We start from the raw sequence: 576716 nt of genomic DNA, 5'->3' as shown, positions 1-576716 counted from the left end.
AAATGAACAGTAAACATTATACTCGCAGAAGTTCCAAAATAATAAAAACATTTCAAATGTCATATTATGTCTATATACAGTTTTGTAACAGTGTGCAAATAGTGTTGTAACGATGTGAAAATGGTTAAAGTACAAAGGGGAAAATAAGTAAACATAAATATGGGTTGTATTTACAATGGTGTTTGTTCTTCACTGGTTGCCCTTTTCTTGTGGCAACAGGTCACAAATCTTGCTGCTGTGATTGCACACTGTGGTATTTCACCCAATAGATATGGGAGTTTATCAAAATCGAGTTTGTTTTCAAATTCTTTGTGGATCTGTGTTATCTGAGGGAAATATGTGACTCTAATATGGTTATACATTTGGCAGGAGGTTAGGAAGTGTAACTCAGTTTCCACCTCATTTTGTGGGCAGTGTGCACATAGCTTATCTTCTCTTGAGAGCCAGGTCTGCCTATGGCAGGTCAATACCAAGGCTATGCTCACTGAGTCTGTACATGGTCAAAGTTTTCCTTAAGTTTGGGTCAGTCACAGTGGTCAGGTATTCTGCCACTGTGCACTCTCTGTTTATCTCTCTTTCTAATGTGCTGTATGGTGCAGCCACAATTTTGGCCATAATAAGCTTCAAGCTCTTAGTGGGAACCACAGCCTGACTACTAGAAGGCTCAAATTGATCATTTGGCTACAATGAGAGCTCTATATGTACTGTCAGACCCTCAAATTGTCTCCCCGGCTAAATAGAGTAGGTTGCTCCACCATGACAGGACAGGAATGCAGTTAGAGTCTATGTATTTGCTGCTATTGAGATGACACGTGTCAAATAGTTATTCACATCTAATAACCCAACAGTACTTCCTGTTTTGGAGATACTTCCTGTGTTGGAGATACTGCCTGTGTTGGAGATACTTCCTGTGTTGGAGATACTTCCTGTGTTGGAGATTCTTCCTGTGTTGGAGATACTGCCTGTGTTGGAGATACTGCCTGTGTTGGAGATACTGCCTGTGTTGGAGATACTCCCTGTGTTGGAGATACTGCCTGTGTTGGAGATACTGCCTGTGTTGGAGATACTTCCTGTGTTGGAGATACTGCCTGTGTTGGAGATACTGCCTGTGTTGAAGATACTTCCTGTGTTGGAGATACTTCCTGTGTTGGAGATACTGCCTGTGTTGAAGATACTGCCTGTGTTGGAGATACTGCCTGTGTTGGAGATACTGCCTGTCTTGGAGATCTTGAACAAGAGCAGGTATGAATGAGATAACCCAAACAAGAATGTTATTATTGTCACACGGGTGAGACTGAGATTTAGGTTGAGGTGAACTAGGTTGTCAGCATTTCTGTATATGAAGGTAAAAAGTGTAGTATTTGAGGTCAGACTTTGTTTGTCAGATTTTCAATGAGGTTGAAAAGCAAGTAGAAGAGCAATGTGTCTGTGTTGTTAGCTCCATTGAGTTCTATAGAGGGTCAAAGGGGAGGCCAGAGGCCTCACCCAGGACCTTCCAGAGTCCTGAGCCTAGCTCCAGGACCGCTCCCGCATTCCTGCTCCATGGACTCCACTGTTAGGAGAGTCTCTCCCCTCTCTCTATATCTCTCCCCTCTGTCTACCTTATCTCCCTCTCTATCCCTCATCCCCCTATCTCTTCCTCTCTTGCTGAGAAGAACCTCCATTGTTCCGCCTTTCTGGAACCTTCCCCACCCATCACACTCTGCTGATTTCTGAACTCTCGTCAGCGCCGTCCTCTGCGGTGCGGTGAGCCGGGAGATTTACGGGCGTGGCCTGTACTGTTAGAGCACAGCTCCCATCCTGACCGAGCCCTTGCCTCCTCTCCACCTACTCGCCCTGCATTGAACTGTAACTGGCTCCAGAGGAATTTGTGTTATCTTTGAATTCACGTCTCTCTTTCTTCCAGTCTCTGTCTCTTTCTGTCTATCTCTCTGTCTATCTTCTCTCTGAGACTGTGATCTATAAATACATTGAGAGTAAATCTGAGAGAGAGAGAGAGAGAGAGAGAGAGAGAGAGAGAGAGAGAGAGAGAGAGAGAGAGAGAGAGAGAGAGAGAGAGAGAGAGAGAGAGAGAGAGAGAGAGAGAGAGAGAGAGAGAGAGAGAGAGAGAGAGCGCAAAGGAAATCAGGGGATGATAAAGGAATGGAGAGAGGAGACAGATCCACACATAGCTGGCATGCCTCACTATAGTAGCCCTTCATTACTGATATCCTATTGACCTTTCTCATAACTCGATTCAATTCAAAGGGCTTTATTGGAATGGGAAACATATGTTAACATTGCCAAAGCAAGTGAAGTAGATAATATACAAAAGTGAAATAAACAATATAAATGAACAGTTAACATTACACTAACAGAAGTTCCAAAAGAATAAAGGCATTTCAAATGTCATATTATGTCTATATACAGTGTTGTAACGATGTGGAAATGGTTAAAGTACAAAAGGGAAAATTAATAAATATAAATATGGGTTGTATTTACAATGGTGTTTGTTCTTCACTGGTTGCCCTTTTCTTGTGACAACAGGTCACAAATCTTGCTGCTGTGATTGCACACTGTGGAATTTCACCCAGTAGATATGGGAGTTTATCAAAATCGGGTTTGTTTTCAAAATCTTTGTGGATCTGTGTAATCTGAGGGAAATATGTGTCTCTAATATGGTCATACATTTAGCAGGAGGTTAGGAAGTGCACCTCAGTTTCCACCTCATTTTGTGGGCAGGGTGCACATAGCCTGTCTTCTCTTGAGAGACAGATCTACCTACGGCGGACTTTCTCAATAGCAAGGCTATGCTCATGAGTCTGTACGCAGACAAAGCTTTCCTTAAGTTTGGGTCAGTCACAGTGGTCAGGTATTCTGCCACTGTGTACTCTCTGTTTAGGGCCAAATAGCATTCTAGTTTTCTCTGTAACTCACTCACCCTTCGTATTTCTGTCTCCATCATGGCTTTCTCCCAGATAAAGCACCACAGAATAAGTAGAGAGAGAGAGAGAGAGTGAGAGAGCTGTATGCTGGTCATCCCTTCTCTGACACCACTGGGACTCACCCAGGCTGCCTCCCTAATGGTCCTGGTCAAATAAAGGAAATAGGGGGCCATTTGGGACACATGCAGTCCCACACTGGCCCTTTTAATTAATAGGTATTGACTTGTATTTATCCCACAAAGCCACTATTGAGAAGGCGGTCGGAATGTTGGCTTGAAGCTGATACAGCCATGGGTGTCCCTCCTTAGCAGAATAATCAATTATCACTAACTCATACATACAGTCATACTTACTGCCATGTTAGACGAGGATACAGCAAGGCAGCCATATGAACTCACTCCACCCTCTCCCATCTATCTCTCTCTCTTTCCTCCCTCTCTCCTCCCTCTGCCCCTCTTGACTCTCTATACCTCTCTGTCTTTAACCCTCTCACTCCTCTCTGTCTTTAACCCTCTCACTCCTCTCTGCCTTTAACCCTCTCACTCCTCTCTGTCTTTAACCCTCTCACTCCTCTCTGTCTTTAACCCTCTCACTCCTCTCTGTCTTTAACCCTCTCACTCCTCTCTGTCTTTAACCCTCTCACTCCTCTCTGTCTTTAACCCTCTCACTCCTCTCTGTCTTTAACCCTCTCACTCCTCTCTGTCTTTAACCCTCTCACTCCTCTCTGTCTTTAACCCTCTCACTCCTCTCTGTCTTTAACCCTCTCACTCCTCTCTGTCTTTAACCCTCTCACTCCTCTCTGTCTTTAACCCTCTCACTCCTCTCTATATTTTGACTGTTTCCCCTGACTCTTCTTATCTCCTCTCTTTCTATAATTCTTTTTTTCTCCCTCTCTTTTCCACATCCCTCTCTCCCTCTCCTCCCTATTTCTCCCCCTGCCATACCCTTGGTGTGGGAGGGTTTCTCTGCTACAATAACAGTAAGTGCTGTGGAGGCGGGGAGGGCAGAGAAGAGCAGAGCGGAGCTCACAGAGCCAGAGCTGTTGCCGGCTGCTCTGTGGCCAGCGGTTCACCCTCTTCTGGGCGGATCGTTGTTCTTGGCCCAGGCCTTCCCAGCCTCTCAGAGCGCCATGGGTGTGGAGGAAGACGCTCAGATTCCAGGCCTGTTGGCCCATCGACGAACGGACACCACCCCACACCCTCTGTTCCATACGCCGCTCCGCTCTTCTCTGCTCCCCACAAGCAACAACCCCAGCTGGGCCCCGTCTGTTCGATCACATGACCTGCACAATAACTAACGGAATGTGGCCACCGCTTTTACACAACAAGGCAATAAACATACACGTACAGAGCCTTCAGAAACTATTCACACCCTTTTACTTTTTCCACATTTTGTTGTGTTACAGCCTGAATTTAAAATGGATTAAATTGAGATTTTGTGTCACTGGCCTACACAAAATACCCCATTATGTCAAAGCAGAGTTATGATTTTAGAAATCTTTTCAAATTAATTAAAAGTGAAAAGCTGAAATGTCTTGAGTCAATAAGTATTCAACCCCTTTGTTATGGCAAGCCTAAACAAGTTCAGGAGTTAACATGTGCTGAACAAGTCACATAATATGTTGCATGGACTCACTCTGTGTACAGTAAGAGTGTTTTACATGATTTTTGAATGAGTAGCTCATCTCTGTACCCCACACATACAATTATCTGTAAGGTCCCTCAGTCGAACAGTGAATTTCAAACACAGATTCAACCACAAAGACCAGGGAGGTTTTCCAATGCCTCACAAAGAAGGGCACCAGACATTGAATATCCCTTTGAGCATGGTGAAGTTATTAATTAGATTTTGGATGGTGTATCAATACACCAAGTCACAACAACGATACAGGTGTCCTACCTAACTCAGTTGCCAGAGAGGAAGGAAACCACTCAGGGATTTCACCATGAGGCCAATGGTGACTTTAAAACAGTTACGGAGTTTAATGGCTGTGATAGTGTCACGTTCTGACCTTAGTTCCTTTTTTATGTCTTTATTTTAGTTGGTCAGGGCGTGAGTTGGGGTGGGCATTCTATGTTGTTTTTCTATGTTTTGTTCTGTTGTTATATTTCTATGTGTTTTGCCTAGTATGGTTCTCAATCAGAGGCAGGTGTCAGTCGTTGTCTCTGATTGGGAGCCATATTTAGGTAGCCTGTTTTCTATTGTGCTTTGTGGGCGATTGTTTCCTGTTTCAGTGTTTCCACCATATGGGACTGTTTCGGTTGTTTGTTCGTGGTTTGTTATTTTTGTTCTGTGTTCATTTTGATTTATTAAAAATCTATTATGGACACTTACCACACTGCACATTGGTCCGATCCTTGCTACTCCTCTTCAGACGAAAAGGAAATCCGTTACAGATAGAAGAAAATTGAGGTGTGCAAAGCTCTTAGAGACTTACCCAGAACGACTCACAGTTGTAATTATTGCCAAAGGTGCTTCTAACAGGTATTGACGCATGGGTGTGAATACTTACGTAAATTAGATACACTATAAATACAAAAGAATGTGGACACCCCTTCAAATTAGTGGATTCGTCTATTTCAGCCACACCCGTTGCTGACAGGTGTATAAAATCGAGCACGTAGCCATGCTATCTCTATAGACAAACATTGACAGAAGAATGGCGTTACTAAAGAGCCCAGTGACTTTCAAGGTGGCACCACCATAGGATGCCAACTTTCCAATAAGTCAGTTCGTCAAATTTCTTCCCTGCTAGATCTGCCCCGGTCAACTGTAAGTGCTGTTATTGTGAAGTGGAAACGTTTATGAGCAACAACGGCTAAGCCGCGAAGTGGTAGGCCACAAAAGCTCACAGAATGGGACCGCCGAGTGTGTCTGTCTTCGGTTGCAATATTCACTACCGAGTTCCAAACTGTACGTCGGGAGCTTCATGAAATGGGTTTCCATGGCCGAGCAGCCGCACGCACACAAGCCTATGATCACCATGCGCAATGCCAAGTGTTGGCTGGAGTGGTGTAAAGCTCGCCGCCATTGGACTCTGGAGCAGTGGAAACACGTTCTCTGGAGTGATGAATCACGCTTCACCATCTGGCAGTCAGACGGACAAATCTGGGTTTGCCAGGAGAACACTACCTGCCCGAATGCATATTACTAAATGGTTTGATGGAGGAGGAATATGATTCAGGCTATTACTATTAGTTCTAGTGAAGGGAAATCTTAACGATACAGAATACAATGACATTCTAGACGATACTGTGCTTCCAACTTTGTGGCAAAAGTTTGGGGAAGGCCCTTTCCTGTTTCAGCATGACAATGCCCCCATGCACAAAGCGAGGTCCATACAGAAATGGTTTGTCGAAATCTGTGTGGAAGAACATGATTTGCCTGCACAAAGCCCTGACCTCAACCCCATCGAACACCTTTGGGATGAATTGGAACGCTGACTGCAAGCCAGGCCTAATCACCCAACATCAGTGCTCAATCTCACTAATGCTCTTGTGGCTGAATGGAAGCAAGTCCCCGCAGCAATGTTCCAACATCTAGTGGACTCTCTTCCCATAAGAGTGGGGGTTGTTATAGCAGCAAAGGGGGGACCAACTCCATATTAATGCCCATGATTTTTGAATGAGATGTTTGACGAGTACTTTTGGTCACATACTTTTGGTCATGTAATGTCATTCTGTATTTCATTTTCTATCAATTTGAATACATTTCTAAACATGTTTTTAACCAAAAAATCTTTATACAGTACCAGTCAAAAGATTGGACACACCTACTAATTCCAGGGTTTTTCTTTATTTTTATATTCAAAGCTGTCATCAAATCAAAGGGTGGGTACTTTGAAGAATCTCAAATATATTAATTATGTGTTATTTCATAGTTTTGATGTCTTCACTATTATTCTAGAAAATAGTAAAAAATAAAGACATACTCTTAACTCTTGAATGAGTAGGTGTGTCCAAACTTTTGACTGGTACTGTATATTTAATCTATTTGCAATTCAGGCATAAGTCAAGGGATATGAATACTTCCTGAATGCACTGCACACACATATCACCCTCCACCCCATGGCTAACTTCAAGATAAGACCTAATGCCTAATGTCATCAATTAATTGTGTATTTGTTCTGTGCTTTTTAGTCTCATTGTTACAGTATTTCCAGAGTATTACCAAACTGCTTCAAGCCAAGGATACCCCCACAAACATGTCTATGACAACAGAGGTTATATATAAGTCATAGATTTTTACCAGGTCGCTGTGTGGAATATTGAAATGAACTAATCATTCCACGGTACGACAAAGGATAAAATATTAGCGTTACTAATGACCCTGAGATTCTCATCAGATCCTCATCACATCTTATGACCTTGAGATCCTCATCAGATTTTATGACCCTGAGATCCTCATCAGATTCTCATCAGCTCCTCATCAGATCGTATGACCCTGAGATCCTCATCAGATCCTCATCAAATGCTCATTAGATCCTCATCAGATTCTCATTAGATCCTCATCAGATGCTCATTAAATCCTCTTCAGATCCTCATCAGATCTTATGCCCCTGAGATTCTCATCAGATTCTCATCAGATCCTCATCAGATTCTCATCAGATCCTCATCAGATCTTATGACCCTGAGATCCTCATCAGATCTTATGACCCTGAGATCCTCATCAGATCCTCATCAGATTCTCATCAGATCCTCATCAGATCTTATGACCCTGAGACCCTCATGCGATTCTCATCCGATCCTCATCAGATCTTATTACCCTGAGATCCTCATCAGATCCTCATCCGATCCTCATTAGATCCTCATGCAATTCTCATCCGATCCTCATCAGATCTTATGACCAAGAGATACTCATCAGCTCCTCATCAGATCGTATGACCCTGAGGTTCTCATCAGATCTTATGACCCTGAGATCCTCATCAGATCGTATGACCCTGAGATCCTCATCAGCTCCTCATCAGTGAAGTGACAGTGAAGAGGTTGTAGTATGGCTAACCAACTCTATGACAGAGAAGAGGTTGTAGTATGGCTAACTAACTGCATGACAGAGAAGAGGTTGTAGTATGGCTAACTAACTCTATGACAGTGAAGAGGTTGTAGTATGGCTAACTAACTATATGACAGAGAAGAGGCTGTAGTATGGCTAGCTAACTGTTTGACAGTGAAGAGGTTGTAGTATGGCTAACTAACTGTATGACAGAGAAGAGGTTGTAGTATGGCTAACTAACTGTATGACAGAGAAGAGGTTGTAGTATGGCTAACTAACTGCATGACAGAGAAGAGGTTGTAGTATGGCTAACTAACTGTATGACAGAGAAGAGGTTGTAGTATAGCTAACTAACTGTGTGGCAGTGAAGAGGCTGCAGTATGGCTAACTAACTGCATCAAAGAGAAGAGGTTGTAGTATGGCTAACTAACTGTATGACAGAGAGGAGGTTGTACTATGGCTAACTAACTGCATGACAGAGAAGAGGTCGTAGTATGGCTAACTAACTGCATCAAAGAGAAGAGGTTGTAGTATGGCTAACTAACTGTATGACAGAGAAGAGGCTGTAGTACGGCGAACTAACTGTATGACAGAGAAGAGGTTGTAGTATGGCTAACTAACTGTATGACAGAGAAGAGGTTGTAGTATGGCGAACTAACTATATGACAGAGAAGAGGTTGTAGTATGGCTAACTAACTGTATGACAGAGAAGAGGTTGTTGTATGGCTAACTAACTGTATGACAGAGAAGAGGTTGTAGTATGGCTAACTAACTGTATGACAGAGAAGAGGTTGTAGTATGGCTAACTAACTGTATGACAGAGAAGAGGTTGTAGTATGGCTAACTAACTGTATGACAGAGAAGAGGTTGTAGTATGGCTAACTAACTGTATGACAGAGAAGAGGTTGTAGTATGGCTAACTAACTGCATGACAGTGAAGAGGCTGTAGTATGGCTAGCTAACTATATGACAGAGAAGAAGTTGTAGTATGGCTAACTAACTGTATGACAGAGAAGAGGTTGTAGTATGGCTAACTAACTGTATGACAGTGAAGAGGTTGTAGTATGGCTAACTAACTGTATGACAGAGAAGAGGTTGTAGTATGGCTAACTAACTGTATGACAGTGAAGAGGTTGTAGTATGGCTAACTAACTGTATGACAGAGAAGAGGTTGTAGTATGGCTAACTAACTGTATGACAGAGAATAGGTTGTAGTATGGCTAACTAACTGTATGACAGTGAAGAGGTTGTAGTATGGCTAACTAACTGTATGACAGAGAAGAGGTTGTAGTATGGCTAACTAACTGCATCAAAGAGAAGAGGTTGTAGTATTGAGAACTAACTGTATGACAGAGAAGAGGTTGTAGTTTGGCTAACTAACTGTATGACAGAGAAGAGGTTGTGGTATGGCTAACTAACTGTATGACAGAGAAGAGGCTGTAGTATGGCAAACTAACTGTATGACAGAGAAGAGGTTGTAGTATGGCTAACTAACTGTATGACAGAGAAGAGGTTGTAGTATGGCTAACTAACTGTATGACAGAGAAGAGGTTGTTGTATGGCTAACTAACTGTATGACAGAGAAGAGGTTGTTGTATGGCTAACTAACTGTATGACAGAGAATAGTTTGAGGTATGGCTAACTAACTGTTTGACAGAGAAGAGGTTGTAGTATGGCGAACTAACTGTATGACAGAGAAGAGGTTGTAGTATGGCTAACTAACTGTATGACAGAGAAGAGGTTGTTGTATGGCTAACTAACTGTATGACAGAGAAGAGGTTGTTGTATGGCTAACTAACTGTATGACAGAGAAGAGGTTGTTGTATGGCTAACTAACTGTATGACAGAGAAGAGTTTGAGGTATGGCTAACTAACTGTATGACAGAGAAGAGGTTATTGTATGGCTAACTAACTGTATGACAGAGAATAGGTTGTTGTATGGCTAACTAACTGCATCAAAGAGAAGAAGTTGTAGTATGGCTAACTAACTGTATGACAGAGAAGAGGTTGTAGTATGGCTAACTAACTGTATGACAGAGAAGAAGTTGTAGTATGGCTAACTAACTGTATGACAGAGAATAGGTTGTTGTATGGCTAACTAACTGCATCAAAGAGAAGAAGTTGTAGTATGGCTAACTAACTGTATGACAGAGAAGAGGTTGTAGTATGGCTAACTAACTGTATGACAGAGAATAGGTTGTTGTATGGCTAACTAACTGCATCAAAGAGAATAGGTTGTAGTATGGCTAACTAACTGTATGACAGAGAAGAAGTTGTAGTATGGCTAACTAACTGTATGACAGAGAAGAGGTTGTAGTATGGCTAACTAACTGTATGACAGAGAATAGGTTGTTGTATGGCTAACTAACTGCATCAAAGAGAATAGGTTGTAGTATGGCTAACTAACTGTATGACAGAGAATAGGTTGTTGTATGGCTAACTAACTGTATGACAGAGAAGAGGTTGTAGTATGGCTAACTAACTGTATGACAGAGAAGAGGTTGTTGTATGGCTAACTAACTGTATGACAGAGAAGAGGTTGTAGTATGGCTAACTAACTGTATGGCAGAGAAGAGGTTGTTGTATGGCTAACTAACTGTATGACAGAGAAGAAGTTGTAGTATGGCTAACTAACTGTATGACAGAGAAGAGGTTGTAGTATGGCTAACTAACTGTATGACAGAGAAGAGGTTGTAGTATGGCTAACTAACTGTATGACAGAGAAGAGGTTGTAGTATGGCTAACTAACTGTATGACAGAGAAGAGTTTGTAGTATGGCTAACTAACTGTATGACAGAGAAGAGGTTGTAGTATGGCTAACTAACTGTATGACAGAGAAGAGGTTGTAGTATGGCTAACTAACTGTATGACAGAGAAGAGGTTGTAGTATGGCTAACTAACTGCATGACAGTGAAGAGTCGGTAGTATGGCTAGCTAACTATATGACAGAGAAGAAGTTGTAGTATGGCTAACTAACTGTATGACAGAGAAGAGGTTGTAGTATGGCTAACTAACTGTATGAGAGTGAAGAGGTTGTAGTATGGCTAACTAACTGTATGACAGAGAAGAGGTTGTAGTATGGCTAACTAACTGTATGACAGTGAAGAGGTTGTAGTATGGCTAACTAACTGTATGACAGAGAAGAGGTTGTAGTATGGCTAACTAACTGTATGACAGAGAATAGGTTGTAGTATGGCTAACTAACTGTATGACAGAGAAGAGGTTGTAGTATGGCTAACTAACTGTATGACAGAGAAGAGGTTGTAGTATGGCTAACTAACTGCATCAAAGAGAAGAGGTTGTAGTATTGAGAACTAACTGTATGACAGAGAAGAGGTTGTTGTATGGCTAACTAACTGTATGACAGAGAAGAGGTTGCAGTATGGCTAACTAACTGTATGACAGAGAATAGGTTGTAGTATGGCTAACTAACTGTATGACAGAGAAGAGGTTGTAGTATGGCTAACTAACTGTATGACAGAGAAGAGGTTGTAGTATGGCTAACTAACTGCATCAAAGAGAAGAGGTTGTAGTATTGAGAACTAACTGTATGACAGAGAAGAGGTTGTAGTATGGCTAACTAACTGTATGACAGAGAAGAGGTTGTAGTATGGCTAACTAACTGTATGACAGAGAAGAGGTTGTAGTATGGCTAACTAACTGTATGACAGAGAAGAGGTTGTAGTATGGCTAACTAACTGTATGACAGAGAAGAGGTTGTAGTATGGCTAACTAACTGTATGACAGAGAATAGGTTGTTGTATGGCTAACTAACTGCATCAAAGAGAATAGGTTGTAGTATGGCTAACTAACTGTATGACAGAGAAGAAGTTGTAGTATGGCTAACTAACTGCATGAGAGAGAAGAGGTTGTAGTATGGCTAACTAACTGTATGACAGAGAAGAGGTTGTAGTATGGCTAACTAACTGTATGACAGAGAATATGTTGTTGTATGGCTAACTAACTGCATCAAAGAGAATAGGTTGTAGTATGGCTAACTAACTGTATGACAGAGAATAGGTTGTTGTATGGCTAACTAACTGTATGACAGAGAAGAGGTTGTAGTATGGCTAACTAACTGTATGACAGAGAAGAGGTTGTTGTATGGCTAACTAACTGTATGACAGAGAAGAGGTTGTAGTATGGCTAACTAACTGTATGACAGAGAAGAGGTTGTTGTATGGCTAACTAACTGTATGACAGAGAAGAAGTTGTAGTATGGCTAACTAACTGTATGACAGAGAAGAGGTTGTAGTATGGCTAACTAACTGTATGACAGAGAAGAGGTTGTAGTATGGCTAACTAACTGTATGACAGAGAAGAGGTTGTAGTATGGCTAACTAACTGTATGACAGAGAAGAGTTTGTAGTATGGCTAACTAACTGTATGACAGAGAAGAGGTTGTAGTATGGCTAACTAACTGTATGACAGAGAAGAGGTTGTAGTATGGCTAACTAACTGCATGACAGTGAAGAGTCGGTAGTATGGCTAGCTAACTATATGACAGAGAAGAAGTTGTAGTATGGCTAACTAACTGTATGACAGAGAAGAGGTTGTAGTATGGCTAACTAACTGTATGACAGTGAAGAGGTTGTAGTATGGCTAACTAACTGTATGACAGAGAAGAGGTTGTAGTATGGCTAACTAACTGTATGACAGTGAAGAGGTTGTAGTATGGCTAACTAACTGTATGACAGAGAAGAGGTTGTAGTATGGCTAACTAACTGTATGACAGAGAATAGGTTGTAGTATGGCTAACTAACTGTATGACAGAGAAGAGGTTGTAGTATGGCTAACTAACTGTATGACAGAGAAGAGGTTGTAGTATGGCTAACTAACTGCATCAAAGAGAAGAGGTTGTAGTATTGAGAACTAACTGTATGACAGAGAAGAGGTTGTTGTATGGCTAACTAACTGTATGACAGAGAAGAGGTTGTTGTATGGCTAACTAACTGTATGACAGAGAAGAGTTTGAGGTATGGCTAACTAACTGTATGACAGAGAAGAGGTTGTAGTATTGCTAACTAACTGTATGACAGAGAAGAGGTTGTAGTATGGCTAACTAACTGTATGACAGAGAAGAGGTTGTAGTATGGCTAACTAACTGTATGACAGAGAAGAGGTTGTAGTATGGCTAACTAACTGTATGACAGAGAAGAGGTTGTAGTATGGCTAACTAACTGTATGACAGAGAAGAGGTTGTAGTATGGCTAACTAACTGCATCAAAGAGAATAGGTTGTAGTATGGCTAACTAACTGTATGACAGAGAAGAAGTTGTAGTATGGCTAACTAACTGCATGACAGAGAAGAGGTTGTAGTATGGCTAACTAACTGTATGACAGAGAAGAGGTTGTAGTATGGCTAACTAACTGTATGACAGAGAATAGGTTGTTGTATGGCTAACTAACTGCATCAAAGAGAATAGGTTGTAGTATGGCTAACTAACTGTATGACAGAGAATAGGTTGTTGTATGGCTAACTAACTGTATGACAGAGAAGAGGTTGTAGTATGGCTAACTAACTGTATGACAGAGAAGAGGTTGTAGTATGGCTAACTAACTGTATGACAGAGAAGAGTTTGTAGTATGGCTAACTAACTGTATGACAGAGAAGAGGTTGTAGTATGGCTAACTGACTGTATGACAGAGAAGAGGTTGTAGTATGGCTAACTAACTGTATGACAGAGAAGAGGTTGTAGTATGGCTAACTAACTGCATGACAGTGAAGAGTCGGTAGTATGGCTAGCTAACTGTATGACAGAGAAGAAGTTGTAGTATGGCTAACTAACTGTATGACAGAGAAGAGGTTGTAGTATGGCTAACTAACTGTATGACAGTGAAGAGGTTGTAGTATGGCTAACTAACTGTATGACAGAGAAGAGGTTGTAGTATGGCTAACTAACTGTATGACAGTGAAGAGGTTGTAGTATGGCTAACTAACTGTATGACAGAGAAGTTGTTATAGTATGGCTAACTAACTGTATGACAGAGAATAGGTTGTAGTATGGCTAACTAACTGTATGACAGAGAAGAGGTTGTAGTATGGCTAACTAACTGTATGACAGAGAAGAGGTTGTAGTATGGCTAACTAACTGCATCAAAGAGAAGAGGTTGTAGTATTGAGAACTAACTGTATGACAGAGAAGAGGTTGTTGTATGGCTAACTAACTGTATGACAGAGAAGAGGTTGTTGTATGGCTAACTAACTGTATGACAGAGAAGAGTTTGAGGTATGGCTAACTAACTGTATGACAGAGAAGAGGTTGTAGTATTGCTAACTAACTGTATGACAGAGAAGAGGTTGTAGTATGGCTAACTAACTGTATGACAGAGAAGAGGTTGTAGTATGGCTAACTAACTGTATGACAGAGAAGAGGTTGTAGTATGGCTAACTAACTGTATGACAGAGAAGAGGTTGTAGTATGGCTAACTAACTGTATGACAGAGAAGAGGTTGTAGTATGGCTAACTAACTGTATGACAGAGAAGAGGTTGTAGTATGGCTAACTAACTGTATGACAGAGAAGAGGTTGTAGTATGGCTAACTAACTGCATGACAGTGAAGAGGCTGTAGTATGGCTAGCTAACTATATGACAGAGAAGAAGTTGTAGTATGGCTAACTAACTGTATGACAGAGAAGAGGTTGTAGTATGGCTAACTAACTGTATGACAGTGAAGAGGTTGTAGTATGGCTAACTAACTGTATGACAGAGAAGAGGTTGTAGTATGGCTAACTAACTGTATGACAGAGAATAGGTTGTAGTATGGCTAACTAACTGTATGACAGAGAAGAGGTTGTAGTATGGCTAACTAACTGTATGACAGAGAAGAGGTTGTAGTATGGCTAACTAACTGCATCAAAGAGAAGAGGTTGTAGTATTGAGAACTAACTGTATGACAGAGAAGAGGTTGTTGTATGGCTAACTAACTGTATGACAGAGAAGAGGTTGTTGTATGGCTAACTAACTGTATGACAGAGAAGAGTTTGAGGTATGGCTAACTAACTGTATGACAGAGAAGAGGTTGTAGTATTGCTAACTAACTGTATGACAGAGAAGAGGTTGTAGTATGGCTAACTAACTGTATGACAGAGAAGAGGTTGTAGTATGGCTAACTAACTGTATGACAGAGAAGAGGTTGTAGTATGGCTAACTAACTGTATGACAGAGAAGAGGTTGTAGTATGGCTAACTAACTGTATGACAGAGAAGAGGTTGTAGTATGGCTAACTAACTGTATGACAGAGAAGAGGTTGTAGTATGGCTAACTAACTGTATGACAGAGAAGAGGTTGTAGTATGGCTAACTAACTGCATGACAGTGAAGAGGCTGTAGTATGGCTAGCTAACTATATGACAGAGAAGAAGTTGTAGTATGGCTAACTAACTGTATGACAGAGAAGAGGTTGTAGTATGGCTAACTAACTGTATGACAGAGAAGAGGTTGTTGTATGGCTAACTAACTGTATGACAGAGAATAGGTTGGTGTATGGCTAACTAACTGCATCAAAGAGAAGAAGTTGTAGTATGGCTAACTAACTGTATGACAGAGAAGAGGTTGTAGTATGGCTAACTAACTGTATGACAGAGAAGAAGTTGTAGTATGGCTAACTAACTGTATGACAGAGAATAGGTTGTTGTATGGCTAACTAACTGCATCAAAGAGAATAAGTTGTAGTATGGCTAACTAACTGTATGACAGAGAAGAGGTTGTAGTATGGCTAACTAACTGTATGACAGAGAATAGGTTGTTGTATGGCTAACTAACTGCATCAAAGAGAATAGGTTGTAGTATGGCTAACTAACTGTATGACAGAGAAGAAGTTGTAGTATGGCTAACTAACTGCATGACAGAGAAGAGGTTGTAGTATGGCTAACTAACTGTATGACAGAGAATAGGTTGTTGTATGGCTAACTAACTGCATCAAAGAGAATAGGTTGTAGTATGGCTAACTAACTGTATGACAGAGAAGAAGTTGTAGTATGGCTAACTAACTGCATGACAGAGAAGAGGTTGTAGTATGGCTAACTAACTGTATGACAGAGAATAGGTTGTTGTATGGCTAACTAACTGCATCAAAGAGAATAAGTTGTAGTATGGCTAACTAACTGTATGACAGAGAAGAAGTTGTAGTATGGCTAACTAACTGCATGACAGAGAAGAGGTTGTAGTATGGCTAACTAACTGTATGACAGAGAATAGGTTGTTGTATGGCTAACTAACTGCATCAAAGAGAATAGGTTGTAGTATGGCTAACTAACTGTATGACAGAGAATAGGTTGTAGTATGGCTAACTAACTGTATGACAGAGAAGAGGTTGTAGTATGGCTAACTAACTGTATGACAGAGAAGAGTTTGTAGTATGGCTAACTAACTGTATGACAGAGAAGAGGTTGTAGTATGGCTAACTAACTGTATGACAGAGAAGAGGTTGTAGTATGGCTAACTAACTGTATGACAGAGAAGAGGTTGTAGTATGGCTAACTAACTGTATGACAGAGAAGAGGTTGTAGTATGGCTAACTAACTGCATGACAGTGAAGAGGCTGTAGTATGGCTAGCTAACTATATGACAGAGAAGAAGTTGTAGTATGGCTAACTAACAGTATGACAGAGAAGAGGTTGTAGTATGGCTAACTAACTGTATGACAGTGAAGAGGTTGTAGTATGGCTAACTAACTGTATGACAGAGAAGAGGTTGTAGTATGGCTAACTAACTGTATGACAGTGACGAGGTTGTAGTATGGCTAACTAACTGTATGACAGAGAAGAGGTTGTAGTATGGCTAACTAACTGTATGACAGAGAATAGGTTGTAGTATGGCTAACTAACTGTATGACAGAGAAGAGGTTGTAGTATGGCTAACTAACTGTATGACAGAGAATAGGTTGTAGTATGGCTAACTAACTGCATCAAAGAGAAGAGGTTGTAGTATTGAGAACTACCTGTATGACAGAGAAGAGGTTGTTGTATGGCTAACTAACTGTATGACAGAGAAGAGGTTGTTGTATGGCTAACTAACTGTATGACAGAGAAGAGTTTGAGGTATGGCTAACTAACTGTATGACAGAGAAGAGGTTGTAGTATTGCTAACTAACTGTATGACAGAGAAGAGGTTGTAGTATGGCTAACTAACTGTATGACAGAGAAGAGGTTGTAGTATGGCTAACTAACTGTATGACAGAGAAGAGGTTGTAGTATGGCTAACTAACTGTATGACAGAGAAGAGGTTGTAGTATGGCTAACTAACTGTATGACAGAGAAGAGGTTGTAGTATGGCTAACTAACTGTATGACAGAGAAGAGGTTGTAGTATGGCTAACTAACTGTATGACAGAGAAGAGGTTGTAGTATGGCTAACTAACTGCATGACAGTGAAGAGGCTGTAGTATGGCTAGCTAACTATATGACAGAGAAGAAGTTGTAGTATGGCTAACTAACTGTATGACAGAGAAGAGGTTGTAGTATGGCTAACTAACTGTATGACAGTGAAGAGGTTGTAGTATGGCTAACTAACTGTATGACAGAGAAGAGGTTGTAGTATGGCTAACTAACTGTATGACAGAGAATAGGTTGTAGTATGGCTAACTAACTGCATCAAAGAGAAGAGGTTGTAGTATTGAGAACTACCTGTATGACAGAGAAGAGGTTGTTGTATGGCTAACTAACTGTATGACAGAGAAGAGGTTGTTGTATGGCTAACTAACTGTATGACAGAGAAGAGTTTGAGGTATGGCTAACTAACTGTATGACAGAGAAGAGGTTGTTGTATTGCTAACTAACTGTATGACAGAGAAGAGGTTGTAGTATGGCTAACTAACTGTATGACAGAGAAGAGGTTGTAGTATGGCTAACTAACTGTATGACAGAGAAGAGGTTGTAGTATGGCTAACTAACTATATGACAGAGAAGAGTTCGTAGTATGGCTAACTAACTATAAGACAGAGAAGAGGCTGTAGTTTGGCTAACTAACTGTATGACAGAGAAGAGGTTGTAGTATGGCTAACTAATTGCATGACAGTGAAGAGGCTGTAGTATGGCTAGCTAACTATATGACAGAGAAGAAGTTGTAGTATGGCTAACTAACTGTATGACAGAGAAGAGGTTGTAGTATGGCTAACTAACTGTATGACAGAGAAGAGGTTGTAGTATGGCTAACTAACTGTATGACAGAGAATAGGTTGTTGTATGGCTAACAAACTGCATCAAAGAGAATAGGTTGTAGTATGGCTAACTAACTGTATGACAGAGAAGAAGTTGTAGTATGGCTAACTAACTGCATGACAGAGAAGAGGTTGTAGTATGGCTAACTAACTGTATGACAGAGAAGAGGTTGTAGTATGGCTAACTAACTGTATGACAGAGAATAGGTTGTTGTATGGCTAACTAACTGCATCAAAGAGAATAGGTTGTAGTATGGCTAACTAACTGTATGACAGAGAATAGGTTGTTGTATGGCTAACTAACTGTATGACAGAGAAGAGGTTGTAGTATGGCTAACTAACTGTATGACAGAGAAGAGGTTGTTGTATGGCTAACTAACTGTATGACAGAGAAGAGGTTGTTGTATGGCTAACTAACTGTATGACAGAGAAGAGTTTGAGGTATGGCTAACTAACTGTATGACAGAGAAGAGGTTGTTGTATTGCTAACTAACTGTATGACAGAGAAGAGGTTGTAGTATGGCTAACTAACTGTATGACAGAGAAGAGGTTGTAGTATGGCTAACTAACTGTATGACAGAGAAGAGGTTGTAGTATGGCTAACTAACTATATGACAGAGAAGAGTTCGTAGTATGGCTAACTAACTATAAGACAGAGAAGAGGCTGTAGTATGGCTAACTAACTGTATGACAGAGAAGAGGTTGTAGTATGGCTAACTAACTGCATGACAGTGAAGAGGCTGTAGTATGGCTAGCTAACTATATGACAGAGAAGAAGTTGTAGTATGGCTAACTAACTGTATGACAGAGAAGAGGTTGTAGTATGGCTAACTAACTGTATGACAGAGAAGAGGTTGTAGTATGGCTAACTAACTGTATGACAGAGAATAGGTTGTTGTATGGCTAACAAACTGCATCAAAGAGAATAGGTTGTAGTATGGCTAACTAACTGTATGACAGAGAAGAAGTTGTAGTATGGCTAACTAACTGCATGACAGAGAAGAGGTTGTAGTATGGCTAACTAACTGTATGACAGAGAAGAGGTTGTAGTATGGCTAACTAACTGTATGACAGAGAATAGGTTGTTGTATGGCTAACTAACTGCATCAAAGAGAATAGGTTGTAGTATGGCTAACTAACTGTATGACAGAGAATAGGTTGTTGTATTGCTAACTAACTGTATGACAGAGAAGAGGTTGTAGTATGGCTAACTAACTGTATGACAGAGAAGAAGTTGTAGTATGGCTAACTAACTGTATGACAGAGAAGAGGTTGTAGTATGGCTAACTAACTATATGACAGAGAAGAGTTCGTAGTATGGCTAACTAACTATAAGACAGAGAAGAGGCTGTAGTATGGCTAACTAACTGTATGACAGAGAAGAGGTTGTAGTATGGCTAACTAACTGCATGACAGTGAAGAGGCTGTAGTATGGCTAGCTAACTATATGACAGAGAAGAAGTTGTAGTATGGCTAACTAACTGTATGACAGAGAAGAGGTTGTAGTATGGCTAACTAACTGTATGACAGAGAAGAGGTTGTAGTATGGCTAACTAACTGTATGACAGAGAATAGGTTGTTGTATGGCTAACAAACTGCATCAAAGAGAATAGGTTGTAGTATGGCTAACTAACTGTATGACAGAGAAGAAGTTGTAGTATGGCTAACTAACTGCATGACAGAGAAGAGGTTGTAGTATGGCTAACTAACTGTATGACAGAGAATAGGTTGTTGTATGGCTAACTAACTGCATCAAAGAGAATAGGTTGTAGTATGGCTAACTAACTGTATGACAGAGAATAGGTTGTTGTATGGCTAACTAACTGTATGACAGAGAAGAGGTTGTAGTATGGCTAACTAACTGTATGACAGAGAAGAGGTTGTTGTATGGCTAACTAACTGTATGACAGAGAAGAGGTTGTAGTATGGCTAACTAACTGTATGACAGAGAAGAGGTTGTTGTATGGCTAACTAACTGTATGACAGAGAAGAAGTTGTAGTATGGCTAACTAACTGTATGACAGAGAAGAGGTTGTAGTATGGCTAACTAACTGTATGACAGAGAAGAGGTTGTAGTATGGCTAACTAACTGTATGACAGAGAAGAGGTTGTAGTATGGCTAACTAACTGTATTACAGAGAAGAGGTTGTAGTATGGCTAACTAACTGTATGACAGAGAAGAGGTTGTAGTATGGCTAACTAACTGTATGACAGAGAAGAGGTTGTAGTATGGCTAACTAACTGCATGACAGTGAAGAGGCTGTAGTATGGCTAGCTAACTATATGACAGAGAAGAAGTTGTAGTATGGCTAACTAACTGTACGACAGAGAAGAGGTTGTAGTATGGCTAACTAACTGTATGACAGAGAAGAGGTTGTAGTATGGCTAACTAACTGTATGACAGAGAAGAGGTTGTAGTATGGCTAACTAACTGTATGACAGTGAAGAGGTTGTAGTATGGCTAACTAACTGTATGACAGAGAATTGGTTGTAGTATGGCTAACTAACTGTATGACAGAGAATAGGTTGTAGTATGGCTAACTAACTGTATGACAGAGAAGAGGTTGTAGTATGGCTAACTAACTGTATGACAGAGAAGAGGTTGTAGTATGGCTAACTAACTGCATCAAAGAGAAGAGGTTGTAGTATTGAGAACTAACTGTATGACAGAGAAGAGGTTGTAGTTTGGCTAACTAACTGTATGCCAGAGAAGAGGTTGTAGTATGGCTAACTAACTGCATCAAAGAGAAGAGGTTGTAGTATGGCTAACTAACTATATGACAGAGAAGAGGTTGTTGTATGGCTAACTAACTGTATGACAGAGAAGAGTTTGAGGTATGGCTAACTAACTGTATGACAGAGAAGAGGTTGTTGTATTGCTAACTAACTGTATGACAGAGAAGAGGTTGTAGTATGGCTAACTAACTGTATGACAGAGAAGAGGTTGTAGTATGGCTAACTAACTGTATGACAGAGAAGAGGTTGTAGTATGGCTAACTAACTGTATGACAGAGAAGAGGTTGTAGTATGGCTAACTAACTGTATGACAGAGAATAGGTTGTTGTATGGCTAACAAACTGCATCAAAGAGAAGAGGTTGTAGTATGGCTAACTAACTGTATGACAGAGAAGAAGTTGTAGTATGGCTAACTAACTGCATGACAGAGAAGAGGTTGTAGTATGGCTAACTAACTGTATGACAGAGAAGAGGTTGTAGTATGGCTAACTAACTGTATGACAGAGAATAGGTTGTTGTATGGCTAACTAACTGCATCAAAGAGAATAGGTTGTAGTATGGCTAACTAACTGTATGACAGAGAATAGGTTGTTGTATGGCTAACTAACTGTATGACAGAGAAGAGGTTGTAGTATGGCTAACTAACTGTATGACAGAGAAGAGGTTGTTGTATGGCTAACTAACTGTATGACAGAGAAGAAGTTGTAGTATGGCTAACTAACTGTATGACAGAGAATAGGTTGTTGTATGGCTAACTAACTGTATGACAGAGAAGAGGTTGTAGTATGGCTAACTAACTGTATGACAGAGAAGAGGTTGTTGTATGGCTAACTAACTGTATGACAGAGAAGAAGTTGTAGTATGGCTAACTAACTGTATGACAGAGAAGAGGTTGTAGTATGGCTAACTAACTGTATGACAGAGAAGAGGTTGTAGTATGGCTAACTAACTGTATGACAGAGAAGAGGTTGTAGTATGGCTAACTAACTGTATGACAGAGAAGAGGTTGTAGTATGGCTAACTAACTGTATGACAGAGAAGAGGTTGTAGTATGGCTAACTAACTGTATGACAGAGAAGAGGTTGTAGTATGGCTAACTAACTGTATGACAGAGAAGAGGTTGTAGTATGGCTAACTAACTGCATGACAGTGAACAGGCTGTAGTATGGCTAGCTAACTATATGACAGAGAAGAAGTTGTAGTATGGCTAACTAACTGTACGACAGAGAAGAGGTTGTAGTATGGCTAACTAACTGTATGACAGAGAAGAGGTTGTAGTATGGCTAACTAACTGTATGACAGAGAAGAGGTTGTAGTATGGCTAACTAACTGTATGACAGTGAAGAGGTTGTAGTATGGCTAACTAACTGTATGACAGAGAAGAGGTTGTAGTATGGCTAACTAACTGCATCAAAGAGAAGAGGTTGTAGTATTGAGAACTAACTGTATGACAGAGAAGAGGTTGTAGTATGGCTAACTAACTGTATGACAGAGAAGAGGTTGTAGTATGGCTAACTAACTATATGACAGAGAAGAGTTCGTAGTATGGCTAACTAACTATAAGACAGAGAAGAGGCTGTAGTTTGGCTAACTAACTGTATGACAGAGAAGAGGTTGTAGTATGGCTAACTAACTGCATGACAGTGAAGAGGCTGTAGTATGGCTAGCTAACAATATGACAGAGAAGAAGTTGTAGTATGGCTAACTAACTGTATGACAGAGAAGAGGTTGTTGTATGGCTAACTAACTGTATGACAGAGAAGAGGTTGTTGTATGGCTAACTAACTGTATGACAGAGAAGAGTTTGAGGTATGGCTAACTAACTGTATGACAGAGAAGAGGTTGTTGTATTGCTAACTAACTGTATGACAGAGAAGAGGTTGTAGTATGGCTAACTAACTGTATGACAGAGAAGAGGTTGTAGTATGGCTAACTAACTGTATGACAGAGAAGAGGTTGTAGTATGGCTAACTAACTATATGACAGAGAAGAGTTCGTAGTATGGCTAACTAACTATAAGACAGAGAAGAGGCTGTAGTATGGCTAACTAACTGTATGACAGAGAAGAGGTTGTAGTATGGCTAACTAACTGCATGACAGTGAAGAGGCTGTAGTATGGCTAGCTAACTATATGACAGAGAAGAAGTTGTAGTATGGCTAACTAACTGTATGACAGAGAAGAGGTTGTAGTATGGCTAACTAACTGTATGACAGAGAAGAGGTTGTAGTATGGCTAACTAACTGTATGACAGAGAATAGGTTGTTGTATGGCTAACAAACTGCATCAAAGAGAATAGGTTGTAGTATGGCTAACTAACTGTATGACAGAGAAGAAGTTGTAGTATGGCTAACTAACTGCATGACAGAGAAGAGGTTGTAGTATGGCTAACTAACTGTATGACAGAGAATAGGTTGTTGTATGGCTAACTAACTGCATCAAAGAGAATAGGTTGTAGTATGGCTAACTAACTGTATGACAGAGAATAGGTTGTTGTATGGCTAACTAACTGTATGACAGAGAAGAGGTTGTAGTATGGCTAACTAACTGTATGACAGAGAAGAGGTTGTTGTATGGCTAACTAACTGTATGACAGAGAAGAGGTTGTAGTATGGCTAACTAACTGTATGACAGAGAAGAGGTTGTTGTATGGCTAACTAACTGTATGACAGAGAAGAAGTTGTAGTATGGCTAACTAACTGTATGACAGAGAAGAGGTTGTAGTATGGCTAACTAACTGTATGACAGAGAAGAGGTTGTAGTATGGCTAACTAACTGTATGACAGAGAAGAGGTTGTAGTATGGCTAACTAACTGTATTACAGAGAAGAGGTTGTAGTATGGCTAACTAACTGTATGACAGAGAAGAGGTTGTAGTATGGCTAACTAACTGTATGACAGAGAAGAGGTTGTAGTATGGCTAACTAACTGCATGACAGTGAAGAGGCTGTAGTATGGCTAGCTAACTATATGACAGAGAAGAAGTTGTAGTATGGCTAACTAACTGTACGACAGAGAAGAGGTTGTAGTATGGCTAACTAACTGTATGACAGAGAAGAGGTTGTAGTATGGCTAACTAACTGTATGACAGAGAAGAGGTTGTAGTATGGCTAACTAACTGTATGACAGTGAAGAGGTTGTAGTATGGCTAACTAACTGTATGACAGAGAATTGGTTGTAGTATGGCTAACTAACTGTATGACAGAGAATAGGTTGTAGTATGGCTAACTAACTGTATGACAGAGAAGAGGTTGTAGTATGGCTAACTAACTGTATGACAGAGAAGAGGTTGTAGTATGGCTAACTAACTGCATCAAAGAGAAGAGGTTGTAGTATTGAGAACTAACTGTATGACAGAGAAGAGGTTGTAGTTTGGCTAACTAACTGTATGCCAGAGAAGAGGTTGTAGTATGGCTAACTAACTGCATCAAAGAGAAGAGGTTGTAGTATGGCTAACTAACTATATGACAGAGAAGAGGTTGTTGTATGGCTAACTAACTGTATGACAGAGAAGAGTTTGAGGTATGGCTAACTAACTGTATGACAGAGAAGAGGTTGTTGTATTGCTAACTAACTGTATGACAGAGAAGAGGTTGTAGTATGGCTAACTAACTGTATGACAGAGAAGAGGTTGTAGTATGGCTAACTAACTGTATGACAGAGAAGAGGTTGTAGTATGGCTAACTAACTGTATGACAGAGAAGAGGTTGTAGTATGGCTAACTAACTGTATGACAGAGAATAGGTTGTTGTATGGCTAACAAACTGCATCAAAGAGAAGAGGTTGTAGTATGGCTAACTAACTGTATGACAGAGAAGAAGTTGTAGTATGGCTAACTAACTGCATGACAGAGAAGAGGTTGTAGTATGGCTAACTAACTGTATGACAGAGAAGAGGTTGTAGTATGGCTAACTAACTGTATGACAGAGAATAGGTTGTTGTATGGCTAACTAACTGCATCAAAGAGAATAGGTTGTAGTATGGCTAACTAACTGTATGACAGAGAATAGGTTGTTGTATGGCTAACTAACTGTATGACAGAGAAGAGGTTGTAGTTTGGCTAACTAACTGTATGACAGAGAAGAGGTTGTTGTATGGCTAACTAACTGTATGACAGAGAAGAGGTTGTAGTATGGCTAACTAACTGTATGACAGAGAAGAGGTTGTTGTATGGCTAACTAACTGTATGACAGAGAAGAAGTTGTAGTATGGCTAACTAACTGTATGACAGAGAAGAGGTTGTAGTATGGCTAACTAACTGTATGACAGAGAAGAGGTTGTAGTATGGCTAACTAACTGTATGACAGAGAAGAGGTTGTAGTATGGCTAACTAACTGTATGACAGAGAAGAGGTTGTAGTATGGCTAACTAACTGTATGACAGAGAAGAGGTTGTAGTATGGCTAACTAACTGTATGACAGAGAAGAGGTTGTAGTATGGCTAACTAACTGTATGACAGAGAAGAGGTTGTAGTATGGCTAACTAACTGCATGACAGTGAACAGGCTGTAGTATGGCTAGCTAACTATATGACAGAGAAGAAGTTGTAGTATGGCTAACTAACTGTACGACAGAGAAGAGGTTGTAGTATGGCTAACTAACTGTATGACAGAGAAGAGGTTGTAGTATGGCTAACTAACTGTATGACAGAGAAGAGGTTGTAGTATGGCTAACTAACTGTATGACAGTGAAGAGGTTGTAGTATGGCTAACTAACTGTATGACAGAGAAGAGGTTGTAGTATGGCTAACTAACTGTATGACAGAGAATAGGTTGTAGTATGGCTAACTAACTGTATGACAGAGAAGAGGTTGTAGTATGGCTAACTAACTGTATGACAGAGAAGAGGTTGTAGTATGGCTAACTAACTATAAGACAGAGAAGAGGCTGTAGTTTGGCTAACTAACTGTATGACAGAGAAGAGGTTGTAGTATGGCTAACTAACTGCATGACAGTGAAGAGGCTGTAGTATGGCTAGCTAACTATATGACAGAGAAGAAGTTGTAGTATGGCTAACTAACTGTATGACAGAGAATAGGTTGTAGTATGGCTAACTAACTGTATGACAGAGAAGAAGTTGTAGTATGGCTAACTAACTGCATGACAGAGAAGAGGTTGTAGTATGGCTAACTAACTGTATGACAGAGAAGAGGTTGTAGTATGGCTAACTAACTGTATGACAGAGAATAGGTTGTTGTATGGCTAACTAACTGTATGACAGAGAATAGGTTGTAGTATGGCTAACTAACTGTATGACAGAGAATAGGTTGTTGTATGGCTAACTAACTGTATGACAGAGAAGAAGTTGTAGTATGGCTAACTAACTGCATGACAGAGAAGAGGTTGTAGTATGGCTAACTAACTGTATGACAGAGAAGAGGTTGTAGTATGGCTAACTAACTGTATGACAGAGAAGAGGTTGTTGTATGGCTAACTAACTGTATGACAGAGAAGAGGTTGTAGTATGGCTAACTAACTGTATGACAGAGAAGAGGTTGTTGTATGGCTAACTACCTGTATGACAGAGAAGAAGTTGTAGTATGGCTAACTAACTGTATGACAGAGAAGAGGTTGTAGTATGGCTAACTAACTGTATGACAGAGAAGAGGTTGTAGTATGGCTAACTAACTGTATGACAGAGAAGAGGTTGTAGTATGGCTAACTAACTGTATGACAGAGAAGAGGTTGTAGTATGGCTAACTAACTGTATGACAGAGAAGAGGTTGTAGTATGGCTAACTAACTGTATGACAGAGAAGAGGTTGTAGTATGGCTAACTAACTGTATGACAGAGAAGAGTTTGTAGTATGGCTAACTAACTGCATGACAGTGAAGAGGATGTAGTATGGCTAGCTAACTATATGACAGAGAAGAAGTTGTAGTATGGCTAACTAACTGTATGACAGAGAAGAGGTTGTAGTATGGCTAACTAACTGTATGACAGTGAAGAGGTTGTAGTATGGCTAACTAACTGTATGACAGAGAAGAGGTTGTAGTATGGCTAACTAACTGTATGACAGTGAAGAGGTTGTAGTATGGCTAACTAACTGTATGACAGAGAAGAGGTTGTAGTATGGCTAACTAACTGTATGACAGACAATAGGTTGTAGTATGGCTAACTAACTGTATGACAGAGAAGAGGTTGTAGTATGGCTAACTAACTGCATCAAAGAGAAGAGGTTGTAGTATTGAGAACTAACTGTATGACAGAGAAGAGGTTGTAGTTTGGCTAACTAACTGTATGACAGAGAAGAGGTTGTAGTATGGCTAACTAACTGCATCAAAGAGAAGAGGTTGTAGTATGGCTAACTAACTGTATGACAGAGAAGAGGTTGTAGTATGGCTAACTAACTGTATGACAGAGAAGAGGTTGTAGTATGGCTAACTAACTATATGACAGAGAAGAGGCTGTAGTATGGCTAACTAACTGTATGACAGAGAAGAGGTTGTAGTATGACTAACTAACTGTATGACAGAGAAGAGGTTGTTGTATGGCTAACTAACTGTATGACAGAGAAGAGGTTGTTGTATGGCTAACTAACTGTATGACAGAGAAGAGGTTGTAGTATGGCTAACTAACTATAAGACAGAGAAGAGGTTGTAGTATGGCTAACTAACTGTATGACAGAGAAGAGGTTGTAGTATGGCTGACTAACTATATGACAGAGAAGAGGTTGTAGTATGGCTAACTAACTGTATGACAGAGAAGAGTTTGAGGTATGGCTAACTAACTGTTTGACAGAGAAGAGGTTGTAGTATGGCTAACTAACTATATGACAGTGAAGAGGTTGCAGTATGGCTAACTAACTGTATGACAGAGAAGAGGTTGCAGTATGGCTAACTAACTGTATGACAGAGAAGAGGTTGTAGTATGGCTAACTAACTGTTTGACAGAGAAGAGGTTGTAGTATGGCTAACTAACTGTATGACAGAGAAGAGGTTGTAGTATGGCTAACTAACTGTATGACAGAGAAGAGGTTGTTGTATGGCTAACTAACTGTATGACAGAGAAGAGGTTGTTGTATGGCTAACTAACTGTATGACAGAGAAGAGGTTGCAGTATGGCTAACTAACTGTATGACAGAGAAGAGGTTGCAGTATGGCTAACTAACTGTATGACAGAGAAGAGGTTGTAGTATGGCTAACTAACTGTATGACAGAGAAGAGGTTGTTGTTTGGCTAACTAACTGTATAACAGAGAAGAGGTTGTAGTATGGCTAACTAACTGTATGACAGAGAAGAAGTTGTTGTTTGGCTAACTAACTGTATGACAGAGAAGAGGTTGTTGAATGGCTAACTAACTGTATGACAGAGAAGAGTTTGAGGTATGGCTAACTAACTGTTTGACAGAGGAGAGGTTGTAGTATGGCTAACTAACTGTTTGACAGAGAAGAGGTTGTTGTATGGCTAACTAACTGTATGACAGAGAAGAGGTTGTTGTATGGCTAACTAACTGTATGACAGAGAAGAGTTTGAGGTATGGCTAACTAACTGTATGACAGAGAAGAGGTTGTAGTATGGCTAACTAACTGTATGACAGAGAAGAGGTTGTTGTATGGCTAACTAACTGTATGACAGAGAAGAGGTTGTTGTATGGCTAACTAACTGTATGACAGAGAAGAGTTTGAGGTATGGCTAACTAACTGTATGACAGAGAAGAGGTTGTAGTATTGCTAACTAACTGTATGACAGAGAAGAGGTTGTAGTATGGCTAACTAACTGTATGACAGAGAAGAGGTTGTAGTATGGCTAACTAACTGTATGACAGAGAATAGGTTGTAGTATGGCTAACTAACTATATGACAGAGAAGAGGTCGTAGTATGGCTAACTAACTATAAGACAGAGAAGAGGCTGTAGTATGGCTAACTAACTGTATGACAGAGAAGAGGTTGTAGTATGGCTAACTAACTGTATGACAGAGAAGAGGTTGTAGTATGGCGAACTAACTGTATGACAGAGAAGAGGTTGTAGTATGGCGAACTAACTGTTTGACAGAGAAGAGGTTGTAGTTTGGCTAACTAACTGTATGACAGAGAAGAGGTTGTAGTATGGCTAACTAACTGTATGACAGAGAATAGGTTGTAGTATGGCTAACTAACTGTATGACAGAGAAGAGGTTGTAGTATGGCTAACTAACTGTATGACAGAGAATAGGTTGTAGTATGGCTAACTAACTGCATCAAAGAGAAGAGGTTGTAGTATTGAGAACTAACTGTATGACAGAGAAGAGGTTGTTGTATGGCTAACTAACTGTATGACAGAGAAGAGGTTGTTGTATGGCTAACTAACTGTATGACAGAGAAGAGTTTGAGGTATGGCTAACTAACTGTATGACAGAGAAGAGGTTGTAGTATTGCTAACTAACTGTATGACAGAGAAGAGGTTGTAGTATGGCTAACTAACTGTATGACAGAGAAGAGGTTGTAGTATGGCTAACTAACTGTATGACAGAGAAGAGGTTGTAGTATGGCTAACTAACTATATGACAGAGAAGAGGTCGTAGTATGGCTAACTAACTATAAGACAGAGAAGAGGCTGTAGTATGGCTAACTAACTGTATGACAGAGAAGAGGTTGTAGTATGGCTAACTAACTGCATGACAGTGAAGAGGCTGTAGTATGGCTAGCTAACTATATGACAGAGAAGAAGTTGTAGTATGGCTAACTAACTGTATGACAGAGAATAGGTTGTAGTATGGCTAACTAACTGTATGACAGAGAAGAAGTTGTAGTATGGCTAACTAACTGCATGACAGAGAAGAGGTTGTAGTATGGCTAACTAACTGTATGACAGAGAAGAGGTTGTAGTATGGCTAACTAACTGTATGACAGAGAATAGGTTGTTGTATTGCTAACTAACTGCATCAAAGAGAATAGGTTGTAGTATGGCTAACTAACTGTATGACAGAGAATAGGTTGTTGTATGGCTAACTAACTGTATGACAGAGAAGAAGTTGTAGTATGGCTAACTAACTGCATGACAGAGAAGAGGTTGTAGTATGGCTAACTAACTGTATGACAGAGAAGAGGTTGTAGTATGGCTAACTAACTGTATGACAGAGAAGAGGTTGTTGTATGGCTAACTAACTGTATGACAGAGAAGAGGTTGTAGTATGGCTAACTAACTGTATGACAGAGAAGAGGTTGTTGTATGGCTAACTAACTGTATGACAGAGAAGAAGTTGTAGTATGGCTAACTAACTGTATGACAGAGAAGAGGTTGTAGTATGGCTAACTAACTGTATGACAGAGAAGAGGTTGTAGTATGGCTAACTAACTGTATGACAGAGAAGAGGTTGTAGTATGGCTAACTAACTGTATGACAGAGAAGAGGTTGTAGTATGGCTAACTAACTGTATGACAGAGAAGAGGTTGTAGTATGGCTAACTAACTGTATGACAGAGAAGAGGTTGTAGTATGGCTAACTAACTGCATGACAGTGAAGAGGCTGTAGTATGGCTAGCTAACTATATGACAGAGAAGAAGTTGTAGTATGGCTAACTAACTGTATGACAGAGAAGAGGTTGTAGTATGGCTAACTAACTGTATGACAGTGAAGAGGTTGTAGTATGGCTAACTAACTGTATGACAGAGAAGAGGTTGTAGTATGGCTAACTAACTGTATGACAGTGAAGAGGTTGTAGTATGGCTAACTAACTGTATGACAGAGAAGAGGTTGTAGTATGGCTAACTAACTGTATGACAGAGAATAGGTTGTAGTATGGCTAACTAACTGTATGACAGAGAAGAGGTTGTAGTATGGCTAACTAACTGCATCAAAGAGAAGAGGTTGTAGTATTGAGAACTAACTGTATGACAGAGAAGAGGTTGTAGTTTGGCTAACTAACTGTATGACAGAGAAGAGGTTGTAGTATGGCTAACTAACTGCATCAAAGAGAAGAGGTTGTAGTATGGCTAACTAACTGTATGACAGAGAAGAGGTTGTAGTATGGCTAACTAACTGTATGACAGAGAAGAGGTTGTAGTATGGCTAACTAACTATATGACAGAGAAGAGGCTGTAGTATGGCTAACTAACTGTATGACAGAGAAGAGGTTGTAGTATGACTAACTAACTGTATGACAGAGAAGAGGTTGTTGTATGGCTAACTAACTGTATGACAGAGAAGAGGTTGTTGTATGGCTAACTAACTGTATGACAGAGAAGAGGTTGTAGTATGGCTAACTAACTATATGACAGAGAAGAGGTTGTAGTATGGCTAACTAACTATATGACAGAGAAGAGGTTGTAGTATGGCTAACTAACTGTATGACAGAGAAGAGGTTGTAGTATGGCTAACTAACTGTATGACAGAGAAGAGGTTGTAGTATGGCTAACTAACTATATGACAGAGAAGATGCTGTAGTATGGCTAACTAACTATATGACAGAGAAGAGGTTGTAGTATGGCTAACTAACTATAAGACAGAGAAGAGGTTGTAGTATGGCTAACTAACTGTATGACAGAGAAGAGGTTGTAGTATGGCTGACTAACTATATGACAGAGAAGAGGTTGTAGTATGGCTAACTAACTGTATGACAGAGAAGAGTTTGAGGTATGGCTAACTAACTGTTTGACAGAGAAGAGGTTGTAGTATGGCTAACTAACTATATGACAGTGAAGAGGTTGCAGTATGGCTAACTAACTGTATGACAGAGAAGAGGTTGCAGTATGGCTAACTAACTGTATGACAGAGAAGAGGTTGTAGTATGGCTAACTAACTGTTTGACAGAGAAGAGGTTGTAGTATGGCTAACTAACTGTATGACAGAGAAGAGGTTGTAGTATGGCTAACTAACTGTATGACAGAGAAGAGGTTGTTGTATGGCTAACTAACTGTATGACAGAGAAGAGGTTGTTGTATGGCTAACTAACTGTATGACAGAGAAGAGGTTGCAGTGTGGCTAACTAACTGTATGACAGAGAAGAGGTTGCAGTATGGCTAACTAACTGTATGACAGAGAAGAGGTTGTAGTATGGCTAACTAACTGTATGACAGAGAAGAGGTTGTTGTTTGGCTAACTAACTGTATAACAGAGAAGAGGTTGTAGTATGGCTAACTAACTGTATGACAGAGAAGAAGTTGTTGTTTGGCTAACTAACTGTATGACAGAGAAGAGGTTGTTGAATGGCTAACTAACTGTATGACAGAGAAGAGTTTGAGGTATGGCTAACTAACTGTTTGACAGAGGAGAGGTTGTAGTATGGCTAACTAACTGTTTGACAGAGAAGAGGTTGTTGTATGGCTAACTAACTGTATGACAGAGAAGAGGTTGTTGTATGGCTAACTAACTGTATGACAGAGAAGAGTTTGAGGTATGGCTAATTAACTGTATGACAGAGAAGAGGTTGTAGTATGGCTAACTAACTGTATGACAGAGAAGAGGTTGTTGTATGGCTAACTAACTGTATGACAGAGAAGAGGTTGTTGTATGGCTAACTAACTGTATGACAGAGAAGAGTTTGAGGTATGGCTAACTAACTGTATGACAGAGAAGAGGTTGTAGTATTGCTAACTAACTGTATGACAGAGAAGAGGTTGTAGTATGGCTAACTAACTGTATGACAGAGAAGAGGTTGTAGTATGGCTAACTAACTGTATGACAGAGAAGAGTTTGTAGTATGGCTAACTAACTGTATGACAGAGAAGAGGTTGTAGTATGGCTAACTAACTGTATGACAGAGAAGAGGTTGTAGTATGGCTAACTAACTGTATGACAGAGAAGAGGTTGTAGTATGGCTAACTAACTGTATGACAGAGAAGAGGTTGTAGTATGGCTAACTAACTGTATGACAGAGAAGAGGTTGTAGTATGGCTAACTAACTGCATGACAGTGAAGAGGCTGTAGTATGGCTAGCTAACTATATGACAGAGAAGAAGTTGTAGTATGGCTAACTAACTGTATGACAGAGAAGAGGTTGTAGTATGGCTAACTAACTGTATGACAGTGAAGAGGTTGTAGTATGGCTAACTAACTGTATGACAGAGAAGAGGTTGTAGTATGGCTAACTAACTGTATGACAGTGAAGAGGTTGTAGTATGGCTAACTAACTGTATGACAGAGAAGAGGTTGTAGTATGGCTAACTAACTGTATGACAGAGAATAGGTTGTAGTATGGCTAACTAACTGTATGACAGAGAAGAGGTTGTAGTATGGCTAACTAACTGCATCAAAGAGAAGAGGTTGTAGTATTGAGAACTAACTGTATGACAGAGAAGAGGTTGTAGTTTGGCTAACTAACTGTATGACAGAGAAGAGGTTGTAGTATGGCTAACTAACTGCATCAAAGAGAAGAGGTTGTAGTATGGCTAACTAACTGTATGACAGAGAAGAGGTTGTAGTATGGCTAACTAACTGTATGACAGAGAAGAGGTTGTAGTATGGCTAACTAACTATATGACAGAGAAGAGTCTGTAGTATGGCTAACTAACTGTATGACAGAGAAGAGGTTGTAGTATGACTAACTAACTGTATGACAGAGAAGAGGTTGTTGTATGGCTAACTAACTGTATGACAGAGAAGAGGTTGTTGTATGGCTAACTAACTGTATGACAGAGAAGAGGTTGTAGTATGGCTAACTAACTATATGACAGAGAAGAGGTTGTAGTATGGCTAACTAACTATATGACAGAGAAGAGGTTGTAGTATGGCTAACTAACTGTATGACAGAGAAGAGGTTGTAGTATGGCTAACTAACTGTATGACAGAGAAGAGGTTGTAGTATGGCTAACTAACTATATGACAGAGAAGATGCTGTAGTATGGCTAACTAACTATATGACAGAGAAGAGGTTGTAGTATGGCTAACTAACTATAAGACAGAGAAGAGGTTGTAGTATGGCTAACTAACTGTATGACAGAGAAGAGGTTGTAGTATGGCTGACTAACTATATGACAGAGAAGAGGTTGTAGTATGGCTAACTAACTGTATGACAGAGAAGAGTTTGAGGTATGGCTAACTAACTGTTTGACAGAGAAGAGGTTGTAGTATGGCTAACTAACTATATGACAGTGAAGAGGTTGCAGTATGGCTAACTAACTGTATGACAGAGAAGAGGTTGCAGTATGGCTAACTAACTGTATGACAGAGAAGAGGTTGTAGTATGGCTAACTAACTGTTTGACAGAGAAGAGGTTGTAGTATGGCTAACTAACTGTATGACAGAGAAGAGGTTGTAGTATGGCTAACTAACTGTATGACAGAGAAGAGGTTGTTGTATGGCTAACTAACTGTATGACAGAGAAGAGGTTGTTGTATGGCTAACTAACTGTATGACAGAGAAGAGGTTGCAGTGTGGCTAACTAACTGTATGACAGAGAAGAGGTTGCAGTATGGCTAACTAACTGTATGACAGAGAAGAGGTTGTAGTATGGCTAACTAACTGTATGACAGAGAAGAGGTTGTTGTTTGGCTAACTAACTGTATAACAGAGAAGAGGTTGTAGTATGGCTAACTAACTGTATGACAGAGAAGAAGTTGTTGTTTGGCTAACTAACTGTATGACAGAGAAGAGGTTGTTGAATGGCTAACTAACTGTATGACAGAGAAGAGTTTGAGGTATGGCTAACTAACTGTTTGACAGAGGAGAGGTTGTAGTATGGCTAACTAACTGTTTGACAGAGAAGAGGTTGTTGTATGGCTAACTAACTGTATGACAGAGAAGAGGTTGTTGTATGGCTAACTAACTGTATGACAGAGAAGAGTTTGAGGTATGGCTAACTAACTGTATGACAGAGAAGAGGTTGTAGTATGGCTAACTAACTGTATGACAGAGAAGAGGTTGTTGTATGGCTAACTAACTGTATGACAGAGAATAGGTTGTTGTATGGCTAACTAACTGTATGACAGAGAAGAGTTTGAGGTATGGCTAACTAACTGTATGACAGAGAAGAGGTTGTAGTATTGCTAACTAACTGTATGACAGAGAAGAGGTTGTAGTATGGCTAACTAACTGTATGACAGAGAAGAGGTTGTAGTATGGCTAACTAACTGTATGACAGAGAAGAGGTTGTAGTATGGCTAACTAACTATATGACAGAGAAGAGGTCGTAGTATGGCTAACTAACTATAAGACAGAGAAGAGGCTGTAGTATGGCTAACTAACTGTATGACAGAGAAGAGGTTGTAGTATGGCTAACTAACTGTATGACAGAGAAGAGGTTGTAGTATGGCGAACTAACTGTATGACAGAGAAGAGGTTGTAGTTTGGCTAACTAACTGTATGACAGAGAAGAGGTTGTAGTAAGGCTAAATAACTGTATGACAGAGAAGAGGTTGTTGTATGGCTAACTAACTGTATGACAGAGAAGAGGTTGTAGCATGGCTAACTAACTGTATGACAGAGAAGAGGTTGTTGTATGGCTAACTAACTGTATGACAGAGAAGAGGTTGTAGTATGGCTAACTAACTGTATGACAGAGAAGAGGTTGTTGAATGGCTAACTAACTGTATGACAGAGAAGAGTTTGAGGTATGGCTAACTAACTGTTTGACAGAGAAGAGGTTGTAGTATGGCTAACTAACTGTTTGACAGAGAAGAGGTTGTTGTATGGCTAACTAACTGTATGACAGAGAAGAGGTTGTTGTATGGCTAACTAACTGTATGACAGAGAAGAGTTTGAGGTATGGCTAACTAACTGTATGACAGAGAAGAGGTTGAAGTATGGCTAACTAACTGTATGACAGAGAAGAGGTTGTTGTATGGCTAACTAACTGTATGACAGAGAAGAGGTTGTTGTATGGCTAACTAACTGTATGACAGAGAAGAGTTTGAGGTATGGCTAACTAACTGTATGACAGAGAAGAGGTTGTAGTATTGCTAACTAACTGTATGACAGAGAAGAGGTTGTAGTATGGCTAACTAACTGTATGACAGAGAAGAGGTTGTAGTATGGCTAACTAACTGTATGACAGAGAAGAGGTTGTAGTATGGCTAACTAACTGCATCAAAGAGAAGAGGTTGTAGTATTGAGAACTAACTGTATGACAGAGAAGAGGTTGTTGTATGGCTAACTAACTGTATGACAGAGAAGAGGTTGTTGTATGGCTAACTAACTGTATGACAGAGAAGAGTTTGACGTATGGCTAACTAACTGTATGACAGAGAAGAGGTTGTAGTATTGCTAACTAACTGTATGACAGAGAAGAGGTTGTAGTATGGCTAACTAACTGTATGACAGAGAAGAGGTTGTAGTATGGCTAACTAACTGTATGACAGAGAAGAGGTTGTAGTATGGCTAACTAACTATATGACAGAGAAGAGGCTGTAGTATGGCTAACTAACTGTATGACAGAGAAGAGGTTGTTGTATGGCTAACTAACTGTATGACAGAGAAGAGTTTGAGGTATGGCTAACTAACTGTATGACAGAGAAGAGGTTGTAGTATTGCTAACTAACTGTATGACAGAGACGAGGTTGTAGTATGGCTAACTAACTGTATGACAGAGAAGAGGTTGTAGTATGGCTAACTAACTGTATGACAGAGAAGAGTTTGTAGTATGGCTAACTAACTGTATGACAGAGAAGAGGTTGTAGTATGGCTAACTAACTGTATGACAGAGAAGAGGTTGTAGTATGGCTAACTAACTGTATGACAGAGAAGAGGTTGTAGTATGGCTAACTAACTGTATGACAGAGAAGAGGTTGTAGTATGGCTAACTAACTGTATGACAGAGAAGAGGTTGTAGTATGGCTAACTAACTGCATGACAGTGAAGAGGCTGTAGTATGGCTAGCTAACTATATGACAGAGAAGAAGTTGTAGTATGGCTAACTAACTGTATGACAGAGAAGAGGTTGTAGTATGGCTAACTAACTGTATGACAGTGAAGAGGTTGTAGTATGGCTAACTAACTGTATGACAGAGAAGAGGTTGTAGTATGGCTAACTAACTGTATGACAGTGAAGAGGTTGTAGTATGGCTAACTAACTGTATGACAGAGAAGAGGTTGTAGTATGGCTAACTAACTGTATGACAGAGAATAGGTTGTAGTATGGCTAACTAACTGTATGACAGAGAAGAGGTTGTAGTATGGCTAACTAACTGCATCAAAGAGAAGAGGTTGTAGTATTGAGAACTAACTGTATGACAGAGAAGAGGTTGTAGTTTGGCTAACTAACTGTATGACAGAGAAGAGGTTGTAGTATGGCTAACTAACTGCATCAAAGAGAAGAGGTTGTAGTATGGCTAACTAACTGTATGACAGAGAAGAGGTTGTAGTATGGCTAACTAACTGTATGACAGAGAAGAGGTTGTAGTATGGCTAACTAACTATATGACAGAGAAGAGTCTGTAGTATGGCTAACTAACTGTATGACAGAGAAGAGGTTGTAGTATGACTAACTAACTGTATGACAGAGAAGAGGTTGTTGTATGGCTAACTAACTGTATGACAGAGAAGAGGTTGTTGTATGGCTAACTAACTGTATGACAGAGAAGAGGTTGTAGTATGGCTAACTAACTATATGACAGAGAAGAGGTTGTAGTATGGCTAACTAACTATATGACAGAGAAGAGGTTGTAGTATGGCTAACTAACTGTATGACAGAGAAGAGGTTGTAGTATGGCTAACTAACTGTATGACAGAGAAGAGGTTGTCGTATGGCTAACTAACTATATGACAGAGAAGATGCTGTAGTATGGCTAACTAACTATATGACAGAGAAGAGGTTGTAGTATGGCTAACTAACTATAAGACAGAGAAGAGGTTGTAGTATGGCTAACTAACTGTATGACAGAGAAGAGGTTGTAGTATGGCTGACTAACTATATGACAGAGAAGAGGTTGTAGTATGGCTAACTAACTGTATGACAGAGAAGAGTTTGAGGTATGGCTAACTAACTGTTTGACAGAGAAGAGGTTGTAGTATGGCTAACTAACTATATGACAGTGAAGAGGTTGCAGTATGGCTAACTAACTGTATGACAGAGAAGAGGTTGCAGTATGGCTAACTAACTGTATGACAGAGAAGAGGTTGTAGTATGGCTAACTAACTGTTTGACAGAGAAGAGGTTGTAGTATGGCTAACTAACTGTATGACAGAGAAGAGGTTGTAGTATGGCTAACTAACTGTATGACAGAGAAGAGGTTGTTGTATGGCTAACTAACTGTATGACAGAGAAGAGGTTGTTGTATGGCTAACTAACTGTATGACAGAGAAGAGGTTGCAGTGTGGCTAACTAACTGTATGACAGAGAAGAGGTTGCAGTATGGCTAACTAACTGTATGACAGAGAAGAGGTTGTAGTATGGCTAACTAACTGTATGACAGAGAAGAGGTTGTTGTTTGGCTAACTAACTGTATAACAGAGAAGAGGTTGTAGTATGGCTAACTAACTGTATGACAGAGAAGAAGTTGTTGTTTGGCTAACTAACTGTATGACAGAGAAGAGGTTGTTGAATGGCTAACTAACTGTATGACAGAGAAGAGTTTGAGGTATGGCTAACTAACTGTTTGACAGAGGAGAGGTTGTAGTATGGCTAACTAACTGTTTGACAGAGAAGAGGTTGTTGTATGGCTAACTAACTGTATGACAGAGAAGAGGTTGTTGTATGGCTAACTAACTGTATGACAGAGAAGAGTTTGAGGTATGGCTAACTAACTGTATGACAGAGAAGAGGTTGTAGTATGGCTAACTAACTGTATGACAGAGAAGAGGTTGTTGTATGGCTAACTAACTGTATGACAGAGAATAGGTTGTTGTATGGCTAACTAACTGTATGACAGAGAAGAGTTTGAGGTATGGCTAACTAACTGTATGACAGAGAAGAGGTTGTAGTATTGCTAACTAACTGTATGACAGAGAAGAGGTTGTAGTATGGCTAACTAACTGTATGACAGAGAAGAGGTTGTAGTATGGCTAACTAACTGTATGACAGAGAAGAGGTTGTAGTATGGCTAACTAACTATATGACAGAGAAGAGGTCGTAGTATGGCTAACTAACTATAAGACAGAGAAGAGGCTGTAGTATGGCTAACTAACTGTATGACAGAGAAGAGGTTGTAGTATGGCTAACTAACTGTATGACAGAGAAGAGGTTGTAGTATGGCGAACTAACTGTATGACAGAGAAGAGGTTGTAGTTTGGCTAACTAACTGTATGACAGAGAAGAGGTTGTAGTAAGGCTAAATAACTGTATGACAGAGAAGAGGTTGTTGTATGGCTAACTAACTGTATGACAGAGAAGAGGTTGTAGCATGGCTAACTAACTGTATGACAGAGAAGAGGTTGTTGTATGGCTAACTAACTGTATGACAGAGAAGAGGTTGTAGTATGGCTAACTAACTGTATGACAGAGAAGAGGTTGTTGAATGGCTAACTAACTGTATGACAGAGAAGAGTTTGAGGTATGGCTAACTAACTGTTTGACAGAGAAGAGGTTGTAGTATGGCTAACTAACTGTTTGACAGAGAAGAGGTTGTTGTATGGCTAACTAACTGTATGACAGAGAAGAGGTTGTTGTATGGCTAACTAACTGTATGACAGAGAAGAGTTTGAGGTATGGCTAACTAACTGTATGACAGAGAAGAGGTTGAAGTATGGCTAACTAACTGTATGACAGAGAAGAGGTTGTTGTATGGCTAACTAACTGTATGACAGAGAAGAGGTTGTTGTATGGCTAACTAACTGTATGACAGAGAAGAGTTTGAGGTATGGCTAACTAACTGTATGACAGAGAAGAGGTTGTAGTATTGCTAACTAACTGTATGACAGAGAAGAGGTTGTAGTATGGCTAACTAACTGTATGACAGAGAAGAGGTTGTAGTATGGCTAACTAACTGTATGACAGAGAAGAGGTTGTAGTATGGCTAACTAACTGCATCAAAGAGAAGAGGTTGTAGTATTGAGAACTAACTGTATGACAGAGAAGAGGTTGTTGTATGGCTAACTAACTGTATGACAGAGAAGAGGTTGTTGTATGGCTAACTAACTGTATGACAGAGAAGAGTTTGAGGTATGGCTAACTAACTGTATGACAGAGAAGAGGTTGTAGTATTGCTAACTAACTGTATGACAGAGAAGAGGTTGTAGTATGGCTAACTAACTGTATGACAGAGAAGAGGTTGTAGTATGGCTAACTAACTGTATGACAGAGAAGAGGTTGTAGTATGGCTAACTAACTATATGACAGAGAAGAGGTCGTAGTATGGCTAACTAACTGTATGACAGAGAAGAAGTTGTTGTTTGGCTAACTAACTGTATGACAGAGAAGAGGTTGTTGAATGGCTAACTAACTGTATGACAGAGAAGAGTTTGAGGTATGGCTAACTAACTGTTTGACAGAGGAGAGGTTGTAGTATGGCTAACTAACTGTTTGACAGAGAAGAGGTTGTTGTATGGCTAACTAACTGTATGACAGAGAAGAGGTTGTTGTATGGCTAACTAACTGTATGACAGAGAAGAGTTTGAGGTATGGCTAACTAACTGTATGACAGAGAAGAGGTTGTAGTATGGCTAACTAACTGTATGACAGAGAAGAGGTTGTTGTATGGCTAACTAACTGTATGACAGAGAAGAGGTTGTTGTATGGCTAACTAACTGTATGACAGAGAAGAGTTTGAGGTATGGCTAACTAACTGTATGACAGAGAAGAGGTTGTAGTATTGCTAACTAACTGTATGACAGAGAAGAGGTTGTAGTATGGCTAACTAACTGTATGACAGAGAAGAGGTTGTAGTATGGCTAACTAACTGTATGACAGAGAATAGGTTGTAGTATGGCTAACTAACTATATGACAGAGAAGAGGTTGTAGTATGGCTAACTAACTATAAGACAGAGAAGAGGCTGTAGTATGGCTAACTAACTGTATGACAGAGAAGAGGTTGTAGTATGGCTAACTAACTGTATGACAGAGAAGAGGTTGTAGTATGGCTAACTAACTGTATGACAGAGAAGAGGTTGTAGCATGGCTAACTAACTGTATGACAGAGAAGAGGTTGTTGTATGGCTAACTAACTGTATGACAGAGAAGAGGTTGTTGAATGGCTAACTAACTGTATGACAGAGAAGAGGTTGTAGTATGGCTAACTAACTGTATGACAGAGAAGAGGTTGTTGTATGGCTAACTAACTGTATGACAGAGAAGAGGTTGTTGTATGGCTAACTAACTGTATGACAGAGAAGAGGTTGTTGTATGGCTAACTAACTGAATGACAGAGAAGAGTTTGAGGTATGGCTAACTAACTGTATGACAGAGAAGAGGTTGTAGTATTGCTAACTAACTGTATGACAGAGAAGAGGTTGTAGTATGGCTAACTAACTGTATGACAGAGAAGAGGTTGTAGTATGGCTAACTAACTGTATGACAGAGAAGAGGTTGTAGTATGGCTAACTAACTATATGACAGAGAAGAGGTCGTAGTATGGCTAACTAACTGTATGACAGAGAAGAGGTTGTTGTATGGCTAACTAACTGTATGACAGAGAAGTGTTTGAGGTATGGCTAACTAACTGTATGACAGAGAAGAGGTTGTAGTATGGCTAACTAACTGTATGACAGAGAAGAGGTTGTAGTATGGCTAACTAACTGTATGACAGAGAAGAGGTTGTAGTATGGCTAACTAACTGCATGACAGTGAAGAGGCTGTAGTATGGCTAGCTAACTATATGACAGAGAAGAAGTTGTAGTATGGCTAACTAACTGTATGACAGAGAAGAGGTTGTAGTATGGCTAACTAACTGTATGACAGAGAAGAGGTTGTTGTATGGCTAACTAACTGTATGACAGAGAATAGGTTGTTGTATGGCTAACTAACTGCATCAAAGAGAAGAAGTTGTAGTATGGCTAACTAACTGTATGACAGAGAAGAGGTTGTAGTATGGCTAACTAACTGTATGACAGAGAATAGGTTGTTGTATGGCTAACTAACTGCATCAAAGTGAATAAGTTGTAGTATGGCTAACTAACTGTATGACAAAGAAGAGGTTGTAGTATGGCTAACTAACTGTATGACAGAGAATAGGTTGTTGTATGGCTAACTAACTGCATCAAAGAGAATAGGTTGTAGTATGGCTAACTAACTGTATGACAGAGAAGAAGTTGTAGTATGGCTAACTAACTGCATGACAGAGAAGAGGTTGTAGTATGGCTAACTAACTGTATGACAGAGAAGAGGTTGTAGTATGGCTAACTAACTGTATGACAGAGAATAGGTTGTTGTATGGCTAACTAACTGCATCAAAGAGAATAGGTTGTAGTATGGCTAACTAACTGTATGACAGAGAATAGGTTGTTGTATGGCTAACTAACTGTATGACAGAGAAGAGGTTGTAGTATGGCTAACTAACTGTATGACAGAGAAGAGGTTGTAGTATGGCTAACTAACTGTATGACAGAGAAGAGGTTGTAGTATGGCTAACTAACTGTATGACAGAGAAGAGGTTGTAGTATGGCTAACTAACTGTATGACAGAGAAGAGGTTGTAGTATGGCTAACTAACTGTATGACAGAGAAGAGGTTGTAGTATGGCTAACTAACTGCATGACAGTGAAGAGGCTGTAGTATGGCTAGCTAACTATATGACAGAGAAGAAGTTGTAGTATGGCTAACTAACAGTATGACAGAGAAGAGGTTGTAGTATGGCTAACTAACTGTATGACAGTGACGAGGTTGTAGTATGGCTAACTAACTGTATGACAGAGAAGAGGTTGTAGTATGGCTAACTAACTGTATGACAGAGAATAGGTTGTAGTATGGCTAACTAACTGTATGACAGAGAAGAGGTTGTAGTATGGCTAACTAACTGTATGACAGAGAATAGGTTGTAGTATGGCTAACTAACTGCATCAAAGAGAAGAGGTTGTAGTATTGAGAACTACCTGTATGACAGAGAAGAGGTTGTTGTATGGCTAACTAACTGTATGACAGAGAAGAGGTTGTTGTATGGCTAACTAACTGTATGACAGAGAAGAGTTTGAGGTATGGCTAACTAACTGTATGACAGAGAAGAGGTTGTAGTATTGCTAACTAACTGTATGACAGAGAAGAGGTTGTAGTATGGCTAACTAACTGTATGACAGAGAAGAGGTTGTAGTATGGCTAACTAACTGTATGACAGAGAAGAGGTTGTAGTATGGCTAACTAACTGTATGACAGAGAAGAGGTTGTAGTATGGCTAACTAACTGTATGACAGAGAAGAGGTTGTAGTATGGCTAACTAACTGTATGACAGAGAAGAGGTTGTAGTATGGCTAACTAACTGTATGACAGAGAAGAGGTTGTAGTATGGCTAACTAACTGCATGACAGTGAAGAGGCTGTAGTATGGCTAGCTAACTATATGACAGAGAAGAAGTTGTAGTATGGCTAAATAACTGTATGACAGAGAAGAGGTTGTAGTATGGCTAACTAACTGTATGACAGTGAAGAGGTTGTAGTATGGCTAACTAACTGTATGACAGTGACGAGGTTGTAGTATGGCTAACTAACTGTATGACAGAGAAGAGGTTGTAGTATGGCTAACTAACTGTATGACAGAGAATAGGTTGTAGTATGGCTAACTAACTGTATGACAGAGAAGAGGTTGTAGTATGGCTAACTAACTGTATGACAGTGACGAGGTTGTAGTATGGCTAACTAACTGTATGACAGAGAAGAGGTTGTAGTATGGCTAACTAACTGTATGACAGAGAATAGGTTGTAGTATGGCTAACTAACTGCATCAAAGAGAAGAGGTTGTAGTATTGAGAACTACCTGTATGACAGAGAAGAGGTTGTAGTATGGCTAACTAACTGTATGACAGAGAAGAGGTTGTTGTATGGCTAACTAACTGTATGACAGAGAAGAGGTTGTTGTATGGCTAACTAACTGTATGACAGAGAAGAGGTTGTAGTATGGCTAACTAACTATATGACAGAGAAGAGGTTGTAGTATGGCTAACTAACTATATGACAGAGAAGAGGTTGTAGTATGGCTAACTAACTGTATGACAGAGAAGAGGTTGTAGTATGGCTAACTAACTGTATGACAGAGAAGAGGTTGTAGTATGGCTAACTAACTATATGACAGAGAAGAGGCTGTAGTATGGCTAACTAACTATATGACAGAGAAGAGGTTGTAGTATGGCTAACTAACTATAAGACAGAGAAGAGGTTGTAGTATGGCTAACTAACTGTATGACAGAGAAGAGGTTGTAGTATGGCTGACTAACTATATGACAGAGAAGAGGTTGTAGTATGGCTAACTAACTGTATGACAGAGAAGAGTTTGAGGTATGGCTAACTAACTGTTTGACAGAGAAGAGGTTGTAGTATGGCTAACTAACTATATGACAGTGAAGAGGTTGCAGTATGGCTAACTAACTGTATGACAGAGAAGAGGTTGCAGTATGGCTAACTAACTGTATGACAGAGAAGAGGTTGTAGTATGGCTAACTAACTGTTTAACAGAGAAGAGGTTGTAGTATGGCTAACTAACTGTATGACAGAGAAGAGGTTGTAGTATGGCTAACTAACTGTATGACAGAGAAGAGGTTGTTGTATGGCTAACTAACTGTATGACAGAGAAGAGGTTGCAGTATGGCTAACTAACTGTATGACAGAGAAGAGGTTGCAGTATGGCTAACTAACTGTATGACAGAGAAGAGGTTGTAGTATGGCTAACTAACTGTATGACAGAGAAGAGGTTGTTGTTTGGCTAACTAACTGTATAACAGAGAAGAGGTTGTAGTATGGCTAACTAACTGTATGACAGAGAAGAAGTTGTTGTTTGGCTAACTAACTGTATGACAGAGAAGAGGTTGTTGAATGGCTAACTAACTGTATGACAGAGAAGAGTTTGAGGTATGGCTAACTAACTGTTTGACAGAGGAGAGGTTGTAGTATGGCTAACTAACTGTTTGACAGAGAAGAGGTTGTTGTATGGCTAACTAACTGTATGACAGAGAAGAGGTTGTTGTATGGCTAACTAACTGTATGACAGAGAAGAGTTTGAGGTATGGCTAACTAACTGTATGACAGAGAAGAGGTTGTAGTATGGCTAACTAACTGTATGACAGAGAAGAGGTTGTTGTATGGCTAACTAACTGTATGACAGAGAAGAGGTTGTTGTATGGCTAACTAACTGTATGACAGAGAAGAGTTTGAGGTATGGCTAACTAACTGTATGACAGAGAAGAGGTTGTAGTATTGCTAACTAACTGTATGACAGAGAAGAGGTTGTAGTATGGCTAACTAACTGTATGACAGAGAAGAGGTTGTAGTATGGCTAACTAACTGTATGACAGAGAAGAGGTTGTAGTATGGCTAACTAACTATATGACAGAGAAGAGGTCGTAGTATGGCTAACTAACTATAAGACAGAGAAGAGGCTGTAGTATGGCTAACTAACTGTATGACAGAGAAGAGGTTGTAGTATGGCTAACTAACTGTATGACAGAGAAGAGGTTGTAGTATGGCGAACTAACTGTATGACAGAGAAGAGGTTGTAGTATGGCGAACTAACTGTTTGACAGAGAAGAGGTTGTAGTTTGGCTAACTAACTGTATGACAGAGAAGAGGTTGTAGCATGGCTAACTAACTGTATGACAGAGAAGAGGTTGTTGTATGGCTAACTAACTGTATGACAGAGAAGAGGTTGTAGTATGGCTAACTAACTGTATGACAGAGAAGAGGTTGTTGAATGGCTAACTAACTGTATGACAGAGAAGAGTTTGAGGTATGGCTAACTAACTGTTTGACAGAGAGGAGGTTGTAGTATGGCTAACTAACAGGTTTGACAGAGAAGAGGTTGTTGTATGGCTAACTAACTGTATGACAGAGAAGAGGTTGTTGTATGGCTAACTAACTGTATGACAGAGAAGAGTTTGAGGTATGGCTAACTAACTGTATGACAGAGAAGAGGTTGAAGTATGGCTAACTAACTGTATGACAGAGAAGAGGTTGTTGTATGGCTAACTAACTGTATGACAGAGAAGAGGTTGTTGTATGGCTAACTAACTGTATGACAGAGAAGAGTTTGAGGTATGGCTAACTAACTGTTTGACAGAGGAGAGGTTGTAGTATGGCTAACTAACTGTTTGACAGAGAAGAGGTTGTTGTATGGCTAACTAACTGTATGACAGAGAAGAGGTTGTAGTATGGCTAACTAACTGTATGACAGAGAAGAGTTTGAGGTATGGCTAACTAACTGTATGACAGAGAAGAGGTTGTAGTATGGCTAACTAACTGTATGACAGAGAAGAGGTTGTTGTATGGCTAACTAACTGTATGACAGAGAAGAGGTTGTTGTATGGCTAACTAACTGTATGACAGAGAAGAGTTTGAGGTATGGCTAACTAACTGTATGACAGAGAAGAGGTTGTAGTATTGCTAACTAACTGTATGACAGAGAAGAGGTTGTAGTATGGCTAACTAACTGTATGACAGAGAAGAGGTTGTAGTATGGCTAACTAACTGTATGACAGAGAAGAGGTTGTAGTATGGCTAACTAACTATATGACAGAGAAGAGGTCGTAGTATGGCTAGCTAACTATAAGACAGAGAAGAGGCTGTAGTATGGCTAACTAACTGTATGACAGAGAAGAGGTTGTAGTATGGCTAACTAACTGTATGACAGAGAAGAGGTTGTAGTATGGCGAACTAACTGTATGACAGAGAAGAGGTTGTAGTATGGCGAACTAACTGTTTGACAGAGAAGAGGTTGTAGTTTGGCTAACTAACTGTATGACAGAGAAGAGGTTGTAGTAAGGCTAAATAACTGTATGACAGAGAAGAGGTTGTTGTATGGCTATCTAACTGTATGACAGAGAAGAGGTTGTTGTATGGCTATCTAACTGTATGACAGAGAAGAGGTTGTAGCATGGCTAACTAACTGTATGACAGAGAAGAGGTTGTTGTATGGCTAACTAACTGTATGACAGAGAAGAGGTTGTTGAATGGCTAACTAACTGTATGACAGAGAAGAGGTTGTAGTATGGCTAACTAACTGCATCAAAGAGAAGAGGTTGTAGTATTGAGAACTAACTGTATGACAGAGAAGAGGTTGTTGTATGGCTAACTAACTGTATGACAGAGAAGAGGTTGTTGTATGGCTAACTAACTGTATGACAGAGAAGAGTTTGAGGTATGGCTAACTAACTGTATGACAGAGAAGAGGTTGTAGTATTGCTAACTAACTGTATGACAGAGAAGAGGTTGTAGTATGGCTAACTAACTGTATGACAGAGAAGAGGTTGTAGTATGGCTAACTAACTGTATGACAGAGAAGAGGTTGTAGTATGGCTAACTAACTATATGACAGAGAAGAGGTCGTAGTATGGCTAACTAACTGTATGACAGAGAAGAGGTTGTTGTATGGCTAACTAACTGTATGACAGAGAAGAGTTTGAGGTATGGCTAACTAACTGTATGACAGAGAAGAGGTTGTAGTATGGCTAACTAACTGTATGACAGAGAAGAGGTTGTAGTATGGCTAACTAACTGTATGACAGAGAAGAGGTTGTAGTATGGCTAACTAACTGCATGACAGTGAAGAGGCTGTAGTATGGCTAGCTAACTATATGACAGAGAAGAAGTTGTAGTATGGCTAACTAACTGTATGACAGAGAAGAGGTTGTAGTATGGCTAACTAACTGTATTACAGAGAAGAGGTTGTTGTATGGCTAACTAACTGTATGACAGAGAATAGGTTGTTGTATGGCTAACTAACTGCATCAAAGAGAAGAAGTTGTAGTATGGCTAACTAACTGTATGACAGAGAAGAGGTTGTAGTATGGCTAACTAACTGTATGACAGAGAAGAAGTTGTAGTATGGCTAACTAACTGTATGACAGAGAATAGGTTGTTGTATGGCTAACTAACTGCATCAAAGTGAATAAGTTGTAGTATGGCTAACTAACTGTATGACAGAGAAGAGGTTGTAGTATGGCTAACTAACTGTATGACAGAGAATAGGTTGTTGTATGGCTAACTAACTGCATCAAAGAGAATAGGTTGTAGTATGGCTAACTAACTGTATGACAGAGAAGAAGTTGTAGTATGGCTAACTAACTGCATGACAGAGAAGAGGTTGTAGTATGGCTAACTAACTGTATGACAGAGAAGAGGTTGTAGTATGGCTAACTAACTGTATGACAGAGAATAGGTTGTTGTATGGCTAACTAACTGCATCAAAGAGAATAGGTTGTAGTATGGCTAACTAACTGTATGACAGAGAATAGGTTGTTGTATGGCTAACTAACTGTATGACAGAGAAGAGGTTGTAGTATGGCTAACTAACTGTATGACAGAGAAGAGGTTGTAGTATGGCTAACTAACTGTATGACAGAGAAGAGGTTGTAGTATGGCTAACTAACTGTATGACAGAGAAGAGGTTGTAGTATGGCTAACTAACTGTATGACAGAGAAGAGGTTGTAGTATGGCTAACTAACTGTATGACAGAGAAGAGGTTGTAGTATGGCTAACTAACTGCATGACAGTGAAGAGGCTGTAGTATGGCTAGCTAACTATATGACAGAGAAGAAGTTGTAGTATGGCTAACTAACAGTATGACAGAGAAGAGGTTGTAGTATGGCTAACTAACTGTATGACAGTGAAGAGGTTGTAGTATGGCTAACTAACTGTATGACAGAGAAGAGGTTGTAGTATGGCTAACTAACTGTATGACAGTGACGAGGTTGTAGTATGGCTAACTAACTGTATGACAGAGAAGAGGTTGTAGTATGGCTAACTAACTGTATGACAGAGAATAGGTTGTAGTATGGCTAACTAACTGTATGACAGAGAAGAGGTTGTAGTATGGCTAACTAACTGTATGACAGAGAATAGGTTGTAGTATGGCTAACTAACTGCATCAAAGAGAAGAGGTTGTAGTATTGAGAACTACCTGTATGACAGAGAAGAGGTTGTTGTATGGCTAACTAACTGTATGACAGAGAAGAGGTTGTTGTATGGCTAACTAACTGTATGACAGAGAAGAGTTTGAGGTATGGCTAACTAACTGTATGACAGAGAAGAGGTTGTAGTATTGCTAACTAACTGTATGACAGAGAAGAGGTTGTAGTATGGCTAACTAACTGTATGACAGAGAAGAGGTTGTAGTATGGCTAACTAACTGTATGACAGAGAAGAGGTTGTAGTATGGCTAACTAACTGTATGACAGAGAAGAGGTTGTAGTATGGCTAACTAACTGTATGACAGAGAAGAGGTTGTAGTATGGCTAACTAACTGTATGACAGAGAAGAGGTTGTAGTATGGCTAACTAACTGTATGACAGAGAAGAGGTTGTAGTATGGCTAACTAACTGCATGACAGTGAAGAGGCTGTAGTATGGCTAGCTAACTATATGACAGAGAAGAAGTTGTAGTATGGCTAACTAACTGTATGACAGAGAAGAGGTTGTAGTATGGCTAACTAACTGTATGACAGTGAAGAGGTTGTAGTATGGCTAACTAACTGTATGACAGTGACGAGGTTGTAGTATGGCTAACTAACTGTATGACAGAGAAGAGGTTGTAGTATGGCTAACTAACTGTATGACAGAGAATAGGTTGTAGTATGGCTAACTAACTGTATGACAGAGAAGAGGTTGTAGTATGGCTAACTAACTGTATGACAGAGAATAGGTTGTAGTATGGCTAACTAACTGCATCAAAGAGAAGAGGTTGTAGTATTGAGAACTACCTGTATGACAGAGAAGAGGTTGTTGTATGGCTAACTAACTGTATGACAGAGAAGAGGTTGTTGTATGGCTAACTAACTGTATGACAGAGAAGAGTTTGAGGTATGGCTAACTAACTGTATGACAGAGAAGAGGTTGTTGTATTGCTAACTAACTGTATGACAGAGAAGAGGTTGTAGTATGGCTAACTAACTGTATGACAGAGAAGAGGTTGTAGTATGGCTAACTAACTGTATGACAGAGAAGAGGTTGTAGTATGGCTAACTAACTATATGACAGAGAAGAGTTCGTAGTATGGCTAACTAACTATAAGACAGAGAAGAGGCTGTAGTTTGGCTAACTAACTGTATGACAGAGAAGAGGTTGTAGTATGGCTAACTAACTGCATGACAGTGAAGAGGCTGTAGTATGGCTAGCTAACTATATGACAGAGAAGAAGTTGTAGTATGGCTAACTAACTGTAGGACAGAGAAGAGGTTGTAGTATGGCTAACTAACAGTATGACAGAGAAGAGGTTGTAGTATGGCTAACTAACTGCATGACAGAGAATAGGTTGTAGTATGGCTAACTAACTGTATGACAGAGAAGAGGTTGTAGTATGGCTAACTAACTGTATGACAGAGAAGAAGTTGTAGTATGGCTAACTAACTGCATGACAGAGAAGAGGTTGTAGTATGGCTAACTAACTGTATGACAGAGAAGAGGTTGTAGTATGGCTAACTAACTGTATGACAGAGAATAGGTTGTTGTATGGCTAACTAACTGCATCAAAGAGAATAGGTTGTAGTATGGCTAACTAACTGTATGACAGAGAAGAGGTTGTAGTATGGCTAACTAACTGTATGACAGAGAAGAGGTTGTTGTATGGCTAACTAACTGTATGACAGAGAAGAGGTTGTTGTATGGCTAACTAACTGTATGACAGAGAAGAGTTTGAGGTATGGCTAACTAACTGTATGACAGAGAAGAGGTTGTTGTATGGCTAACTAACTGTATGACAGAGAATAGGTTGTTGTATGGCTAACTAACTGTATGACAGAGAAGAGGTTGTAGTATGGCTAACTAACTGTATGACAGAGAAGAGGTTGTTGTATGGCTAACTAACTGTATGACAGAGAAGAGGTTGTAGTATGGCTAACTAACTGTATGACAGAGAAGAGGTTGTTGTATGGCTAACTAACTGTATGACAGAGAAGAGGTTGTAGTATGGCTAACTAACTGTATGACAGAGAAGAGGTTGTAGTATGGCTAACTAACTGTATGACAGAGAAGAGGTTGTAGTATGGCTAACTAACTGCATCAAAGAGAATAGGTTGTAGTATGGCTAACTAACTGTATGACAGAGAAGAGGTTGTAGTATGGCTAACTAACTGTATGACAGAGAAGAGGTTGTTGTATGGCTAACTAACTGTATGACAGAGAATAGGTTGTTGTATGGCTAACTAACTGTATGACAGAGAAGAGTTTGAGGTATGGCTAACTAACTGTATGACAGAGAAGAGGTTGTTGTATGGCTAACTAACTGTATGACAGAGAATAGGTTGTTGTATGGCTAACTAACTGTATGACAGAGAAGAGGTTGTAGTATGGCTAACTAACTGTATGACAGAGAAGAGGTTGTTGTATGGCTAACTAACTGTATGACAGAGAAGAGGTTGTAGTATGGCTAACTAACTGTATGACAGAGAAGAGGTTGTTGTATGGCTAACTAACTGTATGACAGAGAAGAGGTTGTAGTATGGCTAACTAACTGTATGACAGAGAAGAGGTTGTAGTATGGCTAACTAACTGCATGACAGAGAAGAGGTTGTAGTATGGCTAACTAACTGCATCAAAGAGAATAGGTTGTAGTATGGCTAACTAACTGTATGACAGAGAATAGGTTGTTGTATGGCTAACTAACTGTATGACAGAGAAGAGGTTGTAGTATGGCTAACTAACTGTATGACAGAGAAGAGGTTGTTGTATGGCTAACTAACTGTATGACAGAGAAGAGGTTGTAGTATGGCTAACTAACTGTATGACAGAGAAGAGGTTGTTGTATGGCTAACTAACTGTATGACAGAGAAGAGGTTGTAGTATGGCTAACTAACTGTATGACAGAGAATAGGTTGTAGTATGGCTAACTAACTGTATGACAGAGAAGAAGTTGTAGTATGGCTAACTAACTGCATGACAGAGAAGAGGTTGTAGTATGGCTAACTAACTGTATGACAGAGAAGAGGTTGTTGTATGGCTAACTAACTGTATGACAGAGAAGAGGTTGTTGTATGGCTAACTAACTGTATGACAGAGAAGAGTTTGAGGTATGGCTAACTAACTGTATGACAGAGAATAGGTTGTTGTATGGCTAACTAACTGTATGACAGAGAATAGGTTGTTGTATGGCTAACTAACTGTATGACAGAGAAGAGGTTGTAGTATGGCTAACTAACTGTATGACAGAGAAGAGGTTGTAGTATGGCTAACTAACTGTATGACAGAGAAGAGGTTGTTGTATGGCTAACTAACTGTATGACAGAGAAGAGGTTGTAGTATGGCTAACTAACTGTATGACAGAGAAGAGGTTGTAGTATGGCTAACTAACTGTATGACAGAGAAGAGGTTGTAGTATGGCTAACTAACTGCATCAAAGAGAATAGGTTGTAGTATGGCTAACTAACTGTATGACAGAGAATAGGTTGTTGTATGGCTAACTAACTGTATGACAGAGAAGAGGTTGTGGTATGGCTAACTAACTGTATGACAGAGAAGAGGTTGTTGTATGGCTAACTAACTGTATGACAGAGAAGAGGTTGTAGTATGGCTAACTAACTGCATCAAAGAGAAGAGGTTGTAGTATTGAGAACTAACTGTATGACAGAGAAGAGGTTGTAGTTTGGCTAACTAACTGTATGCCAGAGAAGAGGTTGTAGTATGGCTAACTAACTGCATCAAAGAGAAGAGGTTGTAGTATGGCTAACTAACTGTATGACAGAGAAGAGGTTGTAGTATGGCTAACTAACTATATGACAGAGAAGAGGCTGTAGTATGGCTAACTAACTATATGACAGAGAAGAGGTTGTAGTATGGCTAACTAACTGTATGACAGAGAAGAGGTTGTTGTATGGCTAACTAACTGTATGACAGAGAAGAGGTTGTTGTATGGCTAACTAACTGTATGACAGAGAAGAGTTTGAGGTATGGCTAACTAACTGTTTGACAGAGAAGAGTTTGTTGTATGGCTAACTAACTGTATGACAGAGAAGAGGTTGTTGTATGGCTAACTAACTGTATGACAGAGAAGAGTTTGAGGTATGGCTAACTAACTGTATGACAGAGAAGAGGTTGTAGTATGGCTAACTAACTGTATGACAGAGAAGAGGTTGTTGTATGGCTAACTAACTGTATGACAGAGAATAGGTTGTTGTATGGCTAACTAACTGCATCAAAGAGAAGAAGTTGTAGTATGGCTAACTAACTGTATGACAGAGAAGAGGTTGTAGTATGGCTAACTAACTGTATGACAGAGAATAGGTTGTTGTATGGCTAACTAACTGCATCAAAGAGAATAGGTTGTAGTATGGCTAACTAACTGTATGACAGAGAATAGGTTGTTGTATGGCTAACTAACTGTATGACAGAGAAGAGGTTGTAGTATGGCTAACTAACTGTATGACAGAGAAGAGTTTGTAGTATGGCTAACTAACTGTATGACAGAGAAGAGGTTGTAGTATGGCTAACTAACTGTATGACAGAGAAGAGGTTGTAGTATGGCTAACTAACTGTATGACAGAGAAGAGGTTGTAGTATGGCTAACTAACTGCATGACAGTGAAGAGTCTGTAGTATGGCTAGCTAACTATATGACAGAGAAGAAGTTGTAGTATGGCTAACTAACTGTATGACAGAGAAGAGGTTGTAGTATGGCTAACTAACTGTATGACAGTGAAGAGGTTGTAGTATGGCTAACTAACTGTATGACAGAGAAGAGGTTGTAGTATGGCTAACTAACTGTATGACAGTGAAGAGGTTGTAGTATGGCTAACTAACTGTATGACAGAGAAGAGGTTGTAGTATGGCTAACTAACTGTATGACAGAGAATAGGTTGTAGTATGGCTAACTAACTGTATGACAGAGAAGAGGTTGTAGTATGGCTAACTAACTGTATGACAGAGAAGAGGTTGTAGTATGGCTAACTAACTGCATCAAAGAGAAGAGGTTGTAGTATTGAGAACTAACTGTATGACAGAGAAGAGGTTGTAGTATGGCTAACTAACTGTATGACAGAGAAGAGGTTGTAGTATGGCTAACTAACTGCATCAAAGAGAAGAGGTTGTAGTATTGCTAACTAACTGTATGACAGAGAAGAGGTTGTAGTATGGCTAACTAACTGTATGACAGAGAAGAGGTTGTAGTATGGCTAACTAACTGTATGACAGAGAAGAGGTTGTAGTATGGCTAACTAACTGTATGACAGAGAATAGGTTGTTGTATGGCTAACTAACTGCATCAAAGAGAACAGGTTGTAGTATGGCTAACTAACTGTATGACAGAGAAGAAGTTGTAGTATGGCTAACTAACTGCATGACAGAGAAGAGGTTGTAGTATGGCTAACTAACTGTATGACAGAGAAGAGGTTGTAGTATGGCTAACTAACTGTATGACAGGGAATAGGTTGTTGTATGGCTAACTAACTGCATCAAAGAGAATAGGTTGTAGTATGGCTAACTAACTGTATGACAGAGAATAGGTTGTTGTATGGCTAACTAACTGTATGACAGAGAAGAGGTTGTAGCATGGCTAACTAACTGTATGACAGAGAAGAGGTTGTTGTATGGCTAACTAACTGTATGACAGAGAAGAGGTTGTAGTATGGCTAACTAACTGTATGACAGAGAAGAGGTTGTTGTATGGCTAACTAACTGTATGACAGAGAAGAAGTTGTAGTATGGCTAACTAACTGTATGACAGTGAAGAGGTTGTAGTATGGCTAACTAACTGTATGACAGAGAAGAGGTTGTAGTATGGCTAACTAACTGTATGACAGAGAAGAGGTTGTAGTATGGCTAACTAACTGTATGACAGTGAAGAGGTTGTAGTATGGCTAACTAACTGTATGACAGAGAAGAGGTTGTAGTATGGCTAACTAACTGTATGACAGTGAAGAGGTTGTAGTATGGCTAACTAGCTGTATGACAGAGAAGAGGTTGTAGTATGGCTAACTAACTGTATGACAGAGAATAGGTTGTAGTATGGCTAACTAACTGTATGACAGAGAAGAGGTTGTAGTATGGCTAACTAACTGTATGACAGAGAAGAGGTTGTAGTATGGCTAACTAACTGCATCAAAGAGAAGAGGTTGTAGTATTGAGAACTAACTGTATGACAGAGAAGAGGTTGTAGTATGGCTAACTAACTGTATGACAGAGAAGAGGTTGTAGTATGGCTAACTAACTGCATCAAAGAGAAGAGGTTGTAGTATTGCTAACTAACTGTATGACAGAGAAGAGGTTGTAGTATGGCTAACTAACTGTATGACAGAGAAGAGGTTGTAGTATGGCTAACTAACTGTATGACAGAGAAGAGGTTGTAGTATGGCTAACTAACTGTATGACAGAGAATAGGTTGTTGTATGGCTAACTAACTGCATCAAAGAGAACAGGTTGTAGTATGGCTAACTAACTGTATGACAGAGAAGAAGTTGTAGTATGGCTAACTAACTGCATGACAGAGAAGAGGTTGTAGTATGGCTAACTAACTGTATGACAGAGAAGAGGTTGTAGTATGGCTAACTAACTGTATGACAGGGAATAGGTTGTTGTATGGCTAACTAACTGCATCAAAGAGAATAGGTTGTAGTATGGCTAACTAACTGTATGACAGAGAATAGGTTGTTGTATGGCTAACTAACTGTATGACAGAGAAGAGGTTGTAGCATGGCTAACTAACTGTATGACAGAGAAGAGGTTGTTGTATGGCTAACTAACTGTATGACAGAGAAGAGGTTGTAGTATGGCTAACTAACTGTATGACAGAGAAGAGGTTGTTGTATGGCTAACTAACTGTATGACAGAGAAGAAGTTGTAGTATGGCTAACTAACTGTATGACAGTGAAGAGGTTGTAGTATGGCTAACTAACTGTATGACAGAGAAGAGGTTGTAGTATGGCTAACTAACTGTATGACAGTGAAGAGGTTGTAGTATGGCTAACTAACTGTATGACAGAGAAGAGGTTGTAGTATGGCTAACTAACTGTATGACAGAGAATAGGTTGTAGTATGGCTAACTAACTGTATGACAGAGAAGAGGTTGTTGTATGGCTAACTAACTGTATGACAGAGAAGAAGTTGTAGTATAGCTAACTAACTGTATGACAGAGAAGAGGTTGTAGTATGGCTAACTAACTGTATGACAGAGAATAGGTTGTAGTATGGCTAACTAACTGTATGACAGAGAAGAGGTTGTAGTATGGCTAACTAACTGTATGACAGAGAAGAGGTTGTAGTATGGCTAACTAACTGTATGACAGAGAAGAGGTTGTAGTATGGCTAACTAACTGTATGACAGAGAAGAGGTTGTAGTATGGCTAACTAACTGTATGACAGAGAAGAGGTTGTAGTATGGCTAACTAACTGCATGACAGTGAAGAGGCTGTAGTATGGCTAGCTAACTATATGACAGAGAAGAAGTTGTAGTATGGCGAACTAACTGTATGACAGAGAAGAGGTTGTAGTATGGCTAACTAACTGTATGACAGTGAAGAGGTTGTAGTATGGCTAACTAACTGTATGACAGAGAAGAGGTTGTAGTATGGCTAACTAACTGTATGACAGTGAAGAGGTTGTAGTATGGCTAACTAACTGTATGACAGAGAAGAGGTTGTAGTATGGCTAACTAACTGTATGACAGAGAATAGGTTGTAGTATGGCTAACTAACTGTATGACAGAGAAGAGGTTGTAGTATGGCTAACTAACTGTATGACAGAGAATAGGTTGTAGTATGGCTAACTAACTGCATCAAAGAGAAGAGGTTGTAGTATTGAGAACTAACTGTATGACAGAGAAGAGGTTGTTGTATGGCTAACTAACTGTATGACAGAGAAGAGGTTGTTGTATGGCTAACTAACTGTATGACAGAGAAGAGTTTGAGGTATGGCTAACTAACTGTATGACAGAGAATAGGTTGTTGTATGGCTAACTAACTGCATCAAAGAGAATAGGTTGTAGTATGGCTAACTAACTGTATGACAGAGAAGAAGTTGTAGTATGGCTAACTAACTGCATGACAGAGAAGAGGTTGTAGTATGGCTAACTAACTGTATGACAGAGAAGAGGTTGTAGTATGGCTAACTAACTGTATGACAGAGAATAGGTTGTTGTATGGCTAACTAACTGCATCAAAGAGAATAGGTTGTAGTATGGCTAACTAACTGTATGACAGAGAATAGGTTGTTGTATGGCTAACTAACTGCATCAAAGAGAATAGGTTGTAGTATGGCTAACTAACTGTATGACAGAGAATAGGTTGTTGTATGGCTAACTAACTGTATGACAGAGAAGAGGTTGTAGTATGGCTAACTAACTGTATGACAGTGAAGAGGTTGTAGTATGGCTAACTAACTGTATGACAGAGAAGAGGTTGTTGTATGGCTAACTAACTGTATGACAGAGAAGAGTTTGAGGTATGGCTAACTAACTGTATGACAGAGAAGAGGTTGTAGTATGGCTAACTAACTGTATGACAGTGAAGAGGTTGTAGTATGGCTAACTAACTGTATGACAGAGAAGAGGTTGTAGTATGGCTAACTAACTGTATGACAGTGAAGAGGTTGTAGTATGGCTAACTAACTGTATGACAGAGAAGAGGTTGTAGTATGGCTAACTAACTGTATGACAGAGAAGAGGTTGTAGTTTGGCTAACTAACTGTATGACAGAGAAGAGGTTGTAGTATTGAGAACTAACTGTATGACAGAGAAGAGGTTGTAGTTTGGCTAACTAACTGTATGACAGAGAAGAGGTTGTAGTATGGCTAACTAACTGCATCAAAGAGAAGAGGTTGTAGTATGGCTAACTAACTGTATGACAGAGAAGAGGTTGTAGTATGGCTAACTAACTGTATGACAGAGAAGAGGTTGTAGTATGGCTAACTAACTGTATGACAGAGAAGAGGTTGTTGTATGGCTAACTAACTGTATGACAGAGAAGAGGTTGTTGTATGGCTAACTAACTGTATGACAGTGAAGAGTTTGAGGTATGGCTAACTAACTGTTTGACAGAGAAGAGGCTGTAGTATGGCTAACTAACTGTATGACAGAGAAGAGGTTGTTGTATGGCTAACTAACTGTATGACAGAGAAGAGTTTGAGGTATGGCTAACCAACTGTTTGACAGAGAAGAGTTTGTTGTATGGCTAACTAACTGTATGACAGAGAAGAGGTTGTTGTATGGCTAACTAACTGTATGACAGAGAAGAGTTTGAGGTATGGCTAACTAACTGTATGACAGAGAAGAGGTTGTAGTATGGCTAACTAACTGTATGACAGAGAAGAGGTTGTTGTATGGCTAACTAACTGTATGACAGAGAATAGGTTGTTGTATGGCTAACTAACTGCATCAAAGAGAAGAAGTTGTAGTATGGCTAACTAACTGTATGACAGAGAAGAGGTTGTAGTATGGCTAACTAACTGTATGACAGAGAATAGGTTGTTGTATGGCTAACTAACTGCATCAAAGAGAATAGGTTGTAGTATGGCTAACTAACTGTATGACAGAGAAGAAGTTGTAGTATGGCTAACTAACTGCATGACAGAGAAGAGGTTGTAGTATGGCTAACTAACTGTATGACAGAGAAGAGGTTGTAGTATGGCTAACTAACTGTATGACAGAGAAGAGGTTGTTGTATGGCTAACTAACTGTATGACAGAGAAGAGTTTGAGGTATGGCTAACTAACTGTATGACAGAGAAGAGGTTGTAGTATGGCTAACTAACTGTATGACAGAGAAGAGGTTGTTGTATGGCTAACTAACTGTATGACAGAGAATAGGTTGTTGTATGGCTAACTAACTGCATCAAAGAGAAGAAATGTAGTATGGCTAACTAACTGTATGACAGAGAATAGGTTGTTGTATGGCTAACTAACAGCATCAAAGAGAATAGGTTGTAGTATGGCTAACTAACTGTATGACAGAGAAGAAGTTGTAGTATGGCTAACTAACTGCATGACAGAGAAGAGGTTGTAGTATGGCTAACTAACTGTATGACAGAGAAGAGGTTGTAGTATGGCTAACTAACTGTATGACAGAGAATAGGTTGTTGTATGGCTAACTAACTGCATCAAAGAGAATAGGTTGTAGTATGGCTAACTAACTGTATGACAGAGAATAGGTTGTTGTATGGCTAACTAACTGTATGACAGAGAAGAGGTTGTAGTATGGCTAACTAACTGTATGACAGAGAAGAGGTTGTTGTATGGCTAACTAACTGTATGACAGAGAAGAGGTTGTAGTATGGCTAACTAACTGTATGACAGAGAAGAGGTTGTTGTATGGCTAACTAACTGTATGACAGAGAAGAGGTTGTAGTATGGCTAACTAACTGTATGACAGAGAAGAGGTTGTAGTATGGCTAACTAACTGTATGACAGAGAAGAGGTTGTAGTATGGCTAACTAACTGTATGACAGAGAAGAGGTTGTAGTATGGCTAACTAACTGCATGACAGTGAAGAGGCTGTTGTATGCCTAGCTAACTATATGACAGAGAAGAAGTTGTAGTAACTGTATGACAGAGAATAGGTAGTTGTATGGCTAACTAACTGCATCAAAGAGAATAGGTTGTAGTATGGCTAACTAACTGTATGACAGAGAAGAGGTTGTAGTATGGCTAACTAACTGTATGACAGAGAAGAGGTTGTAGTATGGCTAACTAACTGTATGACAGAGAAGAGGTTGTAGTATGGCTAACTAACTGTATGACAGAGAATAGGTAGTTGTATGGCTAACTAACTGCATCAAAGAGAATAGGTTGTAGTATGGCTAACTAACTGTATGACAGTGAAGAGGCTGTAGTATGGCTAGCTAACTATATGACAGAGAAGAAGTTGTAGTATGGCTAACTAACTGTATGACAGTGAAGAGGCTGTAGTATGGCTAGCTAACTATATGACAGAGAAGAGGCTGTAGTATGGCTAACTAACTGTATGACAGAGAAGAGGTTGTAGTATGGCTAACTAACTGTATGACAGAGAATAGGTAGTTGTATGGCTAACTAACTGCATCAAAGAGAATAGGTTGTAGTATGGCTAACTAACTGTATGACAGAGAAGAGGTTGTAGTATGGCTAACTAACTGTATGACAGAGAAGAGGTTGTAGTATGGCTAACTAACTGCATGACAGTGAAGAGGCTGTAGTATGGCTAGCTAACTATATGACAGAGAAGAAGTTGTAGTATGGCTAACTAACTGTATGACAGAGAAGAGGTTGTAGTATGGCTAACTAACTGTATGACAGTGAAGAGGTTGTAGTATGGCTAACTAACTGTATGACAGAGAAGAGGTTGTAGTATGGCTAACTAACTGTATGACAGAGAAGAGGTTGTTGTATGGCTAACTAACTGTATGACAGAGAAGAGGTTGTAGTATGGCTAACTAACTGTATGACAGAGAAGAGTTTGTTGTATGGCTAACTAACTGTATGACAGAGAAGAAGTTGTAGTATGGCTAACTAACTGTATGACAGAGAAGAGGTTGTAGTATGGCTAACTAACTGTATGACAGAGAAGAGGTTGTAGTATGGCTAACTAACTGTATGACAGAGAAGAGGTTGTAGTATGGCTAACTAACTGTATGACAGAGAAGAGGTTGTAGTATGGCTAACTAACTGTATGACAGAGAAGAGGTTGTAGTATGGCTAACTAACTGTATGACAGAGAAGAGGTTGTAGTATGGCTAACTAACTGTATGACAGAGAAGAGGTTGTAGTATGGCTAACTAACTGTATGACAGAGAAGAGGTTGTAGTATGGCTAACTAACTGTATGACAGTGAAGAGGTTGTAGTATGGCTAACTAACTGTATGACAGAGAAGAGGTTGTAGTATGGCTAACTAACTGTATGACAGTGAAGAGGTTGTAGTATGGCTAACTAACTGTATGACAGAGAAGAGGTTGTAGTATGGCTAACTAACTGTATGACAGAGAATAGGTTGTAGTATGGCTAACTATCTGTATGACAGAGAAGAGGTTGTAGTATGGCTAACTAACTGTATGACAGAGAAGAGGTTGTAGTATGGCTAACTAACTGCATCAAAGAGAAGAGGTTGTAGTATTGAGAACTAACTGTATGACAGAGAAGAGGTTGTAGTTTGGCTAACTAACTGTATGACAGAGAAGAGGTTGTAGTATGGCTAACTAACTGCATCAAAGAGAAGAGGTTGTAGTATGGCTAACTAACTGTATGACAGAGAAGAGGTTGTAGTATGGCTAACTAACTGTATGACAGAGAAGAGGTTGTAGTATGGCTAACTAACTATATGACAGAGAAGAGGCTGTAGTATGGCTAACTAACTATATGACAGAGAAGAGGTTGTAGTATGGCTAACTAACTGTATGACAGAGAAGAGGTTGTTGTATGGCTAACTAACTGTATGACAGAGAAGAGGTTGTTGTATGGCTAACTAACTGTATGACAGAGAAGAGTTTGAGGTATGGCTAACTAACTGTTTGACAGAGAAGAGGTTGTAGTATGGCTAACTAACTGTATGACAGAGAAGAGGTTGTTGTATGGCTAACTAACTGTATGACAGAGAAGAGTTTGAGGTATGGCTAACCAACTGTTTGACAGAGAAGAGTTTGTTGTATGGCTAACTAACTGTATGACAGAGAAGAGGTTGTTGTATGGCTAACTAACTGTATGACAGAGAAGAGTTTGAGGTATGGCTAACTAACTGTATGACAGAGAAGAGGTTGTAGTATGGCTAACTAACTGTATGACAGAGAAGAGGTTGTTGTATGGCTAACTAACTGTATGACAGAGAATAGGTTGTTGTATGGCTAACTAACTGCATCAAAGAGAAGAAGTTGTAGTATGGCTAACTAACTGTATGACAGAGAAGAGGTTGTAGTATGGCTAACTAACTGTATGACAGAGAATAGGTTGTTGTATGGCTAACTAACTGCATCAAAGAGAATAGGTTGTTGTATGGCTAACTAACTGTATGACAGAGAAGAGGTTGTAGTATGGCTAACTAACTGTATGACAGAGAAGAGGTTGTAGTACGGCTAACTAACTGCATGACAGTGAAGAGTCTGTAGTATGGCTAGCTAACTATATGACAGAGAAGAAGTTGTAGTATGGCTAACTAACTGTATGACAGAGAAGAGGTTGTAGTATGGCTAACTAACTGTATGACAGTGAAGAGGTTGTAGTATGGCTAACTAACTGTATGACAGAGAAGAGGTTGTAGTATGGCTAACTAACTGTATGACAGAGAATAGGTTGTAGTATGGCTAACTAACTGTATGACAGAGAAGAGGTTGTAGTATGGCTAACTAACTGTATGACAGAGAAGAGGTTGTAGTATGGCTAACTAACTGCATCAAAGAGAAGAGGTTGTAGTATTGAGAACTAACTGTATGACAGAGAAGAGGTTGTAGTATGGCTAACTAACTGTATGACAGAGAAGAGGTTGTTGTATGGCTAACTAACTGCATCAAAGAGAACAGGTTGTAGTATGGCTAACTAACTGTATGACAGAGAAGAAGTTGTAGTATGGCTAACTAACTGCATGACAGAGAAGAGGTTGTAGTATGGCTAACTAACTGTATGACAGAGAAGAGGTTGTAGTATGGCTAACTAACTGTATGACAGAGAAGAGGTTGTAGTATGGCTAACTAACTGTATGACAGAGAAGAGGTTGTAGTATGGCTAACTAACTGTATGACAGAGAAGAGGTTGTAGTATGGCTAACTAACTGTATGACAGAGAAGAGGTTGTAGTATGGCTAACTAACTGTATGACAGAGAAGAGGTTGTTGTATGGCTAACTAACTGCATCAAAGAGAACAGGTTGTAGTATGGCTAACTAACTGTATGACAGAGAAGAAGTTGTAGTATGGCTAACTAACTGCATGACAGAGAAGAGGTTGTAGTATGGCTAACTAACTATATGACAGAGAAGAGGTTGTAGTATGGCTAACTAACTGTATGACAGTGAAGAGGTTGTAGTATGGCTAACTAACTGTATGACAGAGAAGAGGTTGCAGTATGGCTAACTAACTGTATGACAGAGAAGAGGTTGTAGTATGGCTAACTAACTGTATGACAGAGAAGAGGTTGTAGTACGGTTAACTAACTGCATGACAGTGAAGAGTCTGTAGTATGGCTAGCTAACTATATGACAGAGAAGAAGTTGTAGTATGGCTAACTAACTGTATGACAGAGAAGAGGTTGTAGTATGGCTAACTAACTGTATGACAGTGAAGAGGTTGTAGTATGGCTAACTAACTGTATGACAGAGAAGAGGTTGTAGTATGGCTAACTAACTGTATGACAGTGAAGAGGTTGTAGTATGGCTAACTAACTGTATGACAGAGAAGAGGTTGTAGTATGGCTAACTAACTGTATGACAGAGAAGAGGTTGTAGTATGGCTAACTAACTGTATGACAGAGAAGAGGTTGTAGTATGGCTAACTAACTGTATGACAGAGAAGAGGTTGTAGTATGGCTAACTAACTGTATGACAGAGAAGAGGTTGTAGTATGGCTAACTAACTGTATGACAGAGAAGAGGTTGTAGTATGGCTAACTAACTGTATGACAGAGAAGAGGTTGTAGTATGGCTAACTAACTGTATGACAGAGAAGAGGTTGTAGTATGGCTAACTAACTGTATGACAGAGAAGAGGTTGTAGTATGGCTAACTAACTGCATGACAGTGAAGAGGCTGTAGTATGGCTAGCTAACTATATGACAGAGAAGAAGTTGTAGTATGGCTAACTATCTGTATGACAGAGAAGAGGTTGTAGTATGGCTAACTAACTGTATGACAGTGAAGAGGTTGTAGTATGGCTAACTAACTGTATGACAGAGAAGAGGTTGTAGTATGGCTAACTAACTGTATGACAGAGAAGAGGTTGTTGTATGGCTAACTAACTGTATGACAGAGAAGAGTTTGAGGTATGGCTAACTAACTGTATGACAGAGAAGAGGTTGTAGTATGGCTAACTAACTGTATGACAGAGAATAGGTTGTAGTATGGCTAACTAACTGTATGACAGAGAAGAGGTTGTAGTATGGCTAACTAACTGTATGACAGAGAAGAGGTTGTAGTATGGCTAACTAACTGTATGACAGAGAAGAATTTGTAGTATGGCTAACTAACTGCATCAAAGAGAAGAGGTTGTCGTATTGAGAACTAACTGTATGACAGAGAAGAGGTTGTAGTTTGGCTAACTAACTGTATGACAGAGAAGAGGTTGTAGTATGGCTAACTAACTGCATCAAAGAGAAGAGGTTGTAGTATGGCTAACTAACTGTATGACAGAGAAGAGGTTGTAGTATGGCTAACTAACTGTATGACAGAGAAGAGGTTGTAGTATGGCTAACTAACTATATGACAGAGAAGAGGCTGTAGTATGGCTAACTAACTATATGACAGAGAAGAGGTTGTAGTATGGCTAACTAACTGTATGACAGAGAAGAGGTTGTTGTATGGCTAACTAACTGTATGACAGAGAAGAGGTTGTTGTATGGTTAACTAACTGTATGACAGAGAAGAGTTTGAGGTATGGCTAACTAACTGTTTGACAGAGAAGAGGTTGTAGTATGGCTAACTAACTGTATGACAGAGAAGAGGTTGTTGTATGGCTAACTAACTGTATGACAGAGAAGAGTTTGAGGTATGGCTAACCAACTGTTTGACAGAGAAGAGTTTGTTGTATGGCTAACTAACTGTATGACAGAGAAGAGGTTGTTGTATGGCTAACTAACTGTATGACAGAGAAGAGTTTGAGGTATGGCTAACTAACTGTATGACAGAGAAGAGGTTGTAGTATGGCTAACTAACTGTATGACAGAGAAGAGGTTGTAGTATGGCTAACTAACTGCATGACAGAGAAGAGGTTGTAGTATGGCTAACTAACTGTATGACAGAGAAGAGGTCGTAGTATGGCTAACTAACTATAAGACAGAGAAGAGGCTGTAGTATGGCTAACTAACTGTATGACAGAGAAGAGGTTGTAGTATGGCTAACTAACTGCATGACAGTGAAGAGGCTGTAGTATGGCTAGCTAACTATATGACAGAGAAGAAGTTGTAGTATGGCTAACTAACTGTATGACAGAGAAGAGGTTGTAGTATGGCTAACTAACTGTATGACAGAGAAGAGGTTGTAGTATGGCTAACTAACTGTATGACAGAGAATAGGTTGTTGTATGGCTAACTAACTGCATCAAAGAGAATAGGTTGTAGTATGGCTAACTAACTGTATGACAGAGAAGAAGTTGTAGTATGGCTAACTAACTGCATGACAGAGAAGAGATTGTAGTATGGCTAACTAACTGTATGACAGAGAAGAGGTTGTAGTATGGCTAACTAACTGTATGACAGAGAAGAGGTTGTTGTATGGCTAACTAACTGTATGACAGAGAAGAGGTTGTAGTATGGCTAACTAACTGTATGACAGAGAAGAGGTTGTTGTATGGCTAACTAACTGTATGACAGAGAAGAAGTTGTAGTATGGCTAACTAACTGTATGACAGAGAAGAGGTTGTAGTATGGCTAACTAACTGTATGACAGAGAAGAGGTTGTAGTATGGCTAACTAACTGTATGACAGAGAAGAGGTTGTAGTATGGCTAACTAACTGTATGACAGAGAAGAGGTTGTAGTATGGCTAACTAACTGTATGACAGAGAAGAGATTGTAGTATGGCTAACTAACTGTATGACAGAGAAGAGGTTGTAGTATGGCTAACTAACTGCATGACAGTGAAGAGGCTGTAGTATGGCTAGCTAACTATATGACAGAGAAGAAGTTGTAGTATGGCTAACTAACTGTATGACAGAGAAGAGGTTGTAGTATGGCTAACTAACTGTATGACAGTGAAAAGGTTGTAGTATGGCTAACTAACTGTATGACAGAGAAGAGGTTGTAGTATGGCTAACTAACTGTATGACAGTGAAGAGGTTGTAGTATGGCTAACTAACTGTATGACAGAGAAGAGGTTGTAGTATGGCTAACTAACTGTATGACAGAGAATAGGTTGTAGTATGGCTAACTATCTGTATGACAGAGAAGAGGTTGTAGTATGGCTAACTAACTGTATGACAGAGAAGAGGTTGTAGTATGGCTAACTAACTGTATGACAGTGAAGAGGTTGTAGTATGGCTAACTAACTGTATGACAGAGAAGAGGTTGTAGTATGGCTAACTATCTGTATGACAGAGAAGAGGTTGTAGTATGGCTAACTAACTGTATGACAGAGAAGAGGTTGTAGTATGGCTAACTAACTGCATCAAAGAGAAGAGGTTGTAGTATTGAGAACTAACTGTATGACAGAGAAGAGGTTGTAGTTTGGCTAACTAACTGTATGACAGGGAAGAGGTTGTAGTATGGCTAACTAACTGCATCAAAGAGAAGAGGTTGTAGTATGGCTAACTAACTGTATGACAGAGAAGAGGTTGTAGTATGGCTAACTAACTGTATGACAGAGAAGAGGTTGTAGTATGGCTAACTAACTATATGACAGAGAAGAGGCTGTAGTATGGCTAACTAACTATATGACAGAGAAGAGGTTGTAGTATGGCTAACTAACTGTATGACAGAGAAGAGGTTGTTGTATGGCTAACTAACTGTATGACAGAGAAGAGGTTGTTGTATGGCTAACTAACTGTATGACAGAGAAGAGTTTGAGGTATGGCTAACTAACTGTTTGACAGAGAAGAGGTTGTAGTATGGCTAACTAACTGTATGACAGAGAAGAGGTTGTTGTATGGCTAACTAACTGTATGACAGAGAAGAGTTTGAGGTATGGCTAACCAACTGTTTGACAGAGAAGAGTTTGTTGTATGGCTAACTAACTGTATGACAGAGAAGAGGTTGTTGTATGGCTAACTAACTGTATGACAGAGAAGAGGTTGTAGTATGGCTAACTAACTGTATGACAGTGAAGAGGTTGTAGTATGGCTAACTAACTGTATGACAGAGAAGAGGTTGTAGTATGGCTAACTAACTGTATGACAGTGAAGAGGTTGTAGTATGGCTAACTAACTGTATGACAGAGAAGAGGTTGTAGTATGGCTAACTAACTGTATGACAGAGAATAGGTTGTAGTATGGCTAACTATCTGTATGACAGAGAAGAGGTTGTAGTATGGCTAACTAACTGTATGACAGAGAAGAGGTTGTAGTATGGCTAACTAACTGTATGACAGTGAAGAGGTTGTAGTATGGCTAACTAACTGTATGACAGAGAAGAGGTTGTAGTATGGCTAACTATCTGTATGACAGAGAAGAGGTTGTAGTATGGCTAACTAACTGTATGACAGAGAAGAGGTTGTAGTATGGCTAACTAACTGCATCAAAGAGAAGAGGTTGTAGTATTGAGAACTAACTGTATGACAGAGAAGAGGTTGTAGTTTGGCTAACTAACTGTATGACAGGGAAGAGGTTGTAGTATGGCTAACTAACTGCATCAAAGAGAAGAGGTTGTAGTATGGCTAACTAACTGTATGACAGAGAAGAGGTTGTAGTATGGCTAACTAACTGTATGACAGAGAAGAGGTTGTAGTATGGCTAACTAACTATATGACAGAGAAGAGGCTGTAGTATGGCTAACTAACTATATGACAGAGAAGAGGTTGTAGTATGGCTAACTAACTGTATGACAGAGAAGAGGTTGTTGTATGGCTAACTAACTGTATGACAGAGAAGAGGTTGTTGTATGGCTAACTAACTGTATGACAGAGAAGAGTTTGAGGTATGGCTAACTAACTGTTTGACAGAGAAGAGGTTGTAGTAGGGCTAACTAACTGTATGACAGAGAAGAGGTTGTTGTATGGCTAACTAACTGTATGACAGAGAAGAGTTTGAGGTATGGCTAACCAACTGTTTGACAGAGAAGAGTTTGTTGTATGGCTAACTAACTGTATGACAGAGAAGAGGTTGTTGTATGGCTAACTAACTGTATGACAGAGAAGAGTTTGAGGTATGGCTAACTAACTGTATGACAGAGAAGAGGTTGTAGTATGGCTAACTAACTGTATGACAGAGAAGAGGTTGTTGTATGGCTAACTAACTGTATGACAGAGAATAGGTTGTTGTATGGCTAACTAACTGCATCAAAGAGAAGAAGTTGTAGTATGGCTAACTAACTGTATGACAGAGAAGAGGTTGTAGTATGGCTAACTAACTGTATGACAGAGAATAGGTTGTTGTATGGCTAACTAACTGTATGACAGAGAAGAGGTTGTAGTATGGCTAACTAACTGTATGACAGAGAAGAGTTTGTAGTATGGCTAACTAACTGTATGACAGAGAAGAGGTTGTAGCATGGCTAACTAACTGTATGACAGAGAAGAGGTTGTAGTATGGCTAACTAACTGTATGACAGAGAAGAGGTTGTAGTACGGCTAACTAACTGTATGACAGAGAATAGGTTGTAGTATGGCTAACTAACTGTATGACAGAGAAGAGGTTGTAGTATGGCTAACTAACTGTATGACAGAGAAGAGGTTGTAGTATGGCTAACTAACTGCATCAAAGAGAAGAGGTTGTAGTATTGAGAACTAACTGTATGACAGAGAAGAGGTTGTAGTATGGCTAACTAACTGTATGACAGAGAATAGGTTGTTGTATGGCTAACTAACTGTATCAAAGAGAATAGGTTGTAGTATGGCTAACTAACTGTATGACAGAGAAGAGGTTGTAGTATGGCTAACTAACTGTATGACAGGGAAGAGGTTGTAGTATGGCTAACTAACTGTTTGACAGAGAAGAGGTTGTAGTATGGCGAACTAACTGTATGACAGAGAAGAGGTTGTTGTATGGCTAACTAACTGTATGACAGAGAATAGGTTGTTGTATGGCTAACTAACTGTATGACAGAGAAGAGGTTGTAGTATGGCTAACTAACTGTATGACAGAGAAGAGGTTGTAGTATGGCTAACTAACTGTATGACAGAGAAGAGGTTGTAGTATGGCTAACTAACTGTATGACAGAGAAGAGGTTGTAGTATGGCTAACTAACTGCATGACAGTGAAGAGGCTGTAGTATGGCTAGCTAACTATATGACAGAGAAGAAGTTGTAGTATGGCTAACTAACTGTATGACAGAGAAGAGGTTGTTGTATGGCTAACTAACTGTATGACAGAGAAGAGGTTGTAGTATGGCTAACTAACTGTATGACAGAGAAGAGGTTGTTGTATGGCTAACTAACTGTATGACAGAGAAGAGGTTGTAGTATGGCTAACTAACTGTATGACAGAGAATAGGTTGTTGTATGGCTAACTAACTGTATGACAGAGAAGAAGTTGTAGTATGGCTAACTAACTGTATGACAGAGAAGAGGTTGTAGTATGGCTAACTAACTGTATGACAGAGAAGAGGTTGTAGTATGGCTAACTAACTGTATGACAGAGAAGAGGTTGTAGTATGGCTAACTAACTGTATGACAGAGAAGAGGTTGTAGTATGGCTAACTAACTGTATGACAGAGAAGAGGTTGTAGTATGGCTAACTAACTGTATGACAGAGAAGAGGTTGTAGTATGGCTAACTAACTGCATGACAGTGAAGAGGCTGTAGTATGGCTAGCTAACTATATGACAGAGAAGAAGTTGTAGTATGGCTAACTAACTGTATGACAGAGAAGAGGTTGTAGTATGGCTAACTAACTGTATGACAGTGAAGAGGTTGTAGTATGGCTAACTAACTGTATGACAGAGAAGAGGTTGTAGTATGGCTAACTAACTGTATGACAGTGAAGAGGTTGTAGTATTGCTAACTAACTGTATGACAGAGAAGAGGTTGTTGTATGGCTAACTAACTGTATGACAGAGAAGAGGTTGTAGTATGGCTAACTAACTGTATGACAGAGAAGAGGTTGTAGTATGGCTAACTAACTATATGACAGAGAAGAGGTCGTAGTATGGCTAACTAACTATAAGACAGAGAAGAGGCTGTAGTATGGCTAACTAACTGTATGACAGAGAAGAGGTTGTAGTATGGCTAACTAACTGCATGACAGTGAAGAGGCTGTAGTATGGCTAGCTAACTATATGACAGAGAAGAAGTTGTAGTATGGCTAACTAACTGTATGACAGAGAAGAGGTTGTAGTATGGCTAACTAACTGTATGACAGAGAAGAGGTTGTAGTATGGCTAACTAACTATATGACAGAGAAGAGGTTGTTGTATGGCTAACTAACTGTATGACAGAGAAGAGGTTGTAGTATGGCTAACTAACTGTATGACAGAGAATAGGTTGTTGTATGGCTAACTAACTGCATCAAAGAGAATAGGTTGTAGTATGGCTAACTAACTGTATGACAGAGAATAGGTTGTTGTATGGCTAACTAACTATATGACAGAGAAGAGGTTGTTGTATGGCTAACTAACTGTATGACAGAGAAGAGGTTGTAGTATGGCTAACTAACTGTATGACAGAGAATAGGTTGTTGTATGGCTAACTAACTGTATGACAGAGAATAGGTTGTTGTATGGCTAACTAACTGCATCAAAGAGAATAGGTTGTAGTATGGCTAACTAACTATATGACAGAGAAGAGGCTGTAGTATGGCTAACTAACTATATGACAGAGAAGAGGTTGTTGTATGGCTAACTAACTGTATGACAGAGAAGAGGTTGTAGTATGGCTAACTAACTGTATGACAGAGAAGAGGTTGTAGTATGGCTAACTAACTGTATGACAGAGAAGAGGTTGTAGTATGGCTAACTAACTGTATGACAGAGAAGAGGTTGTAGTATGGCTAACTAACTATATGACAGAGAAGAGGCTGTAGTATGGCTAACTAACTATATGACAGAGAAGAGGTTGTAGTATGGCTAACTAACTGTATGACAGAGAAGAGGTTGTTGTATGGCTAACTAACTGTATGACAGAGAAGAGGTTGTTGTATGGCTAACTAACTGTATGACAGAGAAGAGTTTGAGGTATGGCTAACTAACTGTTTGACAGAGAAGAGGTTGTAGTATGGCTAACTAACTGTATGACAGAGAAGAGGTTGTTGTATGGCTAACTAACTATATGACAGAGAAGAGTTTGAGGTATGGCTAACCAACTGTTTGACAGAGAAGAGTTTGTTGTATGGCTAACTAACTGTATGACAGAGAAGAGGTTGTTGTATGGCTAACTAACTGTATGACAGAGAAGAGTTTGAGGTATGGCTAACTAACTGTATGACAGAGAAGAGGTTGTAGTATGGCTAACTAACTGTATGACAGAGAAGAGGTTGTTGTATGGCTAACTAACTGTATGACAGAGAATAGGTTGTTGTATGGCTAACTAACTGCATCAAAGAGAAGAAGTTGTAGTATGGCTAACTAACTGTATGACAGAGAAGAGGTTGTAGTATGGCTAACTAACTGTATGACAGAGAATAGGTTGTTGTATGGCTAACTAACTGCATCAAAGAGAATAGGTTGTAGTATGGCTAACTAACTGTATGACAGAGAATAGGTTGTTGTATGGCTAACTAACTGTATGACAGAGAAGAGGTTGTAGTATGGCTAACTAACTGTATGACAGAGAAGAGGTTGTTGTATGGCTAACTAACTAAATGACAGAGAAGAGGTTGTAGTATGGCTAACTAACTGTATGACAGAGAAGAGGTTGTTGTATGGCTAACTAACTGTATGACAGAAAAGAAGTTGTAGTATGGCTAACTAACTGTATGACAGAGAAGAGGTTGTAGTATGGCTAACTAACTGTATGACAGAGAAGAGGTTGTAGTATGGCTAACTAACTATATGACAGAGAAGAGGTTGTAGTATGGCTAACTAACTGTATGACAGAGAAGAGGTTGTAGTATGGCTAACTAACTGTATGACAGAGAAGAGGTTGTAGTATGGCTAACTAACTATATGACAGAGAAGAGGCTGTAGTATGGCTAACTAACTATATGACAGAGAAGAGGTTGTAGTATGGCTAACTAACTATAAGACAGAGAAGAGGTTGTAGTATGGCTAACTAACTGTATGACAGAGAAGTGGTTGTAGTATGGCTGACTAACTATATGACAGAGAAGAAGTTGTAGTATGGCTAACTAACTGTATGACAGAGAAGAGTTTGAGGTATGGCTAACTAACTGTTTGACAGAGAAGAGGTTGTAGTATGGCTAACTAACTATATGACAGTGAAGAGGTTGCAGTATGGCTAACTAACTGTATGACAGAGAAGAGGTTGCAGTATGGCTAACTATCTGTATGACAGAGAAGAGGTTGTAGTATGGCTAACTAACTGTTTGACAGAGAAGAGGTTGTAGTATGGCTAACTAACTGTATGACAGAGAAGAGGTTGTTGTATGGCTAACTAACTGTATGACAGAGAAGAGGTTGTTGTATGGCTAACTACCTGTATGACAGAGAAGAGGTTGTTGTATGGCTAACTAACTGTATGACAGAGAAGAGGTTGCAGTATGGCTAACTAACTGTATGACAGAGAAGAGGTTGCAGTATGGCTAACTAACTGTATGACAGAGAAGAGGTTGTAGTATGGCTAACTAACTGTATGACAGAGAAGAGGTTGTTGTTTGGCTAACTAACTGTATGACAGAGAAGAGGTTGTAGTATGGCTAACTAACTGTATGACAGAGAAGAAGTTGTTGTTTGGCTAACTAACTGTATGACAGAGAAGAGGTTGTTGTATGGCTAACTAACTGTATGACAGAGAAGAGTTTGAGGTATGGCTAACTAACTGTATGACAGAGAAGAGGTTGTAGTATGGCTAACTAACTGTATGACAGAGAAGAGGTTGTTGTATGGCTAACTAACTGTATGACAGAGAAGAGGTTGTTGTATGGCTAACTAACTGTATGACATCGAAGAGTTTGAGGTATGGCTAACTAACTGTATGACAGAGAAGAGGTTGTAGTATTGCTAACTAACTGTATGACAGAGAAGAGTTTGTAGTATGGCTAACTAACTGTATGACAGAGAAGAGGTTGTAGTATGGCTAACTAACTGTATGACAGAGAAGAGGTTGTAGTATGGCTAACTAACTGTATGACAGAGAAGAGGTCGTAGTATGGCTAACTAACTATAAGACAGAGAAGAGGCTGTAGTATGGCTAACTAACTGTATGACAGAGAAGAGGTTGTAGTATGGCTAACTAACTGTATGACAGAGAAGAGGTTGTAGTATGGCGAACTAACTGTATGACAGAGAAGAGGTTGTAGTATGGCGAACTAACTGTTTGACAGAGAAGAGGTTGTAGTTTGGCTAACTAACTGTATGACAGAGAAGAGGTTGTAGTAAGGCTAAATAACTGTATGACAGAGAAGAGGTTGTAGTATGGCTAACTAACTGTATGACAGAGAAGAGGTTGTAGTATGGCTAACTAACTGTATGACAGAGAAGAGGTTGTAGTATGACTAACTAACTGTATGACAGAGAATAGGTTGTAGTATGGCTAACTAACTGTATGACAGAGAATAGGCTGTAGTATGGTTAACTAACTGTATGACAGAGAAGAGGTTGTTGTATGGCTAACTAACTGTATGACAGAGAAGAGGTTGTTGTATGGCTAACTAACTGTATGACAGAGAAGAGGTTGTAGTATGGCTAACTAACTATATGACAGAGAAGAGGTTGTAGTATGGCTAACTAACTGTTTGACAGAGAAGAGGTTGTAGTATGGCTAACTAACTGTATGACAGAGAATAGGCTGTAGTATGGCTAACTAACTGTATGACAGAGAAGAGGTTGTTGTTTGGCTAACTAACTGTATGACAGAGAAGAGGTTGTTGTATGGCTAACTAACTGTATGACAGAGAAGAGGTTGCAGTATGGCTAACTAACTGTATGACAGAGAAGAGGTTGCAGTATGGCTAACTAACTGTATGACAGAGAAGAGGTTGTAGTATGGCTAACTAACTGTATGACAGAGAAGAGGTTGTAGTTTGGCTAACTAACTATATGACAGAGAAGAGGTTGTTGTATGGCTAACTAACTGTATGACAGAGAAGAGTTTGAGGTATGGCTAACTAACTGTTTGACAGAGAAGAGGTTGTAGTATGGCTAACTAACTGTTTGACAGAGAAGAGGTTCTTGTATGGCTAACTAACTGTATGTCAGAGAAGAGGTTGTTGTATGGCTAACTAACTGTATGACAGAGAAGAGTTTGAGGTATGGCTAACTAACTGTATGACAGAGAAGAGGCTGTAGTATGGCGAACTAACTGTATGACAGAGAAGAGGTTGTTCTATGGCTAACTAACTGTATGACAGAGAAGAGGTTGTTGTATGGCTAACTAACTGCATCAAAGAGAATAGGTTGTAGTATGGCTAACTAACTATATGACAGAGAAGAGGCTGTAGTATGGCTAACTAACTATATGACAGAGAAGAGGTTGTTGTATGGCTAACTAACTGTATGACAGAGAAGAGGTTGTAGTATGGCTAACTAACTGTATGACAGAGAAGAGGTTGTAGTATGGCTAACTAACTATATGACAGAGAAGAGGCTGTAGTATGGCTAACTAACTATATGACAGAGAAGAGGTTGTAGTATGGCTAACTAACTGTATGACAGAGAAGAGGTTGTTGTATGGCTAACTAACTGTATGACAGAGAAGAGGTTGTTGTATGGCTAACTAACTGTATGACAGAGAAGAGTTTGAGGTATGGCTAACTAACTGTTTGACAGAGAAGAGGTTGTAGTATGGCTAACTAACTGTATGACAGAGAAGAGGTTGTTGTATGGCTAACTAACTATATGACAGAGAAGAGTTTGAGGTATGGCTAACCAACTGTTTGACAGAGAAGAGGTTGTATGGCTAACTAACTGTATGACAGAGAAGAGGTTGTTGTATGGCTAACTAACTGTATGACAGAGAAGAGTTTGAGGTATGGCTAACTAACTGTATGACAGAGAAGAGGTTGTAGTATGGCTAACTAACTGTATGACAGAGAAGAGGTTGTTGTATGGCTAACTAACTGTATGACAGAGAATAGGTTGTTGTATGGCTAACTAACTGCATCAAAGAGAAGAAGTTGTAGTATGGCTAACTAACTGTATGACAGAGAAGAGGTTGTAGTATGGCTAACTAACTGTATGACAGAGAATAGGTTGTTGTATGGCTAACTAACTGCATCAAAGAGAATAGGTTGTAGTATGGCTAACTAACTGTATGACAGAGAATAGGTTGTTGTATGGCTAACTAACTGTATGACAGAGAAGAGGTTGTAGTATGGCTAACTAACTGTATGACAGAGAAGAGGTTGTTGTATGGCTAACTAACTATATGACAGAGAAGAGGTTGTAGTATGGCTAACTAACTGTATGACAGAGAAGAGGTTGTTGTATGGCTAACTAACTGTATGACAGAAAAGAAGTTGTAGTATGGCTAACTAACTGTATGACAGAGAAGAGGTTGTAGTATGGCTAACTAACTGTATGACAGAGAAGAGGTTGTAGTATGGCTAACTAACTATATGACAGAGAAGAGGTTGTAGTATGGCTAACTAACTGTATGACAGAGAAGAGGTTGTAGTATGGCTAACTAACTGTATGACAGAGAAGAGGTTGTAGTATGGCTAACTAACTATATGACAGAGAAGAGGCTGTAGTATGGCTAACTAACTATATGACAGAGAAGAGGTTGTAGTATGGCTAACTAACTGTATGACAGAGAAGAGGTTGTAGTATGGCTAACTAACTGTATGACAGAGAAGAAGTTGTTGTTTGGCTAACTAACTGTATGACAGAGAAGAGGTTGTTGTATGGCTAACTAACTGTATGACAGAGAAGAGTTTGAGGTATGGCTAACTAACTGTATGACAGAGAAGAGGTTGTAGTATGGCTAACTAACTGTATGACAGAGAAGAGGTTGTTGTATGGCTAACTAACTGTATGACAGAGAAGAGGTTGTTGTATGGCTAACTAACTGTATGACATCGAAGAGTTTGAGGTATGGCTAACTAACTGTATGACAGAGAAGAGGTTGTAGTATTGCTAACTAACTGTATGACAGAGAAGAGTTTGTAGTATGGCTAACTAACTGTATGACAGAGAAGAGGTTGTAGTATGGCGAACTAACTGTTTGACAGAGAAGAGGTTGTAGTTTGGCTAACTAACTGTATGACAGAGAAGAGGTTGTAGTAAGGCTAAATAACTGAATGACAGAGAAGAGGTTGTAGTATGGCTAACTAACTGTATGACAGAGAAGAGGTTGTAGTATGGCTAACTAACTGTATGACAGAGAAGAGGTTGTAGTATGACTAACTAACTGTATGACAGAGAATAGGTTGTAGTATGGCTAACTAACTGTATGACAGAGAATAGGCTGTAGTATGGTTAACTAACTGTATGACAGAGAAGAGGTTGTTGTATGGCTAACTAACTGTATGACAGAGAAGAGGTTGTTGTATGGCTAACTAACTGTATGACAGAGAAGAGGTTGTAGTATGGCTAACTAACTATATGACAGAGAAGAGGTTGTAGTATGGCTAACTAACTGTTTGACAGAGAAGAGGTTGTAGTATGGCTAACTAACTGTATGACAGAGAAGAGTTTGAGGTATGGCTAACTAACTGTTTGACAGAGAATAGGTTGTAGTATGGCTAACTAACTGTATGACAGAGAATAGGCTGTAGTATGGCTAACTAACTGTATGACAGAGAAGAGGTTGTTGTTTGGCTAACTAACTGTATGACAGAGAAGAGGTTGTTGTATGGCTAACTAACTGTATGACAGAGAAGAGGTTGCAGTATGGCTAACTAACTGTATGACAGAGAAGAGGTTGCAGTATGGCTAACTAACTGTATGACAGAGAAGAGGTTGTAGTATGGCTAACTAACTGTATGACAGAGAAGAGGTTGTAGTTTGGCTAACTAACTATATGACAGAGAAGAGGTTGTTGTATGGCTAACTAACTGTATGACAGAGAAGAGTTTGAGGTATGGCTAACTAACTGTATGACAGAGAAGAGGCTGTAGTATGGCGAACTAACTGTATGACAGAGAAGAGGTTGTTCTATGGCTAACTAACTGTATGACAGAGAAGAGGTTGTTGTATGGCTAACTAACTGCATCAAAGAGAATAGGTTGTAGTATGGCTAACTAACTATATGACAGAGAAGAGGCTGTAGTATGGCTAACTAACTATATGACAGAGAAGAGGTTGTTGTATGGCTAACTAACTGTATGACAGAGAAGAGGTTGTAGTATGGCTAACTAACTGTATGACAGAGAAGAGGTTGTAGTATGGCTAACTAACTATATGACAGAGAAGAGGCTGTAGTATGGCTAACTAACTATATGACAGAGAAGAGGTTGTAGTATGGCTAACTAACTGTATGACAGAGAAGAGGTTGTTGTATGGCTAACTAACTGTATGACAGAGAAGAGGTTGTTGTATGGCTAACTAACTGTATGACAGAGAAGAGTTTGAGGTATGGCTAACTAACTGTTTGACAGAGAAGAGGTTGTAGTATGGCTAACTAACTGTATGACAGAGAAGAGGTTGTTGTATGGCTAACTAACTATATGACAGAGAAGAGTTTGAGGTATGGCTAACCAACTGTTTGACAGAGAAGAGGTTGTATGGCTAACTAACTGTATGACAGAGAAGAGGTTGTTGTATGGCTAACTAACTGTATGACAGAGAAGAGTTTGAGGTATGGCTAACTAACTGTATGACAGAGAAGAGGTTGTAGTATGGCTAACTAACTGTATGACAGAGAAGAGGTTGTTGTATGGCTAACTAACTGTATGACAGAGAATAGGTTGTTGTATGGCTAACTAACTGCATCAAAGAGAAGAAGTTGTAGTATGGCTAACTAACTGTATGACAGAGAAGAGGTTGTAGTATGGCTAACTAACTGTATGACAGAGAATAGGTTGTTGTATGGCTAACTAACTGCATCAAAGAGAATAGGTTGTAGTATGGCTAACTAACTGTATGACAGAGAATAGGTTGTTGTATGGCTAACTAACTGTATGACAGAGAAGAGGTTGTAGTATGGCTAACTAACTGTATGACAGAGAAGAGGTTGTTGTATGGCTAACTAACTATATGACAGAGAAGAGGTTGTAGTATGGCTAACTAACTGTATGACAGAGAAGAGGTTGTTGTATGGCTAACTAACTGTATGACAGAAAATAAGTTGTAGTATGGCTAACTAACTGTATGACAGAGAAGAGGTTGTAGTATGGCTAACTAACTGTATGACAGAGAAGAGGTTGTAGTATGGCTAACTAACTATATGACAGAGAAGAGGTTGTAGTATGGCTAACTAACTGTATGACAGAGAAGAGTTTGACGTATGGCTAACTAACTGTTTGACAGAGAAGAGGTTGTAGTATGGCTAACTAACTATATGACAGTGAAGAGGTTGCAGTATGGCTAACTAACTGTATGACAGAGAAGAGGTTGCAGTATGGCTAACTATCTGTATGACAGAGAAGAGGTTGTAGTATGGCTAACTAACTGTTTGACAGAGAAGAGGTTGTAGTATGGCTAACTAACTGTATGACAGAGAAGAGGTTGTTGTATGGCTAACTAACTGTATGACAGAGAAGAGGTTGTTGTATGGCTAACTACCTGTATGACAGAGAAGAGGTTGTTGTATGGCTAACTAACTGTATGACAGAGAAGAGGTTGCAGTATGGCTAACTAACTGTATGACAGAGAAGAGGTTGCAGTATGGCTAACTAACTGTATGACAGAGAAGAGGTTGTAGTATGGCTAACTAACTGTATGACAGAGAAGAGGTTGTTGTTTGGCTAACTAACTGTATGACAGAGAAGAGGTTGTAGTATGGCTAACTAACTGTATGACAGAGAAGAAGTTGTTGTTTGGCTAACTAACTGTATGACAGAGAAGAGGTTGTTGTATGGCTAACTAACTGTATGACAGAGAAGAGTTTGAGGTATGGCTAACTAACTGTATGACAGAGAAGAGGTTGTAGTATGGCTAACTAACTGTATGACAGAGAAGAGGTTGTTGTATGGCTAACTAACTGTATGACAGAGAAGAGGTTGTTGTATGGCTAACTAACTGTATGACATCGAAGAGTTTGAGGTATGGCTAACTAACTGTATGACAGAGAAGAGGTTGTAGTATTGCTAACTAACTGTATGACAGAGAAGAGTTTGTAGTATGGCTAACTAACTGTATGACAGAGAAGAGGTTGTAGTATGGCTAACTAACTGTATGACAGAGAAGAGGTTGTAGTATGGCTAACTAACTGTATGACAGAGAAGAGGTCGTAGTATGGCTAACTAACTATAAGACAGAGAAGAGGCTGTAGTATGGCTAACTAACTGTATGACAGAGAAGAGGTTGTAGTATGGCTAACTAACTGTATGACAGAGAAGAGGTTGTAGTATGGCGAACTAACTGTATGACAGAGAAGAGGTTGTAGTATGGCGAACTAACTGTTTGACAGAGAAGAGGTTGTAGTTTGGCTAACTAACTGTATGACAGAGAAGAGGTTGTAGTAAGGCTAAATAACTGTATGACAGAGAAGAGGTTGTAGTATGGCTAACTAACTGTATGACAGAGAAGAGGTTGTAGTATGGCTAACTAACTGTATGACAGAGAAGAGGTTGTAGTATGACTAACTAACTGTATGACAGAGAATAGGTTGTAGTATGGCTAACTAACTGTATGACAGAGAATAGGCTGTAGTATGGTTAACTAACTGTATGACAGAGAAGAGGTTGTTGTATGGCTAACTAACTGTATGACAGAGAAGAGGTTGTTGTATGGCTAACTAACTGTATGACAGTGAAGAGGTTGTAGTATGGCTAACTAACTATATGACAGAGAAGAGGTTGTAGTATGGCTAACTAACTGTTTGACAGAGAAGAGGTTGTAGTATGGCTAACTAACTGTATGACAGAGAAGAGTTTGAGGTATGGCTAACTAACTGTTTGACAGAGAATAGGTTGTAGTATGGCTAACTAACTGTATGACAGAGAATAGGCTGTAGTATGGCTAACTAACTGTATGACAGAGAAGAGGTTGTTGTTTGGCTAACTAACTGTATGACAGAGAAGAGGTTGTTGTATGGCTAACTAACTGTATGACAGAGAAGAGGTTGCAGTATGGCTAACTAACTGTATGACAGAGAAGAGGTTGCAGTATGGCTAACTAACTGTATGACAGAGAAGAGGTTGTAGTATGGCTAACTAACGGTATGACAGAGAAGAGGTTGTAGTATGGCTAACTAACTGTATGACAGAGAAGAGGTTGTAGTATGGCTAACTAACTGTATGACAGAGAAGAGGTTGTTGTTTGGCTAACTAACTATATGACAGAGAAGAGGTTGTTGTATGGCTAACTAACTGTATGACAGAGAAGAGTTTGAGGTATGGCTAACTAACTGTTTGACAGAGAAGAGGTTGTAGTATGGCTAACTAACTGTTTGACAGAGAAGAGGTTGTTGTATGGCTAACTAACTGTATGTCAGAGAAGAGGTTGTTGTATGGCTAACTAACTGTATGACAGAGAAGAGTTTGAGGTATGGCTAACTAACTGTATGACAGAGAAGAGGCTGTAGTATGGCGAACTAACTGTATGACAGAGAAGAGGTTGTTCTATGGCTAACTAACTGTATGACAGAGAAGAGGTTGTTGTATGGCTAACTAACTGTATGACAGAGAAGAGTTTGAGGTATGGCTAACTAACTGTATGACAGAGAAGAGGTTGTAGTATTGCTAACTAACTGTATGACAGAGAAGAGGTTGTAGTATGGCTAACTAACTGTATGACAGAGAAGAGGTTGTAGTATGGCTAACTAACTGTATGACAGAGAAGAGGTTGTAGTATGGCTAACTAACTGTATGACAGAGAAGAGGTCGTAGTATGGCTAACTAACTATAAGACAGAGAAGAGGCTGTAGTTTGGCTACCTAACTGTATGACAGAGAAGAGGTTGTAGTATGGCTAACTAACTGTATGACAGAGAAGAGGTTGTAGTATGGCGAACTAACTGTATGACAGAGAAGAGGTTGTAGTATGGCGAACTAACTGTTTGACAGAGAAGAGGTTGTAGTTTGGCTAACTAACTGTATGACAGAGAAGAGGTTGTAGTAAGGCTAAATAACTGTATGACAGAGAAGTGGTTGTAGTATGGCTAACTAACTGTATGACAGAGAAGAGGTTTTAGTATGGCTAACTAACTGTATGACAGAGAAGAGGTTGTAGTATGACTAACTAACTGTATGACAAAGAAGAGGTTGTAGTATGGCTGACTAACTGTATGACAGAGAATAGGCTGTAGTATGGTTAACTAACTGTATGACAGAGAAGAGGTTGTAGTATGGCGAACTAACTGTATGACAGAGAAGAGGTTGTAGTATGGCGAACTAACTGTTTGACAGAGAAGAGGTTGTAGTTTGGCTAACTAACTGCATGACAGAGAAGAGGTTGTTGTATGGCTAACTAACTGTATGACAGAGAATAGGTTGTTGAATGGCTAACTAACTGTATGACAGAGAAGAGGTTGTTGTATGGCTAACTAACTGTATGACAGAGAAGAGGTTGTAGTATGGCGAACTAACTGTTTGACAGAGAAGAGGTTGTAGTATGGCTAACTAACTGTATGACAGAGAAGAGGTTGTTGTATGGCTAACTAACTGTATGACAGAGAAGAGGTTGTAGTAAGGCTAAATAACTGTATGACAGAGAAGACGTTGTAGTATGGCTAACTAACTGTATGACAGAGAAGAGGTTGTAGTATGACTAACTAACTGTATGACAGAGAAGAGGTTGTAGTATGGCTAACTAACTGTATGACAGAGAATAGGCTGTAGTATGGTTAACTAACTGTATGACAGAGAAGAGGTTGTTGTATGGCTAACTAACTGTATGACAGAGAAGAGGTTGTTGTATGGCTAACTAACTGTATGACAGAGAAGAGGTTGTAGTATGGCTAACTAACTATATGACAGAGAAGAGGTTGTAGTATGGCTAACTAACTGTTTGACAGAGAAGAGGTTGTAGTATGGCTAACTAACTGTATGACAGAGAAGAGTTTGAGGTATGGCTAACTAACTGTTTGACAGAGAATAGGTTGTAGTATGGCTAACTAACTGTATGACAGAGAATAGGCTGTAGTATGGCTAACTAACTGTATGACAGAGAAGAGGTTGTTGTTTGGCTAACTAACTGTATGACAGAGAAGAGGTTGTTGTATGGCTAACTAACTGTATGACAGAGAAGAGGTTGCAGTATGGCTAACTAACTGTATGACAGAGAAGAGGTTGCAGTATGGCTAACTAACTGTATGACAGAGAAGAGGTTGTAGTATGGCTAACTAACTGTATGACAAAGAAGAGTTTGAGGTATGGCTAACTAACTGTATGACAGAGAAGAGGCTGTAGTATGGCTAACTAACTGTATGACAGAGAAGAGTTTGAGGTATGGCTAACTAACTGTATGACAGAGAAGAGGTTGTAGTATTGCTAACTAACTGTATGACAGAGAAGAGGTTGTAGTATGGCTAACTAACTGTATGACAGAGAAGAGGTTGTAGTATGGCTAACTAACTGTATGACAGAGAAGAGGTCGTAGTATGGCTAACTAACTATAAGACAGAGAAGAGGCTGTAGTTTGGCTAACTAACTGTATGACAGAGAAGAGGTTGTAGTATGGCTAACTAACTGTATGACAGAGAAGAGGTTGTAGTATGGCTAACTAACTGTATGACAGAGAAGAGGTTGTAGTATGGCGAACTAACTGTATGACAGAGAAGAGGTTGTAGTATGGCGAACTAACTGTTTGACAGAGAAGAGGTTGTAGTTTGGCTAACTAACTGTATGACAGAGAAGAGGTTGTAGTAAGGCTAAATAACTGTATGACAGAGAAGAGGTTGTAGTATGGCTAACTAACTGTATGACAGAGAAGAGGTTGTAGTAAGGCTAAATAACTGTATGACAGAGAAGAGGTTGTAGTTTGGCTAACTAACTGTATGACAGAGAAGAGGTTGCAGTATGGCTAACTAACTGTATGACAGAGAAGAGGTTGTAGTATGGCTAACTAACTGTATGACAGAGAAGAGGTTGTAGTATGGCGAACTAACTGTATGACAGAGAAGAGGTTGTAGTATGGCGAACTAACTGTTTGACAGAGAAGAGGTTGTAGTTTGGCTAACTAACTGTATGACAGAGAAGAGGTTGTAGTAAGGCTAAATAACTGTATGACAGAGAAGTGGTTGTAGTATGGCTAACTAACTGTATGACAGAGAAGAGGTTTTATTATGGCTAACTAACTGTATGACAGAGAAGAGGTTGTAGTATGACTAACTAACTGTATGACAAAGAAGAGGTTGTAGTATGGCTGACTAACTGTATGACAGAGAATAGGCTGTAGTATGGTTAACTAACTGTATGACAGAGAAGAGGTTGTAGTATGGCGAACTAACTGTATGACAGAGAAGAGGTTGTAGTATGGCGAACTAACTGTTTGACAGAGAAGAGGTTGTAGTTTGGCTAACTAACTGCATGACAGAGAAGAGGTTGTTGTATGGCTAACTAACTGTATGACAGAGAATAGGTTGTTGAATGGCTAACTAACTGTATGACAGAGAAGAGGTTGTTGTATGGCTAACTAACTGTATGACAGAGAAGAGGTTGTAGTATGGCGAACTAACTGTTTGACAGAGAAGAGGTTGTAGTATGGCTAACTAACTGTATGACAGAGAAGAGGTTGTTGTATGGCTAACTAACTGTATGACAGAGAAGAGGTTGTAGTAAGGCTAAATAACTGTATGACAGAGAAGACGTTGTAGTATGGCTAACTAACTGTATGACAGAGAAGAGGTTGTAGTATGACTAACTAACTGTATGACAGAGAAGAGGTTGTAGTATGGCTAACTAACTGTATGACAGAGAATAGGCTGTAGTATGGTTAACTAACTGTATGACAGAGAAGAGGTTGTTGTATGGCTAACTAACTGTATGACAGAGAAGAGGTTGTTGTATGGCTAACTAACTGTATGACAGAGAAGAGGTTGTAGTATGGCTAACTAACTATATGACAGAGAAGAGGTTGTAGTATGGCTAACTAACTGTTTGACAGAGAAGAGGTTGTAGTATGGCTAACTAACTGTATGACAGAGAAGAGTTTGAGGTATGGCTAACTAACTGTTTGACAGAGAATAGGTTGTAGTATGGCTAACTAACTGTATGACAGAGAATAGGCTGTAGTATGGCTAACTAACTGTATGACAGAGAAGAGGTTGTTGTTTGGCTAACTAACTGTATGACAGAGAAGAGGTTGTTGTATGGCTAACTAACTGTATGACAGAGAAGAGGTTGCAGTATGGCTAACTAACTGTATGACAGAGAAGAGGTTGCAGTATGGCTAACTAACTGTATGACAGAGAAGAGGTTGTAGTATGGCTAACTAACTGTATGACAAAGAAGAGTTTGAGGTATGGCTAACTAACTGTATGACAGAGAAGAGGCTGTAGTATGGCTAACTAACTGTATGACAGAGAAGAGTTTGAGGTATGGCTAACTAACTGTATGACAGAGAAGAGGTTGTAGTATTGCTAACTAACTGTATGACAGAGAAGAGGTTGTAGTATGGCTAACTAACTGTATGACAGAGAAGAGGTTGTAGTATGGCTAACTAACTGTATGACAGAGAAGAGGTCGTAGTATGGCTAACTAACTATAAGACAGAGAAGAGGCTGTAGTTTGGCTAACTAACTGTATGACAGAGAAGAGGTTGTAGTATGGCTAACTAACTGTATGACAGAGAAGAGGTTGTAGTATGGCTAACTAACTGTATGACAGAGAAGAGGTTGTAGTATGGCGAACTAACTGTATGACAGAGAAGAGGTTGTAGTATGGCGAACTAACTGTTTGACAGAGAAGAGGTTGTAGTTTGGCTAACTAACTGTATGACAGAGAAGAGGTTGTAGTAAGGCTAAATAACTGTATGACAGAGAAGAGGTTGTAGTATGGCTAACTAACTGTATGACAGAGAAGAGGTTGTAGTAAGGCTAAATAACTGTATGACAGAGAAGAGGTTGTAGTTTGGCTAACTAACTGTATGACAGAGAAGAGGTTGCAGTATGGCTAACTAACTGTATGACAGAGAAGAGGTTGTAGTATGGCTAACTAACTGTATGACAGAGAAGAGGTTGTTGTTTGGCTAACTAACTATATGACAGAGAAGAGGTTGTTGTATGGCTAACTAACTGTATGACAGAGAAGAGTTTGAGGTATGGCTAACTAACTGTTTGACAGAGAAGAGGTTGTAGTATGGCTAACTAACTGTTTGACAGAGAAGAGGTTGTTGTATGGCTAACTAACTGTATGTCAGAGAAGAGGTTGTTGTTTGGCTAACTAACTATATGACAGAGAAGAGGTTGTTGTATGGCTAACTAACTGTATGACAGAGAAGAGTTTGAGGTATGGCTAACTAACTGTTTGACAGAGAAGAGGTTGTAGTATGGCTAACTAACTGTTTGACAGAGAAGAGGTTGTTGTATGGCTAACTAACTGTATGTCAGAGAAGAGGTTGTTGTATGGCTAACTAACTGTATGACAGAGAAGAGTTTGAGGTATGGCTAACTAACTGTATGACAGAGAAGAGGCTGTAGTATGGCGAACTAACTGTATGACAGAGAAGAGGTTGTTCTATGGCTAACTAACTGTATGACAGAGAAGAGGTTGTTGTATGGCTAACTAACTGTATGACAGAGAAGAGTTTGAGGTATGGCTAACTAACTGTATGACAGAGAAGAGGTTGTAGTATTGCTAACTAACTGTATGACAGAGAAGAGGTTGTAGTATGGCTAACTAACTGTATGACAGAGAAGAGGTTGTAGTATGGCTAACTAACTGTATGACAGAGAAGAGGTTGTAGTATGGCTAACTAACTGTATGACAGAGAAGAGGTCGTAGTATGGCTAACTAACTATAAGACAGAGAAGAGGCTGTAGTTTGGCTAACTAACTGTATGACAGAGAAGAGGTTGTAGTATGGCTAACTAACTGTATGACAGAGAAGAGGTTGTAGTATGGCGAACTAACTGTATGACAGAGAAGAGGTTGTAGTATGGCGAACTAACTGTTTGACAGAGAAGAGGTTGTAGTTTGGCTAACTAACTGTATGACAGAGAAGAGGTTGTAGTAAGGCTAAATAACTGTATGACAGAGAAGAGGTTGTAGTATGGCTAACTAACTGTATGACAGAGAAGAGGTTTTAGTATGGCTAACTAACTGTATGACAGAGAAGAGGTTGTAGTATGACTAACTAACTGTATGACAAAGAAGAGGTTGTAGTATGGCTGACTAACTGTATGACAGAGAATAGGCTGTAGTATGGTTAACTAACTGTATGACAGAGAAGAGGTTGTAGTATGGCGAACTAACTGTATGACAGAGAAGAGGTTGTAGTATGGCGAACTAACTGTTTGACAGAGAAGAGGTTGTAGTTTGGCTAACTAACTGCATGACAGAGAAGAGGTTGTTGTATGGCTAACTAACTGTTTGACAGAGAAGAGGTTGTAGTATGGCTAACTAACTGTATGACAGAGAAGAGGTTGTTGTATGGCTAACTAACTGTATGACAGAGAAGAGGTTGTAGTAAGGCTAAATAACTGTATGACAGAGAAGAGGTTGTAGTATGGCTAACTAACTGTATGACAGAGAAGAGGTTGTAGTATGGCTAACTAACTGTATGACAGAGAAGAGGTTGTAGTATGACTAACTAACTGTATGACAGAGAAGAGGTTGTAGTATGGCTAACTAACTGTATGACAGAGAATAGGCTGTAGTATGGTTAACTAACTGTATGACAGAGAAGAGGTTGTTGTATGGCTAACTAACTGTATGACAGAGAAGAGGTTGTTGTATGGCTAACTAACTGTATGACAGAGAAGAGGTTGTAGTATGGCTAACTAACTATATGACAGAGAAGAGGTTGTAGTATGGCTAACTAACTGTTTGACAGAGAAGAGGTTGTAGTATGGCTATCTAACTGTATGACAGAGAAGAGTTTGAGGTATGGCTAACTAACTGTTTGACAGAGAATAGGTTGTAGTATGGCTAACTAACTGTATGACAGAGAATAGGCTGTAGTATGGCTAACTAACTGTATGACAGAGAAGAGGTTGTTGTTTGGCTAACTAACTGTATGACAGAGAAGAGGTTGTTGTATGGCTAACTAACTGTATGACAGAGAAGAGGTTGCAGTATGGCTAACTAACTGTATGACAGAGAAGAGGTTGCAGTATGGCTAACTAACTGTATGACAGAGAAGAGGTTGTAGTATGGCTAACTAACTGTATGACAGAGAAGAGGTTGTTGTTTGGCTAACTAACTGTATGACAGAGAAGAGGTTGTAGTATGGCTAACTAACTGTATGACAGAGAAGAGGTTGTTGTTTGGCTAACTAACTATATGACAGAGAAGAGGTTGTTGTATGGCTAACTAACTGTATGACAGAGAAGAGTTTGAGGTATGGCTAACTAACTGTTTGACAGAGAAGAGGTTGTAGTATGGCTAACTAACTGTTTGACAGAGAAGAGGTTGTTGTATGGCTAACTAACTGTATGTCAGAGAAGAGGTTGTTGTTTGGCTAACTAACTATATGACAGAGAAGAGGTTGTTGTATGGCTAACTAACTGTATGACAGAGAAGAGTTTGAGGTATGGCTAACTAACTGTTTGACAGAGAAGAGGTTGTAGTATGGCTAACTAACTGTTTGACAGAGAAGAGGTTGTTGTATGGCTAACTAACTGTATGTCAGAGAAGGTTGTTGTATGGCTAACTAACTGTATGACAGAGAAGAGTTTGAGGTATGGCTAACTAACTGTATGACAGAGAAGAGGCTGTAGTATGGCGAACTAACTGTATGACAGAGAAGAGGTTGTTCTATGGCTAACTAACTGTATGACAGAGAAGAGGTTGTTGTATGGCTAACTAACTGTATGACAGAGAAGAGTTTGAGGTATGGCTAACTAACTGTATGACAGAGAAGAGGTTGTAGTATTGCTAACTAACTGTATGACAGAGAAGAGGTTGTAGTATGGCTAACTAACTGTATGACAGAGAAGAGGTTGTAGTATGGCTAACTAACTGTATGACAGAGAAGAGGTTGTAGTATGGCTAACTAACTGTATGACAGAGAAGAGGTCGTAGTATGGCTAACTAACTATAAGACAGAGAAGAGGCTGTAGTTTGGCTAACTAACTGTATGACAGAGAAGAGGTTGTAGTATGGCTAACTAACTGTATGACAGAGAAGAGGTTGTAGTATGGCGAACTAACTGTATGACAGAGAAGAGGTTGTAGTATGGCGAACTAACTGTTTGACAGAGAAGAGGTTGTAGTTTGGCTAACTAACTGTATGACAGAGAAGAGGTTGTAGTAAGGCTAAATAACTGTATGACAGAGAAGAGGTTGTAGTATGGCTAACTAACTGTATGACAGAGAAGAGGTTTTAGTATGGCTAACTAACTGTATGACAGAGAAGAGGTTGTAGTATGACTAACTAACTGTATGACAAAGAAGAGGTTGTAGTATGGCTGACTAACTGTATGACAGAGAATAGGCTGTAATATGGTTAACTAACTGTATGACAGAGAAGAGGTTGTAGTATGGCGAACTAACTGTATGACAGAGAAGAGGTTGTAGTATGGCGAACTAACTGTTTGACAGAGAAGAGGTTGTAGTTTGGCTAACTAACTGCATGACAGAGAAGAGGTTGTTGTATGGCTAACTAACTGTTTGACAGAGAAGAGGTTGTAGTATGGCTAACTAACTGTATGACAGAGAAGAGGTTGTTGTATGGCTAACTAACTGTATGACAGAGAAGAGGTTGTAGTAAGGCTAAATAACTGTATGACAGAGAAGAGGTTGTAGTATGGCTAACTAACTGTATGACAGAGAAGAGGTTGTAGTAAGGCTAAATAACTGTATGACAGAGAAGAGGTTGTAGTTTGGCTAACTAACTGTATGACAGAGAAAAGGTTGTAGTATGGCTAACTAACTGTATGACAGAGAAGAGGTTGTAGTATGACTAACTAACTGTATGACAGAGAAGAGGTTGTAGTATGGCTAACTAACTGTATGACAGAGAATAGGCTGTAGTATGGTTAACTAACTGTATGACAGAGAAGAGGTTGTTGTATGGCTAACTAACTGTATGACAGAGAAGAGGTTGTTGTATGGCTAACTAACTGTATGACAGAGAAGAGGTTGTAGTATGGCTAACTAACTATATGACAGAGAAGAGGTTGTAGTATGGCTAACTAACTGTTTGACAGAGAAGAGGTTGTAGTATGGCTAACTAACTGTATGACAGAGAAGAGTTTGAGGTATGGCTAACTAACTGTTTGACAGAGAATAGGTTGTAGTATGGCTAACTAACTGTATGACAGAGAATAGGCTGTAGTATGGCTAACTAACTGTATGACAGAGAAGAGGTTGTTGTTTGGCTAACTAACTGTATGACAGAGAAGAGGTTGTTGTATGGCTAACTAACTGTATGACAGAGAAGAGGTTGCAGTATGGCTAACTAACTGTATGACAGAGAAGAGGTTGCAGTATGGCTAACTAACTGTATGACAGAGAAGAGGTTGTAGTATGGCTAACTAACTGTATGACAGAGAAGAGGTTGTTGTTTGGCTAACTAACTATATGACAGAGAAGAGGTTGTTGTATGGCTAACTAACTGTATGACAGAGAAGAGTTTGAGGTATGGCTAACTAACTGTTTGACAGAGGAGAGGTTGTAGTATGGCTAACTAACTGTTTGACAGAGAAGAGGTTGTTGTATGGCTAACTAACTGTATGTCAGAGAAGAGGTTGTTGTATGGCTAACTAACTGTATGACAGAGAAGAGTTTGAGGTATGGCTAACTAACTGTATGACAGAGAAGAGGCTGTAGTATGGCTAACTAACTGTATGACAGAGAAGAGTTTGAGGTATGGCTAACTAACTGTATGACAGAGAAGAGGTTGTAGTATTGCTAACTAACTGTATGACAGAGAAGAGGTTGTAGTATGGCTAACTAACTGTATGACAGAGAAGAGGTTGTAGTATGGCTAACTAACTGTATGACAGAGAAGAGGTCGTAGTATGGCTAACTAACTATAAGACAGAGAAGAGGCTGTAGTTTGGCTAACTAACTGTATGACAGAGAAGAGGTTGTAGTAAGGCTAAATAACTGTATGACAGAGAAGAGGTTGTAGTATGGCTAACTAACTGTATGACAGAGAAGAGGTTGTAGTAAGGCTAAATAACTGTATGACAGAGAAGAGGTTGTAGTTTGGCTAACTAACTGTATGACAGAGAAGAGGTTGCAGTATGGCTAACTAACTGTATGACAGAGAAGAGGTTGTAGTATGGCTAACTAACTGTATGACAGAGAAGAGGTTGTTGTTTGGCTAACTAACTATATGACAGAGAAGAGGTTGTTGTATGGCTAACTAACTGTATGACAGAGAAGAGTTTGAGGTATGGCTAACTAACTGTTTGACAGAGAAGAGGTTGTAGTAGGGCTAACTAACTGTTTGACAGAGAAGAGGTTGTTGTATGGCTAACTAACTGTATGTCAGAGAAGAGGTTGTTGTATGGCTAACTAACTGTATGACAGAGAAGAGTTTGAGGTATGGCTAACTAACTGTATGACAGAGAAGAGGCTGTAGTATGGCGAACTAACTGTATGACAGAGAAGAGGTTGTTCTATGGCTAACTAACTGTATGACAGAGAAGAGGTTGTTGTATGGCTAACTAACTGTATGACAGAGAAGAGTTTGAGGTATGGCTAACTAACTGTATGACAGAGAAGAGGTTGTAGTATTGCTAACTAACTGTATGACAGAGAAGAGGTTGTAGTATGGCTAACTAACTGTATGACAGAGAAGAGGTTGTAGTATGGCTAACTAACTGTATGACAGAGAAGAGGTTGTAGTATGGCTAACTAACTGTATGACAGAGAAGAGGTCGTAGTATGGCTAACTAACTATAAGACAGAGAAGAGGCTGTAGTTTGGCTAACTAACTGTATGACAGAGAAGAGGTTGTAGTATGGCTAACTAACTGTATGACAGAGAAGAGGTTGTAGTATGGCGAACTAACTGTATGACAGAGAAGAGGTTGTAGTATGGCGAACTAACTGTTTGACAGAGAAGAGGTTGTAGTTTGGCTAACTAACTGTATGACAGAGAAGAGGTTGTAGTAAGGCTAAATAACTGTATGACAGAGAAGAGGTTGTAGTATGGCTAACTAACTGTATGACAGAGAAGAGGTTTTAGTATGGCTAACTAACTGTATGACAGAGAAGAGGTTGTAGTATGACTAACTAACTGTATGACAAAGAAGAGGTTGTAGTATGGCTGACTAACTGTATGACAGAGAATAGGCTGTAGTATGGTTAACTAACTGTACGACAGAGAAGAGGTTGTTGTATGGCTAACTAACTGTATGACAGAGAAGAGGTTGTTGTATGGCTAACTAACTGTATGACAGAGAAGAGGTTGTAGTATGGCGAACTAACTGTTTGACAGAGAAGAGGTTGTAGTTTGGCTAACTAACTGCATGACAGAGAAGAGGTTGTTGTATGGCTAACTAACTGTATGACAGAGAATAGGTTGTTGTATGGCTAACTAACTGTATGACAGAGAAGAGGTTGTTGTATGGCTAACTAACTGTATGACAGAGAAGAGGTTGTAGTATGGCGAACTAACTGTTTGACAGAGAAGAGGTTGTAGTATGGCTAACTAACTGTATGACAGAGAAGAGGTTGTTGTATGGCTAACTAACTGTATGACAGAGAAGAGGTTGTAGTAAGGCTAAATAACTGTATGACAGAGAAGAGGTTGTAGTATGGCTAACTAACTGTATGACAGAGAAGAGGTTGTAGTAAGGCTAAATAACTGTATGACAGAGAAGAGGTTGTAGTATGGCTAACTAACTGTATGACAGAGAAGAGGTTGTAGTATGGCTAACTAACTGTATGACAGAGAAGAGGTTGTAGTATGGCTAACTAACTGTATGACAGAGAATAGGCTGTAGTATGGTTAACTAACTGTATGACAGAGAAGAGGTTGTTGTATGGCTAACTAACTGTATGACAGAGAAGAGGTTGTTGTATGGCTAACTAACTGTATGACAGAGAAGAGGTTGTAGTATGGCTAACTAACTATATGACAGAGAAGAGGTTGTAGTATGGCTAACTAACTGTTTGACAGAGAAGAGGTTGTAGTATGGCTAACTAACTGTATGACAGAGAAGAGTTTGAGGTATGGCTAACTAACTGTTTGACAGAGAATAGGTTGTAGTATGGCTAACTAACTGTATGACAGAGAATAGGCTGTAGTATGGCTAACTAACTGTATGACAGAGAAGAGGTTGTTGTTTGGCTAACTAACTGTATGACAGAGAAGAGGTTGTTGTATGGCTAACTAACTGTATGACAGAGAAGAGGTTGTAGTATGGCTAATTAACTGTATGACAGAGAAGAGGTTGTTGTATGGCTAACTAACTGTATGACAGAGAAGAGGTTGTAGTATGGCTAACTAACTGTATGACAGAGAAGAGGTTGTTGTATGGCTAACTAACTGTATGACAGAGAAGAGGTTGTTGTATGGCTAACTAACTGTATGACAGAGAAGAGGTTGCAGTATGGCTAACTAACTGTATGACAGAGAAGAGGTTGTAGTATGGCTAACTAACTGTATGACAGAGAAGAGGTTGTTGTTTGGCTAACTAACTATATGACAGAGAAGAGTTTGTTGTATGGCTAACTAACTGTATGACAGAGAAGAGTTTGAGGTATGGCTAACTAACTGTTTGACAGAGAAGAGGTTGTAGTATGGCTAACTAACTGTTTGACAGAGAAGAGGTTGTTGTATGGCTAACTAACTGTATGTCAGAGAAGAGGTTGTTGTATGGCTAACTAACTGTATGACAGAGAAGAGTTTGAGGTATGGCTAACTAACTGTATGACAGAGAAGAGGCTGTAGTATGGCTAACTAACTGTATGACAGAGAAGAGTTTGAGGTATGGCTAACTAACTGTATGACAGAGAAAAGGTTGTAGTATTGCTAACTAACTGTATGACAGAGAAGAGGTTGTAGTATGGCTAACTAACTGTATGACAGAGAAGAGGTTGTAGTATGGCTAACTAACTGTATGACAGAGAAGAGGTCGTAGTATGGCTAACTAACTATAAGACAGAGAAGAGGCTGTAGTATGGCTAACTAACTGTTTGACAGAGAAGAGGTTGTAGTATGGCTAACTAACTGTATGACAGAGAAGAGGTTGTAGTATGGCTAACTAACTGTATGACAGAGAAGAGGTCGTAGTATGGCTAACTAACTGTATGACAGAGAAGAGGTTGTAGTATGGCTAACTAACTGTATGACAGAGAAGAGGTTGTAGTATGGCTAACTAACTGTATGACAGAGAAGAGGTTGTAGTATGGCGAACTAACTGTATGACAGAGAAGAGGTTGTAGTATGGCGAACTAACTGTTTGACAGAGAAGAGGTTGTAGTTTGGCTAACTAACTGTATGACAGAGAAGAGGTTGTAGTAAGGCTAAATAACTGTATGACAGAGAAGAGGTTGTAGTATGGCTAACTAACTGTATGACAAAGAAGAGGTTGTAGTTTGGCTAACTAACTGTATGACAGAGAAGAGGTTGTAGTAAGGCTAAATAACTGTATGACAGAGAAGAGGTTGTAGTATGGCTAACTAACTGTATGACAGAGAAGAGGTTTTAGTATGGCTAACTAACTGTATGACAGAGAAGAGGTTGTAGTATGACTAACTAACTGTATGACAAAGAAGAGGTTGTAGTATGGCTGACTAACTGTATGACAGAGAATAGGCTGTAGTATGGTTAACTAACTGTATGACAGAGAAGAGGTTGTAGTATGGCTAACTAACTGTATGACAGAGAAGAGGTTGTAGTATGGCTAACTAACTGTATGACAGAGAAGAGTTTGAGGTATGGCTAACTAACTGTTTGACAGAGAATAGGTTGTAGTATGGCTAACTAACTGTATGACAGAGAATAGGCTGTAGTATGGCTAACTAACTGTATGACAGAGAAGAGGTTGTTGTTTGGCTAACTAACTGTATGACAGAGAAGAGGTTGTTGTATGGCTAACTAACTGTATGACAGAGAAGAGGTTGTAGTATGGCTAATTAACTGTATGACAGAGAAGAGGTTGTTGTATGGCTAACTAACTGTATGACAGAGAAGAGGTTGTAGTATGGCTAACTAACTGTATGACAGAGAAGAGGTTGTTGTATGGCTAACTAACTGTATGACAGAGAAGAGGTTGTTGTATGGCTAACTAACTGTATGACAGAGAAGAGGTTGCAGTATGGCTAACTAACTGTATGACAGAGAAGAGGTTGTAGTATGGCTAACTAACTGTATGACAGAGAAGAGGTTGTTGTTTGGCTAACTAACTATATGACAGAGAAGAGTTTGTTGTATGGCTAACTAACTGTATGACAGAGAAGAGTTTGAGGTATGGCTAACTAACTGTTTGACAGAGAAGAGGTTGTAGTATGGCTAACTAACTGTTTGACAGAGAAGAGGTTGTTGTATGGCTAACTAACTGTATGTCAGAGAAGAGGTTGTTGTATGGCTAACTAACTGTATGACAGAGAAGAGTTTGAGGTATGGCTAACTAACTGTATGACAGAGAAGAGGCTGTAGTATGGCTAACTAACTGTATGACAGAGAAGAGTTTGAGGTATGGCTAACTAACTGTATGACAGAGAAGAGGTTGTAGTATTGCTAACTAACTGTATGACAGAGAAGAGGTTGTAGTATGGCTAACTAACTGTATGACAGAGAAGAGGTTGTAGTATGGCTAACTAACTGTATGACAGAGAAGAGGTCGTAGTATGGCTAACTAACTATAAGACAGAGAAGAGGCTGTAGTATGGCTAACTAACTGTTTGACAGAGAAGAGGTTGTAGTATGGCTAACTAACTGTATGACAGAGAAGAGGTTGTAGTATTGCTAACTAACTGTATGACAGAGAAGAGGTTGTAGTATGGCTAACTAACTATAAGACAGAGAAGAGGCTGTAGTTTGGCTAACTAACTGTATGACAGAGAAGAGGTTGTAGTTTGGCTAACTAACTGTATGACAGAGAAGAGGTTGTAGTAAGGCTAAATAACTGTATGACAGAGAAGAGGTTGTAGTATGGCTAACTAACTGTATGACAGAGAAGAGGTTTTAGTATGGCTAACTAACTGTATGACAGAGAAGAGGTTGTAGTATGACTAACTAACTGTATGACAAAGAAGAGGTTGTAGTATGGCTGACTAACTGTATGACAGAGAATAGGCTGTAGTATGGTTAACTAACTGTATGACAGAGAAGAGGTTGTAGTATGGCTAACTAACTGTATGACAGAGAAGAGGTTGTAGTATGGCTAACTAACTGTATGACAGAGAAGAGGTTGTAGTATGGCTAACTAACTGTATGACAGAGAAGAGGTCGTAGTATGGCTAACTAACTGTATGACAGAGAAGAGGTTGTAGTATGGCTAACTAACTATATGACAGAGAAGAGGTTGTAGTATGGCTAACTAACTGTATGACAGAGAAGAGGTTGTAGTATGGCTAACTAACTGTATGACAGAGAAGAGGCTGTAGTATGGCTAACTAACTGTATGACAGAGAAGAGGTTGTAGTTTGGCTAACTAACTGTATGACAGAGAAGAGGTTGTAGTTTGGCTCTGTTGAATGCCACACATACCACAGAGACACACTCTTTTGCGTACACACACGCACACACGCACGCACCCACTCTCGCACGCACGCACGCACACACACACGCACACACACACGCACACACACACACACACACACAGTCACACTCACACACACACACGCACACACACACGCACACACACACGCACACACACACGCACACACACACACACACACACACACACACACACAGTCACACGCACACACACACGCACACACACACGCACACACACACGCACACACACACACACACACACACACACACACAGTCACACGCACACACACACGCACACACACACGCACACACACACGCACACACACACACACACACACACACAAGCACACATACGCTGAAACCACTGCTTGATTTTTCAGGCATACAAGCAGGCTCCCTCAAACCACAATTTCTAGATGTGATCTTTCCATCCAATAAACGTTGATTTGATTTGTCTTTTCTCCCTCTAATGGCCAGCTATAAAGGGGGGCTTAAAATAAGAATAATTAGAAAGGCTTTGTGTTTCTCTGGGTTAACTTATGTGAGTGAGATATAGTGCATTTTCATTGAGCCCCATCCTGGGCCTGCCATAACCAATCAATGGGTGGACTGTTGACCTTCCGTCTGAGTTGTAACTGGAGCTTGTAGGGCTGCGATAAAGCTACCAGGCTAGGTAGGCATGGTGGCGTCCCTCTGGGAGTGATACTCCTAAAAGGGATCTGTCTGTGTGGGTCGAATGGGAAACAGGAGGCTGCCTCTTCTCTACTGTGAGGCAAAAAGGTCCACATTGGTCACATTAATCACCACAGGGGTTATTGCTCTATTTATAGCCAGGCCTATCTATCTATATGCCTAATAATGTCTCTCTCTGCTTGTCAGTCCCCATCCCCTCCCTCACTCCCCCTCCCTCCCTCTTTCTTTCTCTCTCTCTCTCTCTCTCTCTCTCTCTCTCTCTCTCTCTCTCTCTCTCTCTCTCTCTCTCTCTCGCTCTCCATCTCCATTTCCCTCCCCCTCCCTCTCTCCCTCAAAGTTTCTGGAGAGAGTAAAAGACCCAGGTCTATCTCCTCTGTCTCTTGTTGCCTTTTGTGTGTGTGTGAGAGAGAGTGAGAAACACACAAACACACACACACACACACACACACACACACACACACACACACACACACACACACACACACACACACACACACACACACACACACACACACACACACACACACACACACACACACACACAGGTGTTCATCACTAATTATAACAGGATATTATTAGTCCCGGCTAGTCTCTGTAAAATAAGTGCAGGGGATCTGCAGTGTCCAGAGCCAGTTGGGTTTTTCAGAGCCTGCCGAACAAGGCCTGCCTGTGGTGCCGTTCATGTACAAGTGTTTAAACTATCGAGAGAGACTGTTTTTTTAATGGATTTGTCCCTTGTGTATTTCAGGGCTTTTTTTTCACTGTCTGAGATTTTTTTACTCAAGCCAGCCTTGTACAGCCAATGTTCTTACTAGTTACTACACGTGTGCGTGCACACACACACACACACACACACACACACACACACACACACACACACACACACACACACACACACACATACACACACACATACACACTCCTCACTAACTCATCCATTCACACATAGCTACACACCCCTCCCCTCATCCAGAGTGTATATAAAAGCTGTATTGAATTGCACCTTGGCCAGCAATGACTAATCGTCCTTTTGGAGCCTAGAAGAATGTCTACTGCCTATGTCAGAGGATAGAGGAGAACGAAGTGAATTGTCCTCTGGCCTCCATTCAACTGCTGTCGTAATTGCAAAGAAATTCAGAGGAGGTTTTCAGCAGCAGCAGCGTTGGAGATTTATTTATTTACCTCCCTCTTCCTCTGGTTGAGATGGTGCCTGGCCTGGCTGGGCTGGCTGCGCTGGCTACTGGTTGAGATGGTGCCTGGCCTGGCTGGCCTGGCTGCGCTGGCTGCTGGTTGAGATGGTGCCTGGCTGGGCTGGCTGCGCTGGCTGCTGGTTGAGATGGTGCATGGCCTGGCTGGCCTGGCTGCGCTGGCTGCTGGTTGAGATGGTGCCTGGGCTGGCTGCTGGTTGAGATGGTGCCTGCGCTGGCTGCTGGTTGAGATGGTGCCTGGCCTGGCTGGGCTGGCTGCGCTGGCTGCTGGTTGAGATGGTGCCTGGGCTGGCTGGGCTGGCTTCTGGTTGAGATGGTGCTTGGCTGGGCTGGCTGCTGGTTGAGATGGTGCCTGGCCTGGCTGGCCTGGCTGCGCTGGCTGCTGGTTGAGATGTGCCTGTCCTGGCTGCGCTGGCTGCTGGTTGAGATGTGCCTGTCCTGGCTGCGCTGGCTGCTGGTTGAGATGGTGCCTGGCCTGGCTGGGCTGGCTGCTGGTTGAGATGTGCCTGTCCTGGCTGCGCTGGCTGCTGGTTGAGATGGTGCCTGGCCTGGCTGCGCTGGCTGCTGGTTGAGATGTGCCTGTCCTGGCTGCGCTGGCTGCTGGTTGAGATGGTGCCTGGCCTGGCTGCGCTGGCTGCTGGTTGAGATGGTGCCTGGCCTGACTGGGCTGGCTGGGCTGGCTGCGTTGGGCTTATGGGCATCACGGACCCCTGAGACAGTTGGAGCCTCTCTCTCTCTTCCTGAGAGGATCCCAGCTCTCACTCACTCCAGCCAAGTATTAATAAAAGCCCTGCCTGCTGCTCTGATCACAGCCACTTCCTCCCTGTGGATCAGCTACAGGAACCGTCTCTCTGACCTGGGGGCAAAATGAACCACAGATCATATGTGTCAACTAATTCAATTTGTTGCTATCAGTTATTTTAGGTGCTCGGATCGGCAGCATGTGTGCATGTGTGTTATGTGTACTGTATGTATGTGTGATTGTGTGTACTGTATGTATGTGTGTTATGTGTACTGTATGTATGTGTGATATTGTGTACTGTATGTATGTGTGATTGTGTGTACTGTATGTATGTGTTATTGTGTGTACTGTATGTATGTGTGATTGTGTGTACTGTATGTATGTCTGATTGTGTGTACTGTATGTATGTGTGATTGTGTGTACTGTATGTATGTGTTATTGTGTGTACTGTATGTATGTGTGTTATGTGTACTGTATGTATGTGTGATTGTGTGTACTGTATGTATGTGTGTTATGTGTACTGTATGTATGTGTGATTGTGTGTACTGTATGTATGTGTGATTGTGTGTACTGTATGTATGTGTGATTGTGTGTACTGTATGTATGTGTGATTGTGTGTACTGTATGTATGTGTTATTGTGTGTACTGTATGTATGTGTGATTGTGTGTACTGTATGTATGTGTGATTGTGTGTACTGTATGTATGTGTGATTGTGTGTACTGTATGTATGTGTTATTGTGTGTACTGTATGTATGTGTGATTGTGTGTACTGTATGTATGTGTGATTGTGTGTACTGTATGTATGTGTGATTGTGTGTACTGTATGTATGTGTGATTGTGTGTACTGTATGTATGTGTGATTGTGTGTACTGTATGTATGTGTTATTGTGTGTACTGTATGTATGTGTGATTGTGTGTACTGTATGTATGTGTGATTGTGTGTACTGTATGTATGTGTGATTGTGTGTACTGTATTTATGTGTGATTGTGTGTACTGTATGTATGTGTGATATTGTGTACCTGTATGTATGTGTGATTGTGTGTACTGTATGTATGTGTGATTGTGTGTACTGTATGTATGTGTGATTGTGTGTACTGTATGTATGTGTGATTGTGTGTACTGTATGTATGTGTAATTGTGTGTACTGTATGTATGTGTGATATTGTGTACTGTATGTATGTGTGATATTGTGTACTGTATGTATGTGTGATTGTGTGTACTGTATGTATGTGTGATTGTGTGTACTGTATGTATGTGTTATTGTGTGTACTGTATGTATGTGTGATTGTGTGTACTGTATGTATGTGTGATTGTGTGTAAGTGTTATGTATGTGTGATTGTGTGTACTGTATGTATGTGTGATTGTGTGTACTGTCTGTATGTGTGATTGTGTGTACTGTATGTATGTGTGATTGTGTGTGAGTGTATGCTCATGTGTGTTGCTCTGGGTCTATGACAATGAGAGGGAACTATGTGAGAAATTCGCTGCTGCTCGGGGGGTATTGTGTGTGTGGTTGTCTGTGTGTCTGGGAGCAGGAAAGGTGCTTCACAGCTGGCTTGACAGGACACAGATCCACACATAGCTGGCGTGACAGGAGACAGATCCACACATAGCTGGCGTGACAGGAGACAGATCCACACATAGCTGGCGTGTCTCACTATAGTAGCCCTTCATTACTGATATCCTATTGACCTTTTTCATAACTCACTCACCTTTCGTATTTCTGTCTCCATCATGGCTTTCTCCCAGACAAAGCACCACGGAATGAGTGTGGGAAGAGAGGGACAGGAAAGAGAGAGAGACAGGGTGAGAGAGAGAGGGGATGAGAGAGAGGGGGGGGGGGGAGAGAGAGAGAGAAGAGTGTTCTGCATCAGTAACTGCTGCTGAGGCTAAAGAACATTGTGTAAGAGATAGCAGCAGCGGGTGAGAATCTAGTCATTAAAGAACATTGTGTAAGAGATAGCAGCAGCGGGTGAGAATCTAGTCATTAAAGAACATTGTGTAAGAGATAGCAGCAGCGGGTGAGAATCTAGTCATTAAAGAACATTGTGTAAGAGATAGCAGCAGCGGGTGAGAATCTAGTCATTAAAGAACATTGTGTAAGAGATAGCAGCAGCGGGTGAGAATCTAGTCATTAAAGAACATTGTGTAAGAGATAGCAGCAGCGGGTGAGAATCTAGTCATTAAAGAACATTTTGCCACATTGCCTGTAGAAAGGTCAAGTTCATTGATGGCTACAGAAGCATTTGTCAGTGGTTAAGTCTGTACAACCAAGTCCTAACTCTGTGGTCCCAATAATTTTAGTGATGGCATTTGTTTGAACTGTAATCTTCAGAAAATGTAGCTCTGCAATATTGAAAATCCAATAACAAGGTGTGGAAACCAAAATCTGCGTATTTGAAAAGAAATACGCAATTATAGAATAAAAGTGTAAGGGTGCCAACATACACTATTTGGTCGCAACTGTATAATGATGGGTAGCATAGTAACCTGTTATAATAACCTGTTATAATAAGCTGTTATAACAACCTGTTATAATAACCTGTTTTAATAAACTGCTATAATAACCTGTTATAACAACCTGTTATAATAATCTGTTATAATAAGCTGTTATAATAAGCTGTTATAACAACATGTTATAATTTTTTATTTTTTATTTTATTTATTTTTTTACCGTTATTTTACCAGGTAAGTTGACTGAGAACACGTTCTCATTTGCAGCAACGACCTGGGGAATAGTTACAGGGGAGAGGAGGGGGATGAATGAGCCAATTGTAAACTGGGGATTATTAGGTGACCATGATGGTTTGAGGGCCAGATTGGGAATTTAGCCAGGACACCGGGGTTAACACCCCTACTCTTACGATAAGTGCCATGGGATCTTTAATGACCTCAGAGAGTCAGGACACCCGTTTAACGTCCCATCCGAAAGACGGCACCCTACACAGGGCAGTGTCCCCAATCACTGCCCTGGGGCATTGGGATATTTTTTAGACCAGAGGAAAGAGTGCCTCCTACTGGCCCTCCAACACCACTTCCAGCAGCATCTGGTCTCCCATCCAGGGCCTGACCAGGACCAACCCTGCTTAGCTTCAGAAGCAAGCCAGTAGTGGTATGCAGGGTGGTATGCTGCTGGCGTAATAACCTGTTTTAATAAACTGCTATAATAACCTGTTATAATAACATGTTATAATAAACTGTTATAATAAGATAGTATAATAATCTGTTGAAATAAGATGGTATAATAAGCTGTTATAATAAGATGTTATCATATCCTGTTATAATAGGCAGTTATAATAGCATGTTATAATAACCTGTTATAATAAGCAGCTATAATAAGCTGCTATAGTAACCTGTTATATTAAGCTGTTATAATAAGCTGTTATAATAACCTGTTATAACACGCTGTTGTAATAAGCTGGTATAATAACCTGTTATCATAACCTGTTATAACCTGTCAACTGTTATAACAGGTTATCATAACAGGTTATTATAGCAGCTTATTATAACAGCTTATTATACCAGCTTATTATAAAGGTTTATTATTACAGATTATAATAATCTGCTATAATAAACTGGTATTATAACAGGTTATTATAACAGATTATTATAACAGGTTATTATAACAGGATATTATAACAGGTTACTATTTATTAATTAACCTGTTATAATAAGCTGTTATAAAACCAGGTGTAATAACCTGTTATAATAAGAAGTTATAGTAACCTGTTATATTAAGCTGTTATAATAAGCTGTTATAATATCCTGTTATAATAAACTGTTATAATAAGCTGGTATAATAACCTGTTATCATAAGCTGTTATAATAAGATGTTATAGTAACATGTTATAATATCATGTTATAATAAGCTGTTATAATAACTTGTTATAATAAGCTTTTATAATAACCTGGTATTATATAATTGTATTCTAACATATTATTATAAACTGTTATATTAACCTGTTATAATAAACTGTTATGATAAACTGGTATAGTCCATCCTCCCTGAAATGTGAACAAACGGAAACATATGGATTGTGGATGGTGATGTTTGCATTGGTATGGAATGAGAGGATTTTAATATACAGCTTTTAGCCTACCATGTATTTGACATGAGTTTGTTATGAATAATTTAAGATCTTAATGGAAAATCCTTCTCATTCCCATAGGTTTAAGTTTGAACTTTAAAGCTAATATCCAGTGAAAAGGAGCTATTATTTTGACCTATTACAAATGTCGATCTAATATACTGTCCACACCAGTATATGGCCTATGTGTGCAGGGCAAGTTGTGTTTTCTGTTCATCCAATGTAATGTTGTTTTTACAGCTGCATAAGGCATCACGTGAAGGATGGACATACCACATGGGTTATTAAACATCATACCACATGGGTTATTGAACATCATACCACATGGGTTATTGAACATCATACCACATTGGTTATTGAACATCATACCACATGGGTTATTGAACATCATACCACATGGGTTATTGAACATCATACCACATGGGTTATTGAACATCATACCACATGGGTTATTGAACATCATACCACATGGGTTATTGAACATCATACCACATGGGTTATTGAACATCATACCACATGGGTTATTGAACATCATACCACATGGGTTATTGAACATCATACCACATGGTTTATTAAACATCATACTACATGGGTTATTCAACATCATGGGTTAGTCAACGTCATACAACATGGGTTATTCAACATCATGGGTTAGTCACTGTCATACAACATGGGTTATTCAACATCATGGGTTAGTCACTGTCATACATCATGGGTTATTCAACAACATGGGTTAGTCAATGTCATACATCATGGGTTATTCAACATCATGGGTTAGTCACTGTCATACATCATGGGTTATTCAACATCATGGGTTAGTCAACATCATACCAAATGGGTTATTCAACAACATGGGTTATTCAACATCATGGGTTAGTCAACGTCATGGGTTAGTCAACATCATAGGTTAGTCAACGTCATACAACATGGGTTATTCAACATCATGGGTTAGTCACTGTCATACATCATGGGTTATTCAACAACATGGGTTATTCAACATCATGGGTTAGTCAACGTCATGGGTAGTCAACATCATAGGTTAGTCAACGTCATACAACATGGGTTATTCAACATCATGGGTTAGTCACTGTCATACATCATGGGTTATTCAACATCATGGGTTAGTCACTGTCATACAACATGGGTTATTCAACAACATGGGTTAGTCAACATCATACCAAATGGGTTATTAAACATCATGGGTTATTCAACATCATAGGTTAGTCAACGTCATACAACATGGGTTATTCAACATCATGGGTTATTCAACATCATGGGTTAGTCAACAACATGGGTTAGTCAACATCATATAACATGGGTTATTAAACATCATGGGTTATTCAACATCATGGGTTAGTCAACGTCATACATCATGGGTTATTCAACATCATGGGTTATTAAACATCATGGGTTATTCAACATCATGGGTTAGTCAACGTCATACATCATGGGTTATTCAACATCATGGGTTAGTCAACGTCATACATCATGGGTTATTCAACATCATGGGTTATTCAACATCATACAACATGGGTTATTCAACATCATGGGTTATTCAACATCATGGGTTAGTCAACGTAATGGGTTAGTCAATGTCATACAACATGGGTTATTCAACATCATGGGTTATTCAACATCATGGGTTAGTCAACGTCATACATCATGGGTTATTCAACATCATGGGTTATTCAACATCATGGGTTAGTCAACATCATATAACATGGGTTATTCAACATCATGGGTTATTCAACATCATGGGTTAGTCAACATCATATAACATGGGTTATTCAACATCATGGGTTATTCAACATCATGGGTAAGTCAACGTCATACATCATGGGTTATTCAACAACATGGGTTAGGCAATGTCATACAACATGGGTTATTCAACATCATGGGTTATTCAACATCATGGGTTAGTCAATGTCATACATCATGGGTTATTCAACATCATGGGTTAGTCAACGTCATACATCATGGGTTATTCAACATCATGGGTTATTCAACATCATGGGTTAGTCAATGTCATACAACATGGGTTATTCAACATCATGGGTTATTCAACATCATGGGTTAGTCAATGTCATACAACATGGGTTATTCAACATCATGGGTTAGTCAACGTCATACATCATGGGTTATTCAACATCATGGGTTATTCAACATCATGGGTTAGTCAATGTCATACAACATGGGTTATTCAACATCATGGGTTATTCAACATCATGGGTTAGTCAATGTCATACAACATGGGTTATTCAACATCATGGGTTATTCAACATCATGGGTTATTCAACATCATACAACATGGGTTATTCAACATCATGGGTTATTCAACATCATGGATTATTCAAGATTATACCACATAGGTTATTCAACATCATACAACATGGGTTATTCAACATGACTGACAATGTTTGTTCTAATCATTTCTGTACACTTTTTCCTATGTCTCTAATAATTCTCGTTCTTCTCCCACCCCTCTCTGGTCTCCTGGCTTGTCTGTCTGTCTCCTGGTCTGTCTGTCTGTCTGTCTGTCTGTCTGTCTGTCTGTCTGTCTGTCTCCTGGTCTGTCTGTCTGTCTGTCTCCTGGTCTGTCTGTCTGTCTACTGATCTGTCTGTTTGTCTCCTGGTCTGTCTGTCTGTCTGTCTACTGATCTGTCTGTTTGTCTCCTTGTCTGTCTGTCTCCTGATGTGTCTGTTTGTCTCCTTGTCTGTCTCCTGGTCTGTCTGTTTGTCTCCTTGTCTGTCTGTCTGTCTCCTGGTCTATCTCTGTCTTAGATCTGGCAGATAACCTGGCTATGGATGACTTCACGTTCCATGACCATTTGCTGACCCCTCAGCTCACTTCCGACAGGGCGGGAGGGCCGTCTTCGTCTGCTGCTGTCCTGGTTCTGAGTCACCTGGATGGGGCTCTCCCTCTGACCCTCTTCCTTCTCCTCCTGCTGCTGCTTGGACACCAGTGACCAGTAATCAGTGATCCATCCCTGCTTCTCACCCACAGCTTTCAGAAGAAGAAGAATTTATTACTCTATAAGAGACAGATATGTGTCTTCTGCTGTAACCAACCCCTCTAAAATATATATATATATATATATATATATATATATATATATATATATATATATATTATATATATAAGCCCTGGGGCTTACAGCAGACTGATTCTGAGATTTCACAAACATAGTCAGACATTGTTTTGACACTATTAAGATGGCATTACTACTGAGGCCTCCCATGCCTCCCACCTATCTCTCCTCTCTTTCCTCTCTCCCCTCTCTTCACCCCTCTATCCTCTCTCTCCACCCCTCTATCTATCTCCTCTCTCTCCTCTCTCCTCTCTCCTCGCTCTCTCTCTCCTCTCTCTTCTCTCTCTCTCTCCTCACTCTTCTCTCTCTCCTCTCGCTCCTCTCTCTCCTCTCGCTTCTCTCTCTTCTCTCCTCTGTCTCCTCTCTCTCTCCTCTCGCTCCTCTCTCTCCTCTCTCCTCTCTCTCCTCTCTCCTCGCTCCTCTCTCTCCTCGCTCTCCTCTCTCCTCTCTCTTCTCTCCTCTCTCTTCTCTCTCCTCTTTCTCTTCTCTCTTCTCTCTCTTCCCTCTCTTCTCTCTTCTCTCACTCTCTTCTCTCACTCTCTTCTCTCTCCTCGCTCTTCTCTCTCCTCGCCCTTCTCTCTCCTCGCTCTCCTCTCTCCTCGCTCTCATCTCTCTTCTCTCTTCTCTCTTCTCTCTCCTCTCTTCTCTCTCTGTCTCCTCTCTTTTCTCTCTCCTCGCTCCTCTCTCCTCGCTCTCCTCTCTCTTCTCTCTCCTCTCTTCTCTCTCTCTCCTCTCTCCTCTCTCTCCTCTCTCTTCTCTCTCCTCTCTCTTCTCTCTCCTCTATCTTCTCTCTCCTCTTTCCTCTCACCTCTTTCTTCACCCCTCTCTCCCCACCCCTCTATCTCTCTCTCCTCTCTCCTCTATCTCTCTCCTCTCTCTCATCTCTCCTCTCTCTATTCTCTCCTCTCTCCTCTCTCTCCTCTCTCTCCACAGCAGACTGATTCTGAGATTCCACAAATATAGCCAGACATTGTTTTGACAGTATTAAGATGGCATTACTACTGAGGCCTCCTGTGTACAGAACAGTTCAATGACTCGTCCAAAGCTGACATGGGACTTTATGTGTCAGCTCTTTGTGAATGAACTGTCCTCTCAATCTGTTTAAAACTCTGCTTGCTGAATAGAGACTCATGGATGTCCTTTGTCTTCGACTGCCAGGCCATCCAACTGTTCTAGATAAACCCAATGCACCATGTAAATAAGTGACTATGGCCTTTCCCTTCCCTCCCCTCTGGCCTCCTCTCATTCTGGTTAAGTGCTCCCATTACTCTTTCCTCATAGGGAATCCCCCCCCCAGTACAGCTAACCCATCTAGACTAAACCTGGTGTTGTGACAAAGTAACTGTCTGAGTCTCTGAGGCCCTTAGAGCTGAGACTCTCATCCCTAGAGGAGCTACAGGTGTTCTGTTCTTTCGGGTGAAGAGGACTCAGAACTCACAGAGTGGACAGACTCTCTCTGTCTCCACCCTTCTATCTCTCTCCTCTCTCCTCTCTCCTCTCTCCTCTCTCTCTCTCCTCTATCTCCACCACTTTCTCACTCTCTCCTCTCTCCGATCTCCTCTAACTCTCTCCTCTCTCTCTCCTCTGTCTCCACCACTCTCTCTCTGATCTCCTCTCTCCTATCTCCTCTCTCTCTCCTCTGTCTCAACCACTCTCTCTCTCTCCTCTAACTCCCTCCACTCTCTCCACCCCTGTATTTTTCTGTCCTCTCTCCTCTCTCTTCATCCATCTCTCATTTTACCTCTAACTCTCTTTCCTTTATCTGTCTCTCCTCTCTCTTCCCTCCTCTATCTCTCTCTCTGTCCTCTTTCTCTCACTCTCACTACATTGTGTCGCCCTGCAGGGAGAAGGCATTGAAAGCAGTTAGTTAGCTCTGACGCCCACTTCCTCCGTGGGCAGTAAAAGTATCCCTGGGATGTGTTGCGATTAGAGGACATTAAGGGGTTAAGGGGTTGTTGTGAACTCACAGGTCCCACAGGCCAAGTTGACACCCAACTGGGATGAATTTCAAAATGTGCTTTAAACATGCTGTTTGTCAGAGCAGGCGGTGTATTTACTTTGTCTGTCTGTCTGTCTGTCTGTCTGTCTGTCTCTCTCTTCCTGTCTGTCTGTCTCTCTCTTCCTGTCTCTCCCTCATTCTGTCTGTCTCCCCCTCTCCCTCTCTTCTTGATTGTGACCTGATGAAGACAAAATTATGCCTGGTAGATTTAAGGTTAGCTCCGAGAGTCAACCCCTCCAAGTCACTTGTCCCACTCTTGTCTCGGCTGATGCGCCACCATGGCAACTGTTTCCAGGAAGCATTGTATTGGATCAGATTGATTCGCCTGACTCAAGTGTTTGTCTCCTTTCAACCATTAGTGTTCGCTTCTATTACTGTTTGGAAACACCTTGTAGTGCTTTTTCAGTAGTAACCTTTCCCAAAAATTAAAAGGATAGTTCACCCCACAAGAGGTTAATTGTGGTCTTAGCTGTTGAAGAAAAATAACAAGTGTTTTCTGTCTGCTTGGTTAGCTGATCAGTAAAGCTAGTAACTCATAGGAGTATATACAGATGTAGGATCATCATTTGATCACTCTTTTGTTGCTGAGAATTTTCCTGCACGGCAGGAAATGAAAACTTGTAGTGTATTGAAGGTTTAAAAAGGCTTCTAACTGGCTCAAATTAAGATTCTACATCTGTATTCTCCTATCCTTGCCTGAAAACTGTACATAATGTTGTTTTTGTTGTCTGTATTTTTGATGCCATGATCAAGAATTATGTTTAATTGCAATGTTGATAGTTTTGAATGAAGATGAATGAACAACCCTGCCATCAACTGGTCAAGAATACCTCCTGATAGGAGGAGCCATCTCTTTTCTCTTCTGATTTGTGTCCCAAATGGCACCCTATTCCCTATATACAGATGTAGGATCTTATTTATTTGATCACTCTATTATTTGATCACTCTATTGTTGCTGAAAATGCAAACCTGTAGTGTATGAGTTTTTAAAAGGCTTCTAAAGTTTGTAATTTCCACTTTAAAAGGTCAGACTTGATTTGCCCTAACAAAACATATATCAACCCTTACAAAAAACATCCATTAATTATAATTCATGTACTAATTAACATTTCCTGTTGCTGCAGGATTATTTTCCTGCTGTATAAAACTGGCTCAAATTAAGATCGTACATCTATCTGTATTATCCTATCCTTGCCTGAAAACTGTACAGAATGTTGTTTTTTGTCTGTATTTTTGATGCCATCTTCAAGAAATATATTTAATTGCAATGTTGATAGTTTTGAATGAAGATGAATGAACAACCCTGCCATCAACTGGTCAATAATACGTCCTGATAGGAAGAGCATTCTCTTTTCTCTTCTGATCTGTGTCCCAAATGGCACCATATTCCCTATATACAGGTGTAGGATCTTAATTTTACTTAATTTCACTATTGTTGCTGAGAATTTTCCTGCACAGACGGAAATGCAAACTTGTAGTTTATTTGAGTTTTAAGCAGGCTTCTAAAGTGTGTAATTTCCACTTTGAAATTTCAGTCTTGATTTGCCCTAATGAACAATATATCAACCCCACAAAAATGTAAATTAATTCACATTTCCTGTTGCAAACTGACTTAAATTAAGATCCTACATCTGTAGTGCACTGCTTTTGACCAGAGCCCTATTGGCTTGGTCAAAAGTAGTGCACTACATAGGGAATAGGGTGCCATTTGGGATGCAAGCAAGCTGTACATTCCCAGCAGTATTTAGCATGGGGAAAGAGCAAGGAGGAATATGTGTAGAGACAATGTACAGTTTTGTTTTATCTTTAATTACATTCGAGTTCTCCACAACTTTTCGGAAGTTTGCTATTTTCAAACCTTCCCGATGCTTGGAAGGTATATATTAATTGTATGTACAATAATACAAGGCTGGTTCAAAACCAGGACTTACAAATATTTGTGTCTGCATTATTATTTAAAAACAAAATGGCTATTTTGTAACGCTCGTCGTTGGAATGAGGTGAGGACCAAAGCGCAGCGTGGTAAGTGTTCATCATTATATTTATTAAACATAGAACACTAAACAAAATAACAAAGGAGAACGAAACGCAACAGTTCTGTAAGGTGACATCCACTACAGAAAATAATCACCCACCAAACACAATGAAAAACAGGCTACCTAAATATGGCTCCCAATCAGAGACAACGACTGTTACCTCCCTCTGATTGAGAACCATACTAGGCCAAACACATATAAATAGAAGAATAGAACAAAACATAGAAAAAACAACATAGAATGACCACCCCAACTCACGCCCTGACCAAACTAAAATAAAGACATAACAAAGGAACATAAGGTCAGAACGTGACATATTTGAGGCAAAGTAATAAAAATAAAGTACTAAAAATGACCAGCTACACTAAGTAGCTACAATAAGACTGAGTTAATGTGTATTGTGTTTTTTATTGATACACAACATGACCAGAATGATCTGGACACCTAAACTATATGCTATAGTTTACCCTACTCTAGAGTCCAATGGCAGCGAGCTTTACACCACTCCAGCTGACGCGTGGCATTGCACATGGTGATCTTAGGCTTGTGTGCAGCTGCTCGGCCATGGAAACCCCTTTCATGAAGCTCCCGACGAACAGTTCACTCACTACTGAGTTCCAAACTCCCCCTCGCAGTCCCGCTCTGTAAGCTTGTGTGGCCTACCACTTCGCGGCTGAGCCGTTGTTGCTCCTAGACATTTCTACTTCACAATAATAGCACTTACAGTTGACCGGGCGGCTCTAGCAAGGCAGAAATTTGACGAACTAACTTGTTGGAAAGGTGGCCCCCTACTCCATGTTGAAAGTCACTGTCTATGGAGATTGCATGGCTGTGTGCTCGATTTTATATACCTGTCAAAAACGGGTGTGGCTGAAATTGCCGAATCCACTAATTTGAAGGGGTGTCCACAGACTTGTGTATATATAGTGTTACTATGGTACACTCTTAGAAAAAAAGGTACTATATAGAACCTAAAAGGGTTCTTCAGCTGTCCCCATAGGAGAACCCTTTGAAGAACCCTTTCTGGTTCCAGGTAGAACCCTTTTGGTTCAAGGAGGGTTTTTCATGGAACCCAAAAGTGTTCTACCTGGAACAGAAAGGGTTCTACTTTTAACCGAAAAGGGTTCTACCTGGAACCAAAAAGGGTTCTCCTATGGGGACCCCCGAAAAACCCCTTTGGAACCTTTTTTTCTAAGAGTGTAAGATAATGGGTTTGTCTCAAATGGCACCATATTCCTTATATAGTGCACTACTTTTGACCTAAGCAATATGAGCCCTGATCAAAAGTAGTACACTGTTTGGGGAATAGGCTGCCACTTGGAACGCACACAACATGTTTAGACAGAGTCTAATTAAGAACTGAATGTCCAATTAGTGACCAAATCATCTCAGCTGATTGCAGAGCAGTGAGGATCAAGTGACTGGTGGCACACTTTTTCTCCATCCCTAGCAAACACAGCTGATGAATCAAATTGCATTCTAAACTGAAGATCATGATTAGGTGATTATTGGAGTCAGGTGTGTTAGATGGGGTTGGGGCAAAACTGTGACACCAATCAGGCCCTCGAGGACTGGAATTGCCCACCGCTGTTAAAGACTCTGGCAAGTTATTCTGGATAGATAGGCAGGGGGTGGTAAAGGGGTGGTTCTTTAGCACATATCAATCAATGGATGCGTTACACACTACAGATGACTTTGAAGGCAGGTCAAGACTGACTGATATAGGAAAAACAGATTCCACAGCACCTCTTCAGATGATGAGGTCTATGTGCCAAATGGCACCCTATTCTGTATATAGTGCACTATGGGCTCTAGTCAAAGGTGCACTGTGCAGGGAATGGGGTTCCATTTAGGATGTCCTCCAGCGATATTTGTGTTAGTCTGATTGGGATTAGTGATGTCATCGGTCTCCCGCCTTGCTTGAGGAACAATAGCTGGGCAATAGAGAACAAAAGAGGAATCCCCCCCCACACTTGTGCCATGTCATGAGGATACCTGGACCACCTGTTGAGATGTGCCTTTTGTTAAGTAAATCAGCTGATAAATGAGCTGAAAAGCAGACTGGAGCAGGACTTTAAGCCTGAGCCCCCCTATCAATTCAATTTACATTTAAGGGACTTTATTGGCATGGCAAACATATTTGTTACATTGCCAAAGTAAGTGAAATAGATAATAAACAAAAGTGAAATAAACAATAAAACATTTACAGTAAACATTACAAACACAAAAGTTACAATAATAAAAATCAAAGGGCATTAACCTCCCAGAACAAATGATCCCTTATACCTGACCAGGTGACAAACACTCACTCTGCCATGACTCACACATCCAATTAGTCAATGAGATTTACTAAGATTGTGTTTGTATTTAGTCTCCATGTGAACAAGTATAAATGCTATTGTCTCTTCTTCCGCCTTTGTTAACAGGGCCATCACCAAAGCAGCACACATGCGAAACACCCGCAGCTCACCCTGGGAGGGAGAGGGAGAGCAGCCAGGCAGCTGACCCTGGGAGGGAGAGGGAGAGCAGCCAGGCATCTGACCCTGGGAGGGAGGGGGAGAGCAGCCAGGCAACTGACCCTGGGAGGGAGAGGGAGAGCAGCCAGGCAGCTGACCCTGGGAGGGAGAGGGAGAGCAGCCTGGCAACTGACCCTGGGAGGGAGAGGGAGAGCAGCCAGGCATCTGACCCTGGGAGGGAGAGCGAGAGCAGCCAGGCAGCTGACCCTGGGAGGGAGAGGGAGAGCAGCCAGGCATCTGACCCTGGGAGGGAGAGGGAGAGCAGCCAGGCATCTGACCCTGGGAGGGAGAGGGAGAGCAGCCAGGCATCTGACCCTGGGAGGGAGGGGGAGAGCAGCCAGGCAACTGACCCTGGGAGGGAGAGGGAGAGCAGCCAGGCAGCTGACCCTGGGAGGGAGAGGGAGAGCAGCCTGGCAACTGACCCTGGGAGGGAGAGGGAGAGCAGCCAGGCATCTGACCCTGGGAGGGAGAGCGAGAGCAGCCAGGCAGCTGACCCTGGGAGGGAGAGGGAGAGCAGCCAGGCATCTGACCCTGGGAGGGAGAGGGAGAGCAGCCAGGCATCTGACCCTGGAAGGGAGAGGGAGAGCAGCCAGGCATCTGACCCAGCCTGCTGGTCTATACTCCTAATGCTAATGTGAGGCAAACAGCCCCATTGAATTGCAGAGCCTGGATGTTTTCATAAGGTAATATTGGGGCAACGTAGAAACGGCCCACATTGTCCGAGTGAAAGGTCAATTTGATGTTAGTCAGCGGGAACAGTGGGAGTAGCTGCCTACAATCAAGAACAGTTAGATTTTCTACTTTAGTGACTGACTCCATCTTCATGTATGAATGTGCTCATTATTATTTATGCACACAAACGCATGGCCAGAATGTTTTCCATCAAGCAGTGGATTATAAAAATTGTAATAACGTACTTCAATTAATGCTTTCACATTTATATTGTTCACCTGAAATATACTGTACACACAGACAGTCTTCTCCTCTCCTCTCCAATTCAATCGGTCAGCAAGATGTTGAAATTCATAAGATAAAGAGAAGCTGGAAACCTCTCAATGCTTCTTCACATTTAATCACCATGGCACTGGACCATTTTCTTACTTTTTCTTATCCCATTGAGAAGGGCAAACGCCCCCTGATCTCCCATGCACTCGGCCCAGCATCCTCCTATCCCAAATGGCACCCTAGTCCCTATAAAGTGCATTACTTTTGACCATAGCCCCCAGGCACTATATACGGGATAGGGCGTCATTTGGGACGCACACCTGCTCTTCGTCAACCCATGGCTTCCCCAGCAGCCGCAGTCACGCCTGCTCTTCATCAACCCCTGACTTCCCCAGCAGCCGCAGTCACGCCTGCTCTTCGTCAACCCCTGGCTTCCCCAGCAGCCGCAGTCACGCCTGCTCTTCGTCAACCTCTGGCTTCCCCAGCAGCCGCAGTCACGCCTGCTCTTCGTCAACCTCTGGCTTCCCCAGCAGCCGCAGTCATGCCTGCTCTTCGCCAACCCCTGGCTTCCCCAGCAGCCGCAGTCACGCCTGCTCTTCGTCAACCACTGGCTTCCCCAGCAGCCGCAGTCACGCCTGCTCTTGGTCAACCCCTGGCTTCCCCAGCAGCCGCAGTCACGCCTGCTCTTCGTCAACCACTGGCTTCCCCAGCAGCCGCAGTCACGCCTGCTCTTCGTCAACCCCTGGCTTCCCCAGCAGCCGCAGTCACGCCTGCTCTTCGTCAACCCCTGGTTTCCCCAGCAGCCGCAGTCACGCCTGCTCTTCGTCAACCACTGGCTTCCCCAGCAGCCGCAGTCACGCCTGCTCTTCGTCAACCACTGGCTTCCCCAGCAGCCGCAGTTACGCCTGCTCTTCGTCAACCATTGGCTTCCCCAGTAGCCGCAGTCACACCTGCTCTTTATCAACCCCTGGCTTCCCCAGTAGCCGCAGTCACACCTGCTCTTCGTCAACCCCTGGCTTCCCCAGTAGCCGCAGTCACACCTGCCCTTCGTCAACCCCTGGCTTCCCCAGCAGCCGCAGTCACGCCTGCTCTTCGTCAACCCCTGGCTTCCCCAGCAGCGGCAGTCACGCCTGCTCTTCGTCAACCACTGGCTTCCCCAGCAGCCGCAGTTACGCCTGCTCTTCGTCAACCATTGGCTTCCCCAGTAGCCGCAGTCACACCTGCTCTTCGTCAACCTCTGGCCTCCCCAACAGCCGCAGTCACGCCTGCTCTTCATCAACCCCTGACTTCCCCAGCAGCCGCAGTTACGCCTGCTCTTCGTCAACCTCTGGCATCCCCAGCAGCCGCATTCACGTCTGCTCTTCGTCAACCCCTGGGTTCCCCAGCAGCCGCAGTCACGTCTGCTCTTCGTCAACCCCTGGGTTCCCCAGCAGCCGCAGTTACACGGCATGAATGGAGAAGACTGGAATGTGGACATACAAAAGCAGGAATGTCATTTTGCTGAGTGCTACCCTCCAAACCCAATGACACCTATATTGTTAGGGAACAGGGGTATATTGTTAGGGAACAGGGGTATATTGTTGGAAACAGAGGTATATTGTTGGGGAACATGGGTATATTGTTGGGAAACTGGGATATATTGTTGGGGAACAGGGGTATATTGTTGGGAAACGGGTGTATTGTTGGGGAACATGGATATATTGTTGGGGAACAGGGTTATATTGTTGGGGAACAGGGTTATATTGTTGGGAACAGGGTTATATTGTTGGGAACAGGTGTATATTGTTGGGGAACAGGAATATATTGTTGGGGAACAGGGTTATTGTAAGGGAGCAGGGGTATATTGTTGGGGAACAGGGGTATATTGTTGGGGAACAGGGGTATTGTTGGGGAACAGGGGTATATTGTTAGGGAACATGGATATATTGTTGGGGAACAGGGATATATTGTTGGGGTACAGTGATTTTTGTTGGGGAGCGGGGGTATATTGTTGGGGATCATATTGTTGGGGAACAGGGGTATATTGTTGGGGATCATGGATATATTGTTGGGGAACAGGGATATATTGCTGGGGAACAGGGATATATTGTTGGGGAACGGGGGTATATTGTTGGGGAACATATTGTTAGGGAACAGGGGTATATTGTTGGGAAACATGGATATATTGTTGGGGAACAGGTGTATATTGTTGGGGAACATATTATTGGTGAACAGGGATATATTGTTGGGAAACATATTGTTTGGGAACAGGGGTATATTGTTGCGAAACAGGGGGATATTTTTAGGGATCCGGGATATATTGTTGGGGAACAGGGGTATATTGTTGGGGACCGGGTATGTTTTTGGGAAACAGGGGTATATTGTTGGGGAATATGAGTATATTGTTAAGGAACAGGGCTATGTTGTTGGGAAACAGGGGTTTATTGTTAGAGAACAGGGTTGAATTGCTGGGGAATAGGGATATATTGTTGGGAAACAGGGATATATTGTTGGGGAACGGGGGTATATATTTGGGGAACATATTGTTTTGGAACAGGAGTATATTGTTTGTGAACAGGGTTATATTGTTGCGAAACAGAGGTATATTGTTAGGGATCCAGGGGTATATTGTTAGGGAACCGGGATATATTGTTGGGGAACAGGGGTATATTGTTGGCGAACAGGAATATATTGTTGGGGAACAGGGGTATATTGTTGGGGAACAGGAATATATTGTTGGGGAACAGGGTTATTGTAAGGGAGCAGGGGTATATTGTCATTTGGCAGGGGTATGTTGTCATATTGTCATGTATATTGTTGGGGGACAGGGGTAGTGTTGGGGAACAGGGGTATATTGTTGGGGAACATGGATATATTGTTGGGGAACAGGGATATATTGTTGGGGAACAGGGATATATTGTTGGGGAACAGGGGTATATTGTTCGGGAACATGGATATATTGTTAGGGAACATGGATATATTGTATATTGTTGGGGAACAGGGATATATTGTTGGGGAACAGTGATTTTTGTTGGGGAGCGGGGGTATATTGTTGGGGATCATGGATATATTGTTGGGGAACAGGGATATATTGTTGGGGAACAGGGATATATTGTAGGGGAACGGGGGTATATCGTTGGGGAACATATTGTTGGGGAACAGGGATATATTGTTGGGGAACGGGGGTATATTGTTGGGGAACATATTGTTAGGGAACAGGGGTATAGTGTTGGGGAACAGGGGTGTCACGATCGTCTTCTTGATAAACAGTGGACCAAGGCGCAGCGTGTGGAAAATACATCTTCTTTTATTGAGAAGAGAGAGAAAACACAAAACGAACACTATACACAAACTAACAAAACAACAACCGACCGTGAAGCTAAATAACGTAAGTGCACAGACAAGCAACAAATGTTCAACATAGACAATTACCCACAAACAGCTAAAGCCTATGGCTGCCTTAAATATGGCTCCCAATCAGAGACAACAATAACCAGCTGTCTCTGATTGAGAAACAATTCAGGCAACCATAGACTTTCCTAGACACCTACACTGAACACTAACCCATCTACTCTACTTAACCCCCTAAACCATACAACCACCCAAGACAATACAAAAAACACATACCTTCCCCATGTCACACCCTGACCTAACTAAAATAATAAATGAAACAAAGAATACTAAGGCCAGGGATTGACAAGGGGAATATTGTTGGGGAACAGGGGTATTGTTAGGGAACCAGGGGTATATTATTGGGGGACAGGGGTATATTGTTGGGGAACGGGTATGTTGTTGGGAAACAGGGGTATCTTGTTGGGGAATATGGGTATATTGTTAAGGAACAGGGCTATATTGTTGGGGAACATGGATATATTGTTGGGGAACAGCGGTATACTGTTGGGGAACATGGATTTATTGTTGGGGAACAGGAGTATATTGTTGGGGAACAGGAGTATATTGTTGGGGAACAGGAGTATATTGTTTGCAAACAGGGGTATATTGTTGGGGAACAGGGGTATATTGTTGGGAAACAAGGGTATATTGCTGGGGAACAGGGATACATTGTTGGGGAACAGGGATACATTGTTGGGGAACATGGATATATTGTTGGGGAAAAGCGGTATACTGTTGGGGAACATGGATTTATTGTTGGGGAACAGAGGTATATTGTTGGGGAACAGGGGTATATTATTGGGGAACAGAGGTATATTGTTGGGGAACAGGAGTATATTGTTAGGGAACAGGGGTATATTGTTGGGGAACAGTGTTATATTGTTGGGGAAAAGGGGTATATTGTTGGGGGACAGGGGTAATGTTAGGAAACGGGGGTATATTGTTTCGGAACAGGGATACTTTGTTGGTGAACATGGATATATTGTTGGGGAATGGGGATATATTGTTAGGGAAAAGTTGTGTATTGTTTGGGAACAGGGGTATATTGTTAGGAAACCGGGATATTTTGTTGGGGAACAGGGGTATATTGTTGGGGACAGGGGTATGTTGTTGGGGAACAGGGGTATATTGTTGGGGAATATGGGTATATTGTTAAGGAACAGGGCTATATTGTTGGGAACAGGGGTTTATTGTTAGCGAACAGGGTTGAATTGCTGGGGAATAGGGATATATTGTTGGGAAACAGGAATATATTGCTGTGGAACAGTGGTATATTTTTGGGGAACAGGGGTATATTTTTGGGGAACAGGGATATATTGTTGGGGAACAGGAGTATATTGTTGGGGAACAGGAGTATATTGTTTGGAAACAGAGGTATATTGTTAGAGATACGGGATATATTGTTGGGGAACAGGGTTATTTTGTTGGGGAACAGGGGTATATTGCTGGGGAACAGGGGTATATTGTTGGGGAACAGGGATACATTGTTGGGGAACATGGATATATTGTTGGGGAACAGCGGTATATTGTTTGGGAACAGGGGTATTATTAGGAAACAGGGGTATATTGCTGGGGAACAGGGGTATATTGTTGGGGAACAGGGATACATTGTTGGAGAACAGGGGTATACTGTTGTGGAACAGGGGTATATCGTTGGGCAACAGGGGTATATTGTTGGGCAACAGGGGTATATTGTTGTGGAACAGGTGTATGCTGTTGGGGAAGAGGGGTATATTGTTAGCGAACAAGGGTATATTGTTGGGGAACAGGGATATATTGTTGGGGTGTATTGTTGGGGTACAGGGATATTTTATTAGGGAACAGGTGTATATTGTTGGGAAACTGGGGTATATTGTTTGGAAACTGGGGTATATTGTTAGGGATCGGGATAAATTGTTGGGGAACAGGGGTATATTGTTGGGGAACAGGGGTCGATTGGTGGGGAATGTAATGGTTTTCTTCCTGGGATGAAGGAGAGGACCAAAACGCAACGCGGCTAGTGTTCAACATAATTTAATAAAGAATATGTGAACACTACAAACAAAAAAACAATAAATGTGAAAACCGAAAACAGTCCTATCTGGTGCAAAACACAAAGACAGAAGACTACCACCCACAATCCCCAACACAAAACAAGCCACCTATATATGATTCTCAATCAGGGACAACGATTGACAGCTGCCTCTGATTGAGAACCATATTAGGCTGAACACAGAAACAGACAAACTAGACACACAACACATAATTCCCACCCAGCTCACGTCCTGACCAACACTAAACAAGCAAAACACATAAGAACTATGGTCAGGACGTGACAGTACCCCCCCCCTGAGGTGCGGACTCTGAACGCACCCCTAAACGCACCCCTAACTCAAGGGGAGGGTCTGGGTGGGCATCTGTCCGCGGTGGCGGCTCCGGCGCAGGACGAGGACACCACTCCACCACTGTCTTTGTCCCCCTCCTTAGCGTCCTTTGAGTGGCGACCCTCGCCCCCGACTTTGGCCTAGGAATCCTCCCCAAGGCCCCCACATGATTTAGGAGACAGCTCAGGACAGAGAGGTATCTCAGGACAGAGAGGTATCTCAGGACAGAGAGGTAGCTCAGGACAGAGAGGTAGCTCAGGACAGAGAGGTAGCTCTGGACAGAGGGGCAGCTCAGGACAGATGGGGCAGCTCCGGACTGAAGGGCAGCTCCGGACTAATGGCAGCTCCGGACTGAGGGGCAGCTCCGGGCTGAGGGGCAGCTCCGGGCTGAGGGGCAGCTCCGGGCTGAGGGGCAGCTCCGGGCTGGAGGGCAGCTCATGACTGGAGGGCAGCTCATGACTGGAGGGCAGCTCATGACTGGAGGGCAGCTCATGACTGGCGGGCAGCTCATGACTGGCGGGCAGCTCATGACTGGCGGGCAGCTCATGACTGGAGGGCAGCTCATGACTGGAAGGCAGCTCATGACTGGAGGGCAGCTCATGACTGGCGAGCAGCTCATGACTGGAAGGCAGCTCATGACTGGAGGGCAGCTCATGACTGGAGGGCAGCTCATGACTGGAGGGCAGCTCATGACTGGCAGGCAGCTCCTGACTGGCTGGCGGCTCTGGCAGCTCCTGACTGGCTGGCGGCTCTGGCAGCTCCTGACTGACGGGCGGCTCTAATGGCTCTGGACAGACGGGCGGCTCTGAAGGCTCGGGACAGACGGGCGGCTCTGAAGGCTCGGGACAGAAGGATGGCTCAGATGGCGCTGGGCAGACGGATGGCTCAGATGGCGCTGGGCAGACGGATGGCTCAGATGACGCTGGGCAGACGGATGGCTCAGACGGCGCTGGGCAGGCAGGAAGCTCAGACGGCGCTGGGCAGACGAGCAGTGCAGGCGGCGTTGGGCAGACGGCCGACTCTGACCTGCTGAGGCGCACAGTAGGCCTGGTGTGTGGTACCGGAACTGGTGGTACCGGACTGGAGACACGCACCTCAGGGCGAGTGCGGGGAGCAGGAACAGGGCACACTGGACTCTCGATGCGCACTATAGACCTGGTGCGTGGTATAGGCACTGGTGGTACTGGGCTGGAGACACGCACTACAGGGAGAGTGCATGGAGGAGGAACAGGGCTCTGGAGACGCACTGGAAGCCTGGTATATTGTTGGGAAACAGAGGTATATTGTTGGGAAACAGGGGTTTATTGCTGGGGAACATGGGTTTATTGCTGCGGAACATGGGTTTATTGCTGAGTAACAGGGGTATATTGTTGGGGAACAGGGGTATATTTTTGGGAAACTGGGGTATATTGTTGGGGAACAGGGGTGTATTGTTGGGGAACAGGGGTATATTGTTGGGGAACATGGGTAAATTGTTAAGGAACAGGGGTATATTGTTGGGAACAAGGGTTTATGTTAGCGAACAGGGATATATTGTTGGGGAACAGGGGTATATTGTTGGGAAACAGGGGTATATTGTTAGGAAACCAGGATATATTGTTAGGGAACTGGGGTATATTGTTGGGGAACAGGGGTATATTGTTGGGAAACAGGGGTATATTGTTAGGAAACCAGGATATATTGTTAGGGAACTGGGGTATATTGTTGGGGAACAGGGAAACATAGTTGGGGAACAGGGATATATTTTTACAGAACAGGGGTGTACTGTTGTGGAACAGGGGTATGGTGTTGGGGAACATGGGTATATTGTTAAGGAACAGGGGTATACTGTTGGGAACAAGGGTTTATTGTTCGCGAACAGGGACATATTGTTGGGGAACAGGGGTATATTGTTGGGAAACAGGGGTATATTGTTAGGGAACTGGGGTATATTGTTGGGGAACAGGGATATATAGTTAGGTAACAGGGGTGTATTGTTGGGGAACATGGGTATATTGTTGGGAACAAGGGTTTATTGTTAGCGAACAGGGACATATTGTTGGGGAACAGGGGTATATTGTTGGGGAATAGGAATATATTGCTGGGGATCAGAGGTATATTATTGCGAAATAGGGATATATTGTTGGGGAACAGGGATATATTGTTAGGGGACAGGGGTATATTGTTTGGGAACAGGAATATATTGCTCGGGAACAGGGGTATATTGTTGGGAAACAGGGGTATATTGTTTGGGAACAGGGGTATTGTTAGGGAACAGGGGTATATTATTGGGGAACAGGGGTATATTGTTGGGGAACAAGGGTAATTTGCTGGGGAACAGGGGTATATTGTTGGGAACAGGGATATATTGTTGGGAAACTGGGGTATATTGTTTGGGAACAGGGGTATTGTTAGGGGACAGGGGTATATTATTGGGGAACAGGGGTATATTGTTGGGGAACAAGGGTAATTTGCTGGGGAACAGGGGTATATTGTTGGGAACAGGGATATATTGTTGGGGAACAGGGATATATTGTTGTGGAACAGGGGTATATTGTTAGGGAACAGGGGTATTGTTAGGGAACAGGGGTATATTATTGGGGAACAGAGATTTATTGTTGGGGAACAGGGATATACTGTTACTGTTATTAATGTGACTATATATAATAACAGAGAGTAGCAGCACCGTAGACACGCGAGGGGGGGATGCACATAGTCTGGGTAGCTATTTGATTAGCTGTTCAGGAGTCTTCTGCCTTGGGGGTAGAAGCTGTTTAGAAGCCTTTTGGACCTAGACTTGGCGCTCCGGTACCGCTTGCCGTGTGGTAGAACAGTCAATGACTAGGGTGGCTGGAATCTTTGACAATTTTTAGGGCCTTTCTCTGAACCCGCCTGCTATAGAGGTCCTGGATGGCAGGAAGCTTGGCCCCGGTGATGTACTGGGCCGTACGCACTACCCTCTGTAGTGCAATGCGGTCGGAGTCCGAGCAGTTGCCATACCAGGCAGTGATGCAACCCGTCCGGATGCTCTCGATGGTGCAGCTGTAAAACCTTTTAAGGATCTGATGACCCATGCCAAATCTTTTCAGTCTCCTGAGGGGGAATAGGTTTTGTTGTGCCCTCACGACTGTCTTGATGTGCATGGACCATGTTAGTTTGTTGGTGATGTGGATTCCAAGGAACTTGAAGCTCTCAACCTGCTCCACTTTTCTGCTTAACTAATAGATATCTGTTAGGGATTCTGGTTAACTATTAAATATCTGTTTGGTATTTTGCTTGAGTTAGAGCAGTGGCAGATGCACATGATAATGAATAAAGAGAGGGAAGAACTTTTTTAAACAACTGCTTTTTCTTTGAACCAAGCCCCTCAATAGGCTCCTCAACCATCGGCAGAGGGGTGACGCACACGTGCACATACACACACACACCTTCATCTGGCATGATCTAAGCATGCTGGCTAATATCTCCTTTAATTATGAAGCGTCTGACAGACACTGCTGTGGCTGTGATTGAACCTCAGGCCTGGAGAGGAGAGTGGTGGTGGTCTGTCATCCTGTTAATAAGATGTCCCTGCTTGCCCATGCATTTCCTCCACCTGCCACAGCCCCAGTACGCCACACTACACACCGATGGTTCCCAAATGGCACCCTATTCCTTTTGTAAAGTAGTACACTGAATAGGGAAGAGAGTGCCATATGGGACGCAGCCCTAGTACTCCACTACACACCCATTTTTTTTTTTTTTTTTTTAATTTATCCCCTTTTCACCCCAATTTTCGTGGTATCCAATCGCTAGTAATTATTATCTTGTCTCATCGCTACAACTCCCGTACGGGCTCGGGAGAGACGAAGGTCGAAAGCCATGCGTCCTCCGAGGCACAACCCAACCAAGCCGCACTGCTTCTTTAACACAGCGCGCCTCCAACCCGGAAGCCAGCCGCACCAATGTGTCGGAGGAAACACAGTGCACCTGGCCCCCTTGGTTAGCACCGCACTGCGCCCAGCCCGCCACAGGAGTCGCTGGAGCGCGATGAGACAAGGAAATCCCTACCGGCCAAACCCTCCCTAACCCGGACGACGCTAGCCCAATTGTGCGTCGCCCCACGGACCTCCCGGTCGCGGCCGGCTGCGACAGAGCCTGGGGGCGAACCCAGAGACTCTGGTGGCGCAGTTAGCACTGCGATGCAGTGCCCTAGACCACTGGGCCACCCGGGAGGCCCCACTACACACCCATTTCAAGACATGCAGACATACTTAGAAAGCAACCTGCTTTCTCCCCGGCAGTGTAGCTTTGTGTGTCCTGTGTCTGGTGCTGTCTGAGGCCTTTCGAGAACGGGATTTGAGGACAGGGGATCTGAGGACAGGGGATTTGTCATTTGTTTGAATGTCACACACATGGCACCGTATGTATCTGCCATTCTACACTTCTGGGAAGTAATGATGCAGTCAGTGTGTTTACGGTGTAGAAGTGGTCCACGGTGGAATTCAGAGGGTAATTGGGTTAGATTATAGGTGGTCAAGGTTTGGTGGAAAGAAAAGTGCAGGTAAGAAAATATTTTGTTTTATTTTGTGCATGTGTGAGTTAAGTTTTGTTTTGTCCTCTAAATTGACCATCCCATTCAACAGTACAATGAATGTCATTGTTTGTATTGCTGTCTTTTTTATTTTATTTTTATTGGAAAATAATAAACATATTATAAAAAATAGGAAAAAGTAGGAAAAGTGTAGGTTTTGCAGAGGCCAACACTTCTTGTTACTAATGCACAATAACGTTGGACATTCAAGTAGTTCTATATGCCTGCGTTTACACAGGCAGACCAAGTCTGATATTTTCCAATTAAATGGTGTTTTGACCAATCAAAACAGATATTTTGCCAATAACTCCTGGTTTTCTAAACGCAGATCAATGTGCGTTTTGGCTGCTGGAGATCGCAGTGGCAAGGGCTTACTTAACGTCCGGTCCATGCTCCACCCCGGGCGTTTTGTGTTCCCAAGTCTTTGTCCGGAACTCAGTTTGTCTACTTCTCGCGTCCTCTATCCGCCCTATTCGCCTCCTTCTCAAAAAGCATTGGAGGAGAAGGTCAGAGGGGCGGGACCTCTGGCTTTCTTCTCCAATGGGGCGAGGAGAGAGGACGCGAGGAGTGTGCAATTGAGATTTTCCCTGGGACTTTGCTAGGCGTCTAACATCTGAGCTGTAGCACGCACATAATACAGTCTAGTGTCCTGTCTGAAAAGCAACTGCAGCGTGCTGAAGACTGCAAAACTTTTGGGTATCTCTACTTTCCATCGTCATTGGCCTTTGTCGGAACTGAAGTCGAGGTGGATGCAACTTTAAACACGAACATTATAAAAATAAGTTTGGCTGCTTATTTAGAAAAGTTTGAAACCAATGTTTTGTTTTGAGTTTCTATCGGAGAGTCTGGAACTCGAAATACATGCTGAAGACAGAAACTCATACTCTTTTTCGCTTAAAAAACAACTTTCCCTTAATTATTTATTTAGTATTAATTGTTTAAGGTGGCCAAATCACGGCTGTGAATGAAGAATCCAGTTAGTCAACCAACTTGCTAACTTTTAGAACTTTCGTTGCCAGCGAAGTTGAAATAAATCAGGGTCTTCATGAGGAAATTCAACGTGCTAGTTGAAACTCTGTCCTAGTAATAGCCTACAGCTGAGCGCCTTTCCCGTGTTTTTGCGTTACGGTTATATTTTAAACTTTTTTTTAACCGACTCAATGAAGACGATGTTAGTGTTCTCTACGGTTTACACATTTGCCCTGCTGTTTGTTTCGACGAAGGCTGAGCCCAAGTCGACAAGCTGCAATGAAGTTAGGGCTGCGTACAGTTCCAAAGGCTTCAACTCCAATGATGTTCCCAACAAAGGAATACAAGGTAAATGTGCCTTTAGATCTTGTTAATTTGTTATTTCAACGTTTTTTTGTTTAATTTTGGCCAGAACCATATGTTTTCTAAATTTGTTCGTTTGTCATTTAGATTAGATGTGTAGCCTACTGTCTGTTATGTCTTTATATGAATATCATTGTCACATTTAAAACTACAACGTTACAGTCAAGTAAACTTGTAACATTATCATGTAACAATATAACGTTTGTAACACGCATTTGAAAATAATTTGATAGTCAAAGCCTATCTTTCTTTGATCTTCTATCAAAGTTGAATGATTCACTTCATCAATAAGTGATCCTAGTATTCATGACAGATTTTATGACCTGATTTTAAAATAATTCAACTCACAATCACCCTATAGGCTAAACTTCCATAGCTGTTGCCTTATTTACGCTTTTACTAGGCCTTTATTCTACAGCAAATATAAAACAGCAAATATATAACAGCAAATACTTGCCTCGTACATTTAGGAAACACTTTTTGCTGATTTACAACAACAGGAACTAAAACAATACACAAACTCTGCAATCCGGTACAAACAACAGACCTATCTATGGGTTATTCCCTGGCTTCCGAAGTGTCTTTGTGGCCCTTATTAGCCAACCTGCCGTGATTTGGAGGAAAACGGGGTCATGTATTTGACATTAGAAGTAAATTTAGAGCATGCCATAGGCAATCTATCGGTGTAATAATATATTTGATGTTTTTTATTTGTTTGTAAGATAGACATATAAGTTAAAACTAGACGTGTGAGAAGGGGGAGACAAAAACAATAGCCTAAATATTTTTACATCGTCTAAAGTCGTCTTTATGCTATTGAACCATCAATAGGCTACACTTTCAGTTAATAATCAGTATAGTTTCACTTCCTGTTGTAAGTCATGTACATTTTCGGGGAGACTCCAAATGGCCGTACAGGGGAACAGGGGGGGGGGGGGGGGGGGGGGGACTACGATGTTCCTCCCTGTGCCCCGCATACTTTAAATACCACCCTCCTCTCGTCCTTCCCCGTTTTAGTTTTTGGTCAATTTCATGTTTTGCCACTGTTGGAACTTTAAGTACATATTAGATCAATCTAAAATGTTGAATGTAGTTTTGGTCTCTTCTCCTTTTCTATAGAAGTAGCTAATGGATGTCACAGTATCTAGATCTTAACTTTTAATAGACATGGTCATTAGCATAGAATTAGGAATTAGACAGGATCTCTCTCTATGGTCATCAGCATGTTGGTTCTTTGCATCACCTAATAATAGGATTCCCTCTTCATGTACCTTATAGAAATACCTGTTTTGTAACTGGAACTAGCCAGCCTATAACCTATTTGTACTATGTCTGCCTTTTTCTTTCACCCCAGGCCTTAGATTAACTGAAGAGTTGTCCTGTTAGCACCTTGATTTGTTAAAGCTGCAATATGTTACTTAACCAAATTCACATAGAAATGTGAGTTATAGATATGTCATTCTGATTGAAAGCAGGTCTAAGAAGCAGTAGATCTATTCTGTGTACTATTTCTATGCTTTCTATGCATATCTTTTGTTTTTGCATCTTTTACTTTGTTTGTACACCAACTGAACTTTTTTGTTGCTTATAGTAAATAATTCACATTGGTTTAGATGGTGGAATGATTCTCTACAGTATACTTGCTTTTTTGTCTCACAAACATAAATTAGGCTAACTATTAGAATATTAGCTACCTGCATAATGCATGTTTAAGATGTCTGGTCAAAAACAGATCAGGTGACATGTTTAGAGAAAGTTGGTGTGACTGACATATCCCCTTTATACTGTTATATTCATAGTGTTGACATCCGTGCTACTACACTGAACACAAATATAAACTCAACATGTAAAATGTTGGTTTCATGAGCTGAAATAAAAGATCCCAGAAATATGCACAAAAATATCTACTCACAGTTTTTAATTTCTGTTAGTGAGCCTTTCTCCTTTGCCAAAATAATCCATCCGCCTGACAGATGTGGCATATCAAGAAGCTGATTGAACAGCATGATCATTACACAAGTGCACCTTGTGCTGGGGACAATAAAGGGCCACTCTAAAATGTGCAGTTTTGTCACACAATGCCACAGATGTCTCAAGTTTTGAGGAATAATGCAATTGGCATGTAGGAATGTCCACCAGCGCTGTTGTCAGAGAATTGCATTTTATCGATGGAAATTTGAATGCACAGGGATAAGAGACGAGATCCTGAGGCCTATTGTCGTGCCATTCATCCGCCCCATCACCTCATGTTTCAGCATGATAATGCACGGCCCCATGTGGCAAGGATCTCTACACAAATCCTAGAAGGTGAAAATGTAAATTTCTTCCATGGCCTGCATACACCGGACATGTCACCCATTGAGCATGTTTGGGATGCTCTGGATCGACGTGTATGACACAGTGTGTTCCAGTTCCTGCCAATATCCAGCAACTAGACATACATTTTACAGTTGAGTCATTTAGCAGACACTCTTTATACAGAGCGACTTACAGTAGTGGGTGCATACATTTTAATACTTTTTTTGCGGACACTGAAGAGGAGTGGGACAACATTCCACAGGCCACAATCAACAGCGTGATCAACTCTATGCGAAGGAGATGTGTCATGCTGCATGAGGCAAATGGGACCGGTTTCAGGAAACTAGGCGTATGTTGTGAGTCACTACTTCACAGGAGAGCCATTTGAACGTAAACTTTTTATCAATGTGTTTTTTTTGACAGAAATGCCTTGTGTAACGTGAACTTTCATGTGCCTTAATAACCAACTTGTATGCTATCTGTATATACAAATACATTTGTTAAATCACGAGCCCAGTTGGTTTAGCCACAGAAAAAGTTCCACAACCTTTCCACTAGCCATGATTGGCTGAGATGAGTGGGCTGTATATGCCGAGAGATGAGTTCGGATTAGCCTACCATGTAGCCAGCTTCTGTCTATAACATGAGCTGGTCAGTATGTGTAGGTAATCCTTTCTAGCGTGGCTTTTTTGAAAGATCACGTAGTAGAACTGCATTAAGTGTTGCTCTGCACTTTCTGGAGGACAGAGTTTTGAAATCAGTGGAATTAGTGTGATTGGAGAGAATTCTGACGTTTTGATTGCAAATATGCAGACGGTGTCAAAGAGAACACACAGAAGTCTGTTTATAGAAAAACACCTGTCTCCGGATTTAACCTCTTATGGCTGAGATCGGCTAAGATGCCGTTAACGGGATCGATATGACAACAGCCAGTGAAAGTGCAGGGCGCCAAATTCAAAACAACAGAAACTTCATAATTAAAATTCCTGAAACATAGAAGTATTTTACACCATTTTAAAGATAAACTTGTTAATCCCACCACAGTGTCCGATTTCAAAAAGGCTTTACGACGAACGCACACCAAATGATTATGTTTGGTCTGCACCTACTCAAAGAAAAACACAGCCATTTTTTCAGCCAAAGAGAGGAGTCACAAAAAGCAGAAATAGAGAAAATTAATCACACACCTTTGATGATCTTCATCAGATGACAGTCATAGGACTTCATGTTACACAATACATGTATGTTTTGTTCGGTAAAGTTCATATTTATATCCAAAAATCTCAGTTTACATTGGCGTGTTATGTTCAGTAGTTCCAAAACATCCGGTTATTTTGCATTATAAAAACATCCAGAAATAGCATTATAAATATTCACTTACCTTTGGTCTTCATCAGAATGCACTCCCAGGAATCCCAGTTCCACTATAAATGTTTTATTTGTTCGATAAAGTCCATTATGTCCAAATACCTCCTTTTTGTTTGCGCGTTTAGCCCAGTATTCAAAATTCATGAGGCGCGATCACTAGGTGCAGACAATGTCAAAAAGTTCCGTTACAGTCCATAGAAACATGTCAAACGATGTATAGAATCAATCTTTAGGATGTTTTTAACATTAATGTTCCAAACCGAGAATTCCTTTGTCTACAGAAATGCAATGGAACTCAAGCTAACTCTCAAGTGAATGCGCATGGTCAGCTCATGGCACTCTGCCAGACCCCTGTCTCAAAGAGCCCTCATTCCCCCCTCCTTCACAGTAGAAGCATCAAACAAGGTTCTAAAGACTGTTGACATCTAGTGGAAGCCTTAGGAAGTGCAATATGACCAATTTCCCACTGTATATTCGACTGGCGATGAGTTGAAAAACGACAAACCTCAGATTTCCCACTTCCTGGTTGGATTTTTTTCTCAGATTTTTGCCTGCCATATGAGTTCTGTTATACTCAGACATCATTCAAACTGTTTTATAAACTTGAGTGTTTTCTATCCAGATATACTAATAATATGCATATCTTAGCTTCTGGGATTGAGTAGCAGGCAGTTTACTCTGGGCACCTTATTCATCCAAGCTACTCAATACTGCCCCCCTGTCCCAAAGAAGTTAAACTGTTAACAATTCCTGACATTTAATCCTAGTAAAAATCCCTGTCTTAGGTCAGTTAGGATCAACACTATATTTTAAAAATGTGAAATGTCAGAATATTAGTAGAGAATGATTTATTTTAGCTTTTATTTCTTTCATCACATTCCCAGTGGGTCAGAAGTTTACATACACTGTTAGTATTTGGTAGCATTGCCTTTAAATTGTGTAACTTGGGTCAAATGTTTCAGGTAGCCTTCCACAAGCTTCCCACAATAAGTTGGGTGAATTTTGGCCCATTCCTCCTGACAGAGCTTGTGTAACTGAGTCAGGTTTGTAGGCCTCCTTGCTCGTACACGCTTTTTCAGTTCTGCCGACAAATGTTCTATAGGATTGAGGTCAGGGCTTTGATGGCCACTCCAATACCTTGACTTTGTTGTCCGTAAGCCATTTTGCCACAACATTGGAAGTATGCTTGGGGTCATTGTCCATTTGGAAGACCCATTTATGACCAAGCTTTAACTTCCTGACTGATGTCTGGAGATGTTGCTTCAATATATCCACATAATTTTCCTTGCTCATGATGCCATCTATTTTGTGAAGCGCACCATTCCCCTCTGCAGCAAACCACCCCCACATGATGCTGCCGTGCCTCACGTTTGGGATGGTGTTTTTCGGCTTGCAAGCCTCCCCCTTTCTCCCCCAAACATAACAATGGTCATTATGGCCAAACAGTTATATTTTTGTTTAATCAAACCAGAGGACATTTCTCAAAGTACTATCTTTGTCCCCATGTGCAGTTACAAACTGTAGTCTGGCTTTTTTATGGCGGTTTTGCAGCATTGGCTTTTTCCTTTCTGAGTGGTGTTACGCCCGCCTCTGTGAAGAGGGAACGCAACACCCTGCTACAACTCAACTCTCCGTGAAGTGAAAGAGGTATGAACTGTAGGTGCGAGTAAGGATGACAAAAAGGCAGAATGTGGTATCGTTTACAAGGACTTTATTCCTTTACATGGTAATATGGGGAAAAGGGGCTGGACGGAACCAAAGCAAAGAAAGTAAATGTCAAAGCCTCCCCCTCTCCTATCTAACCTGCCTACCCACTACTTACCACCGCCTGGTGCGCTAACCAAAATACAGGGGGTGGTCCGCCCAGGTCTTACCTAGTGTGCCTAGACAGTGAATATACTACGGGTGTATGTATGCCCACGGGCCTCTTGCCTAAGCACTCCCTAGGTGCCTTCCCATTCCCCCCTGGGAACAAAATGAAACAGAATAACAAACAATACTCAAACAAACTAAGAAACCAGAAACCAAGGACATCAAATAAGCTCTATCTGATAATAGCCAGCAGCATACCACCCTGCATACCACTACTGGCTTGCTTCTGAAGCTAAGCAGGGTTGGTCCTGGTCAGTCCTTGGATGGGAGACCAGATGCTGCTGGAAGTGGTGTTGGAGGGCCAGTAGGAGGCACTCTTTCCTCTGGTCTAAAAAATACCCCAATGCCCCAGGGCAGTGATTGGGGACACTGCTTCTACACCTGCATTCTAGCTGTTTGGGGTTTTAGGCTGGGTTTCTGTACAGCACTTCGAGATATTATCTGATGTACGAAGGGCTATATAAAATAAAATTGATTGATTGATTGATTGATTGACTGCCCTGTGTAGGGTGCCGTCTTTCGGATGGGACGTTAAACGGGTGTCCTGACTCTCTGAGGTCATTAAAGATCCCATGGCACTTATCGTAAGAGTAGGGGTGTTAACCCCGGTGTCCTGGCTAAATTCCCAATCTGGCCCTCAAACCATCATGGTCACCTAATAATCCCCAGTTTACAATTGGCTCTTTCATCCCCCTCCTCTCCCCTGTAACTATTCCCCAGGTCGTTGCTGCAAATGAGAACGTGTTCTCAGTCAACTTACCTGGTAAAATAACGGTAAATAAAAATAATGCAACAAACTAACACAGTACATACCAAATCGCTTTCTGAGAAACAACCAACACTATATAACCCTCTGCTCCCTGAAAAACAACCCACACAGCTCTCGGTAATTGAATTCCCTATATCCCAATCAAATTCTCTCTGCATTCTCCTCAGCCTGCAATGATCTCTCTTCTGAACAACAGAATGCTGGCTTTTATATAACTTCAGAAGGAATGGGTAATTGAAGACAGCTGCATCCTGACGAGGGGGCGGGGTCAGCTCCAATTAGCCATGGAGTCGACCAATCAGCTGCTTGGGGAGAATTCAGGAAGCCATCTCCTGAAACACACGAACTACAACACAGAAACTGGGGAACGTAACAAGCGGCCTTTCAGGTTATGTCAATATAGGACTCGTTTTACTGTGGCTATAGATACTTTTGTACCTGTTTCATCCAGCATCTTCACAAGGTCCTTTGCTGTTGTTCTGGGATTGATTTGCACTTTCGCACCAAAGTACGTTCATCTCTAGGAGACAGAACTCGTCTCCTTCCTGAGCGGTATGACGGCTGCGTGGTCCCATGGTGTTTATACTTGCGTACTATTGTTTGTACAGATGAACGTGTACCTTCAGGCGTTTGGAAATTGCTCCCATGGATGAACCAGACTTGTGGAGGTCTACAATTTATTTTGTCTGAGGTCTTGGCTGATTTCTTTTGATTTTCCCATGATGTCAAGCAAAGAGGCATTGAGTTTGAATGCAGGCCTTGAAATACATCCACAGGTACACCTCCAATTGACTCAAATTATGTCAATAAGCCTATCAGAAGCTTCTAAAGCCATGACATCTTTTTCTGGAATTTTCCAAGCTGTTTAAAGGCACAGTCAACTTAGTGTATGTCAACTTCTGACTCACTGGAATTGTGATAGATTATTTCACTTATAATTCACTATCTGTAAACAATTGTTGGAAACTTACTTGTCATGCACAAAGTAGATGTCCTAACCGACTTGCCAAAACTCTAGTTTGTTAACAAGAAATTTTTGGAGTGGTTGAAAATGTAGTTTTAATGACTCCAACCTAAGTATGTAAACTTATGACTTCAACTCTATATGGGTAAGATAGTCTAGCTAACTACATTTTCAGATATGACATGTTTATACTTTTGTCAGTCATTTTCAGTTCAAGTTAGTGTACTGTTAGCTATCTAATGTTAGCTGTCTGGCTCGCTAGCTAACCTTGTGTGTGATCTGTGTAGTTAGTTATATTATTAGTATCTCAGAACCATTTGCATTGCAAGTTATAGCCTATCGTTAGCTAGCTAACATTGGACCTGGTTGGTTAGCTACCTGCAGATTCATGCAGGGTAATAACTTTGGGATTATGGTTAATTGTTTAGCTAGCTAGCTACATGTCTTAAGACTCCAAATATGCAAGTAACCATTTCAATAGAATGTTCATGATGTAACTGCAACAACTGTCGATAGCCAGAGCAAATTTACCAGCTACGTCTATCTACTCAGATTTCTGAGGACTCTCGTCTGTGTGCCAGAGCACAGAATAACTGATGAATTTCCCAATGCTCATTGACTATGCCTGTGTCAGTAAACATTGGCAAAAAAGCTTAATTAAATTGTTGCCAGTAGCTCAGTTGCATTCAATGCTCTGGATAACATTAAAAACAGCCTAACCAGCTCTTCTAGGGTGAGTAAAATGGTCAGTGAGCTGTTCTCTCGTTTGTGTCTGAAAGTAGCTAGCAAGCTAACCAACCTCAGTCAGTTAGCTTGACTGCTGTTATGTCAATGCTCAGATCAACCCTACTCCTCGACCAGATCATCCAGTGAAACATTCTGAATTTACGAACGGATAATCTTACAACGCTCTGAGTTTACGAATGCCCGGAGCACACTCTGCCACTCAAAATTATATTTACTAACACGCCCGTAGTATAAACCAGCCTTTAGCATTGACATCTTTTGGTTGTTTAGTACATAACCTCACATGTGAATCCTTAAAGAGATGGGTGTGGCTAAGGCTTTAGAGGGTGTGAACAATGCTGAATGGGTGTAGACAAAGAGCTCTCCGGTGGTTGTACCAAAACATTCAAGGGCCGTTTTCTCAAACGTGATGTTACAGGTTTGTCAACTTTCGTAGCATAATTACTTTCCCATTGTTTCCCAACTGTATGCCATACCATTTTCTAGCCCTGATTCTCCACTTTTATCGAATGTTTAAAAACACCATTTCATAAGATCGAGCTGGTCGGTCACAAATGGTGTTCACACCAGATACTGAATGTTTTTTCTCATCCATGCCCCTACTTAAAAAAAAAAAAGAAGTTCTGTGACCAACAGATGCATATCTGTATTCCCAGTCATGTGAAATCCATAGATTAGGGCCTAATTAAATCATTTCAACTGACTGATTTCCTTATGAACTGTAACTCAGTAAAATTGTTGCACATTGTGTTTATTTTTGTTCTGTATAGTTTATTTGACCACTGCTAATACATCTGTACACAGAGGATGACCGAGAAGGTTCAGAGTCCCTTGGCTGAGGTCTAGATTGTAATGAGCCAATATAAGCAGTATGCCTCTATTAGGGTGTACCATAGACTGCTTTCCAGGTTCTTTATCTTTGGTTATGTCATTGAGGGTACCCCGACACACCTGCATTCATTGTGATGGATCTCTGATTTGTTGTGAAGTTTAAAATTAGGGAGATTATAAAAGGCAGGTTTGTGTGTTGTGCACGTGTCTCGCTTGTGCGCGCGCACACACCCAATATAGAAGCCTGGGCCAACTTCAATGAGCAACTCTTTATCATCGATAGACTGAGAATTGATCCAGGGAGAGTGACAAGGTCTACTGTTGCCAAATAGGGTTGGGGTTCTCAAAAATCAGAGGGGCAACACAAATTCCCCTGCCTGGATTCAGTGTTTTGTGTTGCTAGGGGGAAGTGAAATCTAATTGAGCTCCCCTCCATTGTGGGCTCTGAGTTCTGCCCCACTTCATCTGGCAGTGAGTCAAAACATCTATTGTCTTTAACCCACATTTAAAACTGTCTTTCTGAATTGGTCCAGGCATCACATTGGACATGACACACACAGCTATGTGTTACTATACTTGAGGACTTCTTGGGGAGCAACAATTGATTCCCATTAAAAAACAATTTTCCCTTACCCACTAAACCCTAATTCTAAACCTAACTCCTAAGCCTAAAATAGCCTTTATACAATTGAGGACCAACCACAATTAATTTGAGTTGGTTTACTATTCTTGTGAGGACTTCTGGTATTACAGTAAAACTTGTACACAACAGACAATATAGTGCATTTGGGAAGTATTCAGACCCCTTGACTTTCTCCATATGTTGTTACATTACAGCCTTATTCTAAAATGGATTGAATTGTCCCCCCCCCCCCATCAATCTACACACACTACCCATAATGACAAAGCAAAAACAGGTTTGTAGAATTTTTTGGAAACAAACAAAAACATATCACATTTACGTAAGTATTCAGACCCTTTACTCAGGACTTTGAAGCACCGTTGGCAGCGATTACAGCCTCTGTGTCATGGGTATGACGCTACAAGCTTGGCACACCTGTATTTGGGGGGTTTCTCCCATTCTACTCTGCAGATCATTTCAAGCTCTGTCTGGACGGGGAGCGTCGCTGTACAGCTATTTTCAGGTCTCTCCAGAGAAGTTCAATCGGGGTCAAGTCTGGGCCCTGGCTGAGCCATTCAAGGACATTCAGAGACTTGTCCCGAAGCCACTTATGCGTTGACTTGGCTGCGTGCTTAGGGTTGTTGTCCTGTTGGAAGGTGAACCTTCGCCACAGTCTGATAACCTGCTCCAGAGCACTCTGGACTTCATCAAGGATCTATCTGTGCTTTGCTCCGTTCAGCTTTGCCTTGATCCTGACGCGTCTCCCAGTCCCTGCCACTGAAAAACATTTACATTTACATTTTAGTCATTTAGCAGACGCTCTTATCCAGAGCGACTTACAGTAGAGTGCATACATTTTCTTACATTTTTACATACTGAGACAAGGATATCCCTACCGGCCAAACCCTCCCTAACCCGGACGACGCTATGCCAATTGTGCGTCGCCCCACGGACCTCCCGGTTGCGGCCGGCTGCGACAGAGCATGGGCGCGAACCCAGCCCAGCCTGGGCGCAAACCCAGAGACTCTGGTGGTGCAGCTATCACTGCGATGCAGTGCCCTAGACCACTGCGCCACCCGGGAACATCCCTGCAGCATGATGCTGGCACCGCCATGTTTCACCTTAGGGATAATGCCAGGTTTCCTCCAGATGTGACGCTTGGCATTCAGGCCTGATTGGTGGTGTGCTGCAGAGATGGTTGTCCTTCTGGAAGGTTCTCCCATCTCCACAGAGGAACTCTAAAGCTCTGACAGCGCCAATCGGGTTCTTGGTCACCACCCTGACCAAGGCCCTTATCCCCCAATTGCTGGTTCCAAACTTCTTCCATTTAAGAATGATGGAAGCCACCATGTTCTTGGTAACGTTCAGTGCTGCAGAAAGGTTTTGGTACCCTTCCACATATGTGCCTCTACACGATCCTGTCTCTGAGTTCTACGGAGAATTCCTTTGACATCATGACTTCTGCTCTGACTTGCACTGTCAACTGTGGGACCATGTCCGTAGGTAATGGGTCTGAATACTTTACGAATGCACTGTATGCATGACATTGTCTCATTGTCACCAGTTCCACTCTCCCTTCCCTCCCAGCGATTAATCAGCAAGGGTATTATTTAAGTACACTCCAATTCCAAGGGTATTATTATTTAAGTATACTCCATCCTCCTACGCTACATTCCAGGCAATTTGAGAAGTCCCTGGAAGGCTCTGCCTCACTGAAATAGCAGTGTTTATTTAGCTGTTGTCTCTAAATGGCCATAAATCAGTGATTGGTGGAATACACTGTTTATTGTATATGTAGCCCTTGACACAAACTGTTTAACCATGCAAAATTAAATCCATGAGCTTAGTTGGAATCCTGACTAATATTTGAGGTTTTAATGTAAAAAAAATAAAAAATAAATAATAGAAAACCCATCGATGCTCAAGCATTGACAGATGGGGAGTAACAGCAGAGTCCATTGTTAAATAGTTTCTTTATACCATGGTCTGTCTTTTCCAACCTTCATGGTAACTGGGACCTATTGGCACATTTTGAAGTTTGTGTTTGTGGTATCTGTTATTATAAAGTAGAACGTACGTTATGAGCACATGACTTTCTATTCTACCAAGAAATGCATGAACCTTACTGAGGGTAAACATCTACTCTAGACAATCAGGGACACCTCATATGGCTGAATTCACAGAACTTTGCCAAGGTTACAAGCTGTCACCACGTTCAGGCCCTAGTACTTCTATAGGGAGTAGCCTGCCTGTCTGCTACAGAGGGATGAGGTGTGGGGTGATAAAATCGCTGCCATTGGCGCTCGATCACTGGCATAGATGTTGGGGGGATAATGTGTCAAGTGCTTTGCTGCACGGTGGCAGGGGGGACAAGCTCTTCAAGAGGCAAAAAACAGAGCGGTTAACACCGACCAGATGGGTATCTACCATGTCAACAGCTCTTCATTCCATCCAGGGCCAGGCACCACACTGCACTTCTCTCTTTCTCCTCAAGCTAAAAATCTGTTTCAGTTTACACTGGCAATGATGTCATGCCTCAGGTACGGGATAATGGCAAGGATCAAAGTCCAAGAGGAAAAGGTTTGGGTCGTTTTCTTTCCCTACTTTCTGCTGAAGTAACATCCCGCTCATAATCAGTCCGGAGAATTGACTGAAACTCAATGCCGCTATGACCTCAGCACATTGGCCTGTGAGTGAGCTGAAGACGCTTAGCAGTGGAGGAGTGTGAGGTCTACTTCCCCTGCTGAATATCTTTGCTGGCTGGGTTTGTGCTCTGCGTCTTTATGGTTTCGTAATTAGCAGCTTTTGTTATTGCCATAACATTCAGCAGATAAGAGCAGTCTAGGGGAACTGGGACATTAGTCTGGGCAGCTTGTATATATGTGCTCTTCTGCTCCCTGACTGTGTTAACATCTTCAATAATTAACTAATAAACAAACCAACTATTGTCATGTTCCCAACTCAAGGCCAGGGATTTCTGTGAAACCTTGAGACTTACCGAACCCCAGTATTAAGCTAAACAGAAACACAAAAAGAAGAACTGCTTCATTGTTGTGGACACATTTTTAGCAGGCTCCATGGTGCACTCTGAAGGAAATGGTGTTACATTTGGAATTCAGCCATGGGCTGTCTTAGCATTTCACCTGACAGACCTGAACCAAAAAAAGCATAGTACCTGTAGGTAGGTTTACCGGTCTTGTCCGGTAGCTAAACGATTTTAGGTCTGACCTGTTTGGCCACGTTGGCTGGTGTTCAACTTATGCTCTTTTTTCAACATGTTGATCCTTTAATGTAACATGTTGGGATTAATGGGAATACACATGCCATTCAAGTTGGCAGCATTTGTTGTGCTAAATCAGTAGCAGCAGTGGAATGGCACTGTGTTCTAAGGATGTAGTGGTCACGCAGCCATCTCTCAACCTCCCTCACGCCGGACGGCCGGCCCTTCACCCTCCCGCTGCCCCCTCACCCTCCCCGCTGCCCCAGTGAGCGACAGATCAGAACAGTGGGGGTTGGATGCAGTGTGTCGGAACAATGGGGCACCCCTTTTTAGGCCAGTCTGCCTCCCTCCCTGCAACATTCCACCCAGGACCACCAAGACCCTCACCCAGGACCACCAAGACCCTCACCCAGGGTCCCTGGAGCTGGGAACCACCACAACAGAGGGGCCCAGAGTGACTTACTGAGGCACACAGACCATGACCTTAATCGAAGGCTCATGTGTCTCTACCAGTTTGGCTTGTTGCGCTGTAGTTTGTTCTCTAGTGCTACTGAGAGAGTTTGTATACGGCCATATAATCAGAATTTTATTTCTATGGTTATGGGCCCACGCCTCCTCCTGAGAAGAGCTGTGAGAAATCTGGATTTGTGGCTTTCCACACTTTGGCTTGACGTGGAGCGCCCCCTCAAACTCCTTGTTAACATGTCCTGTTTGCATGCTGTGAAGTCGGCAGTCTCTTTCCCCCTTCGCTCCGGCTGACATATCACTTCATGTTTCCCTGACTCTTTCCCCTCCCACTCAGCTCATAGGAGCTGCTCTAACAAATCCAGAGAGGTTTTGTTTCTTTCTCCGTCCTGCTGCCTTAGTGATTCTCCCTCAGTCTTTTCCTTGTCCCCATAATGGTTTATTAGTGTTTTCCTGCTCCTCTACTTTCCTCTTCTCCATACCCTGCTGTACTTGTTCTCTCTCTCCTTCTCTCTCTCCCTCTGTACCCTCCTTCCTCCCCTCTCTCCACTATCTACTCCTCAGGGGTTCTTTGTGTGGAAGGCTTCCAGATGATTTTCATGCCAAAACAGACCGCTGCTGTCGTTTTCACACACTTCTCCCCCAGGCTTTGCTGTCATGCCTCAATATGAGTTGTCATTTGGTATTGTCACAGTCAGATCTTCTGCTGCTCCTCTGCCAATGCTTTTTACAGCCGTTGTTATATTAGCCTTTTTCCATTGTGCCTCTTCTTTCACTGCTGAAATTCCTTTTGTATTGTATTTTGTTGTTCCCTTGATATCTGAGCCGTGGTGTCTTTTGTGTTGAGATCACTCAGTGGTGGTGTCACTCAGCCAGCTGTGAGGAGTGGGGAAGGACTTTAGGCGCTGATCCCAAACTCTGAGGATGGGGACTGACCTGGCCCACTTGTTTTGGGGGGGGGGATGATATTTGTGCGTCTAACTTAATTCATCATTATTCACGAGTCATTCAGGATTATCCGTAATCATGTGGATGCGTTTATAAACATTTTATTCGTATTCACAATAAAAGTGAATCCAAAATGACACCTTTATCATTCATTTCTATTTGGCGAAAAATCTGAAACCTAATTAAAGTAAGCAAAAAAATGCATTCAGCAAGTTGGAAGTCACTAGCTTGATGTAGTCCTTGCGTGCAATGAATATGGGACCAAATACCTTTTACTACTTTAATACACAGTGATTTTGTCTCAATACTTTTGGTGTCCTAAAATGTGGGGACTATGTACAAAAAGTGGTGTAATTCCTAAACGGTTCACTCGATTTGGATGACGATACCGCCAAATTATGCTGGCAGTCTGCACTTAAGCCTCATAGTCCATAGTATCATTTCATATCCAAAGTGCTGGAGTACAGAGCCAAAACAACAAAATGTCACTGTACTTTTTGGAGCTCAGTATGGGTTGGGTGGTGTACAGGGGGATTGATTCCAATGAAATGTTCTACAAATAGCTACCTGACAGTTAAGTAACCTATCATTGGGTTGAAGTTTGGTTGGTCAGTAGAAACAATTAAAATGGAAAAAGCCAAATTAAACACTACCCATAAATCAAATGTAGAAAGAAAACTCAGGCAGTGATATTATATTTTGGCCATATTGCCCAACCCTAATGTGAGCGCCAGCGAGAGACCAAGACATGAAGCTCTAATGAAGTAGCATTCAGGAACTATCAGTCAAGATTTCTGGATTGTTATGAAGATCATGAGGACAATAACAACATGGTTTTGTATTTGCCAGAGGCCTGTGTGGTTGGGGAGCAGCATGCGTGAAAGCCTGAAGCTAGGGAATCGCCTGCGTGTTTGGGCTTGAACCCCAGTGCTGGGTCCAGGCCAGATGAGCTCTAATCCCTGCTAATTACTCCCAAGGCCTGCATCAAGACTCCCACCAATGAGGCTCCCGCTAACACTTAGCTCAGTTTTCCAAAGTATAGTTAGCCTAATAAGTCACCTAATGACCCAATCCCTTACTCCGAGCCATGCTTTTGAACATATAATAAACAAATGATCTGAGATCTGGCAAAAAAAAGAAAAAAAACACGGGCCTCTGCTTTAAATATGTTTTCTCATTTCCAGCCAAGCTGTAGGAGGGCCTCGGTCTTAGCTTTTTCACATAGCTCTGTAAATTTGACTGACGAGGTCATCAAAACCTCGTCAAAAAACATGAACAAAAACATGAACAAACCATCGGCAGAAATCCTGCTGGCCGAGGCGCTTCAATTAGAACCGAAGGCTCTTCAAAGGCTCCATTGCTTTTTAAATAAAGGCTTGAAAAGCTACAAATCATTCGGTCGGTAAGTTTTGAGGGTGGCAGTTTTCCCTGAAAGAAAAACGAGGCTTTGTGAGGAAACTGGAGACTTCCATTTGGGACAGAAATCATGTTACATTGTTGGAAAGGCTAGACCTATCTCATAGTCGCGGTGATTTATTGACACATCCACTCCATATCTTTTGGAATGGGACAGAATTGGTTGGTCATGACTTAAGCTTTGGGTTTATTACTTATTCCCCTCTCTTTGACAGTTGGCTATGACTGGTTTCCATCCCACCACCCTGTCTGGTGTCAGTTTCCCCAAAGCCCAACAGGTATATCAGAACCATTGTTGCCCTTTTGTGGCTTTTGAGGGCCCAGAAACCTGATCTTGCACCTGACCTCATTCAGCCTGGAGTGCTTTGCAGGGCGGCCGCAGCAGGCTGTCCTGTTCCTGTCTCAACATCTGCTGGATCTCAGTTCAGCTGCTTTTGGACGTCTGTTATAAACATTGAGGCGCTGTTTATCCCTGGGACCGTTTCATCCTTTACTGACAAGACTGAAATGTTTGTGTTCACATTTTTAAACCTTTCAAATGCTTCTTCACCTGATGGACAGCGACGTTTGTGGGGGGTTGAAAATGACTTTCCATGTACCCTCCGTGTTGACTTGAGAGGTATCCAGATTGTCATACCTTCATACCGACCTCTAGTATTACTGACACTGAACACAAGGGGCGCTATTTTCAACCCCTACTGCGCCTCTGTAATTCGAAGGCTATCAATGCGAACAAGTGCATGTAAAACCCCATGGTGAATGTTAACTAAATGCTAACGAGCGCATTTCAATACAGTCTCTGACAAACTATTTGCAGGACAGACATCCCAGCAAAATGCTACTCAGTTTGCTGCACAGGAAAACCAATATTAGTTTTGACAGTATTGATAAACCAACCTGTGACTATTTCCAAATACCACGGCATACCGCACAACCCTAACTCATTGGCCAGTTTATTAGGTACACCACCTTGTTCACGAGAATGGTTTGCTCCTACAGACGTGGCCGTGACTTGCTATATAAAACAGGTAGACAGGCATTCAGTTACTGTTAGATTGAACGTTAGAATGGTTAAAACGAGTTACCTAAGCGACTGAGTATGGTATGATCGTCGGTGCCAGGCGCTTGTTCGTGTCCCAAACGGCCAACCTCCTGGGCTTTTCACTCAAGACAGTGTCTAGGGATTACCTATAATGGTGTGACAAACAACCATCCAGTCAGCGGCAGTCCTGTGGGCAAAAGCAGCTCGTTGATGAGAGAGGTTGAAGGAGAATGGCAAGTATTGTGCAAGCTAACAGGTGGACCACAGACAGACGAATAACGGCGCAGTACAACAGTGTGCAGAACGGCATCTCGGAGCACAACTCGTCGGTCCTTGTCACACATTGGCTATTGGCAATTGAGTAGTGGGATAACAATGTCTGGTCCAACCTATCCCATTTCCTGTTGCGTCATGCTGATGGCAGGCAGGATTTGGCATAAGCAGCATGACTCCATGGCCCCATCCTCCCTGGTGTCAACAGTACAGGCTGATGGTGTAATGGTGTGGGGAATGTTTTCCCGGCGTACATCAGGTCCCTTCATTCCCCGACGAATTCGGGCGATTCTGGAGGCAAAAAGGGGTCCGTCCCGGTACTACATGGGTGCGTCTAATGAACTGGCCACTGTCTTTGTGTACTATAGACACAGTTAAGTATAATATGGCCTATAAAGTTCCTATTTCTCTGGTTTTCTGAGTGAACTTTTAAAATGTGTAATCTCATGGACAGTAGTCTGTGTGTTTCTGACAGCAGTACAACATGGTGTTTGTGCAAGGCTCCCATGGTAAAGCACTTGGCTTTATGTAAAGAGGGTTTTCTTCTTTTAAAGTCTGAGTCAGTGGAAAGAGGGAGGGACTAGTCGGGAAGGTATTTTGTTCCCTGTTTTTCCTCCTGCTCCCTTGGGATCAAGCTGTGCTGTAACTTGCCCTCTGCATGTCTGCGAATGTGGGGAGATAACGTGTACACACACAAACACACTCTTTAGCGCAAGTCCAGGCTGTAAATGTGGAATCCCCGGTAGAGCGGCACTAGATCAGAGAGAACTCAACAGATATCTGGAAGAAAGACTGACGGGACTGACTTGAATTAACTCTTAGTTTAGCATGACGTGTGTGTCCTCCCACCCTCCCAAGGATACAAGATGTTTGTTGCTTTAATAGGTGCTGGGGGTTCTGACCCTTCAGTTTAAACTGATTGCTTTGCTCACCCTTTATTGAGGTCAGTGTCTTTGGCTCTCTTGCTAGTGGTAGGGCTGGGTGATATATTGAATAATTCAAATGTCTGTTTTTACGCAATATGCCTGTATCGCAGGAATCAAAGTTTTATTTTTCATTTGAATTATGTCCGCTTGTTCTCATGTCTTTTTGGTCTCGTCTATTTCGCGCCTACTGTGCTGTCTTCACCTTCCCATTTACACCAGAGATCTGTATATAATGGCGAGATGCTCATGTCTCCACCCTAACAATGGGAGACGTTGTCCCAAAGGCTGGTAGGCAGGTGACAAGCTTAGGTCCAAAATAAGGCCACAGAAACGCAGTGGGCTTATTTTTGACAGATTTTGGGGAGAATCAAACCTTTCACTGCGCCTCTTCCTCTGTGGTTTACACACACACCAAGCCCCTCCTCCTGCCTCTCACGCCAACAAAGATGGGAGATCACTTCTTCGTCTGAGACAAGCAGTTTCAACTCGCTATTTGCGTTTGAGGTTTGGTCCAACAGACTGGGACATATGGACACTGAAACACATGGAGACATTATTTTACTGTAATAGAGAGTTAACCTTCCTATTAATGCCCTTTTTATGTCTCAGCTCCTCAGATTGTGCATGGCGCAGACACTACTAAAACGGGAATATAAATGAACATTGATTATGGAAAATGAATCCTCTGTCACACTAGCAGCATTATAGCCCGGCTGTTATACTAGCTGTCTAGTCTGTGTTTTTATAAATGTGCAATAAGCATAAAACACAATTATATATGTAATTGGCAACTCATTCTCATTTTGAGAAATACGGGAAGCCACTTGATTTCAACATTATAACAAAGTGGACAGGCCAGCATGCTGTTCAAACAGTTGGAGAGCGAAGGGTGTTCATAACAATTCAACTGTTTTGACTTGTTAGCGAACAAATAGATCCAAGTTGGCTAAACTTGACATATAAAGATGAGCTTGCTTCTTACTAGCGTTTGAGACTTGTGTTAATGTTCTATAATGCCTGCTTCAACAAGTCATTATTAGTGAATGTGAATTATGGATGGTTCTGGTTAAAGTTGTAACAAATAGGGGCATTTTCATAGACTTGAAAGCCAGATCAGTGATTATTGCAAAAAAGCAGGTTAAACTATTTTGATAAAATTATTGAAGATGCACTATGTAGAAATCACTCTGCCATTTCCTTGTTGCTAAAATGTTAATAGTTCACCTAATTTCAGTTTCACTTAACAAGGTAGTATAGTGTAGAGTCATTAGTAATATATTCTCAGCTGTTTGAAGCTGGTGTAAAACACACAATCCAATCTTAACATGAAGCAAAGAAATAGTGCACATAGAACAGATCTACCGCTTCTTAGATTTGTTTTTATTGAGAATCATATCTATAACACACATTTCTATGTGAATTTGGTCGGGTCGCCCCAGAAAGTGACACTTTTATTTATATATATATATATGTGGGTCTTATGTAGGTCTTATGGTTGTGGACGGCCTATATTTAGTCTAGGTATAATTTCACATGCCCTGAATTCATTCGATTATTGTCGACTGTTTGAAATGCATTGTGTAATTATAATAAAAATTATAATCGAGAGGTATATCAATCGCACTCACTCCACATGCACATTTCGCCCATGAGGTTGAAAATTGAGATGATATTTAGGCCATATCATCCAGCCCTAGCTAGTAACACTACTACTGACTACTATAACTACTATCATTTCATACTATTGTTAACATTGGCCAATATCTAATTGTCTAAGTAAGTTTAATGTCCATTATGAATCCTGCCATTCGGCTCCTGCTGAATATAATTTTGTCTGATTAAAACACGATTCAGTTCTCCTTACACTCGTTCCCTCCATTCTTTTTAAAAATTTATGTTTATTTCCATCCATGTAATGGCACACTCCTAAACATCTCTCCTTAACTCCCTGCTAATACCTCATTTTGGTTAGTCCGCTCCCTTTTTTTCTCTTTCCATCGCTCTCTCCCTTCTCACTCCTTTGGCCTCTCACCATTTTGTACATAGAGGCTGTAGTGAGGGTTAGTATTTGGGGAAGTTTAATTGCTACCACCTCAACCTTGCTCTGCTCAGTTGAACCAACACCATCCAGTCAGTCCAGGGTTGTTTTCCAAATGGCACCCTTTCCCCTATATAGTGCACTACTTTTGACCAGTGCCCACAGTAATGTACTATGTAGGGGATAGGGTGCCATTTAGGAGTTAGTCCAGCTCTCCTGATGTTCTGCTCTGCTGGCTCTAAACTAACCACTCAGTCTTGAGGTAAATGTGTTTCATAGTAATGCACTGTTTTGGAGCTATGATTCCTCAATGCTGCTTTACAGGTCACCGATACAAAGATGGTCCCTATATACTAGTTACCCATTACTAGATATTGATACAATTATAAACATGGGACAAAGACTCAAGTCTTTATTTTCCCACTAGTTAGTTATAATAGTTTAATGTGACTGCGTGTAGTCCCTGTGGTAAGTGTTGGTATCTAGTCGACTTTCGTATCTGTATTAACGTATCTGTGAGGAAATGCCGGAGCTAGCTAAATCATTGACAAAGAGCTGACCTGGGATGCAGTATAGACAGGGAGCAGACCTGGGAAGAAGTGGCCGGCAGGGAGCAGACCTGGGAAGAAGTGGCCGGCAGGGAGCAGACCTGGGAAGAAGTGGCCTGCAGGGAGCTTTTGTGTTGGGAGACTAAGGTGGAGCTGGGGAGGGCTGAGCTGAAGGGGAGAGGGAAACGGACACAGAGAGGGAGGCCAGGGCCATGTTGTGGAATCTCCCCAGGGCCTTCTGAGTAAATGTTCATGGATGATAGCATTTTGGAATGTTCACAAATGGAGAGGCCTCGACTGGTTTAGCAATCAGAGATGGACTCTCCGGTGGCAGGGGGTTAGGATTTATGGGTCTCCGTGTGTGTACTTGTTTGGGTGTGTGTGTTTGTTAGATTGGATTATTTTATGTTTGGCGGTTGTTTTTCTTGAACTCGGGCAGTACTTCAACAATGTAATATATTAGCCTGCTGATAGTCTTTTCCATAGCCTTAGGATATGCCATGGCTGTCTGCAGTCCGGTTTTTAACCTGTTACAAGCCGTTGCTGTGTCAGTGCCATGTTGTGATGCTGTTAAACAGAAAATATACTAGGCATGTTTGTAATGAGATTCCACTCTGGCCTTTGTACATGCGTCTCTCTCTTATCAATGTAATGCCATCCGAAAAGAAAATCTTACGTATTTTGACAGCTGTGTTTTAGAAGAGATTTTAATCCCTGATTTATTTAAGGAAACATAATTTTGCACCGGCGCTTTCCAAGGTCTTGTGGCTGGCTGCTTAACTGTAAAATATCTCCCTCTCCAAATTCAATTCTCCTTAACCAAAACTCCCGATCCCCTAAGGGAATGTTGTGCATTCTTCTAAATGGATTTAAGCGCATGTTACAGGCAAGGTAGCTGAGGAACGCTCAACTCTGTTCTCTTATTATCAAGGAGGAGTTGCCTTTTGATAACTGGTTGCGTGTTTACTAGCAACATTGAGTCACCATCAGTCAATACTTGTAAAAATGTACAGTCTGAAAATGCTTACCTGTACCGTTTGTCCTGTACAACCGCGGTCCTTCCGCCGCGTGCTGAAATTCATACTTTAATAAAAATGTTTATAGACTACAACCACAGACTTTTCCCTCATTTGTGTTGCTCAACTTCAGCGCAAATGCTCTTGTGCCAATTGAATCTCGGCTTACTTAGTATGTCAAGGCCACTACATTTCCCGTTGATCAACACAAATTAGGAAAAAGTTGGTTGTATTCGAAGTTTTTACTAAACGTATGAATTCCAGCACCCCGTGGAAGGGCCACAAGCATCGGCTGATGGTGACTCAATGTTGTTGCTAGCAAATTACGTGACCTGTTATCAGTACTCAACCTTGATATAAGAGAACCAAGTTGAGCGTTCCTCAGCTACAAGCAAAGCTAACATTTCTGACTTTACCACTCTACTCCCACCAGTGTTGACAAGTTGGTTTGTTTGAGCCACACGTCTCGTTTGTCATGGTTGTTGGACACAGATATCCTATTAAATGAGTTAAGTTAATGTAATTCTGTGGTGTTGGAGCTGAGCTGTTTTTCCTGTCACTTTTAGCACAAAGGCAGGCAGCCATTACTGTACGGTGATGCATACTAGGCCCCGTGAGTAGCTGTGACCGATGTCTGGTCGGAGATGACCCATCGCAGTTAATCATTACTATTGGATGAGTTAGTTTGTAGCGACATGTCTTGAAAGGTTGTTTTAATTAGAGCAACAAGTTTAAAAAATTTTTTAGGAGCACTGCTGAAACGTGACTCAAATAAATGTCACCATGAAAGATTGAATTCAATCAATGAAACTGCCTCTGGAACCCACATGAATCAGTATAGTATGTGTATATTTTTATAGCCCTCTACCAAGACATACAACCCGTTTCACCATCAATGTATATTTAGATACCAACGTAGGATGCTAATTTGAAATTATTAGTCTCTGACTTGGATCATGATGACTGGCCACAGCAGAGGGACATGTTCCTATCAGGGATGACCAGAGCTGGCCTGCATCCAAAATGGCACCTTATTCCCTTTATAGTGTGTCTAGCTATCTCTACGGTCCCTGGTCATAAGTTGTGCTCTATAAAGGGAACAGGATACCATTTAAAATGTAGCCTCCAGCGGAAGAGCCGAGTTCTGAGTTGGCTGTGGTGTCTGCGTGCTGAAAGTGTCTTCCCGCCGGCCGGCCGCCTGTGAGGGTCAGCATGTCTGTGCGCCGTGGGATATCCTGCTCGTTAGATCACCTCCTTCTGGTGAGAGGGGGGGTTTCTGTCCGGCCAATCATTGCTTGCTGACGCCAGCTGCATGTTGGGCATTAATACTGCCAGGGTTACACAGGAGAGGGCAATAGTGAATGGTCACCCCCCTCAGATAACCATTGAACAATGATCTGAAATGTCTGCCTCTTATCATTAGGTGTCTGAGACAATTGTAGTCTATTTGAAACACAGTTGAAATAGATTAGTGATTCTCTATTTAGACTGACTGTTGCCTTAACTCACAAAGAGAAATGGAGAAGGTGAAAACTGCATAGTAATGATGTGCTGCCCACCATTTTGTTAAGAAACTCCTGGCTAAAGCCGGGCTCCCCGAAGCTGTTCTTTTGAAAATTAGACCTGAAAAGCATTATTGGGTTGGCAAAATTGCTGTAAACCTGTCATTCCAGTATTTAGGAAAGCACTAAGTGGAGGAGAAGCTAATACCCTGGCTTGATTATCTCCATATGGGAAGTTGAAGCTCTAATGGTTTCAGCTTACAGAGAAACCTTGTTGAACATATTACAGTGATGACCTCGTGTGTGTGTGTGCTCTCTTACCCTCTCATGAAAATGGGTGTATTAATGCTTGTCCAGCTGTGTCCGTATGAGTGGAACATTGGTTCAGGTTCCTGATCCTAGAAACCTGACTGGCCCTGTCCACTGTAGTTCAAGCCTGATCTACTGCAGCAATAGGGCAGTTATTGGCTCCTGTTCATACATTGGCTTCACATGTATCTCATAAAGAAAAGGGTCGTTGAAAATCCCCAAAAGTAAATTTGAAGAATCCATAGGTGGTGAATCCATCAAAGGTGTTTTCCAGCGGAAGGCGGTGTGGTCAAACCGTGTTTTCCAGCGGAAGGCGGTGTGGTCAAACCGTGTTTTCCAGCGGAAGGCGGTGTGGTCAAACCGTGTTTTCCAGCGGAAGGCGGTGTGGTCAAACCGTGTTTTCCAGCGGAAGGCGGTGTGGTCAAACCGTGTTTTCCAGCGGAAGGCGGTGTGGTCAAACCGTGTTTTCCAGCGGAAGGCGGTGTGGTCAAACCGTGTTTTCCAGCGGAAGGCGGTGTGGTCAAACCGTGTGTTCTTTGTAGTTATGGATTAGAGGTTAACACTATGTCCAGTCTGACAGAGGGAAGACCAGTCAGAGACATACAGACGGGGAGAGAGAAGATGGCAGGTGCTAGAATGATGGATGAGATGGGGGCGAGGGAAGAGTACCTGACAACATGACAGGAACTATATAAAAGGACGACTCTTAAAATAACCTAATTGCTGTATAATTTGCTACCTGGTTTTCTCCCTCAACTGGTATTCGTTTTTCATGCCCTTCTGTTTCTCCCCACAAAATATCACACATTTTCTTTTGGTAAAAGTTGGGACCTGGGAAAAAATTATTTGACAAATTTTGTTTTCATTTTAGTTGACGAATTTTGTCCAATCATAACCATGCTTGGCTTTGCATAGTGCACTCCTCTCATTGGCACAATTAACATTTTTCAGTTGATTGCCCAGATGTCCCTCCCACACAGCTCCCGGGCGTGAGTCAACTAAAACTATATCTAAAATAGCTGCTAAAATGAACACTGCAGTCTTTCTCTGTGGTCACTGGAGTTCCGCAGGGTGCGGATGGAAATAATCCTCTGGGGAATTTGACTTCTGACTCAGTGTGACATATGTGGTTTAATGTTTGTATGTGGATGGGTAGTGTGTATGGCATGTGCTATGTGGATCTATGGTTGTTGGTGTGTTTCGGTTGTTAATTTGTATGTGGATCTATGGTTGTTGGTGTGTATCGGTTGTTTATGTGAATCTATGGTTGTTGATGTGCGTGTGTGTCTTAAGGCGATTTGTGTGTGTTAGTTGTGGATGTGCTGGCTGGCGGACAGAGGGGTCAGAGGACAGGACCTCTCTCTCAGGAGTGGCTGTTAACCTTTGACCCCTCTGGTTAAGCCTGCAGGGTGGTGGTAGAGCTGGAGGGGTGGAGGTTTCTCTGCTCTGAAGTCTGTCTGGTCCTGGGCCACATGATGCAGGCCAGGCAGAGGAGAGGGGGTGATGTGGTGTCTAATCTGGGTTTTGTCCACAAGGCATTTTCACCTCCCCCCACACCACCACCACCACCTCCTCACCAGAGAAGCCAGTGTTCTGGGGGGCAGGCAGGGGAACGTCCTCCTCCTCCTCCAGTGTAAAGGGGCAGACAGGAGAACGTCAAAGGGAAGGGACTTATTTTATGAGCCGTTTTAAAGAGGTTGGTGGTGGAAACCACAAAGGAGAAGCAGAAAGCAGTGGACTGCTGATGAATGCCATGACACAGTATCATGTTGTTTATTAACGGCTCCCATGTTTTGACTGCCGTAAATAACCCTCCTTTTTCCTTCTGATTGACAACCTGAACAATGTACCCGCTCGCTGTTTGTTGGGATTCCCAGTTAATTGGGAGTTATTGTATGTCGCCAAGCAGACTCAACCCTCCATCTAAAGCTTGTCCTTGAAGTTGAGCTGACGGTCCACAGACAATATAGGAAACCAACCTTTAATTGGCCGTTTTTACTTTCTTCATTCTCCATTTGGAAGACAACAGTGTCTTCTAATCGCCTCATTCCAGTTGCAGGTGAAATTCCAAAAACCAGAGAATATTCAGAAAAATATGAAATCCACTTTTCTTTGCAACGAGTGAGTTCACTTGCCAGATAACACAAAGATCTACTCAAACAAAGATCTACACAAATGCCAGGCATTTCTCACTCGTTACAAAACCTCTATTCAATATAATTTTGAATATTTCCATGTTATCGGAGTACCACCTGAAACTAGAAACAGGAGATTTTATTGCACCAGTTCCTTCCGAAATTGAGAATTGATTAATTAATCTCCAAGTAAAGGAAGGTTGAGCATTCTAGTTTATTTAGTTAACCATTGCCTCTGACCCCTGACACAACTGTTTTGGAAGACTTTTGCAAACTATTGACTACTGCCTGCTGGTGAGAAATACATTTTATTTTTTATATTGTATACATATACTTGTGGTGAATAAAATGTTTCATGCAAGATCATACCTTTTAGAAACTTTAAACTTTGGGTAGTCCAGTCAAGGATTTCCTATAAAATGGCTCCCTATAGTGCACTACTTGTGACCAGGACTCATAGGGCTCTGCTCAAAAGAAGTGCACTTTAAGGGAACATAAAGCCATTTGCTATGCGGGCAAGCGTTTACTTTATTTGAACCGTCTACTCTTGTCCCAATTTTACAACCTGTTTCTGTGCGGGGGTTGGAGAAATTGGCCGCCCTAATGTTTTCCCAAAGTATGCATTAACTAATACGAGAACATTTTCAGAGACTTTAGCCCGTGAGCTAACAATGTGACATTTGTACAGACATTCCTGTGAAAGATTGGCCATCTCAGTTTTATTTGTGTTCTTTGGTTACAGACATTTTCCACACGGATAAAGGCCTTTAGATTGTGGTCCTGTACTGCAGGGAGGGAGGGAGGCCTTGGTGGAATACAGGCAGAATCTCTGTTTCACTTAGAGGAGGTGTGTACGTGTGTGCATGCTTTGTGTGTCTGTGTGCATGCACTCACTGCTTACTTTGCTCTCTCCAATCATCTGGTACAAAGAGCTATGTGTTGACCTGTGATGTGTGAATGTGTTTAGTTAGTGCTTGTCAACTCTCTCTTCCTCTCTTGCTGTATGTGGGGGGGTCAAGTTGAGTCTGATTTGGGCTTGATCCCAAATTAGGGTTGAAAGGTGGTGATGCTTCTCTGTTTCTCTGGATGTGTTTTAGCTAGCAAGGTAGAGGCCTTCGTATAGAAGTTATATACTTCAACCAACCAAAGGGTTGTGACAACATTCTCTTCACCTTCTGAATCATAAGATGTTGTGGGGAAATTGTTGGTGTTTGTGGGAGCCTTACACAGTGTGCACTATGCATGAGCGGTGTGTGTGTGTGTGTGTACTCCTTCACGTCAGTAGTACTCGAAGTCCACACTAGTCTCTTGGCATACGCAATTCTGACGTCTAGCCGCTGCTTAGACACACTGCTCTAGTGGTGGTACACAGGTAGTTTAGTCCTCATATGCATCACACCAACACACACTGAACATCCACAACGTCATGGTCAGGGAGTGGCTAGATTTGCAACTCTCTTGTTTTATATACTAGGCCTGATTACACAGTTTACATTTTGTTGCTTTTTTAATTGTCAGTTACTGTTAGAATCTAGTGACCTGTTAATTTCCACTCGCATTACTGTTAGAATCTAGTGACCTGTTGATTTCCACACTCATTACTGTTAGAATCTAGTGACCTGTTGATTTCCACGCTCATTACTGTTAGAATCTAGTGACCTGTTGATTTCCACGCTCATTACTGTTAGAATCTAGTGACCTGTTGATTTCCACGCTCATTACTGTTAGAATCTAGTGACCGGTTGATTTCCACGCTCATTACTGTTAGAATCTAGTGACCTGTTGATTTCCACGCTCATTACTGTTAGAATCTAGTGACCTGTTGATTTCATGTCTGTCCTAAATGGCAAGGCACACTTGTCCTTAGGCATAATGCACTTTAGACCACAGGCCCTGGTTAAAGTACTGCACTATGTAGGGATTAGGGTGCCATTGGAGCCGGTGTATGTAATGGTGCTAGTAACTCTGTTTGGCACTCGTAACTCTTTGTTTGGTAGTGTGTGTGTGTTGGTGCTAGTAACACACTGTTTGGTGTAGTGTGTTTAGTGGTGCTAGTAGCGCCAGCAGAGTGGCCTGTTTTGCAGACGACCAGGGCCAGAGTTGTTGAGCAAGCGGATGGCTGGTGGGGAAAACCAAACAGGCCGTTGGGAGCCTGGGCGGAGTGAAAGGACCACTGTGTTCTTCCCAAATTCCAACAACCACCTTTTTAAAAAGAAAGAAAAACATAACATTATTGCAGCTGCAACTTTGCATTCAGCCTCTACGCCTCTCCGACCCTCTGCTGCTGCACTGCTCTGACCCCTGCCATGAATCGCTGTTGAGGCCACTTTGACCACTCTTTGCCAAACTTGTCAGGTCTGTACAGCAGAGGGTGTGGGTTAGAAGAGAGACTGACCGGATGGGGTGTCAACACTTAGAGATGTCAGGTTGTTAAGCTTGTTTAACGTCCGCGCTCGAACTTCCCTCCCGGACCAAGCCTGTCAGTGTGCACGCTGGTGTGCACGCTGGTGTGTATTGTTCCCACATGAGAAACAGCTGCAGAAGCTTGCGGTGTAATGTCTCGACTGACGGGTGCTGTGAGAGGTCACTTTGAGGAGCATAAACCTTTTCTTTCTCTTGGGTAGGTGGTTCTCCAGAGGCTGCTTCTGTACCTGCTGCATGAAGCAGAGAGGCCTGGGATACCGCATGTTCAATGATATTATTGGACTGCCCAATTAAGGGCAAGTAGACAATGGTGTGGCGCAACCATCACAATGTATTTCATTTCAATTTGATGTTTTATTTTCTTCTTTAACATGGTTTATTTTCTTCTTTAACATGGTTTATTTTCTTCTTTAACATGGTTTATTTTCTTCTTTAACATGGTTTATTTTCTTCTTTAACATGGTTTATTTTCTTCTGCGAGAACATGGCACCTGATTCACATAACGAACAGGAAACAAAAGCAGTTTTTCACGGTGTGTAACTGTGCTGTGTGAACTGTCATTATGATGGTTGGTCTTGGTTTGTGTATATCAGTGTTTTCTCTCGCCCTGCCTCTCTGTAGGAGCCCATCTGAAGGTGTGTCCCCAGGAATACTCATGCTGTACGCTGGAGATGGAGGAGAAGCTGAGTCAGCAGAGCCACTCGGACCTGAAGGCCCCCGTCTCCCAGCTCAGCACCAACCTACAGAGCACCTTCAAACAGAGGCACAGCCACTTTGACCGTAAGATTGAAACGCACGTATACACACTCACACAAAATCTTGCACGCGCACACACACCCCTACTGTCCTTTCCCAGTCCCCAGGGCGGCACGGCGTCCTTTCCCCGTCCCCAGGGCGGCACGGCGTCCTTTCCCCGTCCCCAGGGCGGCACGGCGTCCTTTCCCCGTCCCCAGGGCGGCACGGCGTCCTTTCCCCGTCCCCAGGGCGGCACGGCGTCCTTTCCCCGTCCCCAGGGCGGCACGGCGTCCTTTCCCCGTCCCCAGGGCGGCACGGCGTCCTTTCCCCGTCCCCAGGGCGGCACGGCGTCCTTTCCCCGTCCCCAGGGCGGCACGGCGTCCTTTCCCCGTCCCCAGGGCGGCACGGCGTCCTTTCCCCGTCCCCAGGGCGGCACGGCGTCCTTTCCCCGTCCCCAGGGCGGCACGGCGTCCTTTCCCCGTCCCCAGGGCGGCACGGCGTCCTTTCCCCGTCCCCAGGGCGGCACGGCGTCCTTTCCCCGTCCCCAGGGCGGCACGGCGTCCTTTCCCCGTCCCCAGGGCGGCACGGCGTCCTTTCCCCGTCCCCAGGGCGGCACGGCGTCCTTTCCCCGTCCCCAGGGCGGCACGGCGTCCTTTCCCCGTCCCCAGGGCGGCACGGCGTCCTTTCCCCGTCCCCAGGGCGGCACGGCGTCCTTTCCCCGTCCCCAGGGCGGCACGGCGTCCTTTCCCCGTCCCCAGGGCGGCACGGCGTCCTTTCCCCGTCCCCAGGGCGGCACGGCGTCCTTTCCCCGTCCCCAGGGCGGCACGGCGTCCTTTCCCCGTCCCCAGGGCGGCACGGCGTCCTTTCCCCGTCCCCAGGGCGGCACGGCGTCCTTTCCCCGTCCCCAGGGCGGCACGGCGTCCTTTCCCCGTCCCCAGGGCGGCACGGCGTCCTTTCCCCGTCCCCAGGGCGGCACGGCGTCCTTTCCCCGTCCCCAGGGCGGCACGGCGTCCTTTCCCCGTCCCCAGGGCGGCACGGCGTCCTTTCCCCGTCCCCAGGGCGGCACGGCGTCCTTTCCCCGTCCCCAGGGCGGCACGGCGTCCTTTCCCCGTCCCCAGGGCGGCACGGCGTCCTTTCCCCGTCCCCAGGGCGGCACGGCGTCCTTTCCCCGTCCCCAGGGCGGCACGGCGTCCTTTCCCCGTCCCCAGGGCGGCACGGCGTCCTTTCCCCGTCCCCAGGGCGGCACGGCGTCCTTTCCCCGTCCCCAGGGCGGCACGGCGTCCTTTCCCCGTCCCCAGGGCGGCACGGCGTCCTTTCCCCGTCCCCAGGGCGGCACGGCGTCCTTTCCCCGTCCCCAGGGCGGCACGGCGTCCTTTCCCCGTCCCCAGGGCGGCACGGCGTCCTTTCCCCGTCCCCAGGGCGGCACGGCGTCCTTTCCCCGTCCCCAGGGCGGCACGGCGTCCTTTCCCCGTCCCCAGGGCGGCACGGCGTCCTTTCCCCGTCCCCAGGGCGGCACGGCGTCCTTTCCCCGTCCCCAGGGCGGCACGGCGTCCTTTCCCCGTCCCCAGGGCGGCACGGCGTCCTTTCCCCGTCCCCAGGGCGGCACGGCGTCCTTTCCCCGTCCCCAGGGCGGCACGGCGTCCTTTCCCCGTCCCCAGGGCGGCACGGCGTCCTGTCCCCGTCCCCAGGGCGGCACGGCGTGTGCAGTGTTGGCTTTGACCGACACTCCCACCTGCCTGTGCATTGGCAGCTTGCAGCAATGACACCCCGTCTGTTGGCTGGTCCACCTGTCTCTCAAAGTATCAGATATTGCCCCCTCTGGCCAATCCCCTCTCGCCCTACTGTCTGGGGGGAGAGAGAGGCATGCATGCTCTGACGGACCACACACCCAGAGCCAGCCTTCTTTCCCTTGACACACTTTCCTGTTCTCTCTGTGGTGTGTGTGTGAAAATATCTGGATCATGTTGACTGTGATTGCCATACTGTGAGGTGAGGCAGTGCATGGGAACATGTGACAATGCTGTGTCACTGATAGAGGGAAGCGGGAAAGTTTGGCCCCTGAGACCTCCTGTCCTCCATCGAACCCCATCACCACTCTGGCTATTGCCTCTGCTGGTTGAGGAGGGTCTGTAGATGCAGGCTGGAGGATGCCTGGTTGGATATTCTCCAGACACACACTTTCATGCACCCACAGTACCCAACCCTCAAATTAATTAGTTATGCTGCACAGCTGGAAAGAGAGGGAGAGGTCCATTTTGGCAGCATTCTGAAAAGGATAGAATTTACCAGATTTATTTTAGGCTCCAGAGTGAGATGGAGTGTTGGGATATTAATTAATTATTAATCTTTCAAGTGTATATATTGTACATAAAAGCCAGCAGCATACCACCCTGCATACTACTGCTGGCTTGCCTCTGAAGCTATGTAGGGTTGGTCCCTGGATGGGAGACCAGATGCTGCTCTAAGTGGTGTTGGAGGTCCAGTAGGGGGCACTCTGCCCTCTGGTCTAAGTAGATCCCAGGGCAGTGAATGGGACATTGCCCTGCGCAGGATGCTGTCTTTCAGATTGGATGTTAAAACGGGTGTCCTGACTCTCTGGTCACTAAAGATTCCAATGCACTTATCGTAAGGTAGCTAGAGGTCAACCGATTAATCGGAATGGCCGATAACTTGAAATTGGCCTCAATTCTTCATACTTTCATACATAACAATCGGTAATTAGCATTTTTGGATGCCGATTATGGCTGACTATTGCAATCCACGAGGAGACTGCGTGACAGGCTGACCACCTGTTATGTGATTGCAGGCAGCAAGGAGTCATGGTAAGTTGCTAGGTAGTATTAAACTTACCTTATAAAAAAAAAAAAAAATCTTAACATAATCACTAGTTAACTACACATTGTTGATGATATTACTAGTTTAAGTAGCTTGTCCTGCGTTGCATATAATCAATGCGGTCCCTGAAACTATCACTTCTCTTGCGTTCAGTGTAAGCAGAGTCGGGGTATATGCAGCAGTTTGGGCTGCCTGGAACATTACGAACTGTGTGAAGACCATTTCTTCCTAACAAAGACCGTAATTAATTTGCCAGAATTTTACATAATTATGACATAACATTGAAGGTTGTTCAATGTAACAGCAATATTTAGACTTAGGGTTGCCGCCCATTTGATAAAATATGTAACGGTTCTCTATTTCATTGAAAGAATAAATGTTTTGTTTTCGAAATGATAGTTTCCGGATTTGACCATTTAATGACCCAAGGCTCGTATTTCTGTGTGTTTATTATAATTAAGTCTATGATTTGATAGAGCAGTCTGAGCGGTGGTAGGCAGCAGCAGGCTCATAAGCATTCATTCAAACAGCACTTTCCTCCGTTTGCCAGCAGCTTTTCGCAGCGCTGTTTAGGACTTCAAACCTATCAACTCCCGAGATTAGGCTGGCAATACTATAGTGCCTATAAGAACATCCAATAGTCAAAGGTCTATGAAATACAAATGGTATAGAGAGAAATAGTCCTATAATAACTACAACCTAAAACTTAACTGGGAATATTGAAGACTCATGTTAGAAGGAGCCACCAGCTTTCAAATGTTCTGAGCAAGGAACTTAAAAGTTAGCTTTTTTACATGGCACATATTGCACTTTTACTTTCCTCTCCAACAGTGCTTTTGCATTATTTAAACCAAATTGAACATGTTTCATTATTTATTTGAGACTAAATTGATTTTTTGAATATATTATATTAAGTTCAAGTAAGTGTTCATTGTTCATTCAGTATTGTTGTAATTGTCATTATTACAAATATATATAAACAAAAACCGTCAGATTAATCGGTATCGGCTTTGTTTGGTCCTCCAATAATCGGTGTTGGTGTTGAAAAATCATAATCGGTCAACCTCTAGTGTTAACCCCGGTGTTCTGGCTAAATTCCCAATCTGGCCCTCATACCATCATGGCCACCTAATCATCCCCAGCTTCCAATTGACTCCTTCCCCAGGTTGGTGCTGTAAATGAGTGTGTGCAGGATAGTCTAACAGGGAAGGGAGTATGTGTATTGCAGCCAGATGTGAACAAGAATGTGACATGTCGGAATGTGGTGGCTGCTTTAGCCCGTCCTCTCTCTCGGTCTCACGCGTATGTTCTGTGTCAGGGTGGCCTGTCTCTCAGAGCTGTTAGATGTGGGATACCTTTACAAAGCCCTGCTGTGCTCTTCTCCGTCTGAACCATTAGTCCAGGGTGTCCAGCTCAGGCGGCTCTCTCTCCCTGGGTGAGGTGTCCAGCTCAGGCGGCTCTCTCTCCCTGGGTGAGGTGTCCAGTGCAGGTGGCTCTCTCTCCCTGGGTAGAGTGTTCAGCGCAGGTGGCTCTCTCTCCCTGGGTGAGGTGTCCAGTGCAGGTGGCTCTCTCTCCCTGTGTGGGGTGTCCAGTGCAGGTGGCTCTCTCTCCCTGGGTAGAGTGTTCAGCGCAGGTGGCTCTCTCTCCCTGGGTGGGGTGTCCAGTGCAGGTGGCTCTCTCTCCCTGGGTAGAGTGTTCAGCGCAGGTGGCTCTCTCTCCCTGGGTGGGGTGTTCAGCGCAGGCGGCTCTCTCTCCCTGGGTGAGGTGTCCAGCTTTAATGCACACAGCTTTTGCTCATTTGCATGGTTAGTTGTTTACTTCCAGCATTTTAATTAATTTATTTCCTTCACTAATGTTATCATTTACACACCGTCACATTTCTTTTGTCTTAGTATGACTTCCAAATATAATAAAAAAAAAAAAATACTTTTACTTGACACAAGAATTCTTTGACTGTACTTTTCCGGCATTTCTTACTTTCACCACTAGAGGGTGACTAGACGATTTATGGGGTTTGTACTCCTGAAGTTGTTGACTGTTTTTTTGCTTGCCAATGGCTAACAGTTTTTTTACTGGTGATTAAAATGGGAGATAGCAATTTAAGTCATTCTCAATTATTAAATGTAATCAAACATTCATGGTAATTCAAGTCACGTGACTTGGAATGGAGCACTACTCGATTTAGAGACTTGACTTGGCCAATAGAAAAACACTTGCCACTTGATTTTGACTTGATCATCTATGACTCGTGACTTAACTTGGACTTGAGTTGTATGACTGGAGAGACTTGATTTGTCATCTCGCACACTATGTAAGCCCATCTGTCCTTTATTTCAGAGTGCTGCAGGTTCTAGTCTGTGTCTTGTTCAATTAGATTCATGGAAATCACAGGTTGCGCAGGCCAGGCACAAAGCACGTAATCTAGCAAAGCGTGCGCCAATCCACTATCTTCTGATATTTATTTAGTAAACATAACACATCACTCCCAACAGATGCAAGCAAGAACTCTTCGCAGAAATGTTGCAGCAGCCTACACCTAAACGGTATGGGAAGAAAACGAGACAATTTCTCAGTGTGATCAACTAGGCTACTGATAACAACCACAGCCTGCAGCTGCATAGGCTACAGCCAATGCCCTGTCCCCTCTTGCACTCTGTGTAGGGTAAACAAAGTGGTAACATTATGTAGAATATTTATAGCCCATTTATTTGCGTTAGAATTAAAATAAGAATTTTAATCAAATTTGGTTTAGGCTATATTTGAACTTGTACTGGATAGGCTACCTTGACCTTTACATTCAAATGATTAACTGAAATTAAACGTTGTTTTTTTTACTATTTATTTATAGGGGACAATGAACATTAATCAATATTACAATAATGCAACATCCATGTAAATGTGCCGAGGTTAGCCAAAAGATAATTTGCACCAGTAGTCCCTGGGCAGGTAAGGGCCTTTACACAGCTACTATAAAAATACTCACTCAAATAATACAAATCCATTACATTCAATAATATATCATTCTAACACTATCATCAACTGTCTTACATATGAGCAACCACAGATAACTTGTGTATAGGTTTGAGCCGTGTTGTCAATTTAAAATGACAATAATCGGTGCAGCTTCTCAAGTCCATGGGCAATGCATTCCAATATATTGTAGCTCGAACAGAGAAGGCCGGGTGACCGATTTTTACTGTGTTGGAAAGAGACAACGCAATCCCATCTAGTTACTGCCCTTGTTATCTTGGAGGTGATTTCCTTGAGCATGATATGCCTGCATAGGGGGGGAGGGGCAAGACCATGCAGGATCTTAAAGACCAGGCTTGCATCTACATACTGATTTAAGCTATCCAGACTAAGTAAATTATGTTTGTAAATGATATGACAATGGTGGTAACTGTTTGGTTTGTTATCAAAAATCGTAAGTTTGTAGAGCGATTCAATTAGTTTCAGATTAGTAGCTCCAGCTTGTGACCAGCATGTGGGGCAATATCGCAAATGTGAGATCATAGCATGCATATATACACTGCTCAAAAAAATAAAGGGAACACTTAAACAACGCAATGTAACTCCAAGTCAATCACACTTCTGTGAAATCAAACTGTCCACTTAGGAAGCAACACTGATTGACAATACATTTCACATGCTGTTGTGCAAATGGAATAGACAAAAGGTGGAAATTTTAGGCAATTAGCAAGACACCCCCAATAAAGGAATGGTTCTGCAGGTGGTGACCACAGACCACTTCTCAGTTCCTATGCTTCCTGGCTGATGTTTTGGTCACTTTTGAATGCTGGCGGTGCTTTCACTCTAGTGGTAGCATGAGACGGTGTCTACAACCCACACAAGTGGCTCAGGTAGTGCAGCTCATCCAGGATGGCACATCAATGCGAGCTGTGGCAAAAAAGTTTGCTGTGTCTGTCAGCGTAGTGTCCAGAGCATGGAGGCGCTACCAGGAGACAGGCCAGTACATCAGGAGACGTGGAGGAGGCCGTAGGAGGGCAACAACCCAGCAGCAGGACCGCTACCTCCGCCTTTGTGCAAGGAGGTGCACTGCCAGAGCCCTGCAAAATGACCTCCAGCAGGCCACAAATGTGCATGTGTCTGCTCAAACGGTCAGAAACAGACTCCATGAGGGTGGTATGAGGGCCCGACGTCCACAGGTGGGGGTTGTGCTTACAGCCCAACACCGCGCAGGACGTTTGGCATTTGCCAGAGAACACCAATATTGGCAAATTCGCCACTGGCGCCCTGTGCTCTTCACAGATGAAAGCAGGTTCACACTGAGCACATGAGCACATGTGACAGACGTGACAGAGTCTGGAGACGCCGTGGAGAACGTTCTGCTCCCTGCAACATCCTCCAGCATGACCGGTTTGGCGGTGGGTCAGTCATGGTGTGGGGTGGCATTTCTTTGTTGGGCCGCACAGCCCTCCATGTGCTCGCCAGAGGTAGCCTGACTGCCATTAGGTACCGAGATGAGATCCTCAGACCCCTTGTGAGACCATATGCTGACACATGCACATTTGTGGCCTGCTGGAGGTCATTTTGCAGGGCTCTGGCAGTGCACCTCCTTGCACAAAGGCGGAGGTAGCGGTCCTGCTGCTGGGTTGTTGCCCTCCTACGGCCTCCTCCACGTCTCCTGATGTACTGGCCTGTTTCCTGGTAGCGCCTCCATGCTCTGGACACTACGCTGACAGACACAGCAAACCTTTTTGCCACAGCTCGCATTGATGTGCCATCCTGGATGAACTGCACTACCTGAGCCACTTGTGTGGGTTGTAGACTCTGTCTCATGCTACCACTAGAGTGAAAGTACCGCCAGCATTCAAAAGTGACCAAAACATCAGCCAGGAAGCATAGGTACTGAGAAGTGGTCTGTGGTCACCACCTGCAGAACCATTCCTTTATTGGGGGTGTCTTGCTAATTGCCTATAATTTCCACCTTTTGTCTATTCCATTTGTACAACAGCATGTGAAATTTATTGTCAATTAGTGTTGCTTCCTAAGTGGACAGTTTGATTTCACAGAAGTGTGATTGACTTGGAGTTACATTGTGTTGTTTAAGTGTTCCCTTTATTTTTTTGAGCAGTGTAGTTTGGTGGCCTCCAGAGGAAGGAAAGGTCTTTATTAACCTAAAGTTGGATAATCCAAACTTGACCGTGTTAACCACCACCTTAACATGTTTCTTAAATGTCAAGTTGGAGTCCGAAATGACGCTGCGATATCTGAAGCTAGACACTTTCAGATTCTCCATATTAACAAGAACAGCTCGTTGAGAAGGATCAATGGATTTATTAGAGAACTATGTAGTCTTGTCGATTTTATTTAAATGCAGGCAAGAATTAGTCGTCCATTTTAGAAACATGTACCATAGCTTCAGTTAACTTAACAACTAGTTGTCTATTTTTTGTTGTTGTGTACATACAGAACTGTATTGTCTGCATGCTAACTTGTGGGCAAGCAAGTGGGAGATCATTTTGTATACAGTTGAAGACGGAAGTTTACATACACTTAGGTTGGAGTCATTAACTCATTTTTGATCCACTCCATAAATTTCTTGTTAACAAACTATAGTTTTGGCAAGTCGGTTAGGATATCTAATTTGTGCTTGACACAAGTCATTTTCCCAACAATTGTTTACAGACAGAATATTTCACTTAAAATTCACTATCACAATTCCAGTGGGTCAGAAGTTTACATACATACACTAAGTTGATTGTGCCTTTAAACAGCTTGGAATATTCCAGAAAATGATGACATGTCTTTAGAAGCTTCTGATAGGCTAATTGACATAATTTGAGGCAATTGGAGGTGTACCTGTGGATGTATTTCAAGGCATACCTTCAAACTCAGTGCCTCTTTGCTTGACATCATGGGAAAATCCAAAGAAATCATCTTAGACCTCAGAAAAAAATTGTAGACCTCCACAAGTCTGGTTCATCCTTGGGAGCAATTTCCAAACGCCTGAAGGTACCACATTGATCTGTACAAACAATAGTACGCAAGTATAAACACCATGGGACCACGCAGCTGTCATACCGCTCAGGAAGGAGACGCGTTCTGTCTCCTAGCGATGAACGTACTTTGGTGCGAAAAGTGCAAATCAATCCCAGAACAACAGCAAAGGACCTTGTGAAGATGCTGGAAGAAACAAGTACAAAGTATCTATATCCACAGTAAAATGAGTCCTATATCGACATAACCTGAAAGGCTGCTCAGCAAGGAAGAAGCCACTGGTCATAAACCGCCATAAAAAGGCAAGACTACGGTTTGCAACTGCACATGGGGACAAAGATCGTACTTTTTGTAGAAATGTCCTCTGGTCTGATGAAACAAAAATAAAACTGTTTGGCCATAATGACCATTTATGTTTGGAGGAGAAAGGGGGAGGCTTGCAAGCCGAAGAACACCATCCCAAACGTGAAGCACGGTGGTGGCAGCATCATGTTGTCGGTGTGCTTTGCTGCAGGAGGGACTGGTGCACTTCACAAAATAGATAATATCATGAGGAGGAAAATTGTGCATATATTGAAGCAACATCTCAAGACATCAGTCAGGAAGTTAAAGCTTGGTCGTAAATGGGTCTTCCAAATAGACAATGACCCCAAGCATACTTCCAATGTTGTGGCAAAATGGCTTAAGGACAACAAAGTCAAGGTATTGGAGTGGCCATCACAAAGCCCTGACCTCAATCCAATAGAGCATTTGTCTGTAGAACTGAAAAGGCGTGTGCGAGCAAGGAGGCCTACAAACCTGACTCAGTTACACCAGCTCTGTCAGGAGGAATGGGCCAAAATTCACCCAACTTATTGTGGGAAGCTTGTGGAAGGCTACCTGAAACATTTGACCCAGGTTAATCAATGTGAAAGCAATGCTACCAAATACTAATTGAGTGTATGTAAACTTCTGACCCACTGGGAATGTCATGAAAGAAATAAAAGCTGAAATAAATCATTCTCTCTACTATTATTCTGACATTTCACATTCTTAAAATAAAGTGGTGATCCTAACTAACCTAAGACAGGGAATTTGTACTCGTATTAAATGTCAGGAATTGTGAAAAACAGTACACATGTATATGGCTAAGGTGTACGTAAACTTCCGACTTCAACTGTAGATGTTAAGCAGTAGGGTGTGTAATATTGACCCTTGTGGGACGCCAATGTTATAGTAAAGAGTCCTACTGAGTGTCCCCCAAACTAACCATTTTGCTTCTGTTTGTCAGATAGAAATGCATCCAACTAATGACTTCAGTGGACACATTAAGGGAGGATAGTTTGACACTGAATCATGAAGTTCTCCTATCCAAAGGTCTTTTTAAGATCCAAAAAGACTGCACCGACTTCACCAATATGTCCAGTTTAGATGTAATGCATTCCAGAAAATAGCAATTGGCTGTTTTGGTAGAATGGTTAGTTCTGAATCCTTATTGCATTTGCTGTATTGAGTTGCCCTGAATGAGGTGATCAGTCAGATGAACAGTCACCCATCTTTCACCTACATAATACTGATTACATAAATATACAATTATTTTTAATTGCAGTTGCATTGGCCTTTGCTTTATGCAGGTTTGCATTGTAATCTCAGCCCTGTGAGTTCTATTGTCCAGTTGCAGTGGTTGTCTGTGTAAAGTCTAGTTTTAAATGAATTCCTATTATAAAGTACAAGGTTGCTGCAGTTTGACAGGGTTGTCATCCTCCCTTGGGCCAGTAGTTTTTCCAGAATTTCTTTACAACCATATGACCAGTTTAGAAAATATCTGTGTACCTAGCCGGCAGGTAGCCTAGTGGTTAAGAGTGTTGGGCCAGTAACCGAAAGGGCAATGGTTTGAATCCCCGAGTCGCCTAGGTGAACAATCTATTGGTGTTCCCTTGAGCAATGCACTTAATCCTAATTGCTCCTGCAAGTAGCTCTGGAGAAGAGCATCTGCTAAATGACTCAAATGTAAATCTGGTCCTTTGCTAATATACATACATTTTTTACAACTACTAATGAATCACTGTCAGATCCTATAGGGTCCTGATTTATACCTGGGTAGGTTACCAGATTAGTAAATGCTCCGGGCCCCAGGGAAAACAATTTGCCCCACCACTCTGGGACCTGTGGGGCCACCTCTGCATCAGGGCATCATCGGTCCCAAAAATCATAGCATTCGGTTTCAAAGACTGGTAGTGGGGGAAAGGTATGCCATTTGTAAAACATGTGGGTCCAAAATCACTGATGCATTTCAATTGCAATAAAATTGGCATTAGACACTTAACTGACATGAGGACTCGAAAACCTAAACAAGGGACTTGTGGCTTGATTCACCCTGAGCTGCGGAACTTGGGACTTTACTTGACACTTGCCCATTATTACTTGGGACTTGACTCGAAGATTAAGACTTGCTTAGGACTTGCAAAATTGTGACTTGGTTACGTCTCTGGTAATTCATTTTAACCTCGTAAACAATTCATTTCGACCCATTGTTTATTTGAAACAGATGTTTATTTTCTGAATTGTGTGCAGTTGCCCGGCTATTATAAGGGACAGGCGCCTTTTTGAGACTCAGCGGTTTAATTGAAGTTTTACAGTACCTGAATTTAGTTCTTCCATTTTGCAAGTGTTTGGATTAGTGATTACACCCCAATTCTCACATTGAGACGTCCAGAAGCAGCCATTTCCTACAGACGTGTCTGCCACGGTGCATAGTGTCTGCCACGGGAAACGTGCCTGCGGCTCGTTGTATTTAGTGGCTGGAGATGTTAATGATGATGGTGGCTAATGGTTCATCTGGAGCTGGAGACAAACACAGACACACAGGAAGTGGTAGAGCAGAGTCCTCATCATGTGCCTGGAGTTAGGAGTCATGGCCAATTAAGTGCGGGCCAGAAATAGTTCCCGCTCTCTTTTATCTCCCTCTGACCTGTGGTTTGTGTTTGTCCCTGTCTGTCTGTCTGGGGGAGCTAACTATGTCTGGGATTAAGCCCTTCTGCCCCAGGACACACACGCATCAAGACCCATACATCTCCAGCACTGCGGTCGTAACAGCAGGAGGGGTGGAACCCCACAAGAAAAGGGAGCAATTACTGTGAAGATAGAGGGAGGAGGAGGGAAGTCCAATTCTCCTTATGGGAGGAAAGGGGAGGGAGGAGTGCTAGGGAGGTTGGTCAGCTCCTCTCTTGGGGTGATGGATTGGGCCCAACATCAGTGCTTCATACTTCGGGGGCGGGGGAAGAGATTCTTCCAGGCTCTCTCTCTCTCTCTCTTTCTCTAACAAGATTCTTGCTGTCAGGATCTACATTCAGACTCTCACACGAACACACAGGTTAAGCGGCTATACTGCCTCATATGTCTTTAGTGTTTCCCTACACACCATGATCCTTTTCCTCTAACCTTTCACCTACATTTTCCTTAACCAATGGTTGAGCAGTAAGCACGTTTTTCTCCAGGAAAACCCTTAAGGGAGTGTGTGCTGCTCCACGGCGTAGCTGTTGGCCGACGGCTGTATGTCATAAACCGTTTTAATGATGAATCAAGATGCCAGTGTAATGCTGCTTTCACACTAGAGGCCATAGCTTCAGCCAGAGAAATCCGCTCAACTTTAAACAATCTTTAAAAACAACCAGAAGTTACAACTAGAAGTGTTTTGTGCTACCTACCCCCTGTACATCTTTGCCAGCACAGATCTTTTGGGTGGGAAGTGGTGGTTCATTAGTATGTCTGCATAGGCAGGATGATGGGGCCTGTCCTCCCTCCTCCCCTCCCTCATGTCTCCTTTCACTGACTTTAAACTTGTGGCAACTGACATTCCGGAGTGGGGGGTGGTGGGGGGGTAGAAGGACCTTTTGTTTTAATCTCTGTCAATGGAGCGTGGAGTTTGGTGCCCTCTCCCCTGTCTTTGTGTGTGGGGACGTGAATGGAAGTACTGCAGTGTTTCCGGTATCCTTGGTGACACAGTGGGGATTTGGAGTTAAAAAAGCCCTCAACTTAACCCTCCGCAAGCCGCCCCCACCCCTCCCCCACTTCGTTTTTCTTTTTGGATTGTCAGTCTGAAGTGGAAGTGACAGCGCCGCACTTGCAGTGTGTGTGTGTGTGTGTGTGTGTGTGTCCTGGTGACCGAATTCAGGAGCGTTTGGTGACTCCCTCGGAGAGAGCATGGGAACTTTACATTTCAAAGCCGGGCAGAGGGCACACAGAAACTACAGCGGAACCGAAGCTGTGTGTACAAGGAGAAAGAGATGAGACAGAGAGGTGAAGGGGGGGTGTATGGTGCCGCGCATGAGAGAGGGGTGAAGGGGGGGTGTATGGTGCCGCGCATGAGAGAGGGGGGTGTATGGTGCTGCGCATGAGAGAGGGGTGAAGGGGGGTGTATGGTGCTGCACGAGAGAGGGGTGAAGGGGGGTGTATGGTGCTGCGCATGAGAGGGGGGTGTATGGTGCTGCGCATGAGAGAGGGGTGAAGGGGGGTGTATGGTGCTGCACGAGAGAGGGGTGAAGGGGGGTGTATGGTGCTGCACGAGAGAGGGGTGAAGGGGGGTGTATGGTGCTGCGCATGAGAGGGGGGGGTGTATTGTGCTGCGCATGAGAGAGGGGGGTGTATGGTGCTGCGCATGAGAGAGGGGGGTGTATGGTGCTGCGCATGAGAGAGGGGGGTGTATGGTGCTGCGCATGAGAGAGGGGGGTGTATGGTGCTGCGCATGAGAGAGGGGGGTGTATGGTGCTGCGCATGAGAGAGGGGGGTGTATGGTGCTGCGCATGAGAGAGGGGGGTGTATGGTGCTGCGCATGAGAGAGGGGGGGTGTATGGTGCTGCGCATGAGAGAGGGGGGGTGTATGGTGCTGCGCATGAGAGAGGGGGGTGTATGGTGCTGCGCATGAGAGAGGGGGGTGTATGGTGCTGCGCATGAGAGAGGGGGGTGTATGGTGCTGCGCATGAGAGAGGGGGGTGTATGGTGCTGCGCATGAGAGAGGGGGGTGTATGGTGCTGCGCATGAGAGAGGGGGGTGTATGGTGCCGCGCATGAGAGAGGGGGGTGTATGGTGCCGCGCATGAGAGAGGGGGGTGTATGGTGCCGCGCATGAGAGAGGGGGGTGTATGGTGCCGCGCATGAGAGAGGGGGGTGTATGGTGCCGCGCATGAGAGAGGGGTGAAGGGGGGTGTATGGTGCCGCGCATGAGAGAGAGAGGTGAAGCATTTTGCAGTGAGTCTGGAATTCTCATTTTGTTCAGATTAAGGAGGTGGCGGTAGCAGGGGGGGTTCGTGGGAGAGGGGTGTTGGATTATTTTGGGGGTGGGGGGGTGATGGACATTCCTTAGGATGAAGTAGGTCATTGTTCCCCGTCTCTACTGAAGAGAGCCTTCTGAAGGAACTGACCAACTGAAAGCATTGGAGGGAGAGAGCGAGAGAGGGGGGACAGGTCCCTATATGGAAAGGGAGGAAGGGGGAGCAGTAATCCTATTGAAAATGCCTCTGAAGGACAGACCAAGAGGAGCAGGGAGAAAGGAAAACGAATGGAATGTGACAACAGAAAAATGCCATTGGTGGTCAGTCTGAAGCAGCTTGATGTGGAGAGACGTTTCTGTTGAATGGCAGTGGATTTACAGGAACCAGGCAACCACCTCTCCCATATTCAGCCTCTCTCTCTCTCTCCCGCTAACAAACTTTAACTCCACCTTTCATCCCCCCTCACTCTTTTCTTTCTCTTCCTCCCTTTCCAACCGTTTCTCTTCCCATACAACCATTCCCATAGTGTTTTTTTTTTTTTCTGCTGAGGGATTTTATGTGCTATTCCTGCTGTTGGGACACTGCTATTCCTGCTGTTGGGACACTGCTATTCCTGCTGTTGGGACACTGTGCTATTCCTGCTGTTGGGACACTGCTGTGAAGGGAAACCAGTACATACAGGACAATGTCAAATGAAATAAACATCCATCTGTTTTGAGCATAACCCCTCTGATTTTCAACCCTATTGGCAGCTACAGGAGGACTGGTCCCAAATGGAACCCTATTCCCTATATAGTGCACTATGGGCCTTGGTCAAAAGCGTACTATATAGCCTTTCGTGAACTAGCACTTGACCTTTTCCCCTTTCTACCTCTGACGTTGCTGATAGTACGCACATTTCTTCCTCAATTAAGTAGCTATGACTTGAGATGTGGTGGTTCCACCCTGCTGCCTTATGATAAATTCTCAAACTAAGTTGATCTGGATAAGAGCGTCTGATAGATAACAATGTATAGGGAATAGGGTGCAATTTTGGATGCAAGTCAGGTTTTCTATAGCCTGGAGCTGTGCATTCTGGGAGTGCTGTGCAGACCTAAATCTGTTTCTCTGGAGTACCGTTCTAATGACAGTCACAGACACACTGCCAAAAACATTATGGAGGAGACGTTCAATCTGGTTGTGGAAATGTACAATAGGACAGGGGTTTTCAAACTGGGGTTAGCGGCCATTCAAGGCAAATGCCCGTTTGATTTTGTTAAAATGTTTGAGCAGAGGAACACAGCATTAGCCATGGTAAAATGCATAGAATTGTAGGAAATTAACATTCTTTATTTTGATCTAGCGCTAACATTTTCAGTCTATTTACATTTGTTGTTTAGCAGACACTCTTATACAGAGGGACTTAGCTGTCTTAAGATGAATGCAGAAACTAAGTGCGACAACCACATCTGTCATAGCATATTTTTCCTCAAACTCAGTGGCTCTTTGCTTGACATTATGGGAAAATCAAAAGAAATCAGCCAAGACCTCTGAAAAAAAAATTGTAGACCTCCACAAGTCTGGTTCATCCTTGGGAGCAATTTCCAAATGCGTGAAGGTACCACATTGATCTGTACCAACAATAGTACGCAAGTATAAACACCATGGGACCACGCAGTCGTCATACCGCTCAGGAAGGAGACTCGTTCTGTCTCCTAGAGATGAATGTACTTTGGTGCGAAAAGTGCAAATCAATCCCAGAACAACAGCAAAGGACCTTGTGCAGATGCTGGAGGAAACGGGTACAAAAGTATCTATAGCCACAGTAAAATGAGTCCTATATCGACATAACCTGAAAGGCCACTCAGCAAGGAAGAAGCCACTGCTCAAAAAACGCTATAATAAAGCAAGACTACGGTTTGCAACTGCACATGGGGATAAAGATTGTACTTTTTGTAGAAATGTCCTCTGGTCTGATGAAACAAAAATAGAACTGTTTGGCCATAATGACCATCGTTATGTTGGAGGAAAAAGGGGGGCGCTTGCAAGCCGAAGAACACCATCCCAACCGTGAAGCACGGGGGTTGCAGCATCATGTTGTCGGTTTGCTTTGCTGCAGGAGGGACTGGTGCACTTGACAAAATAGATGGCATCATGAGGAGGAAAATGATTGGATATATTGAAGCAACATCTCAAGACATCAGTCAGGAAGTTAAAGCTTGGTCGTAAATGGGTCTTCCAAATGGACAATGACCCCAATCATACTTCCAATGTTGTAGCAAAATGGCTTAAGGACAACAAAGTCAAGGTATTGGAGTGGCCATCAAAGCCCTGACCTCAATCCTATAGAACATTTGTCGGCAGAACTGAAAAAGCATGTGCGAGCAAGGAGGCCTACAAACCTGACTCAGTTACACCAGCTCTGTCAGGAGGAATGGGACAAAATTCACCCAACTTATTGTGGGAAGCTTGTGGAAACATTTGACCCAGGTTAATCAATGTGAAAGCAATGCTACCAAATACTAATTGAGTGTATGTAAACTTCTGACCCACTGGGAATGTGATGAAAAAAATAAAAGCTGAAATAAATAATTCTCTACTATTATTCTGACATTTCACATTCTTAAAATAAAGTGTTGATACTAACTGACCTAAAACAGGGATTTTACTGGGATTAAATGTCAGGAATTGTGAGAAACTGAGTTTAAATGTATTTGGCTAAGGTGTATGTAAACTTCCGACTTCAACTGTATGTTTTTTTTTTTGATGCACAGATATAAATAGAATACATAGTTTCAATCTCTGGCAGAGTAAATATGGTATTAAGATGAGGGTTGATTAAAATCTGCTCCCCCTTCCATCCACATGTTCTGGAAGATTTACAAAGCCATTATCTATCACGCTGAGAATGCCAAAAATGACATTTCCTCAATATCATATCACCTCATAATAACCTCTGTTAATATTCTATTGGGTTCACAAATATAGCCTATCATTACAAAACTGTGATGTTGATATTCAAAGTCTTAGCTATGCGCTATTGTCATACTTACACCCTCTCTTTCCTATCTGCAGAGTTCTTCCGCGAGTTACTGGACAACGCGGAGCGCTCGCTCAACGACATGTTCGTGCGCACATACGGCAAGATGTATGTGCAGAACGCCGAGCTATTCAAGCACTTCTTCCAGGAGCTGAAGCGCTACTACGTGTCAGGCAGCGGCGTGGTCAACCTGGACTCCATGCTGTCTGACTTCTGGGAAGACCTCCTGGAGAGGATGTTCCGATTGGTCAACGTCCAGTACGAGTTCAGCGACGCCTACATGGAGTGCGTCAGCCGCCACACCGAGCAGCTAAAACCGTTTGGCGACGTGCCACGCAAGCTCCGCCTCCAGCTGACACGGGCCTTCGTAGCGGCGCGCACCTTTACCCGCGGCCTGGCGCTCATGCCCGAGGTGGTCAACAAGGTCTCCACGGTAAGAGGGATGTTAGTGCGTAGTATTACATATACAGTGCTTTCAAAAAGTATTCACACCCCTTGACTTTTTCAACATTTTGTGGTTACAGACGGAATTTAAAATGCATTGCATTGAGATTTTGTATCACTGATCTACACACAATACCCCATAATCCTGTTTACAATAAGGCACTAAAGTAAAACTGCAAAAAATGTGGCAAAGAAAGGAACTTTCCGTCTTTAATACAAAGCGTTATGTTTGAGGCAAATCCAACACATCACTCAGTACCATACTTCATATTTTCAAGCATAGTGGTGGCTACATCATGTTATGGATATGCTTGTCATCGGCAAGGACTAGGGAGTTTTTTTTTAGGATAAAAATAAACCGAATGGCGCTAAGCACAGGAAAAATCCTATAGGGAAACTTGGTTGTCTGCTTTCCAACAGACACTGGAGATGAATTCACCTTTCAGCAGGACAATAACCTAAAATACAAGGCCATATATACACAGGAGTTGCTTACCAAGATGACATGGAATGTTCCTGAGTGGCTAGTTACAGTTTTGACATATTGGCTTCAAAATCTATGGCAAGACTTGAAAAGGGTTGTCTAGCAATGATCAACGACCAACTTGACAGAGCTTGAAGAATGTTTGAAATGGTAATGTACAAATGTTGTACAAATATTGTACAATCCATGTGTGCAAAGCTCTTAGTCTTACCTAGAAAGACTCACAGGTGTAATCACTGCCAAATGTGCTTCTACAAAGTATTGAATTGGGTGTGATACTTAGATTTCTGAATTTCATTTTCAATAAATTGGCTAAATTGTCTAAACATTTTTTCACTTTGTCATTATGGTGTGTAGATGGGTGAGAGGAAAAAAATCTGTTATCCATTTTGAATTTAGGCTGTAAATCAACAAAATGTGGAATACGTATGAAGACTCTCTGAAGGCCCTGTGTATTAGTTGCATTATAGCATCTCTGTGATGGGAGATGTTGGTTCAGTGTCACGTAGGAACCAGGGAGGATGTTGAGAAGTAGCATGAAGTGCCCTTAAAGCCTCCTGTGTAGAGAGATTTGGTCTGGCTGTGGTTATCTGTAGCCTTGGTCAGTGTTCTCATGCACTGAACAGCTGGTTTAAACCCCTAAATAGACAAACGTTCCCAGAATAACAACCTGTAATGTTTGACCAGGTGTGGGGAGTTCAGGTGAACATTTCTTCCTCACACTCCTGTGTTTTCTAGCCTCTGTGGAAAGCAGGTGGCATTTGGGACACTGTCTGAATGGGAGTTCAAGATTCCATAATGGTACTGTTTTGTTGTTAGGTGTGTGAAGAGAGGACATGATAGGTGTATAGCAGTTTTGGAAGTGACTCATTAATGATAAGATACTGCACATTGGACTTTCACTATAAATCACATTGTGGGATTTGAGTAATAATTTGATATGTTGTGTATATAGGTTTAGTGTCCTGCCTGTTGGTTTAAGAAAAGGATCAGTTCATTCACCTCATTGAAACTTAGTGACCAATACATAGGAGTATAAACTCCTTACTCCCTCCTCTTTCCCCCTCAGGTCAATGCGTCCCCTAGCTGTGTGCGGGCAGCCATGAAGATGATGTACTGTCCCTACTGTTCTGGCCAGATTGCCCTCAAGCCGTGTCAGAACTACTGCTTCAATGTGATGCGTGGCTGTCTGGCCAACCAGGCCGATCTCGACACCGAGTGGAACAACTTCCTGGGTAAGGGCTTCCATATCCAACAAGGAAAAGCTCACTATGCTGTGTGTTAGTCTTCTGCCACGCTGTCCCTCACTGGGGTGCCTCTGGTGCCTGCTACCCCCTCTCTGTGTGGCAGCTTTACTGGGCCTTATTTTGGGCGCCTTGTTAAATCCTCTTAGGATCAAAACACTGACACTGCTGTGTGCTTCCCCCTGCTGGTAGAAACAAGCCAAATCGCCCCATAGTGAAAATGGCCGAAAGAATCTAGGCCCCAAAAAGATTATAGTGCTTCTTTAATTCCCAGAAGTATTTACTTAGGGTGTCGTTGTTTTCATTGTGACTGAGTTGTCTGATTCTCAGATGCAATGTTGAGTCTGGCTGAGAGGTTGGAGGGGCCCTTCAACTTCGAGTCTGTCATGGATCCCATTGACGTCAAGATCTCTGAGGCCATCATGAACATGCAGGAGAACAGCATGCAGGTGTCACAGAAGGTGAGTCACTTCCTGTCTGTGACTGTTTTCTGCATTCCCCTGTCTCTTTGTCTGGTAGCCCTCCCGTCTCTGTCTGGTTGCCCTCCCGTCTCTGTCTGGTAGTCCCGCCCGTCTGTCTCTGTACATGCCGCTCACTCTACTCTCCACCTCTTCAGGTGTTTCAGGGGTGTGGTCAGCCTCAGCCAGGTAAAGGCTTCCGGTCCCGTCGCTCAGTCAAGGAGACAGGATTCACCGGTCGCTTCCGTCCCTACAGCCCCGATGCACGTCCCACCACAGCTGCTGGCACCAGCCTGGACAGACTGGTAAGTCTTCGTCAGACATCGGGCCCAACCAGCAGCCTCAACACAAGCTTTTACGTGAGAAGCAAAAGTCCAAAGTCTTTCAAATGGACATAGTATAAATGTGTGATCCATCTCTGTTTGCCTGCCTCCTTCTACCCAGACGACGGATGTGAAGAAGAAGCTGAAGCATGCTAAGAAGTTCTGGTCCACGCTGCCAGAGACCGTGTGTGTTGGAGAGAGGATCACGTCTGGGGATGACTGTTGGAATGGAACAGCAAAGAGCAGGTTAGTTTGGCAGGTTGTTTTCTCAGGTCACTCCCTTGACACAGACACCAATCAACATTTTTTTGCGTACCAAATGGGACCCTATTCCCTATTTAGTGCACTACTTTTGACTAGGGCCCGTAGGGATGGAGTCACTCACTCTAAAGGCATAAAGTAAGGTTGCTGCAGAACGAATTAGTGTGTCCTGTAGGATCTCCCCATTCACGCACACCCTTCTTCCCTAGGTACGAGTCTGTTGTTATGGGCAACGGATTGGCCAATCAGGTGTCCAACCCAGATGTGGAAGTGGACATCACAAAGCCAGACCTGGTGATTCGCAGTCAGATCGCAGTGTTAAAGGAAATGACTAGCTGGCTGAAGGCCGCCCACAGCGGCAACGACATCTCCAGCGACCAAGGTGAGGATGGTAAACCCTAACAGATTAACTGACTGAGGCCTATTAACCACACCTCTCCAGAGGACTTGACCACGTCACCACAATAATGCATGCACTACTGAGGTAAAAGGCTGTGTGTTGTCTTCTGAACGGTCAGATAGCTAGCAAGAAGCTGTGTTGACGTGTTTTGACTCTTGTCACGTCTATGCTAATTTGGAAAAAATTAGCAAGCTAGCTAACCAACAACTGTAACAATGTACAGGTAAATGATCAAATAAAGGAAACGCATGAGTAAATGAGGGATACAAATTATATTGAAAGCAGGTGCTTCCACACAGGTGTGGAGTAACATCCCACTTAGGTTCATGTATAAAAATGTTGTGCAAGCCCAATTGCCCATTAATTTTAGCTACCATGTCTGGATGGAGAGATCTGTGACTTTGAAAGAGGGGTGATTTGTTGGGGAACGTTTAGCAGGAGCTTCAGTGACGAAGACTGATCAACACTGATGTAAACCATATGCCGTGGCTGTCTATCACCAGATATCAACCCTATGGGAGATTCTGGAGCGGTGCCTGAGAGAGTGTTTTCCACCACCATCAACAAAACACCAAATGATGGAATTTCTTGTGGAAGAATGGTGTCGCATTCCTCCAATAGAGTTCCAGACACTTGTAGAATCTATGACAAGGTGCATTGAAGCTGTTCTGGCCCGTGGTGGCCCAACGCCATATTAAGACACTATGTTGGTGCTTACTGGGCAAATGTATTTATTTGTTCAATAAACATTTGCAGACTAAGCTTACACAAATTGGCAATAATCATTTGATTGTAAGCCCACCAGTCTGTTTTTACCTCCTAGTTGCGTAGTGCACACCCAGTGGTTTTGTTGGTAAACACCCCACCTGTCTATAGATGAGAAGAATATCTAGGCCAGATAATGTATTCAGTTTGCCTACGAATGCCTCACTGTGAGAGAAGGTACCTTGGATGACTAATGCCTCACTGTGAAAAGGTACCTTGGATGACTAATGCCTCACTGTGAGAAGGTACCTTGGATGACTAATGCCTCACTGTGTGAGAAGGTACCTTGGATGAGTGATGCCTCACTGTGAGAAGGTACCTTGGATGAGTAATGCCTCACTGTGAGAAGGTACCTTGGATGAGTGATGCCTCACTGTGAGAAGGTACCTTGGATGAGTAATGCCTCACTGTGAGAAGGTACCTTGGATGACTAATGCCTTCATGTGAGAGAAGGTACCTTGGATGAGTAATGCCTCACTGTGAGAAGGTACCTTGGATGACTAATGCCTTCATGTGAGAGAAGGTACCTTGGATGAGTAATGCCTCACTGTGAGAGAAGGAACCTTGGATGAGTAATGCCTCACTGTGAGAGAAGGAACCTTGGATGACTAATGCCTCACTGTGAGAGAAGGAACCTTGGATGACTAATGCCTCCCTGTGAGAGAAGGAACCTTAGATGACTAATGACTCCCTGTGAGAGAAGGAACCTTAGATGACATTTAGATACTTTTTTTATCCAAAGGGACTTAGTCATGTGTGCGTAAAGCTTTTACGTCTGGGTCGTCCCGGAAATCAAACACTATCTTGGCGTTGCAAGCACCATACTCTACCAACTCAGCTACCGTTCAAAATGTTACAACAGACTTGATCAAGCGCCATACTCTACCAACTCAGCTACCGTTCAAAATGTTACAACAGACTTGATCAAGCGCCATACTCTACTAACTCAGCTACCGTTCAAAATGTTACAACAGACTTGATCAAGCGCCATACTCTACCAACTCAGCTACCGTTCAAAATGTTACAACAGACTTGATCACTTCGCTTTTCATCCCCGAATGCTGTTTCTAGTCCTGAGTTCATGGCCTCCATCAACCTGCTCTCTCTCTCGCTCTCTCTCGCTCTTTCTCGCTCTTTCTCGCTCTTTCTCGCTCTTTCTCGCTCTTTCTCGCTCTTTCTCGCTCTTTCTCGCTCTTTCTCGCTCTCTCTCGCTCTCTGTTCCAGATGAGGACGGTAGCGGAGGAGAGGAGAGTGGCAGCGGCTGTGACTCTCCGTCCTGTGAGGTGGACCGGGACATCTACTTCTCCACCACAGCCACCCCCATCAACCCCCGCGTAGTCAAGGTGGTGCACCAGGACACGAGTGGCGTAGTCCGTGTGGCACACAGGAGCATGGCACTGGCACTCAGTGCGCTTGTCCTGGCCCTGCTCGCCCCCCACTGGAGATAAAACTGCCGAGGGAAGGAAAGGGAGAGAGCGCCAGAGAGAAGAGGGGAAAAACTGTCAGAGATACTTTATAAAAGACTGCCTTCAGGACCTCGGTCTGCCCGCCATCTTTGGGGGGGGCGGGGGCTCTGGAGTTATTAATATTATAATAACTTCACTTTTAATTTTGTTTTTATAAAAATGGACATCAAGTGTACAGCGATACGATTTTCTTCCAAAATTTTCACTTTTTTTTATTTTTTATTAGCATTTTGTCCCGATTAACTGATTGGCCCCTTGAAGCTAGGATCTCCACCGCCACATCACCGACAGTGTTTTCAGTTCTACCATTATTCACATTTGAGTTGTTGTCCAAGTGAGTGTTAGTGTCTTACAGATATCTCAATTGGAACCCAGGATTGTGTGTGTGTGCGCACGTTTTATAGTGTGCCTGTGTGTCTGAGTGCTTTTCATTATAACAATATGCTCTCTATTCACAAATGCATTTCCCTTATCAAGAGAGCAACTAAGGAACAATGTTTCTGGTTTGTGTGAGTGTGTTTGCTTTTCTTTTTAAAGATATGGTGGCCGTATGGTCAGGGATGAATGTGTATGAAAACATTGAAATTGAAATCTTGGTCACATGTTGAAGCTTCAAACTGGCTCACACAGCTGAAAGTACAAGAGACTGGTAGCTCTGTGGGAAAACACTGAGAGAAGTTACAGGGCTGATGGTTTGGTAGGAGGTGGAACTAGCTGGTGAGGGGTTCTCTGGGTTTCTGTGTGCCCAGGTGTGTATCCATCACATCCTAAACTACACTCTAAACCAGTCCACTGAGATCATACCACATGTGTTCTCTGAATCATCATCATTATAAACTATCTGTGTTGGATGTATGGGGGAAGTCTTGATATAGGTTACAAGGGAATGCTGGAGACTTGACAGGAGGGGCTCCCTCTCCCTGGCATTCCCCCTATAGAAGGCAGAGCTGACGGGTGTCCTGGGGCAGTAACTCTGCACAGTCAGTCTGACATGAAAAAATGTGATCTTGGCAGGGAGTGGCTTGTATGTTCAACATCTTTTAGATATAGCAGAAAAGAGAAACTAAGACACAATTGAGTGACTTTGTGAATTGGAGATGAGGGAAACGTGGAGACTGAGTATGATAAAATTGGAACACAGGGTTTTACGTGGAGGTAGTGTTCACATTTTTTGTAATAAAGATGTGTATTAGGTACTACAATGAATTGTACTGTTAGTTGTAGGAGCTGGTGGTCTGTGTGCACAGATTGTTTTGGGGTGCTTGTTTGCACCCCATACAGACATTTACCTCTACTTTCATTAGATCTGTCTGACGCATCCCCCCTTGCATCCAATAATTTCAACTGTTTGCAACTAAAGTTGATACATTCTGTCTTGCATGGAAAATGAAACCTTGGTACGTTAGTAACTACTTAATGATCATGAAAAACTGTTGTTTTCTGGGAATTCTCAAATCAATCAATTGTATCCGTTGTCAGCAGAAGTACTTTTCTGTCTCTCCAGACAGAACGGTGTACCTGAGTTTGTGTTGAATTGGATAACTGACAAGCACAATATGTTTGAATTCACATCACCTAAAAGTTTCACCTCACATTATCCACTGGTTGCTTTTGTACAGTAAATTATTTAATTGCATGTTTATTTTAAAGCATTTACAAACATGCATTCAAAAAATACAGTATTCAGAATGTATTGATATATTGTGTAGATGAAAAGATATTCATAATTTTACAAATTAACTGAAGGTATTGGTTTCAGATTTCCTATTTTACATTTGAATTCTGTTAAGAAAAAAACAGACTTGCATATTGCAGTCTGTCAAGTCTTCTAAGGTGATTGGCTGATGTATGGTGGTGATGCCTGGACACGGCTGTTCGCTCAAGACCTTTTGTGCCTCTTGTGCCCCCATGGTGCTGGACACATTTCTGCACTAAACCCCTAATGCCCCCAAGGATTACGCCTGGCCCGCCGCCAGAACTTGGAAGGAATCCCTGAGGACATTTGGGGCTTGAGGACAGGAAATTGTGATGACATGCAGCAAAAACATCTATGCGGCCTTTGCAGAGGAAATATCTATACAGCCCTTCCCCACTCAACTTGCAGTCTTTTAATAATGTTTCTGTCATCAAATTATTTTTTTCAATCTCAAATGGTGAATGTGGGGCAGTAATGGCAAATGTCTGCTTGAGGGCCATGGCCGCAGATCTTCCTGTAGGCACGGCAGCAGGTGTGTTGGTCTAGCTTATAGTACCATAGGGGTTCTCCTTTTTTATGATCCATGGAACAACCTCAGGTGTGTCTGAAATGGCACCCTATACTTAACACAGTGCACTGTGGGCCCTGGTCAAAAGAAGTGCATTATGTAGGGAATGGGGTGTCATTTCAGACGCAGCCTGATAGTTGAGGAGATTGATACAGTGCCTTGCAAAACTATTCATCCCCCTTGGCGTTAATCCTATTTTGTTGCATTACAACCTGTAATTTAAGTGTTTTTTTTATTTAGATTTCATGTAATGGACATACACAAAATAATCCAAATTGGTGAAGTGAAATGATATCTTGTTTAAAAAAATTATATAAAATAAAAAATGGTAAAGTAGTGCTTATGTATTCACCCCCTTTGCTACAAAGCCTCGAAATAAGCTCTGGTGCAACCAATTACCTTCAGAAGTCACAATTAGTTAGATTGCACACAGGTGGACTTTATTTAAGTGTCACATGATCTCAGTAGATATACACTTGTTCCGAAATGTCACAGAGTCTGCAACACCACCTGTGCAAGCGGCACCATGAAGACCAAGGAGCTCGCCAAACAGGTCAGGGACAAAGTTGTGAAGTACAGATCAGGGTTGGGTTATAAAAAATTATAGTAAACTTTGAACATCCCACAGCGCACCATTAAATCCATTATTAAAAATGTAAAGAATATGGCACCATAACAAACCTGCCAAGAGAGGGCCACCCACCAAAACTCATGGACTCAGTTTTGTTTTTTTGTCATTTTTTTTTTTAAACTCTCAATAAAACATATTTTGCATCTTCAAATTGGTAAGCATGTTGTGTAAATCAAATGATACAAACCCCCCAAAAAGTTATTTTAATTCTAGGTTGTAAGGCAACAAAATAGGAAAAATGCAAAGGGGGGTGAATACTTTCGCAAGCCACTCTATATGACGGCACACCCCATCGGTCTTCGGCCCACCAGAACAGCATGGAGTCATCTTTGAGGACTGAGGAGTATGTGTGTCCCAATTGACACACTTGTTCCCTATGGCCCCTGGTCAAAAGTAGTGCACTACATAGGGAATAGGGTGTCATTTTGGATTCATATGAGTGACAAAGTAATATGTAAATGAGCAGCCATTTTAGATGTCTCTGAAAGAGGCCATAACAATCCATGTTTTTACTTCTGAGTATCTCCTAAATGTTATGAGAAAAACAAGATGAGATGGATGCTAAATTGTAAAAGAAAAGGTGTCTTACACATTTCCTAGTCTTGTTGAAATAAAGACTGCAGATATTTAAATGGTCTTGAATGGTTTATATTCTGAATTACTGACATTTACATGATGGTCCTCAATTTATATTCTGAATTACTGACATTTACATGATGGTCTTCTAAATACTAGGTAGGTTTACCCTAAAGATGAAACATTACCTTTTAAAAATATGCATTTCAACAAATGAACCTTTGCAACGAAGAAGCATATGCTCTCTGAAAAATGCAGATATTGTGTCTCCCCCCCATGTTGACTCCAACGCTTCCCACAGTTGTATCAAGTTGGCTGGATGTCCTTTGGGTGGTGGACCATTCTTCATACACATGGGAAACTGTTAAGCCTGAAAAACCCAGCAGTGTTACAGTTCTTGACAGAAACTGGTGTGGCTGGCACCTACTACCATACCCTTTTTCAAAGGCACTTAAATATTTTATCTTTCCCATTCACCCTCTGACTGGCACACATTACACAATCTATGTCTCAAGGCTTAATCCTTTAACCTGAACAAGTGACATCAATGGGATCATAGCTTTCACCTGGTCAGTCCATATCATGGAAATGTTCTTAATTGTTTTGTACACAGTGTGTGGTTCTTTGTCTGTAGGATTCAGATTAAACCCATTAGACTTTTTATGAGTATTCAATAATGCACATGCCTTTCTGTATTTAGAGACTACAGGTATTGTCTCTACTCCTTCACAAAGAGAGTAGATAATTCCTCTGGAAATTTCTGAAAAGCTGTGGTGCCTACCATAACCTTCCAACATCAGTATCAGTATACATTGTATAGAAAAGGGAAACACGTTGACTATAAAATATTTTATTTTAGTATTTGGTTCTCAACCCGTGGCACATAGAATATCCCAATGTAATGCGAGCACTGGAGCCTTCAAATTCATTCAAAATGTAAAGACCTGCCGAAACCCGGGATCGAACCAGGGACCTTTAGATCTTCAGTCTAACGCTCTCCCAACTGAGCTATTTCGGCGGTATATAGAAGGTGACGGGAAAGCTTTATGTGCCTAGGAGTCAAGATAACGTCTCTATAGTTCTGGATACTTTGACTTGCGGATGTTGTATGCATCTACAAAGTCATGAAATCACAATATCAAATCTGGCCAGCATGGTACAGATACATCTTTATGGATTGGCCAATATATACAGTCATTGATTGGCTCACATCAGAGAACCTCCGCCCATGTATGTAAGTGCGGTCATTTCACGAGCCTCAGCCAACGCAGGGGATTCTGGGAAGAACGTTTAGGGATCGGGAACATGATGATGGAAGGGGACTCTAAGCACCTAATTGTTGGTGGGAAACACAAAATCCGTAATGCTTTCGTGACATATAAGCAGGCTTCTGTGAGAGGTACATGTTTTCACGTCTGTAACATAATTATTTCGTGAAACATCAAAAGCCCTCTCTGTTTGTATGCGAATGTTGTGTGGCTAGCTTAGCCTGGTTACTTGTTCCGCTAGCTTGTCATTGTTTTTGTTAACGAAGTGAAAGCAATAAAGCTAGAAAGCCGTGTTTGCCCCCAACCAAGGCAGGCCCAGTGGGTCAGACTGCTTGAGTAATGCGGTTTAGTTTCTCTCGGGAAGATGGATGAAAGGTTCACCAACCATCACCGGCTCTTGATTGCCCTGGTGATAAGCTTGCTCTTTGGCGTGATTGTGCTTCAGTACCTTTGTCCTCGCTCCGATTGCCAACTGTTGCACCTAGGATCATTGGCCTCCAACTCGGTCAGCATTGCACAGGGAAACCACATTGGCCTCAGTGGACAGGACACATACGTCGCTGAGGACTGTGCCCTAGCCCGTTTTATTCCCCGCTTCAATTTCACTTCTGCAGACCTCAGTCGACTCGTAGACTTCAATATCCAGGGAGATGATGTTATTGTTTTTCTACACATCCAGAAGACAGGGGGTACAACATTTGGTCGACATTTAGTGCGTAATATTCAACTCGAGAGGCCTTGTGAGTGTCATGTTGGCCAAAAGAAATGCACCTGTTACCGGCCAGGTAAAAGGGAAACGTGGCTTTTCTCCCGGTTCTCCACTGGCTGGAGCTGTGGTCTTCACGCGGACTGGACCGAGCTGACCAACTGCGTGCCGTCTCTCATGAACACGCGCGAGCCCCCCAAGAAGCCTACAGTTCCCAGGTAAGAGTGTCACTCAGAGAACTGGATTTGAAATTACTTGTGGACAACAATTTCAGTTTGTTCAGTATCTTGTTCCTAAATTGAATTCACATCTAATATTTTATTATGTATGATTAATCAGAGACAAATGCATCCATGCTTCTCTAGGGTTGAAAGGGGATTCTGGTCTGGTTAAGCTGGGTCAATAGCTGTTCATCTTGAGCTGCTGAGAGTCCCAAATCACCCCCTATTCCCATTTATAGTGCACTGGTTTTGATCAGAGGCCCTGTTCAAAAGTAGGTCACTTTATAGGAAATAGGGTGCCATTTGACTTAGACTCATTGAGACCATTGCGTTGGTTATTATTACAGTTATATTACAGAGGTGCTGAATTCAAAACAAGTCTAAAGACAAATTAACTGACCTAGGTATCTTTCTCTCTGTTCTGTCTGTCTCTCTGTATTGTTCTGTCTCTCTGTTCATTCTGTTCTGTCTGTCTCTCTGTTCTGTCTCTATATTCTATTTGTCTGCTGTTCCTCAGCCGGAAATACTACTACATCACCATCCTGCGTGACCCGGTGTGGCGCTACCTGAGCGAGTGGCGGCACGTGCAGCGCGGTGCCACCTGGAAGGCCTCCCTGCACGTGTGTGACGGGCGCGCCCCCACGCTGGCTGAGCTGCCCAGCTGCTACCCCGGGGATGACTGGTCCGGCTGCTCCCTGCAGGAGTTCATGGACTGCCCCTACAACCTGGCCAACAACCGGCAGGTCCGCATGCTGGCAGACCTCAGCCTGGTGGGCTGCTACAATGTCTCGGCCATGAGCGAGGACGAGCGCTGGGCTGTGTTATTAGAGAGTGCCAAGCGGAACCTGCGGGGCATGGCCTTCTTCGGCCTGACTGAGTACCAGAGGAAAACCCAGTACCTGTTTGAGAGGACCTTCCACCTGGCGTTCATCGCCCCCTTCACCCAGCTCAACGGCACGCGGGCGGCCAGCGTAGGGGTTGTGCCTGAGACGCAGCTCCGGATCCGCCAGCTGAACCAATGGGATGAGGAGCTGTACGAGTATGCCCGCGACCTGTTACTCCAGCGGTTCCGGGTGGCCCGGCAGCAGGAGAGGAAACAGGCCAGGGAGAGGAGGCAGCAGAAGAGGAGAAGGCTCAGAGGGAAGCTGGGGTCAACAAGGCTGGGGATGGGGAGGCCGGTGGCCGAGTGGCCCAGCGATAAGCCCCAGTGGACAGAGACTCAGGCTGGGGAGGCGATCACCACCCACCTACGACCACCCTCCCCAGAAAGGAAGCATCAGAAGAGGGGAGGTGGAGAGCCTTTGGAGGCTGAGGTGCAGCTGCCAGACTGGTGGGGTCTGGAGGAGAACAGCACCATTGAGGACTACATGGATAATGTGGAACAGTGGCGGTAGTAGTGAGAGGACCAAGTTGGAGAAAGAGGGAATGGTTGAGCCTTGTCTATACAGACATTATGGGCGCTTCCTGCAAATGTGCACTTCTTCACGTCCCTTTATGGATTTGAAATTAAATGACTGGTATTAGAAAAAGGTGTTTTTAACCATGCCTACACCAATCCAATGCTATATGAGGGTAGTAGTGAACAAATGCACACTTCAGGAACAAGGAGATATGGGATATACACATTCTCAAAACTCTCCACTAACAGCGTACAGCTCCCTTTAGCCTGCATCCCAACCTTTAGTCCATGGACACTTCTCCATTTAGCAAAACGTGCTTATTTCCCTTAAATGTCATTTGTTTTTGTGTACTACACTAACCCACATTGTGGTCATGACATTTCATAGAGAAAATCCAGGGCTCGTCCCAATTGGCACCCTATTCCCTAATATAGTGCACTTCTTTTGACTAGAACCCCGGTCAAAAGCTGTGCATTACATAGAGAATAGAGTACCAATTGGGACAGGGTGACCACCAATACCATGCACCTCTCAATTGCCCAAGCCTTCTGATGAAACCTTGCGGTTCTCGTGCAGGAATGTTGGTTATATACCAGGGAGGGGAAATATTTTCCCTGATAGTCATTTTGATATTGATTTTATAAGCACATTTTTGTTACGGGTTTTGTTTCAAAGAGAATAAGCTATGTTTTTTTCCCCTTGATGTTTTTGTATTCATATTATGCCACTATTTTTATGTAGGTAAAGCTGTTGAATGATTTGTCTGATGACATGCAGCTCACAAATGACTGAGAAAGACTTGAAGTGACCGAAGAAGAAAAAAAATTCTCACTAAATGAGATTTTAATAATTACCTCAATCAGTAGCACAGTATACTCACTTATTTTTGTGCTGTCCTTGTCTCCTCTTTTGTATATAAAAGAAAAAATATTGACTGGTGTCATGTCTTGTAACTGATACACCAGGTAGAGTGTGTTGGTATGTCCACATCCTTACTACACATGTAGCCCACACACCTGTCTCTGGTGGGTACAAATGTGTAGTTGCCAGCCAGGTCACGATTGGACCGTCATTATAATCCAGTGCTGTCCCTTCCCCTCTCTTTGTTGCTCCAGCAGGTGGTGCCAAATCTGTGTCACCACAACTGTCGCCACTGAAAATGTAATCTCTAGGTTTCTGGTGAATCTGGTCTAGTCTAAATGATAATCCCTTTCTGTGTGAATTATACTTTGGGTGTATTACTTTATAATTGTGCATAGGAGTGATTGGATAGAAATCTGAATGTTGCACATGCTACAATAACAGCACACCAATGATCCATAGTGCTCCTCTACCTGCAGCATACATAGGTACTAGATTTACAGGTAGGTTTATCCCTAGTTTTGTCTGGTACATTTTTACAGGTGAGTCATTATCATAAATGAAAGATTATTGTGATCTATATTAGAGGCTGTTATGACGGTGGCTACCCTGTAATACCATTTAGGACATGAAGCAGTATACCTGAGATTGTGGACCATGACATTCGGTAAAGTAGGTTTACCAAAATGTAAAGGGTAGAGACAAAAGGACAGTACCTGAAGTGACCCATCCAGTTACCGCCCTCTTACCGCGGATAACACAGTCTAATGGGATTCCCCTAAAATGGAGGCAATGCATGGCTCTTCGGCAATGCGTAATACCAAACAACACTTTTCTCCTGAACTCCTCCCTTCTGCTTTTGCCCTCCCTCGATTTTTACCTCGCCCTCCTCTGGTCTAGCTTGTCTCTCTGCTTTTTATTTAGCCAGCTACCAAGTTGCGACATTTCACTTCACGCCGCTTCATCGTTTTGTTTCCCCGCATAATATTTTGGGATAAATGCACGACGTATCGTTTTTTAAACTGTTATCATATATGTAAGTGATTCGATTTTTCCAGCACTATTAACATTCGCTCTAAGTATGGCGTATTCAGAATTGGTAAAATAATTATCTTATCGTGACATGAACATTTATTTAGCATGCTGTAATAAGTAAGAAGACAACGTGTTGAAGACAGGATTAGGCTATTTATCAGACCTACCGAGCGTGCACAGGTAAGAACACTAATGCATGACTGCTGTCGCAGTTGACTTTCACCTGGCGTCTTGCCTTACTAATTGCGCATGTTGGTGCGTGTAAATAAGCTTGTAACAACACATCTATTGGAAGTTAGTAAATATGTATCACATGGATAGCCAACATTTGAATAAACTGTCTCTTTGCCTGTTGTTGGGTAGTTTACAATAGCAATAGTAGGCGAGGTTACGCATAGAATACAGAGTGATGATGTCATAACATTTCACGTCTGACAATTTTTAGGCCTAGTCCATATGGTGATGCATTTAGGCTACCAACATAATCATTTTCAGGGCTGTCGCGCTTCAAGACACTCACAGTATGCCACAGTTATCGATTATGTTGCGTCGGTAATACAGGAAGCAAATCTCACAACCGTTTCTCATGCGGAAATGTTGAAGAGCTCGCCAGTTTAACTGTAACATCTGGTTTGTTCAGGTCGTTCAGCCATTCCTATGGGGGAAATTAATGGAGAAAGAATGGGGTTTTGGGATAAACGCCGAAATAAGGTTTGAGGTTAACAGAAGTTTAGGAGATCTTAAAGTTTTTTTTCTGTATAAACTGCTAATCCTGTGTTTACCACAGACCTCATTTTCGGTGTTTATCCCCAAAAAATATTCATAGGCTTAGGCCAACAAGCCATGTGGAGTTAGCCTCCATTAGGATAAGGGTGCAACTGCAGCCTGTAATTTGGGGCGTTCCAGCATCTGCAGGAACCCCTCTTTATATGTCTATTGGTCAATTTTTAAGCTACATGACTCCAGTACATAGGCAGGGGCACTTTAGTACAGTAGATGGCGGTAATGCACCATAACGTTGGATGCCAACTGCCAATAAATCCCACAGTAGAAGAAGAGGCTGGGGCGAAAATGGTAGCTAGCTATAGCTAGTGTCTTTTGCCCCTCCTGTCGGACACTGTTATCCCACCGTTCTGTTAACGACGGTGAGGGCAGGTGATCGGCAGGCAAGAGCGAAGAAGACTGTGCTAACTTAGCCAACTAGTCTTAAGGAGGTGCGACACCATGTGCTAGCTAACTAACTAGCAAGCTAGCAAGCACACGGTGTCACTCCCACCTGCTGTGTACCGGAGTAGCTAGACACCGATAGGCAGTGTACTTCGACCCCACTTGTTAGGCACTGTTTTATTCGGAACAGAGTGTAACCGATGTGAAATGGCTAGCTAGTTAGCGGTGGTGCGCGCTAAAAGCGTTTTAATCAATGACGTCACTCGCTTTGAGACCTTGGAAGTAGTGGTTCCCCTTGCTCTGCAAGGGCCGCGGCTTTTGTGGAGTGATGGGTAACGATGCTTCGTGGGTGACTGTTGTTGATGTGTGCAGAGGGTCCCTGGTTCGCGCCCGGGGCGAGGGGACGAACTAAAGTTAAACTGTTACATTGATGCTGTTGACCCGGATCACTGGTTGCTGCGGAAAAGGAGGAGGTCGAAAGGGGGGTGAGTGTAACCGATGTGAAATGGCTAGCTAGTTAGCGGTGGTGCGCGCTAATAGCGTTTCAATCGGTGACGTCACTCGCTTTGAGACCTTGACGTAGTGGTTCCCCTTGCTCTGCAAGGGCCGCGGCTTTTGTGGAGCGATGGGTAACGATGCTTCGTAGGTGACTGTTGTTGATGTGTGCAGAGGGTCCCTGGTTCGGGTCGGGGCGAGGGGCGGACTAAAGTTAAACTGTTACAAGAGCAGGCGGGAGGTGGGGGTGACGCCGTGTGCTAGCTAACTAGCAAGCTATCACACAGTGTTGCTAACTAGCAAGCTAGCACCCGGTGTCCCTTCCGCCTGCTGTACTAGCGGGAGGCAGGAGCGACTGGTAGACAGTGTCCTTTACCCTCGCCTATCGGGCATTGTTTTCCCGCAGTTCTGTTAACGACGGTGAGGGCAGGTGTTCGGCAGGCGGGAGTGAAGTACACTGCAGTTGCACACTATTTGTCCGTTAGTGCCAACAACAAGACGCCACGTCTTCTTGGCCTGTAATTTCACTCCATCCAAGTGCATGTCACTCTTTTGAAGAACTGCATAATTTATATGTCAATCGAATTGCAAATCACTATGCCTATTTGAACACTTTTTGGAATGATAATGTGGCCTGGGGGACTAGATGCTTCTGGCCTGGGGGACTAGATGGTTCTGGCCTAGGGGACTAGATGGTTCCGGCCTGGGGGACTAGATGGTTCCTGCCTGGGGTCTAGATGGTTCCAGCCTGGGGGACTAGAAGGTTCCTGGCCTGGGAGACTAGAGACTAGATGGTCCCGGCCTGGGGGGCTAGATGTTCCTGGCCTGGGGGACTAGATGTTCTTGGCCTGGGAGACTAGATAGTTCTGGCCTGGGGGACTAGATAGTTCTGGCCTGGGGGACTAGATGGTCCTGGCCTGGGAGACTAGATGGTGCTGGCCTGGGGGACTAGTAGGATAAGTTGTTCTTTATAGTGCTGGCCTTGGAGCTTTTCTTATTCCAATCATAACCTGTTATCAGACCTCATCCAATACACTATGCCTACTACATCCCAAATGACACCCTATTTCCTATGTAGTGCACTACTTGGGCCATGTCAAAGGTAACTCTACGTAGGGAACATGGTGCCATTTGGTTTGAATGCGATAAACAGAACATTACATTAATATACTGGCTGTCTCAGGTCACCACAGTAGTTCTGTCGGTTAAACCAGGTGACTAAACCAGTTTCCTTTTATCTTTGCCAAGTGGCATTCCACCCAGTGGAGTGAAGTTCCCCCCTTATTTTCTGAAATAGGAACGGGGGGGTTGGTCTGCAGATAAGGGGTCACATCAAAGTCAATAGGGCTATAACACACCATAACCCCACACTTAAATATGCTGTTTTCACTCACTCAACATCAGTGCATATGCTTTTGCGAATCGATGCCATTGCCTTGCCTCATTTAACAGCATGGCGAGTCTAGACTGGTTTATGTGCTCTCTCTCTCTCCGCAGTGGACTCTGCACCCATCTAGCTCTTTTTATTTTTGACTCCATATTAACACAGGTAACCGCTGCACCACACACACAGTGAGGTTACTGTATTCTAACTGCCCTCCTACACAACCTGTCCTCATTTCCCCTCTACACAACCAACCAGGTCCCTGCTCAGCTGCCCCAGACTCTGCCCAGTACCTAGTATTTTCATGGTGCAAATTAAACATTATACTGATAAAGCAACCGCATAAAAAAATCACCAAATGTTATGCAGGCTATATGAAATGGATTAATCCATAATATCTGATAATGCTCAGCCAGCTCACAGGTAGTAAATATCCATTATCTGACTGTGAGGGTTTGGATAAAGGTATAGGTTAATAACATAAAAACCCCTGTAAAAAGACAGACTTTTGTAGGCATGCAAATCAAATCAGTAATTCTTCCATGCAAACCTGTTTCCTTGTTAACTCCATTACATGTCATGCTTTACATTTCAGTATGTGGTACATTATGTTATTCCTTGAGTCCACTAATATGTCATTTATGAGTGTAGCCTATGCGTCTGTGTACATGCCAGTTACATGTGTGTGTCCTGTATAGTGTATGTTTTTGTGTAAGTGTCCATATACAGTGCCTTCAGAAAGTGTTCATACCTCTTGAATTATTCCACATTTTGTTGTGTTACAGCCTGAATTCAAAATTGATGAAATATTTTTTCCCCTCACCCATCTACAAGCAATACCCCATAATGACAAAGTGAAAACATGTTTTTAGAAAATTTTGCAAATTTATTGAAAATGTAACATACATATCTCGCTTACATAAGTATTCACACCCCTGAGTCAATACATGTTAGAATCACCCAGCGATTACAGCTTTGAGTCTTTCCGGGGGTCTGTAGTGATGCCTCTAGCACTGAGATGCAGTGCCTTAGATTGCTGCGCCATTCGGAGTGTTGCCAAAATGGTGAAGTATCCGGCGCATGCGTCTGCATGTTGTTTTTGTCCATCCACACCAGATGTGATCAGGACACGCAGGTTCAAATATCAAAACTAACTCTCAATCAATTATATTAATTTGGGGACAGGTCGAAACACAAGAAACATTAATGGACATTTAGCTAGCTATCTTGCTGTTGCTAGCTAATTTGTCCTGGGATATAAACATTGGGTTATTATTTTACCTAAAATGAACAAGGTCCCTTTTTTCTGGATCTTTGTAGAATTTTTACCCATTTTGTGTCACACAAAATTGTGTGTTCTCTACTCAAACAATTAATCCACAGATAAAGGGGGAAACCTTAGTTTCTAGTAATCTCTCCTCCAGTCTTCTTCTTCTGTGGACTTTATCTGGCGGTTGGCAACCAGCTTTGACTGGAGTGTGGACCTCAGTTCATCATTCAGTCACCCACGTGGGTATATGCTAAAAACCAATGAGGAGATGGGACTTGCAGCGTGTCACGCATCAAAAATGGAACCAAGTTCTATTTTAGAGCCTGGCTACGCAGACGCTTGTTGACGCGTGCAAGCAATTTGGATGAAATGATTGAATAACATGTATGTGTATATTTATTTTGCAACGCTCGCGCATGCAACGGGGGCGGTGTGGTCAGCATGTTAGGCTTGCCATAACAAAGGGGTGGAACACTTGTTGACTCAAGACATTTCAGCTTTTCAATTTTAATTCATTTGTAAAAATTTCTTTAAACATAATTCCACTTTGACATTATGAGGTATTGTGTGTAGGCCAATGACACAAAATCCGTCTTAAATTCAGGCTGTAACACAACAAAATGTGGAAAAAGTCAAGGGGTGTGAATACTTTCTGAAGGCACTGTTTGTGAGGGGTATATCTATAGCTGGATGTATGTTTTTGTGAATGGATACTGTGGTGCTTTAACAAGCTGAGGGGATTATAGATACTTAACTTAATTACTTTGCTCTATCCCTGTTGCTTGACCTTTCCCTCTCATTGTGACCCGGAGCTCCTCCTCTTGTCTTGTTATTCTCCTCCTCCTCCTCCAGCGCTATCTTTAATCAATCACCTAATCACTCTACCCACACCACTCTGTCTCTTTCTCTCTCGCAATTCAATTTCAATTTTAGGGGGCTTTTTTGACATGGGAAACATATGTTTACATTGCCAAAGCAAGTGAAATAGATAATTAACAAAAGTGAAACAAACAATAAAAATTAACAGTAAACATTAAACTCACAAAAGTTCCAAGGGAATAGAGACATTTCAAATATCCTTTTATGACTATATACAGTGTTGTAACGATGTGCAAATAGTTAAAGTACGGAAGAGAAAATAAATAAACATAAATATGGGTTGTATTTACAATAGTGTTTGTTCTTCACTGGTTGCCCTTTTCTTGTGACAACAGGTCACAAATCTTGCTGCTCTCCCTACTCTCTCTCTACTCTCTCTGTGGTATTTCACCCAATAGAAATGGGAGTTTATCTAAATTTGATTTGTTTTCAAATTCTTTGTAGGTCTGTAATCTGAGGGAAATATGTATCTAATATGGTCATACATTTGGCAGGAGGTTAGGAAGTGCAGCTCAGTTTCCACCTCATTTTGTGCCTTTCTCAATAGCAAGGTTGTACATAGTCAAAGATTTCCTCAGTTTTGGGTCAGTCACAGTGGTCAGGTATTCTGCCAATGTGTACTCTCTGTTTAGGGCCAAATAGCATTCTAGTTTGCTCTGTTGTTTTGTAAATTCTTTCCAATGTGTCAAATAATTATATTTTAGTTTTCTTATGATTTGTTTGGGTCTAATTGTGTTGCTGTTCTGGGGCTGTGTGGGGTCTGTAAACAGACCCCCAGGACCAGCTTGCTTAGGGGGCTCTTCTCCAGGTTCATTTCTCTGCAGGTGATGGCTTTGTTATGGAAGGTTTCTCTCTCTCTGTTTCACTCCCGGAAGTGGCGCAGCGGTCTAGTGCACCGCATCTCAGTGCTAGAGGCGTCACTACAGACCCTGGTGCAATTCCAGGCTGTATCACAACCGGCCGTGATTGGAAGTCCCTTAGGGCGGTGCACAATTGGCCCAGCGTCGTTAGGGTTTGGCAGGGGTAGGCCGTCATTGTAAATAAGAATTTGTTCTTAACTGATTTGCCTAGTTAAATAAAGGATAAATACAAATAATTATATTAGAATGTTCCAGGTGACTCTGGTCTGAGTAAGACTCTAATGTTTATTGGTTGGTTCTAGGCTATGTTTTTTTAAAAGCTTGAAATGTTGCTGGTATGACCAAGGCCTAAAAGAGTGATTTGTTAGATTTTATCAGCCAGACAGTTGTTTAAGGGCTCTGGCTGCACATTTTCTAAATATATTGCATGTCTTAAAGATTCCTGAGTTCCAAGTGTCTACTCTGGTGTTCTGGCCTTGTGGTTTCGCACAGTTATTTGTTTTATCCGTCTGTGCCTGGTGCTCCGACAGAGGGGCTGACTGGGCTTTTGGACGTGTGCAGCATGGGGGAGGGACCGTGGGGAAACTAATAATAATTTATTACATTTGTAAAACGCTTTTCATTATACAAGAATAATCACAAGGTGCATAAAATAAAATAGAAAATAGAGACATAGTCAACAAAAAATTAAACAAATGTATGTAACCATAACATGAGGAAGGCTAGGCCGATAGAGGTGTCTTAAGGCCTGCTTTTAAAGCTCCAACAGTCTGAACAGCCCTGAGATTATCTGGAAGGGAGTTCCATAGGCATGGTGCATGGGAGGACAAGGCACGGTCTAGGGATTTGCAGACGAGGAGGATGATTTTAAAGTCAATTCTTTGAAGAACAGGTAGCCGATGGGGGTGATGTGGGCAGACAGTTTTGTTTGTGTCAGAAGAATCCTTGCAGCACTGTTCAAATTCAATCAAATACCTTGAAATCATTGCTTCCGAGCCCCTCCCAACGATGCAGATTTGAAAAAAAATTAAAATAATAATAAATAAAAAAATATTGTTACACAAGGAATAAAATACACAATAATGGAGCTATATATAGGGAGCACCAGTACCAGATCAATGTGCAGCTATATACATGGAGTACCAGTACCAGATCAATGTGGAGCTATATACATGGAGTACCAGTACCAGATCAATGTGGATCTATATACAGGGAGTACCAGTACCAGATCAATGTGGAGCTATATACAGGGAGTACCAGTACCAGATCAATGTGGAGCTATATACAGGGAGTACCAGTACCAGATCAATGTGGAGCTATATACAGGGAGTACCAGTACCAGATCAATGTGGAGCTATATACAGGGAGTACCAGTACCAGATCAATGTGGAGCTATATACATGGAGTACCAGTACCAGATCAATGTGCAGCTATATACAGGGAGTACCAGTACCAGATCAATGTGGAGCTATATACAGGGAGTACCAGTACCAGATCAATGTGGAGCTATATACAGGGAGTACCAGTACCAGATCAATGTGGAGCTATATACAGGGAGTACCAGTACCAGATCAATGTGCAGCTATATACAGGGAGTACCAGTACCAGATCAATGTGGAGCTATATACAGGGAGTATCAGTACCAGATCAATGTGGAGCTGTATACAGGGAGTACCAGTACCAGATCAATGTGGAGCTATATACAGGGAGTACCAGTACCAGATCAATGTGGAGCTATATACATGGAGTACCAGTACCAGATCAATGTGCAGCTATATACATGGAGTACCAGTACCAGATCAATGTGGAGCTATATACAGGGAGTACCAGTACCAGATCAATGTGCAGCTATATACATGGAGTACCAGTACCAGATCAATGTGGAGCTATATACAGGGAGTACCAGTACCAGATCAATGTGGAGCTGTATACAGGGAGTACCAGTACCAGATCAATGTGGAGCTATATACAGGGAGTACCAGATCAATGTGGAGCTATATGCATGGAGTACCAGTGCCAGATCAATGTGGCGCTATATACAGGGAGTACCAGTACCAGATCAATGTGGAGCTATATACATGGAGTACCAGTACCAGATCAATGTGGAGCTATATACATGGAGTACCAGTACCAGATCAATGTGGAGCTATATACATGGAGTACCAGTACCAGATCAATGTGGAGCTATATACAGGGAGTACCAGTACCAGATCAATGTGGAGCTATATACAGGGAGTACCAGTACCAGATCAATGTGGATCTATATACAGGGAGTACCAGTACCAGATCAATGTGGAGCTATATACAGGGAGTACCAGTACCAGATCAATGTGGAGCTATATACAGGGAGTACCAGTACCAGATCAATGTGGAGCTATATACAGGGAGTACCAGTACCAGATCAATGTGGATCTATATACAGGGAGTACCAGTACCAGATCAATGTGGAGCTATATACAGGGAGTACCAGTACCAGATCAATGTGGAGCTATATACAGGGAGTACCAGTACCAGATCAATGTGCAGCTATATACAGGGAGTACCAGTACCAGATCAATGTGGAGCTATATACAGGGAGTACCAGTACCAGATCACTGTGCAGCTATATACAGGGAGTACCAGTACCAGATCAATGTGGAGCTATATACAGGGAGTACCAGTACCAGATCAATGTGGAGCTATATACAGGGAGTACCAGTACCAGATCAATGTGGATCTATATACAGGGAGTACCAGTACCAGATCAATGTGGATCTATATACAGGGAGTACCAGTACCAGATCAATGTGGAGCTATATACAGGGAGTACCAGTACCAGATCAATGTGGAGCTATATACAGGGAGTACCAGTACCAGATCAATGTGCAGCTATATACAGGGAGTACCAGTACCAGATCAATGTGGAGCTATATACAAAGAGTACCAGTACCAGATCAATGTGCAGGGGGACGAGGTATTTGAGGTACATGAAGGCAGGGTCAAGTGACTTGGCATCAGGATAGATAATAATAAGGTATGTGAGGTAGATATGTACATGAAGGGAGGGTAAAGTGACTTGGCATCAGGATAGATAATAATAAGGTATTTGAGGTAGATATGTACATGAAGGCAGGGTAAAGTGACTAGGCATCAGGATAGATAATAATAAGGTATTTGAGGTAGATATGTACATGAAGGCAGGGTAAAGTGACTTGGCATCAGGATAGATAATAATAAGGTATTTGAGGTAGATATGTACATGAAGGCAGGGTAAAGTGACTTGGCATCAGGATAGATAATAATAAGAGTAAAATAAAGAACAGAGTAGCTGCAGCATATGATGAGTGTAAAAGTGTAGTGTGTGTATATAGTGTGCATAGAGTCAGTGCAAGATAGTCCAGGGTAACCATTTAATTAACTATCTAGCGGTCTTATGGCTATTTAACAGTATTATGGCTTGGGGTAGTGGCTGTCTCGGGGGCTGTTGGTCCGAGAGCCGATGCTTCGGTACTGTTTGCCGGACGGTTGGAGAATGAACAGTCTGTGGCTAGGGTGGCTGGAGTCTTTGGCAATTTTTCGATCCTTCCTCTGACACCGCCTGATATAAAGGTCCCGGATGGCAGGGAGCTCGGCCCCAGTAATGTACTGAGCTGTCCGCACCACCCCCCCGAAGCACTTTGTGGTCGAGAGAAGTGCGTTTGTCATACCAAGTGGTGATGCAGCCAGTCAAGATGCTCTCGATGGTGCTGCTGTAGAACATTTTGGGATCCAAGGGCCCATGCCAAATCTTTTCAGCCTTGTGGGGGAAGAGGCGCTGTCGTACCCGCTTCACGACTGTGTTGGTGTGTGTGGCCCATGTTGAGTCCTTAGTGATGTAGACAGCAAGGAACTTGAAGCTCTCGAACCCGCTCCACATCAGCCGATGTCACAAAGTGCTGTACAGAATCCCAGCCTAAAACCCCAAACAGCAAGCAATGCAGATGTAGAAGCACGGTGGCTAGGAAAAACTCCCTAGAAAGGCCGGAACCTAGGAAGAAACCGAGAGAGGAACCATGCTTAAATGACCCTTGCCTAACGATTGAGTCTGAAGCTGGGCTTGCAGCACGGCTATCCTCGCCGTAAGGCGATCGCTCTCCTGTATATTATGAGTTCAGCGACTGCAATTTGAAGGCATCATGTTAATGTGTTAATGTTACTATTTAGCTTCAGCTGGTGGAGGTCGTGTAGAACCATGTCCAGATAAAGCGTCCGGGGTTCTAAAGTTTAATGAAAAAAGTTGAGCGAGGTGAAAAATAAAAATATAAAACGGTAATTAATAAGTAAAAAATGTAAAGTTGGCAGGTAGCAAAGAAACGTTAGCAACAAACTGCACAGCAGCATGTAAACAAGTCTACAAGTTGTGACCGGAAATGACGGTGTGATGGTCAAAGCATTTCATAATGACAGATTCAAGTGCTAAAGGGCAATAGACATTTAGGTAGGTTACCTTGGAGTTCTTGGGAACAGGAACAATGGTGGTCAGTTTGAAACATATTGGGATTACAGACGGGGACAAGGAGAGATTGAAAATGTAATTGAAGACACTTTTCAGATGGTCTGCGCATGCTTTGAGAACACACCCTGGTATTTTAAATGGCGGTCTTGTGAGTGCTAACCTGTTTGAAAGTTTTACACACATCAACCACGGAGAGTGAGATCACACAGTCATCCGGAACAACAGGGGCTTTCACGCATTACTCAGTGTTGTATTCCTCGAAGCGACCATAAAAGACATTTAGCTCGTTTGGGAGTTCTGCATCACTGGACATCTCACGGCTGGGTTTCCCTTTGTAATCCGTTATCGTCTGCAAGCCCTGCCACATACGACTAGCGTTGGAGTATTGAACGTGTCACTGTACTTTCTGTTTGAGTTTTAGTTCGTAAACAGGAAGCAGGAGAATAGAGTCATGGTCAAATTTGCAGAAGAGAGGACGAGGGAGAACCTTGTATGCGTTTCTGTGGGTAGAATAAAAGAGGTCTACAGTTTTAGCGCAGGAGACATGTTGATTAAAGTGAGAGAACAGTTTTAATTCTCCCTGTGTTAAAGTCTCTGCCCACCAGAAACACTGGCTCTGGGTGAGTGGTTTCTTCTTTGTTTATGGCCCCATATAGTTCGTTGAGTGCCAAAGTGGTGTTGGCTTGTGGAGGGATGTAGACAGTTGTGATCATTACTCTCTTGGTAGATAAGTGTCTGCAGCTTACCATGAGGTGTTCTATATCAGGTAGATTAAAGGTTCTGCAGTTTACCATGAGGTGTTCTATATCAGGTAGATTAAAGGTTCTGCAGTTTACCATGAGGTGTTCTATATCAGGTAGATTAAAGGTTTTGCAGTTTATCATGAGGTGTTCTATATCAGGTAGATTAAAGGTTCTGCAGTTTACCATGAGGTGTTCTATATCAGGTAGATTAAAGGTTCTGCAGTTTACCATGAGGTGTTCTATATCAGGTAGATTAAAGGTTCTGCAGTTTACCATGAGGTGTTCTATATCAGGTAGATTAAAGGTTCTGCAGTTTACCATGAGGTGTTCTATATCAGGTAGATTAAAGGTTCTGCAGTTTACCATGAGGTGTTCTATATCAGGTAGATTAAAGGTTCTGCAGTTTACCATGAGGTGTTCTATATCAGGTAGATTAAAGGTTCTGCAGTTTACCATGAGGTGTTCTATATCAGGTAGATTAAAGGTTCTGCAGTTTACCATGAGGTGTTCTATATCAGGTAGATTAAAGGTTCTGCAGTTTACCATGAGGTGTTCTATATCAGGTAGATTAAAGGTTTTGCAGTTTACCATGAGGTGTTCTATATCAGGTAGATTAAAGGTTCTGCAGTTTACCATGAGGTGTTCTATATCAGGTAGATTAAAGGTTCTGCAGTTTACCATGAGGTGTTCTATATCAGGTAGATTAAAGGTTCTGCAGTTTACCATGAGGTGTTCTATATCAGGTAGATTAAAGGTTCTGCAGTTTACCATAAAGTGTTCTATATCAGGTAGATTAAATGTTCTGCAGTTTACCATGATGTGTTCTATATCAGGGAATCAAAAGCTAGAGATTTCCTTCACACTGAACGCAGCACACCAGTTGTTGTTTATGAAGAGGCACACCCCTCCCCCCCTTGGACTTGCTCGAGGCCGCCTTCGTCCGATCGTGCTGCTGCATGGAGAAACCACTGAGTTCACTGAGTCATCCAGCCACATCTCTGCAAGGCATATCATTTTGCAGCTTTTCAACTCTCTCTGATAGGAGACTCTTGAACGAATCCCAACCATCTTATTCTCGAGTGACTGGACATTTGCCAATAGGACGGAGGGGATATTCTCTTCGTCTCAGTGACACAAGGAGGCCGGCTCGTCTGCAGCATTGATGCCCACAGCGTTTTGGTGAAGTGGAACAAATTAATGGTGTAATTAATGAATTAATGTATGAACAAGGGAACAGTTTAGTCTAAGTCGGATTTGAAGTCGAAATCGAGGTTAGTAACTGTCTTGGCCGTCAAGTATTTATAGGGCTAGGCGTCCCGCTAGCGGGACAACTTCCGGTGAAACTGGAGGGCACGCAATTCAAATAAATAATCATTAAAATTATGTATATTAAACATTTAGGTACATACAAGTGTCTTATATCGGTTGAAAGCTTAAATTATTGTTAATCTAACTGCATTGTCCGATTTACAGTAGCCATTATAGCGAAAGCATGCCATGCGATTGTTTGAGGACGGCGCCCCACATCAAAATATTTTTCCACTGGCACAGGTTTCATAAACTCACAAATAGCAATTAAATTTTCACTTACTTTAAAAAAATATTCCTCTGATTTGTCATCCAAAGGGTCCCATCTATAACATGTAGTGTCATTTTGTTATATAAAATCCTTCTTTATATCCCAAAAGGTCTGTTTAGTTGGCGCCATCGATTTGAGTAATCCACTCGTTCAACTTGCAGAGAAAGAAAAATCTACCACTAAACTTTGTTAAAACGAGTCAAAATACATTTCAATTGACTCCTCAATATAATCCTAAAATATAATCAAACTATAATATTTCTTACGGAAAGAAGTATGTTCAATAGGAAACTGATATTAGCAGGTGCGTCTTGTCTTCATCGCACGCCCAAACAAGGAATTTCCAAGACTGTGTCCTTGTACTAAAACTCATATTTCTTATTCGTTTTGGAAGTTACAAGCCTGAAACCTTGAACATAAACTGCTGACACCCAGTGGAAGCCATAGGAATTGCATCCTGGGAGCTAGAATTCATTATGCCCGTATACTTTCCATTGTAAGAGCATGGGCTCTACCATATCTATTGTGTTATAGTCTCCTACATTATTTTAACATTTCTACAAACTTCAAAGTGTTTTCCTTCCAATGGTACCAATGATATGCATATCTTGGCTTCAGGGCCTGAGCAACAGGCAGTTTACTTTGGGCACATCAGTCAGGTGGAAATTGAGAAAAAAGAACCCTAGCCCTAAGAAGTTTTAACTTTCTGTACAAAAAAGTAAGGATAAACATGGGAAAAGTCACTAAATAGCAAAGTCGGATTGAAACTCGTAAGATGTCGCCCTTCTCCGTCGGCGCCATCTAGTTTATGAATTGAATTTACAGGCAGGCCCCCAAGTACTGCGTTCCCATAATCAATTCTGGAGACATCAGCTTCCTGCTATGAAGGTTACCTTGTTACGTAGTGTAGTGGTACTCCATCTTTGAGGATGGACATGACGCAGTGCGCTGGAGTCAACAACAGCCAGCCTTACCCCTCTCTTGCTGTGTCCCATAGGCTACATTGACACAGGCAGCCAAATTCTGATGTTTTGCCCAATTATTGGCAAAAGAGCTGATCTGATTGGTCAAAAGACCAATTAATGAAAAAAATATCAGAATTGGGCTGCCTGTGTAAATGGCACCTTATTCCCTATATAGTGCGCTACTTTTGACCAGAGTCCTACACAGTATGTATGCCACACAAGAAAAAGGGTGCCATTTGGGACACAGCCTCTGTCCCACCTACCCTGACCTCTACCTGGTGACTCCTGGACTCCCTCCCTCCCCCCCTCTCTCTGCAGGTGTGGAGAGGCAGCCTGCCCTCTCCCTCTCTCTCTCTCAATTAATTTTCAATTTAAGGGTTTTATTGGCATGGTAAACAATGTTAACATTGCAAAAGCAAGTGAAGTCGATGATAAACAAAAGTGAAATAAATAATAAAAATTAACAGTAAACATTACACTCACAGAAGTTCTCTCTCTTTCTCTCTCTGCAGGTGTGGGGAGGGAATGCAGTAGCAGCCTGCCCTCTCTCTCTCTCTCTGCAGGTGTGGGGAGGGAATGCAGTAGCAGCCTGCCCTCTCTCTCTCTCTGCAGGTGTGGGGAGGGAATGCAGTAGCAGCCTGCCCTCTCTCTCTCTCTGCAGGTGTGGGGAGGGAATGCAGTAGCAGCCTGCCCTCTCTCTCTCTCTCTGCAGGTGTGGGGAGGGAATGCAGTAGCAGCCTGCCCTCTCTCTCTCTCTCTGCAGGTGTGGGGAGGGAATGCAGTAGCAGCCTGCCCTCTCTCTCTCTCTCTGCAGGTGTGGGGAGGGAATGCAGTAGCAGCCTGCCCTCTCTCTCTCTCTCTGCAGGTGTGGGGAGGGAATGCAGTAGCAGCCTGCCCTCTCTCTCTCTCTCTGCAGGTGTGGGGAGGGAATGCAGTAGCAGCCTGCCCTCTCTCTCTCTCTCTGCAGGTGTGGGGAGGGAATGCAGTAGCAGCCTGCCCTCTCTCTCTCTCTCTGCAGGTGTGGGGAGGGAATGCAGTAGCAGCCTGCCCTCTCTCTCTCTCTCAGCAGGTGTGGGGAGGGAATGCAGTAGCAGCCTGCCCTCTCTCTCTCTCTCAGCAGGTGTGGGGAGGGAATGCAGTAGCAGCCTGCCCTCTCTCTCTCTCTCAGCAGGTGTGGGGAGGGAATGCAGTAGCAGCCTGCCCTCTCTCTCTCTCTCTGCAGGTGTGGGGAGGGAATGCAGTAGCAGCCTGCCCTCTCTCTCTCTCTCTGCAGGTGTGGGGAGGGAATGCAGTAGCAGCCTGCCCTCTCTCTCTCTCTCTGCAGGTGTGGGGAGGGAATGCAGTAGCAGCCTGCCCTCTCTCTCTCTCTGCAGGCGTGGGGAGGGAATGCAGTAGCAGCCTGCCCTCTCTCTCTCTCTCTGCAGGTGTGGGGAGGGAATGCAGTAGCAGCCTGCCCTCTCTCTCTCTCTCTGCAGGTGTGGGGAGGGAATGCAGTAGCAGCCTGCCCTCTCTCTCTCTCTCTGCAGGTGTGGGGAGGGAATGCAGTAGCAGCCTGCCCTCTCTCTCTCTCTGCAGGCGTGGGGAGGGAATGCAGTAGCAGCCTGCCCTCTCTCTCTCTCTCTGCAGGTGTGGGGAGGGAATGCAGTAGCAGCCTGCCCTCTCTCTCTCTCTCTGCAGGTGTGGGGAGGGAATGCAGTAGCACCCTGCCCTCTCTCTCTCTCTGCAGGCGTGGGGAGGGAATGCAGTAGCAGCCTGCCCTCTCTCTCTCTCTGCAGGCGTGGGGAGGGAATGCAGTAGCAGTCAGTCTAGCCCCATTCAATAGTCTCTTTTGAGTGGAGTTTTATTTCAGTATACATGGCAGCAGCTAAAAGCTATATTGTGTACATATTACAAATGGAAATAAAACGTTAAAAACATAACGAATATAGCAGGCTAATGAAGGATGTAAAGAAGTCTTTATGAAGGGATCTTGGACCAGGGAGAGTGTCCATACCAGTATCACCTTGAGTCTGCATGATCACTAGCCTAAACAATAATGACATTTCATCAAACTCAATATTAACCTTTTGATTCCTCCCCGTTGCCAAATATGTATATTTTTAAATGTTGACCTATTGACTGGCCAAGCTGCAAATCATGTGGCAATCTCAGGTTCAGAGGTCACCTATCCGCTGATCCAGTGTGTTGTTGTGTTATTTAATGTAGTGTGTTATATTTGTATTGTTGTTTAACGTATTTAGGGTTGCAAAAGGTCGGAAACTTTCCAGGAAATTTCCAGAATTTCCCCGGAAATTTTCCATGGGAATTTAAGTTTGGGAATTTTGGTAAATTTGTTTAAATTCATCAAAAATGTTAGCTGATAACAGAGAACCTTTTGTGGGATACACATAAGGCAATTCTAGGTCTTGTGGCATATTTTGGTTTAACTATCCCCAATTCAATGGAATTGCAACCCTCTGCATGCACAGAGCATTCTTCCATCACATGTACAGCTGATTCTCAAGATCTTGCACACTAATGAGATGTTATTGAGCCCACACTACTACATTGTCTGAGCCAAGGACTACTTGCTTTCTGGTAAGTTTTGATTACAATACTGGGTGGGGTGAAGATATTTTATATGACATAATTTTTTGTTAACTAGTAAATAGTAGCCTACAGCAAAGTGTGTTTAAATCATTTCTAACTGTTAACAATTTCTGCTAGTTAGTTTTTGCTACCATGTGGGTTTTAGTTTGCTTGAGCCTGCTAACTGAGGAGTGTTAATTCACCCTGTTTCCATACATGTTTAATTTTAAAACACTTATCCTAGAAAGGAGTTGTTTAATCTAACTGCTTAACTATTTATCTGTACATGGAAATGTATTTGCGTTTTTTTTTTTACAATTTTTTTTTCTAATCTTTACAGGAAAATGCCACGGCACTATCTGATGTGTAAAGACATTTCACTGCAGCTAATGTAGAAGGAAAAGCGGTGTACATTTGCAAATAATGTGCCAAATCATATGTGAAGAATGCAACAAAGAGACAGAATCATCTGGCCAAGTGCATAAAGTTCCCTCAGCGCTCACAACAAGCAACCTCTGACAAAAGTCCCTATATTTCTTTTTGAGGTGAAAATGATGAATCAGACACCTTATCGATAGCAACAGCTCATGGTCCTCCTGGAATCAGAATTTTATTTGACTCAGTCAAGGAACGTAGTCAGAGAAATGCTGTTGAATGTCTTGCTCGAGCTGTGAATGCAACTGGTTCATCTCGGATGCTCACAGGCAATGTGTATCGGAAGAGATTTCGGAATGTTCGCCCAGCATACACCGCTGCAACCAGACATGCTTTATCTACTCATTTTCTGGATGCAGAGTTCAACAGAGTTCAAGTGAAGGTCAAGCAAATCATAGAGAAAGCAGACTGTATTGCAATCATCTCTGATGGGTGGTCGAATGTTCGTGGGCAAGGAATAATTAACTACATAATCTCCACCCCTCAACCAGTATTCTACAAGAGCACAGACACAAGCGACAACAGACACACCGGTCTCTACATTGCAGATGAGCTGAAGGCAGTCATCAATGACCTTGGACCACAGAAGTTATTTGCACTGGTGACAGACAATGTTGTGAAAATGAAGGCTGCTTGGTCTAAAGTGGAGGAGTTCTACCCTCACATCACACCCATTGGCTGTGCTGCTTATGCATTGAATCTGCTCCTCAATGACATCATGGCACTGAAAACAATGGATATACTCTACAAAAGTGCCAAGGAAATGGTTAGGTATGTGAAGAGTCGTCAAGTTATAGCATCAATCTACTTCACCAAGCAAAGTGAGATGAATAAGAGCACCACATTGAAGCTGCACAGCAACACCCATCGGGATGGTGTTGTCATCATGTTTGACAGTCTCCTGGAGGGGAAGGAGTCTCTCTAAGAAATGGCCATATCACAGTCTGCCGATATGGACAGCCCCATCAAGAGGATCCTCCTGGATGATGTATTTTGGGAGAGCGTGGTAAGCAGTCTGAAACTCCTCAAACCTATAGCAGTAGCCATTGCGCAGATTGAGGGAGACAATGCCATCCTGTCTGATGTTCAGACTCTGCTTGAAGATGTAAGAGAATAAATATGTACTGCCCTGCCCACTTCACTGTTGCTCCAAGCAGAGGAAACTGCAGTTCTGAAATTCATCAAAAAGCGTGAAAACTTCTGCCTGGACCCCATACACGCCGCAGCGTACATGTTGGACTCCAAGTATGCTGGCAAGAGCATCCTGTCTGGTGCAGAGATCAACAAGGCCTATGGTGTCATCACTACCGTGTCTCGCCACCTTGGCCTGGATGAGGGCAAGGTTCTCGGTAGTCTGGTGAAGTACACTTCCAAGCAAGGGCTTTGGGATGGAGATGCAATATGGCAGTCATGCCAACATATCTCATCAGCCACCTGGTGGAAGGGACTTTATGGATCTGAGGCTCTTTCCCCTGTTGCCGTCATCATCCTCCAAATCCCACCAATATCAGCCGCCTCAGAGTGCAACTGGTCCTTGTTTGGACATACACAAAAGCACGCAACAGGCTGAGCAATACAAGGGTTGAAAAATTGGTGGCCATCCGGGCAAATTTGAGGCTTTTTGAGCCTGACAACGAGCCATCCTCAACAAGGTTGGAAAGTGACTGTGAAGATGAGGCCTCAGAGTCTGATGTTCAAGAGGTGGACATTGAGGAGATCCAGGGAGAAGACATGGAAGCCTGAGAGGAAGACAACCAAAGCTTTAGTTTCTAGACTATCATTTTACAGATGTCTGTTTAAAAGGTTTTTGGGAGATGCGATGAATCATTGAGGATCATTCAATATTCCCTTTATTTTGTTGTTCTGTGAAATCATTCCATGTGAAGAGTCAACTCATTTAATTAAAGTTCAATTCGTAACTAAATTGGTTTTTTTATTTCTATTGGAAGGATTTAATCATTTGCAGTTATGTGTACTTAAGATAAGGTAAAAGGTTTATGTTTCTGTCGCCATATGATATGGTAAATATATCCAATGCAAAAAACATCGACATTTAATGGTATTAATATTAATTTGCATATATTCCCGTTAATTCCCATATATTCCCGTTAATTCCCACAGAAAGTTTCCACCTTTTGAATATTCCCCATAATGTGCAACCCTAAATGTATTGTGTTATGTTTGTTCCTGTAGCCTTCAGACTCAAATGTAGGTGATGTTAGATCAGGTCAGGGTTAATGTTTACACAGGAACTAATGCCTCAGCCAAAATGTTATGAGATACCAGGAAGTGGCTTTTTATAGTCGTCTATCTAGACTACATGGTTTTATGTTTGCACACACAGACAGAGCCTTGCCACTGACCAGGTTTTGCCTGATGCATTTAGACCCTATTAATTTCTTCTTACATGATGAATATTAACCCATCACTCAACCTCAACTCTCCTGAAATAGAATTATAACATTATTTTGAACAATGCATGCATACATAAACTCAGCAAAAAAAGAAACGTCCCTTTTTCAGGACCCTGTCTTTCAAAGATAATTCGTAAAAATCCAAATAACTTCACAGATCTTCATTGTAAAGGGTTTAAACACTGTTTCCCAAGCTATTTCAATGAACCATAAACAATTAATGAACATACACCTGTCGAACGGTCGTTAAGACACTAACAGCTTACAGATGGTAGGGAATTAAGGTCACAGTTATGAAAACTTAGGACGCTAAAGAGGCCTTTCTACTGACTCTGAAAAACACCAAAAGAAAGATGCCCAGGGTCCCTGCTCATCTGCTTGAATGAGGAATGAGGACTGCAGATGTGGCCAGGGCAATAAATTGTAATGTCCATACTGTGAGACGCCTAAGACAGAGCTACAGGGAGACAGGATCGTCCTCGCAGTGATCGTCCTCGCAGTGGCAGACCACATATAACTACACCTGCACAGGATCCGTACATCCGAACATCACACCTGGGGGACAGGTACAGGATGGCAACAACAACTGCCCAAGTTACACCAGGAACGCACAATCCCTCCATCGGTGCTCAGACTGATCGCAATAGGCTGAGAGAGGCTGGACTGAGGGCTTGTAGGCCTGTAAGGCAGGTCCTCACCAGACGTCACCGGCAACAAAGTCGCCTATGGGCTCAAACTTACCGTCGCTGGACCAGACAGGACTGGCAAAAAGTGCTCTTCACTGACGAGCCGCGGTTTTGTCTCAACAGGGGTGATGGTCGGATTTGCATTTATCGTCAAAGGAATGAGCATTACGCCTGTACTCTGGAGTGGGATTGATTTGGAGGTGGACAGTCTGTCATGGTCTGGGGCGGTTTGTCACAGCATCATCGGACTGAGCTTGTTGTCATTGCAGGCAATCTCAACGCTGTGCGTTACAGGGAAGATATCCTCCTCATGTGGTACCCTTCCTGCAGGCACATGCTGACATGACCCTCCAGCATGACAATGCCACCAGCCATACTGCTCGTTCTGTGCGTGATTTCCTGCAAGGCAGGAATGTCAGTGTTCTGCCATGGCCAGCGAAGAGCCCGGATCTCAATCCCATTGAGCACATCTGGGACCTGTTGGATCGAAGGGTGAGGGCTAGGGCCATTACCCCCAGAAATGTCCAGGAACTTGCAGGTGCCTTGGTGGAAGAGTGGGGTAACATCTCACAGCAATAACTGGCAAATCTGGTACAGTCCATGAGGAGGAGATGCACTGCAGTACTTAATGCAGCTGGTGGCCACTCCAGATACTGACTTGCTTTTGATTTTGACCCCCCCCCCCCCTTTCTTCAGGGACACATTATTAAATTTCTGTTAGTTACATGTCTGTGGAGCTTGTTAACTTTATGTCTCAGTTGTTGAATCTTGTTATGTTCATACAAATATTTACACATGTTAAGTTTGCTGAAAATAAACACAGTTGACAGTGGGAGGACATTTATTTTTTTGCTTTTTTTGCTTACATCCTCAATCTTACATTATCTGGCTCACGGTCACACAAACACACATGCGCGTGCACACGCACACACACACACACACACACACACACACATACAGTCAACTCCATATTTCCTTATTCACCTTCTCAAATCCACTCTTCAGTATTCTTGAAGGACACAGCGACAGTAGGTGTGTGTGGAACAGGCTGGCTGACCTTTTAGAGTCAATATGCCTTCTCTTCTCCCTCTTTGTCTCAGTCCGCCTCTCATTTCCAGCCACTCCTGCAACGTTTCTCCCTCTGTCTCAGTCCGCCTCTCATTTACAGCCACTCCTGCAACGTTTCTCCCTCTGTCTCAGTCCACCTCTCATTTACAGCCACTCCTGCAACGTTTCTCCCTCTGTCTCAGTCCACCTCTCATTTACAGCCACTCCTGCAACGTTTCTCCCTCTGTCTCAGTCCGCCTCTCATTTACAGCCACTCCTGCAACGTTTCTCCCTCTGTCTCAGTCCACCTCTCATTTACAGCCACTCCTGCAACGTTTCTCCCTCTGTCTCAGTCCACCTCTCATTTACAGCCACTCCTGCAACGTTTCTCCCTCTGTCTCAGTCCACCTCTCATTTACAGCCACTCCTGCAACGTTTCTCCCTCTGTCTCAGTCCGCCTCTCATTTACAGCCACTCCTGCAACGTTTCTCCCTCTGTCTCAGTCCACCTCTCATTTACAGCCACTCCTGCAACGTTTCTCCCTCTGTCTCAGTCCACCTCTCATTTACAGCCACTCCTGCAACGTTTCTCCCTCTGTCTCAGTCCACCTCTCATTTACAGCCACTCCTGCAACGTTTCTCCCTCTGTCTCAGTCCGCCTCTCATTTACAGCCATTCCTGCAATGTTTCTCCCTCCCTCCTATTTCCTATCTCATCTCCTCTCATCTTCCACCCATCTTCCTCTCCTCTTTACTCCTCTCCTCCCCTCTTTACTCCTCTCCTCTTTACTCCTCTCCTCTTTACTCCTCTCCTCCTCTCTTTACTCCTCTCCTCCCCTCTTTACTCCTCCCCTCTTTACTCCTCTCCTCTTTACTCCTCTCCTCCCCTCTTTACGCCTCTCCTCCCCTCTTTACTCCTCACCTCTTTACTCCTCTCCTCTTTACTCCTCTCTTTACCCCTCTCCTCTCCTCCCCTCTTTACTCCCCTCCTCTTTACTCCTCTCCTCCCCTCTTTACTCCTCTCCTCCCCTCTTTACTCCTCTCTTTACCCCTCTCCTCTCCTCCCCTCTTTACTCCCCTCCTCTTTACTCCTCTCCTTCCCTCTTTACTCCTCTCCTCCCTGCTTTACTCCTCTCCTCTTTACTCCTCTCCTCCCCTCTTTACTCCTCTCCTCCCCTCTTTACTCCTCTCCTCTTTACTCCTCTCCTCTTTACTCCTCTCATCTTTACTCCTCTCCTCTTTACTCCTCTCCCCCCTCTTTACTCCTCTCCTCCCCTCTTTACTCCTCTCCTCTTTACTCCTCTCCTCTTTACTCCTCCCCTCTTTACTCCTCTCCTCCCCTCTTTACTCCTCTCCTCCCCTCTTTACTCCTCTCTTTACCCCTCTCCTCTCCTCCCCTCTTTACTCCTTTACTCCCCTCCTCTTTACTCCTCTCCTCCCCTCTTTACTCCTCTCCTCCCCTCTTTACTCCTCCCCTCTTTACTCCTCTCCTCCCCTCTTTACTCCTCACCTCTTTACTCCTCTCCTCTCTTCTTTACTCCTCTATTTACCCCTCTCCTCTCCTCCCCTCTTTACTCCTCTCCTCCCCTCTTTACTCCTCTCCTCCCCTCTTTACTCCTCTCCTCTTTACCCCTCTCCTCTTTACTCCTCTCCTCCCTCTTTACTCCTCTCCTCTTTACTCCTCTCCTCTTTACTCCTCTCCTCTTTACTCCTCCCCTCTTTACTCCTCTCCTCCCCTCTTTACTCCTCTCCTCCCCTCTTTACTCCTCCCCTCTTTACTCCTCCCCTCTTTACTCCTCCCCTCCCCCCTTCACTCCTCTCCTCTTTACTGCTTTTCGCCCTTTCTTCTCTCTCCATTTCTTCTCTCCTGTTTTCTCCTGCTCTGCAGCGCCTCACTCCTCACAGTCACTCAGCCGCTGAAGCAATTAGACCTCAATTCAAATTCAGACTTGTAGTAATGCTATCTGCATTTATACAGCATGCTGCTGGAAAGGGCTTGGATATGTGGCTTATGTACTTATGTTCAATTATTCAACACTGTTGTCCTGATTAGTCCCCTGGTGTGCTGGCTGGGTGAACTAAGGGAATCATGAGCCCAGTCAGTGGCTGCTATTTTAGATGTGTCACCAACTCCAGACTTGTCTGGTACTGAAGGTATAGTTCGTTCTCTGCTTTACTGTACTCCGTTGCTTATGGATTAATAATATCCATCACAGAGTCACAGAGTACCTTCTGTTCCCGCTTTAAGAAGGTTGGCTGCAGTATGGATCCTGAATGAAGGCCGTTGTGAGTCTGGGCCAGAGCCAGTGTCCACTCTGTAACTGCCTATCAACTGCTCAGGTGAAAACTGTGCAGCCGCTGTGTCTACTGCGGAAAGCCAGCCAGCGAGCAGTCAAGAGTCAGCTCGTGTTCCCTTTCTGTTGTGGGTTTTGATGATGTTGGTTGCAGCGTTGCTGAGCAAGGATGCATGCACCCTGAGGGAGGTAGGTGTGGAAACACTGCGTAAGCAGGGGCTCCTGACTGTGGCTGACCTGGGCCTGAATGCAGGATAGGCAGGGCTGAGTGCCCCACTGAGTAATCTCTCTCCATCGATCAGTAGCTAGAATGATAGGAAGAGGAGGAGGGAAAGATGAAGCGACAGACCAGCAGGATGAGAGGTGGAGTAGGAGAGAGAGACAGACCAGCAGGATGAGAGGTGGAGTAGGAGAGAGAGACAGACCAGCAGGATGAGAGGTGGAGTAGGAGAGACAGACCAGCAGGATGAGAGGTGGAGTAGGAGAGACAGACCAGCAGGATGAGAGGTGGAGTAGGAGAGAGAGACAGACCAGCAGGATGAGAGGTGGAGTAGGAGAGACAGACCAGCAGGATGAGAGGTGGAGTAGGAGAGACAGACCAGCAGGATGAGAGGTGGAGTAGGAGGGAGAGACAGACCAGCAGGATGAGAGGTGGAGTAGGAGAGACAGACCAGCAGGATGAGAGGTGGAGTAGGAGAGACAGACTAGCAGGATGAGAGGAGGAGGGAGAGACAGACCAGCAGGATGAGAGGTGGAGTAGGAGAGACAGACTAGCAGGATGAGAGGTGGAGGAGGAGGGAGAGACAGACCAGCAGGATGAGAGGAGGAGGGAGAGACAGACCAGCAGGATGAGAGGTGGATGAGGAGGGAGAGACAGACCAGCAGGATGAGAGGTGGAGGAGGAGGGAGAGACAGTCCAGCAGGATGAGAGGTGGAGGAGGAGGGAGAGACAGACCAGCAGGATGAGAGGTGGAGGAGGAGGGAGAGACAGACCAGCAGGATGAGAGGTGGAGGAGGAGGGAGAGACAGACCAGCAGGATGAGAGGTGGAGGAGGGAGAAGGAGAGACAGACCAGCAGGATGAGAGGTGGAGTAGGAGAGACAGACTAGCAGGATGAGAGGTGGAGGAGGAGGGAAAGATGAAGCGACAGACCAGCAGGATGAGAGGTGGAGTAGGAGAGACAGACTAGCAGGATGAGAGGTGGAGGAGGAGGGAGAGACAGACCAGCAGGATGAGAGGAGGAGGGAGAGACAGACCAGCAGGATGAGAGGTGGATGAGGAGGGAGAGACAGACCAGCAGGATGAGAGGTGGAGGAGGAGGGAGAGACAGTCCAGCAGGATGAGAGGTGGAGGAGGAGGGAGAGACAGACCAGCAGGATGAGAGGTGGAGGAGGAGGGAGAGACAGACCAGCAGGATGAGAGGTGGAGGAGGAGGGAGAGACAGACCAGCAGGATGAGTGGTGGAGGAGGGAGAAGGAGAGACAGACCAGCAGGATGAGAGGTGGAGGAGGAGGGAGAGACAGACCAGCAGGATGAGAGGTGGAGGAGGAGGGAGAGACAGTCCAGCAGGATGAGAGGTGGAGTAGGAGAGAGAGACAGACCAGCAGGATGAGAGGTGGAGTAGGAGAGAGAGACAGACCAGCAGGATGAGAGGTGGAGTAGGAGAGACAGACCAGCAGGATGAGAGGTGGAGTAGGAGAGACAGACCAGCAGGATGAGAGGTGGAGTAGGAGGGAGAGACAGACCAGCAGGATGAGAGGTGGAGTAGGAGAGACAGACCAGCAGGATGAGAGGTGGAGTAGGAGAGACAGACTAGCAGGATGAGAGGAGGGAGAGACAGACCAGCAGGATGAGAGGTGGAGTAGGAGAGACAGACTAGCAGGATGAGAGGTGGAGGAGGAGGGAGAGACAGACCAGCAGGATGAGAGGAGGAGGGAGAGACAGACCAGCAGGATGAGAGGTGGATGAGGAGGGAGAGACAGACCAGCAGGATGAGAGGTGGAGGAGGAGGGAGAGACAGTCCAGCAGGATGAGAGGTGGAGGAGGAGGGAGAGACAGACCAGCAGGATGAGAGGTGGAGGAGGAGGGAGAGACAGACCAGCAGGATGAGAGGTGGAGGAGGAGGGAGAGACAGACCAGCAGGATGAGAGGTGGAGGAGGGAGAAGGAGAGACAGACCAGCAGGATGAGAGGTGGAGTAGGAGAGACAGACTAGCAGGATGAGAGGTGGAGGAGGAGGGAAAGATGAAGCGACAGACCAGCAGGATGAGAGGTGGAGTAGGAGAGACAGACTAGCAGGATGAGAGGTGGAGGAGGAGGGAGAGACAGACCAGCAGGATGAGAGGAGGAGGGAGAGACAGACCAGCAGGATGAGAGGTGGATGAGGAGGGAGAGACAGACCAGCAGGATGAGAGGTGGAGGAGGAGGGAGAGACAGTCCAGCAGGATGAGAGGTGGAGGAGGAGGGAGAGACAGACCAGCAGGATGAGAGGTGGAGGAGGAGGGAGAGACAGACCAGCAGGATGAGAGGTGGAGGAGGAGGGAGAGACAGACCAGCAGGATGAGAGGTGGAGGAGGGAGAAGGAGAGACAGACCAGCAGGATGAGAGGTGGAGGAGGAGGGAGAGACAGACCAGCAGGATGAGAGGTGGAGGAGGAGGGAGAGACAGTCCAGCAGGATGAGAGGTGGAGGAGGAGGGAGAGACAGACCAGCAGGATGAGAGGTGGAGGAGGAGGGAGAGACAGACCAGCAGGATGAGAGGTGGAGGAGGAGGGAGAGGCCGTCCAGCAGGATGAGAGGTGGAGGAGGAGGGAGAGACAGTCCAGCAGGATGAGAGGTGGAGGAGGAGGGAGAGACAGACCAGCAGGATGAGAGGTGGAGGAGGAGGGAGAGACAGACCAGCAGGATGAGAGGTGGAGGAGGAGGGAGAGACAGACCAGCAGGATGAGAGGTGGAGGAGGAGGGAGAGACAGTCCAGCAGGATGAGAGGTGGAGGAGGAGGGAGAGACAGACCAGCAGGATGAGAGGTGAAGGAGGAGGGAGAGACAGACCAGCAGGATGAGAGGTGGAGGAGGGAGAGGGAGAGACAGACCAGCAGGATGAGAGGTGAAGGAGGAGGGAGAGACAGACCAGCAGGATGAGAGGTGGAGGAGGAGGGAGAGACAGACCAGCAGGATGAGAGGTGGAGGAGGAGGGAGAGACAGACCAGCAGGATGAGAGGTGGAGGAGGGAGAGGGAGAGGGGGAGAGACAACCAAGCATGCCTAAGCAATCAATCTTACCCTCATCTCTCAAACCTTTTTTTGCGAGTGTGTGCCTTTGTTCTTGTGTCTGAAGGGGTTTTAATACTGCAGTGGGCTAAATCAGAGTCACACCAAGTGTTTCTCTGTAGCAGTGGTGGAAAAGGTACGCAGTTATCATACTTGAATAAAAGTAAAGATACTTTAATAGAAAATGACTGAAGTAAAAGTGAAAGTCACTCAGTAAAATGCTACTTGACTAAAAGTCTAAAAGTATTTGGTTTTAAATATACTTAAGTATCAAAAGTAAATCTAATTGCTGAAATATACATAAGTATCAAAAGTAAAAGTATAAATCATTTAAAAATCCTTATATTAAGCAAACTAGACAGACCCATTTTCTTGTTTTTGTAATTTACGGATAGCCAGGGGCACACTCCAACACTCAGACATAATTTACAAACAAAGCATGTGTGTTTAATGAGTCCGCCAGATCAGAGGCAGTAGGGATGAACATGGATGTTCTCTTGATAAGTGTGTGAATGGACCATTTTCCTGTCCTGCTAAGCGTTCAAAATGTAACGAGTACTTTTGGCTGTCACTTTACACCACTGCTCTGTAGTATTAAACAAATCTACTTTCAAACAAAAGTATGCATCTCATCAACATGGTCATGTGTGTAAAAAAAAGAAGACTCTTTTACCATGTCAGATATAGAGTTGACAATTATTCAATTTTAAGTTTGCAGCCCAATTTTTTAACATATAAACTCAAGATTTTTGGCTGGTCTTTAAAAATAATGTTGATTAATTATGAAATTGTGAAAAAATATAAATAACATTCCACCCATGAGGCCACTAGAGGGTGATTTGGTCATTTGTCTGCAGGAAAGTACTGAAATTGGAGAGCTTGGGACTATAAGACATAGCCGTGTTCTATTCAATGTTCTTTACCTATACAGCACTCTATGTGCCTCGATTCATATTGATAAGTTCAAAAGAATACAAGATAAAAACACCATTCAAACCAATGAGGGTTCTGAACTTTAAAGCCAATTATCTCAGAATCATCGTTTTGCAGATAGAAGCTTGTATTCCCAAGCTCTCGAATGCCCATCTCTCCCCATTCTCTCTCTCCTCTCCATCTCTCTTTCTTTCTCCCCCTCCCTCCACCACAGTACTCTCCTAATGGGCTTTCTGTCTGCGCACTCTCTCACACACAGAGACACTCTCATACACACAGAGACACTCTCATACACACAGACACCCTCCCACTGCTCCTTCCATCTGTGTCTGTCGCTAAGTGACATGGGACCGACAGTATCTGCCCCAATCCCTTCTCCTTTTCACCTCTCTTTTATTTCCTGCCTCCTTCATGTTATCTATTCACCTCTCTCTCTTATTCCTGCCTGCTTCATGTTATGTATTCACCTCTCTCTCTTATTCCTGCCTCCTTCATGTTATGTATTCACCTCTCTCTCTTATTCCTGCCTGCTTCATGTTATGTATTCACCTCTCTCTCTTATTCCTGCCTCCTTCATGTTATGTATTCACCTCTCTCTTGTTCTTGCCTCCTTCATGTTATGTATTCACCTCTCTCTCTTATTCCTGCCTCCTTCATGTTATGTATTCACCTCTCTCTCTTATTCTTGCCTCCTTCATGTTATGTATTCACCTCTCTCATGTCTACAGTCAACCATGGTAATAGTTCCCAGTGTTTGCACAGTATCGCTCATTGACTTATACCAGGTGGTGTGGGTTACTGTGGGGTTTCTATGTGGGTTTATTAGGATGTACCCCTTATTTATCAAGTCATTCACTATTATTAGTCATTCACTATTATTATGACTATATACACTGAGCGTACAAAACATTAAGCTTCCTAATACACCCCCCCCCCCCCTTTTGCCCTCAAAATAGCCTCAATTCATTGGGGGCATGGACTCTACAAGGTGTCGAAAGACAATCACTTTCACCAGATATTGTCTTTGTTATATTAAGCCCCCCATCCCTTGCTCACACTTAACCCTACTTTACCACACCTCACTGGGAGAAATACAGTAAGAACCTCTCCTCTCATCCTCTCACATCCCTCTCTTTCTCCCTCTCCCTCTCTGGAAGTGAGACACTGCAGTGATGCCCTCAGTTTGAGCAGGACACAGGTGCACACACACTTCAGAGTGAGAGAAAGAGAGGACTTTAGAGTCAGACATTCTTCATTCTCCTCTTTAAATCCTGGCATGGGGTGGCAGGTAGCATAATGGTTAGAGCGTTGGGCCAGTAACTGAAAGGTTTCTAGATCAAATCCCCGAGCCGACAAGGGAAAAATCTGTCGTTCTGCCCCTGAACAAGGCAGTTAACCCACTGTTCCTAGGCCATCATTGTTCTTAACTGACTTGCCTAGTTAAATAAAGGTTAAATAAAAAATAAACGAGGCTCAGACATGACAGGCTGTGCCAGAGGAAAGAGGCAGGGAGGAATTGAGAGAGGAACAAGGATGGGTGGGGGGTATCGATATGCAACCTCTATCCTCATTGGCAAGGCACTTTCTTTGCCTGCCTGCAAGGCTCAAGCTGATTGGCTGTGGCCTCACTCTGCACAGCAGCTACAGTCGGGGAGAAATGCTCTTTCTCTATTTTCCTCGTCACTCCCTTCCTCTCTATATATTCATAACTGTCTGCGACAGCAGCGGCCAGCCTGTGGCGGTTCAAGGATACTCATTTTCAGCACATCGCAGCATGATTCATGTCAAGTTGGTCAATTACTTTCAGCTCTGCAAAGCTTTCTCTTCGTTCCTTCCCTCTTTCTCCCTCTATCCCTCCCTCTCTCTATCGCTCCCTTCCTCTATCCCTCCCTCTCCCTCTATCCCTCCCTCTACCTCCTTGTATCTCTTAATTAAGACATTGCTTGCCCTTTCCTGTGCATTGCAGCCTCCCTACTAGCCTCCCTCTCCACCTGCTCTATTTGTGTGTCTCTCTTTCACCTCATGACCTCATCACCCAGTTAGACTCCATAGGGTTCTGTTGTAAGTTGACAGTGTAGGTTGGATACTAATGCAGTTATATTCTACATTCAGGATGCCTGCTTTTCCTGGAACCCTTTTCTGCAATAGATTTTTTACTTTATTTAATTTTATTATTTTAAACCGACTGCTGACTAATTTTGATCATCTGTCTCTTCTTGCAACCTAAAGACAGGTTTTTACGGAAAGGGCAGCCACATGAAGAGGTCAATGAAGAGGATGACGAAGACGGAAGGATAAACGACAAGAGACAGCCAGGGAAGGAAGAAACGTGGAGAAGGAGGGATGAGAAAGAGACTAAAATAAGAGGAGGAAGTGGAACTCCAAAGTGCCTAAGAAGACTGTGAGTGGGTGCCTGACGTTCTGGTTCGGTCCAGTTTGGTTCGGTCCAGTTTGGCTGGCTGGTGGCCTACTGCTGCTGTCTGCATAGGACAGGCTCCTGGCCCTGCTACGTGAGAGTAGAGCAAAGCACAGCACTGTGTGTGTGTTTATTTGTGTGTGTTTGGCCTTGAATGAGGCTATATGTGACCCTGACAGCCAGAGTCATCCGTCCTGCTGCTGATCTGCAATCTGCCCACCTCCCCCCAGCGCCACCTCCCCTCAGCCTCCACCTCATCATCAATACAAGGACACTGGTCGATAAGCTTCTGCTTTTTTATCTTTCCCTTTTTCTAAACAGCCTGACCAGCCATACTAAACGCGACAGAAGCCGTGTCACAGTTCTGGATATTTGGGGTTTCTGTCTGAAGAATGGAGTGACCAGCGCGAGCAAGACAGAGACAGACAGACTGACGGACATAAGAAGAGGAAGCTGTCATTGGAAGGCCTCTCTCTAGGACAATGCCTGTCTGAACTACATATCTCAGCATGACAGAGTGAGGTGCCCCAATTTCCTATTTTTTCGATGACACAGAGCTGGCCTCTGCTCACCTCTATCTCTGAGAACTCATCCCATCGTCAGTGGATCAGGGATCTGCACCTTACCCAAGAAAACCCACTACTCCAGCCTCCATACCCAGAAACTCAAAGTAATTTCAAAGGACCAGCTTATTCATTGTATCCAGTATAACTAAGTATTTTTTTTAAATTTCACACACTTATCTCCTCTTGTCTTGTCAAGGAGTTTCCAATTTATTTTCGTCTGCATCAGTGCTTTTTGTTTCTTTTCTTTTTTTTTTCTTTTTTTTTCCCCGATTGTGTCCAACCCTAGACCCTACTCCCTTATCCACTTGCCCCCTCCTGTCCTGAGGGGCTGTAATGGCAGTCAACATGGGAAGTATGGCCATGGGCCGGGACACTAAGTGGTTGACCCTAGAGGTGTGTCGAGAGTTTCAGAGGGGTACCTGCTCTCGCTCGGACGCTGAGTGTAAGTTCGCCCACCCAGCCAGGAGCTGCCACGTGGACAATGGCCGAGTCATCGCCTGCTTCGACTCACTCAAGGTAACAGTCAGCATCACAAACAACACACACACACACACAGCAGGCACTGTCTGACAATGAGGTAAGGGAAAACACTCTCTCATAACTCTCTCTCAGACACACACCACACAACCAACCTGTAAATCATTTTTGAAATTCATCAACTAGGCCTGCTGAGGGATTAGTAATAGACAATAGTTTTTACGTTTTGTGAATGGGTGTACAAAACACGAAGAACACCTGTTCTTTCCATGAAGTAGACTGACAAGGTGAATCCGGGTGAAAGCTATGATCCCTTATTGATGTCCCTTGTTAAATCCACTTCAATCATTGTAGATGAAGGGGAGGAGACAGGTTGAAGAAGGATTTTTAAGCCTTGAGACAATTGAGACGTGGATTGTGTATGTGTGCCATTCAGAGGGGGAATGGACAAGACAAAAGATTGAAGTGCCTTTGAATGGGGTATGGTAGTAGGTGCCAGGCGCACCGGTTTGAGTGTGTCAAGAACTGCAACGTTGCTGGGGTTTTAACGCTCAACAGTTTCCTGTGTGTATTAAGAAATGTCCACCACCCAAAGGACATCCAGCCAACTTGACAACTGTGGGAAACGTTGGAGTCAACATGGGCCAGCATCCCTGTGGAACTCTTTTAAGTCCTTGTAGAGTTCATGCTCCAATGAATTGAGGCTGTTCTGAGGGCAAAAGGGGTTGCAACTCAATATTAGGAAAGTGTTCTAATGTTTTGTACACTTTGTATATTATATTGGACCTGTGAAGGGGAAGTTGACTTGTAAGCTGTTTTAAAAGATTTGTCAAGAGCAGGAACTCTTCAGCCACACCCACCCTCTGTACCTTTCTCCTTGCTATCTATGAATCAGTTCTGAAGTAGAGCTGGGACAATAAACCAAACATTATCGACAACGATCATACTGATCACTTATCGCAGGCATTTTCCTGATATCGTTCATTACAATAAGTAGCCTATACTAGAGAAATGTGAAGTTCGAAGTGAAATGAGTTTGCTAATATGGGTGATTGTTAATAGGACAATTGATGGGTAGTAGTAGTTTAAAATATAATTATAAAAGTCCATAATAAATAAATAAAATAATAATAATAATAAAATAAATATAAAAGTCCACATTAATGTTAGAAACATATCTTTATTTTTATCGTTATCGCATCAATTCAGGTAATTTATCCCTTTACTCTGTACTGCTGACTAGCTGTCCCTTTACTCTGTACTGCTGACTAGCTGTCCCTCTACTCTGTACTGCTGACTAGCTGTCCCTCTACTCTGTACTGCTGACTAGCTGTCCCTTTACTCTCTACTGCTGACTAACTGTCCCTTTACTCTGTACTGCTGACTAGCTGTCCCTCTACTCTCTACTGCTGACTAGCTGTCCCTCTACTCTCTACTGCTGACAAGCTGTCCCTTTACTCTCTACTGCTGACTAGCTGTCCCTTTACTCTGTACTGCTGACTAGCTGTCCCTCTACTCTCTACTGCTGACTAACTGTCCCTCTACTCTCTACTGCTGACTAGCTGTCCCTTTACTCTCTACTGCTGACTAGCTGTCCCTTTACTCTGTACTGCTGACTAGCTGTCCCTTTACTCTGTACTGCTGACTAGCTGTCCCTTTACTCTGTACTGCTGACTAGCTGTCCCTTTACTCTGTACTGCTGACTAGCTGTCCCTTTACTCTGTACTGCTGACTAGCTGTCCCTTTACTCTCTACTGCTGACTAGCTGTCCCTTTACTCTGTACTGCTGACTAGCTGTCCCTTTACTCTGTACTGCTGACTAGCTGTCCCTTTACTCTGTACTGCTGACTAGCTGTCCCTTTACTCTGTACTGCTGACTAGCTGTCCCTTTACTCTCTACTGCTGACTAGCTGTCCCTTTACTCTGTACTGCTGACTAGCTGTCCCTTTACTCTGTACTGCTGACTAGCTGTCCCTCTACTCTGCACTGCTGACTAGCTGTCCCTTTACTCTGTACTGCTGACTAGCTGTCCCTGTACTCTGTACTGCTGACTAGCTGTCCCTCTACTCTGTACTGCTGGCTAGCTGTCCCTTTACTCTGTACTGCTGACTAGCTGTCCCTCTACTCTGTACTGCTGACTAGCTGTCCCTCTACTCTCTACTGCTGACTAGCTGTCCCTCTACTCTCTACTGCTGACAAGCTGTCCCTCTACTCTCTACTGCTGACTAGCTGTCCCTTTACTCTCTACTGCTGACTAGCTGTCCCTCTACTCTCTACTGCTGACTAGCTGTCCCTTTACTCTCTACTGCTGACTAGCTGTCCCTCTACTCTGTACTGCTGACTAGCTGTCCCTTTACTCTCTACTGCTGACTAGCTGTCCCTCTACTCTCTACTGCTGACAAGCTGTCCCCCTACTCTCTACTGCTGACTAGCTGTCCCTCTACTCTCTACTGCTGACAAGCTGTCCCTCTACTCTCTACTGCTGACTAGCTGTCCCTTTACGCTCTACTGCTGACTAGCTGTCCCTCTACTCTCTACTGCTGACTAGCTGTCCCTTTACTCTGTACTGCTGACTAGCTGTCCCTCTACTCTGTACTGCTGACTAGCTGTCCCTTTACTCTCTACTGCTGACTAACTGTCCCTTTACTCTGTACTGCTGACTAGCTGTCCCTCTACTCTCTACTGCTGACTAGCTGTCCCTCTACTCTCTACTGCTGACTAGCTGTCCCTTTACTCTCTACTGCTGACTAGCTGTCCCTTTACTCTGTACTGCTGACTAGCTGTCCCTCTACTCTCTACTGCTGACTAACTGTCCCTCTACTCTCTACTGCTGACTAGCTGTCCCTTTACTCTCTACTGCTGACTAGCTGTCCCTTTACTCTGTACTGCTGACTAGCTGTCCCTTTACTCTGTACTGCTGACTAGCTGTCCCTTTACTCTGTACTGCTGACTAGCTGTCCCTTTACTCTGTACTGCTGACTAGCTGTCCCTTTACTCTGTACTGCTGACTAGCTGTCCCTTTACTCTGTACTGCTGACTAGCTGTCCCTTTACTCTCTACTGCTGACTAGCTGTCCCTTTACTCTGTACTGCTGACTAGCTGTCCCTTTACTCTGTACTGCTGACTAGCTGTCCCTTTACTCTGTACTGCTGACTAGCTGTCCCTTTACTCTGTACTGCTGACTAGCTGTCCCTTTACTCTCTACTGCTGACTAGCTGTCCCTTTACTCTGTACTGCTGACTAGCTGTCCCTTTACTCTGTACTGCTGACTAGCTGTCCCTCTACTCTGCACTGCTGACTAGCTGTCCCTTTACTCTGTACTGCTGACTAGCTGTCCCTGTACTCTGTACTGCTGACTAGCTGTCCCTCTACTCTGTACTGCTGACTAGCTGTCCCTTTACTCTGTACTGCTGACTAGCTGTCCCTCTACTCTGTACTGCTGGCTAGCTGTCCCTTTACTCTGTACTGCTGACTAGCTGTCCCTCTACTCTGTACTGCTGACTAGCTGTCCCTTTACTCTGTACTGCTGACTAGCTGTCCCTCTACTCTCTACTGCTGACTAGCTGTCCCTCTACTCTCTACTGCTGACTAGCTGTCCCTCTACTCTCTACTGCTGACTAGCTGTCCCTTTACTCTCTACTGCTGACTAGCTGTCCCTTTACTCTCTACTGCTGACTAGCTGTCCCTTTACTCTCTACTGCTGACTAGCTGTCCCTTTACTCTGTACTGCTGACTAGCTGTCCCTTTACTCTCTACTGCTGACTAGCTGTCCCTTTACTCTGTACTGCTGACTAGCTGTCCCTTTACTCTGTACTGCTGACTAGCTGTCCCTTTACTCTGTACTGCTGACTAGCTGTCCCTTTACTCTGTACTGCTGACTAGCTGTCCCTTTACTCTCTACTGCTGACTAGCTGTCCCTTTACTCTCTACTGCTGACTAGCTGTCCCTTTACTCTGTACTGCTGACTAGCTGTCCCTTTACTCTGTACTGCTGACTAGCTGTCCCTTTACTCTGTACTGCTGACTAGCTGTCCCTTTACTCTGTACTGCTGACTAGCTGTCCCTTTACTCTGTACTGCTGACTAGCTGTCCCTTTACTCTCTACTGCTGACTAGCTGTCCCTTTACTCTGTACTGCTGACTAGCTGTCCCTTTACTCTGTACTGCTGACTAGCTGTCCCTCTACTCTGCACTGCTGACTAGCTGTCCCTTTACTCTGTACTGCTGACTAGCTGTCCCTGTACTCTGTACTGCTGACTAGCTGTCCCTCTACTCTGTACTGCTGACTAGCTGTCCCTTTACTCTGTACTGCTGACTAGCTGTCCCTCTACTCTGTACTGCTGGCTAGCTGTCCCTTTACTCTGTACTGCTGACTAGCTGTCCCTCTACTCTGTACTGCTGACTAGCTGTCCCTTTACTCTGTACTGCTGACTAGCTGTCCCTCTACTCTCTACTGCTGACTAGCTGTCCCTTTACTCTCTACTGCTGACTAGCTGTCCCTTTACTCTGTACTGCTGACTAGCTGTCCCTTTACTCTGTACTGCTGACTAGCTGTCCCTCTACTCTCTACTGCTGACAAGCTGTCCCTCTACTCTCTACTGCTGACTAGCTGTCCCTCTACTCTCTACTGCTGACAAGCTGTCCCTCTACTCTCTACTGCTGACTAGCTGTCCCTTTACTCTCTACTGCTGACTAGCTGTCCCTCTACTCTCTACTGCTGACTAGCTGTCCCTCTACTCTCTACTGCTGACTAGCTGTCCCTTTACTCTCTACTGCTGACTAGCTGTCCCTCTACTCTGTACTGCTGACTAGCTGTCCCTTTACTCTCTACTGCTGACTAGCTGTCCCTCTACTCTCTACTGCTGACAAGCTGTCCCCCTACTCTCTACTGCTGACTAGCTGTCCCTCTACTCTCTACTGCTGACAAGCTGTCCCTCTACTCTCTACTGCTGACTAGCTGTCCCTTTACGCTCTACTGCTGACTAGCTGTCCCTCTACTCTCTACTGCTGACTAGCTGTCCCTTTACTCTGTACTGCTGACTAGCTGTCCCTCTACTCTGTACTGCTGACTAGCTGTCCCTTTACTCTGTACTGCTGACTAGCTGTCCCTCTACTCTGTACTGCTGACTAGCTGTCCCTTTACTCTCTACTGCTGACTAGCTGTCCCTTTACTCTCTACTGCTGACTAGCTGTCCCTTTACTCTCTACTGCTGACTAGCTGTCCCTTTACTCTCTACTGCTGACTAGCTGTCCCTCTACTCTGTACTGCTGACTAGCTGTCCCTTTACTCTCTACTGCTGACTAGCTGTCCCTTTACTCTGTACTGCTGACTAGCTGTCCCTCTACTCTGTACTGCTGACTAGCTGTCCCTTTACTCTCTACTGCTGACTAGCTGTCCCTTTACTCTCTACTGCTGACTAGCTGTCCCTCTACTCTGTACTGCTGACTAGCTGTCCCTTTACTCTCTACTGCTGACTAGCTGTCCCTTTACTCTGTACTGCTGACTAGCTGTCCCTTTACTCTGTACTGCTGACTAGCTGTCCCTCTACTCTCTACTGCTGACTAGCTGTCCCTCTACTCTGTACTGCTGACTAGCTGTCCCTTTACTCTCTACTGCTGACTAGCTGTCCCTCTACTCTCTACTGCTGACAAGCTGTCCCTTTACTCTGTACTGCTGACTAGCTGTCCCTTTACTCTGTACTGCTGACTAGCTGTCCCTTTACTCTGTACTGCTGACTAGCTGTCCCTTTACTCTCTACTGCTGACTAGCTGTCCCTTTACTCTGTACCGCTGACTAGCTGTCCCTTTACTCTGTACCGCTGACTAGCTGTCCCTTTTCTCTGTACTGCTGACTAGCTGTCCCTCTACCCTCTACTGCTGACTAGCTGTCCCTTTACTCTCTACTGCTGACTAGCTGTCCCTTTACTCTCTACTGCTGACTAGCTGTCCCTTTACTCTCTACTGCTGACTAGCTGTCCCTCTACTCTGTACTGCTGACAAGCTGTCCCTTTACTCTGTACTGCTGACTAGCTGTCCCTCTACCCTCTACTGCTGACTAGCTGTCCCTTTACTCTCTACTTCTGACTAGCTGTCCCTTTACTCTGTACTGCTGACTAGCTGTCCCTTTACTCTGTACTACTGACTAGCTGTCCCTCTAGTCTGTACTGCTGACTAGCTGTCCCTCTACTCTGTACTGCTGACTAGCTGTCCCTTTACTCTCTACTGCTGACTAGCTGTCCCTTTACTCTGTGCTGCTGACTAACTGTCCCTCTACTCTGTACTGCTGACTAACTGTGCCTCTACTCTCTACTGCTGACTAGCTGTCCCTCTACTCTGTACTGCTGACTAGCTGTCCCTTTACTCTCTACTGCTGACTAGCTGTCCCTCTACTCTCTACTGCTGACTAGCTGTCCCTTTACTCTCTACTGCTGACTAGCTGTCCCTTTACTCTGTACTGCTGACTAACTGTCCCTCTACTCTGTACTGCTGACTAACTGTGCCTCTACTCTCTACTGCTGACAAGCTGTCCCTCTACTCTGTACTGCTGACTAACTGTCCCTCTACTCTCTACTGCTGACAAGCTGTCCCTCTACTCTCTACTGCTGACAAGCTGTCCCTCTACTCTCTACCGATGACTAGCTGTCCCTCTACTCTCTACTGCTGACTAACTGTCCCTCTACTCTCTACTGCTGACTAGCTGTCCCTTTACTCTCTACTGCTGACTAACTGTCCCTCTACTCTGTACAGCTGACTAGCTGTCCCTTTACTCTGTACTGCTGACTAGCTGTCCCTGTACTCTGTACTGCTGACTAGCTGTCCCTTTACTCTGTACTGCTGACTAACTGTCCCTCTACTCTCTACTGATGACTAGCTGTCCCTCTACTCTCTACTGCTGACTAGCTGTCCCTTTACTCTGTACTGCTGACTAGCTGTCCCTCTACTCTGTACTGCTGACTAGCTGTCCCTGTACTGCTGACTAGCTGTCGCTTTACTCTGTACTGCTGACTAGCTGTCCCTTTACTCTGTACTGCTGACAAGCTGTCCCTCTACTCTCTACTGCTGACTAGCTGTCCCTTTACTCTGTACTGCTGACTAACTGTCCCTCTACTCTGTACTGCTGACTAACTGTCCCTCTACTCTCTACTGCTGACAAGCTGTCCCTCTACCCTCTACTGCTGACTAGCTGTCCCTCTACTCTCTACTGCTGACTAGCTGTCCCTTTACTCTCTACTGCTGACTAGCTGTCCCTTTACTCTGTACTGCTGACTAGCTGTCCCTTTACTCTCTACTGCTGACTGGCTGTCCCTTTACTCTCTACTGCTGACTAGCTGTCCCTTTACTCTCTACTGCTGACTAGCTGTCCCTTTACTCTGTACTGCTGACTAGCTGTCCCTTTACTCTGTACTCTGTACTGCTGACTAGCTGTCCCTTTACTCTGTACTGCTGACTAGCTGTCCCTTTACTCTGTACTGCTGACTAGCTGTCCTTTTACTCTGTACTGCTGACTAGCTGTCCCTCTACTCTGTACTGCTGACTAGCTGTCCCTTTACTCTGTACTGCTGACTAGCTGTCCCTTTACTCTGTACTGCTGACTAGCTGTCCCTTTACTCTATACTGCTGACTAGCTGTCCCTCTACTCTGTACCAGTGACTAGCTGTCTCTCTGCTAATGTGGCCCTGCCCCTCTACACAGAACCACTGCAGCTGCTCCCTGTCTGTGGCCCTCTCACCTCTGACCAGAGACAGCAGTACTACCACAGACAGACACACACCATTAACCACACAGTTGTGATGCAGCTATTTCGGGTGGATAGCCTTAGCACTGTGGCTAGGCTTTGTAAATATTGTTTGTGTGCGTGCATGTGTGTGTGTCTGTGTGTTGTGTGTCTACTTGTTTGTGTGTGTGTGTCTTACCAGCATCCCCTGCAGAAAGAGAGAGACCCAGACAAGGGGTTCTCTGTCTGAGTGCAGCTGCTGTCTCCCCGTTTATTGAGTTAGAATGTATTATTCAGCCATTTTTCTGTGTTATGTCTTCCAGAGCGGGAGAGGGAGGGTGGGAGAGAAAGAGAGAGAGAGAGATGGAGGGAGGGAGAGCAGCCTAGCAACAGCGCAGGAGTGCCTATCCATTGGACAGTTCAGTTTGATCTCTGTGAGTGAGTGGCATGGCTGTTTTTAGCACAAAGCAACAGCCTGCTTTCTGTATCGGTTGTATTGAGGGTTAAGAGAAGCAAGATGTTTTTTTAGTGTCAGAGGAGATAAAGTGGTGTGTGAAAGGCAGTGAGTTGTCTGTCTGAGGTTGTAGGGTCACTGACTGCAGTGTTGCTTAAAGAAAGTGTTTATGTGAGAGACAACGGACGATGGCTCTCTCTTTATCAAGAGTCACACACACACCCAGACACACACACCTCCGTCCTGTTTAAATGTTTCTCTCCAGTCCTCACTAAGGACATATTGATTGTACAACAGTGTAGCTCCACAGACTTCGGTTTTCTCACTTTTACTTATTCACTTGAACTTCTCTGGGATATGTGGGACGGTAGCGTCCCACTTGGCCAAAAGCCAGAAAAAATTCAAATATATTACAAAAAAATCTAGCTTTCATGAAATCACACATGAAAGACACCAAATTAAAGCTACACATATTGTGAATCCAGCCAACATGTCTGATTTCAAAAATAATTTACGGCGAAAGCACACCAAACGATTATGTTAGCTCAGTACATAGACACAGAAAAACACAGCCATTTACCCAGCCAAATATAGTAGTCACAAAAAGCAGAAATAGAGATAAAATTAATCACTAACCTTTGATGATATTCATCAGATGACTCTCATAGGACATCATGTTACACAATACATTTATGTTTTGTTCAATAATGTGCATATTTATATCCACAAATCTCGGTTTACATGTTCAGAAATGTTCAGAAATGCCTCCAAAATATCCGGAGAAATTGCAGAGAGCCACGTCAAATAACAGAAATACTCATCATAAACTTTGATGAAAGATACATGTTTTACATAGAATTAAAGATACACTTATTCTTAATGCAACCGCTGTGTCAGATTTTTTTTAAACTTTACGAAAAAAGCACAGCATGCAATAGTCTGAGACAGCGCTCAGATAAAACAGAAATACGAAATTACATCATAAATATTCCCTTACCTTTGATGATCTTCATCAGAATGCACTCACAGGAATCCTAGTTCCACAATAAATCATTGTTTTGTTCGATAATGTCCATTACTTATGTATAAGTAGCTACTTTTGCTAGCATGTTTTGTGCACATGTCCAAACGCTCGCGCAGATGCAGGCAAACTCGGACGAAAACTTTAAAAAGTTATATAACAGGTCGAATAAACTGGTCAAAATAAGTAGAGAATCAATCTTCGGGATGTTGTTATCATAACTATCCAATAATGTTCCAACCGGAGAATTCATTTTGTGTCTCTAGAAGTTATGGAAAGCAAGACGATATCGTTTGGAACGCGCGTGACCAGGAACTGGCATTCTGCCAGACCAATGACTGAAACACCTCCCATCCGGCTCAACATCACAGTAGAGGCTTCATTCCACGTTCTACAGACTGTTGACATCTAGTGGAAGGCGTAGGAAGTGCAAACAGATCCATATCTTACAGGGAATTGAATAGGCGATGAGTTGAACATTGACCAGTCTCAGAATTCTCACTCTGTTTGGATTTTTTCTCAGGTTTTTGCCTGCCATATGAGTTATGTTATACTCACAAACATCATTCAAACAGTTTTAGAAACTTCAGAGTGTTTTATATCCAATAGTAATAATAATATGCATATATTCGCATCTGGGACAGAGTAGGAGGCAGTTCACTATGGGCATGCAATTCATCCAAAAGTGAAAATGCTGCCAACTATCACAAAGAAGTTAAAGAACAAGGAAACAAGTTACGTTCCCACTCGTGCTATCCCTCTATTCCATCCTTCCCTCCTCTCTCCTTCCCTCCTCTCTACTCTACTTAGCCCTGTCTGTCTGGCCAGGCTGACTGTCAACCTGTTGGGGGAAGGGAGGCAGGAAACCTTGTAACAATGTCAACCCATTTTGAAATGATGATCATAGTGACTACCACATCTACTTGCTGGTTTAGACTCAGTTACACTGGAGACTAAATGCATTCAGGAGTCAGAGCTTGTTTGGATGACGTAATTGTCTAGCATGCGGATAAGCATGAGCAGCAGGGCAGGATGGCTGAGAGATTTCACAATTTTTCCCCCTCTGTAGCCCAGATCAAGTTGTTAGTCAGAGAAGTCTAGTCTTTGCTGTAAATGCTTTTTTAGCATGTTTTGTTTAATGTAGATACTACATATTGTCATCCTTGTATAGGATGAATGCCTATCTCTCCCTTTCTCCCTCCCCCTCTCTCTCCCTTTCTCCCTCCCCCTATCTCTCTCTCCCTTTATTCCTCCCCCTCTATCTCTCTCCCTTTATTCCTCCCCCTCTATCTCTCGCCCTTCCTTCCTCCCTCCCTTCCCCCTCTATCCCCTCTCTCTCCCTTCCTCCCTCCCCCCTCTCTCTCTCCCTTCCTCCCCTCTCTCCCTCCCTTCCCCCCCTCTCTCTCCCTTCCCCCCTCTATCTCTCGCCCTTCCTTCCTCCCTCCCTTCCCCCTCTATCCCCCTCTCTCTCCCTTCCTCCCTCCCCCTCTCTCCCTCCCTTCCCCCCCTCTCTCTCCCTTCCTCTCTCTCTCTCCCTCCCCCCCTCTCTCTCTCTCCCTCCCTCCCTTCCTCCCCCCTATCTCTCCCTCCCTTCCTCCCCTCCCCCTCTCTATCTCTCCCTTCCTCCCTCCCCTCTTTCTCTCTCTTTCCCTTCCTCCCTCCCCCTCTCTGTCTCTCCTGTGCAGCACAGATGGTACTGTACAAGGAGGGACTTCCTCCCTGTTTCTTAGTGTGTTGCCATGGCTACCTTAGAGGAGGATTTTCCTGACCCAATATATTTTACTTGACATTACTTTTCATTTCTTTCTCCTCATGTTTCCCCCTCTCCTCCTGTCTTTCTGTTCCCCCTCTCCTTCTGTCTTTCTGTTTCCCACCTCTCCTTCTGTCTTTCTGTTTCTACTCTCCTCCTGTCTTTCTGATCCCCCTCTCCTCATGTATTTCTGTTTTCCCTCTCCTCTTGTCTTTCTGTTTCTCCTCTCCTCCTGTCTTTCTGTTTCTCCTCTCCTCATGTCTTTCTGTTTCTCCTCTCCTCTTGTCTTTCTGTTTCCCCCTCTCCTCATGTCTTTCTGTTTTTCCTCTCCTCTTGTCTTTCTGTTTCTCCTCTCCTCCTGTCTTTCTGTTTCTCCTCTCCTCATGTCTTTCTGTTTCTCCTCTCCTCCTGTCTTTCTGTTTCCCCCTCTCCTCATGCCTTTCTGTTTCCCCTCTACCCCTGTCTTTTTGTTCCCCCTCTCCTTCTGTCTTTCTGTTTCCACTCTCCTCCTGTCTTTCTGTTCCCCCCCTCCTTCTGTCTTTCTGTTCCCCCTCTCCTTCTGTCTTTCTGTTTCCCTTCTCCTCCTGTTTTTCTGTTTCTCCTCTCTTCCTGTCTTTCTGTTTCCCTCTCCTCCTGTCTTTCTGTTTCTCCTCTCTTCCTGTCTTTCTGTTTCCCTTCTCCTCCTGTCTTTCTGTTTCTCATCTCTTCCTGTCTTTCTGTTTCCCCTCCTCATGTCTTTCTGTTTCCCCTTTCTTCCTGTCTTTCTGTTTCCCCTCCTCCTGTCTTTCTGTTTCCCCTCTTCTCCTGTCTTTCTGTTACCCCTCTCCTTCTGTCTTTCTGTTTCTCCTCTCTTTCTGTCTTTCTGTTTCTCCTCTCCTTCTGTCTTTCTGTTTCTCCTCTCTTCCTGTCTTTCTGTTCCCCCTCTCCTCCTGTCTTTCTGTTTCCCCTCTCCTCCTGTCTTTCTGTTTCCCCTCTCTTCCTGTCTTTCTGTTTCCCCTCCTCCTGTATTTCTGTTTCCCCCTCTCTTCCTGTCTTTCTGTTTCCCCTCCTCATGTCTTTCTGTTTCCCCTCCTCCTGTCTTTCTGTTTCCCCCTCTCTTCCTGTCTTTCTGTTTCCCCTCATGTCTTTCTGTTTCTCCTCTCTTCCTGTCTTTCTGTTCCCCCTCTCCTCCTGTCCTTCTGTTTCCCCTCTCCTCCTGTCTTTCTGTTTCCCCCTCTCCTCCTGTCTCTCTGTTTCCCCCTCTCCTCCTGTCTTTCTGTTTCCCCTCTCCTCCTGTCTTTCTGTTTCCCCTCTCTTCCTGTCTTTCTGTTTCCCCTCCTCCTGTCTTTCTGTTTCCCCGTCTCTTCCTGCCTTTCTGTTTCCCCCTCTCCTCCTGTCTTTCTGTTTCCCCTCCTCCTGTCTTTCTGTTTCCCCTCCTCATGTCTTTCTGTTTCCCCCTCTCTTCATGTCTTTGCGTTTCCCCTCCTCCTCTCTTTCTGTTTCCCCTCCTCATGTCATTCTGTTTCCCCTCTCTTCCTGTCTTTCTGTTTCCCCTCCTCCTGTCTTTCTGTTTCCCCCTCTCTTCCTGTCTTTCTGTTTCCCCCCTCTCCTCATGTCTTTCTGTTTCCCCTCCTCCTCTCTTTCTGTTTCCCCTCCTCATGTCTTTCTGTTTCCCCTCTCTTCCTGTCGTTCTGTTTCCCCTCCTCCTGTCTTTCTGTTTCCCCTCTCCTTCTGTCTTTCTGTTTCTCCTCTCCTCTTGCATTTCTGTTTCCCCCTCTCCTCCGGTCTTTCTGTTTCCCCCTCTCCTCCTGTCTTTCTGTTTCCCCTCCTCCTCTCTTTCTGTTACCCCTCCTCCTCTCTTTCTGTTTCCCCTCTCTTCCTGTCTTTCTGTTTCCCCTCCTCCTCTCTTTCTGTTACCCCTCCTCCTCTCTTTCTGTTTCCCCTCTCCTCCTGTCTTTCTGTTTCCCCTCCTCTTGTCTCTCTGTTTCCCCTCTCTTCCTGTCTTTCTGTTTCCCCTCTCTACCTGTATTTCTGTTTCCCCTCTTCCTGTCTTTCTGTTTCCCCCCTCTCTTCCTGTCTTTCTGTTTCCCCCTGCCTTTCTGTTTCCCCCTCTCCTCCTGTCTTTCTGTTTCCCCCTCTCTTCCTGTCTTTCTGTTTGCCCCTCTCTTCCTGTCTTTCTGTTTCCCCCCTCTCCTCCCGTCTTTCTGTTTCCCCCTGCCTTTCTGTTTCCCCCTCTCCTCCTGTCTTTCTGTTTCCCCCTCTCTTCCTGTCTTTCTGTTTCCCCCTCTCTTCCTGTCTTTCTGTTTCCCCCTCTCTTCCTGTCTATCTGTTTCCCCCTCTCCTTCTGTCTTTCTGTTTCCCCCTCTCCTCTTGCATTTCTGTTTCCCCCTCTCTTCCTGTCTTTCTGTTTCCCCCTCTCCTTCTGTCTTTCTGTTTCTCCTCTCCTCTTGCATTTCTGTTTCCCCCTCTCTTCCTGTCTTTCTGTTTCCCCCTCTCCTCCTGTCTTTCTGTTTCCCCCTCTCCTCCTGTCTTTCTGTTTCCCCCTCTCCTCCTGTCTTTCTGTTTCCCCCTCTCCTCCTGTCTTTCTGTTTCCCCCTCTCCTCCTGTCTTTCTGTTTCCCCCTCTCCTCCTGTCTTTCTGTTTGCCTCTCTCTTCCTGTCTTTCTGTTTCCCCCTCTCCTCCTGTCTTTCTGTTTCCCCCTCTCCTCCTGTCTTTCTGTTTCCCCCTCTCTTCCTGTCTTTCTGTTTCCCCCTCTCCTCCTGTCTTTCTGTTTCCCCCTCTCCTCCTGTCTTTCTGTTTCCCCCTCTCCTCCTGTCTTTCTGTTTGCCTCTCTCTTCCTGTCTTTCTGTTTCCCCCTCTCCTCCTGTCTTTCTGTTTCCCCCTCTCCTCCTGTCTTTCTGTTTCCCCCTCTCCTCCTGTCTTTCTGTTTCCCTCTCTCTTCCTGTCTTTCTGTTTGCCCCTCTCTTCCTGTCTTTCTGTTTCCCCTCTCCTCCTGTCTTTCTGTTTCCCCCTCTCTTCCTGTCTTTCTGTTTCCCCCTCTCCTCCTGTCTTTCTGTTTCCCCCTCTCTTCCTGTCTTTCTGTTTCCCCCTCTCCTCCTGTCTTTCTGTTTCCCCCTGCCTTTCTGTTTCCCCCTCTCCTCCTGTCTTTCTGTTTCCCCCTGCCTTTCTGTTTCCCCCTCTCCTCCTGTCTTTCTGTTCCCCCCTGCCTTTCTGTTTTCCCCTCTCCTCCTGCCTTTCTGTTTCCCCCTGTCTATCTGTTTCCCCCTCTCCTCCTGTCTTTCTGTTTCCCCCTGCCTTTCTGTTTCCCCCTCTCCTCCTGTCTTTCTGTTTCCTCCTGTCTTTCTGTTTCCCGCTCTCCTCCTGTCTTTCTGTTTCCCCCTGCCTTTCTGTTTCCCCCTCTCCTCCTGTCTTTCTGTTCCCCCCTGCCTTTCTGTTTCCCCCTCTCCTCCTGCCTTTCTGTTTCCCCCTGTCTATCTGTTTCCCCCTCTCCTCCTGTCTTTCTGTTTCCCCCTGCCTTTCTGTTTCCCCCTCTCCTCCTGTCTTTCTGTTTCCTCCTGTCTTTCTGTTTCCCGCTCTCCTCCTGTCTTTCTGTTTCCCCCTGCCTTTCTGTTTCCCCCTCTCCTCCTGTCTTTCTGTTCCCCCCTGCCTTTCTGTTTCCCCCTCTCCTCCTGCCTTTCTGTTTCCCCCTGCCTTTCTGTTTCCCCCCCTCCTCCTGTCTTTCTGTTTCCCCCTCTCCTCCTGTCTTTCTGTTTCCCCCTCTCCTCCTGTCTTTCTGTTTCCCCCTCTCCTCCTGTCTTTCTGTTTCCCCCTCTCCTCCTGTCTTTCTGTTTCCCCCTCTCCTCCTGTCTTTCTGTTTCCCCGTCTCCTCCTGTCTTTCTGTTTTCCCCTCTCTTCCTGTCTTTCTGTTTTCCCCTCTCTTCCTGCCTTTCTGTTTCCCCCTCTCCTCCTGTCTTTCTGTTTGCCCCTCTCTTCCTGTCTTTCCGTTTCCCCCTCTCCTCCTGTCTTTCTGTTTCCCCCTCTCTTCCTGTCTTTCTGTTTTCCCCTCTCCTCCTGTCTTTCTGTTTTCCCCTCTCTTCCTGCCTTTCTGTTTCCCCCTCTCCTCCTGTCTTTCTGTTTGCCCCTCTCTTCCTGTCTTTCCGTTTCCCCCTCTCTTCCTGTCTTTCCGTTTCCCCCTCTCCTCCTGTCTTTCTGTTTTCCCCTCTCCTCCTGTCTTTCTGTTTCCCCCTCTCTTCCTGCCTTTCTGTTTCCCCCTCTCCTCCTGTCTTTCTGTTTTCCCCTCTCCTCCTGTCTTTCTGTTTCCCCCTCTCTTCCTGCCTTTCTGTTTCCCCCTCTCCTCCTGTCTTTCTAGTTCCCCCTCTCTCTCTTTTTTTACTTATTCCGCAAGATCAGAAATGTAAGTAGCTCAGATCTGCACTGTGTGTTGTACTGTACAGTAGGTAGAGCTGGGATCATTAGAGAGATGAGAGGATCCTTTAATAGGTCAGATAGTGGTGGGCTGTCTTCTATCACCTCATAGTTTAGGTTAGTTAGTTTACCAACCTGATACTGTTATGATAATAAAAAAATTATTTAACCTTTATTTAACCAGGTAAGACCCATTGAGGCAAAAAAAAAAAAAAAGATAATAAAAAATTACTAAATACACACAAAAGACAAAGTGTCACAAGTTACAGATACAATTGAAGATTAGAAACAACTGCAGCTATCACAAAGTGTTGTCGATCAGAGTCTTAAAAACAGGCAAGGACACTAACTCCCTTAACATTGATATAATTTGAAGCATATTCCGGGATGAAGGGGCATTATGGGAAAAATATTGTTTCTCCATCTCAGTTCTAGCCTTAGGATCAGACAAGGACAACAGCGACTGTGAATGAAGACTATATTGAGTGACTGATCTGGTCAGTAAGGAACAGAGATACACAGGGAGTTGTCCATCAATGTGTTGTACACAAAAGTGTAGCAGTGCTTAAGCCCCCCGTTGGAGGGAGAGGTCCATTGCATCACAGCATACAGATCACAGTGATGGGTGAGTGATCTAGCATTGGTAATAGATCTTAAAGCACCATGATACACTGTGTCCAGAGTTTAAGGTACTTGCTGAGGCCTGCATATAGACAATATCACCATTATCCAGCACTGATATAAAAAAAAGTGCTTTGAACAAGATATTTTCTGACTAACATTGAAAAGCAAGATTTGTGCCTGAAATAGAAACCCAATTTCAACTTCAGTTTCTTGTTCAAGTTTATTTTATTTTTTATTTATTTAACACATCGTGGTAGCAACACAACATAACAACAACATGGTAGCGACACAAAATGGTAGCAGCACAAAACATGGTACATACATTATTGGGCACAGACAACAGCACAAAGGGCAAGAAGTTAGAGAAAACAATACATCAGGCAAAGCAGTCACAACTGTCAGTAAGAGTGTCCATGATTGAGTCTTTGAATGAAGAGATAAAACTGTCCAGTTTGAGTGTTTGTTGCAGCTCGTTCCAGTCGCTAGCTGCAGCGAACTGAAAAGAGGAGCGACCCAGGGATGTGTGCGCTTTGGGGACCTTTAACAGAATGTGACTGGCAGAACGGGTGTTGTATGTGGAGGATGAGGGCTGCAGTAGATATCTCCAGATAGGGTGGAGTGAGGCCTAAGAGGGTTTTTATAAATAAGCATCAGCATAAATAAGCATCATCAACCAGTGGGTCTTGCGATGGGTATACAGAGATGACCAGTTTACAGAGGAGTATAGAGTGCAGTGATGTGTCCTGTAAGGAGCATTGGTGGCAAATCTGATGAACGAATGCTAAAGAACATCTAGCCGCTCGAGAGCACCCTCACCTGCTGATCTATAAATGATGTCTCTGTAATCTCTGTAATGGTCATCTGAATCAGGGTTAGTTTGGCAGCTGGGGTGATTTAACTTTAGCCTGCAGCTTTGATATGTGCTGAGAGGACAGTCTACCGTCTAGCCGTACTCCCAAGTACTTGTATGAGGTGACTACCTCAAGCTCTAAACCTTAGTAATCACACCTGTGGGGAGAGGGGCATTCTTTTTATCAAACCACATGACCTTTGTTTTAGAGTTGTTCAGAACAAGGTTAAAGACAGAGAAAGCTTGTTGGACACTAAGAAAGATTTGATGTAGAGCTTTTTTTTCTTCTTTTTATTTTTAATTTATTTTACCCCCTTTTCTCCCCAATTTTCATAGTATCCAATCGCTAGTAATTACTATCTTGTCTCATCGCTACAACTCCCGTACGGGCTCGGGAGAGACGAAGGTCGAAGCCATGCGTCCTCCGAAGCACAACCCAACCAAGCCGCACTGCTTCTTAACACAGCGCGCCTCCAACCCGGAAGCCAGCCGCACCAATGTGTCGGAGGAAGCACCGTGCACCTGGCCCCCTTGGTTAGCGTGCACTGCGCCCGGCCCGCCACAGGAGTCGCTGGAGCGCGATGAGACAAGGATATCCCTACCGGCCAAACCCTCCCTAACCCGGACGACGCTAGGCCAATTGTGCGTCGCCCCACGGACCTCTCGGTCGCGGCCGGCTGCGACAGAGCCTGGGCGCGAACCCAGAGACTCTGGTGGCGCAGCTAGCGCTGCAATGCAGTGCCCTAGACCTCTGCGCCACCCGGGAGGCCCTTGATGTAGAGCTTTTAACACAAAATCCGGGGAGGGGCCAGCTGAGTATAAGACTGTATCATCTGCATATAAATGGATCAGAGAGCTTCCTACTGCTTGAGCTATGTTGTTGATGTAAATTGAGAAGAGCGTGGGGCCTAGGATTGAGCCTTGGTGTACTCCCTTGGTGGCAGGCAGTGGCTGAGACAGCAGATGTTCTGACTTTATACTCTGCACTTTTTGAGAGAGGTAGTTAGCAAACCAGGCCAAAGACCCCTCAGAGACACCAATACTCCTTAGCCGGCCTACAAGAATGGAATGGTCTACCGTATTAAAAGATTTGGCCAAGTCAATAAAAATAGCAGCACAACATTTCTTAGAGTCAAGGGCAATGGTGACATCATTGAGGACCTTAAGGTTGTAGTGACACATCCATAACCTGAGCGGAAACCCGATTGCAAACCCAAGAGAATACAATAGATATCAAGAAAGCCAGTGAGTTGATTATTGACAAGTTTTTCCAACACTTTTGATAAACAGGGAAACAGAAATATGCCTATAACAGTTAGGATCAGCTTGATCTCCCCCTTTAAATAAAGGACGAACCGTGGCTGCCTTCTAAGCAATGGGAACCTCCCCAGAAAGGAGAGACAGTTTCAAAAGGTCAGTGATAGGCTTAGCGATGATAGGGGCAGCACCCTTAAAGAAGAAAGGATCTAAGCCATCTGACCCAAATGTTTTTTTGGGGTCAAGTTTAAGGAGCTCCTCTAGCACCTCGGACTCAGTGACCGCCTGCAGGGAGAAACTTTGTAGCGAGGCAGGGGAAAAAGAGGGAGAAGCATCGTGGATAGTCGATAAGATAAGGAAATGTTGGACGGGCAAGGAGGCATGGCTGAGTCAAATAGGAATCCTGACTTAATGAAGTGGTGATTAAAGAGCTCAGCCATGTGCTTATTGTCAGTAACAACCACATATTAAACATTAAGGGACATGGGAAGCTGTGAGGAGGAGGGTTTATTCTCCAGAACTGTTTAAAACTGCTGTTTAAAACCATATTCCAGAACTTCTTGGGGTTAGACCCACAGAGAGAGAACTGCTCCTTAAAGGAACTAACTTTGGCCTTCTGGATAGCCTGAATGAGAGCCAGTCAGACTGAGTATCAATGTGCTGTTTAAAATTGAACTTTTCATCTAACCAAATCCCAAGATACTTATAGGAGTTGACCCTATCAGTTTGCTGGCCTTTTATTGTTAAAATCTGCAAGTGACTCCATCTTTAGATGCGCTAGAATAAATAATTGTGTCATCAGCATACAGATGGAGATTTGCAGAGTCAGAGGTCTTCCCTATATCATGTATGTACAGTGTAAAAAGGATCAGACCCCTGGGGAACTCCTTTTGTAAGCCTTCGAAACTCAGATATCATACCCTCCTGTGCTACACACTGTTCTGTCAGAAAGGTAGTTCTGGAACCAATCCAATGCATCAACACTTAAACCAACCTTTTTTCATCTATGCAACAGCAGGGCATAGTCAACAGTTTCCAAGGCCTTCGATAAGTCCATAATGAGCTTTCATTACTGACATCCCTGAAAAAGCTTGCACTCCCTGGTGTGTGTGTGTGTGTGTGTGTGTGTGTGTGTGTGTGTGTGTGTGTGTGTGTGTGTGTGTGTGTGTGTGTGTGTGTGTGTATTACTATGGTTGTCTACATACAGTATGCCTTTACTGTATGTTTTTCAGTTATATATAATGTTCTGTGAACAACCTCCTGGGTGGTGATATATATAATGTTCTGTGAACAACCTCCTGGGTGGTGATATATATAATGTTCTGTGAACAACCTCCTGGGTGGTGATATATATAATGTTCTGTGAACAACCCCCTGGGTGGTGATATATATAATGTTCTGTGAACAACCTCCTGGGTGGTGATATATATGTAATGTTCTGTGAACAACCCCCTGGGTGGTTATATATATATAATGTTCTGTGAACAACCCCCTGGGTGGTGATATATATAATGTTCTGTGAACAACCTCCTGGGTGGTGATATATATAATGTTCTGTGAACAACCCCCTGGGTGGTGATATATATAATGTTCTGTGAATAACCTCCTGGGTGGTGATATATATATATATATAATGTTCTGTGAACAACCCCCTGGGTGGTGATATATATAATGTTCTGTGAACAACCCCCTGGGTGGTGATATATATATATATAATGTTCGGTGAACAACCTCCTCGGTGGTGATATATATACATAATGTTCTGTGAACAACCCCCTGGGTGGTGATATATATAATGTTCTGTGAACAACCTCCTGGGTGGTGATATATATAATGTTCTGTGAACAACCCCCTGGGTGGTTATATATATAATGTTCTGTGAACAACCCCCTGGGTGGTGATATATATATATATAATGTTCTGTGAACAACCTCCTGGGTGGTGATATATATATATAATGTTCTGCGAACAACCCCCTGGGTGGTGATATATATAATGTTCTGTGAACAACCCCCTGGGTGGTTATATATATATAATGTTCTGTGAACAACCCCCTGGGTGGTGATATATATAATGTTCTGTGAACAACCTCCTGGGTGGTTATATATATATATATATATATATATAATGTTCTGTGAACAACCCCCTGGGTGGTGATATATATAATGTTCTGTGAACAACCCCCTGGGTGGTGATATATATATATAATGTTCTGTGAACAACCCCCTGGGTGGTGATATATATATAATGTTCTGTGAACAACCTCCTGGGTGGTGATATATATATATAATGTTCTGTGAACAACCCCCTGGGTGGTGATATATATATAATGTTCTGTGAACAACCCCCTGGGTGGTGATATATAATGTTCTGTGAACAACCCCCTGGGTGGTGATATATATAATGTTCTGTGAACAACCCCCTGGGTGGTGATATATATAATGTTCTGTGAACAACCCCCTGGGTGGTGATATATATATATATATATATATAATGTTCTGTGAACAACCTCCTGGTGGTGATATATATATAATGTTCTGTGAACAACCCCCTGGGTGGTGATATATATAATGTTCTGTGAACAACCCCCTGGGTGGTTATATATATATATATATATATATATATATAATGTTCTGTGAACAACCTCCTGGTGGTGATATATATATAATGTTCTGTGAACAACCCCCTGGGTGGTGATATATATAATGTTCTGTGAACAACCCCCTGGGTGGTGATATATATAATGTTCTGTGAACAACCCCCTGGGTGGTGATATATATAATGTTCTGTGAACAACCCCCTGGGTGGTGATATATATATAATGTTCTGTGAACAACCCCCTGGGTGGTTATATATATATAATGTTCTGTGAACAACCCCCTGGGTGGTGATATATATATATAATGTTCTGTGAACAACCTCCTGGGTGGTGATATATATAATGTTCTGTGAACAACCCCCTGGGTGGTGATATATATAATGTTCTGTGAACAACCCCCTGGGTGGTGATATATAAATATATATATATATAATGTTCTGTGAACAACCTCCTGGTGGTGATATATATATAATGTTCTGTGAACAACCCCCTGGGTGGTGATATATATAATGTTCTGTGAACAACCCCCTGGGTGGTGATATATTATGTTCTGTGAACAACCCCCTGGGTGGTGATATATATAATGTTCTGTGAACAACCCCCTGGGTGGTGATATATATATAATGTTCTGTGAACAACCCCCTGGGTGGTTATATATATATATATATATAATGTTCTGTGAACAACCCCCTGGGTGGTGATATATATAATGTTCTGTGAACAACCTCCTGGGTGGTGATATATATAATGTTCTGTGAACAACCCCCTGGGTGGTGATATATATAATGTTCTGTGAACAACCCCCTGGGTGGTTATATATATAATGTTCTGTGAACAACCCCCTGGGTGGTTATATATATAATGTTCTGTGAACAACCCCCTGGGTGGTGATATATATATAATGTTCTGTGAACAACCCCCTGGGTGGTTATATATATAATGTTCTGTGAACAACCCCCTGGGTGGTGATATATATAATGGTCTGTGAACAACCCCCTGGGTGGTGATATATATAATGTTCTGTGAACAACCCCCTGGGTGGTTATATACAGTGCATTCAGAAAGTATTCAGACCCCTTGACTTTTTCAACATTTTGTTACATTACAGCCTTATCCAAGAATTGATTTACTAAAACAAATACCTCATCAATCTACACACAAAACCCCATAATGAAAAACCAAAAGCAGGTTAAAATAAAATAAAGAAATACATAATTTACTTAAGTATTCAGACCCTTTGCTATGAGACTCGAAATTAAGCTCCGGTGCATCCTGTTTCCATTTATCATCCTTGAGATGTTTAACCAACCTGATTGGAGTCCACCTGTGGTAAATTCAATTGTTTGGACATGATTTGGAAAGTCACACACCTGTCTATATAAGGTCCCACATTTGACAGTGCATGTTAGAGCAAAAACTAAACCGAAGCAATTGTCCGTAGAGCTCCGAGACAGGATTGTGTCGAGGCACAGATCTGGGGAAGGATACCAAAACATTTATGTAGCATTGAAGGCCCCCAAGAACACAGTGGTCTCCATCATTCTTAAATAGAAGAAGTTTGGAACCACCACGACTCTTCCTGGAGCTGACCACCCGGCCAAACTGAGTAATCAGGGGAGAAGGGCCTTGGTCTGGGAGGTGACCAAGAACCCAATAGTCACTCTGACAGAGCTCTAGAGTTCCTCTGTGGAGATGGGAGAAACTTCCAGAAGGACAAACATCTCTGTAGCACTCCACCAATCAGGCCTTTATGGTAGAGTGGCATGACAGCCAAAAGACACCTAAAGACTCTCAGACCATGAGAAACAAGATTCTCTGGTCTGATGAAACCAAGATTGAACTCTTTGGCCTGAATGTAACGTCTGGAGGAAACCTGGCACCATCCCTACTGTGAAGCATGGTGGTGGCAGTATCATGCTGTGGGCATGTTTTTCAGTGGCAGGGACTGGGAGACTAGTCAAGATTGAGGGAAAGATGAACGGAGCAAAGTACAGAGAGATCCTTGATTAAAAACTGCTCCGATCGAACATCACTGGAGAGACGTAAAAAAAGCTGTGAAGAAGAATGGTAGAAACTCCCCAAATACAGGTGTGCCAAGCTTGTAGGGTCATACCAAGAAGACTAGAGGCTGTAATCGCTGCCAAATGAGCTTCAACAAAGTACTGAGTAAAGGGTCTGATACTTTGGTGTATTGTGTGTATATTGATGAGGGGGAAAAAACGATTTAATACATTTTAGATTAAGGCTGTAACTTAATAAAATGTGGAAAAAGTCAAGGGGTCTGAATACTTTCCCAATGCGCTGTATATAATGCTCTGTGAACAACCCCCTGGGTGGTGATATAGGAGACAGTGTGACTCTCCTCTTCCTACCCTTCAGGCTGCGTCCTACAAGTCCAGTGCTCACACACACACAGACACACACACACACACCTGCACTTCCCGTTCAGACGTCCTCTCAGTGTCCTCATCACAGCGCGACTCCATCCATCACCATTACTGTCTCCCCTCTGTGACATCACTACCTCGCTAGTCCCAATCACTGCTGGCTGCCTCCCTACTGGCCTCCTGACAGAGAGGGCACGAGGCGGAGGAGGGCACGAGGCGGAGGAGGGCTGGTGGCAGGCAGGGGTGGGGGGTGGGGTGGGGGGGTTGGTGGCAGGGAGGCCACGAGGCAAAGGGGGGTTGGTGGGGGGGGGATTATGACTGGAGCCTGTTTAGGGGGTAAACAGCTCATCTGCAAGGAGGGGGGGAGCGAGGGAGGGAGGGAGGGACAGCTGCTGCCAGCCCAGGAGTTTAATGGGGACTGCAGTTTCCTTCCTTCCTCTTGAGTCTCTGCTTTCACCTGCAGTGTTCCTGCACCAACCACCCTCCTCCTCGTCCCATCCTCCCCTCCAACTCCCCTCCTCCCATCCTCTACTCCTCCCCCCTCCTCCTCCCCTCCTTCTTCCATCCTCCCCTCCTCCACCAACACGCCATGAAGTGTTATTAGATGGGAGGGAGAGGGCACAGCAGAGGACATTTACAATACATTGAATTACATTTTACAACAAGATAAATGGATAATGTTATATATAGGCTTGTTGTAAAGAGGCCAGAAATTATAGTTTAAGTATTTTAAAGGGGCAATCTGCAGTTCCCTTTATCCTTTTGGACAGCTGAATTAATGAAATGTACACATTGATTCTTGAAGATTTATAACTTAGAAATGCCTCATGATCTTAGTTCAACACACAAGCTTGGCCCAGCATCGTCCTGGTTTGGCTGGGGTAGGCCGTCATTGTAAATAAGAATTTATTCTTAACTGACTTGCCTAATAAAATAAATAAGCAGTGTAGTGGAACCTACATTTGGAATGTTGAGCCAGCATCTGGGTGGCAGGTAGTCTATCAGTTAGAGTGTTGAGCCACTAACCCAAAGGTTGCTGGTTTGAATACCTGAGCCGACAAGGTGACAAATCGGTTGATGTGCCCTTGAGAAAGGCACTTAAGCCTAATTTGCTCCAGGGGCGCTGTACTACTATGGCTGACCCTGTAAAACAACACATTTCACTGCATCTCTCCAAGTCTAATGAGGTCACATAGTGGCTTTGCTGGTCTCTGCTCTCCTTCTCTACTACACAACATGGTGTGGGTGTCTCCCTCCCTCAATTAGTCACATGGTTTGAGATGTTTGTCCTTTGAAAAGCTGCTTACTTGGTAGACTGAAAACATACCAGATGTTGGATCTTAATTTGACCTCTTTTTGTCGCAGGAGGAAAATAATCCTGCAGCAGGAGGATTTTAATAGCTGAAGAAATATTTAAAATCGCAGCTGGAAGCAGTGTTTGTATGCAATGCAGTACCATACCTACATTGTAACTCATGTAGGTTATGTGCAGGCTACAGCACGTCTCGTGTTAATTTGTATGTAGATTATAATAAATTGACATATTTGTAAGGGGTACAGTACCAGTCAAGTTTGGACACACCTACTCATTCCAGGGTTTTTCTTCATTTTTCTATTTTCTTTATTGTAGAATAATAGTGAAGACATCAAAACTATGTAATAACATTTATGGACTCATGTAGTAACCAAAATAGTGTTAAACAAATCAAAATGTATTTTAGATTTTACATTCTTCAAAGTAGCTCCCCTTTGCATTGATGACAGCTTTGCTCACTCTTGGCATGTTTTTCCAGACTGAAAATGTTTTATTGCTTCACAAAGTTCCTCTTCTGTAAATTGGCCTTCACACTGTTCTTTCTGTAAATTTGTTAATTTTACATTATTATTATTATTAGGAAATCAATCCTTACATGTAACATCATTCAGTAGAAATAGAGGAGACTGAAAAGAAAACATGTGCTTAAAATATTTAGCTTCCTCTTTCAAAATAATATTTGGTGAATCATGGATAACTCCATAATTTTTGACGAGTTTCTGTAAATTATTTTTGGTAGAATTTCTGTGTTGAAGATTCAAGAAAATGTTTCATTTTTCCCCATTTTCCATCCAATTCGCTGTATTTTTGTAATACATTACACTTGATCATTCTTGAATAAGTACCTCCATTTCTTTTTGTTTTCCTCTAACCTTTTTTGTGCCTCTATAGTACAGTTTCCATTACCATCTACCTGCTCTGTTACTTCCTCTATTTCCTTTATTAGTCAAATCCCTTTTGACCTAAACTGCTTTTGTTTTAATGATGAGTGTTGTATTGAATGGCCCCTAAAAGTACATTTGAAAGTGTCCATACAACAAGGGGATCTGCTGTACCTATGTTGTACAAAAAAAAGTAAATTCTGAATTATTTTGTCTTAGTTAAGAAAACATCATCCAATAGGCTTTCCCCGTCCACGTGGAAATCTGTAAGAGTTATATGGAGGCCAATTAGATGGTGGTCCGATCACATTCAGTCTCCTATTAATGCTTTTTAAAACTTTTGATGCAGGAATGAGACTAGGAGGTAATCAAGACGGCTAGCTTGATAAAGCCTCCTCCATGTATATCTCACTAGGTCAGGGTTTTTTAACCTCCATATATCCACTAGTTCTAATGTATCCATGATCTTTGTAATCTCCTTAAGTGCTTGAGTGTGATAGTTTGTAGAATGATTTCCTTTACGATCCACTGAGGTACTTAAAACCGTATTATAATCTCCCACTGTTATAATAGATTATTTTGTTGCTTGTGAGCTCAATAGATTATTATATTTTTGAAAAAGTGTGGATCATCATTATTTGGCCCATATAGATGAATTAGCCAGATGTGTTTTTGGTTCAATAGAACATTTAAAAGGATCCATCTTCCTTGCAGACCTGTTTGCACAGTTTGCACAATCACCCCTTTTGAGTTTCTTTGCCCATGACAAAAATATATTTCTCCCTCCCAGTCCTTTTTCCACCCAACCTCATCTAGATTTGTAGAATGAGTTTCCTGTAAACAATAGATATTATATTCTTTCTTTTTTAGCCATGTAAAAATATATATTCTTTTTTTATAATCTGCTAAACCATTGCAATTATAACTTGCTATACTTATTTCCCCACTTACCATAATGATACCCATGTTTCAATTATACTTACTACAACCAATGTTTGTAAACTTACCATTAAAAAGCACCATGATGATTAAGTGTCCGTATAGCTGTTACATAATATTTGCACTGTTTAGCATACTGTAGCTGCAACTTTGTAAACCTTCAATTGTCCTAATATTCCACCCCCAAATAACAAAATAACATGGAAAAAAGTCTGAAAAAAATAGTAACAATAATAGATAATATAAATAATAACAGCACAATCTAATACATGCCTGCTCATATTTGAAAGTCCTAGCAAGGCTATAAGCATGTTTGCCCAGCCTGCTCACTTCATTGGATTCAATTGTTCGTATTTTTTTTTTAATAATAATAATTTAAAAAGAGAAAACGACCTAAATATATCAGAAGACCAGTCCCTTTTTTATGTCCATTACACGCAAGACATACAGTGGGGCAAAAAAGTATTTAGTCAGCCACCAATTGTACAAGTTCTCCCACTTAAAAAGATGAGAGAGGCCTGTAATTTTCATCATAGGTACACTTCAACTATGACAGACAAAATGAGAAAAAAAAATCCAGAAAAGCACATTGTAGCATTTTTAATGAATTTATTTGCAAATTATGGTGGAAAATAAGTATTTGGTCACCTACAAACAAGCAAGATTTCTGGCTCTCACAGACCTGTAACTTCTTCTTTAACCTCTACCGAGCACCTACCCCGGGTCCGGGAGCACCCCCCACCCCCCCCACACTGATTAGCATCGCTAGCATAGCGTCACACTTAAATAGTAGCATCTAAATATCATTAAATCACAAGTCCAAGACACCTAATGAAAGATACAGATCCTGTGAATAAAGCCACAATTTCAGATTTTTATAATGTTTTACAGGGAAGACACAATATGTAAATCTATTAGCTAAACACGTTAGCAAAAGACACAATTTTTTTACTCCAACAGTTTTTTCCTGCGTCAGTAGCTATCACTAATTCGACTAAATAAAAATATATATAGCCACTAACCAAGAAACAACTTCATAAGATGACAGTCTGATAACATATTTATGGTATAGCATAGTTTTTTTTTGAAAAATGTGCATTTTTCAGGTATAAATCACAGTTCTACATTGCAGCTGCAATCTGAAATAGTGCCGACGCAGCCAGAACAATTACAGAGACCAACGTCATATAACTAATTACTTGTCTTAAAACATTTCAGAAAAAATACACAGCGTACAGATATTGAAAGCCCAACATCTGGTGAATCCAAACAATATTTCAGATTTATTACATGTTTTATAGCGAAAACAAAATGTAGCGCTAAATTAGCATAGCCACGCCAGCCAGAACCAGCTGGTCGCCCCCGACCAGTTCACATGCACGACAGATATATGAAATAACATCGTAAATTGGGTCTTACTATTGCTGATCTTTCATCAGAATGTTGATCAAGGTGTCCTTAGTCCTGATGAGTCGTTCAATCCATTCATAATGGCAACTTTCCCTCTTCATTTAGCATAGGTACTGGTCGACTGGCACGGTTCTGTCCAAAGTAAAAAAACTCACAGAACGGAACACGGCAAAACTCCCGAAAAAATTCAAATAATCTGATTAAACTATATTGAAAAAACATACATTAAGATGATATGGTCACACGTATCAAACAAACTTCGAGACGGAGATAGTTTTCATCCGTAACGGCAGCAAAACAAAAGACAATCGCACCTCCAAAACGCGCGATTCAGAGAACCGGAAGTTGTCGGTCACGCCAAAGAAATAGGTCTTATTTCACGTCAGTACAAGATAAACAAAAAATTTCTCCTCTGACGTCCTCTTGACACCCAGAGGAAGACGAATGAAGTGTGTTTCGGGTCATAGGTGGCGTGAACATATATAGGCAGAGCGTTAAAGCGAGCATACACATCTTGCATTCTTCTTCTTGGTCAGGGAAAGTGCTGTCAAATGACTTCTGTTTCACTCAGAGACAAAATTGAAACGGTTTTAGAAACTATAGATTGTTTTCTATCCACTGGTATTAATTATATGCATATAGTAAGAGCAATAATTGAATAAGAGGCAGTTTAATCTGTAGAGGAAATTATGCTAATGCGAAAACAGCACCCCCTGTATTCTCAAGAAGTTAAGAAGCTCCTCTGTCCTCCACTCGTTACCTATATTAATTGCACCTGTTTGAACTTGTTATCAGTATAAAAGACACCTGTCCACAACCTCAAACAGTCATACTCCAAACTCCACTATGGCCAAGACCAAAGAGCTGTCAAAGGACACCAGAAACAAAATTGTAGACCTGCACCAGGCCGGGAAGACTGAATCTGCAATAGGTAAGCAGCTTGGTTTGAATAAATCAACTGTGGGAGCAATTATTAGGAAATGGAAGACATACAAGACCACTGATAATCTCCCTTGATCTGGGGCTCCACGCAGGATCTCACCCCGTGGGGTCAAAATGATCACAAGAACGGTGAGCAAAAATCCCAGAACCACACGGGGGGACCTAGTGAATGACCTGCAGAGAGCTGGGACCAAAGTAACAAAGCCTACCATCAGTAACACACTACGCCGCCAGGGACTCAAATTCTGCAGTGACCCCCTGCTTAAGCCAGTACATGTCCAGGCACGTCTGAAGTTTGCTAGAGAGCATTTGAATGATCCAGAAGAAGATTGGGAGAATGTCATATGATCAGATGAAACCAAAATAGAACTTTTTGGTAAAAACTCAACTCGTCGTGTTTGGAGGACAAAGAATGCTGAGTTGCATCCAAAGAACACCATACCTAATGTGAAGCATGGGGGTGGAAACATCATGCTTTGGGGCTGTTTTTCTGCAAAGGGACCAGGACGACTGATCCGTGTAAAGGAAAGAATGAATGGGGCCATGTATCGTGAGATTTTGAGTGAAAACCTCCTTCCATCAGCAAGGGCATTGCAGATGAAACGTGGCTGGGTCTTTCAGCATGACAATGATCCCAAACACACCACCCGGGCAACGAAGGAGTGGCTTCGTAAGAAGCATTTCAAGGTCCTGGAGTGGCCTAGCCAGTCTCCAGATCTCAACCCCATAGAAAATCTTTGGAGGGAGTTGAAAGTCTGTGTTGCCCAGCAACAGCCCCAAAACATCACTTCTCTAGAGGAGATGTGCATGGAGGAATGGGCCAAAATACCAGCAACAGTGTGTGAAAACCTTGTGAAGACTTACAGAAAACGTTTGACCTCTGTCATTGCCAACAAAGGGTATATAACAAAGTATTGAGATAAACTTTTGTTATTGACCAAATGCTTATTTTCCACCATAATTTGCAAATAAATTCATAAAAAATCGTACAATGTGATTTTCTGGATTTTTTTCTTCTCATTTTGTCTGTCATAGTTAAAGTGTACCTATGATGAAAATTACAGGCCTCTCTCATCTTTTTAAGTGGGAGAACTTGTACAATTGGTGGCTGACCAAATACTTTTTTGCCCCACTGTATTTCATATAGTCCTCATAATATCCTGTTGTATTCTGACAAAAAAGGAAGAAGGAAAGAGGAACATAGATTCTAATGACTGGAAGTAAAAATGTGTCTTGGGCATCACATTATATCCTGTTGTATCGTGCCATAGCTGTGCCAGAGCCGACCGCAAGCCAAACCTGGGCACTACCTTATGGGAAGGCATACTCAAGTTCAACTGACAATCGTTTCCGACACAGCCACGGCACGACAGCCAAGAACACATTCAGTACTGACAATCCAGAGCGAGTATACCCACCCTCTCTCCACCCTTATTCCAGGGTTGTTGCTCTATCACCTTGGCTGGTTTACACCTAGGCCTATATCATTAGGATCAAGAATATAAAAGGCAGCATAAATAGCTTATATAGAAATATATAATATACTTTTCTCTCTTAGAGAAGTTCTTCCATAAGCCAATTATTGTATTAGTTCTACCGTTAACTTGAATCACTTTATCCCAGTGTTAACCAGCCCACACACTAGAGACAACAACCCATTTGCCAGTGTGTATCGGAAGAATAATCAGAATTTAAATTTTTTATATTGAGATTTATTTTTTAAATGTAAAAGGTTAATGCCAATTATTTTAGGATTGTATAGGCCTATTCCAATATAAAACTTGGGCAGGTTTATAACTATATAATCCTTTATCCTAGCCCTATAATACATCTATTCATATTTATTAAGTTTATCTTAAAAGCTAATCATTCCGATTCACATCAGCGAACAAGGGCCACACTTATATAACAGCTTTTAAGTCATAATATATCCAACTTATACAATTAGTACATATCATATTAAACAAACAAAAAAATACCTTGGTATTTCTAATGTACAGTATTCAAATTAAATACATAAAAAAAATCATTTTAAAAAAACAGGTCAGCGTTACCCATTCTTGCCTTCCCCTAAATCAAAACCTCATTATACCCATTCTGCATTACCATAAATCCAACCTTATTTTAAGTCCACATAGTCCACGGTTCCATAATGCATGAATAAAAACAAAAATAAAGTTGTTCATGCAAAAAAAAGGTTTGAATCTATGAATCCATATTTGTACTGTATTGTACAGTGCATATATGTACCAGGGACCACTTCAACAGGAGGTAGCTACACTCACAGCCACGTTGTAATCTTCCAGTCCTTGAACATTTGATTATTTACATATCATGTATCGACCACTAGACGAACATTCTGCTTCTCTGCTCGGAGCCTTTTGAAAGTGGGGTACAGGGCACGTCGTCTCTCCACTCTCTCCACTACGTCTCTCCACTGTTCTTCAATTCCCTACCCTGTTGTAACAAGGCAGTCTTAATTTTGTAGTGGGTTACCATAGCTACGATCGGACGGGGCCTTCCCTCTGCTCTGCCACCAAAACGGTGAGCTCTTTGAAAATCAATTGTTTCCACCTGTTCGTCCGTCATTTTGAGATTATGTTTCATGTAATTTTGAGATTACGTTTCATGTAACACCTTGACTTTTTCCTCCGTTGATTGATCGTTTTCGTTTTCATCCTCCTTCCCATTATAACAATATTATTTCTCATACTTCTGCACTTTAGATCAAGTAATTTGGTTTTCAATATCATACCGTAGCCTCTCTTTTAGGGAGTCCAGGGTAGTTTTCATTATCATACTGTAGCCTCTCTTTTAGGGAGTCCAGGGTAGTTTTCAATATCATACCGTAGCCTCTCTTTTAGGGAGTCCAGGGTAGTTTTCATTATCATACCGTAGCCTCTCTTTTAGGGAGTCCAGGGTAGTTTTCAATATCATACCGTAGCCTCTCTTTTAGGGAGTCCAGGGTAGTTTTCATGATCTTATTTTCCGCTCGTTTTTCTTCCATCATATTACTACAGTAATCCATTCCTGTTTTGAAGGCCTCAACCTCCCCCAGTAGGCCAGGCAATAGATCCAGTTTTTTCAACTGCTCATTCATGCTTGTAAGCCATGCTCTATCTTCTGGAGACAGAGTTATAAAAACCTCCCCCTCCAATGTTAAGTTTGGAATTTTAGACGCCGACTTTCCTCCCGTTTCGCTCGCAGAACTCGATGAAAGGTATTTTCTTGTTCGCTTCGATGTATCCGTTTCTTTTTCAAGCATATCAATAAATAGTTCCAGATTCTCTATATTATCCAGAATGTTTGTTTCGTAGTTATCATCTCATCCTCAATTTTTGTGATTAAGTCATGGGACAAGCTGTGCCTACGACATCATCAATCAATTCATAGTTTTCTTAGTGCTTGCTAGAGCAATGTGAATAAAAAAATAAATAAAAATGGTTTTGTCGTGCCTTCTTCACGACTGTCTTGGTGTGCTTGGACCATGTTAGTTTGTTGGTGATGTGGACGCCAAGGCTCTCAACCTGCTCCACTACAGCCCTGTCGATGAGAATGGGGGCGTGCTCGGTCCTCCTTTTCCTGTAGTCCACAATCATCTCCTTTGTCTTGATCACGTTGAGGGAGAGGTTGTTGTCCTTGCACCACATGGTCAGGTCTCAGCCTATAGAGAGGAGGTCAGTCTCATCTTTGTCGGGATCATGTTGAGGGAGAGGTTGTTGTCCTTGCACCACATGGTCAGGTCTCAGCCTATAGGGAGGAGGTCAGTCTCATCTTTGTCGGTGATCAGGCCGACCACTGATGTGTCGTCAGCAAACTTAATGATGGTGTTGGAGTTGTGCCTGGCCGTGCAGTCATGAGTGAACAGGGAGTACAGGAGGAGGCTGAGCACGCACCCCTCAGGGGTCACCGTGTTGAGGATCAGCGTGGCGGATGTGTTGTTACCTACCCTTACCACCTGGGGCCGCCCGTCAGGAAGTCCAGGATCCAGTTGCAGAGGGAGGTGTTTAGTCCAAGGGTCCTTAGCTTAGTGATGAGCTTTGAGGGCACTATGGTGTTGTACGCTGAGCTGTAGTCAATGAATAGCATTCTCACATAGGTGTTCCTTTTGTCCAGGTGTGAAAGGGCAGTGTGGAGTGCAATAGAGATTGCATCATCTGTGGATCTGTTGGTGCGGTACGCAAATTTAGTGGGTCAAGGGTTTCTGGGATAATGTTGTTGATGTGAGCCATGACCAGCCTTTCAAAGCACTTCATGGCTACAGACGTGTGTGCTACGGGTCGGTAGTCATTTAGTCAGGTTACCTTAGTGTTCTTGGGCACAGGGACTATGGTGGTCTGCTTGAAACATGTTGGTATTACAGACTCGGTCATAGACAGGTTGAAAATGTCAGTGAAGACACATGCAGTTGGTCAGCACATGCTCAGAGTACACATCCTGTTAATCCGTCTGGCCTTGCGGCCTTGTGAATGTTGACCTGTTTGAAGGTCTTAACTCACATCGGCTGTGGAGAGCGTGATCACACAGTCGTCCGGAATCAGCTGATGCTCTCATGCATGTTTCAGTGTTATTTGCCTCAAAGCGAACACAGAAGTTATTTAGCCTGTCTGGTAGGCTCGTGTCACTGGGCAGCTCTCGGCTGTGCTTCCTTTTGTAGTCTGTAATAGTCTGCAAGCCCTGCCACATCCGACAAGCTTCGGAGCCGGTGTAGTATGATTCGATCTTAATCCTGTATTGACGCTTTGCCTGTTTGATAGTTCGTCGGAGGGCATAGCAGGATTTCTTATAAGCTTAAGGGTTAGAGTCCATCTATTTGAAAGCGGCAGCTCTACCCTTTAGCTCAGTGCGAATGTTGCCTGTAATCCATGGCTTCTGGTTAGGGTATGTACGTACAGTCACTGTAGGGACGGCGTCCTCAATGCACTTATTGATAAATCCAGTGACTGATGTGGTGTACTCCTCAATGCCATTGGAAGAATCCCAGAACATATTCCAGTCTGTGCTACCAAGGCAGTCCAGTAATTTATTGACCGAGTCACTGGTGCTTCCTGCTTCAAATTTTGCTTGTAAGCCGGAACCAGGAGGATAGAATTATGGTCAAACTTGCCAAATGGAGGGCGAGGGAGAGCTTTGTACGCATCTCTGTATGTGGAGTAAAGGTGGTCTAGATTTTTTCCCCCCTCTGGTTGCACATTTAACATGCTGGTAAAAATTAGGTAAAACTGATTTAAGTTTCCCTGCATTAAAGTCCCCGGCCACTAGGAGCGCCACCTCTGGATGAGCGTTTTCCTGTTTGCTTATGGCAGTATACAGCTCATTGAGCGTGGTTTTAGTGCCAGCATCAGTCTGTGGTGGTATGTAGACAATTACAAAAAATACAGTTGAAAACTCTCTAGGTAGATAGTGTGGTCTACAGCTTATCATGAGATACTCTACCTCAGGCGAGAAAAACCTTGACACTTCCTTAGATATTTTGCCCCAGCTGTTCACATATATGCATAGGCCCCCGCCCCGTGTCTTACCAGAGGCTGCTGTTCTGTCCTGCCGATGGAGTGTATAACCCGCAAGCTGTATGTTCTTAATGTTGTCGTTCGGCCACGATGACATTAAGCCCTGATCCCAATGACTTGACTGCCTCTGCATGGAGAGAAAGAGAACTGCTGATTTTCAGGGAATCACGAAATTTCCTGACTCAGCAGGAAAATTCTCTGCGACAAAAGAGTGATCAAGTTAAGATCCGACATCTGCACTGGGTATATGGCTATAAGGTCTGGCCTGATTTAGGACCAGGGTGAGATTGTAGCATGTGTTTTCTGTACCCTGGATCTGTTCCAAATTGTATGCATAGAGCTCTGGTCAAAGTAGTGCGCTACTTAGGGAATAGGGTGTCAATTAGGACACCCTATTCCCCTGAGTTTACCCTTTGTCAGCGTGGTACCACGAACATAACTGTGCAAAGGTGAAAATAGTGAATCCTGGCAGACACACAACAGGCGCTATTTCAATAACACTTAATTTGTCAATTTAAAAAATGTTTTCCTTGAATACCAGGGTACATAGTGTAATTGTTACTAACATTTTAATTTGGTTCAGAGATAGTACTATGTCAATTAAGAACTAGAATTAAACAGTAATTTCATTCCCTGCACTTTTTCTCTCAATGTCCTTGATACTCCCAGTTTGGCATATATTACAAAATAAAACACTCCAAATTAAGTTCTATGTTGGTGTTAATTACCCTGCATGTACTGTCTCTTATGACTTACTATCACTGCCTATATCACTATCTACTGTGTGATATTCAGTGTGGGATTTTCTAACTCAAAATAGGCTTTACTGAATTTCTACTTTATCCCATTTTTGAGCATTTACACCTCAAGTGATGCACTTCACTTCAAGGGTGTAAGAGCTGTCGCTTTCCTCATCCTCAGATGAGGTGAGGAGAGAAGGATCTTCGGACCAAAATGCGGAGTCAGGGAAATATGCCATCTTTATTTTATAACGAAAACCGATGACACGAAAACAAACACTTTCAAAACTTACAAAATAACAAAAACGACGTAGAACGGAACCTGAACATAAACTCACATAACAAACGTAAACTCACGGACAGGAAACGTACATCGAAACACACGAACAGCCAAACAGTCCCGTAAGTGAAACACATCGACAACGACGAAGACATCACAGGAGACAATCACCCACAAACAAACAGTGAGAATGCCCTACCTAAATATGACTCTTAATTAGAGGCAAACGCAAACCACCTGCCTCTAATCAAGAGCCATACCAGGCAAACCAAAACCAACATAGAAACAGATAACATAGAATGCCCACCCAACCTCACGTCCTGACCAACTAACACACAAAAACTAACATAAATAGGTCAGGAACGTGACAAAGGGTATTATCCCAAATGGCACCCTATTACTTATACTGTATAGTGCAAGCCCTATGTGCCCTGGTCAGAAGTAGTGCACTATATAGAGAATAGGGTGCCATTTGGGACGTGCCCCAAGTGATAGAGCTTGAACAGCTTTTCCTCCTAAATGACATGGAGGTCTCCATCTTGTTGTCTTTATGGCTGTCCTGTCAGGGGAACCCCAGAGTGATTGATCCCCCAATCACATTACTCTCATATTCCTGTCACTCCGGTTCATCTTTCCTAAATCTAAATAGCTAAGAGATGCCGCAATTCATCAGCTACGATGCACCACAACTCAGCTGCTCTCTCTTCTCTCCCCCTCCCCAGGGACGCTGCACGCGTGACAATTGTAAGTACCTGCACCCCCCTCCCCACCTTAAGACCCAGCTGGAGATCAACGGGAGAAACAACCTGATCCAGCAGAAGACAGCAGCGGCCATGTTGGCCCAACAGATGCAGTTCATGCTGCCAGGAGCCCAGTTGCAGCCCATAGTGAATAGCCCACACTACACAGTGAGTACTTCATGTATAGTCCATAGTATGTAGCCCACACTACACAGTGAGTACTTCATGTATAGTCCATAGTATGTAGCCCACACTACAAAGTAAGTACTTTATGTATAGTCCATAGTATGTAGCCCACACTACACAGTGAGTGCTTCATGTATAGTCCATAGTATGTAGCCCACATTACACAGTGAGTACTTCATGTATAGTCCATAGTATGTAGCCCACACTACAAAGTGAGTACTTTATGTATAGTCCATAGTATGTAGCCCACACTACACAGTGAGTACTTCATGTATAGCCCATAGTATGTAGCCCACACTACAAAGTGAGTACTTCATGTATAGTCCATAGTATGTAGCCCACACTACACAGTGAGTACTTCATGTATAGTCCATAGTATGTAGCCCACAATGCAAAGTGAGTACTTCATGTATGGTCCATAGTATGTAGCCCACACTACACAGTATTTCATGTATAGTCCATAGTATGTAGCCTACACCAAACCATCCTCATTATTTAGTCAACACATTCGATTTACACAGTTATATTTCTCCATTTATCTACAGTTTGAACCATGGCTGTTCACAGGCTGTTTCTCTCTCTGATCTCCCCTCATTTCCTCCCTCTCTCCATCTCTCCTTCTCTCTCAGACTACGTTCCCTATGACTCCCAGTATGTCGTCCCTGGCCACCAGTCCCAGTATGGCGTTCAGCCCGTATCTAAGCCACATGGGTCCAGGGATGGGCCTGATGCCTGAGCTGCTACACCAGGCCCCCCTGCTGGTCCCAGGGAGCCCCACCGGCCTCCAGGTCATGGGCAACAGCAGCTCCCAGCAGAAGCACATGCGGACAGACAAGCTGGAGGTATGTGTTGTTTGTGTCTTTGCCGTAGCCCAGTCTGTAGCAGAGAAATAGAATCATTCTTGTTCTGTGGTCCGAACTCCTTCTCTGACGGTGCCAACCCCCCAACCCTAACACCACCCAGGTATGTCGTGAGTTCCAGAGGGGTAACTGCACGCGGGGCGAGGGCGACTGCCGCTACGCCCACCCTATGGAGGCAGCCATGGTGGACGGCAGTGAAAACTCAGTCATCGTCTGTATGGACTACATCAAGGGCCGCTGCTCCAGGGACAAGTGCAAGTACTTCCACCCCCCTGCCCACCTGCAGGCAAGGATTAAGGCCGCCCAGCACCAGGCCAGCCAAACCGCCAACGCCATGGTGAGTCATGGTAAACACTAGTGATGGGATAAATATTCATACAATTGCATATCGCAATATTATTTTGGTCAATATTATATCAATACTTTGAATTTACGTGTTTTTTGTGGGAGGTTTTGTATGTGGCGTTAGCTACTGCTAGTCGGCTGTACCTGAGCCAAAACTCTGGTATTTTTTGTCCTATATCTTGTTCTCCATCTTATTTTTAAATAGGCAGCGCTAGCTTAAGGCTAGAGCTGCCGCTTTCAAGGGGCGGGACACTAATCCGGACGCTTATAAAAAATCCTGCTATGCCCTCAGACAATCCATCAAACAGGCAAAGCGTCAGTACAGGATTAAGATTGATTCCTACGACACCGGCTCTGATGTGGCAGGGCTTGAAACTATTACGGACTATAAAGGGAAACCCAGCCGAAAGCTGCCCAGTGACGTGAGCCTACCAGACGAGCGAAATGCCTTATACGTTCGCTTCGAGGCAAGAGACACTGAAGCATGCATGAGAGAACCAGTTGTTCCCTTAGGACTATGTGATAACGCTCTTGGTAGCCGATGTGAGGAAGACCTTCAAACAGGTCAACATTCACAAGGCCGCGGGGCCAGAAGAATTACCAGGGCGTGTACTCAAAACATGCGCGCACCAACTGGCAAGTGTCTTCACTGACATTTTCAATCTCTCCCTGACCGAGTCTGTAATACTTACATGTTTCAAGCAGACCAAAATAGTCCCTGTGCCCAAGGAAGCTAAGGTAACCTGCCAAAATGATTACCTCCATGTAGCAATCACGTCGGTAGCCATGAAGTGTTTGGAGTGGAGCGGGTCAAGAGTTTCAAGTTCCTTGGTGTCCACCTCACCAACGAACTATCATGGTCCAAACACAACAAGACAGTCGTGAAGAGGGCATGACAACACCCCCCATCACTGCGGCCAAGCTTCCTGCCATCCAGGACCTGTATACTAGGCAGTGTCAGAGGAAAGCCACAAAAATGGTCAAAACTCCAGTCACCCCAGTCATAGACTGTTCTCTCTGCTACCGCACAGCAAGCGATACCGGAGCGCCAAGTCTAGGACCAAAAGGCTCCTTAATAACAGCTTCTACCCCCAAGCCATAAGACTGCTGAACAATTAATCAAATGGCTGTTAACTCGAAATGACACAACGACAAAGTTCCAGTTTAACAAAGTTTACTATACTATATGAACACACTACAAGTAGCCATCACACTCGAGGCTAGGTCCAACAACGACCAAGACCTCCTGCGCATGCGCACTCTTGACTGAGTGATAGCCCCGTAATAACAGAAATATAGGGATACTTAAAACATGAACTTAACAATCTCCCCCTTTTCTTTAAAGACAAATAAAACATCAACAACATAATTCAATGTCCAAGTATTATTCAAGATCCCCCATTACAAATGGGTTGTGTGACAGTTTTTATTTGTATTACTCAAGCTGCCACTTTCCATTACTGAGAGCCTGTAGGAGCGAGAGCCTGTAGGAGCACAAGACCGGATGCTCCTTTTTTAGTCAGACAGTCAGCAAGCTTTTTCTTTGTGGTCGACCACAGAATCCTCTGGATTCTCTGTGCTTGAATAAGTTCCTTGATGCTGCTAATCTCAAAGTCTTTTCTCTGACAGATTTGGTTGACTTCACAGCATCAACTAATGAGTAGTTGACAGTGACACAAACTACAGGTAGAAAGTGCCGTTTTGTCCCACCAGTGTTAACCTAGCGAAGCATCACTGAAGACAACTAGTTTCAGAGTCATCTTTTCCAACATGCTGAAACTTTAAAGTCACTTTTTGTGATTTCAGTTTGCGAACAACTTTGTTTGCCTCATGAATGGTTTGTACAGTGCCGTGTTTTGTGTTAGATGCCAAGTTGCAACCATCAAACCAGGTCTACTCGGTCTCGCAGCCCATAAAATTTGTCCTATCTTTGACCTCAATTGACCAGCTTCAATTCCACAGTGGGGAATTCCTTTGTACGGCTCTTGAAGAATCCATGTGGATAGGTTGAAGATTCTTGATATAGCTCTCCTGTTGCATCAGTATTTTTCCATCAACTGTAATAAACTCTATGCCAACATAACAAAAATGATCATGCTCCTCACGGCCAACTTAGAAAACAGCTTTGAGGTGTGGAATCACAGTTGAAGCAAAGGTCTGTGAGCCACCCCAGATAAAGTCATCAACATGACAGGCAAGTACTCCAGTCACATTGCAGTCTTGATCAAGCCAATAGAAGACTGCAGGATCCACTTGTGACATTTTTCCACCTGTATTCAGCATTGTTGCCTTGACTTTGTTGTACCAGTAGAGTGATCCATCTGCCAGTCCATACACACACTTCTTTAGTTTCCACAGTGTTCCTTCGCTTTTAGCTTCAGGCGGAGGTCGGATGTGAATGTCCCTTGACAGCTCTGTTCCCTGCAAAAATCCAGATTTGATGTCTATGGAATTAAGTTTCCATTTTTTCTGGCAGATCACTGACATCAGCAATCTGAGTGACTCTGAGGTGCATGTCGGTGAGTCTTTTGGGAGTTCTTTAGCAGCCAGCTCCTCAAAACCTCTAGCCACTAGACGTGCTTTGGGCACTATTCCAGTTAAGGATTCTTTAAGGGTACACACCCACCTTGTTGAGACGCACTTTTGGCCAATGTCTTTGACTTCCTCAAACACTCCATTTTTCCTCCAATTACTGAGCTCATCTAGCTTAGCTGAGTCAAATGACACGTCCTTTGTTTCAAGTACATCATCATTTTGAATGTCATGCTGTTCTTCTCGATTTCCCATTGGTTCAATTCTGATATTATCTACAAGTGGCAGGTCAGCTGACCCTGTTGTACCAGAAAGTGTAGCTGGTTCAGAGTACTGCAAGTTGTACCAGCTCTTGTGTTTTGCTTTTCCTGCTCGTCCAATGACGGTTGCTGTATGTGGAATACCACTTTCTCTGTCCATGTATTTAACAGTTTGTCCAGTTTTCAGATTGGAACAACCATGTTCTCTTAACACATGTGGCTGTTGTTGAATGTTTTCCTCATTTGAACGCTCAACAGTATTACCTGTGGCATTGTTGAAGGTCTCTGCTCCATTTCCTGTGTCAGTTTCAGTGTCCATATCATTGGATGCGACATCTGGTAGGTTTGTGTCTGTTACTGTGTCCTTTTTGTCATTTTCATTAGGAGACTGATTCTCAGCAACAGCCCCTCTGTCTTGTTGATCATTTACTTTCCGCAATCTTGAGTGATGCACCCTGACAATCATGCCTTCGTGCCTCACAAATATCACCACACCATCTTGACCAATGACTACTCCCGGTCCTTTCCACTCTTGACAGTCAACTCGTTTGTAGTACACTTTGTTTCCAGTTTCGTACTTCTCATCATCATTATTCCCTGAACTGCTGAGTAACTTCTGAAGTCTGTTAACTGTATCATGTCCAAACTGTTTGTGAAGCTTTAACAATACTTTGTGTTTTTCTTTAGTGCTCATGTTCTCTGTGACTGTCAGAATCTCCATGTGCTCTGTGTCAGTCAGAATCTCATTTTTGCATGGACTATGTGTGATGTCTTTGTCTAAAATGTTTACACAATAGTGGCCTGAGGTAGTAAGTTCAAGAGTCACTGGTTGTTTAAACATCACTGCCTTGTCATTTTTTATGTCTAGTACAGCCTCTGCCTTCTTGAGGGAAGCTTTGCTTAATAGTAAGGGGATATCTGTAGGGACCACCTCTGTTTCAATGTGACACTTAGTCTGACCAATTTTTGCTGTTATCTTAACTCTCTTGGTAGAATGGACAATTCTCCCATCTCCAAATTTGAAAGCTCTGTTGCTTGGTGTGTCAATCATATTTTGTACTTCTTTCATATTTAGTTCACTGACATAGCTATCAAGCCATTTTGCACCACACACTGTCTGTGTACATGCAGTATCAATCACAGCAGATCTTAAGGATTCAACTATAAAAATCTCAGTATCAGAAGCAGATTTATTTGAAAACAGTGTAATGTTACACTGCTCTATCTCTGTGTTTCCATTTTCCTCTGTTAGTTTAACTTGTTCATTTTTATGAGGACAGTCTTTAACCCAATGGTAAGAGCTTTGACAAATAGCCCTCTTCTGGTTGTCTTGAGAACGTGACTTGTAGGCGCCTTTTCTCTGCTGCTCGGTGTAATATGCTGCGTCACTCACATGCATTCCATCTGTTATTGGCGCGACAGACGTCTTTTCACCAAATATTCTTTTTAGTGCCGACTTCATAGATGCAAAAGTCAGCACAGTACAAGCAGTCAAAGCCTACTGTTTCTCCCTACCATCTAGACAAGCAGTATCTAGTAACTTGAACGCTAACACTGCATCTGGGAGAACCATGTCGTACTTGCGCATTCTATTGTACCTCTGTTCGAAATCAATGATGTAGTCCGTCATTGCAACCGAAATATCTCTCGTAACACTGTCAAAGTTTGAATATGCCTCGTAGGCACGGTCTTTCTCTTCTTTAAGAAATACAGAATCCAGTGCTGTGATCAAAGTTCCCATACCGTCATCCTTGTTCAAATCCTCAACGGATATTTCCAGTGCTGTATCTCTCGCTCTTCCCTCCAGCGATAATACCACCGCAAGTGCTTGCTTTTTCACGTCCAGATTAGTAACGCGTGTCCAGATTCCCAGTTCATTTTCCCAACTTTCGTACGACCTCTTCTCGTCGAAGCGAGGTGGCACATTGTAGTTATTAGCCATCCTCTGCTACCAATGTTAACTCGAAATGAAAAACATGAACTTAACAAAGTGCACCAGTCCCTCCTGCAGCAAAGCACCCCCACAACATGATGCTGCCACCCCCGTGCTTCACGGTTGGGATGGTGTTCTTCGACTTGCAAGTCTCCCCCTTTTTCCTCCAAACATAACGATGGTCATTATGGCCAAACAGTTCTATTTTTGTTTCATCAGACCAGAGGACATTTCTCCAAAAAGTACAATCTTTATCCCCATGTGCAGTTGCAAACCGTAGTCTGGCTTTTTTATGGCGGTTTTGGAGCAGTGGCTTCTTCCTTGCTGAGTGGCCTTTCAGGTTATGTCGATATAGGACTCGTTTTACTGTGGATATAGATACTTTTGTACCTCTGTCCTCCAGCATCTTCACAAGGCCCTTTGCTGTTGTTCTGTGATTTGATTTGCACTTTTCGCACCAAAGTACGTTCATCTCTTGGAGACAGAACACGTCTCCTTCCTGAGCGGTATGACGGCTGTGTGGTCCCATGGTGTTTATACTTGCGTACTATTGTTTGTACAGATGAACGTGGTGCCTTCAGGCATTTGGAAATTGCTCCCAAGGATGAACCAGACTTGTGGAGGTCTACAATTTTTTTTTCAGAGGTCTTGGCTGATTTCCTTAGATTTTCCCATGATGTCAAGCAAAGAGGCAATGAGTTTGAAGGTAGGCCTTGTAATACATCCACAGGTACACCTCCAATTGACTCAAATGATGTCAATTAGCCTATCAGAAGCTTCCGGGAGAACCATGTCCATGACATCAGTTTCTGGAATTTTCCAAGCTGTTTAAAGGCACAGTCAACTTAGTGTATGTAAACTTCTGACCCACCGGATTTGTGGTACAGTGAATTATAAGTGAAATAATCTGTCTGTAAACAATTGTTGGGAAAATTACTTGTGTCATGCACAAAGTAGATGTCCTAACAGACTTGCCAAAACTATAGTTTGTTAACAAGAAATTTGTGGAGTGGTTGAAAAACTAGTTTTAATGACTCCAACATAAGTGTTTGTAAACTGCCGACTTCAACTGTAGATGCATTGTACTTGCACCATTTCTGAGCCCAAATGCTGACTCTCTCTCTCGTTCTCTCTCTCTCTCGTTCTCTCTCTCTCTCGTTCTCTCTCTCTCTCGTTCTCTCTATCTCTCTCATTCTCTCTCTTTCTCCCTCTCCCTCTCTCCCCCCTTTTTCTACTTCCCCAGGCCCTGCCCCATGGGGCAATGCAACAGCTACCAAAGAGGCCCACCTTAGAGAAGAGTAACGGGGGTGGTGCTGTGTTCAACCCCAGCATGTTCCACTATCAGCAGGCCCTGGCTAACATGCAGCTGCAGCAGCCAGCCTTTATCCACCCTGGTGAGTCTAGTCTACTCTGTCAAATAGAATCATTTGGCTTTACTTTTAAAAAGTAAGTACACTGAATTATTCATTCAATTAAGTTGGGTAAACTGATCTATCCTGAGTCTGATTTAGATAGGTGAACTAAGTGTACTGGGGAGGGCTAGCTAGGCCAGACAGACTGACATGGCAGCTTCACACCGTACTGTCATCTGGGGGTCAAGTTAACTGCCAACGGTCTAAATAAGGACTGCACATGGAAACAGCCAGAAGAAATGACACAGCAGAATGTCAAACAAACATAATGTCAAACATTAGTACTACAACATATTACTATGAACATATTGTTATGTCAAACATTAGTACTACGACATATTACTATGAACATATTGTTATGTCAAACATTAGTACTACGACATATTACTATGAACATATTGTTATGTCAAACATTAGTACTACGACATATTACTATGAACATATTGTTATGTCAAACATTAGTACTACGACATATTACTATGAACATATTGTTATGTCAAACATTAGTACTACGACATATTACTATGAACATATTGTTATGTCAAACATTAGTACTACGACATATTACTATGAACATATTAATCAGGATTACTGATACACATACCAGTGGATGTCTTTTTGATAGAGGGGATGTGTTGTGGTATAGAATATATTGTAGGGACATGAGAGAAGAAAGCCGGTTCCTTGTGAGTATTGAGGAACTCTCTCTCTGTGCTGAGTGTATACAATGTGCTGTCTGGGATAGGGCTTATTGGGTGTGCTCTGTCCTTCTGTCTGGGATAGGGCTTATTGGGTGTGCTCTGTCCTTCTGTCTGGGATAGGGCTTATTGGGTGTACTCTGTCCTTCTGTCTGGGATAGGGCTTATTGGGTGTGCTCTGTCCTTCTGTCTGGGATAGGGCTTATTGGGTGTACTCTGTCCTTCTGTCTGGGATAGGGCTTATTGGGTGTACTCTGTCCTTCTGTCTGGGATAGGGCTTATTGGGTGTACTCTGTCCTTCTGTCTGGGATAGGGCTTATTGGGTGTACTCTGTCCTTCTGTCTGGGATAAGGCTTATTGGGTGTGCTCTGTCCTTCTGTCTGGGATAGGGCTTATTGGGTGTGCTCTGTCCTTCTGTCTGGGATAGGGCTTATTGGGTGTACTCTGTCCTTCTGTCTGGGATAGGGCTTATTGGGTGTACTCTGTCCTTCTGTCTGGGATAGGGCTTATTGGGTGTACTCTGTTCTTCTGTCTGGGATAGGGCTTATTGGGTGTACTCTGTCCTTCCCTCCTACTCTCACTCTATTTTTCTCTCCTTCTTTCTCCCTCTCTGTCCCCTGCACTCTGTGTCTTTGTCCCATGCTTAACTGGTCCCCTGCTATCACGCACAAATACTGGCACAATCTGCTCTAGGTGGCCTAAAGTATGCAGCAACAGCACCCAGCACACTCTGGGAGAGAATGTATATATCTCTGACTGATCCACTCCTCCACTTTCCTCAGCTGTTCCATCATCAGGTCTATATTGCTATTAAAGTAGCACAATAACAATTGATATGCCGTATCCATCCAAACTTAACAGCAATGAGCAATTGAACACTATTAATGCTCTCTGCATCCTATGCCCTCCACTGCTCTGTCCCGTGTTCTGTGTTCTGTCTGTCTGCCTTTAAGCCTCCATGTTGTCTCTGCTGTGTTCTAGTTGACTGTGACAGGATATATTAGCCATTATTTACACGCTGTTCTTGTGGCTTGCACTAACCTGAATGTTGTTTTTGTCTTGTCCTGTTGTCTGTCATCACTCTCTCTGTGTCAATCACTCCTCCCCCTTTGCTCCCCTCCTCCATCCTCTCATCACCTCCTTCTGTTGTCCCCATCTTCCTTCCCCTCATCCCCCTCTCTGCATGCTGTGGCAGGCTCAGTCCTGTGCATGGCGCCATCAGGAGGCATGGGTAGGTCGGCTCAGTCACTCACTGCTGCTGGGGGCTTGGAAGAGACTGTGGTTGGCCAGATAGCTAGGAGAGAGGAGGGGTTGGTAGTAGATGGGCTCTGTGGTTGGCCAGATAGCTAGGAGAGGGGGGGGGGGGGGGGGGGGTAGTAGATGGACTCTGTGGTTGGCCAGATAGCTAGGAGAGAGGGGGGGTTGGTAGTAGATGGACTCTGTGGTTGGCCAGATAGCTAGGAGAGTGGGGGGGGGCGGTTGGTAGTAGATGGACTCTGTGGTTGGCCAGATAGCTAGGAGAGAGGGGGGGGAATGATCAGCAACACGTCCTCTGAAGATAGTGGATGTAGTTCTCAGATTGTAGTAAAGTAGTTCTAGTTGTAGTAGATTCTAGAATCATAGTTCAGTTCCAGACCCCAACACCAAGAACCTAGGAGGATATGACAGGAGATATTAGTCATTTTGGAGCCTTCACGTTGTCCCACTGGTGTCTGCCTGTCCTCTGTCTGCCTGTCTGCCGGTCTGTCTGTCTATCTGCCACTGTGCTTGCACATGCCATCCCACTTTCATTTCTGACACACAAAAAAACAAATTATTTCAACATTTTATTTGTGTATTATTAGAGTTTGCTAGAGTGTGTGTGTGTCTCTATGTCAGCTCAGATATCTCAGTCCCAGCCTAGTCAGTATGAGGTTAATGGTCTCCCAGGTTATGTCCAAAATAGCACACTATTATATATACATATATAGTGCACTACTTTTGACCTCTGGGCTCTGGTCAAAAGTAGTGCAGTATGTAGGAAATAGGGTGCCATTTAGGATTCAGTTTAAGCCTGCTGCCCCGTCTCTTGTAGGGCTTATGAAAGGGCCGGCCCCGCTGGCAGTGGATGGCCGTTGGGAGAGGCGGGACTGGAGCAGCTGCAGGCACCCCCACAGCCGCCTCTTGTCAGCGCCTGGATTCACTGGTGAGGGGAATCCACAGCTGGTCTCCCCCTCTACCTGACCCTCTACATCCCCCTCTACCTAGCCTTCTACCTCCCCCTCTACCTAGCCTTCTACCTCCCCCTCTGCCTCCCTCTCTACCTGACCCTCTACATCCCCCTCTACCTAGCCTTCTACCTCCCCCTCTACCTAGCCTACTACCTCCCCCTCTACCGCCCTCTCTACCTGACCCTCTACCTCCCCTCTACCTAGCCTTTTACCCCCCCCTCTACCTCCCCCTCTACCTAGCCTTCTACCTCCCCCTCTACCGCCCTCTCTACCTGACCCTCTATCTCCCCCTCTACCTAGCCTACTACCTCCCCCTCTACCTAGCCTACTACCTCCCCCTCTACCGCCCTCTCTACCTGACCCTCTATCTCCCCCTCTACCTAGCCTACTACCTCCCCCTCTACCTCCCCCTCTACCTAGCCTTCAACCTCCGCTCTACCAACCTCTCTACCTAGCCTTCTACCTCCCCCTCTACCTCCCCCTCCACCTAGCCTTCTATCTCACCCTCTGCCTCCCTCTCTACCTGACCCTCTACCTCCCCCTCTACATATCCCTCTACCTTCCCTCTACTACCCCCTTCCTCTACCTCCCTCTCTACCTAGCCTTCTACCCCCCCTCTACCTGACCCTCTACTTCCCCCTCTACCTCCCCCTCCACCCCCCCCCCTCTACCTGACTCTCTACTTCCCCCTCTACCTAGCCTTCTACCTCCCCCTCTACCTTCCCCTCTACCTGACTCTCTACTTCCCCCTCTACCTAGCTTTCTACCTCCGCTCTACCGCCCTCTCTACCTAGCCTTCTACCTCCCTCTCTACCTGACCCTCTACCTCCCCCTCTACCTAGCCTTTTACCCCCCTCTACCTCCCTCTCTACCTGACCCTCTACTTCCCCCTCTACCTAGCCTTCTACCTCCCCCTCTACCTTCCCCTCTACCTAGCCTTCTACCTCCCCCTCTACCTCCCCCTCTACATAGCCTTCTACCCCCCCTCTACCTGACCCTCTACTTCCCCCTCTACCTAGCCTTCTACCTCCCCCTCTACCTCCCCCTCTACCTAGCCTTCTACCTCCCTCTCTACCTGACCCTCTACTTCCCCCTCTACCTAGCCTTCTACCCCCCCTCTACCTCCCCCTCTACCTAGCCTTCTACCTCCCTCTCTACCTAGCCTACTACCTCCCCCTCTACCTGACCTTCTACCTCCCCCTCTACCTCCCTCTCTACCTGACCCTCTACTTCCCCCTCTACCTAGCCTTCTACCCCCCTCTACCTTCCCCTCTACCTGACCCTCTACTTCCCCCTCTACCTAGCCTTCTACCTCCCCCTCTACCTCCCTCTCTACCTGGCCCTCTACCTCCCCCTCTACCTAGCCTTCTACCTCCCTCTCTACCTGACCCTCTACCTCCCCCTCTACCTAGCCTTCTACCTCCCCCTCTACCTAGCCTTCTACCTCCCCCTCTACCTCCCTCTCTACCTGACCCTCTACTTCCCCCTCTACCTAGCCTTCTACCTCCCCCTCTGCCTCCCTCTCTACCTGACCCTCTACCTCCCCCTCTACCTAGCATACTACCTCCCCCTCCACCTAGCCTTCTACCTCCCCCTCTGCCTCCCTCTCTACCTGACCCTCTACCTCTGTCTCTACCTCACCCTCCACCTAGCCTTCTACCTCCCCCGCTGCCTCCCTCTCTACCTGACCCTCTACCTCCCCCTATCTAGCCCTCTACCTCTCCTGTACCTCCCCCTCTACCTAGCCTACTACCTCCCCCTCTACCGCCCTCTCTACCTGACCCTCTACCTCCCTCTCTACCTGACCCTCTACCTCCCCCTCTGCCTCCCTCTCTGCCTGACCCTCTACCTCCCCCTATCTAGCACTCTACCTCGCCTCTACCCCCCTCTACCTTCCCCTCTACCTGACCCTCTACTTCCCCCTCTACCTAGCCTTCTACCTCCCCCTCTACCTCCCTCTATACCTGACCCTCTACTTCCCCCTCTACCTAGCCTTCTACCTCCCCCTCTACCTCCCTCTCTACCTGGCCCTCTACCTCCCCCTCTACCTAGCTTTCTACCTCCCTCTCTACCTGACCCTCTACCTCCCCCTCTACCTAGCATACTACCTCCCCCTCCACCTAGCCTTCTACCTCCCCCTCTGCCTCCCTCTCTACCTGACCCTCTACCTCCCCCTCCACCTAGCCTTCTACCTACCCCTCTGCCTCCCTCTCTACCTGACCCTCTACCTCCCCCTATCTAGCCCTCTGCCTCCCTCTCTACCTGACCCTCTACCTCTGTCTCTACCTCACCCTCCACCTAGCCTTCTACCTCCCCCGCTGCCTCCCTCTCTACCTGACCCTCTACCTCCCCCTATCTAGCCCTCTACCTCTCCTGTACCTCCCCCTCTACCTAGCCTACTACCTCCCCCTCTACCGCCCTCTCTACCTGACCCTCTACCTCCCTCTCTACCTGACCCTCTACCTCCCCCTCTGCCTCCCTCTCTACCTGACCCTCTACCTCCCCCTATCTAGCCCTCTACCTCGCCTCTACCTCCCCCTCTACCTGACCCTTTACTTTCCACTCTACCTCCCCTTTACCTCCCCTCTACCTACTATAGCTGTATTTGACCAACTCTACCCTCTCTAACTCTGAGTGCATCGCAATAATATTTCCTTCTCCTGAAGTGCACACTGGTTCACCTGACATAGGAAGGTCTAGTTGACAGACCCTGAGTCTCTCCGTACAGTAAGACTTAGGCTATGTCCGAATTATCTCTCCTTCCTCCAAAAGTGTGGACTTGTTCACTTCCTTTCACTGATTTGAAAGGAAATGACTGGTGTAAGAAATATGGTGTAAATTTCCACTAGCCAATGCCTCCACCAATCCAATTATTTTATATTTATGGAAGTAGTGAACCAGTGCACAGGGCAGGCTCAGCAGCCTTGAAACGAATACTCTTACTGTATCTAGGGGAAAGTAGCTCCTCTCACTGTATCTAGGAGAAGGTAGCTCCTCTCACTGTATCTAGGGGAAGGTAGCTCCTCTTAATGTATCTAGGTGAAGGTAGCTCCTCTCACTGTATCTAGGAGAAGGTAGCTCCTCTCACTGTATCTAGGGGAAGGTAGCTCCTCTTAATGTATCTAGGGGAAGGTAGCTCCTCTCACTGTATCTAGAGGAAGATAGCTCCTCTTAATGTATCTAGAGGAAGGTAGCTCCTCTCACTGTATCTAGAGGAAGGTAGCTCCTCTTAATGTATCTAGAGGAAGGTAGCTCCTCTCACTGTATCTAGAGGAAGATAGCTCCTCTTAATGTATCTAGGGGAAGGTAGCTCCTCTCACTGTATCTAGGGGAAGGTAGCTCCTCTTACTGTATCTAGGGGAAGGTAGCTTCTCTCACTGTATCTAGGGGAAGGTAGCTCCTCTCACTGTATCTAGGGGAAGGTAGCTCCTCTTACTGTATCTAGGGGAAGGTAGCTCCTCTCACTGTATCTAGGGGAAGGTAGCTCCTCTCACTGTATCTAGGGGAAGGTAGCTCCTCTTACTGTATCTAGGGGAAGGTAGCTCCTCTCACTGTATCTAGGGGAAGGTAGCTCCTCTTACTGTATCTAGGGGAAGGTAGCTCCTCTCACTGTATCTAGGGGAAGGTAGCTCCTCTCACTGTATCTAGGTGAAGGTAGCTCCTCTCACTGTATCTAGGGGAAGGTAGCTCCTCTCACTGTATCTAGGGGAAGGTAGCTCCGCTCACTGTATCTAGGGGGTGGTAGCTCCTCTTACTGTATCTAAGGGAATGTAGCTCCTCTCACTGTATCTAGGGGAAGGTAGCTTCTCTTACTGTATGTAGGGGGAGGTAGCTCTCACTGTAAAATCAGAAAGTGTGTGTGTGTGTGTGCACGTGTCAGTGTTTGTGTTTGTGCTTTTCTATAAGCTGTGTTTCTGTTTTTTATGCATGTCCTACCCGGTATTCGTTTTTTCATCCATACCCTTCTGCATTTAACATGATGATGCTGATTTCTACACAAACGGCCTGTATACCTGTCTGTTGCATTTGTTTGTTTCTGATGTATTCATTCCCTTTTTGAAACGGCACGTGATGCATCACACTCCCACAGAATTGTTGGAAAGTAGTGCACCCAAAGGGAATAGGGTGCCATTTGGGACGCAGACTATCTGACCTTTCACTTTAATGAAATCATCCCATAATGTGAGTCAGGAGGGAGATAGTGACTTTGTCCCAAACAGCACCCTGTTCTCTTTATGGAACACTACTTTTGACCACGACCCTTACACACTGCTATCTCCTTCCCATCTCAAGACTAATGTATTTGATTATTTTTAGAATATTTCCTCAACATATTAATGTGATTCAGTTATGTGATAAGATGACAAATGATAAGGATGACAAATGTCATATTATATTAGCTAATGCCTTTACGTTTTTGTGTGAGTCTGTGGTTCACAGAAATAGTATTTTGCTTCTTTTTTCTGTTATTCATTTGCTCCCTCCCTACACATGTACTCCCTCCATCTGAATACAATTATCAGATGCCTTAGTCTGATTCGATTGTATGAAATAGGATTTCTGACATATTTTGTTAACGACTATTAGATTTGAGACAATATTGAATATTGTTCCTCAGTTTTAACATAGTTGGTTCTCCTTTAATTGGAATAAGTCATGTCATTTAATTTTTCTCTTATTTCATTTGCATGTCTCGGTTCTTGTTGAAACCCCTCACCCCCTGGCAATGTCGTCACATGACTTCTTGCCATGACTTTTACTCCTCTTCCACATTTCGCCATGGTAACCATAACATCCCCCCCTCCCCCCACCCATCCTCCCTGTCTCTTGTCCAACTCGCCTGAATAAAAGTACCCATGATGCACGGTGCCACCACCTCCACTGTTTCGTCGGCCTCGACCCCAGTCACCAATGTTCCTTTCGCAGAATCAGCCGCCTCCAATCAGGTTTGTCCCTTCATTTTGGGTTCTCTCTTTGGTTTCTATCTGTATGGTGTCAGGTCTTTGGCCATTAAGACTCCCATTTTTTATAATTTAATATACATACATACTGTATGTGTTTCACATTTCACTTTTTTCAGTCACTGTTTAATGTGACAAACTGAAAATAGATTTTTGGGGTGGATTCTGTTGCATTAGGGTCTAGTGTTAAGCCATCTGTGTCACTCTGTCTGTCTCTGTCTGTCAAATAAAATAAAATTTTATTCGTCACATGCTTCAGAAACAGCAGGTGTAGACAAACAGTTAAATGCTTACTTACAGGCCCTTCCCAAAAATACAGAGATCATTTTTTGTTACTGAAATAATAGAAAAGTAAAACACGTAATAATAGAATGAATAATAAATATACAATGAGTAACAATAACTTGGCTATATACACGGGGTACGAGGACCAAGTCAATGTGCAGGGGTATGAGGTAATTGAGGGAGATACAGTATATACATATAGGTAGGGTTAAAGTGACAGATAATAAATAGTAGCAGCAGCGTATGTGAAAAAAGTTAGTGCAAAAAGGGTCAATGCAGATAGTTAAATAGTTAACCAAATAGCTACCTGGACTAATTATTTAGCAGTCTTATGGCTTCGGTGTAAAAGCTGTTTAATGTCCTGTTGGTTCCAGACTTGGTGCATTAGTACCTCTTGTCATGCAGTAGCAGAGTGAACAGTCTATGACTTGGGTGGCTGGAGTCTTTGACCATTTTTAAGGCCTTCCTCTGACACTGCTTGGTATAGACGACCTGGATTTCCTGTTGATGTGAGCCATGACCAGCCTTTCAAAGCCCCATAGCACTCAGATGTGAGTGCTATGGGGCGATAGTCATTTAGACAGGTTATCTTGGCATTCTTGATCATAGGGAATATGATGGTCTGCTTGAAACATGTAGGTATTATAGACTGGGTCAGGGAGAGGTTGAAAATGTCAGTGAAGACACTTGCCAGCTAGTCAGCGCATGCTCGGAGTACGCATCCTGGTAATCAGTCTGGCCCTGTGGCCTTGTGAATGTTAACCTGTTTAAAGGTCTTACTCACAGCGGCTACAGAGAGCGTGATCACACAATCGTCCGGAACAGCTGGTGAGCTCATGCATGGTTCAGTGTGGCTTTCCTCGAAGCGAGCATAGAAGGCATTTAGCTCTTCTGGTAGGCTCATGCCACTGGGCAGCTCGCGTCTGTGTTTCCCTTTGTAATCTGGGATAGTTTGCAAGCCCTGCCAAATCCGACAAGCGTCGGAGCTGGTGTCGTAGGATTCGATCTTAGTCCTATATTGACGCTTTGCCTATTCGATAGTTCATCAGATAGAGTAAAGCGGTTTCTTATAAGCGTCCAGATTATTGTCCCGCTCCTTGAAAATGGCAGCTCTAGCCTTTACCATGGCTTCTGGTTGGGACATGTACGTATGGTCACTGTGGGGACGACGTCGTCCATGGACTTATTAACGAAGCCGGTGGTTGATGTGGTAGTCTCCTCAATGCCATTAGATGAATCCTGGAACATATTCCAACCTGTGCTAGCAAAACAGTCCTGTAGCTTAGCATCCGCTGCATCGGACCACTTCCGTATTAAGCGAGTCACTGTTTGAGGTTTTGCTTGTAAGCAGGAATCAGAAGGATAGAGTTATGGTCAGATTTCCCAAATGGAGGGCGCGAGGAAGAGCTTTGTATGCATTTATATGTGTGGAGTAAAGGTGATCTAAAGTTTTTTTCACGTGTAGTTGCACAGGTGACATGCTGGTAGAAATTAGGTAAAACGATTTAAGTTATTCCTGCATTAAAATCCCTGCTACTAGGAGCGTCGCTTCTGGATGAGCATTTTCTTGTGTGCTTATGGCCCTAAACCCGCCACTTGAATACGTTCTTAGTGCCAGCATCGGTTTGTGGTGGTAAATAGACAGCTACGAAAAATATAGATGAAAACTCTCTTGGTGAATAGTATGGTCTACAGCTTATCATGAGGTATTCTAACTCAAGCAAGCAGAACCTCAAGACTTCCTAATATTAGAGCTTGCGCACCAACTGTTGTTAACAAAGAGACGCATACCTCTCCCCTTGAGCTTACCCAACTGCCGTTCTGTCCTGACGATGCATAGAAAAAACAATTAGATGTACCGTGTATTCGTAAAGTATTCAGACCCCGTGACATTTTCCAAACTTTGTTATGTTACAGCCTTATTCTAAAATCTATTAAACTGTTTTTTTCCCTCATCAATCTACACACAATACCCCATAATGACAAAGCAAAAACAGGTTTATATATATATATAAAAAAAAACTGAAATATCACATTTACATAAGGACCTTTGGCAGCGACTATAGGCACACCTGTATTTGGGGAGTTTCTCCCATTCTTCTCTGCAGATCCTCTCAAGCTCTGTCAGGTTGGTTGGGGAGCGTCGCTGCACAGCTACTTTCAGGTCTCTCCAGAGATCTTCGATCTGGTTCAAGTCCGGGCTCTGGCTGGGCCACTCAAGGAAATTCAGAAACTTGTCCCGAAGCCACTCCTGCGTTGTCTTGGCTGAGTGCTTAGGGTCATTGTCCCATTGGAAGGTAAACCTTCGCCCCAGTCTAAGGTACTGAGCGCTCTGGGGCAGGTTTTCATGCTGCCACCACCATGCTTCACCGTAGGGATGGTGCCAGGTTTTCTCCAGACGTGACGCTTGGCATTTAGGCCAAAGAGTTCCAGCTTGGTTTCATCAGACCAGAGAATCTTGTTTCTCATGGTTTGAGAGTCATTTAGGTGCATTTTGGCAAACTCCAAGCAGGCTGTCATGTGCCTTTTACTGATGAGGGGCTTCCGTCTAGCCACTCTACCATAAAGGCTTGATTGGTGGAGTGCTGCAAAGATGTGTGTCCTTCTGGAAGGTTCTCCCATCTCTACAGAGGAACTCTTGAGCTCTGTCAGAGACCATCAGATTCTTGGTCACCCTTCTTGGTCACCCAAGGCCCTTCTCCCCCGATTGTTCTAGGAATATTTTTGGTTACAAACTTCTTCCATTTAAGTGTCAAATGTCAAAAAAAACTGTTTTCGCTTTTTCATTATGGGGTATTGTGTGGAGATTGATGAGTAAAATATTGTATTTAATCAATTTTAGAATAAGGCTGTAACTTAACAAAATATGGAAAAGTCAAGGGGTCTGAATACGTTCCGAATGCACTGTCTGTCAATCTGAAGTGTATGCAAATAGATTATACAAGTGGTTAGGCATTTTCAACACACAAATGCTTCTCAAAAAGACTAAAAGAGAAGTAGTCAATTTATCCTCAACCAGGAAATACTATCATGCATGTTATTGATGTTAGAGCTGTGTATGCAGTTAAGGACACGGTGTGCTGCTCTGTTTTGAGCCAGCAGCAGCTTTCTTTTCATACCAGACATACTGTACCTCTCCCCATCTTCACAACAACTTTGTCAAAATGACTTGCCCATGATGACTGACCATCCATGTTACTCCTAGGAGTTCAGCTTCTTCTACTCAATGGTCACACGCTTTATGCACAACTCCAGATGAGGTTTAGGTCTTAGAGAATGTTTTGAACCAAATACAACGCTTTTGGTTTCAGACAAGTTTATTGTTAATCACCCATTCTGACACTAACTGTCACTCCTTGTTAATAGTCTCAATGAGCTCACTGCCTTTGGGTGCTGACATGTAGAGTGAGGAATCATCAGCTTACATAGTCATTTTAGCTTCTTGTAAGACAAGTGGCAAATCATTTGTAAAAATAGAGAAGAGTAACGGCCCAAGGCAACTGCCCTGAGGAACACTGCACTGTACATATCTGATGTTAGAGAAGCTTCCATTGAAGAACATTCTCTGGGTTCTATTGGATAAGTAACTTTCCAACCATGTGATAGCAGGTGATGTAAAGCCATTTTTTATAATAACAAATTATGATCAATAACATCCAAGGCTGCACTGAAATCCAACAGTACAGCTCCAACTATCATCTTATTATCAATTTATTTTAGCCAATCATCATTCATCTGAGTCAGTGCAGAGCAAGTCGATGCATTACAATACTGTACTACTATTGGTGAAATGACATTATCCATCTCTCCAGTTGTTTTCTAGGTTTCATTTCTCCTCTTCCCCTCTCCCTTTCTCTCTCTCCTCTCTCCTCTTTTCTCTCTGTCTCTCTCATCTACTCCAGTAGACCCTTCAGAGGTTCTGAGTGCCGACCCAGTGGACCTTCAGTGCGTCCCCATGGAAGCCCACTTCTGCCCTCTCCCCAAACTCCTGATGGCTGCTCCGGTGGCGCTGAACCCAGTAACCCTCCCGTGAAACCCCAGTTAAAGCACCCGACAACACCATCAAACCCTTAGTCATCCCCAACCAACCAACCCTGCCCCAAAAATACCACAGTCAACTATTTGAATGCAACAAACATGTGCCTAACCTACAGTGCACCCCAAGTGAGAGGTAGTGTTATCCTCATTTAGGAGGTATTCACATAATAAAAAAGTTGACAAGGTTTTATTGACATTTATCACAGGCAATACTAAAGCATGGACCCATTACTGTTGATGTAAAGCCAGCCCAGACTGATGCACATTGACTTGAAGGAGCTGACTGAAGGAGAGGCTCCCCAGTTCTTACAGCCATACACACCCACACCTTTAACACACAAACACACATACACACTAAAAACAGCAAATCCTCTTGGAGACTAAGCTGAGGATATGAGGCGTAAGGTCGTATAATCTTACACAGCTGACTGTTCCCCCAAAGTCAGACAGTCTGGAAAGAAAATGAGTGAAAAGTCAGACAAGAAGAAAGAAGTAGTCTGCAGAGGTTGGATCATTTTAGAAGTAGTCTGCAGAGGTTGGATCATTTTAGAAGTAGTCTGCAGAGGTTGGATCATTTTAGAAGTAGTCTGCAGAGGTTGGATCATTTTAGAAGTAGTCTGCAGATGTTGGATCCTGTAGATCATTCTAGAATGCAATGTCGGTTTTTTCATCTTTTCTTTTTCACTTCAAAGAAATGTGTTGCGGCTCATTTAATGTTTACAGTACGTTTCAAGATGGCTGAAGCTTAAAAGCAGTGTGTTATTATGAGAGCCATTCCCTCAGTTCAGAGAGGCTAAGCTCCTATGGTCCAATTCAAAAATCTCACCCAAGGTCTCATATCTGATGTTTCTCCATGTTCATTTGTCTGTGCCTTTTGAGTTCCCAGCTATGTAGGAGATTTGATGTCTTATCCCAAAACAACTGAAGTCAATGACTTAAAACCCAAATAGCCTTGATCTCAGACAAAGTATAGAGAAGTGTTTCTATTGACACACAAGTCTATAGCTCCTCCTGTGTATATATTGCCCGTCGAAAGGTCTCTGTTCAGGAGGACTAGGTCCTGTGACAAGCTCTCTTCATGAAATGATTTTTGGGTCGTTACACGAATAGAGTGCCTTTCAATTGAACTGTTAGATCACGTACATCGATGCTCTAACTAGTCTCGTTAATCCCAGACCTAGGGCAACAGCACTGGGAATCATGAAAAAGGAAATTGTCCTCTTCAGACAGACCAATCACAAGTTTGGGTAGGCGGGGCTTAGAATGCAGGCAGGAATTGTGAAAAACTCTTTCCATGGCCTGTACAGCCAGACATGCCAGAACTTCGCAATTTGAAACCAAAGTTTGCAGGCAAAACCTTTGCAGTGGTTTTAGTGAAGGTAGTTGATGCAAACTAAACACTTGTGAAATACACTCATTAAAATAACCTCTGTGAGCTCCAACTTGTTAGCTACTATTTTGGGCAACAAGCGAATAAGGCAGTGACGTAAGAAAGAAGGATATCCCAACTCCACCTTTTACTCTATGTCAAATTGACGTTGTCTTAGTACAGACATGTATGCTGGAACATTAGTGCGTTGTGGGAGGCGACCCATCTGTCTAGAGAGACTATGCTCTAACTTAACAAAATAATTTTCATCCAAATAAGTTATTTGTTTTCTCTGAAAATCCACATTTTGCCATGTCCCATGTCTTGTTTGTCCAACTTCTAGGAAGATTTTAACTCACTTAACCCCACGTTTTTCAGGTGTTTTCATTGTCATTTCTGAAGATGTTTTACTTATTTAATGTGATTCCCCCTCTGACATTATTGAACGTCATCACACGCATGATAGAACAGCAATGTACTGCTATTCTTTTAACCACGGTGCTGGATGTTACTCTCCTCCGTTTAATCAACAAAACAAAAACAATATCACCTTTGCTCGGGCCGAAGAATGGCGCTGTTATTCCATTATGCGGATTTCAACTTTAAACCTCTCGAGATGGGAAAACATGTTTGTTATGAATTTTAACATGTGCGCCTCATGACAGAATGTTACAATTAAGTGAAATCGTTATTTTTGACAAAATTACACTACCCAAAGGTAATCTATTCGTGGAAGGACACATTATTGAAACCAAAAATGAAATTCAATGGCGAAATCTGAAATAATACATTATTTCTTGAACTTTCTGCAACCACTGCAGAGGCTGCATATGGGGAGTTGCTTTGCTTGTCTGAAAGGTCTAGCATGCTTACCTGTGTGCCAATGATTCTATAATGGATGTTTGTCTGTGCCAATCATTGGTGTATACTGTATCCTGAATAGAATTCCCTTACTGTTGTCAGATTGATATCTGAGTGGATGTTTCCCCTTCAATGAGCCGTCCCTTTCTCTGTCAGACGTCAACTGATATTTGCAGATAATTTTTTGAGTCAATCTCCTGCATTCATAGTAGTATGTTTGAGTAAGTGGTATACATTTTTCTATATGTTGTGTTAAGAATATTTTAATGGAATGGATTTGACAAAAAAATGTGGTTCTGCAGGGAGTATATTGAGTAAGCTTGAAATTGTTCCGTCTGTAAAACATGTATTTGATCATAGTCACTGTGTCCTTACTTTCAATCATCAGCAGACTTTAAATGCTACAAATATAGTGACCTGGTGGGACAGTACCGACCTAAGTAGAGGAAATAGAAGGAGATAGTGAGAGACTGCAAGAGAAACAGATCAGTTCTGGAGTCAAGTATTTGGTCTTAAAATGGTATCCAGAATTATTACAAAATGGAGCAGAATTGCTATGAAAATGGAGAGACAATACATTAGCTGATATGTTTAGGTGAGTTTTAATGTGCCTCTCTCACTCGTTTTCAAGTCTTCTGAAACCAACCACTGTCCATACACTGTAATAACTGACTTTTCGGTCTTTTCAAAACAGATGACACGTTGACTAGCACTGCCTGTCTGGCGCCATTGATCTGTCGTGTCTCTGTAGTTTCTTCTTTGAAACAGTTGTGCTGTCTCATCTTTTGATGAGATAAAAAAAGTAATCAGCCTGAGTGGGTGGCGTGTTTAAATGTTTTAATTAATGACTAGACACTGAATCACTGAGTTGGACATGTGGAAATGTTGAGACGTTTTCCACATCTTGGGGGAAATGGATATTGACAGGAAGCTATTCATGTTTAAGTCATGTCATTTACGTGGTGAATGTATCTAATAGTGCAAAAAGTCGAGCGGCATGTTGAAATGTAATGATTCACTATATAGGCTATTTCTATAGAGGTCAAATGCAAACCACGTTAAGACAACATACTGTGTTAAGAAATGTTTTAAGTATGTGTGTGTATTGTTATATAGGTTTATGTTTAAATGTTTGTGAGTGTGATGAGTACTTTCAGAAATATCTTTGGACAAGTGTGGTCCCTGCATTTTCCCCCTTTCTTTGAAGCATTCAGATGCATATTAGAAATGGTCCTCTCTTAATCAATGAAATTGATATTAGAATGTCTAGACATATTAATTTTGTCTAAATTGTATAGCTTTGAAGGACTTGCGTTGCCCAGCCAAGATGAAAATCTATCTTCTCTCTCTCCCCCCCTCTCTATGTCACATCATTATGCCTTCTCCAACTGCTATCCAGCTGGAAATAACAAAATACTTGATTTAAGAAAAAGAAAATGTGCCTCGTGGGGGGGGCGTTAGCATTTTAAGTAAACTTACATGTTTAAGAGGTGTGTTTTCCTTGTACAAGAACATAGTTAGCTAGAGTAATTGTAGTGTTGTTAGTACAAATATATTATTCTTTATTTCTTCATTCTTTACCATTATGTTCCAAAGTTTCTCCCTCTCTTAATGGTACTTGATCGAATTTCCGTCACATTTTTTGTCTTAATTCCTAAATCACAATATCAAAGATGTGACTATTTATGGACAGAACTGTTAGTGGTATTTTCACCCATTTAGATTTGTTTTTATTGTTTATTCGACAAAAAAAGTCATAGCATGAAAATAAGATAATCTTCATTGATACTTAATTAATAGTTTGTGTAGTTTCCATTTAAGAAAAACTAAAAATAGAAATTATATAAAAAAATATATACATTTGTATCTATACAATGATAGATTCATTGTTACTTATTAATAGTACGTTGTTGTTGTTGCTGTGGCAACAGAACGACAACATGGCTACCTTTGTCAATCTTAATTGTGAATTTTTTCACATGAATTTAAATAATGTACAACATTAACTTATTCAGAAAGGGAATGTCTAGTTAAATTGTCTTGGATTGCAAGATGATTGAATATTTTGTAAGAAAAAGTCAAGTTAAATCCTTCATGTCCAAAGGTCCTCTGGGGAGATCAGGTGTTTTGTTTGTTTATCTTTTGGGTTTGATTCGTTTTTATTTCTGTATTTTGTTTTTTTGGAGAGTAAGAACGCATCTCAGCTTTTAAAGTGATCACCTTAAATACCAGGAGGGTAAAGAGACTTTGGGACTGGATACAAGATTTAAATAATTCTGCTAAATTGAGTCATTATCGACTTATGACCTGATTTGATTTTCTGTTTTTGATCACCACATTACATTGGAGTTGAACTGGCCCATACATGCTGTACAGGATTTGCTATGCGTCGTCTCTATGCATTGTATTGCCAACAATTTTCACCTAGGCTCATAGGCTTATACTATAGGCCTTCTGTCCACCTGGACAGGGAGTGCTGATGTCACCGAGCTCTTTGATTGGTCCTCAGTATGAAGTCTCTTTCCCCCTGTGGCCTGCCCAGCTGTGCTGGGAGATATTGATGCTCGCTGGAGCTTTAGGGGATTCAACCGGTGTACGAATGTGTGATATTCACCTCGTTTGCACTTATGTACATAAGTAAGTCAAAATATTCTGAATTTATTTTGAATAAATATAGAGAAAAGAACTGATAAAAAAATCTAATTTACTGTATTGTTAAGAAATACAGATAAACAATTATCATTTTAATGCATTGTAACAAAAGAGAGTTGTTTTTGAGGGATGTGTCTTTGGTTTTGTTTTATATGTGCCCTGCTCCTATCAAAACATGATGGTGCCTCTGTTAAGAGAAAAGAGAATGTGTCAAAAAGAAGCTTTGTAGTTTGCCATATTTTATAGAAGCACATTTAGAAGTCCAGCTATGTCTGATCCTGAACCAGTTTAGTTATATATATATATTTAGTTAGTTAGAACTATATACATATAGTTAGAACTTATAGAACTATATGCATATAGTTAGAACTAATAGAACTATATGCATATAGTTGGAACTAATAGAACTATATGCATATAGTTAGAACTAATAGAACTATATGCATATTCCCTTTAGTAAACAAATGAATGATATTTACATTTCCATCAGGTGTTCTCCTGTTTGATGACACAGTGACACAGTAAATCAGAATTGTAACTTACATAAAACTAGGGTTGCAAAGCTACTGGTAATTTAACGAAGTTACTGGAATCTTCTGTATTTTTTTGGTAATTAACAGGTAATATATGGCAATCTATGATAACTTTGGTCATTTATACTTGAATAACTTTTTGAAAACGTATTCATATATAGTATTCATATTGTCCATTAGTTTCTAGCAGATATGATTCAAGAGAACATTTATTAAATTAGAATGTAATCAACAATGGCATTATTTTCAATTAACTCTGCAATGCTTCTAACTATTGACTAAACTGACACCAGTTTAGCTCCAAAACATTTACAACAAAGACATATTGACATAGTCTTGTAAAATAATTAAGTGTGTAAAAAATATAGAAAGGATATTTCATGCTTAAACCCTCATATTAAACACCAGTGGTATTCACTAAGTTGATGGTTTATATTTAGAATAATGTTTTACAGCTTTGCCATTTGTATTTTTAAAAATATAAAAATCATCTTATTTGATTGTTATATATTTGACATGTGATAAGGCCACACAGAGGGACAGAGATCATAACAGACACCTGTGGTCATCTGAAGTACCCAGAAGGGCCACTGGATGTTTTGTGATAATTTACATTAAATCCTTGAAATTTACCAAATTTCAGGTAGTTTACTGGTAAACTTTGAAATTGTAATGTAATATACCCTTCCTTTGCAACCCTATATAAAACTAGATTGGTTTCAAGATCAAACTGTGTTTGATGTTCTACCTATCAGTCCCATCGTTCTGCATGCAAGTCGTTGTGCAGAAGAACCTGTGAATTTGGTGGTCCACCTGCTGTCTGTCTAGGGAATGACATCCGGATCAGCTGACAGTCGGAAAATAATGGATGTCAGTAGTGCGCAAAAACAGGAAATAATTAGCTATTCATGTGTGTTTGGTTTGTGAGAAGGGATTTTTCTTTACTCATTGTCATTATCCAAAAAACAATAAATCTGAATTCTCCACAGGATTTTAGTCAGATCTGGATTTTAAAAACTGGTTTTACTACAATCACACACACTTGTGAAACAAACATCCCTGACGAAAACTTCTGTTCATGCGAACTTGTACATTTAATGCTCTTCAATTGCTTTGGAAGCCAATCATTTTGTTGCCATGGCACTTGTCCTAGAGGTGGTGGAGGGACTGGGTCTCAGTGGATTGGTCCAAGGCCTTTCCACTGTAAACAGAGGAGAGGACAACCTTCCTGTAGACTGGGGGTCAAGGCTCCCAAACTTTTAACAACTGATTCAAAGATCAGTCTCATAATGTACATCTGTGCGTGTTGATGTGAAAGCAAAAACATACATCATTCATGGCAAGTGACCACAGAAGTTGTCCCTTTAATTTAAATAACTATTAGTTGCTTTGGCTGCTTTCTTGGATATTAGTTGCCTGTTTGTGCTTGCTTGGCAAGGCAAAGCCAAGGAGTGAACAAACTTGCACCCAGGTAAAATATTGGGTTTGTTTAAAAGCATTTCCGTTGGAGAGAAGGCTGTCCATTATGCTCCTTTCTCCCCCACTCTAGGACAAAAGTGAAATTGACTGCTTTGATTCCTGGTATGAAAATGCTTCTCTTTCACTTTCTATTTAGCTTGTTGTGCTTGTACGTGCTAGAGAACTGTGCTACATGCCAATTATTTTTGCTATGTATAAATATATAGATATACATACACGTATGACTTCTGTTATTTTTGTTTTACCTTTTAATAAAGCACTTAAATGGTGATCTGTCTGTGTGTGTCTTTTTTCTTCTTCATTCAGTTACATCTAGACATACTAAAATGGTAGGAACTAAAAGAAAACACTTTGGATATTATGAGGAAATGATCAGAACGAAGTTGAGGACCCAACAGTTCATCTGACACAAGACCCAATTCAAACACTTGATTTTTATGTGCATTTCACTTATTTTTTATTTAACCTTTATTTTAGCAGGGAGTCAGTCCCATGAGAGATGGCAGGGTGAGCGAGCAAGAGAGAGAAGGGGTAAGGAAGCGAAAGGTCACAGAGAAATTAGAGAGAAGAAAGAAAGAGAGGTGTATGGAATAAGGATAAACAGGCTGGAGTTGTAAATAATGAAAATGCTTAAAACTTGTATCAAGGGGGCTGTGTGCCTTACGGTTGTTTAGGGTGCCAATACACCAGCAAAGATACAGCATGAATTAGCTTTAGTGGGTGGAGGAGAGTTGAGACAGGTTAGCTGATGTTTTGCCGATGTCAGAGGTATAGCAGCCTTCAACACTGTGAACCATCAGATCCTCCTCTCCACCCTCTCAGGGCTGGGTGTCTCAGGCTCTGCACACTCTTGGATTGCATCCTACCTGGCAGGTCGCTCGTATCAGGTGACATGGAGAGGATCTGTGTCTGCAACACATGCTCACACCACTGGTGTCATCCAGGGCTCGTTTCTAGGCCCTCTTCTCTCTATGCACCAAGTCACTCGGCTCCGTCATGTCCTCACATGGTCTCTCCTAATATTGCTATGCGGATGACACTCAACTAGTTTTCTCCTTCCGCCCTTCTGACACTCAGGTGCCTGGCAGACCTCTCAGCTTGGATGTCGGCCCACCACCTCAAGCTCAACCTCAACAAGCTCTTCCTCCCGGGAAAGGCCTGCCCCCTCCAAGATCCTTCCATCACGGTTTGACAACTCCTCTGTGTCCCCCTGCCAGATTGCAAATAACCTTGGCGGAACCCTTGACAACACCCTGTTGTTCTCTGCAAACAACAAAGCAGTGACTTGCTACTGCAGGTTCATGCTCTACAACATCTGTAGAGTACGACCTTTCCTCACACAGAAAGCTGCGCAGGTCCTAATCCAGGTGCTTGAAATCTCCCGTCTGGACTACTGCAACTCGCTGTTTGCTAGGGTCCCCACTTGTGCCATCAAACGCCTGCAATTTATTCAGAACTCCACAGCTGCCTGGTGTTCCACCTTCCCTAGTTCTCCCGCTCCTCTGCACACTCCACTGGCTTCTAGTCGCTCACATCCATTTTACCTCCATCTTGCCTACGGAGCAGCAAGGGGTTCAGCTCCCGCTCAGCCCAGTCAAAGCTCTTCTCTGTCCTGGCACCCCAATGGTGGATCGAGCTACCCCCAAACTTTAGGCTTGTGGATTGATTACCTGACCATCTTCGAAAACGTCTGAAACCCTACATCTTCATAGAGTATCTTAAAAAACTCACCGTGCCCCCCAAATGATGGTGTTTTTGTTCCATAAACCTCAGAGCAACTGTTCACTAATACTTTATCTGGTTCTTATGACACAATGCAGAAACTACAAAGGAAGTAGTAAGGGTAATTTTCCTGAAGAAAACATGTATGCTTTCTTCAGCTGTCCTTAAAGAGAAATGTTTCTTCAGCTGTCCTATCTGGTGTAATTCTCCTGGCCTATCTGGTGTAATTCTCCTGTCCTATCTGGTGTAATTCTCCTGTCTTATCTAGTGTCCTGTGTGATCTTAAGTATGCTCCCATCTCTCCCTGTCTTTCTCTCTCCTCTCCCAGAGGACCTGAGCTCTAGGACCATACCTCAGGACTACCTGGCCTGATGTCTCCTGGCTCTCCCCATCCCCAGTCCACCTGGTCATGCTGCTGATCCGGTTACTTCTTTTTTGTTGCCTGTGGCTATGGAACCTTGACCTTTTACCAGATGTGCTATCTTGCCCTGGACCTGCTGTTTATGCCCCTCTCTCAACCTCTCCTGCTCCCTCTCTCTCCCTACCACACCTGTCTCTACTTCTGAATGCTCGGCTATGAAAAGCCAACTGACATTTACTCCTGAGGTGCTAACCTTTTGCACCATCTACAACCACTTTGATTATTATTTGACCCTGCTGGTCATCTATGAACGTTTGAACATAATGAAGAACAATTTGGCCTTAATGGTCATGTACTCTGTGGTACCTGAGCGACAAGTCTAGGTCCAAGAGGCGTCTAAACAGCTTCTACCCCCAAGCCATAAGACTCCTGAACAGCTAATCAAATGGCTACTCCCCCCCCACACACCTATTCTACGCTGCTGCCACGTTCGTCGTAAGGATCAGACCAAGGCGCAGCGTGCGTAGAGTTCCACATATTTTAATGAATAGAAACTCACCAAACAAAACAATAACGCACAAGCACAAAGCTACTGGTGTGCACACAGGCAACTATCTGTAGACAAGATCCCACGAAACACAAAGGGGAAATGGCTGCCTAAATATGATCCCCAATCAGAGACGATAAACAGCTGCCTCTGATTGGGAACCATAACAGGCCAACATAAATCATTAATCACCTAGATGACCCAGCCTAGTCACTATCACGCCCCAACCAACATAGAGAATAAACAGCTCTCTATGGTCAGGGCGTGACACTCTTATTATCTATGCATAGTCACTTTAAAAACTCTGGTACTCCCTGTATATAGCTCCGCTGTTGTTATTTACTGCTGCTCTTTAATTATTTTTATTATTTGTGAGTTTTTTTCTCTCTGTATTTTCTTAAAACTGCATTGTTGGTTAAGGGCTTGTAAGTAAGCACACCTGTTGTATTCAGCGCATGTGACAAATAAAATTTGATTTGATACTCTTATAATCTTGATACTCTTATAACCCTTGATATTCTTATAACCCAGCACAGCCAGAAGAGGACTGGCCACCACTCAGAGCCTGGTTCCGCTCTAGGTTTCTTCCTAGGTTCCTGCCTTTCTAGGGAGTTTTTCCTAGCCTCGACACTTCTACATCTGCATTGCTTGCTGTCTAGGGTTTTAGGCTAGGTTTCTGTATAAGCATTTTGTGACATCTGCTGATGTAAAAAGGGCTTAATAAATAACTTTGATTGATTGATTGGTTCCCACTTGTCAACTTCTCCAGTACCACCCTAACATCAACATGTGAAAACGGCAGGTTTCTGTTTCTGATGTCATAGGAAACACTTATTACATCATCTGATGTGTAGCATGTGATTTAGTAACCTTTGACAGCTCATAGTTGGTTAAAATCACATGTCAAATTTCTCCGCTGACATCATCCATAAACACTTTTGACATCATCTGGTGTGCATGTTTTTGACTACAAATCATAGAAACCTGTCGTTTTCACATACGGTGGGGTCCGGAATTATTGGATCCGTTGATAAAGAAGAGCAAAAAATACTAAAATAAATAAAGATTTGGAGGAAGCAGGCACCACATGCTAAGCGAGCGCTCGACCATTTGAGCTAATCCCCCTGTTTTTATTACAGCAATTATAAAACAGATTCCATATCACTGGCACTGCCTAGTCATAGATGGAAAGTAAAGATTTAAAGGAAGCAGGCATTGACCCACTACTGCTCATGGTAAGCAAGCGTCTTACAATTTGAACTAATCCTCCATTTATGTACAGAGATGATGACTAATGGAACTTTCAGTGTAAATTATATATAGAGCTATGTTGATAATAATAATATTATCAACATATTGATATTAATAATACAGTGTATCTGAGAATACAGCTGCAGCAACATCCGTTTCTAAAAGTATAACACCGAAGGAAATGGAATTGATCAAACTACTTCAGAAGCTAATTATATCACATTCAATAAAAAATAAGGAAACAATGGAGGACGCAGGCATTGATCCCCCTACTTCTCGCTTGCTAAGCGAGCGCGCTACCATTTGAGCTAATCCCCCTACACGCGTTACGTGAGTTATTGTGATGTCATTCTCCACGTCTGTGCTACATTGAAATGATTCCGGCGGAAGTTTAGTGGCGAGGCCCTGTCCACAAAGAAATGGCGAGTGGAGTCGGGAGTGAGTATTATTTGTTAGCTTGCAAGTGTAGCTACAACGTATACATACATTTCAAATGTAATGTACAATCTTTTCGTAACTAGTTTTGTACATTATTTTCGTCTAGTTAGCCCTGCATGGGTTTTGTTAGTTTGCCAGGCGCGCGCCACTAACTAACGTTAGCTAGCTTGATAACAATGGGTGTTCCTAGCTACAGAGCACGCACCTTACTAGCCGAATATGATAAACAACCAAAGCAATTATTGTGTTAAATTACATAACTAGCTAAGTGGTGACGCTATGCTTTTCTAGATAGCTCAAACCCTTATTTGCATTAACAACAATATTGTTGCTTGCTGGCTGTGTAGCCGGTGTTTAGCTAGTTAATTATCTAGCCTATATTTGAGCTCTGACCTAGTTTTGGTTCCCCCTGCGCCGTGAGCTGTGACATCTCTCTTTCTTTCTATTGCTAGCCTACCTATTCCAAGCGTCATAATTGTCTTATCTGTTTTTATGTAGAACACAAGAGGCTGTCCGTTGGCCCGACGGAGCCGTGGTCATTGAGGGAGAAACTATGCCTAGCCTCCTCTGTTATGAGGAGCGGAGACCAAAACTGGTAAACAAACACACGAATTGTTTCAGTCTGTCGCTGACTGCATCTACATGTTGTTCTTCTACATGGTAATTTGTGTGCTTGATTGTCCTCCTGCCACTTTGTCTGCTTTTCAGGGTGTCAGTCAGCAGAGCCATCAAGCCTTTCTCAGAGCCCGGCCGCCCTCCAGACTGGTTCTCCCAGAAGGTATGAGACCGACGACAAGCTTGTCCCCATTTCATAGTCAGACTCACTGTGACACAAAACAATTAATCTCTGTCATGGTGAACAAGGTTGAAAGGTCAGCTACTATATATCTAACCTGCTTTCTGTGATTCTGACCCCCACAGCACTGTGCCTCTCAGTATTCTGAGCTGCTGGAGACCACAGAGGCTCCAAAGTTAGTACACAAACACACATTTTTCTGCTTTATTGGAGTATTCTGTTGCGGAGGCAGCACTTCAGCTGTCGTCAGAGCTGTGCATGTGTCTGATGTACGGCGCTGTTTCAGGCGTAAGCGTGGAGAGAAGGGTGAGGTGGTGGAGACCATTGAGGATGTGATCGTACGGAGACTCACCGCCGAGAGGATAGAGGAGCTGAAAAAACTACTGAGAGACACACAGGACAAATACAGGTCAATACACACAGGCACTCCCGCTCTCACACACATACAAATGTAGTCTCACACACACATACACAGTGGAACCTTCACTATCAATACATAGTCAATATTTATCCCTGTTCAAAGCCATTATAGATGACAGACATGCTCCATACACACTATTTACCATGCTTGACCTTTGGCCCTGTACTTCCTGTTTTGACAGAAAGCTGAAGAAGGAGGTGGATCTGATCCAGACAGGACATCTGGATTCACGGCTAGAGGAGCTGTGGACAGACATAACACAGTAAGAAACTGGTCTGTCTGTCTCTTGGTTTGTGTCTGCATGCCTGTCTGTCCAACAATATGCCTTTCTTTTTATTTGTTGTAAACACTACGTTGTAATTCATAGTGTACTTTCTGTACCGGATTTAGCAGTGAAGATTGTGTTTCATGGTTAAAATGGTTTGTCTTTGGTTTGGCAGGAAAAATAAGCAGGATGAGGACGAGGCAGATCTTAAGAGAAAGGCCACAGAGACATCATATCAGGGTAAGCTTTGGACTAATAATAATAAACATTTTGGACACCACTGATTTGAACAATGATTAGGCTCAAGAACTACCGGTAATAATAACCCTTCTACTCTTCGGTCCCAGCTCGCCAAGCGGTTAAGAACACGCCCAAGCGGGTGTCCAGTGTCACTATACGCTCCCCTCTGGGTGCCAGTCCCACAAGCATGGAGGGCGCACAGACAGACACCCCCACACCCCCAATAGATACAGCCATGCCCCAGGCAGAGGAGACCCTTGGTGCCAATTTGGTAAGGGAAGGGTCTTAGTCCTGGTCAGCATAACACTGTGTGCATAAAACACTTGGTATAAACTTTAGAGAATTTTTTTGTACTGTTTTGAGTGTCTCTTCTAGCTGGTTGTCTCTTGTTGTCATTGAGGAATGGTCAATTAATGTCCCCCCCCCCCCCCCTCTCTCTGTCCACATAGTCCCAGGGGGGAGCCGTGTTCCTACCGTCATCGGATGCTCCAATAGCGGGGCCTAAGGAGGGAAGCCTGGGGTCTCTGGTAGACGACTCCCCACAGAAGAGGCTCCTCAGTCAGAAGTCCACGCCGCCTCCCTCCCCTCTCCTTTCAGAGCTACTGAAGAAAGGAAGCCTGATCTCTGCTAGCCCCAGACTGGTGAGAAATACACTACAAAAGGAAGTTGAAACGGGATGATTTGCGGTAATAAGGGATGAAAGTATTTGGATTATATTGGGTTATATTGGATTCTATTGGGTGGATCTGTTGAAGGGAGAGGGTTAAGGTTATGTTTGACTTCACAAGCTACTGGTTTTGGGGAAATTCCTGTCTATTTTAGGGAGTAATATGCTGTTGTACATCCTACCAAGCTGCTCAGTAAAAACAGGTGATGTAGCTGTTTTTAGAGAACAGGGAATTATGGATATTGTGTGTTGATGACGTGATGCTGTCAGGTAGTGGAGGGGGATGCTGCTGCTGCAGGACTGGCTAACGGAGGAGTTCCTACTACAACCCCCACTATCACAGCAGACTTTGAGGTTGCCAGCGCAGGTAACTATGGCAACAGTGAAATAACCGCTCTCGCTGGCATGCTGGTTGTTATGTGTTTGGCTTGATGTGTGTTAGGATGCTAAGTATTAGTGCTGTATGTGCTTCTGTGCTTTAAATGTGTTAGATGCAAAGTGTCTGTCCTTTATTAGATGTACTTTGGTGTGTCCAATGGAAACACTGCCCCCCACATCCCCACTGCCCAGCACTGCCCCACCCAACACAGGTTAATACTGTCCCTCGTCTGTCAGTGTGTTTCTCTAAACTCACCTGTCTCTATCTTCCCTCTAGAAAAGGGAAGGAATATCTAGTATATAAAGAGGAACCCTCATCTGATTTCTAATCAGTGAGACCAGTGTACCATTGGTGGTGACACGTGTGTTTCTCTTTGTCTCTGTCTGTCTGTGTGTTCAGTCAAAGAGGCAGGCTCAGAGATGGTGGAGGAGGACCATGTACCTGGTTCCTACATGGGGGATGAGCTGGACCTGGAGACAGTGGGAGATATCATCTCCATCATAGAGGAGAAGGTACATGGTGTGTGTGTGGGGGGCGGGGACTTTGAGAGGGTGGGATACAGCTTTTGACCTAGATATCTCTGTAGTAAGCAGACTTTTTTTGTGCACACTCATCACAGTCCTCTCTGTGTCTCTGTCTTTCTGTGTCTGTCTGTATTTCTCAGGTGGATGACTCTGTGGAGGCTCTAGATGCTGCAGCAGTGGAGGCTGCTCTCTCTCTCTGTGAGGAAGCTGTTTCTGCTGGCAACTCCCTCTCAGGCCCATGGGAGGCCCAGGACTTAAAGGCCTCCGAGCCTGGTCCTATGGTTCAGTCTTACCCCACACATGGGCTTCAGGCTGCGGCTGGAGCTAACCCTGGGAGCCTGGAGCCACAGACAGAGAGTGGAAGGGGGGAAGCCGAAGAGGGGAACGGGAAGGACTGTGAGAGACAAGAAACAGTGCAGACAAATGTGGCCCCTTTTGTCGCTGATGATGGCCTGGCAGGAAGTGAGGTCACAGAGGAGGGAGTTCTGGGGGAGGAAGGAGCCCTGAGCACAGCTGTGAAGACTGAAAATGAGGAGTGGACCCAGCCAGAACTAAACACACCCTGCCTAGACTCAGAAGACAGCTCTGGATCAGGGAAAGAGTCCAAGGTAATTGTCCTCTTTTCAGTAACACAGCACACACCTCTACCAAGTGCAGTTGAATTATCATCTCTTCTTGTGTATCTTTTTGTAGGAAGTGAAGGATGAGGATGGAGGGAGCGACGGAGATCCTGATGAAGGAATGGAGATGAAGGAATGTGAAGAGGGGGAGGGGCCCTACCTATCAGAAGTAGAACCGGCAGCCAGTGAGAGCGAGGACGGCTATGGCCCCTCCTCCCAACGCTACACCACAGCTGATTCGCTAGCCAGCAGCCCCGCCTCTTCCCAGTTGTAAGTGTCCAAACCTGGTCCTTGTATCCATGGCAACTCTTAACCTGATCATTCCATCACAAGCCTGAATAAAGCAATGAATGACCCTAAAGAATGCTTTATGACCTCTCTCCCCCTCTATCACTCACTCACTAACCCTTCACCCTCCTCTGTCTCTCCCTCCGTCTCTCTCAGTTCAATATGTGGGGAGGATCAGGAGGCCGTTCAGGCTCAGAAGATCTGGAAGAAAGCCATTATGCTGGTGTGGAGAGCAGCAGCCAATCACAGGTCAGCTCTTAGCCATTTCCCCAATAACAGCCAATCACTTAACATGTCTGAGCTACTGTAGAATTTGACAGATCAGTTGTTGTTACCTGTGTCAGGTACGCCAGTGTGTTCCTTCAGTCTGTGTCTGAAGACATTGCTCCTGGTTACCACAGCATTGTACACAGGTGAGAGTTCTATAGCGGCAAATGGTTTGTTTGCTATGTTTTGTGCATGTGAAATAAAATCTATTTATTAAACAATGTAAGTACATGCTCGGCTTATCCCCTAAAACACACACACATTCATACACACACACCCTTCCCCTCCAGACCCATGGATCTGTCAGCCATCAAGAAGAGTATCGAGGCGGGTCAGATCCGTACGACAGCAGAGTTCCAGCGTGACATCATGCTGATGTTCCAGAACGCGGTGATGTACAACAGCTCTGACCACGACGTGTTCCACATGGCCCTGGAGATGCAGAGAGATGTTCTAGAACATGTGCAGCAGTTCCTGGCCACTCAGCTCATCATGCAGACCTCAGAGTCCTCCATCTCCACCAAGAGCCTCAGAGGCCGCGAGGGGGGCCGCAAGCCAGGGGAGTCTGTGGAGAAGGTAAGACTAGATACACACATACAGGTAACTGCCATGATTATAGAAACACTTGAGTGAATAAGGGATGCAAAGTATATTAAAAGCAGGTGCTTCCACACAGGTGTTGTTCCTGAGTTAATTAAGCAATTCATATCCCGTCATGCTTAGGGTCATGTATAAAAATGTTGGGCAGGCCATTATTTTGGCTACCATGGCTATGGCCCCATAGGATGACAATGCCCCCATCCACAGGGCACGAGTGGTCACTGAATGGTTTGATGAGATGTAAACCAGATATCAAACCAACTGAACACGTATGGGAGATTCTGGAGTGTCGCCTGAGAGCGTTTTCCACCACCATCAGCAAAACACCAAATTATTGAATTTCTGGTGGAAGAATGGTGTCTCATCCATCCAATAGAGTTAGACACTTCAATGTGTTTCCTTTATTTTGGCAGTTACCTGTACACAAACACGCACACATACCTCCGAGTCCAACAACGACACCGGACAGACTGTACCCATCTCATGCCCCAATAATCGTATCTTGCCTCTCGCCTAACCTCCCTGCCATTACACTTCATCTGTAGACAGGCTCCCGTCTCCCCTCTCCATTACTGCTGTCTGTCTCCCCTCTCCATTACTGCCGTCTGTCTCCCCCTCTCCATTGCGGCTGTCTGTCTCCCCCTCTCCATTGCGGCTGTCTGTCTCCCCTCTCCATTATGGCCGTCTGTCTCCCCTCTCCATTATGGCCGTCTGTCTCCCCTCTCCATTATGGCCGTCTGTCTCCCCTCTCCATTACGGCCGTCTTTCTCCCCTCTCCATTACTGCCGTCTGTCTCCCCCTCTCCATTGCGGCTGTCTGTCTCCCCCTCTCCATTGCGGCTGTCTGTCTCCCCTCTCCATTATGGCCGTCTGTCTCCCCTCTCCATTACGGCTGTCTGTCTCCCCTCTCCATTATGGCCGTCTGTCTCCCCTCTCCATTACGGCCGTCTGTCTCCCCTCTCCATTACTGCTGTCTGTCTCCCCCTCTCCATTATGGCCGTCTTTCTCCCCTCTCCATTATGGCCGTCTTTCTCCCCTCTCCATTACTGCCGTCTGTCTCCCCCTCTCCATTGCGGCTGTCTGTCTCCCCCTCTCCATTGCGGCCGTCTGTCTCCCCTCTCCATTATGGCCGTCTGTCTCCCCTCTCCATTACGGCCGTCTGTCTCCCCTCTCCATTACTGCTGTCTGTCTCCCCTCTCCATTACTGCCGTCTGTCTCCCCCTCTCCATTGCGGCTGTCTTTCTCCCCTCTCCATTATGGCCGTCTGTCTCCCCTCTCCATTATGGCCGTCTGTCTCCCCTCTCCATTATGGCCGTCTGTCTCCCCTCTCCATTACGGCCGTCTGTCTCCCCTCTCCGTTACGGCCGTCTTTCTCCCCTCTCCGTTGCGGCCGTCTGTCTCCCCTCTCCATTACGGCCGTCTGTCTCCCCTCTCCGTTGCGGCCGTCTTTCTCGCCTCTCCGTTGCGGCCGTCTGTCTCCCCTTTTCGTTGCGGCCGTCTGTCTCCCCTCTCCGTTGCGGCCGTCTGTCTCCCCTCTCCGTTGCGGCCGTCTGTCTCCCCTCTCCGTTGCGGCCGTCTGTCTCCCCTCTCCGTTGCGGCCGTCTGTCTCCCCTCTCCGTTGCGGCCGTCTGTCTCCCCTCTCCGTTGCGGCCGTCTGTCTCCCCTCTCCGTTGCGGCCGTCTGTCTCCCCTCTCCGTTGCGGCCGTCTGTCTCCCCTCTCCGTTGCGGCCGTCTGTCTCCCCTCTCCGTTGCGGCCGTCTGTCTCCCCTCTCCGTTGCGGCCGTCTGTCTCCCCTCTCCGTTGCGGCCGTCTCTGTGTACTGTGTTTATCACTTGGCTGTCTGAACGTGTGTCTCTTACTGTCTGTTCTTCTGTTTGTACAAGGTTGTCTTGTTGGTTGTTTACGCTGCGTGTGTTTGGAGAGGTGTGTGTATATGAGGGGTATGCGTGTGTGTGTTCTGTCTTTTCTCACTAACTGTTTGTCCTCCTACAGGACAGTGTCCCAATGGCCTCTCCCGCTTTCCTTCTCTCTCTCTTTGTAAGTATTCAGGTCAAAGGTCAGAACTCACCAGGTCAAGTCAAGCGCACGCTCTGTTTCTCCGTCTGTCACACACACCCAAAACACTAATCTGATATTCAGAAGCGCATAAAACGGTTCTACTCACACCAACTACCCCTGTAGTCAAACACTCAAAAAGCATACACTCACCTCTTATATTAACACACACATCCGTCACCGTCACTACATTTTTTACCTTCGGTATTTGGTTCTTAAGTGGACCCATCCTGGTTGTGTGTTATGTATCCAGTGGTTTTGTATTTGAATGTCTTTTCATGTATCCAGTGGTTTTGTCTTCAACGTCTGTGATCGTCTCGTCTGCTCCATCGCTTTTCTTTCTTTTCGTTTTTTCCATCCTTTCATCTTTCTTTTCTTCATTTCCTCTGGTCAGAGATCGTCTTAGTGTTTTTTTTACAGGCCAACCACGAGCCATCACTGGGTTTTCAACCTGGTGTCAAACTGACCTTCACCTTTTAACCTCTCTTCCCTGCAGGACGGGGGCACCAGAGGGCGCCGCTGTGCTATTGAAGCAGACATGAAGATGAAGAAATAACCAGAGTCAAAAGGCAGTAGGACAATAGATTGCGAACAGGCCATAGGGCTGGAGGTTTAAAGAGAGACTTGATGCAGGGCTGCAGTCCTCTGACATTCTCCTCTCCAGGCCATTTCTGATTGATCATTGTGTACCATAGTTGTGTACAGTTTAATTAACTAACTTAAGTCTATGATTGTATTTAAAGCCAGTACACTAGATATCCAGACATCATATGATTCTCATTGATATTTGCCACTGGTAATCAGCAGACACTGCAGCCCTGGAGGACTGAATCTGTTTTACAATTGCAGTAGTACTAGTGACTGACTTGGGGCCCTGTTGTTTTGTGTATAGGATGTAGCCAACTGCAAAATATCCTTCAAGGAATCATGATCCCACTGTCCACGAACTGGTTGGTTGAATCAACATTGTTTCAATATAATTTGTCAATGTATTGTAACGTGGAATCTATACTGAACAAAAATATAAACGCGACATGCAACAATTCCCACACCACACGATCCCGCAGGACTGGTGAAGAAGCTGTATGTGGAGGTCCTGTGCTGACGTGGTTATACATGATCTGTGTAACCACGGTTGTACTGACATTCTCTAAAACGATGTTGGAGGCGGCTTATGGTAGAGACATTCGGCTCTGGTGGACATTCCTGCAGTCAGCATGCCGATTGCGCGCTCGCTCGCTCAGCACTTGAGACATATATGTGGCATTGTGTTGTGATAAAACAGCACATTTTATAGTGGACTTGTATTACCCCCAGCACAAGGTGCACCTGTGTATTGATTGTGCTGTTTAATCAGCTTCTTGATATGCCACCACCTGTCAGGTGGATGGAACATCTTGGAAAATTTGAAATAATCACTAACAGGGATGTAAACAAATTTGTGCACAATATTTGAGAGAAAGAAGCTTTTTGTGGGTATGGAACATTTCTGGTATCTTTTATTTCAGTTCATGAAACATGTGACCAACACTTTACATGTTGCGTTTATATTTTTGTTCAGTATATTTGGAAAATACCATAGAAATAAGAGTGAGGAGAACAGGCTTGGAACCTCTAACCCTGGCCATTAATTAACTGGTTAACTCATGTGTACACTCGCAATGGCTGCCTGGTTATGTGATGCAATAATTGCCATGGTATTTTGGAATGTTCTATCAACTGATGCTGGATTTCCATGATGATGTAGAATGTTCTATCAACTGATGCTGGATTGCCATGAATGTTCATTCAAATGATGCTAACTAATGTGGCTCATGGAATGTATTTTTTGTAATATCAATTGAGTTGACTTAACAAATCACAGCACAGATTGAAAGGTACACTTCCTGTTTTTACTTCCTGGCATGGGTACACTCAATGGCTGCCAGTCCACCCATTATGCCATCATTGACTTGAATGGAGACGCCCTTTCTATTCATTCTAATTTCTATGGAAAATACAGTGGATTTGAAAAAAGTAATCAACTTGTTTTGAGGGTGAATTTTCAACCACAGAATTATGTAATCATGTTAACCAATTTTGCACATAGATAAACTGTGTATAAATTCTGTTTCATTTGTACCTTTGAAACAATGTCTGATCTTCAACGTTATGTCCACTATCCGTTAAAAAAACAATAGACTGGGCAGCAGCACCTATTGCAGAGTTGGTCTACACAGCTATCAATTTGGTCTCCCATCCAGTTTTAACCAAGCCCAGCTTTGATATTTGTCACTGACTAACAATGTGCTATCATGAGAAATGTATTATTGAGAGATCTCTTAATAACTACATAAATGACTGTTCCTATCGAAGTCATTCCAAAGGATAGGTTTAACAGAGCAAATGAAGTATAACCATACTCCTATAAGTAATATCAATAATAATGTTTAGTCTTTGCAAAGTCATCAACAGCTATTGTTTCAATTCAACCCAGGGTTCAACTCAAAATAAACCATACACATAGGTCTAGGGTTTCAAGCTTTGGTTGATTTCAAATGTCATCTTCAAGTTAGTAATGAATATGTTGGATTCATGTCTCTATTTCAACCAAAAAGTTAATAGGACTAAATTAAATCAAACTTTAATTGCATTTTAAATAGTTTAATTTGATTTAGTCCTATTCTTTAATGTTTTAGTTGAGTTGGAGATGTGAATCCAACATATCAATTATTAATTGGTAGACAAGTCAGTGGCACAAAATATACATCTTCAAATGTTTATTTGGTTGCGTTGACAACCAAACCTAATTCAATATCACTTTTGCAATACAGTAAAAAGCCTATTAACAAATCATGCTGGATTTTCCAAATTAACCAAAAAACTCAAGTTAAATAATAGGATTAAACCAGTGACAGATTAAACTATCCAAGCAGTAAATCCATCTCTTTTAAATGTTGATATTTGGTTGAGTTGTCAAACGAACACAATGCGATATGACTTTTGTAATACTGTAAATAGCCTAAAGCTAAGGCTCTTACAAACTAATGTAAAAAAAAATATTCAACCTTAAAATGAGTAGCACATCCATGGCCACACTGAGGTTACTATAACTATCAACGTCTTACGTAATCACAGAGAGCCTTAATGTTCCAGATGGCATGCGAAGGTCGCAGGTCTGTAGAGATCTTCATAATATTAAACATCTGTGCAGAATCTCAACCAGCATTGATCACTTGCACTATTAATGTAATCTCAACCAACCGTTATCCAGGTCATTTGGTTATTTAAATAAACATCTGACATTGTATTCCCATTTGAACGTTGTGCTTTTAAATCCTTGAAGTGCAGTGATAATATATTTAGATGAGAACTAAATCAGACAGTTTTTCCATTGTGATTTGGTTGTGATTTTAGATGGTTGAAAGCAGTGATAACCCATTGGGAATTCAACAAACTTCTGGCTGTCTGGAGTGGGTTAATAAAAGGTTGAAGTCTCCTTGATCTCAACCAAAAATGACCCCCATTTCCACGTTGACATGACATGGTGTGCCCAGTGGGATGTCTACTGAATGTTAGTGGGAGTACAATAGAGTAGTAACTGAGTGTTGAACTTTATGTACAGCTGTTTAGTTTCTCATTTCATTGTGTTTTGCTCAACTGTTTATTAGAGATTAGGAGAATTGAAAACAATGGTAATGTCAGTCTATTTTGACAGACCCAAGTTGAGCCCTTCAGGTCTTGGGTATAAAGTGTAGACATTGATGTTTGACAGCTCTAATGATTAAAAGAGTATGGCAACACTGAAAAGGATACTGTGCAAAAAAAAATGATTTCACTTTAACAATACTGCAAGACAAACATTTGCACACAGGGTTAGGGGCAATACCAGCTTGCCTTCCCTCTGCTTTCACATCCAACATGAGTTTTCCATGGTTAAACAAAATATGTGCAAAAAAACAAACTATGGCTGTTCTTGTACAGATGTAGGATCTTAATTTGAGAACCATGCAATGCAGAAAATGTTTTACTTGTATTTGAGGTTCAAAATGGCTTCTGAAGTTTAATTCCCACTTTGAAATTTTAGATATGATTTCCTCTTACGAAAAATATATCATGCCTTACAAAACTGTCCATTAATTATAATTGACATAATTCACATTTCCTGTTGCAGCAAACTGGCTCAAATGAAGATCCTACATTTGTACAGAACTTTAACACATTTTACCCCCTGCTAGAACCAGCAAGGAAACATGCATTCTGTGCTTTTTTTCTAACTAGGTCAACTCAAATTCCAGCCATACAAAACTTTTAGGGTAACCATTCCCTAATTTTTACCTACACATAATATATTTCGTTTCACAATTGAGCTGACTGTTCCAGTCATTTTCCAGTGCATATATAGTGCTAAACTTTCATTCGAATTTTAAAACTCTAATACAGATGTATATTGACATACATTTAGTACACAAAAAAACATCAAAGTGGTGCAGAGCTTTTTTTCCTAAAAGGAATGTAGAAACATGCCACATGTTGCTCCCTGATCAGAAATGATCTCTCAGCAAAACTCGTGTATGACAGGGCTCGCGGAGGAATACAATTTCTTCTTGACCAGCCGGTATTGGGGTCGTAGTTTCAACAACTTGTCGGTAACGAATATGTGCTTGAGAGGAGGCCAACCGTCTTTGTCCAGCTTGAACACTACGGACAGCTCGAAGGTAGGAGTGACGGTCGGGTCGGGCGATATAGTACCCAGCGTCTGCAGCTGGAGGCCCTGTTTTGTCTCCAAATAGACCTGTATGAAGGCCCCGCGGAGCCCACACGGTTCTCCAACTGAGGAACGCACCACGTCCCGGGCAACCTTTGCGGTCAGCGGGCGGGGAAGCAGCAGCACTCGGCAGCGCAGATTCGATTCCTTCGCTTCAGAGAGACAACTCTCGATCTGCCTGATCATGTCCTGCTGGAGTATTCTCTCCTCACAGTCAAGAGTCATTTCAGAGTCCAGACCTGAAAAAGAGTCTGTTAATATCAATATATTGCTGATGAACCATGAGTTGAAGTTGTACCGCCTATATACTTTTGTATTACAGACATTTGATAAGACCTATACTATTCCACTTAGGCCTACTATTCAAAAAGCGTTGCAATAATACATTTCAAACCATCTTAAATTGTCTTATTTTGATGATTAGTCTTATGATACTACACTCAGTAACATGTCCCGTGTGGCGCAGTTGGTAAAACATAGCGCTTGCAACGCCAGAGTGTGTTCGATTTCAACAGGGGACAAGTACGAAAAATGTATGCACTCACTAGGCTACTGTAAATCGCTCGGGATTAGAGCGTCTGCTAAATTACTAAAATGTAGCATTGTAACAGACTATTCTTATCTATTGTGCAACATTTCTTTTACATTGATCGTCAAAATAAAGCAATGTATTAGCAACTTTAAACAAGACAGAGCTCTGTTTAATTCATGAACTTTCAAGAACAGACCATCAACTGACAGTCATGAGCAGTCGGCTACACAGTAGACTATATGGCTGCATCAGCTACATTAATATCTACCACCCGCTTGAAATGGTCAAAACCTGAGTCCTAGGCTAAAGTTGACAAAAGGCCTATAAAGTCACCAGAATTAACTGACAGTTATAATAAGCCATTACTTATAACAGTACATATATCCGATTAAATACAAACTTAGATTTTAGAACAGAGCCTTACTTGAGGAGTTCCTTTCCTTGATGAATTCGCAACTTTCAAGGCTGCCCCGACGCGTATCTTTTTTGTCGCTCGATGTGATTTGATAGAGAAACTTTCGCTCGACTACGCTATCCTCTTCAGACATAATGAGCATTCCGTGTCCGAGAACCAAAGCCGGGGTATAGACCATTGTGATTTTTTCTCTATCTCCAGTACTCCACTTAGTGATACAGGTTTTCGGTCTATTCCCTCCATGTAGAAGTCAGTTGATTCAAGTCGCTGGAGCGCTCACGGTGTTTAAATAGTAATCCTTGGTTGCTTCAGCTGCTCACGTGTGGGACTGCCTCCTTGGTTACCATAGCAGCGCGACGGTGAGCAACTGCTGAAAGGGGTTGAATCAGCCTCACGCCACATGCCTAGACATTGCACTGACTGGCCGCTCAGTACTGACAACATCACCCGTTTTATCCAGTATTCTGTGCCATTTATGTTATTAGAAAGGTTTATTGTTAGGTTATCAATAAAATAAAAGTATCCAACGCTCATACACTAAACGACCAAAAGTATGTGGACACCTGCTCATCGAACATCTCATTCTAAAATCATTGCCATTAATATGGAATTGGTCCCCCCTTTGCTGCTATAACAACCCCCACTCTTCTGGGAAGGCAGTCCACTAGATTTTGGAACATTGCTGCAGGGACTTGCTTCCATTCAGCCACAAGAGCATTAGTGAGGTCAGGCACTGATGTTGGGCGATTAGGCCTGGCTCGCAGTTGGCGTTCCAATCCATCCCAAAGGTGTCCGATGGGGTTGAGGTCAGGGCTCTTTGCAGGTCAGTCAAGTTCTTCCACATCGATCTCGACAAACCATTTCTGTATGGACCTCGCTTTGTGCACAGGGGCATTGTCATGCTGAAACAGGAAAGGGCCTTTCCCAAACTGTTGCCACAAATATATATATATATATATTTTTTTTTAATTATGATAATTTTTTCCCTATTGTATTATTGACTGTATGCTTTGTTTATTCCATGTGTTGTTTGTGTCGCACTGCTTTGCTTCATCTTGACCAGGTCGCAGTTGTAAATGAGCCTAGCCTACCTGGTTAAATAAAGGTGAAAAAAAGAAAGAAAGTTGGAAGCACAGAATTGTCTAGTATGTCATTGTATGCGGTAGTGTTACGATTTCCCTTCACTGGAACTAAGGGGCCTAGCCCGAACCATGAAAAACAGCCCCAGACCATTATTCCTCCTCCACCAAACTTTACAGTTGACACTATGCACCCGGGCAGGTAGCGTTCTCCTGGCATCCACCAAACCCAGATTTGTCCGACTGACTGCCAGATGGTGAAGCGTGATTCATCACTCCAGAGAACGTGTTTCCACTGCTCCAGAGTCTAATGGCGGTGAGCTTTACACCACTCCAGCCTACGCTTGGCACTGCGCAATGTGATCTTAGGCTTGTGTGCGGCTGCTCGGCCATGGAAACCCATTTCATGAAGCTCCTGATGAACAGTTCTTGTGCTGACGTTGCTTTCAGAGGCAGTTTAGAACTTGGTAGTGGGACTACCATTTTGTGGCTGAACCGTTGTTGCGCCTAGATGTTTCCACTACACAATAACAGTACTTACAGTTGACCAGGGCAGCTCTAGCAGGGCAGAATTTTTTTGAACTGACTTGTTTTGTAAGGTGGCATCCTATGATGGTGCCAAGTTGAAAGTCACAGCCCTTCAGTAAGGCCATTCTACTGCCAATGTTTGTCTATGGAGATTGCATGGCTGTGTGCTCAATTTTATACACATGACAGCAATTGGTGTGGCTGAAGTCGCCGAATCCATTAATTTGAAGGGATGTCCACATACTTTTGTATGTATAGTGTATTTATAAAAAATGGTTTTATACTGTTCTAAGCATAAATGTAATTGATGACAGAATTATGGATACCCAGGCCTAATGTAGGCCTAAAAAGATAGGCTTAGGTTCAATATCCCCCATAACATGATTTATTGTATATTGGAGGTGGTTGGCTTAATTCCCTTTTGATGAATCCCTTTCTAAATATGTCACCTGAGGGTTCCCGGAATACACTGGAATACACTCACTGCTCTGTTCCCTCTACCTGTGCCTGCCGGTCTAGACAAGGCCAGCCAGCCACGAGCCTTACCTGGGCTGAGTCACAGGTGAATCACATCACATGGCCTGACACTCACTGATCAGGCAGGAAGGGAATTTCCAATGAATCTTGGATCCTCCCTTCCCCTTCCCCCCTCCCCCCTCTCCCTCTCTCCCTTGGATCTTTCAACACCCACACCACATTGTTTCAGACATGGTGAAATTAATGAGTATCTGTGTAACGGATGTGAAATGGCTAGCTAGTTAGCGGGTACGCGCTAGTAGCATTTCAATCAGTTACGTCACTTGCTCTGAAACCTACAAGTAGGGTTGCACCTTGCTCTGCAAGGGCCGTGGCTTTTGTGGAGCGATGGGTAACGATGCTTCGTGGGCAACCGTTGTTGATGTGTGCAGAGGTTCCCTGGTTTGCTCCCGTGTCGGGGCGAGGGGACCGTTTAAAGTTATACTGTTACATTGATGCTGTTGACCCGGATCACTGGTTGCTGCGGAAAAGGAGGAGGTTGAAAGGGGGGTGAGTGTAACGGATGTGAAATGGCTAGCTAGTTAGCGGGTACGCGCTAGTAGCATTTCAATCAGTTACGTCACTTGCTCTGAGACTTTAAGTAGTGTTGCCCCTTGCTCTGCAAGGGCCGCGGCTTTTGTGGAGCGATGGGTAACGCTGCTTCGTGGGTGTCAGTTGTTGATGTGTGCAGAGGGTCCCTGGTTCGCGCCCGTGTCGGGGCGAGGGGACGACGTAAAGTTATACTGTTACATCTGGAAGAGTAAATGTTTTCTAAGCACGCCACTCTTTCACACACAGGCCTTGTAGTGTGTATTAGAAATGAGAATACAAGTCTCACACTATCTATAAACCTATGTGCTATTTTTAGGCTCAGGTGTTGCTGGACCTGTCGAGAATTTATGGCTGGACCTGTGTCCCAGGACGGAGTCTGACTGTAACAGCATTCAGTTGAGTCACAGAAAAGGAAATTGACCCTTTTGGGACACCAGCTGTACACCACCAGCCTATCATCTTCAGCCCTGCCCAGATCATTATGATGTCTAAACAGTAAATAGGAAGTTCACCGTTTTTCTATGGAAGTGAATGGAAACTACAGAATGTGTTGGTCTGTAGAGTTTACCACTGTGTCTGGCTGGGCTGATGCAGACATCCTCTCTGCTTGCATTTCCCATGTTTTTTGTGTGTGTAAGTGTGTGTGTCCATGTGTGTGTGTTTGCTCACAGATATCATCAGCTTCCTCATCAGATTGAGAACAGGTGTTCCAAGGTTCTCAACTGATTTACCTAATTCAGGAAACGATTGACCTAATTCAGGAAATGAATCAAATGCTACTGTAAAATATACACTCTTAGAAAAAATTTGCTATCTACTGTAAAACCAAAAAGGAAGAACCCTTTTTGGTTCCAGGTAGAAGCATTTTGAATTTCATGTAGAAGCCTTCCCACAGAGAGTTCTACATGAAACCCAAAAAGGTTCCAACTGGAAACAAAAAGGGTTCTCCTATGGGGACAGCCGAAGAACTCTTTTGGAACCCTTTTTTCTGTGTATCACTGATGTGCCCTATTTCTGTAAAAATGTCCTCCAAGCACATTCATTGAAGTGGAGACACTGTCAGCCCAGAACACGCCAGACCAGTCCCAGTCTGTCACCTGCTTGCTAGCTCCTGTATGGTCAATCAGCAGGTCATTTGTTGCTGTCTAGGAAAATCTACAACCTTGAATCCATACACCTACTGTATAGTTTCAACTTTTCTAAACAGTATCCAAGTTAGCAGTGTGTTTATGTCATTCACTCAATCAAATGGATGTGGTATCTGATGCAATCACAAAGAGGTGTTTCTAAAGGAATCCTCCGGATCCTGTGTGTGTGTGTGTGCGTGCGTGCGTGCGTACGCTGTAGATAGATAACATGACTGGTAACTTGTGACTCAGGCTCTGTTCTCCTCTGAATGATCAGCCCAGGCTCAGCTCTCAGCTCACTCCCTAGCCCCGGGCCAGGCATGCAGATATGGGATCTTTCTCTGACTCTCAAATTCAAGTTGCTTTATTGGCATGAAAAACATTGCGTTGTACATTGCAAAAGCAACAATGTATACATTATACATTGTAATAAAATAATGAATAATAAGAATATAAAATGGTAGTAAATAAATTACATATAAATAAAAAATAATAACAACAATAAAATGGTAACAGTCAATAGTAGAAATATAATAAAGATAAAAGTTTAAACACATAAAATGAAACTATAACTAACTGTCATTCTCACCATTACATCAGTAATACTACTACCACCGTCATTAAACTGCTATCATTACCATCACCCCTACTTCCGTACCACTACTATTTGGAATAATTAGGCTGTTACTATTCAGTGTCCCTCAGGCTCTCTCTTCTCTCCCCTTCTCTCTCTCCTCTCTGCCCCATGGTTCAAGCATGCACATTCTGTCTGTGCAAACAATGTAAATCCATCAAAGCGTTATTTTTTATTCAACCTTTATTTAACTAGGCAAGTCAGTTAAGAACAAATTCTTATTTACAATGACGGCCTACCCCGGCCAAACCCGGACGACGCTGTGCCAAATGTGCGCTGCCCTATGGGACTCCCAATCACGGCCGGATGTGATACAGCCTGGATTCGAACCGGGGACTGTAGTGACACCTCTTGCAATGAGATGCAGCGCCTTAGACCGCCACGTCACTCGGGAGCCCATACATACAGTACGGACAGATGAATTACAGAACTGAGTGTAGAACAACATGCACACAATGAGAGGAATGAGCAGTGTTGTTGTTGTAACTTGACCCTGAATTCTGTTTGTTTGTATACATACAGAAACACAACACTTACAGTATGTGGCCAAACGTTACAGCCAACACAGGATTGTGTTACACCATTAACAATGTTCTGTTATTCCCGGGTCTCCCGGGTGGCGCAGTCGTCAGAGTGCTAGCTGCGCCACCAGAGTCTCTGGGTTCGCGCCCAGGCTGTGCAGGGTTCGCGCTCTGTCGCAGCCGGCCGCAACCGGGAGGTCCGTGGGGCGACGCACAATTGGCATAGCGTCGTCCGGGTTAGGGAGGGTTTGGCCGGTAGGGATATCCTTGTCTCAGTATGTAAAATGTAATAAAATGTATGCACTCTACTGTAAGTCGCTCTGGATAAGAGCGTCTGCTAAATGACTAAAATGTAAAATGATTCCTCTGTTTGTATGCAATCTGACCCTCGTACAGAGCATTCGGAAGTATTCAGACCCCTTGACTTTTTCCACATTTTGTGACGTTACAGCCTTATTCTAAAATTTATAAAATAAATGTTTTACCTCATCAATGTACACACAATACCCCACATTGACAAAGCGAAAACATAAAAAACATAAATACATAAGTATTGAGACCCTTTGCTATGAGCTCTAAATTGATCTCAGGTGCATCCTGTTTCCATTGATCATCCTTGAGATGTTTCTACAACTTGATTGGAGTCCACCTGTGGTAAACTCAACTCAATTGACTGGACATGATTTGGAAAGGCACACACCTGTCTATATAAGGTCCCACAGTTGACAGTGCATGTCAGAGCAAGAAACAGGCCTTGAGGTTGAAGGAATTGTCTGTAGAGCTCCGAAACAGGATTGTGTTGAGGCATCAAAACATTTCTGCAGCATCGAAGGTCCCCAATAACACAGTGGCCTCCATCATTCTTAAATGGAATAAGTTTGGAACCACCACGACTCTTCTCTCTGGTCTGATGAAGCCAGACGGAAGCCACTCCTCAGTAAAAGGCACATGACAGCCTGTATGGAGTTTTCCAAAAGGCACCTAAAGACACTCAGACCATGAGAAACAAGATTCTCTGGTCTGATGAAACCAAGATTGAACTCTTTGGCCTGAATGTAACGTCTGGAGGAAACCTGGCACCATCCCTACTGTGAAGCCTGGTGGTGGCAGTATCATGCTGTGGGCATGTTTTTCAGTGGCAGGGACTGGGAGACTAGTCAGGATCGAGGGAAAGATGAACAGAGCAAAGTACAGAGAGATCCTTGATGAAAACCTGCTCCAGAGCACTCAGGACCTCAGACTGGGGAGAAGGTTCACGACCCTAAGCACACAGCCAAGACAACGTAGGAGTGGCTTCGGGACAAGTTTCTGAATGTCCTTGAGTGGTCCAGCCAGAGCCCGGGCTTGAACTCAATCGAACATCTCTGGAGAGACCTGAAAATAGCTGTGCAACAACGCTCCCCATCCAACCTGACAGAGCTTGAGAGGATCTGCAGAGAAGAATGGGAGAAGCTCCCCAGATACAGGTGTGACAAGCTTGTAGCGTCATACCCAAGAAGACTTGAGGCTGTAATCGCTGCCAAAGGTGCTTCAATAAAGTGCTTAGTAAAAGAGTCTGAATACTTATGTAAATGTTATATTTATTTTGATACATTTTATAAATTTGCCCAAAAAATCTACAAAACCTGTTTATGCTTTGTCATTATGGGGTATTGTGTGTAGATTGAGGAAGAAAAACAATTTAATCAATTTTAGAATAAGACTAACGTAACAGAATGTGGAAAAAGTCAAGGGGTCTGAATACTTTCCAAATGCACTGTATGTTAAGCAATGAGTGGCAGGGTAAAGGGGAAGGCAATGCCTTGTTGCTCTACTTTGAGATGGCTTTGAGTGCTTCCTACCTTGCAGCCTGGTTTAGTGCTGCTGCTGTTGTGCATAAGTGCAAGTTATTTAGTTTATCTCTCTAGACCTGTCTCATGGAGAAAGGTCTTCCGAATTCTCAACCGGTTCCCTGAGCGTACGTGGCATGTCATGACTGATCATGATCGTAGGCATCCTGCTCATTGGCTTAGCTCGGCGCCAGTCGTCTATGATGGGCAGGGCATAGAATGGGTGTTCCACCTCAGGCTGAGGGATGAAAGGGGGAACATAGAACTCTTCTTTCTCCTGCTGATCCAGGTTCTTCAGAATGGAGTTGGACAGGTAGTGAGGGTCATCCTCATGTTCATCTACAGGAAGTAGAAATTATATAGGGTTCATAGGTCGTACTATTGGGCACATAGGAGGACATTATTTTTTATACAGAGAGAGAGAGAGAGAGAGCGAGAGAAAGGCAGGTAACTTGTAAACAGCATGATATCTAACCGTTGAGGAGGATGAGTCGGTAGCGGTTCCTGCACTCCAGTGAGCGGTCCAGTATGTCCTGTAGAGTCCTGTAGAACAGCAGCACCTGCTCTCTCCTGTCCTTCTCCCCAAACCCTGCACTGCTCTCCTGAGACATCTTATACAGGGTCAGCAGAGGGGTGGCATACTCCACAACACAGTGATGGGCCTACAGACACACACACACAAGAGATACTGTGATTAGGCGTTTCAGTGTAAAAAATCTGCAAATGGGTTTATAGATTGTCCACACATTTGTCCACTATGGTGCAAGTGTTGGGCTTTTCCATGTTTGTTTTAGTCTTTTCCAGTGCTTCATAAGCACTCACTGTTGATTCACAATTTGACCACATAGTGGCGCCAGTGTGATGCATTTCACTTTGAGATAGTGTTTGAGAAGGTGACTGTAAATGAATCCCGCCTACCTGTCTGTCCTTGTCCAATACGGTGTAGACACTGTGCTTGTAGACACGCCCCCGGACACCTGCCCTGTCGATCTCTGTGTCAGGGAGGTTGTCATGGAAATGGATGTTGGTGTCCTCGTCCTCCAGCGTGTGAGTAATGTTTGCGTTGAGAGGGAGGAGAATGAGGAGCTTTCTGGAACCCCTGGTCTCAAACGGACCTGCATTATGTGAAGCACGGAACGCTGTGATAGAACCCTCCAACCCTACCAGAGAAACACACACACGCACAATGGGATACATGTACATTTAACAGGAACACAACGTTGACATGACAGCTTTTTCATTTATGAAATAAACGCACTACATGAATTAATGCTACTTACGAGGCAGAACCAGGTTGAGGTAGCCCAGGTGGAAAGACCAAGCCAGGCCATGAGCCACGTTCATCTTTCTCGTCTCACAGATCTCTGACACCTCCACCTCAGACGGACCCTGAACAGGGGAGAGAGAAACAACAACCGGAAAAGGAACCGAATTACTCACAGGCCAAGAGATAGACATGCAGGAAATCTGGGATAAAAAGATAGGAATTAAAGAAAACTAGTTTTCTTCCCTAAATGATTTTCAGAAGAAATTAACCACAACAAAATTAAACCTGCCTGGTGTATTTCAAAACAAGTCCATGCCACTTCTGCTGACTGGAGGGCAATAGAGGTTCCTCTTTCGGGTTTCAATGTACAGAAACCACAACAGTGATGTGCAAATAAAAAAACACAACTATGAGCTAACATGAACCACACTAACACACAGTCAACATTTTACAGCAGCATGTAAGCTACAGTCTCGTATAGCATCATTCACCTTCATTGGCTTTACGAAGGTAAACTGTGTTAGTGGCATAAAGGAAAGGGTTTGGAGAACTAGACTGCTGATTAAAACTCAACCTGGAGACACATAGGGTCTTGTGTTGGCTCATACTGTGTTTGAGAGTTCCAGATCAGGAGCTTGTTATCTCACCAGTACTCCCAGGGTTTTGAGCAGAGGGTAGAGGACACAGGCCAGGATAACCATGCTCCACTGGTCCCTCCAGGGCTGGGTCTTGGTCAAGATAAACAGCAGCACTGCCAACCCCACACCCAGGAGGGTACATACACCCACACAGGCTGTCACCATTTGACCCAGCCTCCGACCACGGTACCTGGGCAGAGAGGGAGGGAGGGCAGGTAACATGTAAATATCCATGTAAATAACATGTAAATATCCATGTAAATCAATTTATTTGCCTACCATGTTTTGTGAGTATGAGTATGAAAGTTAATAAGTTCCCTCACCTGGTAGTTGCATGATGAAGACATTCCTCTGAGAGAAGAAACACTCCGTGCAGCAAGGGCCCCACAGTCAGGATGAGTATCGCTGCGGAAACGTGTCTGAAGAAGCCCTCAGGCTCCCAAACCAAGATAGCCGCCGTCACCACAGAAGCCAATCCTATCGCACCGGCTTTGGGTAAACTCCCACGAGGCTGAGGGACCAGACACTCCTCCCCTCCCAATTGCTGCATCTGAGGAACAGACGTAACGAGACCATGACTTAGTATGATACAACACTACAATAATCCTCAGTAAACTCCTCTTCCTTTTGTCATTTTCACAACTTCCCCGGAATAACCTTCTATGAAGAAGTATTTCCAGGGTTCGGGTTAGATTTCATCCTCTTCATCAGTGGCATTGTGTGTATGAGATCTCATAATACGTCACATTAAAACATCCTGGTACGGAAAGTCGGAGAACTAAGAACAGCCATCTGAGAACAACTAAGATCCCAAATATGTGTGTGTGTGTGTGTCTGTGTGTGTGTGTGTCTGTGTGTGTGTGTGTGGTTTATAGGAGTAGATTCACTTCCTATCTTCACACACCTGCTGGCACTGTTTCAAAGGCAATGCTGGTTTACCAGAAATGGAAACTGGCTAGTACAGTATGGTTCAAAGACTGATTATCTTTTAATCCTGAACTCAACTATAGGGGAACAATTACGTGACATCATTTGCAAGTGTGAATCTGATTATCATGAATAAAATAATATGGCTAATCTCTTTAAGAGAAACCCTCTGATTAAAAAATATATATAATATATGGTAGAACAAGAGAGGATCACCTTCGGTTTAGAAATAAGAATTATAGTCCAGTATAATAGGGAAACTATTAAATGGTGCCCTGATGTTACCCATGCACTACAGAGTAATGGAAACATACCGGGATTCATACATCATCTCCTTGACTACATTCTCATACCACACAACGGGAGACTATCAGTGATACATTCATACATACACAATAAATACTTTTTTCCATGAGGGAATTATTATCCTGTACCCAGATCTAGAGACTATTACTTCATTTGAAGGTTCAGTTCAAATTCAAGGAAACAATTTAAAAAGTTTGCTGCTGACATTGCTAATCCGCTGAGGTTTACCTTTCTCCTGTTTTGAGTGGTCCCAGTTCCAGAACACAGAACAACAGAGACAATCCAAGAATTAAAGAGTTCACTGGAGATTATAACTCAGAGCCAGCGTCTCTGCGTCGTCCACGTTCTTTCTTACTGTTCTTTCTCTCCTTCCATGCCTTTGTGTTATACAAACTTGGGTAATACTTTCATTTTCAGTTTGACAGAGGTGGCAGTGAGGCAATATATCCCACACAATGAGCGATAAAGATGAATAGAGAGCGATAGAGAGTGATCGAGAAAGATAAAGAGATAGAGAGAGGAAGATAAAGAGATAGAGAGAGGAAGATAAAGAGATAGAGAGAGGAAGATAAAGAGATACAAATATGAAGAGAGTGATAGAGAAAGAGAGTATGTCACGACTCCCACCGAAGGTGGCTCCTCTTCCTGTTCGGGCGGTGCTCGGCGGTCGTCGTCACCGGTCTACTAGCTGTCACCGATCCCTTTTTCCCTTTTCTGTTGTTTTTGTCTTATTGGTTACACCTGTTTCTTGTTTAGGTTTTAGTTGGGCTATTTAAGCCGGTATGACCGCCTGCTCTTTGTGCGGGCTTATTCTTCCTCTGTTCATGTTCATGTTTGTGGTTGTGCGATTTCCTTTGTTTTTTCCTCCGGACTGGTTGGGTCCTGGTTTTGGGCCGGTCTTGTTATTTGCGCCTGGTGTTTTGGCGTGACCATTTTCCCTGCGCCGGAATAAAGCAGTGTTCTTTACCCTCTGCTTCCTGTGCCTGACTCCGCACCCACTACGTGTAGATTGCATGACAGAGTAAGACACATTTTTATTTAACCTTTATTTAACTAGGAAATTCTTAGTTACAATGACGGCCTACCCCGTCCAAACCCTAACGACGCTGGGACAATTGTGCGCCGCCCTGTAGGACTCCCAATCACAGCCGGTGGTGATACAGCCTGGAATCAAACCAGGGTCTGTAGTGATGCCCCTAGCACTAAGATGCAGTGCCTTGGACCACTGCACCACTCTGGAACCCAAAATGTGAGTGGTAGAGAAAGATGAAGAGATAGAGAGTGGTAGAGAAAGATGAAGAGATAGAGAGTGGTAGAGAAAGCGCTAGAGAGAGGAAGGGAGATTTAAAGAATGTGCAAACAAACATAATACATTCCACAGAGGCGTCACTGAAATGTAATAGGTAACAGAAGCGGAACAGGGAGTGGTGGAAGAGGCATGTACTGTAATAGATAACAGTAGTGGAACAGGGAGTGATGGAAGAGGCATGTAATAGGACAGGAGAGGTGGAAGAGGCATGTACTGTAATAGATAACAGTAGTAGAACAGGGAGTGGTGGAAGAAGCATGTACTGTAATAGATAACAGTAATGGAACAGGGAGTGGTGGAAGAGGCATGTATTGTGATAGATAACAGTAATGGAACAGGGAGTGGTGGAAGAGGCATGTACTGTAATAGGACAGGAGTGGTGGAATTGATATGTACTGTAATAGATAACAGTAGTGGAACAGGGAGTGGTGGAAGAGGCATGTACTGTAATAGGACAGGAGTGGTGGAAGAGGCATGTACTGTAATAGATAACAGTAATGGAACAGGGAGTGGTGGAAGAAGCATGTACTGTGATAGATAACAGTAGTGGAACAGGGAGTGGTGGAAGAGGCATGTACTGTAATAGATAACAGTAGTGGAACAGGGAGTGGTGAAAGAGGCATGTACTGTAATAGATAACAGTAGTGGAACAGGAAGTGGTGGAAGAAGCATGTACTGTGATAGATAACTGTAGTGGAACAGGGAGTGGTGGAAGAGTGATGGGTGTAACAGATAAATCTAGTGGAACAGGGAGTGGTGGAAGAGGCATGTACTGTAATAGATAACTGTAGTGGAACAGGGAGTGGTGGAAGAGTTATGGGTGTAATAGATAACTGTAGTGGAACAGGGAGTGGTGGAAGAGGCATGTACTGTAATAGATAACTGTAGTGGAACAGGGAGTGGTGGAAGAGGCATGTACTGTAATATATAACTGTAGTGGAACAGGGAGTGGTGGAAGAGTTATGGGTGTAATAGATAACTGTAGTGGAACAGGGAGTGGTGGAAGAGGCATGTAATGTAATAGATAACTGTAGTGGAACAGGGAGTGGTGGAAGAGTTATGGGTGTAATAGATAACTGTAGTGGAACAGGGAGTGGTGGAAGAGTTATGGGTGTAATAGATAACTGTAGTGGAACAGGGAGTGGTGGAAGAGTTATGGGTGTAATAGATAACTGTAGTGGAACAGGGAGTGGTGGAAGAGTTATGGGTGTAAGTGTAGGAGATGTTTTTATAACCAGACTTCTACAGCTGCTACATTTCTGATGAATCATACAGTATGTGTTCTTGTGATAACCTGTTGGGGAGGTGATGTAACAAGTTTGTCAACCCACCTCTCTCAAGTCCACTCAAACCTTATTACAGTGTTATTACACAGCACAGCACATCACAGTACAGCACTACAAGTCACGGTCCCTATCCAGGTGTGGAATCCTGGACTAGGTAACCTAAAGATATTACAGAAAATGACAGGAAAAATTTCAATTCATAAATAAAATTAAAATGTATCCCCTGGATGCCACATCATTCCTGCAAATATTTGTGGAAGAGCCAGGAAGAGTGTTTTCAATAGAGCTAGAGTCTGCTTGATCCAGCTGCAGTTATTGTGTGTGATCTACTGATGGGGCGTTCTCCACCAGACGGTAATTAGAGAACATACACTGAAAACAATATGAACACCTGCTCTTTCCATGACATGGACTGACCAGGTGATTTCAGGTGAAAGCTATGATCCCTTATTGATGTCACTTGTTAAATCCACTTTAATCAGCGTGGATGAAGGTAAGGAGGCATGTTAAAGAAGGATGTTTAAGCCTTGAGACAATTGAGACGTGGATTGTGTATGTGCCATTCAGAGGGTGAATGGGTATGACAAAAGACTGAAGTGCCTTTCAACGGGTATGGTAGTAGGTGCCAGGCGCACCGGTTTGGGTCAAGAACTGCAACGTGGCTGAGTTTTTCAGGCTCAACAGTTTCCTGTGTATATTAAGAATAGTCCACCAGCCAAAGGACATTGTGTGTGTGTGTGTGTGTGTGCGTGTGTGTGCGTGCGCACTTCTGTATGTGTTTGTGAACAACGGAGGAAATAAACAGAAGTATGCCAAAGGTTCATGCATATTTTATTCAAGAGTAAAAAAAGTGGTTTGTCCCATGGGGCATGCGTACAGTGTGTGTGATGAGACAGAGAGCCATGGCACAAACTATATGGCACAAGGTCTCCAGTAAGTTCACCTCGTAAAATAAAGCACAATGAGACCAAACAAAGATCAGAAAAATGCGAGAGCAACCAGCAGAGAGCTTAAGAATAATGTTAATTATAAATAGAATAATAATATTAAATAACAAGAATATCATTTAAGAATTATGATTAGAGAGTACACTTTTCCTTTAAAATTTGAGAGACAACTTTTGTAACTGTGTCTGCTTTTACAGATTAGTTTGCCATGCAATCATGCTTTGGCTGCCTGAATGGAAGTCTGTCTCTTTATAGTATGGTCATTAATTCACGCTATTGCAGGTTTAAAAGCAACTCCTGTACATCAACAGAGAAGAGAGGAGAGATAGAGTCACAATGCATTTCACCTCATAGAAGCTTCCAGTCTGTACAGCATCAAAATAAAACAATAAATTAATTCATAATACAGTAATGGAAAACATTTAAAAAAGAATAACAAAATCACCCCAAACAATGTATAAAAATCATAAATAAATGTTTTGCAAAATAAATATTATCCCTTAGTTAATTTTGAAGCAAGAAAAAATAAACTTACCATACTGAAACATGGCACAAATCGAATTTCACATTATTATTATCAAATAACTTAACTGCATGCATTGATGCGTTTATAAATGCTTTTCAAATAAATAACCTTCTGTTGACTTCTGTTAGCCACTGCTCACACAGCCAAAAACACTTCATTTCATTTTCAAGGTAGAACACAACAGCATATACACTATAGGAACTTCCTCCAGTGCAGCCAGCTCAGGTTATAGGCTACTGGACAGCACATTAAGAGGACACCGTAGAAATGGAACGCATGGAATGGACTTCACTCATTGCTGATTCTGATTGCATGCCAGCAAAACAGCCAATCTATCATAGTTATTTCTACATTTCAATCTCTGATACAGGTATCCATTCTATGCTTTCTATTTCTATGATTGACTTGGCAGCAATAGAACATACAACGTGTAGCTAGTCCCAGCAAGTGGAATAAGTAAAAGTGGTAAAAAGATGCCCTTAAAAGTGAAATATGATCAGTTTTGGCAGCAATGGAACATAAGAGTGGAATAGACAGACGTTGCCACTAAAACTGATCTAAGGTCAGTTTAATCTATCTGACTGACTTTAGAGGCAGCGCCTGCCTGGGGTGTAGTGAGTGTACTGTGAACTCTGTGTGAATGAACAGTGGGCCACACACTTTAGTCCTGACTAACTGACCAGTGGAGCATATTGGCTTATAAAATAAGATCGAGAGAGAACACTCAGGTAATAAGACTGTATTTTTAACCTTCTGACAACATTGTCTTTTCCTTGAAGTAAATAAATAATATGTTTCATTTGAATGTTCTGTTATTATCATATAGTACTAGTAGCAAAACATGTTCGATAGCACAACCTTGTATGTTGCATATGAAAATGCTATTCAAATTTCACCCCCACAGACACACATACACTCACACAATCGCAAATGCAGACACGAGCACACACAAATAAACTCCCATGGACGTCACGACAACCATCCAGTCCATCTCTCTATCTATCTAGCTATCTTATAAAATAAAGTGAATGAAGTAAACCACCAACCGGGCTGACCACACAACTTCCTGTTTTAAAATGAGAAGAGGAAACTGAAAATCCAGGACAGGAAGTCCCTCTACCGCATGCCACCTCAGCCCTCGTTGACCTCTCAGCCCATGCCTCCCCTCCCCAACCCCCCCACTCTCCCTCTGCCCCCAACACAACAGAAAGGTAACATCTGTCACCAAGTCACCCCTACTACACAATGAGAACAGAACAGTAGCTCTTTGTTTTGCATTGGAGTGTTCCAGAACGTTCAGTAGAGTGTTCCAGAACGTCCAGTAGAGTGTTCCAGAACGTTCGCTAGTGTTCCAGAACGTCCAGTAGAGTGTTCCAGAACGTCCAGTAGAGTGTTCCAGAACGTCCAGTAGAGTGTTCCAGAACGTCCAGTAGAGTGTTCTAGAACGTCCAGAAGAGTGTTCCAGAACGTTCACTAGAGTGTTCCAGAACGTCCAGTAGAGTGTTCCAGAACGTCCAGTAGAGTGTTCCAGAACGTCCAGTAGAGTGTTCCAGAACGTCCAGTAGAGTGTTCCGTAGTGTGGTGTGGTCAGGTCAGGGGCCTGCAGTAGTGTGTGTGACCAGGTCAGATCAGGTAATGATGGAACCTGCAGTACAGTTTGTCCAGTAGGACACCTCAACCATCCATGGCAAAGTCTTGCCACACTGGTGGAGAGGTGGGCTGGGCAGCAACAGGACGGGGTAGGGGGAGGAGGAGGATGGTGTGTGTACCATCCCTGTATAAGGGTATATGTTGACTTGTGTGTCCTGTATGTTTTGTGTTTATGTGTATGTATAAGTATGTGTGTGTACTTTATGTTTAAATCAAGTGTATTTGTGAGTATGTGTAAGTCAAATGTGTGTATGTTGGTGTATGTACTTCATATCTATGTGCGTGTTTCAGAGCGTGTATGAAATAGTGTTTAAGTGTGTGTGTGTGTGTGTGTGTGTGTGTGTGTGTGTGTGTGTGTGTGTGTGTGTGTGTGTGTGTGTGTGTGTGTGTGTGTGTGTGTGTGTGTGTGTGTGTGTGTGTGTGCATCATCCCTGTATATTGCTGTTGTTGTCGGTGCCGTTGGGCTCCCCCATGTTCATGCGGCCCATGGATACACCAACACTGTTGACGGCGTCACGGCGGGGGGGCATGCGCTCGTTGATCCGGTCCAGACCCTTGGCCTCCGCAAAGCTATTGATCTTATGTTGAGGAGAGAAGCCTCGGATTGCTGGGGAGACAGATCCCAACACAATTACACACAGATGTAATACACACACAATGTAGTTACAATGCAGTTGCTACATACTAAGAAGTTAGGGTTCTTTGGGAAGGGGGGCTTTGTATTTATTAAGGATCCCCGTTAGTCCTGCCAAGGCAGCAGCTACTCTTCCTGGGGTTTATTAGGGATCCCCGTTAGTCCTGCCAAGGCAGCAGCTACTCTTCCTGGGGTTTATTATGGATCCCCATTAGTCCTGCCAAGGCAGCAGCTACTCTTCCTGGTGTTTATTAGGGATCCCCATTAGTCCTGCCAAAGCAGCAGCTACTCTTCCTGGGGTTTATTTAGGATCCCCGTTAGTCCTGCCAAGGCAGCAGCTACTCTTGCTGGGGTTTATTAGGGATCCCCGTTAGTCCTGCCAAGGCAGCAGCTACTCTTCCTGGGGTTTATTATGGATCCCCGTTAGTCCTGCCAAGGCAGCAGCTACTCTTCCTGGGGTTTATTAAGGATCCCCATTAGTTCTGCCAAGGCAGCAGCTACTCTTCCTGTTGTCCAAACATATTAAAGCACTTACATTACATACAAAACAAAAGATAAAACAGTACATCATATAACATTATTACACCACTACATATCTACAATACAAAACGTATAATACCACCATACAACAATATCACAATGCATGTGTATGCATGTTTTGTACCGTTGTGTGTGTCTCTTCACAGTCCCCGTTGTTCCATAATATGTATTTTTACCTGCTTTTTAAAATCCGATTCTACTGCTTGCATCAGTTACCTTATGTGGAATAGAGTTCCATGTAGTCATGGCTCTATGTAGTACTATGCACCTCCCATAGTCTGTTCTGGACATGGGGACCGTGAAGAGACCTCTGGTGGCATGTCTTGTGAGGTATGCATGGGTGCCCAAGCTGTGTGCAAGTATTTTAAACAGCAGCTCGGTACATTCAGCTTGTCAACACCTCTTTCAAAAAGTAGCGATGAAGTCAATCTCTCTTCCACTTTGAGCCACGAGAGATTGAAATGCATGCCATTAATGTTAGCTCTCCGTGTACTTTTGAGGGCCAGCCGTGCTGCCCTGTTCTGAGCAAACTGCAATTTTTCTAAGTCCCTCTTTGTGGCACCTGACCACATGACTGAACAGTAGCCCAGGTGTGACAAAACTAGAGCCTGTAGGGCTTGTAGGCCTTGTTTATAGTGCTGTTAAGAAGGTAGAGCAGCGCATTATTATGGACAGACTTCTCCCCATCTTAGATACTGTTGTATCAATATGTTTTGACCATGACAGTTTACAATCCAGGGTTACTCCAAGCAGTTTAGTCACCTCAACTTGCTCAATTTCCACTTTATTTCTTACGAGTATTAGTTGAAGTTTAGGTTTTAGTGAATGATTTGTCCCAAATACAATGCTTTTAGTTTTGTAAATATTTAGGACTAACTGATTCCTTGCCACCCATTCTGAAACTAATTGCAGCACTTTGTTAAGTGTTGCATTCATTTCAGTTGCTGTAGTAGCTGATGTATATAGTGTTGAGTATTCCGCATACATAAAGACACAGGCTTTTCTCAAAGCCAGTGGCATGTCGTTAGTAAATATCGAGTAAGGGGCCTGAACAGCTACACTGGGCAATTCCTGATTCTACCTGGATTATGTTTATTATTAAAGAACACCCTCTGTGTTCTGTTAGGGCCAGCATCCTGGAATCACCTCTTCATTGTTGACGCTGAGACTGGTGTTTTGTGGGTACTATTTAATGAAGCTGCCAGTTGAGGACTTGTGAGGCGTCTGGTTCTCAAACTAGACACTCTAATGTACTTGTCCTCTTAGTTATTTGTGCACCGTGGCCTCCCACTCCTCTTTCTATTCTGGTTAGAGACAGTTTGCACTGTTCTGTGAAGGGAGTAGTACACAGCGTTGTACTAGTTATTCCGTTTCTTGGCAATTTCTCGCATGGAATAGCCTTCATTTCTCAGAACAATAATAGACTGACAAGTTTCAGAAGAAAGTTATTTGTTTCTGGCCATTTTGAGCCTGTAATCGAACCCACAAATGCTGATACTCAATTAGTCTAAAGAAGGACAGTTGTATTGCTTCTTTAATCAGCACAACCATTTTCAGCTGTGCTAACATAATTGCAAAAGGGTTTTCTAATGATCAATTAGCCTTTTAAAATGATAAACCATTGGAACACAGGAGTGATGGTTGCTGATAATGGGCTTCTGTAAGCCTATGTAGATATTCCAATAAAAATCAGCCGTTTCCAGCTAATAGTCATTTACAACATTAACAATTTCTTCACTGTATTTCTGATGAATTTGATGTTATTTTAATGAACAAAAAATGTGCTTTTCTTTCAAAAACAAGGAACATTTCTAAGTGACCCCAAACATTTTGAACGGTAGTTTATATATATGCATACACATACACATATACATATATACACATACACACTTTTTTTGTATATACATTCCTTTATTATTCCCCAAACCCTACCACCCCTCCCCCAATTGGAGTAACTAATAAACAATAAAACTTAGGCTTCTGTCACGCCCTGACCTTAGAGAGCCTTTTTATTTCTCTATTTGGTTAGGTCAGCGTGTGATTTGGGTGGGCATTCTAGTTTGTCTGTTTCTTTGTTGGCCGGGTATGGTTCCCATCAGAGGCAGCTGTCTATCGTTGTCTCTGATTGGGAATCATACTTAGGCAGCCTTTTCCCACCTGTGTTTGTGGGTAATTATTTATTTTCTGTGAGTGTTTGTGTGCGCCACGGTTGCGTCACGTTCGGTTTCTGTTTACCAGTTTTTTTGTGAAGGTTTCACTTCTATTAAAGATGTGGAATTACATGCACGCTGCGCCTTGGCTCATTTATGACAGGGAATTTGAAGACAACGATCGTGACAAAATTACCCACCACAAAAGACCAAGCAGCGTGCCCCAACTTGGAGGACGAGCTGGACCGGGGAGGAGATTATGGCAGGGGACAAGACCCGGTCACGGAAGCAGGCGGAGGCAGCGAAGTTAGGTCAACAACGGAAGCCCAGGAGGCAGCTCCTAAAAAATGTTTTGGGGGGGGGGGGGGGCACACGAGGAGATTGGCGGAGTCAGGGTTCAGACCTGAGCCAACTCCCTGTGCTTACCGTGGCGAACATGTGACCGGTCAGGCACCGTGTTATGCGGTGATGCGCACTGTGTCTCCAGTGAGCATTCACAGGCCGGTGTGCTCTGTGCCAGCGCCCCGCATTTGCCGGGCGAAAGTAAGCATCCAGCCAGGACGGGTTGTGCCAGCTCTACACTCGAGACCTCCCATGCGCCTCCACGGCCCAGTGTATCCGGTGCCTGCTCCACGCACCAGGCTTCCAGTGCATCTCCCCAGTCCGGTGAGACTGGTTCCGGCTCCACGTACGAAGCCTCCAGTGATGATCCATGGCACGAAGCCTCCAGTGATGATCCATGGCCCGGAGCCTGTAGTGATGATCCATGTCACGAAGCCTCCAGTGATGATCCATGGCCCGGAGCCTGTAGTGGTGATCCATGGCACGAAGCCGCCAGTGATAATCCATGGCCCGGAGCCTCCAGAGATAATCCATGGCACGGAACCTCCAGCGACGGTCCCCTGTCCGGAGCCTCCAGCGACGGTCCCCAGTCCGGAGCCTGCAGCGTCGGTCCCCAGTCCGGAGCCTGCAGCGAGGGTTCCCAGTCCGGAGCCTGCAGCGAGGGTTCCCAGTCCGGTGCCTCCAGCGAGGGTCCCCAGTCCGGAGCCTCCAGCGACGGTCCCCAGCCTGGAGCCTCCAGCGACGGTCCCCAGTCCGGAGCCTCCAGCGACGGTCCCCAGTCCGGAGTCTCCAGCGACGGTACCCAGTGCGGAGTCTCCAGCGACGGTCCCCAGTCCGGAGTCTCCAGCGACGGTCCGCAGTCCGGAGTCTCCAACGACGGTCTGCAGTCCGGAGTCTCCGGCGACGATCCACGGTCCGGTTCCATGGACACAGGATTCATGGACTTGGGAAGAAATAGTGGACGGTAAGGGACCTTGGGTTCAAGCTGGAGAGTATCACCGCCCTCGTGAAGAGCTGGAGGCAGCTAGAGCCGAGAGGCGGTGGTAGGAGGAGGCAGCACGGAAGCGAGGCTGGAAGCCTGAGAGTCAGCCCCAAAAATGTCTTGGGTGGGGGCTAAGAGGGAATGTGGCGAAGTCAGGTAGGAGACCTGCGCCAACTCCCCGTACTTACCGTGGAGAGCGAGAGTACGGGCAGACACCGTGTTATGCGGAAGAGCGCACAGTGTCTCCTGTACGTGTGCTTAGCCCGGTGCGGTACATTCCAGCTTCACGTATCGGCCGGGCTAGAGCAGGGCATTGAGCCAGGTGCCATGAAGCCGGCTCAACGTATCTGGCCTCCAGTACGTCTCCTCGGGCCGGCATACATGGCACCAGCCTTACGCATGGTGTCCCCGGTTCGCCAACACAGCCCAGTGCGGGTTATTCCACCTTCCCGCACTGGTCGGGCTACGGGGAGCATTCAACCAGGTAAGGTTGGGCAGGCTCGGTGCTCAAGGGAGCCAGTACGCCTGCACGGTCCGGTATATCCGGCGCCACCTCCCCGCCCCAGCAAGGTACCACCAGTGCCAACACCACGCACCAGGCTTCCAGTGTGTCTCCAGAGCCCTGTTCCTCCTCCACGCACTCGCCCTGTGGTGCGTGTCTCCAGCCCGGTACCACCAGTTCCGGCACCATACACCAAGCTTCCTGTGCGTCTCCAGAGCCCTGTGCTCCCTGTTGCTGCTCCCCGCACTAGCCTTGAGGTGCGTGTCCTTAGCCCGGTACCACCAGTTCCGGCACCACGCACCAGGCCTACTGTGCGCCTCAGCCGGCCAGAGTCTGCTGTCTGCCCAGCGCCGTCTGCGCTGTCCGTCTGCCCAGCGCCGTTTGAGCTGCCTGCCTGCCCAGCGTCATCTGAGCTGCCCGTCTGCCCAGCGCCATCTGAGCTGCCCGTCTGCCCAGCGCCATCTGAGCTGCCAGTCTGCCCAGCGCCATCTGAGCTGCCTGCCTGCCCAACGCCACCTGAGCTGCCTGCCTGCCCAGCGCCACCTGAGCTGCCTGCCTGCCCAGCGCCATCTGAGCTGCCTGCCTGCCCAGCGCCATCTGAGCTGCCTGCCTGCCCAGCGCCATCTGAGCTGCCTGCCTGTCCAGCGCCATCTGAGCCGTTTGTCTGTCCCGAGCCGTCAGAACCGCCCGTCTGTCCCGAGCCATCAGAGCCGTCCGTCAGTCAGGAGCCGCTAGAGCCGTCCGTCAGTCAGGAGCCGCCCGCCAGACAGGAGCTGCCAGAGCCGCCTGCCAGTCAGGAGCTGCCAGAGCCGCCCGCCAGTCAGGAGCGGCCAGAGCCGCTCGCCAGTCAGGAGCTGCCAGAGCCGCCCGCCAGTCAGGAGCTGCCAGAGCCGCCCGCCAGTCAGGAGCCGCCCACCAGTCAGGAGCAGCCCGCCAGTTAGGAGCCGCCCGCCAGTCACGAGCCACCCTCCAGTCACGAGCCGCCCTCCAGTCATGAGCCGCCCTCCAGTCCGGAGCTGCCCTTTAGTCCGGAGCTGCCATTCAGTCCGGAGCTGCCATTCAGTCCGGAGCTGCCATTCAGTCCGGAGCTGCCCCTCAGTCCGGAGCTGCCCCTCAGTCCGGAGCTGCCCCTCAGTCCGGAGCTGCCATTCAGTCCGGAGCTGCCCCTCAGTCTGGAGCTGCCCCTCAGTTCAGAGTTGCCCCTCAGTCCGGAGCTACCACTCAGTCCGGAGCTGCCCCTCCGTCCAGTGGCGCCCTCTACGATGGTCTACAGTCCGGGACTCGCTGCAAGGGTCCTCGTTCCTGGGAGGCCACCTAAGCGGGTATTGACTATGGTGGAGTGGGGTCCACGTCCCGCACCCGAGCCACCGCCGTAGGAAGGCCCACCCTCCCCTTCTGTGTCAGGTTTTGCGGCCGGAGTCCGCACCTTTAGGGGGGGGGGGGGGGGGGGGGGGTACTGTCACGCCCTGGCCTTAGTTATCTTTGTTTTCTTTATTATTTTAGTTAGGTCAGGGTGTGACATGGGGGATGTTTGTGTGTTTTTGTCTCGTCTAGGGTGTTTGTATTGTCTAGGGGGTGTTTGTAGAGTTCATGGGGTTGTGTTCATTGTAGGTGTTTATGTAAGTCTATGGTTGCCTAGAATGGGTCTCAATTAGAGACAGCTGTCTATCGTTGTCTCTGATTGGGAGCCATATTTAGGCAGCCATATTCATTAGGTAGGTTGTGGGTGATTGTCTATGTGTAAGTTGCCAGTGTCTGCACTTATTGTTTGTATAGCTTCACGTTTGTCTGTTTGTTGTTTTGATTTAGTTTGTATAGTGTTCATTTCGTTTTGTCTTCTTCTAATAAAGAGAAGAAGGTATTTATATCACGCTGCGCCTTGGTCCTCTCTTTCACGTAACGACGAACGTGACAGTGGGAAGCTTGTGGAAGAATACCCGAAACGTTTTACCCAAGTTAAACAATTTAAAGGCAATGCTACTAAATACGAACTGAGTGTATGTAAACTTCTGACCCACTGGGAATGTGATGAAAGAAATAAAAGCTGAAATAAATCATTCTCTCTACTATTATTCTGACATTTCACATTCTTAAAATAAAGTGGTGATCCTAACTGACCTAATACAGGGAGTATTTACCAGGATTAAATGTCAGGAATTGTGAAAAATAGATTTTAAATGTATTTGGCTAAGGTGTATGTAAACTTCTGACTTCAACTGTACTTGGAAGTGTAGTATCAGCGTTTGTTGCTGACATGTCATACCTAAGTTTGCTTATCTTGCCAATGAAAAAGTAATTAAAGTAGTTGGAAATATCAGTGGGTTTTATGATGAATGAGCCATCTGATTCAATGAATGATGGACCCGAGTTAGCCCTTTTTCCCAAAATGTCATTTAAGGTGCTCCAAAGCGTTTTACTATCATTCTTTATATCATTGATTTTTGTTTCATAGTATAGTTTATTTTTATTTTTTATTTAGTTTAGTAACATGATTTCTTAATTTGAAGTACGTTTGCCAATCAGTTGGGCTGCCAGACGTATTTGCAATACCTTTTGCCTCATCCCTCTCAACCATACAATTTTTCAATTCCTCATCAATCCAAGGGGATTTAACCGTTTTTACAGTCATTTTCTTAATGGGTGCTTATTAGTAACTGGAATAAGCAATTTCATAAATTTGTCAAGTGCAGCGTCTGGTTGCTCCTCATTACACACCACGGACCAGCAAATATTATTTACATCATCAACATATAAATCACTACAAAACTTGACCTCTTATACACTATATTAGGCCCAGCCTTTGGAACTTTGGTTTTCGTAGATATGGCTACTATATTGTGATCACTACATCCTATGGATTTGGATTCTGCTTTAAAGCAAATATCTGCAGCATTAGTACAGATGTGATCAATACACGTTGATGATTTATGTCCTGTGCTGTTTGTAACTACCCTGGTAGGTTGACTGATATCCTGAACAAGGTTGCAGGCACTGGTTACAGTTTGAAGCTTACTCTTAAGTGGGCAGCCTGATGAAAGCCAGTCAATATTGAAATCACCCAGAAAATATACTTATCTGATGATATCACCTACATTATCAAGCATTTCACACATATTATCCAGATACTGACTGTTAGCACTTGGTGGTCTATAGCAGCTTCCCACCAGAATGGGTTTAAGGTGAGGCAGATGAACCTGTAGCCATATTACTTCAACAGTATTTAACATGAGATCCTCTCTAAGCTTTACAGGAATGTCGTTCTGAATATAGACCGCAACTCCGCCCTCTTTGGCATTTCTGTCTTTTCGGTAGATGTTATAACCATGTATTCCTACCACTGTATCATCAAAAGGTATTATCTAAGTGAGTTTCAGAGATGGTCAGAATATGAATGTCATTTGTTACAAGCAAATTATTGACTTCATGGAACTTGTTCCTCAGGCTACATATGTTAATATGGGCCATTTTTAGATGGTGGTTCTATGTGGAACCATAATGACTCAAATAACCGTTTGAGCTCTTCAATGGTTCTTTGCAGTTCTGAAAATGGGTTCTTTCCTCTTTAGTGACAATAAAAAATGTAGGGGGGTCGGCTCATTCAAATATTTTGGGGCTTGGTTTGCTCACAGCTCCTTATCAACTGTGAGTGAGCGTGTCATTCCAGTCTATCAGTTGTGTTATGCCATTACATGTTAAATATGACTATGGCCAATGACGGTTACATATGACTCATGTTCTTTATAGAACCTCAGGAAAGTGTTCTTAAAACACTATAAAGGTTCCATTTAGGACCGTATGAGCATATTTCTTTATAGAATCGTCCAAAAAGGGTTCTATACAGCACGAAAAAGGGATCTACTATCGTTAGGAACCAAAGAAACCCCTATTTGGCACTATATGAAATATATATGGAATATATACAATATGTGTGTACAAGGCTTGGCGTCAACTTCATTTCAATTCAATTCCAGTCAATTCAGGAAGTATACTGAAATTCAAATTCTCTTCTATGCTTTCAATGAGAAATTTGGAATTGGAATTTGGTTTAATTCTGAATTGATTGGAATTGAAATGGAATTGTCCACAACCCTGCTTGCTACATACACACACGATAAGCAGTTACTAGGCTTGGGCGGTATACCGTATATACCCTATAGAGCTCCCGAGTTGCGCAGCAGTCTAAGGCACTGTAGCTCAGTACAAGAGGCATCACTACAGTCCCTGGTTCGATTCCAGGCTGTATCACATCTGGCCGTGATTGAGTGTCCCATAGGGCGGCACACAATTGGCCCAGCATCGCCCGGGGTAGGCCGTCATTGTAAATACGCATTTGCTCTTAACTGACTTGCCTAGTTAAATAAATAAATAAAATATATACTGGGGTATTTGGAAATAGCTAGGAGTTTGGTTTTCAATACTGTTTAAACTATTTCTTTGAAGTTTTTCAATACATTTTAATATTTGTAGCTACTTTTTAAGTAAATACCTGCAGTCAACTTGTACAATAGGTTAAGAGAAAAAATGCAAAAAGCTTATTTCTTTCAAATTTTGTGCACAAATTTGTTTACATCCCTGTTAGAATCTGATTAAACATCATAATCATTACACAGGTGCACCTTGTGCTGGGGACAATAAAAAGCCACTAAAATATGCAGTTTTGTCACACAACACAATGCCACAGATGTCTATATTTTGAGGGAGCGCACAATTGGCATGCTGACTGCAGGAATGTTCACCAGAGCAGTTGCTAGCGAATTTTTTATTTTTATTTTTAATTTATTTTTAATTTAAATTTTCTCCCCCTTTCTCCCCAATTTTCGTGGTATCCAATCGCTAGTAATTACTATCTTGTCTCATCGCTACAACACCCGTACGGGCTCGGGAGAGACGAAGGTCGAAAGCCACGTGTCCTCCGAAGCACAACCCAACCAAGCCGCACTGCTTCTTAACACAGCGCGCCTCCAACCCGGAAGCCAGCCCCCTTGTTTAGCGCGCACTGCGCCCGGCCCGCCACAGGAGTCGCTGGAGCGTGATGAGACAAGGATATCCCTACCGGCCAAACCCTCCCTAACCCGGACAACGCTAGCCCAATTGTGTGTCGCCCCACAGATCTCCTGGTCGCGACCAGCTGCCACAGAGCCTGGGCGCGAACCCAGAGACTCTGGTGGCGCAGCTAGCACTGCGATGCAGTGCCCTAGACCACTGCGCCACCCGGGAGGCCCCCAGTTGCCAGAGAATTTAATAAGATAATCCATCCAGCTTTATCTGTCTACCATAAGCCGTGTCCGACGTTGTTTTAGAGAATATGGCAGTACGTCCAACCCGGGCCTCACAACCGCAGACCACGTGTAACCACTGCCAGCCCAGGATGTCCCTTCCGGCTTCTTCACCTGCGGGATCATCTGAGACCAGCCATCCGGACAGCTGATGAAACTGAGGAGTATTTATGTCTGTAATAAAACTCATTCAGATTGGCTGGGCCTAGCTCTTAAGGGGGTGGGGGGCTACGCCCTCGCAGGCCCACCCATGGCTGCCACCCTGCCCAGTCATGTGAAATTCATAGATTAGGGCCTAATGAATGTATTTCGATTGACTGATTTCCTTACAGTTCATATAACTCAGTAAAATAGTTGAAATTGTTGCATGTTGCGGTTATGTTTTTGTTCAGTATACTTTTTTGTTCAACACATTCAGCAGAAAATAGCTTCATTTTCATCAGATGACAACAGAAGTGCAATGCTATTTGTCTGGCAGCCTCACAAGTAAATGAGTTTACAGTGAAAAAGCAAGGTATTCTTGGCAAGAAACGATGCATTGCCATCATATTTCTAATGTTTATCATAGAAAGAATGTAGCTAGCTACATTTCTTAATGTTTTGCTTAAAGTTAATCTTGCATTATACCGGAAAAAAGTAGTCTACACGGAAAACCACCAGAGAAAAGTAGTCTGTATGAAAAACCACCAGAGAAAAGTAGTCTGTATGAAAAACCACCAGAGAAAAGTAGTCTGTATGGAAAACCACCAGAGAAAAGTAGTCTGTATGAAAAACCACCAGAGAAAAGTAGTCTGTATGGAAAACCACCAGAGAAAAGTAGTCTGTATGAAAAACCACCAGAGAAAAGTAGTCTGTATGAAAAACCACCAGAGAAAAGTAGTCTGTATGGAAAACCACCAGAGAAAAGTAGTCTGTATGAAAAACCACCAGAGAAAAGTAGTCTGTATGGAAAACCACCAGAGAAAAGTAGTCTGTATGAAAAACCACCAGAGAAAAGTAGTCTGTATGGAAAACCGCCAGAGAAAAGTAGTCTATATTGAAAACCACCAGAGAAAAGTAGTCCGTATGGAAAACCACCAGAGAAAAGTAGTCTGTATGAAAAACCACCAGAGAAAAGTAGTCTGTATGGAAAACCACCAGAGAAAAGTAGTCTGTATGGAAAACCGCCAGAGAAAAGTAGTCTGTATGGAAAACCACCAGAGAAAAGTAGTCTGTATGGAAAACCACCAGAGAAAAGTAGTCTGTATGGAAAACCGCCAGAGAAAAGTAGTCTGTATGGAAAACCGCCAGAGAAAAGTAGTCTGTATGGAAAACCACCAGAGAAAAGTAGTCTGTATGAAAAACCGCCAGAGAAAAGTAGTCTGTATGGAAAACCACCAGAGAAAAGTAGCTACACATCAGTCAGAGCTCTGTCATCCGAGTGGAGAAGTGCAACTGAAGCACAAAATGTGTCTGATGCCGAGCAGAAATTACAATAAGAAGCATTTTAGATCTGCGTCTTCAAAACGCAGCAAGATATTTCTTATGCGTTTAATATTTTTGTCTGCGTGAAAATCGCAGCATTCTGCTGTTATCTCAGTAAGTGGCTGAATTAATAAGGAGACGGGGCATCATATTGTGTTAGCTTTCTGCCGTGTTTGAGAAATCTGTACAACTGCCTGCTATCTTGATTTTATGGCGTTTTTTCTCCTCTCCGTTCTCGGCCCGTCTGCTATTTCCCCATCTTCTTGCCCCATCTTCTTGCCCCATCTTCTTGCCCCATCTTCTTTGAGCAGAGCAGGCAGGCAGGCCTGTTGCCCTTGCGACTCCAGACTCCACACAGACACAGCATGTACCGGGAGTGAAAAATCTATGTTAACCTCTCTCAGTTTATATGACTTCTAATGTGTTGAAGGATCTCTTTAAGTTCATGCGTGTGTATGTGTGTGTGGGTGTGCAACCACACACCCTCTGGGCAGACAGCAAAAAGCGCTTGCTTGACCCAATTCAGGAAACCGTTGATTTTCTTCAGAGAAACTGTCTAAACGGATTTCCTGTTGTTTTGAGACCTCACTAGAAGAGTAGAATAACTAGCTGTTGCTACAGAACGAGATTACCAATTTACAGTTAGTCTGTACCTTCTACCATAGTTTAGTCTCATTCACCACGCATGAACACATACCAAGATGTTTTGTATATGCTTGCGTAAGATAGTTTGACTATATAAGGCTTCTGTACTCATTGTGTCATCGAGCTCTCAGCCTTACACTTCAGAGTGCATGACTGACCAGCTTCATTATTGCAATTCTTATTAATAATGATTGATTGTTTGAAGAAATAACAAAGTCTCTCTCAATTGGTTAGAATTTCCACAACAGTTTACATGCTGCTTCTAACCTCAGACAAGCATGCGTCAAAACTCTGTTCATTTGCAAAGTGTCTCTCATTCACATTTGCTTGTAAATGTCCAAACTCACCAAAAATGGCATGCGGTAGCTCCAAGCTATATACAGTGCAGACCCCTTTACTTTTTCCACATGTTGTTATGTTACAGCCTAATTCTAAAATTGATTCAATTGTTTTTTTCCCCTCATCAATCTACACACAATACCCCATAATGACAAAGCAAAAACAGATTTTTTAGAAATGTTTGCAAATGTATTAAAAAGAAAAAGCTCTTTCCTCATTACTTTGTTGAAGTATGACACTACAAGCTTGGCACACCTGTATTTGGGGAGTTTCTCCCATTCTTCTCTGACGATCCTCTCAAGCTCTGTCAGTTTGGATGGGGAGCGTCGCTGCACAGCTATTTTCAGATCTCTCCAGAGATGTCCTGTTGGATGGTGAACCTTTGCCCCAGTCTGAGGTCCTAAGCTCTGGAGCTGGTTATCATCAAGGATCTCTCTGTACTTTGCTCTGTTTGTCTTTCCCTCGATCCTGATTAGTCTCCCAGTCCCTGCCGCTGAAAAACATCTCCACAGCATGATTCTGCCACCACCAGGCTTCACCGTAGGGATGGTGCCAGGTTTCCTCTAGATGTGACGCTTGACATTCAGGCCAAAGAGTTCAATCTTGGTTTCATCAGACCAGAGAATCTTGTTTCTCATGATCTGAGAGTCCTTTAGGTACCTTTTTGCAAACTCCATGTGGGCTGTCATGTGCCTTTTTCTGAGGAGTGACTTCCGCCTGGCCACTCTACAGTAAATGCCTGATTGGTGGAGTGCTGCCGAGATGTTTGTCCTTCTGGAAGGTTCTCCCATCTCCACAGAGGAACTCTGGAGCTCTGTCAGAGTCACCAAGGCCCTTCTCCCCCCGATTGCTCAGTTTGGCCGTGCAGCCAGCTCTAGGAAAAGTCTTGGTGGTTCTAAACTTCTTCCATTTAAGAACGATGGGGGCCTCCTGAGTGGCGCAGTGTCTCAGTGTTGCGGCGTCACTACAGCCTGGGGTTCGATCCCATTACTGTGTCATTACTGGCCGTGACCCGGAGTCCCATAGGGCAGCGCACAATTGGCCTAGCGTCATCTGGGTTAGGCGAAGGTTTGGCCAGGGGGGCTTTGATTGGCTCATCGCGCTCTAGTAACACCTTGTGGCAAGCCTGGCACCTGCAGGCTGACTTCGATCATCAGTTGAACAGTGTTTCCTCCGACACATTGGTGCAGCTGGGTTCCGGGTTAAGCGAGCGGATGTTAAGAAGTGCGGCTTGGCGGGTCATGTTTCGGAGGACGCATGACTCGACCTTCGCCTCTCCTGAGCCCGTTGGGGAGTTGCAGCGATGAGACAAGATCACGAAATTGGAGAAAAAAAGGAGGTAAAAATTACAACAAAAATAAATAAATAAAATAAATAAAATGTATATTTAAATTACGATGGTGATTTTTTGGTACCCTTCCCCAGATCTGTGCCTCGACACAATCCTGTCTCGGAGCTCTACGGACAATTCCTTCGACCTCACGGCTTGGTTTTTTTCTCTGACATGCACTGTCAACTGTGGGACCTTATATAGACAGTTGTGTGCCTTTCCAAATCATGTCAAAACAATTGAATTTACCACAAGTGGACTCAAATCAAGTTGTAGAAACATCTCAAGGATGATCAATGGAAACAGGATGCAACTGAGCTCAATTTCGAGTCTCATAGCAAAGGGTCTGAATACTTATGTAAATCAGGTATTTCAGTTTTTTATTTTGAATAGATTTGCAAACATTTCGATAAAACAGTTTTTGGGATATTGTGTGTACATTGATGAGGATCCATTTTTTTTTATTCAATCAATTTTAGAATAAGGCTGTAACGTAACAAAATATGGAAAAAGTCAAGGGGTCTGAATACTTTCCGAATGCACTGTATGTATAAATCGATGAGCTGGAAAGCCTGTCTTTGCAATTCATTCATTTACTTTTGTTTGCGCTCATTAGCATATTTAGCTAGCAGCCTCCATGGAAATTCGCTATTTTTTGTTATAATTTTGTTAGCATTCTGGTAAAAGACACCCGATGGGCTTTTCTTGGCACCACCTTGTGTACTAAGCCGGTAATACCGTATATCCCAGGATGAGAAAAGGATGGTATGACGATATGAACATCTGGATACCACCCAACCCTACTAGTTACTACACAAAAACCTTATAAATACACACAACAGCTAGGCCAGTACAAACAGAATATACTGAACACTTACAGACATCATTTACACACTTACAATCCACTATCCTTCCAGACTTATAAGTGTCAAGATTCAACAGTATCCTACTAGCGACTGACAGTCTACATAAAGATTGTATTGTTCATGTGTTACAGTTTTTCTCAGTCGCTTTGGTGCATTTCTTAGATCAAAAAGTGCAATTCTTGATACTACTTGTACAAATTCCAAATCATCTAGTCACTTGTGCACATCATTAAAGCAATTTCTTATTCCTTTGAACAAATTGCAATTGATAATGTACAAGTGTCAGCTTTTTTCCACATTATCAATTGCTCATGTCATGTTGATCAAAATATAGTAGATGGTTCTCTGTTGAATAGTCTTACCCCTCAAAACATCTAGGCATTAGTTCCTTGCATAAGCCATTACATGCAAAATTGTTGAACTATTTGTCATAAACTGTCAAGCATAGTTTTACACATTTCTATTAGACCTTTTGTACAAAAACGTGAATTGATGAATCGTGCAGGTGAAATTGACCCTCACTCAAGAAGGAATGTAAAGTGTTAGTTCAACCAACAATCAACCAGTTGTCTAAATTGCTCAAAGGTACATCTCATGAAGAATCAATTGGCAAGCATATATAGACAGACCACAACACAGAGTTGCAATTTTCCAATAATGGATGGACCAGGAAACGAACAGGGTCAACAGCCAAGAGGAGGAAGAAGAGGAGCAAGGATGCGTGGTGGAAGGCAAAACAGAGGAAGAGGCAGAAGAGGACATAGGCGCATATCTGATGACATAAGGGTCACTATTCTAGACCATGTTGTCAATCATGGCCTTACAATGGCTGAGGCGAGTCGAAGGGTGCAGCCGAATATTGGGAGATCAACCGTGTCCTCAATAGTTCAAACGTTTCGAAGAGAGAACAGGTATGTCCACCAATGTACAGTGCACTGTTACTGTATATAAGCAGTATACTGTATACTTCCTACAATGCTTCATATTACAGTAGTCCACTTGTATTTCACAGCATACAGAAATATACTCTATACAGATACATACTGCACCTTACATGCACCCACCTGTATGTTTTACAGTAAAATGTGTGTTCGCATAGTTTTTGTCTATGTGAAAGTGTGCGATGCATCACTGCATTTTTCCCCACATAGGACTGCAAGATTACCTCAAACCGGTGGCAGAGGACGCCTTTTCACACCTCAACAGGAGGAGGCTATTTGCACCATGGTCCGAGCAAACAATGCCATGAGACTCAGGGAAATACAAAGGACCATTATAGAAGACAACGGTGTCTTTGAAAACATCCATACGGTTAGCATCTCAACCATCGACAGGGTGCTGCATAGAAACCAGATGAGTATGAAACAGCTGTACCGTGTACCATTCCAAAGGAATGAGGACAGAGTTAAGGAGCTACGGTACCAGTATGTACAGGTAAAACATATATCAATGTAACTACTTTACAGCAACATTTTATAGTGATACAAAGTACAGTAAGCATAAACTGCACACATTTCAATTGCTGTGGAAGGAACATGCAATATATGTACATTTTATGTCACTCTTCCTATCCAAAACAAATTCCGCTGTGTGTTCTGGGATATAGCGTATAATGGAGTTGGAATCAAGTGAACCCTCTCACAACTTTGTATACGTGGATGAGGCTGGCTTCAACCTGACCAAATGCAGAAGGCGGGGTCGGAATATCATCGGTCACAGAGCTACTGTGGATTTGCCAAGCCAACGGGGAGGAAATATCAGCATGTGTGCTGCTATTTCAGAGCATGGTGTCCTAACCCATATCCCCCTTATAGGGCCATACAACACCCAGCATCTACTCAACTTTTTAGAGACTCTCTACAGGGCTCTCATCCCTGATGATGAGAGGGGTCTGTTTAGAGAGGATTTGCCAAAGTATGTAGTCATTTGTGATAATGTGAGTTTCCATCGATCAAACATCATAAGGCAATAGTTTGTGACCCACCCGAGGATGCTCATAGAATTCCTCCCACCTTATTCACCATTCCTTAACCCAATTGAGGAGTTCTTTTCAGCATGGAGGTGGAAGGTGTACGATCGTCAGCCACACACAGATGACCCTGCTGGCTGCAATGGATGCAGCATGTGAGGACATCACATTAGACGCCTGCAGAGGATGGATAAGGCATTTCAAAAGATTCTTTGGAAGGGAAAATATCTGGTGTGATGTGGATGAGAATATGTGGGCCGACAGACAGCAACGTCTGGATGTGTAGAGACAGCACAACAGTGCTGCGGGCAAAGTTGTGCCTTAGGGGTGGTTTCCTGTGTTTCTTTCTAATTTAGATGTTTTTCCTTTGTGCCCCTTGGGTTGTCCAGTCTCTTTCAATCAATAACTCACATACAGTAATATGTAAATAGTACTGTTTAAATTGATATATGCCATAGAAGTGCAGCCTTGTGCATTTTCAATACAGTAACTGTCATCCAAACTGTAGCCTAAGTTTACATCAGGTAATACTGTCAAAGTACACAGTTACATTGACAACATGCCTCAACATTTTGACGACCTTGTTCGTGAACAATGACTCAATGACTTATCATTCTGATGACACTGACATGATCATTGGCATGAATATTTACTTTTGAGAGATGTACGGATTTTTAGTGACTGACTAGCTTTAGAAACATATCTATTGCAGTTTGTACAAATTGTTCTGAGAAATGCACTTATTATTTTGCACATGTTAGGGATGATGTGAAAAATGCACCAAAGCGACTGAGAAAAACTGTAACAATGTGTGTCATCACGGAACATCACGTTTCCAACGCAAAACTCCACAGGCTCCCCACAGCACATGTTGTTGTACCGAAATCAAATAGCAGAGGTTGTGTAGGGATGGTGTCATTGTGTAGGGACGATGTTAGAGTTATCGTAGGGTCAGATTCCTCCCCCAGCTGATACACACTTATGATTAGTCACTGTCTTACCGTTGTGTGTGTTTTTTTCCAGAGCGTGTCTTGTGGAATGTGTGTTTGAGGGTGTGTGTGTGTGAGGAGTGTGTGTGTGTGTGTGTGTGAGGAGAAAGAATAAGAGCAGTCAGGCTTCACCATGAGCAGTGCTGTTAGAAGAGCTCAATACATTGTGGATAAGTGTATGGCGTAGATGGGTCGCCATGCCTCATCCCCCTCTTTCTCTACCTCTTTCATTCTCTCACACACTCACTCGCTTAATCTCATTGTTGATGCATGAGTGGAATTTACCTTCTGCGTCCTCAACAGGATCAATGGCTTCAATGGCCTCAATGGTAGCTGAGTATGGAGAGAAAGAGAAAGATAGAGAGTGAAGGAGAAAGAGAGGGAGAGAGAAAGAGGGAGGAGGGTGAGGGTTATTCATGCAAAACCCTTAGAGCGGCACTGCAGCCCTCAGTACAGAGGGCGTTTGGTGTTAGCATGTTCGGTAGCTAGCGTTAGCTCACACACATACACACATACACCATGCTATTACTCCTCAGCAGTAGTGAGGTGAGGGTGACTGACTGACGTGGTGAGAGAGAGAGAGAGAGAGAAAAGGAGATGAAGGGTGGATAGATATATAAAAATAGACAGACAGACAGACAGACAGATAGATAGATAGATAGATAGATAGATAGATAGATAGATAGATAGATATAGTGTGTGTGTGAGTGTGTACGTATGTGCATGCGTCATGAGAGTGTATGTAAATATATGTGTATATGTGTGTGGGCGTGTTTGCCAGTGTGTGTGTGTACTCACCACTCTGCAGAGTCTGCTTGCCTCCTGATAGAACTCCGCTGGGCAGCATGCCAGTGGGGGTCAGTCCCTTCAGGGTCAATACGTTCTCACTCTCCTCCCTAAAACACACAGACATACAGGATTAAAAAACACACACACACACACACACGCACACACACACACTAGCACACACACTCTCACATGCATCTGCACACACACGTATAACAAAAATATGCTCATACACATAGACCTAAGCACTTGTTCACACACACACACACACACACACACACACACACACACACACACACACACTGAAGCTCACTCACCGTAAAACTTGGAACATTTTGGCCATCTTCCCGATGGCACGGATCTTGTTCCTGATCACCTCTTTCCTAGCTGCCGCTGCATTGGCTGGAAGGAACCAATCCCAGAGGAGTAAAACACAGGACACCAATCACAAGGACGTGAAAAGGAAGGTTATTTGCCATAACAATAGAGTGAACTGGAACCAACCAATCAACATGTATAAGATCTCCTAAACCTGTGTTACAGTTTTTTTTACAATCACTTTGCCACTAATTTCGGAACCTTGATGTAATTTTTCAAACTTTAGACACAAAACTCACAACCAATGATCAAAATGCAAATTTTTCAAAACTCAAACACTTTTTCCAATTGCTTGGATACAATACACATAAAGCTAAGATCATTTGTTCATTCAACTAAAATCACCTGTTCAAAATGACACAACTTAACATCAAAGTATTACCATTTCAAAATGCAATTCACACATTACATCTGAAATGACAGATTACAATGATCTAACTATCAATTGATACAACTGCTCAAAATGACAAGTAACTGTTGCGTTACTCTTAATGCATAGTTTTATGGAAACTGACGAACAATATTCCATGTTTAGATCATGAAAGTTTCAGGATAACGAGATCCATTGACACCAATTACCGTGGAACATGAATCAATTGGACTACATTATCTATGGATGTAATATTTCATCATCATTCTTTATCAGACACTGTTTCTATGGTCCCATATACCACTTTTCCAGACCATGTTTTCAGATTTGACATTACTGTACACTGACCGGCCACTTTATTAGGTACACCTATCTAGTACTGGGTAGGACCCCCTTTTGCCTCCACAACAGCCTGAATTATTCACGGTGTTGTACGTTAAGAGATGCCCTTCTGCACACCACTGTTTTAAACAGCTGTTATTTGCGCATTTGTGGCCTTTCTGTTAGCTTGAATGAGTCTGGACATTCTCCTCTGAACTCTCTCATTAGCAAGGTGTTTTGCCCACAGAACTGCCGCTCACTGAATGTGTTTTGTTTATCGCACCATTCTCTGTAAACTCTAGAGACTGTAGTGTGTAACAATCCCAGGAAGGCAGCTGTTTTTGAGATGCTGGAATCACCATGTTGAGCATCAACATTCATACCACGGTCAAAGTTGCTTAGATTATGCATCTTGCCCGTTCTAATGTTTGGTCAAACAACATCTAAAGCTCTCTACTCTATATACTCTATATATTGAGTTACAGGCAGCCACATGATTCGCTGTTCGAATGTAACCTTCCTTGATGAGCTAAATCAGGTCTATAGAGCTGATGGCATGACCTATGTCATTGTGTGGGATAATGTCAAGTTCCACCATGCTCATGGTGCAAGCATGGTTTCAGGCCCATCCACAATTTACCACCCTGTACTTACCCCCATACTCTCCTTTCCTTAACCCGATTGAGGAATTTTTCTCCACATGGAGGTGGAAGAGTATATGATAGGCGCCTTCACGAACAAGCCACCCTTCTCCAGGTCATGGATGACGCATGCAATGACATCCCGGCAAACCAGTGTCAGGCCTGGATTTGCTATGCCCGAAGATTCTTCCCAAGATGTTTGGCTAATGAAAACATCCATTGTGATGAGGATGAGAACCTGTGGCCAAATCCACAAGACAGGGTTGATGGAAATATAGAAGTACAGTAATCAATCTTTTGTTCTGGTTTTTACAGTAAGCCAGGTGAGGAACACTGCAGTTGACCTTCAACTGTTTTTTATTTTTTTGTAGCTAATTATTTTTGCTTTGATTCAAAGAAACCAATGTTGTGATTTTATTGTATTTCATCAAAAAATGTCATATTTTGTTCAATGATTCCACTGTGTCTGTAGTATTCTCTCTACTAGTTATTTTACAGTGATGTATTTACGTGTAGTAGCATAATGAAACATGTATCCCATATTTTGTACAACAATATTTAATGACTGTACGAACAACTAAACAGTGAAACTATCGGTATCTTGTGTGTGGGTGATCTAAATGAATGTTCCTATGGTATTTCATGATAAATGAGTTATTTGAACCAATGATTCTGCAAGTGCAAGGTTTCTTTAAAGATGTGAATGCACAATGCAGTGTTTTGAACATTGGACAGCCTGTGTAACAAGTGATGACCGTTTTGAGTTTTGTGTCTAGAGTTTTGAAAAATGACCAGGTTCTGGTTCTGAAATTAGTGCCAAAGTGATTGTTAAAAACTGTAACCTCAGACCTGCTCATACACATTGACCGACACACTTGTTCACACACACACAGACACACAGACACACAGACAGACAGACAGACAGACAGACAGACACTAGTCTGTAGTGTGTGTATGCAAATGTGTGTCACCCTCTCTCTCTCTCCCGCCAACCCCTCTTTTTACGCTACTGCTATTCTCTGTTCATCATATATGCATAGTCACTTTAACCATACCTACATGTACATACTACCTCAATCAGCCTGACTAACCAGTGTCTGTATATAGCCTTGCTACTCTTATTTTCAAATGTCTTTTTACTGTTGTTTTATTTCTTTACTTACCTACACACACACACACACACACACACACACACACACACACACACACACACACACACACACACACCTTTTTTTCGCACTATTGGTTAGAGCCTGAAAGTAAGAATTTCACTGTAAGGTTGTATTCGGCGCACGTGACAAATAAACTTTGATTTGATTTGACCTTGTTTTTGGCGTTTATCCTAAAACCCTATTCTTTCCCCATTGGGGTACGCTGAACGAACCAGAGGTAACTCATTGGGGTACGGCTGAACAGACCAGAGGTAACTCATTGGGGTTTTTGCGTGAACGGACCAGAGGTAACTCATTGGGGTATGGCTGAACGGACCAGAGGTAACTCATTGGGGTATGGCTGAACAGACCAGAGGTAACTCATTGGGGTATGGCTGAACGGACCAGAGGTAACTCATTGGGGTATGGCTGAACGGACCAGAGGTAACTCATTGGGGTATGGCTGAACGAACCAGAGGTAACTCATTGGGGTATGGCTGAACAGACCAGAGGTAACTCATTGGGGTATGGCTGAACGGACCAGAGGTAACTCATTGGGGTACGCTGAACGGACCAGAGGTAACTCATTGGGGTACGCTGAACGGACCAGAGGTAACTCATTGGGGTACGGCTGAACGGACCAGAGGTAACTCATTGGGGTACGCTGAACAGACCAGAGGTAACTCATTGGGGTACGGCTGAAGAGACCAGAGGTAACTCATTGGGGTACGGCTGAACAGACCAGAGGTAACTCATTGGGTTACGCTGAACGGACCAGAGGTAACTCATTGGGGTACGGCTGAACAGACCAGAGGTAACTCATTGGGTTACGCTGAACGGACCAGAGGTAACTCATTGGGGTACGCTGAACAGACCAGAGGTAACTCATTGGGGTACGGCTGAACAGACCAGAGGTAACTCATTGGGGTATGGCTGAACGGACCAGAGGTAACTCATTGGGGTACGGCTGAAGAGACCAGAGGTAACTCATTGGGGTATGGCTGAACGGACCAGAGGTGACTCATTGGGGTATGGCTGAACGGACCAGAGGTAACTCCTTGGGGTACGGCTGAACAGACCAGAGGTAACTCATTGGGGTATGGCTGAACAGACCAGAGGTAACTCATTGGGGTATGGCTGAACAGACCAGAGGTAACTCATTGGGGTATGGCTGAACAGACCAGAGGTAACTCATTGGGGTATGGCTGAACAGACCAGAGGTAACTCATTGGGGTACGGCTGAACGGACCAGAGGTAACTCATTGGGGTATGGCTGAACGGACCAGAGGTAACTCATTGGGGTACGCTGAACAGACCAGAGGTAACTCATTGGGGTACGGCTGAAGAGACCAGAGGTAACTCATTGGGGTACGGCTGAACAGACCAGAGGTAACTCATTGGGGTATGGCTGAACAGACCAGAGGTAACTCATTGGGGTATGGCTGAACAGACCAGAGGTAACTCATTGGGGTATGGCTGAACGGACCAGAGGTAACTCATTGGGGTATGGCTGAACAGACCAGAGGTAACTCATTGGGGTATGGCTGAACGGACCAGAGGTAACTCATTGGGGTATGGCTGAACGGACCAGAGGTAACTCATTGGGGTATGGCTGAACGAACCAGAGGTAACTCATTGGGGTATGGCTGAACAGACCAGAGGTAACTCATTGGGGTATGGCTGAACGGACCAGAGGTAACTCATTGGGGTACGCTGAACAGACCAGAGGTAACTCATTGGGGTACGCTGAACGGACCAGAGGTAACTCATTGGGGTACGCTGAACAGACCAGAGGTAACTCATTGGGGTATGGCTGAACGGACCAGAGGTAACTCATTGGGGTACGGCTGAAGAGACCAGAGGTAACTCATTGAGGTACGGCTGAACAGACCAGAGGTAACTCATTGGGTTACGCTGAACAGACCAGAGGTAACTCATTGGGGTACGCTGAACAGACCAGAGGTAACTCATTGGGGTACGCTGAACAGACCAGAGGTAACTCATTGGGGTACGCTGAACAGACCAGAGGTAACTCATTGGGGTACGGCTGAACAGACCAGAGGTAACTCATTGGGGTACGCTGAACAGACCAGAGGTAACTCATTGGGGTATGGCTGAACGGACCAGAGGTAACTCATTGGGGTATGGCTGAACGGACCAGAGGTAACTCATTGGGGTATGGCTGAACGGACCAGAGGTAACTCATTGGGGTATGGCTGAACGGACCAGAGGTAACTCATTGGGGTACGCTGAACAGACCAGAGGTAACTCATTGGGGTATGGCTGAACGGACCAGAGGTAACTCATTGGGGTATGGCTGAACGGACCAGAGGTAACTCATTGGGGTATGGCTGAACGGACCAGAGGTAACTCATTGGGGTATGGCTGAACGGACCAGAGGTAACTCATTGGGGTACGCTGAACAGACCAGAGGTTACTCATTGGGGTATGGCTGAACGGACCAGAGGTAACTCATTGGGGTATGGCTGAACGGACCAGAGGTAACTCATTGGGGTACGGCTGAACAGACCAGAGGTAACTCATTGGGGTACGGCTGAACAGACCAGAGGTAACTCATTGGGGTACGCTGAACAGACCAGAGGTAACTCATTGGGGTAGGCTGAACGGACCAGAGGTAACTCCTTGGTTTTTAGGACTACAAGCTCTATAAAGGTATGATTACCATCATAGACCTCTTCCTCTCCATCATTCTCCATGAGCTCATCATCTGAACAGATACTGAGAACATTCACCAGCATCTCTGTCACTGTGGAAAGATAGAGACAGAGACAGAGACAGAGACAGACAGAGAGACATCTGTAATGTCTTTATTCTTTTGGAACTTCTGTGAGTGTAATGTTTATTGTTCATTTTTATTGTTTATTTCACTTTTGTATATTATCTATTTCACTTGCTTTGGCAATGTTAACATATGTTTCCCATGCCAATAAAGCCCATGAATTGAATTTAATTGAGAGAGAGAGAAAGAAAGAGAGAGAAAGAGATAGAGAAAGAGAGAGAGAAAGAGAGAGAGAGAGAGAGAGAGAGAGAGAGAGAGAGAGAGAGAGAGAGAAAGAGATAGAGAAAGAGAGAGAGAGAGAGAGAGAGAGAGAGAGAAAGAGAGAGAGAAAGAGAGGGGGTGAGAGAGAGAGAGAGAGAGAGAGAGAGAGAGAGAGAGAGAGAGAGAGAGAGAGAGAGAGAGAGAGAGAGAGAGAGAGAGAGAGAGAGGAAGAGAAAGAGAGACAGGCAAATACAGAGACACAATAGAGAACATATTCAGAGAACATATTATTTTGGTGTTTGTAATACGTGTAGTCGTTGTTCCCACCTTTCTCTCCAACAAAGGGCAGGGACCAGGTGAAGACATCCATGAAGTTGGGCAGCCAGTAGGGATGAGGGGAACAGTTGAACTGGCGGATGTTCATCACGTTGTTCTCATACTTCAGAACCGCCGCTGTGAGAGAACCAAAGAGGGCAGGCCTGTTACACACTCATAGCCTACTGGTGTGTGTGTGTGTGTGTGTGCGCGCGTGCGTGTGTCTCTGACCTTTGTTGTTGTAGACGTCCAGGTAGTTAGGTGCTGAGAAGATGGTGATGAGGGAGGGAAAGCCTGTAGTCTGACTCTTTCTGTACATCCGGTACCTGAACAGGGACGCAGTCAGGGAATCCAGATTAGGATTAGGGTTAGGATTCCATAGATTGGGGTTCAACATTAAGGGGTGTAGGGTTAAAGATATGGTTGTTGTGTGGTTAAGGTTAGACTTGACTATGGATAACTGTGTTAAGAAATGGAATGATTTGATTATGAAACCTGACGCTGCTGTTTTGGTTGACTGAACTGTTTGTGTTGACATGACATGACCCTATCACCTATTAACCCACATCCCCACCTCCCAAACACTTAACCCACATCCCCACCCCCCAAATACTTAACCCACATCCCCACCCCCCAAACACTTACCCACATCCCCACCCCCCAAATACTTAACCCACATCCCCACCCCCCAAATACTTAACCCACATCCCACCCCCCAAACACTTAACCCACATCCCCACCCCCCAAACACTTAACCCACATCCACACCCCCCAAACACTTAACCCACATCCCCAGCCCCCAAACACTTAACCCACATCCCCACCCCCAAACACTTAACCCACATCCCCACCCCCCAAACACTTAACCCACATCCCCACCCCCCAAACACTTAACCCACATCCCCACCCCCAAACACTTAACCCACATCCCCACCCCCCAAACACTTAACCCACATCCCCACCCCCAAACACTTAACCCACATCCCCACCCCCCAAACACTTAACCCACACCCCCACCCCCCAAACACTTAACCCACATCCCCACCCCCCAAACACTTAACCCACCCCCCCACCCCCCAAACACTTAACCCACATCCCCACCCCCCAAACACTTAACCCACATCCCCACCCCCCAAACACTTAACCCACATCCCCAACCCCCAAATACTTAACCCACATCCCCACCCCCCAAACACTTAACCCACATCCCCACCCCCCAAACACTTAACCCACATCCCCTCCCCCCAAACACTTAACCCACATCCCCTCCCCCCAAACACTTAACCCACCCCCCCACCCCCCAAACACTTAACCCACACCCCCACCCCCCAAACACTTAACCCACATCCCCACCCCCCAAACACTTAACCCACATCCCCACCCCCCAAACACTTAACCCACCCCCCACCCCCCAAACACTTAACCCACATCCCCACCCCCCAAACACTTAACCCACATCCCCACCCTCCAAACACTTAACCCACATCCCCAGCCCCCAAATACTTAACCCACATCCCACCCCCCAAACACTTAACCCACATCCCCACCCCCAAACACTTAACCCACATCCCCAGCCCCCAAACACTTAACCCACATCCCCACCCCCCAAACACTTAACCCACATCCCCACCCCCCAAACACTTAACCCACATCCCCAGCCCCCAAACACTTAACCCACACCCCCACCTCCCAAACACTTAACCCACATCCCCCCCCCCCAAACACTTAAACCACATCCCCACCCCCCAAACACTTAACCCACATCGCCAGCCCCGGATCAACACACACTGGGGTGGACAGGTGAATGTTTTCAAACATAATACATTAAGTTAGAGTTTATTGTCACTATGTCACTCACCATGTGAAGAATAACAGTGTTTTGTCAATAACCAAAGAAAAAGTAGGGCTTCTCTCACCCAGAATCTTGCGCTTCATGTGCTCTGATGACTGACAACAAGTTGTTGGTCTGTAGAAACTCACACACTGCAGGGTAACTGGAGAGAGAGAGATTTCATTCTGAACAACCCTGCATTATATCAGACTAGGATAGTAGGCCTACTCTGAAACAGTTTACATTGAATGACCACCAGGGGTCATCATTGAGCCCAAAATGAACAGCAGAACCAGATCTAGTAGGAGGGCAGTGTATGTTTCTCTCAGTAGACTGGTGTAGGCTCCATATTGTATAGCACCATATTATGACAACAGTCTCAACTATCCATCACTCCAATCCTCTGGTCTCTCAATTTATTAATCTCTTTTTTCTCCCTCACTCCCTGTCTCTCTCAAGCTCTTTTTTCCTCACTGTGTCTTAATATCAATCCCCAATCTAGCAGTAGTAGCCAGTCGTCATGGAAACAGAACGGTGCAGTCTCCCTAGGGATTGTGGGATGTTTTTTGTTTTTTTATATAAAATTTTTACAAAATGTACATCAATGTATGTACAAAGATTTTACCATATCCCAAGCCCTCCCTCCACACACCTCAGTCTACCCACCTTGATTCCCTCCAAGCCACCCACCCCAATCACCCCATATACCTAACCTACCCCACCCCCTCCCTCAGTTCGTCCTAGAAAACAACAATTGTACAGAGATATCACAACAAATAAACAAACAAAGAAAAATACAGGGGGGAAAAATCCTTTGTCTCACATACAAACAACTCAACATACAAGATACACTACATATACAACAAGTGGAGCAACAAAAACAGAAACAAATAATTCAATAAATGATCAGTAAACCTTCGACAAACTTGTTTGGACTAGGGGCCTCCCGGGTGGCGCAGTGGTCTAGGGCACTGCATCGCAGTGCTAACTGCGCCACCAGAGTCTCTGGGTTCGCCCCCAGGCTCTGTCGCAGCCGGCCGCGACCGGGAGGTCCGTGGGACGACGCACAATTGGGCTAGCGTCGTCCGGGTTAGGGAGGGTTTGGCCGGTAGGGATTTCCTTGTCTCATCGCACTCCAGCGACTCCTGTGGTGGGCCGGGTGCAGTGCGCGCTAACCAAGGGGGCCAGATGCACGGTGTTTCCTCCGACACATTGGTGCGGCTGGCTCCCGGGTTGGAGGCGCGCTGTGTTAAGAAGCAGTACGGCTGGTTGGGTTGTGCTTCGGAGGACGCATGGCTTTCGACCTTCGTCTCTCCCGTGCCCGTACGGGAGTGGTAGCGATGAGACAAGGTAGTAATTACTAGCGATTGGATAACATGAAAATTGGGGAGAAAAGGGGGTAAAAAAAAATAATAATAATAAAAATTAAAAAAACTTGTTTGGACTAGATATATTATATTGATTATATTGATGACTGTACCTATGACTGCTGGGAATACCTACTGGGAAACCTTAAAGCAGTGGGATATGGTTTAAGCTGAAATATGTGTGTGTGGTTTTACAGCTGTACAAATCCCAATTAGTCTTTGGTTGTTGTATCTCTGAAGCAGCTTGTAGTCTCCCAGTACAACATGTTTCCATCTCACCTCCAGTACGTTGTTCCTCACCTTTCCCCTGTATATCACACCTAAAGATGCACCAGATGTGAGTGTGTGTGTGTCCGTATTGGTGTCTGTGTGCGTTGTCATGTTAAAACATGTGTTACCTGTAGAAGTAGGAGCAGCCTCTGACTGTGTTGTGGCCAAAGTACTCTTGCGTCTTCTCGTTGCCAAAGTCTTCGAGTGGGTCGGCCCACAGCAGGTCACACATGGGCCCGAAAGCTGGAGGCTCCTTGAACCTGTCCAACTGGATTACAGAGACAACGACAACACAACAGATGCATTCACTGTATAGATACAATATATTCCTATCTACACAAGAGATCACAGGGATAACAGAACCTGTTCAACTGGACTAGAAAAAGAAACAGAACACAGAGAGAGAGAGAGAGAGAGAGAGAGAGAGAGAGAGAGAGAGAGAGAGGGAGAGAGAGAGAGAGGGAGAGAGAGGACAGCATGTACTGTACAGGAAGTGGAGTCAAAACAAGGGTTGAATCTCCATGGTAACCAGGGCATTGGCAGTGTGTTTGTGTGTTATAAAAAACATTTACAGTACAGTGGGCGTTGTGTCTGAACCTTTTTGATGTCGTCGAGCGTGTGGATCTCTGGCGAGAGCCCTCCATGGACACACAGGAACTGCTGGTTCATCAGAGCAGCCAGCGGCAGGCAGTCAAACGCATCCATACACGAGTCATACACCTGCTCTGAGTACTTTATCTTACCTGAAAAGGGGGAGGGGAGAGAGAGGATGGGGGCAGAGTGAAAGGACAGGGGGTGACAGAGAGAGAGAGACGGAGAGAGAAACAGAGAGAGAGAGGGAGAGAGAGATAGCAAGAGAGAGGGAGAGAGAGAAAGAAAGAAAGAGAAAGTGAGAGGGAGAGGGAGAGAGAGAGAGAGAGAGAGATGGAGAGAGTAAATCAAAACACCATGGTGAAGTAGCCAAGCACTATAGGCCAGTAGCCAAACTATGCTGTGTATGTGTGTGCTTTTGTACATGTGTACAGTATGTGTGTGTACATGTGTACAGTATGTATGTGTACATGTGTACAGTATGTGTGTGTACTGTACAGTATGTGTGTGTGTGTGTGTGTGTGTGTACATGTGTAGAATATATGTGTGTACATGTGTACAGTATGTGTATGTAATGTACAGTGTGTGTGTGTGTGCACTGTACAGTATGTGTGTGTACATGTGTACAGTATGTGTGCGTACATGTGTACAGTATGTGTGTGTATTGTACAGTATGTGTGTACACAGATACAGTATGTGTGTGTACTGTACAGTATGTGTGTACATGTGTACACTATGTGTGTGTGTACTGTACAGTATGTGTGTGTACATGTGTACAGTATGTGTGTGTACTGTACAGTATGTGTCTATATGTGTACAGTATATGTGTGTACAGTACGTGTGTGTATATGGGTACAGTATATGTGTGTACAGTACGTGTGTGTATATGTGTACAGTATGTGTGTACAGTATGTGTGTGTATATGGGTACAGTATGTGTGTACAGTACGTGTGTGTATATGGGTACAGTATATGTGTGTACAGTACGTGTGTGTATATGTGTACAGTATATGTGTGTACAGTACGTGTGTGTATATGGGTACAGTATATGTGTGTACAGTACATGTGTGTATATGGGTACAGTATATGTGTGTACAGTACGTGTGTGTATATGTGTACAGTATATGTGTGTACAGTATGTGTGTGTATATGGGTACAGTATGTGTGTGTACAGTACGTGTGTGTATATGGGTACAGTATATGTGTGTACAGTACGTGTGTGTATATGTGTACAGTATATGTGTGTACAGTACGTGTGTGTATATGGGTACAGTATATGTGTGTACAGTACATGTGTGTATATGGGTACAGTATATGTGTGTACAGTACGTGTGTGTATATGGGTACAGTATGTGTGTGTACAGTATATGTGTGTATATGTGTGTACAGTACGTGTGTGTATATGGGTACAGTATATGTGTATACAGTATGTGTGTGTATATGTGTGTACAGTACGTGTGTGTATATGGGTACAGTATATGTGTGTACAGTACGTGTGTGTATATGGGTACAGTATGTGTGTGTACAGTCTGTGTGTGTATATGTGTGTACAGTACGTGTGTGTATATGGGTACAGTATGTGTGTGTACAGTATGTGTGTGTATATGGGTACAGTATGTGAGTGTGTTTGTCAGAGAGATTATTAATGTAGAGAGAGATCATCAATACCATTTCACCAGCCTCTCTCTCTCTCTCCCCCCCCCCCTCTCTCCCTCCCTCTCTCTCTCTCTCTTTCTCCCTCCCTCCCTCTTTCTCTCTCTCTCTCTTTCTCTCTCTCTCACACACACACACAGCAGATAGTAATTGAGGGCGCCCACTATTCGCCATAAGCATCAGGGGAAATTAGACTCCTCGTCCCCTGGCCAATCACACACAGCAGACTACGTCTCTGGGCCAATCATTAAGGGCCAAATTAATTTTCTTCTAATCACCTGTTCTCTGTTCTCGGAGAGACAGGGGGGAGGATGGATGGATGAGAGGATGGAATGAGCGTTGGATGAGAAATGGATGTGAGAGATGGAACAACGGAGAAGCGAGGACACTAGTATTAAGGGAGGGGAGGAAAGGGAGGAGAACACACCCACTGGACACAGACTGGTTGAATCAACGTTTCTACTTCATTTCAATGAAATTATGTTGAACCAAAGTGGAAAAGACTCTTAGAAAAAAAGGTGCTATCTAGAACCTAACATGGTTGGGGCTCCCGAGTGGCGCAGCGGTCTAAAGTGCTGCATCTCAGTGCTAGAGGCGTCACTACAGATCCTGGTTCATTTCTAGGCTGTATCACAAACGGCTGTGATTGGGAGTCCCATAGGGCGGGGCACAATTGGCCCAGCGTCATCCGGGTTAGGGTTTGGCCGGGGTAGGCCGTCGTTGTAAATAAGAATTTGTTCTTAACTGACTTGCCTAGTTAAATAAAGGTTAAATAAATAAAATAAAACAATAAAAAATGTCCTCAAAGAAGAACCCTTTGGGGTTCCATGAAGAACCCTCTCCACAGAGGGTTCTACATGGAACCTAAAAGGGTTCTACCTAAAACCAAAAAGGGTTCTAACTGGAACCAAAAAGGTATCTCCTATGTGGATAGCCAAAGACGTTGAATTGAAGTCTGTGCTCAGTGGGCAAATACTCACATTCAGTTTTGAAAGTGAAATATTCTGTCAGGTGTCTACATTCATGGTTTCCCCGTAGAAGAAATAACGTCTTCGGGTAGAGGATTTTCAACGACCACAGATACAACACACACTGAGAGAGGAGAGAGAGGACACAGAAAGATCTGTTAGTAACAGTACGGCTCAGAGGAAAAAATGTCCAGTTAGCTGCTCACTTGATGTCAGGCTCAAAGTCCTAGATCCAAAGCTACCTGGTTAAATGTTACTAAATGTTAATTTGTTATTCTTATGTTTTATTGTATTTTAAGCATTTTTTGTTTGTGTTGCTGGAAATATTGTACATGGTTAACACCTTTTGTCTTAACTGTTAGTTAGAGCAAGTTATTTTACTTTTGGAGTTACAACACTTCCTAGTATGCAGAAAGTAATGTGCCTCTAGGAAAGTATGCAGTAGCTAGTGTGCACTAGATAGTGTGCCTCTAGGAAATATGCTGTAGGTATTGTGTCCCTAGGTAGTATGCACTAGATAGTGTGGACTAGGTAGTGTGCACTAGATAGTGTGGACTAGGTAGTGTGCACAAGATAGTGTGGACTAGATAGTGTGCACTAGGTACTGTAGTGTGCCCTCACCTCAATACTGAAGTAGCCCCGGTCCACGTAGTCCCCTAGGAAGAGGTAGCGTGTCGTCGCGGGGGAACCGCCGACCTCAAACAGCTTCATCAGGTCAAAGAACTGACCGTGGATGTCTCCACACACTGAAACACAATGTTACAACAACGTTACACTCATAGAAGTGGACATTAGAATCCTTCTAGTAATTTGAAGGGTCTCTATGCTTAGACTAACATACAACCTCAAACACAACAATGTTAAACACACAACCTCAGTACTACAGAATCACATTCCTAATACTTTAGTTTCATCTAGTCTTACAATAGATGCCAACCTGAGTATAATACTTTAGTTTCATCTAGTCTTACAATAGATGCCAACCTGAGTATAATACTTTAGTTTCATCTAGTCTTACAATAGATTACAACCTGAATATAATACCTTAGTTTCATCTAGTCTTACAATAGATGCCAACCTGAGTATAATACTTTAGTTTCATCTAGTCTTACAATAGATGCCAACCTGAATATATTCCAACCAGTCTCTGGAAGTGACAACAAAGCAGAAAGGTAAACATCAACCCTTTCTCATATCTTTCAAGTAAATTCCATGAAAATGTAAATAGTCAAATAAAAAAAGCCCTACTCTGACAGTGGTACAACCCCCACTACACTCACTCCTTTCTGTCATATGTTCCTACAGAACAAACAGCATAGAGCGTTAGGGAGAAGCGTAATGGCCTGGTGTCTGTCTGTCTGTGTGAAGCCTGCCTCCAGCCTGCCTACCACCTCTTCTCTCTAGGGACTAGCAGTAACTGTGAAAACCATAGAGTAGCTAGCTACTGTCTCTTCTCTCACTGTGTGTGTGGGATGTGTGCTATCATGGAATTATTTTACAGCTAGCGTTTCCATGGAGAAAGATACACACCAAAGCTAGCCAGTAGATACACAAGTCAAAACCAAAACAGAGCTTTTCCGCTGGTATTGTTAATGTAGGCTACAGGCAGCGGCACAAGACCATTCTCTCTTTCTCCTCTTTCATTGTCCCTCTCTCTATTTATCTGCCAAACCATCTTCTGTTCCTCTGTCAGCATCTCTCTACCTCCCGTTCCCCCGTCCCATCACTCTCTCAATTCAATTCAGTTCACCATATTATTGGCAAGGAGATTGTTTTGTAGATATTGACAAAGTACTGCTATTATTGAGAAAATCTGAAGGCGATTGATTCCATTAAGTGACATTTGGCAAAACAGTTATGATTAAGCCAAAAACAATTACTCATTATGTACATTCATTATGTACATTCATTTGAATTATAATCTCTCTTTAACCCTCCCTCTCCCTCTCTTTAACCCTACCCCCCCTCTCTTTAACCCTCCCTCTCCCTCTCTTTAACCCTCCCTCTCCCTCTCTTTAACCCTCCCTCTCCCTCTATTTAACCCTCCCTCTCCCTCTCTTTAACCCTCCCTCTCCCTCTATTTAACCCTACCTCCCCCTCTCTTTAACCCTACCTCCCCCTCTCTTTAACCCTACCTCCCCCTCTCTTTAACCCTACGTCCACCTCTCTTTAACCCTACTTCCACCTCTCTTTAACCCTACCTCCCCCTCTCTTTAACTCTACCTCCCCCGCACTTTAACCCTACCTCCCCCTCTATTTAGCCCTACCTGTCCCTCTATATAACCCTACATCTCCCTCCATTTAACACTACCTCTCTTTAACCCTACCTCCAAATCTATTTAACTCAACCTCTCCCTCTATTTAACCCCAACTCTCTTTAACCCTACCTCCAACTCTATTTAACTCAACCTCTCCCTCGATTTAACCCTACCTCCCCCTCTCTTTAACCCTACCTCCCCCCCTCTTTAACCCTACCTCCCCTTCTCTTTAACCCTACCTCCCCCTCTCTTTAACCCTACCCCCCCTCTTTAACCCTACCTCCCCTTCTCTTTAACCCTACCTCCACCTCTCTTTAACCCTACGTCCAACTCTCTTTAACCCTACCTCTCCCTCTCTTTAACCCTACGTCCCCCTGTATTAACCCCAACTCTCTTTAACTCTACCTCTCCCTCTCTTTAACCCTACGTCCCCCTGTATTAACCCCAACTCTCTTTAACCCTACACTCTCCTCCTTTCCTTCCCCCTCTCCCTCCTCACCTGTGACTGGGGCCTTTATATCCAGCATGGTCTTCTCCTTCCTCCCCACTCTCCTCCTTTCCTTCCCCCTCTCCCTCCTCACCTGTGACTGGAGCCTTTATATCCAGCATGATCCTCTCCTTCCTCCCCGCTCTCCTCCTTTCCTTCCTCCTCTCCCTCCTCACCTGTGACTGGGGCTTCTATATCCAGCATGGTCCTCTCCTGGCACAGGATGGCAGCTCCCTCATTGATGATGCGTAGGGCCACCACCTCCTCCAAACGGCCCTCCTTGGTGAGGTGAGCTTTTAGCAGGTCTACTCTAGGCTTCCCCTCACAGTCAAACACTTCCTTCATGGAGAGCCTGTGGCTCAGGGGGAAGGGGACCGCTAGAGAGAGGAGGAAGGGTAGATAGAGGAAAAAGGGAAGGGGAGAAAGATGGGGGACAGGATGAGAAAAAGGAGAAGGGAGAGAAATGTTTTTACACATTTTGTTACATTACAGCCTTATTCTAAAATGTATTAAATTAATACAATCTACACACAATACCCCATAATGACAAAGTGAAAACAGTTTTTTTCAATAAATAAATAAATAAATACAGAAGTATTCAGCCCCTTTGCTATGAGACTCGAAATTGAGCTCAGGTGCATCCTGTTTCCATTGATCATCCTTGAGATGTTTCTACAACTTGATTGGAGTCCACCTGTGGTAAATTCATTTGATTGGACATGATTTGGAAAGGCACTCTTCCTAGAGCTAGCCGCCCGGCCAAACTGATCAATCAGGGAAGAAGGGCATGGGTCAGGCAGGTGACCAAGAACCTGATGGTGACTCTAACGAAGCTCCAGAGTTCCTCTGTGGAGATGGGAGAACCTTCCAGAAGGACAACCATCTCTGCAGCACTCCACCAATCAAGCCTTTATGGTAGAGTGGCCAGACGGAAGCCACTCTTCAGTAAAAGGCACATGACAGCCTGCTTGGAGTTTGCCAAAAGGCACCTAAAGACTCTCAGACCATGAGAAACAGGATGAAACCAAGATTGAACTCTTTGGCCTGAATGCCAAGCGTCAAGTGTTGAGGAAACCAGGCACCGCTCATCACCTGGCCAATACCATCCCTACGGTGAAGCATAGTGGTAGCAGCAGCATGCTGTGGGGATGTTTTTCAGCGGCAGGGACTGGGAGACCAGTTAGGATCAAGGGAAAGATGAACAGAGCAAAGTACAGAGAGATCCTTGATGAAAACCTGCTCCAGAGCACTCAGGACCTCAGACTAGGGCAAAGGTTCACCTTCAAACAGGACGACGACCCTAAGCACACAGCCAAGACAATGCAGGAGGGGCTTCAGGACAAGTCTCTGGATGTCCTTGAGTGGCCCAGCCAGAGCCCGACGCTCCTCATCCAACCTGACAGAGCTTGAGAGAATCTGCAGAGAAGAATACAGGTGTGTCAAGCTTGAAGCGTTATACCCAATAATACTCGCAGCTGTAATCCCTGCCAAAGGTGCTTCAACAAAGTACTGAGTAAAGGGCCTGAATACTTATGTAAATGTGATATTTCCATTTTTTATTTTGAATACATTTGCAAAACTGTCTAAAACCTGTTTTTGCATTGTCATTATGGGGTATTTTATGTAGATTGCTGAATTTTAGAATAAGGCTGTAACGTAACAAAAAGTGGTCTGAATAGTTTCTGAATGCACTGTACCTACCCACAGTGCCTTTAGGAAGTATTCACACCCCTTGACTTTTTCCACATTTTGTTGAGTTACAGCCTGAATTTAAAATAGATTACATTTAGATGTTGTGTCACTGACACACAATACCCCATAATGTCAAAGTGGAATTATATTGTTACAAGTTAATTAGAAAACAAAACCTGAAATGTCTTGAGTCAATAAGTATTCAAATTCTTTGTTATGGCAAGCCTAAATAAGTTCAGGAGTAAACATTTGCTTAACAAGTCACATAATAAAGTTGCATGAAATCGCTGTGTGCAATAATAGTGTTTAACATGGTTTTTGAATGACTACTACCCTCTCTGTACCCCACATGTACAATTATCTGCAAGATCCCTATGTCAAGCAGTGAATTTCAAAGACAGATTCAACCACAAAGACCAGGGAGGTCTCCTTTGCATTGCCACAGGAAGATGTTCAGGGATTTATTTATTTGGGGCGCTACAGACGGCTATATCGGTCCACTAATACTAGTAAAGGCCCAGTGCACTACTTTTTGCACTACCTACCTACCTATCTACCTACCAGGGTTACTGCTAGCCGGCAACAGCCAAATTTGATCGCTAAAAAAATGAAAAGCCGATAAATAAACAGTTGCTGGTCAAAATGACCAGGAGAACAAAAATGCCATTCCAAAATAATGCTTTTTATTAATTGATGGAAATACGGTCTATAGGTTAATTTGCATAATTTAGTGGAATTAAATTGGCGCGTATGTATTTTTGTTAGTAATCATGTATCTTATTTATCCAACACAAATATCACATACGGAGATTATTGAAAATAATTGCTCCGACAGAGAGAGTTGCTGTGCCTCTAGCTCTTAGGAAACTTTGCAGTATCTTGTTTTTGTTAAGTGTTATTTCTTACATTATTAGCCCAGATTTTTTGGGCCGGGAAGAACTATTGGATAGTTCTCACCAGCACTACCAGCATTACGACCAGGAATACGACTTTCCCGAATCTAGTCCTTTGTTCGTACCCCCCAGGGCAATTGGACTGATTCCAGAGGCCGATCCAAAACCCCGCCGGTGGAGGAGAGGTACGCAGAGTGGTCTTCTAATCCGATTTGGGAGGTGTGCACACCTGCCACTGCTTCAGCGTATATTACTTGCTTATGTTCAGTCTCTGGATAATACAGTTGACAAGCTCAGGGCGAGGATTTCTTTCCAGAGAGACATCAGGGATTGTAACATACTCTGTTTCACGGAAACATGGCTCTCTCAGGATATACTGTCTGAGTCTGTCCAGCCAGTTGGGTTCTCAGTTCATCGCGCAAACAGTAACAAATATCTCTCCAGGAAGAAGAAGGGTGGGGGTGTATGTTTCTGTAACGCTCGTCTGATGAAGAATGAGGAGTGGACCAAAGCGCAGCGTTGTACGTGTTCATGATTTTTATTTAACTCAGAACACTACGAACAAAAATAACAACGAGACAAACAAACAGTTCTGTAAGGTAACCAAACTAAACAGAAAACAACTACCCACAAACACAGGTGGGAAAAGGATACCTAAGTATGGTTCTCAATCAGAGACAACGATAGACAGCTGCCTCTGATTGAGAACCACACCCGGCCAAACACACAGAAATAGAAAACATAGAACACAAAACATAGAATGCCCACCCCAACTCACGCCCTGACCAAACCAAAATAGAGACATAAAAAGGATCTCTAAGGTCAGGGCGTGACAGTTTCATGATTAACGACTTATGGTGTGACTGTGATAACATACAGGAACTCAAGTCCTTTTGTTCACCCGACCTAGAATACTTCACAATCAAATGTCGACCGTATTATCTCCCAAGAGAATTCTCTTCGGTTATAGTCAAAGCCGTGTATATCCTCCCTCAAGCTGATACCACGATGGCCCTCAAAGAACTCCACTGGACTTTATGCAAACTGGAAACCACATATCCTGAGGCCGTATTTATTGTAGCTGGGGATTTTAACAAAGCAATTTTGAGAAAAAGGCTGCCGAACTTCTATGAAAACATTGACTGATGTACTCGCACTTCTAAAACACTTGACCATTATTCCTCCAACTTCCGGGATGCCTACAAGGCCCTCCCCTGCCCTCCTTTCAGCAAATCTGATCACGACTCCATTTTGCTCCTCCCTTCCTATAGGCAGAAACTCAAACAGGAAGGACTATTCAACACTGGTCTGACCAATCGGAATCTACGCTTCAAGATTGTTTTGATCACGCGGACTAGGATATAGTACGGGTAGCCTCCGAGAATAATGTAGACGAATACACTGATACGGTGACTGAGTTTATCAGGTGATGGAGATGTTGTACCCACTGTGACTATTAAACCTACCCTAACCAGAAACCGTAGATAGATGGCAGCATTCGCTCAAAACTGAAAGCGGAAACCATCACATTAAACCATGGCAAGGTGATTGGAAATATGGTTGAATACAAACAGTGTAGTCATTCCCTCCATAAGGCAATCAAACAGGCAAACGATCAGAATAGAGACAAAGTGGAGTTGCAATTCAACGGCTCAGACACGAGCAGGGTCCACAGACAATCACGGACTACAAAGGGAAAACCAGCCACGTCGCAAACACCGACGTCTTGCTTCTGGACAAGCTTAACACCTTAGTCGCCCGCTTTGAGGATAACACAACGCCACTGACGCGACCCGCTACCAAGGACTGTGTGCTCTCCTTTCCGTGGCCGACGTGAGTAAGACATTTAAGCATGTTAACCCTCGCAAGGATGCCAGCCAAGACGGCATCCATAGCTGCGTCTTCAGTGAATGCGCAGACCAGCTGGCTAGAGTGTTTACGGACATATTCAATCTCTCCCTATCCCAGTCTAAAGTCGTGGCCAAAAGTTTTGAGAATGACACAAATATTAATTTCCACAAAGTTTGCTGCTTCAGTGTCTTTAGATATTTTTGTCAGATGATACTATGGAATACTGAAGTATAATTACAAGCATTTCTGTAAAGGAGTGCGTAACTGGCTGCAGGGAAGTCAGGCGCAGGTGAGCAGAAATAGCAAACGGAGCCCTTTATTGAGGCGAACAAAACACGGTACTCAGAAAACTAAACACACACGGGTTACAATAACCCGGCGCAAACCAGCAGGGAGCACACATACATTTACATATAACAATTCCACACACAGACATGGGGGGAAACTGAGGGCTATATGCAAGACGAGTAATGAGGGAATGTAAACCAGGTGTGCGGGAAAACAAGACAAATGGAAAATTAAAGATGGATCGGCGAAGGCTAGAAGACCGGTGACGTCGACCGCCGAACGCCGCCTGAACAAGGAGAGGGACCGACCTCGGCGGAAGTCGTGACAATTTCATAAGTGTCAAGGACTTTTGTTGACAATTACATGAAGTTGATGCAAAGAGTAAGTATTTGCAGTGTTGACCCTTCTTTTTCAAGACCTCTGCAATCCGCCCTGGCATGCTGTCAATTAACTTCTGGGCCACATCCTGACTGATTTCAGCCCATTGTTGCATAATCAATGCTTGGAGTTTGTCAGAATTTGTGGGTTTTTGTTCGTCCACCCGCCTCTTGAGGATTGACCACAAGTTCTCAATGGGATTAAGGTCTGGGGAGTTTCCTGGCCATGGACCCAAAATATCAATGTTTTGTTCCCCAAACCACTTAGTTATCACTTTTGCCTTATGGCAAGGTGCTCCATCATGCTGGAAAAGGCATTGTTCGTCACCAAACTGTTCCTGGATGGTTGGGAGAAGTTGCTCTCTGAGGATGTGTTGGTACCATTCTTTATTCATGGCTGTGTTCTTAGGTAAAATTGTGAGTGAGCCTACTCCCTTGGCTGAGAATGCTTTACTGTTGGCATGACACAGGACTGATGGTAGCGCTCACCTTGTCTTCTCTGGACAAGCTTTTTTCCGGATGCCCCAAACAATCGGAAAGGGGATTCATCAGAGAAAATGACTTTACCCCAATCCTCAGCAGTCCAATCCCTGTACCTTTTGCAGAAAATCAGTCTATCCCTGATGTTTTTCCTGGAGAGAAGTGGCTTCTTTGCTGCCCTCTTGACACCAGGCCATCCTCCAAAAGTCCTCGCCTCACTGTGCATGCAGATGCACTCACACCTGCCTGCTGCCATTCCTGAGCAAGCTCTGTACTGGTGGTGCCCCGATCCCACAGCTGAATCAACTTTAGGAGACGTCTTGGCGCTTGCTGGACTTTCTTGGGCGCCCTGAAGCCTTCTTCACAACAATTGAACCGCTCTCCTTGAAGTTCTTGATGATCCGATAAATGGTTGATTTAGGTGCAATCTTACTGGCAGCAATATCCTTGCCTGTGAAGCCCTTTTTGTGCAAAGCAATGATGACGACACCTGTTTCCTTGCAGGTAATCACGGTTGACAGAGGAAGAACAATGATTCCAAGCACCACCTTCCTTTTGAAGCTTCCAGTCTGTTATTCAAACTCAATCAGCATGAACGAGTGATCTCCAGCCTTGTCCTCGTCAACACTCACACCTGTATTAATGAGAGAATCACTGACATGATGTAGGCTGGTCCTTTTGTGGCAGGGCTGAAATGCAGTGGAAATGTTTTTTGGGGATTCAGTTAATTTGCATGGCAAAGAGGGACTTTGCAATTCATCTGATCACTCTTCATAACATTCTGGAGTATATGCAAATTGCCATCAATATTACTGTCCCAACATGCTTCAAAATGTCCACTACACTATTGTTCCTGTACACAAGAAAGCAAAGGTAACTGAACTAAATTACTATCGCCCCGTAGCACTCACTTCTGTCATCATGAAGTGCTTTGAGAGACTAGTCAAGGATCATATCACCTCTACCTTACCTGACACCCTATTTTCCTGGTGCCAGGAAAATAACCTCTCACCCAATGTCAACAAAGCAAAGGAGCTGATTGTGGACTTCAGGAAACAGAAAAGGGAGCATCCCCCAATCCACATCAATGGGACCGCAGTGGAGAAGGTTGAAAGCTTCAAGTTCCTCAGCCTATACATCACTGTATACATCAAACTGAAATGGTCCACCCACACAGTGTGGTGAAGAAGGCGCAACCTCAGGAGGCTGAAGAAATTTGGCTTGGCACCTAAAACCCTCACAAACCTTTACAGATGCACAATTGAGAGCATCCTGTTGGACTGTATCACCGCCTGGTACGGTAACTGCATCGCCCGCAACTGCAAGGCTCTCCAGAGGGGGGTGTGGTCTGCCCAACGCATCACCGGGGGAAACTACCTGCCCTTCAGGACACCTACAGCACCCAATGTCATAGGAAGGCCAAAAAAATCATCATGGACAACAACCACCCGAGCTACTGCCTGTTTACCCAGCTATCATTCAGAAGGCGAGGTCAGTACAGGTGCATCAAAGCTGGGACTTTGACTGAAAAACAGCTTCTATCTCAAGGCCATCAGATTGTTAAATATTGTTAAATAATCATCACTATCACATTATAAACATAGACCTGAAATAACTGACCACTTTAATAATGGAACACTAGTCACTTTAATAATGTTTACATATTTTGCATTACTCATCTCATATGTAAACTACTGGTCAAAATTTTAGAACACCTCCTCATTCAAGGTTTATCTTTATTTTGAATATTTTCTATGTTGTAGAACAATAGTGAAGACATCAATAATATGAAATAACACATATGGAATCATGCAGTAACCAAAAAAGTGTTAAACAAATTAAAATATATTTTATATTTGAGATTCTTCAAATAGCCACCCTTTTCTTTGATGACAGCTTTGCACACTCTTGGCATTCTCTCAACCAGCTTCATGAGGTAGTCACTTGGAATGCATTTCAATTAAACGGTTTGCCTTCTTAAAAGTTCATTTGTTGAATTTCTTTCCTTCTTAATGTGTTTGAGGCAATCATTTGTGTTGTGACCAGGTATGTAGGGTATACAGAAGACAGCCCTATTTGGTAAAATACCAAGTCCATATTATGGCAAGAACAGCTCAAATAAGCAAAGAGAAACGACAGTCCATCATTACTTTAAGACATGAAGGTCAGTCAATACGGAACATTTTAAGAACTTTGAAAGTTTCTTCAAGTGCAATCACAACAACCATCAGGTGCTATGATGAAACTGTCTCTCATGAGGACCGCCACAGGAATGGAAGACCCAGAGTTACCTCTGCTGCAGAGGATACGTTCATTAGTTACCAGCCTCAGAAATTGCAGCTCAAATAAATGCTTCACAGAATTAAAGTAACAGACACATCTCAACATCAACTGTTCAGAGGAGACTGTGTGAATCAGGCCTTCATGGTCGAATTTCTGCAAAGAAACCACTACTAAAGGACACCAATAAGAAGAAGAGACTTGCTTGGGCAAAGAAACACGAGCAATGGACATTAGACCGGTGGAAATGTGTCCTTTGGTCTGGAGTCCAAATTGGATATTTTTGGTTCCGCGGTGTGGGTGAATGGATGCGTATTTCCCACCATGAAGCATGGAGGAGGAGGTGTTATGGTGTGCTTTGCTGGTGACACTGTCTGTGAATTATTTAGAATTCAAGGCATACTTAACCAGCATGGCTACCACAGCATTCTGTAAAGATACGCCATCCCATCTGTTTTGAGCTTAGTGGGACTATCATTTGTAGTGTATATACTGTATTTTATCCTATTCTACTCTATCTGACATTGCTCGCCCAAATATTTATTTATTCTTCATCCCATTCCTTACTTCAGATTTGTGTGTATTGTTGTGAAATTGATAGATATTACTGTTAGATATTACTGCACTTTTAGAGCTAGAAACAGAATTTTGCTACACCCACAATAACATCTACTAAACACGTACATGTGACAAATCAAATTTGATTTGATTTTGAGATGGATTTCTCCTAAAGCTCCAAAGCTGGTTGCTGCTGGAGTAAACATGTGCTTTAATAGACCCATTATTTACGCAACAATTCTAAATTGAATCACGTGTTAAAAACAGTTTTGATGCACGATTAAAAATAGCAAATATTTTTATTTCTCAACTGGTAATTGAAGCGTGCCACCCATTCACCATTCAAGTGCAGCTAACAGGCATCAACCACCATAATGTGAGCTAAAGGCAGCATGCATATTGAAACTTGAATGATTTATTTCATATTATCAGGCATGTCTTACCTTGTTTCAAAGTGGCCTGCAGGCAAAATCCGATCATGGTAATGTCGAGGCAATTATTTTGAAAAGAAGTTTCAAGTTTGGGGAAGCTTACAATTTCCCCTACCATTTCTACCGGCCAGTTAGGATTTTCATATGCACATTTTTGTGGAACAGTTTAATTTCAATAACAACATTCTTGCTTCTCAAAATCATTATAACGTGGTTAATTATAAAATCTGACTTAACATGATAAAAATGTAAAAGTTAAAAGTCCACTAATGTGAGATCACCAGCCTCTGCCTTATGGACACATAGATACACCGTGATCCATTGGAGGCTAAAGAAATGAGTGCATGGAACTCATAGCCTATAGGCCAATGCAGCAGTAGGCCTATAACTATTGCTCTTTCACAATGAGGATTGGTGATAATCGAGGGGGGGATTGTTGGGAAGATTTTTCTTACTGTAAGGAACTATAGTTTTAATATATTTTCATTCGCAATGGATGCAAAAAAACAACAACATTTTCCTCCAATTCCGCGTATGAGGCATGAGACAGACTTGCCTATATCTTCACCACACACCCCTCTCCTTCTTCTTGTCTCAACATTTTAAATTATACTCAAGACATTGTCTTCACACATATTTTAGATGCTTTTCACTGACAGCCGCAACTGCCCAAATTATGGGTTTCCCAAATGTATTTTTACATTTTATTTATTTGACCTTTATTTAACTAGGCAGGTCAGTTAAGAACCAATACTTATTTTCAATTACGGCCTAGGAACAGTGGGTTAACTGCTTTGTTTAGGGGCAGAATGTAACGTCCTGACCAGAGTTCTTATGTGTTTTGCTTGTTTCGTGAGCTGGGTGGGAATTCTATGTTGTGTGTCTAGTTCGTCTGTTTCTGTGTTCAGCCTAATATGGTTCTCAATCAGAGACAGCTGTCAATCGTTGTCCCTGATTGAGAATCATATATAGGTGGCTTGTTTTGTGTTGGGGATTGTGGGTGGTTGTTTCCTGTCTTTGTGTTTAGTCTGCACCAGCTAGGACTGTATCGGTTTGCCACTTTTTGTTATTTTGTACCATTGTAAGTGTTCACTGTTTCGTTTAATTAAACATGTTGAGCACTGGCTACGTTGCTTGTTGGTCCGATCCCTGCTACACTCTCTCTTCTCGTGAAGAGAGGGAAGGCAACCGTTACAGAACTACCCACCAAACTCGGACCAAGCAGCATGGCAACGGGCAACAGCGACAGCAGCAGCAGCAGCAGCAGGAGAGGCTGCACTATTTGGAGAAATTGACATGGGAGGACGACCTAGATGGCAAAGGACCCTGGGCAGAGCCAGGGGAATATCGCCGCCCCAAAGAAGAGCTGGAGGCAGCGAAGGCGGAGAGGCGCTATTATGAGGCGCTAGCACGGCAGAGCGGCTGGAGGCCCGAGAGGCAGCCCCAAAAATGTCTTGGGGGGGGGGGGGGGGACACGGGGAGTGGCAGAGTCAGGAGTCAGACCTGAGCCAACTCCCCCTGCTTACCGTAAGGAGCCGGTCAGGGCGGAATTGGAGGTGAGCGACGCAGAGACAGTGAAGGAGTTAATGGGGAAATTGGAGGAGAGAGTTATGAGGGAGGTGCTGGTTTGGTGCATAAGGCACGACATCCGCCCGACTGAACGTGTCGGGGAGTTGATGTCACCGGGAACAGCTCTTCATACTCGTCCTGAGGTGCGTGCTAGCCATCTGGTTAAGACTGTGCCAGCCTCACGCACCAGGCCTCCTGTGCGCCTTCCTAGCCCTGCACGTCCTCTGCCAGCTCGCCGCTACAGCTCTCCCAGCCGTGCTTCCAGGGGAGAGAGAGGGCGTCGTCCCGGGCAGGCACCGTGTTATGCGGTGGAGCGCACGGTGTCCCCGGTGCGTGCGCTTAGCCCGGTGCGCAATATCTCAGCTCCCCACGTCTGCCGGGCTAGGGTGAAGATCCAGCCAGGGCGGATGGTGCCAGCCCTGCTCTCAAGACCTCCAGTGCGTCTTCACGGTCCGGTCTGTCCAGTACCACCAGTGCCTACACCACGCACTATGTTTCCAGTGCGTCTCCAGAGCCCAGTTCCTCCTCCACACACTCTCCCTATGGTGCGTGTCTCCAGCCCAGTGCCTCCAGTTCCGGCACCACGCACCAAGCCTCCTGTGCGTCTCCAGAGCCCTGTACACACTGGTCCTTCTCCCCGCACTCGCCCTGAGGTGCGTGCCCTCAGTCCGGTACCACCAGTTCCGGCACCACGCACCAGGCCTATAGTGCGCTTTGAGAAACCAGTGTGCCCTGTTCCTGCTCCCCGCACTAGCCTTGAGGTGCGTGTCTCCAGTCCGGTACCACCAGTTCCGGCACCACGCACCAGGCCTACTGTGCGCCTCAGCAGGTCAGAGTCGGCCGTCTGCCCAACGCCGCCTGCACTGCTCGTCTGCCCAGCACCGTCTGAGCTGCCTGCCTGCCCAGCACCATCTGAGCCATCCGTCTGCCCAGCACCATCTGAGCCGTCCGTCTGCCCAGCGCCATCTGAGCCGTCCGTCTGCCCAGCGCCTTCTGAGCCGTCCGTCTGCCCAGCGCCATCTGAGCCGTCCGTCTGCCCAGCGCCATCTGAGCCGTCGGTCTGCCCAGCGCCATCTGAGCCGTCGGTCTGCCCAGCGCCATCTGAGCCGTCCGTCTGCCCAGCGCCATCTGAGCCGCCCGTCTGCCCAGCGCCATCTGAGCCGTCCGTCTGCCCAGCGCCATCTGAGCCGTCCGTCTGCCCAGCTCCATCTGAGCCATCCGTCTGCCCAGCGCCATCTGAGCCGTCCGTCTGTCCCGAGCCATTAGAGCCGTCCGTCAGTCAGGAGCCGCTAGAGCCGCCAGTCAGGAGCCGCCAGCCAGTCAGGAGCCGCCAGCCAGTCAGGAGCCGCCAGCCAGTCAGGAGCCGCCAGAGCCGCCAGCCAGTCAGGAGCTGCCAGAGCCGCCAGCCAGTCAGGAGCTGCCAGAGCCGCCAGCCAGTCAGGAGCTCCATGAGCTGCCCTCCAGTCATGAGCTGCCCTCCAGTCATGAGCTGCCCTCCAGTCATGAGCTGCCCTCCAGTCATGAGCTGCCCTCCAGTCATGAGCTGCTCTACAGTCATGAGCTGCCCTACAGTCATGAGCTGCCCTACAGTCATGAGCTGCCCTACAGTCATGAGCGGCCCTACAGTCATGAGCGGCCCTACAGTCATGAGCGGCCCTACAGTCATGAGCGGCCCTACAGTCATGAGCGGCCCTACAGTCATGAGCTGCCACTCAGTCCGGAGCTGCCACTCAGTCCGGAGCTGCCACTCAGTCCGGAGCTGCCACTCAGTCCGGAGCTGCCATTAGTCCGGAGCTGCCTCTCTGTCCGGAGTTGCCCCTCTGTCTTGAGCTACCTCTCTGTCCTGAGCTACCTCTCTGTCCTGAGCTACCTCTCTGTCCTGAGCTACCTCCTAAATCATGTGGGGGCCTTGGGGAGGATTCTTAGGCCGAGGTCGTGGGCGAGGGTCGCCACTCAAAGGACGCTAAGGACGGGGACAAAGACAGTGGTGGAGTGGTGTCCTCGTCCTGCGCCGGAGCCGCCACCGCGGACAGATGCCCACCCAGGCCCTCCTCTTGAGTTTTAGGGGTGCGTTCGGAGTCTGCACCTCAGGAGGGGGGTACTGTAACGTCCTGACCAGAGTTCTTATGTGTTTTGCTTGTTTAGTGTTGGTCAGGACGTGAGCTGGGTGGGAATTCTATGTTGTGTTTCTAGTTCGTCTGTTTCTGTGTTCAGCCTAATATGGTTCTCAATCAGAGACAGCTGTCAATCGTTGTCCCTGATTGAGAATCATATATAGGTGGCTTGTTTTGTGTTGGGGATTGTGGGTGGTTGTTTCCTGTCTTTGTGTTTTGTCTGCACCAGCTAGGACTGTATCTGTTTGTCACTTTTTGTTATTTTGTATCATTGTAAGTGTTCACTGTTTCGTTTAATTAAACATGTTGAGCACTGGCTACGCTGCGTGTTGGTCCGATCCTCTTCTCATGAAGAGAGGGAAGGCAACCGTTACACAGAACCACAGATATAGGCTTACGAGCTTGTGACAATCCACAGCTATAAAAAAAAGAAAAAGCTAATGATCCTTGATTCCTCTGTGGCTAAATCATGCCTTCTGTTGAAGTATTTCTAATTATTTTATTTATTTATGTATAGATAGGAGTAATTATATAATTTATTTCCATTTACAATGGGACCCTGCTATGCCATTTATCTCCTGTTCTATTGGTGTACAGCAGACATTTAGCCATCCATAACTGGCTACGGGACTATTGCAGCTCTGTGGGTGTAAAATGTATTGACAATTTTGATACCTTATGGAAACAAAGCTCGTATTATAAGGAGGATGGGATCCACCCAAATCATTTGTGTTCCTGGATCCTTTCACAGCATTATAAGGCTGCGTTGAGACAATGACTTTTCAAGGACCCAAGCCCAGCTCATTTAATCTCTACCATCGTGTCACTGAGTTGTCATAATGCTTCAGCAAATGAACATTAAACCAGGGGCATTGGCAGACACAATGTGAATAACCTAATTTATTTCCCTCTTACTGCCCTGAATGTCTCTGCTGATCCCACAGCTATTGTATGCAGTAATCATGTGCCTATGAACCAGAGTGATTACTGTCAGCACTAAGGCAATGTGGCCTAGTAGGAAGTCCACTGTGTGCAATCAAGCATTCCAGAAAAAAGTGCTGAAAATAGCCCGAGTTAACATATGTAGCTAAAGAAACAAGGTCCATTAAAACAATCATTTGTTAGTAACAGATGACATTCATATTCTGACAATCTCTGAAACTCACTTAGATAATACCTTTTGATGATACAGTGGTAGGAATACATGGTTATAACATCTACCGAAAATACAGAAATGTCAAAGGTGGAGGTGTGGCTGTTTTTATTCAGAACCACATTCCTGTAAAGCTTAGAGAGGATCTCATGTTAAATACTGTTGAAGTAATATGGCTACAGGTTCATCTGCCTCACCTAAATAAAGCCCATTCTTGTGGGAAGCTGCTATAGACCACCAAGTGTTGACAGTCAGTATTTTGATAATATGTGTGAAATGCTTGATAATGTAGGTGATATCATCAGATAAGTATATTTTCTGGGTGATTTCAATATTGACTGGCTTTCATCAGGCTGCCCACTTAAGAGTAAGCTTCAAACTGTAACCAGTGCCTGCAACCTTGTTCAGGATATCAGTCAACCTACCAGGGTAGTTACAAACAGCACAGGACATAAATCATCAACGTGTATTGATCACATCTGTACTAATGCTGCAGATATTTGCTTTAAAGCAGAATCCAAATCCATAGGATGTAGTGATCACAATATAGTAGCCATATCTACGAAAACCAAAGTTCCAAAGGCTGGGCCTAATATAGTGTATAAGAGGTCAAGTTTTGTAGTGATTTATATGTTGATGATGTAAATAATATTTGTTGGTCTGTGGTGTGTAATGAGGAGCAACCAGACGCTGCACTTGACGAATTTATGAAATTGCTTATTCCAGTTTCTAATAAGCACCCATTAAGAAAATGACTGTTAAAACATACTTTTTTCAATCTTTACTAACGACATGCCACTGGCTTTGTATGCGGATGACTCAACACTATTCACATCAGCTATTACAGAGACTGAAATGACTCAACACTATTCACATCAGCTATTACAGAGACTGAAATGACTCAACACTATTCACATCAGCTATTACAGAGACTGAAATGACTCAACACTATTCACATCAGCTATTACAGAGACTGAAATGACTCAACACTATATACATCAGCTACTACAGAGAATGAAATGACTCAACACTATATACATCAGCTACTACAGAGACTGAAATGACTGTAACACTTAACAAAGTGTTGCAGTTAGTTTCAGAGTGGGTGGCAAGGAATCAGTTAGTCCTAAATATTTCCAAAACTAAAAGCATTGTATTTGGGACAAATCATTCACTAAAACCTCAAATAAATCTTGTAAAGAATAATGTGGATATTGAGCAAGTTGAGGTGTCTAAACTGCTTGGAGTAACCCTGGATTGTAAACTGTCATGGTTAAAACATATTGATACAACAGTATCTAAAATGGGGAGAAGTCTGTCCATAATAATGAGCTGCTCTACCTTCTTAACAGCGCTGACTCCTCCTACAAGCCCTCGTTTTGTAGCACCTGGACTACTGTTCAGTCGTGTGGTCAGGTGGCACAAAGAGGGACTTAGGAAAACTACAGTTGGCTCAGAACAGGGAAGCACGGCTGGCCCTTGGATGTACACAGAGAGCAAACATTAATAATATGGATGTCAGTCTCTCCTGGCTCAAAGTGAAGGAGAGATTGACTTCATCGCTACTTGTATTTGTGACATTTATTTATTTATTTATTTTACCAGGTAGGCTAGTTGAGAACAAGTTCTCATTTACAACTGCGACCTGGCCAAGATAAAGCAAAGCAGTGCGACGCAAACAACAACACAGAGTTACACATGGAATAAACAAGCGTACAGTCAATAACACAATATAAAAAAAGAAAGTCTATATACAGTGTGTGCAAATGGCGTGAGGAGGTAGGCAATAAATAGGCCATAGTAGCGAAGTAATTACAATTTAGCAGATTATCACTGGAGTGATAGATGAGCAGATGGTGATGTGCAAAACAGCAGAAAGTAAATAAAAACAATATGGGGATGAGGTAGGTAGATTGGGTGGGCTATTTACAGATGGGCTGTGTACAGCTGCAGCGATTGGTTAGCTGCTCCGATAGCTGATGTTTAAAGTTAGTGAGGGAAATATATGTCTCGTTGTTGAATGCACCGAGCTTTCTGTTTGACGTACTGGCACACAGCCCGGAAACCCATGCATACCCCACAACACATGCCACTAGAGGTCTCTTCACTGCCCCCCCAAGTCCAGACCAGACAATGGGGGGCGAACAGTTCTACTGTGAACAGTTCTTCTATTCTACATCAAGTAACTCATGCAAACAGTCAAATTTGATTTAAAAAAAACAGATAAAAACACACCTTATGGAACAGCAGGGACTGTAAAGCAACACAAACATAGGCAGAGACACATGCACACACACGATAACATCTGCACTATACACACGTACACATTGACTTTGCATTGTAGATACAGTATGTGGTAGTAGAGTAGTGACCTGAGGGCAGACACTTAGTGTGTTGTGAAATCTGTTGTGAATGTATTGTAAATTTTAAAAAATTGTATAACTGCCTTAATTTTGCTGGACCCCAGGAAGAGTATTGGGGATCCATAATAAATACAAATATCAACTTTTTTTTGTTGTCGAGAAGCCAAAGGCAAAATCCTAGTCATATTAGCAACCCATACTATTTGTTGCATTCTCTCTTTCTTAATGTTTAACATATGGAACCGCTATCAGGTGCACTGTTAAGAATGGTGTTTTCCCGAGAATAAATCTATCTGTCTACCTCCACCCATCTCTCCACACAGTACCAAGTTGAGGTAATAAACAACATCACAGCACATTCAGGAACACCCTCCCCTCCTCTCATCTCCTCTCCTCTCTTCTCCTCTCTTCTCTTCTTCTCTCCCCTCCTCTCTTCTCCTCTCCCCTCCTCTCTCCTCCCCTCTCCCCTCCTCTCATCTCCCCTCCTCTCTCCTCCTCTCTTATCCTCCCCTCTCCTCTCCCCTCTTCTCCTCTCTTCTCCTCCCCTCTCCTCTCTTCTCCTCCCCTCTCTTCTTCTCTCCCCTCCCCTCCTCAACTCTCCTCTCTTCTCCTCTCCCCTCCTCTCTTCTCCTCTCCCACCCCCTCCTCTCCTCTCCTCTCCTCCCCTCCCCTCTCCCCTCCTCTCTTCTCCCCTCCCCTCCTCTCCTCTCCTCTCCCCTCCTCTATCCTCTCCCCTCCTCTCTTCTCCTCCCTCTCCTCTCCCCTCTTCTCCTCTCCCATCCCCTCCTCCCCTCTCCTCTCTTCTCCCCTCCTCTCTTCTCCTCTCCTCTCCCCTCCTCCCCTCCTCTCTTTTCTTCTCCTCTCTTCTCCTCTCCTCTCCTCTCCTCTCGTCTCCTCTGCCCTCTCCTCTCCCCCCTCCTCTCTTCTCCTCTCCTCCCCTCCTCTCTCCTCTCCCCTCCCCTCTCCCCTCCCCCATCCCCTCTTCTACTCTTCTCTTCTCTCCTCTCCCCTTCTCTCATCTCACCTCCCCTCCTCTCCTCTCTCCTCTTCTGCTCTCCCCTCTTTGTCTCTCCTCTCCCCTCCTCTCTTTTCCTCTCCCCTCCACTTTTCTCGTCTCCCCTCTTCTCCCCTCCTCTCCTCTCTTCTCCTCCCCTCTCCTCTCCTCTCCCCTCTTCTCCTCTCCCCTCTTTGCCTCTCCCCTCCTTTCCTTTCCTCTCCTCTCTTCTCCTCTACGCTCCTCTAATCTCGTCTCCTCCTCTCTTTTCCCCTCCCCTCCTATGCCCTCCCCTCCGATTTTCTCCTCTACGCTCCTCTCTTCTCTTTTCTTCTCCCCTCCTCTCCTCTCCCATCCTCCTCTAATCTCATCTCCTCTCTTTTCCACGCCACTCCCCTCGTCTCCTCTCTATCTACCTGTCTACTTCCAACCGTCTCTCCACACAGTACCAGGCTGAGGTAATAAACAACATCACAGTATCAACAGGAACAACACCCGTATCTCCCCTCCTCTCCCCTTGTCTCGTCTCACCTCCCCTCCTCTCCCCTCTTTTCCTCTCTATTTCTCTTTTCCTCTCTATCCCCTCCTCTCTATTGCTCTCGTTTCCTCAGTTTTTTTCCTCAGGCAAGTCAGTTCTGAGGTAATAAACAACATCACAGCATCTACAGGAACAACACCCTCCTCCCTTCCTCTCCTCTCTTCTCACCTCCCCTCATCTCCTCTCTTCTCCTCTCCACTCCACTCCACTCGTCTCTTTTCCGCTCCACTCATCTCCTCCTCTGTTTTCCTCTCTTCTCCCCTCCTCTCCTCTCCCCTCCCATCCACTCCTCTAAACTCATCTCCTCTCTTTTCCTCTCATCTCCTCTCTATCTACCTGTCTCCCTCCGACCATCTCTCCACACAGTACCAGGTTGAGGTAATAAACAACATCACAGCAGCTACAGGAACAACCTCTTCACTCCTCTCGTCTCTTTTCCATCCTTTTCCTCTCCCCTCTTTTCTGCTTCACGCCTCCTCTCCCCACCTCTCATCTCCTCTCTTCTCCATTCCCCTCCTCATCACTTCTCTCCTCCCCTCCTCCTCTCCACTCCCCTCCTCTCTTCTAATCTCATCTCCTCTCTTCTCCTTCCCCCGCTTTTCCCATCCCCTCCACTCCCCTCCTCTAATCAGCTCTTCTCCTCTCCTTTCCTCTCCCCTCCCCTCTTCTCCTATCCGCTCCCCTCATCTCCCTTCTTCTCTCCGTTCCTCTCATCTCCCCACGTCTCCTCTCTTCTGATCTCATCTCCTCTCTTTTCCCCTCCTCTCACCTCCCCTAATCTCCTCTTTCCTCTCCCCTCTTCTCCCCTCCTCTCCTCTAATCTCATCTCATCTCCTCTTCTCAACTCCACTCCTCTCCTCACTCTTCTCTTCTCCTCACTTCCCCTCTTCTCTCCTCTCCACTCCCCTCCTCCCTCCTCTCCTCTAATCTCATCTCCTCTCCTCTCCACTCATCTCGTCTCCTCTCTTTTCCTCGCTTTTCCTATCCCCTCCACTCCCCTCCTCTAATCAGCTCCTCTCCTTTTCCTTCCTCTCTTCTCCTATCCTCTTCCCTCATCTCCCTTCTTCTCCTCTCCATTCCTCTCGTCTCCCCACGTCTCCTCTCTTCTGATCTCATCTCCTCTCTTTCCCCTCCTCTCCTCTCTTTCCTCCCGCCTCTCATCTCCTCTTCTCCTCTCCACCCCACTCTTCTGCTCTCGTCTCCTCTCTTCTCCTCTCTTTTCCTGTCCCCTCCTCCCCCTCCTCTCAACTACACTCCCCTCCTCTCCTCTAATCTCATCTCCTCTCCTCTCTATCTACCTGTCTGCCTCCAACCATCTCTCCACACAGTACCAGTACAGGAACAACACCGCTCCCCTCGTCTCCTCTCTTCTCCTCTCATCTCCTCTCCTCTCTATCTACCTGTCTACCTCCAACCATCTCTCCACACAGTACCTGTACAGGAACAACACCACTCCCCTCGTCTCCTTTCTTCTCCTGTCCTCTCCCCTCCTCTCTTCTCCTCTCCTGTCCTCTCCCAACCTCTCTTCTCCTCTCCTGTCCTCTCTTCTCCTCTCCCATCCTCTCTTCTCCTCTCCTCTCCACTCATCTCGTCTCCTCTCTTTTCCTCTCTTTTCCTATCCCTCCACTCCCCTCCTCTAACCAGCTCCTCTCCTCTCCCTTCCTCTCTTCTCCTATCCTCTTCCCTCGTCTCCCTTCTTCCCCTCTCCATTCCTCTCGTCTCCCCACGTCTCCTCTCTTCTGATCTCATCTCCTCTCTTTCCCCTCCCCTCCTCTCCTCTCTTTCCTCTCCCCTCTTCTCTTCTCTCTTTCCTCTCCCCTCCTCTCTTTCCTCTCCTCCCGCCTCTCATCTCCTCTTCTCCTCTCCACCCCACTCTTCTGCTCTCGTCTCTTCTCTTCTCCTCTCTTTTCCTGTCCCCTCCTCCCCCTCCTCTCAACTACACTCCCCTCCTCTCCTCTAATCTCATCTCCTCTCCTCTCCTCTCGTCTCCTCTCTATCTACCTGTCTGCCTCCAACCATCTCTCCACACAGTACCAGTACAGGAACAACACCGCTCCCCTCGTCTCCTTTCCTCTCCTCTCACCTCCTCTCTTCTCCTGTCCTCTCCCCTCCTTTCTTCTCCTCTCCTCTCCTCTCTTCTCCTCTCCTGTCCTCTCCCCTCCTGTCCTCTCCTCTCCTGTCCTCTCCCATCCTCTCTTCTCCTCTCCTCTCATGTCCTCTCCCATCCTCTCTTCTCCTCTCCTGTCCTCTCCCATCCTATCTTCTCCTCTCCACTCCTCTCCTCTCTTCTGATCTGATCTGATCTGGTCTCCTCTCATCTCCACTCTTTTCCTATCCCCTCTTCCCCCTCAACACCTCTCCTATCCCCTCCTCTCCACTTCCCTCCTCTACTCTAATCTTATCGCCTCTTCTCCTCTCCACTCCTCTCTTCTGCTCTCCTCTAATCTCATCTCCTCTCCTCTCCTCTCGTCTCCTCTCGATCTACCTGTCTACCTCCAACCATCTCTCCACACAGAACCAGTACAGGAACAACACCACTCTCCTCTCCTCTCCTCTCCTCTCCTCTCCTCTCCTCTCTTTTCCTATCCACTCCTCTAGTCTCCTCTCTATCTACCTGTCTACCAACATCACAGCATCTACAAGAACAACACCGCTCCCCTCGTCTCCTTCTCTACCCTCCTCTCCTCTCCACTTTCCTCCTCTCCTCTAATCGTATCTCCTCTTCTCCTCTCCACTCCTCTCTTCTGCTCTCCTCTCCTCTCCCCTCCACTTCCCTCCTCTCTAATCTCATCTCCTCTTCTCCCCTCGTCTTCTCTCTTCTGCTCTCCTCTCCCCTCCTCTTCTCTAGTCTCTTCTCCTCTTCTCCTCTCCACTGCTCTCTTCTGCTCTCCTCTCCCCTCCTCTACTCTCCCCTCTTCTTCTCTAATCTCATCTCCTCTTCTCCTCTCTTCTGCTCTCCTCTCCCCTCCTCTACTCTCCCCTCCTCTTCTCTAATCTCCTCTCCACTCCTCTCTTCTGCTCACCTCTCCCCTCTTCTTCTCTAATCTCATCTCCTCTTCTCCTCTCCACTCCTCTCTTCTGCTCTCCTCTCCCCTCCTCTACTCTCCCCTCTTCTTCTCTAATCTCATCTCCTCTTCTCCTCTCTTCTGCTCTCCCCTCCCCTCCTCTTCTCTAATCTCCTCTTCTCCTCTCCACTCCTCTCTTCTGCTCTCATCTCCCCTCCTCTACTCTCCCCTCCTCTTCTCTAATCTCATCTCCTCTTCTCCTCTCTACTCTTCTCTTCTGCTCTTGTCTCCTCTCTATCTACCTGTCTACCTCCAACCATCTCTCCACACAGAACCAGTACAGGAACAACACCACTCTCCTCTCCTCTCCTCTCCTCTCCTCTCTTTTCCTATCCACTCCTCTAGTCTCCTCTCTATCTACCTGTCTACCTCCAACCATCTCTCCACACAGCACCAGGCTGAGGTAATAGTATAATACAGTATAATAAACAACATCACAGCATCTACAAGAACAACACCGCTCCCCTCGTCTCCTTCTCTACCCTCCTCTCCTCTCCACTTTCCTCCTCTCCTCTAATCGTATCTCCTCTTCTCCTCTCCACTCCTCTCTTCTGCTCTCCTCTCCTCTCCCCTCCACTTCCCTCCTCTCTAATCTCATCTCCTCTTCTCCCCTCGTCTTCTCTCTTCTGCTCTCCTCTCCCCTCCTCTTCTCTAATCTCATCTCCTCTTCTCCTCTCCACTCCTCTCTTCTGCTCTCCTCTCCTCTCCTCTCCTGTCCTCTCCCATCCTCTCTTCTCCTCTCCACTCCTCTCCTCTCTTCTGATCTGATCTGGTCTCCTCTCATCTCCACTCTTTTCCTATCCCCTCTTCCCCCTCAACACCTCTCCTATCCCCTCCTCTCCACTTCCCTCCTCTACTCTAATCTTATCGCCTCTTCTCCTCTCCACTCCTCTCTTCTGCTCTCCTCTAATCTCATCTCCTCTCCTCTCCTCTCGTCTCCTCTCGATCTACCTGTCTACCTCCAACCATCTCTCCACACAGAACCAGTACAGGAACAACACCACTCTCCTCTCCTCTCCTCTCCTCTCCTCTCCTCTCCTCTCCTCTCTTTTCCTATCCACTCCTCTAGTCTCCTCTCTATCTACCTGTCTACCTCCAACCATCTCTCCACACAGCACAAGGCTGAGGTAATAGTATAATACAGTATAATAAACAACATCACAGCATCTACAAGAACAACACCGCTCCCCTCGTCTCCTTCTCTACCCTCCTCTCCTCTCCACTTTCCTCCTCTCCTCTAATCGTATCTCCTCTTCTCCTCTCCACTCCTCTCTTCTGCTCTCCTCTCCTCTCCCCTCCACTTCCCTCCTCTCTAATCTCATCTCCTCTTCTCCCCTCGTCTCCTTCTCTACCCTCCTCTCCTCTCCACTTTCCTCCTCTCCTCTAATCGTATCTCCTCTTCTCCTCTCCACTCCTCTCTTCTGCTCTCCTCTCCCCTCCTCTTCTCTAATCTCATCTCCTCTTCTCCTCTCCACTCCTCTCTTCTGCTCTCCTCTCCCCTCCTCTTCTCTAGTCTCATCTCCTCTTCTCCTCTCCACTGCTCTCTTCTGCTCTCCTCTCCCCTCCTCTACTCTCCCCTCTTCTTCTCTAATCTCATCTCCTCTTCTCCTCTCTTCTGCTCTCCTCTCCCCTCCTCTACTCTCCCCTCCTCTTCTCTAATCTCCTCTCCACTCCTCTCTTCTGCTCACCTCTCCCCTCTTCTTCTCTAATCTCATCTCCTCTTCTCCTCTCCACTCCTCTCTTCTGCTCTCCTCTCCCCTCCTCTACTCTCCCCTCTTCTTCTCTAATCTCATCTCCTCTTCTCCTCTCTTCTGCTCTCCCCTCCCCTCCTCTTCTCTAATCTCCTCTTCTCCTCTCCACTCCTCTCTTCTGCTCTCATCTCCCCTCCTCTACTCTCCCCTCCTCTTCTCTAATCTCATCTCCTCTTCTCCTCTCTACTCTTCTCTTCTGCTCTTGTCTCCTCTCTATCTACCTGTCTACCTCCAACCATCTCTCCACACAGCACCAGGCTTCGGTAATAGTATAATACAGTATAATAAACAACATCACAGCATCTACAGGAACAACAACGCTCCCCTCGTCTCCTTCGTCTCCTCTCTTCTGCTCTACCCTCCTCTCTTCTCCTCTCCCCTCCTCTCCTCCAATCGCCACTCCTCTCGTCTTCTCTCTTCTTCTCTCCTCACTCTTTTCCTATCCCCTCTTCTCACCTCCCCTCTTCTCCGCTCCAATCTTCATCTCTCCTATCCTCTCCTCTCCCCTCCTCTCTTCTCCTATCCGCTCCCCTCGTCTCTTCTCTTCTGCTCTAGTCTCCTCTTGTCTCCTCTAATCTCGTCTCCTCGCTTCTGCTCTCATCTCCTCTCATCTCACCTCACCTCCCCTCCTCTCCTCTAATCTCATCTCCTCTCTTTTCCTCTCGTCTCCTCTCTTCTGCTCTCCTCTCCTCTCTATCTACCTGTCTACCTCCAACCATCTCTCCAGTACCAGTACCAGGATGAGGTAATAAACAACATCACAGCAGCTCCAGGAACAACACCCACCTCTCCTCTCCTCTCCTCTCCTCTCCTCTCCTCTAATCTCGTCTCCTCTCTTCTCCTCTCCTCTCATCTCTTTTCCTCCCTTCTCTTCTCTCCTATCCTCTGACCTCCTCTCCTCTCCCTATCCGCTCCCCTCATCTCCTCTCTTCTCATATCCGCTCCCCTCGTCTCCTTTCTTCTCCTCTCCTCTCTGCTCCCCTCGTCTCCCCTTATCTTCTCTCATCTCCTCTCTTTTCTTCTCTTCTCTTCCCCCCTCCTCTCCTCTAATCTCTTCTCCACTACTCTCTTTTCCTCTCTTCTGCTCTCCTCTCATCTCCTCTCTATCTACCTGTATACCTCCGACCATCTCTCCACACAGTACCAGGTTGAGGTAATAAACAACATCACAGCAGCTACAGAAACAACACCCTCCCCTCCCCTCCCCTCCTCTCCTCTCCTCTCCTCTCACCTCCTCTCTTCTCCTCTCCACTTCTCTCATCTTCTCTCTTCTACTCTCCTCTCACCTCCTCTCATCTCCTCTTCTCCTCTCCACTGCTCTCTTCTGCTCTCCTCTCCCCTCCTCTACTCTCCCCTCTTCTTCTCTAATCTCATCTCCTCTTCTCCTCTCTTCTGCTCTCCTCTCCCCTCCTCTACTCTCCCCTCCTCTTCTCTAATCTCCTCTCCACTCCTCTCTTCTGCTCTCCTCTCCCCTCTTCTTCTCTAATCTCATCTCCTCTTCTCCTCTCCACTCCTCTCTTCTACTCTCCTCTCCCCTCCTCTACTCTCCCCTCTTCTTCTCTAATCTCATCTCCTCTTCTCCTCTCTTCTGCTCTCCCCTCCCCTCCTCTTCTCTAATCCCCTCTTCTCCTCTCCACTCCTCTCTTCTGCTCTCATCTCCCCTCCTTTACTCTCCCCTCCTCTTCTCTAATCTCATCTCCTCTTCTCCTCTCTACTCTTCTCTTCTGCTCTTGTCTCCTCTCTATCTACCTGTCTACCTCCAACCATCTCTCCACACAGCACCAGGCTTCGGTAATAGTATAATACAGTATAATAAACAACATCACAGCATCTACAGGAACAACAACGCTCCCCTCGTCTCCTTCGTCTCCTCTCTTCTGCTCTACTCTCCTCTCTTCTCCTCTCCCCTCCTCTCCTCCAATCGCCACTCCTCTCGTCTTCTCTCTTCTTCTCTCCTCACTCTTTTCCTATCCCCTCTTCTCACCTCCCCTCTTCTCCGCTCCAATCTTCATCTCTCCTATCCTCTCCTCTCCCCTCCTCTCTTCTCCTATCCGCTCCCCTCGTCTCTTCTCTTCTGCTCTAGTCTCCTCTTGTCTCCTCTAATCTCGTCTCCTCGCTTCTGCTCTCATCTCCTCTCATCTCACCTCACCTCCCCTCCTCTCCTCTAATCTCATCTCCTCTCTTTTCCTCTCGTCTCCTCTCTTCTGCTCTCCTCTCCTCTCTATCTACCTGTCTACCTCCAACCATCTCTCCAGTACCAGTACCAGGATGAGGTAATAAACAACATCACAGCAGCTCCAGGAACAACACCCACCTCTCCTCTCCTCTCCTCTCCTCTAATCTCGTCTCCTCTCTTCTCCTCTCCTCTCATCTCTTTTCCTCCCTTCTCTTCTCTCCTATCCTCTGACCTCCTCTCCTCTCCCTATCCGCTCCCCTCATCTCCTCTCTTCTCATATCCGCTCCCCTCGTCTCCTTTCTTCTCCTCTCCTCTCTGCTCCCCTCGTCTCCCCTTATCTTCTCTCATCTCCTCTCTTTTCTTCTCTTCTCTTCCCCCCTCCTCTCCTCTAATCTCTTCTCCACTACTCTCTTTTCCTCTCTTCTGCTCTCCTCTCATCTCCTCTCTATCTACCTGTCTACCTCCGACCATCTCTCCACACAGTACCAGGTTGAGGTAATACACAACATCACAGCAGCTACAGGAACAACACCCTCCCCTCCCCTCCCCTCCCCTCATCTCACCTCCTCTCCACTTCTCTCGTCTTCTCTCTTCTACTCTCCTCTCACCTCCTCTCACCTCCTCTCCTCTCCCCTCCCCTCCTCTCTTCTCCTCTCCACCTCCTCGAATCTCTTCTCCACTACTCTCTTTTCCTCTCTTCTGCTCTCTTCTTATCTCCTCTCTATCTACCTGTATACCTCTGACCATCTCTCCACACAGTACCAGGTTGAGGTAATAAACAACATCACAGCAGCTACAGGAACAACACCCTCCCCTCCCCTCCCCTCCTCTCCTCTCCTCTCCTCTCCTCTCCTCTCACCTCCTCTCTTCTCCTCTCCACTTCTCTCATCTTCTCTCTTCTACTCTCCTCTCACCTCCTCTCACCTCCTCTCCTCTCCCTCCCCTCCTCTCTTCTCCTCTCCACCTCCTCTCTTCTCCTCTCCACTTCTCTCGTCTTCTCTTCTGCTCTCCTCTCGTCACCTCTCCTCTCCTCTCATCTCCCCTCCCCTCCTCTCTCTTCCTCTCTTCTCCTATCCGCTCCCACTCCTCTCATCTCCTCTCGTCTCCTCTTGTCTCCTATCCCCTCTCCTCCTCTCCCCTCTTTTCTTTTGCAATGTGCATGTGTGCATGCATACATGTATGTACACTGTGTATGTGTATGAAAGTCCTGTCTGTGTTATAGACGGTCTAGCAGGCTTTATTTCAGGGTTGAGTTATCGGCCTGTGCTTTGCAGCGGTGTTTCCCTTACATAATGAAGGCCCCTAGGGCACCGCTGGAGAGGGGGATGACTGACCAGGAGAGATACAGCAAGAGCGCCCAGCTGCACGTGAGGACTCACACACACACAGGCACAAAGGCAAAACACATACACACACACACACACACACACACACAGAGGTAGAAACACACATACATGCATGCACACACACACACACACACGCACAAAGAAATACAGAGACAGAAATTCACACACCCAGATAAAGTTGCCGCATCACAGAAACACACTTGTGCACACACACACACACACACACACACACACACACACACACACACACACACACACACACACACACACACACACACACACACACACACACACACACACACATAAAGGTATTGTTCTGCAGGATCTACAGAGCCTCGTGGAGCCCCACCAGTACTAACACAGATAATGGCCTAGTTCACAAGTAGGCCTTTCGCTCTATCTTTCTCTCTCTCTACCTCTCTCTCTCCCTATCTTTTTTTCTCTGTTTCTTTCTGCCTTCCATCCATCACCGTCTAACTGTCCTCTACTACCTCCTGACCTCCCCATCACTTAAATCTTAAATCAGACTAATTCATCACCCCACCCTACACCACCCCACACCACACCACCCCACACCACCCCACACCACACCACCCCACCCCACACCACCCCACCCCACCCCACACCACCCCACCCCACCCCACACCACCCCACACCACCCCACACCACACCACCCCACACCACACCACCCCACCCCACACCACACCACACCACCCCACACCACACCACACCACCCCACACCAGACACACACACACACACACACACACACACACACACACACACACACACACACACACACACACACACACACACACTCCATCTCTCCAGGCCCTGCAGCCCCCCACTAGTCATGTGTCAATGATGTATTGACGGTATTCCACACCGGCTGAGACAGCCCGTAGCCCACTGAGTTAAAGGCTAACCAGGTCAGGTCACTGCTCCAGCTCCACTACGGTAGGGTTAGCCCTACAAGGAACTAACCCACACTGTTCTATCACCACTGCAAGAAAGGTCCTGTCCCATGTACTGCCCTAGTCCCACCACCAAAATACTATGGTGTGAGGGTGTGTGAGGGTGTGTGATGGTGTGTGAGTGTGCAAGTGAGAAAAGGAGAGTGTGTGTGAGGGTGTGTGAAAGAGACTGTGATTGAGATAGATAAAAAGTAGGGCAGATTGACAGAGAATGTACAGCTTGAGAAAAAAGAAGAGTAGTTGAGTAAAAACAGCTTCATAGGAGAATAGCCCACATTACAGACAGTTGAAAAACACAAAAGTGCCTTTTATCAATACATCTACTGTACTGTGGGTAGACCTGACAGCTCTGCGTTGGCCATTGGTTCAAACACTTAGTGAATCTATCGCTGTGTTTTCCAGTGGTGTCTTAGTGTGAGGAACCTGTTTCTGTCTGAATATGTTGGCCTCTGCAGGACCTCGCAGAGAATGATATGACACACCTCAGGAGATCTGCTCTTTCTACAGCCGGTCTCTGCATAAATAAATTAAAGAGTGAGGAACGGAGTGATGAAAGAATGGCGCAATGAAAGAGAAGGGTAAGAGAGCAGAAGAAGGGGGAATATGGGAAGTGGGGAGGGTTGTGACAGTGCACATGCGTGTGTGTGTGTGTGTGTGTGTGTGTGTGTGTGTGTGTGTGTGTGTGTTCATGCCTCTACCATCTCTGACCCAGATCAGTTAGCAGCCTAGCACAGATCCATGGGTCTTTGAAAGCGGATGGGGGGGGGGGGGGGGGGGTGATGTTGTGTAATTAATGTATGCTTCACACATGAAGGACCATCTGTGTACATATACACAGACACACACTAACAGAAACTATCCCCAAACAACATGTCCTCATTAGACAATCCCTCTCTCACTCTCTACCTCTCTCCCTCCTTCTCTCCCTCTCTCTCTCTCTCTCTCTCTCTCTCTCTCTACCGCTACCTCTCTCCCTCCTTGTCTCCCTCTCTCTCTCTCTCTCTCTCTCTCTCCCTCTGTCTCTCTAAAGGGCTATAAATACTCTGTCCTGCCATAGTACAGGACTGAGAGAAAACTTTCAAGGTACGCTCACACAAAGCCCCCCTCACACACACACATATACTTACTGTACACACACGCACACACATCCACACACACACCCACATCAACACACACACACATCCACACACATCCATACACACATCCACATCGACACACACACATTCACATCCACACACATCCACACACCCATACATCCCCACACCCACATCCACACACCCACACATCCACAGGGCGCAAGGTACCACATAGGACTGCATGGGAATCCAGAAGAAAACATTCTAAGTAGTCCCCGAGCCATGCCAGAAGCGGTGTGAATGTTTGTGTGTGTGGATGTGTTTGTGTGTACGCATTTGTGCATGTGTGTGTGTGTGTGTGTGTGTGTGTGTGTGTGTGTGTGTGTGTGTGCATGCTTGTATTCATTAACAAAAAATGTTTTTCTCCATTACAGGACCTTTTTTTGAATTTATATTTTCTTATTTTAAAGCTAGAATCGTTAATTGAAACAATAACAAAATGGACACCCAGCCTTTGTTTTGGTAAAAAGCTGAGGGATGGGCCTGGAGAAATGTAACCAGTCTCAAATTCACAGACGAAAGGACTGACCATGATATTGTATCAAAATTCTATAATCATATAATCATGTTTTGAGGCTATTTAGTGTTTGTTAACATTTACATTGTTTACAAACATTGGAGTGAAACAAGCTTATATTTTGGGTTCTGATGGGGTACGACAGTTCAACTAAGCTCATGAGGCATTTACAAGTTATATTCTTCAAGAATCAATGGGTATATATCATTCATTTATAAATCCAAAAATGTATGTAGCAACTAAGGATTCTAGCTTTAAATGTATTTAGTTCTGTCCTGAAGCTGTTCTTGTCTATTAATGTTCTGTATTACATCTGGTTTTATGTTGTGTGTGGACCCCAGGAAGAGTAGTTGCTGCTAATCCACCAGCTAATGGGATCCTAATAAAACACCTAAGAATAATCTCTGAGGACTGCTTCTGTTCACTGAATGGTATACAGCTATGAAAAGCTCAATCGCTTAGCCTGAAAACGCTCTCATGTAATAGCCTATCAACTTGAAGCACCCTTTGCAAGAGATTGCATGAGTCACTAGAGAAATATAACTGCTGGGTTAGTAGCAACTTTGCTCAGAAAGTGGGCCTTGAGTAGAGCGCTAGTGTGGCCATGGAAAGACACCAGGAAGTACAGTAATTATCAATGGTTGGTTAGGAATGGTCAATCTGGCTCTTTTTGAATATGAACTCCTTGATTCCTTGTGTCCTAACCTCCTGTCCTTTCCCTGCCTCCTCAAAATGTCAACAGGCATGCCTTCTCTTGGGCTTTGATGATAGTTGATTAGTTGAATCATATGTGTTAGTGATTGGCTGGAATAAAATCCTGCACATCATATGGTTCCCCAGGACTGAAGATCACTGGATTGTATAAAATCAGGTGAGAATGATTTGTATGAGCCATTAGACAGGATCTAGAGATCCAATAGCCCTGTGGGATTCTGTCTGTCCATCAGCCTACATCACGTAATCTCTCCATCTTTCTCTCTCGCTTCTCATCTACTTCACCTCCTTCATGTGCTTGTCACATTCTCTCTTTCCTTTCCTCACCTTGTCCACACTCAGTCCTGGTCTAGTGCCTCCATTCGCCTGCCTGTGTACTGTGCTCAATGTGCTGCTCTCTCTCTCTCTTTCTCTCCCAAATCTTCCTCGTCCCTCTGTCCTATCCCACGCTCTTCTAATCCATCTACAGTAGCCTACACACACCGATCTCTGGATATGACAAACCAACTGTCTGGGCTCCTGTGCCATCCTTAGGCCCAGTGCCTATATTCTGTTTTCTTTTCACTATAGGCCAGCCCTACACACATGCTCTCCTCCTCTCTTGGCTCACTCCTCTCAAATAAAATGTTGTCTCTCACTGTGATGCTTTAAGGTGTCTCTCTCTGACACATTATGTTCTCACCGTGGCATTGTGGTAGATGATGTGTGTATGGTGTGCAGAGTCCGACTGTGTTTAGTTCACTATTGCAGCTGAGCAATATAGTCCAGCTGTGTTCCAAGACACACACACACACACACACACACACAGGCATGCACACAAACATGCACAATGTATGTGCACGCGTGGCGCACATATGCGTACACTCAGCGAAACGCACGCGCGCAAACGCACCCTACACGGGAAAACCCGTGTTTTCCCGCCCGAGTGTCTATCAACCCGCGTCCCCGTTTTCTTCCACACCAGAAACCCGCGACAATCTCCCAGTTGAAGAAAAAGGCATGGTCGCATGTGACTTTGTGCACAAGTGCACAACACTGCCAGGGTTGTTGTGACCCCAATAAACATGGCAATCTGTGCGGAAACGGTGTAACAAGGATCGCTGAACCTCCATCACCTCGTCTGATGCCGCCCACGCATAAAAGCCGCTGTTCATAAACACATTAAATATTCCATAATCCAATGATGCAATAACACTATTATATACTGCCTTGATGAAGGCAATAGGCTACAATATGCTGAAACGCAACTAAACATTCCCAAACTCCATTTTGTCTTATTTGGCTGTCAGTGAGACAGAATAAGAATCTGGGGACGCTTATAAATATAGGATAGGGAAGGAAGTGAGTCCTTAAACACACAATTTGTGCAGGTGCACATAATTTCTTTATGCATAATTTGGCATGAGGGAGCACTGAGAAAAGTAAATAAAGCGACATATGACCATATTACTTTTCAAACTCACAAAAATAAGAACACAACCATAGCTGCAGGATGGATGACATTATGAGCTTTCATATTAAAGCCATATGGAACCTAATCGAGTCTCTTCTACCTCGCAAGTTGCATCCTAACAACCAAACGAATAAATTGCCTGGCGATGTGAGTGAAATTTGGCTGTCTAAAAATACATCTAGATATCGACAATGTAGGCCAAGTTATAGAGCTCTCGCAGCAGTCAATGTCATGGCTATGAACACTCGGATAAGACCAACGTATTGGACCTCAACATAACGTGTTCAGGGTCGCCTATGGCAAGTCCAAAACATATTATATTCACATCGTTACTTCCACGTTTCCATGCATTTACTTGTAACACCTACCAATTTAATTAACATCTAATAGCCTACATACATCCCTTTGCTCCCTAAATGAAGAAAAACACACAATGTAAACAATTATAATTTTACCTTTGAGTCTTCCTTTAGCTGTCATCGTCAAACTGCCAGAAATGTTTCATTGGAAAGAGACGCTAATCTCTCTCTCTCGCTCTCGGGTATTCTGACTCTGACTGAACAGTACATGTACCCACCACCAGGTGCGGCTCATGCAGCATCACCATGTCACTCAGTGCGCGCCGAGAGACATCCACATAATACAAAATAAGGGGGTATTTCCATACAGTGCACAGGTCACATCATCCTCTCGGGATTCAGAGCCAAAACCACATTTTAGTTTCTGTCAATCATCAATCACTGGCATCAATAACTCGACAGTGTTGCATTTTCATCAGTGACTCACCATCCAATAGCCTAAAGTGTTGTTGTTGTTTTATTGAGGGGAAATAACAAGGGGATGCACACACATGCAATCACATATCGACATTAGTGCAGCCATGTTTGCAGCCAATGCAAAGCCAATGCCCAAAAACAATAACGCATAGGCCTAAGCATCATTATATAATTGTGCGTACTTTTAACCGGCCGATCGTCGGAGTTCATGTTCGCACAGCTGTCGGACATCCTCAGGGGCTTCGGTCAAGGGCCAACCAAATGTTTCTGTTCCTCGGGCAGACGTCGAGAATTTTCGCGGTGCGGGGTGCGTTTGCTGCAGTAGCATCCCTCGGTGTCTCCGTAATCTTTCAAACAGGGCTGCTGGGGAGGTCTGCGGCGGTTCTCTGAGGGAGTAATGAGCGGATACCTGTCTTCTGGGGCATGCCGGGGCCCCGTGTGTGGCTGGATGAAGGTGTGGAGAGGTGAGAAGAGGCCTGGAGGGGGCTAGGCGGTCTCTTCGCAGGACTCCCTCAGTACTCTCCGTGGTGTGGCGACACCCCGGAATGGCGAAAGGAGGAACTCCCACGCACACATTCATACAGGGACTGCCTCATACCGCCATCCGGTGGAGGTTCTAATGCGTTCTAATCTAATGTCTTCCCCCTTTCCGCATATCAACCAGCCACCTGATATGCTGTTATTACTAGTGTGCGTGTGTCTGTGTGTGTTCATAACAATAATAATGGTTTATTTATTTTATTATAGGTGATCTGGCCCTATGGGGGATCTGCCTCAAAGCTTAGTTAAGAGCATTCGTTATTGTGGAAGCATTACTCATCTATCTGTAAAGGGTATCAGGTTTAGGGAACGCAACTTATAGGCCTAACAATACATATCATAGCCTGTCCTCTGCAATGGCCTTTTGTGTGAGAATACACACTAGTACAGGTCATTGCAAACAGGCCTTTGTATATAACAACATTTTGTTTATTTTTTATAAGAAAAGGTTATGTTCCATCATAAATAGCAGTAGCTTCTCAGTAGCCTAGGCTACACAAAGTGCACTACACTTGTCCTCTATACCAAGAGGTCTGAACATTTATGGCACAGGGGGTAGTGCCTGCCTGGTAGTGCACACCCTCTTTTTTTAAACTTAAAACCTGGTTTATGGTAGTGGGGTGTAGAGACATCAACTGAAGCACAATAATTTACATTGTACCCCTGCTTGGCTTCAGCCGTTAGCCATGGTATATTGGCCATATACCACAAACCCCCGAGGTGCCTTATTGCTATTCTAAACTGGTTACCAAGGTAATTAGAACAGTACAAATCATTTTTATCAGACCGTATACAACGGCTATGACAAAACATGTATTTGTACTGCTCTAATGTTGGTAACCTGTTTATAATAACAATAAGGCACCTCAGGGATTTGTGGTATATGATCAATATACCACGGCCAAGGGCTGCATCCAGGCACTCTGCATTGTGTCGAGCTTAAGAACATCCCTTTGCCTTGGTATATTGGCCATATACAGTACCACACCCCCTCGTGCCTTATTGCTTAAATATATCACGGCTTCCAGCCAATCAGCATTCACGGCTCAAACCACCCAGTTTATAACGGCATATAATGCATATGAGTATAGAGCATGAACATGAATAAGAGGACCATTATCTGTTATTACTTTATTCTTTAGCCATATTATCTTATTTCCATTATTAGTATTATTAGGCTGCTTTCCACATAGGTCAAGATATATAATGTTCATGTGAACAACGAATTAACGATATGTCAAAACAGACACAAAACAGTGCATTAGTAAAGAGCTAAATGCTAAATATTTGACCTCCTATTTATACTCTGTAAAATTGTATTTAGGGTGAAGTAGAGTTCTCACTGCTCAATTTATTCTGTACAGTGGCACTACATTCTCGCGATAAGAACCTCGAATAGTCCTTATATCCCTCCGCGCTTATTATTTAACTGTCCCGTATAAATGTCGTGTAATAACCCATATACATCATCATAAATCATATTTCGTAAAGGATTTCCTGATTGTAGTGTGTCCAACCCCTTTCTATTGCAACTAATTTGCTGTTAGATGTTTTAAACCATTTGCTAGGCTCTCTCATGAGCTCGCAACAGTGCAAAATATATGCCTGAAAGCCATTTTGGCTCGAATCATTCATGCGAACTATTCATATTCTGTCGCTTGTCGAGAGCCGAAATGACGTCAATTGCACCATCTATGTTGTCGGCGCGCAATCTATGGTGCTGAAACATCAGTGATGGATGCGCATGTAGGCGGAAGGGTTCCTACAAACAGCGCAGAGTGAGTGGTTTGGTAGCGGCTGCAGCAGCAGGAGGAAGGACGGCGGTTCTACCCCTAGTGTCTTTCAGTTTAGGCAGAAAATTATATCGGTGTGCCCATTTTGATAGTAATCGGTGATTTGAGTATTAGACAAAGGGATTATTTGAGATATATTTCGAAGAATTTCCTTCCGGACAGAGACCGGAACCGCCATTTTAATCGAGTATAACACGTTTTCGGTGACGGAGGCACTAGCACAATACAATGGCTCTTAAAAGAATTCATAAGGTAAGAAGGAAGTCAACGGCAAGGCCCAATGTTTCGCAGTTACAATAAATAAGTGATATTTGAATTTTGTCTGGTATATGTGTCATCTGAGTCATGTCGGTATTAAATGTTTTGCCTTTAAAAGCTTGTTACCCACGGAGGTACGGCTAATGCTGGGCTGACGGCGTTAACCAATGCGCCTCTTTCGGTGTTCCATCCACATTTTGGGCCCTCCACCTTTTACTACCAGTTTGCCAATTAACGTTAGTTATCCAACGTTAACTTGGCTAGTAATTGTGTTATCTTTATCCAGAGGAGATCAGTGTATTTACATATTTAGAATCCAAAATAACTGGTTTACATAATAGTCGTTAGCCAGCTAACGGCTTCTGTAGTTTGCTAACTAGCACTGCTAATGCAGTCGGCTACGTTAGTTAGCTTGCTAGTTAGTAACTAGGCAGCTAAATATATTTAATATTTGTCCCACAAATTCAGTAATCACTTAGCTAGCTACCTATAATTATGTGATAACTTGCTAGGTTATGGCTGGGAATATTTTGTCCTAACTAGCTAAAACCGTTTTCTAGCCTTCCACTCTGCTGTAATTTGACAGTGTCAAACTGGGCCCCGAGTAGCGGTATCTAACTGTCCAGATAAGATGAGGTGTATTTTATTTATTTCCCCCCCCCTCATGTCAGCTAACTACATAATGGAACTAGCTAGCTAACCAGTAAGTTGGATGTTAGCTAGATATATCACCAGAAGGGCCTTTTTTTTATTTTATTTTGTTGTTGTTCATCTCTAAACTCATAGTGATCAACCAGAATGCGTGGCAGTTGGCTAACATTTGGGCATTGTTAACCAGCTAAAGATACGGATTCATTACTTTTGGTAGTCCAAAGATGGCTAGCCAAGTAGGTACCAGGCAATCCCAGTAGTAGCTTCCATGACGTTGACTTAACTCATATCATGGTTATGATCTTAGGTTGTCATGTGTGTTGCTTGGGAAATATATTGTTATCTAACTTTTTTTAGTTAATTTTCGATTACTAAAGCTCAGTAGAATGAAACTGTGATCAGGCAGTTAAATCTAACAGTGTTTGACAGTTTTTAGGTGAACTCTTGTTACTTATTTTGTATCTGTTCTAAACTCTGGTGTCACATTACTAGTGAATACATGATTTGTCTGTGTTAGGCAGGTAGCCTAGTGGTTAAGAGCATTGGGCCAGTAACCGAAAGGTCGATGGTTTGAATCCCTGAGCTGACTAGGTTGAAGAATCTGTTGATAAAGGCATTTAACACTAATTGCTTCTGTGAGTTGCTCTGGAGCCTCTGCTAAGTGTTATAAATGTAATTGTAACGGTATTGGATTGATTAATAGAATGTGATTGACATGATGAACTTTTGGCTGCCCCTTTGCAGACAAATGCGTTCAACTAGTATTGCTAACCGCTTGTATTCTCGTCTCTCAGGAGTTGAATGACTTGGCACGGGACCCACCAGCCCAGTGTTCTGCAGGACCAGTAGGAGATGACAGTAAGTAGCTCGTCATCAGGCAACCCAACAATACATGTCAGTTATCGCTTTTGTTCTGACATCCTGTTCAACATTTTAGGCTTCCTGCTCTCCACATGATTTGTGTAAAAAAAAAAGTAGGCTAGATGCAGATAATCCATAATTATTCTGAAATGTGGTGAGTCTTGTGCAGTCTGGTTTATCAGTAAAATCTCTCAACCAACCAGAACCACAGAGTATATGGACTGCTTATCTCAAAATGATTACCTTAATGCCACATGTTTGTTCTAGAATCTACAGGCTCAGTGAAATGCCTTCCCTTTAAATCAGTTTCACTTTTGGTATTGGGTCAGGTACCAGGAAGTTTGTGCTGACTTACCAATGGTTCTATGGTTACATTAAGGTAGGTGAGGTAAGATGTCCATCATAGCCAGGAGCAGCATGTCACTCTGTAACTGCCTTACCATACCTGGACACCATTGATACTAGATTATGTTAATTGATTGGACGGATTGCACATTTTTACTTGTGTCTTACAAATTACAACAACAAAAAAGCAATTTTTACAATGAGATTTATTTAGCTTATTGTGTGGAATGAACACCCAGTTTGTGAACATGACCACTGCAACAACCCCTTCTATCAAGCATATATGAGAGCATCACGGAACATACTTCTCAAGTCACTCTTTTAGTCAAATCATTGTCTAAGATGCATAGTAATTACTGTCAGACTGCTTGTTGATTATTTACATTTTAGTCATTTAGCAGACGCTCTTATCCAGAGCGACTTACAGTAGAGTGCATACATTTTATTACATTTTTTACATTTCATTACATTTTACATACTGAGACAAGGATATCCCTACCGGCCAAACCCTCCCTAACCCGGACGACGCTATGCCAATTGTGCGTCGCCCCACGGACCTCCCGGTTGTGGCCGGCTGCGACAGCCTGGGCGCGAACCCAGAGACTGGTGGCGCAGCTAGCACTGCGATGCAGTGCCCTAGACCACTGCCCCACCCGGGAGGCCAGATTATAAGAAGATATAAAGTTCAAAGCCATTAACAAACTGAGTGGTTCACTCAGACAAGTGTCAAATGCCATCTGATATCTGTCAAATTGCTGCTAAATGATATGTCTTATCAGGGAACACAGTGATGAAACAAACTGGCTTATTGTCTCGAGAGAAAGAAATGATTCCACTTTTTTTTTTTTTTTTTTTTATCTGCCTGCTTGAGAATCACTAGCTCTCAGGAACTCTCCGGCAACCATCTGATCTGGTATATTCTGCCCTGTGCCCTCTGTGATGTGCTCAGCTCGAAAAGTTGACGAATTTTAGCTTTGTCACCCATGTCCACAACTTCTTTTGGGCTTATATAACATCCCAGATAGGCTAGAGTACAGCAACCTGGGTCTTTCCAAGAGAATGGTTGTCTAATGGCTCTAAACTCGGATGTTCTCTTATTCCTTATTTTCTCACATGTCTGCATTTTAGCTCAGGGTGGTAATGGTACCTTTGTTTAAAATGTTGTAATGTTCTAGTTAGTTCTTTTAGTTGAGAGCTTTGCGTTCACTCTTATCTTTAGATGGCATTCGGCCACTCCCCTGAGTTTTTAGGATGGATTACGTCAGCAATATAACATTTGCTTGAATTCAAATTTCCATTTGCTTAACTTCTGCACTGACATCATTCATGATATTACGTCAATCCATTTTTTATACTGCTGGAATTGTATTATAAATCTTCTAGAATGAGTATCCAGCCCCATCCTGGGCTTTGCCTCAGCCTGACTTCATAGCATTCCTACTACCTCTCCCTACTCTGACTGACTACATCTGGTGGTTTCACTTCTCTGTTTTTCAGTGTTTCACTGGCAAGCCACAATAATGGGACCTGTAAGTACTGACGACATTCACGCTACCATAAATATTAGCTTATATAATGTTGTATAGGACAGTGTTTCTCGCCATGATTAAATTATACTAAAGACCCATTCAACTCTGCTAAGATTGACTTGATACTAATAGTGCTGAATATTCTGCTCTCTCTAACAGAACGACAGTCCTTATCAGGGTGGGGTATTCTTCCTGACCATTCACTTTCCCACAGACTACCCCTTCAAACCGCCAAAGGTGAGACAGAACTGTGTGTACACACACTGAAGTGACAGATGACATCCACTTATCGTAGTTTCTCATACACACCAGCACACACAATCATTTGTTTCTGCATCTTTTCTCTGATGGCTGTAACTGTGTGATTCCATGATGCTCCTTTTCTGTACCTGTCATCCATTTAGTTCTTTCTTCCTCCTCTTAACTCAACCACGTCCGTTCTGTTTGTTTCTCTGTGTGTGCAGGTTGCGTTTACCACAAGAATCTACCACCCAAATATCAACAGCAACGGCAGCATCTGTCTCGACATCCTGCGATCACAGTGGTCTCCCGCTCTAACCATCTCCAAAGGTACACGGAGGAAGGGGGAAAAACAAAAACGTTGTTTTTATGTTACTAAGACTGTAAAATATGAATATGTCCTCTTTGCTGTTTGTTTTGGAACCTGTGTCTGGTGGGGTATCTGAGTGACTGACTGAACTTCCTGTTTGTCTGTTTTGTCACAGTAACTGCCTAACTAATTTAGGTTCAGCTCTCCTTACCTCTGTCTTAAGCCGAACCATTAACATCGAACCTTCCCTTAGTTCTTCTCTCAATCTGCTCTCTGCTGTGCGACCCAAACCCGGACGACCCCTTAGTACCGGAGATCGCCCGCATCTACAAGACGGACAGGGAAAAGTGAGTAACTATCTAAATATCTTGCTTCAGATGGTGTACTATAGGATGTCATACAAGCTCTTGAGTCAGTGGTTAAACAGGATGATCTTGTTAGATCTTTTAGATAATCCTCTGGGTATGTATGTCTGTATGCTGCAACTGTTGAATATGTTTGCTTATATATACACTGAACAAAAATATAAACAACAATTGCAAAGATTTTTACTGAGTTAGTTCATATAAGAAAATCAGTCAATCAAAATATATTAATTAGGCTCTACTATATGGATTTCACATGACTGGGTATATAGTTAGCATCTGGTCACAGATACCTTCAAAAAAAAAAAAGTAGGGGCGTGGATCCGAACCAGTCGGTATCTGGCGTGCCCACCATTTGCCTCATGCAGCGCGACACTTCTCCTTTGCATAGAGTTGTTTGTGGAATGTTGTACCACTCCTCTTAAATGGGTGTGCGAATTTGCTGGATATTGGCGGGAACTGGGACACGTTGTTATACATGGCGATCCAGAGCATCCCAAACATGCTCAATGGGTGACATGACTGAATAGGCAGGCTATGGAAGAACTGGGAAATGTTCCGCTTCTAGGATTTGTGTACAGATCCTTGGACATGGGGTTGTGCATTGTCATGCTGAAACATCAGGTGATGGCGGCGAATGAATGGCACGACAAAGGGCCTCAGGATCTCGTCAAGGTATCTCTTTGCATTCAAATTGCCATCGATAAAATGCAATTGTGTTCGTTGTCCGTAGTTTATGCCTGCAGTCAGCATGCCAATTGCACGCTCCCTCAATTTGAGACATCTGTGGCATTGTGTGACACATCTGCACATTTTAGTGGCCTTTTGTTGTCCCCAGCACAAGGTGCACTTGTGTAAGGATCATGTTGTTTAATCAGCTTTTTGATATGCCACACCTGTCAGGTGGATGGATTAACTTGGCAAAGGAGAAATGCTCACTAACAAGGACATAAACAAATTTGTGCACAACATTTTAGAGAACTAAATATTTTGTTCTTATGAAACATTTCTGGGATCTTTTATTTCAGCTCATGAAAATTGGGACCAACACTTTACATGTTGAGTTTATATTTTTGTTCAGTGTGTTAATCTGGACACTTACTCTATTCATGAACCAGAAATTCACACTCTCTCTTTGCTTCCAGGTACAACAGAATAGCTCGGGAATGGACACAAAAGTATGCAATGTAGTGTTGGAGTAGAATCATGGCGAAACCACCTGTACAACTAAGGTTAGGGGAGCTTTGAAAGTAAAGAGAAGTTAAAACGGATCTTGTTGGTTTCCATTGGAGTGCTTTCTTTGAGCCACGCCTCCCCTTAACCAGAGCACCTCCCTCTTTCCTGCCCTTTCCCCCCTCCCTTTACGACCAATTCTCCACCCCACTTAACCTGGCAGCCATGGTGTACATATTCTCAAACTGCAATCATGCCCCTTGCGCTCCCTTCCTTATTCCTGGTCATATCTCTGATGCAGGCTGGGCTACTCTCCCCCCTGATGTTTCCATAGGGCCCTGCCTGTGCCCTCACTCCAAATGTTCTTGACTCTGAAAGCATTCCATATCATCTGTATGACTAGGGGACTGTTCTTTTTTTTTTTTTTGGTGGGGAGGGGGGTCTAAAAATGGAAGGATTTTTACACTCTATACCTTGTTTTGTCTCCTGATATCCCAGCTATATAGACATGAATTTAGGAAATTGTATAAAATCTACAAAGGAATTGTTTTAAAATCATAGCAGGCTATAAAATTGAAAACTGTATGTACTTCTGATCTTCTCTCAAATTATATGAAAGGACTTTAATTGATCCACTGTCCCCCACCATTGCCATAAACCAAGATTGTTTCTGTGCACGCCCCCCCCCCCCCCCCCCCCTCAAACCCCCTTTCGCCAAGACCAACACCTTCATTACATTCACAAACTGGAGGTTTTGGACCAGGTATTTAAAGAAAGTTTTCTTAGTTTATCCTGTGTTTTTATTATTTCCCTATAACTCTTAGGTTGTATTTTTGCTATTGTTGAAATTGGAGGAGAACAACATCTTCAGGCTGTGGGGGCTGGCTTGGGCTCTGGGTGTGAGGACAAAAATGCTCCTCACACAAACAAACTGTATATTGAATTACCTGAGAGGCTCTTTGAGCTTTGTGTGTTGATTAAACTGTGTAATAAAAACCATGACTCAAGCGTCCACTTGAGTTTCAAACATCACTGGCTGGAGAGATGGATGGAAGACATGTTGTTAAGCTACTGGTTTTGCCTCTGTTTTCCCCAATCAAGTTAAAAAGGGGGAAAAAGCAGATTTTAAGGCTTCCTCTAAAATGTAAATAACCTAAAACTTGGCTCTGGGGAATTGCACTTAAATGCCATAAAACGTTACTTTACCACTGGCCTTACAAATATCTGCCTGTCAATACATCGAATCACATCTTAAATAAAAGTTCATTTTTATGATTACCCAGTTTTTCAGATCAAATTCTACTTATTTAGTAGCTTACTGTTTTTATCCCAAAACATCTAATTTATGTCCGATTGACAACCTACAGTTAGTTACCTTGTAACCATTTTTGATGATTGGATTGATTGATCTTCGCACCAGTGACGTCGCTCAGTCTGTCAGAAAAGACAGTGTTCAGATGTATTCTGACTGACCATGGTGCGCGAGATCAGAACATCTCACCGGCCAACGGACAGGATGCAAACCCCCCAGGTTTACCATTACCTCAACTTCCATCGTTGCAAATGTCAAACCCAGTAGTAATTGAAACTCATGGATTCCAGATTCTAAAGGTAAAGCAATTTATTTTATAATTCTCCAAGTTAATGTCTGAATAAGTGAACGTTAGGAAACCCATGTGAACAATTGATCAATTCAAAACACTCGCCACACCTTCACGCACTGTAAGCACAACTGAAGTTATGTAGCCTAGATATAAGGAAATTGTAATTGTTAATACATTCACTAGTCCATTGCACCCAATTACACCTGAAAGCAACCTGTTGAGAGGAGCCAAAAATAAATTCGCCAGGACAGTGGACACTTACCAATCAATTTAACCAGGTTGTATCCTCAAGTAGGACAACCTTACCACCAGTCAACTCAGGCTTGTGTGGCCATTGTGTTCCACAGTATTTGTTCTGCAAATCCTTGACCAGCCCGATTGTTTTCATATCCTTAAGAGCGCGCCATGTGATTGCGCTTGGCACGGCAGTGGGCGCGCGAAACCCCCTGGCCTTTAATCCCGTTACAGTTAGTCGCTGATTCATATAGTCCAAGGTGTGGCCGGTTTTTATTTAGCTACTTATCGCTGCCCTGATCTCAGAGCGGTGCCCCGATCTCAGATTTCATAGAGCAGGTTATGTGGGGCAACGGGCCAGGCAGTGGAGGATTTATATTCCATTCGCCATGGTAATGTACCATAGTAGGCTACTATAGACCTGCCTATCTTTACACATCTTAAAATAAGAGGCGTTTAGTCTAGACACATTTCTTGTGTTGTGATACACTAATAGCCTGCGAACGCATATCTTCATGGATTAAAAACCGCAGAGAATAGGCCTTTTAGACAGGACCAGGCTTATAGGTCTAGAAGGGTTCCATAATAGTATTTCAGAAAGCGGAACTTAACTATTTTGTGTTGTTTCTAAACCTTTATTACAAGGTTACAGATGAAGGCCTGGTCTTATGTCAAGTATGACTTGTCTATTCCACTGTTCAAAGTAAAGCATATAGGAATATATATGTTTTAATGTCCAACAGATACATTTTCTACTGAATATGACTGACTTGATGGTGATGTATTTTGTCCTGTATATTGTGAATAAACGTTGTCAAAGCGGTCAGACTTGAGTGTTGACCGTCATTCGTTTCCTGAAGCCCTAGAAGGCCGACATTATGTGGTGCTGATTTTATGTCTCGCTGCAAAGCAGTTTATGTGCTCGGATGTATGCCATTTTACCCACTTATACAATGCAATATTTTCTCTAGCCGCTGGGAGCTGCTCTCGCTCCACTAGCAGGCGTGAGGATTACGCAGCCCCCTCTCCATTTTACTGTTGCCCAGGCCACACTACGCGCACACACACTCAGCCTCACACCACAACTGGATGTGTGCCAAACAGGACTCTCACAAGAGGTGGAGTGGACTTTCCGGTGCGCCTCTAAATTGGCCCATCTCCCCTGATGGCGACTACCCTGTTTTATACAGTCCGGCTTCCAACACCATGACATTGCAAGGAACATACACAACATACAATCACTCACCTGCCAGTCTGATGAATTTCATTCATAACAAAAAGTGATTCCTCAAACAGCCTTTTCCAATTTCTTAACGGTGATCTATTTCAATCAATAGTTATTGTAGGCATAAGAAAACATCTCCTGTCATCAATTTTATTTAAAAAAGAATGACCACTTTGGCGTTATCTGTCTATCTCTATGTTTTTGTAACATTTTATATGACGACACAGAAATGAAATGAATACAGGAATTCGCTTTTCGGACATATTGTGGTCATGGGGTCATTTTCTGCGTCTCGCGACCATGACTCCAGTTCGCTTTTTGTGTGACGCCCCCCAAATCTATGAAGAGTGTTTGCGTGTTCCGCTCAGCGAGTGGCGGGGACGAGGAGGTGGGAATGCGAGACGGTAAAGGCGAAGGACCTATGCAGCCACCGAACTGGACAACTGGTTTACGGCTCCGTTTTCTCGGTTGATCACTGTAGATAAAGATTGGATGTGTCTAATAGTTGACAATTTCTTAGGATTTTTTTCTGTCTCCCTTTATTTATTCAAATATTCGTGGAAGACACCACGAACAAACCACTGGACAGTGGGGCTCTGGTCAGCTCGCATCGTATTGGTAGGTGCACGAATTACGAAAGGCTGTGATAATATCATATATTGAAGATAGATATGACCAATTCATACTTTTGCAATATTATCAATTGTAAGAATTACATCACCCGAACACACACGTTATCGTTTAGTGAGGAAATATAGCGTATTTTATTTATCCACTGCGACCGTGTCGTGCACGCGCGTACCCTGGACTGTCACTGTGTCTAGACAAAAGGTATTTTCTTATCCTTTTCGAACTCGATGCCATTTAGAGGTAGAGATTGTATTTTCTCAAGCATGGCTCACATCACAACTACTGTAGTCAAATCGAAATGCGCGCTCCAAATTTGACTGGCGCATATGCGCAATAGGCTATTTGTTTGTGGTATTCCATTATTGCATAGATTTGTCCCCCTTGGAACTCAGGTGCAACAACACCCGGTCTATCTTAACTCTAATGTAGAAAGCGTCACGTTATTCAAGGCATATCGTTTTATAAGCCTCAGATGTAGCCTATATTTTGGACACATTTTACAAGCTTTCTCAAACATAGGCTAGTAGGCTATTATTCCCTTAATTACGCTTAGGCCTATGTCTTAGGATGTCGTCATTGTCTTTCATACACTGAAAATAAAACCAACCATCCACCAATGCCTCTCTAATAACATCTACCTCTTTTCTCCACCTCTCCCCTTTCTTTGTCTCCTCTGTCTCCTTCCCCCTCTCCTCCATCTCCCTCTGCTCAGCTCCACATGGTATAAAGGTATCAGAGAGGATCATGGGAATATAACAGCTGTCAGTGTGTTGTGATTGGCTAACTGAGAGCTGGACTGTTGTCACTGTTCTTACCTTGGCATTACCCCACCACCTCCCCACCCCCCACCCAGTATGGCAGATACCCTGGACATCTCTGGCCCTTCCTCTCCGGAACAGCAGAGAGCCAATAGGATCCTCAGTGAGCCGCTAAGACGAAGCCTGAAGCGCTCTCATCCCTGCTCCCTCTCAGAGTATCTCAACAACACCAACAGAATAGCCCACCACCATAGTAGCTCCAGTAGTACGGATATCAGGGGCTTCCTCCACCCCACCGCAGCCCAGCACAGGCCCAACCAGCCCAGGCAGCCCAAGCCTCACCGGGCCCCCTCCTCCAACATAGACCTCTGGGACTCCCCCAGTGGGCTTCACCTGGCTCATGCTGCAGAGCTGCTGATGAGGGCTGGGGCCTTGACACTGACTCCCACACCCAAAGACCAGGGCCCTCTGGGCGGGCTGGGGGCTGGGGAGGCTGGGGGGGATGGGGAGGAGGTGGAAGGTGGGTCCAGGGTTGAAGGGGACAACATGGGTTGTGTCACAGACTTCCTGCCACTGCTAGGCTGCTCCTGGTTCTCCTTGAACCCAGGCCTGTTTGCTCTGACAGCAGGAGGAGGGGGATTCCTGACTGGTGGTGGAGGGTCAATGGGAATGGCTGGCGTTGGGGAGGGTGTGGAGGGGTTGCGAGGTGAGAGCTCGTCCCCTGGCGGCGGGGGGGGAGCTGGGAGAAGGAAGAGGAAGCGATGCGGAGAGTGTGTGCCATGTCGACGGATGGGGAACTGTGAAGAGTGCAGTGCCTGCCGCAACCGCAAGACCGGACACCAGATCTGCAAGTACAGGAAGTGTGAGCAGTTGAAGAAGAAGGCAGCCACTGGGTTAGAGGTGAGAGGAAGTGGAGAAACACACACCTAAATACACACTATTAGAATGGGCATTCTGACATTATTTGAGGTTTGACAACTGCTGTCCAAAATAATATACACTGAGTGCTATTTCCACGACATAGACTGACCAGGTGAATCCAGGGGATAAACCCTTATTGATGTCACCTGTTAAATCCACTTTAATCAGTGTATATGAAGGGCATGAGACAGGTTAAAGAAGGATTTTTAAGCCATGAGACAATTGAGACATGGTTTTGTGTGTGTGAATGGCAAGACAAAATATTTAAGTGCCTTTGAACGGAGTATGGTAGTAAGTTCCAGGCTCAACACTGCTGAGTTTTTCATGCTCAACAGTTTCCTGTGTGTATCAAGAATGGTCCACCATCCAAAGGACATCCAGCCAACTTGACACAACTGTGGGAAGCATTGGAGTCAACATGGTCCAGCAACGCTGTGGAACGGTTTCAACACCTTGTAGAGTCCATGCCCTGATGAATTGAGGCTGTTCTGAGGGCAAATGGGGGTGCAACTCAATATTAGGAAGGTGTTCTTAATGTTTGCACACTTAGTGTATACCTCTTTAATAATACTATGTTAATTTGTTACTGTCAATGGTCTTGAGGTTTAATAGTCTGTATACATGTGTTTGTGTTTTGAGTGGACCACCTCCTTCTGACCTTTCTCCTCTACTTTCATAGAAGATGGTGTTTCCGTCAGGAGCAGCGTTTCCATGGCTACAATAGGATTCCACCTATCTCTCCCAAAGAACTGCCAGTCAAATTAAATTGACTCTGCCCATTTGGAATGTGATCATGGACACTCTGGACGTACAAACGTACAAAGTCAATTCAGGTGGCCTTGTTGGATTGGCTTGGAGAGTACTGTATCTTCGACAATCAAAAACATGAAGATGAAAACTCAATGAAGAAAAGACAAGTCATACCAATGGATTTACATATTGTTGAGCCCAAAATGAACCACCTCATTAACCACAGAGTATTGTTTATTCATTGAAAATGTAATTCCTTTTTATACTCCATTTTGGAACATTTTGTCATCGAAGCTTCTGACCTGGACGTTTCCATATAAGCCAAACCAAGAAGGACAGACGTGGTCATAATATGATGTTTATGTTTGTTTTTCTATTCATGTCACAGTTAATAAAATGATGAGTAGTAGATGTACTTAAGTCCTGATTAGTGTCTAGTTCTTACACCTCTATGGTCTGCCTTCTGAATAAAGACAAGGAAACTGCCTGTCTATGTGTGTGTTGGGATGAGTGTTTCTGTGTGTATTTCAGGGGCTGACTGATCCCTGTCTATTTCCCGTGGGGCTTTATGTAGTGTGTCTTGGGGGAGGCATGCATGATGGCCTGACAGAGTGGAGAGCCTTATCACTACATTACACACACACACACAACCAAAACTTACACCAACAAAATATATGAAAATCTGACTCCCCACACACTCAATGCATTCACACACATCCTCATTACCATTCACACACTGATTAAAAATTATATTCCTGATCATGCAGTAGGCAGACACACTCATTCTCTCTCACACAGTAATATTGTGATTGCAGAGAGTACGGCTCACACAGACAGGGGGTTCGGAGGTTGCCGTGACGATAGTTGATGAGATAGGACTTTCTTCCTCCACCGCTCACTCAGGGGGACGGGTGGATGGCGTAACCATGGAAATGGCAGGGTGAGGTGTCACGCTATAATTGGGCCATTGCTTGCACTTCCTGTGTGCCTTCAGTCAGAGAGCCTGTGCGTGTGTGTATGTGTGTCCGCTTTATCGCGTGTCTTACAGATGTACTGCCAACTCAGGCAAAAAATCAGGTAGCACGCTATTACTATTCCCACTGATTAAAAAACATGTCCTATTGTGCATCGCTTACTCTCGCGGACAAAGGGATTTTATATTCCTGAATCTCCACTTTCCCGTTGTGCCTTTCCAGTCATTTGGAGATGAATCCCCCTTCTGGTCGTGAGGTCTGGAGCCTCCCCAAACGCCTGCAGAGTCTAGCTCTGCTGCCCTGCAAGATGGCAGGAGGGAGAGGAGAGGGGGAGGGGAGAGGGAGGGGAGACAGGAGATAGAGAGACAGCAGTAGATGAAGATAGTAGGGGAAGAGTGAAGGGGAAAATACAAAAAGAGAAAGGGAAGTGGTTGGACAGATACCTAGAGAAATGGGAGGTAGAGAGATGGAGGGATAAAGATGGATGCATTGTCGAAAATACAGACTGACCCTGGCTCTGAGTCTGTCCTCTCAAACCACAATTGGACCTAGCTATGTTAGTCGCTGCAGCCAGCTGTTGCATGGCTCAGTAATGTTACACTGGTTGGATTCTACTACAGCAGCTCTAGCAGGGCGTCATAGAAGAAGATGCTATTGTTCCTGAATCCTAAAGACACACTTTCATCTGTCCTGGTGGTACATGAGACATGCTTTATTGAGTTGGTAGAGATATAGTTGTGCTGAATGTGTTCATATAGCCAGCCTGTTTCTGTCGCCACCATGCCGCCACTCGCTAATCAAGTTACCACTACTCCCTTTTGATCCTTTGTTAACCAGCTGCTGGGAACTCCACTAGTTAACCAGAGCATGGAGCCCTCCTCTCCCTGTTTTGTTAGGGGCTTCAGAAAAATAACTGTAATCCATCTCAGATTAATCTATGTAGTTTGCAATGCATTCCACGCACATGTGTGACCTGTATGTGTGTGTGTGGGGGGGGGGTGTTTGTGTGTGTTTGAGATCTAGGTGTAATCCTATCCCAGAGCAGGATGAAAGGCAGGTCTGGCTGTCCTTGACCTCTCTGGTCACCATCATTACCACTCACTATAAAACAACAGAGGATTCCCTCTACCCCTTTTCACCTCTCTCCCTCTTTCACCTCTCTCTCTCTTTTACCTCTCTCCCCTTTTCACCTCTCTCCCCTTTTCACCTCTCTCCCCTTTTCACCTCTCTCCCCTTTTACCTCTCTCCCTCTTTTACCTTTCTCCCCCTTTCACCTATCTCCCCTTTTCACCTCTCTCCCCTTTTTACCTCTCTCCCCTTTTTACCTCTCTGCCTCTTTTACCTCTCTCCCCTTTTCACCTCTCTCCCCCTTTCACCTCTCTCCCCCTTTCACCTCTCTCCCCCTTTCACCTCTCTCCCCCTTTCACCTCTCTCCCCTTTTTACCTCTTTCCCCTTTTTACCTCTCTGCCTCTTTTACCTCTCTCCCCCTTTCACCTCTCTCCCCCTTTCACCTCTCTCCCCCTTTCACCTCTCTCCCCCTTTCACCTCTCTCCCCCTTTCATCTCTCTCCCCCTTTCACCTCTCTCCCTCTTTCACCTCTCTCCCTCTTTCACCTCTCTCCCCTTTTTACCTCTCTCCCCTTTTTACCTCTCTCCCTCTTTCACCTCTCTCCCTCTTTCACCTCTCTCCCTCTTTCACCTCTCTCCCTCTTTCACCTCTCTCCCTCTTTCACCTCTCTCCCTCTGTATTAATCCTCTCTCTCTATCTTAAACACCCTGACACATTTCTTCCACATTTTTATTCAGCTGAATTAGAAGACAACAGGTCAAATAAATCTGTGTATTGCACAAGCATGTTTCACACACAATATTGAAATAACCTCCTCAAACAAATGTAGTTAGAGCGGAAATATACAAAGCAGAATATGACCAGAAAATCAACGAGGTTAGACCGTTAGATAACGACAACAACTAACAAAGCAGAAGATCAGGCAACTAAAAACACGACAGGATGGTTTAACCTATAGCCCAAACATACCACGACCCTTATTACAGCTGAGGTTTTTATTTTTTACATAATTCATGATAAGAAACGTGAAGCTAAATCTTTTCCTCCACCCCATGTACAAATCAGATACCAACCTCTTGTACATATGTAGAAATAGCTCTTGTGTTAACCATGTCCAAACCTCTTGTGTATTTAGCTTTAAGGAGAGGTAGAACTGTATGACTACCATGCAGTCTCCAGGAACCTTCAAAGGGAGACGTTTCACCAGAATACCAGCGCCAAGCATTCCTCCCACTCAGCCGTGCATGTCCACCTTTAACTCGGCTAAGTTTGGAGCTTCTATTTCTCCGCACCATTCCTCAGGTGAGTGTCTGTCCGTAGGTCACTTGTACCTGGTATTCAAATGAGCTCGTCAAGTGGGCAGTACCTCTTCTGTGTGGTTGGTTGACTGGAGGTGATCCTGGTGTTTCCTGAGGGAAGGTTTGGCTGCTAGCTACAGGTGAGAGGGTTTGGTGGCCACAGGGGGCATGGCGGTGGGAGAGGACGTGGCAAATGCTCTCCTGAGCTGTGCCACCCGACCACCAAATGCTGGGCTTTCCTTTTCATGACTGACCACCACTAGAGAGATAGAGAGGGAAAGGATTGTAAAAATATATGTTAAGTCAATGAGCTTGAATCGAGTGTAGAGTATGTCATACAAACGCTCTTATGCACACAAAAAAAAACATTCTCTCTCTATCTCTCTTCCTCTCTCACCTCTTCTGCTCTGTGGGAGGGCCTTTTCTGTGACTGACAGCTGGGGTTGGAGACAGAGGCTGATGTTGCTGCAGTGGGGTCTGTAGCAGAGGCCCCAGTCCTTTAGGTCATCTGTGCTGTAGCCTGACACACTGTCGATGCTGTCCTCCCTGGTGTCCTTTGGGTCGACCGCAGCCCTACCTGTGTCCTGGTCCTCCTCAGAGTCCTTAGACCCGTCTGAGTCTTCCTGGAAATAGAAGAAGAATGGTGAGCTACATCCTGTATGGTAGAGCTGATATCTTTCTCTTGCCCTCTCTTTCTGTGTCTCATGCAAAAGCACACACACACACACACACACACACACACACACACACACACACACACACACACACACACACACACACACACACACACACACACACACACACACACACACACACACACACACACACACACACACACACACACACACACACTCACACACACACACACACACACACACTTACGCTTAGTTGCATCAGCATGGCTGATTGTGAGCTGGTTTGGTGGTTCTCTCTGTCTGTCAGTAGAGACACAGTATGGATATCAACCACTAGGTTGTTCATTTCTGTACTCTGTAGTCTGGTGTTGGTACGAAGGGTCTGGAGGAGTTTGGAGGATCTAAATTCATCCACCTCTCCGATCACGCTCACACTCACATCCCCATCATGACCCAACAGCCAGCGCACGCTCTTACTGTGACCTGAGGAGACAAAGAAACACACAGACACATTGAATACCACACTGTGTAATTAGTACAGATAATACAATAGAAGGTAACTCTTCAAACCTAACACCATTTCAGATCCATTGTCAGAGTTCATCATGGAGTCTGGTTGTCGTACTGGTTCCAGCCCAGCAGATGGTGCTGTTGTCTTATCAGTGAACAAACACGTTACTGACGTGTATAGGATCTACACAAACACTGCCTTAGGGTGTTTTCACATATAGTCCTCTTAAAAGAACCCGATCTCAGTCCTCTTTAAAGTGAACTCTGGAGTAAAAAAAAGCAAGAGAACTCAGTTGTCTTTGTATTTACACTGTCCTCTCCTTTGAATGAGGACTCAACTCTGCCAGTTCATTGTTCACCTATTTTATGGTCTGAGTCCTCTTTGCATTCACATTGCTATGTTTAGAAAGGAACCGAGATCTTTTTCCAACATTCACTCAATGCACTCTGGGTACAAGACAAGCCACTCTGTCTTATCGGAAGCTAATAGATTGCATGTAGTTATTAGACATCATTATTATAATCAAAAGATAATATTAACATGTAAATATTATTGGTAACAAAATAAATAGCCGAAGAATAACTGCAGATTTAATAATGATGTAATTGAAAATTGTACCCCCTTTAAGAGCAAGCATTGATTTTGTACCCTATTGTCTTCTCACACTATTCAAAGCCCACAATCAAATAATCAGTGTGTGAAGCTCTCAGCCTATAGATGACATATTTCAAACAAACAATCTGAACGTCGTGTCGGTACAAAACTCCACACATTTTGGGGAATTTCTGTGCATCCTTGACAATCGCAAATCAATATCCAAAAACAGCACACACTTTTTCAGCGAAACTAGACATTATCATCTTGTCTCTTTTGTGACAAGCGAACCTGGGGAGCTTTGCGTTCACATTGCCCTAAAAAAAAGGGAACCGGAACTCGGAATTCAAGTGAACCAGACTCAGAGCACCTCTTGAGATGGTCTCAGTTTGCTTTGGGGACTCTTAAGGGGTCTGAGTTTGCTTTGGGGACTCTTAAGGGGTCTGAGTTTGCTTTGGGGACTCTTAAAGGGTCTGAGTTTGCTTTGGGGACTCTTAAAGGGTCTGAGTTTGCTTTGGGGACTCTTAAGGGGTCTGAGTTTGGTTTGGGGACTCTTAAGGGGTCTGAGTTTGGTTTGGGGACTCTTAAGGGGTCTGAGTTTGGTTTGGGGACTCTTAAGGGGTCTGGGTTCCGCTGGAGCGTTCACACTGCACATTAAGCGAACCACAACGGAATTCACAAAAATTGTCTGAAAGGGACCAAGTGTGAAAACCACCTTACTGACACACTAGACTATGGACTTCACCTTTCAGTAATCACTTCCATCTGACCTTAGACATGTGCTAATTGGTGTCATAAGTGGGATTCAACCTGTCTCTAGTTACATTCTCTAGTCTCTAGTTACACCATTACAGTGATATGAATACGATACACACGAACAGGCTACTAGCCTAAATTTGAAAAAATGACCCATTTCAATTAATTAACTTCAGTTCAGACAATTGAAAATAAGCCTATGAAATAAGGGAAGAGCACAATTGCAACAAAAGGTGTGGAAATGTTCAGCAAATCATCTTGGAAATATGTGATGGATTTTTTAATCCTACAGGATGGACGACAAGCTGTGTGTGCGCACCTGCATCCTTCCGTATATGTGTGCGCGTACGTATATCTGCTCGTGCATGTGTAACATTTAGGAGTTGTACTGTGTTGCCTACGTACTATCTTACATAAGGAGAGTCTTTCTGGGCCATGGGGCTGTGAGGAGAATTAAGGGCCTGTGAGAAGAATGGTGAAGTGTTTTTGCTCAACACTCCGTTCTGCTGGTCAGTTTGACACCAGGTGTTAAGAGATGACCTGGCCTGACCTTCTGCTACTAAGTTGGCACACACACACACACACACACACACACACACACACACACACACACACACACACACACACACACACACACACACACACACACACACACACACACACACACACACACACACACACACACACACACACACACACACACACACAGAGCACAGATTGGAAAGACAAAGCGGTAACGAGATATTGAGGGCTAAAAGCAGCGAGCCTCACCAAACCACAGGGCTTACTCAATTCTATTCACTCCTATTCAATCTGCCGGGCAGGCAGGCATGTGGAATGAATCAATCGCTGCCGCTGTGTCTCTGATGATAGAGCTCTGATAAGAGGGCTGGGTACTACACTATACTGTTCTATTGGTACCAATAGAGGGGATAGGTCACATTCTATATCCTATCAGATAGAGAAAGGGACAGGGGGAGAGAGGAACAGAATGGGTAAAAGAGAGACAGAGAGGGGGATAGAATGGAAAAGAGAGAGATGTGGGTTAGTGAGAGTGGTGGAACTAGGCCTGATCTGAAGGCCTCTCTCTGTAGATAAGAGTGTGGTTTCAGGGTTGTGTTTCTCAGAATAGTGGAGTGGGTGCTCAAGCATGCTCAATTACTCATTGCCTCTTTCTCTCTCCCAGTCTCTCTCTCCCTGCCTCTTTCTCTTCCTGTCCTCATTCTTTTCCCCTCATACTTCCGATTTCCCTTTCTCTCCCCCTACATACCCATTTATTATTCCCCCCTCCTGTTCCCTCTCTCTCTTTCTATATTTGAAAGGTTTTCCTCTCTCTCTGGCCTATACTTTATGCCCTTTGGTGTGTTGAATCTGAGGACAGAACATTCTGTGCAGGCAGAGGAGAGGAAGCCGAGAGAGGAGAGGAGGCAGAAAGAGGAGAGGAGGTAGAGAGAGGAGAGGAGGTAGAGAGAGGAGAGGAGGCAGAGAGAGGAGAGGAGGCAGAGAGAGGAGAAGAAGCAGAGAGAGGAGAGGAGGCAGGGAGAGGAGAGGAGGTAGAGAGAGTAGGTAGAAAGAGGAGAGGAGGTAGAGAGAGGAGAGGAGGCAGAGAGAGGAGAGGAGACAGAGAGAGGAGAGGAGAGGAGGCAGATAGAGGAGAGAAGGAAGAGAGAGGAGAGGAGGTAGAGAGAGGAGAGGAGGTAGAAAGAGGAGAGGAGGTAGAGAGAGGAGAGGAGGCAGAGAGAGGAGACAGAGAGAGGAGGCAGAGAGGAGAGGAGGTAGAGAGAGGAGAAGAAGCAGAGAGAGGAGAGGAGACAGAGAGAGGAGAGGAGGTAGAGAGAGGAGAGGAGGCAGAGAGAGGAGAGGAGGCAGAGAGAGGAGAGGAGGTAGAGAGAGGAGAGGAGGCAGAGAGAGGAGAGGAGGTAGAGAGAGGAGAGGAGGTAGAGAGAGGAGAGGAGGTAGAGAGAGGAGAGGAGGTAGAGAGAGGAGAGGAGGCAGAGAGAGGAGACAGAGAGAGGAGGCAGAGAGAGGAGAGGAGGTAGAGAGAGGAGAGGAGGTAGAGAGAGGAGAGGAGGTAGAAAGAGGAGAGGAGGTAGAGAGAGGAGAGGAGGCAGAGAGAGGAGACAGAGAGAGGAGGCAGAGAGGAGAGGAGGTAGAGAGAGGAGAAGAAGCAGAGAGAGGAGAGGAGACAGAGAGAGGAGAGGAGGTAGAGAGAGGAGAGGAGGCAGAGAGAGGAGATGAGGCAGAGAGAGGAGAGGAGGTAGAGAGAGGAGAGGAGGCAGAGAGAGGAGAGGAGGTAGAGAGAGGAGAGGAGGTAGAGGGGGGCACAGGTGGGTGTCACCACCCAGGCAGAGGAAATCCTAAGTTATGAAATAGACACTCCTAACTCCTCTTACCCTAACAACAGGGGCGTGTTCTGAAGTATACTCTAGTTTACTGTAAATTACCTGCATTTATTCTGTACTCACAAGCACCGCTGTGTGTGTGTGTGTGTGCGTGCGTGCTGTACCTTTCTTAGACCTGGTGTGTTCCCTGGTTCTCCTCTCTCTCTCGTCCTTCTCCTCTCTATCTTTCCAGCGTCTGACCTGCTCCTCTCTCATCTTCAGGAACAAGATTCTCTTCTGGTCTTCACTCAGGGCCTCCAGAACCTCTGGGTCCACCCACATCTCCTGTAGGATCTGAGCCAGCATACTGTCTGATCCTAGATTAACCTCCTTCCTCTGGTGCTGTTGGGACTGTCTAAAATGCTGTTGCCGGCCTGGTTCAACAGAGGGCTTTAAATCCCAAAGTCTGGTGAATCTGGTACAGTCCAAATTCCAAAATGCTGAAGAGTTCTCTTGCAACTTCTCAGACGTTCCCTCAGTAATATTATATGGCTTCTGCTGGGATGGTGGATGGTCACTGATTCCTTGCTGGTACTCTAGAGCAGTAGAGAGTATATAAATATATGATTACGTCGTTTGCCTTTCTTCACAGCTTTTCCCTCTTTGGCTGTCCACAAACACAATTGTAGGTTTGTGTGTGTGTGTGTGTGTGTGTGTGTGTGTGTGTGTGTGTGTGTGTGTGTGTGTGTGTGTGTGTGTGTGTGTGTGTGTGTGTGTGTGTGTGTGTGTGTGTGTGTGTGTGTGTGTGTGTGCGTGCGTGCGTGCGTGCGTGCGTGCGTGCGTGCGTGCGTGCGTGCGTGCGTGCGTGCGTGCGTGCGTGCGTGCGTGCGTGCATGTGTGTGTTCCACTACCTCTACTACCGCCTCACAGAGAGCTGCCCTACTGCTTTTAAACATTTGAAGGTAAACAGAGACCAGAGAGCAAGACACAGACAGACAGCATTTCATGTCAATAGAGAGAGAGACACACATAAACCTGCCATTATTTCCATAATTTTGATTTAGGGAGAAAAAAAAGACAGTATGCTGGCTGGCACTGTTTATACTTTTTTGGAGACAGGAAGAGAAAGAGAGAGAAACACAAAAACAGAGAGAGAAAAGGGATGGAAGAGACTTTGCATCTCTCATGACCAAGACAGAAGAGACAGAGAGATAACCAGCTATCTCTCATGATGAAAACATAAGAGACAGAGAGATAACCAGCTCTCTCATGACAAAAACAGAAGAGACAGAGAGATAACTAGCTATCTCTCATGATGAAAACAGAAGAGACAGAGAGATAACCAGATCTATGTATCCCCCCTCCTAAGGCTCATGGTCACCTACCCTCTTGCCTTACTTATACTCATATTGTTTTTAAAACATGATCAGCAAGGGAATGAGATAATGATCAATAAGTCTCCTTGTATATGTCTCAACACAGAGGGCCAGACCACCAACACTACCAACAAACACGTATTGTACATTCACACAGTCACAGGACATCAGTGGAGACAGAACAGTTGCAACAACAATTACTATCATATATGGAATACCACTAAATAAAGCACTGCAGGAATCTAATCTTACAGTGATTAAAACATTGGTATAACCTCATTATAACAACATTGATACACAACATAAAGACATGCACTGGTGTAACTAGAGACTAACAGGAACAGATGCCTGTAACACACTGACCCATGGCAGAAAGACACACAGAAACACAAAGCGGGGAGTTTTGAATCTATGCCAGCATGCAAATACATTTAGGATTTACCATAGTCACTGTTCACATATAGAGAATGCCAGAGCAGAGGCAAAAGGACAGAATGGAGAGAGAAAGACGATGTGTGTTGCATGCTAAGGGAGAAGTATTTCTTTTGTTGAGTTTTCAAACAGAGCCTGTTTTATTAGGACTGACAGAGAGGGGTTGTGAGAGTCGGATGAACTCAGACAAGAACAAGAAAGTAAGAGAAAGAAAAGTGAGCGAGTGATAAGGAGAAGAAAGTAGAGCGGAGGAGAAACCCTGAGAAATCAAGCGTACTTTACTTACTGTGACTGCCCAGCCTGAAAAATTAGCAAGCCTGGTCCTGGTGTGAGTTACACTGTGACTGACTGTATCTGGGTGATGTGTTTGAGTCTGTGTGAGTGAGCAGTAGAGTAGTCTGTGTAGCACAGTTGGTATGCTTGGTATGCTGTTGGTATGCTGGCCTCTGATGATATGATCCCCTGCCTCTTTGTGTACTTGACATGAGGGGGCTGCAGTGACATCACAACTCTCTCTCTCTCTCTCTCTCTCTCTCTCTCTCTCTCTCTCTCTCTCTCTCTCTCTCTCTCTCTCTCTCTCTCTCTCTCTCTCTCTCTCTCTCTCTCTCTCTCTCTCTCTCTCTCTCTCTCTCTCTCTCTCTCTCTCTCTCTCTCTCTCTCTCTCTCTCTCTCTCTTTTAGTTGGAATATCACAGGAACTCTTATAGGCAGGAGGAAGTATGACAGGCCATTGACAGGGATTGATAAACATGATCACATCAGTAGTCATCATCAGTGGCTGACCCCCCCATAGTTTAATGACTGATCAGTGTCTAGACAGGTTAATGCCGGTCTATGGTACTGAGAGTCTCTGTTGTACTCTATAGACTTTATGGTACTGTTCGTGTCTGATCATGCCTTCGGGTCACGTTGTGTTATCTCTCAGATGTCTGGTTCCTGGTGCCGCCTCATGACTTCCAGTCAATACAAGGATAAAGCAAAACATGAACACAGGAAGAGCAGTTACAGTACACAACAACAACGTGATGTAAATGTATGTTAGTTTGGGGTAGAGCATGTTGGGAATGGAAGCAGGAAAAGGAAATATTTTGCTGGTTTGGAGGAATTTCAATCACTTACAATAAATTAATATATCTTATCTCTTTCCCTGTCTTTCCCGCTTACTCTGTATTGCGACAGCAAGCTCAAGGTCCTTTTCCTGTTTCGGTCGAGTCAGGTCGGCCAGGTCAAGGTAGTCTCAGGAAAACACAGACCTGCAGCAGCATGTAGACGTTTTGGGGGAAACACAAAACACATTGGTCATAAACCACCCAGCACAGGTTGGGAGTTTTTCCAGGGCATAAAGAAATGTAGAAGTCAGTCTTAATGTGTCTAAGGTTGTGATTGTGAACAGGAGAGTATGTTTGTACAGACCTATTGGTTTTCACTTGGCCACTAAGTACCAAGCAGCATTTCAATACCAGGAAATGACTCACACCTTTTTCTGTAACCGTTTGATTCCTTATCATTTAGATAAAGTAATTATACATTAAGGATTGTAAAGAAACCACATTCACATAACAACAAGTAATAGCTGTCTAACTCACCTGGTATAATGTAGTGTAGTGTAATGTACTGTATTGTAGTGTAATGTAGTGTAGTTTAATGTAGTGTAGTGTAATGTAGTGTAGTTTAATGTACTGTAGTGTAGTGTAATGTAGTGTAGTGTAATGTGGTGTAGTGTGGTGTAGTTTAATGTACTGTATTGTAGTGTAATGTAGTGTAGTTTAATGTAGTGTAGTGTAATGTAGTGTAGTGTAATGTAGTGTAATGTAGTGTAATGTACTGTATTGTAGTGTAATGTAGTGTAGAGTAATGTACTGTATTGTAGTGTAATGTAGTGTAGTTTAATGTAGTGTAGTGTAATGTAGTGTAGTGTAATGTACTGTATTGTAGTGTAATGTAGTGTAGTGTAATGTGGTGTAGTGTAGTGTAGTTTAATGTAATGTAGTGTAGTGTAATGCAGTGTAGTGTAGTGTAATGTGGTGTAGTGTAGTGTAATGTAGTGTAGTTTAATGTACTGTAGTGTAGAGTAGTGTAGTGTAATGTTGTGTAGTGTAGTGTAGTTTAATGTAATGTAGTGTAATGTCATGTGGTGTAGTATACTGTAGTGTATTGTAATGTACTGTATTGTAGTGTAATGTAGTGTAGTGTAATGTGGTGTATTGTAGTGTAATATAGTGTAGTTTAATGTACTGTAGTGTAGTGTACAGTAGTGTAGTGTAATTTAGTATAGTATACTGTAGTGCAATGTAATGTAGTGTAATGTCATGTGGTGTAGTGTACTGTAGTGTAGTTTAATGTACTGTAGTGTAGTGTAATGTAGTATAGTATACTGTAGTGCAGTGTAATGTAGTGTTGTGCAGTGTAATGTAGTGTAATGTACGGTGGTGTAGTGTGGTGTGGTGTAATGTAATGTAATGGGATGTGGTGTGGTGTAATGTAGTGTAATTTAGTGTAGTGCAGAGTAGTGTAATCTAGTGTAATTTAGTGTGGTGGAGAGTGGTGTAATGGTGTGTAATGTAGTGTACTGTGGTGAAGTGTAATGTAGTGTGGTGTAGTGTACTGTAGTGTACTGTAGTGTAGTGTAATGTAGTGTGGTGGGGTGGTGTAGTGTAATGTGGTGTGGTGTGGTGTGGTGTAATGTAGTGTAGTGTGGCGGGGTGTTTTGTGTGGTGTAGTGTAGTGTAGTGTAGAGTGGTGTAGTGTAATGTAATGTAGTGTAGTGTAGTGTAATGTAGTGTGGTGTAATGTAGTGTGGTGTATTGTAGTGTAGTGTGGTGTAATGTAGTGTATTGGGTGGTGTAGTTTGGTGTAGTGTAATATAGTGTAGTGTAGTGTGGTGTGGTGTGGTGTGGTGTAATTTAGTGTAGTGTGGTGTAGTGTAGCGGGGTGGTGTAGTGTGGAGAACTGTAGTGTGGTGTGGTGTAATGTAGTGTAGTGTTGTGTATTGTAATGTCATGTGGTGTAATGTACTGTAGTGTGGTGTGGTGTAGTGTAATGTAGTGTAATGTCGTGTAGTGGGGATGTGTAGTGTAGTGTGGTGTAGTGTAGTGTAGTTTGGTGTGGTGTAGAGTAGTGTAGTGTGGTGCAGTGTAGTGTAATGTAACGTGGTGTGGTGTGGTGTGGTGTAATGTAATATAGTGTAATATAGAGTTGTGTAGTGCAATGTAGTGTAATATGGTGTAGAGTAGTGTAATGTAATGTAATGTAGTGTGGTGTAGTGTAGTGGGGTGGTGTGGGGAAGTGTGGTGTAGTGTCGTGTGGTGTAATGTAGTGTAATGGGGTGGTGTAGTGCAGTGTGATGTGGTGTAGAGTCGTGTGATGTGGTGTAATGTAGTGTAATATAGTGTAGTGGGGTGGTGTAGTGTAGTGGGGTGTAGTGTAGTGTAGTGTAGTGTGGTGTGGTGTAATGTAGTGTAATGTAGTGTAGTGGGGTGGTGTAGTGTAGTGGGGTGTAGTGTGGTGAAGTGTAGTGTAGTGTAGTGTAGTGTAATGTGGTGTAGTGTACTGTAGTGTGGTGTACTGTACTGTGGTGTACTGTAGTTTAGTGTAATGTAGTGTAGTGGAGTGGTGTAGTGTAGTGTGGTGTAGTGTAGTGTAGTGTAGTGTAGTGTGGCGGGGTGGTTAGTGTAGTGTGGTTTAATGTAGTGTAGTGTAGTGTAGTGTAGTGTAATGTAGAGTGGTGTAGTGTAATGTAGTGAGGTGTGGTGTAGTGGGGTGTAATGTAGTGTAATGTAATGTAGAGTGGTGTGGTATAGTGTGGTGTAATGTAGTGTAGTGTGGTGTAATGTAGTGTAGTGTAGTGTATTGTAATGTAGTGTAATGTAATGAGGTGTAGAGTAGTGTAATGTAATGTAGTGTAGTGTAGTGTAGTGTAATGTCATGTAGTGTGGTGTGATGTAATGTCATGTAGTGTAATGTAGTGTGGTGTAGTGTAGTGGGGTGGTGTAGTGTGGTGTGATGTAATGTAGTGTAGTGTGGTGTAATGTAGTGTGGTTTAATGTAGTGTAGTGTGGTGTAATGTAGTGTAGTGTGGTGTATTGTAGTGTAATATAGTGTAGTTTAATGTACTGTAGTGTAGTGTACAGTAGTGTAGTGTAATTTAGTATAGTATACTGTAGTGCAATGTAATGTAGTGTAATGTCATGTGGTGTAGTGTACTGTAGTGTAGTTTAATGTACTGTAGTGTAGTGTAATGTAGTATAGTATACTGTAGTGCAGTGTAATGTAGTGTTGTGCAGTGTAATGTAGTGTAATGTACGGTGGTGTAGTGTGGTGTGGTGTAATGTAATGTAATGGGATGTGGTGTGGCGTAATGTAGTGTAATTTAGTGTAGTGCAGAGTAGTGTAATCTAGTGTAATTTAGTGTGGTGGAGAGTGGTGTAATGGTGTGTAATGTAGTGTACTGTGGTGAAGTGTAATGTAGTGTGGTGTAGTGTACTGTAGTGTACTGTAGTGTAGTGTAATGTAGTGTGGTGGGGTGGTGTAGTGTAATGTGGTGTGGTGTGGTGTGGTGTAATGTAGTGTAGTGTGGCGGGGTGTTTTGTGTGGTGTAGTGTAGTGTAGTGTAGAGTGGTGTAGTGTAATGTAGTGTAGTGTAGTGTAATGTAGTGTGGTGTAATGTAGTGTGGTGTATTGTAGTGTAGTGTGGTGTAATGTAGTGTATTGGGTGGTGTAGTTTGGTGTAGTGTAATATAGTGTAGTGTAGTGTGGTGTGGTGTGGTGTGGTGTAATTTAGTGTAGTGTGGTGTAGTGTAGCGGGGTGGTGTAGTGTGGAGAACTGTAGTGTGGTGTGGTGTAATGTAGTGTAGTGTTGTGTATTGTAATGTCATGTGGTGTAATGTACTGTAGTGTGGTGTGGTGTAGTGTAATGTAGTGTAATGTCGTGTAGTGGGGATGTGTAGTGTAGTGTGGTGTAGTGTAGTGTAGTTTGGTGTGGTGTAGAGTAGTGTAGTGTGGTGCAGTGTAGTGTAATGTAACGTGGTGTGGTGTGGTGTAATGTAATATAGTGTAATATAGAGTTGTGTAGTGCAATGTAGTGTAATATGGTGTAGAGTAGTGTAATGTAATGTAATGTAGTGTGGTGTAGTGTAGTGGGGTGGTGTGGGGAAGTGTGGTGTAGTGTCGTGTGGTGTAATGTAGTGTAACGGGGTGGTGTAGTGCAGTGTGATGTGGTGTAGAGTCGTGTGATGTGGTGTAATGTAGTGTAATATAGTGTAGTGGGGTGGTGTAGTGTAGTGGGGTGTAGTGTAGTGTAGTGTAGTGTGGTGTGGTGTAATGTAGTGTAATGTAGTGTAGTGGGGTGGTGTAGTGTAGTGGGGTGTAGTGTGGTGAAGTGTAGTGTAGTGTAGTGTAGTGTAATGTGGTGTAGTGTACTGTAGTGTGGTGTACTGTACTGTGGTGTACTGTAGTTTAGTGTAATGTAGTGTAGTGGAGTGGTGTAGTGTAGTGTGGTGTAGTGTAGTGTAGCGTGTTGTGGTGTGGTATAGAGTAGTGTAGTGTCGTGTGGTGTAGTGTAATGTGGTGTAGTGTAGTGTAGTGTAGTGTAGTGTGGCGGGGTGGTTAGTGTAGTGTGGTTTAATGTAGTGTAGTGTAGTGTAGTGTAGTGTAATGTAGAGTGGTGTAGTGTAATGTAGTGAGGTGTGGTGTAGTGGGGTGTAATGTAGTGTAATGTAATGTAGAGTGGTGTGGTATAGTGTGGTGTAATGTAGTGTAGTGTGGTGTAATGTAGTGTAGTGTAGTGTAGTGTATTGTAATGTAGTGTAATGTAATGAGGTGTAGAGTAGTGTAATGTACTGTAGTGTAGTGTAGTGTAGTGTAATGTCATGTAGTGTGGTGTGATGTAATGTCATGTAGTGTAATGTAGTGTGGTGTAGTGTAGTGGGGTGGTGTAGTGTGGTGTGATGTAATGTAGTGTAGTGTGGTGTAATGTAGTGTGGTTTAATGTAGTGTAGTGTGGTGTAATGTAGTGTAGTGTGGTGTATTGTCGTGTAGTGTGGTTTAATGTAGTGTAGTGTGGTGTAATGTAGTGTAGTGTGGTGTATTGTGGTGTAGTGTGGTGTAATGTAGTGTAGTGTGGTGTATTGTAGTGTAGTGTGGTGTAATGTAGTGTAGTGGGATGGTGTAGTGTGGTGTGGTGTAGAGTAGTGTAGTGCAGTGTAGTTTGGTGTAGTGTAATGTAATGTGGTGTAGTGTAGTGTGGTGTGGTGAGGTGTAATTTAGTGTAGTGTGGTGTAGTGTAGTGGTGTTGTGTAATGTAGTGTAGTGTAGTGGTGTTGTGTAATGTAGTGTAGTGTGGTGTATTGTAGTATAGTGTAATGCAGTGTAGTGTAGTGTGGGGTAATGTACTGTAATGTCGTGTAGTGGGGATGTGTAGTTTGGTGTAGTGTAGTGTAGTTTGGTGTGGTGTAGAGTAGTGTAGTGTGGTGCAGTGTAGTGTAGTGTAGTGTGGTGTATTGTAGTATAGTGTAATGCAGTGTAGTGTAGTGTGGGGTAATGTACTGTAATGTCGTGTAGTGGGGATGTGTAGTTTGGTGTAGTGTAGTGTAGTTTGGTGTGGTGTAGAGTAGTGTAGTGTGGTGCAGTGTAGTGTAGTGTAGTGTGGTGCAGTATAGTGTAGTGTAGTGTGGTGCAGTGTAGTGTAGTGTAATGTGGGGTAGTGTAGTGTAGTGTAGTGTGGTGCAGTATAGTGTAGTGTAATGTAGTGTACTGTAGTGTAGTGGGGTGGTGTACTGTAGGGTGGTGTAGTGTGGTGTATGTAATGTAATGTAGTGTGGTGTAATGTAGTGTAGTGTGGTGTAATGTAGTGTGGTGTGTTGTATTGTAGTGTGGTGTGGTGTAATGTAATGTAATGTTGTGTAATGTAATGTTTGTGTAGTGTAATGTAATGTAGTGTAGTGTAGTGTAATGTAATGTAATGTCGTGTGGTGTGATGTAATGTAGTGTAATGTTTTGTGGTGTAGTGTAGTGGGGTGGTGTAGTGTGGTGTATGTATCGTAGTGTAGTGTGGTGTATTGTAGTGTGGTGTAATGTCATGTAGTGTGGTGTAATGTAGTAGTGTAGTGGGGTGGTGTAGTGTTGTGTGGTGTAGTGTAGTGTAGTGTGGTGTGGTGTGGTGTGGTGTAATTTAGTGTAGTGTGGTGTAGTGTACTGGGGTGGTGTAGTGTGGAGAAGTGTAGTGTGGTGTGGTGTAATGTAGTGTAGTGTTGTGTATTGTAGTATAGTGTAATGTGGTGTAATGTTGTGTAGTGGGGATGTGTAGTGTAGTTTGGTGCAGTGTAGTGTAGTGTAATGTGGTGTAGTGTAGTGTAGTGTAATGTGGTGTAGTGTAGTGTAGTGTAATGTAACGTGGTGTGGTGTAATGTAGTGTGGTGTAGTGTAGTGGGGTAGTGTAGTGTGGTGTATGTAATGTAATGTAGTGTGGTGTAATGTAGTGTAGTGTGTTGTATTGTAGTGTGGTGTGGTGTAATGTAGTGTGGTGGGGTGGTGTATGTAATGTATGTAATGTAATGTAATGTAGTGTAGTGTAGTGTAGTGTTTTGTTTTGTGTTGTAGTGTGGTGCGGTGTAATGTAGTGTAATGTAGTGTAATGTACTGTAGTGTGTTGTATTGTAGTGCAATGTAGTGTACTGGGGTTGTGTAGTGTAGTGTAGTGTAGTGTGGTGTGGTGTGGTGTGGTGTGGTGTGGTGTGGTGTGGTATAATGTAATGTAGTGTAGTGCAGAGTAGTGTAGTGTGGTGGGGTGGTTAGTGTGGTGTAGTGTGGTGGGGTGGTTAGTGTGGTGTAGTTTAATGTAGTGTAGTGTGTTGTAATGTAGAGTGGTGTAGTGTAATGTAGTGTGGTGTGGTGTAGTGGGGTGTAGTGTGGTGTAATGTAATGTAATGTAGTGTAGTGTAGTGTAATGGCATGTCGTGTGGTGTGATGTAATGTAATGTAGTGTAATGTAGTGTGGTGTAGTGTGGTGGGGTGGTGTAGTGTGGTGTATGCAATGTAGCGTTGTGTAATGTAGTGTAGTGGGGTGGTGTAGTGTTGTGTGGTGTGGTGTAGAGTAGTGTAGTGTAGGGTAGTTTGGTGTAGTGTAGTGTAGTGTGGTGTGTTGTGGTGTGGTGTAATTTAGTGTAGTGTGGTGTAGTTTAGTGGGGTGGTGTAGTGTGGAGAAGTGTAGTGTGGTGTAATGTAATGTGGTGTAATGTAGTGTAGTGTGGTGTATTGTAGTGTAATGTAGTGTAATGTCGTGTAATGTACTGTAGTGTGGTGTATTGTAGTGCAATGTAGTGTAATGTAGTATGCTGGGGTTGTGTAGGGTAGTGTGGTGTAGTGTAGTGTGGTGTGGTGTGGTGTGGTGTGGTGTGGTATAATGTAATGTAGTGTAGTGCAGAGTAGTGTAGTGAAGTGTGCTTTAGGGCATTGTAGTGTGGTGTGTGGTGTGTGGTGTGGTGTGTGGTGTGTGGTGTGTGGTGTGTGGTGTGGTGTGTGGTGTGTGGTGTGTGGTGTGTGGTGTGTTCGCAATGAGCTGCAGATTACTGTACTACTGTAACACATATCTAGCATCCTCTGCTGGTCAAAATAGATTAGTATCAATGTCAATTGGTAGCCTTTGGGTGTCCTTCTAACAGAATCAACCATACACTTCTACCATACTGCTACACATCTAGGAACCATTTGACCATTAAACCACTGCATCTGGCATTTGACTTTAAGTTTCTGTAGGATACTGTGTTTGGCAGGAAATAGAATGAACTAACAATGATGAGCAGCGTTTTGTCACTGCATCCCCCAGTAAGACAGTCAGACCTGAGAAGAGTGCACTCTTACTGTCAGTAATCCAGATTAGATTTCCCAAAATGCATCTGGGCTGGCGCCCTTAAATCCTGCCCATTTGATTTTGTGACATCATCAAGGTGATTTCCATGAGAAACGTTCTACCCCCCAATAGTGGCGGTAACCATGACAGCATGATGTTTAATGCATGTTCAAACACACGTTACGTGCCAACTCGCACCCTATTCCCTATATAGTGCACTACCTTTGACCAGAGCCATAGGGAGACATTTGGGATGTATTCAGAGACATGGCTCCTCACACTGGATCACAATTAGATGTGATTGAAATGAACAATGTGTTGGGCTAACAGGACAGACAGCTGGGTTCTCTTAATTTGACCAGTTTCTCAGAGCAGGAAATGTATCCTGCAGCAACAGGACATGTGAATTATTATGTGGATTATAATTAACGGACATTTTTTGTAGGGGTTGAAACATTTTTCATAACGGCAAATCACACACATAATCAGTCACACATAACCAGTCACACACATAACCAGTCACACACATAACCAGTCACACAAACTTCAGAAGCCTTTTTAAACCTCAAATACCAGTACACTACAATTTAGCACATTTTGTCCATCAATGAAACACAATGTGGACCAAAGCAGGTGTGAAGGCTAGAATAGGAGCATATAAGGAATGGTATCTGGATGTCAGTCAACAGGTGTCTGGTTTTTAGTGGACATGAGGGACAGGTATTATCCAGCTGATTGTCAGGGTGAACTCATTCGCATATCTGGTATTGGTGTGGTAAGGTGGGGAGGGAGGGAGGGAGAGAGTTAAAAGAGGGGTTTCTGGGAACCCATATTTATATCAGTATCCCTGTAGAGCAAGTCATGTCTGGGTATGTCTGGGTAAAGTAAAGGTCTTGACTACACTACAGACACCATCTAACATGAGTTGTTATGACTGCTTATGACAGCTTATGACCTCTGTATGACATATGTCATGTTCTGCTGATGACAGCAGAAGGAAGGCTTTGGGACCACGGTGTTACCATGGTGACCAGGTCGCTTGGCAGTGGCGGCAGCGTTTAATGTCTTCTCCTCGGGTCTGGCACCAGCCCCTTCCCCCCGTCCCCAAGCCCGCCAAGCTGTTTCCGTGCCAACCGTACAGCCTGGGCACTCCGGAGGGGCAGCAGCCTGATACACACACACATACAGACGCACGCAAACACACACACACACACACACACACACACACACACACACACACACACACACACACACACACACACACACACACACACACACACACACACACACATGGTTGGAAAGACACGCCTCATTCTGCCACCAGCTGGCAAGGTCACAAGCATACTCTCTCTCTCTGATACTCTCTCTCTGTTTGTCTCTGTCAAAACAAATGCAAACACACACACATAACCAGTCACACATAACCAGTCACATACTTAACCAGTCACACACTTAACCAGTCAGACTCTTAACCAGTTAGACGCTTAACCAGTCACACATAACCAGTCACACACATAACCAGTCACACACTTAACCAGTCACACATAACCAGTCACCCACTTAACCAGTCAGACGCTTAACCAGTCACACATAACCAGTCACACACATAACCAGTCAGACAGTTAACCAGTCACACATAACCAGTCACACATAACCAGTCAGACACTTAACCAGTCAGACACATAACCAGTCACACATAACTAGTCTCACACATTACCAGTCACACACATAACCAGTCACACATAACTAGTCTCACACATTACCAGTCACACACATAACCAGTCACACACATAACCAGTCACACATAACTAGTCTCACACATTACCAGTCACACACATAACCAGTCACACACATAACCAGTCACACACATAACCAGTCACACAGAACCAGTCACACACATAACCAGTCACACATAACCAGTCACACACATAACCAGTCACATATAGCTAGTCAGACACATAACCAGTCACACATAACCAGTCAGACACTTAACCAGTCAGACACATAACCAGTCACACATAACTAGTCTCACACATTACCAGTCACACACATAACCAGTCACACACATAACCAGTCACACACACAACCAGTCACACACATAACCAGTCACATATAACCAGTCACACAGAACCAGTCACACACATAACCAGTCACACATAACCAGTCACACACATAACCAGTCACATATATGTAACAAGTATTACCGAAGGTGGCCTCCCTTCCTGTTCGAGTGGCGCTCGGCGGTCGTCGTCGCCGGTCTACTAGCTGCCACCGATCCCTTTTTCCTTTTCCTTTGGTTTTGACTAATTGATTTCACCTGTTTATTGTTTGGTTGTTAAGTTGGTGTTATTTAAGTTCGTTTAGCCCGTTCCTGTTTGTGCGGGCTTGTCTCTCTGTTTTTGTATGAGGTTGTTATTTTCACGTTGGGGTTTTTCCACAGTCTGGATTTATTTTCCAGTGTGTACTTTATTCAAGTCGGATTTTACGCCAAATGTTTTTGACGTTACCAGCTGTTATTCTGGTTGGACATTAAAGAGTGGTTTTCCCCATTACCTTTGCTCTCTGCGCCTGACTCCTTACAATTGTCCTCATTGTTCGTAACAGAAGCCCGCACCGTACTATGGAGCCAGCAGGAGCAGCGACCACCCCTCTCCCCATGATGGAGGAGAGAGTCCTTCATCACACGTCCATCCTCCATCGCATCGGATCAGCTATGGATCTTATGATGGAGAGGATGGATCGTTGGGAGAGGAGTGGTCTCCCTACTAACCCACCTACCCTCCCTCCAGCAACTATACCATCTCCTCCAGCGGAATCCGGTACCAGCGCCTTGCGTATTACGCCTCCAAGCCAGTACGATGGAGCGGCGGCGGGGTGCCAGGGATTCCTGCTACAATTAGATCTGTACCTGGCCACCGTCCGACCAGCTCCCTCGGACGAAGAGAGCGTGAGTGTCCTCGTCTCCTGCCTGACGGGTAGAGCCCTAGAGTGGGCCAATGCGGTCTGGAACGGGGCCAACTCAGCGAGGGGTCACTACCCGGAGTTCACCCGCCGTTTTCGGGCCGTGTTCGATCACCCTCCAGATGGCCGAGCGGTGGGTGAGAGATTGTTCTATCTACGACAGGGGACGAGGAGCGCGCAGGACTTCGCGCTGGATTTCCGGACCTTGGCCGCTGGAGCAGGGTGGAACGACAGGGCCCTGATAGACCATTACAGGTGTAGCCTGAGAGAGGACGTCCGCAGAGAGCTGGCTTGTCGGGACACTACGCTAAGTTTGGATGAACTAATAGACATGTCTATACGGTTAGACCATCTGCTAGCTGCTCGTGGACGTTCTGAAAGGGTCCTGTCCGTTCCATCTCCTGACCCTCCTGCTCCCATCCCGATGGAGCTAGGAGGGGCAGCATCTAGGGAGATTGGAGGAGGCTCCTCCTGTACCAGTTGTGGCCGAAGAGGGCACACTTCCGGTCGGTGCTGGAGGAGTTTATCTGGGAATCGAGAGGGCAGGCAGAACACTCCTCGGTCACCTCAGGTGAGTCAGCACCACACTCTCCCAGAGCTTCCTGTTGGTCACATGTTTTTGTTAATATGTTTCCTTAAATTTTTTCCCTCTCTCCAGCATAAGGCGCTAGTCGATTCAGGCGCAGCTGGGAACTTTATAGATCGCGGACTCGCTCAGAAGTTGAGGATTCCGTTAGTTAAGGTAGACCCCCCTTTCCCTGTGCACTCCTTAGATAGTCGACCGTTAGGGTCAGGGCTGGTCAGGGAGGCCACAATTCCTTTGGAGATGATTACGCAGGGGAATCATAAGGAACGGATTAGTCTGTTTCTTATCGATTCACCTGCGTTTCCGGTGGTGCTGGGGATTCCCTGGCTGGCTATTCACAATCCGACGATTTCGTGGAAACAGGGAGCTCTACAGGGGTGGTCTGATGAGTGTTCAGGCAGGTGTGTAGGAGTTTCCATCGGTGCGACAACGGTGGAGAGTCCAGACCAGGTTTCCACCGTGCGCATTCCCGCTGAGTATGCCGATTTGGCTATCGCTTTCAGTAAAAAGAAGGCGACCCAATTACCACCCCATCGACAGGGGGATTGCGTGATAAACCTCCAGGTAAACGCTGCACTTCCCAGGAGTCATGTGTATCCTTTGTCCCAGGAGGAGACGTTGGCTATGGAGACATATGTCACGGAAGCTCTGGGACAGGGATTCATTCGGCCCTCCATGTCACCCGTCTCCTCGAGTTTCTTTTTTGTGAAGAAAAAGGATGGTGGGTTGCGTCCGTGTATTGATTATCGAGGTCTCAATTCCATCACGGTGGGTTTTAGTTACCCACTACCTCTCATCGCTACAGCGATGGAATCATTCCACGGAGCACGGTTCTTCACGAAACTGGATCTCAGGAGCGCGTATAATCTGGTGCGTATTCGGGAGGGAGATGAGTGGAAAACCGCGTTTAGTACTACATCGGGCCATTATGAGTACCTCGTCATGCCGTACGGGTTAAAGAATGCTCCAGCTGTCTTTCAATCCTTTGTTGACGAGATTCTCAGAGACCTGCACGGACAGGGTGTGGTGGTGTATATTGACGATATTTTGATCTACTCCGCTACACTCGCCGCGCATGTGTCTCTGGTGCGCAAGGTTCTTGGGCGACTGCTGGAGCATGACCTGTACGTGAAGGCGGAGAAATGTGAGTTTTCTAAACAAGCCGTTTCCTTCCTGGGTTATCGCATTTCCAGCTCGGGGGTGGATATAGGGGGTGACCGCGTAAAAGCCGTGCGTAATTGGCCGACTCCGACCACGGTAAAAGAGGTGCAGCGGTTCTTAGGGTTTGCCAATTACTACCGGAGGTTTATCCGGGGTTTTGGTCAGGTAGCAGCCCCTATTACCTCACTGCTGAAGGGGGGGCCGGTGCGTTTGCAGTGGTCAGCAGAGGCAGACAGAGCCTTCTGTAGGTTGAAGGTGCTGTTTACCGAGGCGCCAGTGTTGGCGCATCCGGACCCTTCTTTGGCGTTTATAGTAGAGGTGGACGCATCCGAGGCTGGGGTTGGAGCGGTGCTCTCACAGCGCTCGGGTGTGCCACCAAAACTCCGCCCTTGTGCTTTTTTTTCGAAAAAACTCGGGCCAGCGGAGCGGAATTATGATGTGGGGGATAGGGAGTTGTTGGCTATTGTTAAAGCCCTGAAGGTGTGGAGACACTGGCTTGAGGGGGCTAAGCACCCTTTCCTCATCTGGACTGACCACCGTAACCTGGAGTATATCCGATCAGCTAAGAGACTGAATCCGCGTCAGGCAAGGTGGGCCATGTATTTCACCAGATTTCGTTTTACGATCTCGTATCGACCAGGTTCCCTCAACACTAAGGCCGACGCGCTGTCTCGCCTCTATGACTCAGAGGAGCGGTCCATCGATCCTACTCCCATCATTCCGGCGGCCAAGTTGGTGGCACCGATAGTATGGGAGGTGGACGCGGACATCGAGCGGGCGTTAAGGGAGGAACCTGCGCCTCCACAGTGCCCGGAGGGGCGTAGGTATGTACCGCTCGCTGTTCGTGATCAATTGATTCGATGGGCTCATGGTATACTCTCGTCAGGTCACCCGGGTATTTCGAGGACAGTGCGAGGTCTTAGGGGGAAGTACTGGTGGCCCACCTTGGAGAGGGATGTGCGATTCTATGTCTCTTCCTGTTCGGTGTGCGCTCAGAGTAAGGCTCCTAGGCACCTGCCTCGAGGGAAGTTACAACCCCTCCCCGTTCCACAACGGCCGTGGTCCCATCTTTCGGTGGATTTTCTGACTGACTTACCTCCATCTCAGGGGAACACTACGATCCTGGTCGTTGTGGATCGGTTCTCTAAGTCCTGCCGTCTTATCCCGTTGCCCGGTCTCCCTACGGCCCTGCAGACTGCGGAGGCATTATTTACCCATGTCTTCCGGCACTACGGGGTGCCCGAGGATATTGTTTCTGATCGGGGTACCCAGTTCACTTCCAGAATATGGAAGGCGTTTATGGAGCATTTGGGGGTCTCGGTCAGCCTTACATCGGGGTATCACCCGGAGAGTAATGGGCAGGTGGAGAGAGTGAACCAGGAGGTGGGTAGGTTTCTGCGGTCGTATTTCCAGGACCGGCCAGGGGAGTGGTCAAGATACATCCCCTGGGCAGAGATTGCTCAGAACTCACTAAGCCACTCCTCTACCAACATGTCACCATTTGAGTGTGTGTTGGGGTATCAGCCGGTTCTGGCACCATGGCATCAGAGTCAGACCGAGGCTCCTGCGGTGGAGGAGTGGGTACAGCGCTCTAAGGAGACTTGGAGAGCCGTCCAGGAGTCTCTGCGTCAGGCGAGTAGACGGCAGAAGAAGAGCGCTGACCGTCACCGCAGTGAGGCCCCCGTGTTTGCACCGGGGGATAGGGTCTGGCTCTCGACCCGAAACCTGCCCCTCCGCTTGCCCTGCCGGAAGCTGGGTCCGCAGTGTGTAGTGCCATTTAAAGTCCTGAGGAGAATAAATGAGGTGTGTTACCGATTGTTACTTCCTTCGTATTATCGTATTAACCCCTCATTTCATGTGTCTCTCCTCAGGCCGGTGGTAGCTGGTCCCATGCAGGAAGGTGAGGTGCCGGAGGTCCCTCCACCCCCTCTGGATATAGAGGGGTCCCCGGCGTACAGGATAAGGTCCATTCTGGATTCCAGACGCCGGGTGAGGGGCCTGCAGTACCTCGTGGACTGGGAGGGGTACGGTCCAGAGGAGAGGTGCTGGGTCCCGGTGGGGGATATATTGGATCCATCTATGCTGAGAGAGTTCCATCGCCTCCATCCGGATCGCCCTGCGCCTTGGCCCCCGGGTCGTCCTCGAGGCCGGCGTCGGCGCGCTGCGGGAGCTGCGCGTCAGGAGGGGGGTACTGTAACGAGTATTACCGAAGGTGGCCTCCCTTCCTGTTCGAGTGGCGCTCGGCGGTCGTCGTCGCCGGTCTACTAGCTGCCACCGATCCCTTTTTCCTTTTCCTTTGGTTTTTGACTAATTGATTTCACCTGTTTATTGTTTGGTTGTTAAGTTGGTGTTATTTAAGTTCGTTTAGCCCGTTCCTGTTTGTGCGGGCTTGTCTCTCTGTTTTTGTATGAGGTTGTTATTTTCACGTTGGGGTTTTTCCACAGTCTGGATTTATTTTCCAGTGTGTACTTTATTCAAGTCGGATTTTACGCCAAATGTTTTTGACGTTACCAGTTGTTATTCTGGTTGGACATTAAAGAGTGGTTTTCCCCATTACCTTTGCTCTCTGCGCCTGACTCCTTACAATTGTCCTCATTGTTCGTAACAATATAACCAGTCAGACACATAACCAGTCACACACATAACCAGTCACACATAACCAGTCAGACATAACCAGTCACACATAACCAGTCACACACATAACCAGTCACATATAACCAGTCAGACACATAACCAGTCACACACATAACCAGTCACACACATAACCAGTCACACATAACCAGTCACACATAACCAGTCACACACATAACCAGTCACATATAACCAGTCACACACATAACCAGTCACACATAACCAGTCAGACACATAACCAGTCAGACACATAACCAGTCACACATAACCAGTCACACACATAACCAGTCACACACATAACCAGTCACACACAAAAACAGTCACACACATAACCAGTCACACGAAACCAGTCAAAAACATAACTAGTCACACACTTAACCAGTCAGACGCTTAACCAGTTAGACGCTTAACCAGTCACACATAACCAGTCAGACACATAACCAGTCACACACATAACCAGTCACACGAAACCAGTCACACATAACCAGTCAGACACATAACCAGTCACACATAACCAGTCACACACATAACCAGTCACACATATTACCAGTCACACATAACCAGTCACACATAACCAGCCACACACATAACCAGTCACACACATAACCAGTCACACACATAACCAGTCACACACATAACCAGTCAGACACATAACCAGTCACACATATTACCAGTCACACATAACCAGTCACACAAAACCAGTCACACATAACCAGTTACACACATAACCAGTCAGAAACATAACTAGTCACAGTTTGAGTTTATTTTATTTTTACAGGGACAGTGCACATTAATCAACGTTTCAGTAAAAGTGCCGGTTTTAGCCAGCCGGCTAATTTTCAACCTCAGTCCCTGGGCAGGTTATTAAAAACAATTACAATATAGACAATAGCAACATAGAACAAGACATAGCAGCATAGGACAAGCAAGACGTAGCATACAGGCACATAACCAGTCACACACATAACCAGTCACACATAACCAGTCAGACACATAACCAGTCACACACATAACCAGTCAGACACATAACCAGTCACACAAAACCAGTCACACATAACCAACCACACACATAACCAGTCACACACATAACCAGTCACACGAAACCAGTCAGAAACATAACTAGTCACACATAACCAGTCACACACTTAACCAGTCAGACGCTTAACCAGTCAGACGCTTAACCAGTCACACATAACCAGTCAGACACATAACCAGTCACACATAACCAGTCAGACACATAACCAGTCAGACACTTAACCAGTCAGACACATAACCAGTCAGACACTTAACCAGTCAGTCACTTAACCATTGAGACACATAACCAGTCACACACACAAACAGTCACACATATATCCAGTCAGACACATAACCAGTCAGACACACAACCAGTCAGACACATAACCAGTCAGACACATAACCAGTGAGACACATAACCAGTCAGACACTTAACCAGTCAGACACTTAACCAGTCAGACATATAACCAGTCAGACACTTAACCAGTCAGACACATTAACAGTCAGACACATAACCAGTCACACACATAACCAGTCACACACACAAACAGTCACACATATATCCAGTCAGACACATAACCAGTCAGACAAATAACCAGTCACACATAACCAGCCACACATAACCAGTCACACATAACCAGTCACACATAACCAGTCACACATATATCCAGTCAGACACATAACCAGTCACACATATATCCAGTCAGACACATAACCAGTCAGACACATAACCAGTCAGACACTTAACCAGTCAGACACTTAACCAGTCAGACACATAACCAGTCAGACACATAACCAGTCAGACACTTAACCAGTTAGACACTTAACCAGTCAGACACATAACCAGTCAGACACTTAACCAGTCAGACACTTAACCAGTCAGACACTTAACCAGTCAGACACTTAACCAGTCAGACATATATCCAGTCAGACACATAACCAGTCAGACAAATAACCAGTCAGACATATAACCAGGCAGACACATAACCAGTCACACACATAACCAGTCACATATAACCAGTCACACAGAACCAGTCACACATAACCAGTCACACATAACCAGTCACACACAACCAGTCACATATAACCAGTCACATATAACCAGTCAGACACATAACCAGTCACACACATAACCAGTCACACATAACCAGTCAGACATAACCAGTCACACATAACCAGTCAGACACATAACCAGTCCCACATAACCAGTCAGACACATAACCAGTCACACATAACCAGTCACACATAAACAGTCAGACACATTCCCAGTATAACACATAACATACACACTCAGTGTATCTCGCACTGGCTTTTTCTCTCTCTTTCACTTTTTATGTGAATACTGTGCGGTATTTTCCTTCTTGTTTCTTTTCTCACTCTTGCCCTCTTTTTTAAATATTTTTGGGGATAATTATGTTGTTTTATTCATTTTTGTTGGCTGCACCATTTGCTCTGGGATGTTTACACAGGTGAAAGTATTTAAGGATCAAATTAAGGAATCTCTCCCTCCCATTCTCCCTCTCTCCCTTCCTCCATCCCTCTCTCTTGCTCTCTTTCTCTCTCGTAGGAGGATGTTTTTGTAACCCCCATCACGCCTTTGAATAAAATGACCCAGATGAGAGACACACACACAATATGTCTGTATCTCCCACAGACACAGACACAAACACGCACACAGACACTGTAACGGCTTTCGTTGGTGGAAGGAGAGGAGGACCAAAATGCAGCGTGGTACGTATCCATAATATCATTTAATCGAGAATGAATACAAAATACAAAAGAACAAGAGAATAAATGAAAACCGAAACAGTCCCGTATGGTGCAAACACTAACACAGGAAACAATCACCCACAAAACACAATAGAAAACAGGCTACCTAAATATGGCTCCCAATCAGAGACAACGACTGACACCTGCCTCTGATTGAGAACCATACTAGGACAAACACATAGAAATATAAATACAGAACAAAACATAGAAAAACAACATAGAATGCCGACCCCAACTCACGCCCTGACCAAACTAAAATAAAGACATAAAAAAGGAACTAAGGTCAGAACGTGACAGACAGACACACACACACACACACACACACACACACACACACACACACACACACACACACACACACACACACACACACACACACACACACACACACACACACACACACATGCAAACAGACACACTTTTGCTTCTCCCACTGGGCGGTAGTTTGTGCTGATTGTGTAATTATAGAGAGAGGCATCGTTGTCCAAGATACACCCTGCAAGACAGATTGTGGTCGGACCATCACATAATTGGCATATATATTACTCTTATAGAATTTCCACGTGGGAGAGGATATTGGAAATGTAATCAAAGCCTGCTGGGTGATAACTTGTTTTTAACTAGGACAGAATCATTTATAACTGACTTTTTCTGACATAACATACACTTGAAGTGAGAGTTTTACATACACCTTAGCCAAATACTGTACATTTCTACTCAGTTATTCACAATTCCTGTAATTTAATCCTAGTAAAAATACCCTGTTTAAGGTCAGTTAGGATCACTACTTTATTTTAAGAATGTGAAATATCAGAATAATAGTAGAGAGAATGATTTATTTCAGCTTTTATTTCTTTCATCACATTCCTAGTGGGTCAGAAATATTACATACACTCAATTAGTATTTGGTAGCATTGCCTTTAAATTGTTTAACTTGGGTCACACGTTTTGGGTAGCCTTCCACAAGCTTCCCACAATAAGTTGGGTGAATTTTGGCCCATTCCTCCTGACAGAGCTGGTGTAATTGAGTCAGGTTTGTAGGCCTCCTTGCTCACACACGCTTTTTCAGTTCTGCCCACACATTTTTTATAGGATTGAGGTCAGGGCTTTGTGGTGGCCACTCCAATACCTTGACTTTGTTGTCCTTAAGCAATTTTGCCACAACTTTGGAAGTATACTTGGGGTCATTGTCCAATTGGAAGACCCATTTGCGACCAAGCATTAACTTCCTGACTGATGTCTTGAGTTGTTGCTTCAATATATCCATATCATTTTCCTGCCTCATGATGCCATCTATTTTGTGAAGTACACCAGTCCCTCCTGCAGAAAAGCACCCCCACAACATGATGCTGCAACCCCCGTGCTTCACAGTTGGGATGGTGTTCTTCAGTTTGCAAGCCTCCCCCTTTTTCCTACAAACATAACAATGGCCATTATGGCCAAACAGTTCTATTTTTGTTTCATCAGACCAGAGGACATTTCTCCAAAAAGTACAATCTTTATACCCATGGGCAGTTGCAAACTGTAGTCGGGCTTTTTTATGGCGGTTTTGGAGCAGTGGCTTCTTCCTTGCTGAGCGGCCTTTCAGGTTATGTCGATATAGCACTCGTTTTACTGTGGATATAGAAAATCTTGTACCTGTTTCCTCCAGCATCTTCACAAGGTCCTTTGCTGTTGTTCTGGGATTGATTTGCACTTTTCGCACCAAAGTACATTCATCTCTAGGAGACAGTCTCCTTTCTGAGCGGTATGACGGCTGGGTGGTCCAATGGTGTTATACTTGCATACTATTGTTTGTACAGATGAACGTGGTATCTTCAGGCATTTGGAAATTGCTCCCAAGGATGAACCAGACTTGTGGAGGTCTACAATTTGTTTTCTGAGGTCTTGGCTGATTTATTTTGATTTTACCATGATGTCAAGCAAAGAGGCACTGAGTTTGAAGGTAGGCTTTGAAATACATCCACAGGTACACCTCCAATTGATTCAAATTATGACAATTTGTCACAAATCCCGCTTCCTGAGTCTGTTTTTGCCTGTGTTCTGTCCTGGAGTGTTTTTTCCGGTGTCCTGGAACGCACCCTGTCTGGTTGCCGGGCGACGTAGCTGGTTGGGAGATCTCTGATTTACCGCACCTGTTTCCAATCCGCTATCTGCACACCTGGTCCTGATCATCACCCCTCCACTTCATAAGCACTGACCTGACATCCATTCCCTGCCGGATCGTTAGCCATGGACAGTATGTTGTGCCAGTGTATCAGCCTCCAGTTTGATAGAGTTTGTTTTGTTGTTTTGTACGTTTTGCTTGCCTTGAACTCACCTCTGTTTTTTCTGTCTACAGTCATTCACCCGGAACACTCATCTCATCCCTACCTGGTCGTCGGTGATCTGCCTATTCAATCCCATCAACTCACCTCCGCTGCCCGCTCCGTCACTTGGATTTTTCTATCACTACATTCAAACTTGTAAATAAATACTCACCTTAGTCTTACTCTCCTTGTCCTGGTCTGCTTCTGGGTTCAACTTTAGAAAACCGTGACACAATTAGCCTATCAGAAGCTTCTAAAGCCATGACATAATTTTCTGGAATTTTCCAAGTTGTTTAAAGGTACAGTTTTTTGACCCACTGGAGTTGTGATACAGTGAATTGTAAGTGAAATAATCTGTCTGTAAACAATTGTTGGAGAAATTACTTGTGTCATGCACAAAGTAGATGTCCTAACCGACTTGCAAAAAAAATTGTTTAACAAGAAATTTGTGGAGTGGTTGAAAACGAGTTTTAATGACTCCAACCTAAGTGTATGTAAACTTCTGACTTCAACTGTAGGTATAGCAGATCCCCTTATTGTGTGGGACACTTTTAAATGTGCCTTTAGAAGTCATTCAATTCAGTACTCATCTATAAAACAATGCAATTTAGGTCAAGAGTCCATATTACCAAATGAAATTGATGGAGTAACAGTAGAGATAGATAGCAATAAAAACTGTACCATGGATGCTCACAGTAATTTAGAGGAAAAAGAAAAAGAAATGGAGGAACTTATTCAAGAAAGATCCAGTGTAATATATTATAAAAAGAAAGCGAATGGGGTGGAATATGGGGAAAAGTGCAACAAATTATTTTTCAATCTTCGACATCGAAATGCTACCAATTTTTTTTTATTGATACTTGTTACAAATGATGGAATCGCTCATGATTTACCGAACGATATTTTGAAAGAGGAAGTCAAGTACTTTAAGAATGTTTTTTTATTTCAGTCTCCTCCATCTCCACTAACCGAAGCTAATTGTATAGATTTTTTTCCCTATTAATAATGTAAAATTAACATCTGTACAGAAAGACTCTTGTGAAGGCTATATTACAGAGGAGGAACTTCTTGATGCAATTAAAGCCTTTAAGTCTGGGAAAACTCCAGGGCTGGATGGCATACCAGTGGAAGTATACAAAACATTTTTTGATATACTCAGAGGACCATTATTAGCATGTTTTAACCACTCCTATATAAATACTAGATTATTGGACATGCAACAAGAAGGTCTGATTTCATTATTACTGAAACAGGACCCAAGTGGTAAAAATAAAGATCCAGTCCATTTAAAACATGTGAGGCCTCTTACACAGTGTTGTGATGCAAAAATTCTAGCTAAATGCTTGGCTCATAGAATAGACAAGTGAAATATATGGGAAACCAGGCCTGGTTTTCATAGCTGACTTTGTAAAAGCTTTTGATAAAATATGACTGGAGTTTATATATAAATGCCTGGAATATTTCAATTTTGGAGAATTTCTTATAAAATGGGTTAAAGTTATGAAAAGTAACCCTAGGTGTAAAATAGTAAATAATGGCTACATCTCAGAACGGTTTAAGCTGTCAAGAGGAGTGAAACAAGGTTGTCCACTATTGGCATATCTATTTATTATTGCCATCGAAATGTTAGCTGTTAGAATTGAATCCAACAATAATATTAAAGGATTAGAAGTCCACGGCTTAAAAACAAAAGGTGTCATTGTATGCTGATGATACATGTTTTCTTTTAAATCCACAATTAGAATCCCCCCACAGCCTCATAGAGGATCTAGATAATTTTTCTAACCTCTCTGGATTAAAACCAAATTCTCATAATTAATATTACATATTGGATCACAAAAAATTCAACTTTTACATTACTGTGTAGTTTACCAATAAAATGGTCTGACGGGGATGTGGACATACTCGGTATACATATCCTGAAAGAAAGAAATGATATCACTCCAATATATTTTAATAGATAGTTTGCAAAAATAGATAAGGTCTTGCTACCATGGAAAGGAAAATACCTGTCTATTTGTGGAAAAATCACCCTGATTAACTCTTTAGTCATATCACAGTTGACCTATTTGCTTATGGTTTTGCCTACACCTAGTGATCTGCTTTTTAAATTATATGAACAAAAAAGGAGGGCAGAAATTATTAAATGTTAAAGCGTTAGACCTCTCATTAAAGGCATCAGTCACACAAGTAAGAATGTCTCACCAGATGTTCAAGAAGGGCCTTTTTCCCTTTATTCAGATTACACCTGCTCACTTTCAGTTACTTGAAAACAAAATAATCTCCAAAATACTGTTTATTTTTAAACAAGCCTTAGAAAGTTTGTTGCAATTTCAGTTTAATCCACCTGAAAAGATAGAACAAATAATACAACAAATATTGTGGTTAAACTCAAATATACTAATTGATAAAGAACTATTTTTTTAATAAAATCTTTAAAAAAAGGTATAATCTTTGTAAATGATATCATAAATAGAACTGGTGGAGTTATGTTACACATGCAGCTAACAGAGACATGTGGAAATGTCTGCTCTATGTCACGTCCTGACCATAGTGCTTATATGTTTTGCTTGTTCTAGTGTTGGTCAGGACGTGAGCTGGGTGGGCATTCTATGTTGTGTGTCTAGTTTGTCTGTTTCTGTGTTCAGCCTAATATGGTTCTCAATCAGAGGCAGCTGTCAATCGTTGTCCTTGATTGAGAATCATATATAGGTGGCTTGTTTTGTGTTGGGATTTTGTGGGTGGTTGTTTTCTGTGTCAGTGTTTGTGCCACTAGGGACTGTGACGGTTAGTTTGTTTTGTTATTTTGTAATTGTATATTGTTTTCATGTTATTAAATCATGGAAACTTACCACGCTGTACATTGGTCCTCCGATCCTTCTCGCCTCTCCTCGTCCGATGAGGAGGACGAAATAGACTGCCGTTACACTCTAACCAAAATTACAACCAACTAATTGCAGCATTACCACAAAAAAATGGAAGAGGCAAGTGGAAGGGGGGGGAAAAGTAAGGAACTTGTCTGTCGGCCCTGCATTAAAGACCAAAAATGGTTAAAGAAAATTGTTGAACAATAAAAATATATACCAGTTTCATTTAAGGACCAAAAAATGGACAGCTGTGCCATATAAATTGCAAAATATTTGGGAAGTGATTTTCGATGTACCGATTCCATGGCACATGGTTTATGAATTGACACACAAAACGACACTGGATTCAAGACTTTGAATTTTTTAATTTGAATAATTATACAAAATTCTTGCAACCAATAGAATGTTATATATAGGGTGGATAACATCTTCCCAACTCTGCAGATTTTGCTGCGAGGAGGCAGAGTCGTTAGATCATTTATTTTGGTACTGTCCATATGTAGCTCGTTTTTGGTCACAGCTCCAGGAATGGCTGAAGAATTGCAACATTTACCTAGAACTAACTCTGCAGATAATAATACTGGGTGATTTGAAAAGCCATAGTCAATCGATCAATAATATAATAATTATTTTAGCAAAAATATTAACTTTAATTTACAATCTGTAGAAACTATGAGAATAGAAAGGTTCAGTACTTTTGTGAAGAATCACAGCACAGTTACAAATAGAAATCAAACTGGATGGACATCATGGACATCGATTGTGTCTGTAAAATGTGTATAGTATGTATAAACTGAAGGTTGTTGTTCATTTGTTTGCTCACATTGGGGGAGGGGTGATTTGCGGGGAATAATAAAGGTATATTTAAAAGAAAGTGTGTAGATGTACGTATGTATATATGTATGTGTATGTATATATATATGTGTATATATATGAATGTTTATATATATATATATATGTGTATAGGTATATGTGTATGTTTTTACGGGTGAGCACCATAATTCATTGGACAGTGACCATTTTTTGTTTTTTTTGTTTCTGTACTCAAGCACTTTGAGTTTGAAAGGATACAACGGCAACGAGGATGAAGTGCAGACTGTCAGCTTTAATTTTAGGGTATTTTCATACATTTTGGATGAACCGTTTAGAAATGACAGCACCTTTTGTACATAGTCCCGCCATTTTAAGGTACTACAATTATTTGTTGAATTGGCTTCACAGATGTGTGTCGTTAGGCAGGTGTATTCATTGGTGTCGTTAGTGAATGCAGGAGAGCTGTTGATGAATAGTATTGATTCTAGACTATTGCTATTGCCTTTGGAGGTTGTTGTTGTGGTGTGACAACATGAGGAAGACAGCAGTGTCGATGCAAATGAAGCTGGCCTTCATAAGGCTCAGAAAGGCTCCCTGAAACAAGCAGGAACTGAAGATGACTGTAGTACAGGCCTGGCAGAGCATCACCAGGGAAGATACCCAGCGTCTGGTGATGTCGATGCATCGCAGACTTCAAGCAGTCATTGCATGCAAAGGATATGCAACCAAATATTAACAATGATTACTTTATTCTACATTATGTTAAACTGTCCAATGTTTTTTGATGCCCGAAAATGGGGGGGACTATGTACAAAAGCTTCAATAATTTCTAAACGGTTCATCCGATATGTATGAAAATACCCTCAAATTAAAGCTGACAGTTTGCACCTCACCCTCATTGTCATTGTATCCTTCCAAACTCAAAGTGCTAGAGTACAGAACGAAAATAACAAAAAAATTGTCACTGTCCAATGAATTATGGTGCTCACTGTATGTATATAGATAGATATATTTCCCCAAAAAATATATGGGGGACTGGAAATGGTGCAGACAATTACATTGATGGAAGCAACAATCTATCTGCAATATTAAAGCTTGAACACCCCCTAAAAATAAATAAACATTTAAATATAAAAAAAGTATTTTTCCATGTAATTCCTTTTCATCTCTGTAAGACTCACTGCAATATGTTTGCCTCTCCCTTAGTGGAACACACACACACACACACACACACACACACACACACACACACACACACACACACACACACACACACACACACACACACACACACACACACACACACACACACACACACACACACTGTACTGATGTGGAGCTCTCTGATCTAACACACACACACACACACACACTGTACTGATGTGGAGCTCTCTGATCTAACACACACACAGAGACTGTACTGCTGTGGAGCTCTCTGATCTGACACATACACATGGATGCATGTGTACGTGTGGCCCAGCTGTCTCAGTAAGCTCCATGTTGTTTACCCTAGCACAGTCTGGTGTGGGGCGGACGGACGGACGGACGGACGGACGGACGGACAGACAGCTGTAAAGACTGTATCGATGTACATCTTGAGGATTTCTGTCTTTAATTCCAGCTCAGTCTCAGTCTATCTGTGCATGTGTGTGTGTGACTGCGTCCATGTGAGCCCAAGCTGCGTCTGTCTGTACGTGTATGTGTTGGCTACATGTGGTAGCCAGTGTGGTAGCCAGTGATTCTGAGCCACAGACTCAAATGTTTCATATCATATCACCCGTCTAGGAACCCTCCCCCCCTCTCTCCCATATAGGTTGATTGATCAAAGTGTAATTATTAGCAAAGTTAGCAAAACAACATTATATACTACACAACTACACACTGATCATAACTTCACACTGATCATAACTTCACACTGATCATAACTACACATTGATCATAACTACACATTGATCATAACTACACTGATCATAACTATCATAACTACACATTGATCATAACTACACACCGATCATAACTACACATTGATTATAACTACACATTGATCATAACTACACACTGATCATAACTACACACTGATCATAACTACACACTGATCATAACTACACACTGATCATAATTACACACTGATCATAACTACACATTGGTTATAACTACACATTGATCATAACTATCATAACTACACATTGATCATAACTACACATTGATCATAACTACACATTGATCATAACTATCATAACTACACATTGATCATAACTACACACCGATCATAACTACATATTTGTCATAACTACACACTGATCACAACTACACACTGATCATAACTACACACTGATCATAACTACACACTGATCATAACTACACACTGATCATAATTACACACTGATCATAACTACAAATTGATCATAACTACACACTGATCATAATTACACACTGATCATAACTACACATTGGTTATAACTACACATTGGTTATAACTACACATTGGTTACAGCTACACATTGATCATAATTACACACTGGTCATAACTACACACTGATCATAACTACACATTGGTTATAACTACACATTGGTTACAACTACACATTGGTCATAACTACACACTGATCACAACTACACACTGATCATAACTACACATTGATCATAACTACACACTGATCATAACTACACATTGATCATAACTACACACTGATCATAACTACACATTGATCATAACTACACACTGATCATAATTACACACTGATCATAACTACACACTGATCATAACTACACACTGATCATAACTACACACTGATCATAACTACACATTGATCATAACTACACATTTACCTCTCCTTACCCCCTCCCTCCCTCCACCTCCTCACCAACCAAAACACTAGTCATTACCTCTCCTTACCCCCTCCCTCCACCCTCTCACCAACCAAAACACTAGCCGTTACCTCTCCTTACCCTCCTCCCTCCATCCTCTTCACTCCCCAGCCTCCATCCTCCTCACCCCCTCCCATTGTCACATCTGGGAATTCCACTGTTCCCAACAGGGCTAGTCCATCAGAATTCTGCAGCTGTCATTAGGGGACACACCTCTCTTCTCTTCTCCGCTCCTCTATCACTCCATCACGCCATCCCCTGGGATACAGGCATGGGGGTGGGGTGGACAGGGGGGTTGGTTTTAAGGGGGAGGGGCAGATGGTCCACTAATGGATAAGTAATCAGGATTGACAGTGGGTACTTCCCAAATGGCATCCTATTCTCTACATAGTGCGGGACTTTTGACCAAAGCCCAATGGGTCCACAGAAGTAGTGTACTATGTAGGTAATAGGGTGCCATTTGGGGCAGAATTGGTTCTGTGAAGGGGGGTTTCCCCCATTATACTGCAGGCAGCCTTGTCATGGTCATCTGTACTCTGTGGACCCTCTTTGTCATATCCTCTCTCTCCCCCTCCCCCTTCTGCTCTCTCTGTCTCTCACTCTCCCTCACGCTCTCTCTCTGTCTCTCACTTTCCCTCACGCTCTCTCTGTCTTTCACTCTCCCTCTGTCTTTCACTCTCCCTCTGTCTCTCACTCTCTCTCTCACTCTCCCTCACGCTCTCTCTCTGTCTCTCACTCTCCCTCACGCTCTCTCTCTGTCCCTCACTCTCCCACACGCTCTCTCTCTCTTTCACTCTCACTGTCTCTCACTCTCCCTCTGTCTCTCACTCTCCCTCTGTCTCTCTCTCTATCTCACTCGCCCTTACTCTCCCTCACGCTCTCTCTCTCTTTCACTCTCCCTCTGTCTTTCACTCTCTCTGTCTCTCACTCTCCCACTCTCACTCTCCCTCACGCTCACTCTCTCTCTCACTCTCCTTCACACTCTCTCTATGTCTATCACTCTCCCTCACGCTCTCTCCTTCCCTATCTGGAATGCCTCTCTAATTCTGGACTGTCTCTACCCCTCTACGACCCCTTTCTTTACCTCTTTCTATCTCTTTGTCTTCTGTCTTTCTCTCTGATGCACCTCTCCACCTCCCCCAGTCTGTCTTTCTTTCTGATGCAACTCTCCACCTCCCCCAGTCTCTCTTTCATGTGTTATTGATTGCTGTGCTCCTCCTTGGCCGAGGTGTCTAATGGGTGTGAGGTTGTTCTGTATAGGTTGGCAGCATCACTGATGCATTGTACATCCAGGATGAACACACAGGTTGGAACTGTTTACAAAGGGAAACAGACTTGAGCAGAATCAAATGTATGGTTGCAGAATGCTGCAAAGTACAGTAATGTCTGCTGCTCTTGAACATGCCCTTGAGAAGCACCCATAGAACTAAAGCGAGACACTGTTTAAAGGGTATTGCAAGGACAATGCTAATTGTTCAGGTGAACGTCACACAACTTTGAATGTCATACAACTTTGCCTTCCTGAACGAAGCCTCGTTCTGCTTTTTGACTTGGCGTCACGGATGCAGGTGTTTGGAAGGGAGGTAGGGAGAGCGAGAGAGAGAGAGAGGGATGGCATGGATGGAGGTCCTCTACTCCTATGTCAAGGGCATTATTAGCACAGGCTCCATCAATACTCAACCTCTTGTTGTCAGCCACTGAAGTAATCCAAGCCAAATCATTCATCCTATCTAGTATAATATAGATTGACAATGCTTTCATCTTACAGAAATTGTGCTAAATAATAATATTAGGCCACTTAGAAGAAGCTTTCCTCACAAGTGACTTAAAGTGCAGTGAGTACATACATTTTTTTATATGCAATCCATAAGGGAATTGAACCAACAACCTTGGTGTTGCTAGTGCCACAATATTCCTAACTGAACCACACAGGACTATACATTGCCTGTGTTGTTCTTCTCCTACAAGTTTATTCCCTGGCAGGAAAATGAAAACAACACCCTTTTCTTGTAGACTAGTCTCTCACCTCAACCTTAGCTAATTTGTTCTGGGTGCAGAGATGATGTAAGTACCAGAGCTACCTAAAGCATAGCTAAAAGCACCTAAACTTTCCTCAGTGAAACTGTCACCAAAGCGTTCCTTCCCATGAACTTTGAACCCTCCTGTCTGTCACAGGTATTACCTAACACATCCATCTGAGAACAAGCAGTCTCATCAATATATGCTGCAGTTAGGTCAATGGGGGATACTGGTAGTACTTTTGAGATAAAATATACTTCCTGTAACATGGTATTTGATAGAGAAATATCTTGTTGTTATATTCAAAGATAAACCCTATTCATTGATTTCTGTAAGGGACATTTCAAGCCTGCTTCCTTTGGTAACACAACAACTACCTGCAAAATATATATTTTACAGAAACCATACAAAATATCCATGTATCCTGTTTTACATAACCTAACAGTGCATGTGTCATCTATGTTGATATGCTGACACTGGAATACAGGCACTGGGATACAGGCACTGGAATACAGGCACTGGGATAAAGACAGTGGGATAAAGACACGTGGATAAAGACAGTGGGATAAAGACATGGATAAAGACAGTGGGATAAAGACACATGGATAAAGACAGTGGGATAAAGACACATGGATAAAGACAGTGGGATAAAGACACATGGATAAAGACAGTGGGATAAAGACACATGGATAAAGACACATGGATAAAGATAGTGGGATAAAGACAGTGGGATAAAGACAGTGGGATAAAGACAGTGGGATAAAGACAGTGGGATAAAGACAGTGGGATAAAGACACTGGAATACAGGCACTGGGATAAAGACAGTGGGATAAAGACAGTGGGATAAAGACACATGGATAAAGACAGTGGGATAAAGACAGTGGAATAAAGACAGTGGGATAAAGACAGTGGGATACAGACACATGGATAGAGACAGTGGGATAAAGACAGTGGGATAAAGACACATGGATAAAGACAGTGGGATAAAGACAGTGGGATAAAGACAGTGGGATAAAGACAGTGGAATAAAGACAGTGGGATAAAGACAGTTGGATAAAGACAGTGGGATAAAGACACATGGATAAAGACAGTGGGATAAAGATAGTGGAATAAAGACACATGGATAAAGGCCCTTTGCGCCATGTAAACTATAGCCAAATGACTAAAAATAGTATGTATTTATGTGGCTATAAGTAAGCCAAACCTCCTCTCTATCCTGAGTTAGTGGTAAATGGAATCATAACACAGGCCCGAGACACAGACAGTCCCACTGCCCGCGCGCCTCAGAACACTGATTGGAGACTGGAGATCGATGCTCCTCGCATGCAGCCGGGGAGGAGAGGGACGCGACTCCACATCCGCTCGTTTACACAGACGCCCCCATCCACGCGCAATCGGTCTACTCATTTCCCACCGGCTGGACCTCCCCCATGCCTGAGCCAGTGTGTGGTGGCGAGACAAGCCTACTGTACCGCCAGAGTCCGTGAGGGGAACAGTTGCTTGCTGGGCAGATTAGACGATACCAGTCGGGAAGGACGCGGCACGAAGAGGACGAAGCAGACCCACGGTCTATGTTCCCCCGCGTGGATGGATGGACCGAGAGAGAATACAACCTGGACCTGCAGTGCAGAACTGGCTTTTCAGGCTACCTTTGATTCAACGCATTTTGTTGGTGAGTGCAATAGTGGGTGCCTGATATTGTTATGAATTTAATGTTATTATAGCTAGGCTGTAGATAGATTTAGCGTTCACAAATGATGTAATTCCATAAAGAACCAAAGCCTATATAGCCATCCGATTAATAATCTGGAATCCGATTAAATGGGATAATTGAAAGGCTTTCTTTTCAAAATCCCTATCCTTGTACCAGGACCAAAATGCATAGAGGAAAGTGGAAGCAGATGCATGTTTCTTCCTGTCGTTTTAGTCTACCGGTGGGGGTCTCGGACTCTCTCTGTCTATTGAGTTAATATGCAGTGTGTGGGCCACTGGGTTTTGTTTAGGGGGTTTCTACCCTCAACTGAGCAGAGGGAGAAAAGTGAGTCGATCTTGAAAAGCGACCAAGGTCTATTTTGGAGAGGAAAAGAAAAGCACCGGTCTCGTTTAACGCGAGCAGTGTCTCCAAACCATCCTGTTGTCATGGTTACTGCTCGAGGAGGTTGGGAGAATATATCTGCATCTAGGCTGCGCGCGGGCTCTGTGTGTGTGTGAGAGTGAGAATGTGTGCAGAGCAGCCTGTCCTGTTGTTTTTGTCTTTTTTAGCTATTCCAGGCCACACATTTTGTGAGTAAGATAGATGTAGGCTACAGGATTGCCCAGTGCTGTGGGTCCCACACTCCCACTAAAGATGGGTTGTTCGGAACAGGTGTCTGATAACAGTCCTCTCACCCCTGAGCCACGAGCCGCTATTATCTTAATTATAGTATTTATCCGTCAAGTCTAAATCCATTGTAATAATGCTTCTTGGGACGTCAAGTCTCCTGTCCTGAAAACCTGGGCTCATTTGAATACACGGCTAAATAACGTTTTGATTCACAGCCCAATTGTTAACCGTCTGTAAGTGCTTCTCTTCTCGCAAATTAATTCAGCCCTTCAATCGAGGCGTCAGACATCCAGACACCCAGTGGCGTAGCGCTGTTAGACGGGTGGGTGAGAGGGTGGGTGGGTGAGGTGGTGGGTAAAAAATATATCTCCATGTGGCAGAGAGAAAAATGTGCAGTAGGACTATTATAGCTAATCTCATGCTATTTTACACATTTTGCCATGAAGCTGAGAGAAAATGTTGCTGTTTTAGAGCTCAGGGATTCTTGAAAGATGGGACAATCTAAATGTTTTCCCACAAATAATTGTCTTAATATTAACAACATTTGAAATATATAGTTTGATAGACCAAGGTATCAGCTATCAATCCATATAAAGTAACAAATGCCACTAACTTAATTCATATCAACTCAGACACCATAAAATCATAAAAAAGCATTTCATTTTTATAATTATTGTCCAACAAGTGTTGGCCTTGATAGTTTAATTCCAATATTAGATTATTCAAATATGTAATGCAAATCTCCAAACATTTCGTTAGCATTTTGGAATGTTTTTATAGATTTAGAAAATTAAATTAAATTTAAAAATCAAACATTATCCCTTAGGTATAGTACAGCAAATACTTCAACTGTGTAGAATAGTGATTAAAATACTTTTTCTGAATATTGACCAAAAACTATTGATGGAGTTGACAAGCTGCTGACAGAGTTAATAAGCTGCTGACAGAGTTGACAACCTGACACTCAAAACAGACATATTTTTGCCTCTAAAACTAAAATTTCAAATCAAATATCTGTAAATATGGAAAATGATTCATTTGAAAGTCCCCAATAAAAACAGAACCATTCTATCAGACATTTCCAGCACTCTGGCGGAGTTGATGTTTTAAGGAGTTGACAAAAATGGAATTTTTCTTTCAAGTGGTATACACAGTAGCAATTTAGTTTTTCCTCAGTTGCTTTACGACTCTAAAACCTAATTGAATGTAACATAATTGAACCAAAATGGCTATCTTTTAGGAATCACAGTTTTGAGATAATTGCAAGGAACTACATAAGATAATTGTTCAGTTAGTATCCATTATTGTCCCTTTTTAGGATTTTAAACACTTTTTTGGAAAAGTTTTAAATTGGGATCCTTTGCTCTGGACAAGGACATTTCCAGGTATATGTCACGATCGTGTGGTGGATTGACGGACCAAAACGCAGCACTTGGAAAATAAGCCATCTTCTTTTATTTTTAAAGATGACGAAAAATAAACACGACACGAAACACTTTAACAAAACGAACAAAACAACAAACGACCGTGAAGCTAAATAACGTTGTGCACATACACACACATGCTACAAACGTTCTACATAGACATTTACTCACCACCAATGAGAGCCTATGGCTACCCTAAATAAGGCTCCCAATCAGAGACAACCGAAATCAGCTGTCTCTAATTGGGAACTCATTCAGGTAACCATAGACTCTCCTAGATAACTAAACATACATAGACAACACTAGACACATGTACTCCACACAAACCCATTTACTATACCCAACAACCCCTTTACCATAAAAACACCCAAAACCAACAAAACACAAACATTCCCCATGTCACACCCTGACCTAACTAAAATAATAAAGAAAACAAAGAATACTAAGGCCAGGGCGTGACAGTATAGAGCCGACATGGAAATGAATAATATTAAAAGCATTTAGAAAATTCCCAAAACAAATATTTTCCCTTATAGAATTCCCCTGAATCTAAATGTATTTTTTTATTATTTTCTTTTACCCCTTTTTCTCCCCAATTTCCTGATATCCAATTGGTAGTTTCAGTCTAGTTGCAACTCCCCTAAGGACTTGGGAGAGGCGCCATGCGTACTCCGAAACACGACCCTCCGAAACACGACCCTTAGACCGCTGCGCCAGAGGAAACACCGTCTAGCTGGCGACCTAAGTCAGCTTGCAGGTGCCCAGCCCGCCACAAGAAATCGCTATAGCGTGATGGGACAAGGAAATGCCAGCCAAACCCTCTCCTAACCCGGACAACGCTGGGCCAATTTTGCACCGCCTCATGGTTCTCCCGGTCACGACCGGCTGTGACACAGCCTGGGATCGAACCCGGGTTTGTAGTGACATCTCATGCACTGCGATGCAGTGCCTTAGACCGCTGCGCCACTTGGAAGCCCCTGAATGTAAATGTTAAGCTGAAATAGCGCAACAAAATAAAGTAAATTTAACCACAAAAATAAAGTTTTCTTTCAAGAATCTCTGAGCAAATCTTCTGCTATTCTACAAATGTTAAAATGTTTATTTAACCTTTATTTAACTAGGCAAGTCAGTTAAGAACAAATAGACTACAGACGTTTGAGGCGTCTGTAGTGACACCTCAAGCACTGAGATGCAGTGCCTTAGACCGCTGGGCCACTCGCTGTGACATATTTTGCCATGAGGCTGAGAGAAAATTGTGCAGTTTTAAAGTAATTTCCTGTCATTCTAAACATTTCATAGCTCATGAGCTGTTCATATTATATCTGGGAGGCCGACCTCTGGGGTGGGGTTGGGTGCCCCCAAAAGCTTGTGGGCCCCCCTGCCTTGCGGGAGATGCAGGAGTTTGTGCTACGCCAGTGCAGACACCCTTGCACCAGCCAGTCCCCAGACACAAGACACTGCCTAACATGCTTTCCCACTCTCTCTCCTCTCTATTTCCCACTCTCTCTCCTCTCTCTTTCCCACTCTCTCTCTTCTCTCTTTCCCACTTTCTCTCCTCTCTCTTTCCCACTCTCTCTCCTCTCTCTTTCCCACTCTCTCTCCTCTCTCTTTCCCACTCTCTCTCCTCTCTCTTTCCCACTCTCTCTCCTCTCTCTTTCCCACTCTCTCGCCTCTCTCTTTCCCACTCTCTCTCCTCTCTCTTTCCCACTCGCTCTCCTCTCTCTCTCCCACTCTCTCTCCTCTCTCTCTCACTCTCCCTCTCGCCAGTCTCATCCACCCCTTTCCATTTATTTTCTCGGGAAAAAGTGAATTAGCAACCAATAAAAAAAAGAAAATCGGGGTTACATTTAAGATTGATGCCATGACATGAATTAGATGAAGTCATTGTAAAGAGCTATAATGACACAATGCAACACGACGTCTGACCTTGATGCAATAGAAGTGACATATCAGGGTGAGATGCAGATTTTCATGGTTCACTGGGCTGGAGGGGCTAGTAGGGCGGTTTGTATTCATCTGCCTTAAGGAACAATGACATGCGCTGGGGAAAGACTCAGTCACCGAGCCAGCAACTGTAGCCAGTCTACTGAAGCATGTGTGTGTGTGTGTGTGTGTGTGTGCGTGCGTGCGTGCGTGCGTGCGTGTGTGCGTGTGCGTCTGTGTGTGAGCTTGTGTGTTTGTGTGGCTACTGTATGTCTGGATATAATGTCTCTACTGCGTGCATATAACGTTCTGCCTGTAGATACAACATGCTGCCTGTAGATACAACATGCTGCTTGGAGATTTAACATGCTGCCTGTAGATACAAAATACTGCCTGTAAATACAACATGCTGCTTCAACATTCTGTTTGTAGATTTAACATGCTGCTGCATAAATGACATGCTGCCTATAGATACAACATGCTGCCTGTAGATACAACATATTGCCTGTAGTTATAACCTGCTACATGTAGATACAATGTGCTGCCTGTAGATGCAACATTTTGCTACAACATTCTGCCTCTATATACAACATTCTGCCTGTAGATACAACATGCTGCCTGTAGGTGTAACATGCTGCCTGTAGGTGTAACATGCTGCCTGTAGATAGAACATGCTGCCTATAGATAAAACATGCTGCTACAATATTCCTCCAGTAGATACAGCATGCTGCCTGTAAAAACAACATGCTGCCTGTAGATACAACATGCTACCTGTAGGTATAACATGCTGCCTGTAGATACAACATGCTGCCTGTAGATACAGCATGCTGCCTCTAGATACAACATGCTGCCTGTAGATATAACATGCTGCCTGTAGATATAACATGCTGCCTCTGGATACAACATGCTGCCTATAGATACAACATGCTGCCTGTAGGTATAACATGCTGCCTGTAGATATAACATGCTGCCTCTAGATACAGCATGCTGCCTATAGATACAACATGCTGCCTGTAGGTATAACATGCTGCCTGTAGGTATAACATGCTGCCTGTAGATACAACATGCTGCCTGTAGGTATAACCTTCTACCTGTAGATATAACATGCTGCCTGTTGATACAACATGCTGCCTGTAAATAGAAGATTCTGCCTGTAGATACAACATGCTGCCTATAGATATAACATACTGCCTATAGATATAACGTGCTGCCTATAGATATAACTTTCTGCCTGTATATACCACATTCTGCCTGTTGATACAACATGCTGCCTGTAGAGAAAACATGCTGCCTGTAGGTATAACATGCTGCCTGTAGATACAACATGCTGCCTGTAGGTATAACATGCTGCCTGTAGATATAACATGCTGCCTGTAGATACAACATGCTGCCTGTAGATACAACATATTGCCTGTAGATATAACATGCTGCCTGTAGATACAACATGCTGCCTTTAGAAAAAACATGCTTTTACAATATTCTGCCTTCAGATACAACATGCTGCCTGTAGATACAACATGCTGCCTGTAGATACAACATGCTTCCTGTAAATACAACACTCTGCCTGTAGATACAACATTTTGCTACAACTTTCTGCCTGTAAATACAACATGCTGCTTTTAGATACAACATGATGCCTGTAAATACAACATGCAGTCTCTATATATAACATGCTGCCTGTAGGTACAACATGCAGTCTCTATATACAACATGCTGCCTGTAGATACAACATACTGTCTGTAGATACAACGTGCTGCCTGTAGATATAACATTTTACCTGTATATGTAATATTCTGCCTGTAGTTTCAACATGCTGCCTGTAGATACAATATTATGCCTGTAGATACAACATTCTGCCTGTTGATACAATAGTCTGCCTGTAGATATAACATGCTGCCTGTAGATACAACATGCTGCCTATAGATATAACATGCTGCCTGTAGATACAACATGCTGCCTATAGATATAACATGCTGCCTGCAGATACAACATGCTGCCTATAGATACAACATACTACCTGCAGATACAACATGCTGATTCAAAATTCTGCTTGTAGATTGAACATGCTGCTGCAAACATAACATGCTGCCTGCAGATACAACATGCTGCCTGTAGATACAACATGCTGCCTGTAGATACAACATGCTGCCTGTAGATACAACATGCTGCCCGTAGATACAACATGCTGCCTGCAGATACAACATGCTGCCTGTAGATATAACATGCTGCCTGTAGATACAACATGCTGCCTGTAGATACAACATGCTGCCTGTAGATACAACATGCTGCCTGTAGATACAACATGCTGCCTGCAGATACAACATGCTGCCTGTAGATACAACATGCTGCCTGTAGATACAACATGCTGCCTGTAGATACAACATGCTGCCTGCAGATACAACATGCTGCCTGTAGATACAACATGCTGCCTGTAGATACAACATGCTGCCTGTAGGTATAACATACTGCCTGTAGATACAACATGCTGCCTGTAGATACAACATGCTGCCTGTAGATACAACATGCTGCCTGTAGATAAAACGTGCTGCCTGTAGATACAACATGCTTCCTGTAGATAAAACATGCTGCCTGTAGGTATAACATACTGCCTGTAGATACAACATGCTGCCTGTAGATACAACATGCTGCCTGTAGATACAACATTCTGCCTGTTGATACAATAGTCTGCCTCTAGATATAACATGCTGCCTGTAGATACAACATACTGCCTGTAGATACAACATTTTGCTACAACATTCTGCCGATATATACAACATTCTGCCTGTTGAAACCACATGCTGCCTGTAGTAGATACAACATGCTGCCTGTAGTAGATACAACATGCTGCCTATAGATACAACATACTGCCTGTAGATACAACATTTTGCTACAACATTCTGCCGATATATACAACATTCTGCCTGTTGAAACCACATGCTGCCTGTAGTAGATACAACATGCTGCCTGTAGATACAACATGCTGCCTGTAGATACAACATGCTGCCTGTAGATACAACATGCTGCCTGTGGATACAACATGCTGCTACAATATTCTGCCTGTTGGTACAACATGTTGCCTGTAGATACAACATACTGTCTGTAGATACAACATGCTGCCTGTAGATACAACATGCTGCCTGTAGATACAACATGCTGCCTGTAGATACAACATGCTGCCTGTAGATACAACATACTGTCTGTAGATACAACATGCTGCCTGTAGATACAACATGCTGCCTGTAGATACAACATGCTGCCTGTAGATACAACATGCTGCCTGTAGATACAACATGCTGCCTGTAGATACAACATGCTGCCTGTAGATACAACATACTGTCTGTAGATACAACATGCTGCCTGTAGATACAACATGCTGCCTGTAGATACAACATGCTGCCTGTAGATACAACATGCTGCCTGTAGATACAACATGCTGCCTGTAGATACAACATGCTGCCTGTAGATACAACATGCTGCCTGTAGATACAACATGCTTCCTGTAAATACAACACTCTGCCTGTAGATACAACATTTTGCTACAACTTTCTGCCTGTAAATACAACATGCTGCTTTTAGATACAACATGATGCCTGTAAATACAACATGCAGTCTCTATATATAACATGCTGCCTGTAGGTACAACATGCAGTCTCTATATACAACATGCTGCCTGTAGATACAACATACTGTCTGTAGATACAACGTGCTGCCTGTAGATATAACATTTTACCTGTATATGTAATATTCTGCCTGTAGTTTCAACATGCTGCCTGTAGATACAATATTATGCCTGTAGATACAACATTCTGCCTGTTGATACAATAGTCTGCCTGTAGATATAACATGCTGCCTGTAGATACAACATGCTGCCTATAGATATAACATGCTGCCTGTAGATACAACATGCTGCCTATAGATATAACATGCTGCCTGCAGATACAACATGCTGCCTATAGATACAACATACTACCTGCAGATACAACATGCTGATTCAAAATTCTGCTTGTAGATTGAACATGCTGCTGCAAACATAACATGCTGCCTGCAGATACAACATGCTGCCTGTAGATACAACATGCTGCCTGTAGATACAACATGCTGCCCGTATATACAACATGCTGCCTGCAGATACAACATGCTGCCTGTAGATACAACATGCTGCCTGTAGATACAACATGCTGCCTGTAGATACAACATGCTGCCTGTAGATACAACATGCTGCCTGTAGATACAACATGCTGCCTGCAGATACAACATGCTGCCTGTAGATACAACATGCTGCCTGTAGATACAACATGCTGCCTGTAGATACAACATGCTGCCTGCAGATACAACATGCTGCCTGTAGATACAACATGCTGCCTGTAGATACAACATGCTGCCTGTAGGTATAACATACTGCCTGTAGATACAACATGCTGCCTGTAGATACAACATGCTGCCTGTAGATACAACATGCTGCCTGTAGATAAAACGTGCTGCCTGTAGATACAACATGCTTCCTGTAGATAAAACATGCTGCCTGTAGGTATAACATACTGCCTGTAGATACAACATGCTGCCTGTAGATACAACATGCTGCCTGTAGATACAACATTCTGCCTGTTGATACAATAGTCTGCCTCTAGATATAACATGCTGCCTGTAGATACAACATACTGCCTGTAGATACAACATTTTGCTACAACATTCTGCCGATATATACAACATTCTGCCTGTTGAAACCACATGCTGCCTGTAGTAGATACAACATGCTGCCTGTAGATACAACATGCTGCCTGTAGATACAACATGCTGCCTGTAGATACAACATGCTGCCTGTGGATACAACATGCTGCTACAATATTCTGCCTGTTGGTACAACATGTTGCCTGTAGATACAACATACTGTCTGTAGATACAACATGCTGCCTGTAGATACAACATGCTGCGTGTAGATACAACATGCTGCCTGTAGATACAACATGCTGCCTGTAGATACAACATACTGTCTGTAGATACAACATGCTGCCTGTAGATACAACATGCTGCCTGTAGATACAACATGCTGCCTGTAGATACAACATGCTGCCTGTAGATACAACATGCTGCCTGTAGATACAACATGCTGCCTGTAGATACAACATGTTGCCTGTAGATACAACATACTGTCTGTAGATACAACATGCTGTTTGTAGATACAACATGCTGCCTGTAGATACAATGTTCTGCCTGTAGATATATATTGCTGCCTGTATACACAACATGCTGCTTTTATATATAATATGCTGCCTGTAGATACAACATGCTGTCTGTAGATACAACATGCTGCTTGTAGATACAATGTTCTGCTTGTAGATATAGATTGCTGCCTGTAGATACAACATGATGCCTGTAGATACAACATGCTGCCTGTAGATAAAACATTTTGCTTCAACTTTCTACCTGTAAATACAACATGCTGCCTGTAGGTATAACATGCTGCCTGTAGTTATAACATGCTGCCTGTAGATACAACATTTTGCTACAATATTCTGCCTGTATATTCAATATTCTGCCTGTTGAAACAACATGATGCCTGTAGATACAACATGCTGCCTGTAGATACAACATGCTGCCTGTAGATACAACATTTTGCTTCAACTTTCTACCTGTAAATACAACATGCTGCCTGTAGGTATAACATGCTGCCTGTAGATATAACATGCTGCCTGTAGATACAACATGCTGCCTGTAGATACAACATTTTGCTTCAACTTTCTACCTGTAAATACAACATGCTGCCTGTAGGTATAACATGCTGCCTGTAGATATAACATGCTGCTACAATGTTCTGCCTGTTGATACAACATGCTGCCTGCAGATACAACATGCTGCCTTTAGATACAACATACTGTCTGTAGATACAACATGCTGCTTGTAGATACAATGTTCTGCCTGTAGATATAGATTGCTGCCTGTAGATTCAACATGCTGCCTGTAGGTACAATTTTCTGCCTGTAGATATAGCATGCTGCATATACATACAACATGCTGCCTGTAGATACAACATGCTGCTACAACATGCTGGCTGTAGATATAAAATGCAGCCTGTAGATAAAACATCCTGCCTGTAGATACAAAAGGCTGCTTGTGGGTATGACATGCTGCCTGTAGATATAACATGACGACTGTAGATACAACATGCTGCCTGTAGATATAAAATGCAGCCTGTAGATAAAACATCCTGCCTGTAGATACAACATGCTGCCTGTAGATATAAAATGATGCCTGTAGATACAAAATAATGTCTGTAGAAACAACATGCTGCTACAACATTCTGCTTGTAGATATAACATGCTGCTGTATAGTTAACATGCTGCCTTGTTGATACAGCATGCTGCCTGTAGATTTCACATGCTGCCTATAGATATAAAATGATCCCTGTAGATACAACATAATGGCTGAAGATACAACATGCTGCTACTACATTCTACTTGTAGATATAATATCCTGATGTATAAATAACATGCTGCCTGTAGATATAACATTCTGCCTGTAGATACAACATTCTGCCTGTAGATACAACATGCTGCCTGTAGATATAACATGCTGCCTGTAGATACAATATGCTGCTAAAACATGCTGCCTGTAAATACAACATGCTGTCTGTAGATTCGACATGCTGCCTGTAGATTGAAAATGCTACCTGTAGATACAACTTGCTGCCTGTAGATACAACATGCTGCCTGTAGATACAACATGCTGCCTGTAGATACAACATGCTGCCTGTAGATATAACATGCTGCCTGTAGATACAATATGCTGCTAAAACATGCTGCCTGTAAATACAACATGCTGCCTGTAGATACAATATGCTGCTAAAACATGCTGCCTGTAAATACAACATGCTGCCTGTAGATACAACATGCTGCCTGTAGATACAACATGCTGCCTGTAGATATAACATGCTGCCTGTAGATACAATATGCTGCTAAAACATGCTGCCTGTAGATATAACATGCTGCCTGTAGATATAACATGCTGCCTGTAGATACAATATGCTGCTAAAACATGCTGCCTGTAGATACAACATGCTGCCTGTAGATATAACATGCTGCCTGTAGATATAACATGCTGCCTGTAGATATAACATGCTGCCTGTAGATACAATATGCTGCTAAAACATGCTGCCTGTAAATACAATATGCTGCCTGTAGATACAACTTGCTGCCTGCAGATACAACATGATGCTACAACCATCTACCTGTAGATACAACATGCTGCCTGTCGATATAACATGCTGCCTGTAGATATAACATGCTGCCTGTAGATACAATATGCTGCTAAAACATGCTGCCTGTAAATACAACATGCTGCCTGTAGATACAACTTGCTGCCTGTAGATACAACATGATGCTACAACCATCTACCTGTAGATACAACATGCTGCCTGTAGATACAACTTGCTGCCTGTAGATACAACATTATGCTACAACCATCTACCTGTAGATACAACATGCTGCCTGTAGATACAACATGCTGCCTGTAGATACAACATGCTGCCTGTAGATATAACATGCTGCCTGTAGATACAACATGCTGCCTGTAGATACAACATGCTGCCTGTAGATACAACATGCTGCCTGTAGATATAACATGCTGCCTGTAGATACAATATGCTGCTAAAACATGCTGCCTGTAAATACAACATGCTGTCTGTAGATTCGACATGCTGCTACTACATTCTACTTGTAGATATAATATCCTGATGTATAAATAACATGCTGCCTGTAGATATAACATTCTGCCTGTAGATACAACATTCTGCCTGTAGATACAACATGCTGCCTGTAGATATAACATGCTGCCTGTAGATACAATATGCTGCTAAAACATGCTGCCTGTAAATACAACATGCTGTCTGTAGATTCGACATGCTGCCTGTAGATTGAAAATGCTACCTGTAGATACAACTTGCTGCCTGTAGATACAACATGCTGCCTGTAGATACAACATGCTGCCTGTAGATACAACATGCTGCCTGTAGATATAACATGCTGCCTGTAGATACAATATGCTGCTAAAACATGCTGCCTGTAAATACAACATGCTGCCTGTAGATACAATATGCTGCTAAAACATGCTGCCTGTAAATACAACATGCTGCCTGTAGATACAACATGCTGCCTGTAGATACAACATGCTGCCTGTAGATATAACATGCTGCCTGTAGATACAATATGCTGCTAAAACATGCTGCCTGTAGATATAACATGCTGCCTGTAGATATAACATGCTGCCTGTAGATACAATATGCTGCTAAAACATGCTGCCTGTAGATACAACATGCTGCCTGTAGATATAACATGCTGCCTGTAGATATAACATGCTGCCTGTAGATATAACATGCTGCCTGTAGATACAATATGCTGCTAAAACATGCTGCCTGTAAATACAATATGCTGCCTGTAGATACAACTTGCTGCCTGCAGATACAACATGATGCTACAACCATCTACCTGTAGATACAACATGCTGCCTGTCGATATAACATGCTGCCTGTAGATATAACATGCTGCCTGTAGATACAATATGCTGCTAAAACATGCTGCCTGTAAATACAACATGCTGCCTGTAGATACAACTTGCTGCCTGTAGATACAACATGATGCTACAACCATCTACCTGTAGATACAACATGCTGCCTGTAGATACAACTTGCTGCCTGTAGATACAACATTATGCTACAACCATCTACCTGTAGATACAACATGCTGCCTGTAGATACAACATGCTGCCTGTAGATACAACATGCTGCCTGTAGATATAACATGCTGCCTGTAGATACAACATGCTGCCTGTAGATACAACATGCTGCCTGTAGATATAACATGCTGCCTGTAGATACAATATGCTGCTAAAACATGCTGCCTGTAAATACAACATGCTGTCTGTAGATACAACATGCTGCCTATAGATACAACATACTGCTTGTAGATACAACATTTTGCTACAACATTCTGCCGATATATACAACATTCTGCCTGTTGAAACCACATGCTGCCTGTAGTAGATACAACATGCTGCCTGTAGAATCAACATGCTGCCTGTAGATACAACATGCTGCCTGTAGAATCAACATGCTGCCTGTAGATACAACATGCTGCCTGTAGATTCAACATGCTGCTACAAACTTCTACCTGTAGATAGAATATGCTGCCTGTAGATATAACTTGCTGCCTGTAGAATCAACATGCTGCCTGTAGGTATAACATGCTGCCTGTAGATACAACATGCTGCCTGTAGAATCAACATGCTGCCTGTAGATATAACTTGCTGGTTGTAGATACAACATGTTGCCTGTAGATACAAAATCTGCTACAACCTTCTACCTGTAGATATAACATGATACCTGTAGATATAGCATGATGCCTGTAGATGCAACATGCTGTCTGTAGATACAACATGCTACCTCCAGATACAAAATGCTGCCTGCAGATAGAACATGCTGACTGTAGATATAATATGCAGCCTGTAGATGCAACATGCTGCCTGTAGATAAAACATGCTGACTGTAGATACAACATGCTGACTGTAGATACAACATTCTGCCTGTATATACCACATTCTGCCTGTAGATACAACATGCTGCCTGTAGATAAAACATGCTGCTTGTAGATACAACATGCTGACTGTAGATACAACATGCTGCCTGTAGATCAAACATGCTGCCTGTAGATACAACATGCTGCCTGTAGATACAACATGCTGTCTGTAGATACAACATGCTGTCTGTAGATACAGCATGTTGCCTGTAGATACATGTTGCCTGTAGATAAAACAAGCTGCCTGTTGAATAACTTTTCAACCTCAGTAGTAGTTCTCAGTAGTAGTAGTTCTCAGTAGTAATTCTCAGTAGTAGTTCTCAGTAGTAGTTCTCAGTAGTAATTCTTCGTAGTTATTCTCAGTAGTAATTCTCAGTAGTAGTTCTCAGTAGTAGTTCTCAGTAGTAATTCTCAGCAGTAGTTCTCTGTAGTAGTTCTTAGTAGTAGTTCTCAGTAGTAGTAGTTCTCAGTAGTAATTCTCAGTAGTAGTTCTCAGTAGTAGTTCTCAGTAGTAGTTCTCAGTAATAATTCTTCGTAGTTTTTCTCAGTAGTAATTCTCAGTAGTAGTTCTCAGTAGTAGTTCTCAGTAGTAATTCTCAGTAGTAGTTCTCTGTAGTAGTTCTTAGTAGTAGTTCTCAGTAGTAGTAGTTCTCAGTAGTAATTCTCAGTAGTAGTTCTCAGTAGTAGTTCTCAGTAGTAGTTATCAGTAGTAGTTCTCAGTAGTAGTTCTCAGTGGTAGTTCTCAGTAGTAGTTCTCAATAGTAGATCTCAGTAGTAGTTCTCAGTAGTATTTTTTTGTGCAAAAGTGTTTTCTTTAGTATTCTCTCTGCTGCATTAAACAGACCAATCATGCTTATTACTGTTGTCTCCCAGAGGAATGGAGCCTTGTCTTGATCAATAAATAACCAACCAGACCTGTGTGTGTGTGTGTGTGTGTGTGTGTGTGTGTGTGTGTGTGTGTGTGTGTGTGTGTGTGTGTGTGTGTGTGTGTGTGTGTGTGTGTGTGTGTGTGTGTGTGTGTGTGTGTGTGTGTGTGTGTGTGTGTGTGTGTGTGTGTGTACTCTATGTGGGTGTGTGTGACGGAGAGAATGAGAGAAAGAGGTCTTGGAGAGACACTATGGTTCTTGTTGGTAGTATTTAAACTTGATTGGCAGATGATGTGTGTGTGTGTACATGCGTGCATGTGCGTCTTTGGAGCAAGTAAGTGAATTCTGGTTTGGTCAGCAGAATAGTGGGCTCTAAGGCCTTATCAATTCTCCTTTAATACTATCACAGCATCTGCCAATCAAACTAACACACACACACACACACACACACACACACACACACACACACACACACACACACACACACACACACACACACACACACACACACACACACACACACACACACACACACACACACACACACACACACACACACACACACACACAGTGCATAACAATGTGAGGTGGGGTATGGGCACAGGAACACATCTGCCAGCTCCTGAGCAGTGGGACTCTTACTGCTGCTCTACATAGCTGTCCTCCTGTTTAGGCGAGTCACACCCAACAACACTGTCAACAACATAACCGAGAGCGCAGGTGTGTGTGCATGTGAGAAATAGAGGCAGAACATCCATAGCTTTGATGTTTGATTATATAAGTGTTTGATTGTATTTGGCTGTCTATCTGTGTGTTTGGGTGTTTTGGTTGTGTGCGTTGGAGTGTGGTAATGTGGGACTAGGCATGTGGGTATGATAATACTGTCTATATAAATGTGTCTGACTCGGCATGTCACTTGTTGTATCTGCTTCATGTGGTTATGTCATTCATTTTAGTCTGCTCTTTACTTCATCCTGGTCCATAGGGTTGGGAGGTTCAGCCTGGTCCATAGGGTTGGGAGGTTCAGCCTGGTCCATAGGGTTGGGAGGTTCAGCCTGGTCCATAGGGTTGGGAGGTTCAGCCTGGTCCATAGGGTTGGGAGGTTCAGCCTGGTCCATAGGGTTGGGAGGTTCAGCCTGGTCCATAGGGTTGGGAGGTTCAGCCTGGTCCATAGGGTTGGGAGGTTCAGCCTGGTCCATAGGGTTGGGAGGTTCAGCCTGGTCCATAGGATTGGGAGGTTCAGCCTGGTCCATAGGGTTGGGAGGTTCAGCCTGGTCCATAGGGTTGGGAGGTTCAGCCTGGTCCATAGGGTTGGGAGGTTCAGCCTGGTCCATAGGGTTGGGAGGTTCAGCCTGGTCCATAGGATTGGGAGGTTCAGCCTGGTCCATAGGGTTGGGAGGTTCAGCCTGGTCCATAGGGTTGGGAGGTTCAGCCTGGTCCATAGGGTTGGGAGGTTCAGCCTGGTCCATAGGGTTGGGAGGTTCAGCCTGGTCCATAGGGTTGGGAGGTTCAACCTGGTCCATAGGATTGGGAGGTTCAGCCTGGTCCATAGGGTTGGGAGGTTCAACCTGGTCCATAGGGTTGGGAGGTTCAGCCTGGTCCATGGGGTTGGGAGGTTGGAGACATAGTTGCAAGCAAATCATAACCGACTCCAACACGTACCTCAAATCTGCTTACACCTACTAATGTAAAGCCGTAGGTTATCCGCCGGTCTATTAATGCTGATGAATCAGCAGACAATGCGAGGTCAGTGCACAGAGACTCTGTCTTTATTAATGTGACAACATAGAAGTAGGGAAAACAATACATGGGAAGATGGAATGGCGGCTCCTCCAAAATCGACTATAATTTCACGAAGAGTTCTTTGTTCCAAAAGCCTTGTTCTCTGTACAGTACCCAATTACATTACAGCCAAACAATAACAGGAACACTGATTGCTATTATTACAGTCCGATAATACATTAGCCACATTATCTTATGCTGGTGCTGCATCCAGCCTAATGAAACACAACCTAGACCAATGAAGAGTGAGACTCACTGCCCATCTCCAGCTGATGTTCCAATAGAAATTGGTGCTTGGTGTCCATAAGGTTGCAGGTTTAAATCCCCGGTGGGCATTCAGCATATGGACCCCAGAACAGGGCACTTAACCTGAGTGCTTTGTGTTAGCCATTCAGCTGTGAAAGAGGAGAAATGAAGTGGTGAATGAGTGATGTGCGATGTGATGTGATATGTGATGTGAGATGTGAGGAGGAGTAGAGGAGCTGCTGTGTGGATTAAAGGCCTGCTGCTCTGGAGAAAAGATGACTGTCAGATGGATCCTTTTGACATGGATCTGAAGGGGCTTTAAAATGATCTTCCTTTGCTCGTTTTCTCTCTCACTCTCCTTCTTGTGCCGCTCGTTTTCTCCTTCTTTTGAACTGTTCTTTAGAGGAGATATCATTCTAGACACACACAGACATTGAGACAAACACGTACATACATACACACACCCACACACATGCACAAATACTGGGCGTTCCTTTCCAAGGTGACCTCCGTATTACAATTAAGGCTAATAATAATGAAATGACTGTATCAGACAGCAACCCTTCCCCTCCCTCCTACTGTCTCTCCTTTTTATTCAATTTTATTTTCTTCTCTTTTTATACCTGTGCTTCCTTTCTTTCATCTCTCTCTCTCCGCCAGACGGTCAGTCCTCCCTAGTCCTGGATCCAGAGCTCTCTGTCTCCGCCCCGGCCCCAGAGGACTCCCCCACACACCTAGGCACCATGACCCAGGAGGGGCAGGGACACCCCCAGACTGAACCTCCTATATCCACAGACAGCCAAGGGGAGATGCCAGCCCACCCTGCAGAGAAGCCAGCCACAAACCAAGGGCTGGAGGGGCAACGTCTGGAGATGGAGGGGATAGAGGGGACTAATGAGAAGGAAGGGGAAGAAAGTGTTACGGTACAAAGGGAAATACACAGAGAAAGAGAAGGTGAGGAAAGTGGAAAGGGAGAGGGTGATGAGGTAGATGAGGGAGTGGAACAAGTGATGCAGGGAGAAGGAGAGGTGCATGAAGAGAGAGAGAGTATGGCAGAGACAAGTGATGAAGAAGATGGAGTGGGGGATGAGAGGATAGATGCAGGGGATGGTCAGCCAGACAGAGAGCTAGAGAGAGAGGAGGAGAGGGAAGAAAGGGAGGAGGAGGTGGAGAAAGAGGGGGATAACATGAACACAGAGGCCACAGAGGAGTCAGAACCAGCCTGCGAGCCCGGCTGTGAGGAGGAAGAGGAGGAGGAGGGTGAGGAGGAGTTACCTCCACCACCACCACCTGAGGATCAGGAAGAAGACCAGGACCAGGACCAGGACTTACCAGACCCACCACGGTCTCTGGACATAGTCAGGTCAGTACAACAGACATGAGCAGTCCTTGACTAGTGTGGTCATGAGTGAATGTATAGGTCGGATCATTTATAGAACATCCTTCAACAGACTGAGATGAGTGTGTTAATGTGGAGGGCGAGTGTGTAGCTATTTAATTAAACGTTTTATTCCGATGATACTCTATGTTTCCATACAGGCTGGACAATGGGATAGGACCTGAGAATGGAATCAAAGGGCATGAAGAGGAGGATGATGAAGATGATGAAGATGAAAGAGAAGGAGGCGGCTTAGTGGAGGTCATCCATGAACACCTGGACACGTTCAGCTCCACCTTCGAGTGTTCCGTAGAGCTGGCGGACACAGAGGTGGAGGAAGAGGAGGAGGAGGAAGGGGAGGGAAGGGAGAACCAGGACAGCTTCAGCTCTGTGTTTGAACGCATCGTGGAGCATGTTGTCGCCATAGAGGGGGAGGAAGAGGAAGATGAGGAAGACGGGGAGGGAGAGAGAGAGAAGAGCGGGATGGACAACAAGGACGGCTTCAGCTCAACGTTTGAGCGTATTGTTGAGTCTGCGCTTCTTCGTGGGGGGACGTGCTACAGTAGTCTAGACTCCCTGGATGTTCTGTCACTCACAGACGAGACAGACAGCTGTGTCAGCTTCGAGGCTCCGCTCACCCCCCTCATCCAGCAGAGGTCCTTTCTCCAGAGTCCTGAGCCTCTGGAGCTGGAACTAGCCACTGTAATGGAGCAGGAGGGAAGCGAGGCTGGACCCGAGGCCCAGCGAGGAGAGCCTGAGCCTGGGGAGAGTGTTGCAGGCCGTGAGCTTGGATCTGGAGGAAGCCCACTGCGGACCACCATCACCGGGACCAGGTCGGAGTTTGTCCTGAGCCAGCCTGGCCGATGGGCCATCCCAAATGGGTTTCACATGAACACCCAGGGGGGAGCGGAGGGTTCTGGAGCCATACCCAACTCTATGAGGTCAGATGGCAAGGCAGGGGCAAAGGGGTGGGGAATTATGGTGGGTTGAGTGAGTTAGAGTTAGATCAATGGCTACGGTTAGAGTTGAGCCGGGGTGTGGACTTGAAGCTAGGGTTAGGTTTAGGGTTACAGTTAGGGTTATGACTAGGGTTAGGAATATGTTGAGTGGGTCAGTAGTAGGTTGTGACAGGTTGTGGCTGGTTGGCTATCAATTTAAGCAGGGTTGATTTAGGTGAATCAAAGTGCAGTACTCAGATATCATTCAAGAAAAGTCTCTGGCCTATCCACTACTAAAGCATGTCTAGTAAAGCTCACATCCAGCAGGGGGCATGAGTGAGATGGCCAGGCCGGCTGAGGTTCATTAGCAGGGGGATCTGGTCTGGTTGGTCTGGCTGGGTGTCTCAGGGGAGAGTCCGGTTCATACTGCCCCCCTCCCACTGGCTGTGTCTGGCTGTGCTTGTGCTACAGGTCCAAGGCTGCAGGTGATGGGGGTCTATGCTATGGATAGTTTAGTTAATGCTGAGAATATGAACAGCACATTCAACCGACACAAAATACTGAATGTAATCAATTCCTAGAGCAAGGGTGGGCAATTCCAGTCCTCGAGGGCCTGATTGGTGTCACAGTTTTGCCCCAGCCCCATCTAACACACCTGACTCCAATAATCACCTAATCTTGATCTTCAGTTTAGAATGCAATTTGATTCATCAGCTGTGTTTGCTAGGGATGGAGAAAAAACGTCAACCAGGTCCATTATCACATAGCTATGTTCTCCCATATAAGCGTGGTAATGTGAAACACATGGAAACATGAGACCCGGATATAGGTCAGGAGCCATTCTACTATCCCAACAGGACCACAGTCTCTGGGTCTAATGTCGTGTCAGATTGTCAGAGATCACTGCTGGGATAATGTTCTGCTGATCACTTGGTGTTCCACTTCTGAATCAGTGCAGGATACAGGATATCATGGAGCTAAGTGCCTCCTTTTGGAATGTGTGACACACAGAATTCTAAAGGCTGTGTGGTGAATTCTAGAACTGATGGCATTAGAGATCATTCTGAATTCCAGGATGGATTCCAGAATGAGTGAAGCTGGCATGTGTTCCAACTCCAAAATACATTAGCTCTTCTCTGCACTAGGGATTTATACATGCTCAGTACATTTCCAATAGTTCTGATAGATGGCAGCTCTCTCTCTCTCTCTCTCTCTCTCTGTATTTCTGCAGATGTTATCGTTTAAGCGAGAGCCTGCTTCCTGCCCGTCAGCCACTGGCTGAATAAGACATTGTTTTGGCGGTGACATCATCGTCTTTGGCCTTCCTCTGCCCAGCGGGAGAGAGGGGAGAACACATGCTTCTAGATCATGCCAGACTTACCAGCCACTTTTCAATCTGGAGTGGATACAGGTGTAGGGAAGTCAATTTGAGCGTAATGCATGAAAAAAAAATGCTTTGTAGATTAAGTTCTTATCATATTTGGAGTCTCACTCTGTGCTCATGCAGCTCTCTTTGAGGATGGGTAGAGTAGCAGGAATTGTCTCTTTGTTTGCATCGTTCTGTCAAACAGAGGATGATGCACAACGTTTGTTCTCTTTTACAGTCAGATCTCTTCTCTGGTGCTCCCTCTCTCTTTCTCCCTCCCATGTCCCATCCCATCTTCTCTCTCTTGTCTCTACCCCTCCTTTTCCTCCTCTCACTTCTTCCCTTCCCTCCCTCTCCCCCTAATTTTCTATACTTCTCCTTTTATCCTTAACTTCTGCCCTTCCTTCCCTCCCTCTCTGTTTCCCACCTCTCCCAAACCCAGCTGGTAGCCACAATGCTAACATCATTACTGAGAATATTGTGGGTAACTAGTCTTTATCTCAGCAGGAACCAGCAGCCGCAAAAAGGAAGAGAGGAAGAGCACTCATCAACCCAGTCAGTCAGCCACCCAGTCAGTCAGCCAGTCAGTCAGTCAGTCAGTCAGTCAGCCACCCAGTCAGTCAGTCAGACAGTCAGTCAGTCAGACAGTCAGTCAGTCAGCTAGTCAGTCAGTCAGTCAGTCAGTCAGCCACCCAGTCAGTCAGTCAGTCAGTCAGCCACCCAGTCAGTCAGTCAGTCAGACAGTCAGTCAGTCAGACAGTCAGCCAGTCAGTCAGTCAGTCAGTCAGTCAGCCACCCAGTCAGTCAGTCAGACAGTCAGTCAGTCAGCTAGTCAGTCAGTCAGTCAGTCAGTCAGCCACCCAGTCAGTCAGTCAGTCAGTCAGCCACCCAGTCAGTCAGTCAGTCAGACAGTCAGTCAGTCAGACAGTCAGCCAGTCAGTCAGTCAGTCAGTCAGTCAGCCACCCAGTCAGTCAGTCAGACAGTCAGTCAGTCAGACAGTCAGTCAGTCAGTCAGTCAGACAGTCAGTCAGTCAGTCAGTCAGTCAGCCACTCAGTCAGTCAGTCAGTCAGTCAGCCACTCAGTCAGCCAGCCAGTCAGTCAGTCAGTCAGCCACTCAGTCAGTCAGTCAGTCAGTCAGCCACCCAGTCAGTCAGCCAGTCAGCCAGTCAGTCAGCCAGTCAGTCAGTCAGCCAGTCAGTCAGTCAGTCAGTCAGTCAGTCAGTCAGTCAACCAGTCAGCCAGTTAGTCAGTCAGCCAGCCAGTTAGTCAGTCAGTCAGTCAGTCAGTTAGTAAGCTAGTCGGTCAGCCAGTCAGTCAGTTAGTAAGCTACTCGGTCAGTCAGTCAGTCAGTTAGTCAGTCAGCCAGCCAGTTAGTCAGTCAGTCAGTCAGTTAGTAAGCTACTCAGTCAGTCAGTCAGTCAGTGGGTCTGGTTCCTTGTTACAGAAAGCCTATCAGTCAATCTCCATGAGAACATTGAATTGGTTCTGGTTCTCTCTCTACAGCAGTGGGCCAGTATAGTTGAAGCTTAGCTATAATCCATATAGATAGCTATATGGCTGTACTAAAGCCACATGAATAGGAGACCACCGACCTGAAATCCCCAGCCACTCTCAATATGAACATGAGGACACACATGTGGTCCTAGTATTACAGCTTAGAAAGCCAGCTGGTGCTACCTAGCTAGATCTGTTTCTGAATAGCTTTACGGTAGGTATCCAGATCATTGCTGGCTGAATGATGTTTCTGTCAGAGAGAGATGCTAGGCAGGTGATGGAGTTGGAGACGGTATTGTGCCCATTGATCATGATGTAAGATTGGGAGTGCGTCCCAAATGGCACCCTATTCCCTTTATAGTGGACTACTTTTGACCACAGTCCTATGGACCCTGGTCAAAAATAGTGCACTATAAAGGGAATAGTGTACCATTTGGGACAGCCTGGGCCTCTCTCCCCTGTGAGCAGGATACAGTGATGTGAGGCTGTAAACAGACAAGATGAAAGTCACAACCTCTATATCAGAGGAGCTGCTCCTCATTGAAGATTACTCTGCTTCATGTAATATGTGCTGCACAGACACACAGAGAGACGCAAGGATGCAAACACACACACACACACACACACACACACACACACACACACACACACACACACACACACACACACACACACACACACACACACACACACACACACACACACACACACACACACTAACATACACACAGACAGATGCACACACACACACACACACACACAAACACCAGAGAGACAGGCCCTGTCCTTGTGGGTGTCACTCTAAAGTAATAAAGCTCTTGGGAGAGTTCTTCTCTTTGCTGCTGAAATTCTCTTTAGATAATCCACTCATGTTCCAGCAGCAATATGCCATGAACACACACACACGCACACGCACACACATACATACACACCTTTTTTAGATTTAGTCTAGTCTTAGTCATTTTGACTAAGATATCATTGTCACATTTTTGTCATTTGAATAATGATGTAGTCTAGTTATTGTCAAAATTACAAAAACAGTGGGCCATTTTGATTTGATTTTTTAGGATCCCCATTAGCCAATGCCATGGCAACAGCTGGTCTTACTGGGGTCCTACACACAACAAAAAATACATTACAGACAAAAGACTTTACAATTTACATACATTTAAAAACATTCACATGTAGTGTGTGTGTGTGTGTGTGTGTGCTTCTAGCAGTTATATACAGTACAGTACATACACACAAGGAGGTCACATGGGGGAGAGGCGTTGTGCCGTGATGTGGTTTTTGTATTTTGTATTTGTTTTTTGGAGTTCCATGCACTCACGGCTCTGTATAATACTGTATGTTTTCTTGAATTTGTTCTGGACCTGGGGACTGTGAAAAGACCCCTGGTGGCATGTCTGGTGGGGTAAGTGTGTGTGTCAGTGATGTGTGTAAGTTGACTATGCAAACAATTTGGAATTTCCAACACATTAATGTTTCTTTTAAAAACAAGAAGTGAAGCAGTCAGTCTTTCCTCAACTCTTAGCCAAGAGAGACTGGCTTACATGTTATTCATATTATCCCTCTGATTACAATGAAGAGCAAGACCTGCTGCTCTGTTCTGGGCCAGCTGCAGCTTCACTAGGTCTTTCTTTGCAGCACTTGACCATCTGACTGGACAATAATCAAGATAAGATCAAACTAGAGCCCGCAGGACTTGCTTTGTGGTGTCAAAAAAGCAGAGCATCTATTTAATATGGACAGACCTCTCCCCATCTTTACAACCCCTTAATATATGTTTTGACCATGACAGTTTACAATCTAAGGTAACACCAAGTATTTTAGTCTCCTCAACTTGTTCAACAGCCACACTATTCATTATCAGATTCAGTTGAGGTCTAGAACTTAGGGAATGATTTGTACTAAATACAATGCTCTTAGTTTTAGTGATGTTCAGGACCAGTTTATTACTGGCCACCCGTTCCAAAACAGACTGCAACTCTTTGTTAAGGGTTTCAGTGACTTCAAATTAGTGAAGTGCACCGTCTGGATGCTCTTTAATCACATCAGACCAACAAATATTGTTTACATCATTCACATAAGAGTCACAGCAAAATATTTTGTATGATCTCTTATACACTATTTTAGGCCCAGCTTTTGGATCTTTGGCTTTCCTGGATATAGCCACTATGATCACTTTATCCAATGGGTATGGATAGAGCATTAGAACAACGTTCTACAGTATTAGTAAAAATGTTATCAATACATGTGGATGATCTTGTTCCTGTAGAGTTTGTAAACAACCTGGTAGGTTGATTAATAACCTAAACCAGATTACAGGCACTGCTTACAGTGAGAAGCTTCCTCTTGAGCAGACAGCTTGATGAAAACCAGTCAATATTCAGGTCCTCAAGAAAGTAGACCTCTCTGTTTACATCACATACACTATCAAGCACTTCACACATATTATTTAGATATTGACGATTAGCACTTTGTGACCTATAAAAAACACCGCAAAAGAAAAGGCTTTGGATGTGCCAGGTGAACCTGCAACCACATGTAACGGCTGTTGGAAGGAGAGGACCAAGGTGCAGCGTGGTACGTGTTCATATTATTTATTGAACACTGAAATAACAAAAATAACAAAGAGAACGACCGAAATAGTTCTGGCTGGTGCAGACACAAAACAGAAAACAACTACCCACAAAACACAGGTGGGATGAGGCTACCTAAGTATGGTTCTCAATCAGAGACAACGATAGAAAGCTGCCTCTGATTGAGAACCACACTCGGCCAAACACATAGAAATATAAAACATAGAACAAAAACATAGAATGCCCACCCCAACCAAACCAAAATAGAGACATAACAAAGGAACTAAGGTCAGGGCGTGACAATACCCCCCCCAAAGGTGCGGACTCCGGCCGTAAAACCTGAACCTATAGGGGAGGGTCTGGGTGGGCATTTCACCGCGGTGGCGGCTCTGGTGCGGGATGTAGACCCCACTCCTCCTCTGGCTTGGCCCACTTAGGTGGCGCCTCTAGAGCGAGGATCCTCGCCACCGACCCCGTACTGGGGACCCTCGCAGCGGGCCCCGGACAGGAGGGCAACTCTGGCATCTCCGGACAGGAGGGCGACTCTGGCAGCTCCGGACAGGAGGGCGACTCTGGCAGCTCCGGACAGGAGGGCGTCGCTGGAGGGTCCGGACTGGAGGACGACTCTGGAGGGAGGAGACGCAGAGACCTACAGGAGGCCTGGTGCGTAGAGGAGGCACCGGATAAACCGGGCTGTGGGGGAGCACTGGAGCTCTGGTGCTTAGCCTTGGCACCACTCCTCCAGGCTGAATGCCCACTTTAGCCCGGCCACTCCAGAGTGCAGGCACAGGTCGAACCGGGCTGTGGGGGAGCACTGGAGATCTGGTGCTTACCGCTAGCACCTCTCCATTAGGCTCAATGCCCACTTTCGCCCATAGGATGAACAGCACCCTCCCAGCGCCCCGGAAACACAGTACGCAGAGCCGGCGCAGGATACCCTGGGCCAAAACGGTGCACCCGAGACCAAACACGCTGAGCTGCGACAATCCGCCCTGGCTGGATGCCCACCCTCGCATGGCACTTGCGGGGGGCTGGCCTATAGCGCTCCGGGCTATGAGCGCGCACTGGCGACACCGTGCGCTTCACCGCATAACACGGTGCCTGACCAGTACCACGCTGCGTCCGGTAAGCACGGGGAGTTGGCTCAGGTCTATCGCCTGACTCCACCAATGTCCCCGTGTGCCCCCTCCAAAAACAATTTGGGGGCTGCCTCTCGTGCCTGCTGCGCCTCTCCACTTTTGCCGCCTCCAGTTCTGCTTTCGGGCGGCGATATTCCCCAGCCTGTCTCCAGGGTCCCTTACCGTCCAATATCTCCTCCCAAGTCCAGGAGTCCTGAACCCTCTGCTCCTCGTTACCACGCTGCTTGGTCCGTTGGTGGTGGGTAGTTCTGTAACGTTCGTTGTCTGAAGATGAGGAATCATCGGACCAAAATGCAGCGTGGTATGTGTTCATGTTAATTATTTAAAACAGAACACTAAACAAAAATAACAAAGAGAATGAAACGAAACAGTCCTGCCTGGTAAGACACAAAGACAGAAAACAACTACCCACAAAACACAGGTGGGAAAAGGGTACCTAAGTATGGTTCTCAATCAGAGACAACGAAGATAGCTGCCTCTGATTGAAAACCACACCCGGCCAAACACACAGAAATAGAAAACATAGAACACAAAACATAGAATGCCCACCCCAACTCACGCTCTGACCAAACCAAAATAGAGACATAAAAAAGGAACTAAAGTCAGGAACTAAAGTCATGCTAACTTTAAGCATCAGCTGTCAGAGCAGCTTACCGATCACTGTACCTGTACACAGCCTGTCACGCCCTGACCAGAGTTTGCTTTGTATGTTTTATGTTTTGGTTGGTCAGGGTGTGATCTGTGTGGGCATTCTATGTTGTATGTCTGGTTTGTATATTTCTATGTGTTTGGCCTGATATGGTTCTCAATCAGAGACAGGTGTTTTGCGTTGTCTCTGATTGGGAACCATATTTTGGTAGCCTGTTTTGTATTGTGGGTTGTGGGTTATTGTCTATGTTATGTTGCATGTTACCACATTGTTTATATAGCGGTCACGTTCGTCTTATTCGTTTTGTTTTGTAAGTTTGTTTAAGTGTTCTTCATTAAATATTGAAGAATGTATTAAAACCACGCTGCGCTTTGGTCCGCTTCTTACGACGATCGTGACAGAATCACCCACCAAAATAGGACCAAGCAGCGTGGTAACGGGCAGGAGCAGGAGAGGCAGCGATGTCAGGATTTCTGGACATGGGGGCAGAATCTGGACTATACAACTTGGGAAGAGATAGACAGGTGGGCGGTCGACCCAGGGAGAGTGCCGGAGTCCGCCTGGGATTTGCTGGAGTGCGAGGAGGGTTACAGGAGAATGGAGTTGGGGAAACGAGCACGGCGGCGCGGTAGGAAGCCCGAGAGGCAGCCCCAAAAATGTCTTGGGGGGGAGCACACGGGGAGTGTGGCGAAGCCAGGTAAGAGACCTGCGACAACTCCCCGTGCTTACTATGGAGAGAGAGAGCGTCGTACTGGCCAGGCACCGTGTTATGCGGTAGAACGCACGGTGTCTCCAGTACACGTGCTTAGCCCGGTGCGCTACATCCCAGCTTCCCGCATCTGCCGAGCTAGGGTGAGGATCCAGCCAGGGAAGATGGTGCCAGCCCTGCTCTCCAGACAGCCAGTGGGTCTCCTCGGGCCAGGATATCCTGCGCCGGCGTTGCGCACTGTGTCTCCCGTATGTCTGCACAGTCCAATGCGTCCTGTGCCTGCGCCCCGCACGTGCCGAGCTAGAGTTACCATCCAGCCAGGACGGGTTGTGCAGGCCATTAGTTCCAGACCTCCAGTGCGTCTTCACGGTCCGGTCTATCCAGTACCACCAGTGCCAACACCACGCACCAGGCTTACTGTGCGTATCCAGGGTCCAGTATGCCCTGTTCCTGCTCCCCGCACTTGCCCAGTGGTGCGTGTTCCCAGACCATTTTTTTATTGCCCAGCTCCCTACTCTTCTACATTTGCACACACTGTATACATAGGTTTTTATTTTTTTATTTTCTTTTGTGTTGTTGACTGTACGCTTGCTTATGTGTAACTCTGTGTTGTTGATTTTGTCGCACTGCTTTGCTTTATCTTGGCCAGGTTGCAGTTGTAAATGAGAACTTGTTCTCAACTGGCCTACCTGGTTAAATAAAGGTGAAATAAAATTTAACCAGGCAAAGGGTAGCTAACTAGAATGCAGGTGACTGGTTAGCTACAGGGAAGCAAAAAATAGAGTAGTCTGTGCGAAGTGTATAATCGGAGCCAGAGCAGAGCCTGTCTGCCCACACTCATCACTTGCTCCCCCTCAGCTCACCAGCTGATGTAGGCTGGGTGTGGCGCGTCCTTCCTACTGCTGAACAGAACTGTGCTGCGCATCTGTGCTGCTAATATTATTATTTTTTTACATTTATTTATCCGTTATTTTACCAGGTAGGTTGACTGAGAACACGTTCTCATTTACAGCAACGACCTGGGGAATAGTTACAGGGGATTAGTAATCTGGGGATTATTAGGTGACCGTGATGGTTTGAGGGCCAGATTGGGAATTTAGCCAGGACACCGGGGTTAACACCCCTACTCTTACGACAAGTGCCATGGGATCTTTAATGACCTCAGAGAGTCAGGACACCCGTTCAACGTCCCATCCGAAAGACGGCACCCTACACAGGGCAGTGTCACTTTTTTTTTTTAGACCAGAGGAAAGAGTGCCTCCTACTGGCCCTCCAACACCAGGTGGTTAATGGTGGTTATGGTGGTTATCACTGAAAAGCTCTCAATCTCTCTAAAAACTATTGTCCAGTCCACTTAGTAGTCATCCCCCATCCACCATTCCCATCCACCATTCCCATCCACCGTCCACCATCCACCGTCCACCGTCCACCGTCCACCGTCCACCGTCCACCGTCCACCGTCCACCGTCCACCGTCCACCGTCCACCGTCCACCGTCCACCGTCCACCGTCCACCGTCCACCGTCCACCGTCCACCGTCCACCGTCCACCGTCCACCGTCCACCGTCCACCGTCCACCGTCCACCGTCCACCGTCCACCGTCCACCGTCCACCATCCACCATCCACCATCCCCATCCACAATGAAACCTACTAGATTGTAACAGCGCTCACTGTTGCCCCTAGTGGACAGTTTTCACGTCATCTCCCGATGTCCTCAGACATGGATGGACGTCGAATACTGACTTGTATCACGGGTGACCTGGCTGGCAGATACTTAAATCCCACCAAATAATTTCACTGGATTTATTTACATACATTTTTAGCTGCCTTTGTATTTTTTGCCATGTTATACGTACATCGACTGTATCACTCGATGCCATTGACTGAGAGGACATTTATTACGTATATTTTTCTCCAGACCCTACGTCATTGATCAACTAGAACAAAACAGTCGAAGACTATTGTATCCAATTGTTACTGTTCCTATGGTGTTCTTCTAGAGGTTGCAGGAGTGTATTTTACATTTGGAGTGAGAGCTCATAAATATGTCATAAACGTTCAACCCAGACTCCAAAATATTCCTTTTGGAGGTTGCGTTGCAATCGTTTGACGTCATGATTGAGTTCACGGGCCTATGATGCCTGCTAGAAAGGAATGCTGATGTCAGTGAAATGTTAGAATGTGATGGCCATTTGAGAAGTCAGATAGAGCTGGGGGGCTGAAACTCTGTGAGACCCGTCTGCCTTATATAAACATATTCTTCACTAGAATCCTTGTCAGTGACTTGCATCACAATGTTGATGACAACATCCTGTCTCCTGCTAGTTTAGTGATAAGGGCCTATTGTGGTGTCACATCATGGCTGTCGAGCTTTCAATGGCTGTCTATAAGGTCTAGTCTAGATAAGGGTCCCAGGTGCCTATTCTCTTCTCTTTGTCCTACCTTATCAGTCTCTCTATCCCCCACCTCCCTCTCTCCCCTCCTCTGTCTGTTTGTCCTCCCCTTGTCACTTTATTTTTGTCTCCATGATTCCTCAAGATTAGAAGGGGGAAGGGGGAAGGAGGAATTTAAAAACAGAGGGAGTATGTATTGATGTGTCAGAGTAGATGATTAATATCTGCCACTGTGTGTGTGTGTGTGTGTGTGTGTGTGTGTGTGTGTGTGTGTGTGTGTGTGTGTGTGTGTGTGTGTGTGTGTGTGTGTGTGTGTGTGTGTGTGTGTGCCAGTCATCTATACCTATCACAATGCCACCCTTCCACATCTTCTTCTGCTTTTGGAGGGTAAGTCAGAGATGGTTGGCAACACAATACACAACACTAGGGCCAAATACAGTGCATTCAGAAAGTATTCAGACCCCTTCCCTTTTTCCATATTTTGTTACGTTACAGAAATATTCTGAAATTGATTAAATTAATCGTTTTCCTCATCAATCTACACATAATACCCCATAATGACATCACAATACCCCATAATGACAAAGTGAAAACAGGTTGTTAGAAATGTTGAAATACTGAAAAACTGAAATACCTTATTTACATAATTATTCAGACCCTTTGCTATGAAACGCCAAATTGAGCTCTGGTGCATTGTGTTTCCATTGATCGTCCTTGAAATGTTTCTACAACTTGATTGAAGTACATCTGTGGTAAATTCAATTGATTGCACGTGATTTGGAAAGGCACACACCTGTCTATATAAGATCCCACAGTTGACAGTGCATGTCAGAGCAAAAACCAAGCTATAGGCCTTTGTGGTAGATAGGCAAGACGGAAGCCACTCCTCAGTAAAAGGCACATGACAGCCAGCTTGGAGTTAGCCAAAAAGGCGCCTAAAGACTCTTAGACCATGATAAACAAGATTCTCTCGTCTGATCAAACCAAGATTGGAATCTTTGGCCTGAATGCCAAGCGTCACATCTGGAGGAAACCAGGCACCGCTCATCACCTGGCCAATACCATCCCTACGGGGAAGCATAGTGGTAGCAGCAGCATGCTGTGGGGATGTTTTTCAGCGGCAGGGGCTGGGGGACTAGTCAGGATCGAGGGAAAGATGAACGGAGCAAGGTATAGAGAGATCATTGATGAAAATCTACTCCGGAGCGCTCAGGAACTCCGACTGGGGTTACGGTTCACCTTCCAACAGGACAACAAACCTAAGCACACAGCAAAATCCACGCAGGACTGGCTTCAGGACAAGTCTCTGAATATTCTTGAGTAGCCCAGCCAGAGCCCGGACTTAAACCTGGTCGAACATCTCTGGAGAGTCCTGAAAATAGCTGTGCAGTGACACTCCCATTCCAACCCGACAGAGCTTGAGAGGATCTGCAGAAAAGAATGGGAGAAACTCCCCAAATACAGGTGTGCCAAGCTTGTAACGTCATACCCAAGAAGATTCGAGGCTGTAATTGCTGCCAAAGGTGCTTCAACAAAGTACTGAGTAAAGGGTCTGAATACTTATGTAAATATTTAATTTAAGTTTTAATTTAATTTTATAAATGTGCAATAATTTGAAAAAAAAACTGTTTTTGCTTTGTCATTATGGGATATTGTATGTCGATTGATCAGGGGAAAAAACGATTCAATTAACTTTAGAATAAGGCTGTAACGTAACAAAATGTAGAAAAAGGTCTGAAAACTTTCCGAATGCACTGTAGAGGGAAATTAACATAGCTGTAGGGTAGAAGTGGACCTACCTTTGAATATGATCATATGACACATTTTTAGAATATGACTGATATTCTGAAGAGTTATGTTAACTATGTGGTTTCTGGGCCTTAGGCCAAAAGAAAACGGGCTTTTCTTTGCATCACACCCTAGCAACCGTCGGAAAAGACCAGGGAGGGAGTGGCGTAATGGGTTATGTACAGACCTGAATGATCATCGAAGTGAGTGCGTACTAACAAGATTTAGGAACATAATTCAGTAGATTGTGTGGTCTGTCGCTCCGCCCCTCACATTCTTTTTTGAGGGAGACTTCCAAGAACCTTCAAGGGAAAAATCTAATATCCATTCACACTGTGGGGAAAGGCTGTAGGCTACAAACACTATAGTTAGATAGTTATGTGCTCTTAAACGGGGTAATAACCATGCACGGCTTCCAGTCCCGTTTGTGTTGGAAAAGACTGACGAAAATCTGATTGTTTAAGCCTCTGGGTAAATACCGCCAAAGACTAATGCCGGATTTTATCCAACACCGCTGATAATGCCGTGCGCTCCTTGACACTGATTCCCATCCTCGAACGCGGGAGAGAAAATGTGGAAAGAGGAATATGACTGTCATTTCGACTTGCTTCTCGAACTTCTGTAAGTTTTTTTTATGGTTTCGCCCACAGTTAAGTTGTTCTGAAGTTTCTTGTGTCAGTCAGACTCAGAATAAACGGGAGTGTGTGCTGTATTTGCAATTACAATATTGAGCGGAACAGTTTTGACAGCAGTTGCAAATCAACTAAAGCATGGATTTGCCACTAATCAGTTTAATAACACTATCATGAAAAATGTGGCTACTTGAAGTATAATTACCATACGTTTGAGAAAAGCTAATTGACTATGTCGTGTAAAAAAACGTTACAATGAATTATCTGTATGGTTGGAACTTTGGTCAGTTTATAATGGGTTTGTAACGTGGATCAATACATTTGAACCGTCTCTGTTGACCTTGCTACATGTGGCTCACTCTCATGGGAGACTGGCAACAACGTGGTTCAACATGCCCCTAGGAATTAACAAGCTGCTCTGTTTCCTTTAAAAAAAAAGTGACTATAATTCCTATGTCTTTATCAGTTATTGTCACGGCAGTATACTGTATTGTCACGGCAATATACTGTAGTGTCCCGGCAGTATACTGTATTGTCACGGCAGTATACCGTATTGTCACAGCAGTATACTGTAGTGTCACGGCAGTATACTGTAGTGTCACGGCAGTATACTGTATTGTCACGGCAGTATACTGTATTGTCACGGCAGTATACTGTATTGTCACGGCAATATACTGTAGTGTCCCGGCAGTATACTGTATTGTCACGGCAGTATACTGTAGTGTCAAGGCAGTATACTGTATTGTTACAGCAGCATACTGTATTGTCACGGCAGTATACTGTATTGTCACGGCAGTATACTGTAGTGTCAAGGCAGTATACTGTATTGTTACAGCAGTATACTGTATTGTCACGGCAGTATACTGTAGTGTCAAGGCAGTATACTGTATTGTTACAGCAGTATACTGTATTGTCACGGCAGTATACTGTAGTGTCAAGGCAGTATACTGTATTGTCAAGGCAGTATACTGTATTGTTACAGCAGTATACTGTATTGTCACGGCAGTATACTGTAGTGTCAAGGCAGTATACTGTATTGTCACGGCAGTATACTGTATTGTCACGGCAATATACTGTAGTGTCCCGGCAGTATACTGTATTGTCACGGCAGTATACTGTAGTGTCAAGGCAGTATACTGTATTGTTACAGCAGCATACTGTATTGTCACGGCAGTATACTGTATTGTCACGGCAGTATACTGTAGTGTCAAGGCAGTATACTGTATTGTTACAGCAGTATACTGTATTGTCACGGCAGTATACTGTAGTGTCAAGGCAGTATACTGTATTGTTACAGCAGTATACTGTATTGTCACGGCAGTATACTGTAGTGTCAAGGCAGTATACTGTATTGTCAAGGCAGTATACTGTATTGTTACAGCAGTATACTGTATTGTCACGGCAGTATACTGTAGTGTCAAGGCAGTATACTGTATTGTCACGGCAGTATACTGTATTGTCACGGCAATATACTGTAGTGTCCCGGCAGTATACTGTATTGTCACGGCAGTATACTGTAGTGTCAAGGCAGTATACTGTATTGTTACAGCAGCATACTGTATTGTCACGGCAGTATACTGTAGTGCAGCATCAGTGAATGCTGTGTTATTTTAGAAGTGTTAGGGTTTGAATAACAGAATGAGACTGAGGGGCAGTAGGTTATGGATGATCCAGTGGTGTATTAGACTGGTGTTGTGTTGGATCGCTTAATGCTGAGTCCTTGGTATTATTCCATCAAGACATTGCACAGAGATGCCAGTGATTGCGCGTATAGCTACAAGCCTCAGTTATGAAACACACAGACACACACACCCCTACTTATAAATAACATGCACACTCACCCCTTTTTCTAACACAAACACACAGACACATACACACAGACACACACACTCAGACACTCACTCACACACACACACACACACACACACACACACACACACACACACACACACACACACACACACACACACACACACACACACACACACACACACACACACACACACACACACACACACACACACACACAGACAGACAGACAGACAGACAGACAGACAGACAGACAGACAGACAGACAGACAGACAGACAGACAGACAGACAGACAGACAGACAGACAGACAGACAGACACAGACAGAGCCCTCATGCCCTTCACCCGACACACCCTTGCTGGTCTAGGGTTGGATGGCACACAGCACAACTGAGAGAGAGATTACCATGTGAGTCACAGACATGCTGTCTCATGCTCTAAGTATGGGCTCACACACACAGACACACACACGCACACACACACACACACAGACACGATTCACTTTTAAATGAGCTTACTATTCAGGGGAAATCTACTCATGACTTCTCATATGCATAATAGTTACAATGAAAGGTACATGGAACTGTACTGTAGTTCACTTCATCCAAGATAAAGATCAAGGGTCCAAATCCATATTGAATGCCAGTGGCTGTGAGTCAGTGTCTTTGTTCTAAATGGCCTTGGTCAAAAGTACTATAGGGAATAGGGTTCAATTTAGGACTGTGTGTTGTGCATTTGATGGACATTGTATGTCTTCACTGGGGGCCCCTGGATTGCGGTGACTCCCAGGCTGGCACGAGTTGTTCATTATTCAGTAGATCGACAATTCTTTTGTGAACAGAAATGTGATTAGGATTAGGCATGGTGGCCAACGTGGAGAGTAGGCTAGGGAAATGCATCTGTAAGATATGAAGATTTAAAGGGGCAGGTTTGGACATCTTTTGGCGATAGTGTGAGGCTTGTGCTCATTGCATGCTGTTGCCTAGTTGAGGGTTGTGAGTAATTGTGACATCAAACTGGGAAGGGCAGTAATTGCACATGCATATGAAAGATAATGATGAATAGAATGCAGGGAGAGCAATTATTTTGTTGATAGCTCCTCGTCTGTGTTCAGCTGGATGAAGAAGAGTACATCTTCCTTGTACAGAGGGAGGTATGAGTACCTATTCTTGTTTGGGGATAGTTCCATCCATCTTCCTTGTACAGAGGGAGGTATGAGTACCTATTCTCGTTTAGGGATAGTGCCATCCTTGTACAGAGGGAGGTATGAGTACCTATTCTCGTTTGGGGATAGTTCCATCCATCTTCCTTGTACAGAGGGAGGTATGAGTACCTATTCTCGTTTGGGGATAGTTCCATCCATCTTCCTTGTACAGAGGGAGGTATGAGTACCTATTCTCGTTTAGGGATAGTGCCATCCTTGTACAGAGGGAGGTATGAGTACCTATTCTCGTTTGGGGATAGTTCCATCCTTGTACAGAGGGAGGTATGAGTACCTATTCTCGTTTGGGGATAGTTCCATCCTTGTACAGATGGAGGTATGAGTACCTATTCTCGTTTAGGGATAGTTCCATCCTTGTACAGAGGGAGGTATGAGTACCTATTCTCGTTTGGGGATAGTTCCATCCTTGTACAGAGGGAGGTATGAGTACCTATTCTCGTTTGGGGATAGTTCCATCCTTGTACAGAGGGAGGTATGAGTACCTATTCTCGTTTGGGCATAGTTCCATCCTTGTGCGAGGCTTGTGCTCAAGGCACGTTGTTGCCTGCAGTGAGGATTGTGGGTAATTGTGATGTAGGAGACATCAACCTGGGAGGGGTAGTAATTGCGCCTGCCGTCTCTCCTCCTAGGACACCGGGTTCCGCCGCCCGTTGTATCCACGGCAACCAACACATTAACGTGCGAAGGCGTATTGAATGTAGGAATGAATGAAATTGCTCTAATTAGATTATGCAGAACAATCCGTATCATTTATAGAGAGAATGTTGACAATATCAAAGAGACACTTAAAATGATAGGGTCGACCAGCACACCTGGTCTGGTCTGGTATTGAGGCCATTGACGTTTGTTTTTACTACTATTTCAGTACTGTTTGTTTAGGATGTTTTATGTGTTTTTGGTTAGAGGGATAGAGAGATATAAGGACTCTGTCTCAGATATTCTATCTTTATGTGTCTTCAGGGGATTTTTATTATTGAATCAGGGTTATATGAGAAAAATCGTATCTAATTTGCCATGTAACTTTCATGTTGATAGAATATCACACATTCATATATTTATTATCGTACCTATTTGTTTATTCTTGTTTAATGAAATGGACTGTTTTTTCTTTAGAGGACATTATGTCATTAAGAGTCTTGAAATTGGAGTTTATAGCTCCCAATGACTGCCAGTCAGTGGTCCTGCTAGGGCACTGTTCTGTGAGGCAGGCAGGTGCCATACTATCAGCTCACTAAGGCTGTCATGTTGGTTGGTCCACAGAGATCTGTATGTGTGTGTTGTGTTCTCAACAATGCCAACCTCACATGTTGCAATGTCCACAGTTATCAAGTGGAGAGTGTCTGTCCTAATTTCTGAATGTCCCTGTGTGTGTCCTCCTCAGTGATACCAACGTCACTGACGTGCTGTCGGACTCGGACTCGGAGCTAAGCGGTCTGGAGCAGCTGGAGAGAGGCAGCACGGACACCCTGGCCAACAGTTGCCGTGCCGAATGTAACGCCGCCAAACGCCTTGCCAAGCGCCTGTTCTACCTGGAGGGCTTCAAACGCTGCGATGTGGCACGCCACCTGGGAAAGAAGTGGGGTTTCAGGCATACACCCACCCCCCCCCCACACACACCCCCCACACACACACAAGACCAAACACACACAAGACCAAACACACACAAGACCAAACACACACAAGACCACACAAACAAGACTACACACACACACACACACACACACACACACACACACACACACACACACACACACACAAGACCAAACACACACAAGACCAAACACACACAAGACCACACAAACAAGACTACACAAACAAGACTACACACACACACACACACACACACACACACACACACACACACACACACACACACACACACACACACACACACACACAGTCATTCAGTTAGTCACTGATACACATGCATGTCTCACAGTCTTTATATTGTATTTTGTATCATCTTGAACTTCATATCAATCTTTCTTTTTCTCTCTCGCTCTCTCTCTCTTTCTCTCTCTCTCTTTCTCTCTCTCTCTCTCTCTCTCTCTCTTTCTCTCTCTCTCTCTCTCTCTCTTTCTTTCTTTCTATCGCTCCCCGTCCCTCCCTTCTCTTTACCCCTCTCTCGCTCTCCCTCCCCCATCCCTTCTCTCTCTGTCCATGATGCAGTAATGAGTTCAGCCAGCTGGTGGCGTCAGAGTACCTCAGCTTCTTTGACTTCTCTGATCTGTCATTGGACAAGGCCCTGAGGTAAGCCCAGTCAGCACTATTCTCACAGCACTGCTCACAACACATTAGCCTAACACTGATTTCTCTGAGTATAGAGCTGTAGTGTGCCTCTATTTTGCTATACAGTCAACTGTCACCTCCTGGAATACTGTATGCCATGATTTGGGACTGTCTTGAATGCATGTATTAAACCACAGAATGCAGATATCCAGAGTAAATGAACATGTTTGTATTGGGAGTGGTGAACCACACTTACACTGAGTTTACACTGACTGAATGTGCACTGCATTGTATTGTACTAATCTACTTTAGCCTCACTCATACGACGCCATTATCAATTTAAAAAAGAAATGAGAGTAAGCCTAGAAATGGAGACTGTAGCTTATGGCCTATATCACTGTACGGACAGATACACTCTGCATTCTAGCCCGAAAACAATACTGCCTTCTCACTCGTTGGTCTTTGACCTAATTCTCAGGAACTTCCTGCAAGCCTTTCCTCTGATGGGTGAGACCCAGGAGAGAGAGAGGATCCTGGTCCACTTCTCTAAGAGGTTCTGTGTCTGCAACCCCACAGCCCTCGCCCCCGAAGGAAAGGACATATCCGAACGGAATGATAATGATGAAGAAGATGATGGTGATGATGATTATAATTAGGGTGTTGGGGAGGCTTGGGAAGACTATGATGAGGATGAGGATGAAGACTGTCTTGGACATTCTACACAGGGACACTCAAAGTCAATTTTTTATGAATCATTCTTTATTATCAGCACACTGGAGAGGTTCCAACCAACTCAATGCACCAAGTACACATGTCGATCAGGAGCTCTCCGGGGCAGTCCTGTTAGTTAGTTCTCTTATATACTGCAGACAAGTTATATTTGCATCATATACAGTCGTATGAAAAAGTTTGGGCACCCCTCTGAGGCAGCATATCAATTTACTCTGTCGTCACAGAAAATGATCACAGTGGCATGCCATTCATTTTCTAATAAAAGCTGAGTACTGGGGTATTGTCCAGACAAAGATGTTTAGTGTAGCAATATTAAGTTGTATGAAATTAAATCAGATGTGAAAAATAGGATATGCAAAAATGTGGGCACCCTTGTCATTCTGTTGATTTGAATACCTGTAACTACTTAGCACTGATTAATTGGAACACACAATTGGTTTGGTGAGCTCATTCAGCCTTGAACTTCATAGACAAGTTCATCCAATCATGAGAAAAGGTATTTAAGGTGGCCAATTGCAAGTTGTTGTTCTCTTTGACTCTCCTCTGAAGAGTGGCAACATCGGGGCCTCAAAACAACTCTCACATGACCTGAAAACAAAGATTGTTCAACATTATGGTTTAGAGGAAGGCTACAAAAAGCTATCGCAGAGATTTAAGCTGTCAGTGTCCACTGTGAGGAACATAGTGAGGAAATGGAAGACCACAGGCACAGTTCTTGTTAAGGCCAGAAGTGGCAGGCCAAGTAAAATATCGGAGAGGCAAAGGCGAAGGATGGTGAGAACGGTCAAAAACAGCCCACAGACCACCTCCAAAGACCTACAACATCATCTTGCTGCAGATGGTGTCACTGTGCATCGTTCAACAATTCAGCGCACTTTGCACAAGGAGAAGCTGTTTGGGAGAGTGATGCAGAAGAAGCCTTTTCTGCACACGCCACAAACAGAGTCGCTTGAGGTATGCAAACGCACATTTGGACAAGCCAGCTTCATTTTGGAATAAGGTGCTGTGGACTGATGAAACAAAGATTGAGTTATTTGGTCATAACAAGGGACGTTATGCATGGCGGCAAAAGAACACAGCGTTCCAAGAAAAACACTTGCTACCCACAGTCAAATTTGGTGGGGGTTCCATCATGCTGTGGGGCTGTGTGGCCAGTGCCGGTACTGGGAATCTTGTTAAAGTTGAGGGTCGCATGGATTCCACTCAATATCAGCAGATTCTTGGGAATAATGTTGAAGAATCAGTCACAAAGTTGAAGTTACGCCGGCGCTGGATATTTCAACAAGACAACGACCCAAAACACTGCTCAAAATCTACCCGGGCATTTATGCAGAGGAACAAGTACAATGTTCTGGAATGGCCATCCCAGTCTCCAGACCTGAATATCATTGAGAATCTGTGGGATGATTTGAAGCGGGCTGTCCATGCTCGGCAACCATCAAACCTAACTGAACTGGAGATGTTTTGTAAGGAGGAATGTTCCGAAATACCTTCATCCAGAATCCAGACACTCATTAGAGGCTATGGGAAGCATCTAGAGGCTGTTATTTTAGCAAAAGGAGGCTGTAACAAATATTGATGTGATTTTTTTTATTGGGGTGCCCAAATTTATGCACCTGTCTAATTTTGTTTTGATGCATATTGCACATTTTCTGTTAATCCAATAAACCTAATTTCACTACTGAAATATTACTGTGTCCATCAGTTATTTGATAGATCAAAATGAAATTGCTGATCCAAACACACAATTATTTATAAAGGGAAAACATGGAAATTGTCAGGGGTGCCCAAACTTTTTCATACGACTGTAGCTTATTCATCATTCATAATGAATTCATCATTAACGTTTGCTTCATTCATGTGACCGACCAATACTGGTTCATGCCAGTACCTCATGAGACTTCTCTCTAAACTGAGACCTTGAAACTGAGATATCTTTCGTTCTCAAAACAAGGGTCTGGTCGTACTGTCATATTGCAGATACTGATAGTGAAGACTCGTTCAATCAATCACTCGCGTGAACACAGAAATTGGTTGTTAGAAAAGCACAAACATAACATTTTCCATCACAAGACGATAACAGCTTTGTTGCCTTGAATGAAAAACCAGTGCCGGGTCTTGCCACTAAGCGACATAAGAATACGCTTAGGGACTCATGGCCGCTAGGGGGCCCTGACCCCCTTTCCTTTTTTTAGGAAGTCAGAATAGTAAAACACACAAGGTGCAATTTAAACACTTGGTAGTGCACAAGTAGTTTTTTTTCTTGTTATCTCAATCACTGACAGTCACTCAATTACCCCATGTCAGTTTTATAGATTACTAGGTAAGTTAGTCTAGCCAGCAATCTAAACCTTGTAGTAATCATTGCCCAATTACTGACCGGCTATGCAAGGCACGTGGCCCTGACTTCCAGGGGGTCCAAATTTACTTTGTTTGTCACGCTCACTCAGATAACATATTCCAAGACGGCGTAGCAGTGTAGACGTCTTTGTCCTGTCGTGTCCCGTATCCCGTGTCCCTTGTATATATCTTTTTACATCTTTTTCTTCGCATATCTTTTAAAAATACTTTCTTAAACCTCAACTTCTAAATACTCAACTGCAACCCGCCTCACCCAATGTGGCGTGGATCTGCTTTTTTCTAAAGTATTTCTATTTACTTCTGATCTGGAATCCATCTACTGAAGATAGCCAGCTAACTGCCTACCAGCTATCAGTTAGCAAACCATTGCTAGCGGTCATCAGCTAACCTTTAGCTCGGAAAGCTCTCGCTAGTTCGAACAACGTGACTAAAACCAGAGCATAACGGACCTATTTCTCTCCATATCCCCGGATTCCTACCGCAAACTCTGAACATTTTCATCTGGATCTTCGCAACTAGCTAACCACAATCCCGGGTGACCACTCCTGGCTAGCGTCTCCATCCCGGAGCAGGCACCGGAGCAGGCACCAATTAGCCTGAAGCTAATTAGCCTGAAGCTAGGGCCCCTGTGCTACCACTGAAGCCCACTCCTGGGCTACAAGACCCGGACCCATTTACTGCCGGTACGGAGCACGGAACCCCGCCTATCCTCTATGACTGGAATACCGACATAATCTGCCCGGGGACTCCAACAGGCCCCTCAGGCGTGACGCCCGCTGAAGGCCCATTCTGCTAACCTACTAGGCCTGTTAGCTACCTAGAGCTACCTGGAACCCTACTAATTCCACGACTGGTCTATCGACGTCACCGCACGAAGAGGCAAAAACAGACTTCCCCCCCATTGCGACGTCCCCCAAAGGCTAACTTGCCTGCCCCGGTCTGCTAACTGCTAGCTTATCTTGCAGCTAGCGCAGCCAGGAAGCTAGCACCAGTTAGCAAACACAATTCTACAATTCACAACCTCTCTTTCGCCATCGCTATCCGGCTTGGATTCTCTGTCGACACGACCACGTCTGGTTTGCAGACGTGCCCTCAACCGGTGCCCTCAACCGGCCTCCATCTGAGCAGACCCCCTCCGTCTGAGCAGACCACCCCCCCGGGCTACTAACTTTAAACGCGTGCTAGCTTAGTGGAGGCCTCACTACTCCATCTACGGCTGCCCCCTGGACACTATGATCACTTGGCTACATAGCTGATGCCTGCTTGACTGTCCATTAATTCACGGTACTCCATTCTGTTTATTTGTGTTTTATCTGTCGGCTCTGTGCCTTAACTCAGGATCTGTGTGTAGTTAATCCGACCCTCTCTGCCCAGTCGTCGCCATTTTTACCTTCTGTTGCTGTGTTAGCTGACTAGCTGCTGTTATTTCACCTGCTGTTTTAGCTAGCTCTCCCAATCATGACCTGCAATCACTTTATGCCTTATTGTATGTCTCTCTCTAATATCAATATGCCTTACATACTGTTGTTCAGGCTAGTTATCATTGTTTTGGTTTGCAATGGACCCCGTAGTTCCACTCTCCGTACCTCTGATACCTCCTTTGTCCCACCCCCCACACATGCGGTGACCTCACCCATTGAGACCAGCATGTCCAGAGATACAACCTCTCTTATCATCACCCAGTGCCTGGGCTTGCCTCCGCTGTACCCGTGCCCCACCATACCCTGGTCTGCACATTATGCCCAGAATCTATTCTACCACGCCCATAAATCTGCTCCTTTTATTCCTTGTCCCCAACGCTCTAGGCGACCAGTTTTGATAGCCTGTAGCCGCACCCTCATCCTACTACTCCTCTGTTCCTCGGGTGATGTGGAGGTAAACCCAGGCCCTGCATGTCCCCAGTCACCCTCATTTGTTGACTTCTGTGATCGAAAAAGCCTTGGCCTCATGCATGTCAACATCAGAAGCCTCCTCCCCAAGTTTGCCTTACTCACCGCTTTAGCACACTCTGCCAACCCTGATGTCCTTGCCGTGTCTGAATCCTGGCTTAGGAAGGCCACCAAAAACTCTGAGATTTCCATACCCAACTATAACACTTTCCGTCAAGATAGAACTGCCAAAGGGGGAGGAGTTGCAATCTACTGCAGAGATAGCCTGCAAAGTTCTGTCATACTTTCCAAGTCTATGCCCAAACAGTTCGAACTTCTAATTTTAAAAATTAATCTCTCCAGAAATAAGTCTCTCACTGTTGCCGCCTGCTACCGACCCCCCTCAGCTCCCAGCTGTGCCCTGGACACCATCTGTGAATTGATCGCTCCCCATCTAGCTTCAGAGTTTGTTCTGTTAGGTGACCTAAACTGGGATATGCTTAACACCCCGGCAGTCCTACAATCTAAGCTTGATGCCCTCAATCTCACACAAATCATTAAGGAACCCACCAGGTACAACCCTAAATCCGTAAACATGGGCACCCTAATATACATTATCCTGACCAACTTGCCCTCCAAATACACCTCTGCTGTCTTCAATCAAGATCTCAGCGATCACTGCCTCATTGCCTGTATCCGCCACGGGTCCACGGTCAAACGACATCACTGTCAAACGCTCCCTGAAACACTTCTGCGAGCAGGCCTTTCTAATCGACCTGGCCCGGGTACCCTGGAAGGATATTGACCTCATCCCGTCAGTTGAGGATGCCTGGTCATTCTTTAAAAGTTACTTCCTCACCATATTAGACAAGCATGCTCCGTTCAAAAAATGCAGAACCAAGAACAGATATAGCCCTTGGTTCACTCCAGACCTGACTGCCCCCGACCAGCACAAAAACATCCTGTGGCGAACTGCAATAGCATCGAAGAGCCCCCGCGATATGCAACTGTTCAGGGAAGTCAGGCACCAATACACGCAGTCAGTCAGGAAAGCAAAGGCCAGCTTTTTCAAGCAGAAATTTGCATCCTGTAGCTCTAACTCCAAAAAGTTCTGGGATACTGTAAAGTCCATGGAAAACAAGAGCACCTCCTCCCAGCTGCCCACTGCACTGAGGCTAGATAACACGGTCACCACTGATAAGTCCGTGATAATCGAAAACTTCAACAAACATTTCTCAATGGCTGGCCATGCCTTCCACCTGGCGACTCCAACCTTGGCCAACAGCCCCGCCCCCCCCCGCTGCTACTCGCCCAAGCCTCCCCAGCTTCTCCTTTACCCATATCCAGATAGCAGATGTTCTGAAAGAGCTGGAAAACCTGGACCCATACAAATCAGCTGGGCTTGACAATCTGGGCCCCCTATTTCTGAAACTGTCCGCTGCCATTGTCGCACCCCCTATTACCAGCCTGTTCAACCTCTCCTTCGTATCATCTGAGATCCCCAAGGATTGGAAAGCCCTCTTCAAAGGGGGAGACACCCTGGACCCAAACTGTTACAGACCTATATCCATCCTGCCCTGCCTAGCTAAGGTCTTCGAAAGCCAAGTCAACAAACAGATCACTGACCATCTCGAATCCCACCGTACCTTCTCCGCTGTGCAATCCGGTTTCCGAGCCGGTCACGGGTGCACCTCAGCCACGCTCAAGGTACTAAACAATATCATAACCGCCATCGATAAAAGACATTACTGTGCAGCCGTCTTCATCGACCTGGCCAAGGCTTTCGACTCTGTCAATCACCATATTCTTATCGGCAGACTCAATAGCCTCGGTTTTTCTAATGACTGCCTTGCCTGGTTCACCAACTACTTTGCAGACAGAGTTCAGTGTGTCAAATCGGAGGGCATGTTGTCCGGTCCTCTGGCAGTCTCTATGGGGGTACCAGAGGGTTCAATTCTCGGGCCGACTCTTTTCTCTGTATACATCAATGATGTTGCTCTTGCTGCGGGCGATTCCCTGATCCACCTCTACGCAGACGACACCATTCTGTATACTTCCGGCCCTTCCCTGGACACTGTGCTCTCTAACCTCCAAACGAGCTTCAATGCCATACAACACTCCTTCCGTGGCCTCCAACTGCTCTTAAACGCTAGTAAAACCAAATGCATGCTTTTCAACCGTTCGCTGCCTGCACCCGCACGCCCGACTAGCATCACCACCCTGGACGGTTCCGACCTAGAATATGTGGACATCTATAAGTACCTAGGTGTCTGGCTAGACTGCAAACTCTCCTTCCAGACTCATATCAAACATCTCCAATCCAAAATCAAATCTAGAGTCGGCTTTCTATTCCGGAACAAAGCCTCCTTCACTCACGCCGCCAAACTTACCCTAGTAAAACTGACTATCCTACCGATCCTCGACTTCGGAGATGTCATCTACAAAATAGCTTCCAATACTCTACTCAGCAAACTGGATGCAGTTTATCCCAGTGCCATCCGTTTTGTTACTAAAGCACCTTATACGACCCACCACTGCGACCTGTATGCCCTAGTCGGCTGGCCCTCGCTACATGTTCGTCGTCAGACCCACTGGCTCCAGGTCATCTACAAGGCTATGCTAGGCAAAGTGCCGCATTATCTCAGTTCACTGGTCACGATGGCTACACCCACCCGTAGCACGCGCTCCAGCAGGTGTATCTCACTGATCATCCCTAAAGCCAAAACCTCATTTGGACGCCTTTCCTTCCAGTTCTCTGCTGCCTGCGACTGGAACGAATTGCAAAAATCTCTGAAGTTGGAGACTTTTATCTCCCTCAACAACTTTAAAAATCTGCTATCCGAGCAGCTAACCGATCGCTGCAGCTGTACATAGTCCATCTGTAAACTACCCACCCAATTTACCTACCTCACTCCCATACTGCTTTTATTTATTTACTTTTCTGCTCTTTTGCACACCAGTATCTCTTCTTGCACATGATCGTCTGATGATTTATCACTCCAGTGTTAATCTGCTAAATTGTAATTATTCGATTTATTGCCTACCTCATGCCTTTTGCACACATTGTATATAGATTCTCTTTTTTCTACCATGTTATTGACTTGTCTATTGTTTACTCCATGTGTAACTCTGTGTTGTTGTCTGTTCACACTGCTATGCTTTATCTTGGCCAGGTCGCAGTTGCAAATGAGAACTTGTTCTCAACTAGCCTACCTGGTTAAATAAAGGTGAAATAAAAAATAAAATAAAAATATTAACATGGCATACAGCGCCTTCAGAAGGTATTCACACCCCTTTACTTTTTCCACATTCCGTTGTGTTACAAAGTGGGATTAAAATGGTGGAAGACAAATTCAAAAATTTGTAACAAAAAAAGATACAAATAATACACTAATATATCTTGATTAGATAAGTATTCAACCCCCTGAGTCAGTACATGTTGGCATCACCTTTGGCAGCGATTACAGCTGTGAGTCTTTCTGGGTAAGTCTCTAAGAGATTTGCACACCTGGATTGTACATTATTTGCAAATTATAATTTTTTTAAATTCTTCAAGCTCTGCCAAGTTGGATGTTGATCATTGCTAGACAGCCATTTACAATTCTTTCTCAGATTTCCAAGCCAATTTATGTCAAAACTGTAACTAGGACATTCAATGTTGTCTTGGTAAGCAACTCCAGTGTATATTTGGTCTTGTATTTTTGGTTATTGTCCTGCTGAAAGGTGAGTTTTCCTGTTAGAATACAGACTGAACCAGGTTTTCCTCTAGGATTTTGCCTGTGCTTCCCTCTATTCTGTTTCTTTTTATCATAAAAAACACCCTAGTCATTGCTGATGACAAGCATACCCATAACATGATGTAGCCACCACAATGCTTGAAAATATGAAGACTGGTACTCAGTGATGTGTTGTGTTAGATTTGCCCCCAAACATAACGCTTTGTATTCAGGACAAAAAGTAGATTTCTTTACTTTAGTGCCTTGTTGCAAACAGGATGCATGTTTTGGAATATTTTTATTCTGTACAGGCTTCCTTCTTTTCACTCTGTCAATTAGGTTAGTATTGTGGAGTAACTACAATGTTGTTGATCCATTCTCAGTTTTCTCCTATCACTGCTATTAAACTCTAACTATTTTAAATAGCGGTTTCCTTCTTCTCTGGCAACTTAGTTAGGAAGGACGCCTGAATCTTATTTGTGACTGTGTTTATTGATACACCATCTAAAGTGTAATTAATAACTTCACCATACTCAAATCTATATTCAATGTCTGCTTTTTTAAAATTTTATTTACCCATCTACCAATAGGTGTGAAAACCCCCCTGATCATTGTGGTTGAATCTGTGTTTGAAACTCACTGCGCGACTGAGGGACATTACAAATAATTGTATGTGTGAGGTACAGAGATGAGGTAGTCATTAAACATTATGTTAAACACCATTATTGCGCACAGAGTGAGTCCATGCAATTTAATATGTGACTTTTTAAGAAAAGTTTTACTCCTGAACTTATTTAGGCTAGTCATAACAAAGGGGTTCAATACTTATTGACTCAAGACATTTCAACTTTTCCTTTTTAATTCATTTTTTATTTTTATTTTTAAACATAATTCCACTTTGACATTGTGGGGTATTGTGTGTGAACAAAATGTGGGAAAAGTTAAGGGGTGTGAATACTTTTTGAAGGCATTGTAAGTCATGGCAAAATGTGTGGAATTAGCTATGAAACTGAAAAAGATTCTCTCCATCCCATGGCAAAATGTGTAGAATGGCAGGAAATTCGCTTTAGAACTGCAAAGTTTTAGTTCTGCCCCATGGCAAAGTGAGCAGAATCGCATTAAATGAGTTTTAAAACTACAAAATGTTCTCTCTGCACCATGGCGACGTAAGCAGAATCGCATGCATTAAATGAGTTTTAAAACTACAAAATGTTCTCTCTGCCCCATGGGAAAATGTTTAGAATTGCTGGAAATTAGCTATACATTTCAAAAAGTTTCTCATCATCACATGGGAAAATGTGTAGAATTGTCAAAACTGTGCTTTAAAACTGCAATGATTTCTCTACGCCCCATGGCTAAATTTGTAGAATTGCAGGACATTAACATTAGAGCTGCTAATTTTACTCTTCGTCATCAAGAGGTAGGCCACTAAAAGGTTTTGCCCGTGAGGTGGAGCTGCCCCAACCAGTTTCTCCCAAAAAACATAAAAAAAACATGACATTTCTTACATTCACATTTTGAATGGCATATTATAAAGTATTATGCTAGGTATTGTTGAGACTTCAAAATATAAGATAGTCACTCATGACATTTAGATAACATTCAAAAATATGTTCTCTTCTTCCAACAGACGGAGCCCATACGTTAACCTGCGCCCTAATGCTGCTCAACACCGATCTACATGGACACGTATGTACAGCTCTGTTATCAAACCTACAATCTGTGGAGATGGATGGAAATCAATGTAAAGGCAGGATCCCCCCTACTGCAGTCGACTCATTGTATTTATATTTTTAGCTTGGCTGTCTTTAAGAATACCCCCCCTCCTTAAGCCAGGCAACACCTGTTTAGAAGTGATGTGCTGCATCAACATAGCTCCCCTCTCTTTCTTTCTCTCTCTCTCGCTTCTGTGCTCTGTCCTACTTTTTTTGCCTCTTTCTGTCTTCTGTCTTCTGACTCCTCTTTCTGTCTCCTGCCTCCTCTTTCTGTCTCCTTCTGCCTCCTCTTTCTGTCTCCTACTACTAAATACCACAGTATACTAACTCTTAGCCAGTGTTACTTTAACATGCGCTCTCACAATCTCTCCCTCTCTCCTTCCTTTCGTCTCCTCTCCTCTCATTCCCTCTATCCTCCTGCGTTCTGTCTGTCCTCTGTGTGACCTCTGTGTAACCTCTGGTCGTCCTGCTCCGTAGGTGGTAAGTGGTTTTTAGCACTAACCTCTTCTGTGTCTCTCCATGTACAGTATGCAGTATATCTGTGGCTGTAATGTAACCAATCAACACATAGTGCATGATGATGAGAATAGCTAGTGCCCTAACTGCACAGCACTGACACCTAGTGGTCAATATTTTTAAAGGTTTCTCAACAGATACAGTATTTAGTTTTAATTCTCTGTGTGGTTTTGTTTCTCTTGTCCAGAACATTGGGAAGAAGATGTCTTGCCAGCAGTTCATCAGTAATCTGGATAGCCTAAATGACGGCAAAGACTTCCCTAAAGACCTATTAAAGGTGTGTTCAACAATGCTAGGACAATATTGATAATGTAATAATTGGTCAGATTCCAAAGTTGACATTACTCTGAAGTTCATTCAGTACAATGAGGTGTAATGTGAGTTTTCTCTCCCACCATTTTGATTTCTTTACTTCCTCTTCCTGTTAAGGTGTTGTATAATTCAATAAAGAACGAGAAGCTTGAATGGGCAATGTGAGTATCCATTCTCAGGTATGTGTGTGTGTGTGTGTGTGTGTGTGTGTGTGTGTGTGTGTGTGTGTGTGTGTGTGTGTGTGTGTGTGTGTGTGTGTGTGTGTGTGTGTGTGTGTGTGTGTGTGTGTGTGTGTGTGTGTGTGTGTGTGTGTGATGCTTGTTCATGTGTGCACGTGCGTGTGTGTGTCCTATGTTATATCTGATGTCTGATGTATTGCAGTGAGGAAGAGGAGTTCAGGAAGAGTCTATCAGAGCTGGTGGAGGAGCAGTGTGAGGGAGGGGGGAAGAGGGGGGTTGCCAGGGTAACGGATGGCAATAACCCTTTCATCGCCATCCCCATCCTACTCAACGCTGTCACCTATAAACATGGTGTCCTGACCCGCAAAAGCCACGCAGACATGGACGGCAAACGCAGTGAGGACACACACAAACACACACAAACACACACACACACACACATAATCACACACATGGTATTTCTTAATGCGTGAGTCTTCAGTTATTGGGATTTAAACAATGTTAGAAATAATGGGTCTCTCTCTTTCTCTCTCTCTCTCTCTCTCTCTCTCTTTCTCTCTCTCTCTCTCTCTCTCTCTCTCGCTCTCTAGCCCCACGAGGACGGCGAGGCTGGAAGAAGTTCTATGCGGTTCTAAAGGGGATGATCCTTTATCTCCAGAAGGTACCAGATACCTCTCCGTTACCATAGAAACAGACTTCTACCACTGCAGTAGTGGTGACAAGGGGATGCAGCAGTGGTAGCTCAGCTGCATGTGTGTGACTCTCTCTGCCCCCCCCCCCACACACACACACAGTAGTAGGAGCTCTCTGACGATGTTATATGTGTGTGTCTCCCCCTGTTGACAGGATGAGTACAAGGCTGATGCAGAGCTGTGTGAGGGGGACCTGAAGAACGCTGTGCGTATCCACCATGCGTTAGCCACCCGCGCTACAGACTACAGCAAGAGACCCAACGTCCTCAAACTAAAGACCTCTGACTGGAGAGTGTTCCTACTGCAGACACCGTAGGTCCTCTGCTACTCTGGCCTGTAGGGTAGACCTGTTCTCTCTCTCTGACTGGAGAGTGTTCCTACTGCAGGCACCGTAGGTCCTCTGCTTCTCTGGCCTGTAGGGGAGGCATGTTCATGGGAACCAGCTTTGTGTCCCCTAATGCACATTGTTATTTTGTCTTACAATGATAACTGACTTTCATGATGTACAGAAATGTTGCGTTATTATTAGCCGAATATTATTAATATTATCAGCCAAATATTATTTTGTTGCAAATTGTGTCATACTCTCTCTCATATTACAATAATAATAATGTATGGTATTTAGCTGATACTTTTTTTCAAAAATGAATTACAGTCATGCATGCACACATTTTATGTACGGGTGGTCCCGGGAATCGAACCCACTATCCTGGCACTAAAAGTGTCCTGCTCTACCAACTGAGCTCACACAGACACGTCTATCTTCCCCCCTGTCTCTCTCTCCCTCTCTTTCTCTCTCTCCCACTCTTTCTCTCTCTCTACCTCCCTCCCTCTCTCTCTCCCTCTCCCACTCTCTCTCGATTCCTCCCTCCCCCTCTCTTTCTCTTTCTCTCTCTCTCTCTCCCGCTCTCCCTCCCTTCCTTCCTTTCCCTCTCTCTCTCTGTAGGAGTGAGGAAGAGATGATGTCATGGATATTTCGTATTAACCTGGTAGCAGCTCTGTTCTCTGCCCCGGCCTTCCCTGCTGCCATCGGCTCCATGAAGACGTTCTGTAGACCTCTACTGCCCTCCTCTTCTACCCGGCTAAACCAGGTACACACGTAAACACACACACACATACACATTAACTCATGTGTGTGTGTTCAATCAATCACATACATTGACAATGCATGCACACACACAGCCACAAATATAGCGTAGTTTGATAGTGCACCCTAGATTGATTGTGGTATTTGATTGGCTGTTACTGCTGGTTGATGGGTTGTTGTGATTGGTGCAGGAGGAGCAGCTGCAGTTTCACGAGGGGAAGCTGAAGCAGATGAGTATGGAGGTGGAGGAACACAGGAAGAGTCCGCCCTCGCCTTCTCCCAAGAGCAGAGAGTGGGAGGAGTACCGAATCAAAGAGCACTACCTCATATATGAGGTAAGAGACACAGCAGATAGGCAGGCAGGCAGGCAGGCAGATACACAGATAGATAGACAGATAGATAGATAGATAGATAGATAGATAGATAGATAGATAGATAGATAGATAGATAGATAGACTGACTTCTGGCCCACATCATTTTGCATAATATGTGTAGTTTGTCTTAAAGGAGAAATATTGCATCTCTTTCTTTCTTTCTCTCTCTTTTAGGGGGGGTAGATCAGCTTTAATATTGCAAATAGATTGTGGCTTCGATCAATGGGGCTCCCAAGTGGCTCCCAAGTGGCTCAGTGGTCTAAGACACTCTAAGGCATTTCAGTGCCACAGGCGTCACTACAGACCCTGGTTTGATTCCAGGCTGTATCACAACCGGCTGTAATTGGGAGTCCCTTAGGGCAGCGCACAATTGGCCCAGCGTCATTCGAGTTAGGGTTTGGCCCGGGGTAGGCCGTCATTGTAAATAAGAATTTGTTCTTAACTGACTTGCCTAGTTAAATAAAGGTTAAGTAAAATAAATACAAATGTAATTGTCTGCATCATTTCCAATCTCCATATATATATATACAGCACCAGTCAAAAGTTTGGACACACCTACTCAATCCAGGTTTTTCTTTACTTTTACTATTTTCTACATTGTACAGGAAAGTGAAGACATCAAAACTATGAAATTAAACATATGGACTCATGTAGTAACCAAAAAAGTGTTTTACAAATCAAAATATATTTTAGATTTTAGATTGTTCAAAGTAACCACCATTTGCCTTGTTGACAGCTTTGCACACTCTAGGCATTATCTCAACCAGCTTCATGAGGTTGTCACCTGGAATGCATTTAAATTGACAGGTGTGCCTTGTTAAAAGTTAATTTGTGGAATTTCTTTCCTTCTTAATTCGTTTGAGCCAATCAGTTGTGTTGTGACAGGGTAGGGTTGGTTAACAGAAGATAGCCCTATTTGGTAAAAGACCAAGTCCATATTATGGCAAGAACAGCTCAAGTAACAGTCCATCATTACTTTAAGACATGAAGGTCAGTCAATATGGAACATTTCAAGAACTTTTTTCAAGTGCAGTTGCAAAAACCATCAAGCGCTATGATGAAACTGACTCTCATGAGGACCGCCACAGGAAAGGACAACCCAGAGTCACCTCTGGGTGAGGATAAGTTCATTAGAGTTACCAACCTCAGAAACTGCAGCCCAAATAAATGCTGCACAGAGTTCAAGTAACAGACACATCTCAACATCAACTGTTCAGAGGAGACTGTGTGAATCAGGCTTTCATGGTCAAATTGCTGCAAAGAAACCACTACTAAAGGACACCAATAATAAGAAGAGACTTGCTTGGGCCAAGAAACAAGAGCAATGGAATTTTGACCGGTGGAAATATGTCCTTTGGTCTGATGCGTCCAAATTTAAGATTTTTGGTTCCAACCGCCATGTCTTTGTGAGACTCAGAGTTGGTGAACGGATGATCTCCACGTGTGGTTCCCACCGTGAAGCATGGAGGAGGAGATGTGATGGTGTGTGGGTGCTTTACTGGTGACACTGTCCGTGATTTGTTTAGAATTCAAGACACTCTTAACCAGCATGGCTACCACAGCATTTTGTAGCAATACGCCATCCCATCTGGGGGCGGCAGGTAGCCTAGTGGTTAGAGCGTTGGACTTGTAACCGAAAGGTTGCAAAATCGTAATCTCCGAGCTGACATTGTAAAACAAAAACTGTCACTATGCCCCTGAACAAGGCAGTTAACCCACTGTTCCTAGGCTGTCATTGAAAATAAAAATTTGTTCTTAACTGACTTGCCTAGTTAAATAAAATAAAAAATAAAAATCTGGTTTGCGCTTCGTGGGATTATCATTTGTTTTTCAACAGGACAATGACCCAACACACCTACAGGCTGTGTGAGGGCCATTTGAGCAAGAAGGAGAGTGATGGAGTGCTGCATCAGATGACCTGGCCTCCACAATCACCTGACCTCAACCCGATTGAGATGGTTTGGGATGAGTTGGACCGCAGAGTGAAGGAAAAGCAGCCAACAAGTGTTCAGCATATGTGGGAACTCCTTCAAGACTGTTGGAAAAGCATTCCAGGTGAAGCTGTTTGAGAGAATGCTAAGAGTGTGCAAAGCTGTCATCAAGGCAAAGGGTGGCTACTTTGAAGAGTCCAAAATATAAAATATATTTTGATTTGTTCATAAATTATTTTGTTATTTCAGTACATGATTCCATATGTGATATTTCATAATTTTGATGTCTTCACTATTATTCTATAATGTATAAAATTGTAAAAATAAAGAAAAACCCTTGAATGAGTAGGTGTGTCAAAACTTTTGACTGGTACTGTGTATATTTATATTTTTTCATATATTTTCCTTCTTTATTTTCCCCTAACCCTATCACCCCTCCCCTAATTGGAGTAAACCAATGGATAACAACACTTAGGCTTCTACATAATATAGTCCCATCCTTCAGCTAACTTTCCCATTTATTGTATCTCTGAACACCATCCAGTTTTGATTTCTATTTACCATATATTTTTCAACTGTGCTGTGATGTTTCACAAAAGTTCTGAACCTTTCTATTCTCATAGTTTCTACAGATTGGAAATTATAGATAAACATTTTTGACAAAAGTATTATTGTATTATAGATCGATTCACTTTGACTTTTCAAATCACCCAGCAGTGCTATTTGCACAGTTAGATCCAGGTAAATGTTACAATCCTTCAGCCATTCCTGAACCTGCAACCAAAAACAAGCTACATATGGAATCTAATGATTCTGTCTCTTCGCAGCAAAATCTACAGAGCTGGGATGGTTGTATCCTCCATACATATAACATTCTATTGGTTGCAAGAATTTTGTATAAGCATTTAAATAGAAACATGTAAAGTTTTAAATCTGCCATTGTTTTGTGTATGAGCTCATAAACCATGTGCCATGAAATCGGTACATCGAAAATGTCTTCCCAACTATTTTGCAATCTATATGGCACAGCGGTCACTTTTTTGGACCTTAAATGAAACTGGTATACTTTTTCATCACAATTTTTCTTACCGATTTTGTTCTTTAATGCAGGGTCGACAGACAAGTTCCTTACTTTTCCCCCCTTCCACTTGCCTCTTCCATTTTTGCGGCAATGTTGCAGTTAGTTTGGTTGTAATTTCGGTTAGAGCAGACGTTTCCATATATTTTTGATAGCTGCATGTGTGACCTAACTCCACCAGTCCTATTTATGATATAATTTACAAAGATGATGCCCTTTTTAAGCATTTTTTCCCCAAATAATGTTTTTTTGATCAATTAGTATATTTGAGTTTAACCACAATATTTGTTGTATTATTTGTTATGTCTTTTCTGGTGGATGAAACTAAAATTGCAACCAACTTTCTATGGCTTGTAAAAATCGCGATATATTTTAGCGATGATTTCATTTTCAAATAACCGAAAGTGAGAAGTTCTAATCTGAATAAAGAGAAAAAGGCCATTCTTGAACAAGGGACATTCTTACTAATCTGCTAGAGAACCAGTTTGGATTTAAGTATAACTTTTGTATGACTGAAGCCTTCAGTGAGAGGTCTAATTCTTTATGATTTAATCATTTCTGCCCTCCAAATTCATATTTATCATATAAATAAGCCCTTTTAATTTTGTCTGGCTTGCTGTTCCAAATTAAATGGAATATTTTTTGCTCATATAATTTAAAAAGCCGGTCGCTAGGTGTAGAGAAGGCCATAAGCAAATAAGTAAACTGGGATATGACTAAAGAGATATGACTAATCAGGTTGATTTTTCCACAAATATACAGGTATTTTCCTTTCCATGGTAGAAAGATCTTATCTATTGCTTACTTTCTATTATAATGTATCGTAGGGAGATAATTTCTTTCTTTCTGGATATGAATACTGAGTATGTCCACATCCCCGTCAGACCATTTTATTGGTTAACTACACAGTAATGTAAAAGTAAAAAAAATATGTGATACATAATATGTACACTTATCACTTATCATAATTTGATTTTAATTAAAGGTTAGAAAAAGTATCTAGATCCTCTATGAGGCTGTGGAGGGATTCTAATTGTGGATGTAAAAGAAAACATGAATCATCATCGTACAATGACACCTTTTTGTTAAGCCCTGGATTTCTATTACTTGATATTATTGTTAGATCTGATTTTAATAGCTAGCATTTCTATGGCCATAATAAATAGAAATGCCGATAGCGGACAAGTGTCACGCCCTGACCAGAGTTTGCTTTGTATGTTTTATGTTTTGGTTGGTTAGGGTGTGATCTGTGTGGGCATTCTATGTTGTTTGTCTGGTTTGTCTATTTCTGTGTTTGGCCTGATATGGTTCTCAATCAGAGACAGGTGTTTTGCGTTGTCTCTGATTGGGAACCATATTTAGGTAGCCTGTTTTGTATTGTGGGTTGTGGGTTATTGTCTATGTGTAGTGTTTTAGTGTCAGCACTATTTGTTATATAGCTTCACGTTCGTTTGTTGTTTTGTATAGTTTGTCAAGTGTTCTTCGTTTCATCTTCGTTTATTAAATGAAGTATGTATTCTAACCACGCTGCATTTTGGTCCGATCCTTACTCCTCCTCAGACGAGGAGGATGACAACGAACGTGACAACAACATGGTTTTACTCCTCTTGACAGTTTAATACTTTCAAAGATCTAGCCATTATTTACTATTTAACACCTAGGGTTACGAAACATAACTTTAACCCATTTTATAAGAGATTCTCGTTAATTGAAATATTCCAGGCATTTATAAATTAATCAAATGAGTCATAGTTTATCAAAAGCCTTTTCAAAGTCAGCTATGAATACCAGGCCTGATTTCACAGATTTGTCATAGTGGTCTATTGTTTCCAGTACTTGTCTTATATTATCCTCAATGTATCGTCCATGTAAAAAACCTGTCTGATTAGGATGAATTATATCCAACAATACCTTTTTAATTCTATGCGCTATACATTTTGCCAGAATTTGGGCATCACACCATTGAAGTGTAAGGGACCTCCAATTAAATGGACTGGATCTTTATAGGTACCACTTTGGTCCTGTTTCAGTATTAATGAAATGAGACCTTTTTGTTAAGTATCTGATAATCTACCATTTTTATAGGAGTGGTTAAAACATGCTAATAACATTCCTAAATGCCATCCAGCCCTGCAGTTTTCCTGACTTTAATTGCATCAAGAAGTTCCTCCTCTGTAATTTGGCCTTCACATGAGTCTTTCTGTACAATTCATTTCGGTTAGTGGAGATGCAGGAGACTGAAACGGAAACATATGCTTAAAGTACTTAGCTTCCTATTTCAAAATATAGTTTGGTGAATCATGAGTGACTCCATCATTTGTAAGAAGTTTCAGGAAATCATTTTTGGTAGCATTTCTATGTTGGAGATTAAAAAATTATTTGTTGCATTTTTCCCCATACTCCATCCAGTTCGATTTATTTTTTATAATATATTACACTGGATCTTTCTTGAATAAGTTCCTCCATTTCTTTTTGTTTTGTCCTCTAGCTTATTCTGTGCCTCTATGGCACAGTTTTATTGCTATCTGACTGTACTGCTAGGCCTTCAAATTCCTTTGTTAATGTGGACTCTTTTGACCTAAATTGCTTTTGTTTTAAAGATAAGTATTGAATTGCATGGCCTCTAAAGGCACATTTAAAAGTGCCCCATACAATAAGGGCATCTGCTGTACTTGTGGTATATCGGAAAAAGTAAGTTATAAATTATTCTGTCCTAGTTAAAAACAAGTTATCATCCAATAGGCTTTGATTACATTTCAAATATCCTCTCCCATGTGGAAATTCTGTAAGAGTAATGTATATGACAATTATTTGATGGTCCTACCACATTCTGTCCCCTATCAACACTTTTTAAACTTTTGGTGCCAGCGAGAATAACATAAGAAAGTAGTCAAGATGACAAGCTTGGTTAAGCCTCCGCCTCGTATATCTCACTAGGTCAGGGTATTTAAGCCTCCATATATCCACTTATTCCAATATATCCATGACATTCATGATTTCCTTAAGTACATGAGGGTGATTGTTTGGAGTGTGATTTCCTTTACGGTCCATTGAGGTATTTAACACGTATTATAATCTCCCACCATAATAATATTATTCTATTGCTTGTAGCTTGATAAATTATTATATGTATTTTCAAAGAAGTGTGGATCATCATTATTTGGACCGTATAGTATATTAATGAGCCAAATCTGTTTATGGTCCAATAACCATTTTTAAATAGCCCATCTACCTTATGGATCTGTTTGGACAATTTGCACATTCGGATCAAAATGATTGTTAATTAATATCATCGCTCTCTCTCTCTTTCTCTCTCTCTCTCCTCTCTCTCCTCTCTCTCTCTCTCTCTCTCTGTAACTGTTTCTCGGTACGTAGGTCTGAGTAAATCTCAAATAGATGTGCTGTTGTTGTGTTATAGTTGTGACAGAATCATAATATCAATGTCCTATATTCCCTTTCTCTGTATTTTTCCCCATCATGAGTTAATTTGACATTCATCCTCTTTCTCTCAGTAGGGTAGCATTGTGTAATAGCTATTTGTTAAATGAGCCATATGTGTGATATACGCACATTTATAGTCACATCTTCATTCCCCCTCTCTCTCCATTGCAGAAGAGTCGGTACGAGACGTATATCAACCTGCTCCAGGCCAAGATGAGGGCAGAGACAGACGACCTGGAGAAGATAGAGGCTAGCGTGATGAGCGGGATCGGCGAGGGCCGAGGGGGGCGCGAGGGCTACCTCCGGAAGACCCAGTCCTCTCCTTCCATCAGCCAGCACAGTCTCAACGGCAGGGCCTCTGGACGCACTGCCCCGGGCCAGCGGAGTTGAGAGGAGACCCCCCTTAAAAACACCATCATGCACCCCCCTGTAACTGTCCTCTGAGCCAAAGGGCTCACCCCCCTAAATGCCTAAGCACTGGATTCATATCCAACCAACTCCCCAAATCATCCCTCCTTCCTATTTCATTGCACAGTAAAGCGGTAATAATTGTTCCAGCTATACAGTATTACTGGTGTTATTTAACCAACAGCTAATTGTCTCTGGCAGTGCTTATAAGAACACGTATAACAGAGAACACGACGATGTGGAAAAAATGATGAAAGAGGAGAGAGGACTTACCTGCATAAAGGAAGTGACATTATAAGGAAGGGTGGAGTGTTTTGGTTTGAGGAGGTGGATGGTGGATTTCAGGGTGGAGGGGCACAGTAGCATCAAGTAGTCTCTCTCACCTGAGCCTTCAACAGGTTTCTCTGGACCATATAGAGCACGGAAACTCAGTGTATCTGAACAGGCCTATTGAGCAGGCCTATGTAACACACCTACTGTATGAGAGCCTTATGATGATGAACACTTACTCAGACTCTCAGAACTGTTATGATGATCAACTCCTTGCTGTATAGACTATTTATTATTAATATGTATTTATTTATTGTAGATTTCTTATTCCACTTGAACCTGAGCTTCATATATGATATCAGACTGAATGAAAGCACTGTGCCATGTTGTATAACCCTTCGTTCTATGTTACTGTCTGGACACCTGTATTGCTGTTACGCTGAGTGGAAGCTGGGATGGAGGAATTTGACTGAGTATGAGGAGTAACGGTTTAAGGAAAAAAGTGAGATGTGTTGTTGAATTGAACATTTTGATTACGTTGTGTGTGTGTGTGTGTGTGTGTGTGTGTGTGTGTGTGTGTGTGTGTGTGTGTGTGTGTGTGTGTGTGTGTGTGTGTGTGTGTGTGTGTGTGTGTGTGTGTGTGTGAGAGCCAGCGTAGTTGTGGGTTTGAGGTTGAGCGATGGCCAGTGGACGTGGGGTTCAGGGTTAAAGGAAGCAGGTCTAACGTTAAAGGATCTGTGTTCTGTGTTGTTATTCTTTGATGCAGAAGAAGAGAAGACGTCTCTCCCTGAGTTGGAGCAAGCTCATCTTCCTGTCATATCATCATCAGAGTGCAGATACAACAATAAAAGACTGAAAGACAAAGCAGCAGGACTGCACAGGCTGAGCAGCAGAGGAAGTAGCAGAAGGGGTGAGCAGCAGAGGAAGTAGCAGAAGTGGTGAGCAGCAGAGGAAGTAGAGGAAGTGGTGAGCAGCAGAGGAAGTAGCAGAAGTGGTGAGCACCAGAGGAAGTAGAGGAAGTGGTGAGCAGAAGAGGAAGTAGAGAAAGTGGTGAGCAGCAGAGGAAGTAGAGGAAGTGGTGAGCCCCAGAGGAAGTAGAGGAAGTGGTGAGCAGCAGATGAAGTAGAGAAAGTGGTGAGCACCAGAGGAAGTAGAGAAAGTGGTGAGCAACAGAGGAAGTAGAGGAAGTGCTGAGCAGCAGAGGAAGTAGAGGAAGTGGTGAGCAGAAGAGGAAGTAGAGGAAGTGCTGAGCAGCAGAGGAAGTAGAGGTAGTGCTGAGCAGCAGAGGAAGTAGAGAAAGTGGTGAGCACCAGAGGAAGTAGAGGAAGTGCTGAGCAGCAGAGGAAGTAGAGGAAGTGCTGAGCAGCAGAGGAAGTAGAGGTAGTGCTGAGCAGCAGAGGAAGTAGAGGAAGTGCTGAGCAGCAGAGGAAGTAGAGGAAGTGCTGAGCAGCAGAGGAAGTAGAGGAAGTGCTGAGCAGCAGAGGAAGTAGAGGTAGTGCTGAGCAGCAGAGGAAGTAGAGGAAGTGCTGAGCAGCAGAGGAAGTAGAGGTAGTGCTGAGCAGCAGAGGAGGTAGAGGAAGTGTTGAACAGAACACAGCGTTACACGTGGTGTAGAATCATATTCCTATCGGAGACCAGAGAGAGGAGACTAACCCAGCTCTCTCGGAACCATGGAAAGATGGAGGAAGAAAGGAAGGGAGTATTTCTGCTGGACTCCATTATTCTTCATTGAACTTTGAAACTCATCTCTTTCTCCCTTCCCCCTCTCCTGACTGGACTTCAGATGGGATTGTGTCCCTAATTCCTATTATCTCTTTCTCGACACTAAAGCGGTACGGAATATTTGCACAGTCAGACCAGACACAGGGGCTATATACGTAGATCCTGTGTTTTTCTATTCCATAGTGATGAGACTGGATCATTGATCCTTAGTTATGTTTACTGAAGTGGAATTCAGAATCAGAACTCCCATTTTATACCTTATTAGTTATGTCTTTCTTACTCTGAGGACCGACCTTGTCACTTTGGCTGTTGTGCTAACTAACCATTGTTTCCCCTATGTTTTAGGGTAGAGCAGTGCTGTTGTAATATAGAAATGTGAGAAGGTTTTTTACTTTGCTAGTCCTGTCTAAAATATTAGTATGTATTTTGTTTAACTAAGGAAGCTAGGGCACTTTGTTGTAAAGACATGTTATATAGTTGTTCTGTTTGTTCTGGCCAGTTTAAAGTGAAATACACCTTTACTAGTTATTATTGTCAGGGCTTCATAAAGTCATCTTTTATATAATAGAAATTGGTGTTGATGTTTTTATTATAAATTCTTTATCTAGAGATATTGCCTCGGCACTATGTTTCTATAAGAGAAATGTAATGCAGGCAAGGAAATAATGTGGGGAATGTTGTCTTTCAGTTTGAGTTAAAGAATATTGGCGACTTGCATGCATAGCTAGTTCACAATGTATTACTAATACACATCACATCCACATCGTGGACACAATGAGCAGTTGTTGTTAAGGTAGCACTCACATCTGTAGCCATGAAATACTATGAAAGGCTGGTCATGGCTCACATGAACACCATCATCCCAGATACCCTGGACCCACTCCAATTCTCATACCGCCCCAATAGATTCACAAATGACGCTATCTCTATTGCACTCCACACTGCCCTCTCACACCCGGACAAGAGGAATACCTATGTGAGAATGCTGTTCATTGACTACAGCTCAGCATTCAACACCATAGTACCCTCCAATCTCAGGTCCCTGGGACTGAACACCTCCCTCTGCAACTGGATCCTGGACTTCCTGACGGGCCGCCCGCAGGTGGTGAGGGTAGGCAACAACACCTCCGCCACACTGACCCTCAACACGGGGGCTCCTCAGGGTGCGTGCTTAGTCCCCTCCTGTACTTCCTATTCACCCACGACTGTGGCTACGCATGACTCCAACAACATCATCAAGTTTGCTGATGACATGACGGGGGTAGGCCTGATCACCGACGACGATGAAACAACCTATAGGGAGGAGCTCAGTGACCTGGCAGTGTGGTGCCAGGCCAACAACCTCTCCCTCATCGTCAGCAAGACAAAGGAGCTGATCGTGGACTACAGGAAACAAAGGGCCAAGCACACCCCCATCCATATTGACAAGGCTGTAGTGGAGTTGGTCGAGAGCTTCAAGTTTCTCTGTGTCCACATCACTAAGGAATTAACACCAACAGTCATCCACACACACCAACAGAGTCTTGAAGAAGGCACGACAACGCCTCTTGCCCCTCAGGAGACTGAAAAGATTTGGCATGGGCCCTCAGATCCTCAAAAGGTTCCACAGCTGCACCATTGAGAGCATCTTGACTGGCTGCATCACCGCAAGGCACTACAGATGGTAGTGCGTATCGCACAGTACATCACTGGGGCCGAGCACGCTGCCATCCAGGACCTCTATACCAGGCGGTGTCAGAAGAAGGCCCTAAAAATTGTCAAGGACTCCAGCTACCCAAGTCATAGACTCTGATACCACATGACAAGCGGTACTGATGCACCATGTCTGGAACCAACAGGACCCTGAACAGCTTCTACCCCCAAGCCATAAGACTGATAAATAGTTGTTCTGGGTAGCTATTGGTTAACTATTTAACTATTTGCATTTACCATTTTTGCACTAAGTCTTTTTACTCACCACATATGCTGCTGTTACTACTGTTTATTATCTATCCTGTTGCCTAGTTACTTTATCCCTACCTATATGTACATACAGTGTATATACCTCAATTACCTCGCACCCCTGCATATCAACTCGAACTCATATTAGTTTTCTATTATTTCTCTTTTTGTCCTCTGCATTGTTGGGAAGGGCCTTCAAGTAAGCATTTCACTGTTAGTATATACCGGTTGTTTACCAAGCATGTGACAAATAACATTTTATTTGATTGTCTTTCAAATACATTGTTACAGTTATTGGTTAGCTAGCTAGCGAATTTTAGCCATATTATCATTGACATGAAATCAATCAAAACATCCTCAAAACAAGACATGGTATCAATAACAAGATAAAAACCAGCTTAAACGAGCCAACTATGATTCCCCACATGACAGCTTCTCGTCATTGTTGCTAGCTATCTGACCGCTCAGAATCATAACGCACGGATTCGGGCCCCATCGATGCGCGTGCATTATTTTCGCGACATTGTCCGCCAGCCTGTCTATCCTCCGGGTAAGACGATTTGAACTTTTTGGCCTTCCATATGAATAGGCCTATTTTAGCACCATGGACCGCACCATTATCGCATATCGCCTTCACCAGCACGTTGGAAAGCGCCTGAAGTCTCTTCTAGCGAACTTCCCACTTCACCAGCAGGTAGGTATATTGGCGCCACTACCAGTACTTCCATATTGAAGTTATTTTGGACCATTCTGATGAAAATTTTCTGTGGAACTCAGCCAGACACTCTATATAGACACGAGCATGAGGAATGACGGTGTATTGCAATTAGTCATTTTCAGACGAACGGCTTTCTAACATTAAAACAACGTACAAAACAGCACACCTTTTTCCATCAACATAAATTTAATAAGGTAGTGAAAGTACATAAACAAAGTAATGAAGTACAGTAAAATGCAAGTTATGATGATGCCAGATGTAGGATGAGCAGATTTTTCAAAGCCAACTTAAGCACCATCGTCATGTAGTCAGGAAAGGCCATAAATCAGTAAGAACTGCTCTAGAATGTATGAGAAGTTATACATGGGACATGTGGACTGTTATCACAGTTTTCAGACATTTTTACCAACTAAAAAATAACAATATTGGTGTAGCACTAGTTAATCATGCAATTTACTTTAGTAAACCTTCTGAAACACAGACAAAATATACTTAAATAAGTAGAACTCGATACATCTCTGTCCAGCAATGTCATGAAGCCTGGAAAGTAATTTCTACTCTTTGAATGTGAGATCCCTATCAAAAATAATATGCAGATTTTGTATTTTCTTAATATATCTAAAGTGCAAGTATTTCTCCATTTTATTCAATGCTTTCTGTAAGTATAAAATACAAAGGAAAAAAACAGCAATATGCTTTTCCTGTTTATACTGTATGTTAGATTTTTCTGAAAGGATCATCATATTTAACAAACCATATATATATATATATATACACACACACACACGCACACCACAGATAAAATATTTTGAAAGGTACAACATATAATATAGGGTTGATAAACGGGTAGTTAGACCATACGGTGACATGGGATATGTTCATTGTGCATTGACCCCCTTCCTCCCCATTGACTTTTATAGCCCCTTTTCCCAATGTCTCGTCCCTGTACATAACAGTAGCCTATACAGTCTGCATACATGAAGGATTCTGCATTGGTATGTGCAAAACAGAATGCGTGCTGAGCTAGTAATGGTCAAGATGACTGTTGGCTTCACAAACAAGATTGTGATTGGCCTTGCCCATATTATAGACTTTGTCTGTGTGTGATTGGTCTGAACTTGAAGGCCCAGTGAAACGTCATAGTGACAATAGAACACTGAAACTAGATCAGGTGAACTGAAGAAAACAAACATCAGATGAACAGATCTTTAAACAGCTTGGTAGAATGAATGGAAGTTAGTTTAGTCTGTTTTGGAATTCTACTGGGAGAGATAACAGAAGACCAAACCTCCAAAGGGACTGGTAGAGGTTGTTACCATGGTCATGCAGCTGTTGTTTAGATCACTGGTCAGAAAATACACATTCCCACTGTTAAGTACAAATAAGAAGAACAAAGCACCTCTAATAGGTCATAAATTCTAAGACATCTCTCTCTGATGCAAACCACACAAGCACCATCACCACCACCAATGTTACACTGAACTGAACTAGCCATGCTGCTGCACAGTTTCAATCAACCCATTGCAGGTTTTGATTATCGGACAAAAACACATGGCGTCCATTTTGTGCACCATTGATTAACTGTGCAATGTGAGCAACATGGTAAAGTCATCCACTCTGGACGGTAGCAGTTGGTTCTGACCCCAACACTGTGCTGTACCTTTATAATAGGCAGTGTTCTAGAATCTACTACACAGAACCACTCCACTCCGGAACCAGAACGTACCCAATAGCACCTTGTGAACTGACAAAAAAAGTATCACTTTTGTTTAATATTTTTCAAAAATGTGTGCGTTTTACAGAGCGAGGCATACAAACCTAAAATGTGAGCTGAATGAGTTAGAATTAGTATGTCTAGGATTGGCAAGTAAGAGAGTGTTGAAAAAGGTGGATTGAATTTCCAGTCTTCATGTCTCGCATTTAAGGCTTGAATTCAATCAAGCCTGTACTGTGTAGAAATAGCATTTGGTCTTTCACAGCATTAGTGCCGTATTGACTGAATTCTGGCCTCAAATGTGCTTTATGTGACAATGTAGCAGATAAACTGTGGATTTTACTCTATGCAAAGGATCTCTGACATTCTGGGGCAGTGTTAGGGAATATAATATTCTCCAGAAGAGGAGAGAAACCCAATGTAGCTGTAATGCTGGCCTAGTAAAGGGCCATATAATATGGGGCCCCACATAGGGACCCATGCATCTGGAGGCCTCGTTCTTACACTTGTAACTCCGACCAAATCCAAATGGCAGGTGGAATTATAGCAGACCTACTACTGCTCAGTCTGTCTTCAACATCATGCCAGTCGGTCTGATGGCAGTACAGTAGAGTAGGTTTAGATCTAATAAACTAATCCAAGCCACCCAGTGATACTCTAAATACAGCTACTAATGGTTAACCTAGCTGGCTGATTGTTAATCATCGCTTAAAGAAATCCTCTATGGCATTGTTTACTGCTGAACTAGGAGAAAGGGATGCTGGGTAACTGTCAGAATGATTCGTCTTCACCCCAGGCAGAATGGTTGGTCACTTCATCGTCAGGGCAACCCCCTCTGTCATCGTGTCAATTTGTTGACATTGTGTAATGTTCGTTTAACTTTTCTCCTTCTATCCAAGTAAAACAAAAGTTTCAAGATACTATTCAATTAAATTATAAGACACAGAAGGGGGAAGACTGTGCCTTTAACACTGACTTGAAGATGAGATAAGCTATCTGATTTGTGAGGGGAAGTAGCTATGTCTCTGTAGCGATTCTGTGGAAAGAGAAACAGCAGAAACGTGCCTACACTCACTGAAACACAGTGGGTTACTGTATATAAAAGTGATGGGAAATCTCACACACTAGTTTGACATCTTTTCACTTAAGTGCAGAGAAAGACTTCACATTTCCATAATAATGCAGAATTCAGCCTCATGCTTTTCAAATATCAAACACATATATTTGTATCTTTTTTTTGTCTATACGACATACAATGCCACGATTGGCACGTACAATATTGCACACTATAATGTAATGTCCTCACAGTCTGTCATCACACTGTGTAGCGGGAGACTGCTGCTCAGACAACATCATGTGGAGAGTAACATTGAGAAATCAAATAACGCAAGGTGACAAATTAGACCGGCTAGCCCGGTCTAATTTGAATTATATTGGGGCTGTAGCACCATAGAAAGATACTGCCTTGGCCTTTTGGCCTACATCCAAAAACTTCACAAGGGACTCTTAGGGCATTCATCCATCATCCGTCTCCATCTCATCCCCACTGACTGACTACTGTATACGTCCAGTTACAACCCATCTTATTTTACATGGTGCAAGAGGTGGACAGACTCAACGCCACATCTCTGATGACTATCCATGCTCACATTAGAAGTGCTGCTGCTGTTGCTGTTCTAGGGGCCATTCTCTGCTCTCCTGCCTGTGGAGGGAGACAGGCTACAGAAAAGGGCCTCTGGTTTGGATGGTTAGTGTTGACCAATAGCCATACTGCAGTACAGTACTCATCAATGAAAACATACAGTGGTCGAGAGAGATATCATTAACATCGACCACAATGTGAAACACGTAAACGAGTGGAGTGTATAAGGCACCAGGTTGTTCTGACGTCAGAGAGGATGCGCCCTCGCGGCTCAGCATGCATGTAGCCGCGCGCTGATGCGTCTTTTTTACGCGTCTCGCGCTCCCATCACCGGTTGAGCATCTCGTTTTACACCCCATTCCACCCCCCCAAAAAGAAAACTCGCCCACAGAAAACGTGGGCATTTTAGGATTTAAATACAGCTGATTCACAAAATCATAATTAGTATATCTAGGTTAGCACTTTTTTCATCTAACCATTGGTCCAAATTTGAATGGACATGGTGAAAAGGGGTAGATATTCAATAGTAAAGAGGATTTTAGCCCATTTAGGCCTATATAGAAGCGCAGTATTTAGACTCTCCTCTTCATTTATAAAGACTCCATAATGAAGGTCTATGACATGATAGAAACGAGTTATAGCTACATTTTCGATCAAATAAAACACTATTACTTTCTCAAATGCCTTTTAAAAAGAGGTGTAGGCATATTGGCAGATGTGTCTGTTTCAGCCTGTGCGCTGCGCTCTGCAGTACACATTAATGGATAGCGCTTTACTTTTTATTTCCTGCGTACCTTATAATAATAAACTACATCTGATTTCAGATTTTGGTTTGGTAAAGTAATTTATATATATTCTCTTTGTGCTGATGTCAAATGTTTCTTCAAATGGAGACCGTCGTGATTTCCATGTAGGCTTACACCCCGGTTTTTATTTTGTATTTTTTTTAATTTGCACTTTGGAAACCTTTTCGAAATAGCATGGACGTGTGCAAAATCGGTTTGTTTGTTTGTTAGAGGAATAAACACTCTGTTCATTGTCATTTAAATCAAGTAGGAAACAGTTCATATTTTACAGTTGAAACAGTTATTGTTAGCAGCGGCTTACTGTTAAAATGGTTGGTAAGTGGGTGACATCCAGCAATGAGCGACGAGACAGTACTGCCAATCTGACTGTGAAGGTTGTGTGTGGGGTGCTTCCCTTGGAATTCTCTCTTTATATTTTATAGTAAAAGTCTGATTATAAAGTCTGTTTGTTGTTATTTATTTATTTCTGCTCAAGCCGGTAATCCGTCAATCATCGTCCCCGTCGTCACCATGTTGGCCCTCCGGTAGGAGTTCGGAGGCCCGTTTCTCTCTACTCCGCTCCTGGATCTTTCTCATCTCCTCTGCATATTTACAGAACGTGTTGCCGAATTTGGACCACACTTTGCACGGAACAGTGATGGAGTTCCGGTAGGTAGGCTTCACCTCGCTGACCCGCATGAACACTCCATACTTGTTGGAACCCACGTCGAAGAAAAAGCGCTTGTTGTCAACAGTCAAGGAGGTGCCCTCGGGTAGTTCGGCTGGATCCTCATCCATACCGTAATCATCGATGAGTTTGGCTAAAGCATCACGGAACTCGATAAGTCCCTGCGCTGGAAGCGCGATTGTCTGGCCTTGTGCGCTTCCCAATCCGGGCCCCCGATTAACGGTTTGACGGATCCTGAGGAACCGCCCCCTCTGGTTCTCTTTCAGATCCATGTAATATTTGCGATTCTCTCGCACTAGAAATTCGCTCTTGAGGGCTCGCCGGGGCTCATCCTGCACTATGTCCGGGTTGCTCGGGCCCAGTTGGGCGTAATGTTCGATGAAGTCCCCGAGATAGTCGCGGAACTCCACTGCCACTGACATAGAAAGAGTGAGGCGGCTCTTGTTTCCTCCAGCTCCGACCTCGGCTATCTTTAGGAAGCGGCCTTTTGCATTCTGCTTCACATCTAGGTAGAAGCGCTTATTCTGGATGTCGACTCGCTTCGATGCGAGCTCCTCTGTGTCGTGTTGGAGTCTTGCCGCGGCGCCCATCGCGCCCGGGGGCAGCGAGCCGGGGCCTGTGGCCAGCCCTCCGTGGTCACTGCCACTGTCTCTGTCCGCCATGATGCTGCCTCCCTGCTTACCTTCCACGGTCTCCCTCAGCCTGCTGCAACCTCGAATACCCGTCAACCACTCCGCCGATATCGCGAGAGCTCTACGCTTTAGAAAGGAAATGAAAGTAGCCTACTGTAGTTTTGGAGAGGGGTGTGTTCAAGATATACAAGTTTGCGCCTAAACTGTGCAGCAGCTGCATATAGTCCTTCATAATGTGTGATAATGTGTGATGCTTCATTATAATGTCCCTGATTATTTCCATTTCCTATTAGTAATATAACATCCTCATATTACACAAAACATAAAAAATGGTCATCATCTGTCATGACAGAAACGGGTGTTTCGCCTGCATCTGTAGCATCTAACAAATTCCTCGAATGAAACACTAGCCCACCCATGTGTTGAACAGAGAAGAGACAGACAATACAAATTTGTATTTTATTGATGTACATGTACAGCATGGCGGATAAAATGAGATAAAATAGTCTAATGAAGTGATAACTGTTTATTTGTCTCTTTATGAGATAATTGACTCAGACGTGTTGAAGGAGTGATTTGATTGGGGATGAAAACAGAGCGTCAAAAGGAAATAGAATTTGATGACAGATGGGACTAATTAAAACAATATTCAGTCTATATAATGTGATCTGTAATATCATGAGGTAAAATCAGTCAAATATCCTTAGTATGATCAGAAATCACAGTATGATCACTTCTCTACCGGTGACTGATATAATCTTTCTGACGCCGTTTCAGCACCACAGACAGCGCACGTTTTCTGACCTCTAAGCAAGGACATCTAGCTTGCGCTCTGAATGCGCGAGCGGGGGAATCTTGAACGAATTAAGTGATTGATTGATGGGGTGGGGGGCGTCTGGTAGAGGGAGGAAAATACCACCACCATGAAGCTGTGTATGACATAGTGTATCTTGTATATGTGTATGACATAGCCATCTTTCGTCACTCTGTTGGCGGTTTGAGAAGAGAAAAAACACACATTTTACATGCATCCGCCTATCCACATGTGGCTTCCCCATTACTTCAATGCTGGTAATCGATATTCTCACATGTGGCCACACGCCGAGCCACTCGGCCACCACATTACTCATTTTCTTTTGGTGCAGAAATCTCCAGCCCTGTATGAACATGCCCGCAGGACCCGGTGCCTTTCAAAAGGTGGGGCGGCTATTGGGTATCCTTCTGTGGGGGTTGCCTGCTTGGCTTTGGCTGCATAGTAACCAGTGGTTTGGCCAGATTAGACAGAAAGAGGGGTCTCCAACTCACAGGTGCCGTGCAATAGGCTACTACTGGAACCATTGATATTTTCGCAGCGTTAGTCATCGCACTAGCCGCAGTGTAGCCTTGTCTCTATACTTACTCTCTGAATCGCCAGCCCTGTGGTTCAGTACGCACTCCTCTAAGCGCTGGGTTTGGTGGATCTTTTTAAACTGAACCGCGACCGAACCATATGCTGTTGCTATCATGGTTGCCCGTGGTTCTGACTCAAGGCGGTTTCATTGACCCGTGGTCAGTGGTTTGAGGTGAGAGGTGTTGGGTGCGCGGCTCCGGTCATTAGTGTGTTTGCGCAGGAAGTGGTAGCAGACGCCAGTGGCCGGGCAGGTGATGTTTGCTCACGTAAGCCGCTCGTGTTTGAGGGGTGCAGGGGACGAGGCTGGAGGGAGCGCGCTGTGGCTTTTCCTAACCGGATAACCAGATAACAGCTATCTTCTGTCCTCTTCGTTTTACTGAAAAGTAATCCGATTTCTACATTTCTGAAGGTGGATCAAAAAGCCCGACCTTGTGTGTGTCTGGCTGTGTGTATGTGTGCTTTTCTGTTGGCGAAATCTAACATTTGTTTTCCGTTATAGAGAGCCAATGCGCCCACCCGTGCAATGACATTTGCTGGAGAGAGAGAATAAACTATAGAGGCTTCATGCAGAACCTCTGGTTTCGAGTAGAGGGTAATTTACGAGTCTTGTTTTGCGTTTTAAGAGAAAATAATAGGTTTGAAGGAGGATGCAGCAACCACATTTTTAACCATGCAGAACCGGGCCGTTTCCGGTTCTTAGGCTAGTGTGTCCCCATCTGAAACCGTATGGGGAAAGCGGCAGACACAGATGGCATGGACACTTATGCAAGGTCTGCCGCTCTGCCCTGCTATCGGAGCCTATTCGCAGTCTCCCACTTCAACCCCGCTCCGTCATCCGCGCCCCTCAGCCGCCCCAGCACTGCAGCAACGGAGCCACGGCCGACGGCATGAGGCTTGATCCGGTCCATTTCTCCATGCTGGTCATTGGGGTTTCTTTCGCCTGTTACGCCCCGAGTCTCAATTCCCTCCAGGACCAGGCGTACCGATCCGCCGTGGTCATCGAGGGCGAGGTGCGCTCCTCACCGGAAAACGTCTCTCGGGACCCGTACAGTGTGAATGTCAAAGTGCTAGACGTATGGCCCGTGAACAGCGGCGGACTCGAGCGGGAGCAGCTCGTGACCGTCGGGGACTTCGGTTCCGAGGCCCCGTGCACTACTGTAGAGGAGAACCACAGATATATATTTTTCATGGACCCAACAGGCGAGCCTTTAGTATTCAAGGCATCGTTTGCTCCGCTGGACGCCAGCGGAACGGACCTGAAGAAGGATGTGGAGAGCGTGTTGTGTGAGGACTGCGGTAAGTTGAGCTTTTATTGGACGCTTCAGGGCCGCACGCTAATACCCCGGTGATATAAGGAGTCTTTGGTCTCCCTGTGAGCGCATATGGGTGATGATTGACACAGTTCAAATCTCCATGCCCTGGTGACACATAACTAAGACGGCTCGTTTTTTTTCCCAGGACATGCATGGATGTGTGAGACAGATATCCTAGAGACTGTAGTACATTTGGCTATAGGTGAGAGTGATGTAGAATAGGCAATACTGGTGACGAGTGAGACGATCAAATTAAATTTATTTATATAGCCCTTCTTACATCAGCTGATATCTCAAAGTGCTGTACAGAAACCCAGCCTAAAACCCCAAACAGCAAACAATGCAGGTGTAGAAGCATGCTCCCGCTCGAAGCACGATTTCCATGTACAAAGCACATTGATTTGATATGGACAATCCATGAATATGGAAATTATTTACCGTCTATAGTGTGCATGTTGGTAAGATACTGGCATGCTTGGCTATGTAGAGTCAAAAGATGGAACATAGATTCTGTACAAAAGCCTCAGTGCTGGCAGGTAAGGATAGTTTAACCAAAGTTTGTGTGTGTGTGTGTGTGTGTGTGTGTGTGTGTGTGTGTGTGTGTGTGTGTGTGTGTGAGTGAGTGTGTGTGTGAGTGTAGTATCCCATGTCTGAGAGCGAGGTGGACAGGTATCAGAGAGAGAGAAAGAAAGAGAAAGTGAGAAAGAGAGAGAGAGAGCGGTGTCAGAGAGAGAGAGAGAAAGAGTGAATCTGACAGAATATGACACAGTTTCATTTCAAATACCCATCAGTATTCGTTCAGATGTCAGTTAGCTTCTAGTCCTAACCGGTTGGTGCTGTTAGACCAGGTGGTGGATATTTAGTCCTTTAGGGCCCTTCACTAAAGATGAGAGGCATGACAATGTTTCAGCACCGTGGACAGCTCATATTCTCTGACCTCTTGAATATCATCCATCCATTCTCAGTCTGTTTAACTTGTTGTCGTGCAATCTAAGAGTAAGACAGTGGCCTATTGTCTCTTTAAACCATCAGTTACATTAGTTGCTATTCTCTGTGACACATTCTTTGGATGTGTCCAAATGGTCTGGAGAACTGAAGCAGTCTTTGCTCAGCTCATCACCTTTAGCATGATGAAACAATACCGGTATGATCAGGGGCCGTATGTATCAAGTGTCTCAGAGTAGTAGTGCTGATTTAGGATTGGTTTTGCCTTTTAGATCACAATGAATAAGCTTACATGGACAGGAAAGACCTGATCCTAGATCAGCACTCCTTTTCTGAGACGCTTGATACATACAGCCCCTGGTCTCTACCTGAGGCTAATGTCAACATCTTCCTGACAGTGTTTCAGCACCATGGACAGTACACATTCTCTGACACCTGGAGACTGACACCATGTGACAGGAAGTAGGGAGACCAACCATCCAGTCCTGAACGGTTGGTGCTGTTAGATCATGATGAGACACAAAAACAAAACAAAAATCTTCAACTCATTCTCATTGCTCTCATGACCAGTAATTTGAAAGGCCTTGATGGGTGAAATGGATGCAGTTGAGACCTAGCCACCATTTCCACTTATCAGGGCTCATAATAGAGAGGAGACAACAGGATGCTAGGAGTGTTTGTCTCTGTCAGCTGTGGGTTTCTGTACGGCTCAACCATTCCCTGTCTGCAGCTGAAGTGCTTTCGTTGTTATCCAGCTATTTAGTTAGCCACAGAGCAGCTTTAGTGTCAAATATTCTTGCTGAGGCAGGGATGACTGTAGTGTAGGTAATCTTCTACTCAGATGCTGCCATCAAAGACCACACTTCCTTGACTCAACAGTGACACAGACAGACTCTTACTCACCACTGGAATCTCATCATGCAAAGTACCAGATGTACAGAGAGACAGGCTCTAATGCTTTGAGTATCTACACAAGTTCTCTACCCCCTTCTCTCTCTCTCTCTCTCTCTCTCTCTCTCTCTCTCTCTCTCTCTCTCTCTCTCTCTCTCTCTCTCTCTCTCTCTCTCTCTCTCTCTGTCATTGTAATTTCTGTCTATGTAGAGCAGCATTATACCTCAGCCACTGCATCATGCAAGCACAAAACTGTACACACACACACACACACACACACACACACACACACACACACACACACACACACACACACACACACACACACACACACACACACACACACACACACACACACACACACACACACACACACACACACACACACACACACATCAATGAACTGCTGCTGCTCTGCTGCAAATGCCTCAGCATGCTGTCTTTAGCAGAGAGATCTGGGGCTTGTATAAATTATGCACACTGACTGTGTGTGTGTGTGTGTGTGTGTGTGTGTGTGTGTGTGTGTGTGTGTGTGTGTGTGTGTGTGTGTGTGTGTGTGTGTGTGTGTGTGTGTGTGTGTGTGTGTGTGTGTGTGGTGCCCAGATTTTTTTAAACACAATAATTACATGTCAGCTGAGGTCTGCATTGAGGATGAGCATGTATGTGGTCACTTCAATGAACTGGTTATTAGAATCCTATCAGGGTTGGTGTGAACATGATTCTCTCATCAGCCAGCTGCTGTGTGTTGTGTCAGACACAGACAGGTAAGCTATACAAGCACTGCTCCTGCGAGTGTGTAGTCCCCATTCTAGTCCCTCTGTGAATAATGTAACAGCACTCATCCTTTCCTGTCCCTCAGTGGAAACTGAACCAAGTCAGGAGGCCTTTTAGAAGGAAGATGAGAAGAGGAGATGGTTGTATTTGTAAATGAGAGGAACCTTTTACAAAAACAGAGAGAGAGTGATGGTCACGTCTGATTGACCAGTGGAGTACCGGTCCCCCTCCTCAGCCATGCATCCATCCATCCCACGCCCAAAGATTGTTGCCACACCCCTTTGTCTTTCTGTCTCACTGTCTGTCTCTGTCTGTTTCTCTCTCTCTCTCTCTCTCTCTCTCTCTCTCTCTCTCTCTCTCTCTCTCTCTCTCTCTCTCTCTCTCTCTCTCTCTAGGTATGAGGTGATAGATAAATATGAAAGAGAGAAAGAGAGGGTAACGAGGGAGAGGTGACAGAGAGGAAGAGAGGTGTGGAGGTTAGAGAGGGGGGCCAGGGAGAGAGGTAAATAGATGGAGGGAGGAGGAGAGGTAGTCAGGGACAGAGGGTTAGTAGCATGGCTTGCACACGATTCATGTCAGGAAGGGGTAGAGAGGGGGGGTTAGAGAAGGGAGAGGAGGGGAAGAGAATAGCTTTTCCCCACTGCTCTGCCCGCAAGCGCTTCATCAACTATTCATCACTAACTCTGCTCATCCTCTCTCTCCCTCTCCCCCCCCCCCCTCTCTCTCTCTCTCTCTCTCTCTCTCTCTCTCTCTCTCTCTCTTTCTCTCGCTCTCTCTCCCCCCTCTATCTCTCTCCCCCTCTCTCTCTCTCTCTCTCTCTCTCTCTCTCTCTCTCTCTCTCATCCTCTCTCTCCCTCTCCCCCCCCCCCCTCTCTCTCTCTCTCTCTCTCTCTCTCTCTCTCTCTCTCTCTCTTTCTCTCGCTCTCTCTCCCCCCTCTATCTCTCTCCCCCTCTCTCTCTCTCTTCCTCTCTATCCCTCATTTCTACCTATCCTCACCTTTCTCTTTCCCATGTCATCATTTATTTTCACACACATCATGTCTTCCTTTCTCTCCTCCTTCTTCTCTCTTACACACACATGAACAATCTCTTTCTCTCCTCCTTCTTCTCTCTGACACACACATGATCAATCTCTTTCTCTCCATCTTCTCTCTTACCAACACAGGATCAATCTCTTTCTCTCCTCCACCTTCTCTCTTACACACACATGATCAATCTCTTTCTCTCCATCTTCTCTCTTACCAACACAGGATCAATCTCTTTCTCTCCTCCACCTTCTCTCTTACACACATGATCAAAATCTTTCTCTCCTCCACCTTCTCTCTTACACACATGACCAATCTCTTTCTCTCTCTATTTCTGTCTCCCCCTGTCTCACCTCTCTCTCCCTACCTTCCCAAATTCTCCCAAAGTCTCCTCTCTCTTCCGTTCCCTCACTCCCACACTCTCTGTTCTTGTTTCTCATACAACAGGCTGTACATATTAGGAGGAAAGACTAATATATAGCTTATCCATTTAGGCTTGCAGTGTGTGTGTGTGTGTGTGTGTGTGTGTGTGTGTGTGTGTGTGTGTGTGTGTGTGTGTGTGTGTGTGTGTGTGTGTGTGTTCTCCCCTGACCTGTGCTCTTCAGTAGTCTTGCATACAGCTCTCTCCAGGCTACATTGAGCTTAGAGATTTGATTAGGCCTACATGTATACAGGAGATCCTGTTGAGATTCAAATGTGCATCCAAAAATAATCCAATCAATAAATGAGAGAAGGAGAGATTGACGTGAACTGTTGAGACAGCGAGAAAAGGAGAGAGGGTGAGAGAGAGAGAGAGAGACAGACAGACAGACAGACAGAAAGAAACAGAGACAGAAAGGAACAGAGAGAGAGAGAGAGAAACAGAGACAGAGAGAAACAGAGACAGAGAGCGAGAGAGAGAAACAGAGACAGAGAGAGAGAGAGAGAGAGAGAGAGAGAGAGAGAGCGAGAGAGAGAGAGAGAGAGAGAGAGAGAGAAACAGAGACAGAGAGAGAGCGAGAGAGAAACAGAGACAGAGAGAAACAGAGACAGAGAGAGAGAGAGAGAGAGAGTGAGAGACAGAGAGAAACAGAGACAGAGAGAGAGAGAATCAGAGACAGAGAGAGAGAGAGTGAGAGACAGAGACAGAGATAGTGAGAGACAGAGAGAGAGAGAGAGAGAGAGAGAGAGAGAGAGAGAGAGAGAGAGAGAGAGAGAGAGAGTGAGAGACAGAGAGAAACAGAGACAGAGAGAGAGAGAATCAGAGACAGAGAGAGAGAGAGTGAGAGACAGAGAGAGAGAGAGAGAAACAGAGAGAGAGAGAGTGAGAGAGAGAAACAGAGACAGAGAGAGAGAGAGAGAGAGAGAGAGTGAGAGACAGAGAGAAACAGAGACAGAGAGAGAGAAACAGAGACAGATAGAGAGAGAGAGTGAGAGACCGAGAGACAGAGAGAAACAGAGACAGAGAGCGAGAGAGAGAAACAGAGATAGAGAGCGAGAGAGAGAAACAGAGATAGAGAGAGAGAGAGACAGAGAAACAGAGAGAGCATGTCATGGAGGGACACATACTCGAATGCGCATCTCTCCCTCTCTTGCCTCCCTCCCTCTCTCTCTCTCTCTCTGCCTTACTCTCTCCCTCTCTCTCACTCCCTCTCCCGCTCTGGTTTCCATGGTGACAGCTGTGCGCTGCAGAAATCACACCGATCTGAGACTGAGATAGAAGTGCTTCTCACTTTCATACACACACACACACACACACACACACACACACACACACACACACACACACACACACACACACACACACACACACACACACACACACACACACACACACTGATACATATGCAGAACGCCACCCTAACATATGTTCATACATTCACCAAACACACACAGCATTAACTACCAACATTCTGTTTCGCATATAACATATAGCTGATGAATATACTGTGGTATGGCCTTCACACCCCGGTCTATAGATCCCCTCCCTCCATGTGTCCATGTGCTTTGTTTCTCAACATGAGTTGGCTTGGCACTGTGACACGCACCCTGCTGTGAACAGTCCTAATTGATTTGGCTTTCATATCACTCTCTGTTATTGAATCACGCTTACCATAAAATCTGATCAATTTTGTTTCTGCCTTTCTCTGGAGAGTAAGAAGAAGGGTAAGAACGGGAGAGGAGATGGAGAAGAGTGGAGGGAGGAGGGGGGAGGCAGTGTGAGCATCAGCTGACCTTGAGAGGACCCCTTGATGGAAGCCTGTGAGTGCTGGTCATGTCTGATTGGTCCGATTGTGTTCTATTCCGGCTAGGCCCTGCCCCATGTGTCCGAACAGCGGCATCCTCAGATCACTCAATGATATAGAAGGCTTGGCTCAGCAAGTTTGGTATCACACACACGCAGGTGGTGTGTCAGTGCCAGATGTGCATGTGTGCATCTGTGTACAGTGCGTAAAGTGTGTATACAATATTTCCCAGATGTCTTTGATTCATTATTAGAGAGAAAGGGAGAGGACGCTATGTGGAGAGAGAGATGCTTAAGGGGAGAGGACAGTAGAGAGAGGATCATGATGGAGAGGGTAGTATAGCGAGAAGATCACTATGGAGAGGGTAATATGGAGAGAAGATACTAATGAAGTGGGTAGTAAAGAGAGAGAGAGTAATTATGGAGAGGGTAGTATAGAGAGAGAGATGGTCATTATAGAAAGTGTGATATAGAAACAGGATTATTATGGAGAGGGTAGTATAGAGAAAGAGAGAGGATAATTATGAGAGGGTAGTATAGAGAGAGAGGGGATCATTATGGAGAGGGTAGTATAGAGAGAGAGGGGATCATTATGGAGAGGGTAGTATAGAGAGAGAAAGGATCATTATGGAGAGGGTAGTATAGAGAGAGAGGGGATCATTATGGAGAGGGTAGCATGGAGAGACGATCATTATGGAGAGGGTAGCATGGAGAGAGAGATGATCATTATGGAGAGGGTAGTATAAAGAGAGAGGGGATCATTATGGAGAGGGTAGTATAGAGAGACGATCATTATGGAGAGGGTAGTATAGAGAGACGATCATTATGGAGAGGGTAGTATAGAGAGAGAGACGATCATTATGGAGAGGGTAGTATAGAGAGAGAGAAAATCATTATGGAGAGGGTAGTATAGAGAGAGAAGATCATTATGGAGAGGGTAGTATAGGGAGAGAGAAAATCATTATGGAGAGGGTAGTATAGAGAGAGAGACGATCATTATGGAGAGGGTAGTATAGGGAGACGATCATTATGGAGAGGGTAGTATAGAGAGACGGTCATTATGGAGAGGGTAGTATAGAAAGAGAGAAAATCATTATGGAGAGGGTAGTATAGAGAGAGAGACGATCATTATGGAGAGGGTAGTATAGGGAGACGATCATTATGGAGAGGGTAGTATAGAGAGACGATCATTATGGAGAGGGTAGTATAGAGAGAGAGAAGATCATTATGGAGAGGGTAGTATAGAGAGACGATCATTATGGAGAGGGTAGTATAGAGAGAGAGAAGATCATTATGAAGAGGGTAGTATAGAGAGAGAAAAGATCATTATGGAGAGGGTAGTATAGAGAGACGATCATTATGGAGAGGGTAGTATAGAGAGATGATCATTATGGAGAGGGTAGTATAGAGAGACGATCATTATGGAGAGGGTAGTATAGAGAGAGAGAAGATCATTATGTAGAGGGTAGTATAGAGAGACGATCATTATGGAGAGGGTAGTATAGAGAGACGATCATTATGGAGAGGGTAGTATAGAGAGAGAGAAGATCATTATGGAGAGGGTAGTATAGAGAGACGATCATTATGGAGAGGGTAGTATAGAGAGAGAGAAGATCATTATGAAGAGGGTAGTATAGAGAGAGAAAAGATCATTATGGAGAGGGTAGTATAGAGAGAGAGACGATCATTATGGAGAGGGTAGTATAGAGAGAGAGATGATCATTGTGGAGAGGGTAGTGTGGAGCGAGAGAGGATCATTGTGGAGAGGGTAGTGTGGAGAGAGAGATGATCATTGTGGAGAGGGTATTATAGAGAGAGGATAATTGTGGAGAGGGTAGTATAGAGAGAGAGATGATCATTGTGGAGAGGGTAGTATAGAGAGAGAGATGATCATTGTGGAGAGGGTAGTGTGGAGAGAGAGAGGATCATTGTGTAGAGGGTAGTGTGGAGAGAGAGATGATCATTGTGGAGAGGGTATTATAGAGAGAGGATAATTGTGGAGAGGGTAGTATAGAGAGAGAGATGATCATTGTGGAGAGGGTAGTATAGAGAGAGAGATGATCATTGTGGAGAGGGTAGTATAGAGAGAGAGATGATCATTGTGGAGAGGGTAGTGTGGAGAGAGAGAGGATCATTGTGTAGAGGGTAGTGTGGAGAGAGAGAGGATCATTGTGGAGAGGGTAGTGTGGAGAGAGAGAGGATCATTGTGGAGAGGGTAGTGTGGAGAGAGAGAGGATCATTGTGGAGAGGGTAGTGTGGAGAGAGAGAGGATCATTGTGGAGAGGGTAGTGTGGAGAGAGAGAGGATCATTGTGGAGAGGGTAGTGTGGAGAGAGAGAGGATCATTGTGTAGAGGGTAGTGTGGAGAGAGAGATGATCATTGTGGAGAGGGTATTATAGAGAGAGGATAATTGTGGAGAGGGTAGTATAGAGAGAGAGATGATCATTGTGGAGAGGGTAGTATAGAGAGAGAGATGATCATTGTGGAGAGGGTAGTGTGGAGAGAGAGAGGATCATTGTGTAGAGGGTAGTGTGGAGAGAGAGATGATCATTGTGGAGAGGGTATTATAGAGAGAGGATAATTGTGGAGAGGGTAGTATAGAGAGAGAGAGATGATCATTGTGGAGAGGGTAGTATAGAGAGAGAGATGATCATTGTGGAGAGGGTAGTATAGAGAGAGAGATGATCATTGTGGAGAGGGTAGTGTGGAGAGAGAGAGGATCATTGTGTAGAGGGTAGTGTGGAGAGAGAGAGGATCATTGTGGAGAGGGTAGTGTGGAGAGAGAGAGGATCATTGTGGAGAGGGTAGTGTGGAGAGAGAGAGGATCATTGTGGAGAGGGTAGTGTGGAGAGAGAGAGGATCATTGTGGAGAGGGTAGTGTGGAGAGAGAGAGGATCATTGTGGAGAGGGTAGTGTGGAGAGAGAGAGGATCATTGTGTAGAGGGTAGTGTGGAGAGAGAGATGATCATTGTGGAGAGGGTATTATAGAGAGAGGATAATTGTGGAGAGGGTAGTATAGAGAGAGAGATGATCATTGTGGAGAGGGTAGTATAGAGAGAGAGATGATCATTGTGGAGAGGGTAGTGTGGAGAGAGAGAGGATCATTGTGTAGAGGGTAGTGTGGAGAGAGAGATGATCATTGTGGAGAGGGTATTATAGAGAGAGGATAATTGTGGAGAGGGTAGTATAGAGAGAGAGATGATCATTGTGGAGAGGGTAGTATAGAGAGAGAGATGATCATTGTGGAGAGGGTAGTATAGAGAGAGAGATGATCATTGTGGAGAGGGTAGTGTGGAGAGAGAGAGGATCATTGTGTAGAGGGTAGTGTGGAGAGAGAGAGGATGATTGTGGAGAGGGTAGTGTGGAGAGAGAGAGGATCATTGTGGAGAGGGTAGTGTGGAGAGAGAGAGGATCATTGTGGAGAGGGTAGTGTGGAGAGAGAGAGGATCATTGTGGAGAGGGTAGTGTGGAGAGAGAGAGGATCATTGTGGAGAGGGTAGTGTGGAGAGAGAGAGGATCATTGTGAAGAGGGTAGTGTGGAGAGAGAGAGGATCATTGTGGAGAGGGTAGTGTGGAGAGAGAGATGATCATTGTGGAGAGGGTAGTGTGGAGAGAGAGATGATCATTATGGAGAGGGTAGTATAGAGAGAGAGAAGATCATTATGTAGAGGGTAGTATAGAGAGACGATCATTATGGAGAGGGTAGTATAGAGAGACGATCATTATGGAGAGGGTAGTATAGAGAGAGAGAAGATCATTATGGAGAGGGTAGTATAGAGAGACGATCATTATGGAGAGGGTAGTATAGAGAGAGAGAAGATCATTATGAAGAGGGTAGTATAGAGAGAGAAAAGATCATTATGGAGAGGGTAGTATAGAGAGAGAGACGATCATTATGGAGAGGGTAGTATAGAGAGAGAGATGATCATTGTGGAGAGGGTAGTGTGGAGCGAGAGAGGATCATTGTGGAGAGGGTAGTGTGGAGAGAGAGATGATCATTGTGGAGAGGGTATTATAGAGAGAGGATAATTGTGGAGAGGGTAGTATAGAGAGAGAGATGATCATTGTGGAGAGGGTAGTATAGAGAGAGAGATGATCATTGTGGAGAGGGTAGTATAGAGAGAGAGATGATCATTGTGGAGAGGGTAGTGTGGAGAGAGAGAGGATCATTGTGTAGAGGGTAGTGTGGAGAGAGAGAGGATCATTGTGGAGAGGGTAGTGTGGAGAGAGAGAGGATCATTGTGGAGAGGGTAGTGTGGAGAGAGAGAGGATCATTGTGGAGAGGGTAGTGTGGAGAGAGAGAGGATCATTGTGGAGAGGGTAGTGTGGAGAGAGAGAGGATCATTGTGGAGAGGGTAGTGTGGAGAGAGAGAGGATCATTGTGTAGAGGGTAGTGTGGAGAGAGAGATGATCATTGTGGAGAGGGTATTATAGAGAGAGGATAATTGTGGAGAGGGTAGTATAGAGAGAGAGATGATCATTGTGGAGAGGGTAGTATAGAGAGAGAGATGATCATTGTGGAGAGGGTAGTGTGGAGAGAGAGAGGATCATTGTGTAGAGGGTAGTGTGGAGAGAGAGATGATCATTGTGGAGAGGGTATTATAGAGAGAGGATAATTGTGGAGAGGGTAGTATAGAGAGAGAGATGATCATTGTGGAGAGGGTAGTATAGAGAGAGAGATGATCATTGTGGAGAGGGTAGTATAGAGAGAGAGATGATCATTGTGGAGAGGGTAGTGTGGAGAGAGAGAGGATCATTGTGTAGAGGGTAGTGTGGAGAGAGAGAGGATCATTGTGGAGAGGGTAGTGTGGAGAGAGAGAGGATCATTGTGGAGAGGGTAGTGTGGAGAGAGAGAGGATCATTGTGGAGAGGGTAGTGTGGAGAGAGAGAGGATCATTGTGGAGAGGGTAGTGTGGAGAGAGAGAGGATCATTGTGGAGAGGGTAGTGTGGAGAGAGAGAGGATCATTGTGAAGAGGGTAGTGTGGAGAGAGAGAGGATCATTGTGGAGAGGGTAGTGTGGAGAGAGAGATGATCATTGTGGAGAGGGTAGTGTGGAGAGAGAGATGATCATTGTGGAGAGGGTAGTGTGGAGAGAGAGAGGATCATTGTGAAGAGGGTAGTGTGGAGAGAGAGAGGATAATTGTGGAGAGGGTAGTGTGGAGAGAGAGAGGATCATTGTGAAGAGGGTAGTGTGGAGAGAGAGAGGATCATTGTGGAGAGGGTAGTGTGGAGAGAGAGAGGATCATTGTGGAGAGGGTAGTGTGGAGAGAGAGAGGATCATTGTGGAGAGGGTAGTGTGGAGAGAGAGATGATCATTGTGGAGAGGGTAGTGTGGAGAGAGAGAGGATCATTGTGGAGAGGGTAGTGTGGAGAGAGAGAGGATCATTGTGGAGAGGGTAGTGTGGAGAGAGAGGATCATTAAAAGAGAGAAGGCAAGATGGTGATGCAATAAGGAGGGCACTTTAACAACAGGGTTCGCGCTTGATTTTTTCTCAATTGTCAATGGACTGTGTGTGTGTGTGTGCGTGTATTCCCGTGTGTACACGTGCATGCTTGCGTGTGTCCACTTGTGTGTGTATGTGTGCATGCCTGTGTGTGTGCAGCTATTCAATCACTATGCTGCTGTTGTCTCTTGTGTTTGTATTTCCTTTGTGCTCCCCTGCTCTGGCTCATGTCAGTGTATTTCCTTTGTCCTCCCCTGCTCTGGCTCATGTCAGTGTATTTCCTTTGTCCTCCCCTGCTCTGGCTCATGTCAGTGTATTTCCTTTGTCCTCCCCTGCTCTGGCTCATGTCAGTGTATTTCCTTTGTCCTCCCCTGCTCTGGCTCATGTCAGTGTATTTCCTTTGTCCTCCCCTGCTCTGGCTCATGTCAGTGTATTTCCTTTGTGCTCCCCTGCTCTGGCTCATGTCAGTGTATTTCCTTTGTCCTCCCCTGCTCTGGCTCATGTCAGTGTATTTCCTTTGTCCTCCCCTGCTCTGGCTCATGTCAGTGTATTTCCTTTGTGCTCCCCTGCTCTGGCTCATGTCAGTGTATTTCCTTTGTCCTCCCCTGCTCTGGCTCATGTCAGTGTATTTCCTTTGTCCTCCCCTGCTCTGGCTCATGTCAGTGTATTTCCTTTGTGCTCCCCTGCTCTGGCTCATGTCAGTGTATTTCCTTTGTCCTCCCCTGCTCTGGCTCATGTCAGTGTATTTCCTTTGTGCTCCCCTGCTCTGGCTCATGTCAGTGTATTTCCTTTGTCCTCCCCTGCTCTGGCTCATGTCAGTGTATTTCCTTTGTGCTCCCCTGTTCTGGCTCATGTCAGTGTATTTAGCTAGTTTTAGCGTGGTACCGTACTAGCTAAGCAGCCTGAAAACAATGACCAGTGAAACTGCAGTATTCTTCAATATTCTTAGCAATGATTTAGGAATCCATGTGAGTAAGTATTAGCTAGGTAGCCACTTGTTGTTCTCCTATGAAAATAACTAGCTAGCCAGCTACCTAACCTTGTTGCCCAAAGCTAACGTTATAAGCAGCCAGCTAGCTCCAGTGAGGCTTGACCAGACCGGGTTATGTATTGTGAAGGTAGCCACAATAAGGATTAGTCTCAATAGTGGAATTTGCAGTTCGCCTTCTAAATAAAAGTCCCTCTGAAAGTGACGCACACGGTTACTGTTGGTGGAATCATGCCATATTGAGACTAGATAATGTTAAACCAGGTTGGAGTGTTGGAATGTGGAGCAATGAAATGCCGTATCAGTCTACTTGGTAACACCCACAGAACACAACTGCGAAGAGTTTACGCAAATATTAGCATTGTAGCTCTTATTGTAGGACTTTGGCTGTGGGAAATCACCTCCCCAGTCTGCCTATTGTGCATTTTGACATTCATATCGCACTGTACAGCTTTACTTAAGTATTTGGGATCAATGAAATGGGGTATCAGTCTACTTAGTACCCAAGTGCTTTTTTCGCGAAGACCTCCTAAGAGTTATCAGACTCCAAAACATCCAGGTCGTATTGTTTTTCCTCTGGAATAGTGTTCAATACTGAAAAACAGGTAGGGTTGTAGAGAACCGAGGGACCGTGAATGTAATAAGAAATCTTAGATGCTGGCTTAAGGCCGGTAGAAACCACTACAGAATGTCCGGTCAGAACAAGGATGAGGCGGATGTCCAGGTTAAGCTGAGTTTAATGGAAGAAGCACATTACACATCACATACACATCTGCAATTCTAAAGTCGAATACATCCACAGTGTAATTTCAACAGATTTTTGTCAAATTCACAAATTATTGTCTTTTGTTGAAATTATATAAAAACATTCAAAACTCGTTTAGCATGATCAATTCCATTATGGCGCTATTTGTTTTCATTTGCATCACTTTCAGTGAGAGACTTTTATTTTGAAGGCGAACCGCAAATTACACTATTGTGGCTAATCCTTATTATGTCTAGCTTCACATAGGTGGATTCGACAATCATTAATCTAATAAGCACAATCTTATAAATGAGGGATATTTTAGATTATGACACCTAGCTAGATAGTTAGTTAGCTAACTATAGCTACTGAAACAGATTATCTTGTTTTGCTATGTTTTTGGGGAAGAACACATTTTGCATGCATCAGCTAGCTACCTTTTTTTTCCTGACCAGCACTGTCCCAGAGCTTGGGTAGTGTGTCTGCTCTCAAGTGAAGCAGTGACAGGTGCACTAAACAAACCTTTACCAGCATAATAGTATACATATCGGTGAACTGCTGTGACATATGAAATACGAGTGATAGTGTAATTAATGTGAAATAACTATATAAAAAATGTATGAACGTGTTCAATTATTATGTGAGGTGCAGTCATATTCAAGTCCTGATTGGTCAACAAGCTTATATGACGCTCAAACAGTGTAATTTGATGTGTATGTTTTTTGACATGCAAAGACCCAAACGGCGCTCCATAGTGGACCTCTTTGTGCTTCCGGCTCCGGCAGTGTTGCAGGCTGTTATATTTTTAAGGGGAAGAGAGTGAGGGTCTCCAGAGATTCACACTGTGCCAGTTGACCAGTTGATGGCAGAGCGAGGTTGGAAAACACAGCACTCCTTATCAAAGCTCTACTGCAGAGGCTAGCTAGAAAAGCTTTAACTCCTCAAAATGCGCCCCTCTCTTTTTAAAGAGACAAAGAAATGCGAAAGGTGAAAACTGACTCTCCAGGATTCAGTTCAGTGTTAGTGTATACTGAGCTGCTCTGTAACGGAGGTGGTTTGGAACAGAGAATCAATTAGTAAAGTGTCAAGAGCCCATGTCAAAATGCCAGCTGGGGTCAGGGTTCACCTGGGGTCCTGCAGTTGATGAACAAATAATGTTAGCCTTGTTTCTAACTTTTGCCTCTATCCTTCTTATTTTTAACTCTCTCCCTACCTACCCACCCATCTCTCTCTTTCTCTCTCTGTTTCTCTCTCTCTTGCTCTCTCAATTCAATTTAATTCAAAGGGCTTTATTGACATGGGAAACATATGTTTACATTGCCAAAGCAAGTGAAATAGATCATTAACAAAAGTAAAATAAACAATCAAAAATTAACTGTAAACATTACACTCACAGAAGTTCTAAATGAACAGAGACATTTCATTCATTCATTCATTCATTCAATCTCTCTCTCTCTCTCTCTCTCTCTCTCTCTCTCTTTTTCTCTCTGTGTCTCTCTCTATCTATATCTCTCTATCTCTCTCTGTGTGTCTCTCTATGTGTGTGTGTGTCTCTCTCTCGTTCTCTCTCTCTCTGTGTGTGTGTCTCTCTCTCTCTTTCTCTCTCTCTATGTGTGTCTCTCTCTCTCTCGTTCTCTCTCTCTCTCTCTCTCTCTCTCTCTCTCTCTCTCTCTCTCTCTCTCTCTCTCTCTCTCTCTCTCTCTCCCTCTCTCTCTGTGTCTCTCTCTCTCTCCCTAGCTGCGGCCCCTAAGTTGCGGCCGATGCGGAGCCAGTCTCTAATGGAGGGGGAGAGACTGTATCTGAAGTGTGAGGCGTCAGGGAACCCCAGCCCCTCCTTCCAGTGGTACAAAGATGGCCGAGAACTCCAGAAGGGAAAAGACGTCAAAATCAAGACCAATAAGTGAGTCTCAGAGACCAGCCAACCTCCAGTCACACATTCACACACAGCAAAGTTCCAAAAATTCTAGAGACACTTGTTTCTGTTTTGAACAACCATTCATATTGACTCAAAGGAATCACTCTCACTCCATGTGTCTCTCTCCTCTCTTCCTCACTCATTTTCTGAAGGAAAAACTCCAAGGTCCAGATCAACCGAGCGAGGCTGGAGGATTCTGGGAACTACACGTGTGTGGTTGAGAACACGCTGGGCCAAGAAAACGCTACGAGCGGCATCAGCGTCCAGAGCCGTGAGTCCACAGACACCATCCCCACTCTGCAGTATGACTTTCACACTCTTTCCACCTTCTTCATTAACTACCACAGACTCTGTTTTCCTTGACAACCACCATACTCTTTCTATCTTCCTTAGTTACCACCATGTTCATTCTCTCTTTCTTGACATCCACCACGGCAACGTTCTTTCCCTTTCTTCCTTAGTAACCATTTATTAACCCTCTCCATAGTGACCTCTACACTTTCCTTCTCTTCCTTAGTTACCGCCACGCTCCGCCTCTTCCTTGCTGAACCCTACTCTTACTCTCTCTCCTCCATAGTGACCACTACTCTGTCTCCGGGCTCGAGTCACGCCCGGCGCTGTAACGACACAGAGAAGTCGTACTGTGTGAACGGTGGAGACTGTTATTTCATACACGGTATAAACCAACTGTCATGCAAGTAAGTGACTGGTCCTGTCCTCCTGCTGTGTCTGTCACTATGTGGCTTCAGCTGTGTGTTGTTCACCCTGTTAACCCAATCGCCAATCTCCTTCTCCAGACACAGAATGCCAAGTGTCATCAAGCTCATTGTAAATGATCCTCTCAAGGATTAGTCTGGGTGCAACATTAAAATGCTTCCCTGTTGATTGTAAACTCATTATTCTTTCTTCACCCCTCTGTTTCTCTTCCTCTCTACAAACATGAATCTTTCCCCCATCTCTGATCTGTCCTCTTCTCGAAATCTAGGTGTCTTCCCCTTCATCTCTTTCTTCTTCTTTCTCTTGCTCTCTTCCCCTCTCTCTTTCTCTCTCTTTGTATTATTATCTCTCTCTCTAATAAATATCCAGCTCATTCCCAGACAGTTGCTAGAATGGCTGCATGCTGTTAAATGATTTTGTAGCCCAAAACATTTTTTTTTAAACAAGCACCAGGTAATGAGGGTGGAATGCATTTACTTCTCCCAGATCAACAAGGCCCCACAGACATCCTAAAAACTAGTTATACCTTGTTCCGTTTCGTACTGCGACAGACAGCCTAAAAACTAGTTATACCTTGTTCCGTTTCGTACTGTGACAGACAGCCTAAAAACGAGTTATACCTTGTTCCGTTTCGTACTGCGACAGACAGCCTAAAAACTAGTTATACCTTGTTCCGTTTCGTACTGTGACAGACAGCCTAAAAACTAGTTATACCTTGTTCCGTTTCGTACTGTGACAGACAGCCTAAAAACTAGTTATACCTTGTTCCGTTTCGTACTGTGACAGGCAGCCTAAAAACTAGTTATACCTTGTTCCGTTTCGTACTGTGACAGACAGCCTAAAAACTAGTTATACCTTGTTCCGTTTCGTACTGCGACAGACAGCCTAAAAACTAGTTATACCTTGTTCCGTTTCGTACTGTGACAGACAGCCTAAAAATGAGTTATACCTTGTTCCGTTTCGTACTGTGACAGACAGCCTAAAAACGAGTTATACCTTGTTCCGTTTCGTACTACGACAGACAGCCTAAAAACTAGTTATACCTTGTTCCGTTTCGTACTGTGACAGACAGCCTAAAAACTAGTTATACCTTGTTCCGTTTCGTACTGCGACAGACAGCCTAAAAACGAGTTATACGTTGTTCCGTTTCGTACTGCGACAGACAGCCTAAAAACGAGTTATACCTTGTTCCGTTTCGTACTACGACAGACAGCCTAAAAACGAGTTATACCTTGTTCCGTTTCGTACTGCAACAGACAGCCTACAAACGAGTTATACCTTGTTCCGTTTCGTACTACGACAGACAGCCTAAAAACTAGTTATACCTTGTTCCGTTTCGTACTGCGACAGACAGCCTAAAAACTAGTTATACCTTGTTCCGTTTCGTACTGTGACAGACAGCCTAAAAACGAGTTATACCTTGTTCCGTTTCGTACTGTGACAGACAGCCTAAAAACGAGTTATACCTTGTTCCGTTTCGTACTACGACAGACAGCCTAAAAACTAGTTATACCTTGTTCCGTTTCGTACTGTGACAGACAGCCTACAAACTAGTTATACCTTGTTCCGTTTCGTACTACGACAGACAGCCTAAAAACGAGTTATACCTTGTTCCGTTTCGTACTGTGACAGACAGCCTAAAAACGAGTTATACCTTGTTCCGTTTCGTACTGTGACAGACAGCCTAAAAACGAGTTATACCTTGTTCCGTTTCGTACTGCGACAGACAGCCTAAAAACGAGTTATACCTTGTTCCGTTTCGTACTGCGACAGACAGCCTAAAAACGAGTTATACCTTGTTCCGTTTCGTACTGTGACAGACAGCCTAAAAACGAGTTATACCTTGTTCCGTTTCGTACTGTGACAGACAGCCTAAAAACTAGTTATACCTTGTTCCGTTTCGTACTGCGACAGACAGCCTAAAAACAAGTTATACCTTGTTCCGTTTCGTACTGCGACAGACAGCCTAAAAACTAGTTATACCTTGTTCCGTTTCGTACTGAGACAGACAGCCTAAAAACGAGTTATACCTTGTTCCGTTTCGTACTGTGACAGACAGCCTAAAAACTAGTTATACCTTGTTCCGTTTCGTACTGAGACAGACAGCCTAAAAACGAGTTATACCTTGTTCCGTTTCGTACTGCGACAGACAGCCTAAAAACTAGTTATACCTTGTTCCGTGTCGTACTGTGACAGACAGCCTAAAAACGAGTTATACCTTGTTCCGTTTCGTACTGTGACAGACAGCCTACAAACTAGTTATACCTTGTTCCGTTTCGTACTACGACAGACAGCCTAAAAACTAGTTATACCTTGTTCCGTTTCGTACTGTGACAGACAGCCTAAAAACTAGTTATACCTTGTTCCGTTTCGTACTACGACAGACAGCCTAAAAACGAGTTATACCTTGTTCCGTTTCGTACTGTGACAGACAGCCTAAAAACGAGTTATACCTTGTTCCGTTTCGTACTGTGACAGACAGCCTAAAAACTAGTTATACCTTGTTCCGTTTCGTACTGCGACAGACAGCCTAAAAACGAGTTATACCTTGTTCCGTTTCGTACTGCGACAGACAGCCTAAAAACTAGTTATACCTTGTTCCGTTTCGTACTGAGACAGACAGCCTAAAAACGAGTTATACCTTGTTCCGTTTCGTACTGTGACAGACAGCCTAAAAACTAGTTATACCTTGTTCCGTTTCGTACTGAGACAGACAGCCTAAAAACGAGTTATACCTTGTTCCGTTTCGTACTGCGACAGACAGCCTAAAAACTAGTTATACCTTGTTCCGTTTCGTACTGTGACAGACAGCCTAAAAACGAGTTATACCTTGTTCCGTTTCGTACTGTGACAGACAGCCTAAAAACTAGTTATACCTTGTTCCGTTTCGTACTGAGACAGACAGCCTAAAAACGAGTTATACCTTGTTCCGTTTCGTACTGCGACAGACATCCTAAAAACTAGTTATACCTTGTTCCGTTTCGTACTGAGACAGACAGCCTACAAACTAGTTATACCTTGTTCCGTTTCGTACTGTGACAGACAGCCTAAAAACTAGTTATAGCTTGTTCCGTTTCGTACTGTGACAGACAGCCTAAAAACGAGTTATACCTTGTTCCGTTTCGTACTACGACAGACAGCCTACAAACTAGTTATACCTTGTTCCGTTTCGTACTGTGACAGACAGCCTAAAAACTAGTTATACCTTGTTCCGTTTCGTACTGTGACAGACAGCCTAAAAACGTGTTATACCTTGTTCCGTTTCGTACTGCGACAGACAGCCTAAAAACGAGTTATACCTTGTTCCGTTTCGTACTACGACAGACAGTCTACAAACGAGTTATACCTTGTTCCGTTTCGTACTGTGACAGACAGCCTAAAAACTAGTTATACCTTGTTCCGTTTCGTACTGTGACAGACAGCCTAAAAACGTGTTATACCTTGTTCCGTTTCGTACTGCGACAGACAGCCTAAAAACGAGTTATACCTTGTTCCGTTTCGTACTACGACAGACAGTCTACAAACGAGTTATACCTTGTTCCGTTTCGTACTACGACGGACAGCCTAAAAACGAGTTATACCTTGTTCCGTTTCGTACTACGACAGACACCCTAAAAACGTGTTATACCTTGTTCCGTTTCGTACTACGACAGACAGCCTAAAAACGAGTTATACCTTGTTCCGTTTCATACTACGACAGACAGCCTAAAAACTAGTTATACCTTGTTCCGTTTTGTACTACGACAGACAGCCTAAAAACGAGTTATACCTTGTTCCGTTTCGTACTGCAACAGACAGCCTAAAAACGAGTTATACCTTGTTCCGTTTCGTACTGTGACAGACAGCCTAAAAACGAGTTATACCTTGTTCCGTTTCGTACTGCGACAGACAGCCTAAAAACGAGTTATACCTTGTTCCGTTTCGTACTACGACAGACAGCCTAAAAACGAGTTATACCTTGTTCCATTTCGTACTACGACAGACAGCCTAAAAACGAGTTATACCTTGTTCCGTTTCGTACTGCGACAGACAGCCTAAAAACGAGTTATACCTTGTTCCGTTTCGTACTGTGACAGACAGCCTAAAAACTAGTTATACCTTGTTCCGTTTCGTACTGCGACAGACAGCATAAAAACGAGTTATACCTTGTTCCGTTTCGTACTACGACAGACAGCCTAAAAACGAGTTATACCTTGTTCCGTTTCGTACTACGACAGACACCCTAAAAACGTGTTATACCTTGTTCCGTTTCGTACTACGACAGACAGCCTAAAAACGAGTTATACCTTGTTCCGTTTCATACTACGACAGACAGCCTTCAAACTAGTTATACCTTGTTCCGTTTCGTACTACGACAGACAGCCTACAAACTAGTTATACCTTGTTCCGTTTCGTACTACGACAGACAGCCTAAAAACTAGTTATACCTTGTTCCGTTTCGTACTACGACAGACAGCCTAAAAACGAGTTATACCTTGTTCCGTTTCGTACTGCAACAGACAGCCTAAAAACGAGTTATACCTTGTTCCGTTTCGTACTGTGACAGACAGCCTAAAAACGAGTTATACCTTGTTCCGTTTCGTACTGCGACAGACAGCCTAAAAACGAGTTATACCTTGTTCCGTTTCGTACTACGACAGACAGCTAAAAACGAGTTATACCTTGTTCCGTTTCATACTGCGACAGACAGCCTAAAAACGAGTTATACCTTGTTCCGTTTCGTACTACGACAGACAGCCTAAAAACGAGTTATACCTTGTTCCGTTTCGTACTGTGACAGACAGCCTAAAAACGAGTTATACCTTGTTCCGTTTCGTACTACGACAGACAGCCTAAAAACGAGTTATACCTTGTTCCGTTTCGTACTACGACAGACAGCCTAAAAACGAGTTATACCTTGTTCCGTTTCGTACTACGACAGACAGCCTAAAAACGAGTTATACCTTGTTCCGTTTCGTACTGTGACAGACAGCCTAAAAATTAGTTATACCTTGTTCCGTTTCGTACTACGACAGACATCCTACAAACGAGTTATACCTTGTTCCGTTTCGTACTACGACAGACAGCCTAAAAACGAGTTATACCTTGTTCCGTTTCGTACTACGACAGACAGCCTAAAAACTAGACTTAGTTATACCTTGTTCCGTTTCGTACTACGACAGACAGCCTAAAAACGAGTTATACCTTGTTCCGTTTCGTACTACGACAGACAGCCTAAAAACTAGACTTAGTTATACCTTGTTCCGTTTCGTACTGCGACAGACAGCCTAAAAACTAGACTTAGTTATACCTTGTTCCGTTTCGTACTACGACAGACAGCCTAAAAAGTAGACTTAGTTATACCTTGTTCCATTTCGTACTGCGACAGACAGCCTAAAAACGAGTTATACCTTGTTCCGTTTCGTACTACGACAGACAGCCTAAAAACGAGTTATACCTTGTTCCGTTTCGTACTGTGACAGACAGCCTAAAAACGAGTTATACCTTGTTCCGTTTCGTACTACGACAGACACCCTAAAAACGTGTTATACCTTGTTCCGTTTCGTACTACGACAGACAGCCTAAAAACGAGTTATACCTTGTTCCGTTTCATACTACGACAGACAGCCTACAAACTAGTTATACCTTGTTCCGTTTCGTACTACGACAGACAGCCTAAAAACTAGTTATACCTTGTTCCGTTTCGTACTACGACAGACAGCCTAAAAACGAGTTATACCTTGTTCCGTTTCGTACTGCGACAGACAGCCTAAAAACGAGTTATACCTTGTTCCGTTTCGTACTGCGACAGACAGCCTAAAAACGAGTTATACCTTGTTCCGTTTCGTACTGTGACAGACAGCCTAAAAACTAGTTATACCTTGTTCCGTTTCGTACTGTGACAGACAGCCTAAAAACGAGTTATACCTTGTTCCGTTTCGTACTGTGACAGACATCCTAAAAACTAGTTATACCTTGTTCCGTTTCGTACTGCGACAGACAGCCTAAAAACGAGTTATACCTTGTTCCGTTTCGTACTGCGACAGACAGCCTAAAAACGAGTTATACCTTGTTCCGTTTCGTACTGCGACAGACAGCCTAAAAACGAGTTATACCTTGTTCCGTTTCGTACTGCGACAGACAGACTAAAAACGAGTTATACCTTGTTCCGTTTCGTACTACGACAGACAGCCTAAAAACGAGTTATACCTTGTTCCGTTTCGTACTACGACAGACAGCCTAAAAACTAGTTTTACCTTGTTCCGTTTCGTACTACGACAGACAGCCTAAAAACGAGTTATACCTTGTTCCGTTTCGTACTGTGACAGACAGCCTAAAAACTAGTTATACCTTGTTCCGTTTCGTACTGTGACAGACATCCTACAAACGAGTTATACCTTGTTCCGTTTCGTACTACGACAGACAGCCTAAAAACAAGTTATACCTTGTTCCGTTTTGTACTGCGACAGACAGCCTAAAAACGAGTTATACCTTGTTCCGTTTCGTACTACGACAGACAGCCTAAAAACTAGTTATACCTTGTTCCGTTTCGTACTGTGACAGACAGCCTAAAAACGAGTTATACCTTGTTCCATTTCGTACTGTGACAGACAGCCTAAAAACGAGTTATACCTTGTTCCGTTTCGTACTACGACAGACAGCCTAAAAACTAGTTATACCTTGTTCCGTTTCGTACTGTGACAGACAGCCTACAAACTAGTTATACCTTGTTCCGTTTCGTACTACGACAGACAGCCTAAAAACGAGTTATACCTTGTTCCGTTTCGTACTGTGACAGACAGCCTAAAAACGAGTTATACCTTGTTCCGTTTCGTACTGTGACAGACAGCCTAAAAACGAGTTATACCTTGTTCCGTTTCGTACTGCGACAGACAGCCTAAAAACGAGTTATACCTTGTTCCGTTTCGTACTGCGACAGACAGCCTAAAAACGAGTTATACCTTGTTCCGTTTCGTACTGTGACAGACAGCCTAAAAACGAGTTATACCTTGTTCCGTTTCGTACTGTGACAGACAGCCTAAAAACTAGTTATACCTTGTTCCGTTTCGTACTGCGACAGACAGCCTAAAAACAAGTTATACCTTGTTCCGTTTCGTACTGCGACAGACAGCCTAAAAACTAGTTATACCTTGTTCCGTTTCGTACTGAGACAGACAGCCTAAAAACGAGTTATACCTTGTTCCGTTTCGTACTGTGACAGACAGCCTAAAAACTAGTTATACCTTGTTCCGTTTCGTACTGAGACAGACAGCCTAAAAACGAGTTATACCTTGTTCCGTTTCGTACTGCGACAGACAGCCTAAAAACTAGTTATACCTTGTTCCGTGTCGTACTGTGACAGACAGCCTAAAAACGAGTTATACCTTGTTCCGTTTCGTACTGTGACAGACAGCCTACAAACTAGTTATACCTTGTTCCGTTTCGTACTACGACAGACAGCCTAAAAACTAGTTATACCTTGTTCCGTTTCGTACTGTGACAGACAGCCTAAAAACTAGTTATACCTTGTTCCGTTTCGTACTACGACAGACAGCCTAAAAACGAGTTATACCTTGTTCCGTTTCGTACTGTGACAGACAGCCTAAAAACGAGTTATACCTTGTTCCGTTTCGTACTGTGACAGACAGCCTAAAAACTAGTTATACCTTGTTCCGTTTCGTACTGCGACAGACAGCCTAAAAACGAGTTATACCTTGTTCCGTTTCGTACTGCGACAGACAGCCTAAAAACTAGTTATACCTTGTTCCGTTTCGTACTGAGACAGACAGCCTAAAAACGAGTTATACCTTGTTCCGTTTCGTACTGTGACAGACAGCCTAAAAACTAGTTATACCTTGTTCCGTTTCGTACTGAGACAGACAGCCTAAAAACGAGTTATACCTTGTTCCGTTTCGTACTGCGACAGACAGCCTAAAAACTAGTTATACCTTGTTCCGTTTCGTACTGTGACAGACAGCCTAAAAACGAGTTATACCTTGTTCCGTTTCGTACTGTGACAGACAGCCTAAAAACTAGTTATACCTTGTTCCGTTTCGTACTGAGACAGACAGCCTAAAAACGAGTTATACCTTGTTCCGTTTCGTACTGCGACAGACATCCTAAAAACTAGTTATACCTTGTTCCGTTTCGTACTGAGACAGACAGCCTACAAACTAGTTATACCTTGTTCCGTTTCGTACTGTGACAGACAGCCTAAAAACTAGTTATACCTTGTTCCGTTTCGTACTGTGACAGACAGCCTAAAAACGAGTTATACCTTGTTCCGTTTCGTACTACGACAGACAGCCTACAAACTAGTTATACCTTGTTCCGTTTCGTACTGTGACAGACAGCCTAAAAACTAGTTATACCTTGTTCCGTTTCGTACTGTGACAGACAGCCTAAAAACGTGTTATACCTTGTTCCGTTTCGTACTGCGACAGACAGCCTAAAAACGAGTTATACCTTGTTCCGTTTCGTACTACGACAGACAGTCTACAAACGAGTTATACCTTGTTCCGTTTCGTACTGTGACAGACAGCCTAAAAACTAGTTATACCTTGTTCCGTTTCGTACTGTGACAGACAGCCTAAAAACGTGTTATACCTTGTTCCGTTTCGTACTGCGACAGACAGCCTAAAAACGAGTTATACCTTGTTCCGTTTCGTACTACGACAGACAGTCTACAAACGAGTTATACCTTGTTCCGTTTCGTACTACGACGGACAGCCTAAAAACGAGTTATACCTTGTTCCGTTTCGTACTACGACAGACACCCTAAAAACGTGTTATACCTTGTTCCGTTTCGTACTACGACAGACAGCCTAAAAACGAGTTATACCTTGTTCCGTTTCATACTACGACAGACAGCCTACAAACTAGTTATACCTTGTTCCGTTTTGTACTACGACAGACAGCCTAAAAACGAGTTATACCTTGTTCCGTTTCGTACTGCAACAGACAGCCTAAAAACGAGTTATACCTTGTTCCGTTTCGTACTGTGACAGACAGCCTAAAAACGAGTTATACCTTGTTCCGTTTCGTACTGCGACAGACAGCCTAAAAACGAGTTATACCTTGTTCCGTTTCGTACTACGACAGACAGCCTAAAAACGAGTTATACCTTGTTCCATTTCGTACTACGACAGACAGCCTAAAAACGAGTTATACCTTGTTCCGTTTCGTACTGCGACAGACAGCCTAAAAACGAGTTATACCTTGTTCCGTTTCGTACTGTGACAGACAGCCTAAAAACTAGTTATACCTTGTTCCGTTTCGTACTGCGACAGACAGCATAAAAACGAGTTATACCTTGTTCCGTTTCGTACTACGACAGACAGCCTAAAAACGAGTTATACCTTGTTCCGTTTCGTACTACGACAGACACCCTAAAAACGTGTTATACCTTGTTCCGTTTCGTACTACGACAGACAGCCTAAAAACGAGTTATACCTTGTTCCGTTTCATACTACGACAGACAGCCTTCAAACTAGTTATACCTTGTTCCGTTTCGTACTACGACAGACAGCCTACAAACTAGTTATACCTTGTTCCGTTTCGTACTACGACAGACAGCCTAAAAACTAGTTATACCTTGTTCCGTTTCGTACTGCGACAGACAGCCTAAAAACGAGTTATACCTTGTTCCGTTTCGTACTGCGACAGACAGCCTAAAAACTAGTTATACCTTGTTCCGTTTCGTACTGAGACAGACAGCCTAAAAACGAGTTATACCTTGTTCCGTTTCGTACTGTGACAGACAGCCTAAAAACTAGTTATACCTTGTTCCGTTTCGTACTGAGACAGACAGCCTAAAAACGAGTTATACCTTGTTCCGTTTCGTACTGCGACAGACAGCCTAAAAACTAGTTATACCTTGTTCCGTTTCGTACTGTGACAGACAGCCTAAAAACGAGTTATACCTTGTTCCGTTTCGTACTGTGACAGACAGCCTAAAAACTAGTTATACCTTGTTCCGTTTCGTACTGAGACAGACAGCCTAAAAACGAGTTATACCTTGTTCCGTTTCGTACTGCGACAGACATCCTAAAAACTAGTTATACCTTGTTCCGTTTCGTACTGAGACAGACAGCCTACAAACTAGTTATACCTTGTTCCGTTTCGTACTGTGACAGACAGCCTAAAAACTAGTTATACCTTGTTCCGTTTCGTACTGTGACAGACAGCCTAAAAACGAGTTATACCTTGTTCCGTTTCGTACTACGACAGACAGCCTACAAACTAGTTATACCTTGTTCCGTTTCGTACTGTGACAGACAGCCTAAAAACTAGTTATACCTTGTTCCGTTTCGTACTGTGACAGACAGCCTAAAAACGTGTTATACCTTGTTCCGTTTCGTACTGCGACAGACAGCCTAAAAACGAGTTATACCTTGTTCCGTTTCGTACTACGACAGACAGTCTACAAACGAGTTATACCTTGTTCCGTTTCGTACTGTGACAGACAGCCTAAAAACTAGTTATACCTTGTTCCGTTTCGTACTGTGACAGACAGCCTAAAAACGTGTTATACCTTGTTCCGTTTCGTACTGCGACAGACAGCCTAAAAACGAGTTATACCTTGTTCCGTTTCGTACTACGACAGACAGTCTACAAACGAGTTATACCTTGTTCCGTTTCGTACTACGACGGACAGCCTAAAAACGAGTTATACCTTGTTCCGTTTCGTACTACGACAGACACCCTAAAAACGTGTTATACCTTGTTCCGTTTCGTACTACGACAGACAGCCTAAAAACGAGTTATACCTTGTTCCGTTTCATACTACGACAGACAGCCTAAAAACTAGTTATACCTTGTTCCGTTTTGTACTACGACAGACAGCCTAAAAACGAGTTATACCTTGTTCCGTTTCGTACTGCAACAGACAGCCTAAAAACGAGTTATACCTTGTTCCGTTTCGTACTGTGACAGACAGCCTAAAAACGAGTTATACCTTGTTCCGTTTCGTACTGCGACAGACAGCCTAAAAACGAGTTATACCTTGTTCCGTTTCGTACTACGACAGACAGCCTAAAAACGAGTTATACCTTGTTCCATTTCGTACTACGACAGACAGCCTAAAAACGAGTTATACCTTGTTCCGTTTCGTACTGCGACAGACAGCCTAAAAACGAGTTATACCTTGTTCCGTTTCGTACTGTGACAGACAGCCTAAAAACTAGTTATACCTTGTTCCGTTTCGTACTGCGACAGACAGCATAAAAACGAGTTATACCTTGTTCCGTTTCGTACTACGACAGACAGCCTAAAAACGAGTTATACCTTGTTCCGTTTCGTACTACGACAGACACCCTAAAAACGTGTTATACCTTGTTCCGTTTCGTACTACGACAGACAGCCTAAAAACGAGTTATACCTTGTTCCGTTTCATACTACGACAGACAGCCTTCAAACTAGTTATACCTTGTTCCGTTTCGTACTACGACAGACAGCCTACAAACTAGTTATACCTTGTTCCGTTTCGTACTACGACAGACAGCCTAAAAACTAGTTATACCTTGTTCCGTTTCGTACTACGACAGACAGCCTAAAAACGAGTTATACCTTGTTCCGTTTCGTACTGCAACAGACAGCCTAAAAACGAGTTATACCTTGTTCCGTTTCGTACTGTGACAGACAGCCTAAAAACGAGTTATACCTTGTTCCGTTTCGTACTGCGACAGACAGCCTAAAAACGAGTTATACCTTGTTCCGTTTCGTACTACGACAGACAGCTAAAAACGAGTTATACCTTGTTCCGTTTCATACTGCGACAGACAGCCTAAAAACGAGTTATACCTTGTTCCGTTTCGTACTACGACAGACAGCCTAAAAACGAGTTATACCTTGTTCCGTTTCGTACTGTGACAGACAGCCTAAAAACGAGTTATACCTTGTTCCGTTTCGTACTACGACAGACAGCCTAAAAACGAGTTATACCTTGTTCCGTTTCGTACTACGACAGACAGCCTAAAAACGAGTTATACCTTGTTCCGTTTCGTACTACGACAGACAGCCTAAAAACGAGTTATACCTTGTTCCGTTTCGTACTACGACAGACAGCCTAAAAACGAGTTATACCTTGTTCCGTTTCGTACTGTGACAGACAGCCTAAAAATTAGTTATACCTTGTTCCGTTTCGTACTACGACAGACATCCTACAAACGAGTTATACCTTGTTCCGTTTCGTACTACGACAGACAGCCTAAAAACGAGTTATACCTTGTTCCGTTTCGTACTACGACAGACAGCCTAAAAACTAGACTTAGTTATACCTTGTTCCGTTTCGTACTACGACAGACAGCCTAAAAACGAGTTATACCTTGTTCCGTTTCGTACTACGACAGACAGCCTAAAAACTAGACTTAGTTATACCTTGTTCCGTTTCGTACTGCGACAGACAGCCTAAAAACTAGACTTAGTTATACCTTGTTCCGTTTCGTACTACGACAGACAGCCTAAAAAGTAGACTTAGTTATACCTTGTTCCATTTCGTACTGCGACAGACAGCCTAAAAACGAGTTATACCTTGTTCCGTTTCGTACTACGACAGACAGCCTAAAAACGAGTTATACCTTGTTCCGTTTCGTACTGTGACAGACAGCCTAAAAACGAGTTATACCTTGTTCCGTTTCGTACTACGACAGACACCCTAAAAACGTGTTATACCTTGTTCCGTTTCGTACTACGACAGACAGCCTAAAAACGAGTTATACCTTGTTCCGTTTCATACTACGACAGACAGCCTACAAACTAGTTATACCTTGTTCCGTTTCGTACTACGACAGACAGCCTAAAAACTAGTTATACCTTGTTCCGTTTCGTACTACGACAGACAGCCTAAAAACGAGTTATACCTTGTTCCGTTTCGTACTGCGACAGACAGCCTAAAAACGAGTTATACCTTGTTCCGTTTCGTACTGCGACAGACAGCCTAAAAACGAGTTATACCTTGTTCCGTTTCGTACTGTGACAGACAGCCTAAAAACTAGTTATACCTTGTTCCGTTTCGTACTGTGACAGACAGCCTAAAAACGAGTTATACCTTGTTCCGTTTCGTACTGTGACAGACATCCTAAAAACTAGTTATACCTTGTTCCGTTTCGTACTGCGACAGACAGCCTAAAAACGAGTTATACCTTGTTCCGTTTCGTACTGCGACAGACAGCCTAAAAACGAGTTATACCTTGTTCCGTTTCGTACTGCGACAGACAGCCTAAAAACGAGTTATACCTTGTTCCGTTTCGTACTGCGACAGACAGACTAAAAACGAGTTATACCTTGTTCCGTTTCGTACTACGACAGACAGCCTAAAAACGAGTTATACCTTGTTCCGTTTCGTACTACGACAGACAGCCTAAAAACTAGTTTTACCTTGTTCCGTTTCGTACTACGACAGACAGCCTAAAAACGAGTTATACCTTGTTCCGTTTCGTACTGTGACAGACAGCCTAAAAACTAGTTATACCTTGTTCCGTTTCGTACTGTGACAGACATCCTACAAACGAGTTATACCTTGTTCCGTTTCGTACTACGACAGACAGCCTAAAAACAAGTTATACCTTGTTCCGTTTTGTACTGCGACAGACAGCCTAAAAACGAGTTATACCTTGTTCCGTTTCGTACTACGACAGACAGCCTAAAAACTAGTTATACCTTGTTCCGTTTCGTACTGTGACAGACAGCCTAAAAACGAGTTATACCTTGTTCCATTTCGTACTGTGACAGACAGCCTAAAAACGAGTTATACCTTGTTCCGTTTCGTACTACGACAGACAGCCTAAAAACTAGTTATACCTTGTTCCGTTTCGTACTGTGACAGACAGCCTACAAACTAGTTATACCTTGTTCCGTTTCGTACTACGACAGACAGCCTAAAAACGAGTTATACCTTGTTCCGTTTCGTACTGTGACAGACAGCCTAAAAACGAGTTATACCTTGTTCCGTTTCGTACTGTGACAGACAGCCTAAAAACGAGTTATACCTTGTTCCGTTTCGTACTGCGACAGACAGCCTAAAAACGAGTTATACCTTGTTCCGTTTCGTACTGCGACAGACAGCCTAAAAACGAGTTATACCTTGTTCCGTTTCGTACTGTGACAGACAGCCTAAAAACGAGTTATACCTTGTTCCGTTTCGTACTGTGACAGACAGCCTAAAAACTAGTTATACCTTGTTCCGTTTCGTACTGCGACAGACAGCCTAAAAACAAGTTATACCTTGTTCCGTTTCGTACTGCGACAGACAGCCTAAAAACTAGTTATACCTTGTTCCGTTTCGTACTGAGACAGACAGCCTAAAAACGAGTTATACCTTGTTCCGTTTCGTACTGTGACAGACAGCCTAAAAACTAGTTATACCTTGTTCCGTTTCGTACTGAGACAGACAGCCTAAAAACGAGTTATACCTTGTTCCGTTTCGTACTGCGACAGACAGCCTAAAAACTAGTTATACCTTGTTCCGTGTCGTACTGTGACAGACAGCCTAAAAACGAGTTATACCTTGTTCCGTTTCGTACTGTGACAGACAGCCTACAAACTAGTTATACCTTGTTCCGTTTCGTACTACGACAGACAGCCTAAAAACTAGTTATACCTTGTTCCGTTTCGTACTGTGACAGACAGCCTAAAAACTAGTTATACCTTGTTCCGTTTCGTACTACGACAGACAGCCTAAAAACGAGTTATACCTTGTTCCGTTTCGTACTGTGACAGACAGCCTAAAAACGAGTTATACCTTGTTCCGTTTCGTACTGTGACAGACAGCCTAAAAACTAGTTATACCTTGTTCCGTTTCGTACTGCGACAGACAGCCTAAAAACGAGTTATACCTTGTTCCGTTTCGTACTGCGACAGACAGCCTAAAAACTAGTTATACCTTGTTCCGTTTCGTACTGAGACAGACAGCCTAAAAACGAGTTATACCTTGTTCCGTTTCGTACTGTGACAGACAGCCTAAAAACTAGTTATACCTTGTTCCGTTTCGTACTGAGACAGACAGCCTAAAAACGAGTTATACCTTGTTCCGTTTCGTACTGCGACAGACAGCCTAAAAACTAGTTATACCTTGTTCCGTTTCGTACTGTGACAGACAGCCTAAAAACGAGTTATACCTTGTTCCGTTTCGTACTGTGACAGACAGCCTAAAAACTAGTTATACCTTGTTCCGTTTCGTACTGAGACAGACAGCCTAAAAACGAGTTATACCTTGTTCCGTTTCGTACTGCGACAGACATCCTAAAAACTAGTTATACCTTGTTCCGTTTCGTACTGAGACAGACAGCCTACAAACTAGTTATACCTTGTTCCGTTTCGTACTGTGACAGACAGCCTAAAAACTAGTTATACCTTGTTCCGTTTCGTACTGTGACAGACAGCCTAAAAACGAGTTATACCTTGTTCCGTTTCGTACTACGACAGACAGCCTACAAACTAGTTATACCTTGTTCCGTTTCGTACTGTGACAGACAGCCTAAAAACTAGTTATACCTTGTTCCGTTTCGTACTGTGACAGACAGCCTAAAAACGTGTTATACCTTGTTCCGTTTCGTACTGCGACAGACAGCCTAAAAACGAGTTATACCTTGTTCCGTTTCGTACTACGACAGACAGTCTACAAACGAGTTATACCTTGTTCCGTTTCGTACTGTGACAGACAGCCTAAAAACTAGTTATACCTTGTTCCGTTTCGTACTGTGACAGACAGCCTAAAAACGTGTTATACCTTGTTCCGTTTCGTACTGCGACAGACAGCCTAAAAACGAGTTATACCTTGTTCCGTTTCGTACTACGACAGACAGTCTACAAACGAGTTATACCTTGTTCCGTTTCGTACTACGACGGACAGCCTAAAAACGAGTTATACCTTGTTCCGTTTCGTACTACGACAGACACCCTAAAAACGTGTTATACCTTGTTCCGTTTCGTACTACGACAGACAGCCTAAAAACGAGTTATACCTTGTTCCGTTTCATACTACGACAGACAGCCTACAAACTAGTTATACCTTGTTCCGTTTTGTACTACGACAGACAGCCTAAAAACGAGTTATACCTTGTTCCGTTTCGTACTGCAACAGACAGCCTAAAAACGAGTTATACCTTGTTCCGTTTCGTACTGTGACAGACAGCCTAAAAACGAGTTATACCTTGTTCCGTTTCGTACTGCGACAGACAGCCTAAAAACGAGTTATACCTTGTTCCGTTTCGTACTACGACAGACAGCCTAAAAACGAGTTATACCTTGTTCCATTTCGTACTACGACAGACAGCCTAAAAACGAGTTATACCTTGTTCCGTTTCGTACTGCGACAGACAGCCTAAAAACGAGTTATACCTTGTTCCGTTTCGTACTGTGACAGACAGCCTAAAAACTAGTTATACCTTGTTCCGTTTCGTACTGCGACAGACAGCATAAAAACGAGTTATACCTTGTTCCGTTTCGTACTACGACAGACAGCCTAAAAACGAGTTATACCTTGTTCCGTTTCGTACTACGACAGACACCCTAAAAACGTGTTATACCTTGTTCCGTTTCGTACTACGACAGACAGCCTAAAAACGAGTTATACCTTGTTCCGTTTCATACTACGACAGACAGCCTTCAAACTAGTTATACCTTGTTCCGTTTCGTACTACGACAGACAGCCTACAAACTAGTTATACCTTGTTCCGTTTCGTACTACGACAGACAGCCTAAAAACTAGTTATACCTTGTTCCGTTTCGTACTACGACAGACAGCCTAAAAACGAGTTATATCTTGTTCCGTTTCGTACTGCAACAGACAGCCTAAAAACGAGTTATACCTTGTTCCGTTTCGTACTGTGACAGACAGCCTAAAAACGAGTTATACCTTGTTCCGTTTCGTACTGCGACAGACAGCCTAAAAACGAGTTATACCTTGTTCCGTTTCGTACTACGACAGACAGCTAAAAACGAGTTATACCTTGTTCCGTTTCATACTGCGACAGACAGCCTAAAAACGAGTTATACCTTGTTCCGTTTCGTACTACGACAGACAGCCTAAAAACGAGTTATACCTTGTTCCGTTTCGTACTGTGACAGACAGCCTAAAAACGAGTTATACCTTGTTCCGTTTCGTACTACGACAGACAGCCTAAAAACGAGTTATACCTTGTTCCGTTTCGTACTACGACAGACAGCCTAAAAACGAGTTATACCTTGTTCCGTTTCGTACTACGACAGACAGCCTAAAAACGAGTTATACCTTGTTCCGTTTCGTACTACGACAGACAGCCTAAAAACGAGTTATACCTTGTTCCGTTTCGTACTGTGACAGACAGCCTAAAAATGAGTTATACCTTGTTCCGTTTCGTACTACGACAGACATCCTACAAACGAGTTATACCTTGTTCCGTTTCGTACTACGACAGACAGCCTAAAAACGAGTTATACCTTGTTCCGTTTCGTACTACGACAGACAGCCTAAAAACTAGACTTAGTTATACCTTGTTCCGTTTCGTACTACGACAGACAGCCTAAAAACGAGTTATACCTTGTTCCGTTTCGTACTACGACAGACAGCCTAAAAACTAGACTTAGTTATACCTTGTTCCGTTTCGTACTGCGACAGACAGCCTAAAAACTAGACTTAGTTATACCTTGTTCCGTTTCGTACTACGACAGACAGCCTAAAAAGTAGACTTAGTTATACCTTGTTCCGTTTCGTACTGCGACAGACAGCCTAAAAACGAGTTATACCTTGTTCCGTTTCGTACTACGATAGACAGCCTAAAAACAAGTTATACCTTGTTCCATTTCGTACTGCGACAGACAGCCTAAAAACGAGTTATACCTTGTTCCGTTTCGTACTACGACAGACAGCCTAAAAACGAGTTATACCTTGTTCCGTTTCGTACTGTGACAGACAGCCTAAAAACGAGTTATACCTTGTTCCGTTTCGTACTACGACAGACACCCTAAAAACGTGTTATACCTTGTTCCGTTTCGTACTACGACAGACAGCCTAAAAACGAGTTATACCTTGTTCCGTTTCATACTACGACAGACAGCCTACAAACTAGTTATACCTTGTTCCGTTTCGTACTACGACAGACAGCCTAAAAACTAGTTATACCTTGTTCCGTTTCGTACTACGACAGACAGCCTAAAAACGAGTTATACCTTGTTCCGTTTCGTACTGCGACAGACAGCCTAAAAACGAGTTATACCTTGTTCCGTTTCGTACTGCGACAGACAGCCTAAAAACGAGTTATACCTTGTTCCGTTTCGTACTGTGACAGACAGCCTAAAAACTAGTTATACCTTGTTCCGTTTCGTACTGTGACAGACAGCCTAAAAACGAGTTATACCTTGTTCCGTTTCGTACTGTGACAGACATCCTAAAAACTAGTTATACCTTGTTCCGTTTCGTACTGCGACAGACAGCCTAAAAACGAGTTATACCTTGTTCCGTTTCGTACTGCGACAGACAGCCTAAAAACGAGTTATACCTTGTTCCGTTTCGTACTGCGACAGACAGCCTAAAAACGAGTTATACCTTGTTCCGTTTCGTACTGCGACAGACAGACTAAAAACGAGTTATACCTTGTTCCGTTTCGTACTACGACAGACAGCCTAAAAACGAGTTATACCTTGTTCCGTTTCGTACTACGACAGACAGCCTAAAAACTAGTTATACCTTGTTCCGTTTCGTACTACGACAGACAGCCTAAAAACGAGTTATACCTTGTTCCGTTTCGTACTGTGACAGACAGCCTAAAAACTAGTTATACCTTGTTCCGTTTCGTACTGTGACAGACATCCTACAAACGAGTTATACCTTGTTCCGTTTCGTACTACGACAGACAGCCTAAAAACAAGTTATACCTTGTTCCGTTTTGTACTGCGACAGACAGCCTAAAAACGAGTTATACCTTGTTCCGTTTCGTACTACGACAGACAGCCTAAAAACTAGTTATACCTTGTTCCGTTTCGTACTGTGACAGACAGCCTAAAAACGAGTTATACCTTGTTCCGTTTCGTACTACGACAGACAGCCTAAAAACTAGTTATACCTTGTTCCGTTTCGTACTACGACAGACAGCCTAAAAACAAGTTATACCTTGTTCCGTTTCGTACTGCGACAGACAGCCTAAAAACTAGTTATACCTTGTTCCGTTTCGTACTACGACAGACAGCCTAAAAACTAGTTATACCTTGTTCCGTTTTGTACTACGACAGACAGCCTAAAAACTAGTTATACCTTGTTCCGTTTCGTACTACGACAGACAGCCTAAAAACTAGTTATACCTTGTTCCGTTTCGTACTACGACAGACAGCTTAAAAACAAGTTATACCTTGTTCCGTTTCGTACTACGACAGACAGCCTAAAAACTAGTTATACCTTGTTCCGTTTCGTACTACGACAGACAGCCTAAAAATAAGTTATACCTTGTTCCGTTTCGTACTACGACAAACAGCCTAAAAACAAGTTATACCTTGTTCCGTTTCGTACTGTGACAGACAGCCTAAAAACGAGTTATACCTTGTTCCGTTTCGTACTACGACAGACAGCCTAAAAACGAGTTATACCTTGTTCCGTTTTGTACTACGACAGACAGCCTAAAAACGAGTTATACCTTGTTCCGTTTCGTACTACGACAGACAGCCTAAAAACTAGACTTAGTTATACCTTGTTCTGTTACATACTGTGACAAACAGCCTATTTTAAAGATCTGAAGGAAAACCTTATGAGGTGTTTGGGTGTTGGCTGATACCCTAACCTACACAGTCAGGCTGTGGGAGGTAGATGTGTATCCAGCCATGTCACCGGTGAATTAAGGGTCGTTCTTCCTGATTGTGAGTTGTGTGTCTGAGTTGTGTGGAGAGAGACAGTGCTATTTTACCTTTATTTAACTAGGCAAGTCAGTTAAGAACAAATTATTATTTTCAATGATGGCCTAGGAACCTGATCAAGGGCAGAATAACATATTTGTACCTTGTCAGCTCGGGGATTCGAACTTTCAACCTTGCGGTTACTAGTCCAACGCTCTAACCACTAGGCAACCCTGCCGCCCACTAGGCTACCCTGCTAGAGCTATGTTGTGACAGAGCTGCACGTAGAGAAACAGAGTTAGAGCTATGTTGTGTTCTCTCTGAGCCAAGATGCCAGTCTGTTTAGAGAGATCAGCACAGTTCTGAATGAACAAAGTAGACTAGCCTGGCGATGATGTGGCTCTGGCATTCTTTGTTAGAGGTTAGCAGTTCTCAGACAAATCCCTTTCCCTCCAATCCTCCTTCAGCATCAGAGAGACAGAACAAGAGAATGAAATGGAGGAATAACATCATTCAGATGAGGGCTGTTTTATCCCTCTGTGGAGATGAGTGGAGGCTGTTTTTCTTTAGCTTGTTCTCAAGGCTGACAAAAAGAGGGGAAGAGAGAGAGAGTGGGGAGATGGGAAAGAGGGAGAGATGGAGATAGCAGGATATTGAGAGGGTGAGAGGGTGCGAGAAGAATAGTGAGAGAAAGAGGTGAGAGGGAGATCGAAGGGTTGAGAGGAAGTGAGGAGGGATGGTGAGAGAGAGAGAAGGAGGAAGAGAGAGAGGGGGTAGAGAGAGAGAGAGAGAGAGAGAGAAGGAGAGAGAGAGAGAGAGAGAGGAGAGAGAGAGAGAGAGAGAGAGAGAGAAGGAGAGAGAGAGGAGAGAGGTAGAGAGAGAGAAGAGAGAGGAGAGAGAGAGAGAGAGGAGAGAGAGAGAGAGAGAGAAGGAGAGAGAGAGAGAGAAGGATGAGGAAGAAGAGAGAGGAGAGAGGAGAGAGAGAGAGAGAGGAGGTAGAGAGAGAGAGAGAAGGTGAGAGAGAGAGAGAAGGAAGAGAGAGAGGAGAGAAGGAGGAGAAGAGAGAGAGAGAGAAGGAGAGAGAGATGAGAGAGAGAGAGAGAGAGAGAGAGAGAGAGAGAGAGAGAGAGAGAGAGAGAGAGGATCTGCTAGCCTGCATGCTGCCTCAAGTGTCTCAGATCCACTCTTTGCTTCTACTCTATTTATAACTCCATGGGAAATTGCTGAGTGGGGTTTTTGCTGAGTGAGGTTTTTGCTTTAATTGATCCAAAATGCACATTGATGTTGTGTCTTTGGTACTGTATGAGGAAAAAATATCTCCTGTGCAGTTTTATGCATTTTATGAATATGCAGACCCTGTGAGACTAGTTGAACTGAATGCTGTTTTAGAAAATCAGGGATCAGGATATGTATGTGTTAGGGAGAATTATGCTGCCTGGACTCACACTGTAATTACAGTGTAGTTGCTGTGTAGTTACAGTACGGTAAGTGTGAGAACTTGGACATCCCCTGTGTACTCCAATCCCCCACCTTTCTCTCCTAGATGTCAATGAGGTCCTTCAGCAAAGGGGGGCTTCCTTACAGACTTAGCCTTTGCAGTTTTTCAAGCCCAACCTCTATGAAAGTGCATATTGGGAAACAAACCCTGTCCAGCAGTTATGTCTAGGAGGTGTTTCTGCTTTTGCTTTCAGCTCTGACTCCTCCCACACCTTCCAGCCTTCCACATGCAATGATATCATAGCGTTGACTTCATGGTGATGATGTCATAGCAATGCCCATACGCCACAGAGTTTTCAAACCCAGAGGTGCAACATTGTGATACTTCCGGAAACACGTCGCAAAGCAGACCAGACAGACTAGATTGGGTTTTGGGGTTTGGCAAGTCAATGGGAAAAGGGAAAAATGTGTCCTTTGTTGTTAATATTCCCGTATTCTAACGGCACAACCTGAACCTGTCATGACAACCTCGTGAAAGTTACCAACTGACACGTTTTCATTTTTGTCAAAAACTTTATGTCAAAGGAGTTTTATTTGATGGTCTGCACATGCGCAGTTCAGCGCGACACAAGCGTTAAACCCAATGACGTGTTTCTATGCATGAGCTATGCTAGCTAACGTCGCCATGACATGGCCTACAAGTGTGATCAGGGATTTCTATTGGAGAAGCCGTTTCTACATATCTTCATACTGTACTGTCTTTGATAGCGCTCTCTGTACCTCTGTCACATACTGTTAGGTTGTGCTCTGTTTCTAACTCCATGTTCTCTGCTCTCTTGTGTCCCTCCTTCCCTCCCTCTCTCCCTCCCTCCTCTTATATGTACTCCCTCCTCCGTCTCTCAACCTACTATTTTCTCCTTCCTCCCTCCGTCCTCTCCTTCTGTGGCTTGTTTCCCCCATCAGGTGTCCAAATGACTATACAGGTGATCGCTGTCAAAAATCCGTCATGGCAGGTTTTTACAGTATGTTCATTTCCTCCTGTCTGTCTGTCTGTCTGTCTGTCTGTCTTCCTCATTGGGACACTGCTGCATGCTCTGGAGGTGGATACCTACAGTACCTGTGTGTGTGTGTGTGTGTGTGTGGGGGGGGGGGGGGGGGGGGGGGGGGGGGGGGTGTGCATGCCTCTATGTCTATCCCTTTCCTGTTGCCATTCCTCTCACCTTCCTCTGCTGCACTATATGTCCTACCTGGAGCTGGTCCTTACAGAGGGAGTTAACCAGTAGACCCCTTAATAATGGACAGAGGTGCATGCAGAGAAACACACAACAGAGTTAACACATAGGTTCCTATGCATGCCCTCCTGATCATGTGCTACACAATATGCTGCAGTAAAGACTGGATAATGATACAGTGAATGTCATTTACAGGGTGCACCTGATATGCAGCTTGGATGGCTTGATGCAATGCTTGATGTGAAGACCTGTAGTTATCTGTGATGTTCTGACTAGATGTTAGTACAGTAGTCCTGCTGCAGATGGGCAACTGATAACCCATTGTCATAATATTTCCTGAGAGCTCATCCTAAATCAGTTCTGATATTCAAATCATTCAAATGTCTGGTTTGTTTGCCCCATCAACGTTCTGTTTACCTGTGTGACCAGTTCTTTGCCATGGAAGTATAGTACAGTGCACAGTGTATAGTAGCTGGGAGTAAAGCACTTTGAACTAGTTTGTCATCGTTCTTCCCTAATGGGAGCACAATATGAATATATACATACTACATACTATTTGCAGTACATATATATTATATTTGGTTAATCCTGCAATGATCAGTCTTTTCTATGCAACCTGGACTCAGGGGTAGCTGTAACGTAAATCCGGGACACTTCAATTAGTCTGATATGTTACGTTTCGTACAATATGTATTCCTTTGTGGATGTCCATAATCAATTTCGTATGATATGTTACGAATTACAATTTATACAATATGTAGACAAATTTGCAAAACATGAGATATGTTACGAGTTACAATTTGTTGTGGCTAACGTTAGCTAGTTGGCTAATGATAACGTTAGCTAGGTGGTTAATGTTAGCTAGTCTAGTGGTTAGGGTTAAGGTTAGGAGTTAGGTTAAAGGGTTAAGGTTAGGGTTAGGGAAGGGTTAGCTAACACGCTAAAAAGTAGTAAGTACAGTCGTGGTTTTGAGTATGACACAAATATTAAGTTTGCTGCTTCAGTCTCTTTAGATATTTTTGTCAGATGTTACTATGGAATACTAAAGTATAATTACAAGTATTTCATAAGTGTCAAAGGCTTTAATTGACAATTAAATGAAGTTGATGCAAAGAGTCAATATTTGCAGTGTTGACCCTTCTTTTTCAAGAATTTGTGGGTTTTTGTTTGTCCACCCGCCTCTTGAGGATTGACTACAAGTTCTCAATGGGATTGAGGTCTGGGGAGTTTCCTGGCCATGGACCCAAAATATCGATGTTTTGTTCCCCGAACCACTTAGTTATCACTTTTGCCTCATGGCAAGGTGCTCCATCATGCTGGAAAAGGCATTGTTCGTCACCAAACTGTTCCTGAATGGTTGGGAGAAGTTGCTCTCGGAGGATGTGTTGGTACCATTCTTTATTCATGGCTGTGTTCTTAGGCAAAATTGTGAGTGAGCCCACCCCCTTCGCTGAGAAGCAACCCCACACATAAATGGTCTCAGGATGTTTTACTGTTGGCATGACACAGGACTGATGGTAGCGCTCACCTTGTCTTCTCAAGGAGAAGCTTTATTCCGGATGCCCCAAACAATCGGAAAGGGGATTCATCCGAGAAAATGACTTTACCCCAGTCCTCAGCAGTCCAATCCCTGTACCCTTTGCAGAATATTAGTCTGCCCCTGATGTTTTTCCTGTAGAGAATTGGCTTCTTTGCTGCCCTTCTTGACATCAGGCCATCCTCCAAAAGTCTTCACCTCACTGTGCGTGCAGATGCACTCACACCTGCCTGCTGCCATTCCTGAGCAAGCTCTGTACTGGTGGTGCCCCGATCCCGCAGCTGAATCAACTTTAGGAGATGGTCGTGGCGCTTGCTGGACTTTCTTGGGCGCCCTGAAGCCTTCTTCACAACAATTGAACCGCTCTCCTTGAAGTTCTTGATGATCCGATAAATGGTTGATTTAGGTGCAATCTTACTGGCAGCAATATCCTTGCCTGTGAAGCCCTTTTTGTGCAAAGCAATGATGACAGCACATGTTTCTTTGCAGGTAACCATGGATGACAGAGGAAGAACAATGATTCCAAGCACGACCCTCCTTTTGAAGCTTCCAGTCTGTTATTCGAACTCAATCAGCATGACAGAGTGATCTCCAGCCTTGTCCTCGTCAACACTCACACCTGTGTTAACGAGAGAATCACTGACATGATGTCAGCTGGACCTTTTGTGGCAGGGCTGAAATCTAGTGGAAATGTTTTTTTGGGAGTCAATTCATTTGCATGGCAAAAAAGGACTTTGCAGTGAATTGCAATTCATCTGATCACTCTACATAACATTCTGGAGTATATTCAAATCGCCATCATACAAACTGAGGCAGCAGACTTTGTGAAAATTAATATTTGTGTCATTCTCAAAACTTTTGGCCACTACTGTAGTTGCAAAGTTGCTAATTAGCTAAAATGCTAAAGTTGTCTGTGATGAGATTTGAACACGCAACCTTTGGATTGCTAGACATTCGTGTTATACGCTTATCCATACACCCTGATCAACTACCATGCTTATAGTTTTTGAGTTAAGTTATCTTCTGTTCTATGAAATCATAACGAACGTATCATATCATACCAATTTGAGTGTCACAGATTTACATTTACTATGGTACGTCTAATCTATGAGACCAGGTTGTTTTATCAGGGGTGGCATCATACAAGTGAATTAAGGGCACACCTTTTTCTACTGGTGCTCACGCTGTAAAATAGAAAACACTGTCATACTTTATCATAATCAATTCAGGAAAAAAAAGACCAGATAGAAGCTATAGGGTGACAATGTGATACAAAATACTATTTTTAGTAAACACAAGAAACTATGAGAGACACAATTAGAACATGTCATTAATCTGTCGACCTACAAAGCTGCTCCCATTTCTGTGCCAACCAGCCTCATCTCCAAAAGGTTGGAAAGTAACAAATTGCTTTTTTATCTTGTTTTATTAATTCATTTTTTTGTCCACGAAAAAAAATTGTTTACCCCAGAAATGAGATCTAGTAAATATGGCAGTAAGTGAAGTGGCTGTCTCTGTCTCTGTCTCTGTCTCTGCATGTCTCCTGCCTGCTTCCCTCTCTCTTTTATTAGTTATGCTTCTTTCTTTCCTTTCCTTTCGTTTCTGGGGTCACAGAGCTGCGGCTGTCTGCGTTGTCTGTCTGTTACTGGACGTGGCACCTGCCAGTAACGATTATTACTGTACGTCACGGAACAATTCCATACTAACCTCATGGTTTAGTATCTACTATCTATATATCTATGTTCCAATGTAGACAATCACTCTCTGAAACTTGTTCTCTTTCCTTTTCATTGTGTCCAACTTTCTGCGTTGGCAGAGCATCTTGGAATTGAATTTATGGGTATGGAACAATTATTCATTTGAATGTATATTATTAATTTTAAGAGTTGCCAATATCCTCTCACAGTCACACATTACTACTACCATCTCTCTAGAACCAATAGCTCTTCTCTGATCTGTCGATCTGTCACTTGCCCACTTACCTACCAGGTCCAAAGACACTTGTCAATCTGCATGCATGCTAGCCCTCTCTCTCAATTATAGAAAACCTTGAAACTAAGCTTTGTTGTACACGCCATTATGTTACTGTATAGAGAGGGAGACAGCAAAGCCACAGACATGTTGATGATGGAGAGGAAGACACTGTGGAAGCAGAAGGTATGAGGCTACATTATGAGTGAAGCTTTTGAGTCACAGAGAGACAAACTGGCGAGAAATGTGCTGATGGTTATATATCAGTAACACCACACCTGAAACAATAGACAGCGTCCCATAAGACTATCTTCCATAGAGACAGCCACTGGTAGGTGGTAGGTCCAGCATTCCCCAGTTGATTGGCATTGAATCAGAGGCTCCTGCAAGTGATAGTGACCTAGCTCCTTCAGTAGCAGCCAACCACCAATCTCATTCCCTATCAGTCCCCTCTTCTGTGACACACATACAATGCCAGGCTAAGGCTCTCTAGACAGCACCCCAGTCCCCCTACCTTTAGCACTAAAAGCCCCACCACCACCCCATTTTAGACACCCCCTCCCCACACCTTCCCAGCCCCTCTTCCTCCACCGTCTGGCCGTCTCCTCCTTCCATCTTCCTTTTTCTTTCTTTCTTTCTTTCTTTCTTTCTTTCTTTCTTTCTTTTGTTCCCCCTCTCTCCATGTTCTGTTTGTTTTACTCTGTCATTGTGACTTATCTGCTGACAATGTTCTGCCACAATGAGCCTTCTGCTCATTGGTCAGTCAAACACCATCAGAACACCTGACAGGGAGGTATTCATAAAGCTTCACCATGACAACAGAGATTCTAGACACTTTTGATTTGACACAAACGATCAGAAAACCACATTAAACCTTGCAAAATAATGATAACTCTCATGCAAAAGCTGCATTATATTTCCCTCGTTAACGTATGAAGACTGAGTAATCTGTGAGTTCTATATCCGTGCGTTCTCTGGTCGATTTAAACGTGTTTATTTAGTTGCTGGTGAGTTTTATAAATATCCCCAAACCATTGTGGTGTTTTTGCTCTAAAATGCTTTTTTTCTTACGATTATCATCTGATTCCATCATACAGGCATGTGTCCTTAGACCTCTTTGACATACATTCCATAGACATTATGATACATTAGTGCATGTAGGGAAAGCAGAGGGGAAATCCAGACCAACCACACATTGCAACATGGAGGTCTATGTAGAATGAGGCCTAGTTTCTAGGAGATTGTTTGAACTTGACCTACAGTAAACCGACAGAAGCTAGTATTACAAGTAAAAAAAGTCTACTAGAGGTTAACTGTTGGACGTTGTAAGTTGAACTGATACATGCTTGAACATGTGTGAAACAGGACAAATATAAGCACCTCCTAACTGAAACAGCCTATGTTGTGGCTAAGCCACTGTTAACCTACAGGGTTAATACCATCACGGTTTTGGTTTGTCTAAGGTTAGCACTATTAAGGTGAAGGAGGAACACCATTGATTACTTTTAGGGAGGTTAGATGTCATAGGTCAGTGATGTCAGAGTATGGAGGGAAAGGGGAGGAGCTGAGTTAGCTTTTGTTTGAATATTCCTGTAAAGTAGCGCTCACATGTATGTGTATTTGTTTGTGTTTGTGTGTGTGTGTGTGTGTGTGTGTGTGTGTGTGTGTGTGTGTGTGTGTGTGTGTGTGTGTGTGTGCTTGCGTGCGTGCGTGCGTGCGTGTGTGTGTGTGGTTTGTTCACAGAGGCAGAGGAGCTGTACCAGCGGCGGGTGTTGACCATCACAGGCATCTGTGTGGCACTGTTGGTAGTGGGCATGGTCTGTGTGGTGGCATACTGCAAAACCAAGTACGTACTAGTACTGTACAGAGCCCACCCTGATTTTAATGGCATCATTATGACATCATTTCAACCAGTTCTTCACGGAGCCCAGGAGGCATTCACTGACTGGGGCTGCACAATGATCACAGCAATAATGTCGGAAATTAAGCTTTACTAACTAATTATATATAAAAAAGTATTCATGTTTGAAGCCGGGTATTTTGATGACAGACATTTATAAAATGACTGTAACACTGTAGTTTGTATTTATAACATTTTCTATCAAAATTTTTCCTTACCTACTATTTTCCCTTATCTACTATCATTCTCAATGTATTCTAGAACAATAACTCATTACACTTTTCATTGCGTATGTCCTACAGGAAGCAGAGGAAGAAGATGCATGGCCACCTGAACCAGAGCATTAACCAGAACCAGTGTGTGGAGCAGCCTAACCGCATGCTGGCTAACGGTCCCAACCACCCCGGGCCAGGGCCTGAGGAGATCCCCATGGTCGACGTGAGTCACTACGGCCCCATACCCTCTCAGGTTGTACAACTGATGTACAACACATTTGACAGTTGTGGTAGAAGTGATATTTCTGTTATACTACAGAGAGTTTGTGTGCACACGCTTTTCTACACAACCATTGTTTCTCGAAAATCGCTGTGTAAACATTTTTGTGCAGACAAACCTTCCGTTGGATCACAATTGTTTTGTCAAATACATTGTACACCAGTTGTACAAACTGAGTGTATACAGGGCCTACAACCTACCTCAGGCTCAGAAACAGATTTGTTTTGTTTGTAACGGGTGTTATAACACGTCCTTATTCCCATATCGCCCATGCCCATGCTGCTCCCACAATGCATATCTCTCTCTTCCTTTCACAGTACATCTCAAAGAACGCTCCTACCACAGAGTGTAGTATTATACAGCATGGACCAGAAGAATCCGTAAACTTCGCAGGAAGCCGAATGTCCACCAGATCCCACCACTCATCTACAGTCTCCCACAACTCCAGGTGCTGTAGTAACACACAGAAACATAGACACACATTCACACACGTAGAGACACACCTGGGCATTTCTGCTGATCAGAAATTTCCCAAAGCCCTTTCCTTACTTACTCCCCTCTCCCTATAGACATGAGGAGCGGACGTGGAGTATAGAGAGGACAGACAGTATGAACTCAGACTTCCAGTCAGGGGCGCTCTCCTCGTCAGTGGGCACCAGTAAATGCAGCAGCCCGACCTGCATGGAGGCACGGGCACAGAGGGCCGCCTACTGGGGCTGTTCTGAGGGAGCCAGCCTGCAGTATGGAGACTCCTACGACTCTCTGAGAGATTCACCTCACAGCGACAGGTGAGACGACTAGATTGAATCTTCACCAACAATTTGTAGATGTAAAAACCCCAATATTAGTTGTTGTCAATGTTGTCAGTTTTGGGCCTCTGAACCAGATGTAATGATACTGTTTGTGTCTCTGTTTCCCCCCTTCCTCCCCACAGGTATGTGTCAGCGTTGACCACGCCAGCCCGTCTGTCACCTGTCGAGTTCCACTACCCCCCGCTGTCCCCCCAGGTGCCCACCTTCCACATCACATCTCCCAACACGGGCCACGCCCTCGCCCTGCCGCCTGCCACCGCAGCCTACCACCGGGAGGATGACCAGCCCCTGCTGAGATGCCCCCAGGTGACCATGACCCTGCCGCTAAACCCACTCGTGACAACGTGGCTACACAAATGGCAGAAAGCAGACCATATAACAACTGGGATTCATGAGTCATATTTTCCACTTCCTTATCGTGTTGTTGTAAACTAGAGGAGGTAGTGTACAATGTTGTTAGTTGTAGATTAAAGTCGGTAGTGTATAACGTTAGTTATAGATTAGAGTGGGTAGTGCATAATGTTAGTTGTAGATTAGAGTGGGTGGTGCATAACGTTAGTTATAGATTAGAGTGGGTAGTGTATAATGTTAGTTATAGATTAGAGTGGGTGGTGCATAACGTTAGTTATAGATTAGAGTGGGTAGTGGATAATGTTAGTTATAGATTAGAGTGGGTGGTGCATAATGTTAGTTATAGATTAGAGTGGGTGGTGCATAATGTTAGTTATAGATTAGAGTGGGTAGTGGATAATGTTAGTTATAGATTAGAGTGGGTGGTGCATAATGTTAGTTGTAGATTAGAGTGGGTGGTGCATAACGTTAGTTATAGATTAGAGTGGGTGGTGCATAATGTTAGTTATAGATTAGAGTGGGTGGTGCATAATGTTAGTTATAGATTAGAGTGGGTAGTGCATAATGTTAGTTATAGATTAGAGTGGGTGGTGCATAATGTTAGTTGTAGATTAGAGTGGGTAGTGTATAATGTTAGTTATAGATTAAAGTGGGTAGTGTATAATGTTAGTTGTAGATTAAAGTGGGTAGTGTATAATGTTAGTTGTAGATTAAAGTGGGTGGTGTATAATGTTAGTTGTAGATTAGAGTGGGTAGTGTATAATGTTAGTTGTAGATTAAAGTGGGTGGTGCATAATGTTAGTTGTAGATTAGAGTGGGTAGTGTATAATGTTAGTTGTAGATTAAAGTGGGTAGTGTATAATGTTAGTTGTAGATTAAAGTGGGTAGTGTTTAATGTTAGTTGTAGATTAGAGTGGGTAGTGTTTAATGTTAGTTGTAGATTAGAGTGGGTAGAGAACGATATTAGTTGTAGATTAAAGTGGGTAGTGTATAATGTTAGTTGTAGATTAAAGTGTGTAGTGTATAATGTTAGTTGTAGATTAGAGTGGGTAGTGTAGGATGTTAGTTGTAGATTAGAGTGGGTAGTGTTTAATGTTAGTTGTAGATTAGAGTGGGTAGAGAACGAAATTAGTTGTAGATTAGAGTGGGTAGTGTTTAATGTTAGTTGTAGATTATAGTGTGTAGTGTATAATGTTAGTTGTAGATTAAAGTGGGTAGTGTAGGATGTTAGTTGTAGATTAGAGTGGGTAGTGTTTAATGTTAGTTGTAGATTAGAGTGGGTAGAGAACGATATTAGTTGTAGATTAGAGTGGGTAGTGTTTAATGTTAGTTGTAGATTAGAGTGGGTAGAGAACGATATTAGTTGTAGATTAGAGTGGGTAGTGTTTAATGTTAGTTGTAGATTATAGTGTGTAGTGTATAATGTTAGTTGTAGATTACAGTGGGTAGTGTACGTTGTTGTTAGTTAGAATCTGCAGTATCTCGTGTGTGACATTGTGTTTCTGAGACAGTCTCATCTCTGTTTCTGTCCTTGCAGGATGGACTGTTGTACCGGCCGCCCCGTCGCCCGCGCCAACCCTATCTGACGGAGAGCACGGGCAGCCTTCCGTCTAGCCCCTACCGTCTCCCTGACGACGAGGCCTACGAGACCACGCAGGAGTACGCCTCCTCCCGCGAACCAATCAGGAGCCGCCAGCGCCCGCGTCGGAACCGCCTCAACGGACACTTCTCCCAGCATGCAATGGGCCTACGGGACTACAGTTCTCAGAGCTTCAGCCAATCAGAGGAGGAGGAGGAGGAAGAGGAAGGGCACGGGGAGAGCACGCCCTTCCTCAGTATGCAGAACATGAACATGGAGCCGTGCGAACGTGGGTGCCGATCATCTACCGCCCCTGGCACCACCACTGACATACGGACTCACCGGGCACAGGGGCGACCAAGCCCCCGCAGCAACGGACACAGTAAATTCCCCCAGTCGCGCTCCTCGAAACATGACAACACACCCCTTTAAGACCCGCGCACCTTGACCACTGACCTCTAACCCCTGACCCCAAAACCTTTGACCCACCTAAAGACAACAGTGGAGTAGAGACATATTTTTATTTTGTATAACAGACAGATATTCTAAACAAATGAAATATTTATTTTCATTTTAGCAAAAATTGTCTACTAGCTAACAGCAAATACTTTTTTTATAGGGGAAAAATATTTATATGTAAAGTTTTTGATTTACAGCTTAATGAGAGAGAGAAAAAATTATTCCGTGCCAATTTTTTCACGAGTTAGACAATAGAATAATATTGTGGTGCCTTTTGCTGTGTGCTGAAGCCAGAGGTCCAGTTGAGTTTTTGTAGCCTTTCTAATACAGACTCCTCATTTTATAGACCTCTTTACTTTGACTTCCTCTGATTTAGGATCTCCCTGTTTGAACTGTGATATGATTCTGTCATCATGCAATATGAATCACCCCTGTGTAAAGGTTTATGTTTACATGAGTATGATCCACACGCAGTTGTTTTTTTCACTGGGGACATTTATCACAGACGCAACTGGATGTGGTGTCCTGTCCTGGTACAGGAAGTGATGCGCTAGTTTTTGATGAGTCGCTCCAACTAACTTACATCAGTCATTCATGTCATCATCCGCCGCCTGTCATTGTCTGTGTATTGTTTTAGAGGAATGCAGGTGATCCAAGGTACCTTCACAGGTGTTCAGGGTTTTTAAATGGGTGTGAGTGTAGGTGACGGTTTTGGTGTGTGTGTGTGTGTGTGTGTGTGTGTGTGTGTGTGTGTGTGTGTGTGTGTGTGTGTGTGTGTGTGTGTGTGTGTGTGTGTGTGTGTGTGTGTGTGTGTGTGTGTGTGCGCGCGCGCGCGCATGCATATGCGTGCTCCATGATGAGTTGTAGTCTGGTCACAGGCACAGCCGGGGAGCCCTGAGTGTGTCCATTCAGCTATGAGGGTGTGTTCACTGTTAAACTGACATACTTACCCGGCCAATCCTCATGCTGCCAGAAGCTCCATTGCACTGTAAAACCTCCTTCCATGAGCATTCATTGGCCAGGGAGCTGCCAATCCAACCAATACTGTCAATCCAGCCTGATTCTGGCCTACATGGACTGCCCACCCCCGTTCCTATGCCAGCAGCTTAACTAAAGCCGCACTGTGTCTCAGGACTTTCACAACCCATGAAGAAAAAAACTCAATTTCCCAAGAACCTCCATGGTCCATAGGCCAGATCCATTATGTCCCTCGTCCTTGTCTGTTTTCATGTGTGATGTAGTAGGGAGTTTTGGAAACTCTTGAAACTTGAAAAAAAAAGTTTTAAAAATGCCAAAACATGCTGATATGTAGTTGATGTTGAGTCTCTTAGATGATTGTTCTATGACAGTGTAATGACACGGGTTTGTTCTGTGATGATGTTGACGACGGCAGTGGCTCGTAGTGATGATGGCACTGGATTGCTGAGTGCTGTGGCAAGTCACAAAGGTTTATTTTTGCGAAGTCTCTCCTACGTTGACCGACGGACTGCAGTGTGTTTGAGTCTGTTCCGTTTGTCTTTTTTTCATCATAGCCAACAGACGGTTTGGTATTATCGATTATTGCATCCTTTGTTGCATTCCTATACCTTTATTATTAGCATACGTATACCTTGCTTGGCCACATTGACTGAATGATCTGATATGTGTCTGTCTCTGTCCGATCCCCCCCATCTTGACGATGACATTATAGAGTATAACATAACCTATTATCATGGGACATGGTACACCTACACAGGACAACAGCTTGCCCACTCCGCTATGGGTTACAGGCATTCCTCAGAAAGGGTTCACCTCAGAAATATTCTGAGATTTAATGGGCAGAGGGTCCCGGATGTCCTGCTCCTCTACCTAATGGAAAAAGGAGTTGGTTTTAAATTCAAATATCAATGTTACCAGTCGAGTCTCACAGGAGATGCATGCATCACAAAAAAAATACACATAAGTACCTTTAAAAAAATGACCACCAACTCCTTAGATGAATTCAGAGGATTATTGTGGAATATCACTTATCACAGAGAAATACATGTTTTTTTCATGGCCCAAAGTTCTGGCTAGTTTGTCTTAGTAACATTGTATTCAATCTGAGATTTGCAATGTGGGAAACTGCCAGTGAGGGTAGTGTGCTTATAGTGGTAGTTGAAATGTAAAATCTCCCTTACCTCCTTCCCTTGCAACCAATCTTTCCTACCTTCCATATTTACTCACTCACACAAACACACACGCACACACACGCAAACACACACACAGGCACACACACACGCACGCACACACACACACACACATACACACACACGCACACACACACACACGCGCACACAACCATTGTTTGTGTTTGTCCAGCAGTTGTCCTCATCTCCTTGACACCCCCTCCCTCCCCCTCCTCCCCCAATCCCCTCACCCCACCCCCCTGCATGTCCTAGAGGTCCAGGTAGTTGGGTGCATGGAAAAAGCAGCAAGGAAATCATTTTCCACTCAGTGAAGTGTCTTCATTTTAACATTCAGCAATAAATCCCCTTTTCTCATGTCTCCATTCTTGGGATATGCTAGAAGTCTTTTGCAAGTTTTATCAAAACATACTTGTAAAAAAGAAAAAAAAAAATCCAAACCACCTCTTCATATGAAAATAAATCTTTATTCCTACCATTTTGAAAGTGTTGTCATTCTCTGTCACAAAGAAGAGGCCTTCTCCTTCATGAGCCTCAAGGTGTAAGGGTGATTCTCTAGCTTACGTCAGAAGCTGTTTTCACCTGCCTATTGATGACTGTCTATCAAACCGATAATAATTATTCTGCCTTATACTACTGTACTGTACAAGCAAAACAGGCTTTGAAAGCTTCTGGCCACTGGGTGGCAATATTTTCCTGTCTTATCTGTTCCAAGAATATAACACATACTTTATCATTGATGAACATCACATCTTTCACTTGAGCTATAACGACAACAAACTTTGTTGGGGTAAAAAGCACATGCATCTAAAAAAGCAAGTAACAGCAAGCGCAATATATTCCCATTCTACCCATTATTAGTACATCTGCCTTCCTACATAAGGCCTTAGTGACCCTACAAAAGGAATGCAGAAGATTCCCCAAGGAATGTGTAGAATGAGAATGAGGCTGTCACGACTCCTGCCGAAGTTGGCTCCCCCGCCTGTTCGGGTGGTGCTCGGCGGTCGTCGTCACCAGCCTACTAGCCGCCAACGATCCGTTTTTCTTTTAGTTTAGATTTGTCTAATTAGTTACACCTGTTCCTTGTTTGTGTGTGTTTGATTTACTTCCCTATTTAGGTTGTGAAACCCACCCCTGTGTTGTGTGGGATTATTTTTATGTTCACGGTTGTGTCGTTTGGTGTTGTTTTGTGCGCTGGACCGTGTTACCCGTTGTATTGGGTTGGTCAGTGTTTTGCGCCCTGCGTGATTGGGCATTTACTTTTGGTGCTGCATTAAAGTGCATCTTTCCGCTGGACCTCTCTGCTCTCTGCGTTTGATTCCTTCTACACACCTAGTCAGTCGTGACAGAATCCCGCACCTTCAAAAATGGAATCAGCAGGAGCAGCCACACCTCCTCTCCCATCGATGGAGGAGAGGGTCCTCCATCACACCACTGTTCTTCACCGGATCGGGTCCGCCATGGATCAGATGATGGAGAGGATGGACCGATGGGAGAGGAGTGGCCTTCCCACCTCATCTCCAGCGCCCCCTCCACCAGCACCACCTACCCCTGCTTCAGCATCCGGCTCCGGGGCCCTGCGTCTGGCGCTCCCCAGGGAGTATGATGGGACGGCGGCTGGGTGTCAGGGGTTCCTCCTCCAACTGGAATTATACCTAGCTACCGTCCGTCCAACTCCCTCAGGAGAGGAGAGCGTGAGCTTCCTCGTCTCTTGTCTGACGGGGCGAGCCCTGGAATGGGCAAATGCAGTGTGGAATGGCCCAGACTCGGCGAGGGATCACTACCCCGAGTTCACCCGCCGTTTCCGGGCTGTGTTCGATTACCCACCGGAGGGCCGAGCGGCAGAACGGCTGTTCCACCTGCGACAGGAGACGAGGAGCGAGCAGGACTTTGCCCTGGAGTTCCGGACCTTGGCCGCAGGAGCGGGGTGGAACAACAGGGCTTTGATGGACCACTTCCGTTGTAGCCTCAGGGAGGATGTGCCTCAGGGAGGCCACGGTGCCACTGGACATGGTAACGCAGGGGAACGGGTTAGTCTATTCCTTATTGATTCACCTGCGTTTCCAGTGGTGCTGGGAATTCCGTGGTTAGCTCTTCACAACCCGGTGATTTCACGGAGACAGGGGGCTCTTCGAGGGTGGTCAGAGGAGTGTTCAGGCAGGTGTATAGGAGTTTCCGTAGGTGCAACTACGGTGGAGAGTCCAGACCAGGTTTCCACCGTGCGCATTCCCTCTGAATATGCCGATTTGGCTATCGCCTTCTGTAAGAAGAAGGCGACCCAATTACCACCCCATCGTCGAGGGGACTGTGCGATAAACCTCCTGGAGAACGCTGCACTTCCTAGGAGTCACGTGTACCAATTGTCCCAGGAGGAGACGGTGGCTATGGAGACATTTGTCACTGAATCTCTGATGCAGGGGTACATTCGGCCCTCCACGTCACCCGTCTCCTCGAGTTTATTTTTTGTGAAGAAGAAGGAGGGAGGTCTGCGTCCGTGCATTGATTATAGAGGTCTAAATTCAATCACAGTGGGGTTTAGTTACCCACTACCTCTCATCGCTACGGCGGCGGAATCCTTTCACGGGGCGCGTTTCTTCACAAAACTGGACCTGAGGAGTGCGCATAACCTGGTGCGTATCCGGAGAGGAGATGAGTGGAAAACCGCATTTAGTACTACATCTGGCCATTATGAGTACCTCGTCATGCCATATGGGTTGAAGAATGCTCCAGCCGTCTTCCAATCTTTCGTAGACGAGGTTCTCCGAGACCTGCACGGGCAGGGAGTGGTAGTGTACATCGATGACATCTTGATCTATTCTGCCACACGCGCCGCGCACGTGTCTCTGGTGCGTAAGGTACTTGGGCGACTGCTGTAGCATGACCTGTATGTCAAGGCTGAGAAATGTGTGTTCTCCAAACAAGCCATTTCCTTCCTGGGTTATCGCATTTCCACCTCCGGGGTGGTGATGGTGTGTGACCGCGTTACAGCCGTGCGTAATTGGCCGACTCCGACCACGGTAAAAGAGGTGCAGCGTTTTTTAGGGTTTGCCAATTACTATCAGAGGTTTATCCGAGGTTTTGGTCAGGTGGCTGCTCCCATTACCTCACTGTTGAAGGGAGGACCGACGCGCTTGCGTTGGTCAGCAGAGATGGGCAGAGCCTTCAGTCGTCTGAAGGAGCTGTTCACCAATGCCCGGATCCCTCTTTAGCGTTCATAGTGGAGGTGGACGCGTCCGAGGCTGGAGTGGGGGCCGTGCTGTCCCAGCGCTCGGGTGCGCCACCAAAGCTCCGCCCTTGTGCTTTTTTCCCGAAGAAGCTCGGTCCGGCGGAGCGAAACTATGACGTGGGGGACAGGGAGTTGTTAGCTGTAGTCAAGGCTCTGAAGGTGTGGAGACATTGGCTTGAGGGGGCTAAGCACCCTTTTCTCATTTGGACTGACCATCGTAATCTCGAGTATATCCGGGCAGCGAGGAGACTAAATCCGCCTCAGGCTAGATGGGCCATGTTTTTTACCCGGTTCCGCTTCACCATCTCGTACCGGCCAGGCTCCCTAAACACCAGGGCCGACGCGCTGTCCCACCTATATGATACCGAGGAGCGGTCCATCGAGCCGACCCCCATCCTTCCACCTTCGTGTCTCGTGGCACCGGTGGTATGGGAGGTGGACGCGGAGATAGAGAGGGCCTCGCGGTTGGAGCCTGCCCCCCCTCAGTGTCCAGCAGGGGCTAAGTATGTGCCGCAAGGTGTCCGGGACAGGTTACTTCGTTGGGCTCATACTCTACCCTCCTCGGGTCATCCTGGCATTGAGAGGACAGTGCAGAGTCTTAGGGGGAGATACTGGTGGCCCACGTTGGCTAAGGATGTGAGGTTTTATGTCTCCTCCTGCTCAGTGTGCGCTCAGAGCAAGGCTCCTCGACACCTGCCTAGAGGGAAGTTACAGCCCCTCCCCGTTCCACAACGGCCGTGGTCACACTTGACGGTGGACTTTCTCACCGATCATCCCCCGTCCCAGGGAAGTACCACGATCCGGGTCGTTGTGGATCGGTTCTCTAAGTCCTGCCGCCTCATCCCATTGCCCGGTCTCCCTACGGTCCTGCAGACAGCGGAGGCTCTGTTTACCCATGTCTTCCGGCACTATGGGGTGCCTGAGGACATCGTCTCTGATCGGGGTCCCCAGTTCACGTCCAGAGTTTGGAGGGCGTTTATGGAGAGGCTGGGGGTCTCGGTCAGCTTGACCTCGGGTTTCCACCCCGAGAGTAATGGGCAGGTGGAGCGATTAAACCAGGATGTGGGCAGGTTTCTGCGGTCGTATTGCCGGGACCGGCCAGGGGAGTGGGCGAGGTATGTTGCTTGGGCAGAGCTCGCTCAGAACTCTCGCCACTCCTTGACGAACATGTCTCCCTTCCAGTGTGTGTTGGGTTACCAGCCGGTCCTGGCCCCATGGCATCAGAGCCAGACCGAGGCTCTGCGGTGGAGGAATGGGTGCAGCGCTCATAGGACACCTGGAGAGCTGTCCAGGAATCGTTGAGACTGGCGGGTGGACGGCAGAAGAAGAGCGCTGACCAGCACCGCAGTGAGGCCCCCGTATTCGCACCGGGGGACAAGGTCTGGCTCTCGACCCGAAACCTGCCCCTCCGCCTGCCATGCCGGAAGCTGGGGCCGCAGTGTGTGGGGCCATTTGAAGTCCTGAGAAGGATAAACGAGGTGTGTTATAGGTTACAGCTTCCTACTTATTATCGTATTAACCCCTCGTTTCATGTGTCTCTCCTCAGGCCGGTGGTGGCTGGTCCCCTACAAGAAGGTGAGGTGCCTGAGGTCCCTCCGCCACCTCTGGACATCGGGGGTCCCCGGCGTACACAGTACGTAGCATTGTGGACTCGAGACGCCGGGTGAGGGGCCTACAGTACCTCGTGGACTGGGAGGGGTACGGTCCGGAGGAGAGGTGCTGGGTACCGGTGGGGGGCATTTCGCCCTCCGGGCCGCCCTCGAGGCCGGTGGTGGCACGCTGCAGGAGCCGCGCGTCGGGGGGGGGGGGGGTACTGTCACGACTCCTGCCGAAGATGGCTCCCCCGCCTGTTCGGGTGATGCTCGGCGGTCTACCTACTAGCCGCCACCGATCCCTTTTTCTTTTTGTTTAGTTTTGTCTAATTAGTTACACCTGTTCCTTGTTTGTGTGTGTTTGATTTACTTCCCTATTTAGGTTGTGAAACCCGCCCCTGTGTTGTGCGGGATTATTTTTATGTTCACGGTTATGTCGTTTGGTGTTGTTTTGTGCTCTGGACCGTGTTACCCATTGTATTGGGTTGGTCAGTGTTTTGCGCCCTGCGTGATTGGGCATTTACTTTTGGTGCTGCATTAAAGAGCATCTTTCCACTGGACCTCTCTGCTCTCTGCGTTTGATTCCTTCTACACACCTAGTCAGTCGTGACAGAGGCAATCGTGTTAGCTGCTGAATTCCCCAATTCTTATTTCATGACCTCATCTGAAAACCTTCAGTTCAGAATGCCTCACTTTCATCATCACATCCTTTTTAGACTCATACTTTCTACTCCACCAAACTATGCTGTGTCTTCACACGTAGCCAGTGATTGATAACAGCGGGGATGGCTGCCGTTTTACAGGTTCCTAACCAACTGTGCTATTTTGTGTGTTTTTTTCGCATTGTTTGTAACTTATTTTGTACATAATGTTTCTGCTACCCTCTCTTATGATTGAAAAGAGCTTCTGGATATCAGAACAGCAATTACTCACATCGAACTGGACAAAGATTTTTCTTTAATGAGTCCGACGCGAAGGATATACTGCTTTTCCAAGACCAGGCCCAAATCCCCTTTCATTTGCATGAAGAAAAGACTGAAATATAGGGGGCAGAGTTCGGGGTGCCTTGTGGGAATTCGTCAGAGAGTGGGTAACCCGCCTCTACCATTCGTTCTATTGGCCAATGTGCAATCTCTGGAGAATAAACTGGATGATCTCTGTTCGAGACTATCCTACCAACGGGACATTAAAAACTGTTATATCTTATGTTTCATAGAGTCGTGACTGAAAGATGACTCAGATAATATACAGTTGGCTGGGTTTTCCATGCATCGGCAGGACAGAATAGCTACGTCTGGTAAGACGAGGGGTGGGGGTGTCTATTTGTCAATAACAGCTGGTGCGCGATGTCTAATATCAAGGAAGTCTCGAGGAATTGCTCGCCTGAGGTAGAGTACCTCATGATAAGCTGTAAACCACACTATCTACCAAGAGAGTTTTCATCTATATTTTTCATAGGCGTCTATTCAAAACCACAAACCGATGCTGGCACTAAGACCGCACTCAAGATGTATAAGGCCATAAGCAAACAAGAAAATGCTTATCCAGAAGCGGCGCTCCTAGTGGCCAGGGACTTTAATGCAGGAAAACTTCAATTTGTTTACCTCATTTCTACCAGCATGTCACATGTGCAACCAGAAGGAAAAAGCTATAGACCACCTTTACTCCACACACAGAGGCGCATTCAAAGCTCTCCCTCACCCTCCATTTGGCAAATCTGACCATAATTCTATCCTTCTGATTCCTGTTTACATACAAGCTTAAACTAAAGCAGGAAGAACCAGTGACTTGCTCAATATGGAAGTGATCAGATGATGCGGATCCTACGCTACAGGACTGTTTTGCTAACAGAGACTGGAATATATTCCGGGATTCATCCAATGGAATTGAGGAGTATACCACCTCAGTCACCGGCTTCATTTAACAAGTGCATTGACAACATCGTCCCCACGCTGTCCGTACGTACATATCCCAACCAGAAGCCATGGATTACAGGCAACATCCGCACCGAGCTAAAGGCTAGAGCTACTGCTTTCAAGGAGCAGGACGCTAATCCGGATGCTTAAAAGATATCCCGCTATGCCCTCAGGTGAACCATCAAATAGGCCAAGCGTCAATGCAGGACTAAGATTTAATCCTACTACACCGGCTCTGACGCTCGTCGGATGTGGCAGGGCTTGCAAAATATTATGGACAACAAAGGGAAACCCAGCCACGAGCTGCCCAGTGATGCGAGCCTACCAGATGAGCTAAATGCCTTTTATGCTGAAGCATGCATGAGAGCACCAGCTGTTCCAGACGACTGTGTAATCACACTCTCTGTAGCAAGACCTTTAAACAGGTCAATATTCACAAGGCCAGACAGATTACCAGGACGTGTTCTCAGAGCATACTAGGACCAACTGGCAAGTACCTCATCGTCATTTTCGAGTCTAGAATACCTACATGTTTCAAGCAGACCACCATAGTTCCTGTGCCCAAGAAAGTGAAGGTAACCTACCTAAATGACTACCGCCCCATAGCACTCACGTCGGTAGCCATGAAGTGTTTAATAAGGCTGGTCATTCTGACATCAACACTATCATCCCGGAAACCCTAGACCCACTCCAATTTGCATACCGCCCCAACAGATCCACAGATGATACAATCTCAATCACACTCCACACTGCCCTTTCCCACCTGGAAAAAAGGAACACCTATATGAGAATGCTGTTCATTGACTACAGCTCAACATTCAACACAAGAGTGCCCACAAATCTCATCACTAAGCTAAGGACCCTGGGACTAAACACCTCCCTCTGCAACTGGATCCTGGATTTCCTGATGGGCCCTCCCCAGGTGGTAAGGGTAGGCAACAACACATCTGCCACGCTGATCCTCAACAAGGGGTGCATGCTTAGTCCCCTTGTATACTCCCTGTTCACCCACAACTGCATGGCCAAGCATGACTCCAACACAATCATTAAGTTTGCTGACAACACAACAGTGGTAGTCCTGATTACCGACAACGATGAGACAACTTATAGGGAGGAGGTCAGAAACCTGGCAGTGTGGTGCCAGGACAACAAACTCTCCCTCAACGTGAGCAAGACAAAGGAGCTGATCATGGACTACAGGAAAAGGAGGGCCAGGTGGAGCGGGTGGAGCGGGTCGAGTGTTTCCAGTTCCTTGGTGTCCACATCTCCAACGAACTATCATGGTCCAAACACACCAAGACAGTCGTGAAGAGGGCACGACAACACCTTTTCCCCCTCAGGAGACTGAAAAGATTTGGTATGGGTCCCCAGATCCTCAAAAAGTTCTACAGCTGCACCATCGAGAGCATCCTGACCAGTTGCATCACTGCCTGGTATGGAAACTGCTTGGTATCCGACCGTAAGGCACTACAGAGGGTAGTGAGTACGGCCCAGTACATCACTGGGGCCAAGCTTCCTGCCATCCAGGACCTATATACCAGGCAGTGTCAGAGGAAAGCCCGAAAAATTGTCAAAGACTCCAGTCACCCTAGTCATAGACTTTTCTCTCTGCTACCGTAAGGGAACCCCCGCCCCCCCCCCCCCCCCCCCCCCCCCCCCCCCTTGTTTTTACACTGCTGCTACTCGCTGTTTATTATCTATGCGTAGTCGCTTTACCGCTACCTACATGTACAAATTACCTCGACTAACCTGCACATTGACTCGGTACCGGTACCCCCGTATATAGCCTCGTTATTGTTATTTTATTGTTACTTTTTATAAAATGTTGTACTTTTGTTTATTTTCTTAACTCTATTTCTTGAACTGCATTGTTGGTTAAGGGCTTATAAGTAAGCATTTCACAATAAGGTCTACACCTGTTGTATTCGGGGCATGTGACAAATAAAATTTGATTTGATTTACTTTTTATAGATCTAACAGATTTTCCCCCTTAATTATTTCCTTCCTTTTTGTGGTTTGGAAATGGGACAACATTTCGGATAGGTAGGATTTTTATTGCCTGACATTTTGCTGGCATGATTCATCTGATCTGCCATTCTACTGGGCTAAGCGCCAACACTAAGATGCTAATCTTTATTTTATGACAAGCATCAAATAGATCAACGAAGGAGATAATTAGGAGACATGGTGGTGGTCTCACACACGCACACACTTCACAGTGACAGGAAATTAGCACCCCTGAGTCAATACTTTGTAGAAGCACCTTTGACAGTGATTATATCCGTGAGTCTTTCTGGGTAAGTCTCCAAAGCATTCCACACCGGGATCGTGCAACATTTGACCATTATTCTTTCAAAAATTCTTCAAGCTCTGTCAAACATACAGGTGTCCCTCGGCCCATGAGGCCAATGGTGACAGTAGTTGCCTTGTTAAACAACCTAACAGAATTCCTAACATAGCTAACCCATCCATCAGTTCTCCTACAGTAGCTTGCTTTAATGAAAATCGAATGTGTCATCTCTGCTTTGCCTAGCCCCATTGAATAAAAATAATTTCTTATAGCCTAACTTTTCTTTCTTTACAATGTAAACACATTTAGCATAGACAACGTAATTGTTGTGGTAGTCTTAGGCAAACCATCTTCATTATCACAGTGACACCTCCAAGTGCCACTCAGACCTTCTTGGAGAAAAGTATCTGTCATTGAATTTTGTGGTAGTAGTTGTGTGTATGTTTTAAGATAAGGATCCCATCATCTCTATATATTTTACCTCTTGGTGATGTCATTCGGAAACATAATGTTAACTTTCACGGCTATGCGGGCGACACACAGCTGTACATTTCGATGAAACATGGTGAAGCCCCAAAATTGCCATCCCTTAAAGCCTGTGTTTCAGAAATAAGGAAGTGGATGGCGGCAAATGTTCTACTTTTAAACTCGGAGAAAACAGAGATGCTAGTTCTAGGTCCCAAGAAACAAAGAGATCTTCTGTTGAATCTGACAATTAATCTTAATGGTTTTACACTCGTCTCAAATAAAACTGTGAAGGACCTCAGCGTTACTCTGGACCCTGATCTCTCTTTTGACGAACATATCACGACTGTTTCAAGGAAAGCTTTTTTCCATCAACGTAACATTGCAATAATCAGAAGCTTTCTGTCCAAAGATTATGCAGAAAAATGTATCCATGCTTTTGTTCCTGTTAAGGCTAGGGCTGATTTCAAGGTTTTACTGTTAACCTCTAAAGCATTACATGAACTTGCTCCTACCTATCTTTCTGATTTGGTCCTGCCGTACATACCTACACGTACGCTACGGTCACAAGACGCAGGCCTCCTTACTGTCCCTACAATTTCTAAGCAAACAGCTGGAGGCAGGGCTTGCTCCTATAGAGCTCCATTTCTATGGAATGGTCTGCCTATCCATGTGAGAGACGCAGACTCGGTCTCGACCTTTAAGTCTTTATTGAAGACTCATCTCTTCCTATGATTGATTGTAGTCTGGCCCAGGAGTGTGAAGGTGAACGGAAAGGCACTGGAGCAACGAACTGCCCTTGCTGTCTTTGCCTGGCCGGTTCCCCTCTCTCCCCTCTCTCGGACGGGGCCACAGTGTCTCCCAACCCCTCCTGTCTCAGCCTCCAGTATTTATGCTGCAATAGTTTGTGTCAGAGGTCTAGGGTCAGTCTGTTATATCTGGACTATTTCTTCTGTCTTATCCGGTGTCCTGTGTGAATTTAAGTATGCTCTCTCCAATTCTCTTTCTTTTTTCTCTTTCTTTCTTTCTTTCTTTCTTTCTTTCTTTCTCACGGAGGACCTGAGGCCTAGGACCATGCCTCAGGACTACCTGGCCTGATGACTCCTTTCTGTCCCCAGTCCACCTAGTCGTGCTGCTGCTCCAGTTTCAACTGTTCTGCCTGCGGCTATGGAACCCTGACCTGTTCACCGGACGTGCTACCTTGTCCCAGACCTGCTGTTTTCAACACTCTAGAGACAGCAGGAGCGGTAGAGATACTCTGAATGAATGGCTATGAAAAGCCAACTGACATTTACTCCTGAGGTGCTGACCTGTTGCACCCTCTACAACCACTGTGATTACTATTATTATTTGACGCTGCTGGTCATCTATGAACATTTGAACATCTTGGCCATGTTCTGTTATAATCTCCACCTGGCACAGCCAGAAGAGGACTGGCCACCCCTCATAGCCTGGTTCCTCTCTAGGTTTCTTCCTAGGTTCTGGCCTTTCTAGGGATTTTTCCCTAGCCACCGTGCTTCTACACCTGCATTGCTTGCTGTTTGGGGTTTTAGGCTGGGTTTCTGTACAGCACTGTGTGACATCAGCTGATATAAGAAGGGCTTTCTAAATTAATTTGATTTGATTTGATGGTCTCCTGCTTCCAGACATTTCACCACCTAGATTACAAGGGTTGGATTTGCACCAAAAAGAATTCATGCCAGCACAAGGCATGTACAACACCTAGTGTAATGTTTAGCCTCATTTACATTGTCTTCTGGTATCGTTTTTAAATTGAGAACATATCGCTGAACAGTATGTAAACAGTGTGGGAGTTAAACTATTCTCTGCTTCAGATGCACAGTGGCAAGGAGTCCATTGCAAATGCCCATAAGGCTAATGCCATCATACTGTAGGCCAGTGGTTCCCAACTGCGTTCTTCGAATATACCCCCAAAGGTACAGTTTTATTGTAGCCCCGGACAAACAAACCTGACTCAACTTGTCAACTAATCATCAGGCCCTAAATAAGTTAAATCAGGTATGTTTGTCCGGGGCTAAATAAGTTAAATCAGGTATGTTTGTCCGGGGCTAAATAAGTTAAATGAGGTATGTTTGTCCGGGGCTAAATAAGTTAAATGAGGTATGTTTGTCCGGGGCTAAATAAGTTAAATGAGGTATGTTTGTCCGGGGCTAGGAAATGTCTTGGTTGTTCCAAACTTCTTCCATTTAAGAATGATGGAGGTCACCGTGTTCTTGGGGACCTTCAACGCTGCGGACATTTTTTGGTGCCCCTCCCCAGATCTGTGCATCGACACAATCCTGTCCCAGAGCTCTACGGACAACTCCTTCGACCTCATGGCTTGGTTTTTGCTTTGACATGCACCGTCAACTGTGGGATATTTTATAGACAGGTGTGTTTGCACCTTTTCAAATCATGTCCAATCAATTGAATTTACCACAGTTGGACTCCAATTAAGTTGTAGAAACATCTCAAGGATGATCAAAGGAAATATGATGCACCGTAGCTCAATTGAGTCTCATAGCAAAGAGTCTGAATAATCTGATTCAAAAAGGTTGGGTTAAATGCAGAAGACACATTTCAGTTGAATGCATTCAGTTGCACAACTGACTAGGTATCACCCTTCTCCATATGTAAATAAGGTATGTTTATTTTAAATACATTTGTAAAATGAAAAAAAAAAAAAAATGTAATTGCTTTGTCATGGGCTCTGTAGCATCACAAATAATGTGTTCAATAGTCACCAAGAGTCATTTGAAGGAATTGTTGTATGTGATAAAGAGGTGAACATTTCCCAGTTAGCTGACGATACAACCCTGTTTTTGAGGAATTAAAAATCAGATTACAGCAGCCCTACATAAAGGAGAGCAATTCTCTCAAGTGTCAAGTTTGGCATTGAATATATCAGGTATGAAGGGAAGACCCAGATGCAGACCACGTCGAATAAACAATAGTTTAATGTTCCAAACAGGGGCAGGCAATAGACAGGTCAAGGCAGGCAGGGGTCAGAAAACCAGAGGTGGGGCAATGGTACCGGACGGCAGGCAGGTTTAGGGTAAGGCAGAGATCGGTAATCCAGAGGGGGGCAGCGGTACCGGTCGGCAGGCAGGTTTAGGGTAAGGCAGAGATCGGTAATCCAGAGGGGGGCAGCGGTACCGGTCGGCAGGCAGCTTTAGGGTAAGGCAGAGATCGGTAATCCAGAGGGGGGCAGCGGTACCGGTCGGCAGGCAGGTTTAGGGTAAGGCAGAGATCGGTAATCCAGAGGGGGGCAGCGGTACCGGTCGGCAGGCAGGCTCAGAGACAGGCAGGCGGGCGCAGAGTCAGGACATGCAAGGGTCAAAACCGGGAGGGTGCGAAAAGAGAGACTGGAAACCGCAGGCGCTGAGACACAAAACACTGGTTGGCTTGAACAAACAACACAAACTGGCACAGACAGACAGAAAACACAGGTATAAATACACAGGGGCTAATGGGGAAGATGGATGACACCTGGAGCAGGGTGGAGACAATCACAAGGACAGGTGAAACAGATCAGGGTGTGACAGAATATTGCAAAATGTGAAAGTTTTGCACTTAAAGATACAGTGAGTCCTAGAATATGTGACATTTCTGTCAAATATGTTGTAACCTACTTAGCTGTCAATATTACCAAAATGAAATAAATGACTGTCAGTCCCTTAAGTATACTAAGGCATTTGTGAAAATTCTATAGCAATATAGAGTGGGAAAGCGCCCATGTGTTTGGACAATTAATAGACACTACAGTAAATAGAACCTAATATAAAAAACCTGTCTCCTCCTGGACTGGAGCCTATGCAGACCAGTGCGCCACAGCCAACAGGCCTTTATGCAAACAAGCAATTTGCCACAAGGGTCTGCCATCATTTACTTTTGAACTGGACTGTGTGTTTACAGGCAGTTGCAACAGTGCGACTTTAGATCATTTGAATGCATTTGGCAAAAGCCACGTAATACAGCTGAATGGATTTCTACAAATATGTAAATGCCACAGGAGTCCTCTTACATTTGGGAACTTTACAGTCCTATTGATCAAACAACCATAAAAAGGTAGGCTATCTTTCCCTATACTTTGAGAGGGTTTATCTAATAATCTACCAACAATGCCTTACAGCATGTCATGGAATGTTTTTTTTTTTTATATACATTTTTTATAACATTTAAACTTACAATACAGTAACAAAAAAACATAGCACTACACGTACACTACCGTTCAAAAGTTTGGAGTCACTTAGAAATGTCCTTGTTTTTGAAAGAAAAGCAAATGTTTTGTCCATTAAAATAACATTAAATTGATCAGAAATACAGTGTAGACATCATTAATGTTGTAAATGACTATTGTAGCTGGAAATGGCAGATTTATTTTATGGAATAACTAAATAGGCGTACAGAGGCCTATTATCAGCAACCATCACTCCTGTGCTCCAATACCACGTTGTGTTAGCTAATCCAAGTTTGTCATTTTAAAAGGCTAATTGATCATTAGAAAACCCTTTTGCAATTATGTTAGCACAGCTGAGAACTGTTGTTCTGATTAAAGAAGCAATAAAACTGGCTTTCTTTAGACAAGTTGAGTATCTGGAGCATCAGCATTTGTGGGTTCGATTACAGGCTCAAATTGGCCAGAAACAAAGTCCTTTCTTCTGGGTCGTGACTGGGAGACAATAGCCGCAGCGACATCCGGGTTAGGGGAGGGTCTGGCTGTCCCATCGCGCTCTAGCGACAAGACTGTCTGCCAATTTGATATCACAAAATTTGGGTAAAATAATGTACTATTACATTTCTTACCCAGCAGGGGCACCCTTCTAACATAAGTTGTGCATCTATCTTGACATGTTCTCCAAAACACAAATGAGATATAATTAATTAAGTCCTGAAGGTATTGCTTTGCATATAGAATTAAATTATGTATTGGGAAGTTATATGTTTGTAAGAACTCTATAAGAGAGTATATTTCCTTCTTTATCAAATAAATCAAGCACAGATATAATATTTCTTTCAAACCACTTAGGGAAGAACATAGACTTGTTTTTAAAAACAATATCTTTGTTGTTCCACAGCAGGGCCTTGTGTGGGGAGAAGTTGTGGACATAACATATTTTTCATGCTAAAAGGGCTTTGAACAGTTTGATGGGTAATTTTGTTGGATAATAGTTGCATTTCCACAAAAATATGACAGGGAATGAAGTACCATATAGATTCAGCGCTAAGCATACATCTTTTTATCCAGTTTACTTATATCATATCAACTTCAAGCCCACCATCAGCTCCATTTTTTAAAATCCTTTTTTAAAAACTAGGCAAGTCGGTTAAGAACAAATTCTTATTTACAATGACGGTCTACCGTGGAACAGTGGGTTAACTGCTTTGTTCAGGGGCAGAACCACAGATTTTTACTTGTCTGCTTGGGATTCAATCCAGCAACTTTTTGGTTACTGGCCCAATGCTCTAACCACTAGGCTACCTGCCGCCCACAATTCTGAGTTCTTTGAGCTATTCTAGGCTTAAATCTATCTAAAGTGTTATCAGGTGTTTCATTAATGTCTTCAGCTATTATAAGCCATGAATGTGTATATTTGTTTTGTAGCTCAGTAAGCTTATCAGCAATATCCAAAAATAAAGTATTATTTGAAGTGTGAGAATTGTATCCATACACATTGTAATAAAACAAGCATTATCTAGTTTGGAGATCAATATAACCCATCTCCCATCTTTGGACACACAAGACTCTGAAATATCAATATCATAGTACCAGCTGAGTGGTTAGAACCGTGACTATAATTAACAGTATTTCCCCGTTGCGATTTCCAAAAACTAGAATCTGAATCGCAGGAGTGAGTCTCCTGGAGTAGAATGAAATCTGCATTAGTGTTTACAAAAATAAAAGTGCTTTTCTTTTAGTTATGTTTCATAAACCCCTGGTGGCATTTAGAGAAACAATATTTAGTGCATTGAATTCAAAACGTTGCATAACCCGACAAAAAAAGAAGAAGAAGAAAACAAACAGTGTGGTGATATTAATAACTGGTTAACTAGTTGAACTAGTAAGCTAGGTAGCTGTAAGGAAACCTGAGCTTAGAGAAAGACCTGGACTACCCTAAACCGAGGTAGCTGTGATCAATACGATGAACCCGTATTCACATTTCCCAACCTGCTGATATAAAATGGGGGAATGTAAAAATGACAATCGCCTTATTACTCAAGAGTAATTTAGCTAACTCTTAACGTTTTCATTTGACTTAGAAAGAACAGGATGACATCGATTTCAAGTCAATCAAATCAAATGTTATTTGTAACAAGTGCCGAATAACACAGGTGTAGAACTTACAGTGAAATGCTTACTTAACCAACAATGCAGTTTTAAGAAAATATCTATAAAAAGTAAGAGATAAGAATAACAAATAATTAAAGAGCAGCAGTAAGTAATAGAGGGGCTATACAGGGGGTACCGGTACAGAGTCAATGTGCAGGGGCACCAGTGTCGAGGTAGTACGTACATGTAGGAAGAGTTATTAAAGTAGATAATAACAGAGAGTAGCAGCAGTATAGAAGAGGGGGGGGGGGGGGCAATACAAATAGTCTGGGTAACCATTTGATTAGCTGTTCAGGAGTCCTATGGCTTGGGGGTAGAAGCTGTTTAGAAGCCTCCTGGACCTAGACTTGGCACTCTGATATTGCTTGCTGTGCAGTAGCAGAGAGAAAAGTCTATGACTAGGGTGGCTGGAGTCTTTGACAATTTTTTGGGCCTTCCTCTGACACCGCCTGGTATAGAGGTCCTGGATGTCAGGAAGCTTGGCCCCGGTGATGTACTGGGCCGTACGCATTACCCTCTGTAGTGCCTTGCAGTCGGAGTCTGAGCAGTTGCCATACCAGGCAGTGATGCAACCCGTCAGGATGCTCTCAATGGTGCAGCTGTAAAACCTTTTGAGGATCTGAGGACCCATGCCAAATCTTTTCAGTCTCCTGAGGGGGAATAGGTTTTGTTGTGCCCTCCTCACGACTGTCTTGGTGTACTTGGATCATGTTAGTTTGTTGCTGATGTGGACTCCAAAGAGCAATGTAGCTATATACCTGAGCACAGTGTTTTCAAAACATTCAGTACTTTCATGACGTCCTGGCAATCGACCTTCTTTCCATCGACAAATGCAAAAGGGCCGCTGTAGTTAACTGAGGGATGTCTCCCTTCATCTCTACCGCTGTAGTTGACTGAGGGATATCTCCCTTCTTCTCTAGCCTCTTTTGCCACCGGTTAAAGTTTTTCCCTTGCAGCAGCATCTTCTGGAGTGAGAGCATATTTGATTCGTAGTTTATTCTCCACGAGAAACCTGGACTCATTCGGTTCTTGATTCTCATTGTGAACCACATGATGGTTGTCCGCGGAGATCTGTCATCCCTTTGCTTTCCCAGGCGGCGCACCACGTCGACGACGTCCAACTGCTTGTCTCGAATCCTGGGCACGGAACGTGCAAAATAGAGGGCTTGCAGTTGCGTCACAAATCACCTACCAACCACCGTGTTGGAAGACCAGTCAGTCTGGTAAAAGTCCTCCAATCGCCCACATGGCTGGTTGCGTATTGCTACCACTGGAAACGTCAGGAAGATTGCCCAATATTTAGTCTTTCTAAAGACCGAGAAAAAGTAACGTAAACTCACGTAACCTCGTACATCGCCTTGGTCCGTACAATTTCCCTTATTTTAGCGAAAAACGTAATACTTCCAGATCAACTGTCATGTCAATACCATTGTAAAGCACAATTTCTCCCCTTTCCAACATTATCAATTACATGACCTAAACGCTGCCAATTTCTGCATAATTCAAGCAGGCAATGAGCCCCTCGGGTCTTTTTAAAAATGGCGGGTGGGGAAGCGAAACTAATGCGTGATAGTGAGAAGGAGAGATGTTGTGTGGGAAAATTGCTTTTTTTCACTCGATCTGTCCAACTTATCACCTTATCGCCTCTAAAATGTAAATAAAACACTATAAAGAGTTTATATAATGTGTCATTACCTATTTGAAGGTTTGTGTCGAATTTGAATCAGGTTTTTAGGGCGGTGCTAAAGTGATCTTAGAAGTAAACAGCGGCTTTGAGAATGTTGATCGCATGCAATGATGACGCAAAAAATGACTAGCTATCCCCCCCTTCCCCCGTCACAGTCCATTTCTTGTTTTTAAACGATGAGAGAAGTGCTACACCTGGTGGAGAGAGATTGTAAGACAGAAATAGTTGCTGTACGTTACGACATGACACGTCACGATGTAACGGAGGGTCCGTTTTTTCAACTTTTCTCCAATACTATAGAGCCGTTACCATGTCGATCAACGCTTGAATTGAAACCTAGTTCACACCCCCGATTTTGAAGTCAACACAGTCGCTACAATGGGGTGAGTGGGGTGAGTTTACGTTAGGTAGTGGGATAACGTAAGTAATATATTTTGAAAATGATCAAAAACGATGTATTACATCCGGCCGTGATTGGGAGTCCCATAGGGCGGCGCACAATTGGCCAAGCGTCGTCCGGGGTAGGCCTTCATTGTAAATAAGAATGTGTTCTTAACTGACTTGCCTAGTTAAATAAAAGTTCAATTAAAAATGTATTATTAGCTAACTTGCTACCGAAACTTAGTCTGCAAGCTAACGTAATGTTCGCTAGTTAGCTAGCTAACTTTACATACTGTATAGTTATTAACTAAGTGAATTTTATATCACCTGCTTGCTAACTTCATATAAGCTAGTTAGTTATTTTGATGTATTTATCGTTGTACCGTTAACTCCAAATGCATTTGGAGCTAACGGAAGAGGGTGAAAGGATTAACGTTAGCTAGCACTGCCAGCTGTCAGAGAAGGGAGAGTAGGCTACTCTGGATAAGGCAGGTACATTTCTGGGAGAACATTATGAAAAGATTCTCCAGTTCCATTCCCTAGCGAGAAGATAGCAACATAATATTCAGTACTGTCTAATTTGAGTATAATGCAGCCTGTTTCTTTGGGATGTTTTCTGTCGTGAAACCCTGTCTGCAGATGGTCCAACAGGTCCAAATTACTGTCCCAAGAGAATACGAGTGCATCCTTGTATACCATGGATTATGTATACCTAGCTATGTTAGCAAATGTTGTAAACAAAAATAGTGTTTAAAAGTATAAACCTATTACAACTGGAGCAGGCCAACCCTGCTGGTTGTGCACCACAGGCACCTTAATTGTGGGGGACGGGCTCTTGGTAATGGCTGGAGTGGGAATTGGTGGAACGTTATTAAATACGTGATGCCATTCCGTGTATTATGTTCCAGCCATTATTATGAACTGTGCTCCCATCAGCAGCCTCCACTGGTGTGCACGCTTCTGTTCCAACCAAGTACTAACACACCTGATTCAATGTATCAAACCTAATTAGTTTATAATTACGTGGGCTATTGCTGGGCTGGACAGAAGTCTGCTCAACCAGTAGATCAGGTCTCAGTGGGTGGGGTTGGCCACCTCCTGGTATTGACTTGTTGTTTTACTGAAATGTCTAACCTTTACATGAGTTAGATTACTTGTACACTTTGAAATTATATGAAAGTGTTGATTATTTGAAGTTAAGTGTTAAAACTTGTTTTAATTATTAATTTAACTATTATTCAGGATGAACTAGTGTTGAAGTTGATTAATCCCAGATCACAATCTTTCAATAAAGAGGGGAAGGGAATCTATCTCTAATTAGTCTATTTCTGTGTTGTTTTATTTGATTGTCACTATTTTTTCGGGATAACAGCCATGTGAACCCATTTTGCAGCTGATAATGACCTACAGCAGACGTAGGCCCTACGGCAGTGGTTCCCAACTCCGGTCCTCCAGTACCCACAACATCACACATTTTTGTTGTAGCCCCGGACAAACATACCTGATTTAACTTATTTAGGGCCTGATGATTAGTTGACAAGTTGAATCAGGTGTGTTTGTCCGGGGCTACAATAAAACTGTACCTTTGGGGGTATATTCGAGGACCGGAGTTGGGAACCACTGGCCTACAGTATGATGGCATTAGCCTTATGGGCATTTGCAATGCACTCCTTGACACTGTGCTTCTGAAGCAGAGAATAGCTTAACTCACACATTGTTTACATGCTGTTCAGCTATATGTTCTCAATTTAAAAACGATACCATTAAACAATGCATATAAGGCTAATCATTATACTGAATTTTGTACCTGCCTTGTGCTGACATGAAATTATTAGCAAATCCAACTCTTGTAATCTAGGTGGAATCAGGAGATGATGGGGTCCTTATCTTAAAACACACAACTACTACCACTAAGTTCAATAACAGATACTTTTCTCCAAGAAGGTCTGAGTGGCACTTGGAGGTGTCACTGTGATAATGAAGATGGTTTGCCTAAGACTACCACAACAATTACATTGTCTATGCTAAATGTGTTTACATTGTAAAGAAAGAAAAGTTGGGCTATAAGAAATTATTTTTATTCAATGGGGCTAGGCAAAGCAGAGATGACACAATACTTTTCATTTCACCCATACAACAACATTATTAAAGTACAGTATGTTTACAGTATCATAAACAATAGTCTTTTACACGTTCCAAATGACATTGTATATATTGATATGGTTTAAGGGGGCACTTTTGTCATGACGACAAGGTGAAAGTGCTCTCCTCAAATGGCACAACAGAACTCTGATTGACCAAAGCACAGCATATAACAACCATCTTGTGTAACTGAGGGATGTCTACTTTCATATCTGGAAAAGGATGAAATAGTACAAGTAGAAACTGATGGTGCTGCAGCATTGCTCATCTTCACTGTCGACATGGGTGTGGTTGCCATGTTGCCATCTTGGACTTCAAAAGGTATGAGCCCACATAAAGCCCAACATGGCAACCACATGTGGGGTCAACATGGATACTGAGGACAACTTTATGAGAACCTTCTGGTTATCCTAGATGGGGGTCCAAGTGGTAACCATTCTTTAAGCCCAACATGGCAACCACACTTGGAGTCAGCTTGGATACTGAGGACAAAACTTTGAATATCCCTTTTGGGTTTACCTAATGTGGCCCATGGAACAGCCCTCCATTAACCCTTATGGGCCCCACATGGAAATGTTGGCCTGGCTGGTTTTCAATTTAAAAAAGTTTTCATGAAACTTACTCATTAAATTGACAAGAAGGGTATTTGTTTAGCTGCATTTAGTCATGGCTACCTTGTTTTGAGCCTGGTAAGTGTGTTTCTCATTGTTAGGTTTTATGGGTATTATGACTCATACTGTGGTACTCTATTGTTCCCGCAAGTGCACCATCAGAACAACTCCTTGACTCAATAAAGCCAAACCCTTGAATTTCGCAATTGTGAAATACACGGTGTTGCTCACTGTACTTTACTGTATGTATACTTAAATTATCGTTTTTCAACTGGAAATGTGCAAAAATGAAGTGGGACTTAAAAGTAAATAAACAACATTAACAAATGTATGGTGCTGATTGATTGAAACTGAGTGGTCGATCAGGTAAGGTATCTCTGTTCTTGTTTCTGACAATAGAGGGGAGTGTCCTTCATGTATATACCTGCAACTGGTTTTGCTGTATACTGTAGGTAAATTCTTGCTCTACCGCTATGCTGTTTCACAAACGTTTGTAACAGTGGAGAACACTTCAGGGGATCATTTGGTTTCCGCATCGTCTGAGAAGACCACAGAAAATATCATACCTTTGTTTTATAGGCTATTATGTGATTATATAATTAACGTTTTGGCAACCTAATTTTTATATCAGTTGGCACACACGATGGATACAAATCAAAGTCAACGCTTATATTAGCCTATAATAGTCATACGGAAAAGGTAGGATGTGGTCAAATTTACTAATTTTGAAGTTCTCAGATATGCCTAATAGACTATCAATGAATTTTAGAATTTCGAATATCATATCATTTTTAGATATTTCATTATTGATAAGGAATCTATAGCCCTACTTTATTTTCCACTGTATATCCCAATACACAGCACACTTTTTGTGCCACGTTTGTTACATACTCATAAATGGCAGTGCTTGACTTGGGATTAAATAAGTGCAGGGGCTGTCTTTTTCCAAGTCGGTCCATTAGACTGTTCACCAAAATTCACATATTACATTATGCTATAGAAACCTCTGATTATTCACTTATGGGTACATACACATTTTCCATGACTTAACCAAATTTTCATGACTATTATTATAGCCTACACGAAAAAGTAACCATTATTGACACTGGAAGGCAGCTGTGACTGATCCCATGTAGGCCTACCATCTCTGCCATTGTGCCCTTTATCAAGGAACTTAAACTCCCAGAAAGTAGAACTGTACTGTTAGTTCAATGTTATCAAGATGTGGTCAACCCTCCATCTGGAAAGATCCTGTTTGTGCAGTCTTAGCTTTTGATCCAGCCCTGAAACACCCAAGTTTGCTTATCAAGGTCCTGTTGAGCAGCTGATGTTTAGGCTACAATGTAGTTAGACCAAGGCTTGAACAAAACCCTGCACACCCAGTAGCTATCCTGGAGGATGGTTGCCACCCTTGATATACAATATTGCAATATTACAACCAAATACCTTTGTTTTCATTCAATGAATCAGGGATCAAATTGATAAGGTAGGCTACTTCAAAGCAAGGTATCTAACTAGACATGTTTAAACACTGAGTATACAAAACATTAAGAACATGCTCTTTCCATGACACAGACTGACAAGATGAAAGCTATGATCCCGTATTGATGTTACTTGTTAAATCCACTTCAATCAGTATAGATGAAGGGGAGGAGACAGGTTAAATAAGGATTTTTAAGCCTTAAGACATTTGAGACATGGATTGTGTAATGTGTGCCATTCACGGGGTGAATGGGCTAGACAAAAAAATTAAGTGCCTTTGAACAGGATATGGTAGTAGGTGCCAGGCGCCCCGGTTTGTGAAGAACTGCAACGCTGCTGGGTTTTCACGCTCAACAGTTTCCCGTGTGTATCAAAGAATGGTCAACCACCCAAATGACATCCAGCCAACTTGACACAACCATGGGAAGCATTGGAGTCAACATGTTCCAAACACTTGTTCCTAATGTTTGGTATATTCAGTGTATATAAAGCAAAAATATTAATGTTTCAGGGGCTATCAATGTATTACAAGTAACTATGCACAGCAAATGATTTGTCAATTAGGATAGTATTCTAATATTTTAACGTTGTTACAACTACAGGGCTACTGTTAAATAGAGGTGAATCACAGCTTTCCAACGGTGCAGTGCCGGTGGAAAGGCGACGACGAGATTAATTCTTAGATATAGTTAGCTAGCGAGATAACTGCTACATGTATTGTTTTAAATTGGTTATCTAGTTAGTCAGTTGTCTCTTAATATTTTATACCTGCTAAAATGTCACTCTCTCTCCTCACTCGCAGTGACACACACACGCAGCACAAACATACACTCACAGAAGTGTCATTCTGATGATGGTTGATATGTATATTTTTAAGTGATTGATCATATTTAAAAGTGGGCCTTAATGAATTACATTAACAAAAATTAGGAAACTAACATTATTACTTTTCATGAGTTTACAAACCCTCATTTTACAATTTGGAACAGCGCATCATGTGCTTTCAAACTGTCGGATTTTCAATCTGCGCAATCTCGAACAATCTACTGTTACGCAGATTCACAGACTAGCGGCAAAAAAAACTTGAACAAAACGGAATCAGGAAATTAATGCACACTCTCCATTTCTCTTCAATGCAGATCCCACCTTCATTCCGCTTTGATCAACTTTGTGAATTTGGGCCGGCGATAAACTACTTTGTTTTATAGCGGAGTCAGTACGCAATTTCCCCCAAAATGATTAGAGCCGCTGTTGTGGCGAAAATCTCCCCCTGTCAGAATTCTCCGCCCCTTCGCGTTCTTCATTGCTGCGACTTGCTTGCTAGTTGAGATTTCTGGTCTTCACTCCGTTGTCAGTTTAGCCTACATTTCACTGATCTTAGTAGCAGAAAGCAATTTACCTGCAGTTTTCGGTTTGGCTATTTGTTTCAAGTGTATGTGGCGGTTCTAGCTTGTATGGCGCCCTTGGCGACCCCCGGTTCCGGTGTTGTGCCGAAAAGCTGCCCTCTGCCAGAATTCCCCCCCCCCCCTTCGCGTGAACTCGCACGCACTCAATTCTTCATTGTTGTTACTTGCTTGCTAGTTGAGATTTCTGATCATGTAAACCTGCGTTTCATACATTTTTTATGTCGTTTTGATCGCGGAGGAGGCACTAGTAATGCCTGCAGTTTTCGGTTTGGCTATTTGTTTCAATTGTATTAGTCGATAAATAAATCTCTTTGCCAAAATTCGGGAAATTAGAAGGGGGGAGGATGTATTACATTAATTATTCATTTCGGCAAGAAAATAGCTTTGCCGAAATGCTCCCCCCTTCTAATTTTCTTACTTTTGTGGCTAGTCAAATACTTTCTGTGGCACACATCATAGTCAAATACTTTCTATAGAACAAACTTCACATCAGGATAGGCAACCGAAATGATTAATGAATGTATGTGTGTTATATTAAACATAGAGGAGGGAGTCAAATGTAGGCAAGCAATAAACATTTCAGAACAACTACTAGTCGAATAAGACATGGGAGAGATAAGGCATTTTGGCAAAGATATTTATTTATAGACTAATACACTTGAAACACATCGCCAAACCGAAAACTGCAGACATTAGTGTCTCCCTGCGATCAAACCGACATAAAAAAATCTAATGAAATGCAGCCTAACGTGATCAGAAATATCAACTAGCAAGCAAGTTGCAGCAATGAAGAATTGAGTGCGTGCGCATTCACGCGAATGAGGGGGGGGAATTCTGGCAGAGGGCAGCTTTTCGGCACAACACCGGCACCGGCAAGATGCCGCACTGGGCGGCTAACCATGTCGCCCATACCTAAATCCGCTACTGATTTTGTATTAGTCTATAAATAAATCTTTGCCATAATTTGTCATCTCTCCCATGTCTTATTCGACTAGTAATATTTCAAGTGTAAGGATAATAATTCAACCATAGTTGTTCTGAAATGTTTATTGCTGCCAACATTTTACTCCCTCTATGTTTAATATAACACACATACAGTTGAAGTTGGAAGTTTACATACACCTTAGCCAAATACATTTAAACTCAGTTTTTCACAATTCCTGACATTTAATCCTAGTAAAAATTCCCTGTTTTAGGTCAGTTAGGATCACCACTATTTTAAGAATGTGAAATGTCAGAATAATAGTTGAGAATTATTTATTTCAGCTTCTATTTCTTTCATCACATTCCCAGTGGGTCAGAAGTTTACATACACTCAATTAGTATTTGGTAGCATTGCCTTTAAATTGTTTAACTTGGGTCAAATGCTTCGGTAGCCTTCCACAAGCTTCCCACAATAAATTGGGTGAATTTTGGCCCATTCCTCCTGACAAAGGCTGGTGTAACTGAGTCAGGTTTGTAGGCCTCCTTGCTCCCACAAGCTTTTCAGTTCTGCCCACAAATGTTCC

The 576716-nt window shown here is 43.8% G+C and overlaps 14 protein-coding genes and 1 non-coding gene across 35 annotated transcripts in view; 9 read left to right on the top strand and 6 right to left on the bottom strand.

Moving 5' to 3' along the window:
* gpc3 (glypican 3) overlaps nucleotides 1–109091 on the top strand; it is a 413930-nt gene extending 304839 nt beyond the window's left edge. Inside the window, exon 8 of the mRNA XM_055888482.1 lies at nucleotides 104849–109091. Coding sequence (XP_055744457.1) covers nucleotides 104849–105033 — 185 coding nt within the window. The 3' untranslated portion in view covers nucleotides 105034–109091. The remainder of the gene's footprint in view (nucleotides 1–104848) is intronic.
* A 14427-nt stretch (nucleotides 109092–123518) lies between these two features.
* On the top strand, nucleotides 123519–179175 carry gpc4 (glypican 4). Its single transcript, XM_055888481.1, has 9 exons — nucleotides 123519–124256; nucleotides 152627–152785; nucleotides 169839–170236; nucleotides 171801–171966; nucleotides 172306–172436; nucleotides 172592–172738; nucleotides 172878–173002; nucleotides 173227–173399; nucleotides 175407–179175. Exons 1-9 carry the CDS (start codon nucleotides 124100–124102, stop codon nucleotides 175628–175630), a joined length of 1680 nt encoding a protein of 559 aa, XP_055744456.1. The 5' UTR covers nucleotides 123519–124099; the 3' UTR covers nucleotides 175631–179175.
* Nucleotides 179176–180064: 889 nt separating this feature from the next.
* On the bottom strand, nucleotides 180065–180137 carry trnaf-gaa (transfer RNA phenylalanine (anticodon GAA)). The gene has a single exon. It is a non-coding gene; the product is annotated as a tRNA-Phe (tRNA).
* Nucleotides 180138–180377: 240 nt separating this feature from the next.
* On the top strand, nucleotides 180378–183648 carry hs6st2 (heparan sulfate 6-O-sulfotransferase 2). The gene is made up of 2 exons (XM_055888469.1): nucleotides 180378–181311; nucleotides 181832–183648. Exons 1-2 carry the CDS (start codon nucleotides 180752–180754, stop codon nucleotides 182706–182708), a joined length of 1437 nt encoding a protein of 478 aa, XP_055744444.1. The 5' UTR covers nucleotides 180378–180751; the 3' UTR covers nucleotides 182709–183648.
* Nucleotides 183649–184339: 691 nt separating this feature from the next.
* mbnl3 (muscleblind-like splicing regulator 3) lies at nucleotides 184340–278205 on the top strand. Of its 10 annotated transcripts, XM_055888479.1 has the most exons (10): nucleotides 184340–184790; nucleotides 214297–215565; nucleotides 251303–251488; nucleotides 252136–252348; nucleotides 252470–252703; nucleotides 258680–258830; nucleotides 260742–260777; nucleotides 261621–261731; nucleotides 266608–266702; nucleotides 270908–271014. In XM_055888479.1, the coding sequence occupies exons 2-10, from the start codon at nucleotides 215383–215385 to the stop codon at nucleotides 270923–270925; spliced, it is 1227 nt and encodes a 408-aa protein (XP_055744454.1). In that variant the 5' UTR covers nucleotides 184340–184790; nucleotides 214297–215382; the 3' UTR covers nucleotides 270926–271014. The 10 variants fall into 10 exon arrangements, with proteins under 10 accessions (XP_055744454.1, XP_055744446.1, XP_055744448.1 ...); XM_055888471.1 differs by lacking the exon at nucleotides 260742–260777 and having other exon boundaries at nucleotides 184341–184790; XM_055888473.1 differs by lacking the exon at nucleotides 261621–261731 and having other exon boundaries at nucleotides 184341–184790.
* Nucleotides 278206–281716: 3511 nt separating this feature from the next.
* Nucleotides 281717–291484, top strand: LOC129827536 (bromodomain-containing protein 8-like). Of its 3 annotated transcripts, none has more exons than XM_055888467.1 (18): nucleotides 281717–281799; nucleotides 282752–282848; nucleotides 282962–283031; nucleotides 283175–283224; nucleotides 283336–283458; nucleotides 283652–283732; nucleotides 283911–283975; nucleotides 284083–284246; nucleotides 284425–284616; nucleotides 284913–285009; nucleotides 285421–285533; nucleotides 285686–286153; nucleotides 286239–286435; nucleotides 286610–286702; nucleotides 286798–286866; nucleotides 287011–287296; nucleotides 289312–289356; nucleotides 289871–291484. In XM_055888467.1, exons 2-18 carry the CDS (start codon nucleotides 282826–282828, stop codon nucleotides 289928–289930), a joined length of 2196 nt encoding a protein of 731 aa, XP_055744442.1. In that variant the 5' UTR covers nucleotides 281717–281799; nucleotides 282752–282825; the 3' UTR covers nucleotides 289931–291484. The 3 variants fall into 3 exon arrangements, with proteins under 3 accessions (XP_055744442.1, XP_055744439.1, XP_055744440.1); XM_055888464.1 differs by lacking the exon at nucleotides 281717–281799 and adding an exon at nucleotides 282148–282253; XM_055888465.1 differs by lacking the exons at nucleotides 281717–281799; nucleotides 289312–289356 and adding an exon at nucleotides 282148–282253.
* A 1281-nt stretch (nucleotides 291485–292765) lies between these two features.
* LOC129827537 (DNA damage-inducible transcript 4-like protein) lies at nucleotides 292766–295401 on the bottom strand. Its single transcript, XM_055888468.1, has 2 exons — nucleotides 295078–295401; nucleotides 292766–294360 (listed from the first exon to the last, which is right to left on the bottom strand). The coding sequence occupies exons 1-2, from the start codon at nucleotides 295244–295246 to the stop codon at nucleotides 293912–293914; spliced, it is 618 nt and encodes a 205-aa protein (XP_055744443.1). The 5' UTR covers nucleotides 295247–295401; the 3' UTR covers nucleotides 292766–293911.
* Nucleotides 295402–299218: 3817 nt separating this feature from the next.
* LOC129827535 (stimulator of interferon genes protein-like) lies at nucleotides 299219–305806 on the bottom strand. The gene is made up of 7 exons (XM_055888463.1): nucleotides 305221–305806; nucleotides 304083–304309; nucleotides 303769–303949; nucleotides 303135–303243; nucleotides 302773–303014; nucleotides 302330–302516; nucleotides 299219–302193 (listed from the first exon to the last, which is right to left on the bottom strand). Exons 2-7 carry the CDS (start codon nucleotides 304307–304309, stop codon nucleotides 301940–301942), a joined length of 1200 nt encoding a protein of 399 aa, XP_055744438.1. The 5' UTR covers nucleotides 305221–305806; the 3' UTR covers nucleotides 299219–301939.
* A 2595-nt stretch (nucleotides 305807–308401) lies between these two features.
* LOC129827534 (protein phosphatase 3 catalytic subunit alpha-like) lies at nucleotides 308402–377213 on the bottom strand. 5 transcript variants are annotated; one of them, XM_055888461.1, is made up of 15 exons: nucleotides 376292–376398; nucleotides 346406–346541; nucleotides 345302–345502; nucleotides 343002–343126; nucleotides 342393–342504; nucleotides 339767–339912; nucleotides 339298–339437; nucleotides 337618–337695; nucleotides 335933–336027; nucleotides 335714–335839; nucleotides 335069–335152; nucleotides 329842–329926; nucleotides 329537–329634; nucleotides 329024–329071; nucleotides 308402–311317 (listed from the first exon to the last, which is right to left on the bottom strand). In XM_055888461.1, the coding sequence occupies exons 3-15, from the start codon at nucleotides 345468–345470 to the stop codon at nucleotides 311136–311138; spliced, it is 1488 nt and encodes a 495-aa protein (XP_055744436.1). In that variant the 5' UTR covers nucleotides 345471–345502; nucleotides 346406–346541; nucleotides 376292–376398; the 3' UTR covers nucleotides 308402–311135. The 5 variants fall into 5 exon arrangements, with proteins under 5 accessions (XP_055744436.1, XP_055744433.1, XP_055744434.1 ...); XM_055888458.1 differs by lacking the exons at nucleotides 346406–346541; nucleotides 376292–376398 and adding an exon at nucleotides 376795–377213; XM_055888459.1 differs by lacking the exon at nucleotides 346406–346541 and having other exon boundaries at nucleotides 376292–376429.
* A 1644-nt stretch (nucleotides 377214–378857) lies between these two features.
* LOC129827533 (ubiquitin-conjugating enzyme E2 D2) lies at nucleotides 378858–385709 on the top strand. The gene is made up of 7 exons (XM_055888457.1): nucleotides 378858–379197; nucleotides 380649–380712; nucleotides 382558–382589; nucleotides 382749–382826; nucleotides 383054–383159; nucleotides 383393–383486; nucleotides 384650–385709. The coding sequence occupies exons 1-7, from the start codon at nucleotides 379174–379176 to the stop codon at nucleotides 384693–384695; spliced, it is 444 nt and encodes a 147-aa protein (XP_055744432.1). The 5' UTR covers nucleotides 378858–379173; the 3' UTR covers nucleotides 384696–385709.
* A 97-nt stretch (nucleotides 385710–385806) lies between these two features.
* Nucleotides 385807–391219, top strand: LOC129827532 (CXXC-type zinc finger protein 5-like). 2 transcript variants are annotated; one of them, XM_055888455.1, is made up of 3 exons: nucleotides 385807–388358; nucleotides 389083–390028; nucleotides 390729–391219. In XM_055888455.1, the coding sequence occupies exons 2-3, from the start codon at nucleotides 389225–389227 to the stop codon at nucleotides 390771–390773; spliced, it is 849 nt and encodes a 282-aa protein (XP_055744430.1). In that variant the 5' UTR covers nucleotides 385807–388358; nucleotides 389083–389224; the 3' UTR covers nucleotides 390774–391219. The 2 variants fall into 2 exon arrangements, with proteins under 2 accessions (XP_055744430.1, XP_055744429.1); XM_055888454.1 differs by lacking the exon at nucleotides 390729–391219 and adding an exon at nucleotides 390385–390722.
* A 2338-nt stretch (nucleotides 391220–393557) lies between these two features.
* LOC129827531 (SH2 domain-containing protein 4A-like) lies at nucleotides 393558–401234 on the bottom strand. The gene is made up of 5 exons (XM_055888453.1): nucleotides 401052–401234; nucleotides 399143–399553; nucleotides 395023–395258; nucleotides 394538–394763; nucleotides 393558–394399 (listed from the first exon to the last, which is right to left on the bottom strand). The coding sequence occupies exons 2-5, from the start codon at nucleotides 399321–399323 to the stop codon at nucleotides 394275–394277; spliced, it is 768 nt and encodes a 255-aa protein (XP_055744428.1). The 5' UTR covers nucleotides 399324–399553; nucleotides 401052–401234; the 3' UTR covers nucleotides 393558–394274.
* Nucleotides 401235–431814: 30580 nt separating this feature from the next.
* Nucleotides 431815–492041, top strand: LOC129827529 (PH and SEC7 domain-containing protein 2-like). Of its 3 annotated transcripts, none has more exons than XM_055888450.1 (15): nucleotides 431815–432280; nucleotides 449399–450101; nucleotides 450278–450949; nucleotides 468221–468415; nucleotides 469009–469089; nucleotides 469547–469704; nucleotides 479376–479436; nucleotides 480163–480253; nucleotides 480406–480449; nucleotides 480670–480863; nucleotides 481058–481128; nucleotides 481314–481471; nucleotides 482106–482250; nucleotides 482438–482581; nucleotides 489242–492041. In XM_055888450.1, the coding sequence occupies exons 1-15, from the start codon at nucleotides 431932–431934 to the stop codon at nucleotides 489458–489460; spliced, it is 3285 nt and encodes a 1094-aa protein (XP_055744425.1). In that variant the 5' UTR covers nucleotides 431815–431931; the 3' UTR covers nucleotides 489461–492041. The 3 variants fall into 3 exon arrangements, with proteins under 3 accessions (XP_055744425.1, XP_055744426.1, XP_055744424.1); XM_055888451.1 differs by lacking the exon at nucleotides 489242–492041 and adding an exon at nucleotides 484458–487151 and having other exon boundaries at nucleotides 450278–451057; XM_055888449.1 differs by having other exon boundaries at nucleotides 431843–432280; nucleotides 450278–451057; nucleotides 479376–479434; nucleotides 480164–480253.
* Nucleotides 492042–494296: 2255 nt separating this feature from the next.
* LOC129827530 (transcriptional activator protein Pur-alpha-like) lies at nucleotides 494297–499694 on the bottom strand. The gene has a single exon (XM_055888452.1). The coding sequence runs from the start codon at nucleotides 499618–499620 to the stop codon at nucleotides 498778–498780; it is 843 nt and encodes a 280-aa protein (XP_055744427.1). The 5' UTR covers nucleotides 499621–499694; the 3' UTR covers nucleotides 494297–498777.
* Nucleotides 499695–500734: 1040 nt separating this feature from the next.
* On the top strand, nucleotides 500735–553016 carry LOC129827528 (pro-neuregulin-2, membrane-bound isoform-like). Of its 3 annotated transcripts, none has more exons than XM_055888445.1 (12): nucleotides 500735–502276; nucleotides 517068–517230; nucleotides 517398–517516; nucleotides 517823–517943; nucleotides 540142–540200; nucleotides 543764–543787; nucleotides 545662–545764; nucleotides 546121–546256; nucleotides 546631–546761; nucleotides 546883–547101; nucleotides 547248–547431; nucleotides 549014–553016. In XM_055888445.1, the coding sequence occupies exons 1-12, from the start codon at nucleotides 501868–501870 to the stop codon at nucleotides 549485–549487; spliced, it is 2142 nt and encodes a 713-aa protein (XP_055744420.1). In that variant the 5' UTR covers nucleotides 500735–501867; the 3' UTR covers nucleotides 549488–553016. The 3 variants fall into 3 exon arrangements, with proteins under 3 accessions (XP_055744420.1, XP_055744421.1, XP_055744422.1); XM_055888447.1 differs by lacking the exon at nucleotides 500735–502276 and adding an exon at nucleotides 507092–508169 and having other exon boundaries at nucleotides 549014–553015; XM_055888446.1 differs by lacking the exon at nucleotides 543764–543787.
* The last annotated feature ends 23700 nt before the right edge of the window (nucleotides 553017–576716 follow it).

Source organism: Salvelinus fontinalis, chromosome 29 (genome assembly GCF_029448725.1).
Source record: "Salvelinus fontinalis isolate EN_2023a chromosome 29, ASM2944872v1, whole genome shotgun sequence".
Lineage (NCBI taxonomy): Eukaryota > Metazoa > Chordata > Actinopteri > Salmoniformes > Salmonidae > Salvelinus > Salvelinus fontinalis.
The sequence above is the reverse complement of the archived record's forward strand: the minus strand, read 5'-3'. Positions and strand labels throughout refer to the sequence as shown.

Bases quoted from the DNA above. Each gene is read 5' to 3' on its own strand.
- gpc4 (XM_055888481.1), top strand. From the start codon at position 124,100: ATGAAGACGATGTTAGTGTTCTCTACGGTTTACACATTTGCCCTGCTG. The intron at 171,967-172,305 runs GTAAGGGCTTCC...TCTGATTCTCAG, and splicing joins CGAGTGGAACAACTTCCTGG to ATGCAATGTTGAGTCTGGCT. The intron at 172,437-172,591 runs GTGAGTCACTTC...CCACCTCTTCAG, and splicing joins GCATGCAGGTGTCACAGAAG to GTGTTTCAGGGGTGTGGTCA.
- hs6st2 (XM_055888469.1), top strand. From the start codon at position 180,752: ATGGATGAAAGGTTCACCAACCATCACCGGCTCTTGATTGCCCTGGTG. The intron at 181,312-181,831 runs GTAAGAGTGTCA...GCTGTTCCTCAG, and splicing joins AAGAAGCCTACAGTTCCCAG to CCGGAAATACTACTACATCA.
- mbnl3 (XM_055888479.1), top strand. From the start codon at position 215,383: ATGGCAGTCAACATGGGAAGTATGGCCATGGGCCGGGACACTAAGTGG. The intron at 215,566-251,302 runs GTAACAGTCAGC...CCCCCTCCCCAG, and splicing joins CCTGCTTCGACTCACTCAAG to GGACGCTGCACGCGTGACAA. The intron at 252,704-258,679 runs GTGAGTCATGGT...CTACTTCCCCAG, and splicing joins GCCAAACCGCCAACGCCATG to GCCCTGCCCCATGGGGCAAT.
- LOC129827536 (XM_055888464.1), top strand. The intron at 283,225-283,335 runs GTTAGTACACAA...GCGCTGTTTCAG, and splicing joins GAGACCACAGAGGCTCCAAA to GCGTAAGCGTGGAGAGAAGG. The intron at 286,154-286,238 runs GTAATTGTCCTC...ATCTTTTTGTAG, and splicing joins GATCAGGGAAAGAGTCCAAG to GAAGTGAAGGATGAGGATGG.
- LOC129827537 (XM_055888468.1), bottom strand. From the start codon at position 295,246: ATGGTCTATACCCCGGCTTTGGTTCTCGGACACGGAATGCTCATTATG. The intron at 294,361-295,077 runs GTAAGGCTCTGT...ACTCTTTTTCAG, and splicing joins CAAGGAAAGGAACTCCTCAA to GTCTGGACTCTGAAATGACT.
- LOC129827535 (XM_055888463.1), bottom strand. From the start codon at position 304,309: ATGCAGCAATTGGGAGGGGAGGAGTGTCTGGTCCCTCAGCCTCGTGGG. The intron at 303,244-303,768 runs GTGAGATAACAA...TCCCCTGTTCAG, and splicing joins TCAAAACCCTGGGAGTACTG to GGTCCGTCTGAGGTGGAGGT. The intron at 302,194-302,329 runs GTTAGATATCAT...TACTTCCTGTAG, and splicing joins CCGACTCATCCTCCTCAACG to ATGAACATGAGGATGACCCT.
- LOC129827534 (XM_055888458.1), bottom strand. From the start codon at position 376,843: ATGTCCGACAGCTGTGCGAACATGAACTCCGACGATCGGCCGGTTAAA. The intron at 342,505-343,001 runs GTGAGGGCACAC...CTCCTCTCTCAG, and splicing joins GGGGCTACTTCAGTATTGAG to TGTGTGTTGTATCTGTGGTC. The intron at 337,696-339,297 runs GTAACACATGTT...CTCTCTCTCCAG, and splicing joins GGCTGCTCCTACTTCTACAG to TTACCCTGCAGTGTGTGAGT.
- LOC129827533 (XM_055888457.1), top strand. From the start codon at position 379,174: ATGGCTCTTAAAAGAATTCATAAG. The intron at 380,713-382,557 runs GTAAGTAGCTCG...TCTGTTTTTCAG, and splicing joins AGGACCAGTAGGAGATGACA to TGTTTCACTGGCAAGCCACA. The intron at 382,827-383,053 runs GTGAGACAGAAC...CTGTGTGTGCAG, and splicing joins ACCCCTTCAAACCGCCAAAG to GTTGCGTTTACCACAAGAAT.
- LOC129827532 (XM_055888454.1), top strand. From the start codon at position 389,225: ATGGCAGATACCCTGGACATCTCTGGCCCTTCCTCTCCGGAACAGCAG. The intron at 390,029-390,384 runs GTGAGAGGAAGT...CATGCTCAACAG, and splicing joins AGGCAGCCACTGGGTTAGAG to TTTCCTGTGTGTATCAAGAA.
- LOC129827531 (XM_055888453.1), bottom strand. From the start codon at position 399,323: ATGCTGGCTCAGATCCTACAGGAGATGTGGGTGGACCCAGAGGTTCTG. The intron at 394,764-395,022 runs GTAAGTGTGTGT...TTCTATTTCCAG, and splicing joins CCATGCTGATGCAACTAAGC to GAAGACTCAGACGGGTCTAA. The intron at 394,400-394,537 runs GTGAGAGAGGAA...CTATCTCTCTAG, and splicing joins CCTCCCACAGAGCAGAAGAG to TGGTGGTCAGTCATGAAAAG.
- LOC129827529 (XM_055888449.1), top strand. From the start codon at position 431,932: ATGCAGCCGGGGAGGAGAGGGACGCGACTCCACATCCGCTCGTTTACA. The intron at 432,281-449,398 runs GTGAGTGCAATA...TCTCTCCGCCAG, and splicing joins TGATTCAACGCATTTTGTTG to ACGGTCAGTCCTCCCTAGTC. The intron at 482,251-482,437 runs GTACACACGTAA...TGATTGGTGCAG, and splicing joins CTTCTACCCGGCTAAACCAG to GAGGAGCAGCTGCAGTTTCA.
- LOC129827530 (XM_055888452.1), bottom strand. From the start codon at position 499,620: ATGGCGGACAGAGACAGTGGCAGTGACCACGGAGGGCTGGCCACAGGC.
- LOC129827528 (XM_055888445.1), top strand. From the start codon at position 501,868: ATGAGGCTTGATCCGGTCCATTTCTCCATGCTGGTCATTGGGGTTTCT. The intron at 517,517-517,822 runs GTGAGTCCACAG...TCTCCTCCATAG, and splicing joins CGGCATCAGCGTCCAGAGCC to TGACCACTACTCTGTCTCCG. The intron at 547,102-547,247 runs GTGAGACGACTA...TCCTCCCCACAG, and splicing joins GATTCACCTCACAGCGACAG to GTATGTGTCAGCGTTGACCA.